The sequence below is a fragment of the Nerophis ophidion genome, linkage group LG22 (genome assembly GCF_033978795.1).
Source record: "Nerophis ophidion isolate RoL-2023_Sa linkage group LG22, RoL_Noph_v1.0, whole genome shotgun sequence".
NCBI lineage: Eukaryota > Metazoa > Chordata > Actinopteri > Syngnathiformes > Syngnathidae > Nerophis > Nerophis ophidion.
Genome location: NC_084632.1, coordinates 27,193,957 through 27,616,456, shown reverse-complemented (window position 1 = coordinate 27,616,456; position 422,500 = coordinate 27,193,957). Strand labels below are relative to the sequence as shown.

General features: G+C 40.3%; 2 protein-coding genes across 2 annotated transcripts; both read right to left on the bottom strand.

The window, feature by feature from the left end:
• Positions 1-89,154: 89,154 nt before the first annotated feature.
• Positions 89,155-390,206, bottom strand: LOC133540745 (ephrin type-B receptor 1-like). The gene is made up of 20 exons (XM_061883635.1): positions 390,020-390,206; positions 261,772-261,836; positions 257,702-257,992; positions 253,185-253,403; positions 252,909-253,089; positions 211,175-211,330; positions 199,223-199,485; positions 192,876-192,951; positions 179,083-179,207; positions 157,268-157,433; positions 156,949-157,054; positions 152,251-152,312; positions 150,211-150,408; positions 134,418-134,665; positions 122,929-122,996; positions 121,626-121,773; positions 118,937-119,086; positions 104,697-104,893; positions 104,456-104,614; positions 89,155-92,061 (listed from the first exon to the last, which is right to left on the bottom strand). Exons 1-20 carry the CDS (start codon positions 390,108-390,110, stop codon positions 91,950-91,952), a joined length of 3,081 nt encoding a protein of 1,026 aa, XP_061739619.1. The 5' UTR covers positions 390,111-390,206; the 3' UTR covers positions 89,155-91,949.
• A 5,999-nt stretch (positions 390,207-396,205) lies between these two features.
• Positions 396,206-410,076, bottom strand: LOC133540744 (glypican-1-like). The gene is made up of 6 exons (XM_061883634.1): positions 409,877-410,076; positions 409,683-409,813; positions 408,091-408,231; positions 404,705-404,835; positions 402,953-403,128; positions 396,206-398,980 (listed from the first exon to the last, which is right to left on the bottom strand). The coding sequence occupies exons 1-6, from the start codon at positions 410,007-410,009 to the stop codon at positions 398,799-398,801; spliced, it is 894 nt and encodes a 297-aa protein (XP_061739618.1). The 5' UTR covers positions 410,010-410,076; the 3' UTR covers positions 396,206-398,798.
• Positions 410,077-422,500: the final 12,424 nt, after the last annotated feature.

Sequence of the window (422,500 nt, the reverse complement as noted above, 5' to 3'; positions counted from 1 at the left end):
ACAATCTCATGAGTAAAAACAAGTAATGATCAATGTCCATCCATCCATTTTCTACCACTTGTTCCTTTTTGGGGTAGGGGAGGGGGGTGTTGGAACCTATCTCAGCTGCATTTGGGCGGAAGGCGGTGTACACCCTGGTTAAGTCGCCACCTCATCACAAGAGTAATGATCAATGCAAGAAACTTAACCTGATTACCAAAATTACCAACATTTTGTCAACAGACTGAGCTACACATTTTAAGATTAATTATCATATTTGTTTAGAAAGTCCAGACTCCAGATTAATTACTCAGTATATCAGCAGTATTTATATCCAGATCTTTAAAGACACAACAAAAAATGTTTCAGTGAGTCATAAGCCATTCATTGAGAAACAATGAAAACCGTACCAAAGACTCCAAAACATGGAGCTCTTGTCACCATAACCATTAGGCTGAGTCAGGTTGGAGTACTCAGGTGGTATTTATTGTGCAAAGACTACATTGCAACAACTAAAACTGCAGTGAAAAACAATGTCAAAACTACATGTACAATAAATAAATAAAGCAGTCAGCAATTGAGTTCCGCTTTAACTCAATGTTGCTTTAGTGTATTAGCCAAAAGAGCATTGTTACTTTCACTGTAACTGGGATAGACTCCCAAAGACAATAGACAATCAAAAACAGATACAGCTATTATTACCTTTGTTGTAACCTGTGGAGAACTTCCCATGACTCTTCTTGAAATCCCAAGCCCCTCTGTCCCGGATATAAATACTCCTACTTAACACAAAAATATATATTTTTTTTCAAATAAACACCCATAAGGCCTAGTAATATTGGACATATCAATAATGTGTCACAACAGACAATGATACATACTTTTCAGCATCTCATTTGGGTTTAAATCTCTGTTGGATCCTTCCACAATACCAAACATGCATGTTACAGTAGGGAAGGGATTCATGTGGCCCCATTCCTGGGGGGATCTTGCGTGAGAGGAAGAGGAGAGGTGAATCATTTTGCAATGTCGTGTGCTGAAAATTATGGAAAGCACCACTCTATAAAGCAACTGACGATGTGTTCAAAATTGCCACAAAACACATTTTACAGTTTTTTACGATTGAATAAAAACTCTCAGTCCAGCCTCCCTCAGCGTCAATCCATGGTTCACAACATGGTCCACAAGAGTTGCGCCAATTTCATTGCCAAGAGTTGGACCTCTTCTCCTTTGAGCTTAACCTACTCCTGCGTGAGGTCTTCCTCTTCCTCTTCCTCGGCCTCTGGCACGGCCTCCATCTCCTTCTCCATTTCCCCCTCTCATCCTCACTCTTCCTCTTCCTCTTCCTTCCATTTCGGTTAAGCTTGGTGAACTCACCTGCTGCATTTTTAAAGTGCTTAAACCTGATTGGTGTATGTATCCCACCTTTCATGACAAGATACGCTGTATAGAAAATGGATATATATTCAATATGCAATAGGTAGCAATTATTAAATAGATCCAATTCGGGGTTTCCACTACATGTGATCATGACGAACATTCAAAATCAAGTTGGTTTTTTTAACATGAAAATATATATTTTTTAAATAAAAACAAATTCATCCATCCATCCATCCATCTTCTTCCGCTTATCCGAGGTCGGGTCGCGGGGGTAGCAGCCTAAGCAGGGAAGCCCAGACTTCCCTCTCCCCAGCCACTTCGTCTAGCTCTTCCCGGGGGATCCCGAGGCGTTCCCAGGCCAGCCGGGAGACATAGTCTTCCCAATGTGTCCTGGGTCTTCCCCGTGGCCTCCTACCGGTTGGGCGTGCCCTAAACACCTCCCTCAGGAGGCGTTCGGGTGGCATCCTGACCAGATGCCCGAACCACCTCATCTGGCTCCTCTCAATGTGGAGGAGCAGCGGCTTTACTTTGAGTTCCTCCCGGATGACAGAGCTTCTCACCCTATCTCTAAGGTAGAGAGCCCCGCTACCCGGCGGAGGAAACTCATTTCGGCCGCTTATACCCGTGATCTTATCCTTTCGGTCATGACCCAAAGCTCATGACCATAGGTGAGGATGGGAACGTAGATGGACAGGTAAATTGAGAGCTTTGCCTTCCGGCTCAGCTCCTTCTTCACCACAACGGATCGGTACAACATCCGCATTACTGAAGACGCCGCACCAATCCGCCTGTCGATCCCACAATCCGCTCTTCCCCCACTCGTGAACAAGACTCCTAGGTACTTGAACTCCTCCACTTGGGGCAGGGTCTCCTCCTCAACCTGGAGATGGCACTCCACCCTTTTCCGGGAGAGAACCGTGGAATCGGATTTGGAGGTGCTGATTCTCATTCCGGCCGCTTCACACTTGGCTGCGAACCGATCCCGGCCAGATGAAGTCATCAGGACCACATCATCTGCAAAAAGCAGAGACCTAATCCCGCGGCCACCAAACCGGAACCCCCTCAACGCCTTGACTGCGCCTAGAAATTCTTTCCAGAAAAGCTATGAACAGAATCGGTGACAAAGGGCTGCCTTGGCGGAGTCCAACCCTCACTGGAAACGTGTCCGACTTACTGCCAGCAATGCGGACCAAGCTCTCACACTGATTGTACAGGGAGCGGACTGCCACAATAAGACAGTCCGATACCCCATACTCCCCACAGGACTTCCCGAGGGACACGGTCAAATGCCTTCTCCAAGTCCTGGTCATGGATCTGTGGACCAGCTCTAAAAACAAATTCAAGAAAAAGTAATATATTGTATGAATGCATATACTGTATGTATAGTCTATTAGTTATGACTATTGGCCATAACAAGCTTGAAAAACATCAAGTATCATAGAAAGCTTCCTCTAACATAAAAAAAAAAATGGTGCATCTAAATTGCTTGTCAGCAGCACTACAGCTGGTTATGCACCTAAACTTAGTTGACACCCGGGAAAAATAAGGAGAGAAAATTGAAAAGAAAGTAATTTAAAAAAAATCACGGCGTTTCTACCCTCATTTTAACATTACTACCGACAATAACGTCTTCAAGCGTCTGTTTCAGGGGTGCCCGTTATGTCGATCGCGAGCTACCGGTCGTCCGTGGATGGTGTGTCAGTCGATCCCCAGCCACGCATTCAAAAACAGTCCTACAAATTGCAAATTGCCGATCATCAATCTTCACTATGACGACACTTTCGTCACTTGATGGACATTCGTGGCACGCAAGGATTTTGTAACATGACGCTGGTTGCTGTAAGCTCAGTATTAAGAACAATAATGACCGACGGGAATCCTGTCTTCGCAGTAAAAGCGCTTCTCCATCCTGCCTGCACTAACAAAATAAGAGTCTCAGAAAAATAGCGCACACAAGCTAGGAAGCTACGGAGTATTCCGTCAATGTATTTCTTGTAAAACAAGTATGGAAGATGGACAAATAATCTGCCAAAAACCAACCACTTTAATTTGCCATTGGACAGAAAAGAGGATTTTTTCTCTTCCACAATGTAAATTCAAAAATGTGGAAGTTATCAGCACTACTGTGAATCCTGTCTGATTCCAATCAATGCAAGTCATCAGAATCAGGTAATACTGTGACGTTTGGTGGGTATAGCGATGCCGGATTTGTTCTCCCAAGGATGCGTCGGGCAAGAACACAAGAACACAAGCAACAAAGAATTTGTTTCACTGATAAAAGGCTAAGAACAAAAATACTGGTGCTAGGCAGAAAAGGCAAACAAAAGGCGCTAGCCTGGAAGCTAGGGAAACACTAACACTTGGCACAAAGACACAAAAAGGGAAAACAAAACAACTAGCATGAGAACTAGGAATAAAATAAAGCATAGCGCGAAAGCTAGCGAGAAGAGCATGGAAAGCAGTCGTCACTTGTTGCATGAGAGCAAATAAGGAACTGAGAGCAAAATAACAAAAGGGGCAGGCTTAAATAAGGCAGTCATCAAGAGGAACAGTTGTGCGTGGAAAACAAGGGGCAGGTGAAAACTAATGAGCAACCATGGTAACAGACTAAACAAGGAACTAAGACAAAGATTGGCAGACTATAATACAAAAATGGAACAAAACACGAACATGGAATGATCCGAGCAGTGGATCATGACAAATACAACAACTTATATTCTTGTCTGCATGAAAGAAAGGAAGCTTTATGTTATGGCTACGGTTATGATTTGAGTTAATTATGAACATGCATAAAATTACAACATTATACCTGTGTTAGACATACTCACATTTTCATTAAAAACCTTTAACTTGTTAATTATATACCGTATTTTTCGGATTATAAGTCGCTGCGGAGTATACGTCGCACCGGCTGAAAATGCATAATAAAGAAGGAAAAAAAACATACGTCGCATTTTGGGGGGAAATTTATTTCATAAAATCCAACACTAAGAATAGACATTTGAAAGGCAATTTAAAATAAATAAAGAATAGTGAACAACAGGCTGAATAAGTGTACGTTATATGACGTATAAATAACCAACTGAGAAGGTGCATGGTATTTTAACGTAACATATTATGGTAAGAGTCATTCTCAGCCTTCCCGGTAAGGTTTATTCAGGTGTACTGGAGAGGAGGCTACGCCGGATAGTCGAACCTCGGATTCAGGAGGAACAGTGTGGTTTTCGTCCTGGTCGTGGAACTGTGGACCAGCTCTATACTCTCGGCAGGGTTCTTGAGGGTGCATGGGAGTTTGCCCAACCAGTCTACATGTGCTTTGTGGACTTGGAGAAGGCATTCGACCGTGTCCATCGGGAAGTCCTGTGGGGAGTGCTCAGAGAGTATGGGGTATCGGACTGTCTTATTGTGGCGGTCCGTTCCCAGTACGATCAGTGCCAGAGCTTGGTCCGCATTGCCGGCAGTAAGTCGAACACATTTCCAGTGAGGGTTGGACTCCGCCAAGGCTGTCCTTTGTCACCGATTCTGTTCATAACTTTTATGGACAGAATTTCTAGGCGCAGTCAAGGCGTTGAGGGGTTCCGGTTTGGTAACCGCAGGATTAGGTCTCTGCTTTTTGCAGATGATGTGGTCCTGATGGCTTCATCTGACCGGGATCTTCAGCTCTCGCTGGATCGGTTTGCAGCCGAGTGTGAAGCGACCGGAATGACAATCGGCACCTCCATGTCCGAGTCCATGGTTCTCGCCCGGAAAAGGGTGGAGTGCCATCTCCGGGTTGGGGAAGAGACCCTGCCCCAAGTGGAGGAGTTCAAGTACCTAAGAGTCTTGTTCACGAGTGAGGGAAGAGTGGATCGTGAGATCGACAGGCGGATCGGTGCGGCGTCTTCAGTAATGCGGACGTTGTACCGATGCGTTGTGGTGAAGAAGGAGCTGAGCCGGAAGGCAAAGCTCTCCATTTACCGGTCGATCTACGTCCCCATCCTCACCTATGGTCATGAGCTTTGGGTCATGACCGAAAGGATAAGATCACGGGTACAAGCGGCCGAAATGAGTTTCCTCCGCCGTGTGGTGGGGCTCTCCCTTAGAGATAGGGTGAGAAGCTCTGCCATCCGAGAGGAACTCAAAGTAAAGCCGCTGCTCCTTCACATCGAGAGGAGCCAGATGAGGTGGTTCAGGCATCTGGTCAGGATGCCACCCGAACGCCTCCCTAGGGAGGTGTTTAGGGCACGTCCAACCGGTAGGAGGCCACGGGGAAGACCCAGGACACGTTGGGAAGACTATGTCTCCCGGCTGGCCTGGGAACGCCTCGGGATCCCCCGGGAAGAGGGAAGTCTGGGTTTCCATGCTTAGGCTGTTGCCCCCGCGACCCGACCTCGGATAAGCGGAAGATGATGGTTGGATGGATGGTCATTCAAATAACTATAACATATAGAACATGCTATACGTTCACCAAACAATCTGTCACTCCTAATTGATAAATCCAATGAAATCTTCTTCCTCAACGTCGCTTCTAAACAACTCTGACAACTCCAAAGGTATGCACCGCTTCCTCTTGTCGCTTTTTGCAGCATATTTCACTACGTCCAGCTTGTAATCTGCAGTACATGATTTCCTTTCCTTTCGGTGACATTTTTGTTCAGCCCTTCTCGGTTTTTATAAGTTACCGCCAACGTTGAAATTATCAATTTTAATAGCTACGGCAGTAGCATATAGCAGTTAGCGTTCCATGACCCACATTGCACTTCTGCCATGACCCTCTCCCGCCGAATTCTTATTGGTTGATGTGTGTGTGACGATTGCTGACATTTTTTTTGTCTCTTCCGCGAATTAGATACATAATATTATTTAATATTTTACGTTATGTGTTAATAATTTCACACATAAGTCGCTCCGGAGTATATGTCGCACCCCCGGCCGAAATATGAAAAAAACTGTACGGTATATGTATATATATATATATATATATGGAATATATTATATTTGTATATGTATACATATGCATAGATATACTGTGTGTGTGTGTGTGTGTGTGTGTTTTCTGGCAATGCTTAGTAAATGGGGACATCGCTCTGTTTACACAGTCACCTTTTGGTGACCTCTGACGGTATGGGGGGGGAAAAAACAGGTCCCCTAAAGGGAAACCTTTTTAAATGATAGTCAGATCCATTCTGAAGATGTCTAAGTGATGTTTAAGCTTTGGCCCATGAAACATGTTTACTGGTTAGTTTCAGTGTGATTTTTTTTTCTTAAATGGTCCTCAGTAGTCATGTACAAATTTGTGTGAATTACGCAAAATTTTTAAAATTTGGTGTCCATGAACCATATTAACTCTTTTTCCCCAGGCTCCCCAGTAAGAATGATCAGCACATTACTTTATCAATCCAGAGATTTAAAGATTCGTATGAGGCAACTGGGCAGTGGCCATTTTACCTTTTTTTTTTTTAATGCCTCCACAACCTGTAGAAAGGGTGGTCCCCACAGTGTGCTTAGTTTTACAGTGACTTCACTGTGGAGAATATCAATAAACAAAACAAAAGTTATTTTTTCCTCTCCAATCAAAAGACTTTTTACATATTTGGCAAAGTACATTCCAACATTCAGAGATGGCAGAATATAGTCTAGCCTGTGTTACTTTCTACAATAAACAGCAACAATTGAAAATGTAGGTATATGTTATAAGAAAAAATATCCATCCATTTTTTACTGCTTGTCCCTTTGTCATTTCTAATAACTAATGACACAAATGTGTCTTTAAATATTGAGAACATAACACAAACTTGTTTTACATATACATAACATCTGTTTAGCCTTTTTAAAGAAAATATAACAATTATTGCTAAAATCAATGTTATCACGAAGCCAAATATATGATGATGTCACATTGACCACGCCCATCCACCCCTAGTCACACCCCCATCGCACATATATTGTAGAAAACCTGGGGGAAACCCTGCACTTCTATATGTGATGCTTCACTGTGTCACTTAGTTCTTCCTTGATTTGTAAAGCTTTTTATAAAGATACTGCACCGCTTTGGTAACTTCTGCTTTTCTCATGTGCAGTCATTTGAAACATACTAGCAGGTTCATTTAAATATGAAGTGGCACATGCTACCTGTTCTGTACATCACAGAATTAACAGTTTATCCCCTCTCGTAAAAATTAATCCTTATCTCGGTGCTGCAGTCTGGATTATTTTGCTAGTGATTTGGAGGCCCCAGTAGGAGAGAAACCTAAGTGTTGTAATGAAAGCCGTCAAATGGAAATCGAACAGACACCTTCTGTACCATTAAGTCCTTCTTCGGTAGAAGGAATTTTGCCGCAAAACCAATAATTTTGTATGTAATCCATGTGGCATATTACAGCCCCATGTACACTGTGTGACGCCATAAACCAAACGATGCATCTACACGGTGACAAACTGTCTCATAGCAATCAGAAGGAAAATTGATAGAGACAACTGATAAACTGACAAAATAAGGGTATTTTTCAGTCTTTCCCTTGTGCTTGTTGATTGTTTGTGTCTCTGTGTTGCTGTGAACAATATTTAACTCCTTATTGATGTTGTTATGTCCCACTTGTATCCCAGATTGAGCACAGGGACATTTGTATAATTCTGTATGTGTGTGAGGGGGATTCTGCATGTAAGCAGGAGTGTGTATTGTACTGAGGAGACAGGACAAGAGTTACAACATAACCCATTTTAAGACATGGATAATATATGTGTAATCTTAAGAAAAAAACAACCAAAACACAGCCGCGTTGCACTTCTTTAACTAGGATTATGAGTGGCAACGCTAACAGAAATTGCACTTCCTTAACTAGGATTATGAGTGGCAACGCTAACACAAATTGCACTTCCTTAACTAGGATTATGAGTGGCAACGCTAACAGAAATTGCGCTTCCTTAACTAGGATTATGAGTGGCAATGCTAACAAAAATTGTGCTTCCTTAACTAGGATTCTGAGTGGCAACACTAACACAAACTGCACTTCCTAAATTAAGTTTATGCGTGGCAATGCTAATACAAATTGCACTTCTTTAACTAGGTTTATGAGTGGCAACGCTAACACAAATTGCACTTCCTTAACTAAGATTATGAGTGGCAACGCTAACACAAATTGCACTTCCTTAACTAGGATTCTGAGTGGCAACGCTAACACAAATTGCACTTCCTTAACTAGGATTCTGAGTGGCAACGCTAACACAAATTGCACTTCCTTAACTAGGATTATGAGTGGCAACGCTTACAAAAATTGCACTTCCTTAACTAGGATTCTGAGTGGCAACGCTAACACAAATTGCACTTCCTAAACTAGGATTATGAGTGGCAATGCTAACACAAATTGTACTTCCTTAACTAGGATTCTGAGTGGCAACGCTAACAAAAATTGCACTTCCTTAACTAGGATTCTGAGTGGCAACACTAACACAAACTGCACTTCCTAAATTAAGTTTATGCGTGGCAATGCTAATACAAATTGCACTTCCTTAACTAAGATTATGAGTGGCAACGCTTACAAAAATTGCACTTCCTTAACTAGGATTCTGAGTGGCAACATTAATACAAATTGCACTTCCTGAACTAGGATTATAAGTGGCAATGCTAACACAAATTGCACTTCCTTAACTAGCATTCTGAGTGGCAACACTAACATAAATTGCACTTCCTGAACTAGGATTATAAGTTGCAATGCTAACACAAATTGTACTTCCTTAACTAGAATTCTGAGTGTCAACGCTAACAAAAATTGCACTTCCTTAACTAGCATTCTGAGTGGCAACGCTAACATAAATTGCACTTCCTAAACTAGGATTATGAGTGGCAATGCCAACACAAATTGCACTTTCTTAACTCGGATTATGAGTGGCAACGCTAAACCAAATTGCACTTCCTTAACTACGATTATGAGTGGCAACGCTAGCACAAATTGCACTTCCTTAACAGAGATTTTGGAGTGGAAACACGCATACTAAGTGCATGTTTTTGAAGGTGGGCGGAAACCAGAGAACCGGTAGAGAACCTACGCAGTCAAAGGGAAAACATGCAAACGTCACAAAGAAAGACCCTGAGCCCGGGAATTGAAACATGTGAGACACATGCGCTAACCACTGCATCCTAGTGCTGCCCATATGCATCACTGTTTAGAGTACATTATTTTCTTCTTTCCCAAAAGAAAGGGGATGAGTAAATTTAGGATGTGATAAGACCGTCTACACGGCCACCTGAGGTGATCAATGGGATTGGAGAAAGGACAGGATGCCATCAATTACACCAGCGAAAACCTTGCAAAAGGCGGTATGAGTACTTGGATGACAGCAGTCAGGCATGAGGGGAGTGCACGCAGTACCACAGACCACCCGGGTGTAATTAGGACCATGGACAGCACCATGCTGAGCCGATATCTGGAATTGCTTGTAGTTTTGCCAATAAATCTGTCAGGTAAAAATGTGTTTTGGGTTGTTGGGTTCCAGATAAAAAAAATGGGAAAAAAACAACAACGCGGAATGCATAATACTAAAATGTGAACAATTGTTTCACTTTTAATTGGATAGAGCACAACATTGCAATAAACGGGGGTGCCCATTAGACCGTTCGCGAGCTGCCAGTCATTCTCAGAAAGGGTGTGGGTCGGGATATAGAGAGATATATATATACGGCTTCCACCCGAATACAACTGAGATAGGCTCCAAAAGGAACAAGCGGTCAGAAAATGGATATATATATATATATATATATATATATATATACATATATATATATATATATATATATATATATATATATATAAATAAATAATTGGGTTGTACTTGTATAACGCTTTTCTACCTTCAAGGTACTCAAAGTGCTTTGACACTACTTTCACATTCACCATTCACACACTGATGGAGGGAGCTGCCATGCAAATCGTTAACCAGCACCCATCAGGAGCAAGGGTGAAGTGTCTTGCTCAGGACACAACGGACGTGACGAGGTTGGTACTAGGTGGGGATTGAACCAGGGACCCTCGGGTTGCGCACGGCCACTCTAATTAGTGTGTGTGTGTATATATATAAATATGTATCGTGACGTCTGAGGGATCGAAGGTCACGGTCATTCAATGTTGGTTTCCGGCCATGCCGCTAACGTGGAGTGATTTTTCTAGATTATCTGAGCCTTTTGATGATGATATGGACCGTAGATGTTGAAATCCTTAAATTTGTTGCAATTGCACTTTCAGATACATTGTTCTTAAACTCTTTGACTATTTCCTCACGCAGTTGTGGACAAAGGGGTGTACCACGCCCCATCCTTTCTTGTGGAAGACTGAGCATTTTTTGGGAAGTTGCTTTTATACCCAATCATGGCACCCACCTGCTCCCAATTAGCCTGCACACATGTGGGATGTTCCAAATAAGTGTTAGATCAGCATTCCTCAACTTTATCAGTATTTATTGCCACCTCTCCCAAATTCTTTGTCACGTGTCGCTGGCATCAAATTCTAAAGTTAATGATTAATTGCAAAAAAAAAATGGATGTCGAGCGGAGGCAGATCAGCAGCGTAGAGATGTCCCCAACTGATACACAGGCGAGCGGTCCATCCTGGGTCTCGACTCTGGACAGCCAGTACTTCATCCATGGTCATCGGACCGGACCCCCTCCACAAGAGAGGGGGGATATAGGAGAAAAAAGAAAAGAAGCAGTAGATCAACTGGTCTAAAAAGGAGGTCTATTTAAAGGCTAGAGTATACAGATGAGTTTTAAGGTGAGACTTAAATGCTTCTACTGAGGTAGCATCTCGAACTGTTACCGGGAGGGCATTCCAGAGTACTGGAGCCCAAACGGAAAACGCTCTATAGCCCGCAGACTTTTTTTGGGCTCTAGGAATAACTAATAAGCCGGAGTCTTTTGGACGCAGATTTCTTGCCGGGACATATGGTACAATACAATCGGCAAGATAGGATGGAGCTAGACCGTGTAGTATTTTATACGTAATTAGTAAAACCTTAAAGTCACATATTAAGTGCACATATATATATACACACACACACATATATATATATATATATATATATATATATATATATATATATATATATATATATATATATATATATATATACACATACACATATACATATATATATAATATATGCATGCACGGAGTTGTCTGGAGCGGAGGCAGCGTGTCCGCGCTGTGGATGTACTTTAATAAATTTACCCATGGACAGGGAGCTTCACAATTTAAGATGACACTAGCGTCTTTTAATGAGAGAAAGCCTCCCAGCAACGAGGAAAGTTCCAATTTAGTTTAAGTCTTTACACTTGGATCACAATATTAAGTACAACAAACACACATAACAAGGGAGTAATGGATCAACTTTCTCTAAACAGGTTAAAACAATGACGACGACAAGCTCAGCGCATAAAGACGACACACACAGAAGTCTCTCTGGCGATCTCACACAACACAAAAATTCTTAATTTTAACAACCATCCATTTATTCATTTTCTACCGCTTGTCCCTACATATTACTATAATGATAAACATTTAAAAATAAAAATTAATTCACAATCTGTAGCTCGGAGGGGGCTGTGCGCTTGCTGAGTGCAGAACTGGGAGAGAGAGAGAGGGAGTAAAAGAGAACGAGCTGAAAAGGGGAGCAGGAATGAGGGCCGTGTGTGCGCTGGAAGGACAAGTTTCCTCCTCCGATTGCGAAAAAATGCTATTTCTTGTCACAATTGGAGACGAGCTGCTGCAGACACATTTGGCTTGGCACAAGAGTTTGTCAACTGAATAGTTTAACATATGAACTTCACGTTCATATGTGAGTCAAGGGAGGTGGCCAAATACTTTTGGCAGTATATATATATATATATATATATATCCATCCATCCATTTTCTACCGCTTATTCCCTTTCGGGGTCGCGGGGGGCGCTGGCGCCTATCTCAGCTACAATCGGGCGGAAGGCAGGGTACACCCTGGACAAGTCGCCACCTCATCGCAGGGCCAACACAGATAGACAGACAACATTCACACTCACATTCACACACTAGGGCCAATTTAGTGTTGCCAATCAACCTATCCCCAGGTGCATGTCTTTGGAGGTGGGAGGAAGCCGGAGTACCCGGAGGGAACCCACGCATTCACGGGGAGAACATGCAAACTCCACACAGAAAGATCCCGAGCCTGGATTTGAACCCAGGACTGCAGGAACTTCGTATTGTGAGGCAGACGCACTAACCCCTCTGCCACCGTGAAGCCCATATATATATATATATATATATATATATATATATATATATATATATATATATATATATATATATATATATATATATATATATATATATATATATATATATATATATATATATATATATATATATATATATATATGTTAGGGCTGCGAATCTTTGGGTGTCCCACGATTCGATTCACTATCGATTCGATTCAAAATCGATTTTTTTTTTTGATACAAACACGATTCTCGATTCAAAAACAATTTTTTCCCGATTTAAAAGGATTCTGTATTCATTCAATACATAGGATTTCAGCAGGATCTAACGCAGTCTGCTGACATGCTAGCAGAGTAGTTGATTTTTGTAAAAAGCTTTTATAATCGTAAAGGACACTGTTTTAATCAACTGATTGCAATAATATAAATTTGTTTCAACTATTAAATGAACCAAAAATATGACTTATTTTAGCTTTGTAAAAATATTGGACACAGTGTGTTGTCAAGCTTATGAGATCCAATACAAGTGTAAGCCACTGTGACACTATTGTTCTTTTTCTTTTTTGTTTTATAAATGTCTAATAATAATGTCAATGAGGGAGTTTTAATCACTGCTATGCTAAACATATAACTAATATTATTACTGTTCATAATAGTCATTTTTGTTTCACTACTTTTGGTTTGGTCTGTGTCGTGTTTGTGTCTTCTCTCAAATGATTCCCGGGCGCGGCCCCACTGCTGCCCACTGCCCCCCTCACTTCCCAGGGGTTGAACAAGGGGATGGGTCAAATGCAGAGGACAAATTTCACCACACCTAGTGTGTGTGTGACAATCATTGGTACTTTAACTTTAATTGCTCTGATTATTGAAGTTCTGAGTGTTGCTGGGTCAGGTTTGGTTTTGGGATGGGATTGCATTGTTATGGTATTTGTGTATTGTTTTGTTGGATTGATTAAAAAAAAAAAAGAGAGAGAATCGATTCTGAATCGCACAACGTGAGAATCACGATTCAAATTCGAATCGATTTTTCCCCACACCCCTAATATATATATATATATACATATATATATATATATATATATATATATATATATATGGTTGTGTTCACATTGTGATTGTAGTGTTCTGTTTAGTGGCAATCAAGATCACCACGTTTGGCAAGTTGGAGATCCCGCTGGAAATAGTCCAAAGATGTAAGTGTGAATGGTGGTTTGTCTTTATGTGTCCTGTGAATGGCCGCGTCACCTAAGTTCAGCTGGGAAAGGCTCCAGTTTATGAGTGCAAGTGGTCCAGAAAATGGATGGAGGCATGGATGCAGATCAACAAAAACAAAAAGATTGTGCTGTAAGCTCATTGTGCATCCTCCATGTGAAACCCTCTGTGAAAACTGTGACCAATTGGATGACGGCTGCAGCTCAGACAGAACGATACAAAGAGTGAAAATGAGACGGATGAAAAGTGAGAGATTACTTTCAACCCTTTCAACCATGAATTTCAAGACAATATACACAACTGCCTAAAATGTTGCATTTCTAGCAGCTTCTAATACTAAACAAGTTTAAGGACATTTATCAAATCCACGCCCGATGATAGAATCATACGTGCCATTTTAATTTAATAACTAATTGAAATAAGTCTAGCTATTTGTGGAGGGGGCGTGTCCTGTGGGCCTGCAGCGAGGCAGGATGTGCCAGGACTGGCCTCGAAGTCAGCAACAGGTGCGTAGATAGCGCACCTGGGCCTTGTTATCTAATCACCTGTCGCTTTGCATAAGCAGCAAACCGGGAGGAGGGACGTTGTTGGAGTGGGAGCCAGACAAATACACACGTACAGCTAATCAACAGTCATGAAGATTTATTCCCAGCCGGCACGACTTCTGCCAACCCGTTAAACATGCTAACTTCTTTGAAGAGTCACCACCGCATTCAAGCAGCCTCTCCTTGGCGAGTCAGGCAGGGCTAAAGAAATAATAGCAGCAGATTTAAGACCATCCATCCACCCATTTCTACCGCTCGTCCCGTTCGGGGTCGCATCAAAAACTAGATTTTGACCCACTTCTATGGTGGAAGAACAATAAGCCCATATATCCTCTTACTGCCAAGGTAGTCTTGGGTTCAATCCTGCGCTCGGGATCTTTCTGTGTGGAATTTGCATGTTCTCCCCGTGAATGAGTGGGTTACCTCGGAGTACTCCGGCTTCCTCCCACTTTCAAAGACATGCACCTGGGAATAGGTTGATTGGCAACACTAAATTGGCCCTAGTGTGTGAATATGAGTGTGAATGTTGTCTGTCTATCTGTGTTGGCCCTGCCATGAGGTGGCGACTTGTCCAGGGTGTACCCCCGCCTTCCGCCCGATTGTAGCTGAGATAGGCACCAGCGCCCCCCGCGACCTCAAAGGAGAATAAGCAGTAGAAAATGGTTGACTGGATGGTTTTCTTTTTTAATGTACCGAAAATGAACCGAACCATGACCTCTAAACCGAGGTAAGTAGCGAACCCAAATTTTGTGTACTGTTACACCCCTATATATATATATATATATATATATATATATATATATATATATATATATATATATATATATATATATATATATATATATAGTCACACATATGGATCATGTTTTGTTTTGTCATGTTATGTTTTTGATTTTGGACAATCAGTCACGTTTTGCACTTCCTGGTTTTGTTTGTTTCCATGCCAACCTCATTAGTTTTCACCTGTCGCGTCCTTGTTCTCAGCCTCACCTGTTTTCACTAATCATCACAGCTACTTAAGTCACTCTTTTTCTTGTCTTCGTCCTGGGATCCTCACACTCGCACGCACCCTATCCATGCTTTTCAAACCTTCACGTCCTCGCCCACAGTTTCATGCCGAGTAAGTTTATGTATTTATGCCACAGTGCTATTTTTGTTTTGTATGTTCATAGTTCATTCATGCCAATCGAGCAAGTGTTTTTGTTTCCTGTTTATATTTTGTAGCCAAGTTTTATACCTCCTTGTGAGCGCCCTTAGTTTGATTATTTTTGATCATAGTGTTTGTTTATTTAATAAATCATGTACCTGAATTCATGCCTGACTCGTCCCACATCATCCTTGCATCGAGGAAGCACAAACATCCACAGCCCAAGCCTGACAGAAGGATACCAGCAAAAGGGCTTTCTCGCAAACGATGTGGAAGAAATATTCCTCACGGAAGCGGAAAAGCAGGAGATGTTCTTCCGGCTCGTCTTGGACGCTCAGCCATGGGCGCACGAGGACGAAGAGGAGTTGAGCGATGAAGAGCTTCCTCGCGGCGCGGTGGAAGCATGGAGCCAACTTCTGGCGAAAGTGGCGGATGCAGAGGACCGCTTCCGCCCCCACTCACGGGTCAGCCGGATGTCCTCCCCAGCACCTGGCTCATCGCGCGGTGACGACACACCAACTGGGACGCGAGCGCCCCGGCGGCGGTCCGGAGCAGCGCACAGGCACGCGCAGAAGACGGACAGGACTTGTCCCTCAACGCTGTCTGACAGGTTCGCACCGTACGGCTTTCCCCCCCCTCCCAAGGCACAAATTTTTTTTTCTGCAGATATTCAAAATGAATCCAAAGTTCATGCCACGCCCCCCAGGACTCAAGCCCCCCCCAAGCCACGATATTTTTTTTCAAAAAATCAAACTAAGACAAATAAAAGAAAAGGACAATTTAGAGAATTTAAAGGGGAAGATTCTGCCCTCCTCCTCACCGCCCTCCACCCTCCCCAAAAGACTGTTTCAGACCATGCTGAAAGTGTCTGGCAGCCACTCCTTGAGGGGGGGATGGGGCGGGGAGCTTGTGGGTTGGTTCTGCCCGGTGCGGTTTCAAGACACAGCGACCAGCTCGTCCTCCACCTCCAGTCTTTCAGCCTGCCAAGCCACAGCGGCCAACACGGCCACCTCCACCAGTCTTTCGGCCGATTAAGCTGCAGCTTCCAGCAAGGCCACCTCGTCCAGCTCCAAGTCCACGTCCAGCTCCAAGTCCACGCCAAAGTCCAAGTCCACGCCACCAAGTGCCCCCAGTGTCAGCTCCACGGAGCCAAGTGCCCCCAGTGTCAGCTCCACGGAGCCAAGTGCCCCCAGTGTCAGCTCCACGGAGCCAAGTGCCCCCAGTGTCAGCTCCACGGAGCCAAGTGCCCCCAGTGTCAGCTCCACGGAGCCAAGTGCCGCCAGTGTCAGCTCCACGGAGCCAAGTGCCGCCAGTGTCAGCTCCACGGAGCCAAGTGCCGCCAGTGTCAGCTCCACGGAGCCAAGTGCCGCCAGTGTCAGCTCCACGGAGCCAAGTGCCGCCAGTGTCAGCTCCACGGAGCCAAGTGCCGCCAGTGTCAGCTCCACGGAGCCAAGTGCCGCCAGTGTCAGCTCCACGGAGCCAAGTGCCGCCAGTGTCAGCTCCACGGAGCCAAGTGCCGCCAGTGTCAGCTCCACGGAGCCAAGTGCCGCCAGTGTCAGCTGCACGGAGCCAAGTGCCGCCAGTGTCAGCTCCACGTCGACCGCCGACGCCAAGCCCCCGTCGACCGCCGAAGCCAATCCCCCGTCGACCGCCAAGCCCAAGTCCACGTCGACCACTAAGCCCAAGTCCACGTCGACCGCCAAGCCCAAGTCCACGTCGACCGCCAAGCCCAAGTCCACGTCGACCGCCAAGCCCAAGTCCACGTCGACCGCCAAGCCCAAGTCCACGTCGACCGCCAAGCCCAAGTCCACGTCGACCGCCAAGCCCAAGTCCACGTCGACCGCCAAGCCCAAGTCCACGTCGACCGCCAAGCCCAAGTCCACGTCGACCGCCAAGCCCAAGTCCACGTCGACCGCCAAGCCCAAGTCCACGTCGACCGCCAAGCCCAAGTCCACGTCGACCGCCAAGCCCAAGTCCACGTCGACCGCCAAGCCCAAGTCCACGTCGACCGCCAAGCCCAAGTCCACGTCGACCGCCAAGCCCTAGTCCACGTGGACCGCCAAGCCCTAGTCCACGTGGACCGCCAAGCCCAAGTCCACGTGGACCGCCAAGCCCAAGTCCACGTGGACCGCCAAGCCCAAGTCCACGTGGACCGCCAAGCCCAAGTCCACGTGGACCGCCCAGCCCAAGTCCACGTGGACCGCCCAGCCCAAGTCCACGTGGACCGCCCAGCCCAAGTCCACGTGGACCGCCCAGCCCAAGTCCACGTCGACGACGCGCCCGCCTCCTTGTTGGCCACGGATGTGGCTGCTACGTGGGTGTCCACCACGCCAAAGATGCCGACCTCGTCGGCCACAATTGTGGCCACTACGTGGTCGTCCGCCACGCCCTCCTCGTCGTCCACAGTTGTGGCCACAACGTGGTCGTCCGCCACGCCAAGGGGGTCGGCTACGGATATGGCCGTTCCCGGGTTGCCCACCTCGGTCCTCCACGCGTCGCCGCCACCTGACTCTGCCCCGTTGGATACGGGGACACGTGGTTTGGCGATCCACCGCCATGTCCCACTCCCGCCCTCCCATGACTCTCGATCATAGTTTTGTTTTGTTTTGGACATCTGGGAGCTGTTTTTAACTGGGGGGCTCTGTCACACATATGGATCATGTTTTGTTTTGTCATGTTATGTTTTTGATTTTGGACAATCAGTCACGTTTTGCATTTCCTGGTTTTGTTTGTTTCCATGCCAACCTCATTAGTTTTCACCTGTCACGTCTTTGTTCTCAGCCTCACCTGTTTTCACTAATCATCACAGCTATTTAAGTCACTCTTTTTCTTGTCTTCGTCCTGGGATCCTCACTCTCGCACGCACCCTATCCATGCTGTTCAAACCTTCACGTCCCCGCCCAGTTTCATGCCGAGTAAGTTTATGTATTTATGCCACAGTGCTATTTTTGTTTTGTATGTTCATAGTTCATTCATGCCAATCGAGCAAGTGTTTTTGTTTCCTGTTTATTATATATATATATATATATATATATATATATATATATATATATATATATATATATATATATATATATATATATATATGTATATGTATGTGTGTGTGTGTGTGTGTTTAAACTGACTTCTAAACCACCTTGCAAAAATAGTTGTATTTGTAAATTGAGTTAAATTGTTGGTTGGGAAATGACCAAATTTAAAAGGTCAATTCAACATCACAATCAGACATTGAATAAACGTCGTCAAAAAGCATGTTGTTTCAACCTTGCATTTGTGTTGTAGACTATTAGTTGGGAAATGACCGAAAGTAATTTCCCAAGATTGACTAAACAGTGTCAAAAAGCATGTTGATCCAAGGTTAGGTTCGAATTGCTCAACGTCAGGACTGAATTCCACAATTTCTCAACGTTGTTTTAATCTCTTGTAGCTGCTGGGTTGGGATTTTTTCAGGAAAAAAATGCATCATAATTAAGCACAAAATGTAAGATTGCAACAATTAGACAATTTATTTTTTTGGAAAAACATTTCAGTTTTTTGTAATAAAAGTTGATAAAACTAAAAAAAAGAGAACTGTAAATAAAGAGACATTTTCCTCACGGCCACTGCAGTAGAGCACACATGAGAGCAATGGTGTGTCGGTGCTGTGACCTGTGTGGTGGAAAATAGTGGAATGTTCATTTAAGTTTAAGTTTAAAAAAGTGCAATTTCAATGTTGCCAGTGAGGATGAAGGCTAGGGCGAGCAGAATATTTTTTGTTTATTTTAACCGTTGTCCCTAAAATACGCATTGAGGCTATAAAGTGTGTTCGTTCCATTCATTTTATTAATAGAACAAACTAATCAGTGGATTACTCAGTTACTAAAAAAATCGATAGCTGCAGCCCTAACTAAATGAAGAAATTATTCTAAAAAATACCAATTACACAACATTGAGGAGGACCAAAATGTATGTTTTGTGACAATGGTTTGACAGCAGATTACTTCTTCCAACCAAACACAAAGTAGGACAGAAATATATTTTCATAGTTTAATACAGTTTGGTATAAATACAACTGTGGTGAGAAAGAACAACATTTGTGAGAGTCTCCATCACAAGGAATCCTAATAAAAAAGACGTATGAATTTGTCATTTATTTAATGCTTATCTTATCTGTGGTCATGACCTTTGAACCTTACTTTACCATTAGGGTCAAACATCTCTGGAGTCCTCATTATAATCCACTGGAAGATGACAATTTGGAATAATTTACTGAATAATTTGAGCTCTAGTGTATTGATGTATTTAACTAAGGCGAGAACTGAATAGACTGACTGTAACTGAGTTATTTTGTATTGTATTTTTTGCTATCATTACTCCTATTATGTTTTACTATTTTATACTTTTATTGATTAGTTTTTTCATATTTATTGTTTTTTTTTTGGATAATTTTCAGATTATGTTCATTTTCCAGTATGGACACCTCAAAGATGGAGTTTTTTTTCTATCTACACTCTATGTAAGCAAAACCACCCATCCAAATCTAGATCTGTAGTCTAGAAGCACAAGAACATAAAAAATATGAATGTCAGTATGTACCACTGCTGCTTGATATCAGTAGCCGGAGGTTAAATGAGGTGAAGACTTCACTATCAGGCGTGTGCTCTGCCTTGTGACCATGTGAAATATTAACAAGGCTGGGGACTGCACAGGCTTCTGTCAAGTACAATCCAGATTTGTTCAAAGCAGGTTGGAGAGAATATAGAGACGAGGACAAAGACAACTACTAATATTTATTCTGTCTGGTATTCCAAAACAAGCTCCAACAATTCCATCTCTGAAATCAAAGTCTGTTTAATGACTTGTTCACATGATGGTGGTTTCTCTCCCTAATCAATTTAACTGTTGTACTGCCTGAGAGGTTTAGAAGGTAATCAACGCGGTTTGTAAGATATCAAAAACTGATATGGAATTGATTAATGTAAGCTTAACATATCCTTATCTCACATAATATAACATTTCTGCAAATAACAGACATATGTAGAATGTGCTAAAGAAAAAAAATATTTGTCGATCGTCATACAGCCTACTTTTTGTATGATTTTGTTCGCCCGATTGTCACGTCCCAGAATCGTGAGCCCAAACATAGAATCCCTCAAGTTAGTGATTTAGTCTCTGTATTTTTTTTGTCTTGAGTGGGACTGCAAAAAAAAGCGACAAAATGATGCAAGTGGCAGCCCTTTGATAAAACAAGTGAGAAACACTATAATAAGTATTTTTTTAAAACTTATTTCAAAGTACAAACATGTCGCCAGTTTGACTCCCCTCTTCCCGCTCCACCTGTCGCCTATTATCCCATTTATTCTATATAATGCACCAGTCCTATTGGCAGCAAAACAGGCCCAGAGCAAAATACTTGGCACTCAGCATCAAGAGTTGGAATTGGGGGTTAAATCACCAAAAATGATTCCCGGGCGCGGCACCGCTGCTGCCCACTGCTCCCCTCACCTTCCAGAGGGTGAACAAGGGGATGGGTCAAATGCAGAGGACAGATTTCACCACACCTAGTGTGTGTGTGACAATCATTGGTAGTTTAACTTTTAACTACCACCACCATGCTTGACGGTAGGGTGGTGTTCCTGGGATTCAATGCCTCACCTTTTCTCCTCCAAATATATAGCTGCTAAACTTTTGTTACATTAACACATACACATATATATACACAGTACTGCCCAAAGGTTTGGACACACCTTCTCATTTCAGTGATTTTCTTCATTTATTAAAGAGTCACTGAAGGCATTATAACTACAAACCCTGATTCCATAGGAGTTGGGAAATTGAGGTATATGTAAATATAAACCGAATACAATGATTTGCAAATCCTTTTCAACCCATATTCAATTGACTGCACTACAAAGACAAGATCAAAAAATGTATTTCTTTTTTTGCAAATAATAGTTAACTTAGAATTTCATGGCTGCAATACGTGCCAAAGTAGTTGGGAAAGGGCATGTTCACCATTGTGTTACATCAACTTTTCTTTTAACAACACTCAATAAACATTTGGGAACTGAGGAAACTAATGGTTGAAGCTTTGAAAGTGGAATTCTTTCCCATTCTTGTTTTATGTAGAGCTTCAGTCGTTCAACAGTCTGGGGTCTCCGCTGTCGTATTTTACGCTTCATAATGCGCCACACATTTTCGATGGGAGACAGGTCTGGACTGCAGGCGGGCCAGGAAAATACCCACACTCTTTTTTCACGAAACCACGCTGTTGTAACACGTGCTGAATTTGGTTTGGAATTGTCTTGCTGAAATAATCAGGGGTGTCCATGAAAATGACGGCTCTTAGATGGCAGCATATGTTGTTCCAAAACTTGTTTGTACCTTTCAGCATTAATGGTGCCTTCACAGATGTGTAAGTTACCCATGCCTTGGGCACTAATGCACCCCCATACTATCACAGATGCTGGATTTTGAACTTTGCGTCAATAACAGTCTGGATGGTTCGCTTCCTTTTTGGTCCCGATGACACAATGTCGAATATTTCCAAAAACTATTTGAAATATGGACTTGTCAGACCACAGAACACTTTTCCACTTTGCATCAGTCCATCTTAGATGATCTCGGGCCCAGAGAAGCCGGCGGCGTTTCTGGATGTTGTTGATGAATGTCATTCACTTTGCATAGTAGAGCTCTAACTTGCACTTACAGATGTAGTGATGAACTTTATTTAGTGACAGTGGTTTTCTGAAGTGTTCCTGAGCCCATGTAGTGATATCCTTCAGAGATTGATGTCAGTTTTTGATACAGTGCCGTCTGAGGGATCGAAGGTCACGGTCATTTAATGTTGGTTTCCGGCCATGCCGCTTACGTGGAGTGATTTCTCCAGATTGATGATATTATGGACCGTAGATGTTGAAATAACCTAAATTTCTTGCAATTGCACTTTGAGAAACGTTGTTCTTAAACTGTTTGATTATTTGCTCACGCAGTTGTGGACAAAGGGGTGTACCACGCCCCATCCTTTCTTGTGAAGGACTGAGCATGTTTTGGGAAGCTGTTTCTATACCCAATCATGGCACCCACCTGTTCCCAATTAGCCTGCACACCTGTGGGATGTTCCAATTAAGTGTTTGATGAGCATTCCTCAACTTTATCAGTATTTATTGCCACCTCTCCCAACTTTTTTGTCACGTGTTGCTGGCATTTAATTCTAAAGTTATTGATTATTTGCAAAAAAAAAAGTTCATCAGTTTGAAAATCTAATTTTTTGTCTTTGTAGCATGTTTAACTGAATATGGATTGAAAATGATTTGCAAATCATTGTATTCCGTTCATATTTACATCTAACACAATTTCCCAACTCACATGGAAACAGGGTTTTTATGAAACTTGTGAAGTGGAAACCATTTCAAGTGACCTCTTGAAGCTCATCGAGACAATGCCAAGAGTATGCAAAGCAGAAATCAGAGCAAAGGGCGGCTATTTGGAAGAAACTAGAATATAAAACATGTTTTCAGTTATTTAAACTTTTTTTGTTAAGTACATATCTCTACATGTGTTCATTCACAGTTTTTATACCTTCAGTGAAAATCTACATAAAAATGCAGTGAATTAGAAGATGTGTCTAATCTTTTGGCCTGTACTATAATATATATATATATATATATATATATATATATATATATATATATATATATATATATATATATATATATATATATATATATATATATATATATATATATATATACACACACACACACATCCATCCATTTTCTGCTGCTTATCCCTTTCGGGGTTACTGGAGCCTATCTCAGCTACAATCGGGCGGAAGGCGGTGTACACCCTGGACAAGTCACCACCTCATCGCAGGTCCAACACAGATAGACAGACAACATTCACACTTACATTCACACACTAGGGCCAATTTAGTGTTGCCAATCAACCTATCCCCAGGTGCATGTTTTTGGAAATGGGAGGAAGCCGGACTACCCGGAGGGAATCCACGCAGTCACGGGAAGAACATGCAAACGCCACACAGAAAGATCCCGAGCGCAGGATCGAACCCAGGACCTTTGTATTGTGATGCAGACACACTAACCCGTTCCACCATATGAATATGAATATGAATATATATATGTACACAAAAGCATTATAATTTAACTTAAGATACTGGTCAAAATTGTGTATTGCATCAATAAATGTACAGATTTTGCATTTAATTAACGGACATTTTTTGTTTTGATTTAAACAGAAGAAAACCAACAAAATGTGTGCTTCACCTTATGTTGATTGTACAGTATATAATGTTGTTATAGAGATATAGTTTTTCTTTTACAAAGCATTATATATATATATATATATATATATGAAGGGTCAGAGCTTTGGGGCCATATTTAGTTTTTATAAAATACTTTTTGTAAGAACAACAACTGGTAAATAGTAACGGTTGGTTTATTGGGATATATGGTATTCTGGGGTGTTAGAAAGAACAACAATGGACACTAGACCGAACCAACAATCGTGTCACAAAACCGTGTCAAGATACAAACCAGATTTTGTGATGCTGTGGTACCTCAGTTAAAGAACGCCCCAACCTAAGAGTGTTTTGAGATAAGAGCGGTCTCTCAGGTAATTGTTTTTCTTTTAAGTTGCAAGCAGAAATTTGACTTAGAAGCTTACATGCCATTATTGACAAATGAACTTAACAAATGAACTCCGTTAGCATTATTGTGAAGTGAAGTGAATTATATTTATATAGCGCTTTTCTCAAGTGACTCAAAGCGCTTTACATAGTGACACCCAATATTTAAGTTACATTACATTTAAAGTTACATTTTTATTATTTTATAGCAAGAGATCGACATAACTCTGTTTTTCCAAGAATTGGAATGAAGAAAGTGCAAGTGAAGGACAAAGGAAGTGGACAATCTTTGAATTAAAGAAATAATTAAAAAATGAGTGGGTGTAGCTAGCTAACTTGGTGAAGCAGTTTGAGCCTAGCGCTGCTAGTCTGCCCCATACTGAAATAGAATGAGTCTAATGTTAAAATATGTAAATGGTGAACATTTATCCATGAAACCATGGAAAAGCTGCTGAAGTTTGACTGAGAAATGGTAGAGGTCCACTCTCCAAATGATACTTCATAAAACTACTTTTTCCATTTTAAATCACCAAAATGATCCCCAGGCGCGGCCACCACTGCTGCTCACTGCTTCTCTCACCTCCCAGGGGGTGGACAAGTGGATGGGTCAAAAGCAGAAGAAACATTTCACCACACCTAGTGTGTGTGTGACAATCATTGGCACTTTTAACTTGTTTGTAATACATTAATTGTATTGTTTTTAGACAATATTTTTAACCTAAAAGTTAGTTTTTACTATTCAAAGACATGTTAAATATTAAAAGAGTGTTTTTTTTAAACAATTTAATTGATTTCAATTCATTTCATCCATCCATCATCTTCCGCTTATCCGAGGTCCGGTCGCGGGGGCAGCAGCCTAAGCAGGGAAGCCCAGACTTCCCTATCTCCAGTCACTTCGTCTAGCTCTTCCCGGGGGATCCCGAGGCGTTCCCAGGCCAGCCGGGAGACATAGTCTTCCCAACGTGTCCTGGGTCTTCCCCGTGGCCTCCTACCAGCTGGACGTGCCCTAAACACATCCCTAGGGAGGCGTTCGGGTAGCATCCTGACCAGATGCCCGAACCACCTCACCTGGCTCCTCTCGATGTGGAGGAGCAGCGGCTTTACGTTGAGCTCCTCCCGGATGGCAGAGCTTCTCACCCTATCTCTAAGGGAGAGCCCCGCCACCCAGCGGAGGAAACTCATTTCGGCCGCTTGTACCCGTGATCTTATCCTTTCGGTCATGACCCAAAGCTCATGACCATAGGTGAGGATGGGAACGTAGATCGACCGGTAAATTGAGAGCTTTGCCTTCCGACTCAGCTCCTTCTTCACCACAACGGATCGATACAACGTCCGCATTACTGAAGACGCCGCACTGATCCGCCTGTCGATCTCACAATCCACTCTTCCCCCACTCGTGAACAAGACTCCTAGGTACTTGAACTCCTCCACTTGGGGCAGGGTCTCCTCCCCAACCCGGAGATGGCACTCCACCCTTTTCCGGGCGAGAACCATGGACTCGGACTTGGAGGTGCTGATTCTCATTCCGGTCGCTTCACACTCGGCTGCGAACCGAATCAGTGAGAGCTGAAGATCCCGGCCAGACGAAGCCATCAGGACTACATCATCTGCAAAAAGCAGAGACCTAATCCCGTGGCCACCAAACCGGATCCCCTCTACGCCTTGGCTGCGCCTAGAAATTCTGTCCATAAAAGTTATGAACAGAATCGGTGACAAAGGACAGCCTTGGCGGAGTCCAACCCTCACTGGAAACGTGTCCGACTTACTGCCAGCAATGCGGACCAAGCTCTGACACTGATCATAAAGGGAGCGGACCGCCACAATAAGACAGTCCGGTACCCCATACTCTCTGAGCACTCCCCACAGGACTTCCCGAGGGACACGGTCGAATGCCTTCTCCAAGTCCACAAAGCACATGTAGACTGGTTGGGCAAACTCCCATGCACCCTCAAAAACCCAGCCGAGCATATAGAGCTGGTCCACAGTTCCACGACCAGGACGAAAACCACACTGTTCCTCCTGAATCCGAGGTTCGACTATCCGGCGAAGCCTCCTCTCCAGTACACCTGAATAAACCTTACCGGGAAGGCTGAGGAGTGTGATCCCACGATAGTTGGAACACACCCTCCAGTACCCCTTCTTAAAGAGAGGGACCACCACCCCGGTCTGCCAATCCAGAGGTACCGCCCCCGGTGTCCACGTGATGCTGCAGAGTCTTGTCAACCAAGACAGCCCCACAGCATCCAGAGTCTTAAGGAACTCCGGGCGGATCTCATCCACCCCCGGGGCCTTACCGCCGAGGAGCTTTTTGACTACCTCAGCGACCTCAGCCCCAGAAATAGGAGAGTCCACCACAGATTCCCCAGGCACCGCTTCCTCAAATGAAGACGTGTTGGTGGGATTGAGGAGGTCTTCGAAGTATTCCCTCCACCGATCCACAACATCCGCAGTCGAAGTCAGCAGAACACCATCCGCACCATACACGGTGTTGATAGTGCACTGCTTCCCCTTCCTGAGGCGGCGTATGGTGGTCCAGAATCGCTTCGAAGCCGTCCGGAAGTCGTTTTCCATGGCTTCCCCGAACTCTTCCCATGTCCGAGTTTTTGCCTCCGCGACCGCTAAAGCTGCACACCGCTTGGCCCGTAGGTACCTGTCCACTGCCTCCGGAGTCCTATGAGCCAAAAGAACCCGGTAAGACTCCTTCTTCAGCTTGACGGCATCCCTCACTGCTGGTGTCCACCAACGGGTTCTGGGATTACCGCCACGACAGGCACCAACAACCTTGCGGCCACAGCTCCAATCAGCCGCCTCGACAATAGAGGTTCGGAACATGGTCCACTCGGACTCAATGTCCCGCACCTCCCTCGTGACATGTTCAAAGTTCTCCCGGAGGTGTGAATTGAAACTCTCTCTGACAGGAGACTCTGCCAGACGTTCCCAGCAGACCCTCACAATGCGTTTGGGCCTGCCAGGTCTGTCCGGCATCCTCCCCCACCATCGCAGCCAACTCACCACCAGGTGGTGATCGGTAGAAAGCTCCGCCCCTCTCTTCACCCGAGTGTCCAAAACATAAGACCGCAAATCCGATGACACAACTACAAAGTCGATCATGGAACTGCGGCCTAGGGTGTCCTGGTGCGAAGTGCACATATGGACACCCTTATGTTTGAACATGGTGTTTGTTATGGACAAACTGTGACGAGCACAAAAGTCCAATAACAAAACACCACTCGGGTTTAGATCCGGGCGACCATTCTTCCCAATCACGCCTTTCCAGGTTTCACTGTCGTTGCCAACATGAGCGTTGAAGTCCCCCAGTAGGACAAGGGAATCACCCGGGGGTGCACTTTCCAGTACTCCCTCGAGTGTACCCAAAAAGGGTGGGTACTCTGAACTGCTGTTTGGTGCGTAAGCACAAACAACAGTCAGGACCCGTCCCCCCACCTGAAGGCGAAGGGAAGCTACCCTCTCATCCACTGGGTTGAACTCAAACGTGCAGGCTTTGAGCCGGGGGCAACGAGAATTGCCACCCCAGCCCGTCGCCTCTCACTGCCGGCAACGCCAGAGTGGAAGAGTGTCCAGTCCCTCTCGAGAGAAGTGGTTCCAGAGCCCTTGCTGTGCGTCGAGGTGAGTCCGACTATATCCAGCCGGAACTTCTCTACCTCGCGGACTAGCTCAGGCTCCTTCCCCCGCAGTGAGGTGACGTTCCACGTCCCAAGAGCTAGCTTCTGTAGCCGAGGATCGGACCGCCAAGTGCCCTGCCTTCGGCTGCCGCCCAGCTCACATTGCACCCGACCTCTATGGCCCCTCCTATGAGTGGTGAGCCCATTGGAGGGATGACCCACATTGCCTCTTCGGGCTGTGCCCGGCCGGGCCCCATGGGGACAGGCCCGGCCACCAGGCGCTCGCCATCGTGCCACAACTCCGTGCCTGGCTCCAGAGCGTCCGGGCGAGGGAAATCTGAGTTCATTTTGTTGTAATTCCATAGAAGTCTTTGAGCTGCTCTTTGTCTGATCACTCACCTAGAACCTGTTTGTCTTGGGAGACCCTACCAGGGGGCATGAACGCCCCCAGACAACATAGCTCCTAGGATCATTGGGACACGCAAACTCCTCTACCACGGTAAGGTAGCAGCTCAGAGAGGAGCAATTCATTTCAATGGGACATATTGTTTGAGTGTTTTGAGGTAAGAGCATCATCACATAATTAGTTAAGCTTGTAAATTGAGGTACTGCTGTGTAACAAACGCACCCAAGTTCCCCAGATGTCTCTGCCACTACGCTAATTCAGGAGTCACGGGTGGGACCTGATATTAAGCTGGGAATGATTAATGCAGTAAATAAACACAAAACAGGTATAACTATTCGCCACAACACCACCAGGCTTATATTTAATTTATCTAAAATTAATCCCGCATAACAAACAGCTCCCCTTTCCCGTCCATTAAATACGGGCAGCTACGTAATTGTTCGGAAGCCGCAGCTGTGTACTCACGGCACCGCGTCTGTGCGTCCAACACAAAAGTTCCTCCTGGTAAGAGTCTGTGAGGTCCAAGTTCTCCACAGGCCAATGCAAAGACAGAAAAATGGTCAAAAATGAGGATACTTCCATAGAGTGGCTCCGAGGTCAAAACGCTGTGACTGACAGGTGCTCAAGGGGGTGTGTCATCTGCTTCCGCTTCTGTCCCGGTCTGTTAGCACCGGATGCCTTTTATATCCCCATATTCATTTACGTTACAGTTTTTTGATATTAACATGATTTAATATGCCTGTAACAGTTTCATAATTAAATGGATGACATAATATGTATATAGAATTACTTTCCCAGCTGAGCACAAGTTAATTGTGACTGGAATATTTATTATATAAAGATGGACCTCTATGGCAGGGGTCACCAACGTGGTAGCCAGTAAGGACCAGATGAGTCGCCCGCTGGCCTGTTCTAAAAATAGCTCAAATAGCAGCACTTACCAGTGAGCTTCATCTATTTTTTAAATTGTATTTCTTTACTAGCAAGCTGGTCTCGCTTTGCTATACATCTTTAGTTCTAAGAGAGACAAAACTCAAACAGAATTTGAAAATCCAAGAAAATATTTATAACGACTTGGTCTTCACTTATTTAAATAAATTCATTTATTTTTGCTTCTTATAACATTCAGAAATTTTAGAGAAAAAATACAACCTTAAAAATGATTTTAGCATTTTTGAACACATATATACCTTTTTACCTTTTGAATTCCTCCCTCTTCTTTCCTGACAGTTTAAATCAATGTTCAAGTATTTTTTTTTTGTAAAGAATAATAAATACATTTTAATTTAATTCTTAATTTTTGATTCAGTTTTTTCGACAAAGAATATTTGTGAAATATTTTTTAAAACTTATTATGATTGAAATTAAAAAATCTATTCTGCAAATCTACAAAATATGTAGAATCAAATTTAAATCATACTTCAAAGTCTTTTGAATTTCTTTTAAATTTTTTGTTCTGGTAAATCTAGAAGAAATAATGATTTGTCTTTGTTAGAAATATAGCTTGGTCCAATTTTTTATATATTCTAACAAAGTGCAGATAGGATTTTAACCTATTTAAAACATGTCATCAAAATTGTAAAATTAATCTTAATCAGGAAAAATTAGTAATGATGTTCCATAAATTATTTTTTTTATTTTTTCAAAAAGATTCGAATTAGCTAGTTTTTCCTCTTCATTTTTTTTCGGTTGAATTTTGAATTTTAAAGAGTTGAATTTGAAGATAAAGTATGTTTCAAAATTTACTTTTCATTTTTTTCCTGTTTTCTCCTCTTTTAAACCGTTCAATTAAATGTTTTTTTCATCATTTATTCTCTACAAAAAACCTTCCGTAAAAGGAAAAAAATGTACGACAGAATGACAGACAGAAATACCCATTTTTTATATATATATAGATTTATTTATTAAAGGTAAATTGAGCAAATTGGCTATTTCAGGAAATTTATTTAAGTGTGTATCGAACTGGTAGCCCTTCCCATTAATCAGTACCCAAGAAGTAGCTCTTGGTTTCAAAAAGGTTGGTGACCCCTGCTCTATGGCCATTACAACTGTATGTATAAATTATAAGCGACTGAGTGTGAAGTAGATGTGTTTTCTTCGGTAAAAATTGCCTCTTGTTGAGCAAATTTCTGAAATTAAAATAACTTTTACAAAAATACAGACATTTGTGGCCTGGCGAAAGCAGGAAATTAAAGGTCTACTGAAACCCACTGCTACCCACCATGCAGTCTGATAGTTTATATATCAATGATGAAATATTAACATTGCAACACATGCCAATACAGCCTTTTTAGTTTACTAAATTGCAATTTTAAATTTCCTGGGACTTTTTTCTTGAAAACGTCGCGTAATGATGACGTGTACGCTTGACGTCACGGGCTGTTAGGAAATATGAGCGCTGCGCACACACACAGCTAAAAGTCGTCTGCTTTAACCGCATAATTACACAGTATTTTGGGGATCTGTGTTGCTGAATCCTTTGCAATTTGTTCAATTAATATTGGAGAAGTCAAAGTAGAAAGATGGAGTTGGGAAGCTTTAGCCTTTAGCCACACAAACACACGGTGATTCCATGTTTAAAATTCACAGAGGTGAAACTTTACTATGGATCACAGCGAACATGGACCCCAACCGAATGTCAACCAGCAGGTTTCGGTGAGAAAATTGTGGTAAAAAGTCGCCACTTACCGGAGATCAGCTGAGCTTGTGCCGTCCATACAGCTACCGTCGACTTCCCTGAGACACTGCGCGTCAACACACCCGTGGACATACACCTCCGACTATAAGGTACTGTTGAACTCACTAAAACACTAGCAACACAATAGAAATATAAGGGATTTCCCAGAATTATCCTAGTAAATGTGTCTAAATACATCAGAATCCGTACCAATGCAATTGCATTTTTTTTTAACTTGTTTTTTTTTTTTTTTTTTTTTTTCTAGTCCGTCGCTATCAATATCGTCAAACACAAATCTTTCATCCTTGCTCAAATTAATGGGGACATTGTCGTTTTCTCGGTCCGAATAGCTGTTTTTGTTGGAGGCTCCCATTAAAATCAATGTGAATATGTGAGGAGCCATCAACATGTGACGTCATAGTCTGTGACTTCCGGTAGAGGCAGGGCTTTTCTCTTAGCACCGAAAGTTGCGAACTTTATCGTGGATGTTCTCTACTGAATCCTTTCAGCAAAAATATTGCAGTATTGCGAAATGATCAAGTATGACACATAGAATGTACCTGCTATCCCCGTTTAAATAAGAAAATCTCATTTCAGTAGGCCTTTAAGTGATTCACTGTCAGTATTGTGAGTAAATACAGACGATGCTATCAAGGAGCCTGAAATCCTCAGATGAGGAAAAACACACATTAAACTACATCCTGCCAACACTGAGGGCACCAAAGGAAGACAACACAGGCGCAGGTCCCTCCAGAAGAATCACCTGCTAAATATAGACTTCAGAGACTTCAGGAGAGAAAGAACAATCGTCGGCAAGAAAGTGAAGGGTGGTTGGAGTCTGCAGGGTAAAGAGGCAATGAGCTGGGAGGAAGAGCTGCAGGGGAAGACGAGGGGGGAGAAAATGCAGATGAGGCAAAAATTGCAAAGGAGCATTTTGACCTCTGACACTTCACAGATTGGGCCAGGAATTTGATTAAAGCTACACCATTTGTATCTAACCCATTAACATTTTCATAGCACTACTCATATCTAGCTGATTAGGTTTGTTAAACCCTAACGAGTAGCTGCTTCTCATGCAACTTTAATTATTTGGCTGTGTAATCTCAACATGATTTATGCAGCAGCAAATCACACAGCAGAAGAAATATTTTTTTTTTATACTGAAAAGGGGATTCCCTTCATCATATCAGCAAGCATATTAACCCAACAATGAAATATTTGACATGTTTTCTTGAACCTCTCTGTTAGTGCACCTGCTGTGAAGTAAAGTGATTTAGGACACATACCAGTGGGATGTTTGACAGCCAAACAAGCCATACAAAAGGCAGAATTGTCCTCTGTGACTTTGGTCGCAGTTTTCCCACGCATCATTTATTGCTGTGCTGTTGTTGTTTTCCTGCCAACTTTTGACTCTTATGGCTTTGAACTCAGGATACACAACTTAAAGATAACCAAGTTAACATTGTATTTAGTCAAAAACTGATCACTAGAGCAGTTTGTTTAGCTACCTACCTACTTTGCTCCTTTCACTGTGACTCAGATTTTTCTAAAGGTCAAAGGGGCCATAATTTGCAAAACTAACTTTTCTTACCTATTGGTACCTGCTGTTGTGTACTTGGAATCTGCATAAGTCCCGAAAATGTACAACTTGGAGGCATTGCTAAGATATTTATAAAAAAAATATTGCTTTCCTTCATACTTCCGTTATACCAGGGGTCAGCAACCCAAAATGCTGAAAGAGTATTTGGACCATAAATACAAAAAAGTAATCGGTCTGCAGCCGCAAAAGATTGAAATACTAATATATGTCAAGACTAGGACTATGATGTGGTTTGTTTTCCCGTGGTGCAAAGCGATTGGATCGGACACAACGTGAAGGTAATGACATATTTTCATTTGACTATAAACAGGAACAAACAAAAGGCGCTCCCAGCGGAGGTTCAAAACTTGGTTATGAAAACAAAAAATTGCACTAAGGCAAAAGTATTGAAATAAAAGAAAACTTGCACTATGACATAAATAATGAAAAAGTTACTGGGAACGAGAACGGAACATGGATCATCGGCATGGATAACAAGGGTGTGTCGAGGGTGAGTAGAAGGTGATAGAGGGTGACGTCACCAGGATGACTGCCTGGCAACTACAGGCTTAAATAGGTGCAGTGATGACAGGTGCGTGAGCCCAGACAAATCAGGTGCTTGAGTCGTGAACACATAACAGGTGAACTGATTGGAAGGCATGGAAACAAAAACAAACCAGGGTGTGCAAAAACAGGAACTAATGGTGTCAAAAACAAAACAGAACATAACTAAACAGAACATGATCACAAAAAAATGACAATATAAGTGTCATAATGATGGCAACACATGATGTAAGTGGCTAATTAGCTATATCAGCCTACTATCAAAATCACTTTGTGTCACAGGCTGATGTAATACTACTAGTATTGTAGAAATGTAATATGTGTTCTAAACATCTTTACAACATTGGAAAACATTTGTAAAATTTCTCAGAGGGTGAGATAAGTCCTGGAAATGACTGTCATAGAATGGCCAAAGGTATACATGTGTGTGTGTGTGTGTGTGTCCATCTTAAAGGAAACGACAAATAAATCCATTCTTCTAATGGATTCATTACAATCTTTGCAAGCTGGGTAACATTGGCTGTGGTCTGGAACAACATGGCACTCGAACAACTATCAGAAATGCAGCCAATATTACATACAGATAATGTCTCATGAGACATGCAAGCATAAATTAAATACACGGAGGACATAAGTAAAGGATATTAAATGACCTCAAATATACCCACAAACGAGGTATAATGGTGCAATATGTACATACCTGTACAATTAGCCTAAATAGCATGTTCGCATCGATTAACTTGCAGTCATGCAGTGACCACATATGCCTGGTTAGAAATCCGACAAGTCAATAACATTAACAAAGCTCACCTTTGTGCATTCATGCACATCATAAAATGTTTGGGGGACAAAATGAGACAAAGAAAGAGTGGCATAAAACAGGTCTTTAGAAATTTACAAAATAATTTGATGATCCTGAAACATGCAACATGATCAATATCGGTGAAACTAACTTTTCGGATAAATTGTATTCGTCAGTGTATTTTTACTGTAGCTGAAGTTTTATGTTACAGAAATAAATATGACAAAAAGAAAAAACAGTGCAACGTAGTTAGCACGGCTTGATTAAAAACGCCAACAAAATACCTTTGGAGCAACAAATACCTTTGAGCGTAGTACCAGAATCTGTCAGAACAAGTGGTAGATAGCAAGCTATGGGGTTGCACAGTTGAAGGAACACATGGACATCCTCTTGGTGTGGACACAAAAGGCGCTGATTGCCAATCATGTCCACCTGCCTCACTTCTCCACTAACAGAAAAAATATAGGCGTTTACTCTAAAAGGATTATTATTTAATTAACTGAGTCATTCTTGATTGGCAGTGGAGAGGAAATAAATGGTTGGACAAAATGGAACACACTTTGCAACTGACGTTCAGGCTACAGAGTCACACTGCACAAACTCATCTATTTTAACCTGTGGGTGGTGGAGGACACATGCACCTGGGGATAGGTTGATTGGCAACACTAAATAGACCCTAGTGTGTGAATGTGAGTGTGAATGTTGTCTGTCTGTCTGTGTTGGCCCTGTGATGAGTAAAGTCATTAACGCCTTTACTCATTAAGAAATAACGTACAGCCTTGAATTAACACTTGATACATATAATCACAGCAGTATTGTGATTCTATGTGTCTACATTAAAACATTCCTGTTCATACTGCATTATAAACTTTCATGCAGAGATAGAAATCACAACTAAGTCAATTGACCAAAACTATATTTATTAAACAGTTATTAAGCAGTGGCAGAAACGTTCATGTCATTTCAAAACAGAAAGTGCAAGATTGTCAGAGACATTTTAAAACAAGCTATAAGTGCACTTTTGTGCATGATGTCACTAGGATGACGTATAAAAACAACACTAAATTAAAGTAATTTTTTGTACAGAACGCCACTACAATAGTTTCAAACAAATAAAGTGCACTTTTGTGCATGATGCCACACAAGATATTTCAATAACTGTCAAATAAAAATGAGCTGCATAATAGGAAATCAAATTGCTATGTGTTAAGTTAAGTTAAGTTAAAGTACCAATGATTGTCACACACACACTAGGTGTGGTGAAATTTGTCCTCTGCATTTGACCCATCCCCTTGTTCACCCTCTGGGAGGTGAGGGGAGCAGTGGGCAGCAGCAGCGGACGTTCACAATTTTTTTCATACGGTGTTGATGTGGAAATGGTTGCCTCAGAATTTTGTTGGTGTGGCACCAAATGGAGATGTTGACATGTGGAGTAAGAACTCTTTATTCTCGAACAGGTCACTTTTCAAATGATGCTACATATTAGCAGTAATGCTACTTTTTGTAGCAACGCTTTTGCCCACACTTGACAAATTACGGTTGTCTGTTCAACATATTCCCACTTGAAGCCAAACCACCGCCAGACGATGGACCCCCGGCTGTTTTTCTTGGGAATTAATTCTTCCTTCATTTGTTACCAGATTTGCACCGTATTTCTCTCGTATTACCACTCGCACCACAGCTAACATTACCCATGCTGCTGCCTCTCTGCTCCGTGAGGGCGTGTACTTATGTGACGTATGTAAGAAGGTGCGCTTGCAGTCTGTGAGAAGGTGAGACAACAAGGAGTGGTAAGAGTCTGCAGTGTAATGCCAGCAGCTAAAAGCAACTGCGTGAGAACGTATACTCGAATAACACGATATAGTCATTTTTTATATCGCACAGAGACAAACCCGCGATATATCAAGTATATTGATATATCGCCCAGCCCTACGTACACCTAACTAAACTTTTAACACATTGCTGTCTGAGCAACTGTGAACTTTAACACTACAGTTGTAGGTTTTTCTAACAATTTCCCTTGTTGATCAATAGTTTGTCTAAGTTTAAATATATGTTCTCTTAGACAGAGAGATTGATCAACGGGCAAAGGAATAGAACAATAAGTTAATTGGCGTGACATCACATAAACCAAAATATCATTAAAAAAACATTTAGAAATTAAAAAAGAAGATAAACATATTTGAACACGCAAATAAAAATTATATGGCTCTTAAGTAGCCAGAACAATATTTTATATAACATATTTCTTCTGCCAAGAAAGTATATGGTGTGGCTATGCATTTATTGTATATTCAAAAAAAAAATTAAACATGGTTATAAAACGTGAATATACCGTATTTTTCGGAGTATTAGTCGCTCCGGAGTATAAGTCGCACCTGCCGAAAATGCATAATAAAGAAGGAAAAAAACATTTATAAGTCGCACTGGAGTATAAGTCGCATTTTTGGGGGGAAATTTTTGGACAAAACCCAACACCAAGAATAGACATTTGAAAGGGAATTTAAAATTAATAAAGAATAGTGAACAACAGGTTGAATAAGTGTATGTTATATGACGCAAAAATAACCAACTGAGAAGGTGCCTTGTATGTTAACGCCATGCGCTACTCGAGGGTCCCTGGTTCAATCCCCACCTAGTACCAACCTCGTCACGTCTGTTGTGTCCTAACCTAGACACTTCACCCTGATGGGTGCTGGTTAACGCCTTGCATTGCAGCTCCCTCCATCAGTGTGAACGTGTGTGTGAATGGGTGAATGTGGAAGTAGTGTCAAAGCGCTTTGAGTACCTTGAAGGTAGAAAAGCGCTATACAAGTACAACCCATTTACTTGTCATATTTTCAAAACTCTAAACAAACACAACATCGGTCTTCACACAATATGCAGTCAGTGAACACATTTTCCCAATGCTTAGATTTTCTGAACAGACTTAAAACATCCATCTATCCCTTTTCTACCACTTGTCCCTTTTGGGGTCGCGGGGGGTGCTGGAGCCTTCTCAGCTGCATCCGGGCGGAAGGCGGGGTACACCCTGGACCAGTCGCCACCTCATCCAGGGCCAACACAGATAGACAGACAACATTCACACTCACATTCTCACACTAGGGCCAATCAAACTATCCCCAGGTGCATGTTGTTTGGAGGTGGGAGGGAGCCGGAGTACCCGGAGGAAACCCAAGACAGTCATGGGGAGAACATGCAAACTCCAATTAGAAAGATCCAGAGCCGGAATTGAACCCAGGACTACTCAGGACCTTTGTATTGTGAGGCACATGAACTAACCCCTGTGCCACCGATATCTTACAACAACATTATGGATTGATTTTGTATTATTTAATGTTAACACACAACATCCCACTATAGAAAAAAACAATATATGGCAAACCTTTGATACAATATAAAAACCTCTGCTTCTGCAATGATGTCAGTTCCAAAACAATATATTTCAGCTGATAAACAATTGAATAATTGACACAATGTTAATTTATGTTGGGTAAATTGGGCCAACCACGGCTAATTCCATTCCGGCATAGACTCAGTGGCAGTGGTTCAAAAGACGTTAAGAAGGGATGTTTATGAAGAAAAAAAAAAGACAAACTGTCTGGACAAAAAGGAGTAGGAGCAAGGGGCTCAGGGGGAAGAGCAGGCCAAAGGACAGGGTTAGGTAGAGGTGTAAAAATGTGTGGTGGTGGCATTCCAAGGGCTGCAAGAGCAGTAGTCATTTATGTAATTGGTGCCGTTATCGTTGACCATGTAATCAACCACGATCTTTTACTCAGAAAAGACTGGTGAGAGACTGCAGCTCAATTTGAGGCGGTCAACGTTTGCCTCCGCTATACGGATCTTTCAACAAACTCACAAATAATGATGTTGCATTTTACATGAACTGTGTCCATTCTCACTTAACATATCAATAAGGCCATACATTAACACATACCTGGGTTTTTTGCTGGGTTATTTTTGTTCACAATTTTTATGGATATTTTGTTCACTATAAGCCAAATGTGTCAAACCTATGGCCAGTACAAACAGGTTTTATCCGGCCTGCAGGATGAGTTTTCCAAGTATAAAAATGAGCCAATTTTTTCTTAATGAAAAAAACTGCTGTTCTAAATGTGGCCACTAGATGTTGCAAGAACACTTTTTTGTATCTTTGTAGATTATGCTACGTATGTAAAACAATAAACCACTTGATGTTAGTGCACCAGTTAAGGAAAATGAGCAAACTAAATAAATAAAATCCTGTAATTTAATTTTGATATTATTTTATGTCTTGATGGATTGAAAATTAACATTAATTGGTTGACTGATGAACATTATCACATAATTGGTTCAGAAAGTATAAATAACGACAAATAGAATACTGTTAACCGCAACATGTAAGTGTAAAATAATCCAACTACATTATGATATGTACATTTTCAGAATGTCCTTGTTCTATTTTTAAACAAAGAAAACAATCTGAAGTTGTATTTATTTTTTAGTTATCTTGCCTGGATTTTACCAGTCAGGCCCACTTGGGAGTACATTTTACTCCATGTGGCCCCTGATCTAAAAATTAGTACCTGAGTTTGACATCCCCCGTTCTATCATATTGTAAAGAGTATGTCTACAGTACCTCCTGTAGTAAACAGTAAAGGGAAACAAATGATTAGCTTGTTCCTGGAATGATTTTGACTAAACATTACATGTGGACATACAGTTCTTAACCAATAAATTATTTTATACATGGTGGATTGTTTGCATGCCAATACCTGTAAAACTGAAACATAAAAATCTTTGCAGTTTTGGTAATTTCAGCAATAGCCAGTATTTTGGAACCTGGTGTACTTTTATTGCCTGTATTACCATTGTCAAGTGAAAACAAGTGTTATTCTTTAACAGAATAATGTCATTCTGAGACAGATTTCCAGTGTTTTGGTAAAACCAGAGTGTCCAAGAAAGATGTGTTCTCTTTGGAAGTTAAGCATTAGTACATATTTAGCAAAATCTGTTTTTGAGAGGAAAATTATGCATTTGGCCAACTGTGTTTTGTAGGTGTGAGTCACAACTTCAGAAGGGTTAAAACCGATAAAAAATCAGTTTCCAATGGCTTATTTTATTTTTCGAAGTTTTTTTCAAAATTTTGCCCATCATGGAATATCCCGAAAAAAGGCTTTAAAGTGCCTGATTTTCGCTATCTGTAAATCCAGCCGTCCATTTACCTGTGACGTCACTGCGTGACGCCAATACAAACAAACATGGTGGATAGCACAGAAAGGTATAGCATAGTAGCTTGGATTCAGACTCGGATTTCAGCGGCTTAAGCGATTCAACAGATTACGCATGTATTGAAACGGATGGTTGGCGTTTGGAGGCTGATAGCGAAAACGAAATTGAAGAAGAAACTGAAACTATTGAGCCATATCACGACCAACAAAGGCAACGCGGACGAATTCGGCGATCGCCTTCAATAACGTCAACAAAACTCACATTTGTGATTTTGTTCACTTTATCGTTGGAAATCCATCTGCTTTGAGTGTCGCAGGATATCCACACATCTCTGTGCCATCTCTGTCGTAGCATCGCTATCGTTGGTAAAATGTGCACAACAAACGAGGAACTTTCGCATCTTTTGACACTGGTGCAACTTGAATCCGTTGATTGGTATGTGTTTGTTTGGCATTAAATGTGGGTCGAGGGAAAGGCTGGATGCAAATATAGCTTCAAATGAGGCATATTGATACAATATGTACATACAGCTAGCCTAAATAGCATGTTAGCATCGATTAGCGATGCACACTCCACGTAAGTCAACTTGAATCTGTCCCTGATCGTGTTGTTACACCCTCCGACAACACACTGACGAGGCATGATATCTCCAAGGTACGGAAAACAGTCGAAATAACGGAAAATAACAGAGCTGATTTGACTTGGCGTGTGTAATATGTTTGAGAAAATGGCGGATTGCTTCCCGTTGTAACATCGCTCATACAGCAAACAATTGAAAGGCGTTTAAATCGCCAAATTCACCCATTTAGAGTTCTGAAATCTGTTAAAAAAACATATGGTCTTTTTTCTGCAACATCAAGGTATATATTGATGCTTACATAGGTCTGGTGATAATGTTCCCCTTTAAGAGTTTAGAAATATCTGAAGTATAGGTAAGCAAATCTTAGTGACTGAAAACAAGTGCAAGTAAATACAATAAATAGTCTTTTTTCAAGATGCTTTGCAAGGTCTTTTACACCTCTTATATCACAGCTGTCAAGTGTAGCAGTGATTCAGCTGTACTTTTTAATGTCTTGGCTGCTGCAGTGACGTCTTGCTGCTGGGAGAAACAATCCAGTGTGTTTGGAGTGCTTTTCTGCCAGGTAGAACGGCATCTTCGACTGACCATTTTTATTTGGACGTACACATGGTTGGGGAACTCAAATGAGTTTGCTAACTCTCGTTGCGCAAAGAACTTAATGTGTGCTTCTTGTCCCTCGCTGACAGCTAGACAAATGTGCTTCTGACTATTAAAAAAAACAAACCTGAAACAACCAGACTTTTGCCCGCATCGAGGAATATTTTTTACTTCAGTTTTAAATGTTATTTTTTATTCTGTCCTTTGTCTCTATTTTCTTAGTGGTGTACAGCCCTTTGTTCTTTAACTGTGGTTGTTTTAAAGGGCTTTATAAATAAAGTTGGTATGGTATGGTATGTTGTCACATTTGAACTTTGCCACGGGATTTTGTCAGATCCTTAATAAACACTCCTCTCTAAGGTAGGGCTATTCTCACTGAAATGTTCTAGGAACCACATTTCCGAAAAGCTACGGACCGGAGGGATGGACTTCGCCTTTCAATATTATTATTTTTGGAACCAGCATCCTGACGGAATAAATAAAGTACTATCTAATCTAATCTAATCCTTTGCAGTGGACATTTGTTTTTTGTTTATTTCTTTTATCAGTTACAGTTTTCTGAAGAAATTAGCCCCGTTATGCAAAATATAAGTGGACGCTGGCCTCTAAGAGGTTTAAATTGTTTTGTAGTTTTACAGTTCCCTTTTATGCATCTTAAAATGTGTGTCTTGACTTATTGCCGTAAGGCAAAGCTCTCAATTTACCGGTCGATCTACGTTCCCATCCTCACCTATGGTCATGAGCTTTGGGTCATGACCGAAAGGATAAGATCACGGGTACAAGCGGCCAAAATGAGTTTCCTCCGCCGTGTGGCTGGGCTCTCCCTTAGAGATAGGGTGAGAAGCTCTGTCATCCGGGAGGAACTCAAAGTAAAGCCGCTGCTCCTCCACATCGAGAGGAGCCAGATGAGGTGGTTCTGGCATCTGGTCAGGATGCCACCCGAACGCCTCCCTATGGTGGTTTTTATGTCTCCCGGTTGGCCTGGGAATGCCTTGGGATCCCCCGGGAAGAGCTGGACGAAGTGGCTGGGGAGAGGGAAGTCTGGGCTTCCCTGCTTAGGCTGCTGCCCCCGCGACCGGACCTCGGATAAGCAGAAAAAGATGGATAGATGGATGAACTTAGCTGACCTCTTGGTCAGGTCACCTTTGTGAAAGAGATCTTGATCTCAACGGGTCAGCAGCCCGCGGCTCTTTAGTGCCGCCCTAGTGACTCCCTAAAGTATTTTTAAAAAAAGATTGAAAATGGAAAGAGATGGGGGAAAAATCATTTTTTTGTTTTAGTATTTTTTTGTTTAGTGCCCGAATGCAGCTGAGATAGGCACCAGCGGCCCCCCGCGACCCCGAACGGGACAAGCGGTAGAAAATCGATGGATGTGTGAGGACAAACATGACACAAACCTTCCCAATTGTTGGAAAGCCCACTGTTTAGTATGTTTGTGTGTATGCTTCACTGATGGGAGTATTTGGTGAACATCGTTTTGTCCTTTCAATTTCAGCGGTTCTTGAACTCAACATAATGTGGACACTGATGCAAGTTTGTTTACATGAAATATCTTCCACTCCTTTATCTTTTTTTGTCCAACAAAAGTTTTATGCTGTGTGTGAATGCACAACGGTGAGCTTTGCTGATGTTATTGACTTGTAGGAGTGCTAATCAGGCATATTAGGTCAGTGCATGACTGCAAGCTAATCAATGCTAACCTGCTATCTAGGCTAGCTGTATGTACGTATTACACCGGTATGCCTCATTTGTAGGTATATTTGAGCTCATATAATACCCTTTACTTTTATTCTCTTTGTATATAATTTAGTAATGTTGGCCGCATTTCTGATAGTTATTTGTGTGACATGTTGTTCCAGACCACAGCAAAAAGTACCTAGCTTGCCAAAGATTATAATAAATCCATTAGAAGTAGACAGCCTGCGTTTTTTTTTAACTTGGACACACACATCTATACCTTTGGCCATTAAAAGCCAGTAATTTCCAGGAGTTATTTCACCTTCTGAGTCGCCTCTGATTTACTAATGGTTTCTAATGTTGTAAAAATGTGTATGTGGACGTCTGGAGCCGTGGGGGTTCGTTGTTGGCACTATAGAGTACAGCCAGGCGGGTTCCAAGATTACAAAGTTTTTTTAGTCTTTCCAGCAAAATATTATTCTCTCTCTCAAAATCTTTTCAGTTTCATTTATTTTGCTTTTCAGCAGTATCTTTAGTTATGCTTTCTGGCCAACGACTCTCCGTCGTTCAACCTCGCGCCATCTCATGGTCTCACGCGCTCCTGATAAATAGACAGGTGAATGGACAACTCGTTCCAGCTGAGAAATCTCCTCACCTGTCGTTGCTTCACAGCCGGCTCCTGCACATGCCCCGCCCGCAGGGGACAAGTCGACCACGCCCCTCCACATGCCTCCACCGCCAGTTTGAGGACGGGCAGCCGTCCGGCTGTGACCAACCCCCCGTAAAGGGGCGAGAGAGGAAGTCGCCCATGGCCATCTGCGTACCCGGCCGATGGACCACCCGGAAGTTGTAGGGTTGCATCCGAGGTACCACCGGGTGATCCGTGCATTGGCATCCTTGATGCGGTGGAGCCACTGGAGCGGCTTGTGGTCCGAGCAGAGGCTGAAGGGGCGCCCCAACAGGTAATACCGGAGGGCCACGACCATCCACCGGATGGCGAGGCACTCTCTCTACTCCATACTGTACCTTGCCTCCCGGTCCGAGACTTTCCGGCTGATGTACAGGATGGGGCGGTCGATACCCTCGACCTGTTGGGACAACACCGCCCCCAGCCCCTGCTCCGACGCGTCCACCTGCAGACAGAAAGGGATGGTGAAGTCAGGCATGCACAGCACCGGCTCCTGGCAGAGTGCAGATTTTACTTGTTCGAACACTCGCTGGCACTGCTCCATCCACTGGACCAGTTCTGGCGCACCCTTTCGGGTGAGGTCGGTCAGAGGGCTGGTCAGGTCCGCGAACCGGGGAATAAACCGCCGGGTACTGCCGACGGTTTATTCCCCGGTTCGCGGACCTGACCGCCTCACCTCTTTTTTTGTCTTGGGGGGTGGACAGGCGGCGATCGCCGGCATTTTGTCGACCTGCGGTCGCACCTGCTTCCCCCCCAAGTGGTACCCAAGATACTGTACCTCCCTCCGCCTCAAGGACTCGAGCACCGCCCTGAACCGCTGCAGGTGATCTTCCCAGCTGCTACTCTGGGTGATGATGTCATCCAGGTAGGCAGTCGCATAGGCAGCCGCGTATGCAGCGTGGGGTCCCAGCACCCGGTCCATGAGGCGCTGGAACGTCGCAGGCGCACCGAACAAACCAAACGGGAGTGTCACGAATAGGTATAAGCCTTCCGGAGGGGAGAAGGCCGTTTTTTTTCCGGGACTCTGGTGATAAGGGAATCTGCCATTTAATCTTTAATTTAATTTAATTTAACCAAGAATTTAATCTTGGTTAAATTCAGTGTCGTAAAAAAACCAGCAGTACTTAGCCGATCCAGGAGCTCGTCGACCCGAGGCATTGGGTACGCGTCAAAAAGTGACACCTCATTCACCTCGCGGTAATACACACAGAAGCGTATAGACCATCTTTCTTCCCCACTAAAACTATGGGGCTACACCATGCACTGTGGGATTATTCTATTACCCCCAACTCCAGCATGGTTTTTAATTCTTCCCGCACAATATGATGACGGATGAGGTCCGTGCGACCGGGCCGCTTGGAGAACACATCCGAATAGCGCCGCTGTAATTCAGTAACCTCTGCTCTTTGTGCCAATGTGAGCTGGTCATCACAAGGGAGAGGAGGGGAAGAGGCGAAGTGCGGGATCTCCAGCCCCAGCTCCTCTTCCTCCTTCACTACCATCACCGTCTGCCTCCCTCCATGCTTTCAGTAGGTTCACGTGGTAAATTTGCGTGTCTCCACCCCGGTCCGAGCGCTGGACCTCGTAATCCACCTCACTTGTCTGCCGTGTGACCACAAAAGGTCTTTGCCACTTGGCTAATAATTTGGAGCTGGAGGTTGGGAGTAGTACAGGTACTTTCTCTCCCGGTGAAAATGTTTTAAGCTGGGTGCCCCGGTTGTACGTGCGCTGTTGCCGTTGTTGGGCGCGGAACAAATTTCCCCGTGATAAGTGCCCCACCTTGTGGAGTTTTGCTCACACGTCCAAAACGTATTGGATCTCATTTTTACTGCGGCTGGAACCTTCCTCCCAGCTTTCTGTTGGGCGCCAATGTGGACGTCTGGAGCCGTGGGGGTTCGTTTTTGGCACTATAGAGCACAGCCAGGCGGGTTCCAAGTTTACAAAGTCTTTATTCTTTTCAGCAAAATATTATTATTTCTCTCAAAATCTTTTCAGTTTTAAGGGGAATATTATCACTATTTCTAAAGGCTTAAAAACAATAAAAATCAGTTCCCAGTGGCTTGTTGTATTTTTTGAAATTTTTTTCAAAATTTTACCGGTCCCGGAATATCCCTAAAAAAAAACTTTAAAGTGCCATTTTATCGTTCTCTGCGAAGACACTGTTCATTTTCCTGTGACGTCACACAGTGCTGCCAATACAAATAAACAATGGCGAATAGCACAGCAAGATATGGCGACATTAGCTCGGATTCAGCGGCTTAAGCGATTCAACAGATTACGCATGTAATGAAACGGATGGTTGTAGTATGAAAGTATTGAAGAAGAAACTGAAGCTATTGAGCGAATAGCTATTGATGCTATTCATAGCCATAGCATGGGCGAATAGCTGCGTTAGCATCGCCGGTAAAATGTGCGGACCAAACGATCAGGACTTTTGCATCTTGTGACACTGGAGCAACTTAAATCCTTTGAATGGTAAGTGTTTTTTTCGCATTAAATGTGGGTGGAAGGAAACGTAATAGAGTTGCAAATGCATCTGCAGGTTATCCATACATCTCTGTGCCATGTCTGCTTTAGCACCGCCGGTAAATAGCATGCTAGCATCGATTAGCGTAGCATGTTAGCATCGATTAGCTGGCAGTCAACATCAAAAAAACTCCCCTTGTTGATTTCGTTGACTTTATCGTTGCAAATGCATCTGCAGGTTATCCATACATCTCTGTGCCATGTCTGTCATCGCCGGTAAAATGTGGAAACACTCCAGCACATTCAATGCGGGTCTGGCGACAGATTTCTTGCCACTTTCGCATCTTCGGGCCAGTGGTGCAAATTGAATCCCTCCCTGTTAGTGTTGTTACACCCATCGACAACACACCAACGAGGCATGATGTCTCCAAGGTTCCAAAAAATAGTCGAAAAAACGGAAAATAACAGAGCTGAGACCCGGCGTTTGTAATGTGTTGAAAATGTAAATGGCGGCTGTATTAATAATAATAATAACTGCTATAGCAGCCGCAACATTAATGCTGCCACAACGACGACTCTTGCGGACCTACTGCCCTCGGTAATGGCACCGTTCCCAAAGTATGTGGGCTCTATTGATAACCTCACTAACAACTTTAACAACGCCCTGTGCGAAACCATTGATAGTATAGCACCGCTAAAGTTAAAAAAGGCTCCAAAAAAGCGTACCCCGTGGTTTACTGAAGAAACTAGAGCTCAGAAATTATTATGTAGAAAGCTGGAACACAAATGGCGCACGACTAAACTTGAGGTGCACCATCAAGCATGGAGTGATAGTTTAATAACTTATAAACGCATGCTTACCTTAGCTAAAACTAATTATTACTCAAATCTCATCCGCATTAATAAAAACGATCCAAAATTTTTGTTTAGTACAGTAGCATTGCTAACCCAACAAGGGACTCCTTCCAGTAGCTCCACCCATTCGGCAGATGACTTTATGAAGTTCTTTAATAAGATAATTGAACTTATTAGAAAGGAGATTAAAGACAATGCGTCCCAGCTACAACTGGGTTATAGTAACACAGATACGATTGTATATACGGCGGATACTGCAAATATCCAAAATAGTTTCTTTCGTTTTGATGAAATAACATTAGAAGGATTGTTACAACGTGTAAATGGAATAAAACAAACAACATGTTTACTTGATCCACTTCCTGGGAAACTTATCAAGGAGCTTTTTGTATTATTAGGTCCATCAGTGCTAAATATTATAAACTTATCACTTTCCTCGGGCACTGTTCCCCTTGCATTCAAAAAAGCGGTTATTCATCCTCTCCTTAAAAGACCTAACCTCGATCCTGACCTCATGGTAAACTACCGACCGGTGTCTCACCTTCCCTTTATTTCGAAAATCCTCGAAAAAATTGTTGCAGAGCAGCTAAATGAACACTTAGCGTTTAACAATCTATGTGAAACCTTTCAATCCGGTTTCAGGGCAAATCACTCGACTGAGACAGCCCTCGCAAAATTGACTAATGATCTATTGCTAACGATGGACTCTGATGCGTCATCTATGTTGCTGCTCCTCGATCTTAGCGCTGCTTTCGATACCGTCGATCATAATATTTTATTAGAGCATATCAAAACACGAATTGGTATGTCAGACTCAGCCCTGTCATGGTTTAACTCTTATCTTAGTGATAGGATGCAGTGCGTCTCCCATAACAGTGTGACCTCGGACTATGTTAAGGTAACGTGTGGAGTTCCCCAGGGTTCGGTACTTGGCCCTGTACTCTTCAGCCTCTACATGCTGCCGCTGGGTGACGTCATACGCAAATACGGTATTAGCTTTCACTGTTATGCTGATGACACCCAACTCTACATGCCCTTAAAGCTGACCAACAGACTGTAGTCAGTTGGAAGCGTGTCTTAATGAAATTAAACAATGGATGTCCGCTAACTTTTTGCAACTTAATGCCAAAAAAACGGAAATGCTGATTATCGGTCCTGCTAGACACCGACCTCTATTTAATAATACAACTTTAACATTTGACAACCAAATAATAAAACAAGGTGACTCTGTAAAAAATCTGGGTAATATCTTCGACCCAACTCTCTCCTTTGTGTCACACATTAAAAGTGTTACTAAAACGGCCTTCTTTCATCTCCGTAATATCGCTAAAATTCGCTCCATTTTGTCCACTAAAGACGCCGAGATCATTATCCATGCGTTTGTTACGTCTCGTCTCGATTACTGTAACGTATTATTTTCGGGTCTCCCCATGTCTAGCATTAAAAGATTACAGCTGGTACAAAATGCAGCTGCTAGACTTTTGACAAGAACAAGAAAGTTTGATCACATTACGCCTGTACTGGCTCACCTGCACTGGCTTCCTGTGCACTTAAGATGTGACTTTAAGGTTTTACTACTTACGTATAAAATACTACACGGTCTAGCTCCAGCCTATCTTGCCGATTGTATTGTACCATATGTCCCGGCAAGAAATCTGCGTTCAAAAGACTCCGGCTTATTAGTGATTCCTAGAGCCCAAAAAAAGTCTGCGGGCTATAGAGCGTTTTCCGTTCGGGCTCCAGTACTCTGGAATGCCCTCCCGGTAACAGTTCGAGATGCTACCTCAGTAGAAGCATTTAAGTCTCACCTTAAAACTCATCTGTATACTCTAGCCTTTAAATAGACCTCCTTTTTAGACCAGTTGATCTGCCGCTTCTTTTCTTTCTCCTATGTCCCCCCCTCCCTTGTGGAGGGGGTCCGGTCCGATGACCATGGATGAAGTACTGGCTGTCCAGAGTCGAGACCCAGGATGGACCGCTCGCCTGTATCGGTTGGGGACATCTCTACGCTGCTGATCCGCTTGAGATGGTTTCCTGTGGACGGGACTCTCGCTGCTGTCTTGGATCCGCTTGAACTGAACTCTCGCGGCTGTGTTGGAGCCACTATGGATTGAACTTTCACAGTATCATGTTAGACCCGCTCGACATCCATTGCTTTCGGTCCCCTAGAGAGGGGGGGTTGCCCACATCTGAGGTCCTCTCCAAGGTTTCTCATAGTCAGCATTGTCACTGGCGTCCCACTGAATGTGAATTCTCCCTGCCCACTGGGTGTGAGTTTTCCTTGCCCTTTTGTGGGTTCTTCCGAGGATGTTGTAGTCGTAATGATTTGTGCAGTCCTTTGAGACATTTGTGATTTGGGGCTATATAAATAAACATTGATTGATTGATTGATATTACCTCGGTGACGTCACGTTCTGACGTCATCGCCCCAGAGCGATAAACAGAAAGGCGTTTAATTAGCCAAAATTCACCCATTTAGAGTTCGGAAATCGGTTAAAAAAATATATGGTCTTTTTTCTGCACCATCAAAGTATATATTGACGATTACATAGGTCTGGTGATAATGTTCCCCTTTAATTTATTTTGCTTTTCAACAGTATATTTAGTTATACTTTCTGGCCAGCGACTCTCCGTTGTTCAACCTCGCGCCCTCTCATGGTCTCCCGCGCTCCTGATAAAGAGACAGGTGATTAGACAACTCGTTCCAGCTGAGAAATCTCCTCAACTGTCGCTGCTTCACAGCCGGCTCCTGCACAGCCGGCTCCTGCACATGCCCCGCCCACAGGGGACACGTCGACCACGCCCTTCCACAATGGACAATAAACATTAAATGTCAACACTTCTGTCAACAGAGATTTGCTTCAGCCCGCGACACAGTCATTTTGATAGTAGGCTATTTTAGCTGAAATAGACACTAACGTCATTTGTTGCTTTCATTATAACAATTATATACGGATTTTCATTTTTTGCCGCTCCAGACAGATGACTTTTTTGTATTTTTGGTCCAATATGGCTCTTTCAACATTTTGGGTTGCCGACCCCTGGGTTATCTGGTTAAATTAAGCTTTTATGAAATGTCAATGCAATGATCTGCCAATGTGTTTACATCAGGGGTCTCAAACTCAATTTACCTGGGGGCCACTGGATGCAGAAACAGGGAGAGGCTGGGCCCCAAGAAAAGATTTTAAAAAAAAACTAACAAGCGCTTTTTAATGACTTCACCTTCTTTGAATGGCTTTCCCGCCCTAGCAACATACTTGCCAACTCTCGCGATCTTTCCGCTAAACACACGAATATTAGTGCCCCTCCCGACAATTTCCCGGGGCAATCATTCTCCCGGTTTTCACCCGGACAATAACGATAAGGGCGTGCTGAGATGGCACTGCCTTTAGCGTCCTCTACAACCTGCCGTTTTCGTCCGCTTCTCCAGTGTGCCGGCCCAGTCACATTTTATATGTAGCTTCTGCAAGCCTACGGAAGTGACTGCAAGACATATTTGATCAACAGCCACACAGGTCACACTGAGGGTGGCCGTATAAACAATGTTATCACTGTTAAAAATATGCGCCACACTGTGAACCCACACCAAACAAAATTGACAAACAGGGCTGCATTGGATTCTGGGTATTTGTTCTGTTGTGTTTATTTTGTGTTACGGTGCGGATGTTCTCTGAAATGTGTTTGTCATTCTTGTTTGGTGTGGGTTCAGTGTGGCGCATATTTGTAACAGTGTCAAAGTTGTTTACACGGCCACCCTCAGTGTGGCCTGTGTGGCTGTTGATCAACTATGTCTTGCAATCTACTAAAGCCAATTACAACATGTGGCTGGGCTGGCACGCAATTTGTACAGGTTGTAGAGGACTTCAAAGGCAGTGCCTCCATGGTGCCCCCTTAATAATCTTGAATAGGTAAAATTCAGGAGAGTGATTACCCCTGGAGGGGCACTGAAAATTGGGAGTCTCCTGGGAAAATCAAAGGTATAAAAATATAACGTTGTAAATTCCCATTCATATACACATCGTGGGCCGCACCAACATTAAATTTTCATATTAAGGTGCGGGCCGCAAAATAATGTCTCGCGGGCCAATTGCGGCCGCGGGTTTGGGACCCCTGGTTGACATGGTCCAAGTTTCTCGAGACAACAGGTAATTTTCAGAAAAAATGTATGTCTCCTACGTTTTGAACTGAACTCGGGGAGCGGTATGGTGTCATCCCTGGGCCGGACTAAAGCCTGTGCCTACCACTTCGTGGGGTGGCTCCGTGATATAATTTCAATGAGGAAATCAAACAAGGCAATATCATCAAACAATGTAAAAGGAAATAAGAAATAGACATATGTGGAAAGACGGAGCCGACGAGACGACAGCAGGCTACGATAAACAGTGGTCCTGCCCTAGATGGCGGCCAGGAGGTGGCGCATGCAGCAGAGCAGAGAGGCGGGGCATGCCTGGAGCGACACTGCAGCCATCAGAGTCAGGTGCGTAGATTACACACCTGCTCTCAATCCCTGCATCTTCTCCTGCAGCATAAAAGGGGAGAAGGAGGAACAATCGGGGCAGAAGTAGGAGAGGAAACCGCAGACAACGAAGACCACGAGAGTGACGAGATCGACCCAGAGCGATATAAGCCCCCGTGAAAGACGCAGCCACCGGCCACCGTAAGGTGCACCGCGACGAGCAGGAAGAGAGGGCGTTCTAGAAATTGGCTTAACCGACTGGCAAGAAAACTCATTGATTGAAATAATAAATTAGAGTCAAACCTGCTACCATGCGTCTGGCATCGATCGTCACTGCAACCCACACGATGACGAAAAAGTAATCTCAGTAAGAGGGCCGGACAGCACAAGTTTTTGCTCCTTCTGACTCCTTTTCAGATACTTTTTTTTTTTTTCAGATGACTCTTTTTAGTTGTGCTACTTGTTAGCATTTTTGTGTCCAAAATGAAAGCGTTCAGAGATATCTTATATTCATTGTTATTATTTACTCTTTTTTTCTTCCTACTGTTTACACAAATAAGTTCAGGTAATTGTCAGCGATAAGTGAATTCTGCTGTGTTGTTTTTTTTTGTGAACTTTTGGGGGATGTGCCTCGGGGGACCCTGGACTCCACCCCAGCTGAAGATGAAGTGGGGCACTGCAGAGGTCACCGCCGTCCGTGTATGTGGGCGTTGAGATGATGTTTTTGTTCAGTGTTTCGCTGTTTGTCTATGCATGATGCAATTGTATGTGCGCAACATGTGTTATGTATTGCTCATTTTTGTTTGTTTGTTCTGTTTTACTTTTGTAGCTGTAAATAGACTTAGACTTAGACAAACTTTAATGATCCAGAAGGGAAATTGTTCCACACAGTAGTTTGGTTAGAAAAGATGGAAAGTGTAAGGATGGAAAGGATAATGCAGGTAGAAAACAGACCAGAAATGTACCGTAGTAGCAATATAAAATATAACATACAAGTAATATTTACATAATATATGTACAGTATGATATATACTGATATATTATATTATATGATTATAATATGACCATGTACAATATTATAATATATGTAACAGCTGCAGCATAAAATAGAGAGAATAGATCCAGCAGAAAATATACATTATAAACAAAGAGAGGTAGCTAACATAGAAGCGGTCAGGTAATAGACAGATGTTATCTATTGCTGTGATTAGACAGCTGGATGAAATGTGTAATGAAGGAGTTTTTTAATTGAACACTGTGGGAAGGAAGTTGACGGAGCCTGTTGAAGTATAAGCTCCACTGTCCCTCAATTGTCTGGTGGAGTGGGTTGGCGGGGTTGTCCATGATGGCCAGCAGTTTGTCCAGTGTCCTCCTGTCCCTCACTGACACAAACGCCTCCAACTGCGTGCCAACAGTTTGGCCGGCTTTCCGGATCAGTTTGTCAAACCGGTTTAAGTCCCTTTTGCTGGTGCTGCTCCACCAACAAACCACTGCAAAGTACAGGGCACTGGCCACAACAGACTGATAAAAGATCTCCAACAGCTCGCTGCACACATTAAAAGGACCTAAGCTTCTCAGGAAAAAGAGTCTGCTCATCCCCTTCTTGTATACGGCTTTGCTGTTGTCCTCCTAGTTGAGTCTGCTGTTCAAGTGGATTCCCAGGTAATTGTACTGCCCCACTACTGCCAACTCTCTGCTCTGGATCTTGATAGGCTCCACCAGGGTCATTCTCTTCTTGAAGTCGATGACCAGCTCCTTGGTTTAGTCCACATTAAGGAGCAGATGGTTTGCCTGAGGCCACTCCACAAAGTCAGCGATCAGTGTCCTGTAGTCCAATTCCTGTCCCTCTCTAATACACCCGACCACAGCAGAGTCATTAGAGTATTTATGTAAGTGTCAGGACCTGGAACTATACTGGAAGTCTGAGGTCTACATGGTGAACAGAAAAGGAGACAGGACGGTCCCCTGTGGAGCACCTATACCACTAACCACATTATCTGACAGGGAGCTCCCTAGTCGCACAAACTGGGGCCTGTCAGACAAGTAATCAGTGATCCAGAAGACAATCGATGAACATCATCCTGAGCAACTTGTCCATCCATCCATCCATTTTCTACCGCTTATTCCCTTTTGGGGTCGCGGGGGGCGCTGGCGCCTATTGAGCAACTTGTCACTCATCAGAATTGGCTGAATGGTGTTAAAGGCACTAGAGAAATCAAATAACCTGATCCTCAAAGTGCCTTTCCCACCATCCAGGTGAGAGTGAGCACGATGCAGCAGGTAGATAACAGCATCACCAACTCTTACATGGGGCTGATATGCACACTGTAGAGCAGGGGTAGGGAACCTATGGCTCTCGAGCCAGATGTGGCTCTTTTTATGACTGCACCTGGCTCTCGGATAAATCTTAGCCGACATTGCTTAACACGATAAGTAATGAATAATTCCACTGGTAATCAGAGTGTCAAAAATAACATTCAAAATATAAGACATTCTCATGCATTTTCATCCATCCATCTGGTTTCTACCGCACCTGTTCAAGAAGTGATTATTGGTAATGGTTAATGGTAAGAAGTATTTTATTTATTTTTGGTTAGCCTCAGAATAACAATGTTATTAAAAAGAATAAGAGACTTATTATACTCTAAAAATGGTTGGTCTTTCTTAAAAATGCACGCATATAGTTGTATTCAGTGTTAAAAAAAAATAAATGATATGGCTCTCAAGGAAATACTTTTAAAAATATTTGGCTTGTATGGCTCTCTCGGCCAAAAAGGTTCCCGATCCCTGCTGTAGAGGATCCAGGGAAGGAACCACCAGGGGTCTCAGCTGATCCGGCACAAGTCATACGAGGACTTTCATGACATGAAACGTCAGGCCAACTGGTCTGAAGTCATTGAAGCCCGATGGGATGGGCTTCCTGGGCACCAGCACTATGCAAGATGTTTTCCATAGCGCTGGTATCTGTTCTAACTTCAGACTCAGGTTGTAGATGAAGTACAGGATCTCAGTTAGCTGAGCAGTACAAGTCTTCAGGACCCCGGGTTGGACTCGGTCAAGGCCTGCTGACTTGGCTGGGTTGACTCTCTCCAGCTGTCATCTCACAGGTCCAGGTGTCAGACACACCGGGCTCTCAGTGGGGGTCGAATTGGGGGGGATAAGAAACAGCAGTGGCAGGCAACAGTGGAGGAGTTTGTAGATTGATGGTCAGGGGAGGTGTGAGGACAGGAATAGATGGGGGAGGGCCAGTAAGGGGTACATTGCTAAATCTACTAAAAGCAAATACAGCTCATTGGCTCTATCTAAATCCCCATCCAGCAGTTTGGCTTTGTTGTTGAAGCCTATGATGGTTTTCATGCCCTTCCACACACCACAAGTGTTTTTTCTGGAGTTTGGCCCCTGGCTTCCTTCTGTAGGTATTTTTTCCTTCTTGCAGCTGAACTTTTAGCTGCCACTGTATCCTCCTCAACTCGTCCCGATCACCAGATCTGAAGGCTAGCTTCTATTTATTTATCAGCACCTTTAGCCTGGTGATGCAGGGCTTGTTATTTGGGTAACAATGGACAGTTTTTGTAGGGATGATGGAGTCTTCACAGAAATTGATGTAGTCTGTGATCCTGTCAATGTCTTATCCCGTGAGGTTTTTCAAAGCACATCCCAGTCTGTGGTCTCCAAACAGTCCTGCAGGGCGAGGCATGCTTCCTGGTTCCGCCTCTGCACTGATTTTGTTGAGACAGACTGCCTCCTCACAAAACGAAGTGAAGTGAAGTGAATTATATTTATATAGCGCTTTTCTCAAGTGACTCAAAGCGCTTTACATAGTGAAACCCAATATCTAAGTTACATTTAAACCAGTGTGGGTGGCACTGGGAGCAGGTGGGTAAAGTGTCTTGCCCAAGGACACAACGGCAGTAACTAGGATGGCACAAGCGGGAATCGAACCTGCAACTCTCAAGTTGCTGGCACGGACACTCTACCAACCGAGCTATTCCGCCCGAACATATTGATGTGTTAAAAGCACCAGGTTGTGTACAGCTGCACTGTATGCATCTTTTGAATTAGCATTAGAGGTGGGTAGAGTAGCCAGAAATTGTACTCAAATAAGAGTACTGTTACTTTAGAGATTTATTACTCAAGTAAAAGTAAGGAGTAGTCATCCAAATATTTACTTGAGTAAAAGTAAAAAGTATGTTGTGAAAAAACTACTCAAGTATTGAGTAACTGATGAGTAACCTGTTTGTTTAATGATTACGGCAACAAATAATGCACAAAAACATAAAAATAGCAATGAGCAAATTCATAGCCAGGAATATCTCTTAAGCAACTAAAACAATAATATATATTAAATAATAATACATTAAAATAAAAACAAATTAAGGCAAATTGAGCCACAATAACTTAACAGCACCATAGGCTCAGTAGGCATTCATCAATTGATTGATTGATTGATTGATTGATTGATTGATTGATTGATTGATTGATTGATTGATTGAAACTTGCATTAGTAGATTGCCAGTACAGTACATATTCCATACGATTGACCACTAAATGGTAACACCCCAATAAGTTAATCAATTACTTAATAAATGACCAAGTCGAGGTGATCTACCTCATATATACATATACATACACACACATATCATATATATATATATATATATATATATATACAGTATATAATTTATAGTTGTTTATTTTGCCGTTTTTATCTTTCATGAAGACAAGAATATAAGTTGGTGTATTACCTGATTCTGAAGACTTGCATTGATTGGAATCAGACAGTAGTGTTGATAATGTCCACATTTTCAAATGGAGGAGAAAAAAAGTTCCTCTTTTCTGTCTAATACCACATGAAAGTCGTTGGTTTTTGGCATCTTATTTGTCCAGCTTCCATATTGGTTTTTATACACTTTACAAGAAATACATTGGCGGCAAACTCCGTAGCTTGCTCGCTTGTTTGCTCTGGCTTTCGGAGACTCTTATTTTGTTAGCGCAGGCACGATGGAGCGGCACTTTTATTGTGAAGACAGGAACTGTGCGATCAGTCGTTAGGCTTTTGACGGGAAGTATGGTTGAAATAAAAAGTGTCTTTTTTCCTTTACACTTTTGATTGATTGATTGAAACTTTTATTAGTAGATTGCACAGTGCAGTACATATTCCGCACAATTGACCACTAAAAGGTAACACCCCAATAAGTTTTTCAACTTTTTTAGGTCGGATTCGACGTGTGACGGTCACGTGACCGCCTGACTCTGTTTGATTGGTCCAACGTCACCAGTGACTGCATGTGATTGGTGAAACGCAGGCATGCGTAGATCCTACTTTGAATGCGTGTCTGACAAAATCAAAACAAACAAAGCGTGCATTAACAGATCAATTAAAAAAAAGTAGCGAGTAACGAGCTGAATGTATATAAATGGAGCGGAGTAAAAGTAGCGTTTCTTCTCTATAAATATACTCAGGTAAAAGTAAAAGTATGTTGCATAAAAACTACTCTTAGAAGTACAATTTATCCCAAAAGTTACTCAAGTAGATGTAACGGAGTAAATGTAGCCCGTTACTACCCACCTCTGATTAGCATAAAGTACGTCCAGGTCCAGTACACCACCTCTCGTCCACCAAGATGGCAATCCCAACGCCTTCTTTCTTACCATTCAGGAGTATGTCTCTATCCACCCGTGAAGTTGTGAAGCCTGGTAGAGACGTGCTGTGGTCTGGGAAGTTCGCGCGTAGCCAAGTTCCATAAAGCACATGATACTGCACATGGCGCACTCCTTTTGAGTTCGGACGAGCCCAGACAATTCGTCCATTTTATTTTCCAAAGACCGCGCGTTCCCCATGAGGACAGACGGAATTGCAGGCTTAAATTTCCTTCTTCCCTCTTTCATCTTTGTGCCGGCACGGCGACCCCGGCACTTTTTCCGTAGTTCCACGGGAAGGTCCGGCCGCGATCCCCATAGCGCTGGCAAGGGGAGCGCAAACAGTTCCTCGCGTGAGTAAACAAAAGGCCTGGTGCTTAACTGATCAAAACCAAACACAAATTGGCCCGGAAAGAAAAAGAAAAGTAACGAAAACACACAAAAGCGCCCAAGAACCATAAGTTGTGGTTTATGGAAAATATAAGTGATTAAAAAAAAACAAGAAAAGTTGAGAATAATATCAAAAATAAAGTGAAATGAAGGAATTCGAAGGAGCTACTGTGATGTGCTGCCACTCTTTCAGGCGCATCAAAGAGAGTAAAAATGGAACCTATAAAATGAAAGCTTGTTGTATCAGCTCTGTGCTTTATTGTCTTTTATGTTATCTGATAATTCCCTTTGTTTTCATGTGGTTTTTAAAATATTATTTTAGTTGCAACCACATCATTTCCCATTTGAGGGATTGATGAAGTCTATCCTATCCTAAGTCAAGCTGTCATCCACTTGTTCTACTTCAATCCAATCTAATCCACTTTATTTGTATATAGTACATTTTTTAAACAATAAAAATGTTGTCAAAGTGCTGCACAAAAATATTAAAAACAAGATTAAAATACTATCCTTAGCTCCACCAAACACTGAATAAAAACAACATAAATCAATATAAAACTAATATAAAATAAATATGTTTTCAAAAATTTTTAAAGGGTAAAACCAATGAAAACAATAAATAGACATAAAATTAAAAAACACAGAACACCACCCAACTCACTTTCCTAAAGAACCTGTTTGCTGGGAAGCAATGCGTTTGGTACAGTCTCCCAAGATTGTAGTCATTGTGTCCATTATTGCCTTAATTACTTAAAGGTGGCTTTTGTTGACTGTTAACTCACACATTGAAAGGTTCTGTTAAGTTGCAAGTGTCTCCAGTACTGTGTCATATTTATTTTTCCAGCCTAGCCAATTGAGACAGCGGTTGCCGACTGCAGCTCGATGATAAACAGCTCACTACCTCACCACTGCGGCTTGCCTGCAGAGAGTTGTGTGTGGGACAAGCGAGGTGACACGGTGACACGGAAAGAGACAGTGAGACTGAGACAACTCTCCTCTTTGGCAAGTGCCCAGAAAGAAAAAAATGCTGTAAACCAGTAGATGCCACAGTCAGAAACAAGAGCGTTAATTATTTATCTGGGGATTCGAGTGTGATAGTAAGGTTGTGTTGCGATGACTCACTGTGTGAGGAAAACACACAAGTGCTTCCATCTCTTCCTGCATTGATTTTTCCCCCTTTTACCTTCTTCACTGACAATTTCTGCCTGTGATGACTTCATGCACCATGTTCTTCTACCCACAAACACGCCTGACTGGGCTTTGGCCCACACTGACTAATTAAACTTTGTGCAAAGTGCTGCAAAGATACTCACTCTTCCATTCATTAGATTGGTGGACAATTTAGCTCATCTGACCTCTTTTTCTATAAAGAAGTACTGGAAACAAGCCTACCAAAATGATATAACTGCCCTCGGCCCAGTTTAACATACCCGTTATGTGACTCGTTACATATCTAACTTGTTGTGGCATACTTGCCAACCCTCCCGGATTTTCTGGGAGACTCCTGAAATTCAGCGCCTCTCCCGAAAACCTCCCGGAAGAAATTTTCTCCCGGAAATCTCCCAAAATTCACGCCCCCTCCAGCTCCATGGGGACATGAGTGGGGACATGAGTGGGGACAGCCTATTTTCACGTCCGCTTTCCTGATATATAAACAGCTTGCCTGCCCAATCACGTTACAACATCTACAAATTTTTTATAAAAAACTGCACACACAACGAGACAAAGCAGAAGAACGAGGAAGTTACTGCCATGGCGATGCCGTCTGTAATAGAGTGATTCTATGTTGTCTGTTGCCATCTCCTGGTGAATGTTGGCTATAGCGGTATGGGGTTTCTTTTTGATTGGGCAACGATTTACGTCGTGTTGCGCACCTGACGGCAAGTGACTCTCGCCAGTACGCAAATGGCAGAACAAAGGTTACTCAAATAGTGAAAGGTAAGTGTTGTTGTTGTTTGTTTAATAACCAGCAAGCCCAGTACAGTTGGTAGAACAACTGTGTTTTTAATACTGTGTATTTGATAGGTGCCGTCTGAAATTCAACTATTTCTTTTATTTATATATATAATAAAATAAATATATACAGCTAGAATTCATAGAAAGTCAAGTATTTCATACATATATATATTTATATAAATATATATATGAAATATATATGAAATACTTGAGTTGGTGAATTATACTCATTCCCTCTTAACCACGCCCCCCGCCCAAACCACGCCCCACCCACGCCTCCTCCCCACCACCCACCTCCCGAAATCGGAGGTCTCAAGGTTGGCAAGTATGTGTTGTGGTTTCAATTAAAATGCTGTGACGTTGATAGGTTTTCAGTGTTGTAAGTCAATAGATACCCAATTCTTCATTTCTCATATTGACGGCGTGGCGCAGTGGGGAGAGTGGCCGTGCGCAACCCGAGGGGCCCTGGTTCAAATCCCACCTAGTACCAACCTCGTCACGTCCGTTGTGTCCTGAGCAAGACACTTCACCCTTGCTCCTGATGGGTGCTAGTTGGCGCCTTGCATGGCAGCTCCCTCCATCAGTGTGTGAATGGGTAAATGTGGAAGTAGTGTCAAAGCGCTTTGAGTACCTTGAAGGTAGAAAAGCGCTATACAAGTACAACCCATTTATCATTTTATTTATTTATTTCTCTTAAATCGGGGAGTTGAACCGCTTTGACGGAATGGTATGGTATGATCATTTTTAACAGATGTGCAGTATTCATTTATGTTTAAATGACCACAAAAGGGACAAGTGGTAGAAAATGGATGGATGGATGGATGGAAAATTAAACAAATGAATACACTTGTGTTGAGTGAGCATGTGGTGAGAACTGTAATGACAGAAAATAAACTTATTTTCCACACATAACCAGTACAAAGCCAAACAAGGGTTAAACCTCAGGGCGACCCACACCTTTTATGGTCCTTTTTTAGCTTTTGAAGATGACATTATGCAACAGAATTGTCATTTTATAAATTTGCGGGATTAACAGTGGCCACAGGCAGTGGTGTGCCGTCAGGGGCAGCAAGGCCTTCTCTGCTGCCCTAACATAACCAGAAATCATGATCATAATTAAAGATAAAATATTTTTTTGATTTACTTTTCCTAAATATCTAAAATTATTCATGTTCTCTTCACGTCATATGATACGGGTTCCAGTGCTGTTTTAAGTTTTATTTTGTATCCAATCAGAAATCAGCTAGCTTATGTTGCCATGCTGTATGAAATCTGCCAGAGGCCTTCAGAATCAACAATGCGGGCGTCTGTGCATTGTAAGCAGAGGTGGGTAGTAACGCGCTACATTTACTCCGTTACATCTACTTGAGTAACTTTTGGGATAAATTGTACTTGTAAGAGTAGTTTTAATGCAACATACTTTTACTTTTACTTGAGTATATTTATAGAGAAGAAACGCTACTTTTACTCCGCTCCATTTATCTACATTCAGCTCGCTACTCGCTACTTTTTTATCGATCTATTAATGTTTGTTTTGGTTTTTCAAAGTAGGAACTGCGCGTGCCTGCGTTTCACCAATCACATGCAGTCACTGGTGACGTTGGACCAATCAAACAGAGCCAGGCGGTCACATGACCGTGATACGTAAAACCCGACTTAAACATGTTGACAAACTTATTGGGGTGTTACCATTTAGTGGTCAATTGTACGGAATATGTACTGTACTGTGCAATATACTAATACAAGTTTGAATCAATCAATCAAAAGTGAAAAGGAAAAAAGACCCTTTTTATTTCAACCGTACTTACCGTCAAAAGCCTAAAGACTGATCGCACAGTTCCTGTCTTCACAATAAAAGGGCCGCTCCATCGCGCCTGCGCTAACAAAATAAGAGTCTCCGAAAGCCAGCGCAAACAAGCTAGCAAGCTACGGAGTTTGCCGCCAATGTATTTCTTGTAAAGTGTATAAAAACCAATATGGAAGCTGGACAAATAAGATGCCAAAAACCAACGACTTTTATGTCGTATTAGACAGAGAGGAGGACTTTTTTCTCCTCCAATTGAAAACATGGACGTTATCAGCAATACTGTCTGATTCCAATCAATGCAAGTCATCAGAATCAGGTAATAGACCAACTTCTATTCTTGTCTTCATGACAGATAGGAATCTATATGTTAAACATGCATGTATATTCATTAAAACACCTTTAACATGTCAACAAAAATGGCAAAATAAATAAATATAAATGATATATGTATGTATATATGTATGTATGTATATATGTATGTATGTATATATATATATATATATATATATATATATATATATATATATATATATATAAATATAAATGATATATAAATGTATGTATGTATGTATATATATATATATATATATATATATATATATATATATATATATATATATATATATATATGATATCTTTGTATATGTATATGATATGTGTACGTATGTATATGTATAGATGAGGTAGATCACCTCGACTTGGTCATTTATTAAGCAATTGATGAACGTTGAAAAACTTATTGGGGTGTTACCATTTAGTGGTCAATTGTACGGAATATGTACTGTACTACTAATACAAGTTTCAATCAATCAATCAATCAATCAATTTATTGTGGCTCAATATGCCTTAATGTTTTTTATTTTAATGTACTATTATTTAATATATATTATTGTTTTAGTTGCTTAAGAAATAATCCTGGCTCTGAATTTAATTTGCTCGTTGCTATTTTTATGTTTTGTGCATTATTTGTTGCCGTAATCATTAAACAAACAGGTTACTCAGTACTTGAGTAGTTTTTTCACAACATACTTTTTACTTTTACTCAAGTAAATATTTGAGTGACTACTCCTTACTTTTACTTGAGTAATACATCTCTAAAGTAACAGTACTCTTACTTGAGTACAATTTCTGGCTACTCTACCCACCTCTGATTGTAAGCGAACAGGCACATACAGTGATAGACAGTTGCGCGAGCCAATCAGATCACGAGTTGTTGTCAGTAAAGCCCAGAGGTGGGACCAAGTCATTGTTTTGCAAGTCATAAGTAAGTCTCAAGTCTTTGCCCTCAAGTATCGAGTCAAGTCCCGAGTCAACACAGGCAAGTCCTGAGTCAAGTCCAAAGTCAAGACTGGAAAGTCTCAAGTCAAGTCCCAAGTCCTGCATTGCGAGTTTTGAGTCCTTTTAAGTCCTTTTAACCACAGAATAATATATTTACACGGATTGTGAATGCTTTTAAAACGCTGTATTTACTTATTAAAACAAATACATTTGAAATTGCAGGAAAAAAAATAGTGCTGACATTCCACTTCATAATAGAACTATTAACCAGTCATTTTAAACATTTAACTCATTCCTTTACAGAATAAACAAATTGGAAAAAACAAGTGCAACCGTACTTATTTGTACAAAATTGTTAGCATTGTATTTCTATGGCATATTGCATTAAAACTAGTTCCACAGCAGTTTCTATCCTGTTCTTACCTTATCTCATTGATCTCATCTCATATTGTATGTGTGTTTGTGTGCGTATACATGAACAGAGTTGTACTTTTTATATGTCAGGGCCTTATGCAATATGTACACATTTTCTTAATATAGTGTACATTTTAACTGACTTTTATTTGACTGTTTCTCTTTTTGTAGGTGGCTAAAATGCACGGTGCTGCTGACCGCCGTCAAACGTTACATTACTGTGTGTGATACATTGACTAACGTGACGTTATGTAGAGGTGAAGTGAAGTGAATTATATTTATATAGCGCTTTTCTCTAGCGACTCAAAGCGCTTTACATAGTGAAACCCAATATCTAAGTTACATTTTTAAACCAGTGTGGGTGGCACTGGGAGCAGGTGGGTAAAGTGTCTTGCCCAAGGACACAACGGCAGTGACTAGGATGGCGGAAGCGGGAATCGAACCTGCAACCCTCAAGTTGCTGACACGGCCACTCTACCAACCGAGCTGGCCCACTATGCCTCATGCAACACTGATTTAAAAAATCACTGAACAAAAAGTATGAATAAGGTAGTGAACTGCAGTGAACACAACATATTGCCTTGTTTGCAATAACGTTATAACGTTAGCAGTGAGTTTACAGCATCACTGATTTAGCCAGACAGCAAATAAGTTACGTTACTTAGCCAATAAACATTAGCTTACATTCCAAACTTACCATGCAATGTGCATATTCAAATGTCGAAAGAAGTTGGAAGTTGTTGCGTCTCCGTCTGTAATCTTCGAACCGCATGTTTTGCATACTGCAATTAGTTTTTTGTTGACCAACTCATAGTTTTTATACTGACGCGTTGTTTGACAGCTCTTTTTCTTTGGTTGTCCTGCAATTTGATTGGAGGAATGCAGTCGGATGAAAACAAGTGGATCTAATTTGATTGGATGTTGTACCGACAGCACACACGCTGACAGACACACATACACAATGAAAGATACAGAGCGCTCCTGAATAACTTTTTAATGTTGGGGTTTGGGGGAAAGTAGCAAGTCTTGTCAAGTCAAAAGGCTCAAATCCAAATGAAGTCACAAGTCATTGATGTTAAAGTCTAAGTCGAGCTGCAAGTCTCTTCATGACTCGAGTCTGACTCGCGTCCAAGTCATGTGACTCGAGTCCACACCTCTGGTAAGGCCTTCTCGATAGCCTCACGTTGAATGTGACATTTAAGCGTCCTGTGATTGGATACTCATCGGGACAGTTAGCAGATCAATTTGAGAAAACAGAGTTGAGAGACAGTTACGATAGCCAATCAGATTGCAAGTTGTTGACAGTTGATGTTCTGTTTCAACTAAAAGTTGTAAACTCTTGTCGTTAAAGTGTGTCATACTTGTCATTTAAATAACATTTTTACATGTGTATTTGTTGCGATCATGTGGTCAGGGCAGTTAATATATCCTTGAGAAGTGTGTACTTCATACTTGCCAGTCCCGAATTTCTGTGCCCCCCCAAAAATCTCCCGGGGCCACCATTATCACAAATTTCTCCCGATTTCAACCCGGACAACAATATTGCTACACCATCCTTCACTAGGGATGATGTTCGAAAACTAGCTAGCACAACAGTAACAACCGACATCTCTTGCCCCGTTGTGCATATCCATTTTCTACCGTGCTGGTCCCCTTCTTCTCCACAGTGTGCTTCAACCGGGATGTCAAAAGTGAGCGCCACCTCGTCTATGTTGGTGATGTGTTTGTCAGCAATTTTTTTTATTTACGTGCCTTTAGCGTCCTCTCTCATCTGAAACCTAAACCCTTTACCGGCCGCATGCTGTCCTCAGTTACGTCCGCTTTTCCTCCATATAAACAGCGTGCCGGCCCAGTCACATAACATCTATGGCTTTTGAAACTCAGTGCACACACTATGTGCGCACACTACAACCTATCTGGATTCGATAAGGAATCGGTTTGACCTGGGTAGCCTTAGGGAAGAAGTAGTGGAGTATCAAGTGCTTGGCAGGGAAGATCTTCCTCAGGAAACAAGTATTAACACATTTTGGCCCATGCTAGGGAGAAATGAAAGATTCCAGACTCTTAGTGTATTTGATGAAGGCACTTTTGTGCATGCCACACAACAATGCATCATCAGAGAAGATGCTCAGCATGCTTAGAAAGATAGTGACAGAGAATAGAACGAGGATGGACAATCCAACCCTTAACGCACTCCTTTTCTGCAAATTAAATTTCACAGGTGCTGCCCATACATTGCATTGCATCGTCAAATACAACCACATGTATTTGTTATGTGTGTATTTGTGTAAATAAATGAACACTGAAATTCAAGAATTTATTTTTTGTATATATATACACACACACACACACATAATATATATATACATATATATAAACATATATATGTATATATATATACATTCATATATATATATACATATACACATATATATATGTATGTGTATATATATATATATATATATATATATATACAGATAAATATATTTATACACACATATATATATATATATATATATATATATATATATATATATACACACACACATACAGTGGGGCAAACAAGTATTAAGTCAGTCACCGATTGTGCAAGTTCTCCATCTTAAAATGATGACAGAGGTCTGTAATTTTCATCATAGGTACACTTCAACTGTGAGGGACAGAATGTGAAAAAAAAATCCAGGAATTCACATTGTGGGAATTTTAAATAATTTTTTTGTAAATTATGGTGGAAAATAAGTATTTGGTCAACCATTCAAAGCTCTCACTGATGGAAGGAGGTTTTGGCTCAAAATGTCACGATACATGGCCCCATTCATTCTTTCCTTAATACAGATCAGTCGTCCCGTCCCCTTAGCAGAAAAACAGCCCCAAAGCATGATGTTTCCACCCCATGCTTCACAGTAGGTGTGGTGTTCTTGGGATGCAACTCAGTATTCTTCTTCCTCCAAACACGACGAGTTGAGTTTATACCAAAAAAATATATTTTGTTTTCTTCTGACCACATGACATTTTCCCAATCCTCTGCTGTATCATCCATGTGCTCTCTGGCAAACTTCAGACGGGCCTGGAAATGCACTAGCTTAAGCAGGGGGACATGTCTGCTGTAACAGAAAGATATAAAAATAACTAAGAAATGAATATATATATATATATATATATATATATATATATATATATATATATATATGTATATATATATATAAATATATATATATATATATATATATATATATATATATATATATATATATATATATATATGGCTTCACGGTGGCAGAGGGGTTAGTGCGTCTGCCTCACAATACGAAGTACCTGCAGTCCTGGGTTCAATTCCAGGCTCGGGATCTTTCTGTGTGGAGTTTGCATGTTCTCCCCGTGAATGCGTGGGTTCCCTCCGGGTACTCCGGCTTCCTCCCACCTCCAAAGACATGCACCTGGGGATAGGTTGATTGGCAACACTAAATTGGCCCTAGTGTGTGAATGTGAGTGTGAATGTTGTCTGTCTATCTGTGTTGGCCCTGCGATGAGCTGGTGACTTGTCCAGGGTGTACCCTGCCTTCCGCCCTACTGTAGCTGAGATAGGCGCCAGCGCCCCCCGCGACCCCAAAAAGGGCATACGCGGTAGAAAATGGATGGATATATATATATATATATATACATGTATAAATATATATATATATATATACATGTATAAATATATATATGTATATATACATGTATAATATATATATATATATATATATATGTATATATACATGTATATATATATATATATGTATATATATATATATATATATATATATATATATATATATATATATATATATATATATATATATATAGTATATATGTATATATATACACACATATATATCCATCCATCCATTTTTCTACCGCTTGTCCTTTTTGGGGTCGCGGGGCGGGGGGTGCTGGTGCCTATCTCAGCCGCATTCGGGCGGAAGGCGGGGTATACCCGGACAAGTTGCCACCAGATCACAGGGCCAACACAAATAAATGGACAACATTCACACTCACATTCACACACTAGGGCCAATTTAGTGGTGTCAATCAACCTATCCCCAGGTGCATGTCTTTGGAGGTGGGTGGAAACCTGAGTACCCGGAGGGAACCCAAGCAGTCACGGGGAGAACATGCAAACTCCAGACAGAAAGATCCCTAGCCCGGGATTGAACTTGAGACCACTCAGGACCATTGTATTGTGAGGCACATGCACTAACCACTGTTCCGTTGTGATGCCATATATATATGTATAAATATATATATATATATATACCGATTGTAGCTGAGATAGGCGCCAGCGCCCCCCGCGACCCCGAAAGGGAATAAGCGGTAGAAAATGGATGGATGGATATATATATATATATATATATATATATATATATATATATATATATATATATATATATATATATATATATATATATATATTAGAGATGCGCGGTTTGCGGTCTCATCCGCGGAGTCCGCGGATAAACCGCGGGTCGGGCGGTTGACATGACGAAAAAATAGATTTGAATTAGATTCGGACGGGTGGCGGTTGAATCATCCATAAATATTTGATACACATGGTTCCGGGATCGGTATCCTTTGCCATTCAAAGTGCCATTTAAGACCCAAGTCATAAAGCGAAGAAGACAATAGGAAACAATATTATTCTCCTGAATGACTGCAGGTGGTCACCCAGATATTAAGTATTAGGACGTGCCATGAAGCCATTGGCTTTGTCGCCTACTACAACATGTACGATCTGCTTGTCAGTCCAGCATCATGTTGTGTGTGGCTTCCGTGGAAACACGCACACGACTGCAAGGCATACTGGGTGACACAGAGTACACTAATGGTTGTGATATAAACAATTTTAACACTCTTAGTAATATGCTCCACGGTGTGAAGCCACACCAATTAAGAACGACAAACAGATTTCGGGAGAACATCCTCACAGTAACACAACATAAACGCAACACAACAAATACCCATAATCCTTTGTATTCATGACACACCCTGACTATTTTATACACCCGGCTAGCAGCAGGGGTTAGTGCATGTGTCTCACAATACGAAGTTCCTAAGCAGTCCTGGTTTCAATCCCTGGATCGGGATCTTTCTGTGTGGAGTTTACATGACTGCATGGGTTCTCTCCGGGTACTCCAGCTTCCTACCACAGCCACAAACATGCACCTGGGGATAGGTTGATTGGCAACACTCAAATAGAAAGAAGAAAATTGATGGTGTGTGACCCCCAGCAGACCTTTTGAATAGCTCCTTAATTCTGAGGTCTCAAGGTTGGCAAGTATTGTGTACTTTGAACCAAACTTTATTGATTGGAAAAAATTTACAATATATGTTTTAAATGCTGATGCCTTTTAATAGATTTTTTTAATGCGCCAGAAAATAACCCGTTTTGTATACTGTTGATATGATTCAATGCAAAGTAGGGTGTAAATGTGTTCTCCAGCAATGATCATGTGTTGACATCAGTTATGGTATTTTGAGAGGTAATCATTGAAGTCAGAGATCACTGAAGGCCTAGGTGGGATACGCACGGCCCACCACTGGCCACAGGAGTTGCAAGAGAAATAATCTCAAAATATGGACTGTCCGTTTTTTGAAATGTATTTTTTGCATGAGATATACAGCTATACTACACTATAGGCCGGAGGACCTTTTTTTTCCTTACTGACTCCCTTTATAATGGCCATTTTTTTTAATATAAATGTAAACCTGTTGAGCATTTCCCTTTGAAATATGTACAAATCCTATTAGAGGTGTAATTTGACTTCTTAACCACTATAGACTACCTCAGAGCACCATATGTAATTTAGGGCTATATAAATGAACATTGATTGATTGATTGATTGATATGTTCATATTAGACATATAGTTGCTTTGAACATTTTAAAGACCTCCCAACAACTTCCATCCAGCCATCCATTTTCTACTGCTTGTCCTTCCCAGGGTTGCAGGGGTGACTGGAGAGCCTATCCCAGGAAGGCGCTGTACACCTTGGACAAGTCGCCACCTCATCACAGGGTCAACACAGATAGATAGACAACATTCACTCACATTCTTGCATGCAAAAAAATGTTAGTGAGTTAGTAGTGACATTGTGTGGCTGTGGTTACATATATTATATTGCATGTGCACGTGTACGCACACGTGTGCGGGTGCGTGCGTGGACTGACACATTTGAGTCACATTTAAAATGTGCGGCTTTTGCAGGACGTCGTATGTGCAACGCTACAAGTTTATGCAATTATTTACGAAAAACAAACTTTGCTTATATGTGCAAACATGCAAATACAAGCATATTTTGTGTATGCATGTCTTGAAACTACATCAAGTCAACAAAGTCCAGACAGCCTGTTTGATCTAAAGATCAAAGATGCTCTGCTGCAGCTTCACAAAAACATGTTTTGCTATGCAACCCCTATAGACAGTCCGATTAGCCCTTCTCTTCTCCCATTAGTGGTGTGGCTAAATGTTAGTTTTTGAATGCATGTTTGAAGTTTGCAGCAATTTTACTATGACAGCAGCCAGACTTATGCAACCTGAACATTTGCCAGATGTTCAAGATTTTGACCAGGTAAGCACAATTTAGCATCAATTTTGGTATAATTCACCTGTGGCATTCATATTTACATTTTGGTATTGCAGAAATGTTGTAACACATTATGATTACTTGAAATAAATATTAGTTTTTATGTTTGTCTAAGTTTATAAAATAATGTTTGTCATATGATGCAATCTGATGTCATCCAACCTTTTTTGTTAATTTGTTCCACCTAAAAAATCCACTTTAAGGGGAACATTATCACCAGACCGATGTAAGCGTCAATATATACCTTGATGTTACAGAAAAAAACTATTTCCAAACTCTAAATGGGTGAATTTTGGTGAATTAAACGCCTTTCTATTATTTGCTCTCGGAGTGATGACATCACAACGTGACGTCACCTAGGTAGTCAATCTGCCATTTTCTCAAACACATTCTAAACATCGAGTCGAATCAGCTCTGTTATTTTCCGTTTTTTCAATTGTTTTCCGTACCTTGGAGACATCATGCCTCGTCGGTGTGTTGTCAGAGGGTGTAACAACACAATCAGGGACGGATTCAAGTTGATTCACGTAGAGTGTGCATTGATTAGCACAGCATGCTAATCGATGCTAATTTGCTATTTAGGCTAGCTGTATGTATTTTTGTAGCTATATTTGCATCCAGCCTTTCCCTCCATCCACATTTAATGCCAAACAAACACTTACCAATCGACGGATTTAAGTTGCTCCAGTGTCACAAGATGCGAAAGTCCCGATCGTTTGGTCTGCACATTTTACCGGCGATGCTAAGGCAGACATGGCACAGACATGTATGGATATCCTGCAGATGCATTTCCAACGATAAAGTCAACAAAATTACAAAGGTGAGTTTTGTTGATGTTATTGACTGATGTGCTAATCAGACATATTTGGTTGCGGCATGACTGCCAGCTAATCGATGCTAACATGCTGTTTAGGCTAGCTGTATGTACATTTGTAGCTATATTTGCATACAGCGTTTCCCTCCACCCACATGTAATGCCAAACAAACACTTACCAATCTACGGATTTAAGTTGCTCCAGTGTCACAAGATGCGAAAGTACCGATCGTTTGGTCTGCCCATTTTACCGGCAATGCTAAGGCAGACATGGCCGAATAGCGTCAATAGCTATTCGTTCAATAGCTTCAGTTTCTTCCTCAATTTCATTTTCGCTCTCTGTCTCCATACTCAAACCATCCGTTTCAATACTTGCGTAATCTGTTGAAACGCTTAAACCGCTGAAATCCAAGTCTGAATCCGAGCTAATGTCGCTATATCTTGCTGTGCTATCAGCCATGTTTGTTTGTATTGGCATCACTGGATGACGTCACAGGAAAATGGACGGTGGCTTCACAGATAGCGAAAATCCGGCACTTTTTTGGGGGTATTCCATGATGGGTAAAATTAAAAAAAAAAATCGAAAAATAAAATAAGCCACTGGGAACAGATTTTTATTGGTTTTAACCCTTCTGAAAATGTGATAATGTTTCCCTTTAAAATTCTAGTTTTACCACCTACTCCTGCATGAGGACGTCACGTAAGTGGCCCTAGACCCTTTTTGTCATATGGTGGACATTTCCTGTTAAAATTCTTTTGTGATTTTCACAAACATTGAACCCACAAGTAATGGCAGAAAGGTTACAGGCAGCACATTTTTGGGAGACTCTAGGCAGAGAGTGCAGTCAGAAGCATAGTTAGTCCTCAAGAGAGGAGAGAGCAGCAGCAGCAATCCCAGCCGAAGTAGTACTCAAGCTAGACAGTGCACATTGTGTACGGACAGAGAAAGAATAGTTCACTTCTGCATCATTTGCCACGGACCGACTTGCAAAGACCGTCTTTGGTCTGTAATAGATGCTCCTATTGAGTTTGTGTGTCACCTCCTTGTTGTTATTGTTGTTCAATCGGTATTGTTGTTATTTTTATTTTTACATTGATAGTGTTATTGGTTGGCTCTATAAGAAAAACATGTTTTCTTTGACAAAAAGGGTATACAACATACAAAAACATAAACAAATAGCAAAAATGTAATATTGAAAGCTACATCTAAATTTGATCGAGAGATTTAAGCGTTCAAAGTAAAGCAAATATATTAATTTATGACTTACTGTTTGAACAATTATGGTGGGACCCTCTAGGATCTAAGTGTTTTCTACTGTTATTTATTAAAAAAGGTCACTGCTCAAACTGTTATTATTGAAACGGCTTTGTGGCATATTGTTGCCGAGTTCGATCTTCTAGGGATGCGTCGACAATGAACACAGCGTAAGGTAAGATGTAATGAATTAATTAAAGTAACAAAAAGAGCTAAGGAACAAAAATACTGGAGCTAAGCACAAAGGCAAATAAAAGCGCTAGCATCGAAGGCTAGAAAGACAAAAAGCTAAACTAAACTTGGCACGTAGGCACAAGAAGGTAAACAACACAATTAGCATGAAAGCTAAGAAAAAGGAAAGAGTGTAGCATGAAAGCTAGCGAGAATATACCTATGAGTAGTCGTCTCTGTTGCACGTAGGCAAATTAGGAACCTAGGCTGAACTAACAAAAGGGGCGAGCTGAAACAAGGAAGGTGATTAGTACAACAGGTGTGCAGGCACCGTGAGTCGCAGGTGAAAACAATCTGAAATCATGGTGACAGACTAAACAGGAACTAAGGAGGTCGAACTACAAAACGTGATACAGAAAAGGAACAATAAACAAGAAATATGTAAATATCCGAGTAGCGGATCGCAACAATTATTAATCAAAATCGACCTATTTAGGGCTCCAATTACTCCACATCAAATTTTTTTGTTTTTTGGTGGGAAAATATTGAATATTTTTGGTTTTTGCCGTACAAAAAAAGGGTGTTTATTTTAATAAAACAGAATAAAACATACAAAACCCAAAACCAGTGAAGTTGGCACATCGTGTAAATGGTAAATAAAAACAATACAATGATTTGAAGATCGGGCTTTACGGTGGCAGAGAGGTTAGTGTGTCTGCTTCACAATACAAAAGTCCTGCAGTCCTGGGTTCAATCCCAGGTTCGGGATTTTTCTGTGTGGAGTTTGCATGTTTTCCCCGTGAATGCGTGGGTTCCCTCTGGGTATCCGGCTTCCTCCCACTTCCAAAGACATGCACCTGGGGATAGGTTGATTGGCAACACTAAATTGGCCCTAGTGTGTGAATGTTGTCTGTCTATCTGTGTTGGCCCTGCGATGAGGTGGCGACTTGTCCAGGGTGTACCCCGCCATCCGCCCGATTGTAGCTGAGATAGGCACCAGCGCCCCCCGCGACTCCAAAAGGCAATAAGCTGTAGGAAATGGATGGATGGATGGATGGATTTAAAAAATCCCTTTCAACCTATATTCAATTACATAAACTGCAAAGACAAGATGCTTAACGTTCAAACTGGTAAACTTTTTTATTTTTTGCAAAAATCAGCTCATTTGGAATTTAATGCCGGCATTAACATCTTTCAAATTAGCTGGCAAAAAAGATTTAGAAAGTTGAGGAATGCTCATCAAACACTTATTTGGAACATCCCACAGGTGAACAGGCTAATTGGCAGCGGCCGGCCGTGCGTTTACCACCCAAGCCTTCAGTGATGTCCGGCTTTAATGATTACCTCTCAAAATACCATCATTTATGTCACCACCTGACCATTGCTGGAGAAATACTATACAGAAACACATTTACGCATTACTATGCATTGAATCCCCACCAACAATGTACATTACGGGTTATTTTCTGGCGCATTTCAAAATCAATAAACCCGCATTAGAAATTAAAACAAATCTTATGTAGTACTGTCACAATTAAAATTGCAATAAACATATTAAACGTGGGGCAGCATGGTGGAACATGGGTTAGGGCTTGTGTCTAACGATACAAAAGTCCTGAGTTCAATCCCAGGCTCGGTATCTTTCTGTGTGGAGTTTGCATGTTCTCCCTGTGACTGCGTCGGTTTTTTGAGTGATTGATTGATTTAAACTTTTATTAGTAGATTGCACAGTCAGTACATATTCCGTACACCAAAATAAGTTTTTCAACTTGTTAATGTCGGGGTCCACGCATACTTGCCAACCCTGCCGGATTTTCCGGGAGACTCCCCAAATTCAACGCCTTTCCCGAAAACCTCCTGGGACAAATTTTCTCCCGAAATTCAGGCGGAGCTGGAGGCCACGCCCCCTCCAACTCCATGCGGACCTGAGTGAGGACAGCCTGTTTTCACGTTCGCTTTCCCACAACATAAACAGCGTGTCTGCCCAATGATGTTATAACTGTAGAATGATTGAGGGCAAATTATTGGTTTCTTGTGTGGGTTTATTGTTAGGCAGTTTCATTAACGTCCTCCCAGCGCGGTAACAACACACAACAACAGCAGTCATGTTTTCGTCTACCATAAAGCAGATCGTCTGCCGTAAACAGCAATGTTGTGACACTCTTAAACAGGACAATACTGCCATCTACTGTATATGCATATGTGACAATAACATCTTCGGCTTTTAGAGAGTACAGTGCACAACTGCGCACACAACAAGGAGACGAAGCAGAAGAACGAGGAAGATACCGCTCTGGCGACGCAGATGACGAGTAAGATGAAGAAATACGCTTGTAAGTTCCAAGCCGCAGCTGCGATTGGACCTGGATGGCCTCAGGAAGCAAAGATTGACCGGTTTTGGGCCATGCTAGGGAGAGATGGAAGATTCCAGACTCTAGTGCATTTGATGAAAGCACTTTTGTTCGTGCCACACAGCAATGCATCATCAGAGAGGGTGTTAATAACAAAAAAAAATATATAGCTAGAATTCACTGAAAGTCAAGTATTTCTTATATATATATATATATATATATATATATATATATATACATATATATATATATATATATATATATATATATATATATATGAAATACTTGTATTTATATATATATATATAAACCATTGATAACATAGCACCGCTAAAGTTAAAAAAGGCTCCAAAAAAGCGCACCCCGTGGTTTACAGAAGAAACTAGAGCTCAGAAATTATTATGTAGAAAGCTGGAACGCAAATGGCGCACGACTAAACTTGAGGTGCACCATCAAGCATGGAGTGATGGTTTAATAACTTATAAACGCATGCTTACCTTAGCTAAAGCTAAATATTACTCAAATCTCATCCACCGTAATAAAAACGATCCTAAATTTTTGTTTAGTACGGTAGCATCGCTAACCCAACAAGGGACCCCTTCCAGTAGCTCAACCCACTCAGCTGATGACTTTATGCAATTCTTTAGTAAGAACATTGAAGTCATTAACTTAAATAATAAATATAAATCGTTTGAGGTGCTTTCTGTGAGATCTGCCACACCGCTGCCTCTGTGCCTGGCTGTTATCTACCGCCCCCCAGGGCCCTTTTCGGACTTTATCAGTGAATTCTCAGAGTTTGTTGTTGATCTAGTGACGCACAACGATAATATAATTATAATGACGGACTTTAATATCCAATACCCCATCGGACCCACCATGCGTGGCGCTCCAGACTATAATTGATAGCTGTGGCCTTACACAAATAATTAATGAACCGACGCATCGCAGCGGTAATACGATAAACCTAGTTCTTGTCATAGGTATCACCGTTTCCAAAGTTATGATACTCCCGTGTACTAAAGTAATGTCCGATCATTACCTTATAAAATTCAAAGTTCAGGCTCATGTTCGGCAAACTAATAATAACTGCTACAGCAGCCGCAACATTAATGCTGCCACAACGACGACTCTTGCTCGCCTACTGCCCTCGGTAATGGCACCATTCCCAAAGTATGCGGGCTCTATTGATAACCTCACTAACAACTTTAACAATGCCCTGCGCGAAACCATTGTTCCAAAGAGGCGTACGCCATGGTTTACAGAAGAAACTAGAGCTCAGAAATTATTATGTAGAAAGCTGGAACGCAAATGGCGCACGACTAAACTTGAGGTGCACCATCAAGCATGGAGTGATAGTTTAATAACTTATAAACGCATGCTTACCTTAGCTTGAATTAAATATTACTCAAATCTCATCCGCCTTAATAAAAACGATCCAAAACTGTTTAGTACAGTAGCATCGGTAACCCAACAAGGGACTCCGTCCAGTAGCTCCACCCACTCGGCAGATGACTTTATGAAGTTCTTTAATAAGAAAATTGAACTTATTGGAAAGGATATTAAAGACAATGCGTCCCAGCTACAACGGGGTTCTATTAACACTGACACGATGGTATATACGGCGGATACTGCCCTCCAAAATAGTTTCTCTCGTTTTGAGGAAATAACATTAGAGGAATTGTTACAACGTGTAAATGGAATAAAACAGACAACATGTTTACTTGACCCTCTCCCTGGGAAACTGATCAAGGAGCTCTTTGTATTATTAGGTCCATCAGTGCTAAATATTATAAACTTATCACTCTCCTCGGGCACTGTTCCCCTAGCATTCAAAAAAGCGGTTATTCATCCTCTTCTTAAAAGACCTAACCTCGATCCTGACCTCATGGTAAACTACCGACTGGTGTCTCACCTTCCCTTTATTTAAAAAATCCTCGAAAAAATTGTTGCGGAGCAGTTAAATGAACACTTAGCGTCTAACAATCTATGTGAAACCTTTCAATCCGGTTTCAGGGCAAATCACTCCACGGAGACAGCCCTCGCAAAAATGACTAATGATCTATTGCTAACGATGGATTCTGATGCGTCATCTATGTTGCTGCTCCTCGATCTTAGCGCTGCTTTCGATACCGTCGATCATAATATTTTATTAGAACGTATCAAAACACGAATTGGTATGTCAGACTTAGCCCTGTCTTGGTTTAACTCTTATCTTACTGATAGGATGCAGTGTGTCTCCCATAACAATGTGACCTCGGACTACGTTAAGGTAACGTGTGGAGTTCCCCAGGGTTCGGTCCTTGGCCCTGCACTCTTCAGCATCTACATGCTGCCGCTAGGTGACATCATACGCAAATACGGTATTAGCTTTCACTGCTATGCTGATGACACCCAACTCTACATGCCCCTAAAGCTGACCAACACGCCGGATTGTAGTCAGCTGGAGGCGTGTCTTAATGAAATTAAACAATGGATGTCCGCTAACTTTTTGCAACTCAACGCCAAAAAAACGGAAATGCTGATTATCGGTCCTGCTAGACACCGAACTCTATTTAATAATACAACTCTAACAATTGACAACCAAACAATTAAACAAGGCGACACGGTAAAGAATCTGGGTATTATCTTCGACCCAACTCTCTCCTTTGAGGCACACATTAAAAGCGTTACCAAAACGGCCTTCTTTCATCTCCGTAATATCGCTAAAATTCGCTCCATTCTGTCCACTAAAGACGCTGAGATCATTATCCATGCGTTTGTTACGTCTCGCCTCGACTACTGTAACGTATTATTTTCGGGTCTCTCCATGTCTAGCATTAAAAGATTACAGTTGGTACAAAATGCGGCTGCTAGACTTTTGACAAGAACAAGAAAGTTTGATCACATTACGCCTGTACTGGCTCACCTGCACTGGCTTCCTGTGCACTTAAGATGTGACTTTAAGGTTTTACTACTTACGTATAAAATACTACACGGTCTAGCTCCATCCTATCTTGCCGAATGTATTGTACCATATGTCCCGGCAAGAAATCTGCGTTCAAAGGACTCCGGCTTATTGGTGATTCCCAAAGCCCAAAAAAAGTCTGCGGGCTATAGAGCGTTTTCCGTTCGGGCTCCAGTACTCTGGAGATGCCACCTCAGTAGAAGCATTTAAGTCTCACCTTAAAACTCATTTGTATACTCTAGCCTTTAAATAGACTCCCTTTTTAGACCAGTTGATCTGCCGTTTCTTTTCTTTTTCTTCTATGTCCCACTCTCCCTTGTGGAGGGGTCCGGTCCGATCCGGTGGCCATGTACTGCTTGCCTGTGTATCGGCTGGGGACATCTCTGCGCTGCTGATCCGCCTCCGCTTGGGATGGTTTCCTGCTGGCTCCGCTGTGAACGGGACTCTCGCTGCTGTGTTGGATCCGCTCTGGACTGGACTCTCGCGACTGTGTTGGATCCATTGTGGATTGAACTTTCACAGTATCATGTTAGACCCGCTCGACATCCATTGCTTTCCTCCTCTCCAAGGTTCTCATATTCATCATTGTCACCGACGTCCCACTGGGTCATTATTGTCACCGATGTCCCACTGGGTGTGAGTTTTCCTTGCCCTTATGTGGGCCTACCGAGGATGTCGTGGTGGTTTGTGTTGTGGTTTGTGCAGCCCTTTGAGACACTAGTGATTTAGGGCTATATAAGTATACATTGATTGATTGATTGATTGATATATATATATAAATAAATATATATATATATATATATATATATATACATATATATATATATATGAAATACTTGACTTGGTGAATTCTAGCTGTAAATATACTCCTCCCATCTTAACCATGCCCCCAACCACGCCCCCCACACCCCACCTCCCGAAATCGGAGGTCTCAAGGTTGGCAAGTACGGGTGCACGTAAATCATTCCGGGTACTCCGGCCTCCTACTACCTCCAAAGACATGCACATGGGGATAGGTTGATTGGCAACACTAAATGGCCCCTAGTGTGTGAATGTAGTCCGTCTATCTGTCTTGGCCCTGTGAAGAGGTGGCAACTTGTCCACGGTGTACCCCGCCTTCCGCCTGAATGCAGCTGAAATAGGCCCCGGCACCCCCCGCGACACCGAAAATGACGAGCGGTAAAAAAATGGATGGATGGGATATTAAACGTGAACAAATTAAGAAATAAAATATCTGAATTCACAATCTGTAGAACCCATTCGAGCTTCCAGGGTTGCCCGACATCGTCTCACAAGATGTAGTTTCTCTTTAAATACCCTTCTTGAAGGATATCCTTCTTTAATTATGATCATGATTTCTAGTTATAATAGGCCAGCTTGCTGGCCCTGACGGCACACCACTGCTAATTGGGAACAGGTGGGTGCCATGATAGGGTACAAAAGCAGCTTCCATGAAATTCTCAGTCACTCACAAACAAGAATGGGGTTGTAGAGTACTTAAAATGTTCAGGATTAATGAGCGGATTAATATTAGGTGGTGGATTACTGGATCGCTAAACAGTGGACTTTGAGGGTGTAACATGATTTGTTGTGTTACAAACTTCTGTGTGGTGTTGCTTCCTTATTTGTGTTTACCCCTGACTGGCACAGCTCAATGGGGGTGAGTGTTATCAAATCCACGGCAAAAATATTTCCCTTTTTCCTCTCAATAACAGCATCTCTCTGACGTTACAACAATGTTCGCAACTTCCCGCATTTTTAGCAAACATTGATTCTGTCCGCGATCTTACTGAATCGTAAATCTATAATTTTGTTTACCTGCGCGTACCCGGAAGTGGGGCGGGAACAGGTTGACTCCAATTGGCTTTTCCATCGTGTTTGCAGCGGCACCTGAATGAATGTGACAACCGTGTGTGTCATAACTACCATTGTCAGCTGGATAAAAAAGTACCGATAGCAGTATCATTAGACCGGAATTGTCAAGGTCCACTTGGACTGACTCAAATAGGATGCGGTACCTAAAAATAACGGTACTCAGTATACATCCCTAGTACATGATCACTGCAAACTCCGCTCATTCTTCGACTCCGCTCCCTTGGACTCATCGTCGTGTTGTAAAATCTTAGCCCTTCTTGATTACCTCTCGGGAAACTCTGAAAAAGATTTTTATCCTTTTGGCGATTTCAGCAGTCCAAAGAGCCGAAAACAACGCAAGCACCGGGCATTTTTCTTCGAGAAAGGTGAAATGGCGCAGAGTACCTATGTATTAGGAACAGATGCCGGCTTCACCACCTCACATATATAATGAGCCAATCATGACGTCATGTAAATCCAAGCAATACACTCGAATGCAAAATTGCACTGTAATGTTTAAATAGAACATTAATCCACATTTTTCTAAGTTTCCCTTGAAATTGTCTCATTCTGGGCTTTTTTTGGTCATTTTGGCTATAGTCTGTCCAGTTAGGCTAATTATCTACTAAGCCAGTGGTTCTCAACCTTTTTTCAGTGATGTACCCCCTGTGAACATTTTTTTAATTCAAGTACCCCCTAATCAGAGAAAAGCATTTTTGGTTGAAAAAAAGAGATAAAGAAGTAATATACAGCACCATGTCATCAGTTTCTGATTTATTAAATTGTATAACGGTGCAAAATATTGCTCATTTGTAGTGGTCTTTCTTGAACTATTTGGACAGAAAGATATACAAATAACTAAAAACTTGTTGAAAAATAAACAAGTGATTCAATTACAGATAAATATTTCTACACATAGAAGTAATCATCAAATTAAAGTGCCCTCTTTGGGGATTGTAATAGAGATCCATCTGGATTCCTGAACTTCATTCTAAACATTTCTTCACAAAAAAAAAATCTTTAACATAAATATTAAAATCTAGCTGTCTGATTGATGGATTGATACTTTTATTAGTAGATTGCACAATACGGTACATATTCCGTACAATTGACCACTAAATGGTAACACCAGAATACGTTTTTCAACTTGTTTAAGTCGGGGTCCACGTTAATCAATTCATGGTAACACTGAATATTGCATTGTTGCATTTCTTTTCACAGTTTATGAACTTACATTCATATTTTGTTGAAGTATTATTCAATAAATATATTTATAAAGGATTTTTGAATTTTTGCTATTTTTAGAATATTTGAAAAAACTCTCTCGTACCCCTTGGCATACCTTTAAGTACCCCCAGGGGTACATGTACCCCCATTTGAGAACCACTGCCCTAGATTGACTGATGTAAAATGTTATTTATTACATTGTGTACTTCCATTAAAGATTTGATGAATTCATGACAGCTCAGGTGTGATTCACTACAATAGGGCCCCACAGCACACCAAGTTTAATTTAATTTAAGAACTTGCACACAAAGCAACACGAAAGGTGACTAAAGATGTGTGCATTTCCCGTGTATGCGTACTTGGTTGCATTGCGCCGGCGGATGGAGGAGGGGAGGGGGTCTCAAACAACCACTGTGTTTGTGTGTGGACAGGATAAGGTTAGGTGGGATTTACCCTGGATAACTTTAGTGTAGAAAGGTCCTTAGATGGCGCGTTTATGAAGGCAGAGTTGGCAATTAGCATTTAAAATGGCTCAAAACTGCAAATCACTTGTCATTGTTCACTTAAAAATAGCCGTTTGAAAGCCTCGACTCGTTCACAAACGTCACATCTTGAGTGTGTAGTGTCTCTTTTGCAGCATAACATGATTTGTTTAAAGGCCTACTGAAATGAGATTTTCTTCTTTAAATGGGAATAGCAGGTCCATTTTATGTGTCATACTTGATCATTTCGCGATATTGCCATATTTTTGCTGAAAGGATGTGCGCGTGACGTCACGAGTTGCAGGGCTCCACACGTATTCACATTGTTTTTAATGGGAGCCACCAGTAGTAAAGGAAATTCGGAACAAGAAAGCGACAATTTCCCCATTACTTTGAGCGAGGATGAAAGATTTGTGAATTAGGATATTGATAGTGAAGGAATAGAAAGAAAAAAAAAAGCGACGACTCCGAACGACGGCAGTGTAAGCATTTCAGATGTAATCAAACACATTTACTGGGATAATTCTGGAAGATCCCTTATCTGCTTATTGTTTTAATAGTGTTTTAGTGAGATTTTAAAGATTGTAAAAGATTGTAAAGACATACCTCGAGGTCGGATGGCTGCGGTGAACACGAAGTGTCTCAGAGAGAAGCCGAGGAGCCTAGCTCACAGCTGCCGCTGCGGCAGGACGACAAATAATCCAATGATGTCTCCGGTAAGATATATATCACAATTTCCCCATCCAAAAACATGCTGGTTGACGTAGAAAAAACATGTTCGCTTGACCGCGCCGCTTCACAACAAACAAAGAATACCGGCTGGGTCTCGGTGCTAAAGACAGCTGTAATACACCGCTTTCCACCAACAGCATTGTTTTTTATAGTCTCCATTATTAAATGAACAAATTGCAAAATATTCAGCAACACAGATGTCCAAAATACTGTGTAATAATGTGGTTAAAGCAGACAACTTTTAGCCGCGAGTGGTGCAGCGCTAATATTTCCTGACAGTCATTGACGTCACGCGTACACGTCATCATTCCGCGACGTTTTCAACAAGAAACTCGCGGGAAATTTAAAATTGCAATTTCGTAAATTAAAAAGGCCGTATTGCCATGTGTTGCAATGTTAATATTTCATCATTGATATATAAACTATCAGACTGCGTGGTCGGTAGTAGTGGGTTTCACTAGGCCTTTAACAACACTGATCAGATCCAACAACAACAAAATACCTGTTATGGCTATTTTTGGATTTTGGTCACATGAATACACTCTTATGGGAATTCTAAAACGTAGTAAAAAAAAATGTTGAAAAATAGTATAGAATGAGACCTTTTCAGAAAAGAATAACACACTGCTTCAGTTTCTTTCTTGCAAACTTCAACACTGATTTTCACAGCTTGATTGATTTTATTGACCAACGGTGCATTGTAAATGTACGATTCAAAAACTTAACGACCACAAACCTGCACACTCACCATGAACAAACATGTATTCAAGTACACTGAACAAAGTATAATACATTTCCACGTGTGCACGACTCAATAATTTACAGGCCTGTGCATACACACATTATAGTACAGTGCTGTTATACATTACAATGTTACAGTGGGTGCTTTCACCCATTGATCAGTAACACTTAATATTGTATCGCAGGAAAAAATATTAAGACAGACCGTGGCTCTCGTGGAGCTGTTTTTTCTTTTATACTACGAACAAAAAGTGCATCCTTAAAAGTTTGACAGTCAACAATTAGAAAGAACACAAATGGGAAGTAATTATTTAAAAGGCAAAAAACAAATTTGCACATCAAGAAACCATTTTAATTATTTGGTCTATTATTATTTTTTTTAATACTGTGAAAGTAATGATATGAATATTACTGTCGAGGAAAGACGAGGAACACATGACACTTGCTGAAATATGTATTCAGTGATGCTAAACCAAAACATTTTGAGCGAGCTGAATTGTCAGGCAGTGCCTCAGTTCATAAGTACTCTGGCTTTGGAACAGACGTGCCTTCGTTTTGAGTCCCGCTCTGGAGAAAAAAACTAAATTGCAAGTAGAACTGCACTGTCGAAATGCCATTGAGCAAGGCACGAGCACCGTCCAATCTCAGCTCAAAAAACTTCTGTCTGACACATCCCCTTGCAGGCTTTTTCAACACAGTATATATTTGTTCAGTACGATTTAAATGTATGTATTTATTATCATCAATATACTGCACAGAAACAGGCTCATTAAAGTAGATTCGTGGACATGCACAATATGTTTTGATGATAGAGCTATTCTGGTACGTACCAGGAACTCTATGAACCCAATGAACTTTGCCAGGTAACAAGTAAGCCCCCCAGAGTATTTAGAAGAATAGATAAAAGATGTTTGTTTTTTTTGGTTGGTGGCACACCCTGAAAAACACAACAGGAGGCTCAAATGTATCTCGTTTCTTGTAAAGAGGTAACTTTTCCGTTGAATAATTATTATCAATTCAATAATTTATCCCATAAGGAACAGATTTCGCTTAAAAAAATGTAATAGTCAATATAATGAGTACATTCTGGCAGCATTTTTTTTTTCCTGTAGGGTTACTTACATTGGGGGTTAAATCACCAAAAATGATTCCCGGGCGCGGCACCGCTGCTGCCCACTGCTCCTCTCACCTCTCAGGGGGTGATCAAGGGTGATGGGTCAAATGCAGAGAATCATTTCGCCACATCTAGTATGTGTGTGACAATTATTGGTACTTTAACTTTACATTCTGAGCATACAAACTTGAGGATTGACCATTTATCACAGAGGTGTCCAAGCATTTTCCAGCGATGGCCACATAGAGAAAAATTGAAGAATTTGAGGGCCACTTTTATACATTTTGTATTTGAGAAATTCTCAAACCAAAAAAATGTAGGTGAACATATGCTAAAATTTGAAAAACGCTTCTACATCTTAGCTTTGTGTTATAAGGAACAATGCAATAAAATCATTCATGATTATATTAATAATAATTGTATTTGTATTTATGTTAACTGTGCTCTGAAGTAAGCTTGTATTTACTAATATTGCTATTTTACCGCCGACTGAAGCGCTTTTGAGGGCTTTAGTATACTCAAAAACATGTCTCAAAAGAAATGTGTAAACTTTTTCATGACAGACAAAGGCCTTATGCAGTAAGACGCTCAGGTTGTCGGCCATTCTGGTTTTCAGGTCCCATTTTGGGGGGATTTGGTCCTGTTGAATATTTCATAGTTTTTTGTTCTCATTTGATTGATTGAGTTTTTTGTTCTAATTTGGGGCCTGTTTAGTTTGTCTATAGAATGTGTTGCGGGCCAATAAATTTCGGCCCCAGGCCTCACTTTGGAAACCCCTGATTTATCAAGTAATAACTGCTTGATTATTAATTTTAGGACTAGGACATGTCGTTTAAAAATGCTTTGCACAAAAATGTACAGTACTGGTGCTTTAAAGCAGGGGTCCCCAAACTTTTTGACTCGGGGGCCACATTGGGTTGAAAAATATTTGGGCGGGGGCCGAGCTGTATGTATATGTATGTATACATATATGTATATATAAATATCTACCGTATTCTTCGGGGTATAAGTCGCTCCGGAGTATAAGTCTCACCGGCCAAAAATGCATAATAAAGAAGGAACAAAACATATATAAGTCGCACTGGAGTATAAGTCGTATTTTGGGGGGAAATTTATTTGATAAAACCCAACACCAAGAATAGACATTTGAAAGGCAATTTAAGATAAATAAAGAATAGTGAACAACAGACTGAATAAGTGTACGTTATATGACGCATAAATAACCAACTGAGAAGGTGCCTGGTATGTTAACGTAACATAGGGACGGCGTGGCGCAGTGGAAAAGTGGCCGTGCGCAACCCGAGGGTCACTGGTTCAAATCCCACCTAGAACCAACCTCGTCATTTCCGTTGTGCACTGAGCAAGACACTTCGCCCTTGCTCCTGATGGGTGCTGGTTGGCGCCTTGCATGGCAGCTCCCTCCATCAGTGTGTGAATGTGTGTGTGAATGGGTAAATGTGGAAGTAGTGTCAAAGCGCTTTGAGTACCCTGAAGGTAGAAAAGCGCTATACAAGTACAACCCATTTATCATTTATATTATGGTAAGAGTCAGTCAAATAACTATAACACATAAAACATGCTATACGTTTACCAAACAATCCGTCACTCCTAATCGCTAAATCCTATGAAATCTTATACGTCTAGTCTCTTACATAAATGAGCTAAATTATATTATTTTATATTTTACGGTAATGTGTTAATAATTTCACACATAAGTCGCTCCTGAGTATAAGTCGCACCCCTGGCCAAACTATGGAAAAAACTGTGACTTATAGTCCAAAAAATATGGTGTATATAATATATATATATATATACATATATATATATATATATATATATGTATATATATAAATATATATGTGTGTGGGAAAAATCACAAGGCTACTTCATCTCTACAGAACTGTTTCATGAGGGCTTCCCTCAGTCGTCAGGAGGGAACCCCTCATGAAACAGTTCTGTAGAGACGAAGTTGTCTTGTGATTTTTTCCACACATACATATTGCGCTCTACCACGGTATTGAGCACTATTCTCTGGATAATCCAATTAAGACATATATATATATATATATATATATATATATATATATATATATATATATATATATATATATATACAAAGTATATATATATATATTCCTCGCGCACTAATTGACATAAATAGCGCGCCCTTGCCACGCAGCGATGATTGATGGGAAAATGCATCTAGAAGACACCGAGAGTAACGAACGGTAGAAAATGGATTAGAAAGGACAGATTTTAAAACATAATATAGAAAAAAATAATAATAATAACTTTTATTTTTAACTTGGCACTTACCGCGGGCTGGATTTTAAACGTTGGCGGGCCGCGGGGCATAGTTTGGAGACCCCTGCTTTAAAGGTTATCAAAATGGTTTCCTGTAAGGTTGCAGTTTGTTTGTGCAGTTGCATCACGGTGAGACATAATGTTCAAGGTGCCGAAAAATAGTTTCATATGAACATAACAGTGCTTCAGTTTTTGTATAACATACAACAGAAGTGTTGTGATAAAGGATACTTGGTCAACCATCAAATAGGCATATATTAACAAACTAGCTTTCAATTTGCAAAATATCAAACACATCATTCAATCGGGGTATTGAATTGATCACAACTGGTCTGTTCAGAAATACATTTTGCCTCACTTTATTGATTCATGATTGATTGATTCGTGAATTACACCTGGATAGGACGGTGTAATTCATTGCCAATACTGTATTATTACTGTTACTTCTCTACTTAGTTTTATAAAGAATATTGATAGGATTTTGTTGTTGTCTCGCTCTGTCTTGTCGCCACAATTCCCCCGACTGTCTTTTTTTTCTGTCCCCTCCCAATAAAGTTAAATACAAATGATGCAACTTAAGAAGTTTCCCACACTTCTTTCTTTTAAAGTAACTCTGTACAGCAGATACGTGCATTTAGACACATCTATCCATCCATTTCCTACCGCTTTTCCCTCCTGGGGTCACGCAGGTAGACGATATTTAGTGTTGACAATCAACCTATCCCCAGGTGCATGTCTTTGCACTTACATCCACAATGTTATTTGCCCATACGGCTGGACTGAACAGGTTTAAACAACAAACAAACAAACAGACGAGATATGAGAGTTTTAGTTTCAGGGGATGGTGTAGGACCCAAGGAGTTACACTGTAAGGTGATGGCATGTCTCAACAAAAAAATGGTTTTATTCTTTTCAGATGCAAAACAACTGTGGAAGCTATAGTAGAACATTCCAAAAGACAAACAACTACTGTTGGGGTATTTCACTACTTAAGAGGAGAAATATTGGGGTCCCAGCTACACCATCCCCTCCGACTAGCTCTGTTTATCTAGTCCAGGGATCCGCATACTACTGCCCGTGGGCCGGATCCGACCCGCCAGCGTCCAAAATCCGGCCAGTGGGAGAACCCAAGTTTAAAAAAAAAAAAAAAAAGTATTTTCTTTAATATTATTATTTTTTAAATCTGTCCTTTGTAATCCATTTTCTACTGCTTGTTACGCTCAGTGTCATAAGGTCTAAAACTGCATTTTTTTCATCGATAATGTGACATCAAGTGTGCACCCTTTCAGTCAAGTAGTGCGCAAGGAATATATATATAGAAATATATATATATTTATATATATATATATATAGAAATATATATATATTTATATATATATATATATATATATATATATATATATACATGTATATATATACATATATATGTATATATATATACATATGTGTGTATATGTATATATATGCAAATTTATGTATAGAAATATACATACATAAATATATACACATATACATACATATATAAAATGTATGTATATATATATACATATACACACCATATATATATATATATATATATATATATATATATATGTATATATGTATATATATGTATGTATATATATATATATATATATATATATTTATATATATATGTATATATATACACACACACACATCTATGCACACTAATTATATATATATATTAGGGGTGTAACTGTACGTGTATTTGTATTGAACCGTTTCGGTACGGGAGTTTCGGTTCGGTACGGCGGTGTACCGAACGAGTTTGTAAGCTTAAGTCTTAACAAGCTGCTTTGCTTCTTCTGCCTCTGTGTCAGCACCCAGCATTGTCCCGCCCACACAACCATCTGATTGGTTACATACAAAGCCAATCAGCAGTGCGTATTCAGAGCGCATGTAGTCAATGCTTCAGTGTCGAGCAGAATAGTGTTTAGCAGGTAAGCATAAGACAGCGTACTTTCCCCCAATTATAAAAAACACATCCCAGTCACAACTACTACTAACATCACTATGAGCCCGTTGACCTTGAAGAAACTTAAACTGCTCTGCTCGCTCGCAGTTCTGGCTTGAGGTGAAGTCTAATTACCTTTTAGCGTAACGTTACATCATTTTGCTGTGTGTGTGTGTGTGTGTGTGTGTGTGTGTGTGTGTGCGTGTGTGTGTGTGTGCGTGCGTGCGTGCGTGTGTGTGTGTGTATGTGTGTGTTAGGGGCATCAAAGCCCTGTCTGTCTGTTATTTCACTTGAACTCCATGGTGTTCAGGGATGAATAGTCTCTACTAATGCTATAGTACTATTTTTTCAGCAATAGTTACATTAATCATTAGTAATGTAGCAGCCTAGTTTTGAATGGCAGGGCCCCTGCTATCACATGTTGACAAAAATTTAACATTTACATAATAAAAGTCAACTACAGGCTTCCCAAATGCTGTAATAAATTAAGCATGATGAGTTGACTTGAAACTGTTTAATGTTGCACGTTTTATATGTAGAAGAAAGGTTTTGTCATTTTATTTAATCTGAGCAACAATTTGAGGCAGTTTAATGTTTAACATGGGCAGAATGTTTGCAGTGTTCCCAATGTTAAAAGGATAAAGCCATTTTTTAAAAATTTGGTAAATAAATAACCCAAAGATTTCTATTTTGTTGTTTTCTTACTGTAGCGAAAATTAACCGAACCGTGACCTCTAAACCGAGGTAAGGACCGAACCAAAATTTTTGTGTACCGTTACACTCCTAATATATATATATATATATATATATATATATATATATATATATATCTATATATATATATATATATATATAGATATATATATATATATAGATATATATATATATATAGCCCAGCCCCCGGTCAAATTGTTTTAACCAATTCGGCCCCTGAGTCCAAAAGTTTGGGGACCCCTGATCTAAGTCTTTGCGCATGAACTCAGTCAATTAAGACAACCTGAACTGTGAAGTTGGGATATATTCAGTGCTCTGTGAATACAAAGGACAATAGAGAATATTTACAAACATAAAGCAAGTAAAAAAAACATACATTCAACAATGTTGTTTGGTGTTATTTTAAGACTGGCGAAGCTCTCAACTTTTTAAACTAAACTGGAAGATACAAGCAGATATTTATTACAGACATAACATAAACACTTTTTACATAAATTCCTATTTTGTGATGTGGCGTTTCGGTGAATTTGACGTCCACGTAAAACATTTTTTGTCTCTCCCATAAACACACATATTAATATCTGAGTTATTGATGCATCCTAGCTTGACATAGTGCATGAGATTAAGATCACATTTGCCCATCAACGTCAATATAAATCACATCCATCGTATTCCTGAGAAATTCTGTTGCAGCAAAACTCATGTTGTTTATTTTCACTCGGACAGTGACACGTGAGCTCTTTGAAATCCAATCTTTTTAGTAACAGGCTGATCTCGCAGAACTACAGACGTTATTTCACATCTTTTTGTTGGTCTTCTATGAGCTTACTGGTGCCACGTCTACGGAACCTTCAGCATACAAAGAAAGAAAATGTTCCTTCAAAAGGTGTGTAGTAACTGACACTCTCCTAGTTCATTTAAACAAATTCCAGCCTGGAGGTTTTTTTTTTTAACACTTTAAGGTTGCCAGGCAACACATGAGAGATCTGTTCACACCCGTGGAGCTTTTGTGGGGAGTGGAAAACGGTGTGTACGGAATATTTGCGAGGTCATGGAGAAATAACAAAAAGCTGTAAAGCTTGTCATGAACAGTTAGACCAAACACTGATTTCAGTCAGGATACAAATAAAAACCTTTTGAAAAAAAGATGCAGATGAGAACTACTTTGTGACTTCCCAATCAAATGTGTTGGCTATAGTCATTGACAATACAGGTTGTCTGTCAAGTGTTCCATTTCCCAGAAAAACACTGAAAGTACAGGTCATGGATGCTCACTAGTTGTATTAGAGTTCATTTAGAATTATTTTCTAAACAGGGTTTAAGTTTCTGGTCGAACACCCTTTACTCCAAACTCGTACCTTTATGTACAGCGCTTCACTTTTTCCATATTTTGTTATGTTACAGCCTTATTCCAGAATGGGATCAATTAATTTTGAGGCCTGGAGCCTATCCCGGCTGCACTCAGGAGAAAGGCAAATAAAAAATAAAAAATAAAAATACACATGTACAGTGGGGCATAAAAGTATTTAGTCAGCCAACGATTGAGCAAGTTCTCCACTTAAAATGATGACAGAGGTCTGTAATTTTCATCATAGGTACACTTCAACTGTGAGAGACAGAACGTGAAAAAAGTTATATTTTGGTTTCATCTGACCACATGACATTCTCCCAATCCTCTGCTGTATCATCCATGTATCCATTTTGGTATAAACTCAACTCGTCGTGTTTGGAGGAAGAAGAATACTGAGTTGCATCACAAGAACACCTTACCTACTGTGAAGCATGGGGGTGGAAACATCATGCTTTGAGGCTGTTTTTCTGCTAAGGGGACAGGACGATTGATCCGTGTTAAGGAAAGAATGAATGAGGCCATGTATCGTGAGATTTTGAGCCAAAATCTCCTTCCATCAGTGAGAGCGTTGAATGGTTGACAGAATACTTATTTTTCACCATAATTTACAAATAAATTCTTTAAATTTACTACAATGTGAATTCCTGGATTTTTTTTCTCACATTCTGTCTCTCACAGTTGAAGTGTACCTATGATGAAAATTACAAACCTCTGTCATCATTTTAAGTGGGAGAACGTGCACAATCGGTGGCTGACTAAATACTTTTTTGCCCCACTGTACATAAGTATTCACAGCATTTGCTCAATATGCACCTTTGTCAGAAATTACAGCTTCAACACTTTTTGAATACAATGCCACAAGCTTGGCACACCTATCTTTGGGCCTGTTACTCTTTCCCCACTTTTTCTTTGCAACACCTCTCAAGCTCCATCAGGTTGGAAGGGAAGCGTTGTTGCTTTTTCCAGATTGTATCTGTACACATGGGATCGTATTAAAAAAGACTTAAGACTATAATTGCTGCCAAAGGTCTATCATCACAGTATAGAGCAAAGGCTGTGAATACTTATGTGCAAGTGATGTTTTTATATTGAATAAATGTGCTAAATTACTGTAAAAAAAGAACAACTCCTTATTGATTGACTAACAATCGGGTGGCTCGTGAGTAGAAAATTACTGTTTGATGCGAAGGCCTCCTCCTGCCTAGTAAAAAGAATGATCATACCTCTTTGGATGGAAGCTGTACATGAGTGGAAGAAATGGGATTTGACAGCAGATGCCCGTGTTACTTGTGGCGTGTTCAGGTGCAGATTTTGTAGCAAATCACACAATCATGTATTGTGTGCATGCTATAATTCAGTCGATTTAATCACTTCCTTAATTTTTTCTGTCCCTCCTTCCAACCTGCTGTGATCGTTCCGTTTTTTTATTAATATCAAGTACTTCCTTTTTCTGATATATAATTAGCCCCACTTCGGCCCTACTTGGGCTAATTTAATGAATTACTTGTCTAAGCAGGCCAGGCCTTGCGAGCTCCTTGCATGGAAGAGGTGGTCTGATCATGGCGTCACGTAATGCGTCGAAAAAACTACAACTCCTGAAAAAGGGATGGAATCACCAGACTTGGAGAATGTTCTTTCAGTTGTTTGACTTTGCAGAAAAAAAGGCAGATAGCCGACATGACACAAAGCTTCCGTCAAACGGCAACTTTCTGGCTTTAAGAAACACACACAAAAAAAAATTATAATAAAAAAAAATGTTGTCGTTTGGAAGTTTCAGTCAACAGTAAAACACTTGGAATCCCTAAATTCTGGGGGAAATTATTGTGGAGTCATAAACAAAAAACACGACAACACTACTTTGTTGCACCTTTTAAAACAGCTGGCAGAGTCTAAGGCAGGGGTCACCAACGCGGTGCCTGCGGGCACCAGGTAGTCCGCAAAAACCAGATGAGTAGCCCGCTGGCCTGTTCTAAAAATAGCTCAAATAGCAGCACTTACCAGTGAGCTGCCTCTATTTTTTTTAATAGTATTTATTTACTTGCAAGCTGGTCTCGCTTTGCTCGACATTTTTAATTCTAAGAGAGACAAAACTCAAATAGAATTTAAAAATCCAAGAAAATATTTTAAAGACTTAGTCTTTATTTGTTTAAATAAATTCATCTATTTTTTTACTTTGCTTCTTGTAACTTTCAGAAAGACCATTTTAGAGAAAAAATACAACCTTAAAAATTATTTTAGGATTTTCAAACACATATACCTTTTTACCTTTTAAATTCCTTCGTTTTCTTTCCTGACATTTTAAATCAATGTTCAAGTATTTTTTTTTTTTATTGTAAAGAATAATAAATACATTTTAATTTAATTCTTCATTTTAGCTTCTGTTTTCTGATGAAGAATATTTGTGAAATATTTCTTCAAACTTATGATTAAAATTAAAAAATATATACTGGCAAATCTAGAATCAAATTTAAATCTTATTTCAAAGTCTTTTGAATTTGTCTTTGTGAGAAATATAGTTTGTATTTGGCCCAGATTTTACAAACAGCTGACTGAACAATCAACATCCTTTACATTCTTGAAGAAGTTTGATATTCTTCTTCTTTATTTCAATCAACGTTTCTGGTGTTGGAGCTGTGATTCCTATCAAGCCATGACACATGTCAAAGTGAAACTGTTACTGATGACCACGTTGTGTTCTTGTGTTTCCTTTTAGTGTTTCAGACAGTTGCCAGTTGAAATGACTGTAGTTTTGTGTCACATAGGCTATCTGTTTTTTTTTCTTCAAAATTAAACCACTTTACATTCACCCTCCAAGTCAAGTGATTACATTTTTTTAACCAGGTGTTGTATGAAGCCTTTTTGTTTCATTTTTCTTCGGAAAAGAACGGTATAAATAATTATCAACAAATCAGGAAATAGGAAATAAACATCCCTTAGGCAAATATGTACAGACTCTTCAATATGAAGATAGGTTGACACAGTCCCTTTAAACTTTGGGTTCTTTCAACCGTGGGAGTTGTCACAGAGACAATTAAGTAGTCTTTTATAGAGTTGTACACAAGAAACACTTAAAAAGGCTTTTTGGCCTGTTTTTGTTGTTCACACTCCACCACACATTTGTTCATGGACATTTTCTTACGTTGGTGTGATTCCTGCTTATGTAGCAAACTGTTCAGTTGTGGAAAGATAGACAACGGGAAACACGTTTTTATATCACAGTCTTTTTGGGGAAGATCAGATCAGGGTTTGGAAAGATGCCTGTCGTTATTCCACCACTTCAAGATCATGCTGACCTTACAGTACATTGGCTCTTGCAAATGTAATTGTAATGGCTTCCTAAGTTGGTATTGATCTTTGATGCTAAATGGAAGAGCAGAGAATAAAAGATAAGTCTGATTATAAAAGGAAAGGGACCAAGTGGACAGTAGGTGTGCACAGCTGCAATCATTGCTTAAAAAAAAGCGTGCAAAGGTGAACCACTCAATAGCCTGAAGACTGGAGACCAACCAGTTTTGAAGATGGCAATTACACAGATTCAGTCGGAGACTGGTCGTCGATGTGGTGTCTCATTGACTGAACGCTTGTAAGAATTTTCTTCTGGTGTCCTGCCAGAGACACTCCGATCCTCTGGAGGTCTCTGAATAGGAAAACACAGGACAGATATGAGGTTATGTTGTCATTCTGAGGAAAGGCAGGAAAGGCAGGCCTCACTAGTGCTGTCAAACGTTGCATTAAAAAAAAAAAAAAATCAGATTAGTGACAGGGTTGCTGTGGGTTAACATTAATTATTCATGATTGAATATAATTTCTCTTTCATTTAAATTGGGTGTTTTATTTTGCATGAGCAAATAGTCTGAAGAAAGAAGGGAATAAATATACACTTAGGGCCTGAGCTATTAAAAGTTTCCGTGTTTTAAAACTTGTGCAAACCTGACAGCACATGCAAAGCTGATCTACTAAACCATTGTGCAGACGATTGCGTTTCTTAAATGATCAAAATAAAGAGTGCAATCCATCTAGCATGTCTGTCTGTATGTATATGCAGCACATGTGCAGAAGATGCTGATATAAACATTCAGCACTCGTAAAGTGATATGACTGTTTTAGGTTTATATTTAGCACATCTATAAAGTATGTGAAAACTGGCACAGTTACGCACAAATAGCAGTGAGAAGTGAAGTCATCGCGCTGCACTTGCAAACGATGGAGAGAGAATCCTTCATCCGTGTGCGTGTCAACACATACTGAATGGACTGTCAGATATAAAAATATTACATGTATCGTCTATTCAGCATAATTATTTTATAATTTCATAGCTGCTGGATGACTTAAGGGGTTGAGTAAAACAAATTCAATTGATTCGTTCACTTATATCAACTGGTGCTTTATTTGTCTTATTTTGGAAAATATTGTCTTATCAGTATGTCGCTGGGGAGAGGCGGAGCCGACGGGCCGACGGCGGGGCAGGGCACGCTGTAGCCCTGCTCAAGATGGCGGCAAAGAGGCGGAGAATATGGCGGAACGGAGAGGCTCCACGAAGACAAGAAAGCAGACTGCGGTACAGAGGAGGCGCCCCCTGCTGAGGAGACAAATGCACAGCCGGTGGAGCGTGCAGCTGAAGAAGAAGAACAAGAAGAAGAAGAAAAACATGATAGTGATGAAGATGAGGAAGTGGAAAAAGGGGAAAAAGTGGTGGTGCTGGAATAAAAAGAAGAAGAAGAAGAAGTGAAAGAAGAGGAGGAAGAGGAAGAAAAAGAGGGAGAAGTCAAAGAGGACTGTAGGGGAGGATTGTGATCAGTGCACTGTTGGAGTGAAGGTCAGCGACCCCGTCTGCATGACTGGAGACAGCACACCCTCAGACGGGGGCGTGGCATGTGCTGGCTGAGAGACACAGCTGTCAGATGATTAGTCGCGCAGGTGGTACGTGTTAGAGTAATCATCTGTTGTCCTTAACAGTGAGCGGCCGGGTGCAAGGAGTTGTTGAGACCGGGGAGACGGAAGCAGACACTGGTGATCAGAAAACAGAGCGACTGAAAAGTCGAGACATTGTGGATGTGTGAGCAATCAAAAGAATAAATCTCCTGTCAAACCCGAACGACTGGCTTCCAGTGTGACTGGGTGAGTAGGAAAGCTTACATTTGGCGCTCAACTTTAAAAAAAAAAAATATATATATATATATATATATTAAAAACAATGTCGACACCTAGCCCGATAGAAGCATTGGGGCAGCTGTTGGCGGAAGTATCTACCGCAAATCACCGGCAGATGGAGGCGATGCAAAACCAAATCGCGCAACAAAATCAAATCCTGCGAGCCAAGACAGAGAGGTCCGGAGCAGGAACACCCACAACAGCGAGGCCATCCCTAGCGACTGTGGGGATGCACAGAATGGCGGAGACATAAGATCCACAATCATTTATGGACATGTTCGAAGCCACGGCGGGCGCATGCGCATCGCCAGAGGAGGAATGGGCAGGGCGTCTGCTGCCGCTGCTGGCGGGAGAGGCGCAACGAGCTGCACTCAGCCTACCACCAGATTCCCGGGTAAGGTACCGGGACTTGAGGCGCGCAGTGCTGGACCGGACGGGAGGATCCAAAGAGGATCACAGGCGCCGATTCCGGGCAATGCGACTCGGGCCGGAGGAGCGGCCTTTCGCCCTGGGACAGCAACTCAGCGACGCGGCGAACAGGTGGCTGCAACCCTGGCGAGTCGAGGAGGTGATGGAACAAATCATTCTGGAGCAGTTCATGGAAGCGATCCCGGCACGGACCTCAGCGTGGGTCCGGTATCACCGCCCACAAGACCTGGCCGCGGCGGTGGCCCTAGCAGAATATCATTTGGCAGTGCATCGGAAGGAGGAAAAGACAGCGGAGGCGGGGGAGCGCCCAGTTCCAGCGCCGCGCAAAATGCGCGCGCAGCCGTCTGATGGGAATCAGCAATGGACTAGATTTAAAAATGCTCAAACTGTTTTTTCTCCTCCTCAGAACCCGGCCGTTACGGACGCTGTGTCTCCCCCGCAAATGGCTCCTCAGATGCCTGGGCAGGTGTGCTGGAGGTGTGGACGGCTTGGACACCTGCAGCGGGAATGTCCTAGCATGGAGGTGGGTCAGGTGATCCGGGTCGTCGACCCTGCGGCGCCCTCCCCCGGGCCAGGAGAGACGTACTACGTACCGGTAAGGATACAAGGGAGTACACACCGGGCGATGGTGGATTCGGGCTGCGAGCAGTCCATGATCCACCAGAATCTGGTTCGACCCGGGGCGTTGAGAATGGGTACACGGGTGCGGGTTAAATGTGTGCATGGGGATGTTCATGAGTACCCTATTGTGCCGGTAGACATTTTTTTTTAAGGGAACAAAACATAGTGTTAAGGTGGCTGTAAATTCGCGCCTGGCGCACCGCTTAATCTTGGGAATCAATTGGTCGGGATTTAATGGGCAGTGCGCAGGGGTGCGTTCACGACCGGTAGGGAAAGGGGATATCCGCGCTGTTCTCATCGGCGACGCGAGATCATCCGACGCTGCCGGGGGGAGGGGGAAGGGGAGAAGGCGGGGACTTCTCAGGAAGTTTCCCCGGCTCCCCAATGGCGCTCCATGGATGATTTTCCACTTGAGCAGTCTCGAGATGACACTCTGCGCGCGACCTGGGACCAAGTGATTTCAATTGATGGACAGCTGATTCGCCCGGGGATAGCGCGGGATTTCCCTCACTTTGCATTGATTAGGGACAGATTATACAGAGTGAGTCGTGACACTCAGACAGGGGAGGAAATCACCCAGTTGTTGGTGCCGAAAAACCGTCGGGAAATGATTTTCCAGGCGGGACATTTTAATCCCATGGGGTATGATAAGACACTTAATCGGATAATGGTCCGGTTCTATTGGCCCGGCATTCGAGCGGACGTGCGCCGCTGGTGTGCGTCCTGCCCGGATTGTCAGCTAGTCAACCCCGGGGCCACCCCTAGGGCTCGTTTGCGGCCATTACCACTCATAGAGGTCCCGTTTGAACGTATTGGTATGGACTTCGTCGGACCATTTCATCCGAGCACCCGGGGATATCGCTTTGCGCTAGTCCTGGTGGATTACGCAACGCGCTATCCCGAAGCAGTACCACTGCGCTCCATCTCTGCAAAGAGTGTAGCACAGGCACTGTTTCAAGTTATCTCCCGAGTTGGAATCCTGAAAGAGATTTTAACTGACCAGGGCACATCCTTTATGTCACGCACATTAAAGGAGCTGTACGGATTATTGGGGATCAAATCTATTCGGACCAGCGTTTACGACCCAAAGACAGATGGGCTGGTAGAACGGACGAATAGAACTTTGAAATCCATGATCCGGAAGTTCGTACACGAGGACAAACCAAATTGGCATAAATGGTTGGATCCCCTATTGTTTGCAGTGCGGGAGGTTCCTCAGGCCTCCACAGGGTTTTCCCCGTTTGAACTGTTATTCGGCAGGAAGCCGCGGGGGGTACTGGACCTAGTTAAGGAAATCTGGGAGGAAGGTCCAAGTCCCAGTAAAAACGAAATTCAGTACGTCATGGACTTGAGAGCAAAACTCCACACATTGGGACACTTATCAAAGGAGAATTTGCTCCAAGCCCAAGAACGTCAGCAACGCCCAAGGGGACGCAACACAGACAATTTTCACCGGGAGAGGAAGTACTTGTATTACTCCCAACATCCAGCTCTAAATTACTCGCCAAGTGGCAAGGACCCTTCGTGGTCACACGACGAGTGGGTGAAGTGGATTATGAGGTCCGGCGGTCCGACAGGGGCCGGGCAACCCAAATCTACCACCTCAACCTATTAAAAGGGTGGAGGGAAGCGGAGCCCGTCTCCATGGTGACGGCGATAGCGCAAAACGAGGAACTGGGGCCGGAGGTTCCGCCCTCCCCCCGTTCCTCCCTTCTCTGCTGTGATGATGATCTGACTCCATCACAAAAAGCAGATGTGGTTAATTTACAGCAACATTTTGCTGACGTGTTCTTCCCCCTGCCAGGCCGCACGAACCTCACCCAACATCACATAGAGACCAGCACAGGCGTGACGTGAGGTCTCGGCCCTATAGGATACCCGAACACAAGCGCAAAGTCGTTCGGGAGGGATTAAAGGCCATGCTGGAACTGGGGGTAATAGAAGAGTAACACAGTGCATGGTGCAGTCCCATAGTTCTCGTAGGGAAGAAAGATGGATCGGTGCGATTCTGTGTGGACTACCTTAAGGTAAATGATGTGTCACGCTTTGATGCCTACCTGATGCCCCGGGTTGACAAGCTCCTAGACCGGTTGGGCACTGCTCGTTTTTTTACGACACTGGATTTAACTAAGGGTTACTGGCCGATTCCCTTGTCTCCAGAGTCTAAGGAAAAAACGTCATTCTCCACTCCGGAAGGTTTATACCAATTCGTGACCCTTCCGTTCGGCTTGTTCGGTGCGCCCGCCACTTTTCAGAGACTCACGGACCGGGTGCTGCGTCTTCACGCTGCATATGCTGCCGCCTATCTGGATGATGTCATCATCCAGGGGAACAACTGGACGGAGCATGTGCAGAGGGTGGGGGCGGTACTCGAGTCCCTGAGGCGGGTGGGGCTCACCGCCAACCCGGGAGGTACAGTATCTGGGTTACCACTTGGGGGAAGGTCAGGTGTGGCCTCAGATAGACAAAACCGCGGCAGTTGTGGCCTGCCCGACCCCGAAGACGAAAAAAGAGGTAAGGCAGTTTTTGGGGCTGGTGGGCTACTACCGGAGGTTCGTCCCCCGGTTTGCGGACCTGACCAGCCCACTAACTGACCTCACCCGGAAAGGTGCTCCAGATCTGGTCCAGTGGACGGAGCAGTGCCAGCAGGCATTCGAGAAGGTGAGGAAAGCACTTTGCAAGGAGCCAGTACTGCACATGCCTGATTTTTCCCTCCCATTTTGTTTGCAGGCGGACGCGTCGGGCAGAGGGCTGGGAGCTGTTTTATCCCAGCAGAAAGAGGGTATCGACCACCCCATCCTATATTTCAGCAGAAAGCTGTCAGAACGAGAAAGCCGGTACAGCACGGTGGAGAGGGAGTGCCTGGCTATCCGGTGGGCGGTCGGTGCCTTCCGGTATTACCTGATGGGACGCCCGTTCAGCCTCTGCTCGGACCACAAGCCTCTCCAGTGGCTCCACCGCATGAAAGATGCCAACGCGCGGATCACCCGTTGGTATCTTGCTTTACAACCCTACCATTTCAGAGTGATCCATAGGCCGGGAGCGCAGATGGTCGTGGCGGACTTTCTCTCCTGCTCTCAGGCGGGGGTGGGGGTGACGGGGGGGTGGCGGGCGATGTCCCGGGCGATGTCCCGGCCTAAGTCTGGCGGTGGAGGTATGTAGGGGAGGATTGTGATCAGTGCACTGTTGGAGTGAAGGTCAGCGACCCCGTCTGGGTGACTGGAGGCAGCACACCCTCAGACGGGGGCGTGGCATGTGCTGGCTGAGAGACACAGCTGTCAGATGATTAGTCGCGCAGGTGGTACGTGTTAGAGTAATCATCTGTTGTCCTTAACAGTGAGCGGCCGGGTGCAAGGAGTTGTTGAGACCGGGGAGACGGAAGCAGACACTGGTGATCAGAAAACAGAGCGACTGAAAAGTCGAGACATTGTGGATGTGTGAGCAATCAAAAGAATAAATCTCCTGTCAAACCCGAACGACTGGCTTCCAGTGTGACTGGGTGAGTAGGAAAGCTTACATTTGGCGCTCAACTTTAAAAAAAAAAAAAATATATATATATATATATATTAAAAACAATGTCGACACCTAGCCCGATAGAAGCATTGGGGCAGCTGTTGGCGGAAGTATCTACCGCAAATCACCGGCAGATGGAGGCGATGCAAAACCAAATCGCGCAACAAAATCAAATCCTGCGAGCCAAGACAGAGAGGTCCGGAGCAGGAACACCCACAACAGCGAGGCCATCCCTAGCGACTGTGGGGATGCACAGAATGGCGGAGACATAAGATCCACAATCATTTATGGACATGTTCGAAGCCACGGCGGGCGCATGCGCATCGCCAGAGGAGGAATGGGCAGGGCGTCTGCTGCCGCTGCTGGCGGGAGAGGCGCAACGAGCTGCACTCAGCCTACCACCAGATTCCCGGGTAAGGTACCGGGACTTGAGGCGCGCAGTGCTGGACCGGACGGGAGGATCCAAAGAGGATCACAGGCGCCGATTCCGGGCAATGCGACTCGGGCCGGAGGAGCGGCCTTTCGCCCTGGGACAGCAACTTAGCGACGCGGCGAACAGGTGGCTGCAACCCTGGCGAGTCGAGGAGGTGATGGAACAAATCATTCTGGAGCAGTTCATGGAAGCGATCCCGGCACGGACCTCAGCGTGGGTCCGGTATCACCGCCCACAAGACCTGGCCGCGGCGGTGGCCCTAGCAGAATATCATTTGGCAGTGCATCGGAAGGAGGAAAAGACAGCGGAGGCGGGGGAGCGCCCAGTTCCAGCGCCGCGCAAAATGCGCGCGCAGCCGTCTGATGGGAATCAGCAATGGACTAGATTTAAAAATGCTCAAACTGTTTTTTCTCCTCCTCAGAACCCGGCCGTTACGGACGCTGTGTCTCCCCCGCAAATGGCTCCTCAGATGCCTGGGCAGGTGTGCTGGAGGTGTGGACGGCTTGGACACCTGCAGCGGGAATGTCCTAGCATGGAGGTGGGTCAGGTGATCCGGGTCGTCGACCCTGCGGCGCCCTCCCCCGGGCCAGGAGAGACGTACTACGACTGGCTTCCAGTGTGACTGTGTGAGTAGGAAAGCTTACAAGGACGAAGAAGAAGAAGTCAAAGAGGACGGAGGAGAAGAACACAAAGGAAAGGTCAAAGAGAGAAGACAAAGAAAAGGTCAAAGAGGACGACGAAAAGGACAAAGAAGAAGAAGACAAAGAAAAAGTCAAAGAGGAAAAAGAAGACAAAGAAAAGGTCAAAGAGGATGAAGAAGAAGAAGACAAAGAAAAGGTCAAAGTAGACGAAGAAGAAGTAGACAAAGAAAAGGTCAAAGAAGACGAAGAAAAGGTCAAAGAAAGGGATGAAGAAAAAGCTAAAGAAAAGGTCAAAGAGGACGAAGAAGCGGAAGTACAACCACAAGACGAAGAGGTGTCAGAGGAAGAGGACAAGCTCGCCTTGGTGGAGGAAGCGATGGAAGAAGAGAAGACTAAGTGGCCGGGGCAGGTATTTTTCCCGCCCCTTCAAAATAGGGAGGGGGAGTATGCTCAGTCGAGCGGAATACCGGCTTGCGTCTGGCGATGGAGGACTGTGGAGAGGCGGAGCCAACGGGCCGAAGGCGAGGCAAGGCACGCTGTAGCCCTGCTCAAGATGGCGGTAAGGAGGCAGAGAATGTGGCGGAACGGAGAGGGGGGGCATGCCGCTGCAATCCAAATCAGGTGCGTGGCTCACACACCGGCTCCCAATCTACGTATCTCCTCGCAGAGTATAAAAGGGGAGAAAGAGGAAAGATAAGGAAAGGAGGTGGAGTGTCCGCAGCAGATGCAGCAGTGCGGGAGAAACGAGAGCAACAGAGATCAGCAAACGAGAGAGACGACGCGGCCGGCTGAAAGATCGACCGAGGAGCGAGCAGCGGAGAGGAGCTGAAAAAGCGATCCGAGCTGCAGAAAAATCTATTGAAAAATAAAGAGTCAAACCGGTGCTCAACGATCATGTCCTTTCTGAGTGGTCCATGGAATCCGCACGACGACAGCAAGCGACTGTCACAGTCGTCTATATGAAAAAATGTCTAGCAATATGCATTTTCTTGGGTTTGCATCATTCCAGACACACCATCACAACACCACAGCGTATCCCAGAGCACATCTTTAGCGTGCCACAATAGATTCCCTTGCTTATAGCTAGGAAGTAATAGGAACCCTGTTTCCATATGAGTTGGGAAATCGTGTTGGATGTAAATATAAACGGAATACAATGATTTGTGGGGCGGTATAGCTCGGTTGGTAGAGTGGCCGTGCCAGCAACTTAAGGGTTGCATGTTCGATTCCCGCTTCCGCCATCCTAGTCACTGCCGTTGTGTCCTTGGGCAAAACACTTTACCCACGTGCTCCCAGTGCCACCCACACTGGTTTAAATGTAACTTAGATATTGGGATTCACTATGTAAAGCGGTTTGAGTCACTAGAGAAAAGCGCTATATACAGATAATTCACATTTGCAAATCCTTTTCAACCCATATTCAATTGAATGCACTACGACTACAAGATATTTGATGTTCATACTCATAAACTTTATTTTGTTTTGCAAATATTAATTAATTTTGAATTTCATGCAACAACACGTGCCAAAGTAGTTGGGAAAGGACATGTTCACCACTGTGTTACATCACCTTTTCTTTTAACAACACTCAATAAACGTTTGGGAACTGAGGAAATAAATTGTTGAAGCTTCGAAAGTGGAATTCTTTCCCATTCTTGTTTTATGTAGAGCTTCAGTCGTTCAACAGTCCGGGGTCTCCGCTGTCGTATTTTACGCTTCATAATGCGCCAAACATTTTTGATGGGAGACAGGTATGGACTGCAGGCGGGCAAGGAAAGTACCCACTTTTTTTTTTTACGAAGCCACGCTGTTGTAACACTTGTCTTGCTGAAATAAGCAGGGGCGTCCATGATAACGTTGCTTGGATGACAACATATGTTGCTCCAAAACCTGTATGGACCTTTCAGCATTAATGGTGCCTTCACAGATGTGTAAGTTACCCATGCCTTGGGCACTAATGCACCCCCATACCATCACAGATGCTGGCTTTTGAACTTTGCGCCTATAACAATCCTCTTTGTTCTGGAGGACACCACGTCCTCTGTTTCCAAATGTAATTTGAAATGTGGACTCATCAGACCACAGAACACTTGTCCACTTTGCATCAGTCCATCTTAGGTGAGCTCGGGCCAAGCCAAGCGTTTCAGGAAATTGTTGATAAATGGGTTTGGCTTTGCATAGCAGAGTTTTAACTTGCACTTACAGATGTAGCAACCAACTGTCGTTACTGACTGTGGTTTTATGAAGTGTTCCTGAGCCCATGTGGTGATATCCTTTACACACTGATGTTGGTTTTTGATGCAGTACCGTCTGAGGGATCAAAAGTCCGTAAAATCATCGCTTACGTGCAGTGATTTCTCCAGATTCTCTGAACTTTTTGATGATTTTACGGCCCATAGATGGTAAATTCCCTAAATTCCTTGCAATAGCTCGTTGAGAAATGTTGTTCTAAAACTGTTCGACATTTTGCTTAAAAAGTGGTGACCCTCACCCCATTCTTGTTTGTGAATTACTTAGCATTTCATGGAAGCTTCTTTTATACCCAATCATGGCACCCACCTGTTCCCAATTAGCCTGCACACCTGTGGGATGTTCCATATAAGTGTTTGATGAGCATTTCTCAACGTTATCAGTGTTAATTTCCACCTTTCCCAACTTCTTTGTCACGTGTTGCTGGCATCAAATTCTAAAGTTAATGATTATTTGCAAAAAAAAAAAAAAAAAAAGTTTATCAGTTCGAACATCAAATATGTTGTCTTTGTAGCATATTCATCTGAATATGGGTTGGAAATGATTTGCAAATCATTGTATTCCGTTTATATTTACTTCTAACACAATTTCCCAACTCATATGGAAACAGGGTTTGTACATCATATTCGTGTGCTGCATGTCAACAAGATGAACAAAGTGTCACAGGTTGGATCATATGATGCCAAAAATGTGGAGGGGAATGAGTGTCTCCACAATAACAACCGGTGTACATGTAAAAACACAATTTAAATAGGGCGGTCTGCACCACTTTTGCAATTGTTAGCAATTGTACACGCAGTCTCATTATATCACCCGCAACCAGCCAACTAATAGTACTTGCAATTGTATAGCATGCACACGCTATTTAGCACTAGTATTTGCATCTTGTATAAGACTATAATGCATATGTTCCTTCTTGACTGCACTTAAATGTAGATTATATGTAGAATATATTTATATTATTCATATATTATATATTACATACATATAATATATGTTATATATTATTTATTATTATTATTGTCTATTGTGAGCGAACTGTGGTGCTGAATTGATTAAAACTTTTCCTAGTAGATTGCACGGTTCAGTACATATTCCGTATAATTGACCACTAAATGGTAACACCCGAATAAGTTTTTCAACTTGTTTAAATCAGGGTCCACGTAAATCAATTCATGGTAATGGATCAATAAAGTACTTTCTATTCTATTCTATCTTAGTAGATCAGATACTTAATGTATTTATCAAACAACATGTTGACAAAAATGTTTATTTAAACATATATATTTCATAAAAATGTATTTATCCACAGTAACGTGGAGCTGTTACACCTTTTATTCAAGTGGTATTTTCCAATGGAGTCAGTTTCTACATTGACTTGTTTGGTTCTGCAGCCTGTCACTATACCAGATAAAGTGGACATGTGCACATGCGTGACAGTAACACGACTTGGACTGATTGCTCAAAATGTGTTGCCAAATGTGTCTCCGGGATTTTGAGTCATTCTGCACTGCAGATGGGTTAATTGCGTTTAATCAAATTAGTATGTATGATAGATTACCGTATTTCCTTGAATTGCTGCAGGGCATAAAGTATGCGCCTGCCTTGAATTACTGCCGGGTCAAACTCTCTTCCCAAAATAATTAGCGCATGCTTAGTATTACCGACTGGACAAACTTGTGACGTCACGAGTGAAACTTCCCCTGTTATCATTTTCAAAATGGAGGAGGCGGATTTCAATACCCGTAATTTGAAATCGCATAAAGGGAAGAAGATTAAGAGCTATTCAGTAGGATTTAAGGTCCAAGCTTACGTCACACTCAAATTTTTACTGCCTACCTTTGGTAAGTGTCGGAGTGAGAAGTGTCATGCCTGCTAATCTGGTTTTATGTTTGATCATGTTTGGTTTTGTTTTTGGACTCTTGCTTCACGTTTTGCATTTCCTGGTTTTGTTTGTTTCCATGCCAACCCATTGATTTTCACCTTGCCATCCTAGTCACGCCCCGTCTTTCAGCTCTCACACCTGTTTCTCATTACCACTGCTACTATTTAAGGATTTTACTTTCTGTCCATCAGTCTGGAATGCCTTCATGCCTTCACGATTACCATGCCCCTTGTTTCGGTCACAGTAAGTGTTTTTAATTTAGTTGTTCATAGTTCTGCCACAGTGCAAGTTTAAGTTTATCGTCTTTCATGCCACCGAGCAGGTGTTTTGTTTTCCTGTTTGTATTTTTGTAGCCAAGTTTTGTACCTCTTTGTGAGCGCCCTTAGTTCGTTTATTTTTGTATTTAGTATTCAAATAAACAACCATGTACTTACACTCTCGTCTGGCTCGTCCCGTATCCTCTCTGCATCGAAGAAGCAAAAATAATCCATGTCCAGGTGTGACAAGAAGAGGTTTTTAAATAATTAGCGCATGCTTAATTTTACCGCATACCTTTGGTAAGCGCAGGAGTGAGAAGAGGTTTTAAATTAATTACCGCCATGGCGGCAATTCAAGGAAATACAGTAATCTGCATTAAAACACTAATTTTGACAGATTTATTGCAATACTAACATTATGATCACCACAACTCCTACTCGCACGACTCTGTATTTTTTTCCTCTCTAAATTTTGCGCCCGTGTCTCCTATTTATGGTGTTTCTAAAAATGTACTACCAATAAATAAGAGTAAACAAAAGCAGCAGCATGACACTAACGATGAATAGTCTTAAAGTGAAAATAATAGCACAGTGAATAGTAATTATTTAGAAATGAGAGTAATTCAAGGAGAGTGGTGGCAGTTGCACAATGATATTGAAAGAGAGAAGAGATGGACGCTTGCAGACAGCCGGGGGGATGGCTCGGAATGGCAGGCAGATGCACTCATGGACCAGCCACCAGCCAGATCTCCTACTAACAAGATGCACACTTGGCAGGGGAACAGTGTGAAACGCACACAGTGAGAGGCAGACAGAGCGCAAAAAAGAGGCACTTAAAAGAGAAGACGTACTCTGCAGTGATTTGAGTGACGAGCGGCAAGGAGGTGAAGCCTGATCCCAGGAAGGAGTCTCTGTACTGGGTCATCTTCAGTGCAGCCAGCCAGTCCTCTACAGAGCTCAGCCTGCTCAAATCTGGAGCACCACGATCCAACAAAGGATGATGGGACGGGCTGGCAGAGGAGAGATGTGGAAATGTAAGAAAATACGTTTCTAACCAGTCAGTGTATGTTTTTTCCATTCATCTCTGCTCACCCCGGAGCAACGTTGTTGGTACCGGCTTTCAGGGACGCAGGGTTGCGGATCATTTTGTCCAGCATGTTGACAACATCCGGGAACTTTGGCCGTGCGTTCCTGTCTTTTTGCCAACAGTCCAGCATCAGCTGGTGAAGCACTGTTGGACAGTCCATAGGAGCCGGCAGCCGGAAGTCCTGCTCAATGGCGTTGATTACCTGGAGCATGAGAGTGGAAAGCAATTCACTCCATCAATACTAATTTGTACATGAAATACTACTGTAATATCCAATGAACTGTGTGGTTTATAAATCATCAATAGGACGGCAAGATATTTGTGGTGGTGGGTAGCATGGGGAGAAGGGGGGGTTACAGCATCTTCCAATTTGCATAATTTTGCATGACACCAGCTTTTAACTTTTTTAAAACACTAAGATTTTTGTTGATACATATATTCAAGCGCAAATCGCATTAGTTATTAGTCTGAATATTTTAGCTTTTTCCCCATTACATTATGCCTTTTTGATGTATTTTTTGGTCGTTCTTTTTTTTTCTACACTGGGCCACAGGCCTAATTGGTGAAAGGTATGCAGGAGTTTCTCTAAGCTTGATTTCTCAGCATTATCTCTAGTCATGACACCCGCTGGGCTTGTGGAGTTGTTCAGCATGCTTCCACGCCTCGCCTTTTACAGAGGTAGTAATGCCCATTCCACAGGGCTTGCGGAGGTGCCCCTTTATGTCTGGATCTCTGCTCCAGCAGGAAATAGTTTGCCTTTCGTGACCGCTAATATTTGATTACCAAATACATTTACAAGGAAGCTATAGAGCAGGGGTCATCAACCTTTTTGAAAGCAAGAGCTACTTCTTGGGTACTGATTAATGCGAAGGGCTACCAGTTTGATACACACTTAAATAAATTGCCAGAAATAGTCAATTGCTCAATTTACCTTTAATATATATATATATATATATATATATATATATATATATATATATATATATATATATATATATCTTCAATTTCGACTCTCTAAAATTCAAAATTTAACCGAAAAAAAAAACAAAAAAACTAGCTAATTCGAATCTTTTTGAAAAAATTTTAAAAATAATTTAGGGAACATCATTAGTAATTTTTCCTGATTAAGAATAATTTTAGAATTTTGATGACATGTTTTAAAGAGGTTAAAATCCAATCTGCATTTTGTTAGAATATATAACAAATTGGACCAAGCTATATTTCTAACAAAGACAAATCATTATTTCTTTTTCATTTTCCTGAACAAAAATTTTAAAGAAATTCAAAAGACTTTGAAATAAGATTTAAATTTGATTCTACAGATTTTCTAGATTTGCCAGAATATTTTTTAGTTTATTTTAATCACAATAACTTTGAACAAATATTTCACAAATATTCTTCGTTGAAAAAACAGAAGCCAAAATGAAGAATTAAATTAAAATGTATTTATTATTCTTTACAAAAAGAATAATAAATATTCCTTCCTCTTCTTTCCTGGTCAGGAAAGAAGAGGAAGGAATTTAAATGTTAAAAAGGTATATGTGTTTAAAAATCTTAAAATCATTTTTAAGGTTAGATTTTTTTCTCTAAAATTGTCTTTTTGAAAGTTATAAGAAGCAATGTATAAAAAAATAAATGAATTTATTCAAACAAGTGAATACCAAGTCGTTAAAATATTTTTCTTGGATTTTCAAATTCTATTTGAGTTTTGACTCTCTTAGAATTAAAAATGTCGAGCAAAGTGACACCAGCTTGCTAGTAAATAAATACAATTTAAAAAATAGATGCAGCTCACTGGTAAGTGCTGCTATTTGAGCTATTTTTAGAACAGGCCATCGGGCTACTCATCTGGTCCTTACGGGCTACCTGGTGCCCGCGGGGACCGTGTTGGTGACCTCTGCTATAGAGGGTCAAATAGGACACAATTAAATACATCTTTAAATAATTACTTAAATGTGTCATTTATTATACTGTGATTGGATTTCAATACAAACATATGTTATTATACGTGTCCTTAAATTGTTTTGTTTTTTAAAATGACATTCAAAAGGTAAGTCAATTATTAAGTTCATTGTATCATTTTTTTTTATTTTGGCCAATTTGGCCATACATAGTCAGTGCTTAATGCAGTGGTTCTCAAATGGGGGTACACGTACCCCTGGGGGTACTTGAAGCTATGCCAAGGGGTGCGTGAGATTTTTCAAAAATATTCTAAAAATAGCAACAATTCAAAAATCCTTTATAAATATATTTATTGAACAATACTTCAACAAAATATGAATGTAAGTTCATAAACTTTGAAAAGAAATGCAACAATGGAATATTCCGTGTTGACAGCTAGATTGTTTGTGGACATGTTCCATAAATATTGATGTTAAAGATTTCTTTTTTTGTGAAGAAATGTTTAGAATTAAGTTAATGAATCCAGATGGATCTCTATCACAATCCCCAAAGAGGGCACTTTAAGTTGATGATTACTTCTATGCGTAGAAATCTTTATTCATAATTGAATCACTTGTTTATTTTTCAACAAGTTTTTAGTTATTTTTATATCTTTTTTTCCAAATAGTTCAAGAAAGACCACTACAAATGAGCAATATTTTGCACTGTTATACAATTTACTAAATCAGAAACTGATGATATAGTGCTGTATTTTACTTCTTTATCTCTTTTTTTCAACCAAAAATGCTTTGCTCTGATTGGGCGGTACTTGAATTAAAAAAATGTTCACAGGGGGTACATCACTGAAAAAAGGTTGAGAACCACTGGCTTAATGAAATCATTTTATTCCTTGAACTCAGCCGTTCGGGGTTAACACCTGATTTGTAACCCTCTAGTAAAACCTCTACAATGTCATCTGTTGTTGTTTTTTCTACTTTTGAATAACACAAAATGTTAATGCAGGAGCAAACAATGAACAATTAAGTTTTTGGAGCATAGCTGTTTTTTTTTTATTTGGTGTAAAATTGACATTAGTGTATTGGACATGCATTGCAATACTTCTTAGGACAATAACACACATATGTGTAAGGCAGGGGTCGGCAACTGAAAATGTTGAAAGAGCCATATTGGACCAAAATTACACCCAAAAAATTTGTTGGGAGCCACAAAAAATTAAAAGTATTATATAAGTGTTATAATGAAGGCAACACATGATGTAAGTAAGTGTCTATATCAGTCATATTAGCCTACTATCAAAGGCTGACGCAAACTTTTGTTGACAGAAATGCAGTATTTAAATTTTCATTCTACACATGTTTGTAACATTGGAAATCATTAGTAAAATGGAGGCTTCTCACAGAATGAGATAACTTGTGGAAATTACTGGTTTAGAATGGCTGGCCAAAGGTATAGATGTGTGTGTCCTTGTTTAAGGAAATGGCAGGCTGTCTTCTTCTAAAGGTTTTATTATTTTATTATTTGCAAGCTGGATGACATTTGCTGTGGTCCGGAACAACATGGCACATAAAGAACTATGAGAAATTCAGCCAATAATACATACAGATAATGTGTCATGAGTTATGCAAATATCAATTAAATACACAGAGGACATAAGCAAGGGAAATTAAATGAGCTCAAATATACCTTGAAATGAGGCATAATGATGTACATACAGCTAGCCTAAATAGTATGTTAGCATCGGTTGGTTTGCAGTCATACATTGACCAAATATGCCTGATAAGCATTTCAACAAGTCAATAAAATCAACAAACCTCACCATTGTGCATTCACGCACTACATAAAACGTTTGGTGGACAAAATGAGACAAAGAAAGAGTGGCATAAAACACGTCTTTCTGTGGCAGCATTGGAGAAAGTTGTGCATGTGAACAAACTACAAAGAGTTCATGGATCGCTGAAATTAATAGGACAAATACTCTCATCAGTGAAGCACGTACAGTGGGGCAAAAAAGTATTTAGTCAGCCGCCGATTGGGCACGTTCTCCCACTTAAAATGATGACAGAGGTCTGTAATTTTCATCATAGGTACACTTCAACTGTGAGGGACATAATACGAATAAAAATCCAGGAATTCACATTGTAGTAATTTTAAATAATTTATTTGTAAATTATGATGGAAGGAGGGTTTGGCTCAAAATCTCACGATACATGGCCCCATTCATTCTTTCCTTAACACGGACCGTCCTGTCCCCTTAGCAGAAAAACCCCCATGCTTCACAGTAGGTCTGGTGTTCTTGGGATGCAACTAACTATTCTTCTTCCTCCAAACACGACGAGTTGAGTTTATACCAAAATGGATACATGGATGATACAGCAGAGGATTGGGAGAATTTCATGTGGTCAGATGAAACCAAAATATAACTTTTTGGTATAAACTCAACTCGTCGTGTTTGGAGGAAGAAGAATACTGAGTTGCTTCTCAAGAACACCACACCTACTGTGAAGCATGGGGGTGGAAACATCATGCGTTGGGGCTGTTTTTCTGCTAAGGGGACAGGACGATTGTTCCGTGTTAAGGAAAGAATTAATGGGGCCATGTATCATGAGATTTTGAGCCAAAACCTCCTTCCATCAGTGAAAGCTTTGAATGGTTGACCAAATACTTTTTTTGCACCATAATTTACAAATAAATTATTTAAAATTCCTACAATGTGAATTCCTGGATTTTTTTTCCACATTTTGTCTCTCACAGTTGAAGTGTACCTATGATGAAAATTACACACCTCTGTCATCATTTTAAGTGGAAGAACTTGCCCAATCGGTGGCTGACTAAATACTTTTTTGCCCCACTGTATAACATGAACAGTGGGATTTCTAACAATTAGGAAGGTTTGTGTCATGTTTGTTCTCCTACAGAAAATATATTGAAACCAAAAATATATTTTTTTCTTCATCTTTTTCCATTTTCACACATCTCTGAAAGAGGTCCAGGGAGCCACTAGGGCGGCGTTAAAGTAGCACCGCGGGTTGCTGACCCCCGGTGTAAAGGATTACAACAGTTTAACCAATCTTTCTTGCAGAGTACGGCCAAAGATTGATTGATCAATTTCTGGTACCCGTGTTTTATTTTTAAAAGGAAAAATGTGGAAAGCACAGAAACTTAAGTCTTTTAGTCTTAAATCTGTTAGAACTTGGCGATCACACAGGGAACGAAGATATTCATCTGCAAGTAACAGTGGTGCCTGACGCTGTCTGTGATGTAGAGCTGGTAGTTTTGATGTCAGTAGGGCAGCGGCAGCTTTTAAAGTTGTGAAGGTCATTCAAGATGTTAGTCAGTGTTTGAGTCTTTATCAGTGATGTGAAACACCTGCCGGGCGCATCGCGGCTGTGGCTGATCACCCAATCAGGCGGGAACAAAGGATGCAGAAGGCAATCAACTGAAAAGAGTGCGGTAGTGCGTCATTGTTCGCATTTAGCGTCTTTGGTAGCTACTGTAATTTGTGCTTACTTCTTATTGGTGGTGCAGGGGCATCCCTCGCTAAATTGGGTTCCTAACCACTACACATGTTTTCACTTTTTTTATGTGAAACATTTTTATTTTTTTTTATAAAGTTTTGGTTTAATTAGATGCATATTTGTACTAAAACAAATGAATGTGAAATGTATTGTTCAATAAAGCGATCATTTGTGAGACCAGCCGTGTGCCAAAGGAGACAATCAAAATGTCTGGGGAAATTTGCCATTATTGTCATGATCTGGCAGCTCTTCTTTTTGTTGGAGTGCCTGGTTTCTGGATCACGGGTCATAGCCACTAGCGTGCACACCAGATGCTCATTACCTCTTGACTACCTAAGCTCTCCAGTTCCCTCACACGGCGCCATCAGATTCCTTATGTTTAACCCTTCCAGTCGTGTGCCTCTCATCTGCTTTGGCTCCACTCACGCTCCTCGTACCCTGTGGCTCATTCCCAGCATTGCTGTGTGATGTTAACTGTTACCTCTCCACAACTGCGTGCTTTTTCTGTTTCTCATATCGTAAGTGTACTTCCCAAGTATTTTTTTTCCCTCACTCCTTTTGAGTGCTCTTTTTCTTATTATTCCTTTTTCATTTTTGCTCCGCGTAAGGGTCCTTCTCCAACTAAGCCCATTGTGACATTTATATTCTTATCAGCAAAGGAGTAGGAGGAGCTGTGGAACATGTTTGCAGTGACATTTGATACGAAGTGCCCTATGTGCTTCTATGTCATGACCTCACATGACAGTTATTGTTAGTTATATTTTTTTATTTTATCCCCTGTCCAACGCCCTTTTTCTCCCCACTTCCTTTTTTCCTCCATTTCCCACCACTATAATCTGAGCGCTGCATCCCTCACCTGTCCCCTGTGAGCAATCAGGACACCTGCACCTGGCTGCCAATCAGGCTGCTTCTGATCATTTTTGCTTGGAACCGCAACCTGCTGCATGGCTTTACCTGCGCTTCTTTTGTGCACTTCCGTGTTGCAATATTTCTGTTTTGTTTTTCCAAATAAAATGTTTTTTACTTGGATTTCTCCTGCTGTCTCTGGATCCTGGAGTCCAGAAGAACAACGCCCACATCAGACAGGAACATTCTCGCCGCTGATTATTTCTTAATTATCAATGAACTCTAGCATTTAAGTCTCATCTTAAAACTAATTTGTATACTCTAGCGTTTAAATAGACCCCCTTTTTAGACCAGTTGATCTGCCGTTTCTTTTCATTTCTCCTCTGCCCCCCCTCTTTCATGTGGAGGGGGGGGGGGGGGGGGTACAGGTCCAGTGGCCATGGATGAAGTGCTGGCTGTCCAGAGTCGGGACCCGGGGTGTTCCGCTGGCCTGTCCATCGTTTGGGCACATCTCTGCGCTGCTGACCCGTCTCTGCTCGGGATGGTCTCCGGCTGACCCCACCATGGACTGGACTCTTACTATAATGTTAGATCCACTATGGGCTGGACTTTCACAATATTATGTTAGATCCACTTGGCGTCCATTGCATTCGGTTTTCCCCTAGAGAGGGTGGGGGGTCATCTCTGCGGTCCTTCCCAAGATTTCTCATAGTCATCCACATTGACGCCCCACTGGGTTTTGAGTTTTTCCTTGCCCTTTTGTGGGCTCTGAACCGAGGATGTCTTTGTGGCTTGTGCAGCCCTTTGAGGCACTTGTGATTTAGGGCTTTATAAATAAACATTGATTGATTGATTGATTGACATTGAAAGACTTCTTAATCAGTTCCTTATTTCTTTAGTTTTTTTCCAAGATGGCGCCGCTGTAGTGGCTGTTGGCGGCAGGAGCTCTGTGCTCTTGTGTCATTCTTTTGTGTTCCTGATGTTTCCTCTTGTTTTCATGTGGGTTTTTTTGCCCTTTGGTTCGGGACCCTTTTGGACTGTGTGACAAGGGGTGGCACTTCCGTGACTTCTGCTGTGTTTTATTGTGAACTTGTGGATCTGCCTCCCAGGAGCCTTTTGGTCATGGAGACCAGCAGCTGGGTCTCTGCCACACCAGAGTCTGTTTGGAGAGACTGGAGGAGATGCGGATGAAGAGACAGGGCTTCGGAGCTAGCACTGATCGCCGGGATGGACAAGCTTCCCGGTGTCTTGGCTGAATGAGGTATCGGACACCTCGGTCTTCTTGGACGTATCCTCGCTCATCCATGTAGACTGGACACTGACCGAGAGTTAGTGGGCGGCCGAGGATGGAGTAGGCTCTCTTGGTTGCTTTGTTGGGTCTGCTCCTGTCTATGGCCATGCTCCCCCTACCCCAGCAGACAATGGCGTGGTACACCGCAGAGGCCACCACAGTGAATGTGTTTTTTTTGTTGTCGTTGTTGTTTTAAATTTGTGGCTATGTGTAGAAATGGCTGGTTGCATCAGCTCTGTTCTTTTAATGTCTTTAAAGTTCTTTGATGATTCCCTCTTACACACATGTTTATGTGTGCTATGGCGATGAGGTTTTCTTTCCTTGACCTCAGTCTTGTCCCCCTCTCCAGGGACAAAGGCTTTACATGTTTCTCAGCTGTTTTTTTTAAGGGGAGTCGGAAGTTGGCAGACCCATCAGCAATCCTGTTCTGTCTCCCTGTAATGTTTGTCTGCTCTTGAATGGGATTGTGCTTAAAAACTTAATTTCCCCTAGGACAGGGGTCGGCAACCTTTACTACTCAAAGAGCTATTTTGACTCGTCTCACAAAATAAAGAAAACAATGGGAGCCGCAACTATTCTCGCGAATATCTGCTGGTGGTCACCCAGATAACAATAATAAGGGCGTGCTATGAAGCCATTGCCTTTGACGCCTTCTACAACATGTACAAACTGCTTGCCAGTCCAGCATAATGCTGTATGTGGCTTCCGCATATACATGTACGAGATTGCAAGGCATACTGGGTGATACAGGTTACACTGAAGGTTGTGATATAAACAACTTTAACACTCTTAGTAATATGCGCCACACTGTGAACCCACACCAAACAAGAATGACACACATTTCGGGGGAACATCCTCACAGTAACACAACATAAACGCAACACAACAAATACCCAGAATCCTTTGCATCCATGACTCTTCCTGACTGTATTTTACAACCCGCTAGCACCAACCCTAATTCTTGTTTGGTGTTGGTTCACAGTGTGGCGCATATTAGTAAGAGTGTTAAAGTTGTTTATATCACAACCTTCAGTGTAACCTGTAACACCCTGTATGCCTTGTAATCTTGTACATGTGACGATTGAAGCAGCGAAATGCATACGTCTGGTCGGCACGCAGATAGCATTGCGTAAAGGCGATCGCAATGACATGTTGTAGAGGACTTTAGAAGTAAAGCCATCATGGCACGCCCCCAATATTGTAGTATGAGTGAAAATCGGAACCCCGGGTGATGTCCGGGAAAGACACCGGAATCCCCCTGTAACAGTCTGGGGGGTCGGCGATTATGCAGCTGAGCCACATCAGAGTTGTCAAAGAGCCGCATGCAGCTCCGGAGCCGCGGGTTGCCGACCCCTGCCCTATCGGATCATTAAAGTATTTCTGATTCTGGTTCTGATTTACCTTGTTGTCCATTTTATGTCAAGACGTGGACTGTGGTGTGGATTGTTTTCCTGAGGTGCAAAGCAATTGGATCGGACACGACGTGAAGATAATGACATATTTTAATTATACTATAAACAGGAACAAACAAAAGGTGCTCTCAGCGGAGGTTCAAAACTTGACTATGAAAACAAAAACTTGCACTTAGGCAAAACTATGGACATAAAACAAAAACTTGCACCATGGCATGAATAACGAAAAACTTACTTGGAACGAGAGAGGAACATGGGTCTTTGGACATGGATACATGGGTGTGGAGGGTGAGTAGAAGGTGATGTCGCCAGGCTGACTGCCTGGCAACTACAGGTTATAATAATCTTGTGGTGATTAGCAGGTGCATGAGTCCAAATAAACCAGGTATGTGACATGACAGGTGAACTGATTGGTTGGCATGGTGACAAAAACAAACGAGTGCCCAATGAATCCAAAACAAAACGTGACCATAAAACATGACATTTTACAAGTCTGTGATTCATCAAACTGGGACAGAACATAGGGTTTTCTGTATAAACATTAACAGCTGTCTACATCCTGCTTTACAGTTTAAACTCTGTGTTTTTGGACCGAAGCCTTTTCGTTCAATTACTGACCTGGGAAACCTCGTTTTTTTATCTCCGCCTATACAGTTCAAACCTTGCAAGCTGTTGCCTTTAAGCCTTGAGCTGCCTATTCTGCCTTTAAACAAGTGGAAGTGAAAGTCCTTGAAATCCCACGTCAGGTTTCTTTTTACTAGTTGAACGTAAAGTTATAAGCTGGAATCAGTGTACTGCGTGGGACGTTGAGGGAATGCCACGCTGCTCGGGCTGTAAATGCTGCAGCGGGGATATGTCTGTGAACTGTACTTGACCCTAACAAATTTTTTCTGACTTTCTGCTGCAAAGTGATGCCATCCAAGCATCACTGTCAATCATAACAGCAGCAATTTTTTGTGAAACATCACAGGTATCTGTCATGATTAATTCATGTCCAACACACAGCACTGCTGGTAGCCCCCACTGACAATTCCATCGCTCCCCTTTTCTTTGAAATATTTTGGGTGTTAGAACCAGATAATTGTGTGTGCGGCTTCTTGCCTGTGTGTGAGTGGTGCAGCTATGTGTGAGGTTCATGCATACTTAATACCGCACCAGACCCTTGTTAGCTGCAGTGCTGCCGCATACTCCCCTCATCATTATACACTGTCTGTGCCATTATAAAAATGTCTCTATCAATATACCGACTCTGTCATGGCGCTGCTGCATCGGCAGCTTCTCTTGCTCCAGGGCAGCCGTGGGGGAATAAGAGGCAGAGGCTGCAAGGGAGCTGATCAACGTGTGGCGAAAGAGATAAAAAGCGAAACATGAAAGAAGTTTATCGTTTTGTACAGCAATTTAGATTCATTCTGTGGTTTATTTAGTTGTTATAAAATGCAGCCAAAACATGTTCAGCAAGGATATCCTCAACAAAGTTATCTACTGCTTCAACCTATTCACAATAAACAAAATAAAGCAACCTTATGGCCATTTTTAATCTAAATCTTGAATGTGAATTTAGTTTGGTTCAGTTTCAGTTTATTTTGAACATGCATACGATACAATGTTATGCAGTGGTTCTCAAATGAGGGTACACGTACCCCTGGGGGTACTTGAAGGTATGCCAAGGGGTATGTGAGATTTTTTTTAAAATATTCTAAAAATAGCAAAAATTCAAAAATCTTTTATAAATATATTTATTGAATAATACTTCAACAAAATATGAATGAAACTTTGTAAACTGTGAAAAGAAATGCAACAATGCAATAATCAGTGTTGACAGCTAGATTTTTTGTGGACATGTTCCATAAATATTGATGTTAAAGATTAATTTTTTTGTGAATAAATGTTTATAATTAAGTTCATGAATCCAGATGGATCTCTATTACAATCCCCAAAGAGGGCACTTGAAGTTGATGATTACTTCTATGGGTAGAAATCTTTATTCATAATTGAATCACTTGTTTATTTTTCAACAAGTTTTTAGTTATTTTTATATATTTTTTTCCAAATAGTTCAAGAAAAACCACTACAAATGAGCAATATTTTGCACTGTTATACATTTTAATAAATCAGAAACTGATGACATAGTGCTGTAATTTACTTCTTTATCTCTTTTTTTGTAACTAAAAATGCTTTGCTCTGATTAGGGGGTACTTGAATTAAAAAAATGTTCACAGGGGGTACATCACTGAAAAAAGGTTGAGAACCACTGATGTAATGCAGCACACAATTCCAGTTGTTTTATTACAGCATGTCCGAAAAGGAGTAGGAAGAAGCAGAGTTTAGTTAATCCTACCCTGTTTCATACCATAGCAATTTTATCCAATTTCCTTGTTCCTTGTTTTAATTTTCCCGAAGGAACTCTCTTGAAGGACTCAATAAAGTACTATCTATCTATCTATGCATCTGTTCTCTGTAACATAACAGTCAACAAATAAAAAAATAAAAAAATAGTATACCATAGTAAGCAAACAAATATTAAATACATAAATAATCTTTGTCTCAATAAAAAAATTAAAAAATAAAAGGGCTCAAGACGTTCATCTTAATTTTTGTTCTGTGTACTTTGTGAACACCTGTAGTTTGAACAGTCTCTTGAACTGAATCAAATTGGTGCTTGTTTTAAATTCTTTGGTTAATACATTCCATAATTTAATTCCACATACTGATATACTAAAAGTTTTAAGTGTAGTACGAGCGTACAAATGTTTTAATTTAGTTTTACCTCTAAAGTGTGAATGTGAGTGTGAATGTTGTCTGTCTATCTGTGTTGGCCCTGCGATGAGGTGGCGACTTGTCCAGGGTGTATCCCGCCTTCCGCCCGATAGTAGCTGAGATAGGCGCCAGCGCCCCCCGCGACCCCAAAAGGGAATAAGCGGTAGAAAATGGATGGATGGTTATATTTCTCCTTTGGTCAGTACCTATCAAAGTACAGATTTTGGTACTCATCTGTAATTGTGCGGGGATTCGGTATGGAGCTATACCGAACTAAAGTCTCATTACCAAATACATGTATCGTTATACCGGGGGTCAGCGACCCGTGGCCCTAGACCCACATGCAGCTCTTGAGCGGCGCCGTGGTGGCTCCACCAAGCTTTTTCTAATGTATGGAAATGGAAAAAAAAAATGGGGGGAAAAATATTTTTTTTGTGGTAATATGGTTTCTGTAGGAGGACAAACATGACACAAACCTTCCTAATTTTTAGGAAGGCCACTGCTAAATGTGTTTGTGTTTATGCTTCACTGATGACAGTATTTGGCCAGCGCCGGTTAGCCCTACTAATTTCAGGGGCTCTTGGACTTACCGTTGTGTGGACTGTGTCTCAACAGTTTGTTTACATGTATAACTTTCTCCGACGCTGCCACAGAAAGACGTGTTTTTATACCACTCCTTCTTTGTCTCATTTTATCCACCAAAAGTTTTATGCTGTGTGTGAATGCACAAAAGTGAGCTTGTGCATTATTGATTTGTGATGGCATGCTAATCAGGCATATTTGGTCACTGCATGACTGCAAGCTAATCAATGCTGACATGCTATTTAGGCTAGCTGTATGTACATATTGCATCATTATACCTCGTTTGTAGCTATATGTGAGGTCATTTAATTTCCTTTACTTATGTCCTCTGTGTATTCACTTTGTTTTTCCATGTTTCATGTATGTAAGATTGGCTGCATTTCTGATAGTTGTTAGTGCGTCATGTTGTTCCAGACCACAGCAAACGTTAGCCAGCTTACAAAGATTGTAATAAGTCCATTAGAAGAAGGCAGCCTGTCGTTTCCTTTACTTGGTCACGCACATTTATACCTTTGGTCATTCTAAGACAGTCATTTCCAGGAGTTATATCATCCTCTGAGAAGTTTTACTACTGTTTTCCAAAGTTATAAAAATGTGTAACATAAATATTACTTTTCAACATTTCTGTCAACGAAGATTTGCTTCAGCCTGTGACTCATAGTCATTTGGATAGTAAGCTAATATAACTAATTAGCCAATTACATCATGTGTTACATCATTATAACACCTATACAAGTCTTTTAATTTTTGAGGCTCCAGACAAAATACTTTTTTATATTTGTGGTCCAATATGGCTCTTTCAACATTTTGGGTTGCCAACCCCAGCGTTACACTGATGGTGCACTGCATACTACAGTCCTGTATACCAGTGGTTCTCAAATGGGGGTACGCTTACATTTGGGGGTACTTGAAAGTATGCCAAGGGGTACGTGAGATTTTTAAAAAATATTCTAAAAATTGCAAAAATTCAAAAATCCTTTATAAATATATTTATTGAATAATCCATCCATCCATTTTCTACCGCTTATTCCCTTTCGGGGTCACGGGGGGCGCTGGCGCCTATCCCAGCTACAATCGGGCGGAAGGCAGGGTACACCCTGGACAAGTCTATTTTAACAAAATATGAATGTAAGTTCATAAACTGTGACAAGAAATGCAACAATGCAATATACAGTGTTGACAGCTAGATTTGTTGTGGGAATGTTCCATAAATATTGTTGTTTAAGATTTCTTTTTTATGAAGAAATGTTTAGAATGAAGTTGATGAATCCAGATGGATCTCTATTACAATCCCCAAAGAGGGCACTTTAAGTTGATGATTACTTCTATGTATAGAAATCTTTATTTATAATTCAATCACTTGTTTATTTTTCAAAAAGTTTTTAGGTATTTTTATATCTTTTTTTCCAAATACCACTACAAATGAGCAATATTTTGCACTGTTATACAATTTAATAAATCAGAAACTGATGACATAATGCTGTATTTTACTTCTTTATCTCTTTTTTTCAACCAAAAATGCTTTGCTCTGATTAGGGGGTACCTGAATTAAATAAATGTTCACAGGGGGTACATCACTGAAAAAAGGTTGAGAACCACTGCTGTGTACTATTGTTTTAATAACAGTACATTGCCAATTATATGTTGTATAATAATAGTAATATAATACGATCATGTGTCTATACTGTAAAATAAAAACATGTTGTGTTGTATGACACTTAAATTAAAATCCTTATTCCCTGTGTTGCAGAGCCCCTGTTGTGAGAGACTACAAAGGGAAAAAAAAACACAAGCAGTCTCCCAATCAAACACATGGATTTGCAAAACAAACAGAAAAAAAAACACAAGCGTGTCACAAAAGTCATTAGCTGGAGTGAGAACACACAACATAGAAGTCAAAGTCTCTTTGTTTCTTTTGATTAGTCATGCATGTGACTTACATCTTGGTTACTCATGTCCCAGTAAGGCCTTTCACCGTATGACATCACCTCCCATGTGACAATCCCATAACTCCAAACGTCTGAGGCTGACGTGAACTTCCTATAGGCAATTGCCTCCGGAGCTGTCCAACGTACTGGGATTTTACCGCCCTGAAGCAGAAGGAAGAGGAGTATAAACTGATAGGAGAGGGTGGATTATCAAACAGAAACCGCTGATGAACACACACTTTGCACACAATGTTGGCCATCGTATTAAACATTGCGCGAGACATCGACTGTGACAAAAAGAAAATGCCATATTTGATGTGTAGCTAAACACCAAACAGATGGTTGCTCGTCTTATAAGATGGATTTTATTGCACCTTTTCCTCTGATACTCATCTGTTAGTCTTTTGTAATACATACAAAACACTCAATTAAAGCAAACACTGCTTTAATTTCCTGGGGCAACATAATTTTGCCATTGGACTATTTGGCTTCAGTTTGTACTCAAGTGGAATCCCAGCAATATTTTTTCACATAATGGTTTTAACAGACTGCTTTATTTCTTAATAATGCGCAATATGTTGTCTATTTCATTGACCCTCTTATAATACATGTGTTCAGACGTTGGTACAATCGTGCAACGGTGTTTTCAACACTGGCTGCTCTGATCAAGGCTATTGTTCTCTAATTGTATATCATAGTTGGACTGAAGCATGTTATGAAGACACATAGGAATGGTGTAAATATAAATGTTTTTAATAGCACAATATGTCTCCCTCATACGTCATCATATGACCTTTTGAGATACTCAGCATGTGTGATTTTAACATGTTGCAAAGAAAGCTATAAAGTTTAGATTGTTATCAACCAGCTAACTAGTTTGACACAGTTGTTTGTTTGCATTGAGGCTAGCAATAAATTATATTTGTGGTTGCTGGTCACATACTTTTATACTCATATTGGTGTTTTTGAACTGTTATTGAAAAAAAAATCTGATTATTATACTTTGGAATTTGGATGATTTATGATTAAGGTTATTGCTCGCTTGCATGCTACATTAACTAAAAAAAAGACCTACATTTTTAGACACAAATGCAATTTAATTGTATTTCAAGAACACTTTTTTGTATATGTTTTACTTGAATGCACATCATACATTTTTCTGAAATTGGTAACAGTTTAGTTACAATTGCCAGAAAGTCTCCTCACTCATATTTGCACTGACACGTGCATAGACCCGATTACTGACGGTAAAGCAACCAGCCCTGCCATAACTATCCAAGTAAGGCTGGGCAATTTATCGATATACTCGATATATCGCGGGGTTGTCTATGTGATATATAGAAAATTAGTATATCGTGATATTTGAGTAAATATTCTCACGCAGTTGCTTTTAGCTGCAGGCATTACACTGCAGGCTCTTCTCCCTCTTTCTTGTGTCTTCTTCTCACATACAAGCGATTTCAAATTTTCACGAGTCATGACGATCTCAAATACACAAAAAAAGGTACAAATAGGTAAGAAAAGTAGGTTTTGCATAATAGATCCCCTTTAACTTCAGTCAAATTCAGATATTTAGCAATTAAATATAATCTCTTTGTCAAAATCAGCTGCTTTTACAGTGGTTTAAAAAAAAAATTAAAAGAAGCAAAAAAAAACATGTATAATATGTAGGTGTGTAACGGTACACAAACATTTCGGTTCGGTGCGTACCTCGGTTTAGAGGTCACGGTTTGGTTCATTTTCGGTACAGTAAGAAAACAATAAAATATACATTTTTTGTTTATTTATTCACCAAATTTGCAACATCTTCCACCAAAAATATTTTTCTTAGTGGAATATTTGATGTGAAGTAATCGGAACCTTGGACAGGCCAATAATTCATAATAACATTGATTTTGATTCAATATTATGTTTTGAGCAATGGCAGTTTGAAAGAGAAAAAAAACAGCTTTGTTTTATTAGTCAACATTGCAACTTTTTCTAAATTACATTTGACTTTTAAGCTTTTTTTATTTCACTTTTGCTATGTTTTTGTTTATTTTGATAGTTTTTTTAAAATGTGCAGTGGGCCTTTAAAACATTAGCTGTGGGCCACAAATGGCCTACGGGGCACACTTTTGACACCCCTGCTATAGATAATAAAAAAACTAAATCTGATAAATCAATGTATAAAAAGCAGAGCCTGGAGATCATAACTCTCTCGCTCTCTGCCCCTCCCTCACTAATGCTACGTGCACAATTTGTTTTGTCTTTTAACCCCTTCTTAACCCTGAACGTACATTGTTAATACACGCAACCATAACTTAAAATGCCGGACATTTGATGCATTTAAGAAACTCCGCCCGGACAGCCCCGCAAAAAAAGACATGTCCGGTAAACAGAGGACGTATGATCAGTCTATCCGAGCCCGATCGCTGCTATCACCGGACATGTCCTCTCTTGCTAGCATGCCCGTATTTTGAGTATTGTTTACGCTACTTAATATGTGGAAACTCGTTCGGTACACCTCCGCACCGAACCGAAACCCCCGTACCAAAACGGTTCAATACAAATACACGTACCATTACACCCCTAATAATATGACAATTATTGGGTCTTAAAATGTGCTAAGATAATAGTATTGCAGCAACATGCCTGGCAACACAGAGCATATCAATCATTCAAGAAGGTCGATTATTTGTGAGTGTGTTTGTGTGCTCACCAGTGAGCTGGTGTAAGTGGGGTCAGATGTGTCCTCCTCCAGATAACGAGATAAGCCAAAGTCGGAAACCTTACACACCAAGTTACTGTTAACCAGGATGTTGCGAGCAGCCAGGTCTCTGTGAACGTAACTCATCTCTGCCAGGTACCTGGAACATCAACATCAATTACTGTGTTATCTACCTCCAGCTTGTAGAAGAGGATAATGGTATTTTCTGTGTCAGCAAGTCACTCTTATCCTTTTTTGAATGTGTTTTAAAGGCCTACTGAAATGAGATTTTCTTATTTAAACGGGGATAGCAGGTCCATTCTATGTGTCATACTTGATCATTTCGCGATGTTGCCATATTTTTGCTGAAAGGATTTAGTGATAGTTGGAGGTGTGTGTCCACGGGTGTGTTGATGCGCAGTGTCTGAGGGAAGTCGACGGCAGCTTTATGGGCGGCACAAGCTCAGCTGATCTCCGGTAAGAAGCGAGTTTTAACCACAATTTTCTCACTGAAACCTGCTGGTTGACATTCGGTTGGGATCCATTTTCGCTCTGATCCATAGTAAAGTTTCACCTCCATGAATTTTAAACAAGGAATCACCGTGTGTTTGTGTGGCTAAAGGCTAAAGCTTCCCAAATCCATCTTTCTACTTTTACTTCTCCAATATTAATTGAACAAATTGCAAAAGATTCAGCAACACAGATCTCCAAAATACTGTGTAATTATGCCATTAAAGCAGACGACTTTTAGCTGTGTGTGTGCGCAGCGCTAATATTTCCTAACAGTCCGTGACGTCAAGCGTACACGTCATTATTACGCAACGTTTTCAAGAAAAAAATCCCGGGAAATTTAAAATTGCAATTTGGTAAACTAAAAAGGCCGTATTGGCCTGTGTTGCAATGTTAATATTTCATCATTGATATATAAACTATCAGACTGCGTGGTCGGTAGTAGTGGGTTTCAGTAGGCCTTTAAGGCTTTGGAACATGTGTATTTTGGTTATTATCCCAGCGGGCAATTTATGTGTATGTTTTTTGTGTTAGTGTAAAGTAAATACAAGCAGAGGATTACAGAAGTGTTGGATCAGAATGTTTGTGAGCACCCACAGTGTTGGAGCTGCTTATCTTGGAACAACACATGACCAGACTGCGTCGGAGATCACCACGAGTGAATACTTTGGTTACTGCAAAATCTAATTTCACATAATGACCAAAATATTCATAGAAATGAAATTTTTTCTTCTTCATCTCGATGACAAATTGTTTTTTTTTCATAGCAGAGAGCATGTTTGTGTGTGTGTGTGAGTGTGTGTACCTCATTCCAGATGCGATGCCTCTCAGCATACCAACCAGCTGGATCACGGGGAACTGCCCATCATTTTGCTGCAAAAGCATGAGCAACACATGAGTATTTCTATTTTCTGATATCATGTGTTTTCATCTCGCAGAAGTTCGAGCAGGTGAAATGATGCCAGTGTGACATTTATCATTCCTAACAAGCATTTAGGGAAAAAGGGAGCAGGGTTCAGAACAGCTGGTTGTTACATGAAACATTCATTATTTCATCATTTTCAATAGTCGGCTGAGTGATGCAAAATGCACAGATGCTTTGGATTGGCCTATGTTAGCGCATAATGACCAATTATTGCTTCTTTTTTTTCAATTTTTCATCCATCATAGGAAGTGCAAATGTTTTCACTGTTTGCATAAGACAGTGACAACATTTATAGTATATATAATTTAAACGAGACTAAATCATGCCGTTTTTGTCGTGTATTGCTTCGATTTTAATGATGTCACGTCCGGCTCATTAAATATACGTGGTGTTCATGCCAGCGTCTGTTTTTGAGTTTGGGTTTATTTCAAACATGCATGCATACAACATGATACATCACAATTTCCAGTTTCTCTATTCAACATGTTCGAAAAGGAGTAGGAAGAAGCAGAGCTTATATAATCTTACCCCTTTTGCTTTACACAGCAGTTGCTAAAACTTTTGTTCACTTCCTGTTCTAAATTTATTCACAATATACTCCATGAGTAATAACAATAAAAAAAAAAAACATAAATATTAATTAGTGAAGTAAGTTATATTTCATATGGTGAGATAAGTAAGATTATCTAGAACAGTAGTTCTCAACCTTTTTTCAGTGATGTACCCCCTGTGAACATTTTTTTAATTCAAGTAACCCGTAATCAGAGCAAAGCATTTTGGTTGAAAAAAAAGAGATGAAAAAGTAAAATACAGCACTATGTCATCAGTTTCTGATTTATTAAATTGTATAACAGTGCAAAATATTGCTCATTTGTAGTGGTCTTTCTTGAACTATTTGGAAAAAAAGATATGAAAATAACTAAAAACTTGTTGAAAAATAAACGAGTGATTCAATTATAAATAAAGATTTCTACACATAGAAGTAATCAACTTAAAGTGCCCTCTTTGGGGATTGTAATAGAGATCCATCTGGATTCATGAATGTCATTCTAAACATTTCTTCACAAAAAAAGAAAGTTTTAATATCAATATTTATGGAACACGTCCACAAAAAAATCTAGCTGTCAACACTGAATATTGCATTGTTGCATTTCTTTTCACAGTTTATGAACTTACATTCATATTTTGTTAAAGTACTAGACAATAAATATACTTATAAAAGATTTTTGAATTGTTGCTATTTTTAGAATCTTTAAAAAAAATCTCACGTACCCCTTGGCATACCTTCAAGTACCCCCAGGGGTACGCGTACCCCCATTTGATAACCACTGATCTAGAAAATAAATGAATGGATGAAATAAATTCAGAATGTTTATCATGGTTCTTCTTCTTTGTACTTTGTAAACAATCCATTCTTAATCCATTCTTAATGAGTTCTAATTGAGTATTAGGCGCCATTTAGCCTTTCTCGAAGAAAAATACCCTATGCTTGTGTTGTTTTCGAGTGTCCGAACTAATCAAATCGCGAAAAGAATAAACATTTCTTCAGCGTTTCTCGAGAGGTAATCAAGAACAGCGGAAGAGTGCAAAATTTTACGAGAGATTGTGAGTAAGGTGTCATGCACTCCAGTCCAAGGGAGCAGAGTCAAAGAATGCATAGGTTTGCAGTGATCATTAAAGGTTTGTTTGATCTATTTTAATATATTTCCCATTGAGGTATTCTCTTAAAGTTAAAGTTAAATTAAAGTACCACTGATAGTCACACACACACTAGGTGTGGTGAAATTAGCCTCTGCATTTGACCTATCCCAATGTTCACCCCCTGGGAGGTGAGAGGAGCAGTGAGCAGCAACGGTGGTCACGCTCGGGAATCATTTTGGTGATATTTCCCTCAATTCCAACCCTTGATGCTGAGTATCAAGCAGGGAGGTAATGGGTCCCATTTTTATAGTCATTGTTATGACTCGGCCGGGGTTTGAACTCCCGACCTACCGATCTCAGGGCGGACACTCTAACCACAAGACCACTGAGTAGGCTTTGCGGTTGTACACAATTTTGTATAACCACATCTGCTTTTTGCAGGAAGATCCAGGCCCCTTGCCTACTCAGATAGTTTGCTGCTGCGTAACAACCATCTTGACCACCACAGCATTTCATTTCCGGGAAGAAGTCATGTGACAGAATGCAAACAATTGTAAAATTTCAAACAGCCTTTTGTAAAAATGCAGTATAAGCTGCAGGGGGGCGGTCATGGGTGTTGTGAAAAGAGGAATAAGTGATAATAAAATCCTTTTGATCATTGAAATGTGAGGAAACATGGATGCACACAAATAGTCACTCAAACTTCACAAGAACTCTGTTTAGCCGCCATCAAACACATTTTGTTTTTCGTTGGCTTTTTTGACTTCTTACAACGGGAGAAAGACATACAGTAACATTGCAGGGGTGCCATTGTTACTTGTAACGTTTTTTTTAAAGGTAAGGCAGTTTTATTTGTATTTATTTAACTTTGTTTTATATGTGTATGGCGGACGTCCCGGTAACAGTTCGCGATGTTATCTCAGTAGAAGCATTTAAGCCTCACCTTAAAACTCATTTGTATACTCTAGCCTTTAAATAGACCTCCTTTTTAGACCAGTTGATCTGCCGCTTCTTTTCTTTTTCTCCTTTGTCCCCCCCTCCCTTTTGGAGGGGGTCCGGTCCGATGGCCATGGATGAAGTACCTGCTGTCCAGAGTCGGGACCCAGGATGGACCGCTCGCCTGTGTATCGGTTGGGGACATTTCTACGCTGCTGATCCGACTCTGCTTGGGATGGTTTCCTGTGGACGGGACTCTCGCTGCTGTCTTGGATCAGCTTTGAACTGAACTCCTGCTGCTGTGTTGGATCCACTATGGATTGAACTTTCACAGTATCATGTTAGACCCGCTCGACATCCGTTGCTTTCGGTCCCCTAGTGGGGGGGGGGGGGGGGGTTGCCCACATACGTGGTCCTCTCCAAGGTTCTCATAGTCATCATTGTCACCGACGTCCCACTGGGTGTGAGTTCTCCTTGCCCTTATGTGGGTTCTTCCGAGGATGTCGTAGTGGTTTGTGCAGCCTTTTGAGACACTTGTAATTTAGGGCTATATAAATAAACATTGATTGATTTGATTGATTGACAAGAATGTTTCAATTTGAAATAAAATACATTGCATTGTTATGTTTTGCACCTGTTTCATGTTTGCCCATAAATGCAGAACCTTTACGTTGGTGACGCGGCGTAGCGCACCTGCTGCCAATTACGAATCCGTGGTGCTTTATAGCACAGTGGTGGCAGCATGACGTCGCTGGTTCATTTTTTTTTTCATTTTATTGTTGCCTGTATATCCAATGCACCCCCGTTGCCTCACGTGTCATATTTTCCCCTGTGGTTCCTTTTTCAACTCACAGTGCATCGGTTATCTATTTTTGAACGGGCAGCTTTTATTTTTCTCTTTGCCTTCATTCAAGCTCTCTGCATCCTGGGGTCGAAGTCTTTCACTGATCGTGGCCAAAACATTGATAACAAAATGTTGATATCACAAGGTGATAAATGCCCTAGAAATATTGCATCTCTTGCTGCAACTTTTTGAAAAACAAAATCAGACATCTTAGGCTGCAACATTGCCACAAAAAATTGTGTCTCATTTTGTATTATCATTGTAGCTGAGACAGGCGCCAGCGTCCCCCGTGACCCCGAAAGGGAATAAGCGGTAGAAAATGGATGGATGGATGGATGTCTGGAATATCAGATAAAACAAGTGTAAAAGCGACTAAGTAGCTGTTATATCGTGTCTTGTGGGTTCTCATATTTAGAAGCGCGTAAACCTTTTTTCATGCTCTTGCTATACCATCCCATCCATCCATTTCTACTGCTTATTCCTTTCTGGGTCGCTGGAGCCTATCTCAGCAAGGCGGAGTACACCCTGGACAAGTCGCCACCTCATCGTAGGGCCAGCACAGATGGACAGACAACATTATAAATAAATGATAAATGGGTTGTACTTGTATAGCGCTTTTCTACCTTCAAGGTACTCAAAGCGCTTTGACACTACTTCCACATTTACCCATTCACACACACATTCACGGAGGGAGCTGCCATGTAAGGCGCCAACCAGCACCCATCAGTAGCAAGGGTGAAGTGTCTTGCTCAGGACACAACGAACATGACGAGATTGGTACTAGGTGGGGATTGAACCAGGGACCCTCGGGTTGCGCACGGCCACTCTTCCAATGCGCCACGCCGTCCCACATTCACACACTAGGGCCAATTTAGTGTTGCCAATGAAGCTATGCTCTTGCTATACAAATATTTAATTAATAATATTAATTAATTTAGCGCGGTGAGGCCTGGAACCAACTAACCGCAACAAATGAAGGTTTACTATATTAGATCTGTAGGATACAAGTAATTCCTCAGCCAACTAGAGGAAACATACAATGAAATCTAGATGGCATTGTTGACAAATTAATCCAGACCAATTGTTGACGTAGTAACAAACTAGGGTTGCACATCTCTCTCTGATAAACGATTCGATATGCATCCAGATACACAAGTTACGGTTCGATTAAAAAACGATATCCTTTTATTACAGACCGATTCGATTCTGGACGATACGATTCGATTTGACGGTTAATATTCAAGACTCCAAATCCCCAAGCATTGTGGCTTTATGGCACTGGCAAAAAAAACAGAACAACAAAAATCACATGTCAATGTATTTTTTAGACATGGACCAAAAAAAGTCTGGCTGAATTGTAGGACAGGAACTCCAGAGGTAAGTGTCGCACAGAATAGTAACAACAAAGTGCAATATTTCAGCCTGAGCATAGTTTTGAACACTAGAGGTAGGTAACAAAGATTCAATATTTCAATCTGAGCATATAGTGTTTTGAACACTACAGGTAGGTGACAAAGATTCAATATTTCAATCTGAGTATATAGTGTTTTGAACACTAGAGGTAGGTAACAAAGACTCAATATTTCAATCTGAGCATATAGTGTTTTGAACACTACAGGTAGGGGACATCCATCCATCCATCCATTTTCTACCGCTTATTCCCTTTCGGGGTCGCGGGGGGCGCTGGCGCCTATCTCAGCTACAGGTAGGTGACAAAGATTCAATATTTCAGCCTGAGCATATAGTGATTTGAACACTAGATGTAGGTAACAAAGATTCAGTATTTCAGCGTGAGCATATACAGTAGTGTTTTGAACACTAGCAGTAGGTAACAAAAGTGCAACATTACAATGTAAACAAGTTACACACCTATAACACATCTCAAAATGTGGAAGGGGTTTTAATTCACCGTACTCTTGGCCGTGTTTCCCCTTTGCATTTGTAGTGCTGGCAGTGTACGTCAAAGATGCTCGACACAATTTACAAATAGCATGGCTTCTGTCGAGCTTCCCTTCCGTCTTATAAAACCCAAAAACTTTCCACACTTTGGATTTCTGTCTCCCCGATGCGTTGAAAATATTTCTCAGTCCATTATCACTTTCGGTCAGACTGACGCTTTAGTTCTCCTCCTCCTTCATTTTCTGTGTTGTCCCTTGTTTATCACTTGTGCTAATACCAGCTAGGCAGCTACCGTGTTTGGCGAGTAGCTTCAGCTCTCGCGTTGTTTTAGAGACATATTGTAATCTAGCCAACCCATGCAAAGTCTCGCGATAACCGATCCATGACTGTATAACCGATTCAACTAGGAATTCATGGATTATTCGCATCGATTGAGGAGTCTGCTACCGATGCAGCCTAATCGCTCACTTGTTGAAACGAATACTCGGTCGCATCGGTTTATCGTTCACAACCCTATTACAAACACAAAAACACTTTGACTATCAAATTTGTACAATAAGCATAAATTAATCCTACTCTAGCTTTGTTATGTATTTGGTGCAACACACGTGTAATTGTGGCACTGCAGGGGTTCGCAAAATGTAGGACATTTTACACAATAGGGTGCTGAACCTTTTGTTGGACACACTATAAAGTTTGCAAGAAAATATGCTGCATATTTTCAACTGAAGTTTGAGCATGTGTGTGTCTTCCAATTCACTTTCTGCATCATGCTGCGTCTTTGATGCTCCTTCGGCTTAATTTTCTGCAGGCGCAAACCTTCCGCCATGTGCACGCATGCAGTATAAATCCTGCTGTTGTGTTTGTTCTCTCCAGGATAGTCATGCAATAACCACAGCACCAGTAATCTTGACCATCGTGTGGATGTGTGCATAGTTGTGCGTCAATGGATGATTCCTCAGTCAAAGGAGGTCACACTGTGGGAAGCGAACATGAAACGATTTCTCTTTCTGTTTTTAGCGGTGCCTAGAAAGGAGGCCAGGATCAAACGGATGGACTGATGGACAGACGGAGCGAGGAGGAAAGAGCACAGGAAGAAAAAAAATGAAGAAAAAAACAGATCATGGCACTTCCTCTCTTTGTATCGTTTTCAGGAAAAGCTGGCGAACCCGACGTTGTCCATCTGTTCTAGGTGGGACTATACTTTCTAGTGCCCTTTTTCTGAATGTATCTAAAAAAACAAATGAAAAAAAACACTATTTGTTATAATCTTCATTGAGTATCACGTATTATTTTTTTTAATCAATACACTTTGTGAAACTAAAATTAAACCAAAGTGAGAACAGACGCCTGTTAAGGTGGGGTCGCATGGTTATGCTCTGGTCATTTGCCCAAGATGCAGATGGACGTTCGGAAGCAGCATGCAGGTAAGAAAAAAGGTTTATTATCATAAGTGGGCATGAATACAAAAAAATCAGAACGTGCCGCTGGCACTGGAAGTTATACAAAAACTAGCACGGGAACAAATTTACCTGGAGCAAACAAAGCATCCTGGCCACTAATCAGAGGCATGGGAACATAATCAGCACCCATGGCAACAAGGAACACAAAAACAGGGGTGCTGAAACAGACCTAAACTTAAACAAAACATGATTCGAGAAACAGATCACCACAGTCTCACTAGCAGGTTCACACCTAACTAAATATGCTTTTGTTTTTACACAAAAAATATCATTGTAGTTTTTGTCACCAACGGTTGGTTGGTGGGTTGAACTTTATTTAAAACATGCAGTTTAGAAAGATACCTTTGACTTTTGCAATACTATGAATCTGTTGTAAATAAGATAACTAGATGCATGAGGTAACGAGCGCCATCGTCTGGTGAGACATATTAAACACTTGCCAGACAGAAATTACTGTCAACACACAAAGGGCGGGAGAAACGAGTATCAGGTGTGAAAAATTCACATCCCTGGCAATAGTTTGAGGTACAGTTCAACTTCGATTTACAAAACTGTCATTGTACAAACTTTTAAAATTACAAACCACAGATTGAATAAAAATATGCTTTATTGGACGAACCTCGTCTAAGTGTACAAATGTTTTATCCACCCATTGTGTGTCTCGCTGCACAGCAATCTTGTGCCCGGCAGCACAAACATTGTGGGCGGGCTCATTGATCTCCGGTTCGCTCATTTAGTCAGCTAAACAGTGTTGTTGTTAGCTACTGTGCTACTTTACGTCCTTTTTCACTATTTGTTAGCCTTTTTACAGGTATTTTATAGTTTTAGTACTGTAGCTTACTATGAATCCAAATAAAGCAATTGAAAAGTAATGTGTGGTTTAGCATATTCAGGAAGTAGCCACAGCATTGTCGACACTGCCTCCACCTCAATCTCCTTTTCTTCCGGTGCATACCAAAATGATTAACCGGCAGGATAAAGTGGATTTTATTTTTATTCCTGAGCTTTGTAGTGACCTGGCTGTTAAAAGTAAAAACTTTTGTGATTTCAAACTGTGAGTGCACCACAAAGTTAAAGTTAAAGTACCCATTATGGTCACACACATACTAGATGTGGCGAAATTATTCTCTGCATTTGACCCATCACCCTTGATCACCCCCTGGGAGGTGAGGGGACTAGTGGGCAGCAGGGGTGCCGCGGCTGGGAATCATTTATGGTGATTTAACCTCCAATTCCAACCCTTAATGCTGAGTGCCAAGCAGGGAGGTAACGGGTCTCATTTTTATAGTCTTTGGTATGATTTGGCCAGGATTTGAACTTACGACCTACCGATCTCAGGGCGGACACTCTAACCACTAGGCCACTGAGAAGGCCACTGTCAGGCTTTCCCCTGACAGTTTATCTATGTTTTAGTTTTTTCCTCTGCATTTGTCTGTTTCCTCTGTGTTTAGTATCTCCTGTCTTTAGTTCCTGTCTAGTGCTCTTATTTTGTCAGCTTCCTGTCTTGTTCGCCGAGTGCTGTGTTCCTCCTCAGATGCGGCTGATTGGCACCTGGCCACACCTGTTGCCAATCAGCCCGCTCCTATTTGTACCTGCTTTGTCTTGTGTCAGTTGCTGGATCATTGTATTGTCATTCAGACTTGTCGTTGCCATATGTTGCTCTTGTCGTGTCGATGTGATTCTTTTCAGCTATTACCTGTCGTGCTACATTTTGTCCTGGTCGTCGTAGCCGTAAGCTGTTCTTGTTAGCCATTAGTTATTTCCAGTTTTTCTGTTTGCTATCCACTAGCTTCCATGCTAAAGTTCCTTTTTGTTTTCTGGCTTCCAGTGCTAGCTCCCTCAGTTTTTTATTCCGCCCACGTGCGTGCTTTTTGTTTGTTCTTGTTTAGTTTTAATTAAATCATGTTTTCATATTCTATGCCTGCCTCCGTCTCTGCATCTTTGGGTTCAACACCAAATAATTGTGTGTGTGTGTGGTCAAATGAGGACTGTTCATAAGCTAGTTGTTCTGACTTTTTTAAATTTTTTATTAGAAAGTTCATCAATCAACCTCTTATCTTATTTTTTTGATACACAGTACTGTATAGCGCATTATATTGTGTTGAAATTGTACACACTATTACTAAACTCGAGAATTTAACTCATTATCTAATGTCTATATTTTTTCTCATGGAGATATTCGCTTCAACATACAAACTTTTCTGTTTACTAACCCTGTCCAAAAACCAATTAAGTTTGTCAGTCGAGATTCCACTGTAATTCCTTTTGCACAGGCACCCTCTCATCATTGTTATGGCTCTGATAACACCTCTGATTATTGCTGGGACCATTCTGTGGCCGGCCCAAGAAAAAAAAAAGCCCCAAAAACCCTGATTTTGTGGGGCTGTGTAAAAAGGGCAGCTGTGTCATATAGTGAGGCATGCATGAAAGGAAGGAAGCACAGAGCACAGTGCTTTATTGGAGGAACCCATATCAAACAAGAATTACAAACACATTTCGGGAGAACATCTTCACCGTAACACAACATAAACACAAAAGAACAAATACCCAGAATCCAATGCAGCGCTGACTCTTACGGCCACACCCCCGCTATCACCAACCCCCCCCCCCCCACCTCCACCAACCCACATCACTGCCCCCCTCTGTGCGTCGGTTGCGGTGGGTGGGGTTTGGTGGTGAGGGTGTATATTGTAACACATGGGATTATGGGTATTTTTTCCAATGTGTTAATGTTGTGTTATAATGAAGATGTTCTCCTGAAATGTGTTTATCATTTTGTTTGGTGTGGCTACACAGTGAGGCGCATATTTGTAACAGTGTTAAAGTTGTTTGTACGGCCACCGTCAGTGGGACTTCTATAACTGTTGGCTGTGATTAAGTATGTTTTGCAGTCACCACCGTGTGTCACATTATAGAGAAATATGATAAATTGTTAGAATGAGCATATACCTTTACATAAGAAGCTTCATATATTTTTCGACTTGAATGTAAAAATACACATAAATATTAAAAAAACAAGATTTACCTTAAAATTACATATACAACTGTTAGATTGTTAGTATGGACATAGACTTTTATATAAAAAGTTACTTATTAAATGAAAGTTAATGACTGTAATTTTAAATTAATTTGAAAGTAATTTGAGAAAACAGAAAATGATATGTATAATTAATTTGGTATTTTTCTGTAAAAAAAATTGTATTATACATAGTTTGTCATTACTAGCATATTACTTAAAATAACAGGTTGTTTGTTTATTTACAGATAATTTCTTCAATTCAACAGTTTTATAACCTATTTAAAATAATTGAAAAATTACAGTAGAAATTTTGAGTAAATTAACCATAAAAATAGGATTTTTTTTACAGTGGACCTGCCTTAACTCACATGTGAACTTGAAGTGCCATCCCATTCCTAATGCAGAGGGTTCAATATAATGTCGGTCCACCTTTTGCAGCTATTACAGCTTCAACTCTTCTGGGAAAGCTGTCCACAATGTTGCAGAGTGTGTTTATAGGAATTTTCGACCATTCTTCCAAAAGCACATTGGTAAGGTTACACACTGATGTTGGTCGAGAAGGTCTGGCTCTCAGTCTCCGTTCTAATGCATCCCAAAGGTGTTCTATCGGGTTCAGGTCAGGACTCTGTGAAAGCCAGTCAAGTTTATCCACACCCAACTCTGTCATCCATGCCTTTATGGACCTTGCTTTGTGCACTGGTGCATAGTCATGTTGGAGGAGGAAGGGTCCCGCTCCAAACTGTTCCCACAAGGTTGGGAGCTTCGCATTGTCCAAAATGTTTTGGTATCCTGGAGCATTAAAAGTTCCCTCCACTGGAACTAAGGGGCCAAGACAAACTTCTGAAAAAATACCCCACACCATAATTCCTCCTCCACCAAATTTCCCAGTATACACAATGCAGTCCGAAATGTACCGTTCGCCTGGCAACCTCCAAACCCAGACACGGTGGAAATCACCGAGGTCCCGAGAGCGGCCCATTCTTTTACAATTTTTTGTAGAAACAGTCTCTATGCCTAAGTGCTTGGTTTTATACAGTGATTAGGACACCTGATTCTGATCATTTGGATGGGTGGCCAAATACTTTTTGCCAAAATAGTGTACTATCCGTTCCTCAGTCACCAACATTCTTTGTTTAGGTATTCAATTCCACTGAATGATAAGTGGGCAAACTGATTAGTTTGTTACTCACGATGCTTGGTTGGCATATGAACACACACATTCAAATGAGAATTTTCCTCAAACACCGAATATTACGAAAAGTGGCGCGCCCTAAAAAGATAACATTGTTTGGGAATGTTTATGGCATCACGCTGGAGCAATGGTTTGCAGTAGATCTAAGTTTGAATCTCCATTGGGTGTACCATGCCTATCTCCAAAGCCAGGTGGGATAGGCTCAAGCTTACAAGTAGCACCAATGAGGACAAGTGGTACAAAAAAATGGATGGATGAATAGAGATGTTTATGTACTAGTAGCTGGACACACACTATCATATATGTATAGTAGCCAAAAGGTCTCCTCCTTCACAGACTAAACAGCAGCATAAGATACAAGATTGTGTTACATACCCTTAAAAATGAGTCGAGGGCTCCATTTTCCATGAATTCTGTGATGATCATTGTGGGCCTGCTCTTGGTCACGACTCCCTCCAGCCTGATGATGTTGGGTTGGTCAAACTGCCCCATGATTGACGCCTCAGCCAGAAAGTCTCGCCGCTGCCTCTCAGAGTAGCCCACCTTCAGAGTCTTGATAGCAACAAGAATTTCTCTTTTCCCCGAAGGCTTCAGGCGGCCCTTGTACACCTCTCCAAATTCACCTGGAAGAGAAAATCTTAAATGTATTCTACAGAAAGTAACCAACATGCTTTAAGTTTGATTCTGACCAGCTTACTCTAAATGGCTGCAGTGTTATAAAACACAATATTTGGTTTGACTTTCATTCATAATGATGTGTTAAGTTAAGTGCGTAAAATAATCGTGTGGAGAGACGGAGCCGACGAGTCGACAGCAGGCTCGGACAAACGGTGGTCCGGCCCAAGATGGCGGCGAGAAGGCGGAGCATGCAGCGAAGCAGAGAAGCGGGGCGCACTCGGAGCGACGCTGCAGCCAGCCGAGTCAGGTGCGTAAACTACACACTTGCTCTCAATCCCATCATCTTCTGCTGCAGCATAAAAGGGGTCAGCGAACGACGACCACGAGTACGACTAGAGAGACCTCGAGCAAGATGAGCCCCCTTAGCAGACGCAGCCATCGGGCACCAAAAGGTGCGCCGCGACGAGCAGGAAGAGCCAGCGAGCCAGAAATTGGCGCGACCGACTGGTCAGACAAAGTATTTATTGAAAGAATAAATCAGAGTCAAACCTGCTATGATGCGTCCTGTATCGATCGGCACTGCACCCCACACGAGGACGGCTGGAAACCCATCACAAATCATGACACAAAAAAAAACTTTGGGCTGGTAGATTTCTCAGAAGTGCTATCAACATTTTTCAATGTAGCAAACCGAGCAACAACCTGGTTGGTTGAAATTTATTTTGAACATCTACACAGTATCAATATTTTTTTGCAACATGTCCAAAACGGAGTAAAAGGAAGCAAGGCTTTATCTAATCCTCCCCTTTTTTTTCCTCTTCATAGCAAATACTAAGACATATGTTCTTAATTTGTACTCAATTTACAAATTTGTTCTAAATACATCAATTATTCTCATCAGTAGTTGAATCAGTTATGATTCACTTAATGAAATCGATAATATTTCATTTTCAATAAATTCATGACCATCCATCCATCTTCTTCTGCTTAGATAAGCAGAAGAAGATGGATGGATGGTGGGGGCAATAGATGGCGGGGGCAATAGCCTAAGCAGGGAAGCCCAGACTTTCCTCTCCCCAGCCACTTTGTCCAGCTCTTCCCGGGGGATCCCAAGGCGTTTCCAGGCCAACCAGTCTTCCCAACGTGTCCTGGGTCTTCCCCATGGCCTCCTACCGGGTGGACGTGCCCTAAACACCTACCTAGGGAGGAGTTCGGGTGGCATCCTGACCAGATGCCCGAACAACCTCATCTGGCTCCTCTCAATGTACGTTTACCATAATTCTTCTTAGCACTTTGTAAACACTTTTACTTTGAACAGCTTCTTAAAATGGATCATAATAGTACATTGTTTGATGTATTTGCTTAATCCGTTCCATAATTTAATTCCACATACAGATATACTGAAGGTCTTAAGTGTTGTATGAGCACACAAATGTTTTAAATTAAATTTTTTCTGGGGTTATATACCTCCTCTTTTGTTGAGAAAAATAATAATAATAATAATAATAATAATGGATTAGATTTAAGTAGTGCTTCTCTAGACACTCAAAGCGCTTCACAGAGAAGTGGGAACCCATCATTCATTCACACCTGGTGGCGGTAAGCTACATTTGTAGCCACAGTTGCCCTGTGGTAGACTGACGGAAGCGTGGCTGCCAGTTTGCAACTACGGCCCCTCCGACCACCACCCATTATTCATCATTCATTCACCAGTGTGAGCGGCACTGGGGGCAAGAGTGAAGTGTCCTGCCCAAGGACACAACGGCAGCAATTTGGATTTAATAGGCGGGGAGCGAACCTGCAACCTTTAGGTTTCTGGGACGGCCACTCTACCCACTACGCCATGCCGCCCCAAATTGTTGTACGTTCTTGGCTAGCAGGTTGTCGTATGCTTTGTGCATAATTTTAGCTCTTTGCAAATGCAACAAATCATTGAACTACAATATTTTGGATTTAATAAACAACGGGGTTGTGTGTTCTCTATATCCAACATTGTGTATTATTCTAACTGATCTTTTTTGTACACAGTTAGTGAATGAAGTGTCTTTTTGTAAGTATTTCCACATATTTCTCCAAAATAACTCACATTTGGTAACACTAGCGAGCAGTTGATAATATTAAGTGAATTTTGGTCAGGAACATATTTTGCTTTGTTCATTATTAAAATATATTTTGCCACCTTATGTTGAACATTTTTATATGAGATTTCAAGTTAATTTTATCATCTATTATTACGCCCCAAAATAGAATTTGTTTTACTCTTTCAATATCTACTTTGTCTATTTGTATTTGTGTTTGACTTTCTCTTCTATTGTTACCGAATATCATTATTTTTGTTTTACTGAGATTCAAACCATCTTTTTAGTTTGTTAAATTCTTCTGTTATTATTTGTATAAGCTTCTGTGTGTTTTCTCCTGAACAAAACAGTCGTGTCGTCTGCGAATAATACTAACTTTAAGTCCTTTGTAACTTTACAAATGTCATTTGTATTAGAATTCAACAATTTTGGTCCCAGTATTGATCCCTGGGGTACACCGCAAAATTTCTCTAGCTCCGTTGATATATTTTCACCTATCTTCAGATATTGCTTCATGTTCTTATCCAGTTTAAAACCAGGCCTCTGATGCCATATCGTTCTAATTTTGTGATTAAAATATTATGATTAATTGTGTAAAATGCTTTTGATAGATCCATAAACATTGCTGCTGTGCACTGTTTATTATCTGTTATTTCAATTAATGGCATGGATGTTGAATTGTTAGTTTTGTATCCACATTGGCTGTCTGTGTTCCACTTTTATTTATGATCTGTTGTTGAATATTTTTTCAATTATTTTAGAAATCTGTGCCAGTAAAGAAACAGGTCTATAGCATGTGAGTGGGTGTTTGTTTTCAGTCTTATAAATTGGTATTACTTTTGCTATTTTAATTTTGTTTCGGAATTTTACAGTTTGAAATGACAGATTACTAATGTACAATAAAGGCTCTGAAAATTCTTCAATAACTTTTTTTTTATCGCTTTCATATCAATTTCATGACAATCACTTGAAATCTTGGATTTGCATTTCTTTACAATTTTGATTATTTCCTCTTTTGTCACATTAACAAGGAACTAGTTGTGATTTCTATATTTAGAGTCATTCTAATCTTCAACTAACCCGTTACCATGAAATGATTAACGTGGACATATTCCAACTTAAACAAGATGAAAAACTAATTCGGGTGTTACCATTTAGTGGTCAGTTGTACGGAATATGTACTGTACTGTGCAATCAACTAATAAAAGTTCCAACCAATAAATCAAAAACTGAAATCCTTTGCTCAAGGTTGGCTCCAATGTTTACAAAGTAATTATTCAAATGTTCCACTACTTCGTTCATAATTTTTTTTTCATTTCCGTCTATAAAGTATTTATGGTAACCCTTCTTTATTGCTATTTTTATTGATAGAGGTTGAGTTGCCTCAGCTAAAAAAAGATAGTTTGATATTAATAAGTTATCATTAAATTATAAGAAAACTAAATTCATGGTGTTTAGTGGTGCAAGGACACATTGTGAAGTAAAATGTTAATTAAATCAAGTGGAAATTGATAGAGTGTTTAAAATGAAGTTATTGGGAATAATAATAGATCATAAATTATGTTGGAAACCGCAGATTGAATATATAAAAGGGAAAACTATCCAAATCCATTGCTATTCTTTATAAAGTAAGACACATGCTGAATAAGAAATGTCTGCATGTGTTATATTATTCTTTTATTTTTCCTTATCTAACATATTGTGTTGAAGTTTGGGGAAATGTTTATAAAACAAACATAGACACAATAATTAAACTTCAAAAAAGGGTTTTTACAATAATACACAAAGCGTGCTACTATGAACCTACCAAGTTCTAATGTGTTAAAATTTTCTGATATTGTGTTTTGAAAAACAATGGAAATTGTGTTTCAATTAAAGAACAACAGCTTTCCAGCATGTATTCTTAGGTTATTTAATTTAAGAGGGCACAACTATAATTTATGCGGGATATTGATTTTTTTAAATATGCAAAGTAAGAACAAATATAAAATACAAATATATTTCAGTTTTAGGAGTTAAATGGTGGAACACGCTCAGTGATGAGCTGAAGACATGTAGCTCTTTGTCAAGGTTTAAGAAAGCCTCAAAAAGTTAAATAATGGAAAATTATAAAATATAGCAACAATTACTTTCATTCCCATTGATTTTTTTACATGTTTATGTTCCAGGTAATCTCATTTTCAGTGAATGGATAGGATAGGCAAATATAAGCCTTGACTTCAGCATATTCTTTTTTCGGTCATTGTTTTTCTTTGTGTTTGTGTGTGTGTATGGTTGTTAATATGTAGAATCTGTGCTGCTAAATTGATCACACAAAATGGTTGATTTTATGACCAAAATAATCAAATTTCATTCATACAATTGAGTAGGGCCCATGTAGCTTGTTTTTGTTCTTGTTTAATAAATGTAATATTCTATTCTACATATTTGTAAAACATTGTGCAACTTGTGTTCACAATGAACATATCTGCAACATAAAACAAAATTAAGTACCTATCGTTTACAGGTTGTTGTTGAAATCATATGAGCATGTCACTGTGAACACTAACCTAACTTTCTGTGACAGTGTTATGTTGAGCAGAATAATGGAGGAGTTGTCTGCTTGGATGCAGGCATTAGCTGATATCATATTGTTCTTTTTCAGCCTCAAAGTAGTTGAGACAGAATCACTGCTGGTTGCAGCCAAATCCATTTTGCATGAATTGCTACTAGATATCAGGGACTATTGCCATCCTAGTAACATTGTTTATGATTATGGTTTAAGTTTAATAGACAGTAGTCCAGCGGTACCTCAATTTAGGAGTCATTTGGAATATGAGCTGTCACTCCGCTTTTTGTTATGTTTTATATTGCATGTATATTTGGAGTTATGAGCATTTTCACCACCAGATGAAGTAGAATTCTTCCACAGCTGTGTTTTAGATGTTGTCTGTAATTGTATCGAGTTGAATCACTAATTGTATTTTTAACCTGATGTCACTTTGCCTTTGCAAATGAAATTGAGCTTGAACTGTAGCTAAAGCTGTACAATAGTTGTATTGTGCAATGTCCCTATTAAATATACAAACAGTCCACAGCCAGAGATCGACACAATCTTGTCTTCCAACCAGAACCGGAACTGAAAATATGAGTGTGAAGGAAGATGTCCACCAAATCATAAAAACAAACCATTAAAAAACATGCCCTTTGTTTTTTTTTTGCTGACTCTACAAACTGGACACGTAATCATTAGCCTTGCTTACCGGATCAGACATACATACATGTACATGTTGATTCAACTCTGACCTCTCCGGTCAACTTAAAGTTTGATTTCCTCGTGTTTTTTATTACACGAGGTAGACAATGTTGCCAGATCTCACGAGAGAAACAATGAACCAACTCTATGAAAACAAGTTGCTTATAATAGGCGGACTTGGCAACACTGGCAGGAGAAGCAGCCCAAAGGAGAGACCTTATTAGTCTGAACCACTTGATACCGTATATTCTGGACCATAGGCCGCAACGATATATAAGGCACACTGCCGATGAGCGGGTCTATTCAGGTCTAATTTCATACAAAAGGGGCATCAAATTACGAGGGGCAATAAAGGAGTCATATTTTGATTTTTTTCAAAATTTAAAACACTTCGTTGTGGTCTACATAACATGTGATGGTGGTTATTTGGTCAAAATGTTGCATCGATTATGTTTTACATATCATCTTCAAATCGCTTTCTGACAGTTTCTTCAGGATGCACAGTTTTGTGGGCGGTCTTATTTACGTGGCTCACCTTCGACAGCGTCTTCTCCCAATCATCTTTGTTGTAGCGTGCAAGGACGGGAGTTGAAGAAGTGTCAAAAAATGTAGTTGATTGACTACATTTTCAGACTTTATTTAAATCAACAACGGAGAAGTATCTTTTCATCTGTGGCTCACTAGTGCAACAACAACGCTAGACCAGAATTCTCTAATAACTAAAGTTCCGTGTGTGAATCCTGTAAACTCACTACACTGGTAGTTTTTAGCGCTTCCATAGCGATATATAAGTTAGAATTTTATGCCACTTTATATTTGAAATGGCAACAGCAGAGGGTGAATGCCCCATTATAAGAAGATAGAGAAAAATATTCGTATCGACTACGTTATCGGCACGGACTGCAGTGGCGGAAGTACGCAAATTTTCAGGACTTATGCAGATCTCAAATACACATCAGCAGGTACCAGAAGGTAAGAAAAGTTGGTTTTGCATAATATTACGAAACACCAGATAATATGTCTGCTAATAAGTGCCATTTTGCGGTCCTTACACACATACACCATAGTAATAATTGTATATCTGACAACGGTTGCCGTAATATGCCAACAATCCAACAAGAAGTGCGGCTTCAAAGTCGTAATAAAACATTTTGACAGATTTTTGAGTGCATCGCGCAATGTTCTTTATTTTCAATGGAACATTTAACATTTTGGTGTTGTTTACTGGTGTCTTATTGCTGTCTACATGTATCTTGTATGTGTGACTAACATCTACTGGTCACACCTATAATTTCACCATGTACCAAATAAAATTGCTTCAAGCTTGGTAAGCACAACCAGAATTATTCTGTACATTAGGGTTATAATGCGTACTGTCGATTTTTGAGAAAATTTAAGGATTTTAAGTGTACCTTATAGTCCGAAAAATACGGTAAATGCCCTACATGGGGATGGGTCAAATGCAGAGGACAATTTCACTGCACCTAGTGTGTGCGTGACAATCATTGGCACTTCAACTTTAACTTTAATATTATTACATTTTATAGTTTTTTTCAAACAACATTTCTTATCTATAAGTTAGCTTCTCTTTTTAAAGGCATGTTAGAATTGGTAGCTAAGCATGGATTAAAATGATTTAATTTTATTGTAATGGGGGGTTGTCGAGCTGATTTGAGATACGAGTGTTTTGAGTTACGAGCTTAGTTGTGGAAGGAATCGTGCTGTTAAGTTGAGTTACTACTTTACAGACTGACTTCTGTAACCCTGGTCACCAGTCAGTAACACAACACATTTGTTAACATCCACAAGTCTGGTGTTACTTAGGACTGTTGCTTTGATATTGTGGTTATCTTTGGGAAGTACTTTTTAAATTTAATTTTATCCATTAAACTATTTAAAAAAAAAAACATTTTAAGTATTTATTTTATACAGCAGATACATCATTTACTAATAATTACGTTATTTTATATGTCTAAAATTATTATTTTCTTAATAATTTGTGAATGTTATTTTGCATTACTGTTAAAAGGATGCATGTCCTGAATTAATTTAAAAAATCATTTTTTTATTGACTGTGGACTTAAAATTTTTTGTTAAAATAAACACAGCTTCTTTATTTTTTTTTTATTATAGTAGAGGAAAATATTACTTCAAAATAAAAGCCTACAGGCCAGAGATATGGCTGTGTGTGAATAATAGATGACTGATGGGAATTGGATGACAGGTTTTCTAACAGTGAGCCCTGCGTCCCATCTCAGTGCTCATTAAAAGCTACTGTTACTGCTTCAAATCAGCAGAGAGAAAGATGAAAAAATGAGAGACTGAAGTAAGACGGAATGATGAGGGAGTGGGCAATAAGAGAGGTACGGTCAACTGATAAAATCAATGGGCGAATATGGCATAAGCCAAGAGCTCTGCCTGCAGAAATGGCTTTTGACATTTTAGACAAAAAAGTTTTAGACATGGCCTTTAAACCAAGTTTAATGGAGATATAGTTTTATAGAAGGAGTGGAGGTAAAAGCCAAATACAGTATTTTCAAAGACAAGAAAAAAAAGAGCGATATTTTTATGATGTCTTCAGGGTTTGTTCTTCTTTTATCTTCTCTCCACAATCAGTTGTTCTGCTTTCCCTTACTCGGTTCTCTGTTTTAGCATTCCTTAAAAGACAAACAATGTCTAATACTTTAGAGGAGCTGAATCATCGAGATAGATTGAGAGAGGGAAGAGAATTAAATAAACACAAAAAAAACCCAGAAGCAATTTCTGTTGTCAAATCATCCGAACTCATATTTCCTGCCACTCTCCGGAGGTTTGATGCTGCTGTCACCTCTGGCTGAGGTGAGAATCCTAGCCCCGGGAGAAATAAGGCTAGAAAGTGAGATTACGGACTGATGTTGAGAGTAGCTCGACAGACCAAAGCACGTCTTGTGTGTTGAGGTACTGAAACTGGTTCATGACTTATCAGCTAAAAATCCATTTGGATTTGGAGGCCCATTAATGTTGGTTATATAGAGTGAAATAAATCTCCAAGTGCTGAGACTGAAGCTGGAGTCCACCTAAGACATCATTTCTGTTGTGTTCAACACAGCCGGGTTTTGCAAAATCAGTCTAAATTAGATTTTTCCATACATATCCAAGACATAATTTGCTCAAAAAAACTCATGGGAAGTGGGATGAACTGCAAATTCTAAGAATCAAAATAAAAGTACCGTATTTCTCGGAGTATAAGTCGCTCCGGACAAAAATGCAAAATAAAGAAGGAAAAAAACATACTGGAGTATAAATCGCAATTTTTGGGGAATTTTATTTGATAAAACCCAACACCAAGAATAGACATTTGAAAGGCAATTGAAAATAAATAAAGAATAGTGAACAACAGGCTGAATAAGTGTATGTTATATGACGCATAAATAACCAACTGAGAAGGTGCCTGGTATGTTAACGTAACATATTATGGTAAGAGTCATTCAAATAACTAACAAATAGAAAATGCAATAAGTTAACCAAACAATCTGTCACTCATAATCGCTTAATCCGATGAAATCTTAAACTTCTAGTCTCGTACGTGAATGAGCTAAATAATATTATTTGATATTTTACGGTAATGTGTTAATCATTTCACACATAAGTCGCTATGAAAAAAACTGTGACTTATAGTCAGAAAAATATGGTACAATGCATTACTCTTTACTCAGTGTTTGAAATGTGTTACCATTGGTGTTAGTAATTCTGTTACTTTTCACTATTAACGAGTAATCTAATGACTTTCATGTACAAACCCTGTTTCCATATGAGTTGGGAAATTGTGTTAGATGTAAATATAAACGGAATGCAATGATTTGCAAATCTTTTTCAACCCATATTCAATTGAATGCACTACAAATACAAGATATTTGATGTTCAAACTCATCAACTTTATTTTTTTTTTTGCAAATAAGAATTTACTTAAAATTTCATGGCTGCAACACGTGCCAAAGTAGTTGGGAAAGTGCATGTTCACCACTGTGTTACATCACCTTTTCTTTTAACAACACTAAATAAATGTTTGGGAACTAAGGAAACTAATTGTTGAAGCTTTGAAAGTGGAATTCTTTCCCATTCTTGTTTTATGTAGAGCTTTAGTAGTTCAACAGTCCGGGGTCTCCGCTGTCGTATTTTATGCTTCATAATGCGGCACACATTTTCGATTGGAGACAGGTCTGGACTGCAGGCGGGCCAGGGAAGTACCCGCACTCTTTTACTACGAAACCACGCTGTTGTAACACGAGGCTTGGCATTGTCTTGCTGAAATAAGCAGGGGCGTCCATGATAATGTTGCTTGGATGACAACATATGTTGCTCCAAAACCTGTATGGACCATTCAGCATTAATGGTGTCTTCACAGACGTGTAAGTTACCCATGCCTTGGGCACTAATACACCCCCATACCATCACAGATGCTGGCTTTTGAACTTTGCGCCTATAAAAATCCGGATGGTTATTATCTTCTTTGTTCCGGAGGACACCACGTCCACAGTTTCCAAATATAGTTTGAAATATGGGCTCGTCAGACCCCAGAACACTTTTCCACTTTGCATCAGTCCATCTTAGATGAGCTCTGGCCCGGCGAAGCCAGCGGTGTTCCTTGGTGTTGTTGATAAATGGGTTTTGCTTGGCATAGCAGAGTCTTAACTTGCACTTACAGATGTAGTAACCAACTGTAGTTACTGACAGTGGTTTTATGAAGTATTCCTGAGCCCATGTGGTGATATCCTTTACACACTGATGTCTGTTTCTGATGCAGTACCGCCTCAGGGGTCAACAGTCCGTAATATCATCGCTTACGTGCAGTGATTTCTCCAGATTCTCTGTACTTTTGATGATTTTACGGACTGTAGATGGTAAAATTCAGAAATTCCTTGCAATAGCTCATTGAGAAATGTTTTTCTAAAACTGTTCGACAATTTGCTTACAAATTGGTGAACCTCGCCCCATATTTGTTTGTGAATTAATTAGCATTTCATGGAAGCTCTTTTACACCCAATCATGGCACCCACCTGTTCCCAATTAGCCTGCACACCTGTGGGATGTTCCAAATAAGTGTTTGATGAGCATTCCTCAACTTTATCAGTATTTATTGCCACCTTTCCCAACTTCTTTGTCACGTGTTGCTGGCATCAAATTCTAAAGTGAATGATTATTTGCAAAAAAAAAATGTTTATCAGTTTGAACATCAACTATGTTGTCTTTGTAGCATATTCAACTGAATATGGGTTGAAAATTATTTGCAAATCATTGTAATCAGTTTATATTTACATCTAAAACAATTTCCCAACTTATATGGAAACGGGGTTTGTACGTTACAACGCTATTACCAATGCATTTGATGTAACGTGACACGCTACTTTTGAGGGGGTTCTATGTCAACAAAACAGCTTCAAAGGCACACTCAGTTCAATGTATAAAATATAGTTTTAGTCGTGAAAGCAACAAGCAACACCAAACTAAAATGAACGTGATATCGAATAGAAAAAGGCAACATCGATGACAAAACAATACGCAAGTACTCACACTCATACACACACTACTACTAATACTATGTGAGAATAATGAACAACAAATTAATGATTGAAGTGACAAGCTTGCAATCCTACAATACCCCGTTTGTGGACAAGGAGAATCCAGCCATGGGCGCACATCTCTTTATTAACCGGAGGTAACACAATCTGTGAAAAGACTCAACAAAGCTGCTGTCCCGCAAGAGCTAACACACACAGCTGAGCTAATACGGCTCCGTCTGGCTCTCTTACTGATGACACGTGTCACTTTGCAACAGGCACCGCCTTTTAAAGGCACACACACACACACACACACACACACACACACACACACTTTATTGTTTATGTTTTTTTAAGTAACACTAATTACTTTTCCTAGCAATTAAGATAGATAGATAGATGGATAGTACTTTATTGATTCCTTCAGGTGAGTTCGTTCAGGAAAATTAAAATTCCAGCAGCAGTGTACAGATTTGAGATCAATTTAAAAAAAGAGTAAAAAGTAAATAATGGGGGTTTAAAAGGAAACAAAATAGAGAAATATTACAAAAAGAATAAAAACAATGGGAATAACAATATAACAGTAAAATAAGAATATAACAAGACAAGGTAGGCAGTAGTGACCATGTTATGAAAACGTATTGCACTGTTAATGTTTTGAATCCCCTGTCATCCTAGTACCCACCCCCCCCGTCCCAGAGAGGAGTTGTACAGTCTAATGGCGTGTGGGACAAAGGAGTTCTTGAGTCTATTAGTCCTGCACTTGGGATGAAGCAGTCTAGCACTGAACAGGCTCCTCTGGCTACTGATAACGCTATGCAGAGGGTGACTGGCATCATCCAGGATGCTTACTAGTTTGTCTAACAGTCCTCTTCTCTATTAAGAACATTTCTTAAAAAGTAATTCCATTAATAATTCAATTACATTTTTGCCTATTGATTAATAAATTTTTAAAAGTAATTTTGAAACACTACCTTCAATTTTGTTAAACAAAATGTGACATTGTAATGTTAAATCATTCATAATTGTACGTGCTTGTTTGAACAAATTTATATAAATCAATTGATGGTGTGCCTCACACTTAAGCAAATAACCTTATACAACCTGTAGCTTGACTTATAAGTGCCGTAACTTAAAGGCCTACTGAAATGAGATTTTCTTATTTAAACGGGGATAGCAGGTCCATTTTATGTGTCATACTTGATCATTTCGCGATATTGCCATATTTTTGCTGAAAGGATTTAGTAGAGAACATCCACGATAAAGTTCGCAACTTTTGGTGTTAAAAAAAAGCCCTGCCTTTACCGGAAGTCGCAGACGATGGCGTCACACGTGGGATGGCTCCTCTCATATTCACATTATTTTTAATGGGAGCCTCCAACAAAAAGTGCTATTCAGACCGAGAAAACGACTATTTCCCCATTAATTTGAGCGAGGATGAAAGATTTGTGTTTGAGGATATTGATAGCGACGGACTAGAAAAAAAAAAAGATTAAAAAAAATAAGTTATAAAAAAACACGATTGCATTGCATCCAATGTTTTTAGAGACATTTACTAGGATAATTATGGGAAATCCCTTATCTTTCTATTGTGTTGTTAGTGTTTCAGTGAGTTAAATATTACCTGATAGTCGGAAGGGTGTCTCCACGGGTGTCTTGACGCGCAGTGTCTCAGGGGAGTCAACGGCAGCTATGAACGGCACAAGCTCAGCTTTTCTCCGGTAAGAACTGACTTTTTAACCACAATTTTCTCACCGAAACCTGCTGGTTGACATTTGTTAGGGATCCATGTTGGCTTGACCGCGCTCTGATCCATAGGAAAGTTTCACCTCCAGGAATTTTAAACAAGCTAAAGCTTCCCAACTCCATCTTTCTACTGTGACTTCTCCAATATTAATTGAACAAATTGCAAAAGATTCAGCAACACAGGACTCCGAAATACTATATAATTATTCCGTTAAAGCAGACGACATTTAGCTGTGTGTGTGCGCAGCGCTCATATTTCCTTAAAACCTGTGACGTCTTGCATACACGTCATCATTACACAACGTTTTTAAGACAAAACTCCCGGGAAATTTAAAATTGTAATTTAGTAAATTAAAAAGGCCGTATTGGCATGTGTTGCAATGTTAATATTTCATCATTGATATATAAACTATCAGACTACTACCCAGTCACAGACTGGGTAGTAGTGGGTTTCAGTAGGCCTTTAAGAGTGTTTTGAGAGAAGAGCTGTCTCTCAGGTAATTGTTCTGCTTTAAGTTGCGAACTAAAGTTTGAGTTACGAACCTCCCCACTACTGGTTGGCATAGCGATTGTCAGAAGGAACACCGTAAAATTTGACAAAAACATCTAGTCTTACTCGCTAGCAACAGCTTGTTGCTTGAAAGGGACATCATTTGGTTTTCCAACCATAGGAAGCAAGTCAATGAGTGTGAAGGACAGTTCTAGGATGAAGAAGTGGATGATGGATTGAATAAAAGATAGAAACTATCAAAAACATGACCGATCGTGTAGCAAACTCAGGGAGGCAGTTCTAGTGTAGCATAAAATAGAATGGAAAGGGATAGAAGGCTTTATTGTCATCAACCATGAGAGCATGACTAAAATACAGGTGGCTACCCTGTTAAAGTCAAAAGTGCCAATTTAAGATAATCGAATAATAAGTAAAAAATACCAAACCCTATTCATGTCAAGAAAATGACTGGCAACATGAGTCTTCTTATTCCAAGGTTCCCCTACTTCTGATGTGACAACTAAAACGTAACATGACGGACATCTCTTTCAAGTAAAAACATCTTTCTAATCTGAATTTGGTCTTTTTTTTGGTTTATTTTGATGTTTAAATTTGCATTTATTACAGCTAAAAAATGCAAAACTACAATTGTACTACATGGTATATTGCAATAGCTGGTTTGGCATAAGTATTATATTTCCTGTGGATGTTCCCACATAAATAAAAGCAAATCTACCACAACTTCAAAGCATACAATAATAATTGGAATGGCTTGTTCCCAGCGATGCTCACTGACACATAAAATTGGTTTATTTAGTTTACCGTTATCTTCTGTTTCATGTGACAGGCTGTCTCCTGGAAGACACCAACGTGGCGTTTGAAAACACTGTTTGGAATTTGCAGCATAACCTTTATAATTGAAGGCAACACATTCTGAGGCAGATTGTAATGCCATTAAAAACAATACAAATAAACTGTTATTATTATATACTGTATGTTAATCACTGTAACAGTCAAGATATAAAATAGTCTTCAAACTTTCTTATCTTAAATGACTCATGGGGAAGGTCAAATAAAAGTAAAAACACTGTTGTACCTGATGTAGTTCACAGAAAATATGCCTTATTCAATATTTCAAATACAGTGCGGCAAAAAAGTATTCAGTCTGTCACCGATTGTGCAAGTTCTCCCACTTAAAATGATGACAGAGGCCTGTAATTTTCATCATAGGTACACTTCAACTGTGAGAGACAGAATAAGAAAAAAAATCCAGGAAATCACAGAGTAGGAATTTTAAAGAATGTATTTGTAAATTATGGTGGAAAATAAGTATTTGGTCAACCATTCAAAACTCTCACTGATGGAAGGAGGTTTTGGCTCAAAATCTCACGATACATGGCCCCATTCATTCTTTCCTTAACACGGATCAATCGTCCCGTCCCCTTAGCAGAAAAACAGCCCCAAAGCATGATGTTTTCACCCCTATGCTTCACAGTAGGTGTGGTGTTCTTGGGATGCAACTCAGTATTCTTCTTCTTCCAAACACGACAAGTTGAGATTATACCAAAAAATTCAATTTTGGTTTCATTTGACCACATGACATTCTCCCAATCCTCTGCTGTATTATCCATGTATCCATTTTGGTATAAACTCAACTCGTCGTGCTTGGAGGAAGAATAATACTGAGTTGCATGTTGCTGTTTTTCTGCTAAGGGGACAGGACGATTGATCCGTGTTAAGGAAAGAATGAATGGGGCCATGTATCGTGAGATTTTGAGCCAAAACCTAACTTCCATCAGTGAGAGCTTTGAATGGTTGGCCAAATACTTATTTTCCACCATAATTTACAAATACATTCTTTAAAATTCCTACAATGTGAATTCCTGGATTTTTTTTTCTTATTCTGTCTCTCACAGTTGAAGTGTACTTATGATGAACATTACAGACCTCTGTCATCATTTTAAGTGGGAGAACTTGCACAATCAGTGACTGACTAAATACTTTTTTGCCCCACTGTAAATGTGTTTGTTTTACTATGTCATTGACATCAATTTTTAGATTCTACTTTGTATAGCGGTATCTATTTTTGTATATCCATAAAACATTATTTTAGTTTTACTTAAATATCAGGACAATCCCTTTTTTCCAACCATCTTTTTAGTTTAGTAACGTTTTCATTACTTCTTAAGTATTTTCCGCAAAGCATAAAGCAGTAGCGTCTTCTGCAAACCGTGTTACTGTAGCTGTAAGTCATTTTTGTCTTTACAAATGTCATTGATTAAAAAAAAAATGTATATATTTTGTTTTCTTTGAGTGTGTATGGTTGTCTATCTACAGTATGTTGGCCTTGAGACAAGGTGGCAGTTCATCCGCCTGACCCCGATAGGGACAAGTGGTAGAAAATGAATGGATTAAATAACTATCGATAATATAGAAGATGTGGAGAATTAAAATCAATGTTTACCTGAGCCGATGACTTCCTCAATTTTGACGCACGAAGAGTCAATTTCCTTGGCAAACTCTCGGACAGCCTCATTGGGGTCTTCATAGGTAAAAGGGTCGATGTATATCTTCACCCCTGGTGAACTGTGACCGTCTGACATGGTGGGGAAGGTCACTGTGGGGGTAGGACCACTGAACATGTCAGGTCTCAGAGTCACCTCTGATGGAAAACAACAGTAATTAGTACAAATACATTTTAGTGTCGTGTCCTATATGCAACACCTTGGCCAAAATCTTAAAAAAAAAACACAATGCTCAAACAATGAATCAGTAAGATGCTTTGCTGGTCTTGAACTTTTAACTATTTATCTGCTTCCAACTCTTAGGGAGGAGTTTGAGCCGGATGATTAAATTTTGTGTGGCCCTAAACAAGATTTTGTTTGTGGCTCTATTTTGGTCTTTAATATCACTTATTGTTATTATTATTCAAAATATGAAGGGACCCAACCCGACCTTAAGCCAAAAGTCATCGCCCCACATACACACTCACTATGTTTACAAGCATGCACTAAAAACAAATTACAGACTTTATTTTGTTGGTATTAACTCTTAAGTTCTTTGCGTGTTTGTAATGTGTCCAAGATTTTGTATGCAAACAATTTTAATAAGGTCTTTGACTTTTTAAATATGGGATCATCATTAGTGACTGATAATCAATATAATTGTTAAAATATTGTTAGTGAAAAGTGAATTGGTCCAAGTGTATGAATTTTCTCTGACTATCTGTGTTGGCCCTGCGATAAGGAGGCAACTCGTCCAGAGTGAACCCCGCCTTCTGCCCAAGTGCAACTGGGATAGGCTCCAGACCCCTGCAACCCCGAGAAGGACAAGCCGTAGAAAATGAATGATGTATGGTAATCTACTAGGGAGGCATTTCTCAATCTGTGTTATTTGTACCACAGATACGAAAAAAATGTTATCAATTCTTTAGGTACATTGTTTTATTTTCCTATATTTAAACACAGTGTTACTGTTCAAACACTGTGTAATGTTACAGTGGCCAAAACAATTAAATATACGTGTTAAATAAAAACTTCTGTCTAGTTTTAAATGAATATTTAGGCCTACCACGTCACTGTATTTTAATGTCGGTCATTATAGTGGTACTTGGTGAAAAGTTTGAGAACCACTGTACTAGGAGTTAAGCCTCCCCTCTCTTTAAAAACAAGTGATGCCTCTGTTTCAAACTTTAATTAAGGGTGCTTGAATGCACTACAATCATGTGCTATGAGATGCAAAAATACAATTTAAACATAATTTTGTCCAATAGATTAATTGTTTTAAACATTTTTGCTATCACCTCAACCTGGTTTCCAAATCTCCCGTCCACAGGCAAAACCCAGTAACTCAATTTTGGTCAAAACTGAGCTGATAATAATTTTGGAGTTACTAGGTGATATGCTTTACCTTAGTGTATGCGATATTGTAATTTATTCCGTAAGGAAGCTGTTACGCGCATGGCAGGACCTAGCAACTACCACATAACCGCGTAGATACAACAGACAAACCTAGTATCTCAAGGGTATCTCTAGAAGTTAGTTACTAGGTTCTGCTTTTGGACGGGAGAAATGTTGTCACTATTTGTGAACTTACTAATTTCCACTTTAATGACGTTATGACGTCTGTGATAAGCGAACGGTGAAGTGTTGCGTGTGGCATTCTGCATTTTTACAAGACTACTGTTACACATTCCCTAATTGGATTCAAACAACCTTTTTAATAAACTTTAACAGAAATATTGATGTGATCTTTACTTGTGTGATGTTGTATTTTACAACTGACAGAATTAAAATAAAACATAAAAAAAATAAAAAAATCTTTACCTAATAGGGTGTTCAAGCGACGAACCGGCAGAGTTTCAGGAAAGACAAAGGCATGATTGTTTACGTTGGGTGTTAAAGAACCTGAGAACCCTGACCTGATCAAATTGAACTACAACAGAAACTGAGCATTTCTCAACTGGATGTGGGTATTTGAAGATCACATAAACAATGAATCCTACCTCCTCCTGCATTGTACTGTTGCAGCTTGTCTCCATACACACTCTCTTTCAACTGCCTCCTCCTGCACAATAGAAAAACACACACAACCAAAGAGTTTGCAAAAAGATGGAAGCAGCTAGAAAGACAGCTACAGATACAGAGATAGAAGGGAAGTTAATATTTTTTTTTTCCTGTCAACTGAAGTCTTTTGGCATGTCAAAAAGTATCAACAGGAGGGGAAAAACAGCAAAATAAATGCAGGAATTGAATAATATTGGCTGACATGTTGCTGTTATTATTTTCTTGACTCTAGCTTACATCTCCACCGTGACTCAAATATGATATGTTTTCCAACAATCATCTTTTAATATTATTCAGAAATAGTAAGTACTTATACATTTTACACATTCATGTTTTAAAATTAGTTAAATAATCAGTATGTCCTCCTGAGGATCAGCATCCTCTGGATACAGATTCTCAGGAGTATAAAAAAAATAGCAAAGGAGGGACCAGGCTTCTCCCTTTCACTATGAATCTTGTGTTGTGTATTCCGGAGGATTAACGTTTAACCAGTGGTACGCCGTCAGGGCCAACAAGGCCTTCTCTGCTGGCCTAACATAACCAGAAATTATTTTTTATTTTCTTATTTATTTTCCCTAAATATTTAAAAGTATTCATATTGTTTTCGTGTCATTGTGGAGAGACGGAGCCGACGAGCCTACAGCGGGGTAGGACAAACGGCGGTCCTACTCAAGATGGCAGCCAGTGGGCGGAGTGTGTGGTGAAGCGTAGAAGCGGGGCGCGCTTGGAGCAACGCTGCAGCAATCAGAGTCAGGTGCGTAAACCACACACCTGCTCTCAATCCCTGCATATTATCCTGCAGTTTAAAAGGGGAGAAAGAGGAGCGATTGTGGCAGAAGAGGGAGGAGAAACTGCCACAACGAAAGACGACGAGAGCGACCAGAAGAAGGATGAGCCCGAGAGGAAAAGCAGTCACCGGACACCAAAAGGCGCGCCGAGACGAGCAGGAAAATAGGTCGCGCTAGAAATTGGCGTGACCGACTGGGACCAAACAAGGTTTATTGAAACAATAAACGAGTGTCAAACCTGCTACGATGCGTCTTGTATCGATGGTCCATGCAACCCACACGATGACGGCTGGAGACCTGTCACAGTCATATTATGCTCCTTCCAGTGCTGTTGCGGCTTCACGGTGGCAGAGGGGTTAGTGCATCTGCCTCACAATACGAAAGTCCTGAGTAGTCAGGGTTCAATCCCGGGCTCGGGATCTTTCTGTGTGGAGTTTGCATGTTCTCCCCGTGAATGCGTGGGTTCCCTCCGGGTACTCCGGTTTCCTCCCACCACCAAAAACATGCACCTGGGGATAGGTTGTTTGGCAACACTAAATTGGCCTTAGTGTGTGAATGTGAGTGTGAATGTTGTCTGTCTGTTTGTGTTGGCCCTGCCATGAGGTGGTAACTTGTCCAGGGTGTACCCCGCCTTCCGCCCGATTGTAGCTGAGATAGGCACCATCGTCCCCCGTGACCCCAAAGGGAATAAGCGGTAGAAAATGGATGGATGGACAGTGCTGTTGCTTTTCGGTTAGCATTTTTATCCAATCTGAATTCAGTTAGCTTATGTTGCCATGCTGTACGAAATCTGCCCGGGCCTTCAAAATCAACACTGCGGACGTCCGTGCACTTTAAGCGAACGGACACAAACATTTGACAGACAGTTGCGGTTTATCAGATTAGATCACAAGTTGTTATCAGTAAGGCCTTCTAGTTGGCCTAAAGTAGATATATATTGTGGTGTTATGAGCTAGGTAACATACAAACTCCATTACCCAGCATGCAACAGTAGGGAAGCGCATGCGCAGAAGCCCCGTTTAGGTTGAATGTTCCCATTTTGATGAGCACGTTGTGGAGTAAATCTTAAGAACTCGGACAACTTTTATGATTAGACAAGACAACACATATGTTTGCAAGGCCATTTTCAAGAAGTATATTTAAAGTCGGCCAACCCCGGAAGCTCGAATGGGTTCTACTAATTGTGAGTTCAGATATTTATTTATTTATTTTTTTCACGTTCAATATGTTTTTTGCTGTTTTTATTTTCACAGAACTACATAAGATATGTTTTAATTGCTGAAGCGGGTTTTTTGATTTTTAAATGCACCAGAAAATAACCCGTTTTGTACAATGTGCAGTAGTGCGTAAATGTATTTCTGTATAGTATTTCTCTAGCAATAGTCATGTCGGGACATATGGTATTTTTAAAAGGGGAATCACTGAAGTCGGACGTCACTGAAGGCCAGGTGGGAAACGCACGGCTCGCCACTGCGTTTGACAGAAGAGGTCTGCTGTTTTCAAGGACCTTCTGCAAAAAAGCTAGTCAAAGATCATTTATATGACAATACTCTATTTTTTTTAAGAATTTGCTGAAAAAAAAAAAAGGTTTCTCACAAGTTTTTTGAACTGACCTCAGGGACCACCAGTGGAATAGCACAAATCCAAAAAAGAGAGGACCCAAAATGGAACCTTGAGGAACACCACTAGTATAATTAAATATATTGAACAAATGACTACAGACAGCATCTAAAGTAAATAAGCTACATCAACACCATAGTTACATAAATCATCTTACCAAAAGAAATTGTAGCTGCCAAAAAGGAGGGGACTTAAGTGGATGCCTTGAGGTACACCTCATGTATGTAAAAGTTTGGACCCCACTGTTCTTTGTTCATCTATACAACAAGAACACTCTGGTGCTTTTAGGAATTTGCTGCAAAAACGTTTGTCACCCATGTTTTGAACTAAACTCCGGGGCCACTATGGTTTCATTGCACCAGGGCAGCCAGTTGAATAGCCCTGACTAAGCATGTCAAAGGTAGGCATTTTCTGAGGTTGTCAATTTTCAAAAACGAAATACCAATATGTGAGTGTAAATCAGGGGTCCCCAAACTTTTTGACTCAGGGGCCGCATTGGAATAAAACAATTTGCCGGGGGGCCAGGCTGTGTGTACATATGCATATGTGTATATTATATATATATATATATATATATATATATATATATATATATATATATATATATATATATATATATATATATATATATATATATATATATACATATATATATATACATATGTCTGTCTATCTGTGTTGGCCCTGCAATGAGGTGGCGACTTGTCCAGGGTGTACCCCGCCTTCCGCCCGATTGTAGCTGAGATAGGCGCCAGCACCCCCCGCGACCCCAAAAGGGAATAAGCGGTAGAAAATGGATGGATGGATATATATATATATATATATATATATATATATATATATATATACATGTATGTGTGTGTGTGTATGTATATACATACACACACATGTACTGTACATATATATATGTACATATATATGTATATATATATATATCTATATATATATATATATATATATATATATATATATATATATATATATATATATATATATATATATATATATTAGGGGTGTGGGGAAAAAATCGATTCGAATCGTTTACGTTGTGCGATTCAGAATCAATTCTCATTTTTAAAAAAACAATTTTTTTCTTTTTAATTAAACATTTTTTTAGTTTTTTTTTTTTAAATTAATCCAACAAACCACTACACAGCAATACCATAACAATGCAATCCAATTCCAAAACCAAACCTGACCCAGCAACACTCATAACTGCAATAAACAGAGCAATTGAGAGAAGACACAAACACGACACAGAACAAACCAAGAATAATGAAACAAAAATTAATATTATCAACAACAGTATCAATATAAATTATAATTTCAGAATAGCAGTGATTAAAAATCCCTCATTGACATTGTCATTAGACATTTATAAAAGTAATAAAATACAATAGTGTCACAGTGGCTTACACTTGCATTGCATCTCATAAGCTTGTCCAATGTTTTCACAAAGATAAAAGAAGTCATATTTTTGGTTCGTTTAATAGTTAAAACAAATTTACAATTTTGCAATCAGTTGATAAAACATTGTCCTTTACAATTATAAAAGCTTTTAAAAAAAAAAAAAAACTACTACTCTGCTGGCATGTCAGCAGACTGGGGTAGATCCTGCTGAAATCCTATGTATTGAATGAATACAGAATCCTTTTGAATCGGAAAAATATCGTTTTTGAATCAAGAATCGAATCAAATAAAAAAAAATCGATATATTATCGAATCGTGACCCCAAAAATTTATATTGAATCGAATCGTGGGACACCCAAAGATTCACAGCCCTAATATATATATATATATATATATATACATACATATGCACTCCTTGAAAGAACTCACACTAGCGGCATGCTTGCCTGACACTGCGGCTTGAGCACAACGATGCCATCCTATCGATGCGAAGATAAATTTTAAGACAATATGACTAGCCTGAGCGGCTGGGAGGCACCGAGAGTAACAAACGATGGAAAATGGATTAGAAAGGACAGATTTAAAAAAATAATAATAATGCAGCTAAGATAGGCTACAGCACCACCCGTGACCACGATTGGGACAAGCGGTAGAAAATGGACCGATGGATAATTAAAAAAAGAAAAGAAAATTTAATTTAATTTTTTTTTAATCTTGGGACTTCCTTCGGGCCGGCTTTTGGATGCCGGCGGGCCACATCTGGCCCGCGGGCCGTAGTTTGGGAACCCCTGGTGTAAATGTTTGTTTTGGTTGCATTACCTGACACAAATGATGGCGATAGCTACCAACGAGACAATACACACACCGCCGACTAAGGAGCCAGCAATCAGGGAGAGCTGCTGTCCCAAATCTGACTTAAATTCATCTGCAGAAACACAAAAGTGAAAAGCGGAGATTAATTCAGTGTTTACTACGTTATTATTCATTTCATTTCATTTCTAGAGCCCATACGCACACGTCAGGCAATTTTAAGTCACTTAGCAGGCAGATTTCCAACTGAGCTCAAGCTCACCTGGTTGTGCATGCAGCACCCACACACACATCTCCACACGCTCCAGCTGCACACCCACACACTTACCATCAATGAGCGTTTGGAAGAGCATCTCCTTGCTGTAGCTTCCAAATCCGGCCACTGTGCGGGCCCTCACCTGAACCATGTAGCCGGTCCCGGGTCTCAGTCCCTCCAGAATCACACTGGGGGTCTCGCTCTGAACCACTGAACTGTTCAACATTGACGGCTGAGACTGTGGGGAAGGTGCAGAGAGATAAACATGTCTGAGAGAGAGACTGCTGACCCAAAGCTGAACCTTTCACATTTTCAAAAGAAAATAAAAAACAAAATGACCTTTATCTTGCACACTTTTATTGAATTGAATTTTTCACTGGTGTCGTGGAATGTTATATACTGTATCTCCCAAAAGCAGAGACTATGCGTAACTAATTTGTAATTGGTAGCCTGACTGGTGAGTTAAACGCATGAAGAAATCAGGCTGCCTGCACACCAGGCAGCTGATAACTTGAATTTAAATAATAATTCATTAAAACAGCTCTGTTGTCGCATCCATTCTCTCACACGGAACAAGACACAAAACTGTATTTTGCCTGATTGGCATCTAATGCTTATTTTCGTCTATCATTTTAATTCCCAACATGATAATATTTTGTCATTCTCATTTTACACAAATTACACATCAGGTCCCAATTAGTTGTTGCTGTGTGACATGCCTTTAAGCAAACAACTGCCTCCTTCATCTCCCCTTGGAGTAAAAAAAATAACAGATGGCGTTACAAGGTAGCTGTGTTTACCTTTACTGTAGTCACGTTTCTACAAAGTTTCCACTTAATTCATCATCATACAACAACCGAAACATGATATTAAATCTGTTTTTGACTGTTTGGCTGATTCAACCAAATATTTCAAAGCAGGTGCGTCCATCAAAATGTGGGGGAGAAGGCACGAAAAATGTGTATTAAATCAATCTAAATAATTGGAATTTGAATTAAGTTGGCTCAACTTCATAAAATGTTAAAATTGCAAATAATTCTTAAAATTTAGTAATAGTTATTTTTAAAAATAAAAAAAGCCAGTGAGCAACAGTCAAAGTCTTTTCACTTATGCAAAGTCAAAATAAATTGTGTCATTAATTTCAGTATATGCATGATTAATGCAGTTTTTGTTGGTGATTAATTACATTAAATAACTTGTTATTTTTGACAGCCTTAAAACATTGTTTCAAGTATTTTCCTACAACTAGCTTACATTCTTCACATCAAGCCACGATACTACTGTCCTACTATCCCAGTGTTGGCAAAAAAATCTGTCTGGAGCCGCAAAACATTTCCATTTTCTACCGCTTATTCCCTTTTGGGATCGCGGGGGGCGCTAGCACCTATCTCAGCTACAATCGGGCGGAAGGCAGGGTACACCCTGGACAAGTTGCCACCTCATCGCAGGCCGCAAAACATAAAAAGCCTTACATCAGTCTTATAATGAAGGCAACACATGATGTATGTGCCTATATAAGCTGAATTAGCCTATTATCATAGACTGACAGAAATCTTCGTTGACAGAAATGTAGTATTTAAATTTTTCTTCAACACATTTTTGCAACAGTGGAAATGAAAATGGAGATTTCTCACAGGATGAGATAATTCCTGGAAATGACTGGCTTATAATGACCGAAGGTATGGATGTGTGTCCAAGTTTAAGGAAACAGCAGACTGTCTTCTTCTAATAGATTTATTACAGTCTTTGCAAGCTGAGTAACATTTGCTGTGGTCTGGAACAACATGGCACACAAGCAACTATGAGATATGCAGCCAATATTACATACAGATAATGTGTCATGAGACATGCAAATATAAATTAAATACACAGGGGACATAATTAAAGAGAATTAAATGAGCTCAAATATAGCTACAAATGAGGCATAATGGTGCAATATGTACATACAGCTAGCCTAAATAGCATGTTAATGTAGCGAGTTTCATATTGTCTCAGTCTACTCTAATGTTTTTTGTGTGTTTCTTTTGGTTGAGTTTGAGGGGGTAAGTTGAGATCAGTAGGGGGGAATGTAACAGAGGTAATTTATGATCTCAATTGTTTACTGTCTTACTACTATTCTTATTTTTTTATGTAATTTTATTTTAATGTAATCTTATCTAATTTATTACATTTACATATTATGTAATGTGACTCTTTATTTTGCAAATTTTATTATTCAAAGTTTAGTACTATGATTTCCTATATGTTTTTATGGTCTCTGAACATCACATGTCCCAGCAGACTTAAAGGCTGAGGACCGTTTGTGTAGTCAGTCTACTCTCTTCCATGTGACGTAAGTTGTGCTCTCTGGCGCCCCCTGAATTAGCTTGATAGTTTTCAGCTAACTTATTAGAAGGCTAGCTGTGTTGATGTAGGCCTTAAGGAGACACATTTATGTTAAGTTTTGTTTTGTTTTATTTCTGTGCAGGTTTAAAATGTTTTAAGAAGGCTGATTGGAGACTCACTATGAAACAAAAACACGCCAGGTACCAAAAAAACACTCAGAAAAAAAAAGTATTTCTATTCAATTGTACACTTGATTGATTAGCTACTAAGGTAGCTAATCGATTAGCTTGCTGTCGCGCACTGACCAAATATGCCTGATTAACACTTCAACAAGTCAATAATATTAACAAAGCTCACCTTGGTGCATTCCCGCACAGCATAAAATGTTTGATGAACAAAATGAGACACAAAAGAAGTGGCATTAAACACGTCTTTATGTGGCAACGTCAGAGAAAGTTGCACATGTAAACAAACTACGATGAGTTCAAGGATCGCTGAAATCAGCCTACTCAGGGGCCTAGTGTCTGCCCTGAGATCGGTAGGTTGTGAGTTCAAACCCCAGCCGAGTCATACCAAAGACTATAAAAATGGGACCCATAAACTCCCTCCTTGGCATTCAGCATTAAGGGTTGGAATGACTCCCGGGCGCGGCCACTGCTGCTGCCCACTGCTCCCCTCAGCTCCCAGGGGGTGATCAAGGGTGATGGGTCAAATGCAGAGAATAATTTTGCCACACCTTGTGTGTGTGTGTGACAATCATTGGTACTTTAACTTTTAACTTTAAAGGCCTATTGAAATGAGATTTTCTTATTTAAACAGAGATAGCAGGTCCATTTTATGTGTCATAGTTGATCATTTTGCGATATTGCTATATTTTTGCTGAAAGGATTTAGTAGAGAACATCAACGATAAAGTTCGCAACTATTGGTTGCTAATAGAAGTGAAGTGAATTAGTGAATTTTATTTATATAGCGCTTTTTCTCTAGTGACTCAAAGCGCTTTACATAGTGAAACCCAATATCTAAGTTACATTCAAACCAGTGTGGGTGACACTGGGAGCAGGTGGGTAAAGTGTCTTGCCCAAGGACACAACGGCAGTGACTAGGATGGCAGAAGCGGGAATCGAACCTGCAACCCTCAAGTTGCTGGCACGGACACTCTACCAACCGAACTAAACCTCCTTTACCGGAAGTATGTGCGCGTGACGTCACGAGTTGCAGGGCTCCACACATATTCACATTGTTTTTAATGGGAGCCACCAGCAGTAAGAGCCATTCGGACCGAGAAAGCGACAATTTCCCCATTAATTTGAGCGAGGATGAAAGATTCGTGAATTAAGATATTGATAGTGAAGGACTAGAAAAAAAAAAAAAAATGACGGCTCCGGGCGGCGGCAGTGTGAGTGTTTCAGATGTAATAAGACACATTTACTAGGATAATTCCGGAAAGATTCCTTATCTGCTTATTGTTTTAATAGTGTTTTAGTGAGATTTTAAAGATTGTAAAGACATACCTCTAGGTCGGATGGCCGCGGTGAACACAAAGTTTCTCAGAGAGAAAACGAGGAGCCAAGCCTACAGCTGTCTTTTAAACAGCTGCTGCAGAACGACAAATAATCCAATGATTTCTCCGGTAAGATATATATCACACTTTCCCCATTCAAAAACATGCTGGTTGACGTAGAGAAAACATGTTTGCTTGACCGTTCCGCTTCACAACAAACAGAGAAACACCGGCTGTGTCTCGGTGCTAAAGACAGCTGCAATCCACCGCTTTCCACCTACAGCATTGTTTTTTATAGTCTCCAATATTAAATGAAGACATTTTAAAAGTTTCAGCAACACAGATGTCCAAAATACTGTGTAATGATGCGGTTAAAGCAGACGACTTTTAGCCGCGAGTGGTGCAGCGCTGATATTTCCTGACAGTCCGTGAAGTTTTCAACAAGACACTCGCGGCAAATTTAAAATTGCAATTTAGTAAACTAAAAAGGCCGTATTGGCATGTGTTGCAATGTTAATATTTCATCATTGATATATAAACTATCAGACTGCGTGGTCGGTAGTAGTGGGTTTCAGTCGGTCTTTAACTTTGAATTAGTAGGACAGAACTCTCATCAGTGAAGCTAATATAACATAAACAGTGAGATTTCTAACAATTACAAGGTTTGTGTCATGTTTGTTCCCTTGTAGAAAATATATTTAAACAAAAAAAAAGTTTTTTCTTCATATTTTCCCATTTTCACACATTTCTGAAAAAGGTCCAGGGAGCCACTCGAGCGGCGCTAAAGAGCTCTAGAGCCGCGGGTTGCTGATCCCCGTACTAACCCAACCCCAATAACCTTAGAAAAACATTTAAGTCCCTTCCGTTTAATTTCTCTGCATCGACCGATCTTATGTCGATGAAAATACGGGTTAATTACATATACAAAAACAAAGTTCACAGAAATGTGTGTCTGAAAAAAGCTCTGCTTCCCTTCCATTATTTAAATACTAGTTCAGAACTTTCAGCTCCCCATGCTGCTTTATTTTAACCCAATTATTCCACACAGCTTCATTTTTGGATGAAAAAAGGTTATACTGTTACTGAATAAAGAATGAGGGGGAAAAAGATGATAGAGATGGTGTCAAGAAGGCATGAAAGTAGGGGGAGGGTATCTTGCTGAGGGGCGTCAAAGGGATGGGGAGGCAGAGTTCAGAAGGGAAAATAAAGTATGATGGCTGGGTGAGCGAAAGGATGCTATAATGATATCAAAACTTTAATTGAAAATAACTGTTATTAATTCCAGTTGTATTCTTACTTTTAACCTTGGATATTGCATCGTAGAAACCTGCACTCTCTCAAGTCATGGTTTTGGAAGAAAAAGACAGAGGATGTGGATAATTGGAGCGTATGTTTTAATCTGAGAAGATATGACTAATAAAAAAGATAGTGACCACATACATGGGGGTGGGGTTTGGTTTAAGGTTTGTGTGATGCAGGGGGTTGGGGGCTTGTTGCTTGCCACAATGGCAGGTTAGGTGGCCAGCCAATCTGGGAGGGCCTGGTCTCTGCAGATAAGCAGGAAGGAAAAATCCCACAACCCTGTTCCACATCAAATTGACTAAATTCAATCCTCATTATCTGCAAAAGTGGGGGAAATGGAGGAAGAAGTCAGGAGGGCGAGAAGGGAAGGAAACCACGAATAAGAGATGACGACAATGTGAAGTAAGTGGAAACAGAGCTGGTAAGGAAAACTAAATCTTCATACAAATGTCAACTTTTCGATAGAGTTCTTGCTCTTACTGATTAAAAGCAGCGACGGATAAGAGAAATCACTGCCCTGATTTCGTAAGTGAAGTGAAGTGAGTTATATTCATATAACGCTTTTTTTGATCATTCGTTTTACTGCTGAGTACAGACACGGTTTGGAAATAATTAAGATATTTACAAATGATTTCTGTGTAAATAACACATTTCACAACGTATACTGTAAATCTGCAGTTTATAATCCGGTGCAGCTAATATTTGGGAAAAAAAGGTGCGGCTTATGGTCCAGAAAATAGGGAAATCATCTAACGCTGCAATGTAATTTATCAAACCTTAAAATGGAGGCTGTTTTTAAGTCTATATTTAGCATATTGGGAAGGTTTGTGAAAACTGGCACAGTTATGCGTGAATTCGCTTTAAAAGGAGAAGATCACGCTGCAAATACAGACAATGGAGACAAAATCGTACATCCTATGCGTGTCAACATATTTGGACTGTCAGAAATAAAATGGTCTATACAGCAATGTTATTTTAGGATTTTAAAGTTGCTGGATGACTTAGGCCAGGGGTCAGGAACCTTTTTGGCTGAGAGAGCCATGAAAGCCAAATATTTTAAAATGTATTTCTGTGAGAGCCATATCATATTTTTTAACACTGAATACAACCAAATGCGTACATTTTTTAAAGTAAGACCAACATTTTTAGAGTATGATAAGTCTTTAATTCTTTTTATTGAACAGGTGCGGTAAAAAACAGATGGATGGATTAAAATGCATGACAATATTTTATATTTTGAACGTTATTTTTAACATTGTGATTACCAGCGGAATTATTCATTACTTATCGTGTTAAGTAATGTCAGCTAAGATTTATCTGAGAGCCAGATGCAGTCATCAAAAGAGCCACATCTGGCTCTAGAGCCATAGGTTCCCTACCCCTGACTTAGGCTGATTAAAACAAATCCAAATAATTTGTTTTGGTGTTTTCTTCTACAATATATGAACAAACTTTTTGCAACATGCATTTTCTTGCGCCTGGATCATTCCAGCGCATCATCATCATATTTGCAGGGCGCCTACGACAGTGTACCTTAGGTGTGCTGAAAATAGATTCTGTTGTCTAGACTGCACTTTTCTATATTGCCCAGAGAAGTTGGTATAATTGTGTGGTGCAAATTGCACAATATAATAAAACTCCACAGAGGGACAAGCGATAGAAAATGAATGGATGGATGGAAGGTTGGAGCATTTTTATAGTTTGCACACACTGTTTAGCATTTGTTATTTGGGATCATAGTTAATCAAGCCCTTAGTGCATATTTCAACATTTTCTTTAATTGTTCTATATTTATGTATCTGCAGGAGGTACAATATGATATTGTACAATTGGATATTGATCCAAATTAAGTCTTTAGTCTTGATGGAAGTCTACTTTACTAAGTTAGATTTAAGTTTCAAAACTTAAATTTTATTTCTGCACTTTTTGGGAATCTTGCCTATCGTTCACAACCTTTATGAAAGACATGAAGCCGAAGTAGAAAGCATTTTTTTAATGCGTTCTTACTTGTAATCAAAGGTAAATAAAAGTCCAAATGGGAGCTACTCTAATTCGGCCATAAAACCTGATAATTAACCATTCAAAATCCACTCCATTTACATTTTGTGATTGGAATATCAACCAAGTATTAGTGGTATTGTTAATATAGACGCTAACACATACAAACTATATATAGCGGCGCCTTGATCACAAGCCTGTGTACAATTTCGACATGATCCACTGGCGAGGTGTTTCCTCGCTTCCTTTCTCCCTAGAAATTTGTTGTAGATCATAAATCGTGCATCTCATCTGAATAGAAGAAGTCTAGAGCAGTGCATCTAAACCTTTTTTCAGTGACGTACTCCCTGTGATTTTTTTTTAAATTCACTTACCCCCTAATCAGAGTAAAGCATTTTTGGTTGAAAAAAAGAGACAAAGAAGTAAAATACAGCACTATGTCATCAGTTTTTAATCTATTAAATTGTATAACAGTGCAAAATATTACTAATTTGTAGTTGTCTTTCTTGAACTACCGTATTTCCTTGAATTGCCGCAGGGCATAAAGTATGCGCCTGCCATTAATTACTGCCGGGTCAAACTCGCTTCCCAAAATAATTAGCGCTTGCTTAGTATTACTGCCTGGTCAAACTCGTGACGTCACGAGTGACACTTCCCCTGTCATCATTTTCAAAATGGAGGAGGCTGATTTCAATTACCGGTAATTTGAAATCGCCTAAAGGGAAGAAGATTAAGAGGTATTCAGTAGGATTTAAGGTCCAAGCTTACATTACACTCAAATTTTTACTGCATACCTTTGGTAAGTGCCGAAGTGAGAAGAGGTTTTAAAATAATTAGCGCACGCTTAGTTTTACCGCATGCCTTTGGTAAGCGCAGGAGTGAGAAGAGGTTTTAAATTAATTAGCGCCACGGTTGCAATTCAAGGTAATACAGTATTTGGAAAAAATAAATAAATAAATAAATAAAAACTTGTTGAAAAATAAACAAGTGATTCAATTATAAATAAAGATTTCTACACATAAAAGTAATCATCAAATTAAAGTGCCCTCTTTGGGATTGTAATAGAGATCCATCTGGATTCATGAACTTAATTCTAAACATTTCTTAAAAAAAAATACATCTTTAACATCAACATTTATGGAACATGCCCACAAAAAATCTAGCTGTCAACACTGAATATTGCATTGTTGTATTTTTAGTTTTTTACAGTTTACGAACTTACATTCATATTTTGTTGAAGTATTAGTCAATAAATATATTTATAAAGGATTTTTGAATTGTTGCTATTTTTAGAATATTTTTAAAAAATATCACGTACCCCTTGGCATACCTTCAAGTACCCCCAGGGGTACACGTACCCCCATTTGAGAACCACTGGTCTAGAGACCTATTTCGACAAGTTGGTACTCTGACAGAGTACCAAAAAAAGAAAATGTTCATGTAAAAATAACAAAAAGTGTGCTGCATGCAGCTTTATAAATACTAAAATAGGTTCTGATTCTTTGTCCACGCTGAATGACATGGAGAGACGCTTGGTTTCTTTCCGAATATTATTAGACATTTTTCATCTAAATGGGAATATATGAACATCGCAGTTTGCATCCTAATGACAGCCGACATTGCACAGTAAGCGATGTTTTATCTGTTGGCTTTCATGAAGTCTGCAGTGAGCAGTTATCAGTAATAGAGAAGAAAAAAAATCAAACATGGTGGTGTGTTTTTTTCATTAATGCGCCGCGTATGCTTAAAATGATCAAAATACGTATATATTACATGTAATTATAAATGTGTCTGTTACTACATTACACATATACTTACATTGCGTATATATATATATATATATATATATATATATATATATATATATATATATATTTATATATATATTAGGGGTGTAACAGTACACACAAATTTCGGTTCGGTACGTACCTCGGTTTATATGTCACGGTTCGGTTCATTTTCGGTACAGTAAGAAAACAACAAAATATACATTTTTGGTTATTTATTTACCAAATTTGCAAAATCTTCCACTAAAAATATTTTTCTTAGTGAAATATTTGATGTGAAGTAATGGGAACCTTGGACAGGTCAATAATTCATAATAACATTGATTTTGTTTTAATAATATAGAATAGAATAGAACGTACTTTATTGATCCCTGGGGGAAATTCAGCACGACAGTTCCCTCACAATAGACAAGAATAATAATAAATAATATAATATATATATCCATCCATCCATCCATCCATCCATTTTCTACCGCTTATTCCCTTTCGGGGTCGCGGGGGGCGCTGGCGCCTATCTCAGCTACAATCGGGCGGAAGGCAGGGTACACCCTGGACAAGTCGCCACCTCATCGCAAGGCCAACACAGATAGACAGACAACATTCACACTCACATTCACACACTAGGGCCAATTTAGTGTTGCCAATCAACCTATCCCCAGGTGCATGTCTTTGGACATGCACCTGGGGATAGATATATATATATATATATATATATATATATATATATATATATATATATATATATATATATATATATATATATATATATATATATATATATATATATATATATTATATATATCATATAATAAAATAAATATATACTACATATACTCTACATATGTTTATGTTTTGAGCAATGACAGTTTGAAAGAAAATAAAAACAGCTTTGTTTTATTAGTCAACATTGCAACTTTTTCTAAATTACATTTAACCTTTAAGCTTTTTTTTTCACTTTTGTTATGTTTTTGTTTATTTTAATAGTATTTTTAAAATGTGCCGTGGACCTTTAAAACATTAGTTGTGGACTGCAAATGGCCTCCGGGGCACACTTTTGACACAAACATTTAATTTGTCTCTCCCCCTCCCTCACGAATGCTGCTGCACGCGCAATTTGTTTTGTTTTTAACCTTCTTAACACTGAAGATACATTGAAAATACACGCAACCATAACTCGAGGTGCCGGACATTTGGGGCGTTTGGGGGGCTCCGCCCTGGCGGCCCCTCGGGGGGTGGTGGGGGATTTGGGTCCGGTGAGGGGAGGACGTGTGGTCAGGACCTAGCTAGGTCATAGACTGACCATACATCCTGTTTTCACTGGACATGTCCTCTTTTTGCGGAGCTGTCAGGGCGGAGTTTCTTAAATGTCTCAAATATCCGGCATTTTGAGTATTGTTTACACAACGTGCAGTAGGCTACTTAATATGTCCGTGTGGAAACTCGTTCGGTACACCTCCGCACCGAACCGGAAACCCCGTACCGAAACGGTTCGATAAAATACCCGTACCGTTACACCCTAATATATATATATATATATATATATATATATATAGTATATATATATATATATATATATATATATATATATATATATATATATATATATATATATATATATATATATATATACTTACATAGCGCTTTTCTACCTTCAAGGTACTCAAAGCACTTTGACACTACTTCCACATTTACTCATTCACACACACATTCACACACTGATGGAGGGAGCTGCCATGCAAGGCGCTAACCAGCACCCATCAGGAGCAAAGGTGAAGTGTCTTGCTCAGGACACAACGGACGTGACGAGGTTGGTACTAGGTGGGGATTGAAGCAGGGACCCTCGGGTTGCGCACAGCTACTCTCCCACTGCGCCACGCATACATCTATATATATATATATATATATATATATATATATATATATATATATATATATATATATATATATATATATATATATACGTATATGTGTACGTATGTATATATATATATATGTATGTATGTATCTATGTATGTATATATATATATATATATATATATATATATATATATATATATATATATATATATATGTATGTATGTATGTATGTATGTATATATACATACATATATATATATATATATATATATACATACATATATATATATATATATATATATATATATATATATATATATAGATATCTATCTATCTATCTATATATATATATATATATAGATAGATAGATAGATATCTATATATATATATATATATATATATATATATATATATATATATATATATGTATGTATATATATATATATATATATATATGTATGTATATATACATACATACATACATACATACATATATATATATATAGTCCGAAAATGTCCGAAACCATTTTGAGCTGACGATTTCACACTGCAAATACATTTATTCATCACAACAATTAGGTACACCAGTGCACGTAAGGGGACCATTAAGGTCCGAAACAAAAGATGCACTTTTCAAACGAAAACTCTCAGTCTTGATTGATGCTCTCATATTGATTTTTTCCGAAATATGTTTCGCAGGGCTATGGTACTGTTGTGCTATATATATATATATATATATATATATATATATATATATATATATATATATATATATATATATATATAGATATCTATCTATCTATCTATATATATATATATATAGATAGATAGATAGATAGATATCTATATATATATATATATATATATATATATATATATATAGATAGATAGATAGATATCTATATATATATATATATATATATATATATATATATATATATATATATATATATATATAGCACAACAGTACCATAGCCCTGCGAAACATATTTCGGAAAAAATCAATATGAGAGCATCAATCAAGACTGAGAGTTTTCGTTTGAAAAGTGCATCTTTTGTTTCGGACCTTAATGGTCCCCTTACGTGCACTGGTGTACCTAATTGTTGTGATGAATAAATGTATTTGCAGTGTGAAATCGTCAGCTCAAAATGGTTTCGGACATTTTCCTGAGAAATAAAGCCTTTTTGCCAGTGTAAGCACAGTCTGAGCTGCTTTTGAATACAATGCAGTTCAGCAACTGGAGACTGCAACTGTGAAGGCAGGCTTTCAGGCAGCACATTGCGATAATGGCATGGATGCACTCAGCAATAGTGATACAGATTGCTGTATTATTCGATGGGCTTTTCAACACAGTTATAGTGGAAACTAAACTCTACAATGTAATTTAGAGTAGAGTTTTTACAATTAAGGCAAATATTCACAGATTCAGTGTGTTACTATTTGGCAACAGGAGTAAGGGTTTACATCAAAGTATGCTTTTAACTCTGGTTCGTACACACTTAAATAAGCTATATTGAATAATATACTGCTTTTGTAATATAGCGTTGTCCTTTTGATATGTGCGTGCTATCGGTTGTATTCGGTCACGTGACTTTTGAAAAGAAGTAAACAAAGTGTCGGGCCACCAAACCAATTGTCTACTGTGCAGCAAACAGAGTGCAAAGTATCTGAGTACTCAAGGGGCCCCGAATTTGCCATTAGAAGCCGATAAGAGCAAAAAAAAACAAAAAACTATGAAATAAAATAGATCCCTATACATCAGTGTAGGGCTGGGCGATATATCGATATACGATATATATCGCGGGTTTTTCTCTTTGCGATATAGAAAATACATATCGTAATATTCGAGTAGACGTTCTCACGCAGCTGCGGGCATTACACTCTCCTCGCTCTTTCCGTTGTCTCCTCACAGACAAGCAGGCGCACATTCATACGTCACTTACTGTCACGTCATACGTATACGCCCTCGCCCAGCGGAGAGGGAGCGGCATGGCTAACGTTAGCTGTGATGCTAGCGGGTTGTTGCGGAGAAAGAAGATGCAAATCTCGTAACAAATGAAGGAAGAATTAATTCCCAAGAAAAACAGCATGGCGTTGGTTCGGCTTCAAGCGGGAATATGTCGAATAGACAACTTTAATTTGTCATGTGTGGAGCACAAGCGTTGCTACCAAAAGTAGCATTACTGCTAAAATGTAGCATAATTTGAAAAGTCGCCTGCTAATAACTTTAATAAATACATTTTTGGTAAATTGACTTAGTTGTGATTTCCTTCTCTGCATGCAAGTTTAAAACTAGCATATATTAGTGCAGTATGAACAAGAATGTTTTAATGTAGACACATAGAATCATCATACTGCTGTGATTATATGCATCAAGTGTTCATTCAAGGCCAAGGCAAAATATCGTAATATACATCGTATATCGCGATATGGCCTAGAAATATCGCAGTATTAAAAAAAGGCAATATCGCCCAGCCCTACATCAGTGGTTCTCAACCTTTTTTCAGTGATCTTGTGAACATTTTTTTTAATTCAAGTACCCCCTAATCAGAGCAAAGCATTTTTGGTTGGAAAAAAAGAGATAAAAAGTAAAATACAGCACTATGTCATCAGTTTCTGATTAATTAAATTGTATAACAGTGCAAAATATTGCTCACTTGTAGTGTTTATTCTTGAAATATTTGGAAAAAAAGATATACAAATAACTAAAAACTTGTTGAAAAATAAACAAGTGATTCAATTATAAATAAAGATTTCTACAAATAGAAGTAATCATCAAATTCAAGTGCCCTCTTTGGGGATTGTAATAGATATCCATCTGGATTCATAAACTTAATTCTAAACATTTCTTTACAAAATAAGAAATATTTAACATCAATATTTATGGAACATGACCACAAAAAATCTAGCTGTCAACACTGAACATTGCATTGTTGCCATTCTTTTCACAGTTTATGAACTTACATTTATATTTTGTTCAAGTATTATTCAATAAATATATCTATAAAGGATTTTTGAATTGTTGCTATTTTCAGAATATTTAAAAAAAAAAATCTCACGTACCCCTTGGCACACCTTCAAGTACCCCCAGGGTTATGCGTACCCCCATTTTAGAACCACTGCTATACATTATCAAAAAAAGATTTGTCAAGCGATATTAAAGATTATCTGTCGGTTGCGTTGCTATTCACTGTAATGCGGTCCTATCTACACTCCTTAAACTTTACTGAGCACTTATTTATTGATGTTGTTTAAAGCTAGCCTAGCAGTTAGCTTAGCTATTAGCATGCCTGCTCCTGTTTTGCTTTCGAAGTGTAACATGTCCTTGATAATAATAATTAATATACAAATAAATGCAGTTTATTTGCCATAATATAGGTGATTAGTATACATAATTAGACACATAATTGGCTGCTAGTCACTTGTCAGCCGGGGAACTAAAAGAAATAGAGTGTCAGCCAGTGGATCTGTGTTTGTGATTGGCAATAAGAAGCATTAATCACCAACATACTTTTTCAAGAAAATCGTTCAACACTGTAACATCCTTGGTATAAAGCAATGTTTTGACAAATATGTAATGGTGACAAATACTACGGGATGTTTGTGAATAAATAGGTGAACCAGTTAAACAATAAAATATACAAATGCATGTTATCCTTTCCTATTCAGCTGCTTTACAAGACGAGTTGGACAAGATCGAGTCTAAAAGTTTGCAGGTTGCTTTGTATTTTATACAGTGAGTTATTGAAGCACAGATTCAATGAAAGTTTGTATTAAAAATGTGCACAGCTACTGGCAGCTGTTTCCCCCGTCTGCAAAAAAAATATTTTCTTCAGTTTGTTGGCAAGATAAAAAGATGTCAAGAAAAAAAAAAGTGGGCTGTCTAGGAAGTACGGTGTCTATGGTGTCGTCTACAGTCCCTCGCGATGCTCTGCTCTTTCGGCGCATTGGCAACAAAAATCTACATCAGTGGTTCTTAAACTTTTTCACCAAGTACAAGAAAACACTTGGCTCTCCAAGTACCACCATAATAACCAACATTAAAATAAAGTAGCAGAGGAGGCCTAAGTGTTCATTGAAAACAAGACTTTTGACAAGAACAAGAAAGTTTGATCATATTACGCCTATACTGGCTCACCTGCACTGGCTTCCTCTGCACTTAAGATGTCACTTTAAGGTTTTACTACTTACGTATAAAATACTGCACGGTCTAGCTCCATCCTATCTTGCAGATTGTATTGTACCATATGTCCCGGCAAGAAATCTGCGTTCAAAGGACTCCGGCTTATTAGTGATTCCTAAAGCCCAAAAAAAGTCTGCGGGCTATAGAGCGTGAGTATATATAGAGTGAGTATATACCGTCCATGTCCCAATGCTTGGTACAACAATACATTTTAATCCATGATTAAAAAATTCAGGATTCGTATGAGTTCCACAAATATAAATGGGAAGACCGTGTTAGGGTTTCAAGCTGATGGCGTAGCTGCTTACCCTGCAGGAATTTAATGTGTCCATTTATGTGTTCTTTAAATGTGGTCCTTTAAGATGGTCTTTGGATGTGGTCTTTAAACCTGGCCAGTTCCCTTGTTCCATACAGCGAACCATATGCCAGACTTCTATGCTTTCTCTAGGTGGCGATGTGCAGCATCAAATGGCTGGGACACCAACTAGAAGTCTTGTAATAGGTGGCTTCTTGAAGGCCTACTGAAATGAGATGTTCTTATTTAAACGGGGATAGCAGGTCCATTCTATGTGTCATACTTGATCATTTCGCGATTTTGCCATATTTTTGCTGAAAGGATTTAGTAGAAAACATCGATGAATATCGCCTATACTGGCCCACCTGAACTGGCTTCCTGTGCACTTAAGATGTGACTTTAAGGTTTTACTACTTACGTATAAAATACTACACGATCTAGCTCCATCCTATCTTGCCGATTGCATTGTACCATATGTCCTGGCAAGAAATCTGCGTTCAAAGGAGTCCGGCTTATTAGTGATTCCTAAAGCCCAGAGTCGGGACCCAGCATGGACCGCTCGTCGGGACCCAGGATGGACCGCTTGCCTGTGTATCGGTTGGGGACATCTCTATGCTGCTGATCCGACTCTGCTTGGGATGGTTTCCTGTGGACGGGACTCTCGCTGCTGTCTTGGATCCGCTTTGAACTGAATTCTCGCGGCTGTGTTGGAGCCACTATGGATTGAACTTTCACAGTATCATGTTAGAGCCACTCGACATCCATTGTTTTCGGTCCCCTAGAGGGGTGGGGGTTGCCCACATATGAGGTCCTCTCCAAGGTTCTCATAGTCATTTGGGTCACTGGCGTCCTACTGGGTGTGAGTTCTCCTTGCCCACTGGGTGTGAGTTTTCCTTGCCCTTATGTGGGTTCTTCCGAGGATGTCGTAGTCGTAGTGGTTTGTACAGTCCTTTGAGACATTTGTGATTTAGGCCTATATAAATAAACATTAATTGATTGAGTGATTGATAAAACATGTTGAGGCGTTTTACCGTCAATCCTTCTTATTAGGAACTGATAATGGAACAAACAACAAACAAATGACAGCCATATAAACATCAGGGGTGATCGATCCAACAAATATGTAGGCAGGTGTATGCTTTTAGTGATATAATTATCACATGCTTTCTGTGAGTAGCAGCTTTCTATACTAAAACTGATCAACAATCTTTTGTTTTTTCAATGAACCACTAATGTCAGCAATTTGTGTGTAATTATTAATGGTTATGTCTAAATATAACAAATCATACTTCAAAACACCATATTGTGATTGTGTGGGTTCTAGTGAGAGGTATTCTGAAGACTCAAAATTCTCTTTTATGTTACAGAGAACAAGGAAATTGGATAAAACTGCTATGGTATGAAAAGGGGTAGGATTAAATAAGCTCTGCTTCTTCCTACTCCTTTTCGGACGGGCTGTAATAAAACAACTGGAAATGTGTGATGCATTACATTGTATCGTATGCATGTTCGAAATAATCGTGACATTCAAGTCGAGCAACTTTTGGCAGAACAACTTTTTGATGCACTTCATCTTCAATGGCTGCCTCAGCAATAGCACATCTCCACATTGGTGAGACTTTAACAAGAGTGTCACCAAAAAGCAGAAGGGCGTGTTAAGACTCGATGCGACTCGGCACAAAGTTCATGCTAACAAGACCGGTATTAGCTATCTTTGACTGTCTGGCTAACCCGAAGTGAATATTAACTCCATTGATTCAAGGATTAATTTCATCTTCAACATCAATAATGCAGCTCTCCATGAATGACAACACAGACCTGCAATACTAAAAAAAACAACAGAATGCTAACAACCCAGCTAATGATCGTAGCCGCAAATTTAAAGTTGACAGATTTTTTTGCAGAACAACACATGCCCGTGGTTCCAAATTATGGAAACCCAGTTCTAACTTAGAGGAATTACCCAGGATTTGACAATGTATTTTCACGTCATGGTCGTGTTGTAGTGGCCGCAGACAGCCTCAGCTTTGACACTTGGAGGATTCTGCGGGACCACCAGTGAGTACTGTGTTCTACAGTGAATACACTCAAAGCTGCTATATTGGGTGAGTATATGTGTACGTTTTTGTTTCATCTGACATCACATGGACAAATATAAGACCTTCTGCAAGAAAGTTCTGTGATCAGTTGAAACAAAAACTGAGCTGCTTGGCCACAATACCCAGCAATATGTTTGGAGGAGAAAAGGTGAGGCTTTTAATGCCAGGAAAACCTATTCTACCTTTAAACATGGTGGTCGTAGTATTATGCTCTTGGCTTGTTTTGCTGCCAATGGAACTGGTGCTTTACAGAGAGTAAATGGGACAATGAAAAAGGAGGATTACCTCCAAATTCTTCAGGACAACCTAAAATCATCAGCCCGGAGGTTGGGTCTTAGGCGCAGTTGGGTGTTCCAACAGGACAATGACCCCAAACACACGTTAGAAGTGTTAAAAGAATAGCTAAATAAGCTCTAATGAAGGTTTTAGAATGGCCTTCCCAAAGTCCTGACTTAAATGTGTGGACAATGCTGAAGAAACAAGTCCATGTCAGAAAACCAACACATTTAGCTGAACTGAACCAATTTAGTCAAAAGGAGTGGTCAAAAATTAAACCAGAAGCTTGTGGATGGCTACCAAAAGCGCCTTATTGCAGTGAAACTTGCCAAGGGACATGAAACCAAATATAAACATTGCCGTATGTATACTTTTGACCAAGCAGATTTGGTCACATTTTCAGTAGACCCATAATAAATTCAGAACCAAACTTCGTGAATATTTTTGGTGACCAGCAAGTATGTGCTCCAATCACTTTATGACAAAACAATAAGAGTTGTAGAAACTATTGGAAACTCAAGACAGCCATGACATTATGTCCTTTACAAGTGTATGCAGACTTATGACCACGACTGTATGTTATTTAATTTTTTGAAGGCTATAGAAAATGGATGGATGGATATATATATATATATATATATATATATATATATATATATATATATATATATATATATATATATATATATATATATATATATATATATATATATATCTTTAGAAGGTCATAAACACTTTAATAATCCTAATTTATGGAAAGTTCCACATTTTGATACCACAAATTTAAAATTGCTCTATTGATTTTTAGGACTCTGGTTAGATTTCCACAAGGAGACGGTTGGATGGAATCACACAAAAGACCAGTGACGTCCAGGCAGGGGAGGCAGTGCCTCACTTGTGATCATGCAAAGAGATAAAATATATAATGGTAAAATAATCGTAATTGTTAGTTTTTAATTTTCATTTACCTTCACAAATTTTAATTTTTTTTTCTTTAAAACCGCTAAATGTTGGCAATCCCTCGGAAACTTCTCTGTCTGCCGTGCGGTCAGAGCGCGTTCTTGTTTGATGTGTTTCTAAGCGTTCAAAACGGCAAAGAAAAAAGTCTGAGGTGAGGAAAACAGTTCTCGTGTCTCACGAGAGGGGCACTCATGATCAGAGACATACGGTGGCGTAAGCGAGTCAAGTGCCACTGCGAGTAACATGTTTTGTGTCTTGGTTGAGCCATCAAAACGGCAGAGAAAAAAGCCTGAGGTGAGGCAAACAGTTCTCGTGCCTCAAGATAGGGGCTGGGTGCTCATGATCCCAGACATACGGTGGCCTCAGCGGCTAAGTGCCGCAGCGACTTATTTTTTCCGTCTCGTGCACCCCCACATTTCAACATGGATGACTACATTTCCGCACTTAAACAGTTTCAAGCGAAACAGGAGATAATTATTAAAGGAAGACCAACGCCGGAGCTGAATGGTTTGTTTCAATCAGCAGGACGGAAAGTTACTCGCTCTTTCCAAAAGGAGTGTCATATGTGAAAAGACTGGCTTTGTGGATTTTCTGCAAAAAACCGCCTTTTCTGCTTTCCTTGCCTTCTTTTTTCAACCTGTAGAACTGTGTGGACTCAAATGGGATTTTGTGACCTAAAAAATTTGCAAAGAAGCCTCACCAAACATGAGCGGTCGGCCGCTCATATTCAAAGCTAGATTGCGCTAAAAACGTTTGGTATGACGAGAATAGACTTGGCTTTGGATGAACAGCGGCGACTCAACATCAGTGTCCACAATGCTAAGGTAAAAGAGAACCGAGAGATTTTAAAAGATGTCATCAATGCGATCTGCTTCCTCGCCAAACAGCAGCTCGCATTTTGTGGAAATGATGAGAGTAGGAGCTCTGCTAATCGCGGCAACTATGTTGAACTCTTATAAGACTTTTAAAACTGAAAGAAGGGAAGGAGGACTTTTACCAGAAAGTGACAAATATTTTTATCCAGAAGGACCGGCGCACAGATTTCATTTATAAGGTAAGATGGCGATAAGAGTATTTTTGTTTCGTTTTTAATGAAATGCACATTTTGTGGGCGACAGTTTTTATGTGTAAAGAATGCAGAAATGAAACATAACCCGTAAACTGCAGCCAATCAAATGGCAAATAATCTGGGCGGAGCGCATACTGTATATTTGTAAATCTGATTCTGATTACGTCAGTGCCTCACCAGCTATAAACTTCACCGCACGTCACTGCAAAAGACACATATGTTTCAGTGTCTATAGTAAAATCTTAAAATCTGTATTGCATAATGATCAAATTGTTATTTACTTCAGTGAGTTAAAGTGAGTTAATATGAGCTACAAACCCTGTTTCCATATGAGTTGGTAAATTGTGTTGGATGTAAATATAGTGAAGTGAAGTGAATTATATTTATATAGCGCTTTTCTCTAGTGACTCAAAGCGCTTTACATAGTGAAACCCAATATCTAAGTGACATTTAAACCAGTGTGGGTGGCACTGGGAGCAGGTGGGTAAAGTGTCTTGCCCAAGGACACAACGGCAGTGACTAGGATGGCGGAAGCGGGAATCGAACCTGCAACCCTCAAGTTGCTGGCACGGCCACTCTACCAACCGAGCTATGCCGTCCAATGATTTGCAAATCCTTTTCAACCCATATTCAATTGAATGCACTACATAGACAAGATATTTGATGTTCAAATTCATAAAGTTTATTTTTTTTGCAAATAATAATTAACTTAGAATTTCATGACTGCAAGACGTGCCAAAGTAGTTGGGAAAGGGCATGTTCACCACTGTGTTACATCACCTTTTCTTTTAAAAACACTCAATAAACCTTTGGGAACTGAGGAAACTAATTGTTGAAGCTTTGAAAGTGGAATTATTCCCCATTCTTGTTTTATGTAGAGCTTCAGTCGTTCAACAGTCTGGGGTCTCCGCTGACATATTTTACGCTTCATAATGCGCCACACATTTTCCATGGGAGTCAGGTCTGGACTGCAGGCGGTCCAGGAAAGTACCAGGACTCTTTTTTTACGAAGCCACACTGTTGTAACACTTGTCTTTCTGAAATAAGCAGGAGCGTCCATGATAACGTTGCTTGGATGACAACATATGTTGCTCCAAAACCTGTATAGACCTTTCAGCGTTAATGATGCCTTCACAGATGTGTAAGTTACCCATGCCTTGGGCAGTAATACACCCCCATACCATCACAGATGCTGGCTTTTGATCTTTGCGCCTACAACAAACCAAATGGTTATTTTCCTCTTTGTTCTGGAGGACACCACGTCCTCTGATTCCAAATATAATTTGAAATGTGGACTCGTCAGACCACAAAACACCATTCCACTTTGCATCAGTCCGTCTTAGATGAGCTTGGGCCCAGCAGAGTGGGCGGCGTTTCAGGATATGGTTGATAAATGGGTTTGGCTTTGCATAGTCGAGTTTTAACTTGCACTTACAGATGTAGCGACCAACTGTAGTTACTGACAGTGGTTTTATGAAGTGTTCCTGAGCCCATGTGGTGATATCCTTTAGACACTGATGTCGGTTGTTGATGCAGTACCGCCTGAGGGATCAAAAGTCTGTAAAATCATCGCTTACGTGCAGTGATTTCTCCAGATTCTCTCAACTTTTTGATGATTTTACGGACTGTAGATGGTAAAATCCCTAAAGTCCTTGCAATAGTTTGTTGAGAAATGTTGTTCTAAAACTGTTCGACAATTTGCTTACAAAGTGGTGACCCTCACCCCATCTTTGTTTGTGAATTACTTAGCATTTCATGGAAGCTGCTTTTATACCCAATCATGGCACCCGCCTGTTCCCAATTAGCCTGCACACCTGTGGGAGGTTCCAAATAAGTGTTTGATGAGCATTCCTCAACTTTATCAGTATTTATTGCCACCTTTCCCAACTTCTTTGTCACGTGTTGCTGGCATCGAGTTCCAAAGTTAATGATTATTTGCAAAAAAAATAAATGTTTATCAGTTTTAACATCGAATATGTTGTCTTTGTAACATATTCAACTAAATATGGGTTGAAAAGGAATTGCAGATCAATGTATTCTGTTTATATTTACACCTAACAGAATTTCCCAACTCATATGGAAAAAGGGTTTGTAAAACCGCTGCGCCAACATTCTAAATAATAGATGCAGCTCTTATTGATTTGCCTGTTGTATTGACTCGGATAGATTACAGGCAGTGAATTCTACAAAGAAAAAAGCACTCACAAACACACATTAATCATCCAACTGTACCTGATCATAGTATCGTATCTCATAGTCAAGGATTATTCCATTAGGATGTTCAGGCGGCGGCCATGACAGCGAGAAACTGCGTCTTGTTGAGCTCACTTGGTGCATTATGGGAACCACAGAAGGAGCTGTTGAAATATACACACACATAAAAGGTGCTCACAGTTAGCATCGTATGGCAAAAATTATGCAAATATTCAAGGATAATCATTTACACCCCATGAAGAAAATTGCTTCCCCTTCATGAAAACAAATTCATACTGCTTGTCATTTATGAATGGAAAAGCAAGAAATATGGCTCAGATGTATTTTTACACACCGTTTTTAGAAATGATTTATGGTTTTGCACCTTGGGTCTTTATGAGATTGTTTTCATCTCATGTCCACATTACTTGGAAGCTACCACGGGAGAGGTGAATGAATGAGAAGAGAAATGTATACTGACTGGACCAGGTTGCATTGCTTGGTTGGTAGAGTGTTGCAGGTTCGATTCCCGCTTGTGCCATCCTAGTCACTGCCGTTGTGTCCTTGGGCAAGACACTTTACCCACCTGCTCCCAGTGCCAACCACACTGGTTTAAATGGAACTTAGATATTGGGTGTCACTATGTGAAAGCGCTTTGAGTCACTTGAGAAAAAGCGCTATATAAATATAATTCACTTCACTTCACTTCACAATAATTGTTAGATCACAAGAACGCTTATTAAGATATACCAATCATTCTGACTAAAAATAATTCAATTTATGTTTTATTTCAGCCCGTGGCTTATTCTAGAAATAAAACAGTACTTATGGCTTGATGGGCTTCACGGTGGGAGAGGGGTTAGTGCATCTGTCTCACAATACGAAGGTCCTGCAGTCCTGGGTTCAAATCCAGGCGGAGGATCTTTCTGTGTGGAGTTTGCATGTTCTCCCCGTGAATGCGTGGGTTCCCTCCGGGTACTCCGGCTTCCTCCCACTTCCAAAGACATGCACCTGGGGATAGGTTGATTGGCAACACCAAAATTGGCCCTAGTGTGTGAATGTGAGTGTCAATCTTGTCTATCTGTGTTGGCCCTGCGATGAGGTAGCGACTTGTCCAGGGTGTACCCCGCCTTCCGCCCGATTGTAGCTGAAATAGGCGCCAGCGCCCCCCGCGACCCCGAAAGGGAATAAGCGGTAGAAAATGGATGGATGGATGGATTATGGCTTGATATCCTAAAGCAGGGGTCCCCAAACGAACGCGGCCTGCGAGAAGTCTTTTAAGTTTTTTTATTTATTTGTTCGACCCGCTTCTATGTCAGCTACATCTCTTTTTATTATAATGTCTATTTTCTGCTGGATCTACTTTCTATTTTATGGTACCCTTTTTTTTGGCTGCAGCAGTTACAGATACTGTAATACCGTACATCAGGGGTGTCCAACTCATTTGAGCTCATGGGCCACATGGAGGGATACATCTGTGCACATGAGGGCTGGACTATTAAAATCATGGCATTAGAACAAAAAAAAAAAGACAACTTCAGATTGTTTTCTTTGCGTTACTTTGGCCCAAAACAGAAAAAAAAACATATTCTGAAACTATGACGATAAACGTATAGAAAAACAAAAGCCAGCAGCGGTAAAATTTAGATCAGTGGTCCCCAAACTACGATCCGCTATAGCGTCCAAAGTCCGGCCAGCGGGAAGTTTCAAATTTCAAATGTTTTATTTTTCCTTTCTTATTTATTTTCTACAGCTTGTTACACTCGGGGTCTCCTAGCCGCTCAGGCATATTGTATTGTCTAAAAACGCATTTTCCCATCGATAACGTGATGCAGTGTCGAGCAAGCATGCGGCAGGTGCGCACTCCTTTAGTCAATTAGTATGTGAGGAATTTATATCTATACCAGGGGTCACTTACGCGGTGCCCGCAGGCACCAGGTAGCCCGTAAGGACCAGATGAGTAGCCCGCTGGCCTGTTCTAAAAATAGCTCAAATAGCAGCACTTACCAGTGAGCTGCCTCTATATTTTAAATTTTATTTATTTACTAGCAAGTTGGTCTCGCTTTGGTCGAAATTTTTAATTCTAAGAGAGACAAAACTCAAATAGAATTGTATAATCCAAGAAAATAATTTAAAGACTTGGTCTTCACTTGTTAAAATACATTCATTTATTTTTTTTTTACTTTGCTTCTTATAAGTTTCAGAATATCAATTTTAGAGAAAAAAATACAACCTTAAAAATGATTTTAGGATTTTTAAACACATACACCTTTTTAACTTTTCAATTCCTTCCTCTGCTTTCCTGACAATTTTAATCAATGTTCAAGTAAATTTATTTGTTTTATTGTAAAGAATAATAAATACATTTTAATTTCATTCTTAATTTTAGCTTCTGTTTTTTCGACGAAGAATATTTGTGAAATATTTCTTCAAACTTAATATGATTGAAATTCAAAAAAAATATTCTGGCAAATCTAGAAAATCCGTAGAATCTAATTTAAATCTTATTTCAAAGTCTTTTGAATTTCTTTTAAAATTTTTGTTCTGGAAAATCTAAAAGAAATAATGATTTGTCTTTGTTAGAAATATAACTTGGTCCAATTCGTTATATATTCTAACAAAGTGCAGATTGGATTTTAACCTATTTAAAACAGGTGGCGACTTGTCCAGGGTGTACCCCGCCTTCCGCCCGATTGTAGCTGAGATAGGCGCCAGCGCCCCCCGCGACCCCACAAGGGAATAAGCGGTAGAAAATGGATGGATGGATGAAAACATGTCATTAAAATTCTAATATCAATCTTAATCAGGAAAAATTACTAATTATGTTCCATAAATAATTTTTTCAATTTTTTCAAAAAGATTTGAATTAGCTAGTTTTTCTCCTCATTTTTTTCGGTTGGATTTTGAAATTTAAAGAGTCGAAATTGACGATAAACCATGTTTAAATTTATTTTTTATTTTTGTGTTTTTTCCTCATTTAAACCGTTCAATTAAGTTTTTTTTCATCATTTATTCTCAACAAAAAAACCTTCCATAAAGGAACAAAAATGCACGACGGAATGACAGACAGAAATACCCTTTTGGAGATATATATATATATATATATATATATATATATATATATATATATATATATATATATATATATATTAAATGTAAATTGAGCAAATTGGCTATTTCTGGCAATTTATTTAAGTTTGTATCAAACTGGTAGCCCTTCGCATTAATCAGTACCCAAGAAGTAGCTCTTGGTTTCAAAAAGGTTGGTGACCCCTGATCTATACAAACCCCGTTTCCATATGAGTTGGGAAATTGTGTTAGATGTAAATATAAACGGAATACAATGATTTGCAAATCATTTTTAACCCATATTCAGTTGAATATGCTACAAAGACAACATATTCGATGTTAAAACTGAAAAACTTTTTTTTGTGTGCAAATAATCATTAATTTTAGAATTTGATGCCAGCAACACGTGACAAAGAAGTTGAGAAAGGTGGCAATAAATACTGATAAAGTTGAGGAATGCTCATCAAACACTTATTTGGAACATCCCACAGGTGTGCGGGCTAATTGGGAACAGGTGGGGTCCATGATTGGGTATAAAAACAGCTTCCATGAAATGCTAAGTAATTCACAAACAAGGCTAGGGCGAGGGTCACTAATTTGTAAGAAAATTCTCGAACAGTTTTAGAACAACATTTCTCAACAAGCTGTTGCAAGGAATTTAGGGATTTTACCATCTACGGTCCGTAAAATCATCAAAAGGTTCAGAGAATCTGGAGAAATCACTGCACGTAAGCGATGATATTACGGACCTTTGATACCTCAAGCGGTACTGCATCAAAAACCGACATCAGTGTGTAAAGGATATCACCAAATGGGCTCAGGAACACTTCATAAAACCACTGTCAATAACTACAGTTGGTCGCTATATCTGTAAGTGCAAGTTAAAACTCTACTATGCAAAGCAAAAGCCATTTATCAACAACACAAAGGAACGCCGCCGGCTTCGCTGGGCCTGATCTCATCTAAGATGGACTGATGCAAAGTGGAAAAGTGTTCTGTGGTCTGACGAGTTCAAAAGCCTGCATCTGTGATGGTATGGGGGTGTATTATTGCCCAAGGCATGGGTAACTTACACATCTGTGAAGGCACCAATCAATGCTGAATGGTCCATACAGGTTTTGGAGCAACATATGTTGTCATCCAAGCAACGTTATCATGGGCGCTTATTTCAGCAAGACAATGCCAAGTCACGTGTTACAACAGCGTGGCTTTATAGTAAAAGAGTTTGGGTACTTTCCTGGCCTGCCTGCAGTCCAGACATGTCTCTCATCGAAAAGGTGTGGCGCATTATGAAGAGTAAAATACGACAACAAGACCCCGAAATGTTGAACAACTTAAGCTGTACATTAAGCAAGAATGGTAAAGAATTCCACTTTCAAAGCTTCAACAATTAATTTCCTCAGTTCTCAAATGTTTATTGAGTGTTGTAAAAAGAAAAGGTGATGTAACACAGTGCCCTTTCCCAACTACTTTGGGACGTGTTGCAGCCATGAAATTCTAAGTTAATTATTATTTACAAAAAAAAAAAGTTTATGAGTTTGAACATCAAATATCTTGTCTTTGTAGTGCATTTAATTGAATATGGGTTGAAAATGATTTGCAAATCATTGTATTCCGCTTATATTTACATCTAACACAATTTCCCAACTCATATGGAAACGGGGTTTGTATATTTATATATATATATATTTTCATATACACACACACACACACACACGCACACACACACACACACACACACACACACACACACACACACACACACACACACACACACACCCACGCACACACACACACACACACACACACACACACACACACACACACACACACACAGCCCGGCCCTCGGCCAAAATTTTTCAAACCAATGCGGCCCCCGAGTCAAAAAGTTTGGGGACCCCACAACTAAAGGTTTACTTGTACTAAAACATGTGAAAACTGCATAGCACACGTAAAGCTAATCTATTAATAATGATGGGCAAGCTACTTATAAAATGGACCCAAAGAGGGTCCTTTTCTATTAATTATATCAATTAGCAGGGGACACCCTACAACTACCTTTGGGGGTCCGTAAACGTATGTATTTATTTTAGTTTACCTTTTCTTTGGCCCAACACTATAATGTTATTAATTTCCTCTGTCTACAGTAAATAAAACAGTATCTATCTATAGCTTGACATAAAAAACAATAACTTGTGTTTGTTTGGGAACAGTTGAAATTATGTGCAGTAAAACATTCCATGAACTCAACTCATCTTAGATGTCTGAGATGTCGAGAGCAGTTTTGAATTGGGCTTACAAAGTAAACAACTAAAATGAATGGCCGTTGTTTTATCCAAACGGAGATGCAATGTGGGTTTCGTGGACGTCGTCTTCATCATTAAAAGAAAAATCAGAGGGAGAGAATCCCTCTGCCATTTTCAGCTAGGCTTTTTTTTATTTTTAATAGTTTGCTTGAATATTCTTTCTATTTACGTTGTCACGTCGCATCAGCGTGTCTGTTGTGATTCTCCTTCCTGGTGTGATGACCCGCCCTATCTTGCCTCTGATTGGCCAGTCCGTTAACCAACTCATCATAGTAAACCAACCAGTCATCATGGATTTTTTCCGTATTTTTAACCACTTCCTCTTGGATTTGCGGTCCAGTTCTCTCTTTGTGGCAGCTTGTAGCTTTAATGTACGCTACCTCGCTACATGGGTCTGAAAATAGCTAAGCTACAAGAATCGCAACTTGTTAAAAAACTAATGAAGCTACCGTCAAGCTACTGGGAAATATAATTAAGCTACATAGCTTATGTGGCTTGCTACTTTATAACACTATTAAACATGTGCAAAGTGGAGAAGTGGAGCAAGCAGAATAAGGTGTGCGATCCATTTTTACGTCTCGGTCTTCATTACCATGCAGAGTGTATGCTGATCGTCAAAACGCCCACATTTCGGGGAGTAGAAAATGCTAAAGTAATTATTTAGCACACGCAATCATCACCATTTTGCCAGCACCATTTTGCATTTCATTCAGCCGGAGTCCAAAGGACGTGCAGACTGACAGTTCCACACACGGCTGCAGGATCAGTGCTCGCACTGCAGAGACAGACGATTAACAGCTGAAAATCCTCCACCCTACTTGTGTATGTCAACATTTTGGACGGTCAGAAATAAAAAATTATTAGACATATTGTCTATTCAGAAACATAATTTTATAGCGGCTAAAGGACTTACGGGGCTGAATAAAATAAATTCCATTGATGTGTTTGGGTGTCCTTTAGTATCTTTTAATGATGTTTGGTTTTTTCCCATATAAAATATATTAGTGTTGTCCCGATACCAATATTTTGGTACTGGTACCAAAATTATTTTGATACTTTTCGGTACTTTGGATACTTTTCTAAATAAAGAGGACCACAAACAATTGCACTATTGGCTTTATTTTGACAAAAAATCTTAATGTGTGTTTCTTATTGCAAGTTTGTCCTTAAATAAAATAGTGAACATACGAGACAACTTGTTTTTTATTAGTAAGTAAGCAAACAAAGGCTCCTCATTTAGTCTGCTAACACATGCAGCAACATATTGGGTCATTTTCCATTCTGTTCTTTTTGTCAAAATGATAGCATTTTGGTAGAAAATGAATTATTAATCTACTTGTTAATTTACTGTTAATATGTACTTACTTTCTCTTTTAACATGTTCTTTCAACACCTCTGTTAAAATCTAATAATCTTTTATTCTTCTCATGTTTGGATGCTTTATATTAGTTTTAAATGATACCACAAATTTGAGTATCAATCCGATACCAAGTAGTTACAGGATCATACACTTGTGAAATTCAAAATCCTCATGTTTCATGGAAATATTTCCTGAGTTTATAAACATAACAATATTTATTTTTTAATGAAAGAAGATGTTGTGAAAAATATTGACGTAATCATAGTAGTCTCGACTAGATTCACTCCTGTACTTGGTATCATTACATGGCGTTTGTTTACATTGTGTTCCAGTGAGCTACGTTGGTAGTGAAACATGTTTAGCTATTCCTTGTCCTGCAGGGATGATACTTGTAAAAATCTTACTTTATTTGTCACAATGGAGGCGAGGATTAGTGGTTTAGACGTAGCTAAAACATTGCCGACTGGGGCTGGACTTTAGCAGCTAGCTAGTTAGCCATGTCTTAAAGCACCTCTTCCGGTGGGCATTTCAGTGTTATAACTTCACCTTTTATCTTTAGTTTTTAGACCAAAATGCGTCCGTTCTCCTTTTTCTGTCTACACACTGTGTCTGTTTGTAAGTATGCCGTGATTGTGCGCTACCGAACATGGTTATCTGCTCGTAAACCAGCAATGACACGACTTGACGATGGGGGAGCTGGGGGACCGGTACTTTTTAGAGGCGGTATAATACCGAATATGATTCATTAGTATCGCAGTACAATACTACAATACTAATATATACCGTAAAAGTCTAATATACAGTTGTAGGTGGGGGGAGGTCGTGGCCTGCGGACCTGCAGCTAATCAGAGTGTGCCAGGACCGGCTGTGAGATCAGCGACAGATGGCCCACCTGGGACTGGTTGTCGCTCTGTGAAAAGGCAGCGACCGGGGAGGGGAGTGGAGTTGGTGGTGGAGCATGAGTAAAAGTGAGAACGAAAAAGACTACACACTGGAGAAAAACCATTCATGTGATTAGTTTGTAGCAAACGATTGCTGAAAAGCACACTAAAGACAATTTATTGAAAAATAAAACATTATTGTCAACCTGGAAGAGCCTGGCAAGTCGGTGATTGGTGGTCCGAAGAACCCGGAAGCGAGAGTCTTCCACAACAGTATATTATTAAAATATTTTTATATGAAAAAACAACTTCAGTTACACTCAGTTATGTGTAGCGTCTCACAAATGAGCGGACCTTCAGCAGTAAAAAAAATAATAAAAGTGGCGTCATTGTGGAGGGCATGCAGGACTGCTTCTAAAAATGCCCATAAAAAGTGGTTCATGTCTCCTGCATGCTTTAAAACAGCATCACGCCACAAGTAGGAGCATGATAACATGAATGTGCAGTAAATGATCGCATGTATGAGCGTTATGAACCCAGTAAAGTACACGCAACATCCTCATTTAAATAAGGTGGTCTGCGCCGCTTTACAATTACACATGCAGTTTTAGTATATTTCACACAACGCGCCTACTAATATTAGTACTATTTTATAGACTGCACATGCTTTTTACCACGTGGTATTTGGATCTTAGTAAATCAGGCCTTTAATGGCTTCGGTAAGTGGTTGTGTCCTGGACCCATAAGATATACTGTACTTCCTTGAATAGTGAAGTGAAGTGAAGTGAATTATATTTATATAGCGCTTTTCTCTAGTGACTCGAAGCACTTTACATAGTGAAACCCAGTATCTAAGTTACATTTAAACCAGTGTGGGTGGCACTGGGAGCAGGTGGGTAAAGTGCCTTGCCCAAGGACACAACGGCATCGACTAGGATGGCGGAAGCGGGAATCGAACCTTCAACCCTCAAGTTGCTGGCACGGCCACTCTACCAACCGAGCTACATACCGCCGCTGGGTATGTAATATGCACCTGCTTTGAATTACTGCCGGGTAATACTCACCCCCCAAATGTATTAGCGCATGCTTACTTTTGCCACCGGATCAAATCCATGGCGTCATGAGTGATGCTTTCCCTGCCATCATTTTCAAAATGGCAGAGGAGCTTTTTTACTTTTACTTTGTGTAAACCAAGGGTCTTCTTCCACAGCCATACAGATCACACTAATGGTTGTGATATAAAACAATTTTAACACTCTTACTAATATGCGCCAGACTCTGTGAACCCTAACCAAACAAGAATAACAAACACATTTCTGGAGAAAATTGGCTCTGTAACACATTATGAACGCAACATAAGAATTACCCAGAATTCCAATGCATCCATGACTCTTGGCTATATTATACACCCGCTAGCACCAACCCCCCCTTCTCCGTGCGTCATTTGAGGTGGGCGGGGTTGGGGGCGCCTGTATAATATAGCCGTTTATAATGTGTTACAGAGCCAATGTTCTCCAGAAATGTGTTTGTTATTTTTATTTGGTTAGGGTTAACAGAGTGTGGCGCATATTAGTAAGAGTTGTAAAGTTGTTTATATCACAACCATCAGTGTAAACGGTATGGCTGTTGACCGAGTATACATTGCAATCTCGTATGAGAAGTAGTGAAATGCATGCATCCTACCGGCACGCAGATAGCATGGTGTAAAGGTGGGCGCGATGACATGTTGTAGACCAGTGATCCCGGACCACGGCCGCAGAAGGCTTTTTTATTATTTTTTTTTTATCGCACTCATTTTTTTTATGCCATTGGTAAGTGCAGGGGTGAGAAGAGGTTTTAAAAATATTAGCGCCTGCTTACTTTTACCGCATGCCTTGAATAAGCGCAAGAATGAGAAGAGGTTTTAAATTAATTAGCGCCCCGGCGGCTATTCAAGGAAATACGGTATACGTATTTACCAAAATTACAAATTTCACAACTATTTGCTATGTACTGTAGCAAAAATGCAAATCTGTCATGCAGTGTTTCTTACTATTGGGGGTGTCCCAGTCAACATTTCTGGCGTCAGATTCCAAATCTTTGACAATAGATTATACAATTAAAATGCTTTATAAAGTAGCAAGTAACTAAAGTAAAAACGATAACACATTTTTATAAAGCTTATTTTATTAAATTGCATTTATAGTTATAAATCAAATGATCTATTCAATTTGTAGTATTGAATGCTAAATACATTTTTTTTAACAAAATAAAATCGCTAGTGCAAAATATCTTAAAAAAATTAAAAACTATTACTAGCTTCTATTTGAATTACCGTATTTCCTTGAATTGCCACCGGGGCGCTAATTAGTTTAAAACCTCTTTTCACTCCTACACTTACCAAAAGCATGCGGTAAAAGTAAGCATGCGCTAATTATTTTAAAACCTCCTCTCACTCCGGCACTTACCAAAGGTTTGCAGTAAAAATGTGAGTGTGATGTAAGCTTGGACCTTAAATCCTACTGAATAGCTCTTAATCTTCTTCCCTTTATGCGTTTTCAAATTACCGGTATTGAAATCAGCCTCCTCCATTTTGAAAATGATGACAGGGGAAGTGTCACTCGTGACATCACGAGTTGGACCAGGCGGTGATACTAAGCATGCGCTAATTATTTAGCAAAGCGAGTTTGACCCGGCAGTAATTCAAGTCAGGCGCATACTATATGCCCTGCGGCAATTCAAGGAAATACGGTATTTGGGTTTTTCCCTCAATAACAATAACCAAAACCAACAAAAATGTATTTGTAATATCAAGAACAAGAAAAACAAAAAATATCAATCTAATCACTTTAGTATTGTTTATATCAGGGGTCGGCAACCCGCGGCTCTGGAGCCGCATGCGGCTCTTTAAAGCCGCCCTAGTGGCTCCCTGGAGCTTTTTCAAAAATATATGAAAAATGGAAATGAGGGGAAAAAAAAACATTTTTTGTTTTAATTTGGTTTCTGTAGGAGGACAAACATGACACAAACCTCCCTAATTGCTATAAAGCACACTGTTTATATTAAACATGCTTCACTGATTCGAGTATTTGGTGAGCACCGTTTTGTCCTACTCATTATGGCGGTCCTTGAACTCACCCTAGTTTGTTTATATGTATAACTTTCTCCGGCTTTCTAAGACGTGTTTTATGCCTCTTCTTTTTCTGTCTCATTTTGTCCACCAAACTTATAGCGTTGCGCATGAATGCACAAAGTTGAGTTTTGTTGATGTTATTGACATGTGTGGAGTGTGCTAATCAGACATATTTGGTCACTGCATGACTGTAAGCTAATCGCTGCTAACATGCTATTTAGGCTAGCTACATGTACATATTGCATTACGATGCCTCATTTGTAGCTATATTTGAGCTCATTTAGTTTCCTTTAAGTCCTCATAATTCAATTTATATCTCATGTCACACTATCTGTATGTAACATGTTTTTTTTTTTGCGGCTCCGGACAGATTTGTTTTTGTATTTTTGGTCCAATATGGCTCTTCCAACATTTTGGGTTGCCGACCCCTGGTTTATATACTGATACTATACTAGGTATCGAGAGTATTGACGCCTTGATTGATCGCCCCTACTTTACATTGAAGCTTTAGAGGTTAGCTTCTTGTTTCGTCCGGTTCTGTGTGTGTTTTTAACATGCTTAGCCATTTATTTTTCTCTAGTCCTCCAGTGGTATTTGGAAGACACCACCATGGTGGTGAGGATTAGTATTTAAGAAGCGGCTTCGCACAATGACAAGGCTTTTGCCGTAGCGTGCTTTTATATTTGACCCTGTGTTCTGACAAGACATGCACCCTTCTGGAATTCAGGCAAGTCCTGCATGTGTGTAACAATGAATATGGAAATTAAATTGTGTGTCATTGAGTGTGCATCCCTTTTGAAGGAATATTTTAGGTTCGTAAAATATTTAGCCATGTACAGTAAAGACTGGGACACAGCTGTGGTAAAGATCGGCTGGGCTCTGCAGCTCATCAACCGATCGCTAATAATTTTTCATTTATAAATGGTTGATTTATATAGGCTAGTAAGGTAAAGTGTTGTATCTGACAAGTTTCGGCTGTATAAATCAACCATTTATAAATACACGTCAGTAGGCTTAATAACCTCTTCAAACATATGATCGCTAATCAGTTAAAAAAGACTAATATCGGCCCCCAATCCAATCAGGATTGTAACATCTCTAAACACTAGTCAAAGTGCTCCCCCCACAACATTCAATTGTCCTCGTAATATAAAGTTTGGACAAATCTGATCTACACTCATAGCAGTAGGGATGGTTACAGAAACTCGGTTCGAGAATGTCATACCGGACAATGTCAATGGTACTAAACCCATCCATCCATCCATTTTCTACCGCTTGTCCCTTTTGGGGCAGTGGGGGGCGGGGTCGCTGGAGCCTATGTCAGCTACATCTGGCGGTAGGTGGGGTACACCCTGGACAAGTCGCCACCTCATCGCAGTGGTAGTAAACCACAGTATAACAAGAAGGAGCTATCCATGCATAATTTCAGTGCTAAATGAATGCGGACTCAGTCACCTGCAACACGTGTTTGATGGAAATAGTATGCACCTTAAATTATTTGCCTCTTGACAACATTTCAAATTTTACTTCTAGAAATGTCCTTAGTTTTAAGAGCTATTGTTCTCAATCATTGACTTTACAGCATGACCTTAATTTTAGTATGGCTGATTACATGTTGTCCATTCTATTATAACAATATACAATTGAGAACATAACTATTCAAATGAAATATTTTGTTTTTCTCCACATAAAAAAATCTTCTTTAAAGATTTTGCAACATCCCGAGGATGCTTAATTAAGGAAGTGCAAGTTGAAAATTAATCAGAAAAGTATCTATTTCTATCTTTAAAAACGTCCTGCTAATTTCAAGATACACAATTCTTAATCGAATTAGCTGCATGGAAAGATAATGTCACTTGTTTTTTAGTATTTATTTCTTAAAATCTAGTCTTTATCTTACATCATGTCAGCTTTTTTGCAGAGTGCAAGTAATGTGTTGTATGTAATGCGTCCTGACATATGCATACGGAGCCTGACACACTTTTTAGACATGGCTGTCCACATTAGCACCCCAACAAGGCATATCAATGCTGGCATGACAACAACAAAAACACATTACTTCCTCATTATGCACCAATCACGGTCACAGCGAGTAGGGTGCATTCATGATTTGTGAGCCTCAACAACACAAGCAAGTCTGTTTTATTTTTTGGACAGTCTCTGTTCTATAATCTTGCTGGTTTTGCTGCAATACTTATGTAATTTCTTGGTTGTTGTATGTATTATTTCTGAATGTTTCACTTAGTTATCATTGTATTTATATTTTAAAAGTTGTTATAATATAGTCAGTTCAACCTGGAAGTGAAAATGTGTTACAAATTAATTTCTGACAAAAAATGTTACTTTCTTCATTTTTCAAAGTATTGGTAAAAATGCAAACTTCTCATTTTAATCCGTCATCAGGAATAAACTAAAACAAAAAAGGCCTTCAAGAGTATTTTTACATCTGGTATTTTGCAATGTTCTTTATATTGTGGGTTGTTTCACTTTTAAATACTTCCCCTTGGCTATGCTCTAGAAACTTATTCTATACTCTTATTCCCAGTGAGCTAAAACAGAACATTTATGTTGAATAATACAAGTTTTATGCAATGACAGAGGTTTGCACACAATGGATCATATATTGAGTAGGACTGAGTGAATGATTGCAGTAAATTGGGTAAATTAAGTATTTCCCATCAGCAAAGGAACGTTTTAATTTAGATTTTACTTGTGTGTCTCCATGAATAATTGATGGTGCAGTTATTTGGCTGGCTTTATAGTCTGTGAGAATTATACTGTCACAGACTGGAGGGAAGGCAGGGGCGGTGGTTGAAAGCAGGAAAAAGAACCAAAAGAAAGCCAAAGAAAAAAAGGAAGCACGATGAAAGCTGCAAGAACAACATGGTGGTGTGGAGAGGAAAAAAAACGGTGAAAGAGATGACAAGCTGAGAACATGTTTTATGAATTCAAAAGGTGGCAGCTCGATTTCCGTTATCCCCACACAAGCCATCCCTCACTCACATAATCCACCGTGCCCCAGGGTACGATTATCACCCCCTACCCCACTCCACAGATGGTCGCACTTACATGCATTCACTCGCACACAATGTTTTTGCACTCACCAGCTTGATTAGTTGTAATGTTGATTGACACTTGCTGGGCAGGATATGGACTCTTGTTGGAGACACCATTGATTGCCTTTCGAACAAAAAGACAAATATCATTTCATATACATCAACTAGAATTGTTGTGTTGAATCCGTCTGCCTGGATAATACAGTACAGTATAATACGGTATAAGGGTGTAATTTTTCACAAAGCACCTATGCGCTCACAAGCCCACATTATTATGTACACATACACAACCTAATGACACCCTACACATCATCCAAAATGCTTTGGAAAACATTCATACAATACCAGTAATATCCATTGTTGTGGGTGTTGGTTTACATACATATTACAATCAAACTTGTTAGCAGGCCCCTGTTCAAGCTGCCAGTAGCTGCCTATTTTGTATCCTGGATTCGTTGTTTTAAAAGCCTACTGAAACCCACTACAACCGACCACGCAGTTTACATATCTATGATGAAATATTAACATTGCAACACATGCCAATACGGCCGGTTTAGTTTACTAAATTGCAATTTTAAATTTTGCGCGGAAGTATCATGCTAAAACGTCACGGTATGATGACGCGTGCGCGTGGCGTCATGCATCTTGTTCCGGCACCGTTCCCAGCTATAAGTCGTCTGTTTTCATCGCATAATTCCACAGTATTATGGTCATCTGTGTTGCTGAATCTTTTGCAATGTGTTCAATGAATAATGGAGACGTCAAAGAAGAAAGCTGTAGGTGGGAAGCGGTGTATTGCGGCCGCCTTTAGCAACACAAACACAGCCGGTGTTTCATTGTTTACATTCCCGAAAGATGACGGTGAAGCTTTACTATGGAACAGAGTGGTCAAGCAAACACGGTTGTATTGGACCACACACACAAAGTACAGTGTATAATACTGTGATCATTTCGAAAGATTGTGTTTCGAAGAGGGTTCCTTGCGAAGGGCAGAGATGGGCATCGCCACCACCCGTCGACTGACGCTGAAGAAAGGTGTGGGGCCAACCTTCAGGTTGTACAGGTACGGCCATATAATCTCACTAAAACACTAGTAACACAATAAGTAGATAAGGGATTTTCCAGAATTATCCTAGTAAATGTGCCTAATAACATCTGAATCGTTCCCACTGTATAGTCTTTTTTTTATTTTTTTATTTTTCTAGTCCTTCTCTCTCACTTTCCTCATCCACAAATCTTTCATCCTCGCTCAAATTAACGGGAAAATCGTCGCTTTCTCGGTCCGAATTGCTCTCGCTGCTGGTGGCCATGATTGTAAACAATTTTCAGATGTGAGGAGCTCCACAACCCGTGACGTCACGCGCATATCGTCTGCCACTTCCGGTACAGGCAAGGCTTTTTTATCAGCACCAAAAGTTGCAAACTTTATCGTCAATGTTCTCTATAAATCCTTTCAGCAAAAATATGGCAATATCACAAAATGATCAAGTATGACACATAGAATGGACCTGCTATCCCCGTTTAAATAAGAAAATCTCATTTCAGTAGGCCTTTAATACTCTGTATAGTGGCCACTAATATCAAAATGTCTCAGAATAGTTCCAGGTCCTGTCGCTTGCAGAAATACTCTGATGACTCTGCTGTGTTCGGGTGTATCAGAGAGGGTCAGGAATTGGAGTACAGGACACTGATCTCTGACTTTGTGGATTGAAATCAGGTGGACCATCTGTTCCTTAATGAGGACAAGACCAAGAAGCTGGTCATCGACTTCAAGAAGAAAATGACCCCTGTCGAACCGGGAGGTGGCAGTAATGGGAAGGTACAATTACCTGGGAGTCCACTTGAACAGCAGACTGGACTGGAAGGACAACAGCAATGCTTTTTACAAGAAAGGCATGAGCAGACTTTTTTTCTTGAGGAAGTTTAGGTCCTTTAATGTGTGCTGCGAGCTGTTGGAGATCTGTTTTCAGTCTGTTGTGGCCTGTGCCCTGTACTTTGCAGTGGTTTGTTGGGGGAGCAGCATCAGCAAAAGGGACTTAAACTGGATTGACAAACTGATCCAGAAAGCAGGCCAAACTATTGGCACGCAGTTGGAGGCGTTTGTGTCAGTGAGGGACAGGAGGACCCTGGACAAACTGCAGGCCATCATGGACAATTCTGCCCACCCACTCCACCAACCAATTGAGGGACAGCAGAGTTCATACTTCAACAGGCTCCTTCAGCTTCATTCCCACAGTGTTCGATTCAAAAACTCCTTAATTCCGCACTCCATCCAGCTGTCTAATCACTCGCCATACAGCAATAGATGATATCTGTCTATTACCGTTTCTATGTTAGCTACCTCTCTTTGTTTATAATGTATATTTTCTGCTGGGTCTACTTTTCATTTTATGCTGCCCTTTTTTTTTTTTTTTTTTTACTGCAGCTGTTACATATACTGTAATATTGTACATGGTAATTGTGATTTTTTTCGATATTGTATATATTATACACAAATATAATATAATTATTGCTACTATGGTACATTTTGTGTCTACTTTATACCTGCATTATCCTTTTCACCCTTATCCTTTTTACCGTTTGTAATTCAGCTACTGTGTGGAACAATTTCCCTTGTGGATCAATAAAGTTTGTCTAAGTCTAAGTCGGATGTATGATGTTGATAGATTGAGTCTCAGTTGTTGCTATTATTTATTTAATCGTTTTCTTCTTTCAACCACCACAAAACCTTGTTCAAAATGGCTCCCGACCTGCATATAGTTGCCACCTGTCTATTTTGGCCACTTTTAATGTTTACTTTCTCTGTAGACATGTATGACTACAGTTTATGGCTGGCTTACTTCTTTACATGAGGTGCACACCTCTCTGTATAATGCAAAGCAGTTCTACACAACACCCATGATTAGGGGTGGGCATATCGATAAATAGCAATAGTATCTATACCAAGCTGGGTAATGGTCATGGGTCGATTCTAACGTCATAGAATGACGAGATACTTTTTTTTGCAGTTTTTCTTCTGCACGGTCAGCAAATGACAACATTTTCCTCAGAGTTTATGCAACCAAAACCTCTCTTCATGTCGGTCAGTGCAAACAGCAGTTTTCCAGCATGATAGCGACCTAAAAAAAACCCTCCAAGATCACACCAGCTTTGCTGGGTCACCTGAAAACACAAGATGATGGAGTGGCCAAGTATGTCTCTTAAAGACATGAACCCAATTGAGAACCAAGGTGTCTTCAAACCAACCTCAAACCCTTACACATTTGATCTTCACATCAACCAAGAAGGTAACCACAGATCTATGATTGATTCTGTTGCTACTGTAACATAGAAAGCAAAATAACTCATCAACCAGGTTGTTCGCTGAGTAAAACACTGCAGAGAATTGCAAGTCATGCAGTCACCCCAGAGGAAGAGTAATACAAGTTCAGGGGCTAACGCAGGAGCATAATGTAGGCTTACAGTAAATCTGTTTGAAAATATTGGAGATTATTGCAAACCTGGAGAATAATTGTAAAAATAAATAATACTTACCTGTATGTGTCTAACAGTCTTATTAAAATATACACCAAACTCAAGTAGCTTTGATATAAGATATCTATGATCACTGACCTTTTTAAACTACCACATTTTTCAATACCAATATGAGGCGACAGTGAGAAGGTGGGAGAATTTGAATTTTGCACTTAGGCCCAATGGTAAAGTTGGGTATTGATGAAAGATTTAATAATAAACTCTGTCAATATTCTACTGTAGTAATGATTCACAGGTCAGATATATTTGTAAATATAAATACATTTTGCAGAAAAGCTCGCAAACATCTCATGCTTTGAGTATAATTATGTATTAATATCTGGGCTAATAATTGGCATGGCCGCCTTAAGGCACGGGCTTACCTGGTCTGAAGCCCAGGGGCCCCCACCCAATCAGGGACCAACAATTTTGAGGGCGGAATGCAATGACTGGAGCTCATAGCTGTCAATCACAGACAGCTCTGTTTCGTGTAGCGATTATGTTCTCTCTCACTTTCTCTCTCTTGGCTGCCTTGTTTTTTCCTACTGGTGTGAAAGGCTAGCGTCTTGACTAATTAGCTAAAACTCAGTTACACTCTGCTACACTTGCAGAGACCTGAATGCGCCTGTCGCAAAGAAGAAGTATTAATTAGCTAAATTATTTTTTTAAATTGATGATATTTTTGCATTATTGCTGTTCTGTTGAGTAATACCGTTTACTTTTTTTTTCAAACTGTGACAAATATCCCCTCAGCCCCAGGGCACCCTCTTAGGCTTTGGCATATATCTACAATAATAATTTATAACTTATGAGACAGTTATTAGAAAAAATGTTCAGGAGTATTAAAGATTGCCCTAAAGAGTTGGGGTGTTTCGATTCAATATTGATATCTGAAATTGGTCTGATATCAGCCAAAACCAAGTATCGGATGGTATCGGCTTGTATCTTAACACTCAGATATACGCATTTTAATACGCTCAGTACTCCAGCCTGTTTTTTTTGTGTGTGTATAGCTGGACAGTCAGTTAATCTCTAAATGTATTCCAATAAAGAAACAAGGTTGGTGTTTTCTTGTATTTTAGCCAAGTCATTTATAAAATGTAAACATGGTAGGCTATTTGGCTACCTGGAGCTAGTAGCTACACAACAGCTCAGCACACAAGCTAATCAATTACGGCGGGGGGACGGCATGGCGCGGCTGGAAGAGTGGCTGTGCCAACAACCTGAGGGTTCCTGTTTCTATTCCCACCTTCTACCATCGTAGTCACGTCCTTTGTGTCCTTGAGCAAGACACTTCACCCTTGCTCCTGCTGAGTCCTGGTTAGCGCCTTGCATGGCAGCTCCCGTCATCATTGTGTGACTGTGTGTGTGAATGGGTGAATGTGGAAATAGTGTCAAAGCGCTTTGAGTTCCTTTAAAACAGGGGTGTCAAACTCAAATACAGAGTGGGCCAAAATTTTAAACGGAACAAACCCGCGGGACAAGGTTGAACAAATTAACCTTTTAATAGGGACCCTAACAAGTTTTGCATTAAATATTGAACAAGCAAGGCTTATATAACTTTAGTGACATGCAAAATCCAGTTTCAAACAATAATAATAATAATTTGAAAAATATCAAAAGCATATCAAATCAAATTAAAATAAAATAGTTATGCCTTTTTTTATATTTGCAATCTTCTGAGGTAAATATCCAATTTTTTCCACAGGCTAATAATACATTTGAAAATAAAATAACAATAATGAATGAACCAAACATTCAAGCCTTGAAGTAGCAAGAGAAAATGCATGAATAAAACGTTAATTATTGGTCAGTTTGCTGGAAGTTTCCCGGAAGAGTTAGTGCTGCAAAGGGTTCTGGGTATTTGTTCTGTTGTGTTACGGTGCGGATGTTCACCCGAAATGTGTTTGTCATTCTTGTTTGGTGTGGGTTCACAGTGTGGCGCATATTTGTAACAGTGCTAAAGTTGTTTATACGGCCACCCTCAGTGTGACCTGTATGGCTGTTGACCAAGTATACCTTTCATTCACTTGAGCGTGTGTGTGTGTGTGTGTGTGTGTAGAAGCCACAAATATCATTTGACACGCTGTTAGTATGGGGGAAAAGCGGATGTGACGACAGGTTGTAGAGAACGCTAAAGGCAGTGCCTTAAATGCACGCCCCCAATATAGTTGTCCAGCTGGAAATCGGTATAAATTCGGGAGAATGGTTGCCCCGGGAGATTTTTGGGAGGGGCACTGAACTTCGGGAGTCTACCGGGAAAATTAGGAGGGTTGGCAAGTATGAATATTAGCGGTGAATGCGGTGTTACAGCGGCACCGGCGCTGTATAACACCGGCGGGCGAGCTCTAATGCTAAATTGATATTGCCTTAAGGGCCAAATTAAATTACACGGCGGGCCAGATTTGGCCCGCGGGACAGAGTTTGACACTCATGCTTTAAAAGGTAGAAAAACGCCATACAAGTACAACGCCTTTACCATTTACCTATTAAGTGCCCTTAATTAAAAAATTATGAAAGCGTAATTTCAGTTCTTATATGTCTTGTACATGTTAAGAGTGGACAATATTAAAGCAACTTGAACTTGAATATTGCAGTTTACAATACAGACTTAGAGTGTCTGCGGCTGCAGCTTGATATACTTGATATTTCTTGGCCTGGGGACCATTTACTGACTATGGCTCTCATTCAATGTGCTGTGGCACTGTGCAGGAATACAATTAACGTAACAAACGTTGCAAGAAAAAGCTCAATGCTGATACTAATAATAACAGTGATTTGTCTTTCAATGTGGATATGACCTTTTCTTAACCTTTAAAAAAAAAAATCACATGCACATGAGTCATGGCCAAATATTATAACTAGACTATGACGGTACACACCTGTATGTCGAAGGTGTATGACGTGTGAGCACGCAACTTGCTGATTTCCACCCTGGTTAGTTTTAATCCCCTCTTGCCCGGAACATAGGCCACACTGTCATCACAAGGCTGACACGCCCGTCGCTCACTGCTGTGACACCGGTGGCACAACACGTTATAGTACAGGTCTCCACGATGGCCGATGTCACGTGGGGGGTGCCACTGAAGCAGCAGCGACGTCCGGTTGACCACAGAGACCAAGTTGCGAGGAGCTGAAGGGACACCTGGAGAAGAAAATGAAAGGAGCACATGACAGCTGGATAAATGTTGGGCTAAGTTAACTTCAATTTGAATAACTTTATGTGATTTGGAAAATGCATATTAATCAATAGCAGACCATACATTCTTACTAGATCAGTTACAATTATGGCCGCCTCTTCCATTACGCAGATCACGCGCTGTGCATAGGGCCCCACGATCAAAAAATGACAGGGCGCTTCACATTAATTTTGACGTCAAACGTATTTTACGAGCCCCTTCCTGCTACGTCACTGAAAAGAATATACCGTATATTACCAAATAAACGCCCTTGGGCAAAAAAAAACGCCCATGTCTTAATAGCCGCCCGTGGTCTGACCCCATTTTGTGAATTAACCGCCTCTTCCCAACAACCGCCTATGTCCAAATAGCCGCCCATGGTCTGTTATTTGCATCATTTAGATTAAAATCATATTGATTTCATTAAGCCCAATTTATAAGCTAAAAGGAAAAGCAAAGGTGCAGTAATTCTGGTAATTATGGTAACAGCAGACGCGTGGAGTCCAGAGACTTACATGATAATCAAAGGCTTAACGAAATCTGTGCCGTGATAGCTTACGTTACGTGGGGATTCTGGGTAATCAACGTATTTCAATGGGTCACCGCATATAGCGTAACACACACTCAACGACAACAACAAACCCACGAAGAAAAGTTTCAACATGGCAAGCAACAGTAGCAGTGAGTTGAATGAACAGGATAACGATACACCACAACTGATGAACGGGAATACTTTAAGGGGGAAGAAGAACAGAAAGTTTGACTTAAAGTTCAAGCTAGCGGTTGTGAAGTATGCGGAGCAGAATTCTGGTTTGGCAGCGGCCAGGCAGTTTAACGTTGACCCAAAACGTGTACGAGAATGGAAACAAAAAAAGGGAGAACTACTATCTAGACACCAAACTCTATTTCATAATACAACTCTAACATTTGACAACCAAATAATTAAACAAGGCGACACGGTAAAGAATCTGGGTATTATCTTCGACCCAACTCTCTCCTTTGAGGCACACATTAAAAGCGTTACTAAAACGGCCTTCTTTCATCTCCGTAATATCGCTAAAATTCGCTCCATTCTGTCCACTAAAGACGCTGAGATCATTATCCATGCGTTTGTTACGTCTCGCCTCGACTACTGTAACGTATTATTTTCGGGTCTCCCCATGTCTAGCATTAAAAGATTACAGTTGGTACAAAATGCGGCTGCTAGACTTTTGACAAGAACAAGAAAGTTTGATCACATTACGCCTGTACTGGCTCACCTGCACTGGCTTCCTGTGCACTTAAGATGTGACTTTAAGGTTTTACTAATTACGTATAAAATACTACACGGTGTAGCTCCATCCTATCTTGCCGATTGTATTGTACCATATGTCCCGGCAAGAAATCTGCGTTCAAAGGACTCCGGCTTATTAGTGATTCCCAAAGCCCAAAAAAAGTCTGCGGGCTATAGAGCGTTTTCCGTTCGGGCTCCAGTACTCTGGAATGCCCTCCCGGTAACAGTTCGAGATGCCACCTCAGTAGAAGCATTTAAGTCTCACCTTAAAACTCATTTGTATACTCTAGCCTTTAAAAAGACTCCCTTTTTAGACCAGTTGATCTGCCGTTTCTTTTCTTTTTCTTCTATGTCCCACTCTCCCTTGTGGAGGGGGTCCGGTCCAATCCGGTGGCCATGTACTGCTTGCCTGTGTATCGGCTGGGGACATCTCTGCGCTGCTGATCCGCCTCCGCTTGTGATGGTTTCCTGCTGGCTCCGCTGTGAACAGGACTCTCGCTGCTGTGTTGGATCCGCTTTGGACTGGACTCTCGCGACTGTGTTGGATCCATTGTGGATTGAACTCTCACAGTATCATGTTAGACCCGCTCGACATCCATTGCTTTCCTCCTCTCTAAGGTTCTCATAGTCATCATTGTCACCGACGTCCCACTGGGTCATTATTGTCACCGATGTCCCACTGGGTGTGAGTTTTCCTTGCCCTTATGTGGGCTTACCGAGGATGTCGTAGTGGTTTGTGCAGCCCTTTGAGATACTAGTGATTTAGGGCTATATAAGTAAACATTGATTGATTGATTGATTGATCTTAGTCGGCAATCGATGGAAAATGGGCTCGCTTATCTGGTGGAAGTAGGAAGAAAGCGACGAGGTTCGTGCTAATTTGTGTGAGTGGATACATCACGTTCGTGCACTGAACCACTGTGTGTCCCGCAAAATTATCCGCATTAAGGCCAAGGAGTTGTATGACACCGCGAGTGACACAAGAGACACCGGGGTGGTGTTTGGTACAGCAAGTGGCTGGCTTAATCGATTCCTGCGTCGGAACAACGTTACCCTAAAGGAAGAGAACAACTGTTGCACAGAAGGACGCTCCCGTCGAGAAGATGCCATTGTAACCAAATACTGGCCTGGTGCAGGCTGGTGCAAAAATAAATAAAAGCCTTTTGCAAATAACGGCCTCCGTCTTTTAAACGCCTGTCTCCAAAATCGATTTTGTGAAATCGATATGAAAGCCTTGTGCAAATAACCGCCTCCTTCTTTTAAACGCCTGTCTCCAAAATCGGTTTTGTGAAATAAACGCCCGGGCTACTATTTGGTAACATACGGTAATAACAGATTTCCCCTGATATGTCCACTGTCCACCGAGGCGAACAAAGTCAATGACCTGGTTTTGTAAGACAAACTTGCTGGGTTAAACCCCGGTGGAAGTTCTATCCATCCATATATTTTCGAGCTTATCCCAGCTCCAGCGGTAGAGGGGTACACCCTGGACAAGTCGCCACCTCATAACAGGGCCAACACAGACAGACAGACAAACATTGACACTCACATTCACACACTAGGGCCAATTTAGTGACCTATTCCCAGGTGCATGGTTTTGGATGTGAAAGGAAACCGGAGTATCCAGAGGGAACTCGGGAAGTCACAGGGAGAACATCCAAACCCCACACAGAAAGACCCCGAACCCGGGGATCGAAACCAGCCTTTTTATTGTGAGGCACCAGCATTATGCTCAGAATATGTTGGAATTATGTTAAATTAATTATCTTGCAAAAGGGCACCAGCTAGCAATTATTTTAGTAATGGAGTTATCGATCGATTAGTGTGTCCAATGCATATGTTAGGAAATTAGTTGAAATAAACGGTTATTTTGCTTGCTATAACTATAACCTTCATTCTGTTTTTTCTAATGAAGGCAACTTCTTAAAGGAGCCCTATGTAATAATTTAATGTCAAGTCATCATTAAATTGCCCTGATATGTCAAAAGGCATTAATAAACAATTTTCTTTTAGAATACCTGTATAACTGATAACGCTAGTTCAGCCTTGATCTGTTTATTTCAAAATTAGATTGACAGCCCCGAAATTTTGTTGTTTTTTTTTTATTTCGATGTCCCGCTCTCCACCGTTTGACCAATTGGAAAGTCAGGGAGTGTGTCACATCGAGGTTGCCAGTTACGCCCCGCCCTCTTCGTCGAGCTACTGCCACTGGTAAAGTTACTAAACATGTTGTCATGTTCTCAAACTTTTTTTTGCCAAGTACCACCTCAGAAAACACTTGGCTCTCTACGTACCATCATAACATGGTCACTACTGCCTAGTTTCTCTTGTTATATTCTTATTTTACTGTTATATTTTTATTTCCATTGTTGCTTTTTATTTTTTATTATAATAGTTTTTTCTATTTTGTTTCCATTTATATCCCCATTATTTACTTTTTACTTTTTAAATTGATCTCAACTCTGTACTGCTGGAATTTTAATTTACCTGAAGGAACTCTCCTGAAGGAATCTATAAAGTACATCTATCTATCTAATGACCAACAATAAAATACAGTAGCTTAGTTGCCATAAGTATTCATCAAAACCAGGCAGCGGTTTTATTCAACAAGTATATTTAATATCTTTGGCCACTGGAACAATACACACAGTTTGAACAGTAACACCGTTTTTTTACTCTCTGGTATACTACTGGATGGCGCCTGCGTACCACAGTTTGAGAATTACTGATCTTGACCAAAAGGGAGTGTTTTAAATGTAAATTAAAATCATCATAGGTACCTTCTAAAAGCAAAACATACATCTAACAAATCTAAAACTTGCTGAGAATATTGTAATATTGAAAGTGAGGAAGCTTTCTGTCTAAATGTTTGTCTTCTTGAAAAGAGAACAGGCTGTAGGTTACATAAGTAAAAACTTCAAAGGCCTACTGAAACCCACTACTACCCACCACGCAGTCTGATAGTTTATATATCAATGATGAAATATTAACATTGCAACACATGCCAATACGGCCTTTTTAGTCTTCTAAATTGCAATTTTAAATTTCCCGGGAGTTTTGTCTTGAAAACGTCGTGGAATGATGACGTGTACGCAAGACGTCACAGGTTTTTAGGAAATATGAGCGCTGCACACACACACAGCTAAAAGTCGTCTGCTTTAATCGCATAATTACACAGTATTTTGGACATCTGTGTTGCTGAATCTTTTGCAATTTGTTCAATTAATATTAGAGAAGTCAAAGTAGACGGATGAAGTTGGGAAGCTTTAGCCTTAAACAACACAAACACACGGTGATTCCTTGTTTAAAATTCCTGGAGGTGAAACTTTCCTATGGATCACAGCGCGGTCAAGCGGACATGAATAAATGGGTTGTACTTGTATAGCGCTTTTCTACCTTCAAGGTACTCAAAGCGCTTTGACACTACTTCCACATTTACCCATTCACACACACATTCACACACTGATGGAGGGAGCTGCCATGCAAGGCGCCAACCAGCAACCATCAGGAGCAAGGGTGAAGTGTCTTGCTCAGGACACAACGGACGTGACGAGGTTGGTTCTAGGTGGGATTTGAACCAGTGGCCCTCGGGTTGCGCACGGCCACTCTTCCACTGTGCCACGCCGTGAATCACGACGGAATGTCAACCAGCAGGTTTTGGTGAAAAAATTGTGGTAAAAAGTCGCTTCTTACCGGAGATCAGCTGAGCTTGTGCCGTCCATAGCTGCCGTCGACTCCCCTGAGACACTGCGCGTCAAGACACCCGTGGAGACACACCCTTCTGACTATCAGGTACTGTTAAACTCACTGAAACACTAGCAACACAATAGAAAGATAAGGGATTTCCCAGAATTTTCCTGGTAAATGTGTCTAAAAACTTCTGAATCTGTCCAAATGCAATCGCGTTTTTTTTCTTTTTCTAGTCCTCAAACACGAATCTTTCATCCTCGCTCAAATTAATGGGGAAAATGTCGTTTTCTCGGTCCGAATAGCACTTTTTGTTGGAGGCTCCCATTAAAAACAATGTGAATATGTGAGGAGCCCCCACACTTGTGGCGTCATCGTCTGCGTCTTCCGGTAAAGGCAGGGATTTTTTGTCAGCACCAAAAGTTGCAAATTTTACCGTGGATGTTCTCTACTAAATCCTTTCAGCAAAAATATGGCAATATCGCGAAATGATCAAGTATGACACATAGAATGGACCTGCTATCCCCGTTTAAATAAGAAAATATCAGTAGGCCTTTAACTTTAACTTTGTATAGTCATCTGCCAGTTCTTACACATTTAACAAATACAAATGTGTTTTAACTCAAGATTTGGTCAGGGTATTATGTTTGGGCTTGTCAGCCACCCACTCACTCCTCCATATTCACATCAAATCCATCACATGTTCTCAAAATTAAACACAACTAATATTTTGTATTATGCTCTACAGTACTATATAGACATTTTAACATTATTTTTTAATTTGAAATAATGTGTCATGTGTCAAGTCTGCCCTTGAATTGAAAGCGCCAATGGTGCAATATGCACTTAGTAGCTTGACACCTGAGACCTTTTCATAGTAAAATGTAATTTTTTTCGCCTCCCTCAGCATCAATTTGAGAGTGTGCTGCCTTTGCTGTGGTGAAGTGCGCAATATGTGCTTTCACTGTTGTCAGGATATGTCTTTTGCTAACCACTCGAGCAAAATAATTTTTAATATTACTACCGCAAAATGATTAGGGTTGACACAAAAGCAGCTTCTGGTCACAATTATTTTGAATGTTATACCGGTTATACATTGGTCAACATCTGCGGTCCCCTCCAAGGTTTCTCATTGTCATCCCATTGGGTTGACTTTTTTCTTGCCCTGATGTGGGATTTGTGGGATGTCGTTGTGGCTTGTGCAGCCCTTTGAGACACTCGTGATTTATGGCTATCATACTTGCCAACCCTCCCGGATTTTCCGTGAGACTCCCGAAATTCAGTGCCTCTCCAGAAAACCTCCCAGAAGAAATTTTCTCCCGAAAATCTCCCGAAATTCAGCGGAGCTGGAGGACACGCCCGCTCCAGCTCCATGTGGACCTGAGTGGGGACAGCGTGTTTTCACATCCGCTTTCCCACTATATAAACAGCTTGCCTGCCCAATCACGTTACAACATCTACGGATTTTAATAAAAAAATGCACACACAAGGAGACGAAGCAGAAGAACGAGGAAGTTACAGCCATGGCGACGCCGCCTGTATTAGAGTGATTATATGTTGTCTGTCGCCATCTCTGGTGAATGTTGGCTATAGCGTTATGGGGTTGCTTTTTGATTGGCCAACGATTTATGTGGTGTTGCGCACCTGACCGCAGTGACTCTCGCCAGTACGCAACTGGCAGAACAAAGGTTACTCAAATAGTAAAAGGTAAGTGTTATTGTTTTTTTTTAGTAATCAGCAAGCACAGTACAGTTAGTAGAACAACTGTGTTTTTATTACTGTGTATTTGATAGGTGCCATCTGAATCTCAACTATTCATTTTATTCATATATGTAATAAAATAAATATATATAGCTAGAATTCACTGAAAGTCAAGTATTTCATACATATATATATATATCTATATATGAATATATATACAAATATATATATATGTATATATATATATGTATATATAGATATATATATATATCTATATATATATATATGTATATATATACATATATATATCTATATATATATATATATCTATATATATATATATATATATAGATATATATATATAGATATATATATATATATGTAGGTGTGGGAAAAATCACAAGACTACTTCATCTCTACAGAACTGTTTCATGAGGGGTTCCCTCAATCATCAGGGGTTCCCTCAATCATCAGGAGATTTTAAAAATCTCCTGATGATTGAGGGAACCCCTCATGAAACAGTTCTGTAGAGATGAAGTAGTCTTGTGATTTTTCCCACACCTACATATTGCGCTCTACCACGGTATCGAGCACTATTCTCTGGATAATCCAATCAAGACATATATATATATATATATATATATATATATATATATATATATATATATATATATATATATATATATATATATATATATATATATATATATATATATACATGATATATATACATGAAATATATATATCGGAGGTCTCAAGGTTGGTAAGTATGATGGCTATATAAGTAAACTTTTGATTGATTGATTGATTGATGGTTACGTCATTCATCACTCCAAGCAACGTTTTTAGGTTTTACAATGTAACTAAATCCAAAAAATACTAAACATCACATGTTTGATGGTAGGGTTTTCATGCATATTTGTTAGCTATCATCCATCCATCCATTTTCTGCCGCTTATTCCCGTTCGGGGTCGCGGGGGGCGCTGGCGCCTATCTCAGCTACAATCGGGCGGAAGGCGGGGTACACCCTGGACAAGTCGCCACCTCATCGCAGGGCCAACACAGATAGACAGACAACATTCACACTCACATTCACACACTAGGGCCAATTTTAGTGTTGCCAATCAACCTATCCCCAGGTGCATGTCTTTGGAAGTGGGAGGAAGCCGGAGTACCCGGAGGGAACCCACGCATTCACGGGGAGAACATGCAAACTCCACACATAATGTAATAAAACTAGCGTTGTTAGCATTAGCTAATATGCTAACACATTTGAAGTGTCTGTGTTAATAATATTAACTTACAATGGCATTTGTTTTGTATTGTTTTGGTTTAAAAAATGATTCAGTAAATTCACCAACATGTCACCGTGGAGTTATTGAATCTGTTTAGCTGATTAGAGAGCTACCTCCTGCAGGTAGTGGGTCTATGACGGTGACTTTTGTGTTTTGTTTGATCAGCCGTTTTACTGCTGTGTTACAGGCACCGTTTGGTAATAAATATTTACAATATCTTTCCGTGTAAATATGTAATTTCTCAATGTCTATAGCTCAACTTATGGTCCGGTGCGGCTAATACATGGACCAATATTTGTTTCTTCTAAAATTTAGTGGGTGTGGCACTCTATAGTCCGCAAAATACAGTATAGAAATAATACTAATTGCAATTAGCTTCACATCTTTTTGACAACAACTTCCCTCACCGATAGCCTTGAACTGGCCCTTCACCCTTGAGAACGCTTGTTGACCGTAGACCCGTTGATCACCTCTTTTGCTATAAAAAGACAGTGAATAAATCTTCATCCGGGCTCACTTTTAGCAGAAACTTGCTTGCGGAGGCACCCGCTTTTAGTGCTTACTTACGCAATCGGCAATGCTTTTGCAGGAGTGAAATCAACACTGTAACATCTACCTGTGACTTGATTAATAAATGCTTGTGAAATCTTCCAGAAGATCCATCCTCTGACTCTTCAACAAAAGAACATCTACAGTCAGGCATACGTTTTTTTCATGTGAGCATTAATTTGAGCAAATGAACTGTGCATGAACCAGCTTTTCAGTTCCCTTAAAAAAACAAGATCTATTCAGGTCAGCAAGGATGTGCACGTGTGTCTGAACATACTGGCACAAAATCTGCTCCAAGCAAATGTGATGACTCCTTGTTTAAACACTTCAAAATGCATGTATACAGAATCATATGATACATTACTACCCCCCAATGTTCCAGCTTTCAGGAGGCAATGTGAATTCCTTAGATCAGGAGACACATATATATATATATACATGTGCACACACACATAGACACACACACACACACACACAAACACACACAGATCCTGGTTCCAGACAGTCTAAAACGATTCATGTCTCAACCTACTTCCACCGTCTCAGTGGAGCTGAGAGCGAGTGTGTTTCCAACCCCGCTCCTCGTCTTGCATAGCAATGCGGCCCCTTGAACACTCTAAAAACACATTCACTTCAATGAAAGGCCAGTGGAATATGGCGGGGGCAAAGATGAGTCACAAATAATTGCTCAATGTAATTCCAAAATGACAACATTTCGAGAAACATTTGACTGACAGTGTTGCCACGTGTTATTGTGATTATTTTGCAACCAGCTTAAAGGTGAACTGTCCATCATCCACGATCCTTATGTGAGACAAGTCCATTTCTGTGTTCAAAACAATGAAAAGCTGATAGTAAGAGGAAGCTAACATTACAGTTGGGATATGATTTATTCTGCCTTTAAAGCACTCTAACAAACATTTAAAAAACACCAACATCGTTTCATATGCATGCTGTACGTATGTATGTAACAGGCAGATTCATGGTAACATTAAAAATTTACAGCATTTTGGTTCTCCATCCATTTTCTACTGCTTGTCCCGTTCGGTGTTGAGGGGAGTAGCAAGAGCTTATCTCACCTGCATTCGGTTGGAAGGCGGAGTACACCCTGGACAAGTCACCACCTCATCGCAGGGCCAAGCATTTTGGTATTGTTAACCCTATTTTACTTGTCGTCTCAGGAGCAATAATTTCGCAGAACTCATTGCAATAAACTTTCAACTATTAATGGCCGACTTTGTGAAAGCCTTGGAGTCTTATCATGTGGGGCTATCGCTAAACGTTTCAAATAAGAACATAAAACAGTGACTTACAACACATACACACAAACTATATATATATATATATATATATGTATATATATATATATATATATATATATATATATATATATACATACAAACCCCGTTTGCATGAGTTGGGAAATTGTGTTGGATGTAAATATAAACAAAATACAATGATTTGCAAATAATTTTCAACCCATATTCAGTTGAATATGCTTCAAAGACAACATATTTGTTGTTCAAACTGATAAACTTTTTTTTTAGCAAATAATCATTAACTTTAGATTTTGTTGCCAGCATCACGTGACAAACAATTTGGGAAAGGTGGCAATAAATACTGATAAAGTTGAGGAATGCTCATCAAACACTTATTTGGAACATCCCACAGGTGTGCAGGCTTATTGGGAACAGGTGGGTGCCATGATTGGGTATAAAAACAGTTTCCCAAAAAATGCTTAGTCTTCCACAAGAAAGGATGGGGCGAGGTACACCCCTTTGTCCACAACTGCGTGAGCAAATAGTCAAACAGTTTAAGAAAAACATATCTCAAATTGCAATTGCAAGAAATTTAGGGATTTCAACACCTATGGTCCATAATACCATCAAAAGATTCAGAGAATGTGGAGAAATCACTCCACGTTAGCGGCATTGCCGGAAACCAACATTGAATGACCGTGACCTTCGATTCCTTTAGACGGCACTGTATCAAAAACCGACATCAATCTCTAAAGGATATCACCACATGGGCTCAGGAAAACTTGCAAGGTAAAGTTCTACTATGCAAAGCAAAAACCATTTATCAACAACATCCAGAAACGCCGCCGGCTTCTCTGGTCCCGAGATCATCTAAAATGGACTGATACAAAGTGGAAAAGTGTTCTGTGGTCTGACGAGTCCACATTTCAAATTGTTTTTGGAAATATTAAACATCGTGTCATCCGGACCAATGGGGAAGCGAACCATCCAGACTGTTATCTACACAAAGTTCAAAAGCCAGCATCTGTGATTGTACGGGGGTGCATTAGTGCCCAAGGCATGGGTAACTTACACATCTAGGAAGGCACCTTTAATGCTGAAAGGTACATACAGGTTTTGGAACAACATATGCTGCCATCGAAGCGCCTGCTTATTTCAGCAAGACAATGCCAAGCCACATTCAACACGTGTTACAACAGCGTGGCTTCGTAAAAAAAGAGTGCAGGTACTTTCCTGGCCCGCTTGCAGTCCAGACCTGTCTCCCATCGAAAATGTGTGGCGCATTATGAAGCGTAAAATACGACAGCGGAGACCCCGGACTATTGAACAACTGAAGCTCTACATAAAACAACAATGGGAAAGAATTCCACTTTCAAAGCTTCAACAATTAGTTTCCTCAGTTCCCAAACGTTTATTGAGTGTTGTTAAAAGAAAAGGTGAAGTAACACAGTGATGAACATGCCCTTTCCCAACTACTTTGGCACATGTTGCAGCCATGAATTTCTAAGTTAATTATTATTTGCAAAAAAAAAAATAAAACGTATGAGTTTGAACATGAAAAATCTTGTCTTTGTAGTGCATTCAATTAAATATGGGTTGAAAAGGATTTGCAAATCATTGTATTCCGTTTATATTTACATCTAACACAATTCCCCAACTCATATGGAAACGGGGTTTGTATCTTAATAGGCAAATCCACAACATTTTTTTGATCATGATATTTCAAATAGAAAGCATTAGAATCAGTGACACTAGCCCTGAATTTACTCAGTATCGGATTGATACCAACATTCTCAGTATCGTCTAGGTTTGGATCTTGAAGTTAATTCGCTTATTGGGCGATCCTAAAAGTGTATTTTGACTTATGTTCATGCGAAAGAGAGTGACTCACTTGTGCATAAATCCTCTGGTTTGTCCATGTCACCACGATAGTAACCATTGCGACAACCACAAAGGGTTGCAGCCTCAATGGTCGAGCGACTGTTCAGTGGACATTGCTGACATAATCCGGGCCCCTGGGCAGATTTAAAGGTTCCCTGTGGACATGCTGTGAAGAAAACAAAGACAATGGAAAACGATTCAAATATTTTTATATCATTTTAATATTGTATCTCTGTCTAAGATTGATTTATTTTTGGCAACTTAAAACAGACCAAAATAATGTTTGTTCTGTGCAATAGAAAATGGTTTTCTAACTTTGTTCCTCTTATCTGGGTCAGATTGCCTCATATCTATTAATTCAAATGATTCGTAACATGAAACATATGAATAGTTAAACACGGAGCGCCCCCATTTTCAGGATTTTCCTGGTTCAGGAGCACCATGTTCTGAGCAAGAAGTACTTTCTGTTCTTCAGCTTGCAGATGTGATGTTTCATTATTTGCCTACCGTCTGAGACAAGATGAGCTTTGTAATGAAAGACGGCGTGAGTGTGGATTGGATGCAAATACAGGGTATTTTTGGAATCTGTTTTAAAGTCAAGGTGATCTAGAACTGTCATCTATTGTTTTTGAAGGACCAATGAAAGACCTCACTTATAGATTAAATACCAAACACCATCGGAAGGTGGCGATCAAAACAATATATTTTTGCTACAGTCTGCCTTCCACCAGGAATTGGGTGCGAAATATGACATATTATCAAACCAAGACAAGGTTTGTTTTGTTTAGTTTTTAACGATTTTGAGTATTTTTCATGATAGTGTAAAATGCTGTACTCATGTTATACATTTGCGGTGTCAAATATAGAAAATCAATGTGTGTCCAGCCCGCATTACAAACAGTCGTGTTCAAAAGTTTACATACACTTGTAAAGAACATAATGTCATGGCTGTCTTGAGTTTCCAATAATTTCGACAATTCTTATTTGTTTTGTGATAGAGTGATTGGAGCACATACTTGTTGGTCACAAAAAATATTCATGAAGTTTGGTTTTTTTGATAAAATTATTATGGGTCTACTGAAAATATGACCAAATCTGCTTGGTCAAAAGTATACATACAGCAATGGTGATATTTGGTTACGTGTCCCTTGGCAAGTTTCACTGCAATACGGCACTTTTGGTAACCATCCAGAAGCTTCTGGTTGAATTTTTGACCACTCCTCTGGACAAAATTGGTGCAGTATAGCTAAATTTTTGGTTTTCTGACATGGACTTCTTTCTTCAGCATTGTCCACACGCTTAAGTCAGGACTTTGGGAAGGCCCTTCTAAAAACCTTAATTCCAGCCATTCTTTTAACACTCTTAACATCTGTGATTGGGTCATTATCCTGTTGGAACACCCAACTGAGCCCAAAAACTAACCTCCGGGCTGATGATTTTAGGTTGTCCTGAAGAATTTGTAGATAATCCTCCTTTTTCATTTTCCCATTTACTCTCTGTGAAGCACCAGTTCCATTGGCAGCAAAACATGCCCAGAGCATTATACTACCACCACCATGCTTGAAGGTAGGATTGGTGTTCCTGGGATTAAAGGCCTCACCTTTTCTCCTCCAAACATATTGCTGGGTATTGTGGCCAAAAAGCTCAATTTTTATTTCATCTGACCACAGAACTTTCCTCCAGAAGGTTTTATCTTTATCCAAGTGATGTCAGATGAAACAAAAATCGTTGTTTTAAAAGGGGGGAGGGCGTAAAACTGGCCATTTTATGTAACTATCATTATATATCATTGTATTTTTGTCTATCATATCACAAACTATCGCGAATACCGCCTATTTAAAGGCCTACTGAAACCCACTACTACCGACCACGCAGTCTGATAGTTTATATATCAATGATGAAATATTAACATTGCAACACATGCCATTACGGCCGGTTTAGTTTACTAAATTACAATTTTAAATTTCCCGCTGAGTTTCTTGTTGAAAACGTTGCGGAATGATAACGCGTATGATGACGCGTGGCGTCTCGAATTGGAGGGGACATATTAGCGCAGCACCACTAACAGCAAAAAGTCATCTCTTCTCATCGCGCAATTACACAGTATTTTGGACATCTGTGTTGCTGAATCTTTTGCAATTTGTTCAATTAATAATGGAAAAGTCAAAGTACAAAGATGGAGGTGGGAAGCTTTAGCCTTTAGCCACACAAACACACGGTGTTTTCTTGTTTAAAATTCCCGGAGGTGAATCTTTACTATGGATCAGAGCGGTCAAGCGAACATGGATCCCGACCACTTGTCAATCGGCAGGTTTCGGTGAGAAAATTGTGGTAAAAAGTAGCCTCTTACCGGAGATGAAGTGAAGTGAAGTGAATTATGTTTATATAGCGCTTTTCTCAAGTGACTCAAAGCACTTTACATTGTGAAACCCAATATCTAAGTTAGATTTAAACCAGTGTGGGTGGCACTGGGAGCAGGTGGGTAAAGTGTCTTGCCCAAGGACACAACCGCAGAGACTAGGATGGTGAAAGGATCAAACCTGCAACCCTCAAGTTGCTGGCCCGGTCGCTCTACCAACCGAGTTATACTGCTATACTGCCCCACGGAACTTCTGTCGTGCTGCTGCTGCCATGACTAATTCCCTCAGAGACTGGCGTCAAGACACCCGTTGGACACACCCCTCCAACTCTCAGGTACTATATAATCTCACTAAAACACTAGCAACACAATAGAAAGATAAGGGATTTCCCAGAATTATCCTAGTAAATGTGTCTAAAAACATCTGTATCGCTCACAATGCAATCACCTTTTTTTTTTTTAACTTTATTATTTTATTTTAAATTTTTCTAGTCCTTCGCTATCAATATCCTCAGCCACAAATATTTCATCCTCGCTCAAATTAATGGGGAAATTGTAGTTTTCCTGGTCTGAATAGTTCTTTTTGTTGGAGGCTCCCGTTATAAACAATGTGAGGATGTGAGGAGCCGTCACACCGCTGACGTCATCGTCTGCGACTTCTGGTAAAGGCAAGGCTTTTTTATTAGCGACCAAAAGTTGCAAACTTTATCAATCAATCAATGTTTATTTATAAAGCCCTAAATCACAAATTTCTCAAAGGACTGTACAAACCACTACGACTACGACATCCTTGGAAGAACCCACACAAGGGCAAGGAAAACTCACACCCAGTGGGACGCTAGTGACAATGATGACTATTATAACCTTGGAGAGGACCTCAAATGTGGGCAACCCCCCCCCCCGCCCCACCCTCCTCTAGGGGACCGAAAGCAATGGATGTCGAGCGGGTCTAACATGATACTGTGAAAGTTCAATCCATAGTGGCTCCAACACAGCCGCGAGAGTTCAGTTCATAGCGGATCCAAGACAGCAGCGAGAGTCCCGTCCACAGGAAACCATCCCAAGCGGAGTCGGATCAGCAGCGAAGAGATGTCCCCAACCGATACACAGGCGAGCGGTCCATCCTGGGTCCCGACTTTGGACAGCCAGTACTTCATCCATGGCCATCGGACCGGACCCCCTCCACAGGGGAGGGGGGGACAGAGGAGAAAAAGAAAAGAAGCGGCAGATCAACTGGTCTACAAAGGAGGTCTATTTAAAGGCTAGAGTATACAAATGAGTTTTAAGGTGATACTTAAATGGTTCTACTGAGGTAGCATCTCGAACTGTTACCGGGAGGGCATTCCAGAGTACTGGAGCCCGAACGGAAAACGCTCTATAGCCCGCAGACTTTTTTTGGGCTTTAGGAATCACTAATTAGCCGGAGTCCTTTGAAAGCAGATTTCTTGCCGGGACATATGGTACAATACAATCAGCAAGATAGGATGGAGCTAGACCGTGTAGTATTTTATACGTAAGTAGTAAAACCTTAAAGTCACATCTTAAGTGCACAGGAAGCCAGTGCAGGTGAGCCAGTATAGGGGATGTTCATCGATGTTCTCTACTAAATTCTTTCAGCAAAAGTGTGGCAATATCGCGAAATGTTCAAGTAGGACACATAGAATGGACCTGCTATCCCTGTTTAAATAAGAAAATCTCATTTCAGTAGGCCTTTAAGAAGCCATCTATTACAAGACTTCAAGTTGGTGTCCCAGCCATTTGATGCTGCACATCGCCACCTAGAGAAAGCGTAGAAGTGAAGTGAAGTGAAGCAAATTATATTTATATAGCGCTTTTCTCTAGTGACTCAAAGCGCTTTACATAGTGAAACCCAATATCTAAGTTACATTTAAACCAGTGTTGGTGGCACTGGGAGCAGGTGGGTAAAGTGTCTTGCCCAAGGACACAACGGCAGTGACTAGGATGGCGGAAGCGGGAATCGAACCTGCAACCCTCAAGTTGCTGTCACGGCCACTCTACCAACCGAGCTATGCCACCCCAGTTTGGCATATGGTTTGCTGAATGGAACAAGGGAACTGGCCAGGTTTAAAGACCACATCCAAAGACCATCTTAAAGGACCACCTTTAAAGAACACATAAAAGGACACATTAAATACCTGGATTAAACACCTGCAGGGTAAGCAGCTACGCCATCAGCTTGAAACCCTAACACGGTCACCTGATGGTGTGGTAGACACTGTCTTCCCATTTATATTTGTGGAACTCATACGAATCCTGAATTTTTGAATCATGGATTAAAATGTATTGTTGTACCAAGCATTGGGACATGGACAGTATGTACTCACTTTGCATCGAAAACCCACGCTGAGTGTCATTAGCACATTTCTTCTGAGCCCAACCTAGACTTTTGATACTGGCCTATACATATCTCTACTTCATAGAGTTACACATCGTATATGCTACATATGGCTATTTGCCACATGTAACATGAGGAAAGCGAAGTAAAAGCTTTCCGCAATTCTCCTGGGTGGAGCAATCCCATGAACTGATTAACGTGGACCCCGACTTAAACAAGTTGAAAAACTTATTCGGGTGTTACCACTTAGTGGTCAATTGTACGGAATATGAACTGTACTGTGCAGTCTACCATTAAAAGTTTCAATCAATCAAAGAAAATGCATAACAGGGCATTTATACACGTTGAAAAACTTTTACTAATCAATAAGGAGAGCTCTGGAAACTGGTTAGTCTATACTCTCTATATATACGACTCTGGACTACAGTATGTTGCCTTAGCCAGGAAGTAGTCTTTGCCAATAAGTTCAATGTGTCAGTCTTTTTTTCTTTTGACCCCTACAAAGTGTTTGTACTAAAAATATATTTTTTATTACACACCAGCTGTTTGATTGTAACGTGCATAGTTATGTTTTTTTTTTTACCAAATTTGGAGGTGTTGAATTCGCCATGTAAAATTGCTAATGCTAATCGAGCGAGCTTCATTTTGAAAAAGTGGAGCCTTACCACACTTTTGAGCGCCTTTTTTATACTTTGTTGGCAAGGGAAATTGTACCATTATTCACATTTGTCGAGGTAGCAGCTGAAAGTGATGTCATGTGCAACAAAGGTATCAGATTATGGCACTGTTTGATGTTACGCAAGTACGAATGAATAAGAGTACAGACAGACCATGGTCAGTAACTATAAAGGTACCGAAATCAGTACCCATCCCTACAGATTACCACCTAAATAGCAATAATTTAACTGTGCATGACTCAAAATAAACACCACTGCATGATAACAAAGTCATAAGTGTGTAACTACAACACAGCATGCTAGGAAATCCCTTCTCCTCAAACTTGCCAACTCTTTCGGATTCTTCGATAGACTAACAGAACTTGCCCATGTCTACCAACATTCCAACTTAAAAGACACATCTGCTGGATTGTAATGTTTTAGTGTGCATACAATGTCGGAAACACTTTAGCTCTTGCCTTGATTTTGAAAGGAAGACGAGGAGATAGTCGATCAACAATCACTTAATTGAAATGAAGAATTAAGCCAAACAACATCTTTAGCCGTCTCTCTTAAAGGCCTACTGAAATGAGATTTTCTTATTTAAACGGGGATAGCAGGTCCATTTTATGTGTCATACTTGATCATTTCGCGATATTGTCATATTTTTGCTGAAAGGATTTGGTAGAGAACATCCACGATAAAGTTTGCAACTTTTGGTCGCTAATTGAAAAGCCCTGCCTTTACCGGAAGTCGCAGACGATGACGTTGATGGCTCTTCACATCCTCACATTGTTTTTAATGGGATCCTCCAACAAAAAGAGCTTTTCGGACCGAGAAAATGACAATTTCCCCATTAATTTGAGCGAGGATGAAAGATTCATGTTTAAGGATATTGATAGCGATGGACTACAAAAAAAAAAAGTCAACTTAAAAAAACGTGATTGCATTGTGAGCGATTCAGATGTTTTTAGACACATTTACTAGGATAATTCTGGGAAATCCCTTATCTTTCTATTGTGTTGCCAGTGTTTTAGTGAGTTAAATAGTACCTGATAGTCGGAGGGGTTTGTCCATGGGTGTGTTGACGCCAGTGTCTGATGGAAGTCACGGCAGCTTTATGGGCGGCACAACCTCAGTTGATCTCCGGTACGTAGCGACTTTTTAGCACAATTTTCTCACCGAAAACTGCTGGTTGACATTTGGTCGGGATCCATGTTCGCTTGACCGCTCTGATCCATAGGAAAGCTTCACCTCCGGGAATTTTAAAATAAGAAATCACCGTGTGTTTGTGTAGCTAAAGGCTAAAGCTTCCCAACTCCATTTTTCTACTTTGACTTCTCCATTATTAATTGAACAAATTGCAAAAGATTCAGCAACACAGATGTGCAAAATACTGTGTAATTATGCCGTTAAAGCAGGCGACTTTTAGCTGTGTGTGTGCGCAGCGCTAATATTTCCTAACAGTCCGTGACGTCACGCTTACACGTCATCATTCTAAGACGTTTTCAACAAGAAACTCCCGGGAATTTTAAAATTGCAATTTAGTAAACTAAAAAGGCCGTAATGGCATGTGTTGCGATGTTAATATTTCATCATTGATGTATAAACTATCGGACTGCGTGGTAGGTAGTAGTGGGTTTCAGTAGGCCTTTAAAGCACATAGCAGCTCCCCCCCTCCCTTTTTCTTGTCTTCCCCACGCTCATCCAATCACTAATCAGGACACTTTTATAGACTTCCAGACTGTGGGGAAGGTATTAATATGGCCCCATTTCTGGGTGGATTGCACGTGAGAGGTAGTGGGGAGGTTAATCACTTGCAATGCATTCTGCTGAAAATAATGGAAAGCGCCAATAGACATAGCAACTGGTCAAAGTTGGAAAACACAGACACACAAAACATATTTGAAGGTATTCAACACTCTACTGCCATCTGGTGGCTAGACTAGATAGTGCATCTCCCCAATTTGTCACGTTTCATGTTTCAGGTAAACCATGGCGAATGGGGCCTGTTCTACTGTACAACTCTTGAAGCAAGCACGAACGAACGTAGATGTCTGAAGTGGACCTTCGACTCTTGACCGATCGCAACAAAGAGGGCTAAGAGGAGAATAATGTAGATTTACCACGTACACAACTTGAAATGTATGTATTTTATTAAAATACACTTTCTACAGCGCCTTACTAGAAGCTAATATCAATTTAAAAGCCCCTGAAATGAGCAGGATAGGACCCCTTTAACTGCTGTAAATCTGACTAAACAAAACATAAATAATACATGCGATTACATACATTCATAAAATTACAACCATGCATTATCCATAAGTGTTTTTTTTATATTTATTGTTTGCAGCGGCATAGTAAGAGAGCATCTGCAGTATGGTTTCAGTAAAATACTCTCCTGTCAGAGCAGCTTTTTCAATAACATGTTTCCAAACTGTTGGAGCAGCTCAACCCATCAAAAGAAGCACGTTGTGAGGAAAGCCATCAGCCTGGCACCAAAATGTCTGGTTGAGTGACTTTATCATGGTACTTCAGAGCAACTTTTCAGTTTATGCTCTGTCTGCACTCCAACAAATTGTTTAAGCTCCTCTGTCTTCTTCACAGAAGAGCCTGCAGATAAGCATTCTCATGCATGTTGGCTGTGATTTGCCTACAGCCGAGCATCTTATGAAGACGTTGGAACGACAAAGAAGAAAAAATCTAAGAATGCAGTGCTTGTTTTCTCAGTGTCATTTGGGGTTTTAAATTGCTTTTCTTTTAAAGGCATTGATGGTTTAGCAACAATACAATAGAATGTACGGCAAATAACTACAGTAGTTTCAGGAATGAATGTAATATGGTAGTGCCTTGATTTATGAGTGTTTTAAGATAAAAGCTGTCTCTTGGCTAATTGTTATGCTTTAAGTTGCGAACACATTTTTGAGTTACAAGCATTGGCGTTGCAGTAGCAAATGCCACAGTGAACCCTGTAAGAGCCACCCTATGTTGTCTGGTCTTATTTGCTGGCCTTTGCTTACAGCTGGAGATTGAGAAAACTTTGTTTTCCAACCATTGGAAGGAAGAAAGTGAGTGTAAAGGACAATGCTGAGAAGAAGTGGACGATATTCATTGAATTAAAAAAATAATTAATCAAAAACATGGACTCAACTTGGCAAATCTAGTCTGCACCATTCTGAAGCAGAATGAGTCTTACGCCAGCCAAAAACATTAAAATAATATCTAAATGGCTGACATTTATCCGTTTAATTTATGAAAAAGCTGCCGATGGCGTGTTTGACGGAGAAGCATCCCGTCATAAATTCTTTAGAAGTCCATTCTCCAAGCTAAATGCTCTACATTATTTCATAAATCTACTGTAAGTGTGTGTGTTACATGCTATTGTATTGTTTTTCATCCAATATTTATTATCAAAACGTTATTTTTTTTCTTTTTAAGAGGCATGTAATATGTTAAAATTGTGCTGTCTTAAGGGACCAGGTACGTATGGAATTCCTATTAATTATTTATTTGACATACAAGTAGGCTAAATGCCAAGAAAACTGAGGTCATGACCTGCAACATTCCACAAGAACATCAACCTCTGGTAACAGCAGGAGGCATTGTGCTGAAAGTAGTTGTGGACTTCAAGTACCTGGGCGCATGGGTCAACTCAACTGAGCAAGATCTTAAAGTGAGGAAGACACTTGCATGGAGGGCCCTGAATGGCATGACCAATGTATGGAACTCCAATCTCCCCCGCCAAATCAAACTCAGCTTCTTCTACGCGACAGTTGAGTCCGTTCTCCTCTATAGCAGCGAATGCTGGACCCTGAAGCCAACCCTGGAGAAGTCTCTGGACGGTTGCTATACCAGGATGCTGCGTGCAGTGCTTAACATTGACAAGAGTGCGCATGTAACGAACAGAATCCTCTACAAGGGAATAGCAAGGGTGAGTGAGAAGATTGCTGTAAGGGGAATGAGACTTGCAGGACACTGCCAAAGACATCAGGAGCTGCCAGCCAGCAAATTGGTGCTGTGGGAACCAACACATGGGCATCGGTCAAGGGGACGTCCCACACAGACATACGTGGACGTACTCAAGAAGGATGCAGGACCTCAGAGTACCAAGGAACTTTGTCAAATGTATGGAGAATCGGGATGACTGGAAGCAACGATGGAAAGCTTGTCTGAGGACGACCTAGAGAGAGAGTAATTTAAATTGCTGTCACAGAACCAATTGAGGAATAAGTTGAGGTAAAACTTTGAGAGCAGACTTTCATTGAATCTCCTTCCAGCTGTTTCTTCGTCAAACACAAGTTCAGCATCTTTTCCATATTTTCTTGGATAAATGTCCGCCCTTGAGATATCATTCAGCATGCAGCCCTCTTGTTCTCTTCAAGAAATATTCGAGAAGGCCGTGAGGAAGCAGGGTTCTAAAATCACTCGAGACCCACACCACATACTTCATAGTGAAATTGTGTTGATGCCAAATGGTAAATTGTACAGAACAGCAACATATAAATTATACAGGTATAGTGTGGAGAGGGGCGTGTTCCACGCGTCCCCTGCGGGCGCGGTATGTGGAGGGGCCGGCCATGAAGCAGCCAACAGGTGAGTGGATACCTCAGCTGGAACGAGTTATCTAATCACTTGTTCCCTTTATTAGCAGCGCTGGAGACCAGGAAGCCGGGCGAGACACAGGAAACCTCCACAACTGGCACCCAACTTAAGCGAACCTCGACGATGTCCACCACATCACCACTGGAGGCGCTCGGGCAAGTGCTGGCCGAGGTATCGACAGCAAGCCCGCAACAGACGCAGCTAATCCAGCAGCTGATGGACAGATCCACGGTAGGAGGGGGAGCAGCGACATCCATGCAGCGAATGGGGGAGGCAGAAGATCCCCACACCTTCCTGGATGTCTTCGAGGCCACAGCGACCTCATGCGGATGGCCAGAGGCAGAGTGGGGCGTGAAGCTGCTGCTGCTTCTGGTGGGGGAGGCACAGCGAGCGGCGTTGGCCCTCCCGGCAGCCGCCAGGATGCAGTACGACAACTTACGCCAAGCCATCCGAGATCGGGTCGGCAGCAGCTCGGAGGATCACCGGAGGAGGTTCCGAGCGATGAAATTGGGCCAAGAAGACCGACCATTCGTCCTGGCGCAGCAAATGAGGGACGCGACGAACAGATGGCTTCAACCAAATGGTCAAGATCCTCGAGTGGTTGAAAGAATCCTCTTGGAGCACTTTGTCGACGCCCTACCGCCCAGGACCGCAGCATGGGTGAGATACCACCGTCCAACGGAGGTAAAAAGAGCAGTGGCACTGGCTGAGGACCACCTAGCGTTCCAGAGGGAGAACACACCGAAGGCAGCGGAAAGGCCCATCCCAGCTCCACGCCGACGACTCCCACCACCAGACCGACGGGCACTGGAGTGGCGCCCTCACCTGGCCGGAGGACCGGGAAGCAAGGATCAGGTCCCCTCCTTGAACAATCAACACAAGCACACACACACACGCACCCAGTCACACACACATGCACATCCAACAAGGGGGGGGAACCGGGGAGCTAATCCACTGTCTCCTTGTTTGTTTCAGGGTACCAGCACTGTCCAGAGAGGGCTTCCCTCACAGAAGGCGCCTCAGACGCCCGGGCCGGTGTGCTGGGGTTGCGGTCAACCCGGTCACGTTCGCGGTAAGTGCTCCTTAATGGAGGTGGGGCATGTGATGCCGGTTGTCGGGATCCCAGCACCCGCCCCCAATCCGGGGGGGACGTACTGTGTCCCAGTAAGAATACAAGGAAGTACATAATGGGCAATGGTGGATTCGGACTGTAAACAGTCCATGATGCACCAAAACCTGGTTCGACCCGGGGTGTTGAGGCAGGCGACACTGGGAAGAATTAGGTGTATTCATGGGGATGTGCACGAGTACCCGATTGTGCCAGTGGAAATTTGGTATGAAGGTCAAAAGCATAATGTTAGGTTGCCGCAAGCGCGCACCTTACGCATCCCATAATTTTAGGAACAAATTGGCCGGGGTTTAACCAGTTAGTGACACAATGTGTGGGAATGTGTTCACGGACTGTAGGACAGGGGAATATCCGCGCAGTACTCGCTGGCGACGCGGATTCATCCGGCACTGACAGTCGGGAACCGGCAGGGGCTTCGCGGGAGGCCCCACCGCTGGCAGTCCACGGAGGATTTTCCCCTTGAGCAGTCCCGCGATGAAACTTTGCGCGCGGCCTGGGACCAAGTGGTTTGCATAGACGGTCAGCTGGTGCGCCCGGGGAAAACGCAGGTATCCCCCCACTTTGTGATTATTAGGGATAGGTTATATAGAGTGAGCCGTGACACTCAAACAGGTGAGGAGTCCACCCAGTTGTTGGTGCCAAAACCCCGCCGGGAAATGGTTTTCCAGGCGGGGCACTGCAATCCCCTCGCTGGCCACTTGGGGTACGAGAAAACACTCAATCGGGTCATGGTCCGTTTCTATTAGCCAGGCATCTGGGGAGACATACGCCGCTGGTGTGCTGCCTGTCCAGATTGCCAGCTGGTAAACCCGGCGGCCGTCCCGAAGGCCCCTGTGCGCCCATTACCACTCATGGAGGTCCCGTTCGAAAGAATTGGGATGGACCTCATCGGACCATTTAACCCAAGCACACGGGGATATTGCTTTGTGTTAGTTCGCGGTATCCCGAAGCAGTGCCGCTGCGCTCCATCTCTGCCAAGAGTGTGGCGCAAGCACTCTTCACGGTCATTTCCCGCGTCGGAATCCCGAAAGAGATTTTGACGGACCAAGGCACGTCCTTTATGTCACGCACGATAAAGGAACTGTACGGGTTACTGGGGATTAAAGCGATCCGCACCAGTGTATACCACCCACAAACTGACGGGCTGGTGGAACGGTTTAATAAAGCGCTGAAAACCATGATCCGTAAGTTCACGCACGAGGACAAACCTAATTGGGATAAATGGCTGGATCCCCTAATGTTTGCGATGCGGGAGGCACCACAGACCTCTACCGGTTTTGCACCGTTCGAGTTATTATGCGGCAGGAAGCCGCGCGGCGTATTGGACCTAATTAAAGAAAGCGGGGAGGAAGGTTCAAGCCGCAGTAAAAACGAAATACAATACGTTATGGACCTGCGAGCAAAACTCCACCAGGTGTGGCACTTGTCACGCGAAAATTTGCTCCGCGCCCAGCAACGGCAACAGCGTACATACAACAAGGGAACCCAGCTGAGAAAATTTTCACCGGGAGAAAAAATACTTGTACTACTCCCAACTTCCAGCTCAAAATTACTAGCAAAGTGGCAAGGACCCTTTGAGGTCACACGGCAGGTAAATGACGTGGACTACGAGGTTCGGACCGAGGTGGAGGCTTACAAATTTACCATGTAAACCTACTGAAAGCATGGAGGGAGGCCGAGCCTGTCTCCATGGTGACGGTAGTGAGAGAGGAGGAGGAGTTGGGGCCAGAGATCCCACACTCTGCTTCTTCTTCTCCTCTTCCCTGTGATGACCAGCTCACATTGGCTCAAAGAGCGGAGGTTGCTGAGTTACAGCGGCGCTATGCAGATTCGTTCTCCTCGCGGCCCGGGCGCATGGATCTCATCCAACATCATATTGAGACCAGCCCGGGATTACGGTGCGGTCTCGGCCATACAGGCTTCCCAAGCACAAACGCAAAATAGTGCGGGACAAATTAAAAACCATGCTGGAGTTAGGAGTAATAGAAGAATCCCACAGCGCATGGTGCAGCCCTATTGTTCTTGTAGGGAAGAAGGATGGGTCTGTGCGGTTCTGTGTGGATTACCGCAAGGTGAATGAAGTGTGACGTTTTGACGCGTACCCAATGCCTCGGGTCGACGAGCTTCTGGATCGGCTGGGCACTGCTCGTTTTTTCACGACACTGGATTTAACCAAGGGCTACTGGCGGACGCGTCGGGCCGGGGACTGGGGGCCGTTTTCACCCAGCGGGTGGAGGGCGTCCATCGCCCCATACTGTACATCAGCCGGAAATTGTCGGACCGGGAGGCGAGGTACAGTACGGTGGAGAGGGAGTGCCTTGCCATCCGGTGGGCGGTCGGGGCCCTCCGCTACTACCTGCTGGGACGGGCCTTCAGTCTCTGCTCAGATCACAAACCTCTCCAGCGGCTCCACCGTATGAAGGACGCCAATGCGCGGATCACCCGGTGGTATCTCGCATTACAACCCTACAACTTCCGGGTGGTTCACAGGGCGGGAGCGCAGATGGCCGTGGCCGACTTCCTCTATCGCCCAGCTATTGGGGGGAGGGGTGAAGGGGAGTGGGCGCGGCCGGACGGGTGCCCGGCCTGTGTCTGGCGGTGGAGGCATGTGGAGAGGGGCGTGTTCCACGCGTCCCCTGCGGGCGGGGTATGTGCAGGGGCCGGCCATGAAGCAGCCAACAGGTGAGTGGATACCTCTGCTGGAACGAGGTATCTAATCACCTGTTCCCTTTATTAGCAGCGCTGGAGACCATGAAGCCGGGCGAGACGCAGGAAACCTCCACATATCAATCAATCAATCAATGTTTACTTATATAGCCCTAAATCACTAGTGTCTCAAAGGGCTGCACAAACCACTACGACATCCTCGGTAGGCCCACATAAGGGCAAGGAAAACTCACACCCAGTGGGACGTCGGTGACAATGATGACTATGAGAACCTTGGAGAGGAGGAAAGCAATGGATGTCGAGCGGGTTTAAAATGATACTGTGAAAGTTCAATCCATAATGGATCCAATACAGTCGCAAGAGTCCAGTCCAAAGCGGATCCAACACAGCAGCGAGAGTCCCGTTCACAGCGGAGCCAGCAGGAAAACATCCCAAGCGGAGGCGGATCAGCAGCGCAGAGATGTCCCCAGCCGATACACAGGCGAGCAGTACATGGCCACCGGATCGGACCGGACCCCCTCCACAAGGGAGAGTGGGACATAGGCGAAAAAGAAAAGAAACGGCAGATCAACTGGTTGAAAAAGGGAGTCTATTTAAAGGCTAGAGTATACAAATGAGTTTTAAGGTGAGACTTAAATGCTTCTACTGAGGTGGCATCTCGAACTTTTACCGGGAGGGCATTCCAGAGTACTGGAGCCCGAAATGAAAACGCTCTATAGCCCGCAGACTTTTTTTGGGCTTTGGGAATCACTAATAAGCCGGAGTCCTTTGAACGCAGATTTCTTGCCGGGACACATGGTACAATACAATCGGCAAGATAAGATGGAGCTAGACCGTGTAGTATTTTATACGTAAGTAGTAAAACCTTAAAGTCACATCTTAAGTGCACAGGAAGCCAGTGCAGGTGAGCCAGTACAGGCGTAATGTGATTATACTTTCTTCTTGTTGTCAAAAGTCTAGCAGCCGCATTTTGTACCAACTGTAATCTTTTAATGCTAGACATGGGGAGACCCGAAAATAATACGTTACAGTAATCGAGACGAGACGTAACAAACGCATGGATAATGATCTCAGCGTCTTTAGTGGACAGAATGGAGCGAATTTTAGCAATAATACGGAGATGAAAGAAGGCCGTTTTAGTAACGCTTTTAATGTGTGACTCAAAGGAGAGAGTTGGGTCAAAGATAACACCCAGATTCTTTACCGTGTCGCCTTGTTTAATTGTTTGGTTGTCAAATGTTAGAGTTGTATCATTAAATAGAGGTCGGTGTCTAGCAGGACCGATAATCAGCATTTCCGTTTTTTTGGCGTTGAGTTGCAAAAAGTTAGCGGACATCCATTGTTTAATTTCATTAAGACACGCCTCCAGCTGACTACAATCCGGCGTGTTGGTCAGCTTTAGGGGCATGTAGAGTTGGGTGTCATCAGCATAACAGTGAAAGCTAATACCGTATTTGCGTATGATGTCACCTAGCGGCAGCATGTAGATGCTGAAGAGTGCAGGGCCAAGGACCGAACCCTGGGGAACTCCACACATTACCTTAACGTAGTCCGAGGTCACATTGTTATGGGAGACGCACTGCATCCTATCAATAAGATAAGAGTTAAACCAAGACAGGGCTAAGTCTGACATACCAATTCGTGTTTTGATACGTTCTAATAAAATATTATGATCGACGGTATCGAAAGCAGCGCTAAGATCGAGGAGCAGCAACATAGATGACGCATCAGAATCCATCGTTAGCAATAGATCATTAGTCATTTTTGCGAGGGCTGTCTCCGTGGAGTGATTTGCCCTGAAACCGGATTGAAAGGTTTCACATAGATTGTTAGACGCTAAGTGTTCATTTAACTGCTCCGCAACAATTTTTTCGAGGATTTTTGAAATAAAGGGAAGGTGAGACACCAGTCGGTAGTTTACCATGAGGTCAGGATCGAGGTTAGGTCTTTTAAGAAGAGGATGAATAACCGCTTTTTTGAATGCTAGGGGAACAGTGCCCGAGGAAAGTGATAAGTTTATAATATTTAGCACTGAGGGACCTAATAATACAAAGAGCTCCTTGATCAGTTTCCCAGGAAGTGGGTCAAGTAAACATTTTGTTTGTTTTATTCCATTTACACGTTGTAACAATTCCTCTAATGTTATTTCCTCAAAACAAGAGAAACTATTTTGGAGGGCAGTATCCGCCGTATATACAATCGTGTCAGTGTTAATAGAACCCAGTTGTAGCTGGGATGCATTGTCTTTAATCTCCTTTCTACTGACTTCAATTTTCTTACTAAAGAATTGCATAAAGTCATCAGCTGAGTGGGTGGAGCTACTGGAAGGAGTCCCTTGTTGGGTTAGCGATGCTACTGTACTAAACAAAAATTTAGGATCGCTTTTATTACGGTGGATGAGATTTGAGTAATATTTAGCTTCAGCTAAGGTAAGCATGCATTTATAAGTTATTAAACCATCACTCCATGCTTGATTGTGCACCTCAAGTTTAGACGTGCGCCATTTGCGTTCCAGTTTTCTACATAATAATTTCTGAGCTCTAGTTTCTTCTGTAAACCACGGGGTACGCTTTTTTGGAGCCTTTTTTAACTTTAGCGGTGCTATGTTATCAATGGTTTCGCGCAGGGCGTCGTTAAAGTTGTTAGTGAGAGTATCAATAGAGCCCACATACTTTGGGAATGGTGCCATTACCGGGGGCAGTAGGTCAGCAAGAGTTGTCGTTGTGGCTGCTATAGCAGTTATTATTAGTATTGTTATTTTGCCGAACATGCGTCTGAACCTCGAATTTTATAAGGTAATGATCGGACAATACTTTAGTATACGGGAGTATCGTAACTTTGGAAACAGTGATACCCCTGACAAGCACTAGGTCTATCGTATTACCGTTGCGATGCGTGTGTTCATTTATTATTTGTGTGAGACCACAGCTATCAATTATAGTCTGGAGCGCTACGCACGGTGGGTCCGATGGGGTATTCATATGGATATTAAAGTCCCCCATTATGATTATATTTTCGGCGTGTGTCACTAGATCACCAACGAACTCTGAGAATTCATTGATAAAGTCCGAATAGGGCCCTGGGGGGCGGTAGATAACAGCCAGGTGTAGAGGCAGCGGTGTGAAAGACCTCATAGTAAGCACCTCAAACGATTTATATTTATTATTTATGTTAGGAGTAAGGTTAAAGTTTTCGTTGTATATTAGTGCGACCCCCCCACCCATTTTAAGAGGACGGGCAATATGCGCATGTGTAAAGTTAGGAGGACATGCCTCGTTTAGCGCAAAAAAAGTCGTTTGGTTTAAGCCAGGTTTCGCTGAGACCGATGACGTTAAGACTGTTGTCTCTGATGACATCATTAACTAACAACGTTTTGGGAGACAATGATCTTATGTTTAAAAAAACCTATATTATAGGTAGTGGGCTGTTTTTGTGAATTTTTGATCAAATTATCCGTAGTAGCAATATTAATAATGTTGTGTTTATTATGCCCGGTGCATTTAGTATAATTACGACCATATCTAGGAATTGATACGACGGGAATTTTCCGATTGTTTGTTTGTTGCTTTGATAAACTGCACGCATCATAGTTAGCCACCTCAGTAAAACACATGTCCAACTCTGAAACACTCAAAGCAGAAAAAACTTGTTCTAATTTAACTGACTCCTTACCCAGACCAGTAGTCTCGCATCTTCCATTTAAATCCGGCTTCAGGATGGAGGGAAGTGGTGTTCTGTGGGGATTAGCCTTCTGCTTTGTTTTTAGCCCCGCTCGGCATCCGTGTTTCCGATTACACCGCTGGCGTCTGCTCCGTAGACGGCCCCCGCTGCTACTATACTCCCCTGCTTCACAGGCCGCTGGATGTAGGCGTCGAAGTATTCCCGTGCTAGTTAGCAGGTCTAGCAAGCAAGCGTCTATCAGTCCAAAACGGCCCGATATGTCCACATCCAGAAGTGTCTGGCGGTCGTACGTGATCACGTAGTGACCACGATGTGAGCCAGCCATAAATTTTGTAGAATTGACCGGTATTTCTGCCAAATGTTCCATATTTAGCAGGAGCTCCTCGAGGTCGCAGCCCTTCCGGGCGCCGCCATCTTGGATTTAGATTAGATATAGATTTTCCTTTGTCCCACTAGCAATCAAAGCATTTAACAACAGAAAACTACTGTAATAACCAGATGCAATAATAAGGAGAGCAATATTGGGAAAGTGCAATTGCAATACTGGGGGTAGTGTAATGTGTGATCTCATAACTAACTGATCTGTATGTATGTATGCATGTATGTATGTATGTATGTATGTATGTATGTATGTATGTAAAACGCTGTGTCTTGATGTCCATGACAAATTTTGGGTCGGAGACAATAAAGCTAATTATTTTTATTGTTATTATCATTTAAACGTCCTTAACTGGTATAATTGACTTCTTCTGCTTCATTAAATGAAGATGAGCAGTAGGGCTGGACGATATGGCCCTTTTTTAATATCTCAATATTTTTATCTCGATATTTTGCATTAGCCTTGAATTAAGACTTGATGCATATCATCACAGCAATATTCTATGTGTCCACATAAAATATTATTGTTCTTACTTCATTAATATATGCTTATTTTTTTAACTATTATGCAGAGAGGGAAATCACAACTAAGTCAATTTACCAAAACTCTAAGCAGTGGCACAAACATTCATGTCATTTCAAAACAGTAAGTGCAAGATTGTCAGAGACATTTTAAAACAAGCAATAAGTGCTCTTTTGTGAATGTTGTCACTAAGATGACGTATCAAACCAACACTAAATTAAAGTGTATTTTTTGTACAGGACGCCACTAAAATAGTTAAAAACAAATAAAGTGAAATTTTGGGCATGATGTCACACAAGGGAGCGTGTGACGTTGCACGCGTGATGTATGTAAGAAGGTGTGCTTGGTTACGTCTCTGTGAGAAGGAGAGACAAGAAAGAGTTGGAAACGCATGCAGTATAAAGCCAGCAGCTAAAAGCAACTGCGTGAGAATGTATACTCGAATATCACGATATAGTCATTTTATATATCGCACAGAGACAAACTCGCGATATATCGAGTATATAGATATATCGCCCAGCCCTAAAAGCAGTGTAACGCTCACACTGCTTCACCAAGTCGGCGACACACTCGGTCATGTTTTGGAGGATTTTTCTCTTTAATTTCATAAATATCATCCACCCTCTATTGTAAGAAATGATCAAAGCAACATTTACGATGTGAGACGGTCAGTGTTTGAAGACTGCTGATTTAAAAATCTACACCAGGGGTCTCAAACTCAATTCACCAGGGGGCCACTGGATGCAGAGTCTGGGTGAGGCTGGGCCGCAAGAAAAGATTTCTTAAAAAAAATGTTGCATACTCCTCAGCATGTCTAGTTGTATAATGACGTTGCAAATTGTATCCCCAACTCTATCTGTGCAAATAAGACACGTGTGCTCAACAAAGAAATATTGCATCTCCCACTTTTCCTTGAATTGTCTTCGCTCATCACAAACCTTTTTCTTCACTGCAGGCTTTGAAAAAGACATGTTTGGGGTTGTGGAATATATTTGTATTAAGCAGATGCACGGAGAATTATGTTATTTCCGCAATGTGTGTCGTTCCGTTTTTCCTCCCTACAGCAACACAGCGATAGCAAGCAAGCGCAACAAAGTGACGGCTCCCAAAGTGTTAACCCGGCGTCATATAGAAATATATGTAGTGTTCATCATGTGAGGCAAAGCAAATTAAACAATAAAAAAACAAATAACGGTTTGAATTGGTCCAGGTTATCAGGGACTGTTATTACTGACAGACAGGTGTCGCGGTGTGACTGCAGCCAGTCACATAAAAAAACCTTTGTCTCCATGGCAACGTTTGTGCCGCTTTCACTCATTTGCCGCTTTTCCAGTAATGCAGGGGTAGGCAACCCAGAACGTTGAAGAGCCATTTTGGACCCAAATAACACAACGCTGTCAAGCGTCATTCATATAAAACTTGCGGGCCGCACTAACATTAAAGGCCTACTGAAATGAGATTTTCTTATTTAAACGGGGATAGCAGGTCCATTTTATGTGTCATACTTGATCATTTTGCGATATCGTCATATTTTTGCTGAAAGGATTTAGTAGAGAACATCGACGATAAAGTTCGAAACTTTTGGTCGCTAACAGAAAAGCCCTGCCTTTACCAGAAGTCGCAGACGATGACGTCACCCGTTGAGGGCTCCTCACATCCTCACATTGTTTTTAATGAGAGCCTCCAACAAAAAGAGCTATTCGGACCGAGAAAACGACAATTTCCCCATTAATTTGAGCGAGGATGAAAGATTTGTGTTTGAGGATATTGATAGCGATGGACTAGAAAAAAAAAAAAATCAAGAGAAAAACAAAAAACGCAATTGCATTGGGACGGATTCAGATGTTTTTAGACACATTTACTAGGATAATTCTGGAAAATCCCTTATCTTTCTATTGTGTTGCTAGTGTTTTAGTGAGTTTAATAGTACCTGATAGTCGGAGGGGTTTGTCCACGGGTGTCTTGAGGCCAGTGTCTGATGGAAGTCGACAGCAGCTGTATGGACAGCACACGCTCAGCTGATCTCCGGTAAGTTTTTTGCCACAATTTTCTCACCAAAAACTGCTGGTTGACATTTGGTCGGGATCCATGTTCGCTTGAACGCTCTGATCCATAGGAAAGCTTCACCTCCGGGAATTTTAAACAAGGAATCACCGTGTGTTTGTGTGGCTAAAGGCTAAAGTTTCCCAACTCCATCTTTCTACTTTGACTTCTCCATTATTAATTGAATAAATTGCAAAAGATTCAGCAACACAGATGTCCAAAATACTGTGTAATTATGCGGTTAAAGCAGACGACTTTTAGCTGTGTGTATGCGTGACGTCACGCGTATATGTCATCATTCCGTGACGTTTTCAACAAGAAACTCCCGGGAAATTTAAAATTGTAATTTAGTAAACTAAAAAGGCCGTATTGGCATGTGTTGCAATGTTAAGATTTCATCATTGATATATAAACTATCAGTATCGGTAGTAGTGGGTTTCCGTAGGCCTTTAAACTTTCATATTGAGGTGGGGCCCACAAAATAATGTCTCGTGGGCCGCAATTGGCCCGCGGGCCACATGTCTGAGACCACTGATCTACACGGACCAAAGTCATTTAACTTATGGCCGAGAACAGAAGCATGTCACAATCATGTCTCCAATGTGTTATTCCCCTTCAATCCATCATAAAGAGCCCACATTTTTCCTGTTTCCTTCAGACATTATTCATCACAAAGTACTCTCCCTTACGCCTTTCCAGCACACACACACAAACTGTCACCACCCTTGTGCCTTCATAATTGCAAATCTTCCTTCCTTTGAAGTAATCTCTTTAGGACAGTCATTTCAATGATGCTTGTGTGTGTGTTTGTCTTTTGAATAGGCTGACAGACATCTGGCTTGTCAAGGTCATTTATTCAATAACCTGCTCGTACACATGGGGTGTGTCACCATGGCAACATGCCCTGCCATTAGTCCTCTACTGACACATCATTGTGAACCTATATCTAATTATTTTAACCAATAAGTCTGCATAGTAAGGCAAATGTGTCAGTTCAAATTTAATCAAGTAATTAAAATACAATATTTTGTTCAAATAATGTATCAAAAACTTTACAATAAATAAGGGGGAGAAAGATTAATGTGAGCTATGACTGCTGGCAAGGACGAGTGTTAGAATGAAGACATGATTATTGAATTCACATTCTAATTCAATGCTGGGTGTGGAAGCAGAAAACAAAGTTCTATGTCGTGTGACATCCTAACTACATCATATAAGAATACAAAAAAAACGAGGCAGGTGCATGTCAACATGCTGTCAAAAACTATGTCACAACATCTTATGTATTCATACTCCAACTGCTACTGAACTTTCCAGAAATACACTTGAGAGTAGTGCTTTTGACACAGCATGCAAACAACACAATGGGTGCAGAATGGGTTGGCGTAAATAAAGACAGAGATTTGAAGTTTGGTCTTAAAAACTTTTTGCCATAAAAAAATTGCAAAACATTTAATGAGTTACTTAGAGGGGAACTGTGCGATTTGTGGAATTTTGCCTGTTGTTCACAAACATTAAAACGTACCAATAATTGTCACACACACACTGGTTGTGGTGAGATTATCCTCTGCATTTGACCCAGCATCCTCACCCCGTGGGAGGTGAGGGGAGCAGTGAGCATCAGCGGTGGCCGCGCCCGGGAATCATTTTTGGTGATTTAACCCCCAATTCTGGGCTTCAGGCGGGCAGAGGGGTTAGTGCGTCTGCCTCACAATACGAAGGTCCTGAGTAGTCAGGGTTCAATCCCGAGCTCAGAATCTTTCTGTGTGGAGTTTGCATGTCCTCCCTGTGAATGTGTGGGTTCCCTCCGGGTACTCCGGCTTCCTCCCACTTCCAAATACATGCACCTGGGGATAGGTTGATGGGCAACACTAAATGGTCCCTAGTGTGTGAATGTGAGTGTGAATGTTGTCTGTCTGTCTGTGTTGGCCCTGTGATGAGGTGGCGACTTGTCCAGGGTGTACACCGCCTTCCGCCCGATTGTAGCTAAGATAGGCACCAACGTCCCCCGCGACCCCAAAGGGAATAAGCGGTAGAAAATGGATGGATGGATGGATAACACCCAATTCCAACCTTTGATGCTGAGTACCAAGCAGTGAGGTAATGGGTCCCATTTTTTTGGTCTTTGGTATGACTCGGCCGGGGTTTGAACTCGCGACCTACGGATCTCAGGGCGGACACTCTAACCACTACTAGGCCACTGATTATGAGAGACAACCAAATAAAGGTTGTTAATTTATTTTTGCGTTCTAATTTGAATAATGATGCTGCTGATGGAAGCAATCAATTCTGCCTCAAAAACACTTTGAAAATTTGTCCAAAAACCACCAACAATACTTCATTTACACATTGTTATTGTAAAAGCGAACACTGAGGATATTTCTTTTTCTGCGGTACTAACACATCGACTTGCGACAGCAAAACGACATTAGCTGAAAGCTAGCTTCTGCGAAATAGCTATAAGGCTTTTGAGTTCGTAATGCACAACACAATGCAAAAGGACACACATTTGTACTCACTGAAAAACATGAACAATCATATTACAGTAGGGCTGTGTGATAGGGCCTTTTTTAAATATCTCAATATTTTTAGGCCTTATCGCGATACACGATATATATCTCGATATTTTGCCTTAGCCTTGAACAAACACTTGATACATAAAATCACACCGGTATGATGATTCTATGTGTCTCCATTAAAACATTCTTGTTCATACTGCATTTTTATATGCTCATTTTAAACTTTCATGCAGAGAAGGAAATCACAACTAAGTAAATTGACCAAAAATGTATTTATTAAACAGTTCTTAATCAGTGGCACAAACATTCATGTCATTTCCAAAACTGAAAGTGCAAGATTGTCAGGGACATCTTAAAACGAGCTATGAGTGCACTTTTCTCACAGCCGTGTGCGTAACTGTGCCAGTTTGCACATTGTTTTCGGACGGGCTAAATAAAGACGCAAAATAGCGCCCGCAGAGCAGTTATGGTCCTGATGAATCACACTGCCCAAGCTGAGTGATTATATTTGCATCTTCTCCTCCCAGTTCTGTGGCCGTTCTGATGATCAGCATATACATGAAGACAGACACGCTAAATGGATTGCGCTCTGTATTACTCACTTAAGAGACGCAATCTTCTGTGCACAAGCTTAGTATATAAGCTTTGTGTGCGCTATCAAGTTTGCATTTTTTTAAATACACGCAAACGTTTAGTAAATCAGGCCCATAGTCATGGACTAGCATTGCTCACATATGTGATTAGGTGAGCAGCATTTCAGTTAATACATCATTTATCATTTAGAGCAGGGGTGTCAAACGTACGGCCCGCAGGATGAGTTTGCAAAGTATAAAAATGAGCTGGAATTTTTGAATGAAAGAAACAGCTGTTCTAAATGTGTCCACTGGATGTCACAATAGCAATTCTTTTTATCACAATAGCAATTATTTGTATCTTTGTAGATGATGTGCACCAAATTACATAAAACACATCTTGTAATTTGATTTTGATGTAATTTTTTTTTTTATCTTAATAGATTGAAAATTAACACCAAGGAGTTGACTGATGAACATTATCACATAATGGTTTATTCAGAAAGTATAAATAATGAAAAATATAGATAGAATACTATTAACCGCAACATGTCAGTGTGAAAAAACAAAACAACAACATTATGATTTGTACATTTTTAGAATGTGCTTGTTCTTGTCACGATCAGCGATTCGGATCGTTTATTGTTTCGCCTGTTGATATGTTTTGATCATGCTTGGATTCTACCGATCCCTTCAGTTATGTATTTCCTTGTTTAGATTCGTCACCATGGTTTTGTCATTTGGTTCACCTGCTCTGGCGTCAAGCGCACCTGTGTTCTGATTATTGTTTCTGTATTTAAGCCCACCTGTTTCCTTTGTTTGGTCTTGGCTCATTGTTTGCTAAATGCAACAGTCACGTTGGTTTCCCTGCTTTATTTGTGCTAAGTCCCGTCTTAGCTTCGCATGCGCTCGGCACGTCACCGTTTGGACTTCTTGTATCCTGCTAAGCTAAGCGTTAGCTTCCATGCATTGTCACGCGCTTTATTTTGCCTTTTGTCAGTGTTCTTTTTATTTTTGTATATTAAATCATGTTTTACCTGCAATCCTGCCTGTCTGGTCGTCGTGCATCAAAGAGGTGACAACTTCGCGCAACAAGATGCGCCGCAATTGTGACAGTTCTATTTTTAAACAAATACAACAATCTGAAGTTGTCTTTATTTTTAATTTATCGTGCCGTGATTTTACCAGTCCGGCCCACTTGGGAGTAGATTTTTCTTCATGTGGCCCCCGATCAAAAATGAGTTTGACACCCCCGATTTAGAGACATTCCATTTTAAAGACGCTGGCGGGCCAGTAATGGCGCGCAGGGTTTAAATTGGACACCCCATTACTTGTTCCCGTACTTCACCACATGTATTTGTATCATCTAAAACAGTGATTCAGAAACTGTGCTACGCAAGCTGCATCTAGTGGTAAGCCAAATAAATACTTAAATATTCAAAGACAGTGTTACTGCTCAAACTGTGTGTAATGTTACAGTGGCTAAAAATGTGATATATTCATGTTAAATAAAACCTCTGCCTTGTTTTTGATGAATATTTAGGCCTACTGTGCTCCTGTATTTTAATGTGGACATAATGGTGGTACAAAGCCCGTTTCCATATGAGTTGGGAAGTTATGTTGGATGTAAATATAAACGGAATACAATGATCTGCAAACCATTTTCAACCCATATTGAGCTGAATATGCTACAAAGACAACATATTTGATGTTCAAACAGATAAACATTTTTTTTTTGCAAATAATCATTAACTTTAGAATTTGATGCCAGCAAAGAAGTTGGGAAAGGTGGCAATAAATACTGATAAAGTTGAGGAATGCTAATCAAACACTTATTTGGAACATCTCACAGGTGTGCAGGCTAATTGGGAACAGGTGGGTGCCATGATTGGGTATAAAAGCAGCTTCCCAAAAAACGCTCAGTCTTTCAGAAGAAAGGATGGGGCGAGGTACACCCCTTTGTCCACAACTGCGTGAGCAAATAGTCAAACCGTTTAAGAACAATGTTTCTCGAAGTGCAATTGCAAGAAATTTAGGGATTTCAACATCTACGGTCCATAATATCATCAAAAGGTTCAGAGAATCTGGAGAAATCACTCCACGTAAGCGGCATGGCCGGAAACCAACATTGAATTACTGAGACATTCGATCCCTCAGACAGCACTGTATCAAAAACCGACATTAATATCTAAAGGATATGGCCACATGGGCTCAGGAACACTTCAGAAATCCACTGTCACTAAATACAGTTTGTCGCATTAGCTGTAAGAGCAGGTTAAAGCTCTACTATGCAAAGCGAAAGCCATTTATCAACAACATCCAGAAACCTCGCTGGCTTCTCTGGGGCCGAGATCAAAGTGGAATAGTGTTCTGTGGTCTGACGAGTCCACATTTCAAATTGTTTTTGGAAATATTCGACATCGTGTCATCCGGACCAAAGGGGAAGCGAACTATCCAGACTGTTCTCGACACAAAGTTCAAAAGCCAGCATCTGTGATTGTATGGGAGTGCATTAGTGCCCAAGGCATGGGTAACTTACACATCTGTGAAGGCACCTTTAATGCTGAAAGTTACATACAGGTTTTGGAACAACCATCTAAGCGCCGTCTTTTTCATGGACGCCCCTGATTATTTCAGCAAGACAATGCCAAGCCACATTAAGCATGTGTTACAACAGCGTGGCTTTGTAAAAAAAAAGTACGGGTACTTTCCTGGCCCGCCTGCAGTCCCATCCAAAATGTGTTGCGCATTATGAAGCATAAAATATGACAGCGGAGACCCCGGACTATTAATCAACTGAAGCTCTACATAAAACAAGAATGGGAAAGAATTCCACTTTCAAAGCTTCAACAATTAGTTTCCTCAGTTCCCAAATGTTTATTGACTGTTGTTAAAAGAAAAGGTGATGTCACACAGTGGTGAACATGCCCTTTCCCAACTACTTTGGCACGTGTTGCAGCCATGAATTTCCAAATTAATTGTTATTTGCAAAAAAAAATAACGTTTATGAGTTTGAACATTAAATATGTTGTCTTTGTAGGGCATTCAATTAAATATGGGTTGAAAAGGATTTGCAAATCATTGCATTCCGTTTATATTTACATCTAACACAATTTCCCAACTTATATGGAAACGGGGTTTGTACTTGGAGAGCCAAGTGTTTTGTGAAGTTGTACTTGGTGAAAAATCTTTGAGAACCAGCGTCCTCTGCAGTGCACATTATAGTTGTCTATTTCTTTTGTCAAAGTAACACATTTCTGGAAAAACAATAACTGCTATGCCAAACTCAAATGTCCACTGTAAAGGGCGCTGGCTCTCAGAAATACACACTAAAACAAATGCACAAAGACAGGCGAGCACACACACTTAAACACACAAGGAATGGAAGTTTCAAGAGAAAATAAGAAATGAAGAGGAGGAAATAGGAAAAGAGGGCAGATAAAAAGGGAGCGTAAATGATCAACTTTGAAGGATGAGGAGTTTTTTGTGCTCTCTTCCCCCCCACGACTGCTTCTGCTCTGAACTGCTCCCTTGAGCAGAAATACATCTGAGAAAGTTTTTTTCAGCCTTCGTGATTACTCATTCAGAATAAGTTAGTCTAAATGTAAACCATTCAGATTGAAAAGAGGGGCATCATTTAGAATGTTTAATGTACAGTACAAAGCCAAAAAAAATAAAAAATGTTGTCATGAAGGCTATATTATTTCTGGGACTTCTAATGATTTACAGCACCATGTTTTCGATGTTGTTGGTCCTTAGATGGTAAAATTGATAAACCTTTCACTTCAGTCCTTACGCTACAGCTTCTTTAAAGGCCTACTGAAATGAGATTTTCTTATTTAAACGGGGATAGCAGGTCCATTCTATGTGTCATACTTGATCATTTCGCGATATTGCCATATTTCTGCTGAAAGGATTTAGTAGAGAACATCCACGATAAAGTTCGCAACTTTCGGTGCTAACAGAAAAGCCCTGCCTCTACCGGAAGTCGCAGACTATGACGTCACATGTTGATGGCTCCTCACATATTCACATTGATTTTAATGGGAGCCTCCAACAAAAAGTGCTATTCCGACCGAGAAAACGACAATTTCCCCATTAAATTGAGCGAGGATGAAAGATTTGTGTTTGAGGATATTGATAGCGACTGACTAGAAAAAAAAAAAAAAAGGTTAAAAAAAACGCGATTGCAATCGCGTTGCATTGAGACGAATTCATTTGTTTTTAGAGACATTTACTAGGATAATTCAGGGAAATCCCTTATCTTTCTATTGTGTTGCTAGTGTTTTAGTGAGTTTAACAGTACCTGATAGTCGGAAGTGTACGTCCACGCCCGGGTGTTGACGCGCAGTGTCTCGGGGAAGTCGACGGCTGATATCCGGTAAGTGGCGACTTTTTCACCACAATTTTCTCACCGAAACCTGCTGGTTGACATGTAGTCGGGATCCATGTCCGCTCTGATCCATAGGAAAGTTTCACCTCCGTAAATTTTAAACAAGGAATCACCGTGTGTTTGTGTGGCTAAAGGCTAAAGCTTCCCAACTCCGTCTTTCTACTTTGACTTCTCAAATATTAATTGAACAAATTGCAAAAGATTCAGCAACACAGATCTCCAAAATACTGTGTAATTATGCCGTTAAAGCAGACGACTTTTAGCTGTGTGTGTACGCAGCGCTCATATTCATAACAGCCCGAGACGTCACGCGTACACGTCAAGAAAAAAGTCCAGGGAAATTTAAAATTGCAATTTATTAAACTAAAAATGGCGTATTGTCATGTGTTGCAATATTAATATTTCATCATTGATATATAAACTATCAGACTGCGTGGTGGGTAGTAGTGGGTTTCAGTAGGCCTTCAAACCTGCTGTGGTGAATCCCATTCTTTAAAAGCCTCATTTTGATCCGATGGAGTCTACAAATAACCGGGCCCATATCAAAACTTCCCTTCATGTCAGGTGAGAGGCATGATATAAGATTTATAATAAACTTTCACAACCAATGGAAGTGAGGAAGCAGCTTATCACTCGATGATGTAAACCTATTTATAGGCACACACACTAGTGATCACTGCACCGCCACAAATAGTTTGTCTGCATTAGCGCTTATAATAACAATATCACTACTACTTGGTTCAAATTCAAGTCACAAAATGTTTGTGTTTATTTTGAACATGCATGTATCTTGTTGTATACATGATACATCACAGTTTCCAGTTTCTCTATTCAACATGTTCCAAAAGGAGTAGGAAGAAGCAGAGCTTATTTTATCCTACTACTTATCGTTTACATAGCAGTTGCTAAAACTTTTATTCACTTCCTGTTCTCAGTTTATTCACAATATGCTCCATAAGTAATAACAATAAAACTAAATAAATACGTTAATAATAATTGGTGAATTAAGTTATATTTTATATGGTGGGATGAGTAAGATTATCTAAAAAATAAATACATGGATGAAATACATTCAGAATGCTTATGATGGTTCTTCTTCTTTGTACTTTGTATACACTTTAATTTTGAAGAATTTCTTGCTTAATCCATTTCATATTTCAACTCCACAAACTGATTGAATACTTACCATGAATTGATTAACGTGGACCCCGACTTAAACAAGTTGAAAAACTTATTCGGGTGTTACCATTTAGTGGTCAACTGTACGGAATATGTACTGTACCGTGCAATCTACTAATAACACTTTCAATCAATCAATCAATCAATCAATCAACAGATATACTGAAGGTCTTAAGTGTTGTACGTGCATACAAATGTTTTAAATTAGATTTTTAAATGGAATATTTGTGCGGTTTTTGGATAGTTTTTTATCGGGTTTTATGGGCGGAATTTAGGAACAGCACGATTTTTGTAATGTTGGATGGATCTGGATGTTGTAGGACTGTCGTGGCTGACATGTCTCTTCAATATAGCGTGGAAGTCTGGGGTTAGCAGACTGGGGTGGTTGTCCTCATTTTCAAGAAGGGGGACCGGAGGGAGTGTTCTAAGTACTGTATTTTTCGGATTATAAATCGCTCCGGAGTATACGTCGCACGGTCGAAAATGCATAATAAAGAAGGAAACAAACATATATACGTCGCACTGGATGAAAAGTTGCCTTTTTGGGGGAAATTTATTTAATAAAATCCAACACCTAGAATAGACATTTGAAAGGCAATTTAAAATAAATAAAGAATAGTGAACAACAGGCTGAATAAGTCTACGTTATATGACGCATAAATAACCAACTGAGAAGGTGACTGGTATGTTAACGTAACATATTATGGTAAGAGTCATTCAAATAACTATAACATATAGAACATGCTATACGTTTACCAAACAATCTGTCACTCCTAATCGATAAATCTGATGAAATCTTCTTTCTCGATGTCACTTCTAAACAACTCTGCCAACTCCAAAGGTTTGCGCCGCTTCCTTTTGTCGTTTTCTGCTGCATATTCCACTACGTCCAGCTTGTAATCTGCAGTACATGATTTCCTTTTCGGTGCCATTTTTTTTCAGCCCTTCTCAGTTTTTATGAGTTACTGCCAACGATGAAATGAACCATTGTAATAGCTACGGCAGTAGCATATAGCAGTTAGCATTCTATGACCCACAATGCACTTCTGCCATGACCCTCCTCCGCCGAATTCTTATTGGTTGACGTGTGTGTGATGATTGCTGACATTTTCTTCGTCTCTTCCGCGAATTAGATAAATAATATTATTTGATATTGTGTAATCTGCAGTACATGACTTCCTTTTCGGGGCCATTTTTGTTAAGCCCTTCTCAGTTTTTATAAATTACTGTCAACGATGAAATGATCCATTTTAAAAGCTACGGCAGTAGCATACAGCATATAGCAGTTAGTATTCCATGACCCACAATGCACTTTTGCCTTAACTCCCCCCCCCCCCGCCGAATTCTTATTGGTTGACGTGTGTGTGACGATTGCTTACATTTTCTTCGTCTCTTCTGCAAATGAGATAAATAATATTATTTGGTATTTTACGGTATTGTGTTAATTTCACACATAAGTCGCTCCGGAGCATATGTCGCACCCCCGGCCAAACTATGAAAAAAACTTTGCTTTATAGTCCGAAAAATACGGTATGGATGAGCAATAGATGATGTCTATTACCTGACACCTTTTATGTTAGCTACTTCTCTTTGTTTTATAACCCTTTTCTGCTGGATTTATTCTCTATTTTATGTTGCAGCTGTTAGATGCACTATAATATTGTACATGGTAATTGTTATCTATTGTATATATGATATAAACATATGTAATAATATATCAGTAAATATCCTATACTGTACATATATTATTTAAATGTATATATGTTATATTTTGTATTGCTTTGAATCTATTTTAAACCTGCATTGTCCTTGCCATCTTTTCCATCATTTGTAACTGAGCTACTGCGTGGAACAATTTCCCTTGTGGATCATTAAAGTTTATCTAAGTCTAAGTCCTTAGACTTAGACTTAGGGGCGGTATAGCTCGGTTGGTAGAGCGGCCGGGCCAGCAACTTGAGGGTTGCAGGTTCGATCCCCGCTTCCGCCATCCTAGTCACTGCCGTTGTGTCTTTGGGCAAGACACTTTACCCACCTGCTCCCAGTGCCACCCACACTGGTTTAAATGTAAAAATTAGATACTGGGATTAACTATGTAAAGCGCTTTGAGTCATTACAAAAAAAGCGCTATATAAATATAATTCACTACACTTTACTTCACTTTAGAAAGATCACTCACTCATTAGAAAGCCTAAAATGGCATGGCGTAGTGGGTAGAGCGGCCGTGCCAGAAACCTGAGGGTTGCAGGTTCGCTCAACACCTATTGACATCCAAATCGCTGCCGTTGTGTCCTTGGGCAGGACACAACGCTCACACTGGTGAATGAATGATAGGTGGTGGTCAGAGGGGCCGTAAGCGCAAACTGGTAGCCATGCTTCCGTCAGTCTACCCCAGGGCAGCTGTGGCTGCAGATGTAGCTTACCACCACCAAGGTGTGAATGAATGATGGGTTCCCACTTTTTTGTGAGAGCTTTGAGTATCTAACAATAGAAAAGTGCGATATAAATCTAATCCATTATTATTATTATTAAAATCACTACTGCGTCTGTTTTGGAGGCAAATGTAGGCTCCAGCACCGCCCGCGAAACCCGAAAGGGGATAAGCGGAAGAAAATTAATGGATGGATGTACTCGTAGACATCATTAGGTCCAGAACTATGAAATAAGTGTCATTGTTGTCAGCATTAGAGTGACCATTTAAGCCCTTACACCCTGACAGTGAGTAATTAATTGACATGGAAGATATTCTCAGTCTGAAAAAATGCAGAGGGGAATCAATAGACATTTGAGTAAGTGTCAATGGGTGTTTATCTGTATCTGCCATGTGATTTGCTGGCCGCCAGCCAAGGCTGCAACCCGCCTCTTTCACCCAAAGTCAAGTGGGATTATCCCGAATGAGTATAAGCAGTATAATATCATTGTTATTATTTGGCTGCATTTTTCCCACAGCCCTAAACAGGATATATCAGGGGTAATCGATGCATGGAGAAGTTATGAAAGCTCACTCCTTCCCCTTCAAACCCTCTCTCATGACATGCACCTTTAAAAAAACATCCAACCTCTAGTCGCAGCGTAACAGCTGTAATTGCTTGGCTTTTAGTGCAATATTTCCTCTGTATATAACAAACGCCTTCTCATCCTATTTCGGATTAATATTCGCAATAAAAGTGACGACTACTTAGTTTTAGCTCCAATAACACCTTGTCTCTCTTTAACTGATAATTGTTCATTACCAGAGAAGGAACATATTGTATGGATCCAGCCAAACAGTCAACGAGTATCATCATGTTGGTAAAAGTGTGCACACGCCTAATACACGTGTATTAGGCGTGTATTGTATTTCTTAGGCTTTAAGCCCTGCACCATGTAAAACGGTGCGACTAATTTATGGATTTTGCTTCGTATTCAACAAATCGTCTTCGTAAAATGTAGACAGACATTGAAAAGGAGTGTTATTGTTTGCGCTGAGGTGCCATCCTTTGGACGAGTTGGCTACAGGTTGAACGTCTACAGTATTTCCTTCTCTTTAGTGCCTTGAATCGGAAGTACAAGTGCCGTTCCGTTTTCTAGTCGTCTATAGCGTTTCTAATTGTGTTATTTTTCATTCCTCACTCAGAGCAATGTTTGTAAGTTTTACAATATGACTAGGACTATTTATACGTACGAAATCAAATATGAGTGTTCATGCATATTTGTACGTGCTGTCGTAATGAAATCAAGCTAGTGTCATTAGCATTAGCTAATATGCTAACACATTTACAAGTGTCATTGTTAGTATTATACACTTAAGATGGCATTCTTTTTTTAGCTTCCGCAGCTAGTGGGTCCATGACGATGACCTCTGTTTTGTTTGATCAACTGTTATTTGCAGTGTTACAGACATGGTTTGGAAACAATTAAGGTATATGAATAAACATTTACAAAATCCTTATTTGTAAATAGGTAATTTCACAACATATATATCTGCGGCTTATAGTCTGGTACAACAAAAGGTGTGATTATCAACCTTAAATGGCGAGCTGATATACATCTAGATACACGGATTATGATGTGATTCACTGACAATACTTTTTAAAACGTTACCATTCAATGTGATACAATTTGATGCGATGCAACGGAGATGGAAGCTGTGCATGGTAAAAAAAAATGTTATCAGATATCGTGTCAGGGCAATGTCATGTGTTTATTTTTTTGAATAGACACAGACAAAACAGGCGGTGCCTGTAATAATTATAAGCGAATATTAGAACTATCAAATTCAATGCATTGCAATCTATAAACATTACAAGAAGAAAATGTAAACAAAACACTTGTCATGACCCGTTACCCGGGTCATGGCATGATTTATGTTTGGTAGTTTTTCTGTGTTACCGTATTTCCTTGAATAGCCGCCAGGGGGCTAATTAATTTAAAACCTCTTCTCACTCCTGTGCTTACCAAAGGCACACAGTAAAAGTAAGCATGCTCTAATTATTTTAAAACCTCTTCTCACTCCGGCACTTACCAAAGGTATGCAGTAAAAATTTGAGTGTGATGTAAGCTTGGACCTTAGATCCTACTGTATAGCGCTCAATCTTCTTCCCTTTATGGGATTTCAAATTACCGGTATTGAAATCAGCCTCCTCCATTTTGAAAATGATGACAGGGGAAGTGTCACTCGTGATGTCACAAGTTTGACCAGGCAGTAATACTAAGCATGCGCTAATTATTTTGGGAAGCGAGTTTGACCCGGCAGTAATTCAAGGCAGGCGCATACTATATGCCCTGTGGCAATTCAAGGAAATACGGTAGTCTGTTTTCCGGTTGCACCCTCTTTCCCTGTTTACTGTCGGTTACCAGAGGTGGGTAGTAACGCGCTACATTTGCTCCGTTACATTTACTTGAGTAACTTTTGGGATGAATTGTACTTCTACGAGTAGTTTTTATGCAACATACTTTTACTTTTACTTGAGTATATTTATAGAGAAGAAACGCTACTTTTACTCCGTTCCATTTATCTACATTCAGCTCGCTACTCGCTACTTTTTTTTTATCGATCTATTAATGTTTTTTTTGATTAATGACAGAGCTTCAAAGTAGAATCTACGCATGCCTGCGTTTCACCAATCACATGCAGTCACTGGTGATGTTGGACCAATCAAACAGAGCCAGGCGGTCACATGACCCGACTTAAACAAGTTGAAAAACTTATTGGGGTGTTACCATTTAGTGGTCAATTGTACGGAATATGTACTGTACTGTGCAATCTACTAATAAAAGGTTCAATCAATCAATCAAAAGTGTAAAGGAAAAAAGATACTTTTTATTTCAACCGTACTTCCGGTCAAAAGCCCAAATACTGATCGCACAGTTCCTGTCTTCACAATAAAAGTGCCGCTCCATCGCGCCTGCGCTAACAAAATTAGAGTCTCCGAAAGCCAGCGCAAACAAGCTAGCAAGCTATGGAGTTTGCCGCCAATGTATTTCTTGTAAAGTGTATGAAAACGAATATGGAAGCTGGACAGATAAGATGCCAAAAACCAACGACTTTCATGTGGTATCAGACAGAAAAGAGGAACTTTTTTACTCCTCCATTTGAAAACATGGACGTCTGATTCCAATCAATGCAAGTCATCAGAATCAGGTAATACACCAACTTATATTTTTGTCTTCATGAAAGACAGGAATCTATGTGTTAAACATGCATGTATATTCAATAAAACATCTTCAACATGTCAACAAAAACGGCAAAATAAATAAATATAAATTATAAACTGTATATCAATGTATGTATATATATATATATATATATATATATATATATATATATATATATATATATATATGATATGTGTGTGTATAAATGATTTATGTGTGTATGTATGATATGTGTGTGTATAAATGATATGTTTGTGTATGTATGTGTATATATGAGGTAGATCACCTCGACTTGGTCATTTATTAAGTCATTGATAGATGATGAAAAACTTATTGGGGTTTTACCATTTAGTGGTCAATTGTACGGAATATGTACTGTACTGTACAATCTAATAATACAAGTTTTAATCAATAAATAAATCAATCAATCAATCAAATCAATGAATGCCTACTGAGGCTATGGTCCTGTTAAGTCATTGTGGCTCAATGTGCCATTTTTTTATTTTATTTTAATGTACTATTATTTAATATATATTATTGTTTTAGTTGCCTAAGAGATATTCCTGGCTCTGAATTTGCTCATTTCTATTTTTATGTTTTTGTGCATTATTTGTTGCCGTAATCAGGTTACTCATCAGTTACTCAGTACTTGAGTAGTTTTTTCACAACATACTTTTTACTTTTACTCAAGTAAATATTTGGGTGACTACTCCTTACTTTTACTTGAGTAATAAATCTCTAAAGTAACAGTACTCTTACTTGAGTACAATTTCTGGCTACTCTACCCACCTCTGTCGGTTACCATGGGTACTGTTTCTCATCACCTGTTTTAGTTTTGCAATTAGTGTTGCCACCAGGTGTTTTGAGTTAATCACCTCCCTTTATAGTTTCCTGGCACCCAGCAATAGCTGCTGGTTTAATGTTTGCTATAGGCAACAGTTACGTTTCTCCTGTTTTGCTCTCCTCGCATCTAGTGTCCTTTGTACAGTCTAGCCTTCCTCGTTTTTTCACCCTTGGTGACATTTTGGTTTTGCTTAGCTCCACGCTGGTTAGCGTCCTCAGTTTGTATTTTTTGATATTGCTTGAAATACATTAAAAGAACTTCATCTTACCTCCACAATACTCCTGCTTGCTTCCTGCGTCGCTAAGAAACACCAATCGCAGCCATGCGCCCACGAAGACGCAACAACACTTTTGGAAAATCTCCCAGGTATTTACTTTTGCCTGCTCAGGTAGCAACAACAACATACAGAGAAAAGCAAGCTGACATATTTCGTAGAAGGGCACTAAATCAACCGATTCATGATTTTCCAACTATACATCGACGAATTCATACTAGATATAGATCGATCCAGAGCCCTGCCAAACAATGTATTCATACCTCTATTGTTAAAATCAGTTTTTGTCTTGTACTGATTTATTTTTACACCCCTACTGTATATGGAAAACTATGTTTTTCTTCTGGAATTTAGTGGGTGCAACTTATACACTGATTTGCTCTAATGTCAGAAAGATACAGTAAACACTTTTGAATTGTATTTTTTATTTGAATTTACCTTACAGGCAGAGGGCCATCGGGTTGTATTTTGCCCCACATTTGAGACACATGTTAGAAAATAGATGGATTATTATGATTGTGCTGCACTGATCTAAAACAGCTGACTAGGCTTATTCTACTTCATTGGTCAATTACTTTTTATTGCCCATGGAGGTCGCGTCCGAGAGTAGAATATTATTATGAGGGCCTTGTCAGTGGATTTCATGGGCCTCTTGTTGTTGTATATGGACATTTTTGCATCAATACAGCTTAAATGTATATATTTAAAATCAAAATTCATACTAGGAGCTGTGTCACAGTTCCAATATGCTCTATAGTGCAGTGGCCTTCAAGAGGGGAGGCACTGCGGGGGCGTTGATATAAGATTTATAATAAACTTTCAGGGGGCTTCACGTTGGAAGAGGGGTTAGTGCGTCTGCCTCACAATACGAAGGTCCTGCAGTCCTGGGTTCAAATCCAGGCTCGGGATCTTTCTGTGTGGAGTTTGCATGTTCTCCCCGTGAATGCGTGGGTTCCCTCCGGGTACTCCGGCTTCCTCCCACTTCCAAAGACATGCACCTGGGGATAGGTTGATTGGCAACACCAAACTGGCCCTAGTGTGTGAATGTGAGTGTGAATGTTGTCTGTCTATCTGTATTGGCCCTGCGATGAAGTAGTGACTTGTCCAGGGTGTACCCCGCCTTCCGCCTGATTGTAGCTGAGATAGGCGCCAGCGCCCCCAGGGACCCCAAAAGGGAATAACCGGTAAAAAATGGATAGAAAAATGGATAAACTTTCACGAGCAAAGGAAGCGAGGAAGCAGCTTAGCACTCGATTATGTAAACCTATTTATAGGCACAAACGCTAGTGATCACTGTGCTACTATAAATAGTTTGTCTGCGTTAGCGCTTATAATAACAATATCACTAATACTTGGTTAACATTCAAGTCATGAAATGTAAATGGAGTATTGTTGCCGGTTTTTGGATAGTTTTTTATTGGGTTTTAGGGTCGGAATAGAGGACCTCCCATTGGCTCCACTGTTAGCAGACTTTTATTTACGTTTATTTACGAATTAGAATGCAATAAAAAAAAAAATATACCTGTTAATGTTTATATAGATTTTTAACGATAGGCAACATTCCAAAATTCTCCTTTAAATGTGATTATATACCGTATTTTCTTGAATTGCTGCCGGGGCGCTAATTAATTTAAAACCTCTTCTCACTCCTGCGCTTACCAAAGGCATGCGGTAAAAGTAAGCATGCGCTAATTATTTTAAAACCTCTTCTCACTCCGGCACTTACCAAAGGTATGCAGTAAAAATGTTACTGTGATGTAAGCTTGGACCTTAAATCCTACTGAATACCTCTTAATCTTCTTCCCTTTATGCGATTTCAAATGACCAGTATTGAAATCAGCCTCATCCATTATGAAAATGACAACAAGGGAAGTGTCACTCGTGACCTCACGAGTTTGACCAGCCAGTAATACTAAGCATGCGCTAATTATTTTGGGAAGCGAGTTTGACCCGGCAATTCAAGGAAATACCGTATCTGTCAAATTGTACATTTAGAGTATAAAATATAGATTAGCTGAAAAAAAAATGATTATTTTCATAATAATACACCTTTATTTTTATGGTTAAATTATTATAAGTGCATCTCCTGGGGGTTAAGTCTCTCTATGCTTTTAACAACCAGTGATGGCTAAGTTTTTAACTTTGATTGAGGGTCAATGAATGCAAGACAGTTATGAGAAATGGGATGCAAAAATGTATTTCTTCTCTCACCTTATTATTACTTTCACAGCTATATTGACTTTATATAAACATTTTTTCATTTGTAATATAAAAATTTAAATGGCAGAACAAAAACTTTAAACTTCCAAAAAGTCCAAGTGTCCTACTGTGTTTGGGGACCCGGTACAACATCCTTAATTATCCCCCGACAACGACGACCTTGGTTCCAAGATTTGGGAGGCGAAAAGTTTATCCTTCCTGATTTACAACAGAAGTTACTATATTTTCGGCATACGATCTGGCTTACCCTATAAAACTAAATGAATGTAAAGCTTACATCACTGTCTAGGATTGGAACTCGTCCAAAATCCGAAGACCACCTTTGTTCACATATTATGCATTATTCACATGTACCTCCAATGAAAAGGCAGGCGAGTATTGCACAATAACGAGGTACCTTTAGGACCACAATAAATTGTATACAAGATATATACGATATATATATATATATATATATATATATATATATATATATATATATATACTGCATCTTTACTTAAATGTGGGGTCTTTGGATTTGAACATGTTTAAGACCCTTTCCACAATTTGTGTGTGGGTATAAGTGTGCAACAAACTGAACAACAACGTTTCTGAGGTGTTATTCTGCACCTGTGAATTGTTCTGCATTTATGCATCCATGCCTTCATGGGACACAGAGGGACTAATTAAAGTTATGAAAATAAAAAATAGGCCATGTTATAGTTTGTATCGCTTCCATATGGAGTCTACTGACAAACATACAGTAAGTATGAACTATAAGCTAGGACGGGGTCAGCAATCTGCGGCTGTAGAGCTGCATGTGGCTCTTTAACACTGCTCTAGTGGCTCCCTGGAACTCTTTCAGAGATGTGTGAAAATGGAAAAAGATGAGGAAAAATATATATTTTTTTGTTTTAATTAATTTTCTGTAGGAGAACAAATATGACACAAACCTTCCCAATAGATAGATGGATAGGATTTTATTGATTCCTTCAGGAGAGTTCCCTCAGGAAAATTAAAATGAGTAGCAATCTTACTGTTTGTGTTATACATGCTTCACCGATGAGAGTATTTGGCAAGCACTGTTTTGTCCTACAAATTTCAGCGATCCTTGAACCCATGGTAGTTTGTTTACATGTACAACTTTCTCCGAAGCTGCCACAGAAAGACGTGTTTTATGCCACTCTTTCTTTGTCCCACTTTGTCCACCAAACATTTTATGCTGTGCGTGAACGCACAAAGGTGAGCTTTGTTGATTTGTATTTATTGGCTGGAGTGCTTTTCAGACATATTTTGTCAATCCATGACTGCAAGCTAATCAATGCTAACATGCTATTTAGGCTAGATGTATGTACATATTGCGTCTTTATGCCCCATTTGTAGGTATATTTGAGTTCAATTAATTTCTTTTAATTATGTTCTCTGTGTATTTAATTTATATTTGCATCTCTCATGACACATTATCTCTGTTATATTGGCTGCATTTCTCATAGTTGTTTGTGTGCCATGTTGTTCCAGACCACAGCAAATGTTACCCAGCTTGCAATAAATCCATTAGAAGAAGACAGCCTGCCGTTTTCTTTAACTTGGACACACACATATACCTGTACCTTTGGCCATTCTGAGCCAGTAATTCCCAGAAGTTTTTTCATCCTGTGAGAAGCCTCCATTTTACTAACGATTTCCAATGTTGCAAACATGTGTAGAGTAAAAATTAGAATACAACATTTCTGTTAACAAAGATTTACGTCAGCCATTGACAATAGGCTAATGTAGTTAATATAGACACGTACATTATGTGTTGCCTTCATTATAACACTTATATAAGGCTTTTAAATTTTTGCGGCTCCAACCAGATTTATTTTTTGTATTTTTGGTCCAATATGGCTCTTTTCACATTTTGGGCGGAAAGATCTTTGGGTGAATCTTTACCATATATGAAGATGTTTGCTGACATCACACCAGGGAAACACGTCACAAATCGTTCAATCGTCCAGGTAGGGCTTGGCGATAAATCGATATATCGCGGGTTTGTCTCTATCCAATATAGAAAATGACTATATTGTGATAATTGAGTATACGTTCTCAAAAGTTGCTTTTGGCTGCGGCCATTACACTACAAGCTCTTCCCACTCTGTTATCTCTCCTTATCACAGACAGCAAGCGCACCTTCTTACATACTCACATACGTATACCCCCTCACGGAGTAGAGAGGCAGCAGCATGGGTACCGTTAGCTGTCGTGCGAGTGGTAATACAAGAGAAAGATGGTGCAAATCTGGTAACAAATGAAGGAAGGATTAATTCCCAAGAAAAACAGCAGGGGGTCCATCGTCTGGCGGTGGTTTGGCTTCAAGTGGGAATATGTCGAATAGACAACCGTAATTTGTCAAGTGTGGTGCTAAAGCGTTGCTACAAAAAGTAGCATTACTGCTAATATGTAGCATAATTTGAAAAGTCACCTGCTAGAGAATGAAGAGTGCTTACTCCGCATTTCAACATCTCCATTCGGTGCCACACGCCCACAAAATCATGCACAAAAGTGCACTTTATTTGTTTTAAACTGATGTGGTGGCGTTCTATACAAAAAATGCACTTTAATTAAGTGTTGTTTTGATATTTCATCTTAGTGACATCATGCACAAAAGTTCACTAATCGCTTGTCTTAAAATGTCTCTGACAATCTTGTACTTTCTGTTATGGAAATGACATCAATGTGTGTGCCACTGCTTAATAACTGTTTAATAAATACAGTTTTGGTCAATTGACTTAGTTGTGATTTCCTCCTCTCTGGGGCGGTATAGGTCGGTTGATAGAGCGGCCGTGCCAGCAACTTGAGGGTTCCAGGTTCGATCCCCGCTTCTGCCAACCTAGTCACTGTTGTTGTGTCTTTGGGCAAGACACTTTACCCACCTGCTCCCAGTGCCACCCACACTGGTTTAAAAATGTAACTTAGATGTTGGGTTTAACTATTTAAAGCGCTTTGAGTCACTAGATAAAAGTGCTATATAAATATAATTCCCTTCACTTCACTTCTCTGCATGAAAGTTTAAAATGAGCATATATTAATGCAGTATGAACAATAATGTTTTAATGTAGACACATAGAATCATCATACTGGTGTGATAATATGTATCAAGTGTTAATTCAAGGCCAAGGCAAAATATCGAGATGTATATCGTGTATCGCGATATGGCCTAAAAATATCGAGATATTAAAAAAGGCCATATTGCCCAGCCATATGTCCAGGCTCGTTTGGAGGAAGGATGAAGGAAGACAATATTGTTTTATAAACATCTTTGCCATACCTCCATGTTTTGATTTAAAATTTTCCGGACTTACGCTCATCCCAAGTACACAAAAACAGGTGCTAATAGCTAATGAAACTTGGTTTTGCATTATAGGTCCTCTTGAAAAATAAAATACAGTTTTCACAAGTGCATGAAGCTGTCAATCATAGCTGGTCACTTTTCCTCTAGTTTGCATGGCCTGACAGCTGCTTTGGATGTTTTAGGTTTGCTATTTACTGATTTTCAATAAATATTTATTGCTGTCAGTGTTGCTTCAGCTTTTGTTACACAATAAAAGTGGCATGCATGTGCTTGTAGCAGAGTAAAATCATTCAAATTAATCCACTCAGTCTACAAGTGATTACTTCTATTGAAGTGATGCATCTGTGTGTGGGTTCTGTTGATTTTTTTTTTATATTGGTAATCCTAATAATGACAAAAAAATACCTCTGCACAAGTTTCCATTGTCCGGTTCATAACCTGGTTTACAGCTGCAGCTGCCGATGGGTACCATCCACTCGCCATCGCCGTTACAGTAAAGCTTTATGGGCACATCCACTTCTTCTGCATTGGGTATACAACTTCCTCGAGAAATGACGAGTGATGTGGATTCTGCTCCAGTAAGTGTCTGAAACCCACCACAAACAGACATTTTTTTTTTTAACACATTTTTAAACACAAAACTCAGACAGGAACAGCAGCTGAATATGATATAATCCTTACCTCTGGGAAGTAAGCAAAGTTTTGAACAATGCTGGGACATTTTTTGTAGAATACTCTGACAGCCAAAAGCGACATGCAGGCTCCCAGATCCTGGAAGGCCAGATGGAACCCTTTCCCTTTTGACAGTGGGCCAAAACTTCGCACTTCTGTGTTGACTTTCATCAATCTTCCACCAAAATCTACTTGGGAAAAACTCTCATCTGCTGCAATGGTGTCCACCTGTTGCGAAGGTAGCAAAAAAAGTATGTGTTCTTGCTTTAAAGGGGTTAGGTCATCACTAGCTTTGTTGTGCACAACTTATCCAGATGACATTTTTGTGGACATGTGAAATGTCCACAAAAATGCGTTTTTAAACATGTTTTATCGCGTCAAGATATCACTTACACATTTTTCTAATATAAAAAAAGTGGGATCAAAGCAAAATTTCTTGAACGCTCGCCTCAGCCGCAAGTACTCGTTGTTGACCTTGCCTAAATGCCGTACTAAATTGCAGATCATGTATGCCGAAACAACCTATCTAGTTAGCATCATAGAGCAAGCTAGCTTGTTATCGCTTGAGGTCGATCTCCGAGCTCCAGCATTGACCGCTTTCTACTTTGTTGCTAATCATGTTAGGATGATTACAATTCAAGCACTGTTGTTTTCGAACCAGTTGTAGTTCCAGAGTATTTATTAGTAGCCAGTAGTGTTGACCCGATACCAATATTTTGGGACCGGTACCGGTACCAAAATTATTTTGATACTTTTCAGTACTTTTCAAAATAAAGGGCACCACAAAAAAATTGCATTATTGGCTTTATTTTAAGAAAAAAGCTTACGGTACATTAAACATATGTTTCTTATTGCAAGTTTGTCCTTAAATAAAATAGTGAACATACAAAACAACTTGTCTTTTATTAGTAAGTAAGCAAACAAAAGCTCATAATTTAGCTGCTGACATATGCAATAACATATTGTGTCATTTTCCATTCTATTATTTTGTCAACATTATTAAGGACAAGTGGTAGAAAATGAATTCTTAATCTTCTTGTTCATTTACTGTTAATAGCTTCTTACTTTCTCTTTTAATATGTTCTATCCACACTTCTGTAAACATGTAATAATCATATATTCTTCTGTTGTTCGATATTTTACATTAGTTTTGGATGATATCACAAATTTGGATATCAATCCGATACCAAGTAGTTACAGGATCATACATTGGTCATATACAAAGTCCTCATGTGTCCAGGGCCACTTTATCTGAGTTTATAAACATAAGATAAATTAAAAAAAACGAAAGAAGATAATGTGTTGTCCAAAAAATATTGATGTAATCACAGTAGTATTGACTAGATACACTCCTGTACCTTTTATCATTACAGTGGATGTTAGGTGTAGATCCACCAATGGCGTTTGTCTACATTTTGACACCAGTGTGCTACGGTGTGTAGTGAAGCACGTTTAGCTTATCCTTGTCCAGCAGAGATGATACTTGTAAGAAATGTACTTTATTTGTCGCCATGGAGGCAAGGATTACTGATTTTGATGAAGCTAAAACACAGCTGACAGCGGCTGGGCTTTAACCGCTAGCTAGCGAGCCATGTCTTAAAGCACCTTTTCCGGTGGGCATTTCAGTGTTATAACTTCACCTTTATCATTAGTTTTTAAAACAAAATGCGTCCGTTCTCCCTTTTCTGTCCACACACATTGTCTGCTTGTAAGTAATCCGTGATTGCGCGCTGGCAAACATGCTCGTCTGCTCGTAAACCAGCAATGACACGACGTGACGACGACGGGGAAGCGCGGGGGTGGTGGACCAGTACTTTTTAGAGGCGTTATAGTACCGAATAAGATTCATTAGTATCGCTGTACTATACTAATACCGGTATACCGTACAACCCTAGTGTGTGTATACAAAAAGACAAATATTTAATATATTAGTATAATTATGAACCGCATTTTTTGGAGTATAAGTCGCTCCGGAGTATAAGTCTCACCTGCCGAAAACGCATAATAAAGAAGGAAAAAAACATATACAAGTCGCACTGGTGTAAAAGTTGCATTTTTGGGGGAAATTTATTTGATAAAACCCTACACCAAGAATAGACATTTGAAAGGCAATTTAAAATAAATAAAGAATAGTGAACAACAGGCTGAATAAGTGTACGTTATATGATGCATAAATAACCAGCTGAGCAGGTGCCTGGTATGTTAACGTAACATATTATGGTAAGAGTCATTCAAATAAGTATAACATATAGAACATGCTATACGTTTACTAAACAATCTGTCACTCCTAAATGCTAAATCCGATGAAATCTTATACGTCTAGTCTCTTACGTGAATGAGCTAAATAATATTATTTGATATTTTACGGTAATGTGTTAATATTTCCACACATACTGTAAGTCGCTCCTGAGTATAAGTCGCACCCGCTGCCCAACTATGAAAAAAACTGCGACTTATAGTCTGAAAAATGCGGTAATCTTTATGTCATCTTTTTGCTGTATTTTAAAATGTTTCCACGCCATATTATTCTCTGGCAGGCCAGGTGCGTATGAGGTATGTTACGAAGCAGAGTTAAGATGCATACCGCCACCAAATCTATTTGTGGGGGTTTAAATTTGTTTGTGGCGGACCGCAACAATAAATTAATGTTTGGGAAATCTTGAGATATTAATGCTAATGAGACACGGAGAGACTCAGAAGGAGCTTCTATCCCCAAGCCATCAGACTGCTCAGCTGAAACGCTGATTAACACTCATCAAAATTGCACAAAACCGTACGCACAAGATAGCTTTACTTACCACTGTAATTACCGGACTACAATACTCTTCATTCAATGACTGTAAATAATGTAAAAAATTATGTAAAAACACATTACTTAGCACTGTAATTACCAGACTACAATACTTTTCATTCAATGATTGTAAATAATGTAAAAACAAGAGTATGACGAAGTCATACTGTTCCATTACCTTTGTTCCTACTACTGTCACTACTGAACTGCCAAAGAACTGTCGAAACCTTCATATTTGTTCCTTCCCATACTGTATATACTGTTACACTATTTGATCTTGCACTGGTAGTGTGTTTAAATACTGTACTTCTACTTGTACTGCTACTTCTACCAGAACTTCTATGACTTATTGTGCAACTTAACTGTCGTGTAATTAATGTACATCAGAGCTATTCAATTGTTGTATTTTTTTGTATTTAGTGTATTAGATTCTGCAACTAGTGTTTGGAACCCACTGTACACAATATCTGAAGATGCATGGAAAAAAACATTTCACTGTGGTGTAGTCTGCATGTGCCAAATGAAACTTGAACCTTGAACCTAATGTCAAAATGATTACCAAGTAGGGCTGGGCGAAATATCGATATACGCGATATATCGCCGGTTTGTCTGGGCGATATAGAAAATGACTATATCGTAATATTCGAGTATACGTTCTCACGCAGTTGTTTTTGGCTGCGGGCATTACTTACAAACGTCACGTACTGTCACGTTATACGTCACATACGTATACGCCCTCACGGAGCAGAGAGGTAGCAGCGTGGCTAAGGTCAGCTGTAATGCTAGCGGTGTGTTGCGTGAAAGAATGTGGGAATCTGGTAATAAATGAAGGAAAAATTAATTCCCAAGAAAAACAGCACAAGGTCCATCGTCTGGCGGTGGTTTGGCTTCAAGCGGGAATATGTCGAATAGACAACTTTAATTTGTCAAGTGTGGGGCACAAGCTTTGCTACCAACAGTAGCATTACTGCTAATATGTAACATCATTTGAAAAGTCAATTTTAATAAATACAGTTTTGGTCAATTGACTTAGTTGTGATTTCCTTATCTACATGAAAGTTTAAAATAAGCATATATTAATGCAGTATGAAGAAGAATGTTTGATGTAGACAAATAGAATCATCAACGGGCTTCACGGTGGAAGAGGGGTTAGTGTGTCTGCCTCACATTACGAAGGTCCTGCAGTCCTGCGATCAATCCCAGGCTCGGGATCTTTCTGTGTGGAGTTTGCATGTTCTCCCCGTGAATGCGTGGGTTCCCTCCGGGTACTCCGGCTTCCTCCCACTTCCAAAGACATACACCTGGGGATAGGTTGATTGGCAACACTAAATTGGCCCTAGTGTGTGAATGTGAGTGTGAATGTTGTCTGTCTATCTGTGTTGGCCCTGTGATGAGATGGCGACTTGTCCAGGGTGTACACCGCGTTCCGCCCGATTCTAGCTGAGATAGGCGCCAGCGCCCCCCGCGACCTTTTGGGGTCGCGGGGGGCGCTGTACAAAATGGAAGGATGGATGGACATAGAATCATCATACTGCTGTGATTATATGTATCAAGTGTTTTAATTCAAGGCTAAGGCAAAATACCGAGATATATATCGAGATATTAAAAAAAGGCCATATCGCCCAGCCCTATTACCAAGTGCAGTAGTGTTGTTGGTATTTTGGGTAAGGAACAGTATGTTATGTTGGCAAAGGCATGCAAACATTATGCCAAAACTCATTATTGAGTCGTTTACCTTCAGGAAGGGAGCACTTGTCAAGTTCTCCACCCCTCTGATACCCTCTGACACAGGCCTATCTGTTTCTAGGTAGTAAAGATTAAACGTCTCTTTGCAGGAGCCGAGGACGCTGGGAATGGAAGCACAGTCTCGCACAGTGAAGCGTATTTCCACATAGATGCGGAGCGCCGCCCGTCTGTCGATGTACGTGGTGAGGAGCCAGTTGTTCTGGCTGGGCTCAAACACATTGCACACTTGGTACGTCCTGATGGTGTTGAGGTTCTCATCATAGCCACTCACCTCCTCCCACTGAGAAAGACAAACAGGCGGGTGGGGGGAGTGTAGAGAGGAGATATGAGAGGCTAAATGATTAATGGCTTTAGCAAACCTTGACTCCGATTAAAGTTTTTTTTTTTCCCCCCACTCCTCACATTTTGTTTCCTCTTGGCCTAAAAAAAAACCCCTTACGTTGGCTATGCACCAAAAACAAACATGTATTAATCATACTGTATGTTTACATACAGTATGATCATGGATCACGGAGGCTTACAGTGGGGCAAAAAACTATTTAGTCAGCCACCGATTGTGCAAGTTCTCCCACTTAAAATGATGACAGAGGTCTGTAATTTTCATCATAGGTACACTTCAACTGTGAGAGACAGAATGTGAAAAAAAAATCTAGGAATTCACATTGTAGGAATTTTAAATAATTTATTTGTAAATTATGGTGGAAAATAAGTATTTGGTCAACCATTCAAAGCTCTCACTGATGGAAGGAGGTTTTGGCTCAAAATCTCACGATACATGGCCCCATTCATTCTTTCCTTAACACGGTTCAATCGTCCTGTCCCTTAACAGAAAAACACCCCCAAAGCATGATGTTTCCACCCCCATGCTTCACAGTAGGTATGGTGTTCTTGGGATGCAACTCAGTATTCTTCTTCCTCCAAACACAACAAGTTGAGTTTATACCAAAATGGATACATGGATGATACAGCACAGGATTGGGATTATGTCATGTGGTCGGATGAAACCAAAATAAAACTTTTTGGTATAAACTCAACTCGTCGTGTTTGGAGGAAGAAGAATACTGAGTTGAGTCCCAAGAACACCAGACCTACTGTGAAGCATGGGGGTGGAAACATCATGCTTTGGGGCTTTTTTTCTGCTTAGAGGACAGGACGATTGATCCGTGTTAAGGAAAGAATGAATGGGGCCATGTATCTTGAGATTTTGAGCCAAAACCTCCTTCCATCAGTGAGAGCTTTGAATGATTGACTAAATACTTATTTTCCACCATAATTTACAAATAAATGTGTTAAAATTCTTACAATGTGATTTCCTGGATTTTTTTTTTACATTCTGTCTCTCACAGTTGAAGTATACCTATGATAAACATTACAGACCTCTGTCATAATTTTAAGTGGGAGAACTTGCACAATCGGTGGCTGACTAAATACTTTTTTGCCACAATGTATGTGGTGTACCACATAAGACCCCATGATCCATGATTTTTTGTCATTAGGTAAATTTGCGGCATCTTTTTCAGAAAGTTGCAGATGTTTTGAGGCGTATTTTTTTCAATAACATTGAATCAACTGGGAATCAACAAAATGTGAATTTTTTATCATCATATCTTAAGTGTTTCTTATAACCTTAACTTAAAGCACAAAATGTCAACACAAATAAGAAAACATATACTACATTGACGCTTTACTCTTTGTACAACCCACAGACTTAAAAGTAGACACTAGAATGGGGGTCTGCAACCTGCAGCTCCAGAGCCGCATGAGGTTATTTAGCGCCGCCCTAGTGGCTCCCTGGAGCGTTTTCAAAAATATATGAAAATAGAAAAAGATGGAGAAAAAAATACATTTTAGTTTTAATATGGGTTCTGTAGGAGGACAACATGGCACAAACCTCCCAAATTGTTAGAAATCCAACTCTTTATATTAATCATGAATCACTGATGAGAGTATTTGGCAGGTCCTTGAACTCATCATAGTTTGTTTACATGTATAACTTTCTGCAAAGATGCCACAAAAAGACATTTTATGCCACTCATTCTTTGTCTCATTTTGTCCACCAATCTTTTTATGCTGTGCGTGAATGCACAAAGGTGAGTTTTGTTGATGTTATTGACTTGTTAGAGTGCTTATCAAGCATATTTGGTCAGTGGATGACTGCAAGCTAATTGATGCTAACATGCTATTTAGGCTGGCTGTACATATTGCATCATTATGCCTCATTTCTAGGTATATTTGAGCTCATTTACTTTCCTTTACTTATGTCCTCTGAGTATTTAATTTATATCTGCATTTCTTATGACATATTATCTGTATGTAATAATGCCCGCGTTTCTGTTAGTTGTTTGTGTGCCATGTTGTTCCAGACCACAGCAAACATAACCCAGCTTGCAAAGATTGTAATAAATCATTGGATTAATTTTAATAATAACTCATTGTCAAATAACTGTGCCGTTTTAATTCATTATAATTATCAAAGAAAAATCCAATCTAGTCTACTTTATATAAACAGCACATAAAAAAACAATTCAAGTTTCACAAAGTGCTGCACATTAGTTAAAACACATATTCAGAAGCAGAATAAAACTAAAGACAGTCAAGTGTTAAAAAAAAAAAAAAAGACAATAAATACATAAAATCTAATTAAATAGACTAAGATCACACACCTCTGATGCTGGTTTGAAAGCCAATGGGTAAAACTATGTTTCAAGACGTGATTTAAAATTTATTGACGAGGGTGGCGTCCGATTAACAAGAGGGAAACGTTCCTAGGTTTTGGAGCCACGGCAGAAAACGCACGATCCCTTACGGATTTGAAACAGTTTTTTGGGATGACAAGGAGAAATGGATCGGCTGACCTCTGAGACCTTCTGGGGGTGTAGATTGTATTGTTGTGCTAATCCGTTAAGAGATTTTAAAAACAAACAATAGCAGTTTTAAGTACATTGTAAAATGAACGGCGAGCCAGTGAAGGGACGCTAAAATAGGGTAATGTGCTCATGTTTCAAATTAACTGTAATCATGATGAAATAAAATGGAATACCTGCTTAAAGTTGTTAAATATAAAACTATTTAAATTTTGGCTAAAAGTCTTACATAATAAAAACCAGATCAAACAACAGAATTAGTCTGCTGTTTCCATTTAAAATCATGGTCGAACTTAAAACCAAGAAAAAGATCACCAACGGCTTCCTTATTGTCTGCTGTCTGTCAAACATTTGCTGTGTATGTTTTACGCTTAAACTGTTGGTTGATCTTGAATATTAATTTATGTTTAAACACATTCTCCTTCACACGTTAAAAGCATTTGTGAACTGTTTAGAGGGGTACATAGCGGTGATTGATGTTGGTAAATAAAAGACAAGTAGCGATTATCATCACACTTCAACATCTCTTTCAAGTAAATACGACCTCTTCGCTAGGTCAGCATTGTAAATGACAATCTGTTCTGCCCTGCATAAAAAAGGGTAAATAAATATATAAATTAAATTAAACTAGGTGGTGGATGTTTATGAAATTACATTACCCAGAAGGCTTAGCGCCGTAGACAGCCACAAAGTAGGTCTAAGCTACCTGAAAATATGAGAATTGAGCTGTTTGAGCAATAAAGAGTTGATATATCGTGGCTGTCCCTGCTTCATCTACACAACAAAAAAAAAGTTTTGATTTGACAGTTGACGCGCACATATGAGCACTGCTAAAGACACATTTGATTGGTGAAAATTACCAATCAAATGTGAGGCCAAAATGTGAGGGGAATTTGCGGGCATTGGACAAAGTTGCGAGGCTGCACATAATTTGCAGGAAAGGTTATATATGAGTGAATTAGTGCGATTGCGACATTGCAAATACCTCCAGGGACTGCATAATGCAGTGCTACATTACCTCTGATAGAAAATGACTCTTCAAGAAATAGTGGTTTACGGGTGTTTATATGCAGATGTATTTACAAAAAGACACATTTGTCAATAGATCAAAACAAAGTGTATTCACACTAACCTTACAGTACACACTCATACACTCTAACGTGCACTTCTTCACATTCAATATTAATGTTCTTACGCCATTGGCAGGGAATGATATCCAGCCCAGCTCAGCCGTTGCTGTTCTTGTATCCATCACTGTATCTGTACCACAAAGAAAGAAAGAGCAAGGAATGAGAGAGCAGCAGGCAGAAGACAGATATGAGCTTACAATGAAAGCAGATCAGATGCAATGGATGTATAAAGAATCCTGTTCACGTAGTACTGAATTGTGAAAACAATAATAATAATAATAATAATAATATCTATGTAGATTCAACATATACCCTCCTGACACCCAGCGTCCCCAGTGGACATTTTCTTAAAGGCCTACTGAAATGAGATTTTCTTATTCAAACGGGGATAGCAGGTCCATTTTATGTGTCATACTTGAACATTTCGCGATATTGCCATATTTTTGCTGAAAGGATTTAGTAGAGAACATCGACAAAGTTCGCAACTTTTGGTCGCTGATAAAAAAAAGCCTTGCCTTTACCGGAAGTATGTGCGCGTGACGTCACCGGTGTGAGGGCTCCTCACATCCTCACATTGTTTATAATGTGAGCCACCTGCAGTAAGAGCAATTCTGACCGAGAAAGCGACAATTTCCCCATTAATTTGAGCGAGGATGAAAGATTTGTGGAGGAGGATATTGATAGTGAAGGACTAGAAAAAATAAAAAAATAATAAAAAGCGACGGCTCCGGGCGGCGGCAGTGTGAGCGTTTCAGATGTAATTAGACACATTTACTAGGATAATTCTGTAAGATCCCTTATCTGCTTATTGTTTTAATAGTGTTTTAGTGAGATTGTAAAGACATACCTCAAAGTCGGATTGGCTGCGGTGAACACGCCGGTGTCACAGAGAGAAGCCGAGGAGCCAAGCTCACAGCTGCCTTCTTTGACAGCTACTGCAGGAGGACGCATAATCCACCGATGTCTCCGGTAAGATATATATCACAATTTTCCCATCCAAAAACATGGTGGTTGACGTGGAGAAACATGTTCGTTTGACAGCTCTGTGTTAAAGCTTCACAACAAAAGAAAGACCGGCTGTGTCTCGGTGCTAAAGGCAGCTGTAATACACCGTTTTCCACCAACAGCATTGTTTTTTATAGTCTCCATTATTAATTGAACAAATTGCATAAGGTTCAGCAACACAGATGTCCAAATTACTGTGTAATTATTCGATGAAAAGAGACGACTTTTAGCCGTAAGCGGTGCTGAGCTAATATGTCCCCTCCAACCAATAACGTCACAAACACACGTCATCCTACGCGTCATAATTCCGCGACGTTTTCAACAAGAAACTCCACGGGAAATTTAAAATTCCAATTTAGTAAACTAAACCGGCCGTATTGGCATGTGTTGCAATGTTAATATTTCATCATTGATATATAAACTATCAGACTGCATGGTCGGTAGTAGTGGGTTTCAGTAGGCCTTTAAGGATTCTGTTATGCAAAACATGCAAAAATAATACTAATCACAATCATAAATATCACACAATAATAAATACTAAATACAATGCAAATATAATAATAATATAATATAAAATAAAAGCTAAAAAAAACAGTTGACAAGAGCATTCCAATCAAGTTGAAGAGGTAAAACAACCACGATTAGGTTTGTTTAAATTCACATTTCTATTGAACAGGAAATGGTGTAATTTATCAACTGGGAATACAATCAGTTCAGGACTCATCTACAGTACATACTGTATATAATCAAGAGTGAAAAATAAATGCTGTTCACTAAGTTATACATTTCAGTAAATTGTAGTTTTTCATAGTTGCTTTATTATAGAGCTTCAATATAGTGTATAACTAATTTAATAAATCATACTAGGGTATCAACAGCCTATGTAATAAATATACTTGTTTGTCGGATACAGTAAAAACAAAAACGGACTCAGGCAGTTGATATCCCAAAATGACAATCAGAAAGTATCTGACCATCAGAATTAACGGCCAAAATAAATCAACAGCAGAATTTGACAGGAACAACAATACTGTCAAGGAGAGTAATGAAATGCATTGATGTGTCGCAATGAGTTTCTGCAAGGTCCTGACTCTGTTTGTTAAAATTTCAAAAGCGGGCCTCAGCACAGATTAGGACTAATTTGTATGCTAAGTAATTACCAATGTAACACTTTCTGTTTCCAATCCTCATATTTGAGCAGCATCTTTGTGGACAGATTAGTAGAGGATTATATTTGACTTTTAATCCTTTTTATTTGCAATATTGGGAGGTTGTAAAAGGTGATGGTTCAGTTGTGTTCCATTAGCAATGTAATAGGAGACAAAGAAAACTACTATTATACAGGTAAATATCAGCCAGTGCATCTACATGTATGCCCCACAATAACCCCCAGGTTACATACACTGACTGTAAGTGTATTTTTAGACAGGATGGTGATATCCATTTTAGTTTGTTTTTCTGCTTGCTGTATTGGTTGACCTATTTCATCACATCAAAACAATGAGGCAGACAGCCTGTAACACACTGTGATGCAGCTGTGTACAGGCTAGGACTGGGCGATATTGGCTTTTATAAAATATCTCGATATTTTTATGCCATATCGCAATATACAATATGTATTTGGATATTTTGCCTTAGCCTTGAATGAACACTTGATGCATATAATCACAGCAGTATGATGATTCCATGTGTCGACATTAAAACATTCTTCTTCATACTGCTTTAATATATACTCATTTTAAACTTTCATGCAGAGAGGGAAATCACTAAGTCAATTTACCCAAACTGTAAATATTAAATACTCTTCATTCTCTCGCGGGTTACTTTTCAAATGAAAGAACACATTAGTAGTGCTGCTACCTTTTGTAGCAACACTTCTGCTTCCTACTAGTGATGGGTTGATGAAGCGTCATGAAGCGTTTTTGACACATTGGAAAACTGTATTGATACGGTGTCGATACTGTGTCACTAAATACCGACATCTGCTGGACATTAAAAATCTCTACAGGCAACCTACGGACCGACTCAACTGACACAGATTTTATGACCTAGTATATACAATAATATAAATCAAGTCATTGTATTTCATTTAGGATTATTTCATATCTTTATTTAAATGAAATATATATATTTAGCTGTTTTAGATACAGTCAATAAATAATGTGAACATGTATCAACTTGGAAATCTAAGAGAACGTGTTGTGAATGAGGATGCTTGTGGACTGGGGATTTTTGTATTTATTTTTTTTTACACATTTTTATTAAAAATAACAGTTTTTCCAACGTATTAAATTATACACGATTTCTCTTTTTAGTTATTTTTTCACGGCGGAAATCTTTCTTTTTGCCTGAGGCTGCTCCATGATCGACGACGACGATAAATGACAAATGACCAACGACAGAAGTGCGGCGATTCTGTTGGCAGCAGCATCTCGTTGACGGATGCGCTTCCTTATGAACACAGTTTGGCGCGCAGGCGTCAGTTCAACACAGTTCGCGCATCGGTCACGTGACCGAAACAGCTCATGATCGGTCACATGACTTTCTAAAAGCGGTACACGCACCAACACGGGGTTTTGCTCGATGAGCTCGACGCATACGCCAATGCATGCTTATTGCTGTTGTCTGCTGAATGTCTTCCCGCTTGAAGCCAAACCACCGTCAGGTAATGGACCCCCTGCTGTTTTTTGGGATCATCAATTGTTCTTCCTCCATTTGTGATCAGTTTCGCACCTTCTCTCTCTTGTAATGTCACTCGCACCACTCCGCTTGCACGACCTGCCTCAGCTAACGTTAGACATGATGCTACCTCTGCTCGGCGAGAGCGTATGACGCTAAACGCGCGACAATATGTGACGTATGTAAGAAGGTGGGCTTGTTTTACGTCTCTGTGAGAAGGAGAGACGAGAAGGAGTGAGAAACGCCTGCAGTGTAATGCCCGCAGCTAAAAGCAACTGTGTGAGAACGTATACTTGAACATTACGATATAGTCATTTTCTATATCGCACAGAGGCAAACCCGCGATATGTCGTTTATATCGCCCAGCCCTAGTACAGGCTATACACTTTGGGCCTGATCTACTGAGATCCAAATATTCATCCATTTTTTGCTGCTGGAGCCTAGCCCAGCTGCACAGGGCCAACACAGATAGACAGACAACATTCATACTCACATTCACACACTGGGGAGGATTTAGTGTTGCCAATCAGCCTGTCAATAACAAATGCTAAAAAGCGTGTGCGATCTATAAATTTGCATGTACTACCAGTGGGCGTGCTGCGGGTGATCTACTGTGTGTGTGACAATCATTGGTACTTTAACTTTAACTAGGACTGCGTGTACAATTGACAACAGGTCCAGGAACTAGCCATGGAGTTATGCTTAGATGTCTTAATGGCACAAAATTTGATCCTATTGAGGAAAAAAAATGTGTAAAATTATTTGATTTAGTTATTTACTAATTGGACTATGTTGGGCTTTAAGGCAGACATGGGCAAATTACAGCCTGTTCAGATTTTCAATCCGGCCCGCCAGACTTTTCCCCAAAATTGTTTTAAAACCTTTAACATTGAAACTGTAGCCACGTTTATGATGTGAAGGGCTGTTTTCAATTTTTGTTTTCAAATCAGATTTTTACAACATAGGTCTGTAGAAAAGTGATATTGTATCAGTTTGTTTGTGTTTTTTACCCTTTGCGCTCATAATTCGCCATGTTGCATTTTTGTTGTGTTTCGCTTGGTTGTAAAAGATGTTGATCGAGGAGGCCATGTGAGAAGTAAAAGAGGAGCGATATGTTGTCGATATTCACTGTTTTATCATTCATAGTTATCATTTTAAATCCCACATTCTTTATTTTGAAGTACATTGCTGGTGTCTCGTTAAGTAAAAAAAATTTAAAATACATTCCGTTTTTTGAGGTGGTCTGTCATAATATTTTAAGCATTCAATCAGATATTATTGGGAGTTTTTGTATAGGTATTTTTTTTAAAAGGGAACCAAGCACACATAATGTACAGCATATTTAAACAACAAACTTGATAATCTAATAAATTGTGTTCACAGACCATAGGAAAAAAAACATCATAACACATTAACATATAGGAGTGTGGGAAAAAAATCGATTCGAATTTGAATCGTGATTCTCACGTTGTGCGATTCAGAATCGATTTTTATCTGAAAAAAATAGATTTTTTTTTATACTTTTTTTTTATCAATCCAATAAAACAATACACAGCAATACCATACAATGCAATCCAATTTCAAAACCAAACCTGAGCCAGCAACACTCAGAACTGCAATAAACAGAGCAATTGAGAGAAGACACAAACACGACACAGAACAAACCAAAAATAGTGAAACAGAAATTAATATTATCAACAACAGTATCAATATTAGTTATAATTTCAGCATAGCAGTGATTAAAAATCCCTCATTGACATTATCATTAGACATTTATAAAAATTAAAAAAAGAACAATAGTGTCACAGTGGCTTACACTTGAATCGCATCTCATAAACTTGACAACACACTGTGTCCAATATTTTCACAAAGATAAAATAAGTCATATTTTTGGTTCGTTTAATAGTTAAAACAAATTTACATTATTGGTTATTGGTTATTTTCCTCTTTGTTCTGGAGGACACCACGTCCTCTGTTTTGAAATATAATTTGAAATATGGACTCGTCAGACCAAAGAACACCTTTCCCCTTTGCATCAGTCCATCTTAGATGAGCTCGGGCCGAGCCAAGCCGGCGGCTTTTCAGGATATTGTTGATAAATGGGTTTGGCTTTGCATAGTAGAGTTTTAACTTGCACTTAAAGATGTAGCGACCAACTGTAGTTACTGACAGTGGTTTTATGAAGTGTTCCTGAGCCCATGTGGTGATATCCTTTACACACTGATGTCGGTTTTTGATGCAGTACTGCCTGAGGGTTCAAAAGGCTGTAATATCATTGCTTACGTGCAGTGATTTCTCCAGATTCTCTGAACTTTTTGATGATTTTAAGGACCGTGGATGGTAAAATCCCTAAATTCCTTGCAATAGCTTGTTGAGAAATGTTGTTCTAAAACTGTTCGACAATTTGCTTACAAAGTGGAGACCCTCACCCCATCCTTGTTTGTGAATTATTTAGAATTTCTTGGAAACTTCTTTTTTACCCAATCATGGCACCCAACTTTTCCTAATTAGCCTGCACACCTGTGGGATGTTCCAAATAAGTGTTTGATGAGCATTCCTTAACTTTATCAGTATATATTGCCACCTTTCCCAACTTCTTTGTCATGTGTTGCTGGCATCAAATTCTAAAGTTAATGATTATTTGCAATAAACAAAAAAAATTATCACATATATATACATACATATATATATATATATATATATCTATATATATATATATATATAGATATATATATATATATATGTCTTGATTGGATTATCCAGAGAATAGTGCTCGATACCGTGGTAGAGCGCAATATGTAGGTGTGGGAAAAAATCACAAGACTACTTCATCTCTATAGATCTGTTTCATGAGGGGTTCCCTCAATCATCAGGAGATTTTAATGGAAGCATTCACATACAATGGTTTATATAGAGCACAGAGTGGGTGGGTACAAGCAGGCGTAGGGTGTGGTGATTGGCTCATGTGTTACCTAGGAGGTGTTTCCGTTTGTGGCGGCATGTTGAAATGATTTCACTGCGCTTGTTGAGGGATGATAAATCTGGATGATATATAATAAACAGTTTCTCTTTTAAGCATAGGTTGCATCTTTTATTACCACTGTTGTGAGGTGAGCTGGATGCAAGAATTTGCCATGTTATTGAATATTCAACATTATTGTCTTTGAGGTTCCAAATGTGTTTGCTGAGTTCTGTAGAATTCTGCAAAGTCTGGTTTCTAAAGGAGGCGTTGTGATTATTCCATCTTGTTTTGAACGCTCCTTCGGTTAATCCTACGTACGTGTCGGATGTGTTAATGTCCTTGCGTATTACCTTTGCTTGGTAAACGACTGATGTCTGTAAGCACCTTCCGTTGAGAGGGCAATCAGGATTCTTGCGACAGTTACATTCATTATTGGTTTCAGAGTCGTTTAGTCTGGGGGTAGGCAGTCCTTTTGCAATTGCTTTGTTGTGGTTTGAAATGATTTGTTGCATGTTATTCATACAGCTGTAGCTCAATTTAATGTTGTTCTTGTTGAATATTTTTCTTAGGGTGTTGCCTTTGGGGAAGTGTTTGTCGATCAGAGTGAGGAACTTGCGGCCGATGTTGGTTGAGACGTCTTTGCTGAATGGCGGATTGTACCAGATGATGTTGTTTCGTTTTCTGCTCTTTTTTGGTTGGTTTCCTGGAGTGGGTTCATAGGTGAGGGTGAAGTTGTATCCGCTTTCATCAAGTGCTTTCTGGTACGGGGGGGTTGCTTGGTCGAATTCAGCTTTGCTGGATGACAGCATCGATAGCCTTTTATTAATTCCGGTAGGTATTCTTTTCGTGGTGGTGGGTGGGTGGTTGCTGTCATGGTGCACGTATTGGAGTGTTGTGTTGGGTTTCGTGAATGGTTGGTAGCTGTTATTTCTCAGGTTGAAAGTGACGTCGAGGAAGTTGACGGTTTGCTTGTTGGCTTCAATCGTGATCCGTTGGCCGTTTTCTTTGACGGCCTACGGATGGTTGGTAGCTGTTATTTCTCAGGTTGAAAGTGACGTCGAGGAAGTTGACGGTTTGCTTGTTGGCTTCAATCGTGATCCGTAGGCCGTTTTCTTTGACGGCCTACGGATCACGATTTGCAAATCCTTTTCGATTAGCCTGTCATGTCACTGGGTTGAGTTTTTCCTTGCCCTGATGTGGGATCTGAACCGAGGATGTCGTTGTGGCTTGTGCAGCCCTTTGAGACACCTGTGATTCAGGGCTATATAAATAAACATTGATTGATTGATTGATACTTGAACAGTGCCATGTTGCCATGTCTTAAAACTAACATTACCGACTGTTGTTTGTTGTTCGTAAATGATCTGTTAGTTTGTGCCCCAACCTGAATCAGTAATACACTGCCTATTATTGCTATGATGAAATGAATCCAACAGCATTTAAAGTTAAAAGTCAAATACAAGAGTAAAACATTCTGATCATACACTAAAAGTATGTATGCGCCCTATTTTGTGTTTTGCTTATTTTTATGTCAATCTCAGCATGAAAGGAATGTCTGTTCATTTCACAGTCCCTTTTTACATGACATTTGTATCACTCAGAAACACCTGTCTTATTTCAAGGTGGATTTACACTTCAGTTGACAAATTATATTTTGTTTTTATTAGCTGAAGAATTGAGCATAATTAAATGTTTTTTTTAAAGAATATTGGAGATTATATTTGACTTTTGTCATTATATAGGTTATGGTTATTATCCATCCATCCATTTTCTACTGCTTATTCCCGTTGGGGCGCGGGGGAGCTGGTGCCTATGTCAGCTACAATCGGGCGGAAGGCAGGCTACACCCTGGACAAGTCGCCATCTCATCGCAGGGCCTAGGGTTATTTTACAAAACCTATTTTTCTTCCTTGGTGGTACCTGTTTGGGTGTATTTGGGATCACCATCATTCCCCAAAATGTTTAATCAAGGCATAGTGGAGATTTTTAGTTACAACAACGGATATTTCCGTGTATGGTTTAGTTTATGGGCCAAACTATATCGCGATAAGAGTTTGGATCCATATTGCCCAGCCCTACACTTGTGTTTGCGACAGTGCTAGCAAAGTTAAGGAGTGTTCTCTGTGTTTAATCGAGCGTTACAGTAGGGTGGCAGTGTATTTATATGTATTAGTGCACATTGTTTGAGTGATATTAATGACATTGCAATATTTAAGACAACTCATGTTGCTAGCATTTTTTTTCACTGCAAAAAAAATATTTCTGTGCTACAAATTTTTTTACATTTAGTCGAACCAAGCGTATACCCCCGTTAAGGACTACACCCCTACAGTCACCCACAGAACCATTTCATTTGCCATATGGAATCCGCACTTATCACACTTTCAAATATTACAGCAGCTCTTTTATACAGCTTGTAAGCCGCAGTCGAAGAAAAGAAACAGAGACAGACGCAGCACTGTATTGATGACGACAAAGGTATGGAGTTCATTTTCATTTACCGTTCATTTAATTGACTTACTACTATCAGTGCAGTCCTCCAATTTTGTAAAAAAACTATTAATTGCCTCTTAACATTGAATTTAATGCTTTGTAATGCCATTCGAGGCGAATTTTAGCACAATTCAATGCTGGGCAGCACGGTGGTACAGGGGTAGGTGCGTGTGCCTCACAATACGAAGGACCTGGGTTCAATTTTGATTGATTTCTAATGCAATATTCTTTTAATATACAATATTAGTATTAATCACATGCATCAGCGTGTTACCTTTGACAGCCCTAATATATATAAATATATAGTTCATTTTTTGCGCACTATTAATTATTGATGCAGCAAAAATTTGGCCGATGAAACGAGACATACGTTGATCCCAAAAGAGCGTAGCTAAAATCGGATGTTGCGATGACTTGGGCTTGTCTGGATCGGAGGCAGCGTGTCCGCAATGTGGATTTCAGTATGGGATACTTCTCTTGTTTGGGTAGAATTTTTAATCAAGAATCGAATCTGAACTGAGTTATTACCCCCAAAAATCAAATCGAAAAAAACACGGATGCTATTTTATCCCGCAGGTCTGTTTCACAGGTTTCCCTGCTCTTCAGGGGAGTTTTAGCAATAAACTCCCCTGAAGAGCAGGGAAACACATTACGTTTTGTTTTTTTAAGTTTTTATTAACTGAATAATTGAGCATAACTAAATGTTTTTTTAAAGAAGATTCGAGATTATATTTGACTTTTCTTATATTATTTTCAAGGCTTTTTCTTTTTCTCTTATCTCAAAACACCTATTATGTAGAGATTCTATTATACACAACCTACTTTTCTGACTTGGTGGTACCAGTTTGTGTGTATTTGGGATCCCCATCATTCCCCCAAATTTTAAGTTTGGGGGAATTCAGTTTGAGCAATAAACTCCCCCGAAGAGCAGGGAAACCTGTGAAACAGACCTGTCGGGATGAGATCGTCTCCATGTACACATACATTCACACAATTTAAATGACGATTTCCACACCGACTGCCACTAATTCTCATTCCGTCTCATTAATTGTTTCTCTGTCAGTCTTGGCCCTGGCGTAGTTTCACATGCATCATTTGTGTGAGTGTGTTCAGGGGTGTGTTAAGTCGACCGGGTATGCGATTACTAGGAAACTTAAACTACCTACGCCTCACAGGTGTTTTGTCTCATTGTGGGGAAAGAAAAGCAAGCCCAAATAAGCAACCGCATGTTAAAACAAGCTAAAAAAACGAAACAAGATTTTTCAAGTGACTTTAGGAAAAAACAAACCCAAAGTCACTTGTTAAAAAAAAGCTACCTTGCCAACACAGTTAAAGTAAGGTAAAAGCAAATCTGAAAGATGACAAGGTCCAATACCATACAATTGCTCCCACAATCCCAAAACATGCAAGTCAGACTAATTGGAGATCTTTAATTGTCAATGGCTGTCAAAGTGAGTCTTGCACATACTTGCCAACCCTCTCGATTTTTCCAGGAGACTCCCGAATTTCAGTGTCCTTCTCAAAAACCTCCCGGAGAAACCATTCTCCTGAATTTCTCCTGATTTTCACTGGGACAACAATATTGAGGGCGTGCCGTGATGGCACTGCCTTTAGCGTCATCTACAACTTGTCTCATCCGCTTTTTCTCCATACAAACAGCATGCCGGCCAGCCACATGTTGTATGCGGCTTCTACAGACACACGTAAGTGAATGCAATGCGTACTTGGTCAACAGCCATACAGGTCACACTGAGGGTGGCTGTATAAACAATTTTTGTCAGGCTTGTCCCTGACAGTTTTGGTCAATGTCTTAGTTTTTCCTCTGCATTTGTCTTTAGTTCCTGTCAGCACTCTTATTTTGGTTCTGTTTCCTGTTTGTCTCCCTGAGTGCGGTGTAACCCTCAGCTGTGGCTGATTGGCAACTGGCCACACCTGGGCTCAATCAGCCAGGCACTATTTAAGACCTGTTTTCTCCTCCAGTCAGGGCTGGATTATTGTCGTGTAAATGTCATTTTCTACTTGTCATTCCTACTGGTCGTGTGATTGCAGCGTAGCGGTAAGCTATATTTGGTAGATGTTTGTAGCTTGCTGTTTTTTGTTCCCTGCTTCCGATTTGTTTGTTCATAGCCCTTAGTTTGTTATATCCGCCCACGTGCGTGCTTTTTGTTTGTACCCTTTGTTTGTTCTAGTTGTAGTATTTTAAATTAAACTATGTTTTCCTGCAAAATGCCTCCCTCCTTCTCTGCAAATTGGGGTTCGACACAAAATAACTCTGACAATTTTAACACTTTATACAAATATGTGCCACACTGTGAACCCACACCAAACAAGAATGACAAACCCATTTCGGGAGAACATCCGCAACGCAACACAACATAAACACATCAGAACAAATACCCAGAATCTCTTGCAGCCCTAACTCTTCCGGGACGCTTCAATATACACCCCCGCTACCACCAAACCCCGCCCCCCCCAATTCACAGGTCTCAAGGTTGGCAAGTATGGTCCTGCATCCAGTCCAGGTTGACCCCACCTCTCACGTACAGTCAGTTGGGATAGGACCCAGTTCACCCGTTGGCCTGGACAGGACTAATTAGGAACTGGAGAATGAATTTCATGAAAATCCAAAGACGTCTTTACTCGGCGAGCTAGCTTCTTTAACCTGTCTGCATCACTTGCATGCAAAATGAACACATCAATGTAAAAGCTGACAAGTTGCACAGCACGCTGACAACACGGATTCCAATTCACAACCTTTTGTAGTAAAACACAATGCGTAAATTAAACGACACCACACTGTGAGGTGGCCGCGGGCAAACAAGCCCCTTGATTCCTTGCATGCCCGCCTCCTTTTTTTAGTGGCTCATGCTGTCACCCTGCTTCCTATTAGCTCCCCTTCCTCCTCACAGCCTCCCAACCTTCCTCCTCTCTCTCACTCTTCCACCCTCTTTTATCCGCCCCTTCATTTTTTTTCTCCGGCAAACCCACTTTCTCAGCCCTCCCTTGAGAACGAAGGTCGTTTGGGGAACTGAAATGATTGTCACGCAAAATGTATTCAGCTATCAAAAATCACAGAGCAAAGCTTATTCAGACGGTAAAAAAATTGTCCCTATTCAATTTGTAGCTTCAGTGCGTTCAGTGTCATCTTGTCAACACGACGTTCTCAAAAAAAAAAAAAAAACACTCAAAAATGGAGTGCTTGCTGAGCCTTCTTTGTATTCATTCAATTTTTTGTCTGCTTTAATGCTCACTCACAAGTATTTGTATGATGTATTACAAAGGACATGCTTTAAAGACTGATACATCTACATTGTTGATATATGACTTGTTTAGATATAGTCTTGCAAACATTTGACTTGTTTGGTAAGCAAAGCGGAAGAAGATGGATGGATGGATGGTAAGCAGCCGAGCCGTTGTTTGCTTACTTAATACCTAAAGACAAGTTGTCACGTGTTAACTATTCTATTTATGGCCAAAATTGCTCTTCGATTGAAATACAAAACATATGTTTAATGTACCGTAATATTTTTTTATTAAAATGAAGCCAATAATGCCATTCTTTGAAGTCCCCTTTATTTGGAAAAGTATCAAAATACATTTTGTTACCTTTACCAAAATATTGGTATCGGGACAACCCTAATGCCTAATATTCTCTTCAAAGTGTACAGACTTTTAGTAAAATATGGACTATTGTCAAGATGGTCATGATTTCATTGCTTCTAATATTGAATTTTGCTTCAATATACAAACTTTTCTATTAACAAATCTTGCTCAGAACTAGTTATGATTGTAAATCAAGGGTTCACTGTATACCGCAGTATTAAAAAATCACAAATTGAAAACAACTACAATTATCCGTCATGCAGTGCCAGCAGTACGAGAGAAGGGAGAGGTTAGACATGCATTTGGCATTGGTGACACACATACTAGTACTGAGGAAGATGATAAAATGGCTAATACTAGCTAGCTAACATGATGCGAAAAGTTAAAGTACAGGCATAATGATGTGTTGTCGTCAAATTCAAGTAATAATTACAGTTGTGATCAAAATTATTCAACCCCCACACAATTTTGGTGTTTTAGCAAGTTGGACATTTATTACGTATTTTGTTTATAGTCATATCAAATAAAGATCCATTAAGTAGACAAATGCAACTTCAATTACAACATTATATTTTGTAACATACCAAACAGTGTCATTTCTCTTAATATCGCATTGACAAAATTATTCAACCCCTTGAAGATCATAACTCTTACGAACAGAATTTGAATAAGGTCTTTTCAACCAGGTGTTGAAAACACCTGTAGATGTGATTAGAACCATAACGAGCAACAATTAAACTGATTGAAAAAGACTGTGACGCTCAGCTTCTTGTAGATGGTCAATGGTGTATTTGCAACATGGTGAAGTCCAGGGAGGGGTCAAGAGAGGAGATAATTTCTCTTCATAAGAAATGATATGGATATAAGAAAATAGCAAAGACATTAGAGATTCCAAGAGACACAGTTGGGAGCATAATTCGCAAGTTTAAAGCTAAAGGCACAGTGGAAACACTACCTGGGCGTGGTAGAAAGAGGATGCTGTGTGCAACTGCTGTCCGGTATTTGAAGCATACAGTGTTGAAAACCCCCCGGGTAACAGCTGAGGAACTACAACAGGACATTGCAGAGGGGGGAACGCAGGTTTCGTCCCAGACAATAAGGCACGCACTACGAGATGAAGGCCTCCATGCCAGAACTCCCAGGCACACCCCACTTCTGACTACCAGGCAGAAGTAAAAATAGACTCCAGTATGCCAAAAATCATCTGGACAAACCCCAAAGGTTTTGGGAAACTGTTCTAAGGAGTGATGAGACAAAAGTGGAACTCTTTGGGCCTATGAATCAACGTTATGTCTGGAGGAGAAAAAATGAAGCTTACAAAGAGAAGAACACCTTGCCTACTGTTAAGCATGGTGGGGGGTCAATCATGCTCTGGGGCTGTTTCTCTGCCTCAGGTACCGGGAATCTCCAGCGCGTTCAAGGCATTATAAAATCTATTTCCTACCAGTATATATTAGCTGCAAATGTCATGAAGTCAGTGACGAAGCTGAGGCTTGGGAGATGTTGGACCTTCCAACAGGACAACGATCCCAAGCATACCTCCAAATCAACATCAGAGTGGTTGCAGAAGAAGGGCTGGAAGACTCTGGAGTGGCCTTCACAGTCGCCAGACCTAAATCCTATAGAAAACCTGTGGTGGGACTTGAAGAAGGCAGTTGCAGCACGCAAGCCCAAGAATATGAATGAACTGGAGGCCTTTGCCCAAAAGGAATGGGCTAAAATACCTGTAGATCGTTGCAAGAAGCTTGTATCCGGTTATGTATCACGTTTGAAGGATGTAATTACTGCCAAAGGGTGTTCTATTAAGTACTAAAGATGCATGTAACTAGGGGGTTGAATCATTTTGTCAATGAGATATTAAGAAAAATGTCCTTTTTTGGTATTTTGTAAAATACAGTGTTACAATTTAAGTTGCATTTGTCTATTTGACACATCTTTATTTGATATGACTATAAACAAAATTTGGAATAAATGTCCAACTTGCTAAAACACCAAAATTGTGTGGGGGTTGAATAATTTTGATCACAACTGTAAGTTTACAAATTAGTCGAAAGTTATCAAATACAAAATCCATCAACACCAAAAGACTCATGGACAATGGTGACCGACGAGTCACCTCCCTTTGTGTTCGAAGTGAACCACACTACGTTATGATCGTGCATCGTAAACATTTTAACGACACTGTTATTTTTATTGATTATATTTGTAACTGCAAGACTTTTAAGTTTACCACCAAAAAGAGGATCACAGCCGTATCTGGAAGGTACTTTTGCAAATACACCATATTGCCAACAGTATTTGGCCACCAATCTTTACTCACATATGAACTTTAAGTGCCATCCCAAGGAATGTTTCGGTATCCTGGAGCATTCAAAGCTCCTTTCACTGGAACTAAGGGGCCAAACCCAACTCCTGAAAAAACAACCCCACACCATAATTCCTTCTCCACCAAATTTCACACTGGGCGCAATGTAGTCAGAAATGTAGCGTTTTCCAGGCAACATCCAAACCAAGGTGGTCCATCAGAATGCCATTTGGAAAAGCGTGATTCATTGCTCCAGAGAAGGCATCTCTACTACTCGAGAGTCTAGTGGTGACGTGCTTTACACCACTGCATCCCACGCTTTGCATTGGACTTGGTGATATATGGCTTAGATGCATCTGCTCGGCCATGGAAACCTATTCCATGAAGCTCTCTGCGTACTGTATTTGGGCTAATTGGAAAGTCTTTGCACTATGCGCTGTAGCATCCGCTGACCCCCCTCTGTCAGTTCACCTGGCCTACCACTTCGTGGCTGAGGTGCTGTTGTTCCCAAACTCTTCACTTTTCTTATAATAAAGTTGTCTTTGGAATATCTAGGAGAAAGGAAATTTCACGACTGGATTTGCTGCACAGTTGGCATCCTGGAAATCACTGAGAGTGGCCCATTCTTTCACAAATGTTTGTAGGAACAGTCTCCATGCCTAAGTGCTTGATTTTATACACCGGGCCAAGTGATTAGGACACCTATTTCTCATCATTTGGATGGCTGGCCAAATACTTTTAGCAATATAGTGTATCTTCATCTCCCTACACGCCTCACTGTCGTGAAGTGCGCCAAAAAAAAACAAGCAAATACTTTCTGCCTACACAATAAAACCGAATATAAATGTATTTATTGTCATTGCACTTAAATAATATAACGTAAATAGTTTAGATTAAATACCTTTAAGTCTATTAGATTACATTGTTTCTGACTGCCCAAGCAAAATAAACTTAAATATTTACTAGGGCTGCGAATCTTTGGGTGTCCCACGATTTGATTCAATATCGTTTCTAGGGGTCGCGATTCGATTATAAATCGTTTTTTTCAATTCGACGCAATTCTCGATTCAAAACGATATTTTTCCGATTCAAAACGATTCTGTATTCATTCAATACATGGGATTTCAGCAGGATCTACCCCAGTCTGCTGACATACTAGCAGAGTAGTGGATTTTTTTTTGAAAAGCTTTTATAATTGTAAAGGACAATGTTCTATCAACTGATTGCAATAATGTAAATTTGTTTTAACTATTAAACGAACCAAAAATATGAATTAATTTATCTTTGTGAAAACATTGGACACAGTGTGTTGTCAAGCTTATGAGATGTGATGCAAGTGTAAGCCACTGTGGCACTATTTTTTAAAATTTTTATAAATGTCTAATGATAATGTTAATGAGGGATTTTTAATCACTGCTATGCTGAAATTATAACAAATATTGATACTGTTGTTGATAATATTCATTTTTGTTTCACTACTTTTGGTTTGTTCTGTGTCGTGTTTGTGTCTTCTCTCAATTGCTCTGTTTATTGCAGAGTGTTGCTGGGTCAGGTTTGGTTTTGGAATTGGATTGCATTGTTATGGTATTGCTGTGTATTGTTTTGTTGGATTGATAAAAAAATAATAATAATAAAAAATGAGAATCGATTCTGAATCGCACAACGTGAGAATCGCGATTCAAATTCGAATCTATTTTTTCCCACCCCCCTGATATTTATGATTAATATTTTGCACTTGGCCTTACGATGAGGTGGCGACTTGTCCAGGGTGTACACTACCTTCCGCCTGATTGTAGCTGAGATAGGCACCAGCGCCCCCCGCGCTCCCAAAGGGAATAAGCGGTAGAAAATGGATGGATGGATGGATTTTGCACAAGAAGAAGTGATACTTTAATGGAACCTGCAGTGATTGAATGCTGCAACAGAAGTACACTTTACTTACTTTATTTGCATTTATTTCTAAATTGCATTCTTGAGACTTTTAAGAAAGTTTAAACAGTCCAAAGTAGTTTCTGGTGAAGAGAAACAACTGACAAAATGTGTATTTTCGATTAAAATTGAGAAATTTTCAATACTTAAGTGTAGATCAAATTGAATCGAAATCAATGGATTTAGAACCTTATGAGTTGAAATGTAATCGATTTAGAAAATGTATTATATTGAGACCTACTTCAATCAATCAATGTTTACTTACTGTATATAGCCCTAAATCACTAGTGTCTCAAAGGGCTGTACAAACCACAACACAAACCGCTACGACATCCTCGGTAGGCCCACATAAGGGCAAGGAAAACTCACACCCAGTGGGACGTCGGTTACAATGATGACTATGAGAACCTTGGAGAGGACGAAAGCAAAGGATGTCGAGCGGGTCTAACATGATACTGTGAAAGTTCAATCCATAGTGGATCCAACACAACCGCGAGAGTCCAGTCCAAAGCGGATAGTGGATCCAACACAGCCGCGAGAGTCCAGTCCAACTTGGACACGTTTTACTTTTTTCAATATTTTCTGTTTTGATCTACTTGAGCTACTCAGTGAAATCATTTATTTTAACTTATACAATAGTTATGTCTTTCAGACAGGTTGAGCAACTGTCATATTATTCATTTAAAAATAATTCTAAATAAGCGCTCCCCTCTTCCTCTAAATCAAAATCCACCCAAGAATGGGGCCATATGAATTCCTTCCCTTGTGTAACTTCCGTATTTTCGGACTATAAAGCGCAATTAAAATCCTTTCATTTTCTCAAAAATCGACAATGCACCTCAAAACTTGGTGTGCCTAATGTATGTGTTATTTATGGTTGTGCTCACTGACCTAAGTGTGACCAAAAGATGGAAGTCACACATTAGAGTAGGGCTGGGCAATATATCGATATACTCGATATATCGTGGGTTTGTCTCTGTGCGATATAGAAAATGACTATATCGTGATATTCGAGTATAAGTTCTCACGCAGTTGCTTCTAGCTGCAGGCATTAAACTGTATGCGTCTCTCCCTCTTTCTTGTCTCTCCTTCTCACAGAGACTTAAAACAAGCGCACCTTCTTACATACGTCACGTGTGCAACGTCACACTCCCTCCCCGAGCAGAGAGGTAGCGACATGGGTAACAATAGCTGTGATGCTAATGGTGTGTTGCGAGTGGTAATACGAGAGAGAGAAGGTGAGAATCTGGTAACAAATGGAGGAAGAAATAATTCCCAAGAAAAACAGCACGGGGTGCATCGTCTGGCAGTGGTTTGGCTTCAAGCGGGAACATGTTGAACATTTATACGGTAGAAGCGTTGTTACCAAAAGTAGCAGCACTGCTAATTTGTAGCATCATTTGAAAAGTCACCCCGCTAAAGAATGAAGAGTGCTTCAAACTGTGCATGTCAACATCTCTGTTGGGTGCCACACCCACAAAATGCAGAAGCAACTATTTCCACATCAACACCGTAGGACACATACTATTTGATATGCAGCTCATTTTTATGTGACACTTATTGAAATATCTTGTGTGACATCATGCACGAAAGTGCACTTTATTTGTTTTAAACTATTGTAGTGGCGTTCTATACAAAAAGCACACTTTAATTTAGTGTTGTTTTGATATGTCATGGTAGTGACATGCACAAAAGCTTGTTTTGAAATGTCTCTGACAATCTTGCACTTTCTGTTTTAAAATGGCATGAATGTTTGTGCCACTGCTTAATAAGTGTTTATGAATACACTTTTGGTCAATTGACTTAGTTGTGATTATATGACCGAAATAAACGTATTTCATTCATTCATGTCCCTCTCTGCATGAAAGTTTAATATGAGCATATATTAATGCAGTATGAAGAAGAATGTTTTAATGTAGACCAGGGGTGTCAAACTCAAACAGAGTGGGCCAAAATTTTAAACGGAACAAGGTTGAACAAATTAACCTTTTAATAGGGACCCAAACAATTTTTGCATTAAAGGCTTATATAACTTTAGTGACATGCAAAATCTCCTCTCTGAGTTGCCACCTTACCGTGGTAGAGGAGTTTGCGTGTCCCAATGATCCTAGGAGCTATGTTGTCTGGGGGCTTTAAGCCCCCTGGTAGGGTCTCCCAAGGCAAACTGATCCTAGGTGAGGGACCAGACAAAGAGCAGCTCGAAAACCTCTATGAAAAGTAAAAACAAAGGACCCAGATTTCCCTCGCCCGGACGCGGGTCACCGGGGCCCCCCTCTGGAGCCAGGCCCGGAGGTGGGGCACGATGGAGAGCGCCTGGTGGCCGGGCCTGTACCCATGGGGCCCGGCCGGGCACAGCCCGAAGAGGCAACGTGGGTCACCCCTCCAATGGGCTCACCACCCATAGCAGGGGCCATAGAGGTCGGGTGCAATGTGAGCTGGGCGGGAGCCGAAGGCAGGGCACTTTGCGGTCCGATCCTCGGCTACATAAGCTCGCTCTTGGGACGTGGAACGTCACCTCACTGGGGGAAAAGGAGCCTGAGCTAGTGCGCGAAGTAGAGAAATTCCGGCTGGATGTAGTCGGACTCACTTCGACGCACAGCAAGGGCTCTGGAACCACTTCTCTTGAAAGGGGCTGGACTCTCTTTCACTCTGGCGTGGCCGGCAGTGAGAGGCGACGGGCTGGGGTGGCAATTCTGGTTGCCCCCCGGCTTAAAGCCTGCACGTTGGAGTTCAACCCAGTGGACGAAAGGGTAGCCTCCCTCCGCCTTCGGGTGGGGGGACGGGTCCTGACTGTTGTTTGCGCTTACGCACCAAACAACAGTTCAGAGTACCCACCCTTTTTGGGTACACTCGAGGGAGTACTGGAGAGTGCTCCCCCGGGTGATTCCCTTGTTCTGCTAGGGGACTTCAACGCTCATGTTGGTAACGACAGTGAAACCTGGAGAGGCGTGATTGGGAAGAATGGTCGCCCGGATCTGAACCTGAGTGGTGTTTTGTTATTGGACTTCTGTGCTCGTCACAGTTTGTCCATAACAAACACCATGTTCAAACATAAGGGTGTCCATATGTGCACTTGGCACCAGGACACCCTAGGCCGGAAGTTCCATGATCGACTTGGAGTTGTGTCATCGGATTTGCGGCCTCATGTTTTGGACACTCGGGTAAAGAGAGGGGCGGAGCTTTCTACCGATCACCACCTGGTGGTGAGTTGGCTGCGATGGTGGGGGAGGATGCCGGACAGACCTGGCAGGCCCAAACGCATTGTGAGGGTTTGCTGGGAACGTCTGGGAGAGTCTCCTGTCAGAGAAAGTTTCAATTCCCACCTCCGGAGGAACTTTGAACATGTCACGAGGGAGGTGCTGGACATTGAGTCCGAGTGGACCATGTTCCGCACCTCTATTGTCGAGGCGGCTGATCGGAGCTGTGGCCGCAAGGTAGTTGGTACTTGTCGTGGCGGTAATCCTAGAACCCGCTGGTGGACACCAGCGGTGAGGGATGCCGTCAAGCTGAAGAAGGAGTCCTACCGGGTTCTTTTGGCTCATAGGACTCCAGAGGCAGTGGACAGGTACCGACAGGCCAAGCGGTGTGCAGCTTCGGCGGTCACAGAGGCAAAAACTCGGACATGGGAAGAGTTTGGGGAAGCCATGGAAAATTACTTCCGGATGGCTTCGAAGCGATTCTGGACCACCATCCGCCGCCTCAGGAAGGGGAAGCAGTGCACTGTCAACACCGTGTATGGTGCGGATGGTGTTCTGCTGACCTCAACTGCGGATGTTGTGGTTAGGTGGAAGGAATACTTTGAAGACCTCCTCAATCCCACCAACACGTCTTCCTATGAGGCAGCAGTGCCTGGGTAATCTGTGGTGGACTCTCCTATTTTTGGGGCTGAGGTTGCTGAGGTAGTTAAAAAGCTCCTCGGTGGCAAGGCCCCAGGGGTGGATGAGATCCGCCCGGAGTTCCTTAAGGCTCTGGATGCTGTGGGGCTGTCTTGGTTGACAAGACTCTGCAGCATCGCGTGGACATCGGGGGCGGTACCTCTGGATTGGCAGACCGGGGTGGTGGTCCCTCTCTTTAAGAAGGGGGACCGGAGGGTGTGTTCCAACTATCGTGGTATCACACTCCTCAGCCTTCCCGGTAAGGTTTATTCAGGTGTACTGGAGAGGAGACTACGCCGGATAGTGGAACCTCGGATGCAGGAGGAACAGTGTGGTTTTCGTCCTAGTCGTGGAACTGTGGACCAGCTCTATACTCTCGGCAGGGTTCTTGAGGGTGCATGGGAGTTTGCCCAACCAGTCTACATGTGCTTTGTGGACTTGGAGAAGGCATTCGACCGTGACCCTCGGGAAGTCCTGTGGGTAGTGCTCAGAGAGAATGGGGTATCGGACTGTCTTATTATGGCAGTCCGATCCCTGTACGATCAGTGTCAGAGCTTGGTCCGCATTGCTGGCAGTAAGTCGGACACGTTTCCAGTGAGGGTTGGACTCCGCCAAGGTTGCCTTTTGTCACCGATTCTGTTCATAACTTTTATGGACAGAATTTCTAGGCGCAGTCAAGGCATTGAGGGGTTCCGGTTTGGTGGCCGCGGGATTAGGTCTCTGCTTTTTTCAGACGATGTGGTCCTGTTGGCTTCATCTGGCCGGGATCTTCAGCTCCCACTGGATCGGTTCGCAGCCGAGTGTGAAGCGGCCAGAATGAGAATCAGCACCTCCAAATCCGAGTCCATGGTTCTCTCCCGGAAAAGGGTAGAGTGCCATCTCCGGGTTGGGGAGGAGACCCTGCCCCAAGTGGAGGAGTTCAAGTACCTAGGAGTCTTGTTCACGAGTGGGGGAAGAGTGGATCGTGAGATCGACAGGCGGATCGGTGCGGCGTCTTCAGTAATGCGGACGTTGTACCGATCTGTTGGGGTGAAGAAGGAGCTGAGCCGGAAGCCAAAGCTCTCAATTTACCGGTCGATCTAAGTTCCCATCCTCACCTATGGTAATGAGCTTTGGGTCATGACCGAAAGGATAAGATCACGGGTACAAGCGGCCGAAATGAGTTTCCTCCGCCGTGTGGCTGGGCTCTCCCTTAGAGATAGGGTGAGAAGCTCTGTCATCCGGGAGGAACTCAAAGTAAAGCCGCTGCTCCTCCACATCGAGAGGAGCCAAATGAGGTGGTTCGGGCATCTGGTCAGGATGCCACCCGAACGCCTCCCGAGGGAGGTGTTTAGGGCACGTCCAACCGGTAGGAGGCCACGGGGAAGACCCAGGACACGTTGGGAAGACTATGTCTCCCGGCTGTCCTGGGAACGCCTCGGGATCCCCCGGGAAGAGCTAGACGAAGTGGCTGGGGAGAGGGAAGTCTGGGCTTCCCTGCTTAGGCTGCTGCCCCCGCGACCCGACCTCGGATAAGCGGGAGAAGATGGATGGATGGATGGATGGACATGCAAAATCCAGTTTCAAATAATAATAATAATAATAAAAAAATATCAATGGCATATCAAATAAAATTTAAATAAAAATGTAATGCCTTTTTTTCTATTTGCAATCTTCTGAGGTAAATATCAAATTGTTTCCACAGGCTAATAATACATTTGAAAATAAAAGAACAATAATGAATGAACCAAACATTCAAGCCTTGAAGTAGCAAGAGAAAATGCATGTATAAAACGTTAATTATTGGTCAGTTTGCTGGAAGATTCCCGGAAGAGTTAGTGCTGCAAGAGGTTCTGGGTATTTATTCTGTTGTGTTACGGTGCGGATGTTCACCCAAAATGTGTTTGTCATTCTTGTTTGGTGTGGGTTCACAGTGTGGCGCATATTTGTAACAGTGCTAAAGTTGTTTATACGGCCACCCTCTGTGTGACCTGTATGGCTGTTGACCAAGTATGCCTTGCATTCACTTGTGTGTGCGTGTGTGTGTGTGTGTGTGTGTGTGTGTGCGTGTAAAAGCCACAAATATTATGTGACACGCTGTTAGTATGGAGGAAAAGCGGATGTGACGACAGGTTGTAGAGAACGCTAAAGGCAGTGCCTTAAATGCACACCCCCAATATAATTGTCCAGGTGGAAATCGGTAGAAATTCGGGAAAATGGTTGCCCGGGGACATTTTCTGGAGGGACACTGAACTTCGGGAGTCTACCGGGAAATTTAGGAGGGTTGGCAAGTATGACTATTAGCGGTGAATGCGGTGTTACAGCGGCACTGACGCTGTATAACATCGGCGGGCCAGCTGTAATGCTAAATTGATATTGCCTCAAGGGCCAAATTAAATTACACGGTGGGCCAGAGTTTGACACCCATGATGTAGACACATCGGATCATCCTACTGCTGTGATTGTATGTATCAAGTGTTAATTCAAGGCAAACGCAAAATATCGGGATATATATATCGTGTATCGCGAAATATTGGAAATGGCACTAAAAAATTTACTGCTAAAACATATTGATCAATTTTCTAGCGCCGTGTGTAATGATCTATATTTTCAATGGAACATTTAAAATGTTGGTGTTTACTTGAGACTTATCTCTTATGTTTGACTGCCATCTACCGGTCACACTTATCATTACACCATGTACCAAATAAAATGGTCCAGCGTCCCTGAAGAGTTGGTACTGGGGAATCCTGGGTATTTGTTCTGTTTTGAGGTGCAAATATTCTCCCGAAATGTGTTTGTGATTGTTGTTTAGTGTGGTTTCACAATATGGCACATATTTATGACCGTTTTGGCGTTGTTTATACGGCCACCCTTAGTGTAACATGTATGGCTATTGAGTAAGAAGGCCCTTCATTCACAAAGTCGACAAGGTCATTAAAATTGGCTATGACTTTACAGGGTGACTAATTACTTGTCATCTTCAAACTGAATTCATTTTCACCCTGCCCAACGCCACAAAATCATTGTGGTGCGTAAACTCAACCAAACCTATTCCATACATTACGTGCACCGGGTTATAAGGCGTACTATCAAGTTTTGAGGGGGAAAAAATGATTTTAAGTGTGCCTTATAGTCTGGAAAATACAGAATATGTTAAAGGACCTAATTGAGAAGAAAACATAGCCTTGCGTTTGATGGTCTGTGCTAGGTTTATTAGACTGTAACTGCTCATCACTGCTGATTAACACCACACACATCTCTGTGCGTAGCACTCTGTGATCAGCCTAATTACTTTTGACATATTGGAGACTGCGGTCGCACCCATCCCCACACCTCCTAAATCAATGCTGGACCACGGGAAGACACCCAAACCCTTTCATGGCGAAAGGAGGAATAGGTAAATGCGTACGCTGCTACAGCACTTATACAGGCTACTAAACACTTTGAGGCCCACGAGGGACACATCAAACTACTTTCATCACAGATGCTGAATTGTATTATTTCACTGCATGTGATCTACAAGTTCTGCTGATCAAATGGCAAGTAAGGTCAGACCACGGTATGCTAATTTGCCTTGCATCCCCGGGAACACCCCCCAACACCAAAGAACTCTGATGTCCAAAGAGTGCCAATTAGTCCTGATGTATATGCTAGTGTGTGTGTGTGTGTGTGTGTGTGTGTGTGTGTGTGTGTGTGTGTGTGTGTGTGTGTGTTCTTGTATCTCAACCCTTCTTCGGACAAGGAAAAGTACCTTCCATATGAGGACCCAATGCGGAAAACCCTTGTATCTAATAGAGAATGTTATATTTGAAATCTATAAAAATTAGGGTGGTCCCAAAAAGGAGGGAATTTTCAAATTAATTGTGTGTTGGTTTTAAAAGTCCTCCCCCTCTGGTCAACATATGAAATAAGAAAGTGTGTGTAAAAATGTGAAGTGCTCCACCTCTGGCCAACATATGTAATAACAAGTGTGTGTAAGATATTTAAATGGCAAAAATTAATAAAAGATTAAATAAATATGTATATAGAGACATACTGTAATAACTTGAAGTAAATAATGAAAAATAAAAAACAATTACAAACAAAACAATTCACCAAAAAAATTAATTCAATAAAAGCAGTCTTTTTCTCACAATGTGTCGACTCTTTTCTGATAAAATTGGGAACAATTTCTCATGTTCCTTCGGTTATCTTAAAATTATTACTTTTTTAATGCAAAAGTGTGACATTTGTACATTTTGTTGAGTAAAATCGAGACCTTTGTCATAATTGTGCCAAGTAAAATTCCGATGATGGTGACAGAGGTAGATATCTTCATATATCCATATTTAAGAGTTATTTATTTTCTCCATAGGCATATTTGAAAACAGCTAGTGTTTTTCCATTTGTTCTCTTCTTGGTTGTCCGCTAGTGTTATTGCGTGTGTTAACCTGGAAGCGTTAGGAATGTAAGGAGTAGCTATAACTCCCTGTCCCAGGCTAAGAAGAACAGGTAAGGGTATTCGTTCCGGTAGGTTGGAGCGGGGGAGATATTAAAGAAGACAGCGCTTCCGTAATGTTTTCAGATCAACTTGGGCGATGCGATTTGAATGTGTTGTTCATAGAGTGGTCTCCCAAAGCTTTGGAATAAAATTTCAAAATAGCTACTCTGTCTGGGATTTATTTAAAACTAGCTAATGTGTCATCAAAAGAACTTGGGGGGTGACCAGCAGAAAGCCTGGTCCAAACGCAACAATTGGGGGCTCGTCCGCGGAATGACACGCTGAGAATTGGACATCACTTACAATCTTCCGGACAAATTCACTTGGCCAACACATAAATCAAGGTAAGCATAGCCTCTTTCTAAAATCTGCATTAGGAGTTTGTCCTGAAGTTTGTAAGTCAAACACTGTTTTGTACCCCAGACACAGAGTGGTGATTTTGAAAGATTGGTTGCATTTTTGCCTTGTCCGACATTACATAATAGTTGTAAATAGTAGTCAACTCACGTCATTGTGTACAGACTATAGTGACGGACTGTTTTATTGAAAAGTGAACTAATAGTCGGGTGAGGCTCACCCTGGGTCGTTGGACGTCGCCAAGGGAGTAAAGGGTTGGGAACCCTTCAGACTACCGTGACCGGCTGCTTCACTAACGAGTAAGCAAATAATTGGGTGTGGCTAGCCCTGTTTGGGGTTTGGTCTCCCCTAAAAGAGTAAAGGATTCGAACCCAGTCGTCGGGGACGAGTGACTCTGAGTAAAAGGTTTGAAACACGTCATCGGGGATGACATAAACGGTTCGGACCTCATTGTCTGGGATAATTGATTCGGAGTAAAGGGTTCGAAACTAGTCGTCAGGGACGATAGATACTGAGACAAAATAGACACAACGGCCAAGGAATGTGACGGACAGGAACGTAATAGCGGCTGGGAGAATGTGATGAATCGTTACTGTTTGATGATCAATTGAATGTACTGTTGGTGACAATGAAATTAACAAGTAGAGTTTAAAAAAGAAATAACTCTTAAATATGGATATATGTAGATATCTATCTCCGTCAAAAAATAAATTCAATAAAAGCAGTCTTCCTCAGAATGTGTCGACTTTTTTCTGATAAAATTGGGAACAATTTCACATGTTCTTTCTGTTTTTGTAATATTGTAATTGGTTCTCTTAAAATTATCAATCAATCAATCAATGTTTACTTATATAGCCCTAAATCACTAGTGTCTCAAAGGGCTGCACAAACCACTACGAAATCCTCGGTAGGCCCACATAAGGGCAAGGAAAACTCACACCCAGTGGGACGTCAGTGACAATAATGACCCAGTGAGACGTCGGTGACAATGATGACTATGATAACCTTGGAGAGGAGGAAAGCAATGGATGTCGAGCGGGTCTAACAAGATACTGTGAAAGTTCAATCCATAATGGATCCAACACAGTCGCGAAAGTCAAGTCCAAAGCGGATCCAACACAGCAGCGAAAGTCCCGTTCACAGCGGGGCCAGCAGGAAACCATCCCAAGCGGAGGCGGATCAGCAGCGCAGAGATGTCCCCAGCCTATACACAGGCAGGCAGTACATGGCCACCGGATCGGACTGGACCCCCTCCACAAGGGAGAGTGGGATATAGGAGAAAAAGAAAAGAAACGGCAGATCAACTGGTCTAAAAAGGGAGTCTATTTAAAAGCTAGAGTATACAAATGAGTTTTAAGGTGAGACTTAAATGCTTCTACTGTGGTGGCATCTCAAACTTTTACTGGGTGGGCATTCCAGAGTACTGGAGCCCGAAATGAAAATGCTCTATAGCCCGCAGACTTTTTTTGGGCTTTGGGAATCACTAATAAGCCGGAGTCCTTTGAACGCAGATTTCTTGCCGGGACATATGGTACAATACAATCGGCAAGATAGGATGGAGCTAGACCGTGTAGTATTTTATACGTAAGTATTAAAACCTTAAAGTCACAACTTAAGTGCACAGGAAGCCAGTGCAGGTGAGCCAGTACAGGCGTAATGTGATCAAACTTTCTTGTTCTTGTCAAAAGTCTAGCAGCCGCATTTTGTACCAACTGTAAACTTTTAATGCTAGCCATGGGGAGACCCGAAAATAATACGTTACAGTAGTCGAGGCGAGACGTAACAAACGCATGGATAATAATCTCAGCGTCTTTAGTGGACAGAATGGAGCGAATTTTAGCGATATTACGGAGATGAAAGAAGGCCGTTTTAGTAACGCTTTTAATGTGTGCCTCAAAGGAGAGAGTTGGGTCGAAGATAATACCCAGATTCTTTACCGTGTCACCTTGTTTAATTGTTTGGTTGTCAAATGTTAGAGTTGTATTATTAAATAGTGGTCGGTGTCTAGCAGGACCGATAATCGGCATTTCCGTTTTTTTGGCATTGAGTTGCAAAAAGTTAGCGGACATCCATTGTTTAATTTCATTAAAACACGCCTCCAAAACCATCACTCCATGCTTGATGGTGCACCTCAAGTTTAGTCGTGCGCCATTTGCGTTCCAGCTTTCTACATAATAATTTCTGAGCTCTAGTTTCTTCTGTAAACCACGGGGTACGCTCTTTTGGAGCCTTTTTTAACTTTAGCGGTGCTATGTTATCAATGGTTTCACGCAGGGCGGCGTTAAAGTTGTTAGTGAGGTTATCAATAGAGCCCACATACTTTGGGAATGGTGCCATTACCGAGGGCAGTAGGTCAGCAAGAGTTGTCGTTGAGGCTGTATTAATGTTGCGGCTGCTATAGCAGTTATTATTATTATTAGTTTGACGAACATGCGTCTGAACCTCAAATTTTATAAGGTAATTATCGGACAATACTTTAGTATACGGGAGTATCGTAACTTTGGAAACGGTGATACCCCTGACAAGCACTAGGTCTATCATATTACCGTTGCGATGCGTGGGTTCATTTATTATTTGTGTGAGACCACAGCTATCAATTATAGTCTGGAGCGCTACGCACGGTGGGTCCGATGGGGTATTCATATGGATATTAAAGTCCCCCATTATTATTATATTATCGGCGTGTGTCACTAGATCAGCAACGAACTCTTATAATTCATTGATAAAGTCCGAATAGGGCCCTGGGGGGCGGTAGATAACAGCCAGGTGTAGAGGCAGCGGTGTGACAGACCTCATAGTAAGCACCTCAAATGATTTATATTTATTATTTATGTTAGGACTAAGGTTAAAGTTTTCGTTATATATTAGTGCGACCCCCCCACCCCTTTTAAGAGGACGGGCAATATGCGCATGTGTAAAGTTAGGAGGAGATGCCTCATTTAGCGCAAAAAAGTTGTTTGGTTTAACCCAGGTTTTGCTGAAACCGATGACGTTAAGATTGTTGTCTGTGATGATATCATTAACTAACAACGTTTTGGGAGACAATGATCTTATGTTTAAAAAACCTATATTTTAGGTAGTGGGCTGTTTTAGGGAATTTTTGATCAAATTATCCGTAGTAGCAATATTAATAATGTTGTGTTTATTATGCCCAGTGCATTTAGTATAATTACGACCATATCTAGGAATTGATACGACGGGAATTTTCCGATTGTTTGATTGTTGCTTTGATAAACTGCACGCATCATAGTTAGCCAACTCAGTAGAACGCATGTTCCGATTGTTTGTTTGTTGCTTTGATAAACTGCACGCATCATAGTTTGCCATCTCAGTAGAACACATGTCCAACTCTGAAACAATCAAAGCAGAAAAAACTTGTTCTAATTTAACTGACTCCTTACCCAGACCAGTAGTCTCGCATCTTCCATTTAAATCCGGCTTCAGGATGGAGGGAAGTGGTGTTCTGTGGGGATTAGCCTTCTGCTTTGTTTTTAGCCCCGCTCGACATCCGCGTTTCCGATCACACGGCTGGCGTCTGCTCCGTAGACGGTCCCCGCTGCTTCTATACTCCGCTGTTTCACAGGCCGCTGGATGTAGCCGTCGAAGTATTCCCGTGCTAGTTAGCACGTCTATTACTTTTTTAATGCAAAAGTGTGACATTTGTAAATTTTTTTGTAGTAAAAGTGATACTTTTGTCATGTTTGTGCCAAGTAAAATTCCGATGATGCATATAGTATTGCCAAAATGTTAAAGTTTTTTTTATAACATTGTGACTTTTCTTGACTCAAATTACAACTTTTCATAAAATTGTCAAACTGTTGAGCTTTTCTTGTAAAATTGCGACTGTTATTGAGTAAAATTCCAGCTTTTATCATATTATTGCACAAATGGTCAGTTTTTCTTGTAAAATGTTGACTTGCTTTGACTAAAATTATAACTAATTGCCAAAATTCCAAGTTTTTCTTGTGAAATTGTGACCATTTTCTTCTGAAATTCTACCTAATTTTTCACAACGAGATTTCTTATATTTGCATACTGTGTATATATTATACATTTTGTAAATACAAATCGTTATATATCTAGGAAGGGTGGTCCTAAAGAGGTAGGCATTTTTTGGAGGTCTCAATGTTGCGGCGCACGCGCAGTCTGCGTTTCCCTCCTCTGCGGTTTCACCCGGAGGATTCGCGGACAGCGCGCTCTGACACGCCCCCGCTCAGGCTGAGCGCAGCACGCCCACGCATTGACAAGCCTGCACTCATTTTCCTATCTGCTCACCTGGTACTGATGAGGGCAAGTTCAATAAAGGACCAGTGGACCCAAGGATCGGTGCGGGAACTTAAATTCTCTAATCAAATACCGTAAGGCTTATGCTCTTTCTCTCTGCGCTTTCCCTTGTGTTCTGACATCCTTGTATGTTCTCCCGTGTTTTTCGCAGTGTTTCCCTTCCGTTGCCCTGGACTTTGACGCCTCCCTCTCGCCCCTGATCCTGCCTGCCCCATGGACTTCCTCGTTCCTTCGCTCTCATCAACACTTTGGTAACACACACTTCAGCTAATCTGCACACATAGTCACACGCGCACACTCTTGGATTTTGTCACACTCCATTACATAATTCAGTAGTATCTTTTGTTATTATTATATATACATTGACTATGTATATAATACATTTATGAACATTACTGCCACCTGGTGTCAGTCTGCCGTCACATCCCCTTAGTTAAACCATAATACTCAAGAAGGTAACAAATACAACAATGTGTGTGGGTGTGTGTGCGTGTGTGTGTGTGTGTGTTGTACAGTATATAGTGTGTGCCATGTCAACAGTGGTAAAGGAATTGTGGATGAAGAATACCAATAAGGGTCGGCAGGTTTACAAGGCAAACATGCTAAAAGCCCCCCTGGAGTGTCAGACGTCATACTGTACGACCCACAGAGATGCTTGCTGACCAACCAGTCGTTCAAGTGGAATGACACAGTATCACGAAAGGATGTCTCAAGCTGAAGCGTTAAATGGCATACTTTAGAAGACAACGTTGTTAAATAGGGCTGCAACTAACGACTATTGCAAAAGTGGCCATAAAAAAAACAAAAAACGAGAGGCCATTATTGTCTAATTTGCATATTTGGCCATGCTGCATGTTATTGTAATGGACGGTCTGGGAGAAAAATACCATTGCGAAGGAGACAGAGGTGAAAAAATATGAAAGCCTAAAATATATATTGCTAAATATAATTTATATCACGACATATTCTTTGATATGTAAAAGAAACAAAATGGGTTACACAAGGTCCTAATTTGGCTGCTGATATATGCAGTAACATTTATCCATGCATTTTCTACCGCTTGTCCCTTTCGGGGTCGGGGCGGCGGTTGCTTGAGCCTATTCAAGCTGCATTCGGGCGGTAGGCGGACTACACCCTGGACAAGTCGCCACCTGATCGCAGTAAAATACAAAACCCAAAACCAGTGAAGTTGGCACATTGTGTATATTAATAAAAACAGAATACAATGATTTGCAAATCTTTTTCGACTTCTGTTCAATTGAATAGACTGCAAATACAAGATATTTAATGTTCGAACTGAGAAACTTAATTTATTTTTGCAAATAATCATTAACTTAGAATTTAATGGCAGCAACACATTGCAAAAAAGTTGGCACAAGGACATTTTTTACCACTGTGTTACATGGCCTTTTCTTTTAACAACACTCAGTAAACGTTTGGGATTTTTCAGGTGGAATTCTTTATCATTCTTGCTTGATGTACGGCTTAAATTGTTCAACAGTCCGGGGTCTACGTTGTCGTATTTTAGCTTTCAAATTGCACCACATATTTTCAATGGGAGACAGGTCACACTCTTTTACTATGAAGTCACGCTGTTGTAACACGTCGCTTGGCATTGTCTTGCTGATATAAGCGTCCATGATAACGTTGCTTGGATGGCAACATATGTTGCTCCAAAACCTGTATGTACCTTTTAGCATTAATGGTGCCTTCACAGATGTGTAGTTACTCATGCCACGACATCCACAGTTTCCAAAAATCAATTTGAAATTTGGACTCGTCAGACCACAGAACACTTTTCCACTTTTCATTATTCCATCTTAGATCAAAGCTGGCAGCGTTTCCGGGTGTTGTTGATAAATGACTTTCGCCTTGCATAGTATAGTTTTAACTTGCACTCATAGATGTAGCGACGAGCTGTAGTTACTGACAGTGATTTTCTGAAGTGTTCCTGAGCCTACGTGGTAATATCCTTTACACAATGATGTCGCTTTTTGATGCAGTACTGCCTGAGGGATCCAAGGTCATGGGCATTACATGCAGTGATTTCTCCAGATTCCCTGAAACATTTGATGATATTACAGACCGTAAATGGTGAAATCCCTAAGTTCCTTGCAATAGCTCGTTGAGAAATGTTGTTCTTAAACTGTTCGACACTTTGTCCACGCATTTGATTACAAAGTGGTGAAACTCGCCCCATACGTATTTGTGAATGACTGAGCATTTCATGGAAGCTGCTTTTATACACAATCATGGCACCCACCTGTTCCCAATTAGCCTGTTCACCTGTGGGATGTTCCAAATAAGTGTTTGATGAGCATTCCTCAACTTTATCAGTCTTTTTTGCCACTTTTGCCAGCTTTTTTGAAACATGTTGCAGGCATCAAATTCCAAATAAGCTAACATTTGCAAAAAATAATGTTTTCCAGTTTGAACATGAAGTATCTTGTCTTTGCAGTCCATTTAAGTGAATACAAGTTAAAAATAATTTGCAAATCATCGTATTTTGTTTTTATTTACGATTTACACAACATGACAACTTCACTGGTTTTGGGGTTTGTATTACGTCATTTCCTGGTGTATTATTTTGTTAAAACTTGTATTAATCTGCTTCTTAATTGATTGCCTAGTTACTTTGTGTGTTTCTGTTTTTCATTGTTCTGTTGAAATGCACTAAACACTTATTCCTCAGTTTTTTGGTGACTTTATATCAGTTTTGTGTGATACTGCAAATATTGGTATCAATCCAATACCAAGTATTGGTAGTTACAGGGGCAGTACTGGTGATACCAATGCTGATACTGACTCTTAAAACGTTCACGATTATTGAATGATTCATTATTGACCACAGTTATAATCAACAAAAACACAGGATGATATTCGAATATTTAGAATTATTTTCTACAAATGGCTCTGATTTAAATCCATTGCTTTTCACCCTTAAAGTCTTCCTGTGTCCAGGGAATTTTTACCTGTGTTTTTAAATAACATAACCGAAAAACAAACAAAAAACACTGTAGTATCGAACATATACACTTACTTAGGGCCTGATTTACTCAGATCCAAAAACCACGTGCAATGAATAAAATAACGTGTACCAATAGTAGGCGTGTTGCGTGTGCAACTGAAAATGAGGATTTTGGGTACATACGTAGCTTTTTCCACAGAGACACTCATTTACTGCACAATATTTTTTATCATGCTCCTGCCTGTGTGGGATGTGTTGAACTAGCAGCACACATCTATAATCTGTATCACCTTTTCTGAATCACAATCGAGACAACAAACATGAGCACACTGACATTTATTCTGTGTGCAAAGCTGTAGATCGCATCACCAGCGCGTTTATGCAACTGGAAAGACTCAAACGCTAAAAAATGCATGATAAAAGACATTTTTATTGAGATATTAGAAATAATACAATTACCGTATTTTTCGGATTATAAGTCGCAGTTTTTTTCATAGTTTGGCCTTGGGTGTGACACATACTCCAGAGCGAATTATGTGTGAAATTATTAATACATTACCGTAAAATATCAAAAACATTTTTTTTTATCTCATTCGCGGAAGAGACGAAGAAAATGTCAGCAATCGTCACACACACGTCAGCAATCGTCACACACACGTCAACCAATAAGGCTTCGGCGGGGGAGGGTCATGTGTGTGTGACGATTGCTGACATTTTCTTTGTCTCTTCCGCGAATGAGATAAATAATATTATCTAATATTTTACGGTAATGTGTTAATAATTTCACACATAAATCGCTCCGGAATATATGAACTATGAAAAATAACTGCGATTTATAATCCGAAAAATACGGTAATATATCGGATCAGCTCACACTATGATGCATTCAGTTCTACACCACTGCACACAAACACGTAATACAGTATAAATTGGTGACAGAGTCCATCAAATGTCAGCTTTATTATCGTTGTAAATGCAGAATATTTATTATAGCTCGGAAATTCAACTTCTGAAGATGGTCCTTATACAGAAAAACAATGCTAAGTGGACTCTTTCTACGTCGGTTCACCGAGAAGGACACTCAACAGTGTTTTGTACATTTTCAAATTTGGCAATGCATTCCGTTGTGGTTCTTTCACGTGTCCATGACAACAAAACCATCCTTTTGAGTCCACTTGTAGGTGTGGGGAAAAAGCCCATTTTCATTACAAGTCTGTGCATGCAACATTTTTGTCCAATGTTCAGATTCTGACAAATTATATCACAAAACATATTTTGAAAGGCAAACATTTCCCTGAAAGCTAATAATCAGATTAGAAATCTAGTGGTTAGACTTGAACATTAACACTTACATTGAGTAAATAACATCAGCAGCTTTTTACCACCTGACAAAAATTGCCAGAATAGAATAAAATAGAATAGAAAGCCTAGGAATAATGTCTGAATCAGATTTAAAAACACTATTCCATGCCTTCGTCTCCAGCATATTACACTACTGTAATGGCCTTCTCACTGGGATCTCTAAACAAGCTGTAAAGCAGCTGCAGTACATCCACAATACTTCTGCTCAAGTCCAAATAACAACCAGGAAATACGACCATATTAGTCCAGTGCTTAGGTGACTGCACTGGCTTCCTGCATTCTCCCCAATGACTTAAAGGCCTACTGAAATGAGATTTTCTTATTTAAACGGGGATAGCAGGTCCATTCTATGTGTCATACTTGATCATTTCGTGATATTGCCATATTTTTGCTGAAAGGATTTAGTAGAGAACATCCACGATAAAGTTTGCAACTTTTGGTCCAAAATAAATAAGCCTTGCATTTACCGGAAGTAGCAGACGATGATGTCACCGGTGTGAGGGCTCCTCACATTGTTTATAATGTGAGCCTCCAGCATCAAGAGCTATTCGGACCGAGAAAGCGACAATTTCCCCATTAATTTGAGCGAGGATGAAAGATTTGTGGATGAGGATGTTGATAGTGAAGGAATAAATAAAAAATAAGTAAAAAAAAAAAAAAAGGCGATTGCATTGGGAGCATTTCAGATGTTTTTAGACACATTTACTAGAATAATTCTGGGAAATCCCTTATCTTTCTATTGTGTTGCTAGTGTTTTAGTGAGTTAAATAGTACCTGATAGTCGGAGGGGTGTGTTCACGGGTGTGTTGACGCCAGTGTCTGATATCCGGTAAGAGGCGACTTATTTCCACAATTTTCTCACCGAAACCTGCCAGTTGACAAGTGGTCGGGAACCATGTCCGCTTGACCGCTCTGATCCATAGTAAAGCTTCACCTCCGGGAATTTTAACAAGGAAACACCGTGTGTTTGTGTGGCTAAAGGCTAAAGCTTCCCACCTCCATCTTTCTACTTTGACTTCTCCATTATTAATTGAACAAATTGCAAAAGATTCAGCAACACAGATGTCCAAAATACTGTGTAATTGCGCGATGAAAAGCGACAACTTTTAGCCGCAAGTGGTGCTAGCTAATATGTCCCCTCCAACCAATAACGTCGCAAACACGCGTCATCATTCCGCGACGTTTTCAACAGGAAACTTCACGGGAAATTTAAAATTGTAATATAGTAAACTAAACCGGCCGTATTGGCATGTGTTGCAATGTTAATATTTCATCATTGATATATAAACTATCAGACTGCATAGTCGGTAGTAGTGGGTTTCAGTAGGCCTTTAAATCTGTCATTTTGTGCTTTCATTCTAAGATGCGCAACTTGGTTGGAACAACCTATAACTGTGGGTCTTCTCTGTCAAGTTTATAATTCTTCCACCGAATTAAGTGCTTTTGATTGTACGCGCCTCTGAGGCTGGATTAACTGCAGCGCCCCAAGAGGGTGAAACATTGTATTGCACTTGAAGTTTGGATGCAGGGTACACCACACATAATAAAATGATAAAATAAACTCCAGGAAACTATCAAATCAATACTGATTGCTTCAATTGAGACACCTGCAAACATCCATTGAGATGAGGGTAAAAGGGACATAACTTCAACACTGAAATAACTGTCAAAATTCAAAATGTGGAAGCGAAGAAACATTTAAAGACAGCAGAAGGCCACCGCTTGTATCGGCCGTGTTTGGACATCCTGCTGGGACTCACAGATGTTCAATGCATGCAACGATTTTGGTTTGTGTGGCTATTACTGAACTGGGACTATTTATTATAAAAATACATAGAACGTGTAGTGTCCATCAATTGGTTTGATTGATTTTTTTTACATTTAACACACACACACACACACACACACACACACACACACACACACACACACACACACACACACACACACACACACACAGCGAAACAAATAGCTGTCTAAGCCTATCCTTCAAAAAAATTTGGACAAAACCCAAAACCAATGAAGTTGGCACGTTGTGAAAATCGTAAGTAAAAAGAGAATAAAATGATTTGCAAATCCTTTTTAACCTATAATCAATTGAATAGACTGCAAAGACAAGATACTTAACGTTCAAACAAGAAAACGTGGTTATTTTTTTTTAAAAATAGCTCCTTTGGAATTTGATGCCTGCAACATGTTTAAAAAAAGCTTGCAGAAGTGGCAAAAAACACTGAGAAAGTTGATGAATGCGCATCAAACACTTATTTGGAACATCTTACAGGTGAACAGGCTGATTAGGAACAGGTGGGTGCCATGATTGGGTATTAAAGCAACTTCCATGAAATGCTCAGTCATTAACAAACAAGGATGGGGCGAGGGTCACCACTTTGTGAACAAATGCATTCGCAAATTGTCCAACAGTTAGAGAATATTCCTCAACAAGCTATTGCTAGGAATTTAAGGATTGCACCATCTACGGTCGGTAATATCATCAAAAGGTTCAGAGAATATGGCGAAATCACTGCACGTAAGCGGTGATATTACGGAACTTTGATGCCTCAGGGGATTATGCATCAAAAAGCGACATCAGTGTGTTAAGGATATCACCACATGGGCTCAGCAACACTTCAGAAAAAACACTGTCAGTAAGTAGTTTATCGCTAGATCTGTAAGTGCAAGTTAAAAGTCTACTATGCAAAGCGTAAGCCATTCATCAACAACACCCAGAAACGCCGCCAGATTCGCTGGACCCAAGAGTCCACATTTCAAATTGTTTTTGAGAACTGTGAATGTCATGTACTCCGGACAAAATAAGAAAAAAAACATCCGGACTGTTATAGGCACAAAGTTCAAAAGCCAGCATCTGTGATGATATGGGGGTAAAGGAATGGCTTGTACCCATGCCTTGTGCCCAAGGCAAGGTTAACTTACACATCTGTGATGTCACCAATAATGCTGAAAGGTACATACAGGTTTTGGAGCAACATATGTTGCCATCCAAGCAACGTAATCATGGACGCCCCTGCTTATTTCAGCAAGACAATGCCAAGCTGCGTGTTACAACAGCGTTTGCCTAATTTACACTCAGTGGGTGTGTCCGCAGGCTGAATGGGAACGCTGCTTCCTATAGTGTAAAAGTTGAAAGACACTTAACTGTACATGTTTGTTTTTTACTGATGTTTTATATGGATGCTTACATTGTGTCTTTAAAGCCATCAAATGACTATAAAAATGGGAGCCATTATCTCCCTGCTTGGCACTCAGCTTCTAGGGTTAGAATTGGGGGTTAAATCACCAAAAATGATTCCCGGGCGTGGCCACCGCTGCTGCTCACTGCTGCCCTCACCTCCCAGGGGCTGATCAAGGGTGATGGGTCAAATGCAGACAATAATTTCGCCACACCTAGTGTGTGTGTGAAACAATCATTGGTAATTTAACAGTTGATTATTAGCAATTAGAAATACTTGTGTCACATTTGCAACGCATTTGTATGCGCGTGTTGTCAAGCCCAGATGCAGCAGGACCAGACAGGCAGGATAGCAGGGAAGAGCTGATTTTAATATACTGTACAAAATGATTAAAGAACACCTGTACAAAACAGAAAAGAAATGGCGTGCCTTCGCGCGGGAAGCTAATGCTAAAGTTAGCTGAGAGTCCAAACAGTCCAAAAAGCGTGTGCCAAGCGCATGAAAGCCAAGACGAGACTTAGCAAGGAAACAAGGACTAGATAAACCAAAACGTGCGTGTTGCATATAGCAAGTGACGAACCAAGAACGAACTGAGGAAGAATGCAGGCTTAAATACTAACGTAACAATCAAGACACCCGTGCGCGTAAAACAAGAGCAGCTGGGACAAATCAGAAACCATGGTAACCAAAACAGGAAGTGCACACACAAACTAAGGGACCGGAAGAGTCCAAAAATAATCAAAACACACAAAAGGACTCAAGAACAAAAATTATGTCAGATCCGGGAGGCGGATCGTGACAAATTGTTTTTATTAATACGTATGACTAAGGGTGTACGCCGCCTTCCGCCCGATTGTAGCTGAGATAGGCGCCCGATTGTAGCTGAGATAGGCGCCAGCGTCCCCCGCGACCCCAAAAGGGAATAAGCGGTAGGAAATGGATGGATGGATGGATGGATGACTAAACAATGTTAACATTATGTTTGTGTTCAATTACAGTAAGTGTCCTTATCCTAAACATCCCTGTCACTTCATTATACACACTATTGCTTTTTTACCAAGCATTTTTTTTTGGACATATACCACGATAATACCTACTGTGGCCTTAAGACACTATGGATAATATCACACCGTGAGACTTGATACCGTTACATCCCTACAAGTTAGCTTGCAGCTTGCGACACCTTCAGTTCAAAGAAACTTTCAGCGAAATTGGCTTTTTTCCATAGCAATTCTATAAATGTAATGAGACCAAAAAAGATTCTAAAGCAAACTTATATTACAGCAAAGGAGAAGGCACTACCGTGACAAAAGTCGATGAAGGATCGCCTCAAACTGCTAGCTTGTGTTAACGCAAGCAGTAAATCCCGGAAGCCAATGTCAACAATGCCAAATATATTTTCAGACACAATGTAAAATAATTTTAGTTTTTTGTTTTTTCATGGTAGCAACATGGTGGTTAAGGTTTTGGAGCTGCCCAACAAAACTTTGTGTGTGTGTGTGTGTGTGTGTGTGTGTGTGTGTGTGTGTGTGTGTGTGTGTGTGTGTGTTTGTTTGTGTGTGCGTGTGCGTGCGTGCATGTTGACGTATAAACTTGCTATAATGTGTTTGGATAAAAATGTAATTGTTGAGCCATTGCCCCCTTATTATAATAGTTTAATATATATATATAAATATACATATATATATATATATATATATATATATATATATATATATATATATATACAAACCCCGTTTCCATATGAGTTGTGTTGGATGTAAATATAAACAGAATACAATGATTTGTAAATCATTTTCAACCCATATTCAGTTGAATAGGCTACAAAGACAACATATTTGATGTTCAAACCCATAAACTTTATTTTTGCTTTGCAAATAATAATTAACTTCAATTTCATAGCTGCACACGTGCCAAAGTAGTTAGGAAAGGGCATGTTCACCACTGTGTTACATCACATTTTCTTTTAACAATACTCAATAAACGTTTGGGAACTGAGGAAGCTAATTGTTGAAGCTTTAAAAGTTGAATTCTTTACCATTCTTGCTTGATGTACAGCATAAGTTGTTCAACAGTCCGGGGTCTTGTTGTCATATTTTACGCTTAGTAATGCGCCACACATTTTTGATGGGAGACATGTCTGGACTGCAGGCTGGCCAGGAAAGTACACACGCTCTTTTACTACGAAGCCACGCTGTTGTAACATGTGGCTTGGCATTGTTTTGCTGAAAAAAGCAGGGGCGTCCATGATAACGTTGCTTGGATGACAACATATGTTGCTCCAAAACCTGTATGGACCATTCAGCAGTAATGGTGCCTTCACAGATGTGTAAGTTACCCATGCGTTGGGCACTAATACACCCCCATACCATCACAGATGCTGGCTTTTGAACTTTGCGCCTATACCAATCCGGATAGTTATTTTCCTGTTTGTCCCGGAGGACATCACGTCCACAGTTTCCAAATATAATTTGAAATGTGGACTCGTCAGAACACAGGACACTTTTCCACTTTGCACCAGTCCATCTTAGATGAGCTCGGGCCCAGCAAACCTGGCGGCGTTCCAGGGTGTTGTTGATAAATGGCTTTCGCTTTGCATAAAAGAGTTTTAACTTGCACTTACAGATGTAGCGACCAACTGCGGTTACTGACAGTGGTTTTATGCAGTGTTCCTGAGCCCATGTGGTGATATCCTTTACACACCGATGTCGGTTTTTGATGCAAAGGTCCGTGATATCATCGCTTACGTGCACTGATTTCTCCAGATTCTCCGAATCTTTTGATGATTTTACGGACCGTAGATGGTAAAATCCCTAAATTCCTTGTAATAGCTCAATGAGAAATGTTGTTCTAAAACTGTTCGACAATTTGCTTACAAATTGGTGACCCTCGCCCCATCTTTTTTTTTTTTTTAAATGTTTTTATTGAATTTGACAGATATTACAATGTTACAATGTACAATAGAACAATCAACACATTTTCCCCCTTTTTCCCCACCCACTTACAAGAACAGCAACCCAACCCATACCCCATACAGACATAAACCCCCCTCCCCCCCAGGTCCTACATAAGTTAAAAGGTACAGTCACAAATGGAAAATAATTAGTACATCACTTTCTTCTCAACATAGGCAGATAGTAAATATACACCAGGAATAAATATAAAAAAATAAATAAAAAGAAGATGGTTTATGAAAGGTGAACTTTCTCATGTGTCCTGTAGCGTCTTTAATTTGGCTATGTAGTCAACCATACAGCCCCAAACAAAATAAAACTTCTCAGGTGCCCCCCTAAGATTGAACTTTATTTTTTCCAGATCTAAATACATCATATGGTCTTTAAGCCATAAGGAGGCTTTGGGGCAGAAAGGTGACTTCCACTCCAGCAAAATTCTCCTACGTGCTAATAAGGATGCAAAGGCTATACTATCCTTAAATTTTCTCTTTATTTGGGGATCTGATACCGTCCCAAAAATAGCCATTTCTGCACATGGTGTCAGATTTAAATCCAGTGCCTTAGCAAGGTGTTTGAAAATAGTTGTCCAGTAATCAAGCAAATGGGGACAAGACCAAAACATGTGCGTCATGTTAGCAGGTGACATGTGACATCTGTTACAAGTATCCGAGATATTGGGATATATTTTGGAGAGTTTGGAATTAGTGAAATAAATACGGTGGACTACCTTAAATTGTATTAAATTAAGCCTTGAACAGGATGTACTGTTGTTAATTTGGGTTAAGGCAGAATCCCAATCTCCATCATCTATGGCTCTGCCAAGCTCTTCTTCCCAATTCCCTCTGATTTTATCAAGAGATGTTTTACCAAACTGGGGGATTAAGGTGTAGATTTTGGAAATTAGGCCTTTTTGATTTGTGGGAATATCTAAAATGTAATCAGTTAGCGAATTTGGTGGAGAGTTAGGGAAAGAGAGACTATTTGATTTAACAAAATTACGAACCTGAAAGTATCGAAATAGGTGAGATTTTGGTAGGTCAAATTTTTCACATAGTTCACTGAAACTAGCGAAAACATCACCAATATATAAGTATTTTAGCCTGCTAAGGTTTGACTGCTTCCATAGAGAAAACGCTACATCTGTGCTGGGAAGGAGAAATAGGTGGTTATTATGAATGGGGCTATGGTTGGATAAGCCCTGCTGGCCGAAAGTATTTCTAAATTGAGACCAGATTCTAAGGGTAGAAATGACAATTGGACTACAAGTAAATTGGGATGGTCGATAAGGTAATTTTGATGTAAGTAGATCCAAGAGTGAGGTAGAACAGGCACTAGCTTCAGATTTGCACCAAATTAATTCAGGTTCTTGGATCCAGAGAGTAATTTTGTGTATGTTAGCTGCCCAATAGTAGTGTTTTAGATCAGGGAGTGATAAACCACCTACGGACCTATGCCTTTGCAGTAATTCTCTCCTAATCCTGGGAGTCTTGCCTTTCCATATAAAGGATGAAATTAGTTTGTTTATTATGCAAAAAAAGGATTTGGGTAAAAAGATAGGCAAACATTGAAACAGATACAAAAATCGCGGAAGCACCCTCGCCCCATCTTTGTTTCTGAATTACTTAGCATTTCATGGAAGCTGCTTTTATACCCAATCATGGCACCCACCTGTTCCCAATTAGCCTGCACACCTGTGGGATGTTGCAAATAAGTGTTTGATGAGCATTCCTTACCTTTAACAGTATTTATTGGCACCTTTCCCACCTTCTTTGTCACGTGTTGCTGGCATCAAATTCTAAAGTTAATGATTATTTGCAAAAAAAAAATTGTTTATCAGTTTTAACATCAAATATGTTGTCTTTGTAGCATATTCAACTGAATATAGGTTGAAAATGATTTGCAAATCATTGTATTCTGTTTATATTTACAACTAACACAATTTCCCAACTCATATGGAAACGGGGTTTGTGTGTATATATATATATATATATATATATATATATATATATATATATATATATATATATATATATATATATATATATATATATATATATATACAGTCGCGATCATACACTAGTAAAGAACATAATCATGGCTGTCTTGAGTTTACAATAATTTCTACAACTCTTATTTTCTTTGTGATAGAGTGGTCGGAGCACATAACTTGTTGGTCACCAGAAACATTCTTGAAGTTTGGTTCTTTTATGAACTTATTATGGGTATACTAAAAATGTGACCAAATCTGCGGGGTCAAAGGTATACATACAGCAATGTTAATATTTGGTTATATGTCCTTTGGCAAGTTTCACTGCAATAAGGCACTTTTGGTAGCCATCCACAAGCTTCAGGCAAGCTTCTGGTTGAATTTTTTACCACTCCTCTTGACGAATTTGTTGGTTTTCTGACATTAACTTGTTTCTTCAGCATTGTCCACACGTTTAAGTCAGGACTTTGGGAAAGTCATTTAAAACCTTCATTCTAGCCTGATTTAGCCATTCCTTTACCACTTTTGACGTTTGTTAGGGGTCATTGGCCTATTGGAACACCCAACTGCACCCAAGATCTAACCTTCGGCCTGATGATTTTAGGTTGTCCAGAAGAATTTGGAGGTAATCCTCCTTTTTCATTGTCCCATTTAAAGCATCAGTTCCATTGGCAGCAAAACAGGCCCAGAGCATAATACTACAACCATCATGCTTGACAGTGGGCTGGTGTTCCTGGGATTAAAGGCCTCGCCTTTTCTCATGCAGACAGATTGCTGGGTATTGTGGCCAAACAGCTAAATTTCTGTTTCATCCAATCACTCTATCACAAAAAAAAAAAAAAAAAAAAAAAGTTGTAGAAATTATTGGAAACTCAAGACAGCCAAGACACTAAGTCCTTTACAAGTGTATGTAAACTTTTGATCGCAACTAGGATGGATATATATATATATATATATATATATATATATATATATATATATATATACATACACACACAGTATATGATGCATAAAGTGTACAGTTTTCTACTAAAACTTTTTTCAAGGCAAGAATCAATTATTTATGTTTACTTTCTTATGGGGAACTTTGCGTCACTATACCAACTTTTTGCTTTTGAAGCCATGTTCAAGAACCAATTAAGTTCATAAATAGAGGTCCCAATGTAATAGTAAGTTGTAGTAACTTTTGCTTCAGTAAGGGAATTGAATTTCACCCTGCAGAGATCTAACATAAGAGCTTGAGGATAGGATGCACCATGACGTCTCATGTCGGTGTTCTCGTGGCTGACAGCATGTGGTGACAATGCCGGCAAAGATAAACACGATCCGTGTTTAAAAGAACAACCGAGCTGCCACACCTGAGCACCTCTCTGCGTCACAACCTCGCATCGTATAAGCATCCCACGCAAGCAGTCAATCTCACATATGTCATTCTTTTATCGCCGAGTTGTTGGTGTCACGCTCTCACCCCTTGACTTCACCTTAACTTTCACTCTCCTCCTGTCAGCTTGAAAAAGCCACGACCTACAAAATGTGAACTGTCATGAGTTCACTTGAATAAAAGAAGACATGACTCTTAAGCAGCGGCTCAATCTGTTGCATACAATCTGAAACTATATTTAATAATACAAAATAGAATAGAATAGATTAGAATATAATATATATATATATATATATATATATATATATATATAGAATGCCTACGTCACCACAGACTGTGGAGACATAGGCCGGCTTCGGGGCGTGAAGAGGCCTACAACTTCTGGTAGTGTTTTCCGCTCCATTTGCTGAATGGCAATATACAATATATATCTCGATATTTTTTCCGCAAAGTAAAAACAAAACAGTCCTAGTTACCTGAGATACTAAAATAAAGACTTACAAAGTCAAATTAATGACTTACTGTAAGTAAGCGTTTGCAATAAGCGCTTTAAAAAAAGAGTTAAAAGTGGGGCCACATGCTGACATATGCTCAACTCCATCCATCCATCCATCCATCCATCCATTGATTTTCTACCGCTTGTCCCTTTTGAAGTTTTTGCTTAATTTATTACAGCATTTGGGATCCTTTTTGTTTTTTCCTCCTGTTGGAGCGCTTTTGGTTATTTCTTACATTTATTGCACTTTTGTTAGTTTTTTCTTAGATTAGATATTCCTCCAAATTTTTGGAGATATTTTGATTTACATTTTTCTCTGATTTATTTTCCGCATATATTGATTATTCCTGCGAAATACTTTTTGCTCTGGAGGTAAAAAGTCATTTCAAAACAAAAACTTTTTTTTTGAACTTCCTCTCCGCATCTGGTTCCTCTCCTTATTCCGAGTCATAACACATACTGAGAGAGGCAGACACAGAACTAAACAGAGCAGCCTGTTAAGATTTTAGTGTTGCCAATCAACCTACCCCAGGTGCATGTCTTTGAAAGTGTAAGGAAGCCGCAATACCCGGAGGGAACCCACGCATTCACGGGGAGGACATGCAAACTCCACACAGAAAGATCCCGAGGTATACTCAGGACCTTTGTATTGTGAGGCAGACGCACTAACCCCTCTGCCACCGTGAAGCCTTTATATATATATATATATATATATATATATATATATATATATATATATATATATATATATATATATATATATATATATATATTATTATATATATACAAACCCCGTTTCCATATGAGTTGGGAAATTGTGTTAGATGTAAATATAAACAGAATACAATGATTTGCAAATCCTTTTCAACCCATATTCAGTTGAGTATGCTACAAAGACAACATATTTGATGTTAAAACTCATAAACTTTATTTTTTTTTTGCAAATAATAATTAACTTAGAAGTTAAACCCCTCTGCCACCGCTAAGCCTATATATGTATATACATACATATATATATATATATACATAATATAAGAATGGAAGTATGGAACGATTCAATAGGAATACGTGTATTGTTGCACCCCTTGTGAAGAGAACAACCTTTTTTCCTTTTTTTGTTATTTTGCTTGTCATCACATACTTCAATCTGCAGCAAACAAAGTATCAGTGGTGTATTGAATACTAATACTTTTATTTCAAGTAAACATTTAATAAACAACACTTTCAAATGGTAAATTATTATTTGTGTTCTTTAATTACTTGTATACATCAGTGCTTCTCTCCGTTGGTTTGTTAAACAGCAAGGGGGACGCAGAGTCTGGAGTTTTTTAAAACTCAAATACTGTAGCCTGTATTTAGGAAACGCATAAAGTGCAGTTTGGATTTGAGGTACTATAAAATATTGTGTGCCAACTAGGGTTGTACGGTAAGTAATAAAGTACCGTAGTACTAATGAGTTAAAAACGGTACTATACCACTTCTTAAAAATATTGGTCTTTTATTTGTTTCCCGGACTTGATGCGTCTGGAAAAGCAAGGATACAAAAGTGTTTGCATGGGGAGATAAAACCTTTTGGAATTGTTCCATTCGTTATCATAAGATTGGTAATGAAAGATAAAAATAGCATCGGACGTTGTGTAATATCTTCTGGGGGCAACCCTACATTGTATTACTTTAATTTGAATTCAAGTTCAGTAAAAAAAACTTATGTTGAAGGTGTGGCTGTCATAAAGTGCTTTGGTGGTCTGCCACATCCAATTGCATTAAGGGGAAACCTTGCGGATTGTTCCGTGCAGGACTGTACCCAGCAGCGTTGCATCCCTACTGTTTACGACTGCGGTATTTTCTAACAGACATTACCGCATGTTTGATCCAGGTAGTATATGCCAACAGCTGATCAGAGTGATCAAAATCAAATTAATCACAACCATACAATCGCCCAGCGCTATGCTTTACTAGATCCTTCCTTATCACGTGATTTTGCAGGGATTTGCGAGATCTCATAAAAGTATGCGCTATTTTGTAGTACAACAAAGCTGCAACAGAATGGCAGTGGGGATTGCTGGACTGTGGATGGTGGTGCAGTTCCGTGGCGGTTTCGTTCAGCAGCCGTTCCGCATCCCGTGAAAATCCGGGATAAAACAGAGGCATGCGCACAGCCCTGCTTTACACCCCAACCCCACCGACCCAACCCTCAGAGCAAGTCTTTGTTCTCAAATTACCAATCTGACTTGTCAACTTTCCTTACCAGAGGTGGGTAGTAACGCACTACATTTACTCTGTACATCTACTTGAGTAACTTTTGGGATAAATTGTACTTCTAAGAGTAGTTTTTATGCAACATACTTTTACTTTTACTTGAGTATATTTATAGAGAAGAAACGCTACTTTTACTTCACTCCATTTATCTACATTCAGCTCGCTACTCTGTAATTTTTTTTATCGATCTATTAATGTTTGTTTTGGTTTTTCAAAGTAGGATCTACCATGCCTGCGTTTCACCAATCACATGCAGTCACTGGTGACATTGGACCAATCAAACAGAGCCAGGCGGTCACATGACCGTCACACGTAAAACCCGACTTAAACAAGTTGAAAAACATATTCGGGTGTTACCATTTAATGGTCAATTGTACAGAATATGTACTGTACTGTGCAATCTACTAATAAAAGTTTCAATCAATCAATCAAAAGTGTAAAGGAAAAGAGACCCTTTTTATTTCAACCGTACTTCCCGTCAAAAGCCTAAAGACTGATCGCACAGTTCCTGTCTTCACAATAAAAGTGCCGCTCCATCGCGCCTGCGCTAACAAAATGAGAGTCTCCGAAAGCCAGCGCAAACAAGCTAGCAAGCTACGGAGTTTGCCGCCAATGTATTTCATGTAAAGTGTATAAAACGAATATGGAAGCTGGACAAATAAAATACCAAAAACCAATGACTTTCATGTGGCATACTTTTTTTCTCCTCCATTTGAAAACGTGTACGTTATCAGCACTATACTGTCTGATTCCAATCAATGCAAGGCATCAGAATCAGGTAATACACCAACTTATATTCTTGTCTTCATGAAAGATAGACATCTATGTGTTAAACATGCATGTATATTCATTAAAACACCTTTAACATGTGAACAAAAACGGCAAAATAAATAGATATAAATAATATACTGTATGTATAAATGTATGTATATGTGACACTTATAATTAGTCAAAATTGTTTTGTAAAATGAATGTGTAAATAGAGTATCCTAATTTAGTTCAAGCTATTTTCATATCTAAAGTCACAGTTAGTGTTGGGTCCCAAGCTGAATGCCACAGACATGTTATTCCGCCACCACAGACATGTTATTCCGCCACGCCAGCAGAGGGAGCACTCGTATAGGAAAGGAGGGAAATGGGAGGTGCTTATTAGTGCTTCCATGTCTCAGTCAGGCCACACCCTGCAATGAGAACGCAATCAAGCGCTTCGTGTCTTCTTTTTATCCCTATAAAACGGTAAAGTGTAATTTTGTCTCCAAGCCATGATAAGCGTTTCTGAATATAGAAATATCGAAGTATGTTTTTTAAATGTGTGTATTTGTGATGACGTTTGTAATATTCAATAAGCGATGTCTCCCTTTGTGTGTGAGCGCGTGGTTGGGCGGGAATGGCGGCGGAAGTGGACTTGTTTAAGATAAACTCTGATTGTTGAGAAGTTTAATAGGTATAGTCAGGTAACAATATGTGTAATTGTAATTGATTTATAATGAAAGTGACAATATAGAAAACAGCGTTCAAGAAAGCAGCAATATTAAAACGAGGCAATGTCAGAATACAGTGCAAACATGTAAAATGAAGAGGTTTATTAAACCAACAGTGATGCATATATCAGAACAAAAGTGTTGGGATATGTAACGATCAATCCTCCATGTTTTTGTGGATTTGTTTTATCATTTCAAAAGTAAAGATGTAATTTTTTAACGATGTGAATGAACAAATGTGGAATTGAAATTACATTGTCGAAACCATTTGGATGTGACTAAAAGCATAATAGAAATGTAAATGAGAGTAAAGAAATCAAGAAATGTTTAATAAAATAGTCAGGCCACACCCTGCGATGAGAACGCAATCAAGCACTTTGTGTCTTCTTTTTATCCCTATAAAACAGGACACACCATTACGAACACTGGGACCAGGCTACTCAGTGCGAGGCCTGTAACATATATGTATATGTGTGTGTGTGTGTGTGTGTGTGTGTGTGTGTGTGTGTGTGTGTGTGTGTGTGTGCATGTATACGATATGTGTGTGTGTATGTATATGTATATGTATATATGAGGTAGATCTCCTCAACTTGGTCATTTATTAAGTAATTGATTAACGTTGAAAAACTTATTCGGGTGTTACCATTTAGTGGTCAATTGTACGGAATATGTTCTGTACTGTGCAATCTACTAATACAAGTTTCAATCAATCAATGCTTACTGAGCCTATGGTGCTATTAAGTTATTGTGGCTCAATGTGCCTTATTTTTTTTTATTTGATGTACTATTATTTAATATGTATTATTATTTTAGTTGCTTAAGAGATATTACTGGCTCTGAATTTGCTTGTTGCTATTTTTATGTTTTTGTGCATTATTTGTTGCCGTAGTCATTAAACAAACAGGTTACTCATCAGTTACTCAATACTTAAGTAGTTTTTTCACAACATACTTTTTACTTTTACTCAAGTAAATATTTGGGTGACTACTCCTTACTTTTACTTGAGTAATAAATATCTAAAGTAACAGTACTCTTACTTGAGTACAATTTGTGGCTACTCTACCCACCTCTGTTACTTACCCGCCTTGTTCTAACATGCCAAAGACTGTTTCCCTTGCACACCTGTTACGGATAAGCTTATACGGCAGTCTGTCTGCATCTCAAAATGGTGTGTACATGTTAAATATGCAACAAAATTAACATTTCATACCACGGTTATCAAGAATGGTGTTGTTTAAAATGCTCAAAAAGTACTTGTACAAAATCTGAAATATTTTTACCAAGTTTTATTTTAATCTACTGTAGCACTTAAGATTGTTGTATCTGTTATCATTATTTCTGGCGTTCGGCGTCCTACTTTGTTCAGCAGTCCTTGAGCGCATCATAAAAACACCTGTGTCCGTCCAAGAGAGCACAGCTTGTATGTTCAATGTGCACAAGCTTAAAAAAGGCTCAAAAACATTACAACTTTTTGAAAAACAGGCATAAATTTAGGCATTTATTGTCACAGCCAGCGAAATCTAAAAAGGACTGAATGGCGCACTTTAAAAATTATCTAACCTTTTTTTTTGTTTACCTCTGCCAAGGTTGTCCGTTTTTTATTTCGCGGAAAACCAACTGTACTTCATCTGAGAAGGGCTGATGCATGTGCTAAGGAAAAAAAACAAATTGTTGTAAATGTATTTACGTTTTGATCATTAAATGCAGAGCCAACAGAGTAGATAGATAGATAGATAGATAGTACATTATTGAGTCATTCAGGAGAGTTCCCTCAGGAAAATTTAAATTCCAGTAGCAGTGTACAGAATTGAGGTAGAATTTAAAAAGTAAATAATGGGGGTGTAAATGGAAATAAAATGGAAAATAAAACAATAAGAATAAAAATAAAAAGCAATAATAAGAATACAAATATAACAGTAAAAATAAGAATATAAAAAAAGCAACTATGCAGTAGTGACAATGTTATGTCAGTATGTCAGTCACTGGTAAAAATATGGTTTTAAAAAGTAGTGGCAAGATAACAAAAATAACATTTTTGTTGAAGTGTCTTTTTCTGTGTGTAGGATAACACTGCTATTACTATAATAAACAAGTTGGTCCACTGGTGTGAAGCATTTAATCTGTCACTTTGGCAGATTTCTCTGTGCTTTTCTAACTCAGACAAGAGAGAAGATGCATTGAACGCAGTGTGATTTGGTAAGAGCAACGTCTGCAGCTGTAAAATTGAAGATTCTCTGATTCTGGTTCATTTGTTGGAGTGAATGTTTAGTGGGTTGATAGGACGGGTGAATTAGAGGGTAACAATGGTGGGTATCAATGAGGAGGGTGACACTTTGTGAGCGGTGAATCAGATGAAAAGCAAATTGTCATGTTTTATTATAAATCGTTTGGAAAGTAGGAGAGCAAACATGAATAGTGGGACTGACATAGTAAGAGAAGAATAGATGCGTCGGCATTAGGGATGTAACTGTACATATTCGTAACTGGATTTTTTTGTTATGAAACCTTCAATACGTTTTTTTAAAAATACACATTCAAACGTGGTACCTTGACTTACAAGCGACTGTATTTTGTTAGTTTTTTCTCAAAATTGCAAGTGAATGCTTGAGCTTAGATATTTCGCAACTACTGGTTGTGTAGCGAATGTGAACAGGGAACTCTGCCCAAAGCAACTGGTGTCTCACACGCTAGCATTAAAGGCCTACTGAAATGAGATGTTCTTATTTAAACGGGGATAGCAGGTCCATTCTATGTGTCATACTTGATCATTCCGCGATATTGCCATATTTTTATGAAAGGATTTAGTAGAGAACATCGACGATAAAGTTCGCAACTTTTGGTCGCTAATAAAAAAGCCTTGCCTGTACCGGAAGTAGCAGACGATGTGCGCATGACGTCACGGGCTGTAGGGCTCCTCACATCCTCACATTGTTTACAATCATAGCCACCAGCAGCTACAGCAATTCGGACCGAGAAAGCGACAATTTCCCCAATAATTTGAGCGAGGATGAAAGATTCTTGGATGAGGATAATGAGAGTGAAGGACTAGAAAAAAAAAAAAAAAAAGGTGAGGGCATTGAGAGCGATTCAGATGTTATTAGACACATTTACTAGGATAATTATGGAAAATCCCTTATTTGCCTATTGTGTTACTAATGTTTTAGTGAGATTATATAGTCGGCGGGTGTGGCCACGGGTGTAGTGAAAGCCAGTGTCCCTGAGGGAAGGAAGCCACGCAGCTGCAGCAGGAAGCAAGCTCCGCTGATGTCTACGGTAAGAGCCGACTTATTAGCACAATTTTCTCACCGAAACCTGCCGGTTGACATGTGGTCGGGATCCATGTTCGCTTGACCGCTCTGTTCCATAGTAAAGCTTCACCTTCAGGAATTTTAAACAAGGAAACACCGGCTGTGTTTGTGTGGCTAAAGGCAGCTGCATTGCACCACTTCCCACCCCCGTCTTTCTACTTTGAGTTCTCCATTATTAATTGAACAAATTGCAAAAGATTCAGCAACACAGATGTCCAGAATATTGTGTAATTATGCGATTAAAGCAAACTACATATAGCTTGGATCGGGCTGGAAAAAAATGTCCGCTACAACCCAAGACGTCACGTGCACGCGTCATCATACGCGTCATTATTCCACGACGTTTTCAACAGGATGCCTCGTGGGAAATTAAAAATTGCAATTTAGTAAACTAAACCGGCCGTATTGGCATGTGTTGCAATGTTAAGATTTCATCATTGATATATAAACTATCAGACTGCGTGATCAGTAGTAGTGGGTTTCAGTAGGCCTTTAACTAGCAACAGTAGCTAGACATTAGTTTTATAGCTCAACAAACAAAACATTTTTCTAACCATGGGTTCAAAAAAATGATTGTGAAGTGCAATACTTAGTATTAGTGGCTGATATACATTTTCTTAAATAAATCAAGTCATCACAATTGATATACAACACAAATAAACACACACGGTACATATCGTATTTTTCGCACAATAAAAATCCTTTCATTTTATCCAAAATCGACAGTGCTACTTATAGCCTAATTCTGGTTGTGCTTACTGACCACGAAGCAATTTGATTTGGTGCATGGTGCAATGATAAGTGTGACCACGAGATGGCAGTCATATGATGGCAGTATACACCACCTAAACTTTAAATGTTCTATTGAAAATAAAAAATAATTACACCCGGCACTCAAAAATCTGTCAAAATGTTTTTAGTACGACCTTGGTTAGCTATGAAGCTGCACTGCTTGATGGATTGTCAGCGTATTAAACATACAAGTATTATTATGGTGTGTGTATAAGGACTGCAAAATGCACCTATTAGCTGACATATTACCTTTCTGTTTCGCAATATTATGCAAAACCAACTTTTCTTACGTTCTGGTACTTGCTGATGTGTATTTGGGATCTGCACAAGTCTTGAAAATTTCCGCGGATCCGCAATTGTAGTCCGTGCCAACACCGTAGTCATAAGCTTCTTCTTTTTCGCTATCTTCTTGTTATGTGACATTCATCCTACGCTTTTGCCATTTCTAATATAAAGTAGTGTAAAGTTCTTACTTATATCTGTCAGTAGACTAGCTATCGAAGCACTAAAAACTGTTGGGTTTACATAATTCACCCACAGAACTTTAGTTATTAGAATGTTCCGGTCGGACGGTTTTTCACGGGACACATTTCTGGTATTGATGTTGCATTATTGATGAGGAGATGCTGCTTTGAGTAAAGTCTGAACGTCATTTAAACAGTTAGCTCCACCGTTTGACAAATCTTACACTCTCGTCCTTGCACGCTACATCGCTACAACAAAGATGACGGGGAGAAGACGCTGCCGAAGGTGAGCCACGTAAATAAGACCACCCACAAAACGTCGCATACTTAAGCGACTGTCAGAAAGCTACTTGAAAATGGTCTGTAATACATAATCCATGCAACATTTTGACAAAAGAACCACCATTACATGTTATGTAGACCACAAGGAAGTGTTTTACATTTAGGAAAAAAATCATAATATTAGTGTGTGAATGTGAGTGTGAATGTTGTCTGTCTATCTGTGTTGGCCCTGCAATGAGGTGGCGACTTGTCCAGGGTGTACTCGGCCTTTTGCCCAATTGTAGCTGAGATAGGCATCAGCGCCCCCCGCGACCCCAAAGGGAATAAGCAGTAGAAAATGGATGGATGGATGGATGGATCATAATATTACCCCTTTAATGCGCTTTATAATCCGGTGCGCCTTTTGTATTGAAAAAGACCTGAATAGATCCGCCCTATGGTCGGAAAAATGTGGTACATGCACGGCACAAACATACATACATACTGTACATGCACATATACATACATACATACATACATATATACATACATTTACACAAGCACATAATCACTTTTCATCAAACATATATCCATTTGTTTGTTTCTTCTTCCTATGCCCTAGCTGCTCAAGTCTGGCTTAAATACATCCATTTAATAAAGTCAAATACAAATAAGGCAACAAGTACTCCACATTTCTCTTTTGTAAAACCATTCTGTACAGCCGATATGGGCATCTACATCAACAATATGATTTTCCTGAGTGGCTGGACAGTACATGTTAAAAAAAACAAAAAAAGGAAAAAAAATGAATCAAATTATCAAAAGACATGACCAAGTGTGAGTGTATTAGACTAGGCGTAGCAGTACGGGCATAACACTGTTACAATGTGAACCATATTGAAGCAGAATGAGTTTTTAACGGATAATAAAACAACGATCCAAGTAGTTGAAATAATATCCAAACGGCGGACATATAGCTATATAAATACGGAGAAGATGCTGATGGTGTGTTTGATGGACAAGCAACTTGCTGAAAATTCTAGGTCTCATTATTAAAATATGATACATCAATCATCAATCAATCAATGTTTACTTATATAGCCCTAAATCACTAGTGTCTCAAAGGGCTGCACAAACCACCACGACATCCTCGGTAGGCCCACATAAGGGCAAGGAAAACTCACACCCAGTGGGACATCGGTGACAATAATGACCCAGTGGGATGTCGGTGACAATGATGACTATGAGAACCTTAGAGAGGAGGAAAGCAATGGATGTCGAGCGGGTCTAACATGATACTGTGAAAGTTCAATCCACAATGGATCCAACACAGTCGCGAGAGTCCAGTCCAAAGCGGATCCAACACAGCAGCGAGAGTCCCGTTCACAGCGGAGCCAGCAGGAAACCATCCCAAGCGGAGGCGGATCAGCATCGCAGAGATGTCCCCAGCCGATACACAGGCAAGCAGTACATGGCCACCGGATCGGACCGGACCCCCTCCACAAGGGAGAGTGGGACATAGAAGAAAAAGAAAAGAAACGGCAGATCAACTGGTCTAAAAAGGGAGTCTATTTAAAGGCTAGAGTATACAAATGAGTTTTAAGGTGAGACTTAAATGCTTCTACTGAGGTGGCATCTCAAACTGTTACCGGGAGGGCATTCCAGAGTACTGGAGCCCTAACGGAAAACGCTCTATAGCCCGCAGATTTTTTTTGGGCTTTGGGAATCACTAACAAGCCGGAGTCCTTTGAACGCAGATTTCTTGCCGGGACATATGGTGCAATACAATCGGCAAGATAGGATGGAGCTAGACCGTGTAGTATTTTATACGTAAGTAGTAAAACCTTAAAGTCACATCTTAAGTGCACAGGAAGCCAGTGCAGGTGAGCCAGTACAGGTGTAATGTGATCAAACTTTCTTGTTCTTGTCAAAAGTCTAGCAGCCGCATTTTGTACCAACTGTAATCTTTTAATGCTAGACATTGGGAGACCCGAAAATAATACGTTACAGTAGTCGAGGCGAGACGTAACAAACGCATGGATAATGATCTCAGCGTCTTAAGTGGACAGAATGGAGCGAATTTTAGCGATATTACGGAGATGAAAGAAGGCCGTTTTAGTAACGCTTTTAATGTGTGACTCAAAGGAGAGAGTTGGGTCGAAGATAATACCCAGATTCTTTACCGTGTCGCCTTGTTTAATTGTTTGGTTGTCAAATGTTAGAGTTGTATTATTAAATAGAGTTCGGTGTAAAATTGCAATATTGTGATATTCTATAGAGTTCACTGATAAATGTACTATACAGTTTCAAATGCAACTGGTGTGTAATTTATGTATAATAGATAATACTAATTAAGTTAAAAGGTTAAAAAAAATATTGAATTCCAATTATCCATTTCCACTTATTACAATTGTATGGAAAGTAGACCAAGTTTCTTGCCACTTAAATGTAAAAAAATGTAGTCTACTCCTTAATTTTCACTTCTCGTACTGCCATGCTCACCACTAATGAGCAATACAGCAATACTTTGCAGAGCAAAATCAATATTATATTGTTAGGAAAAGTATTGCAATATACTGCCTTATTAATATTTTCCACACCTTTATGTAGTGTTGTGCAATATAACAACTCACAATTCGAGTCTTGACCAAAAATATAAAGATTCGATTCATGAATATGTATGAATAAAAGGAAAACAGATTGGAATTCATTGTATGTGTGTATATATACAGAATATTAAAACATACTATATTGTTACATATATTGTTACAATATTATTATATTTATTTTTGTCTATATGAGATACTGTAAAAGTGTCATCTACATCAGTGGTTCACAACCACCGGTCCAGGAACCGGTACCGGTCCGGGACGCATTTGCTACCGGGCCGCACAGAAACATTTTCTCCAACTTAACCTTGGCCTGTCCCACTAAACACACCAATAACTTGTTAATAGATGTATATTACAACTCCTGATAGGAAGTCGCCATTTGTTATAGTACCTGAAGGAACTCTCCTGACGGAATAAATAAAGTACTATCTATCTATCTATCTATCTATCTACATTAATGAACATACAAAATGTTGATGTGCCAGATTGTAGCCAAAGGCAAATTTCCGTCTGCTGGGTCATTGTATATAGCAGGGGTTCCTAATTTGTTTGACCTCAGGATCCAACTTGTCCACTACAGAGGCACCCAAGACCAATCCAATATTAACACTGAATTAGTAATCTTACTCTTGTTTTTTTAATCATATTCAATACGATTGTAGCTGAGATAGGCGCCAGCGCCCCCCGCGACCCCAAAAGGGAATAAGCGGTAGAAATGGATGGATGGAATACAATTAAATATCTACCCTACTAACAGTTTAATACCTTATAAAATGATATGAAAGCATTTGTTAATCAAAAAGATGATATTATCAATTTAACAAATAAACCTTAGGCTTAGATCAGGCTGTTTAGAAAAAATAAATGTACATACATCATGTATTATGTTGTGCTAAAATAAATAAAATGAATTTATAATAAATGTTTCTTAACTAAACTGTCAATAAAATTAAAGTGCAAATGAAAATACAGCTCCACCACTTTAGTCATATTTTTTGCCCTTAAAAAATTCTCTATGACATTAACGCCAGATTTCTGTTTGTTTTACATTGTCATTACTCCAACAAGTGGTGGACAAGTGTATTACAACAAAGTACCGCTCCGGCCTATATGAACCACAGCTGAAAAACACATTTTACATTCTAGGGGGCGCTTGCGGCCCTATGGTTAAGAAACACTGGTATATAGTATATACCATCAACGTGCCGGGGACCAGCTCTTCGAAAAAAAACACGCTGAGAGTTCCCACAACTTCAGCATCATAGTGAGTTGATTTTTCATGCTCATTTTTTTTGCTGTTTTTTCTGCCAAACGTGTAAAGCCGGTCTGTGAAAATAACGCATACATTAAATCGGTCCCTGGTGGAAACAAGGTTGGGGACCCCTGCTCTACATTACAATATTTCACCAAACTGTTGTGGTTGTTGGTTGTACATTCTATTGTGTGTTTTTTTTTAATTTATATATATTTATTTTATGGATTTTTTTTTTCTTACAAAAGCCTTTTACTGTATGTTAAAAATATAGTGTTTTCTTTAAGGTTGTTTGATATGAGAGTTTTGAAGCCTTTCCCAGAACAAAAAATACTGGTATGTCTAAGCCCTACTGTACAGTGTGACCCAATCAAGAGATTTCCAATGTTTTGGGGGTCTTTGAGCTGCCAGTAAGAAATAAAAGGTAAGATGAGGGGGAAGAGAAAAAACACAAGGTAGAACTGTGAGCTGTCCTGAAGCATTACAGCTCTGGTTACAAGCATTTAATCTCCAAGTTTCAGACGTTCTTTTGTATCTAAAAACATGTGAAATGGGGCAGTCGTATTATTGTTAATGTGACGCTCCTGAGCGAATGTGGGAGTTATTAAATTAGTACCATGAATTTTAATTGCACACAGAGCACTGTAATTAATGTGAGTGTTTTGAGACGTAATTTGGAGATAAAACTTAAGCAAATTACATTTCTGCACATTCACTGCTTCTTTAAAAAAACAAGTTTAGACAGAACCCATGCATAATCCATACATCAATTTAACTACACAGGTAAAGTGTTTAAAATGTAAATCATTGAATTTACTTGATTAGGGAGTGCGTTGAAATTCTGCTGGTTCACTTGTCATTGCCACTTAAAAATGTTAGCAGATGCTAAATATCCCTGAACCAGAAGTGATGGTAACCGCTGGAGACAGATCCTCAAACTGGCTAAATGCAACAGTCCATAAAAGTTGTTCCAACAAGGGAGTGATGGCCACTCGCCCACAGATAGACAGAGATAGCAGTACTCTCCCGAGGCTGTAATATACTTAACAGCTTCCTCACTTTTGCAGTGTTAGCTTCCTGTGTGAAGCTGTCACCATTTTCTCATCGGGAGAAAAGAGAAGAAGATATATCGACAGCTCATGCAGTGATTAAAGGAAAAAAGAGAAACTTGTGTTGAAATAATTGAAAATTAAATACAAAATAATCAAATGGGAGTAGTTATGGGAGAGTGTGAAAAATGAACATTTAAGTATGATGAGGTGACGTTTTTTCTAGAATCGCAGTGCACATTTGAGAAGAGCAAGAACATTTTTCTAGCTGTTCAAATTTGATGTGTATGTGGACCAAACGACAACACACACAAGGTTTTAGATTTAGACTAACTTTTATGATCCGCAAGGGAAATTGTTCCACACAGAATTTCAGTTACAAAGGATGGAGAGGAGAAGGATGGAAACACTAGATGTAAAGTAGACCAAAAAAAACCAGAGTAACAATATAGAATATAACATATGTAATATTTACATATTATATATCGTATTTCCTTGAATTGCCGCCGGGCCGCTAATTAATTTAAAACTTCTTCTCACTCCTGCGCTTACCAAAGGCATGCGGTAAAAGTAAACATGCGCTAATTATTTTAAAACCTCTTCTCATTCCGGCACTTACCAAAGACATGCAGTCAAATTTGAGTGTGATGTAAGCTTGGACCTTAAATCCTACTGAATAGCTCTTAATCTTCTCCCCTTTATGCGATTTCAAATTACCGGTATTGAAATCAGCCTCCTCCATTTTGAAAATGATGACAGGGGAACTGTCACTCGTGACGTCACGAGTTTGACCAGGCGGAAATACTAAGCATGCGCTAATTATTTTGCGAAGCGAGTTTAACCCGGCAGTAATTCAAGGCAGGCACATACTATATGCCCTGCGTCAATTCAAGGAAAAACAGTATACCGTATGTAATATATACTGATATATTATTATATTATACTATTATATAATATATAACATATATAATAAATCCTAATTACCATGTACAATATTGCAGTATATTTAACAGCTGCAGAAAAAAAAAAGGCAGCATAAAATAGGGAGTAGAGCTAGCAGAAAATATACATTATTTACAAAGAGAGGTAGCTAACATAGAAGTGGTCAGGTAATAGACAAATATCATCTATTGCTGTATGGCAAGTGATTATACAGCTGAGTGGAGTGCGGAATGAAGGAGTTCTTGAATCCAACACTGTGGTAACAAAGCTGAATTGATTGATTGATTAATACTTTTATAAGTAGATTGCACAGTACAGTACATATTCCGTACAATTGACCACTAAATGGTAACACCCGAATAAAATGTTCAACTTGTTTAAGTCAGGGTCTATGTTAATCAATTCATGGTTGAAGGAGCCTGTGGAGTATGAACTCTGCTGTCCCTCAATTGTCTGGTGGAGTGGGTGGGCAGGATTGTCCATGATGGCAAGCAGTTTGTCCAGTGTCCTCCTGTCCCTCACTGACACAAATGCCTCCAACTGCGTGCCAATAGTTTAGCTGGCTTTCCGGATCAGTTTGTTTAAGTCCCTTTTGCTGGTGCTGTTCCCCCAACAAACCACTGCAAAGTACAGGGAACTGGCCACAACAGGCTGAAAAAAGATCTCCAACAGCTTGCTGCACACATTAAAAGGACCTAAGCTTTCTCAGGAAAAAGAGTCTGCTCATGCCTTTATTGTAAATAGCTTTGCTTCCAGTCCAGTCTGCTGTTTAAGTGGACTCCCAGGTACTTGTACTGCCCCACTAATGCCACCTCTAGGCCCTGGATGTTGATGGGTTCCACAGGGGTCATTTTCTTCTTGAAGTTGATGACCAGCTCCTTGGTCTTGTCCACATAAAGGAGCAGATGGCTTGCCTGAGACCACTCCACAAAGTCAGCGATCAGTGTCCTGGACTCCATTTCCTGTCCCTCTCTAATACACCCGACCACAGCAGAGTCAGAGTATTTCGGCAGGTGGCAGGACCTGGAACTATACTGGAAGTCTGAGGTCTACAGGGTGAACAGGAAAGGAGACAGGACAGTCCCCTGTGGAGCACCTACACCACTGACCATAGTATCCGACAGGGAGCTCCCCAGTCACACAAACTGGGGCCTGTCAGAAAAATAATCAGTGATCCAGGAGACAAAAGATGATCTGACACCCATCCTGAGCAACTTGTCCCTTATCAGAATTGGCTGGATGGTGTTAAAGGCACTGGAAAAATCAAACAACATGATCCTCAAAGTGCCTCTCCCACCATCCAGGTGAGAGTGAGCACGATGCAGCAGGTAGATAACAGCATCATCCACCCCTACATGGGGCTGATACACAAACTGTAGAGGGTCCAGGGAAGGAGCCACAACCGGTCTAAAGTCATTCAAGTCCGATGGGATGGGCTTCTTAGGCACTGACACTATGCGGGATGTTTTCCATAGCGCTGGTATCCTTTCTAACTTCAGACTCAGGTTGAAGATTGAGTTAATTGTCTGATTGTCATAATATAAATACATAATTTCGAGTTGTGTGTACATACAACACTTGGGAACAAACGCAAAGATTTGGCTTCTGGAGTTGCTGACCACATGTATGGCACAAAAGCCCATCCCCCCTGGCCCTGTCTAGAGAAAGGCTAAACTGGTCATCCGCAAAGACCTACCAACCCATATCCCTCCTCTGTATCACGAACAAGCTCTACAAGAAGCTGCTACTCCAACGCCACCCACAGACACCAAGCTGATTAAAGCCGTGGCCGTTCCTGTGCTCGACAGCGACTAAACTACACCCAACTAGGGCTGGGCGATATTTCCGTTTTTTAATATCGCGATATTTTTAGGCCATATCGCGATATACCGATATATATTACGATATTTTGCCTTGGCCTTGAATGAACACTTGATGCATATAATCACAGCAGTATGATGACTATATGTGCATACATTAAAACATTCTTCTTCATACTGCATTAATATATGCTACTTTTAAACTTTCATGCAGAAGGAAATCCCAACTAAGTCAATTGACCAAAAGTGTATTTATTAAAGTTACTAAGCAATGGCACAAACATTCAAGTCATTTCCAAAATATAAATTGCAAGATTGTCAGAGACATATTAAGTGTCAAAAAAAATGAGCTGCATAATAGGAAATCAAGTAGTATTCATCCTTCATTATGTGGTAGGTTACTAAGGTTATGAAATTCTCTTCATTCTCTAGCGAGTGACTTTTCAAATGATGCTATATAATAGCAGTAATGCTACTTTTTAGAGAAACGCTTTTTCCCCACACTTGACAAATTACGGTTGTCTGTTCGACATTATCCCACTTGAAGCCAAACCACCGCCAGACGATGGAAACCCTGCTGTTTTTCTTGGGAATTAAGTCTTCCTTCATTTGTTACCAGATCCGCACCTTCTTTCTCACATACGGCTACGTTAGCAGCTAACGTTAGCTTCACCGCTAGCTCTCTGCTCTGCGAGGGCGTGTATGTGACGTGTGACGTAAGAATGTGAGCCTGCTTGTCTGAAGGAGACACACGAAAGAGCAAGGAGAGCCTGAAGTGTACGCCCGCAGCTAAAAGTCCTGCGTGAGAACGTATACTCGAATGTGTCATAGTCTACTAAGCAACAGGTGTCTATATGCTCAGTTGAATAACAAGAGTAGCAAATGGAAAGCCCAAAATAAAAGAGTACTGTCGCCCCACCTGCTCAGCATATACACAAACAACCAGCCATTACCCCAAGGATGCCAGCATTCCATCTATTAAGATGACACCACCTAACAAGTATACTTCCAAAAAATTGTGCCTGTCCTTAAAAGTGCCCTCCAAGAAATCCGCAATAACAGCCACCCGCAACATGTACAGTGTGACCAATTGAGCGAAACCGAATTTCAAACCTTTTCATTTTCAATTTTCTCCTAAAATAAATCCAAAAAAGTGGATCAAAATTTGGGGGAATAAACATTGTTGTCCAACAGTGCAAAACGCTATTTTAAAGGCCTGCTGAAACCCGCTATTACCGACCACGCAGTCTGATAGTTTATATATCAATGATGAAATATTAACATTGCAACACATGCCAATACGGCGTTTTTAGTTTACTAAATTGCTATTTTAAATTTCGTGCGAAGTATCCTGTTGAAAACGTCAGTATGATGACGCGTGCGCGTGATGTCTCGGATTGTAAGGGACATTTTTTTTCCAGCCCGATCCCAGCTATAAGTAGTCTGCTTTAATCGCATAATTACACAGTATTCTGGACATCAGTGTTGCTGAATCTTTTGCAATTTGTTCAATTAATAATGAAGATGTCAAAGAAGAAAGATGTAGGTGGGAAGCGGTGTATTGCAGCTGCCTTTAGCAACACAAACACAGCCGGTGTCTCCTTGTTTACATTCCCAAAGGTGAAGGTTTACTATGGAACAGAGCGGTCAAGCGAACATGGTTCCCGACCACATGTCATCCGGCAGGTTTCGGTGAGAAAATTGTGGTAATAAGTCTGCTCTTACCGTAGACATGTCAAAGAGGCAGCTGCACCTCTCTTGCATCCTCCGTGGCTTCCCTCTACACTGGCGGTCACCACACCCGTGGCCACACCCCTCCGATTTATAATCTCACTACAACACTAGTAACACAATAAGCAGATAAGGGATTTTCCAGAATTATCCTAGTAAATGTGTCTAATAACAATCTGAATCGTTCCCACTGCCCTGTCTTTTTTTTTCTTGTCCTTCACTCTCACTATACTCATCCACAAATCTTTCATACTCGCTCAAATTAATGGGAAAATCGTCGCTTTCTCGGTCCGAATCGCTCTCGCTGCTGGCTGCCATGATTTTAAACAATAAGAGGATGTGAGGAGCTCCACAACCCATGACATCACGCGCACATTGTCTGCTACTTCTGGTACAGGCAAGGCTTTTTATTAGCGACCAAAAGTTGCAAACTTTATCGTCAATGTTCTCTTCTAAATCCTTTCAGCAAAAATATGGCAATATCGCGAAATGATCAAGTATGACACATAGAATGGATCTGCTATCCCCGTTTAAATAATAAAATCTAATTTCAGTAGGCCTTTAACACTTTGCACATGTGCTCAGCATAAATGTGATAGTGTGCACAGCTTTAGCAAGTCACCGCGGATTTAATTTCAACAACAAAAGATACAAACTTGATAGTAAATAAACCCACATTTTCACAGCTAAACATTGTGCTTATTCATGATGGTGGTGTTTTAACGCTTAGGGGACGCGCTGTATTGAAATAAATAAACGTACTTTGTTGGCGGTGTAGCGGTTGGCTACGGGGCGACAAAGTCTTTGACTGGGGCGTGGAACTTCCAAGACATGGATGAAAAGTAACGTGTATTGTGGGGGTTAAAGGTTGTTGGGAAAATAAGATATAGAGAGAAGTTCAAACTTGTCAGAGTATTACGCTGTGTTTTTGTGAACTAAAGAAAGACATACTGGAAATCTGTCCATGCCTTCATTCCTTGGAATGTTACAATACTTTTGAATGGAGCTCGCTGTTGTGTTAAACTAAGATGACGTCTGCGCATACAAGCCGCTTCTGAGGAGAAGGCAAAAATGCCACTGAAGAAAAAGAATAAAAACTTTTGCTGGTCAGCAGCTGCAGCTATATTTCCTGCTACCACTACTAATGAACAGACTAGCAATAGTACAGCAACATCCCCGGTACAAACTTAGGGCTACATTTCCCTCCACCAAAAGTTGACTTTTCTCTTGCTATTGTTCATAAACACATAAAATGTCTGCATTTTTCTGGTGAGAATTTCATGCACTTTAATATTTGCACTACTCTCAACTAGGGGTGTAACGGTACACAAAAATGTCGGTTCTGTACGTACCTCGGTTTAGAGGTCACGGTTCGGTTCATTTTTGGTACAGTCAGAAAACAACAAAATATAAATGTTTTGGTTATTTATTTACCAAATTTGTAAACAATGGCATAACATACATATACACACAGGCTCCACTGCCCGGTTTAATGTGGTCAACATATATAAAATAAAAACTAAATAAGATAAGGCTCAGAATGGTTTCTTAACAAAACCTTTCTATATACAGTATAAAGTGCTGTTTTTGATTGATTGATTGAGACTTTTATTAGTAGATTGCACACTACAGTACATATTCCGTACAATTGACCACTGAATGCAAACACTCCAATAAGTTATTGCTTTAGCCCTGCCTGACTCGCCGAGGAGAGGCTTCTTGAATGCGGTGGTGACGCTTCAAATGGGTTAGCATGTGTTATGAGAGTAGCGTATGTGTGTGTGGCCCTTTAATATGTGACAGCATTGAGGTGAGCGTGTGGGCGAGCGAGGTGAGGGAGCGGTAGGTGAGTGCAAGGAGTGGCTAGTATTTTGTTGGATTGGCTGTGTGCAAAACCTCAAAAAAGCCACAATTTGCAACTAATTGCCGGACTCTTCATTTACCTTGGAGTCGGGAGCTGTGGAGACCCACTGCCGGGTAGAGTGAAGGGTGTTGCCCCCGAGAATACTTCAGCCCTGGAGGAGTGTCTCCCCTGCGCTCGACTACGGTTTGGGAGCCGGAAGCAGGAAAGATGCAACACATGTTTGACGTGTTGTCAGAAGCAGCTGCTGAACAATCTCGGCAAACCTTCGTCCTCCACTGTTGTATCGCGCAGCCAAAGTGTTCCCAAACGGGAGATCTTAACGAGGCAGGAGGGTCTTCCAGCTCTGGCTTTTACATGTTGTCCTAGCCCGGTAGAACCGAACCGAAAACCCCGTACTGAAAGGGTTCAATAAAAATACATGTACCGTTACACCCCTACCCTCAACAATACAGGCACATTGATGTTGCGTCACATTCGGTCTGCATCTTCCTCCGCTGCGGTTCCACCCAGAGGGCCCGCTGACAGCGCACCCGGACACGCCCCCGCGCTCGTCAAGTGGACCGCGCCCAATCTCCGCCGCAGCTGGCCGCAGTCCACACCTGTGACTGATGACGTGAGCTGCTTAAAGGACCAGTGGACCCAGGGATCCTGGCGGGAACTTAGTTCTCTGTTGAAGTACAGTAAGCGATCATCCTGCGTTATGCAAATCCTGTTTTCCTTGTGTTCAGTCTCTCCGTGGTTCTCAGTGTCTTTTCCCGTGTCCCTGCAGAACTCTCCGTCACCTGCAAAGTGAGCTGTGCATCTCACTCTTCCCCGGATCTCCTTCGTCCTCGGATTGCTTCCTTCGTCCCTCGACTCCTCGCTTCCTTCCACGGACTACCCTGCCTGTCTTGCCCTTATCTCAACACGCACCTCCAACACTTTGGTAAGACACTCCAGTTAATCTATACACACATAGTCTAACAGCACACACTCTTGGGTTTTTGACACACACATCATTTTCTAGTTTATTAGCATTGTTATAATTATTATATTTAGTATTATGTATATATATATATATTATGTAATATATATATATATATATTTTTTTTTACTTCATATAAGAATAAATCTTTGGACATTACTGCCATCTGGTGTCCGTTTGCCGTCACGTCCTTAGTAAATCATAACAGTAAGTTCCCGCCAAAATTATATATAGGACCTGACGGCTGTTTTTTTTTTTTTTTTTTTTCTTTTGCTCGTCCCCCAGTGACTTTAGCTCCGCCCCAGTGACTTTTTTTCCCCTTCCTCCTCCCTTTTTGTCCCTCTTTGGATGTCTTTTTCTTTTTCCTCCACCATGGACAATGTTTATAGCCCTCAACACTCTCTCAAGGGACTGTTTGATTTCAATACAGGGAAGGAGGAATTTTCTCGTTGCCTGAACACCCTCTTCCCACCCTTTGTTCCTAAGCCAGCAGGAAGCGTCAGGCATCCGCTTTCGGAAGGGGGGGATAGTACTGGTGGCTGTGCTGGTGTGGGGGCACAGCGGCACCCAGACAGGCAAACACCTTCCAGACCTATACCATCAGTCTTTCATTTTAGTACTGGTGGCTGTGCTAATGTGGTAGCACAGCTGCAACCAGACAGACTTCCCCCTGCCAGAGATATCCAACCTATCTTCCGCTTTTCCCAGCCGCAGCCACCAGTCCCCTGGCTAGCCTCCGAGCTAGCGCCTGTCCACGAGCTAGTGCCTGTCCACGAGCTAGCCTCCGAGCTAGCACCAGTCCCCGAGCTAGCCTCCGAGCCAACGGCAGTCCCCGAGCTAGCCTCCGAGCCAGCGCCAGTCCCCGAGCTAACCTCCGAGCTAGCGCCAGTCCCCGAGCTAGCCTCTGAGCTAGCGCCAGTCCCCGAGCTAGCCTCCGAGCTAGGGCCAGTCCCCGAGCTAGCCTCCGAGCTAGGGCCAGTCCCTCGGCTAGCCCCCGAGCTAGCACCTGTCCCTAGGCTAGCCTGTGAGCTAGCACCCGTACCCAGGCTGGCCCCCTCATCTCCACCCGCTCCCAGCCTGGCCCTGACCTCCGCCCCTCGGCCGGCAGCCCTGACCGCTGCCCCTCGGCCTGCAGCGCCGACTTCAGCACCTCGGCCAGCTCCTCAGCTGCTCTCCTCGTCTCCGTCTCCAATGACGCCTGCCGCTTCCACGCCGCCGATGACGTCCACCTATTTCTCTACGCCTCAAACGACGTCTTCTGCTGCTTCCACGCCTCCGACGTCACCTCCTCGTTTCTGGCGAGATGCGCCACGGCGCCATTCGTGTCCGCCTCCCCGACGGCCAAGATGGTGGCTGTTCCTTGGTCGCCGGCCTCGCCGGCCTCAGCGACGTTCTACTCGCCGCCGCCACCAGACTCGTCCCCGGTGGATTCAGGGACAAAGGGGTTGGCGACCCACCACCAGTTCGCCCCTCCACCCTCCCTTGACTTTTGTTCCTGTTTTTTGGGGGGGGGGGGGGGTTCGACCTCCAGGACATCTGGAATCTGTCCATAGAGGGGGGATACTGTTGCGTCACATTCGGTCTGCATCTTCCTCCGCTGCGGTTCCACCCAGGGGGCCCGCTGACAGCGCACCCGGACACGCCCCCGCGCTCGTCAAGTGGACCGCGCCCACTCTCCGCCGCAGCTGGCCGCAGTCCACACCTGTGACTGATGACGTGAGCTGCTTAAAGGACCAGTGGACCCAGGGATCCTGGCGGGAACTTAGTTCTCTGTTGAAGTACAGTAAGCGATCATCCTGTGTTATGCAAATCCTGTTTTCCTAGTGTTCAGTCTCTCCGTGGTTCTCAGTGTCTTTTCCCGTGTCCCCGCAGAACTCTCCGTCACCTGCAAAGTGAGCTGTGCATCTCACTCTTCCCCGGATCTCCTTCGTCCCCGGATCTCCTTCGTCCTCGGATTGCTTCCTTCGTCCCTCGACGCCTCGCTTCCTTCCACGGACTACCCTGCCTGTCTTGCCCTTATTGGACTGCATCGCGTCTCTCAACACGCACCTCCAACACTTTGGTAAGACACTCCAGTTAATCTATACACACATAGTCTTACAACACACACTCTTGGGTTTTTGACACACACATCATTTTCTAGTTTATTAGCATTGTTATTATTATTATATTTAGTATTATATATATATATATATATATACATATATATATATATATTATGTAATATATATATATATATTTTTTTTTTACTTCATATAAGAATAAATCTTTGGACATTACTGCCATCTGGTGTCCGTTTGCCGTCACGTCCTTAGTAAATCATGACAATTGAGTGTGGAATGTTCTGCTTGTGTTAAAATGAACATTTCTTGGTATTTTTTGGTTATTGTTTTAGTTTGAATTTCACTAAATTATTTAGGTGTTACTTATGTTGTTACAGAATTGTATATGTCATGCTCTTGTTTAAGTTCAGATACTTTTTAACATAAATCAATACATCAGGGACGGCGTGGCGCAGTGGAAGAGTGGCCGTGTGCAACCCGAGGGTTCCTGGTTCAATCCCCACCTAGTACCAACCTCGTCACGTCCGTTGTGTCCTGAGCAAGACACTTCACCCTTGCTCCTGATGGGTGCTGGTTAGCGCCCTACATGGCAGCTCCCTCCATCAGTGTGTGAATGTGTGTGTGAATGGGTAAATGTGGAAGTAGTGTCAAAGCGCTTTGAGTACCTTTAAGGTAGAAAAGCGCTGTACAAGTACAGGCCATTTATCATTTATTTATTTATCTGTTATTATATACATATCATACCACCAGCAAAATAATTTATTATAACCTTTTTTTATAAAATAGTATTGTACGAACTAGAAAAAAATACACATTTTTAAGAGGGTGCAGCAGTATGCATGTTGCCGTCAGTTATATATTTCAAGCACAAATTGGAACACAAACACCACCAGCTAGCTTATGTTGTCAATAGCAGTTATGTCATTACATGTTAAAAGCCGAAAGTGGTCAGGATATAATGCTTAAAATTATTTGGAAAGTTAGCCTCCTCTCCATCGGTATAAAGGTTACGAACAGTTATTTTTCATGGGACCCATGCACAAAAAATACAATTGTGTTTTATAGGGCACTTCATGTTCCTCCTAATTTTTTCTGTGCTATTAAAATGTTTCTGTCCTACTAAACTAGTAGCACCGGCGCAACTAGTAAAAAAGCTAAGCATACAGCCCTGCATTATTAATATTAAAAATTGTTTCCTTTGGAAAAATTGGGTTCACTGTACACATTTTTCGATTTACGGACCCTGAAGTTTGTGAATCGAGGTTCCACTGTACCTCCTTTTTGTTCTTGTTATTTAATGTCCAACTTGTATTAGCAGTGATTAGAGCATATCAATGTAAGTAAAAAAAAGAAGAAAAAAAACAGGGTTTGGTGAGCGATGCTTGCAGCGTGACCCCAAGGATGCAGAGACAGCAGACTGCATGCAGGTAAAAGTATATTTAATGGCAACAGGGAAGTGCACATAAAACATACTAACAAATAGAGTAAGTACAATGATCCAGCATCAAGAGGCAGATGACAGTAAATTATAAACCCTCTTGATTAGCAATCAGCGACAGGTGTGTCCACTGATTGGCAATCAAGAGCGGATTAAGGGAAAAAGTGCTCAGAAGCAGGAATAAAGTCAATGCATGACAACACACAAAACAGAAAGCAGAATCGAGAAATAAGAGCACTGGACAGGAACTAAAACACCAAACACAGGAAAACACAAACATGACCAAACCATCATCAGCAAACCTAACACATTTATCAAGGGCTGTACAGTGAGAGAAATTTACTCACATTCGCGATTTAAAATTGGTTGTGCGAATATTTTAAAAAAAAAGGAGAACATGTGCGAATACATATATTAACCCTTTAATCTGCATTTTCCTCTGAAAGTAAATCCATTCAAAGTTGATCAAACGAGAGTAAAATTTCCACGCATCTGTATAGCATGTTCTAAATAAACTTAAACCACAACCATTACCAAATGGACAAGTGATTGAGGTCGAGGTGTCACTGATCACTGTGTGTGCATTGCAGAGCTGTGTGTGTCCCTAATCCTCCACCTCCATGTCCTGAGCGGGGCGGGGCTGTAGCAGTAGTAGTACCAGTTTTAAATTTAGTTGATTAAACATTTTTATCTTCCTTATTGTCAACAACCTATTTTCCCTTGACGAAATTAGGATAATAACAAAATGAATTTACAATTTAGTCAACATATTAAAAGGAAACGAAAATGTTGACAGAGACGAACTCCAATTATATTTAATTTCGTCTGTAAGCAGGTGTAAGAAAATATCCAATCACAGTTGCATGTGGGAGAGGGGCGGATGGAAAAATCACGAAAGGTACCCAATCTGAACTAGCTTCTTTGTAAGACAAGGTGTTTTGATTTTTCACCTGGAAAAACAAGATTCATTATAAGGCATCAATACAATATGAAGATAGAGAAGACAAGACATATGGACGTAGGGCTGGGCGATATGGCCTTTTTTTAATATCTCGATATTTTTAGGCCATATTGTGATACACGATATATATCTCGATATTTTGCCTTAGCCTTGAATTAACACTTGATGCATATAATCACAGCAGTATGATGATTCAATGCATCTACATTAAAACATTCTTGTTTACACTGTATTAATATTTACTCATTTTAAACTTTCATGCAGAGAAGGAAATCACAACTAAGTCAATTGACCATCATTTTCAGATAATGCTACATATTAGCAGTAATGCTACTCTTGGTAGCAACGCTTGTGCCCCACACTTGACAAATTAAAGTTGCCTATTCGACATCTTCCCGCTTGCAGCCGAACCACCGCCAGATGATGGACCCCCTGCTGTTTTTCTTGGGAATTAATTTGTCATTCATTCGCACCTTCTTTCTCTCGTATTACCACTAGCACGGCTTAGCTAGCATCACAGCTAACGTTACCCCGTCTGCTACCTCTCTACTCTGTGAGGGTGTATACCAGAGGTGTGGACTCGAGTCCAATTACTTGGACTCGAGTCATCAATTTGATGACTTTAGACTCGACTTAACAGAATGTAAAAAGACTTGCAACTCGACTTAGACTTTAACATCAATGACTTGTGACTTGACTTAGACTTGAGCCTTTTGACTTGACATGACTTGCTACTTTCCCCAAAACCCAACGATTAAAAAGTTATTCAGGAGCGCTCCGTATCTTCCATCGTGTACGCGTGTCTGTCAACATGTGTGCGATGACAGCCTGTGCGCTACCTGTCAGTACAACAGCCAATCAAATTACATTCACGTTATTTTCGTCACGCAGCATTCACCCAATCAAATTGCAGGAAAACCAACGAAGAAGAGCTTTCAAACAACAGAAGAATAAGTGAAGAAAATTATGCCATGAAGTGTTTCGTTCGGGTATTAAAACTACGACTTTGTCAACAAAACAGGAATTGCCGTATGCAAAACATGCGGTTGGAAGATTGCAGACGGAGACGCATCAATTTACAACTTCGTTCGACATTTGAAGTTGCACAAAGAAGAGTACGTTATGAATGTAAGCTAACGTTTATTGGCTGAGTAACGTGACTTTTATTTGCTGTGTAGTTAAATCAGTGAGGCTGTAAACTCACTGCTAACGTTAAAACCATAGACATCTTATAAGGGTACGCAGCATCGAGCGCTACTGCCTATTGCCGCAGACGAGACGCGGGGCCGCCATCTTGGAGTGGTGATGCGCTCCACTCAGTGCAATTCATTTGGCAGGAGCAATGAACTGTCAGCGCATTTAATTCATATTAACTCACTGAATACCACTTACATTCACGCGCTTTTTTGTCATACGTGTAGCTATGATAAAGGACACATGTTTTAGCGTGTTCATAATTTGCTTAACAGTAATAGAATATTCTTATATGCCAGTGGTAGGGAACCTATGGCTCAAGAGCCCGATGTGGCTCTTTTGATGACTGCATCTGCCTCTCAGATAAATCTGAGCTGACATTGCTTAACACGATAAGTAATGAATAATTCCGCTGGTAATCAAAGTGTCAAAAATAACGTTCAAAATATAAAACATTCTCATGCATTTTTATCCATCCATTCTACGTTTCTACCGCACCTGTTCAAGAAGTCGCATTAATGGTAAGAAGTATTTTATTTATTTTTGGTTATACTCAGAATAACAATGAGTATTAAAAAGAAGAAAAGACTTATTATAGTCTAAAAATGATGGTCTTTCCTAAAAATGCACGCGTATAGTTGTATTCAGTGTTAAAAAAACAAACATTATATGTCTCTCACGGAAATACTTTAAAAAATCTTTGGCTTGTATGGCTCTCTCAGCCAAAAAGGTTCCCGACCCCTGTTATATGCTATAAATCAGTGGTCCCCAACCACCGGGCCGCGGTACCGGGCCGTGGCCCGATTGGTACCGGGTTGCAGAAGAATCTTTTATAAAAAAAAATATATACATATATTTTTTTTTATTAAATCAACATAAAAAACACAATATACACTTACAAATAGTGCACCAACCACAAAAAACTTCCTTTTTCATGACAAAAACGTCCCTTTTTCATGACAAAGAAGAAAAAAAAAAAGGAAAAAGAAAAAAAAAAGGACACCAGCCCCCCCCCCCTGTTGCTGCAACAGCAGATAGTTTATTCTGTCTTGACACTTTGTATTGATATTTTCTATTACATTCTTCCTTTAAATGATCATGTTTACAGTGATTGTTTTATATGAATTTTTCATGTATGTTGCTTTGGATAAAAGTGTCCGCCAAATACTTGAACATATATAAACACCTGAAAGTCTTTACTTCAGCTAAAACCACCAATCTGTTTCACTGGATTCAGAATAAAACCAAATTCTTTCTTACTCAACAAAGTTAGTATTTGAATATTGTTACTTGAAGACTTATCTGTGGTTCCAATAAAATGAGAATGCATCATAATCAATGGCGGCTGGTGAATTTTGTTTTAGGTGGGCCTGAAAGTTTGTAAACCAAATACCTGTAGGGGGGGCCATCCTCCCCCAGAAGATTTCTTTGTGATTTTCACATACAAATATTGTAGTTCTTTGGTCCTGCTTAACTCTGTGGTAATATTCTTTTCACAAAATACAACCAATAGTATGTTAATGTAAATTCTTACTTGTGAAAAGTAATCCTCCAATTCCTATTTTCAACAGTCCGCTCAATTGAGCAGGAAAACGCTGAATACCAGCCCATCATCTTTGTTTTCTACCTGTCAACTGTCAGTTTAGGCTGCTTGCCGGCTCCTCATCACCACTTCAAGATGGCGGCCAAATTGCTTTCGTCACAGCACCCAATTCTGTGTCTACTTATAAGATGTCTATGGTTATAACGTCAATGCAAACACGGCAATCTGTTGCGTCCACTGCAGTTCGCTACCTTATTCATACTTTTTGTCAAGTGATTTTTTTTTAAGCAGGGTTGCATGAGGTACCTACACATAACGTTACGTTAGTGAATGTCTCACACACAGTAACGTAATGTTAGACGGCGGTCAGCAGCACCGCGTATTTTAGCCACCTACAAAAAGACAAACATAGTCAAATAAAGGACAGTTAAAATGTGTACTATATTAAGAATATGTGTACGCTATATTAAGAATATGTGTACATATTCCATAGAGCCCTGACATCTAAAAAGTACAGCACTGTTCATTGTTATGTTGATGTATTTGTTGTTTTTCATGTGTACGCACACATAAACACATACAGTATGAGATGAGATCAATGAGATAAGGTAACAACATGATATAAACTGCTGATGAACTAGTTACAATGCAATATTCCTTGGAAATACTATGTTAACACTTTTGTGCAAATAAGTACAGTTGCACTTGTTTTTTCAAATGTGTTTATTCTGTAAAGGAATGAGTTAAATGTTTAGAATAACTGGTTAATAGTGCTATTATGAAGTGCAATGTCAGCACTGTTTTTTTTAAATAATAAATACATTCAGCGTTTTAAAAATATACACAATCTGTGTACATATATTAGTCTGTGGTTAAACATACTTGAAATGACTCGAAACCCAGAATGCATGACTTGGGACTTGACTTGAGACTTTCCAGTATTGACTTTGGACTTGACTCGGACTTGCCTGTCCATACTGTAAAGGAATGAGTTAAATGTTTAGAATAACTGGTTAATAGTGCTATTATGAAGTGCAATGTCAGCACTGTTTTTTTTACATAATAAATACATTCAGCGTTTTGAAAACATACACAATCTGTGTACATATATTAGTCTGTACATATATTAGTCTGTGGTTAAAAAGACTTGAAATGACTCGAAACCCAGAATGCAGGACTTGGGACTTGACTTGAGACTTTCCAGTATTGACTTTGGACTTGACTCGGACTTGCCTGTCTTGACTCGGGACTTGACTCGAGACTTGAGGGCAAAGACTTGAGACTTACTTGTGACTTGCAAAACAATGACTTGTTCCCACCTCTGGCATATACGTATGCGACGTATGACGTGACAGTATGTGAGGTATGTAAGTTTGTGCGCTTGCTGTCTGTGAGAAGGAGACACAAGAAGGAGTGGGAAGAGCCTTTAGTGTAATGCCCGCAGCTAAAAGCAACTGTGTGAGAATGTATACTCCAATATCACGATACAGTAATTTACTATATCGCACAGAGACAAACCCACAATAAATCGTGTATATCGATATATCGCCCAGGCCTATATGGACGCACTTCACTTGTTCCGCGGTAGACAACAAAACTGCAAAAATACTGCAAACTTTAAGAGTCATCTGGAGACTAACCACCAGGACATCGACACAACAGCAAGTAGAACAAAGCTAATATTTCGAAATGACTCATACTGTACTGAATTACTGTTACTATTATAGACAGGAGATCAGCAGCTAGATTGCTTACTTTACCGCATGTCCAAAAATAAATACTTACTTAAGAACTAACTACCATGATGCTGTGAGTTTAGCCAAGCTTCCCCGCCAATACATGTACCTGTGCAGCGAGCTTTAATGTTCAGCCGATATTCTCTTTAGCTATTAGTTGCACAACTTGACAACCCTTAAGAGCATATTTGTCATTTTTCAAGCTAAAACCACAAAGAGAGTCAGCTACACGTTAGTTTTATAGCAAATGTAGACACATCATGTGTTGCCTTCATTTATATAAGACTTTTTAATTTTTTGAGGCTCTAGACAGATTTGGTTTTTGTATTATTGGTCCAATACATTTTGGGTTGCAGACCCCTGGTCTAAGCATTTGAAAAATTCTCAGAGTAAAATGTACGATAAGCAGCAAAACGATATCAAAAAAAAAAAAAAATGTTTATACTAATTAATCATAACAGATTTGTTTTAAAGGCCTACTGAAATGAGATTTTCTTATTTAAACGGGGAAAGCAGGTCCATTCTATGTGTCATACTTGATCATTTCGCGATATTGTCATATTTTTGCTGAAAGAATTTAGTAGAAAACATCAACGATAAAGTTTGCAACTTTTGGTCGCTAATAAAAAAGCCTTGCCTTTACCGGGAGTAGCAGACGATGACGTCACCCGTGTGAGGGCTCCTCACATCCCCACATTGTTTTTAATGGGAGCCTCCAACAAAAAGAGCTATTCGGACCGAGAAAACGACAATCTCCCCATTAATTTGAGTGAGAATGGAAGATTCGTGCTTGAGGATATTGATAGCAAAGGACTAGAAAAAAAAAGGGGATTGCATTGTGAGCGATTCAGATTTTTTTAGACACATTTACTAGGATAATTCTAAGAAATCCCTTATCTTTCTATTGTGTTGCTAGTGTTTTAGTGAATTAAATAGTACCTGATAGTGGGATTGGTGTGTCCACGGGTGTGTTGACGCCAGTGTCTGAGAGAAGTCACTGCAGCTGCATGGACGGCGCAAGCTCCGCAGATATCCGGTAAGAGGCGACTTTTTACCACAATTTTCTCACCGAAACCTGCCGGTTGACAAGTGGTCGGGATCCATGTTCGCTTGACCGCTCTGATCCATAGTAAAGCTTCACCTCCGGGAATTTTAAACAAGGAAAAACCGTGTGTTTGTGTGGCTAAAGGCTAAAGCTTCCCAACTCCATCTTTCTACTTTGACTCCTCCATTATTAATTGAACAAATTGCAAAATATTCAGCAACATAGATGTCCAGAAAACTGTGTAATTGCGCGATAAAAAGAGACAACTTTTAGCCGCAAGTGGTGTTGCGCTAATATGTCCCCTCCAACTCGAGACGTCACGCGCACGCGTCATCATTCCGCGACGTTTCCAACAAGAAACGGGAAATTTAAAATTGTAATTTAGTAAACTAAACCGGCCGTATTGGCATGTGTTGCAATGTTAAAATGTCATCATTGCTATATATATATATATATATATATATATATATATATATACATGTATGTATATATATATATATATATATATATATATATATATATGTATATATATATATATATATATATATATATATATATATATATATATATATATATATATATATATATATATATATATATATATATATATATATACATATGTATATATATATATACAGAGGTGGGTAAAGTAGCCAGAAATTGTACTCATTAAGAGTACTGCTACTTTAGAGATTTATTACTCAAGTAAAAGTAAGGAGTAGTAACCCAAATATTCACTTGAGTAAAAGTAAAAAGTATTTTGTAAAAAAACTACTCAAGTACTGAGTAACTGATGAGTAACCTGCTTGTTTAATGATTACGGCAACAATTAATGCACAAAAACATAAAAATAGCAATGAGCAAATTCAGAGCCATGAATATCTCTTAAGCAACTAAAACAATAATATATTTTAAATAATAGTACATTAAAATGAAAAAAAAATTAAGGCACATTGAGCCACAATAACTTAACAGCACCGTAGGCTCAATAGGCATTGATTGATTGATTGAAACTTTTATTAGTAGATTGCACAGTACAGTACATATTCCATAAAATTGACCACTAAATGGTAACACCTCAATAAGGTTTTCAACGTTAATAAATGACCAAGTCAAGGTGATCTACCTCATATATACATACACACACATATATACATACACACACACATACATACATATATATATATATATATATATATATACATACATGCATACATACATATATATATATATATATACATTTATATATACAGTATATAATTTATATTTATTTATTTTGCCGTTTTTGTTGACATGTTAAAGGTGTATTAATGAATATACATGCATGTTTAACATATAGATTCCTATCTTTCATGAAGACAAGAATATAAGTTGGTGTTTTACCTGAATCTGATGAATTGCATTTTAGTGCTGTTAACGTCCACTTTTTCACATGGAGGAGAAAAAAAGTTCCTCTTTTCTGTCTAATACCACATGAAACTCGTTGGTTTTTGGCATCTTATTTGTCCAGCTTCCATATTCGTTTTTACACACTTTACATTGGCGGCAAACTCCGTATATTGCTAGCTTGTTTGCGCTGGCTTTCGGAGACTCTTATTTTGTTAGTGCAGGCGCGATGAAGCACACTCCTAGCTACGCCTCACTGCCACAGGTATTTTGGCAATCTCGGGGAAACCCTGTATATTAAAAACTATAATTACTTAAAGCATTTTTTTATTGCTTAGCTTGAAAGAGATTGTCTAATCACTCCCTATGAATTCTATCAAGGCAGTCATTAGTCTTAGATCTGTTGATAACATGTCAGCATGTGTCTCCGTTAGTCTCCCCGGAGATGAACGCAGAATGACGGACATGAATAAAAGCAGAATGAAAGAGATAACAACTCCACACATGCCACTAAGCATTTTATGCATCTCCCCTGACAGCCCCCATCTATCAGAGGGTCAATCTGTTGACAGATGTTCCACCGGTATCAGTCTCGGTGGCATCCGGTAGCCCAATGAGACACGATGCTCATCTCAGAGGGTGCAACATGGGACACAGGGACACACATGCTTGCACAGTTTGAAACTTGGTCATGTCAATGTGGAGCCAGATACACCACGGGGCGACATACTGTACTGTTATATGGCCAAAATGTGAGGCAAATGTACGTTTTGTATGTTTTCAGCTTCAAGTGAAAATATAAAGTTTCAGCAAAATAAAATGTGGTGCGATAGACCTGAGAAAACAGTACAGTTTTTTTTTTTTTAGAACACAAGCAAATTAGAGTGGGGATGATAGAGCATATAACAGAAACATGGTGGATATAAAAATAGAACATTTCTAAAGCACACTTGAAGAACACTGCTCGATAAGCCAACTTTCCTCCTAGAGTTGACCTAGTTTAGAAATAGGAGAAGTAATGATGGTTCAGCTCAGATCGTTTTATCAATTTAATTTATTATAATAGCTATTTTTATTTTTTGAAGAAGATATTATCAATAAAATGCAACTCTAGAATTGCAATGCCTGATTCTTGTTTGAATTATTGTTCTCAAACCTAAAAGTGTATGCTTCTGCTTCCTCTTGAACTTGACCTGAGACCAAAATAATGTAAGTATAATTCAATTCATGACATGTTTCCTAAACATTCATATGCAATAGTACCTCAGCTTACAAGTGCCTCAGCTAACAGTTTTTGGGGGAATACGAGATGACTCTCGGCTTCTTGTTATGGTTTAAGTTGAGAGCAAAAAGTAGTGTTACAAATAGGGTTGTAACGTCTTGTTTAAATGATTTAATTCGAATCATAACTTGAGATTTAGTTTAATTTAGAATGCAAAACAATTTAGTGTGTTTCCTATGTTTAGTGTGCTTCCTATGTTCAAGTTATTTCTTGTAAGGAAATTAGGTATAATTGAATTGTGAATACAAACAAGCAAGTAAAGAACAAATAAGGACCTATGCATTCACATTTTATTTGACTTAAGTGCAACCAACACTTTAGGGTGGAAACATGTTCTGCTCTCAATGTTAATATTCAAGCAATTGGCAATAAACATACAGTAACCAAAAATTTAATGGTTGATTCACCTACTACTTTTGCTTTTCAACATAAAATACAATATTAACATCAGAAATAAAGGACAACCAACATCTTTTCAGGTTATTTTAAACAGTAGATTTATCTTAGAAATTGAGTGAATCAAAATATTTTCAGCTTAAATAAAGCAGTGCTTTGACCTGCTAATACTTTCACTTTAATGGCTGAGAAAAGCCATAACAAATGTAGAGACAACACAACAACATAAAGCCAAAACATAACAACTATAAGCCAAAACACGACAACATAAGGACGCAACACGAGACAGCGTAGCAAGTTTGGTCGACTGACCAAATGGCTCAGACAGAAAGTTAAAAACGGTGTAATGAACAATGGTGGAAAAAAGAAAGTAAAGTGTGACCACTTTTTCAGTCCGAAAAGAACTTGCTCAATTAAATTAGTATACTATGTTCAGGTTGATTGGCAACACTAAATTGGCCCTAGTTTGTGAATGTGAGTGTGAATGTTGTCTGTATGTCTGTGTTAGCCCTGCAATGAGGGGGCGACTTGTCCAGGGTGTACACCGCCTTCCGCCCGAATGCAGCTGAGACATTTTTTTTGTAAAGGCGAACAATGAGGGAATGTTGTTCTAGCGTTGTGACACATCGCACATACACACACACACACACTTATATATATATATATATATATATATATATATATATATATATATATATATATATATACACATATATATATAAACATACACAGTGGGGCAAAAAAGTATTTAGTCAAGCTCCGATTGTGCAAGTCCTCCCACTTGAAATGATGACAGAGGTCTGTAACTTTCATCATAGGTACACTTCAACTGTGAGAGACAGAATGTGAAAAAAAATCCAGGAATTCACATTGTAAGAATTTTAAAGAATTTATTTGTAAATCATGGTGGAAAATAAGTATTTGGTCAACCATTCAAAGCTCTCACTGATGGAAGAAGGTTTTGGCTCAAAAGCACACGATACATGGTCCCAGTCATTCTTTCCTTAACACGGATCAGTCGTCCTGTCCCCTTAGCAGAAAAAAAGCCCCAACGCATATTTCCACCCCCATGCTTCACAGTAGGTATGGTGTTCTTGGGATGCAACTCAGTATTCTTCTTCCTCCAAACACGACGAGTTGAGTTTATACCAAAATGGATACATGGATGATACAGCAGAGGATTGGGAGAATGTCATGTGGTCAAATGAAACCAAAATAATGTATATATATATATATACATATACATTAAGTATATGCTTATATACTACATGTATATTTACTAGTCTCGTCAACCAAGACTTGCCGGGGTGCACGGTCGAATGCCCAACGTGCAGTCTCTGAGCCGGGGGGCAACAATAATTGCCACCCAAGCCCGTTGCCTCTCACTGCTGGCAATACCACAGTGGAAGAGAGTCCAGCCCCTCTCGAGAGAACTCGTTCCAGGGCCCTTGCTGAGCGTCGAAGTGAGTCCGACTATATCTAGCCGGAACTTCTCCACCTCGCGCACTAGCTCAGGCTCCTTCCCCCCCCAGCGAGGTGACGTTCCACGTCCAAAGAGCCAGCTTACGTACCGCCAAGTGCCCTGCCTTCTACTGTCGCCCAGCTCACATTGCACCCGGTTTCTGTATATTACATGTTGTACAAGGTAATGGTCTTCAAATTTCTCTATTAAAATATTTTAACCTTCTCTATTAACTAATAAAATGTAATATTGAGCCTGCTAATCATTCTGTAATTGAAGACTTGACCAGAACATGTTATAAAACAATTTACACAATATTACAGTCCAAACCCTTCCCCAATTATGGGCTTTTTGATAGAGGCTAATTTCCCGGGCGCGGCACCGCTGCTGCCCACTGCTCCCCTCACTTCCCAGGGGGTGATCAAGGGGATGGGTCAAATGCAGAGGACAAATTTCACCACACCTAGTGTGTGTGTGTGACAATCATTGGTACTTTAACTTTAAGTGTAGTAAAACTACTGTATTTTAAAAGCCACACTGTAGCCTTCAACACTCATGTTATTGTTTGGCATCTCTGTGATCAGGGAAACAGGCTTTTAATCTACAATATTATATCAATCAGCAACGTAAGGCAAAGTCCTGATTCAGACAGACATTGCCATTATTACATACATTTGTTAAATTGTCCCCAAAGTTATTTTCTCGGCTTTGGCCACGCTCACCGGCAAACTATAAATGCAAAGTTTGCATTAATTGTTACGATCCCGTGTGGTGCGGAACGCACAATGCAGAAAAGGAGGCCAACGTGCAATTTACAATCATGTATCCAGGCAGGAATTAACAGAAAGCAATGGTGTTGAGGGAGGAAGCCCACCACGGACAAAACAACACATATAAAACCCTTAACTGGTGGTCACAACGGGACACAGTTGGGTCAAACTCACAGGAGGGAGATTTCGGTGCAAAAGCGATGGCGAGTCACGGGAAAAAGCCAGTGGCAAAGAAGTAAGTGTACCCACGAACAAGAGCACTACGCATGTGGAACCGACGCCTCCCAGCTGCCACTACTCAGCTTAAATAGCCCTGGTGTAATTAGTGGCCTGTGTACCCAAAAGCAGTGCCACCTGTGGATCATCCCATTTTAGGAAGAGAGAGAGAGGGAGAGACAAGGAGAGCAAGCACACCAGACAGCAGGTAATCATTACCTTAATAACAGGGGGTCCCCAAACTAGGGATACAGCCCACCAGCATACAAAGGAAGTCCCGAGTTTGAAAAAAAATAAAAAATTGTAATGTTTTTATATATATATATATATATATATATATATATATATATATATTTTTTTTTAAATCTGTCTTTTCTAATCCATTTTCTACCGCTTGTTACTATCGGTGTCTCCTAGCCACTCAGGCAAATCATATTGTCTAAAAATGCATTTTCCCATCAATAACATGACATCATCGCACTCTTTCAGTCAATTAGTGTGTGAAGAATATATATATACATATATACACACACACACAAATATATACACACACAATATTTTTACATATACACACACACTATATATATATACATATATATATATATATATATATATATATATATATATATATATATATATATATATATATATATATATATATATATATTACACACATATATATTGATTGATGGTAACACCCGAATAAGTTTTTCAACTTGTTTAAGTCGAGATTTTTAATCACTGCTATGCCGAAATTATATAACTAATATTGATACTGTTGTTGATAATATTTCTTTTTGTTTCACTACTTTTTTTGTTGTGTGTCGTGTTTGTGTCTCCTCAATTGCTCTGTTTATTTCAGTTCTGAGTATTGCAGGGTCAGGTTTGGTATTGGAATTGGATTGCATTGTTATTGTTGTGTGTTGTTTTGTTGGATTGATTTAAAAAAAAAAAAAAGTAAAAAAAAATTTAGGAAAAAATTAAATCGATTTTTTTTAGAAATGAGAATCGATTTTGAATGGCACAACGGGAGGATCGCGATTCAAATTCTAATCGATTTTTTACCACTATATATATATATATATATATAGTGGTATATATATATATATATTTATATATATATATATATATATATATATATATATATATATATATATATATATATACATACGTATATATATATATATATTTATACATATATATATTTTCAGAATCGATTCTCATTTCTAAAAAATCAATTTCTTTTTCCAAACATTTTTCTAACATTTTTTATTTATTTATTTTTTTTAATCGATCCAACTAAACAATACACAACAATAACAATGCAATCCAATTCTAATATATATTTATATATATATATATATATATATATATATATATATACACTGGGTGTGAGTTTTCCTTGCCCTTATGTGGGTCTACCGAGGATGTTGTAGTGGTTTGTGCAGCCCTTTGAGACACTAGTGATGTAGGGCTATATAAGTAAACATTGATTGATTGATATATATATATATATATATATATATATATATATATATATATATATATATATATATATATATATATATATATATACACACACACACATACATGCATACATATATGTACATACATACACACAGCCTGGTACCCGACCAAATTGTTTTAACCCAATGCGGCCTCCGAGTCAAAAAGTTTGGGGACTCCTAGCATAAATCTTTAGACTTTGAATACAAGACAGGATAAGAGACACAGAGATATTAATCCTCTCTTATATTGGAGTCAATGTGAGACATTAAATGTTGACTGTCACTTCTTTCCTAACCTATTTTCTTCTGCTGCCTGTGATTAAAATTTTCCATTCTAACTTTTTCATGAGAGGAACTGTCAAAGTCAAATGTTCCATTCTGACTCCCGCGACTGTCTGCGCTGCCCTGATTTTCTTTTGCTTTGTACAAACAAGAGAAGGGAACAGCTATTCTGTAAAGTATTGCCTGACAAAAAGGTAGCATTTCCTAAAACAACCATTTTGTTGAGGTTTGATTCCAGTGTCTTGTCATTACATCATGCCCCGTATGCATGCTTATTACATACATTGTTAATATTTAATGTGCACTTTGGCAGCAATTTTGTCATAATTTCAGTTATTTTGTCGACACAGCCGTGATGATGCAGCATGGCTCTCTGTGAGACCATATGCCCAAAACAGAAGTTCTAAAGAGGCTGGCAATGAGCCCAATCACAAGCAAATAAATAACAGGCCATTCCTGTAAATCTGTTATTAGGTTATAAAAAAGTGCAACATAGCGTGTGACTCAATATATTTTACTCAAAGAACGGCGTGGCTCGATTGGTAGAGCGGCCGTGTCAGCAGCAACTTGAGGGTTCCAGGTTCGATTCCCGCTTTCGTTGTTCTAATCACAGTCGCTGTGTCTCTGGGCAAGACCCTTTACCCACCTGCTCCCAGTGCCACCCACACTGGTTCAAATGTAGCTTAAAGATGTAGATAATGCCTTTCGCTAGGTCAAGCGCTTTGAGTCACTAGAGAAAAAGCGTTATATAAAATAAAATACAAAATAAATTAAATTTAAAAAAAAAGGTTGATGTTGTCAATGGAGTCAATGGCACCAACAATATACTTAAATATGGTTTCTAAAGATGCACTTATATTAATTTAAGATGGTTGTTTCTCTTTTCTTACTTAGATTCTACCACTTCTGCTGAATATGTGTGAATATAAAAACATGGAAACTAATGTTTTTTTAGTTTTCATTGGGCTCAAAATGATTAAAACAGTCATCAAAATACCATAAGCTCATCGAACGTGTGCCTGTTTAGACGCCACTCTCTGTGCTTTGACTAATCAATTATGTTTCATAATGAACAACAGTTTTGCAGTGGAAGATAATGTTTTAACAATTTTAATGCACGCAGGGCTTCAAATTAGATTCCATTATCCTCACTGACAGGTTATTATCTTACTAGATTTTTTTCAGGACATTCTGTCCTTTCATCTATTTAAAAAGTACATGCTTGGTACAGTATATAGCGCAATAATTAATTTAAAAAATGATGATCCCTATTAACTTAAGATAATTAATTCTAAAAAGATCAGATGTTTCAATATTGTCTAATATGAATGTGTATAACTGGAGAATGTATTGGGTAAGAACACTCGAACACTGAATACAATAGTGTGTTTTGCAGGTTGAAGGATGATACTGTGGTATAGATTGCCTGCTCAGCATTCTGCTCGGTGGTGAAATATGGCAGATGACAAATTATCATATCAGGAGCTTAAACTAATGTATATATATAATAGAGATGCGCGGATTGGCAATTATATCATCCGCATCCGCATCCGCAAAATCGTCATCCACCCGCCGACCACCCGAACCAACATTTTATCAGGACCGTACCCGCCCGCCAACCGCCCGCTGATGTACATCAGAGGTTGGCCACCTTTACCACTCACAGAGCTAATTAAACCTGTTTCACAGAGTAATGAATTCAATTGGAGCAGCTAACATTCTCGTGACGATTCAATAAAGTTCATCCTGATGACAAGAATATTGATGTGCTGTGAAACCATTACCTTTGACACCTTTAACAACATGTACGAACCAATTGTTGGTCCAGCAACATGTTTTGTGCAGCTTCCACAATCACACGTATAAGATTGAAAGGCATACTGGGTGATACAGAGTACACTGATGGTTGTGATATAAACAACTTTAACACTTACTAATATGCGCCATGCTGTGAAGCCACACAATACAAGATTGACAAACACATTTCGGGAGAACATCCTCACAGTAACACAACATAAACGCAACACAACAAATACCCATAATACTTTGTATTCATGACACTTCCTGAATATATTTTACACCCCCGAGCCTCCAACCCCGCCCACCTTACCGACGCACGGGGGGGGGGTGTAAAATATATTCAGGGTGTGTCATGAATACAAAGGATTATGGGTATTTGTTGTGTTGCGTTTATGTTGTGTTACTGTGAGGATGTTCTCCCGAAATGTGTTTGTCGTTCTTAATTGGTGTGGTTTCAAAGCGTGGCACATATTACTAAGAGTGTTAAAATTGTTTATATCACAACCATTAGTGTACTCTGTGTCACCCAGTATGCCTTGCAGTCGTGTGCATGATGCCACGGAAGCCACACACAACATGATGCTGGACTGACAAGCAGATCGTGCATGATATAGAAGGCGACAAAGCCAATCGCTTCCTAGCACGCACTAATATTTAATATCTGGGTTGCTGCCGGCAGTCATTCAAGAGAATAATCGCGTCTCCTATTGACTTTTTCGCTTTATTTCACGGGTCTTAAATGGCACTTTGAATGGCAAAGGATACCGATCCCAGAACCATGTATATCAAATATCTCCGGATGGTTCAACCGCCACCTGCCCGAATCTAATTAAAATCTATTTTTTCGTCATGTCAACCACCCGACCCGCGGTTTACCCGCGGACTCCGCAGATGAAACCGCAAACGCGCATCAATAGCAATACAAGTTTCAGTTTCTTCATCGTCCTGTTTCACGTCCAGGGAGTTGTCATCTGTAACTCCAGTTGAAGCAGCGGATCTTGCTGCCTCCAGTCCGGCCTGCAAGGACCCGTCGCCCCCCGCGGCAAGGTGCTTCTCTTCCTCGGTCTTCTCTTCCTCGGTCTTGGAACGCATTTCCTCAGCGTATCAGCATATTGAGAACAAAATAAGCACTGACAATACCCATATCCACATAGCTTTTATTTGTCCAAAATATTTGTTGTCCTGTCAGTTGGACGACACATCGACATAAAGGCTAACGGGCATATATTTCCCCTGTTAGCCTGTATGTCGATGTGTCATTGACTGGACTAGAATTCTTAGTAAGCATTCCACTAGTGTGATGGTGCTTTGCTCCTAAGCATTCGTTGCTCGAACATACAAGCTTATTTAAAGAAGATCATAAACTGTATTGGACAATATAGTTTACATACTAAATGGACTTTTCTATTTAATACAAGTAGTAAGTAAACGTAAATGCTTGACTTAGCTATCAAGGTAGGAAATTAGCAAGTTTGGCGTCGGATTAAAAAATCTTCCCCACCTTCAATCGTCTCCGTATTTCAAAAGGCATCCCCGATACAAATCCTTGTTTTGTTCCTGGCTTTGTCATGAATAAGTTGAGAAAAGTAACGACGCCTTTCAGATTTACTAAGGTCTGACATGTTTCGTAACTTTACCTGTGGCAGTACCTCAACGAAGAGGGTGGTACGTTACTGGCAACCCGGATGTGACACACTCACTGACTTTCTAATTGGTCAAACGGTGGAGGACGGGGCATCGAAATTAAATCAATAACAATATTTCGAGGCTGTAAATCTAATTTTGAAATTAGTATACCCCGGCTGAACTACCGTTATCAGTTATAAAGGTAATCCAAAAGAACATGAGAACATATCAAGGCCATTTAATGATGGTTTGACATTAAATTATCACATATAGCACCTTTAAGCGAGCTGTGCAGATCTACATATTTATACGGCCTTACGCAGAGTGAGCTCACTTTCTCTTAACATGTTTTCTTTCAGATGTTTGTAATTTATGCTGAAAAATATTTTATCCCTTATTACGTTATCCACATTTCGACCAAACTCACAGTCCGCGCTATTTTGGCATGGCTCCGTGATGAACCTTTCCAGAGTAACTCCTGTAGACATTGTGTGTGACCAAAACTGATGGCACTTAAAAAACAACTACAATCTTTTATAGGCTGCAGTAGGCCTTGAACGCTTTTAGTAGGTCCTTAATCGTAGCTGTGCCAGCTCCCTTGGCTGGTGTTATGGTCAGTGTGTTGTACACTTCTCGTACTTCCTTGCCGATGTTGTCAAGAACAATGGCTTTATTAACATCCTAATTTTTCTCCAACGCACCGGTAGTGGCCATGTACAGCCAAAACCTCGGTTCCCATCTGTGCCATGTCTCCGCTCGATTACCGGTGAGCAACAGAGGCGATGGTGGCTTGAACTGCTCCATGTTTCAACGGTTAGCTCACATTTGCTTCTAATTAATCCTCAGTTGGCTTACTGGGTGTTTTTTTTTTGGCTCACACAGCAACACGCGTTTCTGAGACCATAGATATAGTACATTATTGATTCCTTCAGGAGAGTTCCCTCAGGAAGATAGTACTTTATTGATTCTTTCAAAAGAGTTCCTTTAGGAAAATTAAAAATGTTGTATCTTCAAGTTTAGTATGCTTTTAAAGTAACACCTGGAAAGAAGACAAGTATGGGAAGTGAAGGTTCGCCACTCAACACTGCAGAGCCACACATTACAGTCTCTTGTGCCAGGTAAACACACGACACAACGTCTGTGTTTTGTTCAGAAAAGAACACACTAAGGCTAACGCAAATAATGACCGAAGAAATCAACAAATTAAAGAGATGGTTTAACAAAATCTGACCATATTTGAATCTCTGTCAAATTAAAATAACAGTAAAAAAAAAAGTCAAACACAAATACAAAAAGACGGACATTGAAAAAATAAAATAAACCACATTCTGGGTGTAATGATAGATTACAAACTGGAAATGTCATATAAAAAATATACAACATAAGGTAGCAAGACATTTTTCGATGAATAAAGCAAAATATGTTCTGGACCAATAAATGCCCGCTTATGTTACAATATATGAGTCATTGTGCAGAAATATGGGGAAATTGTGACGGCTCAAACACCTGCCGCCACACACTCGTTCCTCGTCCCCGCGCAGCTGCACTCTCGCTGTGATCAGCACACCTGACGATGATGAAGACTCCACTCCCTTCTTAAGCCAGCGTGTCCTGCGTTCCAGTGCCAGAACGTAGCTACTTGTACCGGTACAGTAAGCCTTATCCGTCTAGCTTTCCTCGCCTATGTGCTTCCTCGCTCACTTTGTTTCCCCTCTTCTGTGCTCATCATGTCTTGTCCTGTGTTGTAATCCTGCGGCTACACGTCAATCCCTGGTTTCAACCTGTGTGTCTCGTCTTCCTGGATTTCCTCTGGAGTTCCTGCTGCCTCCCCGGACCTCGACCTCTCGCCTGTCCCCGGACTACGACGCCTCGCTCCAGCCCCTGGCCACTTGCCTGTCACCGGACCTCCGAGCCTGCCTTGCCCTTTCTGGACTTCCGCATCTTCCTCAACACGCACCTTCAACACTCAACATACAATTGGTTCACTTCATTTTATTGTACTAATAAATATGGTGCAAGCTAAGTGATGTCCCTTTCTCCGTGCCATCTCCTTCTCTGCTGTACCGTTACAGAAATAACCACAAAAGTACACTTATTCACTTAGCGTGTTACGCAAAATATGGATAATTAATTACAAAAGTACACTTACTGACTTGCCATATTACAAAAAAGAAAGATCAGTTCAAATAATACATAATGAGCGACACATACAGTGATTACAAATACATTTGAGACAGCCATCCCAGTTGAGATACTTCACACAAAATTCATAACTTTTTTGAGATTGCTGGTCCAAAGCTAATAAAGATTTTTTCCAAAACGACGGTAATAAGTCATTTTTTTGGTTGCTCTGTGTATATTTTTTTTTACATTTATTGCGCCGTTTGGTGCATGTTAAAGTGTCTGCTTGTCACGAAACACTGCAGGAATGAAGTGACACAGTGCGTCAAATACGGCGGAAGTTGAGGGAGGCTCATCAAACACTTATTTGGAACATCCCACAGGTGTGCAAGCTAATTGGGAACAGGTGGGTGCCATGATTGGTTATATAAACAGCTTCCCAAAAAATGGTCAGTCTTTCACAAGAAAGGATGGGGCGAGGTACACCCCTTTGTCCACGACTGCGTGAGCCAATAGTCAAACAATTTAAGAACAACGTTTCTCAAAGTGCAATTGCAAGAAATTTAGCGATCCCAACATCTACGGTCTATAATATTATCAAAAGGTTCAGAGAATCTGGATAAATCATTCCACGTAAGCGGCATTGCCGGATACCAACAATGAATGACCGTGACCTTCAAACCCTCAGACAGCACTGTATCATAAACCGTCATCAATCTCTAAAGGATATCACCACATGGGCTCAGGAACACTTAAGAAAACCACTGTCACTAAATACGGTTCGTCGCTACATCTGTAAATGCAAGTTAAAGTTCTACTATGCAAAGCAAAAGCCATTTATCAACAACATCCAGAAACGCCGCCGGCTTCTCTGGGCCCGAGATCATCTAAGATGGACTGATGCAAGTCGGAAAAGTGTTCTGTGGTCTGACGAGTCCACATTTCCAATTGTTTTTGGAAATATTCGACATTGTGTCATCCGGACCAAAGGGGAAGCAAACCATCCAGACTGTTATCGACGCAAAGTTCAAAAGTCAGCATCGGTGATGGTATGGGGGTGCATTAGTGCCCAAGGCTTGGGTAACTTACACATCTGTGAAGGCCCCATTAATGCTGAAAGGTACATACAGGTTTTGGAACAACATATGCTGCCATCTAAGCGCCGTCTTTTTAATGGACGCCCATGCTTATTTCAGCAAGACAAAGCCAAGACACCTTCAGCACGTGTTACATCAGCGTGTCTTCATAAAAAAAGAGTGCGGGTTCTTTCCTGGCCCGCCTGCAGTCCAGACCTGTCTCCCATCCAAAATATGTGGTGCATTATGAAGCGGAGACCCCAGACTGTTGAACGACTGAAGCTCTACATAAAACAAGAATGGGAAATAATTCCACTTTCAAAGCTTCAACAATTAATTTCATAAGTTTCCAAACAATTATTGAGTGTTGTTAAAAGAAAAGGTGATGTGACACAGTGGTGAACATGCCCTTTCCCAACTACTTTGGCACGTGCTGCAGCCCTGAAATTCGAAGTTAATTATTATTAGGAAAAAAAATAAGGTTTATGAGTTTTAACATCAAATATCTTGTCTTTGTAGTGAATTCAATTGAATACGGGCTGAAAAGGATTTGCAAATCATTGGATTCCATTTCCGGAGGTGGGGCACGATGGCGAGTGCCTGGTGGCGGGGCCTGTTCCCATGGGGCCCGGCCGGGCACAGCCCGAAGAGGCAACGTGGGTCACCCCTCCAATGGGCTCACCTCCCAGAGCAGGGGCCATAGAGGTCGGGTGCAATGTGAGCTGGGCGGCAGCCGAAGGCAGGGCACTTGGCGGTCCGGTCACTGGGGGTAAAGAGCCTGAGCTAGTGCGCGAAGTGGAGAAGTTCCGGGTGGATATAGTCGGACTCACTTCGACGCACAGCAAGGGCTCTGGAACCACTTCTCTGGAGAGAGACTGGACACTCTTCCACTCTGGCGTTGCCGGCAGTGAGAGGCGACGGGCTGGGGTGGCAATTCTGGTTGCCCCCGGGCTTAAAGCCTGCACGTTGGAGTTCAACCCGGTGGATGAAAGGGTAGCCTCCCTCCGCCTTCGGGTGGGGGTACGGGTCCTGACTGTTGTTTGTGCTTACGCACCAAACCGCAGTTCAGCGTACCCACCCTTTTTGGGTACACTCGAGGGAGTACTGGAAAGTGCTCCCCGGGTGATTCCCTTGTCCTACTGGGGGACTTCAACGCTCATGTTGGCAACGACATTGAAACCTGGAGAGGCGTGATTGGGAAGAATGGCCGCCCGGATCTGAACCCGAGTGGTGTTTTGTTATTGGACTTTTGTGCTCGTCACAGTTTTTCCATTACAAACACTATGTTCAAACATAAGGGTGTCCATATGTGCACTTGGAACCAGGACACCCTAGGCCGCAGTTCCATGATCGACTTTGTAGTTGTGTCATCGGATTTGCGGCCTTATGTTTTGGACACTCGGGTGAAGAGAGGGGCGGAGCTTTCTACCGATCACCACCTTGTGGTGAGTTGGCTGCGATGGTGGGGGAGGATGCCGGACAGACCTGGGAGGCCCAAACGCATTGTGGGGGTCTGCTGGGAAAGTCTGGCAGAGTCTCCTATTAGAGAAAGTTTTAATTCCCACTTCCGGAAGAACTTTGAACATGTCACGAGGGAGGTGCTGGACATTGAGTCCGAGTGGACCATGTTCCGCACCTCTATTGTCGAGGCGGCTGATCGAAGCTGTGGCCGCAAGGTAGTTGGTGCCTGTCGGGGCGACAATCCTAAAACCCCTTGGTGGACAACAGCGGTGAGGGATGCCGTCAAGCTGAAGAAGGAGTCCTATCGGGTCCTTTTGGCTCATAGGACTCCGGAGGCAGTGGACAGGTACCGACAGGCCAAGCGGTGTGCGGCTTCAGCGGTCGCAGAGGCAAAAACTCGGACATGGGAGGAGTTCGGGGAAGCCATGAAAAACGACTTCCGGACGGCTTCGAAGCGATTCTGGACCACCGTCCGCCGCCTCAGCAAGGGGAAGCAGTGCACTATCAACACCGTGTATGGTGCGGATGGTGTGCTGCTGACCTCAAATGTGGATGTTGTGGATGGGTGGAAGGAATACTTCGAAGAGCTCCTCAATCCCACCAACACGTCTTCCTATGAGGAAGCAGTGCCTGGGGAATCTGTGATGGACTCTCCTATTTCTGGGGCTGAGGTCGCTGAGGTAGTTAAAAAGCTCCTCGGTGGCAAGGCCCCGGGGGTGGACGAGATCCACCCGGAGTTCCTTAAGGCTATGGATGCTGTGGGGCTGTCTTGGTTGACAAGACTGCAGCATCGCGTGGACATCGGGGGCGGTGCCTCTAGATTGGCAGACCGGGGTGGTGGTTCCTCTCTTTAAGAAGGGGGACCAGAGGGTGTGTTCCAACTATCGTGGGATCACACTCCTCAGCCTTCCCGGTAAGGTTTATTCAGGTGTACTGGAGAGGAGGCTACGCCGGATAGTCGAACCCCGGATTCAGGAGGAACAGTGTGGTTTTCGTCCTGGTCGTGGAACTGTGGACTCGCTCTATACTCTTGGCAGGGTTCTTGAGGGTGCATGGGAGTTTCCCCAACCAGTCTACATGTGCTTTGTGGACTTGGAGAAGGCATTCGACCGTGTCCCTCTGGAAGTCCTGTGGGGAGTGCTCAGAGTATGGGGTATCGGACTGTCTTATTGTGGCGGTCCGCTCCCTGTACGATCAGTGCCAGAGCTTGGTCCGCATTGCCGGCAGTAAGTCGAACACATTTCCAGTGAGGGTTGGACTCCGCCAAGGCTGTCCTTTGTCACCGATTCTGTTCATAACTTTCATGGACAGAATTTCTAGGCGCAGCCAAGGCGTTGAGGGGTTCCGGTTTGGTGACCGCAGGATTAGGTCTCTGCTTTTTGCAGATGATGTGGTCCTGATGGCTTCATCTGACCGGGATATTCAGCTCTCACTGGATCGGTTTGCAGCCGAGTGTGAAGCGACCGGACTGAGAATCAGCACCTCCAAGTCCGAGTCCATGGTTCTCGCCCGGAAAAGGGTGGAATGCCATCTCCAGGTTGGGGAGGAGACCCTGCCCCAAGTGGAGGAGTTCAAGTACCTAGGAGTCTTGTTCAGGAGTGAGGGAAGAGTGGATCGTGAGATCGACAGGCAGATCGGTGCGGCGTCTTCAGTAATGCGGACGTTGTACCGATCCGTTGTGGTGAAGAAGGAGCTGAGCCGGAAGGCAAAGCTCTCAATTTACCGGTCGATCTACGTTCCCATCCTCACCTATGGTCATGAACTTTGGGTCATGACCGAAAGGATAAGATCACGGGTACAAGCGGCCGAAATGAGTTTCCTCCGCCGTGTGGCGGGGCTCTCACTTAGAGATAGGGTGAGAAGATCTGTCATCCGGGAGGAACTCAAAGTAAAGCCGCTGCTCCTTCACATCGAGAGGAGCCAGATGAGGTGGTTCGGGCATCTGGTCAGGATGCCACACAAACGCCTCCCTAGGGAGGTGTTTAGGGCACGTCCAACCGGTAGGAGGCCACGGGGAAGACCCAGGACATGTTGGGAAGACTATGTCTCCCGGCTGGCCTGGGAACACCTCGGGATGCCCCGGGAAGAGCTAGACGAAGTGGCTGAGGAGAGGGAAGTCTGGTTTTCTCTGCTTAGGCTGTTGCCCCCGCGACCCGACCTCGGATAAGCGGAAGAAGATGGATGGATGGATGGATTCCGTTTATGTGTACATCTAACACAATTTCCCAACTCATATGGAAATGGGGTTTGTAGAAGTATTATTTTTGTCTAACGTCAAAATTACAACAATTGCAAGCATCCGGGCACAGCCGCACAAGCCCTTGATAGCAATCATGACGCCTGTTATTTAGTTGGCCATACACAACACTTTATCAAACAAAGAAATAATTCTGCAGCTAAAGTCATAGCACAAGTGGTGACACTGTATTTTCATTTGCATTTTAATTCTATTGACAGTTTATCTAAGAAACATTATTATCATAAAAAATTGTGCTCTAATGTACTTATTTTAGCACTGCTTAAATGTATGCAAATACATTTTTCAAGCCTGGAACCCATAAGTTGCTGGCACGGCCGCTCTACCAACCGAGCCACGCCGCTCAATCAAGAGTGAAAGTGATCGACCAAAATTAGCATATACTGCAAAAGTGAAATGCATCGCGAGAATCATTCTGCCTTCGCTATTTGACTTGAGGTCAACACATTTGTAGGTTACTTTTTGTGGGGAACGCATGGCAATTATTTTGTCGTTGCCAGGAACAAAGGGCAACCTAAACAATCGCTTACCTTGCATGTAAAAAAAAACAAAAACGAATCAATGTGGATCACTGAAAAGGACAAGTAGGTAGCCATTGCTTTCTGTCCTAGTGGTGTATTGATGTGATTCTTTGAGCTGCAAATTAGTTAAAGTGACAGTATAATGGGCAAGAATTTAACAAAGGAAGAATTTTCGACAAAAACAAAGGCTTCTTTCATTCCTTTTCATGCCCAGCATGGCTTTGTTCTGGTATCAATTTTAGTTTCATATCAAGGAAATATAATCTATTTGTGCTGGTTTGTTATGCAAATAATGTTAGGAGTTTAGATGAGGGAAGTGTTTTATAATGTGTAAACCTCCTGTTTCTCTGCAGCTGAAGTCAATTTTACATGCCAGCACTGACCGCTGTGTGTGTGAGTGCGTGTGTGTGTGTGTGGGGGGGGTTACTGATTGCAGCAATGTATGAAGGTAAAATTAATGCAGGCTGTGGTTACTAAATTATGTTGGCTTACTCAAAAACTCTGATTATTTTGCAGATGGAACTTAAGGGGGCTATGGTTCCATTTGTGAGTGTCACCAACCCTGCACTGTATGAAAACAAATCGGGGGAAAAAATGTGGACCTTGATTCGGACTGAAATTGTCACGCGGTGCGCGCATGTTGGTGCGTGTTGTTTCACCCCAAGATGCACGAGGACCAGACAGGCAGGAATTGCAGGTAAGAAATGGATTTAATATACAAAAATAAAATAACACTGATACAAAACAGACAAAAGAAAAGCGTGCAGAACGCACGGGGAGCTAGGCTAACACTCAGCACTGAGTCAAAGTCCAAAATGACGTGCCGAGCGCACGAGAAGCTAAGGCGAGACTTAGCACAAGTAAAGACATAAGAGAAAGTTCCACGTGAGTGTTGCATACGGCAAACAACGGATCAAGACCGAACTGAGGTCGAAGGCAGGCTTAAAGACTAAAGCAATAATCAAAACACAGGTGCGCCTTCAAAACAAGAGCAGGTGGAACAAATGTGAAACCATGGTAACAAGATAAAACAAGGAAGAGCCAAACCAGGGATTGGAAGAGTCCAAAAACAAACAGGAAACACAAAAGGACTCAAAAAACCAAAACAATATATGATCCGGGCAGCGGCTTATAACAGAAATTGAATTACATTTTTAAATACCAACATTTTTTGTTTGTCTGAATGGATTGTTACATTTTGTCTTTTTTATTCATATCTCGTAGTCAAGCCCTACTGCCAGTTGTTCTTCCGAAGCTGTTGAAAGTTTACATTAAGCTGGATAACCCCTTAATTGAATAATTATTTAGCCTAAGCCCCCGTTTCAGCCACACTAAACCAGCGTTTAAGGACTCGAGACAAATTTTTACACGGGTAAATGCGCCGTCTATTTCTTGAATCTCCGGCTCTTAGCTATGTCTGGACTCACTGATCTTTTACAAACTGAGTTTGGAGAGGAAGTGAAGTCAGAAAGACCACGCCCCACACATGAAGTGACGTCAGAAAGAACACTACACAGCCAGCTTTATAACAACCGGAGCTAACCACTAGAAAGATGGAGGCAATGCCCGTGTTTCTGATTCTTCTACATGGACAGACGCTCGTGGAAATCAAACATAAATACCCTAAGAGAAGGAAACTCGCGATTGCAGCTATTTCGAATACGGCAAGAGAACTTTCAAAAGTCCAGGTCAGCTAGGATTCTACCACAAAACTTAGTCCATTTGTCGAAGGAGAGACAACCAGAAAGTGTGGATTAGATAAAAAAGGTAGCGTGTACTTGGTTTTACCTGGCCGACGAGTGAAGACTACAGAAAACAGCGAATGCATTTGGACTGGCAAAGCAGATTATCAGTTATTGTCCGCCATATTTGTCACGGACTCAACGTCTAGGTCCAGAGTATATAAAGTCACCAAAAACTAATGGACAATGGTCGAGGCCAAAGAGTGAGGAGAGTCAAGACCAGATATCTAGATCCCTAGAGTACTTGTTGTAAAATGTTCTTTATCACATTGTTTACTTTCACATGTCCATTAAAAATGTGATTAATGTATAATGGCTTAGGAGTGATTCACTACAATTAGGCCCCACAGCACACTGGATTCCGTTAATTCAAATACCGCAATATTGGATATTGTTCAGAGAAGTTAAACTTAATCTAAGAATTTGCACACAAAGCAACACTGGAGGTGACTATGATGTGTGCATTTTCTGCGCATGCGTACTAAATTGCGTTGCACCGGCGGACAGAGGATGGGAGGGGTCTTAAATGACCATTGTGTTTGTGTGTGGACAAGGATAAAGTTAGGTGGGGTTTACCATGGATAACTTTAGTGTAGGAGAAGCCTTAAAGCAAAACAAGACAATGAGCAGTCTGAATAAACATGACAAGAACAATAAGAAGAAAACAGAGTGTGATTTATTTAAAACAAAACCACATGGCTCTGAAAATGTTTTTTGCATGCGTATGCATGTGCCCAAAGAAACCAGTCAATCCAAATGTAAGATACCTGTGTTGGTGGGTGGGTGGTCCGGCGCGTGGTCTGGGGCTCAGTCACCATGACTTTGGTGAGTAATTTGAAGTATTTTCTAGGATATTTGTTTCTTTCAAAATACATACATCTAAAAACGAATCTGTTATTATTAATAAGTTGTAACATTTTCGTTTTGCCATATTTTGTCACGATAATTTTATTTTTTAAACTAGCAACAAATGTAGCATCTTTTTCTGGTGTTATTATAAAATGTACACGTGTTTAGAGACTACTTCTGTTCCACGATGCCCTTGACGAAAGAAGTGAGCTGCAGCAAGCATGACGTCCCACTTGGTTGGTGCTGTTGCTGTACTTGGACTTTGCCGCACTCCTCTTAATATTTGCACATTTTGTGGATGGCTGTTGGCGGGTATATCTGCAGTACATATAAAAATTACATCCACATCGCAGACATGCTGACAACGCTCCAGACAATGGCGTGCGTTTTGTTTTATCCGGTTCCGATCGTGTGACTCTGAAAAGTGATTGGCGGAGAATATGGAAGTGTTGTTGTGTGTTCGGGGAAGCATGGAGACAAAAGTGTTTGCACAGGAGGTAAAACCTGTTGGAATTATGCCGTTTGTTATCATAAAATTGGTTTAAAAAAAAGTAAAAAATAGCGCCTGTCTGTGTGATTTCTTCTGAGGTGTACAATATATTATATTATCCATTCATCCATCTTCTTCCGCTTATCCAAGGTCTGGTCACGGGGGCAGCAGCCTAAGCAAGGTAGACCAGACTTCCCTCTCCCCAGCCACTTTGTCCAGCTTCTGCCAGGGGATCCCGAGTCGTTCCCAGGTGTGTCCTGGGTCTTCCCCGTGGCCTCCTACCGGTCGGAAGTGTCCCAAACATCTCCCGAGGGAGGCGTACGCGTGGCATCCTGACCAGATGCACGAACCACCTCATCTGGCTCCTCTCGATGTGAAGGAGTAGCAGCTTTATTTTGAGCTCCTCCCGGATGGCAGAGATTCTCACTCTATGTTTTTTTTTTTCCAAGATGGCGCCGCTGTAGTAGCTGCTGTTGGCATGAGGTCTGTGCTCTTGTGTCATCCTTTTGTGTTTCCCTCCTCTATTCATGTGTTATTTTATATATATATATATATATATATATATATATATATATATATTTTTTTTTTTTTTTTTTTTTTTTCTATATATATATTTTTTTATTTATTTAATTAATTAATTAATTTATTTATTTTTTTGCCTTTTGGTTCGGAACCCTTTGGGACTGTGTGACAAGGAGTGGCACTTTCGTGACTTCTGCGGTAGTTTTTTGTGGACTCTGGATCTGCCTCCCGGGAGCCTTTTGGCCATGGAGACCAGCTGCTGGGTCTCTGCCACACCAGAGTCCATTTGGAGGGACTTGATGAGATGTGGATGAAGAGACAGGGCTGCAGAGCTAGCGCTGAGCGCCGGGACAGACAAGCTTCACAGTGTCTTGGCTAAATGAGTCGGTATCGGACACTTCAGTCTCCTTTGATGCATCCTCGCTCATCCATGCAGACTGGACACTGGCCGAGTTAATGGGCGGCCGAGAGTGGACTCGTCTCTCTTGGTTGCTTTGTTGGGTCCACTCCTGTCACTGGCCATGCTCCCTCCACCCCGGCAGATGATGGCGTGGAACATATACACTGTATGTGTATGTTTCTTTTTCTTTTTATTCATAGCTGAATATAGAAGTGGCTGGTTGCATCAGCTCTGCTCTTTTAATGTCTTTAAAGGCCTACTGAAATGAGATTTTCTTATTTAAACGGGGATAGCAGGTCCATTCTATGTGTCATACTTGATCATTTCGCGATATTGCCATATTTTTGCTTAAAGGATTTAGTAGAGAACATCCATGATAAAGTTTGCAACTTTCGGTGTTAAGACAAAAGCCCTGCCTCTACCGGAAGTCGCAGACGATGACGTCACACGTGTGATGGCTCCTCACATATTCACATTATTTTTAAAGGGAGCCTCCAACAAAAAGTGCTATTTGGACAGAAAAACAATTTCCCCATTAATTTGAGCGAGGATGAAAGATTCCTGTTTGAGGATATTGATAGCAATGGACTAGAAAAAAAAAATGATTAAAAAACATAAGTTAAAAAAAAAACGCGATTGCATTGGGGCGGATTCCGATGTTTTTAGAGTCATTTACTAGGATGATTTTGGGAAATCCCTTATCTTTCTATTGTGTTGCTAGTGTTTTAGTGAGTACCGATTCCTTAAAACCTGTGACGTCTTGCGTACACGTCATCATTACACAACGTTTTCAAGACGAAACTCCCGGGAAATTTAAAATTGTAATTTAGTAAACTAAAAAGGCTGTTTTGGCATGTGTTGCAATGTTAATATTTTATCATTAATGTCCTTTGTGTTTTTTGATGTTTGATGTTCCCTTTTACACACGGCTATGAGTTGTTTTTTCCTTTGGCCTCAGTCTGGACCCCCTTTCCAGGGGCCTAGGCCTAGACCGATTTAATTTGTATTTTTTTATTTTTTTATCTCAACCCCCAATCCCCATTTTTTACCTGCATCTCACCTTTTTTGTAAGGGGCGCCGGAATTTGGCAGACCCGTCAGGGATCCAGTTCTGTCTCCCTGTATTGTTTGTCTGATCTTATTAATTTCCCCTCGGGGATTAATACATTATTTCTAATTATGACTCTGAAACTGATCTCTAAGGTAGAGACTCGCCACCCAGTGGAGGAAACTCATTTCGGCCGCTTGTACCCGTGATCTTGTCTTTTCTGTCATAACCCAAAGCTCGTGACCATCGGTGAGGATGGGAACGTATATAGACCAGTAAATTGGGAGCTTTGCCTTCGGGCTCAGCTTCTTCTTCACCATAACGGATCGATACAGTGTCCACATTACTGAAGACGCCGCACCGATCCGCATATCGAACTCACGATCCACTCTTCCCTCACTCGTGAAGACTCTGAGGTACTTGAACTCCTCCACATTGGCCAGGGTCCCCTCCCCACACGGAGATGGCACTCCATTCTTTTACATTATATTACCTTTTTTTTTTTTTCCCAGGTAAAAAAAAAACTTAACAATTATTTTTAAGGTGAGCGGTCATGAAATTCTGTGGCGGCACGCCACATTCAATTACATCAAGGAGAAACCCTGACTTCTGTAAACAAAGATGTAGCATTGCACATTTCATGCAAATAAATAATAAACTCCAACATTGACAGGGGTCTGTCGTTTTAGTGAGTGGATAAACGCAGGCTTTTCAGCTGAAGTTATGGTCATTTGGCACTACAGCTTTAGCTTTGTGCAGAGCGACTGCTTTAGTAATTGCTCTCCACCGTACTCCTTTCTTATCATACATGTTACTGTGCCTTGAAAAAACTATTAGTAAGCTGCTGTTGCAGTCGTTGTTGCGTGCTTGTTCGCCTTAAAAAGTGTTCCATTTCCCCTACTCGGCTGGATGCCTCCGTTTCAGATGCTAGAATAAATTTCTTGAGCTGATGCCTTTTTTATGCAGACTTTGCAGCATTCAGTCACTTGTTCTATGGCTGTTGCCGCAAAGCCGAACCGCTGACAAAACTGTTATTTTCTTTGGAACAAACTTTCAGTCTGTCCTCAGTGCATTGTCGTAGTCAGGAAGCAGTCTTTGCTATTGAGTTGAATGGGCCAGTCCTGTCCTGTTGTTGAGCCTATATATATATATATATATATATATATATATATATATATATATATATATATATATATATATATATATATATATATATATATATATATATATACTGTAACTATTGAACTTATTACACACCAGTTGTCAATTAACTGAAGATAAATAACAATTAAGAATTCTCTTGTCCTTCATTAAAGCCCTACTGAAATGAGATTTTCTTATTTAAACGGGGATAGCAGGTCCATTCTATGTGTCATACTTGATCATTTCGCGATATGGCCATATTTTTGCTGAAAGGATTAAGTAGAGAACATCCACGATAAAGTTTGCAACTTTTGGTCGCTAATAAAAAAGCCTTGCCTGTACCGGAAGAAGCAGACAATGTGCGCGTGGCGTCACTGGTTGTAGAGTTCCTCACATTGTTTATAATGCGAGAGCTATTCGGACCGAGAAAGCGACAATTTCCCCATTAATTTGAGCGAGGATGAAATATTCTTGGATGAGGAAACTTTGAGTGAAGGACTAGAAAAAAAGTTTTTAAAAAAAGGTGATTGCAGTGAGAGCGATTCAGATGTTTTTAGACACATTTACTAGGATAATTCTGGGAAATCCCTTATCTGCCTATGGTGTTGCTAGTGTTTTAGTGAATTTAATAGTACCTGATAGTCGCAGGGGTGTGGCCACGGGTGTGTTGACGGCTGTGTTGAGGGAAGTCACAAAGCTGCAGCAGGACAGACCCTCCGCTGATCTCCGGTAAGAGGCGACTTATTACCACCATTTTCTCACCAAAAACTGCCGGTTGACATGTAGTCGGGATCAATGTTCGCTTGATCGCTCTGATCCATAGTAAAGCTTCACCCCCGGGAATTTTAAACAAGGAAACACCATGTGTTTGTGTGGCTAAAGGCTAAAAGCTTCCCACCTCCATCTTTCTACTTGGATTTCTCCATTAATTGAAAAAATTGCAAAACATTCAGCAACACAGATGTCCAAAATACTGTGTAATTGCGCGATGAAAAGAGATGACTTTTAGCCGTAAGGTGTGCTGGGCTGATACGTCCCCTCCAATCAATAACGTTACAAACATGCGTCATCATTCCGCGACGTTTTTAACAGGAAACTCCGCGGGAAATTTAAAATTGTAATTTAGTAAACTAAACCGGCCGTTTTGGCATGTGCTGCAATGTTAATATTTCATTTTTGATATATAAACTATCAGACTGCGTGGTCGGTAGTTGTGGGTTTCAGTAGGCCTTTAAGCATCTTTGACGAGGTGAGGCTGCTGGCTCGCTAGCATCAAACAGTTCAACAAGTTAGCTTTTGACCAAACAAGGACAAAATTATCATAAATCCAAATGCCACCGCACCAGTGTGGAACAAGATGAGTCTATCAATACAGAGAAACTATAGTTGGCTGAATGTGTGCGTATATGACAAACCTGCACACCCACTTGAAATACAACCACCTGTCCACAGTCACTTCACGTTCGGTGTACAAAGAGAGAGCAAACAAAACAGTGCAAAATAGTGTGCGCTCAAAGAAAGTGTGGTTGAATACATCTCCAAATACTTGCTGCTGATTCAATACTGCTGGAAAACTAGCATTTATAAAAATGCTGCAAACATTTGACAAACATTTGTTGTCAGAGTTAGTTTGTGACGAACCCCAAGATGCAGTGACGGAGGCAGGCATTGAACAGGAAAACATGGTTTAATTAAAATATTAGAACAAGAACAAACCAAAGGGGTACAACCAAAAGCGCGCACGAGGCGGATAACAAACTAAAGGAGCTAGAAAATAAAAGGAGCTTAGCATGGAAGCTAGCAAAAACAAATAGGGCTTAGTATGGAGGCTAGCATAAACAGAACTGGGAACAGAAGTCGTTACGTGTTGTGTAAAGACAAATTGGAAGCAGGGAACAAAAAACAGTAAGCTACAAACATCTAACAAAAAATAGCTTACCGCTACGCTGCAAAGATACGACACGACACGACAGGAGCGACAATACATGACGTGTAGCAACGACAAGACCGACATGACATGACAATAATCCAGCACTGACTGGAGGGGAAAACAGGTCTCAATAGGAGCGGGCTGATTTACACCAGGTGTGGCCAAGTGCCAATCAGCCGCAGCTGAGGGGAAACAGCGCTCAGGGAGAAAGACAGGAAACAGACAAAATAAGAGCGCTGACAGGAAATACTACACACACAGAGGAAAAAACTAAAACACAAGCAAACTGTCAGGGGCAAGCCTGACATTTGTCATGTTGTCATGTCAGAGTTCCACACTCAAAATCTGCCTGACTAATGTTTGTTGTTTCATATGACCTGTTAGGACATCCGCTTATAATGTAGTGTTTATGTTGATACTCTGCACTTTTGTTTAAAAATATTTTAACTTGATTGTCTACCTCTGCCTACGTGTTTAATATTAAAGTACAACTTTGTTTGTCAATACTTTATTTATTTAGCAATTATATTTACGGTTTTTGTTGTGTATATTTAAAGGGCCCCAACCCACTCCCTAACATATTTTATTACTTATGGTTGTGATTTTGATTCAAGTGTAACATTTTCCTACCAAATTATATTTTATTGTTATTATTTGTTTGTTTTGTTTAACACGGAGATTTTAAAAGTTTACATTTTAATTACAATGTAAGCAATTTCCCCCTATGTATTTTTTTTTGTCTTTCCATCACCTCCTGCTCTGGTCAGGCTGCGCCAAACATTATATACATCCAAAGCTATAAAGTCAAATACAAATACGTACAGGTGGGGGAAATAATACATGTTTACATTCATCGCAATTCAGACATGGACAGTTAAAGAATCAATTAGTAAATGTCAATAATCGATTTACTTATTGTAAATAAAGCTATGCAGACAGTTGTAAGATTGGCTGACTGCGACGAGCCACCTCAACAAGAAATTTGACGAGCTCCTCTACTATGGGGCACTTATGTTCCAGTTTTGCTAACATTTTCATTAATTAAAGACATGTGGGAATTATTTTAACTGTTTCTTATTACAAATGCACTGTTTCTTTAAGTTGCAAGTGATAAATGCTTAATTAGTAAAACGAAAAGAAATGTAAAACTGCATCAATACACATTAATTAAAGATGCATCGATAATCAAATTTTAACCGAATCGTAGCTCCTGATTTGTAATCGTAATGGAATCGTGAGGTGGCCAAAGATTCCTACCTCTAAAAATAGGGCAACAAGAGAAGTATCCCAACATTCTCTTTTGTAAAGTAAATCCGCACAGCAGATATGGAAATCTACATTAACAATATGATTTGCCTGAGTAGCTGGAAAAAACTAAAATGAAATAAAATGTACGAAAAATATTGCATTGCTTTATTGCATTTGACTGGATTATACATACATTGTTATTATGTGGTCAATGTTGTCCCCAAAAAATTATGGTCATATTGTTCATCAGAAATAATTTGTAGGAGTGTGTCACTTCTCTGTATGTTATATATTTATTTTTTGGTACTTTTTTTTTATTTTTCTTTTTCTTTTAGTCAGTTCATGTGATTCTCTATCTGCTTGTGGTGAAGAGAATGGCAGTACATTGTTACCCACTGTGACTGAAAAGGAGGATGGGGGTTTTTCTTTTTTTTTTAATTTAATTTTGTTTTTTTCTTTTTTTTAATTCATTGTATTTATTTATTTTATTTTATTTTGGGGGGGGTCTGTTTTTTCAAAACTGTATCATGGTTTTCCTATCAAATGAATAAAAAAATATATAACTTTTTTTTATTAATTAATGGCTTAATAAATTAATTGTAACTCAGTCAGTTAGTTGTTGTTTTTTTTTATTAATTAATGGCTTAATAAATTAATTGTAACTTAGTCAGTTAGTTGCAGTTTTGATTGCCAAAATTGGAAGTGTTGAAATGTCCATGTTATATCAGTAACATATATATGGCACTTCTAATGTATATTAGCATGGAGCGAGCTTGAAAAGTTGAGCTTCACTTTTAAGCACTTCATATGAGGCATGTTTGCTTTGTTGGCATGGAAAATTCCAGCATTAGCAGGAGGCAGACCGCTATTAAAACGCCTGTTTGCCCACCAAGTGGTTTAAGCTGGTGCCGAGTCTGCAACCGGATGCGACGAAAACCCATCGAAAATCGGTACTTTTGGATTTTATGTGAATCGGTACTTGTTCATACTAACGGAATTCTGTCAGTGCCTATGAAAGTACAGAATTCTGTACCCATTCCTATTGTGCAATGTTGGAGCACAAACAACAAAAGTTGCCAAAGATGACCACACTATGATGGCATCAACTATAAAGTCATGCACCAATAAAAAATAATAAAACATTGTCATGCAGACTTTGAATATTTTATTTTGTGGCCGAGGCATGTTTGTATGTAAAAGTGACACTAACGCTTCTTTGAATGGACTAATTATTTGTTTAAAAAAAAAAAAAAAAATCTGACTGCAGTCACAAACGAGTCACACAACTGACTTCAGTAGTTTTGGAACACGATATAATTATCAAAACTCTCAGAAAATGTTGCATATTTAAGTAAATACGGGGGTAAAATTCAGTGCTGTGATTATTTGTTATATTTTCAAATATTTCTGGAAATTTAAACGTGCGGTAATTGTTATGAATCATCTGTCGTACAGTTCCATGAAAAAGTTGTTGACTTGTGTGAAAACTCGCAGCTAAGATGTGAAGATTCATTGTTAAGAAAATATTTTCACACAACAGGAACTCATGAATCCTCTCATAGTTAACATTGGATATGTCTTATTGGAAACAAGTCATACAACTAGAAAAAGAACCCAAGTCAGGAGTTGACAAACATTGGCTCCCATCTCACACTCCATTAAGTACCTGATGGTAAACGACAAACATATATTGGGTGTGAATAAATATTTAAGAATGACGATTTGGCCACAGAAAACACAGGACTGGGAGCTGGACTCGGTGGAATAAAAGTCTCAGGGCTCATGTGAAGGCTCTTTCAAGCTACCACTTTTTCCCAGTTCAACTATCTGTCCGTCACATTGATAATGTGTCACCACGTGAATATAAAAACGGCATCTTTAAAACATAAGCTGGCAGAGCGAGCTGCAGAGTATGCAGTATGTATAGGAGCAGCATGCATGTGCCGTGCGACTGCAAATCTACTCATAAAGTGGCGCTCTGTTTCCCCCTCAGGACATCATATCTGTATTACAGTGTTTATTACACCCACAAACATACTTGTAATGTGCTGAGTCGCACATTATAGCTTGTCATGCGGCATTTAACCTTCACTTTCCTTAAAAAAACTAAAACAACAAAGGACCTTAAGGAAAATGTCCAAAACAGCTTAGAACACTAAAGCTGTTCAATAGACATGCATAATAAATACTGTTTTTGGAACAGATCTAGCATCCTCATCACTACAAAATCCAAAGAAAAGTAAATAATCCACCTCTCAAAACCCAACACAGACACAAATGACAATATAAAAATTGATTGCTAAGTAGAAATTTGGTCAAAGCAGTTGTTTTACATACATACAGTTCGATATCAAGTTTGTAAAATATATCAATATATTTTTAAACAAGGTATGCCATCCATCCATTTTCTAACTCTTATTCCCTTCGAGGTCACGGGGGGCGCTGGAGCCTATCTCAGCTACAATCGGGCTGAAGGTGGCGTACACCCTGGACAAGTCGCCAACTCATCAGGGCCAACACAGATAGACAGACCGTTTTCTTAATTCATTAACAAGGAATGCCATCCATCCATTTTCTACCGCTTATTCCCTTTCGGGGTCGCGGGGGGCGCTGGCGCCTATCTCAGCTACAATCGGGCGGAAGGCAGGGTACACCCTGGACAAGTCGCCAACTCATCAGGGCCAACACAGATAGACAGACCGTTTTCTTAATTCATTAACAAGGAATGAATTAAGAAAATATCGTAATCTCGATATAATTTATTTCATGTTAAAATGACCAAACATTGCTTATTTGTTGTGTTCCTTGATTCTCTCCCACTCCTCACTCCCTCTCATGGGCTACTAAACCCCTCCCCTTCCTCCTTCCAAGAAGTGTATGCATGTTTAAGAACATCCATGATTGGTTGGTTGTTTACAATGATGTTTCTAGATTGGTTGAGATAAAGGCGAAACATTAGGGACAGGCCAATCAGAGCCAAGATAGGGCGGGTCATCGAACCAGAAAGGGAAATCACAACAGACATCCCAAATGACGGCGAGAGAGTTGTAGAAGAGAAGAAGGAATATTCAAACAGGCGATTTATGCATTAAAAAACTAGTGGAAGATGGCAGAGGGATTCTCTTCTTTATATTTTTCTTTTATTGATGTACACAACGTCCAGGAAACCCGCAAAGCGTCTACTTGGCCACATTTGGACAAATGTATGCGTCTGGATAAAACATTCATTTGAGTTGTTTACAATGTAAGCCCAAATCAAAACTGTTTTCGAGTTGCCATGCCGGGCATATTTCGCACAAGAAATGCTGCCAAAAATGTATGCCTAATTGAGAAGGATCAGAGCCACACGATTAAAATCAAAGTCACTGACTTGACTGAGCAGAACCGTACATGTGTGATAGTCCGTTACATCGTCGACTGGGAATTAAAAAGTGCCAGCCTGCAAATGTATTTTTTATCTGAGTTTGATAAAAAGCCTGTTTCCATATGAGTTTTAAAATTGTGTTAGATGTAAATATAAACGGAATACAATGATTTGAAAATCCTTTTCAACCCATATTCAGTTGAATATGCTACAAAGACAACATATTTGATGTCAAACTGATAAACATTTTTTGGGGGCAAATAATCCTTAACTTTAGAATTTGATGCCAGCAACACGGGACAAAGAAGTCGGGTAAGTGGCAATAAATACTGATAAAGTTGAGGAATGCTCATCAAACACTTATTTGGAACATCCCACAGTTGTGCGGGCTAATTGGGAACAGGTGGGTGCCGTGATTGGGTACAAAAACAGTTTCCCAAAAAATGCTCAGTCTTTCACAAGAAAGGACAGGGCGAGGTACACCCCTTTGTCCACACCTGCGTGAGCAAATAGTCAAACAGTTTAAGAACAACGTTTTTTCAAAGTGCTATTGCAAGAAACTTTGGGATTTCAACATCTACGGTCCATAATGTCATCAAAAGGTTCAGAGAATCTGGAGAAATCACTCCACATAAGCGGCATGGCCGGAAACCAACATTGAATGACCGTGACCTTGGATCCCTCAGACGGCACTGTATCAAAAACCGACATCAATCTCTAAAGGATATCACCACATGGGCTCAGGAACACTTCAGAAAACCACTGTCACTAAATACAGTTCATTGCTACATTTGTAAGTGCAAGTTAAAGCTCTACTATGGAAAGCGAAAACCATTTATCAACAACATCCAGAAACGCGGCTTCACCGTGGCAGTGGGGTTAGTGTGTCTGCCTCACAATACGAAGGTCCTGAGTAGTCAGGGTTCAATGCCGAGCTCGGGATCTTTCTGTGTAGAGTTTGCATATCCTCCCGTGAATGCGTGGGTTCCCTCCGGGTACTCCGGCTTCCTCCCACTTCCAAAGACATGCACCTGGGGATAGGTTGATTGGCAATACTAAATTGGCCCCAGTGTGTGAATGTGAGTGCGAATGTTGTCTGTCTATCTGTGTTGGCCCTGGCGACTTGTCCAGGGTGTACACCCCTTCTGCCCGATTGTAGCTGAGATAGGCACCAGCGCCCCCCGCGACTTCAAATGGAATGGATGGATGGATCCAGAAACGCTGCCGTCTTCTCTGGGCCCGAGATCATGTAAGATGGACTGATGCAAAGCGGAAAAGTGTCCTGTGGTCTGACGAGTCCACATTTCAAATTGTTTTTGGAAATATTCGACAACGTGTCATCTGGACCAAAGGGGAAGCACCACCATCCAGACTGTTATCGACACAAAGTTCAAAAGCCAGCATCTGCGATGGTATGGGGGTGCAATAATGCCCAAGGCATGGATAACTTACACATCTGTGAAGGCACCATTAATGCTGAAAGGTACATACAGGTTTTGGAACAACATATGCTGCCATCTAAGCGCCATCTTTTTCATGGACGCCCCTGCTTATTTCAGCAAGACAATGCCAAGCCACATTCAGCATGTGTTACAACAGCTTGGCTTCGTAAAAAAAGAGCGCGGGTACTTTCCTGGCCCGCCTGCAGTCCAGACCTGTCTCCCATCGAAAATGTGTGGCGCCTTATGAAGCATAAAATACGACAGCGGAAACACCGGAATGTTGAACAACTTAAGCTCTACATAAAACAAGAATGGGAAAGAATTCCACTTTCAAAGCTTCAACAATTGGTTTCCTCAGTTCCCAAACGTTTATTGGGTGTTGTTGAAAGGTGATGTAACAAAATGGTGAACATGCCCTTTCCCAACTACTTTGGCACATGTTTCAGCCATGAAATTCTAAGTTAATTCCATCCATCCATCCATCCATCCATCCATTTCCTACCGCTTATTCCCTTTCGGGGTCGCGGGGGGCGCTGGCGCCTATCTCAGCTACAATCGGGCGGAAGGCGGTGTACACCCTGGACAAGTACCCACCTCATCGCAGGGCCAACACAGATAGACAGACAACATTCACACTCACATTCACACAAAGTTATGAGTTTGAACATCAAATATCTTGTCTTTGTAGTGCATTCAATTGAATATGGGTTGAAAAGGATTTGCAAATCATTGTATTCCGTTTATATTTACATCTAACAAAATTTTCCAACTCATATGGAAACGGGGTTTGTACATTTTGTATTATTTGCACAGCTATGTTATTTATTTTACTTTAGAAAATAATGTTTTTGTATTGTATTTATGTTATGTAACTCTGTGCTATTCAAACAGTTTATTTTCTGTGCTGTTAATATCCATCTTGACTAACTACGTTAATAAAAGTGCCACTGACTGTTTGCATTACAGTTCAATTTCAGTGAATCTCGCTCAAAAATGTATATCTTTATAAGTATACTTTCACCGGAAAATATATCGAGAAATATATTAAATATCGAGTTTAAGTAAAAAAATATATCGAGATATACTGTACAAGCGGCCGAAATTAGTTTCCTCCCTTAGAGATAGGGTGAGACGCTCTGCCATACGGGAGGAGCTCAAAGTAAAGCTGCTGCTCCTCCACATCGAGAGGAGCCAAATGAGGTGGTTCGGGCATCTGGTCAGAATGCCACCCTAACGCCTCCCCAGGAGGTGTTTCGGGCACGTCCGACCGGTAGGAGGCCACGGGGAAGACCCAGGACACGTTGGGAAGACTTTGTCTACCGGCTGGCCTGGGAACGCCTCGGGATCCCGTGGGAGGAGCTGGACAAAGTGGCTGGGGGGAGGGAAGGCTGGGCTTCCCTGCTTAGGCTGCTGCCTCCGCGATCCGACCTCGGATAAGCGGAAGAAGATGGATGGATGGATGTGTGTATATATATATATATATATATATATATATATATATATATACACAAATATATACATATACACTTATATACTAGGGCAGTGGTTCTCAACCTGTTTTCAGTTATGTACCCCCTGTGAAAAATGTTTTTTAATTCAAGTACCCCCTAATCAGAGCAAAGCATTTTTGGTTGAAAAAAAGAGATAAAGAAGTAAAATACAGCACTATATCATCAATTTCTGATTTATTAAATTCTATAACAGTGCAAAATATTGCTCATTTGTAGTGGTCTTGGAAAAGAACACATAAAAATAACTAGTGATTCAATTCTAAATAAAGATTTCTACACATAGAAGTAATCAACAACTTAAAGTGCCCTCTTTGGGGATTGTAATAGAGATCCATCTGGATTCATCAACATCATTCTAAACATTTCTTCACAAAAAAATACATCTTTAACATCAATATTTATGGAACATGTCCACAAAAAATCGAGCCGTCAACACTGAACACTGTGAAAAGAAATGCAACATTGTTGCATTTCTTTTCACAGTTTATGAACATACATTCATATTTGGTTGAAATATTACTCAATAAATATATTTATAAAGGATTTCTGAATTGTTGCTATTTTTAGAATATTTTTGAAAAAGATCACACGTACCCCTTGGCATACCTTTTACGTACCCCCAGGGGTATGCGTACCCCCGATTGAGAACCACTGCACTAGGGGTGGGAAAATTAATAGATTTTTAGATATATCGCAAATCAGACATGGAAGATTAAAGAATCTATTAACAAACACCAATAATCGATAATCAATGTCTTTATTGTAAATAAAGTATTGCAGACAGTTCTAAAATTCGGCGAACTGCAGCGAGCCCCCTCCCAGAGAAATTTGACCAGTTCCTTTAGTATAGGGCACTTATATTTCAGTTTTGCACACATTGACATTAATTGAATAAATGTGGGAACTAATCAAACTGATTAACTAATTAAAAATGCAGTTTTTTTTAAGTTGCAAGTGATAAACATCTATTTAGTGAAACAAAAATAAATATAAAATTGCAGCAATATACATTAATAACAGATGCATCAATAATCGATTTGTAATTATTTATCATTTAATCATTTAATCGTAGCTCCAGAATCGTTATCGTAATGGAATTGTGAGGTGCCCAAAGATTCCCACCACTACTATATACATATAGACAAATACATACATACATAAATATATACACGTAGAAAAAAAAATTATATATATATATATATATATGTCATACTGAAAGATGTTTTATATATATATATATATATATATACATATATATATATATATATATATATATATATATAACATCTTTCAGTATATATATACATATATACATATATATATATATATATATATATATATATATATATATATATATATATATATATATATATATATATATATATATATATATATATAGCATCTTTCAGTATGACATTGCACGCAGCCCCTTAAGGTAAATTAAGGTTTCTTTGCTTTCTAATTAGTCACATGAGCTCAATTATTTCCCCAATGGACTCAGTAAATATCACTAACCAACAACATGTCTTTCACATAGTTTTTAATTATACATCACTAATCCCTAAGGGGAAATGAATTTTATACTCAGAGATGTCACAGTGAGGGGGCTGTGACAAGCGCAGAGCAGATGGGGGTTGTTCATGGAACACACTGGCATCTCTCCAGTAACAGACTTGTTAGTAACCAGGAGCAAATCTTAAACCTTCGACCCTCAAGTTCCCAAAGCAACAGCCTCACAGACACCCCCATTTGTCACAAAAAAAGCAACACATTTTCAAATCAGAGAAAATAACTATGCTTATAGGACTTGACAGTAGTCTTATGAGATCTGAGAGGACACATGTTCTCCTTTTTGGACTAGAACTACCAACCTGGTTTCACTGTATTGCTGCCAGTGTTACTTCCAACACGATAAACATAACTTGTAATAAATGAATCTTAAAGCCAAGGAGAAAAGTCCCAATTTTATCCACTGCCAAATATAGTGAAAGAAGGGCTAAAATCCACTCAGGAGAGTATAATAGTTAAGTGAACTGGCTTGAGGAAGACAACAAAGGTTGGCAAACGTGAAGAAATAAAAATTTTAAAACTCGAAATAAGAAAGGGGTCCACACAATAGACTTTACACAGATCTGCGGCATCGTTAATAAATCTTATGGGCTTATCGAGAGGGCCAAAAAGTCAATATTACACAATGACAGTGTTGGCAATAACGCACTTTTTGTGTCTTTTTACGCTGTCTTTTTTTTTTTTGACCGGCGTTTTGTTTTGGTGCATTTTCTGGACTATAATGTTGAGCTCATCCACCTCAATGCTTTATAGGTGTTGGAAGGGGTGATAATGGTCTTGAATCAAAGATGTCAATAAAAGTTGTCATTCTGTATGATTATAGCCTATGATTATAGACCAGTGGTTCTTAAAATTATTGGATGTACCAAACCCCACCAATTTCTTATGAGCGTTCACCGAACCCTTTAGTGAAAAAATAAATAAATTAAGAATTTATTTATTAAGACAAAGTTATATGTTTTTTTTACTGGTGCACAAAATGAACCGTGCATGAACATCCCCTTGTTCAAAGAACAAAACCAACACACGAACTCACCACAAATTACACATCTGCAAATCAGATGGAAATTTAGAGGGAACATTGTTTGGGGGTATCCATAATACGCCAATAAGGAGAAGTTTTTAATTACACGATGAGTCGGGTGTGTTTTGACCTCCGCCGAACACCTGAGGCCGAATCACCGAACCCCTAGGGTTCGATCAAACCCAAGTTAAAAACCACTGTTATAGACCATGTTGCTTCTAAACAACCCATGTGCAAGTGAATGAAGGGCATTCTTACTCAACAGCCATGCATGTCACACTAAGGGTGGCCGAATAAACAACTGCATTTGTTTTCTTTTGTGTTATTTTTGTTAATGAATGAAGTAACGTTTATGACAAGTTTTTTCCAAAAACACAATATACATTGTGAGATATAATAGGATAATGCATACTAGGGCTGGGTGATATACAGTGCGATATAGAAAATGGCTGTATTGTGATATTGGGGTATACATTCTCACGCAGTTGCTTTTATCTGCGGGCATTACACTGCATGTGTTTCCCACTCTTTCTTGTATCTCCTTCTCACAGAGACTTAAAACAAGCGCACCTTCTTACATACCTCACATACTGTCACACCTGAAATGTCACACGCCCTCCCCGAGCAGACAGGTAGCTACATGGGTAACATTAGCTGTAATGCCAACGGTGTGTTGCGAGTGGTAATACGAGAGAGAGAAGGTGTGAATCTGGTAACAAATGTAAGTAGAATTAATTCCCAAGAAAAACAGCACGGGGTGCATCACCTGGCGGGGGTTTGGCTTCAAGCGGGAATATGTTGAACATTTATGCGGAATAAGCGTTTCTACAAAAAGTAGCAGCACTGCTAATTTGTAGCATCATTTGAAAAGTCACCCTGCTAGAGAATTTCTAGGCGCAGTCAAGGCGTTGAGGAGTTCAGGTTTGGTGGCCGTGGGATCAGGTCTCTGCTTTTTGCAGATGATGTGGTCCTAGAGGCTTCATCTGGCCGGGATCTTCAGCTCTCACTGGATCGGTTCACAGCCGAGTGTGAAGCGACCGGAATGAGAATCAGCACCTCCAAGTCCGAGTCCATGGTTCTCTCCCGGAAAAGGGTGGAGTACCATCTCCGGGTTGGGGATGAGACTCTGCCCCAAGTGGAGGAGTTCAAGTACCTAGGAGTCTTGTTCACGAGTGAGGGAAGAGTGGATCGTTAGATCGACAGGCGGATCGGTGCGGCGTCTTCAGTAATGCGGACGTTGTACCGATCTGTTGTGGTGAAGAAGGAACTGAGCCGGAAGGCAAAGCTCTCAATTTACCAGTTGATCTACGTTCCCATCCTCACCTATGGTCATGAGCTTTGGGTAATGACCGAAATGATAAGATCACGGGTACAAGCGGCCGAAATGAGTTTCCTCCGCCGGGTGGCGGGGCTCTCCCTTAGAGATAGGGTGAGAAGCTCTGTCATCCGGGAGGAACTCCAAGTAAACCCGCTGCTCCTCCACATCGAGAGGAGCCAGATGAGGTGGTTCGGGCATCTGGTCAGGATGCTACCCGAACACCTCCCTAGGGAGGTGTTTAGGGCACGTCCAACCGGTAGGAGGCCAAGGGGAAGACCCAGGACACGTTGGGAAGCCTATGTCTCCCGGATGGCCTGGGAAGGCCTCGGGATCCCCCGGGAGGAGCTAGACGAAGTGGCTGGGGAGAGGGAAGTCTGGGCTTCCCTGCTTAGGCTGCTGCCCCCGCGACCCGACCTCAGATAAGCGGAAGAAGTTGGATGGATGGATGGATGGATGGATGGATGGATGAATGTTTGTGCCACTGCTTAATAAGTGTTTAATAAATACAGTTTTGGTCAAATGACTTAATTGTGATTTCCCTCTCTGCATGAACATTTAAATCTAGCATATATTAATGCAGTATGAACAAGAACATTTTAATGTAGACACATTGAATCATCATACTGCTGTGATCATATGCATCAAGTGTTAATTCAAGGCTAAGGCAAAATCTCGAGATATATGTCGTGTATCGTGACATGGCCTAAAAATATAGAGATATCAAAAATAAGGCCATATCGCCCAGCCCTACTAGTGCCAACACTGAATAACTAAACAAAATCAAAAACTATTGTCTATTAATTTGCTTCACAAATTAACAGAACAAAACATTTTGAAATGCATCAATGGTAGAAAAAATTAACTTATATTTGTTTAAGAATGTAGCTAAAGAAATGGAGAATGCCGGCTTAATTTATAATCCCAAACGAAATACAAATGAGATGAAAGATAATGAACCATGTATATTAGAGGCGATAATAAAGTGTACACAAACCTCTTTGCGCTGCATTAGTGCAAGCCAAATGATTAACTTCACGCAAAACAAACAAAATAATCAGGAACAATAGTAACCTTGCTCAGGATATCAGTCAGGGCATGAACAGTCTTTTTCCTCGGATTTAAAACTCCTTCCATCAATCCACAGAGCCTTTTATAAATTATCTTTGAGACATTCAAAAGTTTTGTTGCCATGAATTTTATCGGAAAATTTCTTTAAAAAAACTCTTCTGCCGGTCTTTCAATGAATCTGACCCAGCACATTATTGGCATCATGTTTGTAGGGCAATCCAAGATCATTTGTTGATGCTGTCTGCTATTTAACATCAATATAGCCATTAGAAACGTACTATTTGTAATTGGTACCAATATTACAGCAGACATCAGTTCAAATGGCCAGTGTCAACCGGAAAAGGAATTAATTTATCCGCGCTAAAAGGAAATAGTGCTCCCCAGTGTACGGGAGCCAGTTTGTGCAGCACTACACGCTACAGCCATGTAATCTGATCAATGTGCTCAAATCTCTTTTTATGAACACTTTAGTGTACATTAGTAAATAAAACCTCAAGATTTCACAAAAAAAAGGAAAAAACCTGATCCCACGATGGTGCAAACACACACACAAATTACTGCTACTAAAAACGTTGTAACAGACCATCTCAAGAATGGAATTAAATTTTAGTTTTTGACTAAATAAGACATGAATAAGAATGTACATACAAATAAATAAAGTGGGATTTAAAATATTAACTATGAACAATAAAACATTGAATATTGAGAATACATGAATGATGCTCCTCTACTGCAGACCTGTGATGTCTTTTACAATTGAGTAAGCAACAAAGATGCAACAATCACGGCGAAACATAAATAATGGGTCAAATACATCCACTTAATACAATATCACTGTTCTGTAGAACTTTTCTGTAGAAATCTGCCTACGTCTGACACTCGCATATTAGACTTGTTGCAGTGTGCACAAGACCACCACAAGTCGCCACCTCATCACAGGGCCAACACAGATAGACGGACAACATTCACACTCACATTCACACACTAGGGCCAATTTAGTGTTGCCAATCAACTTATGTCTTTGGAGGTGGGAGGAAGCTGGAGTACCCGGGGGGAACCTACGCAGTCACAGGGAGAACATGCAAACTCCACACAGAAAGATCCCGAGCCTGGGATTGAACCCAGGACTACTCAGGACCTTCGTATTGTGAGGCAGATGTACTAACCCCTCTCACACCGTGTTGCCCCAGATTGGAGTCATTTCTGTAGTTTGAAAATATCCAGCGGGCCGCATTGAAATGTTTATTATGTTCTATAACACCCAAGCCACCAAGTTAACGGCCTTTTTTATGCTGTTTTGCAAGACCTGTGTCAGTGACTCCAAACTTGACATTTCATTTGCTGGTTCTGAGAAAGGACTGATTGCTTCAGTCTAAGGTAGTACGGTATACCTGGATTAGTTTTGTACCGCGATACTAATGAAATGTATTCGGTACTATACCGCCTCTGAAAAGTACTAGCGCCCCCGTTGTCGTCACATCGTGTCACTGCTGGTTTACGAGCAGAAAAACATGTTCGGTAGTGCACAATCACGGACTACTCACAAATAGACGGTGTGTAGACAGAAAAGGGAGAACGGACGCATTTTGGCTTAAAAACTAACAATAAAGGTGAAGTTATAACACTGAAACACCCTCAGAAAGAGGTGCTTTAAGACATGGCTAGCTAGTTAGCGGTTAAAGTCCAGCCCCAGTCAGCAGTGTTTTAGCTACTTCTAAATCACTAATCCTCGCCTCCAAGGCGACAAATAAAGTGAGTTTGTTACAAGTATCATCCCTGCAGGACGAGGAATAGCTAAACATGCTTCAATACACACCGTATTCACCGGCGTCAAAATGTAAACAAACACCATTGGTGGATCTACACCTAACATCCACTGTAATGATACCAAGTACAGGAGCGTATCAAGTCGATACCACTCCGATTACGTTGATATTTTTTGCCATCACAACATATATATATATATATATTTTTTTTAATGTATATTATGTTTATAAACTCAGGAAATACAGTATGTCCCTGGACACCAGGGTATTTGAATATGACCGATGTATGATCCTGTAACGACTTAGTATTGGATTGATACCCAAATCTGTGGTATCATCCAAAACTAATATAAAGTATGGAACAACAGAATAATAAGTGATTATTATATGTTAACAGAAGTGTAGTTAGAACAAGTTAAAAGTGAAAGTAAGCAGATATTAACAGTAAATAAACAAGTAGATTAACAATTCATTTTCAACCACTTGTCCTTAATCATTTTGACAATATAATTGAATGGAAAATGACTGCATACGTCAGCAGACTAAAAGAGGAGCCTTTGTTTGCTTACTTACTAATAAAATACAAGTTCTTTTGTATGTTCACTCTTTTATGTAAGGACAAACTTGCAATAAAAAACACATATTTAATATATCGTTAGGGTTGTTACGGTACATGTATTTGTATTGAACCGTTTCGGTACAGGGGTTTTGGTTCAGTTCCGAGGTGTACCGTACAAGTTTCCACACGGACATATTAAGTAGCGTACTGCACGTTGTGTAAACAATGTACACCAAGGCACAACACACAGCATGCTAGCAGCGACCGGGTTAAGATAGACTGACCATAACTCCTCTTTTGCGGGGATGTCCGGGTGGAGTTTCTTAACGCCTCAAATGACCGGCATCTTAAGTTAGGGTTGCGTGTATTTTCAATGTATGTTCAGGGTTAAGAAGGGGTTGAAAACAAAACAAATTGTGTGCGCAGCAGCATTCCTTAGGGGGAGGGGAGCAGAGACAGAAAGAGCGAGAAAGAGTTATGATAAACGCGCACATTGCCAGGCTGTGCTTTTTACCCATAGATTTATCAGATTAAATTTTTTATTATCTATAGCAAAGGGTGTCAAAACGGGCGCAGTACCGCTGCTGCCCACAGCTCCCCTCACCTCCCAGGGGGTGAACAAGGGGAGGGGTCAAATGCAGAGGACAAATTTTGCCACACCTAGTGTGTGTGACAATCATTGGTACTTTAAAAGTGTGCCCCGGAAGCCTTTTGCGGCCCACAGCTAGTCTTTTAAAGGCCCACGGCACATTCTAAAAATACTATTAAAATAAACAAAAACATAAACAAAAGTGAAATAAAAAAGCTGAATGTAATTTAAAAAAAGTTGCAACGTTGACTAATAAAACAAAGCAGTTTTTTTTTCTTTCAAACTGTCATTGCTCAAAATCAAAACAAAATATTGAATCAAAGTCAATGTTTTTATGAATTATTGACCTATCCAAGGTTCTGATAACTTCACATCAAACATTACACTAAGAAAAATATTTTTGGTGGAAGATTTTGCAAATTTGGTAACTAAATAACCAAAAAATGCATACTTTGTTGTTTTCTTACTGTACCGAAAATGAACCGAACCGTGACCTCTGAACCGAGGTAGGTACCAAACCGAAATTTTTGTGTACCGTTACACCCCTATATACCGTAACATTTTTTGTTAAAATAAAGCCAATAATGCAATTTTTTTGTGGTCCCTGTAGAAAAGTACTGAAATTATCAAAATAATTTTGGTACCAAAATATTAGTATCGGGACAACACTACTTCAATCTTAATTTATCGGAAGTGAGTCTTGCTTTTTGAAGCGGTGAATTGTTCTACACTTAAGTTTACAGCACTGAATTTTTATAGACTGATTTTTAAAACACATAATTTTCATACACTGAATTTCAAAACACTGAATTTTAAAACCCTGAATTTAAAAAAAACGACATTTTGCTGACACTTTTTTTTCAGTGAAATTGTCACCAAAATTCACAAAATTTAAATGCAAAAAATCTAATCACATAAATTCAGTGTCAAAAAAAAAAAAAGCTTTTGTAATAAAGACACAAATAACCCCCATTGGAGTCCACCACTGTAATTTTACCTCACTTATCAGTGACTGGCCCCAAAACTCCTGATGGTGCATAGTCTTTCACAAAATGTCCCACAGTAGATAAATCATTTTTAACAAGGCCCTGGAGAAGATCATACATCTCAAAACGTTGCCTTGTTAAAAAGGGAATGAAATAATACATTGTACAGTAAGCCTAACAACTTGCAGACATACCCTTTGTGCCTTACAGCATGTAATAATTCATCTTTTTGTTAGAATGACATATTTTGAGGCATGTGGGTGCACATCCTAACATTTATCCTTCTTTATTAAAAATTCAGAAGTAGAGTCTCAGTACAGGTATGAAAATCAAGTGACTGTCTCATCAGTGAATTTATTTCATACAAACTCGGTTTATTAGGCACAGACTTAACAAGCTGCAGCCTACACAGCACCTATCCATCTGTAGATGTCTCTCCTACACATACTGTATGCCCAGTGTTCGGCTTAACCAAAATAGACCTGCCCTGCAACGCATTTACATCTCTACTAATGGCGGAGTCCTGCTGTGGAGTCTGTCATTACACACGCCATTAGAACGCTGCAAACTCGTCTATATAAGCAGCAGGAGGAGGCGGCGAAAACTGGGGGAGGCTGCACAGTCAGGTCCAATGTAAAATAATTGGGATATGCCTAAAGGGTGGGAAGGTAGAGTATCTGGGACTGCGGAGATCAGGAGAAGCAGGATTTGCAGGAAGGTAAAGGGGTAGAGGCTACGGGTTTGACGGCGAATGGTGGCAAATGTTGGGCTTTGACAAGGACTAAGAATCAATCACTGCTGCCCCGTGACGCGACCTCAGATAAATGCAAGATGATGGATGGATGGATGGATAAAGTTATAAGTTGCAGGTTATCGATTCAAGAACTCCTTCGTTCCGCATTCCATCCAGCTGTGTAATCACTCGCCATTTAGCATTAGATGATATCTGTCTATTACCTGACCGCTTCTATGTTAGCTACCTCTCTTTGTTTATAATGTTTATTTTAAGCTGGATCTACTCTCTACTTTATGCTGACCTTTTTTTTTTTTTTGCAACAGCCATTACATATACTGTAACATTGTACATTGTAATTGGGATTTGTTATACTGTATGTAGTATATATTATATAAAAATATAATATAATATAGCAGTATATATTATATACTGTATATATAATATGTAAATATTACATATATGTTATATTTTATATTGTTACTATGGTCCATTTTAAGTCTACTTTATACCTGCATCATCCTTTCCATCCTTACTCTTTCCATTCTTTGAACAATTTCCCTTGTGGATCAATAAAGTTTGTCTAAGTCTAAGTTGCATCTCTGTGTGGGGTTTGCGTAGGGAATTGTAATTGGTAAGATATTTTTTGTAAGAATTCCACATTCGATTCTTCTTAGCGATTTGGTTCTTTATCGATTCTTAGTTGAGAAAAAATTAACATTTGGTGAGCATCAATTTTATTTAGTTTAGAGCAGAGATGTATATCATTAAGATTGTATCGATATTATACTCTTATCAATATTTGTTATTGACACGGGTATTTATCGGTACTATATGTAATTGGTGTCCATATATATATATATATATATATATATATATATATATATATAATCTCCTGATGATTGAGGGAACCCCTCATGAAACAGTTCTGTAGAGATTAAGTAGTCTTGTGATTTTTCCCACACCTACATACATACATATATATATACATATATATATATATATATATATATATATATATATATATATATATATATATATATATATATGTATATATCCATCCATTTTCTACCGCCTATTCCCTTTTGGGGTCACGGGGGGCGCTGGCGCCTATCTCAGCTACAATCGGGCGGAAGGCGGGGTACAACCTGGACAAGTCGCCACCTCATCGCAGATACATATATATATATATATATATATATATATATATATATATATATATATATATATCTGTATATATATATATATATATATATATATATATATATATATATATATATATATATATATATATATATATATGCATATATATATATAAAGATGCGGAAAAAAAAATGTTTTTCATTACTGTATTTTATTAGCACAAGAGATTGTACACCGTCACAACATGATGTAACATCTCACAGCAGGGAAGTCTTTCATCAACATCTGCTTTATAAGTCTTAAACAAGTCAACTTTGTTTGCTAATGCAATTATGTCATCATCTTGTAAGGAGCACACCGATCCATCACTGCTTCTATTCATTACAATTAGATAGTACTTTATTGTTTCCTTCAAGAGACTTCCTTCAGGATTAAACTCAGCTGTAAATAACGTTCATGTATTCATGTGCAGAACGCACACCTTTTAAATGATATATCATAACAAAGATATCATATAAATCAATACAATCAATTAGCATGTTATGTGGGTGTGCATTTGGTAACAATATAAATAGTTTTGTGTTTATGTTGCACAGGGACGTGTTTGAGTGACGGACCGGAGGTTGACAGCAACCGACCATGGTATGTGTCTGTGTTTTGTGAACAACCAAAGTAAAAAGACTAATTGATCAAGTGTAACGCTCAATCGTACAGTTGTAGAGTCAAGAGACCGAACTAACTGAAACACATTTAAGCAAGGTGACTATTAATACTACGCAATTGAGTGACGTCAGATGGCGACTACCGACCTGTCGGCAGATTTTATCTTGTGTCAAAGCAACTTTATAGATTATTGTATTACTTACTTTGCTGCCAATGGAACTGTTGCTTTACAAAGAGTAAACGGGACAATGAAAAAGGAGGATTACCACCACATTATTCAGGACAACCTAAAACCATCAGGCTGGAGGTTGGGCCTTGGGCGCAGTTGGATGTTCCAACAGGACAATGACCCCAAACACACGTCAAAAGTGGTTCGGTCAGCGACTACATTTGGCTATTGGTGAGTGCCTACAGCTCGATTGAAACATACACCTATTTGTTTGAGAACCTATACCTCACCTTCTTTAGGGACTTTATCACTAATCGTATCTGTTTATGTTGTTCACTTCTTGTTAGCGGCTTAGCACAGCAGCTAGCGATAAGTCCTCTCTGCGTCAAATGTTAAACTACTCCTTGGCTTGAAGGTGCCTCTCCTCATAGTCTGTGTAAACTAAGCTAATGTAGTATAGCAGCTGGGTGGCTGAAAAGTTGTTTTAAACCTAACAGGCAGCGGTTTTCACCACAGAGAGCGAGTGTCTATCCCCGTGCACTAGTGTGAGGCTATAACCCAGCCAACCTAACCTAACAAAATTAATGAAAACTGCTTTGACATAATAACGGCTAACTAATTACTCTTTAAAAATAAACAAAACATTATGTTACTCCTTAAAACAAAAATAATCTGAGTACTCTCAAGACTGGTTATCTAGCCATAAAACACTTGGGCTACTTTAAGTACTTTGCACGTTTTTTCAAGGTACTAAAAATACTGTGTTATCAGTTTTGGTCCATATCGTTCAGCCCTACTTCAATGTTTCACTTCTTCTTGTGGATTATTATTAGCCTGTGGATTAATTGATCGTTATGAAGACGGTAGATGAAGTGCGGTAGCGGCGGTCATAAGTTAAGTAGCGTTTACTTTAAACTGTATAACTCAGACTTTGGAAGACTAATTGTGGTGTTGCAAACTTTTTTGTGGTGTTGCTTCCTATTTGTAATTATAACTAGCTGATTTGGTTTGCGTATGCAGCGGCAGCTGAACCGAATGTGACAATATGTCATAAATACGACGGATAAAGATGGAATAAAAAAAAAAATACCAATAGCAGTACCGTTAGTCCAGAATCTTCGCGGTCTAGGAGGAACGACTCAATTTTAAACCGGTAATAAAAAACCACAAGGCCACCAACTCAGTGGCCTAGTGGTTAGAGTGTCTTCCCTGAGATCGGTAGGTTGTGAGTTCAAACCCCGGCCAAGTCGTACCGAAGACTATAAAATTGGGACCAATTATTTTCCGTCTTGGTACTCAGAAATAAGGGTTGGAATTGGGTGTTATATCACCAAAAATGATTCCCGGGCGTGGCACCAATGGTGCCCACTGCTCCCCTCACCTTCCAGGGGGTGAACGAGGGGATGGGTCAAATGCAGAGGACAAATTTCACCACACCTAGGGTGTGTATGACAATCATTGGTACTTTAACTTTAACTTTAACTTAAAATACTGGTACTCGGTGTACATCCCAAGTTTAGAGAAAAAAAATTACCTTACATAGATAGGTTCATTTTCTATATTTCGATATTTTTCTACATTCAAAACAATTTCTTGTGGTCTACATAACATGTTGTGATGGTTCATTGTAGGGCTGGAGGATATATCGATACACGATATATATCACAAGTTTGTCTTTGTGCGATATAGAAAATTACTATATCGTAATATTTGAGTAGACATTCTCACGCAGCTGTGGGCATTACACTCTCCTCCTCTTTCCTGTGTCCTCACAGACAAGCAGGCGCACATTCATACGTCACTTACTGTCACGTCATACGTACACGCTCTCGCCCAGCGGAGAGGTCGTGGGGTGGCTAAGGGTTGCTGTGATGCTAGCGGGTTGTTGCGGAGAAAGAAGGTGCGAATCCCGTAACAAATGAAGGAAGACTTATTCCGTTGAAAAACAGCACGGGGTCTATCGTCTGGCGCTGGTTCAGCTTCAAGCGGGAATATGTCGAATAGACAACTTTAATTTGTGCTGATGAATGGTCTATTTTTGATCTTTTTTCATGTATAAGGAGCACTTGATTATAGGGTGCATTTTTTCTAAATTGAAAACACTTCCTTATAATGGGGGTTATTTGGTCAAAATGTTGCATGGATGATGTTTTACGGATCATCTTCTAGCTGCTTTCTGACAGTCACTGTTGTATACGCCATTTTCTGGGCTATCTTATTAACGTGGCTCACCTTCGGCAGCGTCTTCACCGCGTCATCTTTGTTGTACCGGTGAAGTGTAAAAGGACGGGAGTGGAAGAAGTGTCAAAAGATGGAGCTAACTGTTTTAATGACATTGAGACTTTACTCAAATCAATAACGTAGCGGCATCTCCTCATCCAGAAACAACAACACCAAAAATGTGTCCCGTGAAAAACTGTTTGACCGGAACTCTAATATCTAAAGTTCCTTGGGTGAACAATGTAAACTCACTAAACTGGTATGGTTTAGTGCTTTAATGGCGCGTTTACTGACAAATATAAGTAAGAACTTTATATTACTTTATATTAGAAATGGCAACAGCAGAGGATACATGCCCCATAACATGAAGATAGAGAAAAAGAACAAGCTTATCGACTACGGGTTCGGCACCGACTACAAACTCGGATTTATGGACATCCCAAATACAGATCAGCAGGTACCAGGAGGTAAGTAAAGTTTCTTTTGCAAAATATTGTGAAACAAAACGGCAGATATTATGTCTTACCTTATACACACACTATAATTATACTCATATGTTGAAGCACATTAAGCGATGCGGCGTCCTAGCATACCAAAGCCGTACGAAAACATTCTGATTGATTTTTGAGCGCCGTGTGTAATGTACTATATTTTCAATGGAACATATAAAAGGTTGGTGTTGTTTGTTTGACTCATATTGCCATCATAGTGCAGGCTACACAAATCTCTTATGTTTGACTGCCATCTACTGGTCACATTTATCAGTACACCATGTAGCAGGCTACACGTATCTCTTATGTTTGACTGCCATCTACTGGTCACACTTATCAGTACAACATGTACGAAATAAAATTGCTTCGAGGTCGGTAAGCAAACTTAGAATTATTCCGTACATAAGGAGCACCGGGTGATAAGGCGCACTGTCGAGTTTTGAGGTGAAAAAATATATATTTTAAGTGCGCCTTATAGTCCGGAAAATATGGTACAATCTTTAGCAATGTAAACACTGGGACACAGCTGTGATGAAGATCGGCTGGGCACTGCAGTTCCTCACCGGATCACCGATCATTTAAAAAAAGGCAGCTATACACCCAATTGTACGTTTACTCCTCTCATTGCTTTACAGGTGTTTCTACTTTCTTGAAATAGTGTCCCAGGCTAGGATAAAAGGATATCAACCTCTTCTCCTCTGTTATTGGTGGTTGTTTATACTCTCTCTGAGCTTTTTATGACGTTCATCCATCATTCATCCATGGTGATAACAAGATTTTTCTTTGGTGCTTTGCCACTTAGGGAAAACATGATGACGTGTAAAAAGGGTACTAAAAAGCTCTTTCTCAGTGCACCTGGCCAACTCTGAGCACATTGAGGGTGCGTAACCATGGAAAGTTGTAACGTCATAAACCAAGGACACTGCTCCTTTAGTAGACTGGGTACCGAAATGTAGTTTATTCTCCAAGCCTAGGTCAGAATCTTGAGCAAACAAAAAACAGTGCAACTTCTACTTAATGTACAGTAAAACTTCCATTTACACATTTAATTTGTTCCTGAACAGGGTTGATAAACATAAAAGTCTATATATTAAATTCTCCATTTCAAATAATGTATATATGAATAATAGGTTGCAGCCTTAACAAAAGTTCATACACTTTCAACACAATATCAAGTGTTATAGTACAGCATATCAAACATAATAGGGGGGTAATGGACCAATTTCATATTTAAGAACAAAGTCAAAACAACAACAATCAGCTGATTTGTCTTCATTTTCAACCAACCTGCCGACACGCAAATACACTGTCATTTGCTCCTTGTGGTGCATTCACAGTTTGAAATCACAAAACTACCTAGCCAGGTTGCTACAATGATTGGACTAAAAAACAAAATACACTTATTCTTGTTGGCTATTCTTTTTGGCTAATCTCAATGGCGCACAGCTGTAGAAAGGGGGAGTGGTCAGTGTTGACAACGCTATGGATACTTCCTGGATGTTTCAAACCAATTGTTGTCAATTGCTTTTTTTGGACTCATTTTGAGGCATAGAAACTCAAAAATGCTGTTAAAAGGCCAAAAAATGCTTCAACACTGGATGTGCTGCAGGGCACAGAATGGCTGCACTGCGAGGCACTCAGTGGGTGGACGAAACGTTAGTACATTGAGACAAGGTTCGTACAACAAATCATACTTTTATTCGATCTGTGGTTCGTAAATAAATGTTAAGTGCAATACAAATAAAATCTATTATTGTTATTATTATTATAAAAAATTGCAAAAATTGAGGCTTCACAGTGGAAAAGGGGTTAGTGTGTCTGCCTCACAATACGAAGGTCCTGAGTCCTGGGTTCAATCCCGGGCTCGAGTTCTTTCTGTGTGGTGATTGCATGTCCTCCCCATGAATGCGTGGGTTACCTCCGGGTACTCCAGCTTCCTCCCACTTCCAAAGACATGCACCTGGGGATAGGTTGATTGGCAACACTAAATTGGCCCTAGTGTGTGAGTGTGAATGTGAATGTTGTCTGTCTATCTGTGTTGGCCCTGCGATGAGGTGGCGAGTTGTCCAGGGTGTACACCGCCTTCCGCCTGATTGTAGCTGAGATAGGCACCAGCGCCCCCCGCAACCCCAAAGGGAATAAACGGTAGAAAATGAATGGATGCAAAAATCGGGGGTGCACAAAATGACAGTACGGTGATATCCCAATTCACTTACTGGTAATGATGATTGCAATATTATCCTTTTTAATTGTGTACTGCATCTGCTCAAGTTAGTCCCTCCCCTTCTGTTATCTAGCCAATATGGCAATGATTAAGTATGGGTTAGGCTCCATCCCCACTCACCATTTGGGGCACTTTGAGTGGAACTTCCTGGTACTGGCGGCATATGCATGTTGCCCTATTTTTCAGTGTCCATGCACTTATTAAAGAAGTACATGGTTTGGAAAAAAGCTGAAAAAATATACTCCAGTGACCAAAATGTGTATATGAGCAATTAAAAAAGTATGTTTTCAGTAATATGTGCTTACTAAATGTAGTCATATGCATTACATTCTTGTTTCAATGCATTACTCGGACATGCTACAATGGGTTACACACGTACAGGATATGCACCCGGGGTGTCAAACATACAGCCGAGTATAAAGTATAAAAATTAGCTACTTTTTTTTGGAACGAAATAAACTGCTGTTTTAAAGAGGTCCACTGGATGTCACAATAGCAATTCAATTAGGCAAGGAAATGGTTTATACTTGGGCCAAGCAAGAGGTACACAGTAAAGGGGGACTGTGGCTCCTCCTCCTCAACCCACATGAAATGTAAAACCTGCCGTTTTATGTCTTCTGCTTAGAACACATCGTTATTTTGCACCCTCGAGTAAAGTGAACTTAAGCCTTTTGAATAGTTTTTACCTCCGTTTGTTGAGTTAGGTCTGGATTGATACGTGGAAAGTAGGTAGGGCATGTGGCTACTGATGTAGCTCACCACCACCAGGTGTGAATGAATGTTGAGTCCCACTTTTCCGTGAGCGCTTTGAGTGTTTAGAAACGCACGATATAAATCTAAGTTATTATTTGATACCTAGAAGAGTTTACATATTGTGTTTTTGTTCAATCCCAGAAAGACAGTGACATAAAGTTTAATCCTGGCTTTGTAGATACACTGAGACAAAGTCTAAGCTCATTGTGTTTTTAAAACTGCACCACTTTCCTTAGAATTTTCAACAAACTTTAAATGTTTTGTCCAGAGGATTATTTGTGATTTGCACTTTTTCGGAATGTGCTAGCTCTATTTTTGGCCAAAGTAAATCAAAGAAAAAAACTTGAAGTTTTCTTTATTTTTAACTTATCATGCCATGATTTTACCATTAAAGCCAACTTGGGAATAGATTTTCTTCTATGCGGCCCCTGAGCAAAACATTAGTTTTACAACCCTGATATACATAATAAGAAGTATTTCTCACATTTTAGATCAGTAAATTAGTAAAATATACAAAAAATAATAATAAACATTAAAAATTCTATGATGGTGATCAGGGGGTTTCGCATTGGGCGCCATTAAAGCTCCAATACAGCTCATTGGGGTGTACTTGTGTTTCTTATATTTTGACTTCTATGGATGGATGGAGGGTGTATTTGCCAATTCATATCAGAGTAAAAGGAAATCTTGATATAATGAACAAAATGCACAAATGAGCATTAGACATACCTCTGGATTCAATAACAAAATGAATGGAAATATTGTACACCAGGGGTGTCGAACGTACAGCCCGTGGGAGGAGTTTGCTAAGTATAACAATGAGCCAACATTTTTGAATGAAAAAAACTGCTGTTCTAAATTAATCCACTAGATGTTGCAATAACAATTATTAGTATATTTGTAGATTTTGCTACATATGTAAACAAAGAAACCAGAGCACCAGTCGAGGAAAATGAGCAAACAACATAAATAGTATCCTGTAATTTGATTTTGATATTATTTTTTCTTTTTCTTTCTTTTCTTAGTTTATTTCGAACATGACATACCTACAACATTATACATCAGGCAATTTCAATATTTCACAATACACAATACGTCATGTCCGAAAAGGAGTAGGAAGAAGCAAAGCTTATTTAATCCTACCCCTTTCCCACGCCAGAGCACCCACAAATATATATATTCATTCACTGACCTTCTTTACAGCAAAATGTCAAAATAGCAAAATGACATCCGAGAATGAGTAACACAACAGTTTTGTAATATGTACTTAATTAATTCAGTCATTATTAACATACTGAGATGAAGAATATCTTTTTTTCAATAAGGTTGAAAGAGTTTCTCAAAATTATTTTTCTTTGTACTTTGTAAGCAATATTAATTTAAACCTGTGTCTATCTGTGTTGGCCCTGCGATGAGGTGGCGACTTGTCCAGGGTGTACCCCGCCTTCCGCCCGATTGTAGCTGAGATAGGCGCCAGCGCCCCCCGTGACCCCGAAAGGGAATAAGCGGTAGAAAATGTATGGATGGATGGATTAAGATGGATTAATTTAAACAGCCTCTTAAACTGGATCATATCAGTACAATGTTTAACTTCTCTACTTAATCCATTCCATAATTTAATTCCACATACTGATATGCTAAAGGTTTTAAGTGTTGTACGTGCATACAATTGTTTTTTATCTTGATAGATTGAAAATTAACACCAACGACTGATCAGAAAGTATAAATAACGACAAATACATGTAGAATGTTATTATTACTATTACAAATACATTTTTAGAATGTGCTTATTCTATTTTCAAACCAACCAAACAATCTGAAGTTGTCTTTATTTTTAAGTTATCATGCTGTGATCTTACCAGTCCGGCCCACTTGGGAGTAGATTTTTCCCCATGTGGCCCCCAGTCTAAAATGACTTTAACACCCTTGTGGTACACCATTTATTCGTACTTGGGATCAATTGAGTGCACTGAGAGGCACTTCTTAACATGTCCACACTAACTATACAATCATTCCTCACCAACAATTGGTTGAACGAAGCAAATGGCCCTAAAGTATTTTTCTATCTTATTAATATTTTCTTTTAACAAGGGACAGAGTAATATTCGTGCACTTACCTTCCACCGCACACACCAAAGTGGTCGCGTACAAAAGAACAGTTAAAGTGGTCAGCATGGTCACACTGAGCGCCCGATTTTGCGCACCCATTATCCGGCTGACATGAACCAAAATCCACTTAAGTCAAGATTCCAACGTCGAACGCTCACATCCTTCTTGTGAGCGCGACAGCCAGCAGCAAGCAGACCGGCCTCTGAAACAAACACACTCGTGCTGGACCCTCGCTTCTCCCTCTCCTCTAATTACCGCCTCTCCGCGCCTTTCTGACCAATTGGAAGAGAGGCTCGCGGATCATTAACCAATCACCTGACACCTCACGCTCATTCAATGCCCAACGGACAGGTTGGCTGCGTATAGTGTCTTTTGGGAGGGCGACATCTGGTGGCCAAATTTTAGAACAGCAACAAAAGATATGGCGCCTGTTAACTGGCAATGTAATAACGACCCATGACTGCCATCCAGTGTGTTGTTTGTATAAATACATTGCCATAAAATCCAGATTCTCCATCCATCCATCCATTTTCTACCGCTTATTCCCTTTCGGGGTCGCGGGGGGCGCTGGCAGATTAGTTATCCATAAAAAAAAACATGCTCTCAACCAATGGTCCCCAACCTTTTTTTCACCACGGACAGGTTTAAAGGCCTACTGAGACCCACTACTACCGACCACGCAGTCTGATAGTTTATATATCAATGATGAAATCTTAACATTGCAACACATGCCAAGACGGCCGGTTTAGTTTACTAAATTACAATTTTAAATTTCCCACAGAGTTTCTTGTTGAAAACGTCGCGGAATGATGACGCGTGCGCGTGACGTCTCGGGTTGTAGCGGACATATTAGCCCAGCACCACACACGGCTAAAAGTAGTCTCTTTTTATCGCATTATTACACAGTATTCTGGACATCAGTGTTGCTGAATCTTTTGCAATTTGTTCAATTAATAATGGAGATTATAAATAAGAATGCTGTTGGTGGAAAGCGGTGGATTGCAGCTTTGTTTCTTTGTTGTGAAACTTTAACACAGAGCGGTCAAGCGAACATGTTTCTCTACGTCAACCAGCAAGTTTTTGGATGGGAAAATTGTGATTTTAAGTCAGCTCTTACTGGAGACATCAGTGGATTATGGGACCTCCTCCTGTAGCTGTCAAAAAGGCAACTGTGATCTTGGCTCCTCCATTGGCTTCTCTCTGAGACACTGGCGTTCACTGCAGCCATCCGGCTTTCAGGTATGACTTTAGAATCTCACTAAAACACTATTAAAACAATAAGCAGATAAGGGATTTTCCAGAATTATCCTAGTAAATTTGTCTAATTACATCTGAAACGCTACCACTGCCGCCGCCCGGAGCCGTCGCTTTTTCTTTTTTATTTTATTTTTTTAGTGCTTCAATCTAACTTTCCTTATCCACAAATCTTTCATCCTCGCTCAAATTAATGGGGATATTATCCCTTTCTCGGTCCGAATAACTCTTGCTGCTGGAGGCTCACATTATAAACAATGTGAGGATGTGAGGAGCCCTACAACCCGTGACGTCACGCGCACATCGTCTGCTACTTCCGGTAAAGGCAAGGCTTTTTTATTAGCGACCAAAAGTTGCGAACTTTATCATCGATGTTCTCTACTAAATCCTTTCAGCAAAAAATATGGCAATATCGCGAAAGTATGACACATAGAATGGACCTGCTATCCCCGTTTGAATAAGAAAAAACTTTTCAGTAGGCCTTATTTTCAGGGACCGGCTTCCCACTTGTGCCAGATAAATACAGCAAGAATAAGTGCATGAAAATAACAACTCAATATAACGCTGAATTAGTAGGAGCCCTGGGTGTGTTTATTTGCAATGAAATGCAGATGGAAATCAGCCTTTGGCTACAAACTGTCACTTTTCTATCTGATATGTTCATTAATGTGCATAGCATCAACTGACAAAGTTATAACAAATGGCAACTTTCTATGAGGAGTTTTATTAAAGTTAAAGTACCAATGATTGTCACACACACACTAGGTGTGGTGAAATTTGTCCTCTGCATTTGACCCATCCCCTTGTTCACCCCCTGGGAGGTGAGGGGAGCAGTGGGCAGCAGCGGTGCCGCGCCCGGGAATCATTTTTGGTGATTTAACCCCCAATTCCAACCCTTGATGCTGAGTGCCAAGCAGGGAGGTAATGGTAATATGCGGGCCTCTCCAAGGTTTCTCATCATTGTCACTGTCACCGACGTCCCACTGGGGTGAGTTTTTCCTTGCCCTTATGTGGGCTCCGTGACTCGAGGATGTCGTTGTGGTTTGTGCAGCCCTTTGAGGCACTTGTGATATAGAGCTATCTAACAAACATTGATTGATTGATTGATTGTTTAAACTTTGCGTCTGGATGGTTCGCTTCTGCTTTGGTCCGGATATGTCCAAAAACATTTTGAAATGTGGACTCGTCAGACCACAGAACACTTTTCCACTTTGCATAAGTCCATCTTAGATGATCTCGAACCCAGAGAAGCCGGCGGCGTTTCTGGATGTTGTTGATAAATGGCTTTCGCTTTGCATAGTAGAGCTTAAACTTGCACTTACAGATGTAGCGACAAACTGTATTTAGTGACAGTGGTTTTCTGAAGTGTTCCTGAGCCCATGTGGTGATATCCTTTAGAGATGGATGTCGGTTTTTGATACATTTCCGTCTGAGGGATCGAAGGTCACGGTCATTCAATGTTGGTTTCCGGCCATGCCGCTTACGTGGAGTGATTTCTCCAGATTCTCTGAACCTTTTGATGATATTATGGACCGTAGATGTTGAAATCCCTAAATTTCTTGCAATTGCACTTTGAGAAACGTTGTTCTTAAACTGTTTGACTATTTGCTCACGCAGTTGTGGACATAGGGGTATACATCGCCCCATCCTTTCTTGTAAAAGACTGAGCATTTTTGGGACACTGTTTTTGTATCCAATCATGGCATCCACCTGTTCCCAATTAGTCTGCACACCTGTGGGATGTTCCAAATAAGTGTTTGATGAGCATTCCTCAACTTTATCAGTATTTATTGGCACCTTTCCCAACTTCTTTGTCACATGTTGCTGACACCAAATTCTAAACTTAATGATTAATTGCAAAAAAAAAAAAAAGTTTATTCAGTTTGAACATCAAATATGTTGTCTTTGTAGCATATTCAATTGAATATGGGTTGAAACTGATTTGCAAATCATTGTATTCCGTTTATATTTACATCTAACACAATTTCCCAACTCATATGGAAACAGGGTTTGTACATTAATCTTTTTGATCCCTGTTTTTACCTCACCCGCATGACTGTGGAGTTATTTGTTACAACATATAGATTTGTGTGTTGTAAAAGTGTGAACACTTAAACCAGGGGTGTCAAGCTCATTTTAGATTGAGGTCCACATCGGGAAAAATCATACTCAAATCTTAATGTTGTTGTTTTGGGTTTTTTTAAATTACCTGTTGCGGTTAATAGTATATATACGTTATTTGTTGTTTTTTATATTTTCTGATTATGTGATAACATTCCTCAGTCATCTCATTGGTGTTAATTTTCAATTAATCAAGATTTAAAAAAATAATATCGAAATCCAGTATGTTATTTATGTAGTTTGAACATTTTCCTCGCCTGATGGACCAACATCATGTGGTTTATTTTGTACATATGTTGCATCATCTACAAAGATACAAAGACTTTCTATATCTACATTTAGAACAGCTGTTTCTTTCATTAAAAAATGTCAGGTTAATTTTTATACATAACAAACTCATCACGCGGGCCGGATAAAACCTGTTCGCTTAACACTTGAGTTAAACAGTGAAATTTTAGTTTTAATTATTATATACATACAAATTATTGCAATATGTATTCATATCTTCAAAATAATTTCAATGTTTCCATTAAATATGTTCATGTATTTATACATCAATAATTAAAAATGTGCCAATTTACTTTATGCACAACAAATAATGGAATACATGAACTCATCCGTGTCGCTGCGTTAATTGGCCACTTGGCAATAAGGGATGGGTACCTTTCACATTTTAATCGATACAGTACTAAATTGGCCCTAGTGTGTGAATGTGCGTGTGAATGTTGTTTGTCTATCTGTGTTGGCCCTGCGATGAGGTGACGACTTGTCCAGAGTGTACCCCGCCTTCCGCCCGATTGTAGCTGAGATATGCACCAGCGCCCCCCGCAACCCCAAAAGGGAATAAGCGGTAGAAAATGGAGAGGGTACTTGGGCATCGATACAAATATTCAATACCAATTTTTGTTACTTGTATGTGTGTTCAAATGTGTTACTAAATGTTAATTGCTTCATAAAAAATTCCTATTTTGTTATATAACCTAACACTGAGCTGTGCTACCCAATTATCTTCTTTTCTTACACGTCTGTGTCTGATTTACAAGTAATGCACTGCACTGTATCATATAATAACATTTGCATGCAGTTGCAATGCAAAGGCATTAGATGGCAGTAGACTGGGGTGTGTTACCTTTGCCATTAAAGGGGAACATTATCACCAGACCTATGTAAGCGTCATTATATACCTTGATGTTGCAGAAAAAAGACCATATATGATTTTAACCGATTTACGAACTCGAAATGGGTGAATTTGGGCGAATTAAATGCCTTTTTTATTTATCGCTCTCGGAGCAATGACGTCAGAACGTGACGTCACCTAGGTAATAAAGCCACCATCTCAGCTCTGTTATTTTCGGTTTTTTCGACTATTTTCTGGAAACTTGGAGACATCATGCCTCGTCGGTGTGTTGTCGGAGAGTGTAACAACACTAACAGGGAGGGATTCAAGTTGCACCACTGGCCCAAAGATGCGAAAGTGGCAAGAAATTGGACGAAACGTGTTCAAAATACGAGGGTGTGGGGGAAGCCGACGAAATGGTCAGTCGTTTGTTCCGCACACTTTACCGACGAAAGCTATGCTACTACAGAGATGGCAAGATTGTGTGGATATCCTGCGACACTCAAAGCAGATGCATTTCCAATTAAGTCAAAGAAATCTTCCGCCAGATCCCCATTGAATGTGCCGGAGTGTTTGCACATTTTACCGGCGATGCTAAGGCAGACATGGCACAGAGATGTATGGATATCCTGCAGATGCATTTCCAACGACAATGTCAACTAAATCACAAAGGTGAGTTTTGTTGATGTTGTTGACTTATGTGCTAATCAGACATATTTGGTCGCGGCATGACTGCCAGCTAATTATTGCTAAAATGCTATTTAGGCTAGCTGTATGACATTTGAAACTATATTTACATCCAGCGTTTCCCTCCACCCACATTTAGTGCCAAACAAACACTTACCAATCGATTGATTTAAGTTGATCCAGTGTCACAAGATGCGAAACTTACGATCGTTGGTCTGCACATTTTACCGGTGATGCTAAGGTAGACATGCCCGAATAGCGTCAATAGCTATTCGCTCAATAGCACCAGTTTCTTCTTCAATTTCGTTTTCGCTATCTGCCTCCATACTCCAACCATCCGTTTCAATACATGCGTAATCTGTTGAATCGCTTAGGCCACTGAAATCCAAGTCTGAATCCGAGCTAATGTCGCTATAACTTGCTGTGCTATCCATATTGGCATCACTGGATGACGTCACAGGAAAATGGACGATGGCTTCACAGATAGCGAAAATCAGGCACTTTAAAGCTTTTTTTAGGGATATTCCGGGATGGGTAAAATTTTGAAAAAAACTTCAAAAAATAAAATAAACCACTGGGAAATTATTTTTATTGGTTTTAACCCTTCTGAAATTGTGATAAGCTTCCCCTTTAAGTTGTGCCACTGGTGTTTTTACTGTAAGTATTGCGTTTATAACATATCAGCTGTTGGATTGTAATGTGCATCTTAGTTGTAGATTTGATTACCACATTTGGAGGTGTTGAAATCGCCATGTAAAATCGCTAATGCTAACCAGTAGCATGTCTAAGACAAATCCAATCTACATTAGTATCTGGCAAGCACATTCTGAAAAGCCTCACTGTACTTTTGAGCACCTTCTTCTTGCTTTGTGTCTTGGACAATTGTAACATCACCTAGAGGCAGTCCAGCTGAGTACACTCTGAGTCCTTGATTGTTAGTTTCCCGGTCAAATGTTTAAGCCAGTGCCTGGACTAAGGACATCCATACAAACAGACAGAAATATTCAAAACTTAGTCAACATTATACAATCGGAGTTTAATGTGTTGGATTTGTCATTTGGAACACAGAAAAACAATAAAATAACAATTGCATACACAAGTCACTTTAACTTTATGTGTACGATGGATGGGGGGGATCTGCAGTATTGACTGTTACAGATCCAAATAAAGGCAAGCCAAGTACAGGTGATACTGTATTATGTGCCTTTAAAAAGTCAACATTCTGCAGAATAAAGGAAGTCCAGCTATTTTTTTTTACAGTTCTATTTTCTGTGTACACTAGTATCTCAGCTTAAGAGTCTAATTGATTCTGTGACAGAGCGCTTAACCGAAAACACTTACAGTAGATCTTAAATAAGAATCTCCCATTTAAAATGATTTAAATCAATTTGATTGGTGATTGGCTGTCCCAAAACAGCACACTTGTGTGTACTTCTTCCTTGTCGAACACACCATCAGCAGTTTTTTTCACATATAATGGATATGAAAAAATGGCATATCTAAATATGTCATTTAGATATCATTTTAAAAATCATGGCTGGTGATGGACTCATTCCTGCTTCAGCATGGTGCAGACCAGCAGTGCTACACTCGAATGGCTTTGCCAAATTGGCTTCAAGCTTGGTCATGTTTTTAATGATTTTCTATATTTAATTCAATAAGTATCTTCCACTTCTTCTCGGCACTGTGCACTAATTAATGCAGGGAATGCTTGAAACTCAAACTTTTTGCTTGCAACTTAAGCATACTTCTTACTCAAAACATTTACATTGAGATACCATTGTATTGTCGTATTTAAAACCAAATAGAAGCACATGGTTAACAAGTCTGCATAACACCCAGCAGGTCCTGGGTTCAAATCTAGGCTGAGGCTTCTTTAAGTGGAGTTTGCATGCTCTTATTGGTTTGTTTTTACTTGATCATGTACAGTACAACTTACACTTTGTCAATTCTTGCTTGCTGAGTCATGGCAAACATACACTATATTGCCAAAAGTATTTGTTCTCTGAAGTAATGAATCATGCTTTTCCATCTGGCAATCTGATGGATGAGTCTGGGTTTGGAGGTTGCCAGGAGAACGGTACATTTCGGATTGCATTGTACAGAGTGTGAAATTTGGTGGGGGAGAAATTATGGTTTGGGGTTGTTTTTCAGGAGTTGGGCTCCAACTTTAACTTTGAATGCTCTAGGATATTAAAACATTTTGGACTACTTCATGCTCCCAACATTGTAGGAACAATTTGGAGCGGGCCCCTTCCTCTTCCAACATGACTGTGCACAAATCAAGGTTCATAAAGAAATGGATGACAAAGTCTGGTGTGGATGAACTTGACTGGCCTGCACAGAGTCCTGACCTGAACCCGATAGAACACCTTTGGGATGAATTAGAACGGAGACTGAGAGCCTGGCCCTCAGATCTCACCAATGTGCTTTTGGGAGAATGGTCAACAATTCCCATAAACCGCAACCTTGTGGACACCCTTCCCAGAAGAGTTGAAGCTGTAATAGCTGCAAAAGGTGGACCAACATCATATTGAACCCTATGTGTTAGGAATGGGATGCCACTTCAAGTTCATATGTGAGTCAAGGAGGGTGCCCAAATACATTTGGCAATATAGTGTACCTCCAAATGTTAATTGGAATTTATTTATGAAACTAGGAGGCTCTGATTAGGTGTATTTGCTGCGACAAATCTTCACAATAGGGTATCATATTTTGTCAAGAGTTGTTGAAAAAGTAAGAGGTCATACACAAATGAATCCCTTTGAGTTTATATTGAGCGTGTCGTGATACGGTCTCAGTGGGTCAATCAGAAGACTAATCATCTAAAGTTTGGCATGCCACCATAATAAGATAAAACTCATGGATGCAAAGACACTAGTCTGTGCTCTGTTTATAAGTGTGTTAAAAGCTGAAATCCTTGGATGAACTGTAAATATCGCCGTCCACACATGGCATACATTTACGAAGAGTGATTATTTTTCTGCAGCAATACAAATAAACCTGTTGTTCAGCCACAAAATCTCGACAGTTACGTCACAAGTTATGTGGGGAGGTAATATGATGAAAACTCTATGTACATCCATGGCTCGTTATGTTGCCAGTCTGATATAGTCAATGTATGCAAACACACTATACAGTGGCGGTAAGACACACACACATTTACATCTTACACAATTGTGTTCAGGTACACACCCTTGACACCAGATTAAAAAAAAATACACTGAAATGAAAAAGCCTTGATGGACGCATCACGTACAGCAAAGGGCCAACTCAGCATTGAGCTCAGTCACTACTGACAGGAGCACAGTGGACCTTGTAAGAAGTCAATAAGTCATCACCCACATTCCATTCTTCATCCTTCCGCTGTCTCTCTTCCCTGTCTCCGTTTTGTCTTGTTCTCCTCATGAGTTGCTTCCGGGAAATTCCTTGAAAGCAGCTCAACAAAAAAGAGGCCATCAAACTGTAGTCAAACAGGGAAAAATCAGGAGCCAGTTTTTGCTTTTTCGGGAAATCCAACTTCATTCCACTGAACACAATTCACCCATCCCACGGTCCAGTCATTCTCTGGACTTCAGGGTCGGGCAGACGGTGCGATAGATAGCGCGTCATCGACAAAGGAGCAGGACAGCCAACGGGAGCAGCGGTAGGCGGTTACACAGGAGGCTTTGGCACCCGGCTGCACCAATGACTTGGTTGTTGTCTGGGGGGTAGGCGTACAGGCCTGGTCTGCTCCGAGGACACTGACCACTGAGGCACATACCACTTCCTGAACCGCTGATGTCATCACCTAAGCGGAATAGTTATACAGTACATTATATTCATATAGATCTTTTTTGTACACCATGGTTATTCAACTAAGTTGTTTTATGGGCCACATTTCCAGAAAGCTCAGAACTGTTCCCTTCACAGTCAGTCTTATTTTGGATATTCCGAAGAACTGCAGTACACATTTGATTTTGGTCTATTTATTTTGTCAGAGTTTCAGGAGCACTATGCTGTTTTTAGAACTTCTGCAAATAAGCTAGTCAAAGATCCTTTTTATGACAGAGCTCTATAGGGGTGTAACGGTACACAAACATTTCGGTTCAGTACATACCTCGGTTTACAGGTCACGGTTTGGTTCATTTTCGGTACAGTAAGAAAACTAAATTTTTTTGGTTATTTATTTACCAAATTTGTAAACAATGGCATAACATACATATACACACAGGCTCCATTGCCAGGGTTAATGTGGTCAACATGTATAAAATAAAAAATAAAAAAGATAAGGCTCAGAATGGTGTCTTAAGAAAACCTTTCTACATATAAAGCGCTTTTTTTTGATTGATTGATTGTTTGAGACTTTTATTAGCCTGGCTAACTTGACAGTAAGGGGATATATGGGCTCATTGTTCTTCCACCATAGAAGTGGGTCAAAATCTAGTTTTGCTACAAAAACATTTGTTATTGCTTTAACCCTGCCTGACTCGCAGAGGAGAGGCTGCTTGAATACAGTGGTGACGCTTCGAATGGGTTAGCATGTCTTATGAGAATTGCGTATGTGTGGCCCTTAAATATGTGACAGCATGTGACGTTAATGAGTGTGTGGGCGAGCGAGGTGAGGGCGCTTAGCGCGAGTGCGGGAGTGGCTGGTGTTTTGTTGGATTGGCTGTGTGCAAGACCTCAATAAAGCCACGATTTGAAACTAATCGCCGGACTCTTCATTTACCCTGGAGCCCGGAGCAGTGGAGACCCACTGCCGGGTAGAGTGAAGGGTGTTGCCCCCGAGAGTGTCTCCTCTGCGCAGGAAAGGTGCAACACATGTTTGACGTGATGTCAGAAGCAGCTGCTGAACAATATTGGCAAACCTCCGTCCTCCATTGTTGTATCGTGCAGCCAAAGTGTTCCCAAATGGGAGATCTTAACGAGGCAGGAGGGTCTTCCAGCTCTGGCTTTTACATGTTGTCCTAGCCCGGTTGCTGCTAGCATGTGTACTCGTTCGGTACAACTCCGAACCGAACCGAAACCCCCGTACCGAAACAGTTCAATACAAATACACGTACCGTTACACTCCTAGCGCTCTGGTGTTTTTAGGAATCTGCTGCAAAAATTCGGTTCTCTTACAAGTTTTTTGAACTGAACTCGCAGGCCACCGGTTGATTATCTTAACTGGGGAAAAAGAGAGAACCTACAATAGAACCTTGAGGAACACTAATAGTATGAGTAACAAAGTTGAACCAATGACTACTGACTGCATCAGAAGTAAACAAGCTGCAGAAACACTTTAGTAACATCAATCACGTTACAGAAAAAAATGTGTAACTGCCAAAAAGGAGAGGACTTGATGGGTTGCCGAGGAGAACGCCTCAGTTATGTAAATCACAAGTTTGATCCCAGTGTGCTTGCAAGGCTAAAATGTCAATGCAAGATTCTGCAAATGTATTTACGGTCGTCCAAGTTCCTCAATATAATTAGGAATGTGCCAACCAATCGTACCGTCTGATTTTCGTAGGTGATCTGCTTTGCCCATTAATGCTTTTTAATGAAGATCACAAACGCTGATCCTCTCTGGCTAACACTGTATTTATTTTTAGACCACCAGTTGACAAGTGGCTAACAGCTAATTATGTACTGTATCTCCATACACAGTGTGAAGACATTCCCCTCAGTTAATATTAATCACATTACAGAAAATAAACTGCATTTCTTAGTATCTTGATCATGTAACGTTATCACTGGAGGATGTGGCTTAACATGTTATATACCCAGAGCAGGCATGCTCACAGTTAAACACGTATTTCTCTAACCAATAAATAAGTGCTTCGTAAAGTTTGAAAAGTGTAGATGGAACCCTATTACTGGGGCTGTAACGGTACGTGTATTTGTATTGAACCGTTTCGGTACGGGGGTGTACCGAATGAGTTTCTAAGCTAAAGTCTTAACAAGCTGCTTTGCTTCTTCTGCCTCTGTCTCAGCCCCAGCCTTGTCCCACCCACAAAACCATCTGATTGGTTACATATATAGTATAGCGGTAACAGCCAATCAGCAGTGCGTATTCAGAGCGCATGTAGTAAATGCTTCAGCTTCGAGCAGATAGGTGTTTAGCAGGTGAGCAAAAAGCAGCGTATTCTCCCCAAATGATAATAAACACCTCCCAGTCAATTACTACTAACATCAATATGAGCCCGTTGACCTTCTAGAAACTTAAACTGCAGCTCGGCTCGCTCGCAGTTCTGGCTTGAGGTGAAGGCTAATTATCTTTTAGTGTAACGTTAGCTCATTTTGCAGTGTGTGTGTGTGTGTGTGTGTGTGTGTGTGTGTGTGTGTGTGTGTATGTGTGTGTGTGTATGTGTGTGTGTTTGTTTGTTTGTTTTACGGACAGAAAAGTTTTGAATGACAGGTTCCCTGCTATCACATGTTGATAAAAATATAACATTTACATAATAACAATCAAATACAGACTTCCCAAATGCTGCGATGAATTAAGCATGATGAGTTCACTTGAAACTGTTTAATGTTGCACTTTTTCTGTAAAAGTAAAGGTTTGTCATTTTAATTAATCCGAGCAAAAATTTGAGGCAGTTTAATGTTGATTAACGTTGGCAGAATTATTATAGTGTTCCCAATGTTAAAAGGATAAAGCGATTGTTTACAAATTTGGTAAATAAATAACCAAAACATTTTTATTTTGTTGTTTTCTTACTGTACCGAAAATGAAATGAACCGTGACCTCTAAACCGAGGTACGTACCAAACCAAATTTTTTGTGTACCGTTACACCCCCACCTGTTACAGCAGAAAATAAGCAGATATTAAAATGAAATTAATACATGGATTAATAAGAGTCTAGAGAGAGGATAATACAACTTTTGTTGGTGTTGATACCTATAAATATCAGTATATGATCAATACTACAGTGATCAAGTCAATATTTTTACTTCCTCAAAGGCAATAACTAAAGGATTTAAACAGGTAGCGGGGTCGGATTGGTGCACATGGTCGAGCGTCTGCGCCAGCAACTTAAGGGTTCCAGGTTCGATTCCAGCTTCTGCCATCCGAGTCATGGCTGTTGGGTCCTTGGGCAAGACACTTCATCCTTGTTCCTGATTAGCCGTGTTAGCGCCTTGCATGGCAGCTTCTGAAAGCAGTGTCTGAATGGGTGAATGTAATGTTTTGGGTACCGATCCAGGTATAGTACATTACTTTATAGACGATTGGGGAGTCTTTTTTATTGAGTTTAGTAATTAAGGACTATTATCTTTGTTTTGCTCAAACAATATGTAATAAAATAGAAGAAGTAACTTGTTTAAATGTATTGATATTGTTAAACTGTCAATAGGACTCATTATAAAAATTAAAAAAAAGAACAAATAATCCATCTTATCGGTAATGGTATCTGTCATTTTCACTCATGAATGATCGTAATCGTAATCGGCAGCATAAAACCCTGATTGGAAAGGTTCAAGACATGGTGTTTTCCTAAAGTTCAGACCGTTGAACCAATGAATTAGCTCTCTTCATGATAGTTTGATACATTATTGTATGTCTGTTTAATTAGGACCTCTGTAATGATGGAGCGTCATATAAGCAGGTAGGAACGGCAGATCAGTGAAGAAGTAAAAACATTCTTTGGTATCAATTTGCAAGTGTGGAAAAGTTCTGTGTAAACAAGCATAGCAGCTTTATGTTGGACTACAGAATATGTAAATGTTTCACAATCCCTCCGCAGTGAAAGCAATAGAAAGATTAGCTTCTTTGGAGAAGAAAAACAAATGACTCACTTGCATCCTGGAAATCCACATCGTTGCCTTCCAAAGCATTTTTTAGTCTGTTGCTCATAATTTTGAGTTGCATGATCTGTTGACGGATTGTCATATCTGGCTTGGTGATGTCAAGTTCTACCTCTGGATTGTTGATCTGGCTGGCTAAGCCATCACCCATCACTTCAGGAAGGTACCTTTATGAAGGAGCACAGAGGAATGGGACTTAAAAGAGTGTGGGAAATGAGAAACAGACCGGACACAATTTCTGATAGTTTCTTTAATTTTGACTGTCACACCATTCCAACACACCAGCTTAGTTTTATTTTGTTTACTATTTGTTTTGCGAGGATGCAATTAGACTAGATATTAGTGCTGTGTCTACTCTAAAAATGTGTCATATTATTTGTGTGAAATCAATTGTTTTTCTATTTCAGCTGTTGATTTAATTTCCAGACTTCAACTTCCATGATTTGAATTTGTTCTGTTTTTTCTACTGTTTTGGAATTCCTTGTATTGAAATCTGTAACATTCTCAGTTTCTGCTTTGTAAATAATGATCACATACATTGGGGTGGTGTAGATCTGTGTGCAGCAGTATTCGTTTTGACAGCAAATTTTAATGTACCATATTTTCCGGACCATAGGGCGCAGCAAATTATAAATCACACTGCCAATGAATGATCTATTTTGGAGCTTTTGTCAAATATATGGAGCACCGGATTTTAGGGCACATTAAAGGAGTCATATTATTTGTTTTCTAAATTGGAACCACTTCCTTGTGGTCTACATAGCATGTAATTGTGGTTCTTTGGTCAAAATGTTGCATAGATGATGTTTTACAGATCAAATTCAAGCCGCTTTCTGACAGTCGCTTCAGGAATTGCCGTTTTTTGGACGTCTTATTTACGTGGCTCACCTTCGGCAGTGTCTTCTCCCTGTCATCTCTGTTGTAGCGGTGTAGCGTGCAAGGACGGGAGTGGAAGAAGTGTGAAAAGATGGAGCTAGCTGTTTTAATTACATTGAGACTTTACTCAAATCAAAAACGGAGCAGCATCTCCTCATCCGGAAACAACGACACCGGAAATGTGTGCCGTGAAAAAACGTTCGACCGGAACTATCTTAACAAATAAAGTTCCTTGGGTGAATAATGTAAACTCACCACATCGGTATGTTTTAGCGCTTTAATGACAGATATAATTAAGAACTTTACACTACTTTATATTAGAAATGGCAACAGCGGAGGATAAATGTCCCATAACAAGAAGATAGAGAAAAAGAAGAAGCTTATCAACTACGAATCGCCATGGACTACAAAGGCGAACGAGCGCAATTTTTCAGGACTTACGCAGATCCCAAATACAGATCAACAGGTATCAGAAGGTAAGAAACTTGCTTTTGCATAATATTGCGAAACAAAACACCAGATAATATGTCTTACCTCATACACACATCATAATAATACTCGTATGTTGACGCACAGTACAAGCCATCAAGCATTTTCATGTTTGCATAGTATGTATATATTGTTAATGTTGTAAATACAAATCTTTATATATCTAGAAAGGGTGGTCCTGAAGAGGTAGGCAATTTTCAGAGGTCTCAAGAAAGTAAGAAACACAAGAATGTGTGTGTGTTTGTGCGTTCGTACGTGTGTGTGTGTGGGCTGAAATACATGCAAAAGTGTTTTAGCAGAACATGATTTTATGCTGGAAAAAGATATGCCAAAATAAAGTTGAACAAACAGTATTCTAAGAACATGTCCCTTTCTCACCTTGCCTTGGTCATTCCATTCCAGCATTTGTCTTGATTGGCGCCGCCTGCTGCCAATTTACTGCAAAGTGCTGCAGGAAGTTGCAGCCAGTACTGCCTCATCTCCCTTAATTTACTGGAGAGATCTGACACCTGAGAATGACACCATAAGGAAATGCATACATTTATAGTATGAGCGATATAACCATACATGTAAAGAATACCATACATATATTCATCATCACCCCCCAAAAATGGAGGGGGGAACTGATACAGGAAGGTATATATGTGCTACCATCTTCTGGCAGTCATGATCGACATAACATTGTTTACGTTATTTGTATAAAAAAAAAAATGTTTAGGCTTCTGCAGTTAGGCAGCACGTAGTACTGAGTAGCAGACTGGCTTAGTAGTACAAGGTTAGCGTTTCCACAGACTTTAATGCTAATTTCTGTTTCCTGTCAATAGGATCGTCGAGGATATGTTAGCACGAAACTAGCAACGTAAGAGCCAGCCTTTATCTTGTTTGGTTTAATGGCTCCATGCCTCCTGCTATCACGATATAATTCACAAAATATTATTTGCCATATGAATTTTCATAGAACAATTTCAAAACGGGCAATAAAAGCTTCTAATTTGGTTGCTGGCACATGCAGATAACATATTGCGTAATTTCCAGTTGTATTATTATCTCAAAACAATTGTTCATTGACTTGTTAATTTACTGTTAATATCTGTTCTTACACGGTTCCATCTACACTCCTGTAAAAATGTAATAAGTATGTTTGGCTGCTTTTTATTAGTTTTGCGAATAACAAATGTGGGATCCAATACCGAGTACTTACAGAGGCAGTATTGTTCATAATAATGCTTACACTGGTACTTCAAATACTCAAGAACATTTATGTTTTGACCAGACAAAAACACAAGATAGCGTCAAACAATATCAATCAAATAATACAATTGTTTAATATTTCACTTTTTCATACGATATTTGGAGTAAAATAAAGTCAGTGCAAAATAACTACTGTAAAAAGAAAAACAAATAAATGCTAATAATTGCTCAGATTTAAATCTGTTGGATTTGGACCTTACAGTCCTGCTCCTGTATGCCCAGGAATATATTTATTGAGTATGTAAATAATAACAAAAACGACAAAAATGCAGTAATGAAAAATATCGATGTAATCCCTGGAGCATCAACCGTATACTGACACTATACCTGGAATAATTACTGTCGTTATTTTTAACAGCTCGCCCACCTGTTTACGTGCAAGAGCTCTAGCTTAGCGGTTACAATGGCTTATTGTCTTCTCCTACTGTGTGTCTAGTGGCCTCGTCCTCCAGTGATACTGTTACTTTAAGAAAGACAGTTTAATTTCATCCATGGTCGCGAGATGGCACCGTGAAGGGATGTTAGTTGTTAGCTTGGACTGCGTTGAGGATGCGTTCGTTGCAGCTTGTTGTTGTCAAATTGCAGAACACAGTGAGAATGTGTCATCAACCTGAATGATCACGATAGGACAACAGTATTTGAAGCTCTATCATCAGCCATATTTAAAATCATTTATATCGTATATTGTCTACATCACACAACCTTAATAGCAATAATTACAAAATAGAGCAAAACCACATTATGTAACAAGACCAAGATATGTGGATACTAATAACTATCAGCTGTCTCTTTAAATATGTTTTAATATTGTAGCTTTAAAAAAAATACATGCATCATAGTCAATTATGCAAATCATCCGATGGCCACGGTCCTGTACCCACAACAAAATTGCCCTGAAAGAGTTAATGTAAATCAAGCTTTATCTATTAAAATGCATTCAATTTAATCCAAATCATTGATATGTTTACATGTTTTTTAAGTGTACATCAAATATTTGAAATTTTGACAGACATGTGTATAGACTGTGGGAGGCGAAAAAACAAGCACAAAATGATAGTTACACCAGAAAGGTCTTTTTCTGTGTGGAAGGCTCTCTCTTAGTGGCACTCATCGAGGGCGGAGGCTCCCATTTCCTCTCACTTATCTTTCCTTCTTGCTTCTTTGTCTTGTCTGGTCTTAACTTCAGTGTTGCCTCTTTTTGCACTGCTCTCCAAATCTAAACATTGGAACTAATTAACTTGCCTCTCAACGAAATTGACGATATTTTGGGTTTGGAGGAGCCTGCTTGTTTTGACGGAGCAGATGTTGCTGGACACACGACAGACTCTTGGGAGAAGAAGGAGTGACGCGTGCTTGGCGACCCTCTCAGTCAAGGACGTGAAAAAATCCACCTATTCGGAATTATGACAACAGAACATCTGTTGATTGGAGTAAGTGTTGCTGTGGTTTGTCAACAAATTGGAAGTTGTTGGCAGTCTTCAAAGTTCCCCAAAGATGCCACAAATGATTGGAGGATGCAGGCATTTTGTGATTTGTACAAAATTGGACTGTCTGCCCTGCAGGATGAATTTGAGGACCAGTAATAGACAATCTAGAGTGAAAAGCTAATTTTATTTTCACTCGCAAACAGAACATTCTAACTTGGATTGTTTCCCTGGCTTCGAGACTCTCCCGAAAGACAGTGGGGCAAAGACACAACAAACTGCCTTCTTGTCTCTCTTGGACACACATCTGTTGTTGTTGACTTTGGACTGACTGGCGGCTGTAATCACACAAAGGCCGTGGAACAAAGACACGCTGTAGGCTGACACACACACACATGCATCCACGAAAAATATACGCCACACACACACACACACACCCCCATCCAACGCTCTCGACACTTGAATCCCTTTGGGGTGATGGATGGCTGACGAGCGCTTATACAGCAGCAGCCGGCCCCCGTAGCTCCCACTCCCTTCCCTCTGTTGCAATTTGTGTTGATTATATGTAACTTGATTATGTGTGCTATGGCTATGAGGTTTTTTTTTCCCTTGACCTGAGTCTGGACCCCTCCCTGGAGTCCAGTCTTTGATTGAATATTTTTTTACTCTCCTCCCCCGGTCGCCAACGTTGACCTGTTTCTCACCTTTTTTTATTTTGTAAGGGGCGCCGGAAGTTCGCTGACCCGTCAGCGATCCTTTTTCTGTCTCCCAGTAATGTTTGTCTGATCTTGAATGGGATTGTGCTGAAAATCTAATTTCCCCCCGGGAATTAATAAAGTACTTCTGAATCTGAAGTCAGATTGTGAGGCACATGCACTAACCCCTGTTTCACCATGATGCCCAGATTCAAACTCTATCCATCCATCCATCCATTTCCTACCGCTTGTTCCGTTTGTGTTTGCGGGGGGTGCTGGAGCCTATCTCAGCTACTCATAACCACCCAAAAGGCGCCCAGCAAACCAGATGCTAACAACATGGTAACAAGTGTTGCTATCTTTGCTCAGTAATAAATTCATTATATTCACACACCTGCATCTCCAGTCTGAGACCTGCAGTGGGAGAGGGTTTGTATTCTGAGGCGGTCAGAGAGCCGCTCTTCTTTTTCTTTGGCTGGTGAAGCGGAGGACTCCCTGTGCCGGGTTCGCCTGGAGTTCCACATGTTTGGTACACCTACACATTTCAAATGACATGAATTAATTAGAACTTAGAACTATATGTGATCTTGGTGTTTCAGCAAGAATATACAATTTTCATGGGCAACAACATGCAGTATATAAGATTAGCCACTAGATGTCACCATCTAGTCATTCGTTGTTGTTTATTGTGCTTTTATTTTTAAAATCCTCTTCTAGCATACAATCACAATATAGTTTTTTTTGTATTGTTTTGTTTTATTTATAACTCTTAATGATATTTTACATTAGAACCAAACGTAAGATTGAAAGTATTTAGACAGTGGTGAGACTGTTTTCTAATTTTGCATTTGAAATCAAGCAATGTTTAGACTTTCGTTTTTTTTTAAAGTGGTTAAACAGGAAAAGACATACATTTTATGCGCGATTACTAAAGTTTTAAGGGCTTGTATATGGAGGCTTATGAAATGTTATATTCTGCTAAGGCCAAATCAGGCACATACTTTCCCTTACTGGAGACAAAAGTGAAGACAGCAAAACAATATATATATATATATATATATATATATTGTTTTATATATATATATATATATATATATATAGATATATATATATATATATATATATATATATATATATATATATATATCTATACATCTATATCTATATATATATATATATATATATATATATATATATATATATATATATATATATCTATATATATATATAGATATATATATATATATATATATATATATATATATATATATCTATATATATAGATATATAGATATATATATTTACAACCACACTGTTATTATTTATAATTATTGTAATTGACTAATCAGATTGGAAACTCCTTGAAAGACAAGGTACAGGTACTCTGCATAAAACTGGAACTATGTGAATGTGATACTTGGTCCAAATGCAATGTATTCATCAAGTGACATATATATATATTGTTTTATATATATATATATATATATATATATATATATATATATATATATATATCTATACATCTATATCTGTATATATAGATATATATATATATATATATATATATATATATATCTATATATATATATATATAGATATATATATATATATATATATATATATATCTATATATATAGATATATAGATATATATATTTACAACCACACTGTTATTATTTATAATTATTGTAATTGACTAATCAGATTGGAAACTCCTTGAAAGACAAGGTACAGGTACTCTGCATAAAACTGGAACTATGTGAATGTGATACTTGGTCCAAATGCAATGTATTCATCAAGTGACATCATCCTCCAAATTATTCTGTGTAACATTCTGTGACACAAAACATGGCCAAAATTTAAAGTCAAGTCTAATCCCTAATCCATGTTGACCGCGCCAAAATAAAGACTTAGAAGTCTTGGCATTTCTGCAAGAACAAATAATTTTTGGCTGATATAGTTTCAGATACTGAGAAAGTATTCTTACTTTGGCTGTGTATGTGTCAAAGTTTTCCTGTAGTGTGTGGACAGCCTCAAAGATTTGAGCAGGAACGGCAGAGAGAACCACATCGAGGCTGGGCTCTGTGCTGAAACTGGACGCCACCCGGATCATGGTATCTAAGCAGAGGAGAGTATTTAACAAATGGGTTTACTTGATTTTCCATTTTTTCGGTTGTTTACCAATAAGATTTTGCCATTCAGGATGCAGATCAGCTTGGTTAGCCAGGCAGCCCTTCATGACGTTGGAGCAGTAGTTGGCACATGGTTTGACAGAGGCAAGGCCGCGGCAATGGGGACAGTAAACCAGTTTCATCAAGGCCTTCACACATTCTGGACTCAGAGAAACCTGTGGGAGAAGGAGGGCAAAGTTAGTACAAAGGGGAGATCAATATCACTTAATAACATTATACATGATATAGCATGTCAACATAAGCACAGGTTCACCAGTAGTGAATTAGTGAAGTGAATTATATTTATATAGCGCTTTTCTCTAGAGACTCAAAGCGCTTTACATAGTGAAACCCAATATCTAAGTTACATTTAAACCAGTGTGGGTGGCACTGGGAGCTGGTGGGTAAAGTGCCTTGCCCAAGGACACAACGACAGTGACTAGGATGGCGGAAGCGGGAATCGAACCTGCAATCCTCAACTTGCTGGCACGGCCACTCTACCAACCGAGCTATGCCACCCAGTACACGGCAACATTTACCCAGAGCACCTTGAATAGAGAGTTGGTCAACTAAACAAAAGTAACATATTTGCTACCAAGGACATTTCCTGAAAAATTAAACCAAAATAATGTGTATATAAATTGTTATAAACATCCACCCACATTAAAACATGCTTTTATTTTGTCAATGTATAATTTTGCAGTCTTCATTAGCTTTGGACCAACAATTACGGAGAAACTATGACTTCTCCACATATTTCTCCTTAATAACTTAGATATGGTACACCGACATATTTGCTTTTTATATTATTGAAGTGTTTTTTGCCACTTTATGTTGTATGTTTTTATATGAGTTTCCTTGTTAAATCTATCATCTATTATTACACCCAAAATTTTCTTTCTTTTAGTCATTTGATGTCTGTCTATTTGGGCCCTGCAATGAGCTGGCTACTTGTCCAGAGTGTACGCCGCCTTCCGCCCGATTATAGCTGAGATAGACACCAGCGCCCCCCGTTACCCCAAAGGGAATAAACGGTAGAAAATGGATGGATGGATGTCTGTCTATTTGTATTCATGTTTGACTTTCTCTTCTGCTGCTACCAAATTGCATTACTGTACTTTTACTGAGATTCAAGGATTGTCTGTTTTTGTCAAACCATCTTTTTAATTTGTCCATTTATTCTGTTATCATTTGTATTAGCTTCTGTGTGTTCTCTCCTGAACAAAACACAGATGTTGTGATGTGTTGTTTACATGGCACAAAATGCTGTAATAGGTGGCTCTTGATTGTTGATGACCAACCTTCACTTCCCATAGGTGTCTCCTTTTCGGGTTGCGAAGAAAGCGATGTACAAAAAAAAAATTAAAAAAATCACACTTTTCGAGGGTAGAGCAGGCTCAGGCTGGACAACAGGGCGATTTTACACATTGAAAGAAGCAGTAAAAATGGATGGAAAAACTAACACGGAAACGCTGCAAACACAGAGCTTCAGCTCAACCTTGGTAGCAGTCATGGCGCCCGGTAGTGCCTTTTGAACAATCATGTAGGAGATGGTTGAACAATCATGTAGGAGATGGCTCCTCTCTGAGCTGCTACCTTACCGTGGTAGAGGAGTTTGCGTGTCCCAATGATCCTAGGAGCTATGTTGTCTGGGGGTTTTCATGCCCCCTGGTAGGGTCTCCCAAGACAAACAGGTCCTAGGTGAGTGATCAGACAAAGAGCAGCTCAAAGACTTCTATGGAATTACAACGAAATGAACCCAGATTTCCCTCACCCGGACGTGGGTCACCGGGGCCCCGCTCTGGAGCCAGGCCCGGAGTTGGGGCACGATGGCGAGCGCCTGGTGGTCGGGCCTGTTCCCATGGGGCCCGGCCGGGCACAGCCCGAAGAGGCAACGTGGGTCATCCCTCCAATGGGCTCACCACTCATAGGAGGGGCCGTAGAGGCTGGGTGCATTGTGAGCTGGGCGGCAGCCGAAGGCAGGGCACTTGGCGGTCCGATCCTCGGCTACAGAATCTAGCTCTTGGGACGTGGAACGTCACCTCACTGGGGGGGAAGGAGCCTGAGCTAGTGCGCGAGGTAGAGAAGTTCCGGCTGGATATAGTCGGACTCACCTCGACGCACAGCAAGGGCTCTGGAACCAGTTCTCTCGAGAGGGACTGGACCCTCTTCCACTCTGGCGTTGCCGGCAGTGAGAGGCGACGGGCTGGGGTGGCAATTCTGGTTGCCCCCCGGCTCAAAGCCTGTACGTTTGAGTTCAACCCAGTGGACAAGAGGGTAGCTTCCCTTCGCCTTCGGGTGGGGGGACGGGTCCTGACTGTTGTTTGTGCTTACGCACCAAACAGCAGTTCAGAATACCCACCCTTTTTGGGTACACTCGAGGGAGTACTGGAAAGTGCTCCTCCGGGTGATTCCCTTGTCCTACTGGGAGACTTCAACGCTCATGTTGGCAACGACAGTGAAACCTGGAGAGGCGTGATTGGGAAGAATGGTCGCCCGGATCTAAACCCGAGTGGTGTTTTGTTATTGGACTTTTGTGCTCGTCACAGTTTGTCGATAACAAACACCATGTTCAAACATAAGGGTGTCCATATGTGCACTTGGCACCAGGACACCCTAGGCCGCAGTTCCATGATCGACTTTGTAGTTGTGTCATCGGATTTGCGGCCTTATGTTTTGGACACTCGGGTGAAGAGAGGGGCGGAGCTTTCTACCGATCACCACCTTGTGGTGAGTTGGCTGCGATGGTGGGGGAGGATGCCGGACAGACCTGGCAGGCCCAAGCGCATTGTGAGGGTCTGCTGGGAACGTCTGGCAGAGTCTCCTGTCAGAGAGAGTTTCAATTCACACCTCCGGGAGAACTTTGAACATGTCACGAGGGAGGTGCGGGACATTGAGTCCGAGTGGACCATGTTCCGAACCTCTATTGTCGAGGCGGCTGATTGGAGCTGTGGCCGCAAAGTTGTTGGTGCCTGTCGTGGCGGTAATCCCAGAACCCGTTGGTGGACACCAGCAGTGAGGGATGCCGTCAAGCTGAAGAAGGAGTCCTATCGGGTTCTTTTGGCTCATAGGACTCCGGAGGCAGTGGACGGGTACCGACGGGCCAAGCGGTGTGCAGCTTTAGCGGTCGCGGAGGCAAAAACTCGGACATGGGAGGAGTTCGGGGAAGCCATGGAAAACGACTTCCGGACGGCTTCGAAGCGATTCTGGACCACCATACGGCGCCTCAGGAAGGGGAAGCAGTGCACTATCAACACCGTGTATGGTGCGGATGGTGTTCTGCTGACTTCGACTGCGGATGTTGTGGATCGGTGGAGGGAATACTTCGAAGACCTCCTCAATCCCACCAACACGTCTTTCTTTGAGGAAGCGGTGCCTGGGGAATCTGTAGTGGACTCTCCTATTACTGGGGCTGAGGTCGCTGAGGTAGTTAAAAAGCTCCTCGGCGGCAAGGCCCCGGGGGTGGATGAGATCCGCCCGGAGTTCCTTAAGGCTCTGGATGCTGTGGGGCTGTCTTGGTTGACAAGACTCTGCAGCATCGCGTGGACATCGGGGGCGGTACCTCTGGATTGGCAGACCGGGGTGGTGGTCCCTCTCTTTAAGAAGGGGGACCGGAGGGTGTGTTCCAACTATCGTGGGATCACACTCCTCAGCCTTCCCGGTAAGGTTTATTCAGGTGTACTGGAGAGGAGGCTTCGCCGGATAGTCGAACCTCGGATTCAGGAGGAACAGTGTGGTTTTCGTCCTGGTCGTGGAACTGTGGACCAGCTCTATACTCTCGGCAGGGTTCTTGAGGGTGCATGGGAGTTTGCCCAACCAGTCTACATGTGCTTTGTGGACTTGGAGAAGGCATTCGACCGTGTCCCTCGGGAAGTCCTGTGGGGAGTGCTCAGAGAGTATGGGGTATCGGAATGTCTTATTGTGGCAGTCCGCTCCCTGTATGATCAGTGTCAGAGCTTGGTCCGCATTGCTGGCAGTAAGTCGGACACGTTTCCAGTGAAGGTTGGACTCCGCCAAGGCTGTCCTTTGTCACCGATTCTGTTCATAACTTTTATGGACAGAATTTCTAGGCGCAGTCAAGGCGTTGAGGGGTTCCGGTTTGGTGGCCACGGGATTAGGTCTCTGCTTTTTGCAGATGATGTAGTCCTGATGGCTTCATCTGGCCGGGATCTTCAGCTCTCACTGGATCGGTTCGCAGCCGAGTGTGAAGCGACCGGAATGAGAATCAGCACCTCCAAGTCCGAGTCCATGGTTCTCGCCCGGAAAACGGTGGAGTGCCATCTCCGGGTTGGGGAGGAGACCCTGCCCCAAGTGGAGGAGTTCAAGTACCTAGGAGTCTTGTTCACGAGTGGGGGAAGAGTGGATAGTGAGATCGACAGGCGGATCGGTGCGGCGTCTTCAGTAATGCGGACGTTGTATCGATCCGTTGTGGTGAAGAAGGAGCTGAGCCGGAAGGCAAAGCTCTCAATTTACCGGTCGATCTACGTTCCCATCCTCACCTATGGTCATGAGCTTTGGGTCATGACCGAAAGGATAAGATCACGGGTACAAGCGGCCGAAATGAGTTTCCTCCGCCGGGTGGCGGGGCTCTCCCTTAGAGATAGGGTGAGAAGCTCTGCCATCCGGGAGGAGCTCAACGTAAAGCCGCTGCTCCTCCACATCGAGAGGAGCCAGATGAGGTGGTTCGGGCATCTGGTCAGGATGCCACCCGAACGCCTCCCTAGGGATGTGTTTAGGGCACGTCCAGCTGGTAGGAGGCCACGGGGAAGACCCAGGACACGTTGGAAAGACTATGTCTCCCGGCTGGCCTGGGAACGCCTCGGGATCCCCCGGGAAGAGCTAGACGAAGTGGCTGGAGATAGGGAAGTCTGGGCTTCCCTGCTTAGGCTGCTGCCCCCGCGACCCGACCTCGGATAAGCGGAAGATGATGGATGGATGGATGGATGTAGGAGATGGTCTAAAACCGGGAGTGCCATACTCTTTCTACACACAGCTCTGATTCCACAGTAAAAGGGTGAGAAAAAAATAGGTTACAATACAAAGTAATAATATACTGTGGTGGGTAAATTACTCTGAAAAAGTAATTAGTTAAAAAGGTAATACAGCTGAGGGAAGAGTGGATCGTGAGATCGAAAAGGAAATCGGTGCAGTGTCTTCAGTAATGCGGACGTTGTATCCATTGTGGTGAAGAAGGAGCTGAGCCGGAAGGCAAAGCTCTCAATTTACCGATCGATCTACGTTCCCATCCTCACCTATGGTCATGAGCTTTGGGTCATGACCGAAAGGACAAGATCACGGATACAAGCGGCCGAAATAAGTTTCCTCCACCGAGTGGCTGGGCTCTCCCTTAGAGATAGGGTGAGAAGCTCTGCCGTCCGGGAGGAGCTCACAGTAAAGCCGCTGCTCCTCCACATCGAGAGGAGCCAGATGAGGTGGTTCGGGCATCTGGTCAGGATGCCACCCAAACGTCTCCCTAGGGAGGTGTTTAGGGCACGTCCGACCGGTAGGAGGCCACGGGGAAGACCCAGGACACGTTGGGAAGACTATATCTCCCGGCTGGCCTGGGAACGCCTCGGGATCCCCCGGGAAGAGCTGGACGAAGTGGCTGGGGAGAGGAAAGTCTGGGCTTCCCTGCTTAGGCTGCTGCCCCCGCGACCCGACCTCGGATAAGCGGAAGAAGATGGATGGATGGATGGATGGTAATACGGCTTCCTCCCACCTCCAAAGAGAGGCACCTGGGGATAGGTTGATTGGCAACACTAAATGGTCCCTAGTGTGTGAATGTGAATGTGAATGTGAATGTTGTCTGTTTATCTGCGTTGGCCCTGCAATGAGGTGGGAACTTGTCCAAGGTGTACCCCGCCTTTCGCCCGATTGTAGCTGAGAAAGGTTCCAACTCCCCCCGCGACCCTGAAGGGAATGAGCGGTAGAAAATGGATGGGTAATTAAATCAGTGATGCAATTGTTTTTTTCATAAATGTAATTATTATCATGTACAGTAATTAAAGAGTTAATTTGTTTTTTAAAAACCTTCAAATTCTGGTGTGTGCATACACTGCCAACCTTGAGACCTCCAAATTCGGGAGATGGGGTGGGGGGGGGATGGGGGGGTGGGAGGGTGTTGGTGGTAGCTGGTGTGTGTATTGTACTGTCCCGGAAGAGTTAGTGCTGCAAGGGATTCGGGTATTTGTTCTGTTGTGTTTATGTTGTGTTACAGTGCGGATGTTCTCCTGACATGTGTTTGTTATTCTTGTTTGGTGTGGTTACACGGTGTGGCGCATATTTGTAACAGTGTTAAAGTTCTTTATACGGCCACCCTCAGTGTGACCAGTATGGTTGTTGATCAAGTATGCGTTGTATTCACTTAAGTGTGTGTGTAGAAGCTGCATATATCATGTGATGGGGCCGGCACGCTGTTTGTATGGAGGAGAAGCGGATGTCACGAGAGGTTGTAAGGGCTGCTAAAGGCATTGCCTTGAAGGCATGCCCCCAATATTGTTGTCCGGGTGGAAATCGGAAGAAATTCGGGAGAATGGTTGGCAATCGACAGGGTTGGCAAGTATGAGTGTGTGTCATTGAGCGATGTTTTATGAGGATTAAAGTTATTCACAATCCTGAAAAAGCCAGTTTTACAATGCATCTGGAAAGTATTCCCAGCGCTTCACTTGTTATATTACAGCTTTCCTCCAAAAAGGAATACATCCTTAAAATTTGACACACAATATACCCCATTATTAAAATGTAAACATTTTTTTTTTCATCATTTGCTACTTTTTTTAAATTACATAAAAAATCGCATGTACATAAATACTCACAGCTTTTGCTCAATACTTTGTTTACAATTGCAGCCTCACGTGTTTTTGAATACAATGCCAAAAGCTTAGCACACTTTAGGAAGTTTCGCCCATTCCTGTATGCATCACTTCGTTAGCGCCATCATGGTGGATGTAAAGTGTTGGTTTTCATCCAGGATGTCTCTGTACATTGTTGCATTCATCTTTTCCTCTATTGTTATATCACCAAGATGATTCCCAAGCGAGGTCACCGCTTCTGCTCACTGCTCCCTTCACCTCCCAGGGGGTGGAACAAGGGGATGGTTCAAATGCATAGGGTAATTTCACCACACCTGGTTAATTTAAAAAAACAAATTAAAAAAAACAAAAAAACCTCTTGCATTTTCATTAAGTGGTATTGTGTGTCAAATTTCAAAGATATTCCCTGCTGTAACATAACAAAATGTGGAAAAAAGTGAAGCACCATTAAATACTTTCCAGAGGAACTGTAACTGGATGTCCATAAACACACCTGGCATGAGTGTTCATGGTGAAGAAGCAGGTATTACACTGGAGATACTGTCGACGCAGTAAGGTCAGATTAAAGTTGTGCGAGAGACTTTGTGTGTCCCTGTCAGGAAGACACAAGGGTAATGTTGTTCTGTCTTAAAATAGTCATTAACTAGATTACCCCTTACTGGTAAACAATAAAGACATTACGAATGTCAGTTAGAACATAATGTTTATATGACACAGTATCCTGAGCAACTGGAAGTTTACTATTTTGTCTTAGGATACTTTTGATAGCTCTCAAGGGGTTAATAATAGTTCCTCCTTAAAAACTTTAGAGCTGAACTGCACAGTTTGGGGGGTATTTTGGATATAATTTAAAATCCTTAAAAAAAAAAAAAAACATTTTTGATTTGTTTGAATGGAATACAGGCTTCACGGTGGCAGAGGGGTTAGTGCGTCTGCCTCACAATACGAAGGTCCTGCAGTCCTGGTTTCAATCCCAGGCTCTGGATCTTTCTGTGTGGAGTTTGCACGTTCTCCCCGTGAATGTGTGGGTTCCCTCCGGGTACTCCGGCTTCCTCCCACCTCCAAAGACATGCACCTGGGGATAGGTTGATTGGCAACACTAAATTGGCCCTAGTGTGTGAATGTGAGTGTGAATGTTGTCTGTCCATCTGTGTTGGCCCTGCGATGAGGTGGCGACTTGTCCAGGGTGTACCTCGCCTTCCGCCCGATTGTAGCTGAGATAGGCGCCAAAAAGGGAATAAGCTGTAGAAAATGGATGGATGGATGGATTGAATACTCATTGTAACAAAAAAGAATCATGTTTAATTTGAAAATCTTTTTTTTTTACATCCCTAATAAACGCTAACGGTAAGGACCTACTTTTAGCGGCGCATTGATCACACAGAGGTAACTAACTTATGATGCTATATTGACGCCATCAGCCAATGAGAGGCTTTCTCGCTTATGAGCTAGTAACAGTTGCTTCTAGATTATAAATCATGTGGCCATAAACAGAGAAGATAGTAAATTTGACTTGAACCGGAGATGGCAAGAAAAACACAAAAAGACGCTAGTTTTGCACCCACCTTTTTGTTTTAACCCTTCACAAGGATTATCAATCAATCAATCAAAGTTTACTTATATAGCCCTAAATCACGAATGTCTCAAAGGGCTGCACAAGCTACAGGTCGATGGACGTCGAGTGGATCTACCATAATAGTGTGAGAGTCCAGTCCATAGTGGATCTAGCATAAGAGTGCGAGAGACAAGTCCATAGTGGGGCCGGCAGGAGATCATCTTGAGTGGAGATGACCTATTAATTGTTCATCTAAACGGGACGTTATGAACACTACATCAGTTGGGATCTCAGTGAAAGCAGACATTTTACAGTAAGTAATGTTTCATTATGTTTGTTGTATCTCAAGATGAGTAGTAATCAGTGTTGTTGAAGGAAAACACGTGATGCGTCTATGAAATGAATGCACCACGGTACGCACTAAAATGAACAACACATGTAAGTAATACATGTGAATATGTTTGTTATTACATTACATACATACTTACAGGGTGCACATAAAACCTTGATGGAGGTGTTTGGATGTGTTTATAGGTGAAATAGAGCAACTTTCAAAGGCTCCATTGTTAGCTGACCTTTGTCAGCGTTCATTTACGAGCTAGAATGCACACAAAAATAAAAAATAAAATACAAACCCTGTTTCCATATGAGTTGGGAAACTGTGTTGGACGTCAATATAAACGGAACAGAATGATTTCCAAATCATTTCCAACCCATATTTAGTTGAATATGCTACAAAGACAACATATTTGATGTTCAAACTGATAAACACTTCTTTTTTTTTGCAAATAATCATTAACATTAGAATTTGATGCCAGCAACACATGACAAAGAAGTTGGGAAAGGTGGCAATAAATACTGATAAAGTTGAGGAATTTTCATCAAATACTTATTTGGAACATCCCACAGGTGTGCAGGCTAATTGGGAACAGGTGGGTGCCATGATTCGCTATAAAATAATAATAATAATAAATTAAATTTATATCGCGCTTTTCTAAACACTCAAAGCGCTCACAGAGAAGTGGAACTCAACATTCATTCACACCTGGTGGCGGTAAGCTACATCAGTAGCCACAGCTGCCCTGGGGTAAACTGACGGAAGCGTGGCTGCCAGTTTGCGCCTACGGCCCGTCCGACCACCACATATCATTCATTCATCATTCATTCACCAGTGTGAGCGGCACCGGGGGCAAAGGGTGAAGTGTCCTGCCAGAGGACACAAAGACAGCGATTTTTTGGATGTCAATAGGTGGGAAGCGAACCTGCAACCCTCAGGTCTCTGGCTGGCCACTCTACCCACTACGCCATGCCGCCCACGTAGCTTTCGTGAAATGCTCAGTCATTCAGAAACAAGGCTTGGGAAACGGTCACCACTTTGTGAACAAATGTGTGAGCAAATTGTCAAACAGTTTAACAACAACATTTCTCAATGAGCTATTGCAAGGAATTTAGGAATTTCACCATCTACGGTCCGTAATACCATCAAAAGTTTCACAGAATCTGGAGAAATCACTCCAGAAGCGATGATATAGCAGACTTTCAATCTCTCAGGCGGTACAGCATCAAAAAGTGACATCAGTGTGTAAAGGATATCACCACATGGGTTCAGCAACACTTCGGAAAACTACTGTCAGTAACTACAGTTTGTCGCAACATCTGTAAGTGCAAGTTAAAACTACTATGCAAAGCCAAAGCCATTTATCAACGACACCCAGAAACGCCGCCGGCTTCGCTGGGCCCAAGCCCGGCTAAGATGGACTGCTGCAATGTGGGAAAGTGTTCTGTGGTCTGACGAGTCCACATTTCAAATTGTTTTTTGGAAAAGCTGAACGTCAAAGAGGAAAAGAACCATCATTGTTTATTTTATTTTATTCTTTTAATGAAAATGCATATATACAAGCCACATACAATTGACAATTTCATTGTTTTTTTGTTTCTTATACATTTCCATGATCAGAAAGAGGCAGACTGAAGAAAACTATTCAGGACTGTTGTAGGTGCAAAGTTGAAAAGCCAGCATTTGTGATGGTATGGGGGTGTATTAGTGCCCAAGGCTTGGGTAACTTACACATCTGTGAAGGCACCATTAATGCTGAAAGGTACATACAGGTTTTGGAACAACATATGTTGCCATCCAAGCAACGTTATCATGGACGCCCTTGCTTATTTCAGCAAGACAATGCCAAGTCACTTGTTACAACAGCGTGGCTTCATAGTAAAAGAGTGCGGGTACTAGAGTGGCTTGCCTGTAGTCCAGACCTGTCTCTCATTGAAAATGTGTGGCACATTATGAAGCCTAAAATACCACAACGGAGACCCCGGACTGTTGAACAACTTAAGCTGTACATAAAACAAGAATGGGAAAGAATTCCACCTGAAAAGCTTCAAAAATGTGTCTCCTCAGTTCCCAAAGGTTTATTGACTGTTGTTAAAAGAAAAGGTGATGTAACACAGTGGTGAACATGCCCTTTCCTAACTACTTTGGCACGTGTTGCAGCCATGAAATTCTAAGTTGATTATTATTTGCAAAAAATAATAAAGTTTATGAGTTTGAACATCAAATATCTTGTCTTTGTAGTTGTAGTGCATTCAACTGAATATGGGTTGAAAAGGATTTGCAAATCATTGTATTCCGTTTATATTTACATCTAACCCAATTTCTCAACTCATATGGAAACAGGGTGTGTACGTTCTTGTCTTACATACGGATTGTGAATGATGGACAAAATTCTCAAAAAATGTCAGTTCCCTTTTAATTTTTTCAAAGCGCTTTAGATATAATAATAATGGCTGTGTCTTAACAAAACCCATTGATAATTGCTATATTTCTATGCCTCTTTGGGTTAATTTTGTATTATTCATTTGTAAGTTATACATTTAAACCTGCATACTCCAAGGTGTAAAACAATAAGGGCCTGATCTACAAACCCCATAACCAGTGAAGATGGCACGTTATGTAAATCGTAAATAAAAACAAAATACAATGACTTGTAAGTCCTTTTCAACCTATATTCAATTGAATAGACTACAAAGACAAGATATTTAACGTTCAAACTGAAAAACGTTGTTTTTTTTTGCGAATATTAGCTCATTTGGAATTCGAAGCCTGCAACATGTTTCAAAAAAGCTGGCACAGGTGAAAAAAAAGAGTAAGTTAAGGAATGCTCTTCAAACACTTATTTGGAACTCCCTACAGGTGAACAGGCTAATTGGGAACAGGTGGGTGCCATGATTGGCTATAAAAACATCTTCCATGAACTGCTCAGTCATTCACAAACAAAGATGGGGCAAGGGTCACCACTTTGTGAACAAATGCGTGAAAAAATTGTCGCACAGTTTAAGATCAACGTTTCTCAACAAGCTATTGCAAAGAATTTAGGGACTTCACCATCTACGGTCTGTAATATCATCAAAAGGTTTGGAGGATCTGGAGAAATTACTGCACGTAACATTGAATGCCCTTGACCTTGGATCCCTCAGGCAATACTGCATCAAAAAGCAACATCAGTGTGTAAAGGATATCACCTTATGAGCTCAGGAACACTTCAGAAAACCATTATCGGTAACTACAGTTGGTTGCTACATCTGTAAGTACAAGTTAAAACTCTACTATACAAAGCGAAAGCCATTTATCAACAACACCCAGAAACGCCGCTGGCTTGGCCCATGCTCATCTCGTGTTCTGTGGTCTGACGAGTCCACATTTCAAATTGGTTTTTGAAACTGTGGACGTTGTGTCCTCCGTAACAAAGAGGAAACAAACCATTTGGATTGTTATAGGCGCAAAGTTTAAAAGCCAGCATCTGTGATGGTATGGTAGTGTATTAGTGCCTAAGGCGTGGGCACCAATAATGCTGAAAGGTACATACAGGTTTTGGAGCAACATATGTTGCCATCCAAGCAACATTATCATGGAGCCCTTGCTTATTTCAGCAAGACCATGCCAAGCCACATGTTACAACAGTGTGGCTTCATAGTAAAAGAATGCGGGTAGTGGTCTGGCCTGCCTGTAGTCCAGACATGTCTCTCATTGAAAATGTGTCGGCGCAATATAAAACCTAAAATATGACAACGGAGACCCCGGACTGTTGAACAACTTTAGCTGTACATCAAGCAAGAATGGGAAAGAATTCCACTTCAAAAATTGGTCTCCTCAGTTCCCAAACGTTTACTGAGTGTTGTTCAAAAGAAAGGCAATAAAACACAGAGGTAAAAATGGCTCTGTGCCAACTTGTTTGCAATGTGTTGCTGCCATTAAATTCTAAGT

Excerpts from the sequence above, each read along its gene's own strand:
- LOC133540745 (XM_061883635.1), bottom strand. The coding sequence starts at position 390,110 with ATGGGTGCGCAAAATCGGGCGCTCAGTGTGACCATGCTGACCACTTTA. Across the intron at positions 253,404-257,701 it reads CAAGTGCTCCCTTCCTGAAG|GTGGACACCATTGCAGCAGA; the intron begins GTAAACGACTCA and ends CCTTCGCAACAG. Across the intron at positions 121,774-122,928 it reads GGCATCGCATCTGGAATGAG|GTACCTGGCAGAGATGAGTT; the intron begins GTACACACACTC and ends TTGATGTTCCAG.
- LOC133540744 (XM_061883634.1), bottom strand. The coding sequence starts at position 410,009 with ATGAAACTGGTTTACTGTCCCCATTGCCGCGGCCTTGCCTCTGTCAAA. Across the intron at positions 409,814-409,876 it reads TGAATGGCAAAATCTTATTG|ATACCATGATCCGGGTGGCG; the intron begins GTAAACAACCGA and ends TCCTCTGCTTAG. Across the intron at positions 403,129-404,704 it reads AATGGAATGACCAAGGCAAG|GTACCTTCCTGAAGTGATGG; the intron begins GTGAGAAAGGGA and ends TCCTTCATAAAG.